Source organism: Schistocerca nitens, chromosome 10, assembly GCF_023898315.1.
Source record: "Schistocerca nitens isolate TAMUIC-IGC-003100 chromosome 10, iqSchNite1.1, whole genome shotgun sequence".
Taxonomy (NCBI): Eukaryota; Metazoa; Arthropoda; class Insecta; order Orthoptera; family Acrididae; genus Schistocerca; species Schistocerca nitens.
The window spans coordinates 57,907,626-58,484,341 of record NC_064623.1 but is presented as its reverse complement, the minus strand read 5'-3'; the positions used below and the strand labels follow the sequence as shown (position 1 = coordinate 58,484,341).

At 43.0% G+C, this 576,716-nt stretch overlaps 2 protein-coding genes and 1 long non-coding RNA gene across 11 annotated transcripts; 1 reads left to right on the top strand and 2 right to left on the bottom strand.

The window, feature by feature from the left end:
* Positions 1–158,781: 158,781 nt before the first annotated feature.
* LOC126210129 (myoneurin-like) lies at positions 158,782–287,204 on the bottom strand. Of its 5 annotated transcripts, none has more exons than XR_007540609.1 (7): positions 286,526–287,204; positions 265,514–265,582; positions 257,321–257,383; positions 210,419–210,523; positions 179,040–179,089; positions 161,140–161,889; positions 158,782–159,237 (listed from the first exon to the last, which is right to left on the bottom strand). XR_007540609.1 is itself a non-coding variant. In XM_049939278.1 (7 exons), the coding sequence occupies exons 2-7, from the start codon at positions 269,451–269,453 to the stop codon at positions 161,220–161,222; spliced, it is 963 nt and encodes a 320-aa protein (XP_049795235.1). In that variant the 5' UTR covers positions 269,454–269,579; positions 269,669–270,003; the 3' UTR covers positions 160,956–161,219. The 5 variants fall into 5 exon arrangements, 4 of the variants coding, with proteins under 4 accessions (XP_049795235.1, XP_049795233.1, XP_049795234.1 ...); XM_049939278.1 differs by lacking the exons at positions 158,782–159,237; positions 286,526–287,204 and adding exons at positions 269,448–269,579; positions 269,669–270,003 and having other exon boundaries at positions 160,956–161,889; XM_049939276.1 differs by lacking the exon at positions 158,782–159,237 and having other exon boundaries at positions 160,956–161,889.
* Positions 286,196–320,416, top strand: LOC126210130 (uncharacterized). Of its 5 annotated transcripts, none has more exons than XR_007540612.1 (6): positions 286,196–286,365; positions 293,930–293,998; positions 308,538–308,708; positions 310,611–310,660; positions 318,451–318,533; positions 320,103–320,416. It is a non-coding gene; the product is annotated as an uncharacterized LOC126210130 (long non-coding RNA). The 5 variants fall into 5 exon arrangements; XR_007540611.1 differs by having other exon boundaries at positions 286,196–286,460; XR_007540614.1 differs by lacking the exon at positions 286,196–286,365 and adding an exon at positions 287,486–287,635.
* A 13,294-nt stretch (positions 320,417–333,710) lies between these two features.
* On the bottom strand, positions 333,711–499,030 carry LOC126210475 (cytochrome P450 4C1-like). Its single transcript, XM_049939710.1, has 7 exons — positions 498,970–499,030; positions 438,512–438,760; positions 425,495–425,696; positions 415,812–416,039; positions 391,628–391,858; positions 367,347–367,547; positions 333,711–337,436 (listed from the first exon to the last, which is right to left on the bottom strand). Exons 2-7 carry the CDS (start codon positions 438,724–438,726, stop codon positions 337,008–337,010), a joined length of 1,506 nt encoding a protein of 501 aa, XP_049795667.1. The 5' UTR covers positions 438,727–438,760; positions 498,970–499,030; the 3' UTR covers positions 333,711–337,007.
* Between the last annotated feature and the right edge of the window lie 77,686 nt (positions 499,031–576,716).

Below are 576,716 nucleotides of genomic sequence, written 5' to 3'. Positions count from 1 at the left end.
CCACCTCCTACTCCACCTCCACCTCCACCTACAACTCCACCTTCATATATACCTACACCTCCAACTCCACTTTCAAGTCCATGTATACTTAGATGTTCACCTCCACCTTCAGGCGAATAGCCCTCGTTCAGCTGAAATACCACCCCTGCAAACATATGCAAATAAAAATGTAAGTAGGGTTACATATATATTTCCATTATTGCTCAGGAGGAAGGAAGAGTAGTAGAGTTACATTTCTGGTCATTAGCTGAGGTTCTTTATAATATTTTCAAGTATTAAGCATTAAACTGGTAAAATGATTATATGTTCCATTAATTTTTGAAAGAATATTTGTAAACTGAAGTAATGGAATTAATAATTATATTCTTCTACAACATAACAACTCACAGTATAGTTTACAGCAAAAATGAAGCACTAGTTTTCACTACACTAAGCTGAACACAGTAAGCAAAAGATGAAAATATTATTTTGGGGGAATGTGCTGGAAAAGTATGTGCAATGAGCAATATGGGGCAACGGTTTCATAGGAAGGGAGAAAAGTTGGAAGAAGGTAATCTTTGCCATTGAGTGGAAAAGGAGTATTCTGTTCTTTCCTGAAGGAAGGATAGAGCTGTGAGAGGATTTTGTGGTAAGGTAGAAGGAGGGCTAAAGTTTCGTTGGGATTGGATATGGAGCGTCAAAAACTGTACCAGTAGAAGCACGGAGTAAGTGCGCTGATAATAAGGGGATATTGCTGTTGACACTTAGTTGGCGGTAAATGTGACATGCAACTAGGTTTAGTATTGGAGAGCAGAGGGCGAAAGTTAATATGTTCTTGAAAAAATGAAGATTGAGCTTGATGTCCCATCAACATCGAAATCTGCATTTACATCTACAGAGATACTTCGCAAGCCACCGTAAAGTACCCTTTACCACTACTTGTCATTTCCCCTCCTGTTCCACTCGCAAGTAGAGCGAGAGAAAAACGACTGTGTGCACGCCTCGATATGAGCCCTGATTCCTCATATCTTATCTTCATGGTCCTTGCCCGTGATGTATGTTGGCGAGAGCAGAATCGTTCAGCTGTCAGCTTCAAACGCTGATTCCTTAAATGTTCTCAATAGTGTTTCCCCAAAAGGACGCCTTCCGTCCAGGGATTCCCATTTGAATTCCTGAAGCATCCCTGTAACACTTTTGTTCGGACGTAGCAGCTCACTTCTGAATTCCTTCGATGTCTTCCTTCAATCTGACCCGGTACAGATCCCAAACACTCGAGCAGTACTCAAGAATAGATCGTACCAGCGTCCTATATGCGGTATCCTTTACAGGTGAACCACTCGTCCGTAAAATTCTCCCAGTAAACCGAAGTCGACCATTTGCATTCAGTATCACAGTTCTCACACGCTCGTTCCACCTCATATCGCTTTGCAACGTTACGCCCAGATATTTAAACGACTTGACTGTGTCAAGCTGGACCCTAGTAATACACTCCTGGAAATTGAAATAAGAACACCGTGAATTCATTGTCCCAGGAAGGGGAAACTTTATTGACACATTACTGGGGTCAGATACATCACATGATCACACTGACAGAACCACAGGCACATAGACACAGGCAACAGAGCATGCACAATGTCGGCACTAGTACAGTGTATATCCACCTTTCGCAGCAATGCAGGCTGCTATTCTCCCATGGAGACGATCGTAGAGATGCTGGATGTAGTCCTGTGGAACGGCTTGCCATGCCATTTCCACCTGGCGCCTCAGTTGGACCAGCGTTCGTGCTGGACGTGCAGACCGCGTGAGACGACGCTTCATCCAGTCCCAAACATGCTCAATGGGGGACAGATCCGGAGATCTTGTTGGCCAGGGTAGTTGACTTACACCTTCTAGAGCACGTTGGGTGGCACGGGATACATGCGGACGTGCATTGTCCTGTTGGAACAGCAAGTTCCCTTGCCGGTCTAGGAATGGTAGAACGATGGGTTCGATGACGGTTTGGATGTACCGTGCACTATTCAGTGTCCCCTCGACGATCACCAGTGGTATACGGCCAGTGTAGGAGATCGCTCCCCACACCATGATGCCGGGTGTTGTCCCTGTGTGCCTCGGTCGTATGCAGTCCTGATTGTGGCGCTCACCTGCACGGCGCCAAACACGCATACGACCATCATTGGCACCAAGGCAGAAGCGACTCTCATCGCTGAAGACGACACGTCTCCATTCGTCCCTCCATTCACGCCTGTCGCGACACCACTGGAGGCGGGCTGCACGATGTTGGGGCGTGAGCGGAAGACGGCCTAACGGTGTGCGGGACCGTAGCCCAGCTTCATGGAGACGGTTGCGAATGGTCCTCTCCGATACCCCAGGAGCAACAGTGTCCCTAATTTGCTGGGAAGTGGCGGTGCGGTCCCCTACGGCACTGCGTAGGATCCTACGGTCTTGGCGTGCATCCGTGCGTCGCTGCGGTCCGGTCCCAGGTCGACGGGCACGTGCACCTTCCGCCGACCACTGGCGACAACATCGATGTACTGTGGAGACCTCACGCCCCACGTGTTGAGCAATTCGGCGGTACATCCACCCGGCCTCCCGCATGCCCACTATACGCCCTCGCTCAAAGTCCGTCAACTGCACATACGGTTCACGTCCACGCTGTCGCGGCATGCTACCAGTGTTAAAGACTGCGATGGAGCTCCGTATGCCACGGCAAACTGGCTGACACTGACGGCGGCGGTGCACAAATGCTGCGCAGCTAGCGCCATTCGACGGCCAACACCGCGGTTCCTGGTGTGTCCGCTGTGCCGTGCGTGTGATCATTGCTTGTACAGCCCTCTCGCAGTGTCCGGAGCAAGTATGGTGGGTCTGACACACCGGTGTCAATCTGTTCTTTTTTCCATTTCTAGGAGTGTATGTTACGTGGACATGTGTCCGGAAACGCTTACTTTCCATGTTAGAGCTCATTTTATTACTTCCCTTCAAATCACATTAATCATGGAATGGAAACACACAGCAACAGAACGTACCAGCGGGACTTCAAACACTTTGTTACAGGAAATGTTCAAAATGTCCTCCGTTAGCGAGGATACATGCATCCACCCTCCGTCGCATGGACTCCCTGATGCTCTGATGCAGCCCTGGAGAATGGCGTATTGTATCACAGCCGTCCACAATACGAGCACGAAGAGTCTCTACATTTGGTACCGGGGTTGCGTAGACAAGAGCTTTCAAATGCCCCCATAAATGAAAGTCAAGAGGGTTGAGGTCAGGAGAGCGTGGAGGCCATGGTATTGGTCTGCCTCTACCAATCCATCGGTCACCGAATCTGTTGTTGAGAAGCGTACAAACACTTCGACTGAAATGTGCAGGAGCTCCATCGTGCATGAACCACATGTTGTGTCGTACGTGTAAAGGCACATGTTCTAGCAGTACAGGTAGAGTACCCCGTATGAAATCACGATAACGTGCTCCATTGAGCGTAGGTGGAAGAACATGGGGCCCAGTCAAGACATCACCAACAATGCCTGCCCAAACATTCACAGAAAATCTGTGTTGATGACGTGACTGCACAATTGCGTGCGGATTCTCGTCAGCCCACACATGCTGATTGTGAAAATTTACAATTTGATCACATTGGAATGAAGCCTCATCCGTAAAGAGAACATTATTGGATGAACCATTCGCAGAAGTGTACCCGTGGAGGCCAATCAGCTGCTGATAGTGCCTGCACACGCTGTACATGGTACGGAAGCAACTGGTTCTCCCGTAGCACTCTCCATACAGTGACGTGGTCAACGTTACCTTGTACAGCAGCAACTTCTCTGACGCTGACATTAGGGTTATTGTCAACTGCACGAAGAATTGCCTCGTCCATTGCAGGTGTCCTCGTCGTTCTAGGTCTTCCCCAGTCGCGAGTCATAGGCTGGAATGTTCCGTGCTCCCTAAGACGCCGATCAATTGCTTCGAACGTCTTCCTGTCGGGACACCTTCGTTCTGCAAATCTGTCTCGATACAAACGTACCGCGCCACGGCTATTGCCCCGTGCTAATCCATACATCAAATGGGCATCTGCCAACTCCGCATTTGTAAACATTGCACTGACTGCAAAACCACGTTCGTGATGAACACTAACCTGTTGATGCTACGTACTGATGTGATTGACGTAGTACTGTAGAGCAATGAGTCGCATGTCAACACAAGCACCGAAGTCAACATCACCTTCCTTCAATTGGGCCAACTGGGGGTGAATCGAGGAATTACAGTACATACTGACGAAACTAAAATGAGCTCTAACGTGGAAATTAAGCGTTTCCGGACACATGTCCACATAACATCTTTTCTTTATTTGTGTGTGAGGAATGTTTCCTGAACGTTTGGCCGTACCTTTTTGTAACACCCTGTATACGGACATCACAGGTTTGTTCTTCCTACTCATCCGCATTAAATTACATTTTTCCACGTTTAGGGTTAGCTGCCATTCATCATACCAACTGGAAATTTTGTCTAAGTCGTCTTGTGTCTTTCTGTAGCCACTCAACTTCGAGACCTCACGGGTACGGAATAGCGCCATCAACAAATAACCATAGACTGCTGCCCATCCTGTCCGCCAAAACATTTATGTACATAGAGGACAACAGCAGTCCTATCACACTTCCCTGGGACGCCCATGACGTCACCCCTGTCTCTGATGAACACTTGCCATCAAAGACAACATACTGGGTTCTACTATTTAAGAAGTCCTCGAGCCATTCACATATCTGTGAACTTATTCCATATGCCCGTGCCTTTGTTAACAGCCTGCAATGGGGCACCATGTCAAATGCTTCCCGGAAATCTAGAAATATGGAATTTGCCTGTTGCACTTCATCCATAGTTCTCAGTATATCATATGAGAAAAGGGCAAGCTGAGTGTCCCAAAAGCGATGCTTTCTAAAATCATGCTGATTCGTGGACATAAGCTGCTTAGCCTCAAGAAAGTTTATTATATTCGAACTGAGAATGTGTTCAAGGATTTTGCAGCAAACGGAAGTTAGGGATATTGGTCTGTAATTTTGCAGGTCGGTTCTTTTACCTTTCTTATATGCTGGAGTCACCTGCGCTTCTTTCCAGTCGCTTGAGACTTTTTGCTGGGCGAACGATTCACGACAAAAGTAAGCAAGATTATGAGAGACGAAGTATAAGCTCGGATTGTGTCAAGGATGAGGAAGGAAATCGGCTGTGCCTTTCCAAAGCAACCATACTGGCATTTTCCAGAGGCGATTTAGGGAAATCACGGAAAATCTATGTCTAGATTGCCAGATGCGGGTTTTAACCGTCGTCCTCCAGAATGCGAGTCCAGTGTGCTAACCACTGCACTACCTCACTCGATTTTGTTCTTGCAGCATTCTAGTAGGGGAGGGTAGACGCACACAGAAGGCGAGGAGAAGTGTATGGTGTGTGAATATTGGGAAGGAGTTGTAGCATTTTTGTGGGGCAAATACCCAGTCGAAAATCGCTTAAGGGGCTCCGGAAAGGCTCAAAATCATGCAAAGTTCAATTTTTACTTTTTTGCGTTTTCTGGATCTGCAGACTATTACCTTTTACTAGATATATAATTTATTCAATTCCGAAGACTACAACTATTTTTAAATTTTTGTGAAATGTGTTCTACATGGGCGTGACCCACTGTGGCGCTGTTAAACTGTTGTCAAATGGTGTTATTATTAACGTCCGTGTTCATCAGGTACATTTTAGTGATGTGAGATAAAGTATGTGTTGTGGCTAACCTATGATGGTTCAATATGTATCGCTGGTGTGATTGTCGATTGTTTCATGTTTATTTACTCTGTCATTATCTCGAAAATATTCGTAATTAATTCTGTTTCTTGAGTCTCTGTTTTCTTGAAGTATAATAATGAGTAAAAGTAAAGTTATTAGAAATCCTCTGAAGGCTTTTAAGAAAAGGAGAAGTGTTGGAAAGCCAAAGGTATGTGTTATTACTGTAAACAATAAAGACGATAACCAAGTGAGTGAACCTAACCTCTCAAGTACACCTGCCCATAGCAGTCAAAGTGGGAAAGAAAATACTTCACAGAAGAAGCTTGGTTCAATGAGTGAAAACTATGAACGTTTTATGGGCGAATCGGATGTGAATGAAATATTTGATACGTTGGTTCTCAAAGGAATTTTTTCAAACTGTGTAAGATGTATTCATTGTAGTGAAGTTGGTCTGGAACTCTCCATAATAAAGCACGTAGGACTTGCTAGTGAAATACAACTGAAATGTGATAAGTGTTCATACATGACCACCTTTTGGAACAGTGTTGCAGTAACTGCAACTGAAGAAAATGGTAGCAAAATCTACAAACACAACATTAGATTTGTTTATTCCTTGCATTTAGTTGGTGCTACTGCAAGTGTAATTTTCTGTGGCATCATGAATCTTCCAAATCCCCCAACCAAGTTTACGACCTATAATAAATTAATAGGGTCTAAAGTAGAAGATGTCTGTATAGAATCTATGAAGAACGCTGTGGAAGAGGCAGTAATGGAAAATAATGGTAACAGAGATTTGACTGCAGCGTTCGATGGTACCTGGCATAAACGGGGACCCACATCTCTTCATGGTGTAGTATCTGCCACCAGTATGTATACAGGGAAAGTTTTAGATGTAGCAGTAATATCAAAGTATTGTAGATGTCCACAAAAATATAAAGGTACACATGAAAATAATTGCAAAGCTAACTATAGTGGCAGTAGTGGAGGAATGGAAGTGGCTGGTGTTGCCAGTATATTCAAGCGTTCTGAGGCGTGTGATAAAGTGCGATATGTTAATTACCTTGGTGACGGTGATTCTAAAAGTTTCAAACATGTTCAAGGACTGAAGCCCTATGGTGATGATGTTGTAGTGCAGAAATTTGAGTGTATTGGACACGTACAGAAGCGAATGGGAACAAGATTTCGGCGACTGAAAGCTTCGTACAAAAAACAAAAACTCAGTGATGGTAAAGGGTTGGATGGGAAGGGAAGGTTAACTGACAGTGTAATTGCTAAAATACAGAACTATTATGGAATGGCTATTAGGCAAAATACACAAAGTGTCGACGAAATGAAGAAGGCTGTTTGGGCTCTTTTTTTTCATACTTCTTCAACCGATGAAAATCCCCAACATAGCTTGTGTCCCAAAGAAGAAGACAGTTGGTGTAAATATAACAAAGGATTGCTAACTGGTGAAGTGTACACTCATAAGCATAGTCTGCCTCATGCAATAATGGAGGTGATAAAACCTATTTTCAGAGACTTAGCAGCACCTGAACTGTTAAAAAAGTGTATTCACGGAAAAACTCAAAACCCCAATGAAAGTGTAAATAGTGTTATATGGTCGAGAATCCCCAAGACTGTATTTATTGGAATAGAAACACTTCACTTTGGTGTGTATGATGCTGTTGCGACTTTCAATGATGGCAACATTGTAAGGTGCAAGGTATTTAGAAATATGGGAATGAAGATAGGTTCTAACATGGTACGAGCGATGCTTGCTTTAGACAAGGAACGCCTTCGGGCTGCAGACAGGGCTGTAAAGAGTCTAGAAATACAAGCAAGAGTAAACAGGAGGAGGAACAAGAGGAAGCTGGAGGAGGAGTTTGCAGAGGATGAAGATAATCCATCATATGGACCTGGAATGCACTAAAAAGTTAATCCAATCTTTGTCGATCTATTCCCAAAACTTTTATTTTCTCATACTAATTACATGTTTTCTAAGGATCTTCCAAACATATTTGTTTCAAACTTTCAGTAAATGTTACACAGTACCTTCTGCATAATTTAACACAGCCTTTTTCCAAAAAACTGTATATTTTTGAATATATAAATAAAAAATTGCAAAAAAATGTTGTGAATTTTCATTACAATTGAAAAAAAAATCATCTTTAATAACTGAACTAAAATTTTGTAAAATCCCTGTGTTAAGTTGTAGCCCATATTCCAATAAATAATCTGTAAAAACTTCCTACCTCAAATACTTTGTGAGGAAAGATGTAATTTATAAGCGTTATTTTAACATTGCAAGTGTAGGGCGTTCCGGAGCCCCTTAAGGGATCGTAGGTTTTCGAGGTATGGGATTTTAGTAGTATTGGGAGCTTTATTCATCTACAGATGACTTTTACAAGGATACTGGACATGTCACAACATGACAATTTAAGAAAAACAAATCTAAATTCATACAGGGTGGGGCAAATTAAAGTGGCCTGGACGAATGGCAGCATTAATGGAGGACGCAAAGACCTATAGTTACTTCCAACAGAATGGAGCAACTGCTCACAGCCGGCTGAACCTTGGAGCACATTTACACAGTCTTCACCCCTGATGGAGTTGTTAGGAGAGGGCAGTCTAGTCGCCGCCACCCAGATTATCTGAGTTTTCAGTGTGTGATGATTTTGTGTGGGGATCCATCAAGTCTAAGATGCGTCACAACTACCCTCATAATCTTCAAGAAGTGCAGCAGAACATTTCAGATGAGACTGTAGCTATTCCTGCAGTCCAGCTTTGATCTGCCTTCAGTAACTTGCTGATCAGGTCCCAAAAGTGCCAAGAGATGAATGGTAATCTCTTTCAACGTCTGCTATAGTCAGGTTAGTACTGTATTTCCTCTCCTCTGCTGTATTTCTTTGTACTTTGGAACTCCGATCTCCAGGCCACTTTAACTTGCCCCATCCAGTATATACAGTCATTTCCATACTTACAGATCTTGATTGACAAGAATAGGACAGGCAGATGGTCATAGTCTTATAGGAACATCCATCCTAGCATTTGACTGCGGGAAACCACAGCAGACCTAAATTATGATGATCAGATGGGCATTAAGACCTCCATCTTAACCGCAAGACCGCTACGGTCGCAGGTTCGAATCCTGCCTCGGGCATGGATGTTTGTGATGTCCTTAGGTTAGTTAGGTTTAACTAGTTCTAAGTTCTAGGGGACTAATAACCTCAGCAGTTGAGTCCCATAGTGCTCAGAGCCAACCTCCATCTTGCTGCGGCCCATCTGTTTAAGAGAATGCTATCTCTTTCGGTTTATCCCTCGTGTACAACGTGACCATAATACATTTACAATAATAACCCAGGTGCATGATAGCAGATGACATTTCCAGTGAAAGATTTACTCCTTAAAGTATACGAAGGTAAACTCTGAAAAACCGAAACTGGTCATCATCTCCAAAACGTAACAGGAAGCATGGATTATACAATCGATGTATTGACTGCATCGATGGCAACAAAAGCTCTTAGTTACAGGAAAACAAACTAGACGAACTGGAAAATGCCACTACCGAGCAAACAATGCCAGATAAAGCAGCCAAGATAACAAAAACATAGACAGAGATGAAAAACAAATACAGAACTGCCATTTTTTTAAGAAAAGAAATAACATTAGAACGACTTTATACAGTCACAATTACTGAAAACATATTGGGATTACATTACAAAATTTAAAAGAAAAAAATCAAATCCAATTGGTCTTGTCAATTCTGAGACAAGGCAGGGCAGAATACTTACTGAAAAACTCCAACCTGATGACGATCAAATGACAGATTCACGGATACACACCCACCAACAATCAAAACCAGAATTTGAGTACGAAAGAGAAACTGTCACCTCGGACCCCGAAGGTTCAAACAATGGCTCTGAGCACTATGGGACTTAATATCTGAGGTCATCAGTCCCCTAGAACTTAGAACTATGTAAACCTAAGTAACCTAAGGACATCACACACATCTATGCCCGAGGCAAGATTCGAACCTGCGACCATAGCGGTCGCACGGTTCCAGACTGAAGTGCCTAGAACCGCTTGGCCATCCCGGCCAGCTAACCCCAATGGTACCCATTTGGAAGTCGCGTAATAGATCACACTGCTCATTCTAACTGAGAGCCCAAACAAAGCCCTATGGCTGAGGAGATTAAACGCAGCATGGAAATTGAGACACACCACAATAACTAAGAAATCTGCGGAGAAAGATCTGATGAGCTGAAAATAATAACAGCAAATTTGACCTGGTGGCGTTGTGGGCAAGTGAAGCGCTAACAAAAGTATGTAAGTGGAGCACACATGGATGGGGGACCACCCTAGCGAAGATATAGGCTGAAAATGGGGAAATCCATTGAGACAAGCCCCTTTCACAAAGACCAGATTATTATTACACAGAGCCTGAGAACGAGTATCTCGAAAACGGCGAACCCGATCAAATGCTCACGTGCTACTGTCGTGAGAATCTGTGGAAAGAGGTAGAAGGACCGTGAACCTACTACTAGGCGCTAAATGATTTGACCTCCACGACTCTTCACAGAACATGCGTTTCAGAGGCCTTTCTGCTCTGTCAAGCAGGATAGAATGTGATCTGTGACTCCTCTGCAGGAAGAACACAATGCTGGTGCATGCACAAGTGTTTTGTAGCACACCGTTTATCATACAGTGTTGAACATAGAGCTATTTCAAGAACATTACAAGAAGAATGTGCCAAGATACAGGTCGTACAGAGCCACAGCCAGACCAAACATATCTATGACACTAAATGACAGCAGGACTGATAGAGAAAATTAAACATCATATAGCGATACAGAAACAGAAGATGAAACAGACACAATGTAAGTCAAGGTCACACACAAAACAAATGTAGTTACAAAACTGCATACAAAAGTAAAATGTTATTACAGATAGAAATACATGCAGAGATGGCTACAAAGAAACTTGTGAAGAAAGGAAATTCAGCGCAGAAATATATAACTCAATGTTCTCTCTCCAAGATCTAGCTTCCTGACAAGTCCCATGAATAACTGATAGTAATGCAGATGGATGTTGGACATGGATGGAACTTGTCAGGATGCGCTGTAGTAAAACTCGTCCAAGTTTCCCAAGTGATTTATTGTTTGTAACTACAGTGCCGCATTCCCCTCGGTCTGTGTCACCAGGTCCTGCAATGCTGAGGACGCCACCTTAGTGACCCGTCGTGCGCTCTCCTAATGTTCGGCCTCGTACGGCCACAGTGATATGACGACGTCAGGTCTGTGCCGGGAGCCGACTCAGTGGCCTTCATGCTTCGCTGCCTCAGCACCGCCCACTGGCAACTGCAAGCTGACCTGCACCGTGCATCACCACGGTGATGGGTCACGGCAACAACAAGTGCCCACGATCTGGTAGCTGAATCTGTGGTGCTCGCCCTGGATGTCTCTGGTGCGTGTTGGCAGCCAGGACGACTGCCCATGGTAGAAAGCCACGGAGTGGCCCGCCGCTGGCTGGCTGTGGACCCTGCGTCGGCCTCAGAGGGTCGAACCAGCGACCCACTGTGGACTGGAACGCTGGCGCCCCATCTACTGCTGTGTGTAGTTGGTGGTGTGACACACCCTGCCATCCAGGAGAGCTGCCACACTTGAATACTTTGTTAGTGAACTGGCACCTATTTAAATGCGGCTGTGCGCCTCTGTTTTGCTAAACGCGCTGCTTGGCATCATATACTCATAACACTTAGGTTGGCCAGTGGGCCCCTTCTGCCTGTGATTTGCGCCATGTGAACCGCTGCATTTACTTTTTCCGGCGGTTCTATGCCCTTGTGGCCTCTATTTTACTTTGCAAGTGTTGGTGAGCGTAACTCACTGAAATCAGGACTGCACCTGGCTGTATCTTGCGCGCTCAGAAATACTGCACCAAAACTGACTTTTTCTATCCCAAACGGTAGTGTCGCTACATTATTCTCCTCCTTTGGAAAGGCCCGGTCCCCTGGTCGACCTTCAACTGTTTGGCTCTGCACCTATGACATATTTCTGTACTTTTAGAAAACTTACATGTGGTCTATTGCCCCTTAAAACACACGACTTGAAACAATATGTAAAAATTCCCTACTGAACGACCACTGCTCGATCAACCCTTTACCTACTCGTCTCACGCCCTTGGTATCCAATCCACTGGAACTACCCTTGATTCCCTCTAGGAATTGGTTCTCCGCCTGATCAGAATGAAAACAACACATAACAAACTTAAGGCTGCGAAGACACTTGGCACAGAGGTACTCAAAATGATCGTTATTTGCCGTTGCCTTTCCCTATACTGAGCGACATGTTGCACAAGCTGTCTGGCTGATATACGCCCCTTTGCTCTAAAATGAACAGGTTTACGGATCTCAATAGACCTAGCTCCAGAGTTTGATTTAACGGGGTCAGATTCTGCCTTCTGGCCAGTACAGCTGTGACTCCAGAAATTGACGCTGGCAGACGGAAGGTTGGTCTTACTATGTTACACGCAGTTCCATTGATTAAAATTCCGCTCCCATCGAGCTCTATACGTTTCGCTTCTGTACATACTCCCTGCTCAAAGCAACTTGCTACTACTATTAATTTTCGTAGGTGGAGAAGATCCAGTGCATCCCGACAAGTTGCAAGCTCAATTTTGGCTCCATGATGTCCCTTGGAGAGTCTATTTCTTCCTCCTGGCTAAAAGTAATTGCACCATGCACATGTCTGGATCGGTGCTTATCACCCTAACTGGACATACCTTCCCTCTTCAAAAAGACTGCTGTCTGTAGCAGGCTTACAATACTCGAAAACACATACAATATATGAAAATACGAAGCCTAATTAAATCTACACAAACCAAATGATACATAACAAGAAAACAAAAAAAAACTGCAAATACTCTACTACTTTCTGGGTAACACAGCACACGGTACTTAATGCTTCCTGGTTTTTCCTGCACTTAACACCTCTCTTCACTCTAGTAGACACACACTCATGTGAATTAAGCCTTAATGCTAATGTACGCAGTTCAGTTGGTTTGTTCATTATGTTGAACGCCCCTCGTGACAGTTCTGCATCGACAAAAGTTTTCCCTAGCTGAAATAAACATTCCACCAAGTTCCACAGTTCGTTGTCCAAGGTCAATTTTGGCGTGGTGTTGATACAAGAAATCTACTCCTAGGATCAGTCGTAACCCTCGCTTACCCATGGTACTACCTCCATGCATGCATCAAATCGGACTTTCCCTATGCGAAAGTCAACTGTCACTGACCCCAAAGATGTGCCCTCCTTATCCCCCACTCTACGCAACCTATAACGTCGTGGGTCTAATTTCCTTCGTCCCATTACAGTCTTAGTAGCCCTGGGTCCAACAAAATCTTAAACTTGTTAGTTCCTATGGAACCTACGACTGGACATTCCACCTCTGCATACGTATTTGTAGCATTTAAATTAAACGGGAGCTCCCTTAGGTGGTCTTGGGCCCCATCTGCCGTTTAATGATCTTCCACCGCTACTAACTCCACTTCTCCATTCTCCACGCTGCTGGTTTCCACACCTTCCTCTATTCCTTGGTGACTGGGTACATTGCCTGTGCACAAGTCCCGTATGACCACACCTATAACATTTTATACCCACTGTAAACACTGCTTGTCTATCGAGTCCCTCCATTGCCACATCTATTTCCTCACTTTGAATTGCAAGCTGAATGGCCGAATACAAATTTTTCGGAGTCCCTTCACTCACTTTCCGCGACATATGCACCGGTAACACCCTCAAAAATACATCGAGTGCCCTTTGCTCGGCCTCCTGCAACAGAACACCATTCGTCTCATCGCTCTGACCCAACTCGTAAGTATACTTATTAATTTCTCTTATCCTGTCCGCAAGTTTCTCTACCGTTTCCCCCTGCCTCTTCGTCATTGTACTCAACCTCTCCTTAAGCACCGAGCGCTATTCTGTTTCTTGTACCCCTGTAAAAGCCCCTCCTTCGACTGCTTAAACTGTCCGACCTTCCTTAAGGCCTCAGAACACCTTGTCTTCGCTTCACCCGTTAATCTAATTTTGGCTACATGTAGCAGCTGTTCATCAGACCAAACATTCATTGCAGCTGAAGTTTCCAAGTCCTCCACAAACGAGCGCACATCCTCAGATGCCTTGCCAGAAAACGGAATAATCAAACTCGCGGCAGCTGGATCAATCTGCCACTGTGGCACCCTAGGCAAAAACGACTTATCTGATGCGGTTTCCCGCTCACCTCTAGATATTAATTCACTTCTCAACTGCGTATTGCCCGCTGTCAGCACTGCTACCTTTTCCAACAAAATCCGTACCGCTTCTGGTTCCGACACACCTCGCATTCCTGACTCTGCCATTGTGTTCCTTTTGTTCCCTGTTAATCCCGAAACAAAACAACTCCCTACACATGAGTATCATCATACTCAGTAACATCATACTCAAACCAATACAAAAGTAATTAAATGCCACAAAAGAAATCTTACTGCCCCAAATACACTAATTGGCAACAAATAATACTATGCTCACGCAAAACATTTACAATTGCCTGCCATGAGCCATATTCAAAAACGCAAAAAAGAAAGAAATCGTCTAATACTCAAAAGAAAACTGGTCAGAACTCATGACATCTTGTGACTGTAATGCAGGCAGTGGGCTCAAATGTCGTACTGTACAGACGACGCCCGCTATTCTGACACCAAATGTAGATGGATGTTGGACATGGATGGAACTTGTCAGGATGCGCCATATTAAAACTCGCCTGAGTTTCCCAAGTGTTTTATTGTTTCCAACTACAGTGCCGCATTTCCCTGGGTCTGCGTCACCGGGTCCTGCAGTGAGGATGCCACCTGGTGGATTGCAGCCCGTTCTGTCCGTCCACCGTGGACGGGCCATCAGGAGGAGCAGGGAAGGAGACGGGGTGGGATAGAGTACACTTCGCACTACGAGAAAGCCTCTCGTGGCGACAGCGCCGGGACACCAACCAGGAGCCTCCTACGCGCAGCGGCATGCTGTCCGCCGCCAGTCACGCGCGGCCAAAGTAAGGGCATTCCACGCTACGTCACAGCACGTGGCGCTGCGCTAGCAAGACTGGTGTGGCCCGGAGCTGGTGTCATCGCTCCAAGTCAGCGAGGACTCGGGGAAGGTCGTTGATATCAGCAAGCTCAGCCAGCCTGTGTTACGCGGGCCACATTGTACTCGGCAGGAATGTGCACTCTCCCCTTTCCTCTTTAATATGTACATACAGAAACGAATAGACGAGGTCAGAGAAAAGTTAGGACAAGCTAATGGAATCAGGATCCAGGGAAAAATAGTTGATATGCTGCGTTTTGCGGATGACATTGCTGTCCTAGCGGAAAATGGGGAAGAGTTACAAGTAGTGTCGGAGGAAATGGAAAACTCTCTTGCTACACGGTACAACATGAAAATTAATAAGTCAAAAACAAAAATCTTAGTTGCAAGCAAACAAAATAATCAAGCAATTACGAATATAAGGCTGAATGGAGAGAAGCTGAAAGAAATACAAGACTTTGTCTACTTGGGAAGCAGAATAACATCAGATGGTCGTAGTAGGAAAGATGTAATAAGTAGAATAAATCAGGCAAAGACTGCATTCTATAAAAGGAAAGGACTCCTCACATCAAATATGATAAGTCTGTCGTTAAGGAAGCGGTTAATAAAGACCTTTGTTGGGAGTGTGCTTCTCTACGGCAGCGAAACCTGGACACTTGGAGAGGACGAAAGAAGAAGGATTGAAGGATTCGAAATGTGGTGTCTGCGAAGGATGTTAAAAATTCCATGGACGGCCAGGATGACAAATGAAGAAGTCCTGCAGAGAGCGGAGGAAGTTCCAGTTCTTTGGAAGACGGTCAAGAAGAGGAGAGAAATATGGATGGGACACATTCTGAGACATGAAAGTCTTCTCCACACTATAACGGAAGGTCTTGTGGAGGGCAAAAGGGCAAGAGGCAGACCTAGAAGAAAGTACATAAGCCAGATAATGCAGGACCTAGGATGCGGAAGTTTCACGGAATTGAAGAGGCTGGCCGACAATCGCACTGAATGGAGAGCTGCTGCAAATCAATCTTAGGATTGGCAACTTAATAAGAAGAATTAATAATGTTTCTTTGGCATTTCTGACGCGTCCACAGTCATTTCCTAGCATCCTGTCAACTGGAGAGGTCACTACTCGGCTTCCAGTCCACCGTAGGCGACTGGGACCACCGGGGCGCCTACACGCCTTAGCAACCCATCGTGTTCTCTGCTAATGTGTCAGCCTTGTACGGCCGCAGTGATATGACGACATCAGGGCTGCATCGGCAGCAGTCTCGGCAGCCTTCATCCTGCACTGCCTCAGCGCCGCTGGCTGACAACTGCAGGGTGGAACACACCGTCAATCCCTACCAGTGTGGCTTGGGTCACGGCAACAACAAGCGCCCGCGATCCGGCAGCTGACTCTGCGGCACTCGCCCTGGATATCTCCAGTGTGTGTTGGGAGACAGGACAACTGCCCGCATTAGTGAGTCACGGAGTGGCCCGCCGCTGGCAGGCTACAGACTCCACGTGGGCCTCAGACAGTCGAACCAGCAACTGGAACGCTGGTGCCCCATCTGCTGCTGTGTGTAGCCGGTTGTGTGACACGCCCTGCCGTCCAGGAGAGCTGCCACACTTGAATGCTTTGTTGGTGAACTGGCACCTATTTATATGTGGCTGTGCGCCTCTGTTTTGCTAAATGCGCCACTCTGTGCTATGTACTCACAACACTCAGGTTGGCCATTGGGCCCTTTCTGCCTGTGACTTGCGCGATGCAAACCTATGTGTGTACTTTTTCCAACAGTTCTATGACCCTGTGGCCTGTATTTTACTTCGCTACTGCTGGTGAGCATAACTCACTGTAAACAGGCCCGCACCTGGCTGTAACTTGCACGCTCAGAAATATTGCACCAAAACTGATGTTTCCTAGCCCAAACGGTGGTGCCGCTACAGTAATAGCTACTGTACTACACTACTGGCCATTAAAATTGCTACACCAAGAAGAAATGCAGATGATAAACGGGTATTCATTGGACAAACATATTATACTAGAACTGACACGTGATTACATTTTCACGCAATTTGGGTGCATAGATCCTGAAAAATCAGTACCCAGAACAACCACCTCTGGCCGTAAGAACGGCCTTGATACGCCTGGGCATTGATTCGAACAGAGATTGTATGGCGTGTACAGGTACAGCTGACCATGCAGCTTCAAAACTATACCACAGTTCATCAAGAGTAGTGACTGGCAGATTGTGACCAGCCAGTTGCTCGGCCACCATTGACCAGACGTTTTCAGTTGGTGAGAGATTTGGAGAATGTGCTGGCCAGGGCAGCAGTCGAACATTTTCTGTATCCAGAAAGGCCCGTACAAGACATGCAACATGTGGTCGTGCATTATCCTGCTGAAATGTAGGGTTTCGCAGAGATCGAATGAAGGGTAGAGCCACGGGTCGTAACACATCTGAAATGTAACGTCCACTCTTCAAAGTGTCATCAATGCGAGCAAGAGGTGACCGAGACTTGTAACCAATGGCAACCAATACCATCACGCCGGGTGATACGCCAGTATGGCGATGACGAATACACGCTTCCAATGTGCGTTCACCGCGATGTCGCCAAACACGGATGCGACCATCATGATGCTGTAAACAGAACCTGGATTCATCCGAAAGAATGTCGTTTTGTCATTCGTGCACCCAGATTCGTCGTTGAGTACACCATCGCAGGCGCTCCTGTCTGTGATGCAGCGTCAAGCGTAACCACAGGCATGGTCTCCGAGCTGATAGTCCATGCTGCTGCAAACGTCGCCGAACTGTTAAGCAGACGGTTGTTGTCTTGCAAACGTCCCCATCTGTTGACTCAGGGATCGAGAAGTGGCTGCACGATCCGTTACAGCCATGCGGATAAGATGCCTGTCATCTCGACTGCTAGTGATACGAGGCCGTTGGGATCCAGCAAAGCGTTCCGTATTACCCTCCTGTACCCACTGATTCCATATTCTGCTAACAGCCATTGGATCTCAACCAACGAGAGCAGCAATGTCGCGATACGATAAACCGCAATCGCGATAGGCTACAATCCGATTTTTATCAAAGTCGGAAACGTGATGGTACGCATTTCTCCTCCTTACACAAGGCATCACAACAACGTTTCACCAGGCAACGCCGGTGAACTGCTGTTTGTGTATGAGAAATCGGTTGGAAACTTTCATGTCAGCACGTTGTAGGTGTCGCCACCGGCGCCAACCTTGTGTGAATGCTCTGAAAAGCTAATCATTTGCATATCACAGCGTCTTCTTCCTGTCGGTTAAATTTCGCGTCTGTAGTACGTCATCTTCGTGGTGTAGCAATTTTAATGGCCAATAATGTAATTATCTTTACAATGTATTTGATAGCAATCTGTAAACAGAATTACTGTTTCATTATGGTCTCTTTAAAATTGTAAATAAGTAATTAATTTAGAAAACTCACCTTAATGCACAATTCAATTACTTAAACAACTTTTAATATCAAATCAGAAGACAAGAACATGATGCAGTTTCGGAGCATTCCCTTCTGAGTGTTGACGATATTGTGCAATCAGATGATCTATCCTTCCTTATATTTCTGTTGTTTCCCTCTAAATTACTAACATTTTTGTTTTATACCCTGGCTTTTCTATAACTAACTTAATTTTCTTTACAACTTATTAACTATTACTTTGAGACTTAATTGGTGAAAACACTATGTGATTTCGGTTATCTTCTTTAGTTAACAATTTAATTATATAAAACAAGAATAGTGTCAAAATTCTGAAAACTGGCTAGTTTGTAGTAGCAAACGACCCACTATAGAACAAAGGTGTGGGTCACTCTGTAATGTTAATAAATAAATAAATTGAAGCATGGAAGGATTTTAGGATATGTGTGAATCACTAGTTTTGATACCTGGAAGAGATACATGGGTTTTTAATGCGAAAGCTATTGTATAACTGATGGTTGTTCTGTCAAGAATGGAGTTGTCACGACGAGGGACACTGGGGCATATAAAAATATACCAGAGACCAGGCTGGTATGGAAAACATGATTATGACTATAAACAACACTGTGTGTTGATGCGCGAGTAACTAGCCATGACCGAGCGAGGTGGCGCAGTGGTTAGACACTGGACTCGCATTCGGGAGGACGACGGTTCAATCCCGCGTCCGGCCATCCTGATTTAGGTTTTCCGTGATTTCCCTAAATCAGTCCAGGCAAATGCCGGGATGGTTCCTCTGAAAGGGCACGGCCGACTTCCTTCCCCATCCTTCCCTAATCCGATGAGACCGATGACCACGCTGTCTGGTCTCCTTCCCCAAACCAACCAACCAACCAACCAACTAGCCATGTTCATAGATAAAAGATGGATTTAGACTGATCTCTGCTGGATTCTGGAGAATGGAGAACAGAGACGGTGAATTAAGGGAAGCTTAGCGAATGACATCAGAAATCACTCAAGTGCTGCATGGGTGCAAAATAGAAGACTGTAGTTCAGTGAGAAGTCTACAGAAGTCCTCAGTATGGTACTGGCCCACAAATGGCTGAAGATGTTGTTGGTGAGGAAGATGGTGTACCCTCTCCACAATATACTGCTACGAAAGTCTGCTCTGGCAGACAGAAACTCACCTTTGATGCCGTTGCAGGGTGGGCGGCTGCACACAGCGGACACGCCATCTTGTGAGCAGTAGCACCGCTGACATCGCCTCCTGAATGAGGTGCCTGGGATACACTTCCGGTATGCCTTTACACCCTGGCCCGCCCGCATCATTCCGGTTCCACAGTCCTCATCTAGCGACACATACCAGAAGAAAAGGAATAGCTAGATACAGTCATTGATGGTACTGCAACTACAAGAAAGTTCGTATTTTTGTTGACAAACTTGTTTCGTTTTACTGAAGTAAAATATAAACTGTTCCATTAAGTTTCGGGTGTGCAGCCGCAAGAATGTGGCCTTTCTTACATTGGACAAACAACTCGTACTGTCCAAGAAAGATGTGCAGAACACCGGAGGTACACACGACTTTTTCAACCTAACAAGTCGGCAGTGGCAGAGCACTGTATTGACACTGGTCGCAGTATGTTGTATGCCAACGTCGAAATTTTGGCAACTACATCATCTTTTTGGGACTCGATATGAAGGAGGCAATTGAAATTCGCTTGATGACGAATTTAATTAATAGAGATAGTGGTTTCAACCTTGGCAAATCATGGAATCCGGCACTTGGTGTGATAAACTCACAAAGACGTCGTCACAGTGCAGCTCACAATGATGTATCGACATGTCAACACAGATCGACTGCGGAGTCATAGATGTAACTCGCACATTGTGCACGTCTCTGCCGCCCACCAACGTCTCTGGCGCATTTGCATCTGTGGCCGCATGCGCAGTTGCGCGGGACATGATTATAAAGGGATGAAGCGAGCACTGGAGCAGCACGCCTCCCTCTCCTGGATGATGAACTTCGCCGAGACATATACCCTTCCAACTATAACCTGCCCTTGTTCCCCCCTCCCCAGGGCCCCCTTTTTCCTCTTCCCTCCTTCTCCCAGAGCGGATTTTCCTCCTTCTCCCCCCCCCCCCCCCCTGAGACCCTGCACCCCATACTTGCCTCTTTCCTTCCCACATCCCCCCCTACCTGGCCCTCTTCAGCGCGCCCCCCACCCATCTCCCCCTCTCTTCTCCTTCCTCCCTTCTTCCCTTCTCCCGCATCTCCCTGCGCCTGGCAGATCCTCCGCTTTGCTCATCGTCAGTGTGCCACGTCAGTGTTGTGTTTAGTGCTGTTTCTCCTGTGCATCGAGAGATGTGATTTTAATTGTGTGCTGGCCTTAGTGTTACTGTCAGTGTTTGTTATGTGCTACAACATCCGTCGATACTTTTATGCTCCGGTCATACTGTGCCTTGTGCTCTTTTAATTGTCGCAGTGTGTGGTTTTTTGTGTGCACTACTTTTTTACGGTTTTTATTTCCATTTTACAGTCGCACCTTTTTTGTCTGTTGTCTTCCATAATGTTCCCCTTTTTATATATCTATGTTCACCATATATTCTCCTTTGTATATTTCTAAATGTCTTCTATTGTTTGTTCTATGTCTTTCGGCTGAAGAGCAGCGCATATGCAGCTGCCAGCCCGCCTCGTTGGGGAATTGAAATACAATAATGGAAAAAAAAAACTGGTGTCAGTCTTGAGGTTCACTCTGAAGATGGATGAACGTTTTACAGCCGAAATATTAGAAGAAGAAAGAGAATTCTTGCGGCTACATACCCGAAGCTTAGTGGAACAGTCTTTGCGCTGCCAAAACCTGAAGATTAACATAAAATATAAACTGTCTGTAATGAAAGATATTTACAGTTTGGCTTGCTTTATAGATCGAAAAATATACTCTAATACAGAAAAAAACTTACCATCAAGAAATGATAGAAATGGGGTGGAAGGCGGTAGATGTACATGTACAGACAAACAAATTATAATTTCAGAAAAAAACTGGACGACTTATTTAAGAGAAACAATTTCACAAACTGAGCAAGTCAGTAACGAATTGGTCCACTTCTGGTCCTTATACAACCAGTTATTCGGCTTGTCATTGATTAACAGAGATGTTGGACGTCCTCCTGAGGGATGTTGTGCCAAATAATGTCCAATTAACGCGTTAGTTCGTCAAAATCCCGATCTGGTTGGAGGACCCTGCCCTTAATGTTGCAAACGTTTGGGAGAGATCCAGCGACCTTGCTGGTCAAGGTAGGATTTGGCAAGCAAGAAGCAGTAGAAATTCTCGCCGTTTGCGGACGGCCATTATCTTGCTGAAATGTAAGCACATGATGGCTTGCCATGAGGGGTAACAAAACAGGGCATAAAATATCGTCGACATACTGCTGTACTGTAAAGACGCCGTGGGTGACAACCAAATAGTTCCTGCTATGGAATGAAATGCCACCCCAGACCATCACCCATGGTTGTCAAGCCGTATCGCAGGCGGCAGTAAGATTGCTATCCCAACACTCTCTGGGGCGCCTCCAGACACGTCTTCGCTGGCCGTCGGAGCTCATTTCAAAGCATGACTCATCACTGAAGACACTTTTACTCAGTCATTGGAATTCCAGGCCGAATACGTGCCTCGAGATGACCTGAACACAGCACTGGGTCACAATCACTGTCGCCAGCCACATGACCCGACAGCCAGCAGTGGTGGTCTGGGGTGCCAATTCAATTCATAGCAGGATCGCTTTAGTTGTCATCCGTGGCACCCTTTCAGCAAAGCAGTGCATCAACGATATTTTACGCCCTGTTTTGTTCCCCTCATGGCAACCCAACATGTGCTTATGTTTCAGCAAGATAACGGCCATCCGCAAATGGCGAGAATTTCTACTGCTTGTCTGATCGCCTCCTTCCTTTCCCACTGTCATTCCTATGTCACCATCCAGAACACGGTTTCCTACACCTTCTACCCCTGTGCCGGTGTGCCCCAAGGTTCTGTCCTCTTCCCCCTTCTCTACCTTCTTTACATGGCGGACATGCCGCTGCCTTCACCTCCCTTACACCTCTAGTACGCCGATGACATCGCCTTCCTTGCCCTCACCTCCATCCTGCAACGCTCCTAGCACCTTCTTCAATCCCATCTTGACCAGTTCACCACCTGGTGTAACCAGTGGCTGTTCAAGATCAATTCTTCCAAGACCCAGGCGATCATTGCACGCAAAACCACCCCTTCCTTCCGTCTCCTCGATTTCTATCTCACTATCTACGGCTGTCCTATCAATCTCACCCCCCACCTTGGCATCAACCTTGACCGTCTCCTCTCCTGCACCTCCCATCTTGAGATGATCCAAGCCAAGGCACTCCACCTCCTCAAGCTCCTTTCTGGCCGCACATGGTGTCTGGACCCCTCCACTGTCCTCCACACCTATAAATCCCTCATGTGCCCTATCCTCTGCTATGCCCATCCTATCTGGATCCCTGCCCCCTCCTACCTTCTACAAATCCCTTCAAATTTTCAAATTCTGGAACGCCCTGCGCTCCACCTCATCTATCGCATCTGCCTCCCCTCCCCCATGTGGATCCTCTATGACAATTCCGTTCCCACACCTCCTCCTTTTCCTCGGACAGATCCTTTACACATCCCACAAACTTGATCCCCCTCACCCACTTGTCTCTCCCATCCTTTCCCACCCCCATCTGTTGGTGCGCCTGTGCTCCTACATCCCACCCGCTCTCCATCTCTCCACACTCCATACCTTTGCCGAAGATGGCTTCCGCCAACTCCTCCTCCCTGATGATGCCCTCATCCCCTCCATCTACCCCTCCTACCAACTTTTATCCTCCCTTTCCTCCACCTGTGTTTTTCCAGAGTGCACCCTCTCTCCCTTCTCTCCCTTCTTTCCCTTCTCTCCCTCCTCTCTTCCTCCCTCCCTCCCTTCCCCCCTGGGCTTCCACTACCCCCTCTCCCCTCTCCCACTCCCTTCTCCTCTCCCACCGTCATCAACACCCTCCCCCTCTCCCTTCTACCCGCACCTCTTTCCTTTGATAGGTCCCCAGCTTTGTGCATGAATAGTGCATCTTCGTGCACTGGAGATCGTCGCCAGTGCTTGTGTGTGTCTTCATGTCAGTGCTTCAGTGTCTCTCCGTTTGTACTCCTCCATTCGCGTGTGTAAATTCTGTCTTCTTCGTTTGTGTACAGTGATGACCGTTTCTTATCTGGACAGTGCGCCTGTGAATGGCTTCATGTATTTTTACTATGTCTGTCTCCCATTTTTGTCCACCATATTTGTTTTCTGTCTTTTTGTTTCGTTTATGTTTTCACTGTGGCCGAAGAGCAGCATACATAGGCCGCTGCCGGCCTACCTTTTTTGTAAAGGTGTTAAAATAACAATAAAGAAAAAAAAGCAGCTCCGGCAGTCAGTGAGCTTCTGACGACGATGCCAGGGATGGCCATCGAAAGCTCGTGGATTTTATTCGAATTGACGCTGCTGGAACACCGAGAACGTTTTATTCAGCCCCTTTTTCTTACCCCTCATGGCAAGCCACCATGTGCTTACATTTCAGCAAGATAACAGCCGTACTTCTTGTCTTCTTGCCTGTCAAATCCTACCTTGGCCAGCTAGGTTGCCGGATCTCTCTACAATTGAAAAAGTTTGTAGCATTATGGACGTGGCCCACCAATCACCTCATGATTTGTCCACCTAACGTAGTCCAGTTGCATAGAATTTGGCATGATATCCCTCTTGGGGACATCCAACAACTCTGTGAATCAACGGTAAGTCCAATAACTGTTTAAATAAAGGCCAGACGTGGATTAACGCGTTACTGACTTGTTCAGTTTGCAAATCCCTTTTTAATTACGGCATGTTATGTCCAATTTCCTCACAGATCAGCTAACGCTCTTTGCTTGCAAGTATTGCTTCGTTTCGGTCTGTTGTTTTCTACCTGATCCGACATTTCTTTCGAAAAAAATGCACTTCTTGAAGAATTATTTTATTTATCGTGTCAAAAGTACAGAAATATAAAAAAATATATAAGTGTTTACATAATTTTACACAAAAGAAGACCAAAAATCGGACACTTCAAGTGGTGTAGCTCTCATAAGGTCTTGCATGGTGAAGGTGTGGTTGGTTATGAGGAACACTGAAGGAAATGTAAAACGATAAAGTGGTAGCCAAGATCGCAGGAATTCTTTTTATTCCACGATTACCGGTTTAGGCGAAACTAAAGCCGCCATCATCGGAACTTAGGACGGCGGCTTTAGTTTCACCGAATCCGGTAATCGTGGAAAAAAAAGTATTCCTGGGATCTTGGTTATCAGCTACAGTTACTCTACAGCTACAGTTATTCTACACAGAGTACGCGAAAGAAATTGCCCCCCTTCTAACAGCCGTGTACCGCAAGTCTCTAGAGGAACGGAAGGTTCCAAATGATTGGAAAAGAGCACAGTTCTTTCCAGTTTTCAGGAAGTGTCGTCGAGCAGATGCGCAAAACTATAGGCCTATATCTCTGACATCGATCTGTTGTAGAATTTTAGAACATGTGTTTTGCTCGCGTATCATGTCATTTCTGGAAACCCAGAATCTACTCTGTAGGAATCAACATGGATTCCGGAAACAGCGATCGTGTGAGATCCATCTCGCTTTATTTGTTCATGAGACCCAGAAAATATTAGATACAGGCTCCCAGGTAGGTACCATTTTCCTTGACTTCCGGAAGGCGTTCGATACAGTTCCGCACTGTCGCCTGATAAACAAACTAAGAGCCTATAGAATGTCAGACCAGCTGTGTGGCTGGATTGAAGAGTTTTTATCAAACAGAACACAGCATGTAGTTCTCAATGGAGAGACGTCTACAGACGTTAAAATAACCTCTGGCGTGCCACAGGGGAGTGTTATGGGACCATTGCTATTTACGATATATATAAATGTCCTAGTCGGAAGTTCCATATGGCTTTTCGCGGATGATGCTGTATACAGAGAAGTTGCTGCATTAGAAAATTGCAGCAAAATGCAGGAAGATCTGCAACGGATAGGCACTTGGTGCAGGGAGTGGCAACTGACCCTTAACATAGACAAATGTAATATATTGCGAATACATAGAAAGAAGGATTCTTTATTGTATGATTATATGATAGCGGAACAAACACTGGTAGCAGTTACTTCTGTAAAATGTCTGGGAGTTTGCGTACGGAACGATTTGAAGTGGAATGATCATATAAAATTAATTGTTGCTAAGGCGGGTGCCAGTTTGAGATTCATTGGGAGAGTCATTAGACAATGTAGTCCATCAACAAAGGAGGTGGCTTACAAAACACTCGTTCGACCTATACTTGAGTATTGCTCATCAATGTGGGATCCGTACCAGGTCGGGTTGACAGAGGAGATAGAGAAGATCCAAAGAAGAGCGGCGCGTTTGGTCACAGGGTTATTTGGTAAGCGTGATAGCGTTAAAGAGATGTTTAGCAAACTCAAGTGGCAGACTCTGCAAGAGAGGCGCTCTGCATCGTGGTGTAGCTTGCTGTCCAGGTTTCGAGAGGGTGCGTTTCTGGATGAGGTATCGAATATATTGCTTCCCCCTACTTATATCTCCCGAGGAGATCACGAATGTAAAATTAGAGAGATTCGAGCGCACGGAGGCTTTCCAGCAGTCGTTCTTCCCGCGAACCATACGCGACTGGAACAGGAAAGGGAGGTAATGACAATGGCACGTAAAGTGCCCTGCGCCACATACCGTTGGGTGGCTTGCGGAGTATAAATGTAGATGTAGATGTAGAGTTTATGTGCTGGAGTGTTTTCATAAGTGATTCGTGCAAATGAAGGGTTGAGTCCTTTTAAGTACTTTTGGCTTGTTCTTAAGCTAAAATTTGTTTGAGCTGTGACTCTGTGCAAGCTAGGTCTGGTATGCTGACGTGAGTTAAAGTTAAATGTAATAAAATTTTTAATAAATTTTTATGTAAAATATGTGAGCTCAGTTCAATCAATCACTCCATGCTTTTAATACCGATGGCCCAGTACTTGTGAGAGCATTCAGTCATTTTCTTCTTTATAGCAAATACAAAATTAATTCATTATAAAACTGTACTTATATAGAACAGTTTCGTTCAGTATTATTGCAACAGATTTCCATTCCGCTTTCAAACAAGCTCCATTGCAGCTTTCCGTTCGAAGTTGAATTTTGTCTGCACTTGTGACAAGCAGTTCAGAGCCATCTGCAAGACGAAGGCGGTTCAAATATCTTCTATTGACATGAATTCATCCCTTACATTCTCAGTTTACAGATACAATAACTGAAAACTTTAAATTTCCGTAGCAGTTCCATTAAATTCAAAGTTTAAATTTAGTGTCACCGATGCTGCATGACAAACCTGCCAACTCCGTCTGGACTGTGCCATATCCAGCAGAGAAAGTCGTGACACACATGGCGTAAGTACACACACGTGGCAACATAAAGTTCCCGTAAAGGATTCTACAGCACATTTAAAGGACGTAAAGCACCTTACCTCCCATAATAGGGTACTACTAGTTTATATCCTTTTCTTTTCCGCATGGCATTTCAGCCTATTGTGTGTCAGGAACGGCCTCTTTGATGAAAATGAACAAACGTTTGTGTAGGTAGTGCGGCACGATTGCATTTTGCACCAAGAAGGACTGCCACAAACAAGTACGCGATGCCGCACTGCCTACACGAAAATTTTTTTCCAACCGTCAGGAAGTCCATTCCTGGCACAACAGAGGTAGAATATTGCAGTTTGCAGGCTATGTCTGTGGACGCCAATGTAGAAATGACTTGACTGGTGATTCTTGTGTGTAGGTTTTGTAGGAAATATCGCTGCTGTGGCTGGTGCATGCAGAAATTTATCATCACGTAGTTGTTTCTGGCAGTCCTTTTTGGTGCAAAACGCACTCATACCGCACTGTCTACACAAACATTTGTTGCACGCCATCATGAAGGCCGTTCCTGGCATAAGCAAGATACAATATTGCAGTCCAGCACAAATTTTCACAAATTTTCAATCTACAGCTGTTGTCCATACTCGCAACTGCGAATACATCTCAATGTGTAGGCAATGCGGTATGAGTGCATTTTGCAGCAAAAAGGACTGCCACAAGCAACAACGTGATGGGAAGTCTAAGCATGTACCTGCTATAGCAGCAACGATTTGCTACAAAACCTACACGCAAGATTCACCAGTCACGTCGTTTCTACATCGGCGTCTACACACATAGTAGTTAAACCACCACATTGTACCTGGCTTATGCCTGGAACGGCCTTCATGATGGCGTGCAACAAGTGTTTGTGTAGGCAGTGTGGCATGACCCCATTTGGTACCAGAAAGGACTGTCACAGATAACTACATGATGGTAAGTCTAAACATGTACTGGCTACAGCAGCAATGATTTCCTAAAAATCTTACACACACTTTTCGCTAGTCAGTTCATTTCTACATCGGCGTCTGTACACATTGTAAACAATAGTATTGTACCTTGCTTACGGTTATTCGAACCACTGTCCGCGTATTTATACCCTATTCAATCAAACATCCAACACCAGAGTTACTGGGTGCAAAGCTGATAACATTCTAAAAGATGGACAGACGGGAATAAAAGAACGTAACTATATTGTTGTCGACAAATTGCTGGAAACAGTAACTGCCGAAAAGTATATAGATGTAGCCAATTATCCAGAGTGACCTAAAGTGGAATGACCACATAAAACAAATAGTAGCAAAAGCTGATTCCAGACTGAGATTCACAGGAAGAATATTTTAGGTGACTTATAAAAGCACCATTTCTTGATGTGTGGTTCCTGAGAGAACCCCAAAAAGCAATTATTTCTGAGTACTAAAAGTACTAATAGTGCAGATGGCCGCTTTTATAGTTCCTATTCATGGCAGGTCGTCGAAATTGTTATCATATGTTCTTAAAATGATATTCTCAAACAACTTGGAACTTTTTTTGGGTATCATTATCCGTTACCGATATCGAGAGGTTCAAAGCTACCTTACTTATGCAGAAGAGAACTTCAAATGGATGCCAAAATCTATGTAAAACTGGAAAAAATTTAAATTGAGTAAAATATTTCTAATAACGTCTTCACTCGATCGATGGGCATAGAACACAGAAAAAAACTAAATCGAACAATTTTGTATTAATCTTATACTGTTGTTGTTGTTGTTGTGTCTTCAGTCCAGAGACTGGTTTGATGCAGCTCTCCATGCTACTCTATCCTGTGCAAGCTTCTTCATCTCCCTGTACCTACTGAAACCTACAATCTTGTGAATATGTTCAGTGTATTTATCTCTTGGTCTCCCTCTACGAGTTTTACCCTCCACGTTGCCCTCCAATACTAAATTGGTGATACCTTGATGCCTCAGAATATGTCCTACCAAACGATCCCTTCCTCTAGTCAAGTTGTACCACAAACTCCTCTTCTCCCCAATTCTATTCAATACTTCATTAGTTATGTGATCTACCCATCTAACCTTCAGCATTCTTCTGTAGCATCACATTTCGAAAGCTTCGTGTCCAAGCAATTTATCGTCCACGTTTTACTTTCATGCATGGCTACACTCCATAGATAACCTTTCACAAAAGACTTCCTGACACTTAAATCTATACTCGATGTTAGCAAATTCAGAAACGCTTTCCTTGCCATTGCCCGTCTACATTTTATATCCTCTCTTATTCGACCATCACCAGTTATTTTGCTTCTCAAATAGCAAAACTCATTTACTACTTTAAGAGTCTCATTTCCTAATCTAATTCCTTAAGCTTCACCCAATTTAATTCGACTAAATTCCATTATCCTCGCTTTGCTTTTGTTGAGGTTCATCCTTTCAAGATACTGTCCATTCCGTTCAGCTGCTCTTCCAGGACCTTTGCTGTCTTTGACAGAATTACAATGTCATCGGCGAATCTCAAAGTGTTTATTTCTTCTCCATGGATTTTAATACCCACTCCAAATTTTTCTTTTGTTTCCTTTACTTCTTCCTCAATATACAGATTGAATAACATCGGGGAGAGGCTACAACCCTGTCTCACTCCTTTCCCAATCACTGCTTCCCTTTCATGCCCTTCGACTCTTATAACTGCCATCTGGTTTCTGTACAAATTGTAAATAGCCTTTCGCTCCTTGTATTTTACCCCTGGCACCGTCAGAATTTGAAAGAGAGTATTCCAGTCAATATCTTATATTTTGTGAACTTATTTGTTATTCCGTGCCGAAGTATATAAATAAGCCGTCAAACCATAAAGGCCTATAGAATTCGATTTATGTAAACAGCAGACGCTAATTTAACAGGAGAAGGAAAGGAACCCATGGAAAAATTAGAACGTGCACAATACAACCAGCGGAAAATTGCTCTTGTCGGCGCACAAAAAAGGATAATATGTTCCTCTTTAAAAGACTCTGAGAGAAACGCGGGGAACCAGCTACCTCGAACCTCATTCTACCATCAATATCAAACATTTTGACATGCGAACATATTCGTGCTTTTTTTGTACTGCGAGAGAGTATCAGAGAGAATGTGGGCGAGAGATGAGACAGTAACAGTGGGGGGAAAAAGAGAGAGGCGGCAGTGGTGGTGGGTGAGATAAGGAGAGAGAGAGATGGATCAACACAACAGCAGCGGGAGCCAAAGAGAGATGAGAACTTGATGATTAGAGACAGTGGCAGTAGAAGACAGAGAAGAAATAGGGGATAGAAGCAGTGGGAGCAAACGTTAGAGGAGGCAATGGAAATGAAAAAGAGGGGCGAGTGAAGCTGGGAGGGGTGGGAGGAGGGGCTGTCTGGTAGTCGTTGTAGGGATCGAAATTTTAAACAGGTGAGTATAAGGGAAAAAATAAGTTGGAGCCCCCCTTCCAGAAGTTTTGAACTACCGATGTATGGAGGAGACAGTAGAGACGGGAGAGAAAGACAAATGGAGACAGTGAAAGTGAGAGAGGAGGCAGGAGCAGTGGGATATATTGTAAGTCAATGGGAGGAAACAGAAACATTGTGAGAGAGACATACGGTATATAGACAGTGGTAGTGAAAGTGAGATGCTGAGTACGGAGGCATAACTACAAAGAGAGAGTGGGTAAAAGAATACAATGTTCTGTGTTAAAAGAGGGCGAATGCGTTTGTGCGCCGAAACTTTTGGTGGGGAAGGCAGAACGAGGATCGAGGGAGATGGTTTCCCACCCTTCTGTCAGAGTCTTTTAAGGACGAACATATTCGCCGTTTTTGTGCTCCGACAAGAGCAATTTACCGCTGGTTGTATTGTGCACGTTCTATCACGTTGTGCTAGCAGTGGTTCGCAACCTTTCTGAGACTCTTATCCCTGAGTGCAGTCAGATATCTGCTACTGTCGAATATGCCCCACTATCATCGACTTTGGAGCCCAACTAAACTCTTGAATGGAAAAGATTTTCCCGGAATATTTTCATTTTTAAAACGATGAAAGATAAATGATGTTTAGGTTGTATAGCTGTCTTATAAAGCCACAAACTAATGAGCCAATTCGACAAGTGGTACTGCTTCCTTCTAACAACCTCTGTTTATAGAATGTGGAGCTATTCCCGGTGCATCTCGTGTGCTAGTTACAACTCCTTCTTAGGAAAGAAGGCTGACTAACAACGTGGAGGGTAGACTCTCGTCACAAAACATACTTCCCCTGAACCACTCCTCTCCCTAGCAGGCCGGCCGCTGTGGCCGAGCGGTTCTAGGCGCTTCAGTCCCGAACCACGCTGCTGCTACGGTCGCCGAATCCTGCCTCGGGCATGGATGTGTGTGATGTCCTTGGGCTACTTAGGTTCAAGTAGTTCTAAGTCTACGGGACTGATGACCTCAGATGTTAAGTCCCATAGCGCTTAGAGACATTTGAACCATTTTCTCCCTAGCAGCACTTGCATCACCGACATCCGGCGCTCCTTTTTAAAACCAACCCAATTAAAATGTGTCCACTATACTTAGGCCTACTGTTTGTAATTTGAAATCGCTTGGTTGCTGGACTCCTTATTTCCGAAGTGGCAGTAGAGGAAGACTTCAGGCTGCCACTGCTCTGTGTGTGATCACTGCCAGTAATAATAATAATAAAAATATTGTGTAGATACCACAGCAGTGTTATAGCGATTACATTGATACTGTTGTATTTGTTCTGTCAGTTACTTCATTTACTGATGCGAAGTGAATAATGAGGCAATTTCTGGTCTTCTGTGGGAATTAGATATTTCAGCTAATATGATGAATACACCTATGAGCCAAAACATTATGATCACCTGTTCAATAGCGAATTTTTCCACTTTTCTAATATATGAGGTGCGACAATATAGTAATGATACTGATGTGAAAAAAAATGTTGCTTACCGTTTTAGTCAAGTTTAGTGTTGTCTCCTTCAAAGTAGCTACCTTCTGATTGCACACACTTTTTCCAGCGCTTCTGCCATTGATGGTAACATTTTTGGAACTCATCTTCTGTAATATCCTCCAAGGCCCTCGTCACAGCTTTTTGGACACCTTGTGTTGTTTGAAAGTGGTCTCCCTTGACCGCCGTTTCGACTCTTGGAAATAGAAAAAAGTCCCATGGAGCGGTATCTAGTGCATAAGGTGGCTGTGGTAGTGCTGAGATTTGTTTTGAGGTTAAAAACTACTGTACTGACAGAGCAGTATGGGATGGCGCGTTATAGTGATGCAGAATCCAATTATCAACAATGTTGGCACGGACATGAAGAACTCCTTTACGAAGTCTTTCTAAAATTTCTTTGTGGTAATATTGGTTAACTGTTTGTCCAGGATCCCACGCCCGGGTTCCCGGGTTCGATTCCCGGCGGGGTCAGGGATTTTCTCTGCCTCGTGATGGCTGGGTGTTGTGTGCTGTCCTTAGGTTAGTTGGGTTTAAGTAGTTCTAAGTTCTAGGGGACTGATGACCATAGATGTTAAGTCCCATAGTGCTCAGAGCCATTTGAACCATTTTTTTTGTTTGTCCAGGAGGCACCCACTCTTTATGAACAATTCCCTAGGAATAAATGATGACTAACTGAAACCCTCAGCTGCCGGCAGGTGTTGTTGATATACCTCGATGTGGACAGCTGAAAATGTATGCCCCGACCGGGACTCGAACCCGGGATCTCCTGCTTACATGGCAGACGCTCTATCCATCTGAGACACCGAGGACACAGATGAATAGCGCGACTGCAGGGACTTATCCCTTGCACGCTTACCGTGAGACTCAAATTCCCCACTGTCCACAATTCTACATATGTAGTGTACCTTATAGACATTTGCCCATTCACTCATTACTCGCGCACGCTTTGGCGATTCCCGTAAGAGTTTTGGCAACCAGTGCGCATTCGCACAGACGAAGGTCAATGGCTGGGTAGCCTTTAACTATATGTATGAAGACAGAAACTGTTCTCGAAAGAACAGAATACTGTTGATGACCGTGCAGCTTTTCCGTGGAATAGATGATGACTAACTGAAACCCTGAGCTGCCGACAGGTGTTGTTGATATACCTCGATGTGGACAGCTGAAAATGTGTGCGCCGACCGGCACTCGAACCCGGGATCTCCTGCTTACATGGCAGACGCTCTATCCATCTGAGCCAGCGAGGACAGTTACTGTCTACATATATATAGTTAAAGGCTACCCAACCATTGACCTTCGTCTGTGCGAATGCGCACTGGTTGCCCAAACTCTTACGGGAATTGCCAAAGCGTGCGCGAGTAATGAGTGAATGGGCAAATGTCTATAAGGTACATTACATATGTAGAATTGTGGACAGTGGGGAATGTGAGTCTCACGGTAAGCGTGCAAGGGATAAGTCCCTGCAGTCGCGCTATTCATCTGTGTCCTGTGTGGCTCAGATGGATAGAGCGTCTGTCATGTAAGCAGGAGATCCCGGGTTCGAGTCCCGGTCGGGGCACACATTTTCAGCTGTCCACATCGAGGTATTTCAATAACCCCTGTCGGCAGCTGAGGGTTTCAGTTGGTCATCATTTATTCCAGGGAAAAGCTGCACGGTCATCAACAGTATTCTGTTTTTCGAGAACAGTTATTGTCTTCATATATAATTCCCTAGGAATCAAAGGAGCACACAAGCATGCATTTAACTTTTGACTTTGATATGCGAGCTTTCTTTGGTCTGGGTGATCCCTCTGAGCACCATTGCGAACTTTCATCACCAGTGATAACACGGCTCAACAATTCTGGATCGATTTCTGTTTGCTCTAACAGATCGGTTGCCACATTATTCCGTGTTTTTTCGCTATTGTGGTGTGAGATTTTTGGGGACCATTTTTGCACAAATCTTTCTCATGCCAAGATCTTCAGTTATTATTAGACAAATCTTTTCTCGATTGATGTTCAGTTCTTCTGCAATCATTTTCACGGGTAATCTTCGATCAGATCGTGCGAGTTCACGCACCCTGGCCAAGTTGACATCCGTCCATGAGGCTGATGGTCGTCCACTGCGGTCTTCATCTTAAATACTCGTTCTGCCTTCACTAAGCATTTTATGCCAACGAAAAACTTGAGCTCTTGGCATAATCTCCTTTCCAGAAGCCTTCTGAAGCTTACCATAAGTTGTCATCTCGTTTACACCCCATTTAACGCAAAAAGAAATGGCATACCATTGCGCAATATTATGCATTTCCATTTCCATGACGAGAGACACAAACATGTGTTAATTTATTACAGCACAACTCACGACTGAGCAGTTGCATCGATGTGCCACTTGGGCTAGAAGCAGCTTATAGACCAAGGTCAAGGTTATTGTGTCTACACAATCTTGCAGGGTTGCCACGTCTTGTAAAGAAAATCATTACTTTATTGTTGCACTTCGTAGTACTACAGATATTCTGCTTGGCTTGGATACTACAAGTCCTTCGTAGGATTCCAGAAGTATATGGCACCAGATCTCTACGCACAGGTCAAGCAATTCTCGCGAACTATGGGATGGTGGTTTACAGTCACACATCTGTTGCCCAGTATTTGTTCCAATGGATACGGATCGCGGACATTTTCTGGCCGAGACATCAGTGTCAGTTCACTATAATGCTCCTCAAAACCATTGTAGGTCGTTTCTCAACTGTCAACATATACATTTATCCTGCTGGAAGATGTTCTCGCCATAGGGGGAAGCTTCCAGCAGTGAGTGAAGGAGGTGGTCCGCAATATTGTTCACCTATTTAACGCTAATTTCAAAAAAAATAATTATTGGTAACTCATGTAATTAGTATTACTCTCATACGATATAGTGACAACAGTAATGGTCTTTCAGAAATAATTTAGTTTCGTGACCAGAACACAATACTGCATCCCAACGTCTTTAACCCGCAGAAAATTACATTTTCACCTTCAGGTGATAATTACCCAAGGTTGAGAACCATTGTTCTGGAATGTATGGCATGCCCTGACCGCCCAACTGAAAGTTTGCCTTTCTTCAACCTAGCGTAAGTCGTACAGTCAGTATTGCCCAACGAGTTCCTACATTTCTCCGGAACACAAACGGACCCTCCCTGAGGTTGTCTTCTGCTAGTTTTCCCATTCTTCTGCAAGTAATACATGCCAATATTTTGCAACCAATTTCGAAATTCAGACAATCTGTCCTCCGATTAAATCACTTTGACATTAGTTGACTGCACGTGTTTAAAGAAAGTCGTACGCCAAATTACTTCTGTATAGGCTTCCACGTTCTCCAATTCTTCTGATGTCCTGTTCAGGAAATGCAGTCCCTTCTTCTTCTTCTTCCTCTTCTTTGAAGTGTGCAGCAACGGTGGATGGGTTATTGTCGCTTATTGCCGTGTGTTCTTTAAAGAGGAAGGAAAGTTAGCACACAGCTTACAGAACACATGAAAATAAGCGGCAGTAACCCATCCACCTTTGCTTCACACTTGAAAGACACCAAACACAAAATACCCAATATAGATGGATCGCTTCAAATGTTTATAAGTTTCAGAAAGGAAAAATAATGGATGTAATGGAAGAAATTGAAATTTACACTCATCGAAGAGACCGTTCGTACAGATTTTTAAATGAGCAAAAAGACCTGCGAAACTGCAAATTCCTTGACAACTTTTTACCAATTCTAAGACGAAGCATTACAGAACCATAGAATGTAAAATTATCGTTACACTCTTTAATAAATATGACTGTAATGCGAAACATCGGGCAACCATAAAATAGATTTTATTCGAAACTCATAGTTTTCAGTAGGCTACTGAAGATAAGGTGGGTAGATCACGTAACTAATGAGGAGGTATTGAATAGGATTGGGGAGAAGAGAAGTTTGTGGCACAACTTGACTAGAAGAAGGGATCGGTTGGTAGGACATGTTTTGAGGCATCAAGGGATCACAAATTTAGCATTGGAGGGCAGCGTGGAGGGTAAAAATCGTAGAGGGAGACCAAGAGATCAATACACTAAGAAGATTGAGAAGGATGTAGGTTGCAGTAGGTACTGGGAGATGAAGAAGCTTGCACAGGATAGAGTAGCATGGAGAGCTGCATCAAACCAGTCTCAGGGCTGAAGACCACAACAACAACAACACTGATTCATTAGAGTACCGTGATTCATTTTATATGTAAGATCTTGAAAAACGATATGCTCCCGCAATAAGAGAACAAATACTTACAAGTTACTAAGAAGACATTACATACAGTCATATTTACACCAATGATGTACGATAATTAAATATAGTTGAGAAAAAAGCGTACATAGCTTAATTAACAAATACACTCCTGGAAATTGAAATAAGAACACCGTGAATTCATTGTCCCAGGAAGGGGAAACTTTATTGACACATTCCTGGGGTCAGATACATCACATGATCACACTGACAGAACCACAGGCACATAGACACAGGCAACAGAGCATGCACAATGTCGGCACTAGTACAGTGTATATCCACCTTTCGCAGCAATGCAGGCTGCTATTCTCCCATGGAGACGATCGTAGAGATGCTGGATGTAGTCCTGTGGAACGGCTTGCCATGCCATTTCCACCTGGCGCCTCAGTTGGACCAGCGTTCGTGCCGGACGTGCAGACCGCGTGAGACGACGCTTCATCCAGTCCCAAACATGCTCAATGGGGGACAGATCCGGAGATCTTGCTGGCCAGGGTAATTGACTTACACCTTCTAGAGCACGTTGGGTGGCACGGGATACATGGGGACGTGCATTGTCCTGTTGGAACAGCAAGTTCCCTTGCCGGTCTAGGAATGGTAGAACGATGGGTTCGATGACGGTTTGGATGTACCGTGCACTACTCAGTGTCCCCTCGACGATCACCAGTGGTGTACGGCCAGTGTAGGAGATCGCTCCCCACACCATGATGCCGGGTGTTGGCCCTGTGTGCCTCGGTCGTATGCAGTCCTGATTGTGGCGCTCACCTGCACGGCGCCAAACACGCATACGACCATCATTGGCACCAAGGCAGAAGCGACTCTCATCGCTGAAGACGACACGTCTCCATTCGTCCCTCCATTCACGCCTGTCGCGACACCACTGGAGGCGGGCTGCACGATGTTGGGGCGTGAGCGGAAGACGGCCTAACGGTGTGCGGGACTGTAGCCCAGCTTCATGGAGACGGTTGCGAATGGTCCTCGCCGATACCCCAGGAGCAACAGTGTCCCTAATTTGCTGGGAAGTGGCGGTGCGGTCCCCTACGGCACTGCGTAGGATCCTACGGTCTTGGCGTGCATCCGTGTGTCGCTGCGGTCCGGTCCCAGGTCGACGGGCACGTGCACCTTCCTCCGACCACTGGCGACAACATCGATGTACTGTGGAGACCTCACGCCCCACGTGTTGAGCAATTCGGCGGTACGTCCACCCGGCCTCCCGCATGCCCACTATACGCCCTCGCTCAAAGTCCGTCTACTGCACATACGGTTCACGTCCACGCTGTCGCGGCATGCTACCAGTGTTAAAGACTGCGATGGAGCTCCGTATGCCACGGCAAACTGGCTGACACTGACGGCGGCGGTGCACAAATGCTGCGCAGCTAGCGCCATTCGACGGCCAACACCGCGGTTCCTGGTGTGTCCGCTGTGCCGTGCGTGTGATCATTGCTTGTACAGCCCTCTCGCAGTGTCCGGAGCAAGTATGGTGGGTCTGACACACCGGTGTCAATTTGTTCTTTTTTCCATTTCCAGGATTGTAGTTACATATGTATATAGCACATAACAACTGCTCGAAAGTAAAGTGCTCCTGAAAAAGCTAAAAACTTCTCTAATTTATTTTATGAGCAATATGGGCAGTCATAGGAGCAAGGACATACATGTCACAATATACCACTAAAGAATCATTCATAAAGTAAGTTACAATGCGCTTAGTCTATCTACAGGTGTGTCTTTTTTCTGTGTCATAATCACAAGTCTCACTAATGTATCCAATGCATAATGCTTCCGTTTTAGGTACCTGAAAATGGCCTAAGGCCGAATTTGTACAATCATTCATGAAATAAAGAGAATGACAGATGAAGGCATCGCGAAATTATTCAAAAAATTCATTGCAGCTACAGACCATATCGCATCGAAACAAGGTTGTACAGTTTTAAAAAAAAAAATTTCTGTGCCTTTGTATTTTCCACTTCACGTAAATTCTCTTACAATATGCACCCTCATTTACAAAATTTTATTTCACCACACACACATTCTACGAGGGCTATTCAGAAAGTAGGGAACGTTTCCGTCTGACGCCGCTGGGCGCGCGCCGATCGCGTATATTTTGTTATGTGCGTGCTCTGCAGCTTTGTCGGTATCTATCTACGACAGCGGGAACGTCTGGGTTTTTCGATATTCGAATTTTGAATGCGCGCTGCAGACGAAAATCCCGCTAGTTGTGAAGTGCGGTCTGTGATACGTTTTTGTTGGCAAAAAACTTAAAACTTATAGATATTTATCGTGAACTATGCGAAGCGTACGGAAACAATGCAATGAGTGAATGTTCCATCCGGAAATGGTACATTCGGCTTAAAAATGGCCGAACCAACGTTCATGATGAAGAGAAGAGTGGACGCCCGAGCATTGTGACTGACGATCTTGTCGCTAAAGTAGATGAACGATTCGTGAAAATTGTCGATTCACAACGGAGTTTTCGTTTTTTTTTTTGTTCACAAGTTTCACAGACTTTGTTGTTTGAAACTGTCACTCAAAAGCTAGGCTACCCAAAATTTTGTGCACGATGAGTGCCCAAAATGCTTACAGAGCACCACAAAGAACAGCAAATGCGGGTAACATTGACATTTCTGGAGGTCTACCAAAAACATGGTGATTCACTACCGGATCGAATCGTAATCAGTGACGAGACTTGTGTGAAACACGTCATTTACGAGACACAATTTCAGTCCATGGAGTGGGGGCACATATGGCTCCCCCAAAAACCAAGAAAATATTTGCAAACCTTGTCAGCAAGGAAGTTGATGGCAACAGTGTTCTGGGATAGGCAAGGTGTGCTTCTTATTGATTTTCTCGAACGTGGAGCAACCATAAATTCTGCCCGGTACTGTCAAACTTTGCACAGCCTCAGAAGAGCAGTTCAAAATAAACGCTGAGGAAAGCTGACGTCCAAAATTTTGTTTTTGCATGACAATGCGCGACCTCACACAGCAAACCGCACTAAGGAACTCCTTAATTCATTCAAATGGTCCACAGCTCGTGGTCGTGCGGTAGCGTTCTCGCTTCCCGCGCCCGGGTTCCCGGGTTCGATTCCCGGCGGGGTCAGGGATTTTCTCTGCCTCGTGATGACTGGGTGTTGTGTGATGTCCTTAGGTTAGTTGGGTTTAAGTAGTTCTAAGTTCTAGGGGACTGATGACCATAGCTGTTAAGTCCAATAGTGCTCAGAGCCATTTGAACCAATCATTCAAATGGGAAATTTTGCATCATCTGCCCTACAGCTCCGATCTTGGACCAAGCGACTTCCACTTGTTTCCCAAGATGAAGAACTGACTTGCAACGCAGTGCTTTGATGACGACGCGGAACTCTAGGCTGAAGTCTCAGGCGGTAGAATTTTACGACGAAGGACTTTCAAAGCTTGTCCATCAGTATGATAAGTGCCTCGATGTGTTTGGTGACTATGTGCAAAAGTAGTATGTCAGTCGCTGTTTCGATGTATATAATAAAAAGTATTTCTTCAAAATGGTTCAAATGGCTCTAAGCACTATGGGACTTAACATCTGAGGTCATCAGTCCCCTAGACTTAGAACTACTTAAACCTAACTAACCTAAGGACATCACACGCATCCATTCTCGTGGCAGGATTCGAACCTGCGACCGTAGCAGCCGGGCGGCACCGGACTGCAGCGCCTAGAACCGCTCGACCACAGTGGCCGGCTGTATTTCTTGTACTTAGTTTCTTTTTTTAATGCCAAAACGGTCCCTACTTTTGGAATAGCCCTCGTATCACAGAGCCATACTGCTTGTTTAAACATTTCTGCCTTATTAAACGTGGTCGCAGAACTTCAAAGTCGATTTTCTCAAGAACTTTTGAGAATTGCGTGGAACAGCTTTGGGAGAGGTAGAGGCAGGTGATAAAAGTCGTAGGATAGCGACATGCACATATACAGGTGGCAGTAGTATCGCATACACAAGGTATAAAAGGTCGACGCACTGGCGGAGCTGTCGTTTGTATTCGGGTGATTCATGTGAAAGGGTTTCCGACTTGATTATGAGCGCACGACGGGAATTTTAACAGACCTTGAACGCTAAATTGTAGTTGCAGCTAGAAGCACCTTTGCTAACAGCAATACATCGCCTGCAGCTACTCTCCTGTGCTCGCGGCCATATCGGTTGGATCCTAGGCGACTGGAAAACCATGGCCTGGTCAGATGATTCCGGAATTCAGTTGGTAAGAGATAATGGTACGGTTGGAGTGTGACACAGACCCTGCGAAGCCACGGACCCAAGTTAACAAGGCACTGTGAGAGTTGGTGGTGCCTCCATGATCGTGTGGGCTGTGTTTACACGGAACAGACTGGATCCTCTGGTCCCACTAAACCGATCATTGCCTGGAAATGGCTATGTTCGGCTACTTGGAGACTATTTGCAGCCGTTCATGGACTTCGTGTTCCAAAACAACGATGGAATGTTTATTGATGACAATACTCCGTATCAATGGGCCACAATTGTTTGCGACTGGTTTGTAGAACATTCTGGACAATCCGAGTGAATGATTTGGCCACACAGATCGCCCGACATGAATCCCATCGAACATCTGTGGGACATCATCGACAGGTCAGTTCATCTACAAAATTCTGCAGTGGCAACAATTTCGCAGTTACGGATATCTCTAGAGGCAGCATGGCTCAGAATTTCTGCAGGGGACTTCCATAGACTTCTTGAGGCCATCCCAAGACAAAAAGCTTCTGTATGCTGGTCAAAACGACCTCCGACACGATGTTAGGAGAGATACCAATGTATCAGTTACTCTTAGCGCTGTTTGTCCCTCTTCATGTCTGGTTCTATCGGCCTCCTCCTGCTCTATATCCCATATTGTCTTTATTTTGTTATCTGATATGACTATCTTTTCCTTGTAATATGTTTTCTTCGATGTCCATATTACAGTCTTTGATATTTTGCGGTATTTCTTGTAATGTGCTATAGCATCGGACTGACAGATAAAGTTTTGTTTTTGTTTTACAAGATACCTCTATTCCTTGAGTAATCCATGGCTTCTTTGTAGACTTTGTTTTACCTCAAAACTAACCAAGATTAGAGAAGTGTTAAAATAAGGTGAGCACTTTATTAGCAAAAGTGTTATATTTTCCATTCATGCCATGAGTACTGTAATTATCACTCCAGCCAATGTCTCTGAGGAGTGTCCTAAAATAATCAATTTTTGGCTTCAGAATGAGATAGGAGGGAATGAGATAGGATGGAAGGTAGGAGACGAGGTACTGGCAGAAGTAAAGCTGTGAGTACCGGTCGTGAGTCGTGCTTCGGTAGCTCAGTGGTAGAGCACTTGCCCGCGAAAGGCAAAGGTCCCGAGTTCGAGTCTCGGTCGGGCACACAGTTTTAATCTGCCAGGAAGTTTCAATTTTTGGCTTATTGATTACCCTCTTGAGCTCAGATTTAACAGATTTTGTATCCTGTTCAGTATGAACATTTAACAGAAGAAGCTGCATGTCATGGTCTGAGAGGCCATTGACTATTGGTTTTGTAATATAATTTTGTTCATTCGACTTTTCTATAAAGATATCATCAATGGCTGTTTGTAAGCAATTGGCTACCCTAGTGGAGAACTTTACAGTGGGAAATAAGTTGAATGATAGTGTTACTGACTCAAGTAAGTTCTTATTGGGAGAGTCTTTAAGGAAATCTACATTGAAGTCACCAGCAACCACTTTTTCTTTGTTTTTGGTTGTTAAATGGGCCAGTACAGCTTCAAGGTGGTCTAAAGCAAATACGTAGATCATTGTTCTTCTAATGAACGCTGTAGTGTGTGAAACTTCTAAGACAGTGTGAATGCAGACGATGGCGATTTACGTATCGTAATATGTTAGGTAAGTTTATGGTAAAAGGAAAGCTAATTCGAGTGCAAATGAAAATAGTTAATAGCGTATAAAGTATAAACAATATATCAGAATGTTAAATATTTATTTCGGGAAAAAGTACAATTCGACAGTGGGTTATTTGTTGCTTGGTTTGTCATAAAAAGCGCGGACTAACGCGGATAATGTTTTTCTATCGGCCTCAAAGAAAACTGACCGATCAGAACGGAGTATTCCTCGCGCGGCTTTTCTCTTGGAGACAGAGAATGCTTGCAGCAGTCTTGGTTGTCGGTGCCCATCCTTTCAATAGTACGGTCGTGTGCAGTATGAGCTCCGAAGGCAGTTATAGTTTGCCGGTTTTAGTTGTGCTACACGCCTCAAAAGCGCTCTAAAGTGAAGGCATATTTTATTCCGGTGTGTCTTTCAGAAAGTACGGATTTTTTAAGTAATTTTTTGTATGAGAAAAGACAGTAATTCCGCGTGGCATATTGAGCAGATCGGTGACTAAAGACTTGAGTGCATTAGACACCGATGAACTTAATGGTGTGGCGAGCATTTTCATTTAAGAACAATCCGTTTTTAGTAGCTGCTCAGATTTCGGGAAATACGTTACCATGAACTTGCTAACGTGAATGAAAGAATTTGTGCGTTGGTGTGTTAGGATTAGCACGGGTTTGTCAGTGAACGTGTAATTCTCAATTTCAGAATATACGGAAGTTTTGCCAGTATTTTCACCTTTCATTCAAAATTAAAACCTTTTCCAGAGTTTTAGAACAGTTGCGTTGCATCCATCTTGGTGCGAGTTGCAGTACGGTAGGTTTCTGCTCGGCTTCCTACCGGTGATATGCTGCGACGAATTCACAGATAGGTGCAGGTAAGTGGACGAAAAGAAACCTCGCTGCCGCACTCTGCGAATCACACTAAAGAGCATGGCTGAGGGTTAATCGAACTACCTTCACAGTAATTCTCTATTATTCCACTCTCGAACAGCCCGCGGGAGAAACGAACTCCAGTATCTTTCCGTGAGAGCTCTGATTTCCCTTATTTTATTTTAATGATCGTTTCTCCCTATGTACGTCGGCATCAACAAAATATTTTCGCTTTCGGAGGAGAAAGTTGGTGATTGGAGTTTAGTGAGAAGGTTCCGCCGCAACGAAGAAACGCCTTTGTTTTAATGATGTCCTGCCCGAATCCCGTATCATGTCGGTGACACTCTCTCCCCTGTTTCTCGATAACAAAAAAACGCACTGCCCTTCTTTGAGCTTCCTCGATGTAGTCCGTTAACACTATCTGAAGGATCTCAGACCGCGCAGCAGTGTTCCAAAAGAGAACGGGCAAGCATAGTGTAGGCAGTCTCTTTAGTAGATCTGTTGCTTTCCTAAGTGTTCTGGCAATAAAATACACTCGTAGGTTCGGCTTCCCCACATCATTTTCTACGTGTTATTTCCAATTTAAATTGTTCGCAATTGTAATTCCTAGAGATTTAGTTGAATTTACGGCCTGTAGATTAGATTGACTTATCGTGTAACCAAAGTTTAAGTGAATCCTTTTAGCACTCACGTGGATGACCTAACGCTTTTCATTATTTAGCGTCAACTGCCAATTTTCGCACCATTCAGATATCTTTTCCAAATCTTTTTCAATATGTCTTGATCTTTTGATGACTTTACTAGACGATATTTGACAGCACCATTAGCAGCCAACCTAAGACGGCTCCTCCGATTGTCTCCTAAATCTTTTATCTACGAGGCCTGTTCAGAAAGTAAGCTCCGATTGATTGCCAAATTGAAACCACATGGAACATCAGAAATGTTTTACTTGTAACAATTAGCTACACCTTTCAGCTACTTCTCTACGTAGTCGCCGTTCTGACTTAGACTTTTGTCATAGCGTTGTACCAACTTTTCAATAGCCTCATCAGCCGCCAGTGCTTTCCGCCAATTCTCCACGCTGGCCTACACCTCGTTGTCTGTGTCAAAATGTTGTCTTCAAAGACAGCGGTTCATGTGACCAGAGATGAAACTCAGGGGGAGACAATTGCGGACTGTATTGTGGGTAATCTCACATTTCCATTTGAAAACGATGCAGGAGCATCTTCATTGCCCCTGCAGAATGCGGCTGAGAATTGTCTTGAAGAAGAAACAGCACGACAGTTATGTAATGTTAGCTGCATAGCTTCAGGCGAAATTTCTCACCAGGCCCTCGTACTTGGCGGCAGACACTATTTTCTAGACATCTTTACGCACTCACTGCGAGCTCAGAAATGAGAAGAGCGACGTGATGCTATTTGGGGTTATACTAGAGACACTACCCAACACATCTGTGCAAAGGTTTATCGGATTTTCATAGTCGTTTCCATTTCGCGACCGATCGGAGCTTACTTTCTGAACGCCCCTCGTAGATAAGGAACTGCAGACGACCTTGTTGAACGCCAGAAACAACTTCCGCTTTACTCGATGACTTTCTGTCAATTACTACCAACTGTGACCTCTCTGACAGGAAAGCACGAATCCAGGCACATAATTGAGACGATATTCCATCAGCAAGTAATTTCACTACCAGCCGCTTGTGTGGTACAGTGTCAAAAGCCTTCCGGAAATCCAGAAATACGGAATGAATTTCTTATCAATAGCACTCAACACTTAGCGTGAGTAAGGAGCTAGTTATGTTTCACAAGAACGATGTTTTCTTCATCCGTGTACTACGTTGTTTCTAAACCAAACACAAAAAAAAGAACACAAACTGGCAGATGGAAATTACGTAGTTTCTCTACTGAACGCTGCGACTACCTTTCAAGAAGGCCTCGACATAACTCATTTTGCATAAAATTGGAGTTCAGTTGTTTCTGAAGACCGATTCGTATGAAGATTTTCTTCATGTCACATGAAATGTACGATGGGTATTCTTTGTCGTGTCTGTACCAACTTCACATAACAAAAAGCAAAACCATATTACCAACAGAAACGCCATAAGAAGGGCATATGAAGATTCTTAGAAACGAAACTAAGCATGTTGCTAGTCAGGTGTACAATCAAATATTCGTACAAAACCAATATGAGACTTAGACATGCAGAGAGCTATATGCATAAAGAGAGACAAACAGATAGAGAAAATTAGACCAACTAGAACTTTAGGTCGCATATTAACAATAGTTTCTGTTACCACATGCCGTTAAAACGTACTGAAGTAAGACTGTGCTACAGTTTGCAGAAATAAAAGTTTAGGTATCAACGAAGAGGACTGGTTTAGGACTAGTTTAAGAAAATGCGATATGACGGTGATACGTACATATGAAACCGCTGTGGCATTCCTTGTAAGTACACGCCCACCTTCCTGCAGCACTGCAGATGCACGTGTTGCACTCCATTCTTGTCACTTTTCCAGGTACACACACTGTAAGAGAAAAACGACATAATATTAGTTTGATATATATTCAGAACAACTGGCTTCAACTGTGCTTGTGATGCAGAACTGGGATTTAGTCTACACGTGGCGAATTTCACCTGCTGTTAGGCATTCATACGAACAAAGAAATGTAGAGAAGAAGTCCTTTGGTTTACGTTCAGTCTGTAAACTCCAGCCGTTGGTTTCGGTCGAAATAAAGCATTGCAAAATTCTTCAGTCAGATTAATAATGAGAAAAACTCTTTTTTTGGCCTTATATCGGAATATTTTATTTTTAATTACAGGACCTATATTTAGGTCGCTGTTTCTAAGATATTGGTCAAGTCTTTTGGTGAAGAGGAGACTATGGATTACTTTTAAAATGTTTATCAATAATTACTGTACAAGAAGGTTTCAGAGCAATTTCCATCTGAAATGAATTACCTTATAACGTAGCGTCATTATTATACAGGGTGTTACAAAAAGGTACGGCCAAACTTTCAGGAAACATTCCTCACACACAAAGAAAGAAAATATGTTATGTGGACATGTGTCCGGAAACGCTTACTTTCCATGTTAGAGCTCATTTTATTACTTCTCTTCGAATCACATTAATCATGGAATGGAAACACACAGCAACAGAACGTACCAGCGTGACTTCAAACACTTTGTTACAGGAAATGTTCTAAATGTCCTCCGTTAGGCCGGTATTACACTATCAAATTTCTTTGTCCAATATCTTTGTCCAATATCTTTGTCAAAGATATTTGATAGTGTAATAGGGATCTTTGACAAACGTCGTCCAATATTTGATCAAATCTAGGCCGAGGCCGTATATTTGATCAAAGAAATCGCTTGTCTTCTGTTCACTGCAATGCGATATGTTACCACGAGGAGCGCTAGCATCGCTGCAGCGTTCTGTCGTCTGTAGTGTTTTTATAACCATTGGCCATTGCCGGTAAATACAATTGATGTGTGCCGACAACTACAGAATTAATAGAGATGTCTGAAGCTGATGAGGCGCTTTACAACGTGAGGAACCCTGAATACAAAAATAGATTAAGAAGATTGGAGACCTAACCTGACCTAACCTAACCTAACATAACCCTCTCCTGTAGCAAGCATTCGGAGTGTTATAGTGAGCCTGTCTTCTGAAGATGTAGCAGTTCTTAAGTGAAAATTGTGCTTTGTGATATGAGGATACACGTCATTGAGCACATACAGAAATGTATGCTCATCCATTCTTAAGTAATTGATGTACGACTTGACGTCTTCTACTGTAAACTCACGTAACAAGTTTTATTGAATGCTTTTATCGTGTCGTCGTAAAACCCACGGCTTCACCCAGATTAGATTAGTTTTTCGTTCCATAGATCCGTGCTGAGGAGATCCTCGTGGATGTGGAACATGTCGATTTTTTTTAAGCTGAAATAAAAATACTAATAGTATTAATAAATACAATACATCATTTGTCTCTATTAAAAATTTCGCCAATGGAGTAGGAGTTGGCCAGTAGTAAGTCTTTCAGGCTCCTTTTAAACTGATCTTTATTTCTAACTAAATTTTTTATGTTTCCTGGCAAATTATTGAAGATGAGTGTTCCTGAGTAGTGGACCCCTTTTCGAACTAAACTAAGTGCTTTTAAGTCCTTGTGCAGATCATTTTTGTTCCTGGTATTGTATGTATGAACTGAGTTGTTTGTTGGAAAAAGAGATATATTATTTACGACAAATTTTATTAAGAAGTAAATATACTGAGAGGCATTAGTTAGTATACCCAGTTCTTTGAAGAGGTTTCTGCAGCAGGTCCGTGAATTTACTCCACAAATAATACGTATTACACGCTTTTGGACCTTGAAAACTTTTGTTTGACTTCAAGATTTACCCCAAAATATTATCCCATATGACATTATGGAATGAAAGTATATCAAGCTTTTTCATTTTTATGTTGCCTATGTCTGCTAACACTCGAATTGCAAATACAGATTTGTTAAGGCGTTTCTGCAGTTCTGTGGTGTGCTCCTCCCAACTGAATTTATTATCAAGTTGTAATCCCAGGACTTTTAAGGCTGTCAACCTCGTATGTATGGTTCCATTTTTTCCCCCCACTTCTTTTCCGCATGTGCACACAATGCAATTGGAGTACGTAGAACTGCTGCAGTTAATAACAAGTTGTTGTCAGCCATCTTGAACTTTGACGAAAAATTTGATGACAGTGTAATACCCCTTGTAGCGCTACGTCAAAGATCTTTGTCAAATATATTGGACGGAATATTGGATCACATCTTTGATCAAATCTTTGACAAAGAAATTTGATAGTGTAATACCGGCCTTAGCGAGGATACATGCATCCACGCTCCGTCGCATGGAATCCCTGATGCGCTGATGCAGCCCTGGAGAATGGCGTATTGTATCACAGCCGTCCACAATACGAGCACGAAGAGTCTCTATATTTGGTACCGGGATTGCGTAGACAAGAGTTTTCAAATGCCCCCATAAATGAAAGTCAAGAGGGTTGAGGTCAGGAGAGCGTGGAGGCCATGGAATTGGTCTGCCTCTACCGATCCATCCGTCAACGAAACATTAATATAAGCGCACGAACACTTCCCGTAGCACTCTCCATACAGTGACGTGGTCATCGTTACCTTGTACAGCAGCAACTTCTCTGACGCTGGCATTAGGGTTATCGTCAACTGCACGAAGAATTGCCTCGTCCATTCCAGGTGTCCTCGTCGTTCTAGGTCTTCCCCAGTCGCGAGTCATAGGCTGGAATGTTCCGTGCTCCCTAAGATGCCGATCAATTGCTTCGAACGTCTTCCTGTCGGGACACCTTCGTTCTGGAAATCTGTCTCGATACAAACGTACCGCGCCACGGCTATTGCCCAGTGCTAATCCATACATCAAATGGGCATCTGCCAACTTCGCATTTGTAAACATTGCACTGACTGCAAAACCACGTTCGTGATGAACACTAACCTGTTGATGCTACGTACTGATGTGCTTGATGCTAGTACTGTAGAGCAATGAGTCGCATGTCAACACAAGCACTGAAGTCAACATTTCCTTCCTTCAATTGGGCCAACTGGCGGTGAATCGAGGAAGTACAGTACATACTGACGAAACTAAAATGAGCTCTAACATGGAAATTAAGCGTTTCCGGACACATGTCCACATAACATCTTTTCTTTATTTGTGTGTGAGGAATGTTTCCTGAATGTTTGGCCGTACCTTTTTGAAACACCCTGTAGATTCACTGCATACTTTTCTCTTATGCTAACTTGACAAATCATTGGTAATGACATTACTTTTTTCGCTACTTCACTATACGTTTCTTTTGATGTTGTGCCTCTGTTTCTCATCTTTTTCTTATTTCTCACGTTGCCTTCAAATAAAAATACGTAATAAGCAACTGCAAATGACACTGGACAACTTGGTACACCATAACAACTGCTCGCAATGAAATTGTAACAAGTTGTCCTGTACATCGCCATTTCATAATCGGTTATAGATAAGCGTCAGTTTTCAACTGTACAGATATTTTAAACATTATATTCCTCATCTGAAGTTAAGACTTACACAACAGACAGCATTTGTACTGATGTACAGAAAGACTACGTTGCTATTAAAATGATCCCTGGAAAAGAAAAAGATGCAAACAAACAGAGAAACAGTGTTACCTCCTACAGTCTATCTATTACCGATAGCCAAGCCTCCAACGATTGGCAGGGGTTGTACTATCAGTTACTATCAGCGACTGGAAGGATGGTGTATTGCTATCAACGGGACGTCGCAGATGAAGATGAGACAGAATTCACGCTACTGCCAGAAGAATTTGACAGAGCGCTGGAACACCAAAATTGAAACAAGGCCTCTGGAATAAATTCCCTCAAAACTACTGATATCCTTGGGAGAGCCAGTCAAAACAGTGCTGTTCCACTTGGTGTCCAAGCCGTATGAGACTGGCGAAGAATCTTCAGACTTATAGAAAAATGTAATAATTCCAACTACAGAGGAAACAAATGCTGACAGGTGTGAATATTGCCGAACTATCAGTTTAATAAGTTATGGTTGTAAAATATTAACACGAATTATTTACAGAAGAGTGGCAAAAGATGATAGAAGCTGACCTCAGGGAACTTCAGTTTGGATTCTGGATAAATGTAGGAAACGTGTGGCAGCACTGACGCTATGACTTACTTCAGAAGATAGGTCAAAGAAAGGCAAACCTAGGGTTACAGTTTTTCTAGGTTTGAAGAAAGCTTTGGACAATGTCGACTGGAATGCAATCTTTGAATTATATCGGGGATAGGCTACAACCTTGCCTCGCTCCCTTCTCAACCACTGATCCCCTTTCACGTCCCTCATCTCTTACAGCTCACGTCTGATTTCCGTAAAAGTTGTATATAGGCCTAAATTTTCTCTCCCTGTGTTTTATCACTGCTACCTTCAGAATTTTAATCTGTATACTGAGCAAGCGGTAAAGGAAACCAAAGAAAAATTTAGAAGAGGAATTAAAGTTCAGGGAGAAGATATAAAAACTTTGAGGTTTGCCGGTGGCATTGTGATTCTGTCAGAGGCAGCAAAGGGCTTGGAAGAGTAGTTGAACTGAATGGACAGTGTCTTGAAAAGGGGGGCGGGGTATAAGATGAACATTAACAGAAGCAAAACAGGGGTAATGGAATGTAGCAGAATTAAATCACGCGACACCGGGAGAATTAGATTAAAAATGTGACACTACATGAATAGATGAGGTTTGCTATTTCCTCAGTGAAATAACTGATGATGGCCGAAGTAGAGAGAATATAACATGTAGATTGACAATGGCAAGAAAAATGCTTCTGAAGAAACGAAGTTAGTTAACATCGAATGTAGGTTTACGTGCCGGAAGTCTTTTCTGAAAGCATTTTTCTGGATTGAAGCCTTATATGAAAGTGAAACTGGATGATAAATAGTTCAGACAAGTCGAGAATAGAAGCTTTTGATATTTAGCTCTACAGAAGAATCCTGAAGATTAGATGGGTAGATCACGTAACTAATGAGGAGGTACTCAACATAAATGGGGCAAAAAAGAAATCTGTGGCATTGTTGTTGTTGTTGTGGTCTTCAGTCCTGAGACTGGTTTGATGCAGCTCTCCATGCTACTCTATCCTGTGCAAGCTTCTTCATCTCCCAGTACCTACTGCAACCTACATCCTTCTGAATCTGCTTAGTGTATTGATCTCTTGGTCTCCCTCTACGATTTTTACCCTCCACGCTGCCCTCCAATGCTAAATTTGTGATCCCTTGATGCCTCAAAACATGTCCTACCAACCGATCCCTTCTTCTAGTCAAGTTGTGCCACAAACTTCTCTTATCCCCAATCCTATTCAGTACCTCCTCATTAGTTACGTGATCTACCCACCTTATCTTCAGCATTCTTCTGTAGCACCACATTTCGAAAGCTTCTATTCTCTTCTTGTCCAAACTGGTTATCGTCCATGTTTCACTTCCATACATGGCTACACTCCATACAAATACTTTCAGAAACGACTTCCAGACACTTAAATCTATACTCGATGTTAACAAATTTTTCTTCTTCAGAAACGATTTCCTTGCCATTGCCAGTCTACATTTTATATCCTCTCTACTTCGACCATGATCAGTTATTTTGCTCCCTAAATAGCAAAACTCCTTTACTACTTTAAGTGTTTCATTTCCTAATCTAATACCCTAAGCATCACCCGATTTAATTTGACTACATTCCATTATCCTCGTTTTGCTTTTGTTTATGTTCATCTCATATCCTCCTTTCAAGACACTGTCCATTCCGTTCAACTGCTCTTCCAAGTCCTTTGCTGTCTCTGACAGAATTACAATGTCATCGGCGAACCTCAAAGTTTTTACTTCTTCTCCATGAATTTTAATACCTACTCCGAATTTTTCTTTTGTTTCCTTTACTGCTTGCTCAATATACAGATTGAATAACATCGGGGAGAGGCTACAACCCTGTCTCACCCCCTTCCCAACCACTGGTTCCCTTTCATGCCCCTCGACTCTTATAACTGCCATCTGGTTTCTGTACAAATTGTAAATAGCCTTTCGCTCCCTGTATTTTACCCCTGCCACCTTCAGAATTTGAAAGACAGTATTCCAGTTAACGTTGTCAAAAGCTTTCTCTAAGTCTACAAATGCTAGAAACGTAGGTTTGCCTTTTCTTAATCTATCTTATAAGATGAGTCGTAGGGTCAGTATTGCCTCACGTGTTCCAATATTTCTACGGAATCCAAACTCATCTTCCCCGAGGTTGGCTTCTACCAGTTTTTCCATTCGTCTGTAAAGAATTCGCGTTAGTATTTTGCAGCTGTGACTTATTAAACTGATAGTTCGGTAATTTTCACATCTGTCAACACCTGCTTTCTTTGGGATTGGAATTATTATATTCTTCTTGAAGTCTGTGGGTATTTCGCCTGTCTCATACATCTTGCTCACCAGATGGTAGAGTTTTGTCATGACTGGCTCTCCCAAGGCCATCAGTAGTTCTAATGGAATGTTGTCTACTCCCGGGGCCTTGTTTCGACTCAGGTCTTTCAGTGCTCTGTCAAACTCTTCACGCAGTATCTTATCTCCCATTTCATCTTCATCTACATCCTCTTCCATTTCCATAATATTGTCCTCAAGTACATCGCCCTTGTATAAACCCTCTATATACTCCTTCCACCTTTCTGCCTTCCCTTCTTTGCTTAGAACTGGGTTGCCATCTGAGCTCTTGATATTCATACAAGTGGTTCTCTTCTCTCCAAAGGTCTCTTAATTTTCCTGTAGGTCATATCTATCTTACCCCTAGTGAGACAAGCCTCTACATCCTTACATTTGTCCTCTAGCCATCCCTGCTTAGCCATTTTGCACTTCCTGTGGAACCAGGGCTCTGTTAATAGGGCACATTCTGAGACATCAAGCAATCACCACTTTTCATACTGAAGGGAAGTGACAGTGGGGTGGTGGAGTAAAAATTGTACAGGAAGGCCACGAAATGGATACAGTAACCAATAGGATGTATGTAGCATTAGTTATTCAGAGACCAAGAGGCTTGCACAGGATGGAGCAGCGTGCAGAGCTGCATCAAACTAGCCTTCGATCTGAGGACCGTAGCAACAACATCCGCAACCCTGTACATTGCATACATGACGCTAGTGAGAACGGTTCTAGAATTCTCTCCCAGTGTTTCGTGACCTTATGCTTTCGGTATGATCCTAAGAGCTGAATGAATTGAGAGAGGTTCATCTTGGATCGTAACAGATAAATGAGCCATGTGCGACTCGTGTTCGAGCCATTTATTACTTGACATCTTGTCTTTGCTGTGCTGCCGTCCCGTTTCTTATTCGATTTTCTGGCGTCACTAAGCTGCTGGCCTGCCTGCCCGTGAGTGGCACCAGCAGCGCCATCGATAAGAGCAGTGTCGTACTATCTTTGGAGCGACTGCTAGTATTTCCGCGTCGTGGTGTGCGGGGACTTCAGTTGGGATGGAGCTCCAGTGAGGTCTGTACAGCCAGTACTCGCCCGACCGCTGGCGCCACACATGCACTATCTGACGAAAGGAGACTTGAGCAGGGACGACCATTGGTTGGTTGTTCGGTCGGTCTTCTCATCAGGCGACGTGTATTTGATCTTCTGACCGCTTCGGGGCGCTCCAATCGGTCATCTTACGGGATGTGGGTCGGTTCCTTCCTTCTGCAGAGATGTCGGGTGGCCAATGGGCCAGTGTTCCCTCTGCATGGTTGGGTCCGATCCAGTGTCTCCGGGTCGTTGTGTGTCCGAGTTGCGAATGGACATAAAGGGAGTCGGGGCACAGTAGCAGTGAGGTCCACTTTAACCATGACTCGCCCGATCATGACTTGAGCGGGGAGACCTTGATTGGTCGTTCGGTTAATCGTCTCATCGGACGACGTGTATTTGGTCGCCGACCGCTTCTGGGTTCTCCGTGTGTGTCGACTTGTGATTCGTCCTTGTTGTTCCACAGTCACTGGTTTTAATACTGTTCGGGTTGTTTGTGGAAGTGTTTTCGTGGAACCCTGTGTAGCTTGCGTAATTTTGACTGAGCAGCTATTGTAATGCTGACTGCGTGCTGATGCAGTCAGTCGGTTGGGACCGAGCAGTCTCCACAGCGCGAAGCCAGGCCAGAGCCGCTGGAGGTGTGCACGTGCTGTCGGATCGTGAGGCGCTAGTTCTGAGAGCGACGAGTTCGTTACCCACTGAACCTGGAGTGATCAGTTAATTTATGAAACCTCAACTATCTCTTCGTTCATTTGCCGGTTGTTGCCGTCTTGGCCGTTCGGGCTAAGAGCATCGTATGATGTGTTGGAGTTGGCGAAATCTTGCAGCCGTCTTCCTACGTTTTGATTAATTATTGAATTGACTGTTACTTATCAGTGAAGTGCACCAGCGGTATTTTGTGCCCTGTGGCCGTTAACGCTCCAGTTACCTGCCCTGGTAACTCGTGGGCAGTGTGCCTTTTCTTCATCATGTTGTTGCTGTCCAGCACAGCGTGTAGTTCGACAGCCTTTAAGTTGTTGTTTGGTTCATATTTGCTTAGATTGGTTATTGTTCCCCTGGCTGTTTTTAGACGCCAGTTTCTGGAGGCTTAGTGCTGTTCGTATTCTCGCTCTCGGCCGATATTCTCCATCGTTGTGCCATTGGTCGCACAGAAGGAAATTGGTTAAATTCTTGGTCGGTCCTTGAGACGGCCCTAGTTTGGGTTGTCATCCAATTACCTAACTTCAACTCTTGGCTGCCTGTCTCACCTCACGTTACGTTTGTGGTACCTTCCTAGGCCGACCCCTGGAACACTTCTGAGTACCACTTGTTGTGTTTGTTTTAAATTGTGATTTTCATTTTAGCTGAAGTATTGGGCGAGGCCTTTGGCTGTGTATTAATTCAGGTTTTTTAAAAGTTAACATAAAGGCCTTCAGCCGTGTTAAATTAAATTTTGAGCATTGATTGTTTAAAAAAAATTTATTCTTAGAAATTGTTCTATCTGGAATTGTTTGTAATCAGGCCCTAAGCTGGTAGTTGTCCCATGTGTGTACCCCTTACTAAGGCCTTCAGCCGTGCATATTCTCTAAAGAAAATTTTTTTATAAGAAGCAAGAGGTTATTCTAAATTATTTATCTGACTTGTTATTCAGCCCTTCAGCTGTTGTTTCAAATTTGTTTGCGGCCTTCAGCCATTCTGTTATAAGTTTGAAAGGAAATTTTCTTGCTTAGAAAAAAATTGATTATTAATGTGACTTAATTATAGTTGTCCTTCAGACGTGTAGTGTAGGCCGTCAGCCGTTAATTGCTTTCATTGCATGTTTTTTATGAAAAAAGAAAATACCTTCTATTTTTAATTGCTTTTGATTTCTAAAGCAGGCCTTCAGCCATTCTTGTATTTGCTGTGTGTTTTTGTGTCTTCAGCCCAGAAAGCATCTTCAGTTTTCTTTAACTAGACCTTCAGCCATATTGTTTAATTGTGATCCTTAAGCCAGCATGTAAATAAGTGGTTCTTAGAAAAATAAAGTTGTGTGTTCGATTGTGCAACTCACAGTGACTGTTTACGGCCCCATCCACAACCTTAACCTTTTCCTGTGCGCTCTCTGACTACCTACCAATCAGGTATCAATAAATACTAAATAATGGTTTAAAGGATCGAAGTGCCATGCATAAAAGAGCTTCAGACTTGTGATTACTTTTCAAATGAGTTACCTTGTTAAATGTTTAAGGCACGTAAGAAACAAAAAGTTTAGAAAAGGTATGGCATTATGTTTAAAGTGTAATGGAAGTTGCAATGTTTTACATGAAAGGCTTGTGTTAACCTTATATAATGCCTGCTTATGTGCTGTTTGCATGTGTCAAAGTACATAAATATGTCGAAGTATAGAATTAAGTTCTCAGAACTTTCTATGGAATTCATTTCATGTAACAAGCATTTTATATAGCATATATAATAAGGGAACCAGCTGGCAGACTAAAAATGTGTGCCAGACCGAGACTCGAACTCGTGACCTTCGCCTTTCAGGGACAAGTGCTCTACCAACTTTTTTTTTTTTTTTTAAATCTCATTTTGTTCGCTTATATTCGTTGCATCTGATCGGGGCGGACGTCGTAATATATCCGTTCAAGTTCGTTGTTGATCGATTAACTCAGTTTTTTTATGACAGAGGGTAGCTAACCCTCTGACCGAACACGCTGAGCTACCGTGCCGGCAACCAAATGAGCTACCCAAGCACGACTCACGACCCCTCCTCACAGCTTTGGAAGGTAGGAGACGAGGTACTAGCAGAGTTGAAGCTGTGAGAAGGGGCTGTAAGTCGCGCTTGGGTAGCTCAGTTGGTAGAGCACTTGCAGGTGAAAGGCGAAGGTCGCGAGTTCGACCCACGGTCCGGCACACAGTTTTAATCTGCCAGGAAGTTAAGTAAAAATGTCTGCTAGATTTCAGTTTTCACAGCACTTGGTCACAACAGTCGAGATTAGGTATTTTGTGTATGAATGATTTATTAAAAATGCATAACTATGTTTCATTCTAACAATGTATTAATTCTATAAATATTGACAGTTCCAGTTTAGTCTAATGGATTCACATATTTTGACAATCTATTCACATATTTTGACAGTCTCCTGACAAATGATCAGGGAAGATATAGTCGAATGTTGTATGGTTTCTGTGTTCTACTTTCTGATGTGTTCCACACACTCGAGAATAATCTCATTTTTGGGCCTATATAACAAAAACTGAATTTGATCTAAAACTGATCTAATCCAGTGCAGTACTTGCCCACGAAAGGCAAAGATCCTGAGTTTTTAGTCTCTGTCTGGTAAACAGTTCTAATCTTAAAGGAAGCTTCATATTAGCACAGATTCCATGGTAGAGTGAAAAATTCATTCTGAAAGTCGCCAATTGTCCGATTCCTTGCTGACTTAGCGTACATGCAAATCTTAGCACAGTACGCCTGATGTTATATGATTGTGATGAGGAGGTTGGTGAAGGGTGGAGGAAGGAGCCACGTGCCTGTAATGGCAGGGAGAGTGCCCTAGGATGTGTAATATGTGTGTTTTGTCAACAAGGTCCCAGGTAAATCGAGACTAGTTGACGTCTTCAGATTTACACTCGTTATATTCCTCAGAGGTAGGCCGGACATATTGCTGCCAGATGTGAGTGTACGTGTGTAGCAGAGGACTCCCAAAAATTATTAGAAAGGAACTGCATATAACATTAAATAAGTAAATGTGTGGCGCATTTAAAAATTATTTACGCGGTATATTCTCCAAGTTCATATTTCCATGACTTGGTATCATGGTGAAAACACCATTCCTCCTACAGGGGAACGACAATGTACAGCAAGATGCATACCGGAAAAAGTCAGCAAGGAAGCACCGTAGACCATTTCGAATAAACCGCTGCAGTAATGGATGACCTGCCTTGTATATAGCACCTACTCCGTTTAAATGACTGTTACATAATGGACTTAGACATAAAGCTAGATTTTACTGCTATTTTTAACAAAGTAGATGTGTCATAAAGTAACATCAGACCTCCGCTTCTTGTTAAGGATACGGGATAGTGACTGTGAACAATGGTAACTTAATGTGAATGAGACCAGCTGTTGGATAAAGATGCTGTCGGGCAACAACAAAGGTAAAAATATTCCTCTTTAAAAGACTCTGACGTAAGAGCAGGGAAACTGCTGTGTCAATCCTCTTTCCACCTCCCTTACCAAAAATTTTGGCGTGTGAAAATGTTAGAGCGCTTTTTAACTCACAACATTCTAAATCCTTAAGGTCACAATATTCTTTTACCCAGTCTCCTTTCGTGGTTAAGCCTTCACACTCAGCCTCTCCCTCTCACTGCCACTTTCTGTATATTTTTCTCTCCCACTGCCTCTTTTTCCTCCCATTGATTAACAATATATTTCACTGGCACTGTCTCCTCTCTCACTTAAAGTGTCTTCTTCTGCCTTTCTTTTTCACTACAACTGGCTCCACCATACCCTGGCAGTTGATATGTCTTTCCCTGTATCCACAGGTTTAAGATTTCGATCCAAACACTGCCCTCCCGTACACCTGCATGTTAAAGTTCTCTGGTCTGGGAGGGCTCTGACCACCAAAGCCTATGTATGGACTTCACTCACCTCTCTCTTCCATTTACAATGTCTCCTCTCTCTTTTGTTTCCATTGCTTCTATCTCCATCCATCTCTCTTTCTTTGTCACTGTCTGTCACTGACCATTAATATCTCCTGTCTGTTTGGCTCCCACTACTATTGTCTCCATCTCTCTTTCTCTTTTACTGCCACTTCCTCTCTCCCATCATCACTTTCTCCTCGCCCTTTCTTGCCACTGTCACTATCTCTCTGCAACTCACTTTGACCACAAAAAAGCGCGAATACGATCACATACCAAAATATCTCTTCTCTCTTTTCCTCCCACTGCTTCTATCTCAATTCATTTCTCTTTCTCTTTTACTGCCGCTGTCTCTCACTGATCATCAATATATCTTCTATGGCTCCGACTGCTGTTGTCTTCATCCATCTCCCTTTCTCTTTCACTGCCACTCCCCCCCTCCCCCCCACCCCCCTCGTGTCACTATCTTCTATCTCTTTCACTCTCATTGACTGTCCCATCTCTCTTCCACTGTCACTGTCCTGCTACTCTCGCTCATCAGAAGAAAGCGCGAATATATCCACGTGTCAATAATTTTAGTTTCTGTCTGTCTTAAGAAGTAACATATTCCTCTTTGCCGTGCTCTGACAGGAGATTTTTTCCGCTAGTTCCAGTTTTAATCCCTGGTATTCAATACGGTTTTGTATTCTCACCTTGTGCTTTCTTTATAGGAGCAGGCACTCTCAGGTTCTTGCGTTATGTTTGTGTACAGAGCTGATTTGGCGTACTGATGTATATGTTAACTGATATATACTAATGTTTGGAGAACATATTCGCAGGGGACGATTACGATCCATAGCTCTTTAAATAATTCCAGTTAGTGAGACCGTTTCTTCCGTGTCATTATTATTTTACGAGCCATCTTTTTTAATTTGAATTTTTTTCTAGCTTTTATCTGTCTGTGTCCCAGAAAATTATACCATATCTACTGACTGTGTGAACATTTGCATAATAAATTACTTCGAGGCTGGTGCTCTTAAAACATACACTGCAGCTGAAATTCGTTTTGCTACTCTTCTTGTTGTATGTTTTCTCCATTTCAGGTGTTCATCTGTATCCATGGTTCAAATGGGTCTGAGCACTATGGAACTTTACATCTGAGGTCATCAGTCCCCTAGACTTAGAACTACTTAAACCTAACATCACACACATCCATGCCCGAGGCAGGATTCGAACCTACGACCTTAAAAGCAGCGCCGTTCCGGACTGAAGCGCCTAGAACCGCTCGGCCATAGTGACCGGCTATCTGTATCCATCCTTAATAATGTATTACACAGCTTGCCGAGTAACCATTCAAGTTTAATTTAACATTGTTATTGTTTTTGTTTTGTATAAAAATTTGTCTTACGTATGTTACATGTTGCTTTGCTCGTATCTGGCCATTTCTGTATTAGAATGTCATCGGCTGTGCACAGCAGTAGTTCTAGTATTTAATCTGTGAGTGAATAGGATAGAAATGCGCTGATACTACACTACTGGCCATTAAAATTGCTACACCAAGAAGAAATGCAGATGATAAACGTGTATTCATTGGACAAATATATTATATTAGAACTGACATGTGATTACATTTTCACGCAATTTGGGTCATAGATCCTAAGAAATCAGTACCCAGAACAACCACCTTTGACCGTAATAACGACCTTGATACGCTTGAGCATTGAGTCAAATAGATCTTGGATGGCGTGTACAGGTACAGATGCCCATGCAACTTCAACACGATACCACAGTTCATCAAGAGTAGTGACTGGCGTATTGTGACGAGCCAGTTGCTCGGCCAGCATTGACCAGACGTTTTCAATTGGTGAGAGATCTGGAGAATGTGCTGCCCATGGCAGCAGTCGAACATTTCCTGCATCCAGAAAGGCCCGCACAGGACCTGCAACATGCGGTCGTGCATTATCCTGCTGAAATGTAGGGTTTCACAGGGATTGAATGAAGGGTAGAGCCACGGGTCGTAACACATCTGAAATGTGACGTCCACTGTTCAAAGTGCCGTCAATGCGAGCAAGAGGCGACCGAGACGTGTAACCAATGGCACCCCATACCATCACACCGGGTGATACGCCAGTATGGCGATGACGAATACACGCTTCCAACGTGGTTTCACCGCGATGTCGCCAAACACGGATGCGACCATCACTATGCTGTAAACAGAACCTGGATTCATTCGAAAGAATGTCGTTTTGCCATTCGTGCACCCAGGTTCGTCACCATCGCAGGCGCTCCTGTCTGTGATGCAGCGTCGAGGGTAACCGCAGACACGGTCTCCGAGCTTATAGTCCATGCTGCTGCAAACATCGTCGAACTGTTTGTGCAGCGACTGTTAGTGATAGGAGGCCGTTGGGATCCAGCACGGTGTTCCGTATTACCCTCCTGAACCCACCGATTCCATATTCTGCTAACAGTCATTGGATCTCGACCAACGCGAGCAGCAATGTCGCTATACGATAAACCTCAATCGCGTTAGGCTACAATCCGACCTTTATCGAAGTCGGAAACGTGATGGTACGCATTTCTCCTCCTTACACGAGGCATCACAACAGCGTTTCACCAGGCAACGCCGGTCAACCGCTGTTTGTGTATGGGAAATCGGTTGGAAACTTTCCTCATGTCAGCACGTTGTAGGTGTCGCCACCGGCGCCAACCTTGTGTGAATGCTCTGAAAAGCTAATGATTTGCATATCACAGCATCTTCTTCCTGTCGGTTAAATTTCGCGTCTGTAGCACGTCATCTTCGTGGTGTAGCAATTTTAATGGCCAGTAGCGTAGTATGATAACCCTAAGCGAGGTGCAATATTGTGGGCTGCGGATTATGCAGATGTGGACTGGTTAATCTAACGTGTGAGTTTTGCGGGAAATGATCGCTTCGCTAGCCCGCTGTAACAGGTGCCTGACTAGACTTACCATCATTTAGTTGTTTGTGGCAGTCCTTTTTGGTACAAAACGCTCTCCTGCCGCACTGCCTACACAAACATTTGTTGCACCCCAGCATGAACGTTGTTCCTGGTACACAATGGGCCACACTGCCACTCTTGGGTCCACCTAGAAAAGAAAATGGGTATTAAATCCACAGTACCGTATCACAGAAGGCAAGGTGCATTACGTAAGCTAAATGGAGTGTGAAATCCTTTCCGGAAACTTTGTGACGCCACGTGCACGCACTTAACGTCATGTTTCCGGTGTGCCACGATTTTTTCTGTTGTATATGGCACAATACAAATTCTGCAGGCAAGTTTTTCGTACTGCACGTCTGCAAGGAAATCCAAACTACTGGGATAGCTACGGAAATTTAAGGGTTTCGATTACTATACGAGGTGCGGCTAGAAAAAAACCGGACTGATGCTGGAAAAAACATTTATTTACAATTATTTACAATTTCATGTTATCTCCTTCAATGTACTCTCCTCCTCGGTCTCTACACCGCTCCATACGAATTTTCCACTGTTCATAGCAATGCTGCAGATCATTTTCGGTAAGTCCATACATTACTTCCGTCGCTTTTTCTTTTACTGCTTCAACAGTCTCAAATCTAGTTCCTTTCAAAGCTGACTTGACTTTAGGGAAAAGAAAAAAGTCACAGGGGGCCAAATCAGGTGAGTAGGGTGGATGATCTAAGATGGGAATGTTGTGTTTTGCCAAAAACGTCTTCACTGACAACGCACTGTGAGCTGGGGCATTGTCTTGGTGAAGGATCCATGACTTTTTTCTCCACAAATCGTTCCGTTTTCTCCGTACTCGCTCACGTAGGGTAGCCAGGACGCTAATGTAGTAATGCTGATTCACTGTTTGTCCCTCTGGTACCCAATCAATGTGCACAATCCCTTTGATGTCAAAAAAAAAAAACAATCATCATTGCCTTGAATTTCGATTTTGACATTCGTGCTTTTTTTTTTGTCGTGGAGAACCAGGAGTTTTCCAATGCATCGATTGGCGTTTAGTTTCGGGATCGTAAGTAAAAAACCACGATTCATCGCAAGTAATAACATTTTGTAAGAAGGTGGGATCACTTTCAGTGTTTTCCAGGATGTCAGAACAAATCATTCTTCGGCGTTCATTCTGTTCAATTGTGAGACACTTTGGAACCATTTTTGAACACACTTTGTTCATGTTGAAACTTTCATGAAGAATCTGCCTAACACTTTCCTTGTCAACTCCTGTTAACTCAGACACTGCTCTAATTGTTAAACGGCGATCTTGTCGAACAAGTTTACCGATTTTTTCAATGTTTGCATCAGTTTTTGCTGACAATGGTCTGCCAGTGCGAGTGTCATCACTGGTGTCTTCGCGGCCATCTTTAAATCGTTTAAACCACTCAAACACTTGTGTTCGCTATAAACAATCATCGTCGTACACTTGTTGTAGCATTACAAACGTTTCACTTGCAGATTTTCCTAGTTTGAAACAAAATTTGATGTTAACACGCTGTTCTTTCTGTACACTCAACATTTTCCGACGCACAGACAAAACGTCAACTACTTAAAACAGACGCCACGGGCAGACTGAGTGCAGGAGGCAGATGAAACTCGAGCAGTAGGCGGTGCGAGAGTCACGTGACAGGCCACGCGACTTTCAGCCTTATTGCATTCGTTTTATTGTTTCACCGGTACTAGTCCGGTTTTTTTCTAGCCACACCTCGTATGCTTAACTGGAAATTAACGATGAATTGCATAATATATAAACAGAGTAACAGCTGAAGTCCACACAAGGTTATCTTGTAGGCGCATATTTAAAGAACTAGGGATATTCACAGTACCTTCACAATACATATAATCGTTAATGAAATTTTTTATTAGAGCAAATCCCAATTAAAAAACAATAGCAAAGTGCGTAGTTAACAACACTAGAAGAAAAGATGACGTTCAGTATTCTGAGTGCTGTAGTCAACCTTCAGGTATTCGTTTTCACTTTTAACTGCCCGAGCATGAACTCAGCCTCATCTTGGTCTCCTTCTACGGTGAGGCAGTCATCAGCGCACAGAAGTGTGTACAAGGTTTGTAATATATTCATTACTCCTTGCTACTGTAGTGTTATCTTGAAGCTGTGAGAAAGGAGGACAGGCGTTACAAGGCGCGGAAGCAGAGACGATGCTGAGGGCAGACGAAACTAAGAAAGATATTGTTACATGAAGTAAACCGTAAGGGGAGAGCCTTGCGAAAATGCAGACGCCCTCAGACGCAGCTCCTGGGCGTTAGTTACTCTTCAAAGAATCAACATGTAACTTCATATGTCGTCTAGACGCTGTGGTAGGTTGCCGCCGTAGAATTTGTAACCAACAGGCACGTACTAGAGTATAAAGCCAGCGCGATACCAGCCCTGAGAACAACAATGTCAGTAGGCTCACAAGGGTTAGAAAGAGAGCGGAAACGCCAAAAACTGTTAACCTAGCCCCCGAGGGGCGGGGCTAAATGACGTATAACAATAATGTTGCAAGCCGTATTTGGCAGAGCAGTTACGTTTTTCTTTCAGCTGAAAAATGTTGATACCAAATACGGACTTAGTGCAACTGCATTAACAAAAATGGTTCAAATGGCTCTGAGCACTATGGGACTTAACTTCTGAGGTCATCAGTCCCCTAGAACTTAGAACTACTTAAACCTAACCAACCTAAAGACATCGCACTTGAGGCAGGATTCGAACCTGCGACCCTAGCGGTCGCGCGGCTCCAGACTGTAGCGCCTAGAACCGCTCGGCCACTCCGAACTGCATTAACATCCCCACCTTAGGAGCAGTAGAGGGGACCTAACTAAACTGTGATTGGCAGGCACCTGCAAGAGACCCACGGGATTGTCTGGGTGGCTTTAAGTGGGGAAAACAGTGTCCCCACGCGAGTCTTTAAAACCCCTAGATTCCGCAATTTGGCAGAGTTCTCAGTCAACGATCTGGGTGCCGAATCCGCGTCCGTCGACTCCAGCCTCGGTCCAGTTCCGCGTAAGTCTACTCTCTCTCTTGGAGTGCCTCAGTGAACAGTGTCACATTCAGTATGTTTTGTTTTGCAACTAAGTTGTTGCCTTAAGATGCTGCTAGTGTTTGCTACTGTGGTTAGCATCCACTCCCGGGATTTCTGCACAGGCTTCTGTTGCAACTGTGCTGTTGATGCTTTTTCTAACCCTAGAACTAGCCTCCAGCGTATTGTTTAGTCCTGTCTGGAATAAACAACTATTTCAAAACACTGTTTGTCCAAGAGTCTCCACAACGCGTTCCCTACCGAGTCTCACCACTTGCATTTCTAGTAAATGCCTGTACCACTGTTGGCTCAGATAGAAGAAAACAATGCCTTCTGCTCTGGACCACTCGGGAGCGCAGACTGACCAGTAACCCCTTTTTCCCTCTCCCACCTAAGTCAGGACATGACAGGTTTCGCCCCCAAAAGGACTCACATGCCGGCAAATCTGTCCCTGCAGGTTTTAAGTGCTTTCTCCACGTACACTAACAGAAAAAACAACGCCAAGAAATAATTAATGTAGAGTAATGAAATTTCGGGAATACATTTGTCTGCTTGTGTGATTAACATTGCAAGATCACAGATTAATGTAAGCGGGAGGTAAGCCATTGAAAATTTGAAATGCTGGTAAAGTAATAACACGGTGTTGAATGCAAGCATGCAGACTTGCATGCATTGTGTTATACAGGTGTCGGATGTCAGTTTGCGTGCTTGATTGGTTGGTTGGTTTAAAGGCGGGAGAAGGGACCAAACTACGAGGTCATCGTTCCCTTGTTCCTAATAAAACAACGCCACAAGTGTGAGAATAAAACTGACGAAACATACACTGCTGGCCACCGTAAATGCAACACCAAGAAAGACAAGAGGTAGCACAACAAAATTTATTTTGTAGATAACATGTTGACCAAGTATCAAATGATTACGTTTACAGACGTCTGTGACATGTGGTTCCTGCCAGAATCAGTAGCCAGAGTAGCCGCCATTGTTGGAGATCACCGCTGCCACACGTCTCGGCATTGAGTCAAAGAGACGTTGGATGTGTTCCTGGGGTACAGCAGCCCAAGCAGCTTCCACACGTTGCCAAAGATCATCTGGTGTGGCAGCTGGGGATGTAATCTGGGTCACTCGTTGAGCAACCATGGACCACATGTTTTCTATCGGCGAAAGATCCGGAGAGCGAGCCGGCCAGGGAAGCAATTCAATCTGGTTATTGACGAAGAACCTTTGGACAATGCGTGCCACGTGTGGTCGCGCATTATCCTGTTGAAATATGGCTGTGGCCGAGCCCTGAAGGTAAGGAAGGACAACTGGCTCCAGCGCCTCGGATATGTAGCGCCGGCTATTTAAAGTACCGGCAATGCGTACTAGAGGCGTGCGAGAGTAATATCCAATACCGCCCCATACCATAATACCCGGTGCAAGACCAGTGTCGCGGTGCATAATGCAGCTGTCCAGCATCCTCTCTCCATGGTGTCTCCACACTCGAATCTGACCATCGTGGTGCTGCAGACAGAAGCGTGCCTCGTCAGTAAAGACAACGTCATTCCATTCTGCCGTCCACATCCGTCTGTCATCACACCATTGGCGACGGAGACGTCTGTGGTTCTGCGTCAATGGTAGACGAAGCAATGGACGTCTTGCGGACAGACCACTCTGCTGTAAACGGCGTCGAATGGTACGCGCAGACACTGGATGATGCGTTACAGACGCAATGTGCTGTGCTATGGTTCGGGATGTCACTGAGCGATCCGTCACTGCCATGCGCACAATTTGCCTATCAGCACGTGCAGTGGTGCACCGAGGTGAATGCGATCGACCACGTCGGTCCGTCGTACCCTCCTGCATCCAACGGTCACATATCCGCATTACAGTTGTTTGGTTTCGTCCAACACGACTAGCGATTTCTCTGTATGATAATCCACAATCTCGGTAAGCCACTATCCTTCCTCTGTCGAACTCGGATACTTGATCAAAAGATGTTCGCTGTTGTCTACGAGGCATAACTGATCGTCTTGTGAAACAACCACAAGGTAAACACACGTGCCGAACGTACACTCGTCGAAATCGCCAAGCCTTAAATGGCGCTATGAGGTGGCGCCACAGGCGCGCGTGATGTGCGTCTGCGCTGAAATTCTAATCAGTTGCATATCTCATTGCTGCAAACTCATGGTGTAAATTTCACTCGATTCGGATGCTTCCTTCAGGGTGTTTCATTTACGGTGGCCAGCAGTGTATAACACAAAATGGAAAGAAAGGAAAAGCCACAAGAACGAAGAGAAGGCAACGAACACTAAAAGGAACAAAAGAGGACAAGAAAACGACAGAGAGACGCTAGAAAGAGATGTGACTAAAACATGAAAACAGATTACAGTGGCTGGCCAACCACGAGAATAAAAAGGGAAAGCCAGCCACTGTGCGACACATTAAAAATGGCTCTGAGCACTATGGGACTTAGCATCTGAGGTCATCAGTCCCCTATAACTTAGAACTACTTAAACCTAACTAACCTAAGGACATCACACACATCGATGCCCGAGGCAGGATTCGAACCTGCGGCCGTAGCAGTCGCGAGGTTCCGGACTGAAGTGCCTAGAACCGCTCGGCCACCACGGCCGGCGACACATTAAAACCTCCACCATACAAGCACTAGGGTGGAGGACACAGAGGGACAAAGGACATGCGCTAAAACCTACACTGCTGGCCACCGTAAATGCAACGCCCTGAAGGAAGCATCCGAATCAAGTGAAATTTAGACCATGAGTTTGCAGCAATGAGATATGCAACTGATTAGAATTTCAGCGCAGACGCACATCACGCGCGCCTGTGGCGCCACCTCATAGCGCCATTTAAGGCTTGGCGATTTCGACGAGTGTACGTTCGGCACGTATGTTTACCTTGTGGTTGTTTCACAAGACGATCAGTTATGCCTCAGCGAACATCTTTTGATCATGTATCCGAGTTCGACAGAGGAAGGATAGTGGCTTACCGAGATTGTGGATTATCATACAGAGAAATCGCTAGTCGTGTTGGACGAAACCAAACAACTGTAATGCGGATATGTGACCGTTGGATGCAGGAGGGTACGACGGACCGAAGTGGTCGATCGCATTCACCTCGGTGCACCACTGCACGTGCTGATAGGCAAATTGTGCGCATGGCAGTGACGGATCACTCAGTGACATCCCGAATCATAGCACAGCACATTGCGTCTGTAACGCATCATCCAGTGTCTGCGCGTACCATTCGACGCCGTTTACAGCAGAGTGGTCTGTCCGCAAGACGTCCATTGCTTCGTCTACCATTGACGCAGAACCACAGACGTCTCCGTCGCCAATGGTGTGATGACAGACGGATGTGGACGGCAGAATGGAATGACGTTGTCGTTACTGACGAGGCACGCTTCTGTCTGCAGCACCACGATGGTCGGATTCGAGTGTGGAGACACCGTGGAGAGAGGATGCTGGACAGCTGCATTATGCACCGCCACACTGGTCTTGCACCGGGTATTATGGTATGGGGCGGTATTGGATATTACTCTCGCACGCCTCTAGTACGCATTGCCGGTACTTTAAATAGCCGGCGCTACATATCCGAGGTGCTGGAGCCAGTTGTCCTTCCTTACCTTCAGAGCTCGGCCACAGCCATATTTCAACAGGATAATGCGCGACCACGCGTGGCACGCATTGTCCAAAGGTTCTTCGTCAATAACCAGATTGAATTGCTTCCCTCGCCGGCTCGCTCTCCGGATCTTTCGCCGATAGAAAACATGTGGTCCATGGTTGCTCAACGAGTGACCCAGATTACATCCCCAGCTGCCACACCAGATGATCTTTGGCAACGTGTGGAAGCTGCTTGGGCTGCTGTGCCCCAGGAACACATCCAAAGTCTCTTTGACTCAATGCCGAGACGTGTGGCAGCGGTGATCTCCATCAATGGCGGCTACTCTGGCTACTGATTCTGTCAGGAACCACATGTCACAGACGTCTGTAAACGTAATCATTTGATACTTGGTCAACATGTTATCTACAAAATAAATTTTGTTGTGCTACCTCTTGTCTTTCTTGGTGTTGCATTTACGGTGGCCAGCAGTGTACATACAAGTATAAAACCCACTCTCACGGATAAAACGTAAAACTAAAGCTGCCGTGGAGGCATTGTCGCCCAACACCGAAGGGTGCTGGAAAATGGACGAGCAGTTCATCGTCGGACTGCAAAATAAGGTCTCTGTGAAATATGATGGCCTGGACCATGTTTAAGCTCTTATGGGGCCTGATGGTTACAGAAACATCCCCCAGCTTGTCACAAGCGAGTTACTCCCGTGACTGGGAAGAGGATGCTGTTTTGATCAAGACTGACCCAGATCTCATTTTGGACAAGCCCTCCACCTCCCCGAACTTGTCCTCTAAATGCTCAACAAAAAACTGAGGCTTCATCGTCATGAAAGATTCCCCATCAGCTCTGGAACATACAAGGTACTGGAGCGAATAAGATCCGCTGCCATCCTTAGCCTGACGCTCCTCCAATGGCGTGGCCAGGGAGCGGAACGATTTGGGGTCGTACATCCGTGCATTGAATTGTGATCGCTTAGAGACTGCTGCTGTTCACCACCAGCAAGATATGATGGACTACGCTTCATCTCGTGTCATCCACCCTGATGACACCCACTCCGACCAGGGGCCCACCCACGGGCCCCAGCCAGCCGCAGCAAAGGCCACCTGGCAGGATGGCCGTTGCCAGGAGTCCTGATGCCGCAGGGGGATGGGCTGCTACCCCCTGGCATACTTGGGAGGTTAACGGCGCAGGCATCAGCAGAGCCATCCCTGTGTGGTCAACGGGGGCTTCAACCAACATGGTACATTGCGGCCCCACCACAATGGACTGGCTACTGTGCTGGATGTCAGGTGCAAAGAAGTCCACAGTCATCGTCGACGCAGAAATCGACACTGCATAGTGCATAGTGGAAAACGAACCCAGGAAGGTGTCTTCGCCCAAGAAATGGAGAATGGGCAGGACTGCAATGTGACGACGAGAAAGTGGGCTAAAGATCTCAATGCACGATGGGCACGATGCACCTTGTAAGACGCCCTTCCCCAATTGGCTTTTTGGGAAAATTTTGAAGAATGTAGGTCAAACCCTACAGGGGACCATCACAAAGGCCGAAATGTGTGAAACTCCTTTTAGTCACCTCGTACGACAGGCAGGAATACTTTGGGTCTATTCTAACCCCCACAGGGGGGTGCGTGTTGGAGTTCCCTACCTGTTGCACTTGCTTGGTGGGTCAATACAGGGACGGTTAACGCTGTTTGTGGATGACACTGGAGTTGTTCTCTGATGTCTCGCAAGTGCTCGACTGGAGACAGGTCAAGCCAGCATGTCTACGCTCTGTAGAGCATGTAGAGTTACAACAGTGGTGTGAGGGGGAGGGTTATCCCGTTGGGAAGCGCTCCCTGGATTGCTGTTCATGAACGGCAGCACAACAGGTCGAATCACCAGACTGACGTACACACTTGCAGTCAGGGTGCGTGGGATAACCAAGAGAGTACTCCTGCTGTCATACGAAATCGCACCCCACCCCGTCACTTCAGCTGTATGTCCTGTACATCAAGCACCCCGACAGGCTGTTTACAGGCGCCCTTCTACCGACACACGGTCATCACTGATACCAACGCAGAACTCGTTCCCATGAAAAAACGACAGACCGTGTGAGGTAACGGGCAAGTTGTGGCGCCCAGGAAATATTGTATGTTCAGAGTTGGGGCGGCCCGGCTGCAAACACGTGGTGGCAAACGTTAGCCTGACGAGAGGGGTAGCCCCACCGCATGGTCCAGCCGGGAATTCCACTGTGGCGCTGTGGCGCTGGGAGTGACAAAGATGGCGGACTTTGTGAAACCTTAATGGCAGACATTTCACAGTTCGTACAGAAATTAATAGTAGCCAGATGAATCACGATACTTCTAAAAGAAACACGTACATTACCATTATTTGCACGACGATTCTGATGGTGTAATCGGATTTTCAATATATTTATTAATCAGAGTTTAGTGTCTGACGGCAAATTAAACAAGTGACATTCAGCAACGAATTTCCAAAATATAAACGCTTCATCCGATTTTGTCGGTCGCCGTGTCTTTAGAAAGCTATTAGTGTAAACCTAAATTGGTATGAATTCCACGCATCTAACTTGATAGTACATGAGTTATTGGAGGTCCAAGTGGCCGATTACTACCGATCGCGTCAGGTCATAAACACTCCACAGTTACACGAAAGAACGGTAGCAGCATGCTTATAAATACACTACTGGCCATTAAAATTGGTACACCAAGAATAAATGCAGATGATAAAACGGGTATTCATTGGACAAATATATTATACTAGAACTGACGTGTGATTACATTTTCACGCAATTTGGGTGCATAGATCCTGAGAAATCAGTACCCAGAACAACCACCTCTGGCCCTAATAACGGCCTTGATACACTTGGGCATTGAGTCAAACAGAGCTTGGGATGGCGTGTATAGGTACAGATGCCCATGCAGCTTCAACACGATACCACAGTTCATCAAGAGTAGTGACTGGCGTATTGTGACGAGCCAGTTGCTCGGCCACCATGGACCAGAGGTAACACATCTGGAATATAACATCCACTGTTCAAAGTGCCGTCAATGCGAACAAGAGGTGACCGAGACGTGTAACCAGTGTCAGGCCATACCATCACACCGGGTGATACGCCAGAATGGCGATGACGAATACATGCTTCCAATGTGCGTTCACCACAATGTCGCCAAACACGGATGCGACCATCATCATGCAGTAAACAGAACCTGGATTCATCCGAAAAAATTACATTTTGCCATTCGTGCACCCAGGTTCGTCGTTGAGTACACCATCGCAGGCGCTTCTGTGTGTGATGCAGCCTCAAGGGTCTCCGAGCTGATAGTCCATGCTGCTGCAAACGTCGTCGAACTGTTCGTGTAGATGGTTCTTGTGTTGAAAACGTCCCCATCTGTTGACCCAGGGATCGAGACGTGGCTGCACGATCCATTACAGCCATGCGTATAAGATGCCTGTCATCTCTACTGCTAGTGATACGAGGCCGTTGGGATCCAGCACGGCGTTCCGTATTACCCTCCTGAACCCACCGATTCCATATTCTGCTAACAGTCATTGGATATCGATCAACGCGAGCAACAATGTCGCGATGCGATAAACCGCAATCGTGATAGTCTACAATCCGACCTTTATCAAAGTCGGAAACGTGATGGTTCGCATTTCTCCTCCTTACACGAGGCATCAAAACAACGTTTCACCAGGCAGCGCCGGTCAACTGCTGTTTGTATATGAGAAATCGGTTGGAAGGTTTCCTAGTGTCAGCACGTTGTAGGTGTCGCCACCGGCGTCAGCCTTGTGTGAATGCTCTGAAAAGCTATTCATTTGCATATCACAGCATCTTCTTCCTGTCGGTCAAATTTCGCGTCTGTAGCGCGTCATCTTCGTGGTGTAGCAATTTTAATGGCCAGTAGTGTATTATGTGTTCGTAGCTGGGGCGGCCGCACACGACGCTCGTCAAAGCCGCGGCCTGGCAGCAAACACGTGGTGGCGAACGTCAGCCGGACGAGAGGGGGCAACCTCAGCGCATGGTCCAGCCGCGTGGCTGGGAATTCCACTGTGACGAGTTCGGTGCTTTGTGTCGATGAAGGAGACACGCCGGGAGTGCCAAAGATGGCGCACTTAGTGAAACCTTAATGACAGACATTTCACAGTTTGTATAGAAATTAATAGTAGCCATATGAATCATGATACCTCAAAAAGAAACATGTACATTACCATGACTTCCACGTCGACTCTGATGGTGTAATCAGATTTTCAACATATTTAGTAACCAAAGTTTAGTATCTGACGGTAAATTATACAAGTGACACCCAGCAACGAATTTCCAAAATATAAACGCTTCATCCGATTTTGTCGATCGCCATGTGTGTAGAAAGTTATTAGAGTAAATGTAAACTGGTATGAATTACAGGTATGTAACTTGAATAGTACTTGAGTTATTGGAGGTCATAGTGGCTGATTACTGTCGATCGCGTCACGCCATAAGTATTCCACAGTTACACGAAGAAACGGTAGCAGCATGCTTATAAATATATTTATTCATATATGTCTTTGTTTATATCCGATATATACTATTCATGAAGAAACTGTTTAAATATTTACTGTATTTTAGAAAGCACAGAGACATTAGGCTACTGGCCCACCTTTTGTTCTATTCCTTTGATATATGTTTATTTAATTTTTTATGTATCTAATAATGTGTGTTAGAACGTGTTTATGGTGCAGCCGTAGGAATATTTATTTAATTTCAAGTTATTTAAATATAAATCAAGTATTTCGAATGTGTTTCATTATATCTATGTGGGTGTGTGGGCTTGAAGACATGGCGCCAGCGCTCTAGCCAATCAAAGCTATCGTCACTAACAGAGACGTATGGAGGTTGGGGTGGAGCATGGTTTCCGGAGAGGACACGAGGGGTTCTGGCGGTGAGGCAGTGCTGGACAGGACGGGACAGTAGGTGCTCGACGCGATGACGCAAGGGACGCACGGTCGCGAGAGAGACTTGGAGTGGAGCAGTTTGCACGTGGTCGCAGAGAATAGAAATATTTCGTAGTGCCGACTTGCGCAATTGTGAGATTTCTGTGACTTCTACAGTGAAGACGTAGTGTGAGTTTAGAAGTGAATATCTCGCGAGCTATGTTATCATAACTAAGGAATCGATTGTTTTTCTGTTATTCAATTTATATTGTTGTTGTTGTTGTGGTCTTCAGTCCTGAGACTGGTTTGATACAGCACTCCATGCTACTCTATCCTGTGCAAGCTCCTTCATCTCCCAGTACCTACTGCAACCTACATCTTTCTGAATCTGTTTAGTGTATTCATCTCTTGGTCTTCCTCTACGATTTTTACCCTCCACGCTGCCTTCCAATACTAAATTGGTGATTCCTTGATCCCTCAGAATATGCCTCACCAACCGATCCCATCTCCGAGACAAGTTGTGCCACACACTCCTCTTCTCTCCAATTCTGTTCAATACCACATCATTAGTTATGTGATCTACCCATCTAATTTTCAGCATCCTTCTGTAGCACTACATTTGGAAAGCTTCTATTCTCTTTTTGTCTAAACTATTTATCGTCCATGTTTTACTTCCATACATGGCTACACTCCATACAAATACTTTCAGAAAAGACTTCCTGACACTTAAATCTATACTCGATGTTAACAAATTTCTCTTCTTCAGAAACGCTTTCCTTGCCATGGCCAGTCAACATTTTATATCCTCTCTCCATTTTATATCCTACTTCGACCATCATCAGTTATTTTGCTCCCCACATAGCAAAACTCATTTACTACTTTAAGCGTCTCATTTCCTAATATAATCCCCGCAGCATCATCCGATTTAATTCGACTACACTCTATTATCCTCGTTTTGATTCTGTTGATGTTCATCTTATATCCTCCTTTCAATATACTGTTCATTCCGTTCGATGTCATAGGCGAACCTCAAAGTTTTTATTTCTTCTCCATGGATTTTGATTCCTACTCCACATTTTTCTTTTGTTTCCTTTACTGCTTGCTCAATATACAGATTGAATAACATCGGGGAGAGGCTACAACCCTGTCTCACTCCTTTCCCAACCACTGCTTCCCTTTCATGCCCCTCGACTCTTATAACTACCATCTGGCCCGCATCTCGTGGTCGTGCGGTAGCGTTCTCGCTTCCCACGCCCGGGTTCCCGGGTTCGATTCCCGGCGGGGTCAGGGATTTTCTCTGCCTCGTGATGGCTGGGTGTTGTGTGCTGTCCTTAGGTTAGTTAGGTTTAAGTAGTTCTAAGTTCTAGGGGACTTATGACCACAGCAGTTGAGTCCCATAGTGCTCAGAGCCATTTGAACCAACTGCCATCTGGTTTCTGTACAAATTGTAAATAGCCTTTCGCTCCCTGTATTTCACCCCTGCCACCTTTGGAATTTGAAAGAGAGTATTCCAGTCAACATTGTCAAAAGCTTTCTCTAAGTCTATAAATGCTAGAAACGTAGGTTTGCCTTTCCTTAATGTATTTTCTAAGATACGGCGTAAGGTCAGTATTGCCTCACGTGTTCCAACAATTCTATGGAATGCAAACTGATCTTCCCCGATGTCGGCTTCTACCAGTTTTTCCATTCGTTTGTAAAGAATTCGGGTTAGTATTTTGAAGCTGTGACTTATTAAACTGATAGTTCGGTAATTTTTACATCTGTCAACACCTGCTTTCTTTGGGATTGGAATTATTACATTCTTCTTGAAGTCTGAGGGTATTTCGCCTGTCTCATATATCTTGCTCACCAGATGGTAGAGTTTTGTTAGGCCTGACTCTCCCAAGGCCGTCAGTAGTTCTAATGGAATGTTGTCTACTCCTGGGGCCTTGTTTCGGCTCAGGTCTTTCAGTGCTCTGTCAAACTCTTCACGCAGTATCATATCTCCCATTTCATCTTCATCTACATCCTCTTCCATTTCCATAATATTGTCCTCAAGAACATCGCTCTTGTATAGACCCTCTGTATACCCGTTCCACCTTTCTGCTTTCCCTTCTTTGCTTAGAACTGGGTTTCCATCTGAGCTCTTGATATTCATACAAGTGAATCTCTTTTCCCGAAAGGTCTCTTTAATTTTCCTTTATGCAGTATCTATCTTACCCCTAGTGATATGCGCCTCTACATCCTTACATTTGTCCTCTAGCCATCCCTCCTTAGCCGTTTTGCACTTCCTGTCGATCTCATTTTTGAGACGTTTGTATTCCTTTTTGCCTGCTTCATTTACTGCATTTTTATATTTTCTCCTTTGATGAATTAAATCCCATATATTTTCTGTTACCTAAGGATTTCTACTAGCCCTCGACTTTTTACCTACTTGCTCGTCTGCTGCCTTGACTATTTCATCTCTCAAAGCTAATCATTCTTCTTCTACTGTATTTCTTTCCCCCATTCTTGTCAATAGTTCACTAATTCTCTCCTGGAAGCTCTCTACAACTTCTGGTTCTTTCAGTTTATCCAGGTCCTATCTCCTCAAATTCCCACCTCTTTGCAGTTTCTTCAGTTTTAATCTACAATTCAATTTATATTTTATTTAATTGCTGAACCATCGACACCAATACGTGTTTTGCAGAAACATACCGCATTCTCAAGAGTACTTCTACTATCGTACTTAGCATTAAAAGTCTTTAAGATAGTAACGGCAGATTTTATTTAATTGCAATCTTTCATTTGTATATTTATATGTTACTTTCATATTTCGCAATTGCCGAGTGATAGAAACCTTCGACCACTCGATTCATGTGTGTATTCTTAGCGTATACTGTAGACTCAGCAGTATTTGGCCTGTAATGTGGCAACTATACTACTGGCCATTAAAATTGCTACACCACGACCATGACGTGCTACAGACGCGAAATTTAACCGACAGGAAGAAGATGCTGCGATATGCAAATGATTAGCTTTTCAGAGCATTCACAACGTTGGTGCCGGTGGAGACACCTAGAACGTGCTGACAGAGGAAAGTTTCCAACCGATTTCTCATACACAAACAGCAGTTGACCGGCGTTGCCTGGTGAAACGTTGTTGTGATGCCTCGTGTAAGGGGGAGAAATGCGTACCATCACGTTTCCGACTTTGATAAAGGTCGGATTGTAGCCTATCGCGATTGCAGTTTATCGTATCGCGACATTGCTGCTCGCGTTGGTCGAGATCCAATGACTGTTAGCAGAATATGGAATCGGTGGGTTCAGGAGGGTAATACGGAACACCGTGCTGGATCCCAACGGCCTCGTATCACTAGCAGTCGAGATGACAGACATCTTATCCGCATGGCTGTAACGGATCGTGCAGCCACGTCTCGATCCCTGAGTCAACAGATGGGGACGTTTGCAAGACAACAACCATCTGTACGAACCGTTCGACGATGTTTGCAGTAGCATGGACTATCAGCTCGGAGACCATGGCTGCGGTTATCCTTGACGCTGCATCACAGACAGGAGCGCCTGCGATGGTGTACCCAACGACGAACCTGGGTGCACGAATGGCAAAACATCTTTTCGGATGAATCCAGGTTCTGTTTACAGCATCATGATGGTGTTTGGCGACATCGCGGTGAAGGCACATTGGAAGCGTGTATTCGTCATCGCCATAATGGCGTGATGGTATGGGGTGTCATTGGTTACACATCTCGGTCGCCTCTTGCTCGCATTGACGGCACTTTGAACAGTAGACGTCACATTTCAGATGTTTTATGACCCGTGGCTCTACCCTTCATTCAATCCCTGTGAAACCCTACATTTCAGCAGGATAATGCACGACCGCATGTTGCAGGTCCTGTACGGGCATTACTGGATACAGAAAATGTTCGACTGCTGCCCTGGCCAGCACATTCTCCAGATCTCTCACCAATTGAAAACGTCTGGTCAATGGTGGCCGAGCAACTGGCTCGTCACAATACGCCAGTCACTACTCTTGATGAACTGTGGTATCGTGTTGATGCTGCATGGGCAGCTGTACGTGTACACGCCATCCAAGCTCTGTTTAACTCAATGCCTAGGCGTATCAAGGCCGTTATTACGGCCAGAGGTGGTTTTTCTGGGTACTGATTTCTCAGGATCTGTGCACCCAAATTGCGTGAAAATGTAATCACATGTCAGTCCTAGTATAATATATTTGTCCAATGAATACCCGTTTATCATCTGCATTTCTACTTAGTGTAGCAATTTTAATGGCCAGTAGTGTATGTATCGCCGCCCGTAGAGAACAAAGGGTACCGAGGGTACGAAGTTGATTGCCACATTGTGTCACATTTTCTGTTGTGAAAGACCGTAACCTTCACCCTGCCCTCCAGTCAGGTCTAGCTTGACACCACTGAAGTCGCAGATGACGGTGGTCTGGGACTAGTGGATTGCGCGCTACAGAGTTCTCCTTGCAGTAACCGATTTGCAACGGTTCGTTGTGTCACTGTGGTGCCAAGCGCAGCACAAACTGCTGCGCCTTTGCCGTACACCGAACACGGTCTTCTCTCTCGGTAATGCCAGGTGGCCGTCCGGAGCCCATGTCTTCTTGCGACCGTACATTCCTGTGACAACGGCTGCCAGCAGTCATGTACAGTGGCTACATAGCTGCCAAGTCTTCCTGCAGTATCACAGAAGGAGCATCTAGCTTCTAAAACCCCTGTGAGACGACCTCGTTCAGTGAGCTCTTGATAATGGCGTGTTTGTCGCCTTGAAGTCATTCTTGACTAACATCGTCTCACTACGTCGAATCTCAGAGACGCTTACAACCGTATAATGACTTTTCTGGAGACTAGAAATCTACTCTGTAGGAATCAGCACGGGTTTCGAAAAAGACGATCGTGTGAAACCCGGCTTGCGCTATTCGTCCACGAGACTCAGAGGGCCATACACACGGGTTCACAGGTAGATGTGTTTCTTGACTTCCGCAAGGCGTTCGATACAGTTCCCCAAAGTCGTTTAATGAACAAAGTAACAGCATATGGACTATCAGACCAAATGTCTGACTGGTTGAAGAGTTCCTAGATAACAGAACGCAGCATGTCATTCTCAATGGAGAGAAGTCTTCCGAAGTAAGAGTGATTTCAGGTGTGCCGCAGGGGAGTGTCGTAGGACCGTTGTTATTTACTATATACATAAATGACCTTGTGGATAACATCGGAAGTTCACTGAGGCTTTTTGCGGATGATCCTGTAGTGTATCGAGAGGTTGTAACAATGGAAAATTGTAGTGAAATGCAGGAGGATCTGCAACGAACTGACGCACGGTGCAGGGAATGGCAATTGAATCTCAATGTAGACAAGTGTAATGTGCTGCGAATACATAGAAAGAAAGATCCCTTATCATTTGGCTACAATATAGCAGGTCAGCAACTGGAAGCAGTTAATTCCATAAATTATCTGGGAGTAGGCATTAGGAGTGATTTAAAATGGAATGACCATATAAAATTAATCGTCGGTAAAGTAGATATCAGACTGAGATTCATTGGAAGAATCCTATGGAAGTTCAGTCCGAAAACAAAGGAAGTAGGTTACAGTACACTTCGCCCACTGCTTGAATACTGCTCACCAGTGTGGGATCCGTACCAGATAGGGTTGATAGAAGAGATAGAGAAGATCCAACGGAGAGCAGCGCGCTTCGTTACAGGATCGTTTAGTAATCGCGAAAGCATTACGGTGATGATAGATAAACTCCAGTGGAAGACTCTGCAGGAGAGACGCTCAGTAGCTCGGTACGGGCTTTTGTTGAAGTTTCGAGAACATACCTTCACCGAGGAGTCAAGCAGTATATTGCTCCCTCCTACGTATATCTCGCGAAGAGACCATGAGGATACAATCAGAGAGATTAGGGCCCACACAGAAGCATATCGACAATCTTTCCTTCCACGAACAATACGAGACTGGAATACAAGGGAGAACCGATAGAGGTACTCAAAGTACCCTCCGCCACACACCTTCAGATGACTTGCGGAGTATGGATGTAGATGTAGATGTACATAGCTGCTTCTCTCCTCTCCAACCCCCACCCACTGCCAGGCCTTCACCATTGTGTCCCCCCTACACTACAGCGTGTGTTTAAAGCAAAGCTGGTTTGCATCCTCATAGTGACGACACTATAGCCACTCCTATGCGACTGACGCGAAATTTGAATAGACGCTATCTTTCAGATGTAGAAACAGGCCTACCAGTTTTCGTTTATGTCGCACAACTTCTTCTTAGTGTTGCGATTTTTTTATGCCACTGTATTACCACTGTTGCTGATGTCATGGTCTTCAGACTAAAGACTGGTTATCATGCAGTTCTCAGCGTTAGCTTGCTCTGTGCACGTATCCTCATCTCTGTGTAACTTCTGCAACCGACATTCATTCGAAATTGCTTACTCTACTCATGTACTCAAACTTTGATCTCCGTCAACAATTTTCAACCCCCACACTTTCTACATTTTTTTTCCTGGTGACAACAGCCTCTTTTTAATGGTAACAATAGTAATAAGTATCATAATAATGATAATAGTAATAAATCTGACAGACGTAGTTATTCAAATAAATATCCTGGAATAAGTAGCAGAACTTGTTTCAAAATTTCAACTGATAAAACAAAGTTCCACCCCCCTCCCCCCCCGCCACACCCCCGTCTCCCCCCCCCCCCCGCCATGAACCATAGACCTTGCCGTTGGTGGGGAGGCTTGCGTGCCTCAGCGATACAGATAGACGTACCGTACGTGCAACCACAACGGAGGGGTATCTGATGACAGGCCAGACAAACGTGTGGTTCCTGAAGAGGGGCAGCAGCCTTTTTAGTAGTTTCAGGGGCAACAGTCTGGATGATTGACTTATCTGGCCTTGTAACACTAACCAAAACGGCCTTGCTGTTCTGGTACTGCGAACGGCTGAAAGCAAGGGGAAACCACAGCAGTAATTTTTCCCGAGGGCATGCAGCTTTACTGTATGATTAAATGATGATGGCATCCTCTTGGGTAAAATATTCCGGAGGTAAAATAGTCCCCCATTCGGATCTACCGGCGGGGAGAGGACGTTGTTATCAGGAGAAAGAAAACTGGCGTTCTACAGATCGGAGCGTGGAATGTCAGATCCCTTAATCGGGCAGGTAGATTAGAAAATTTAAAAAGGGAAATGGATAGATTAAAGTTAGATATAGTAGGAATTAGTGAAGTTCGGTGGCAGGAGGAACAAGACTTTTGATCAGGTGAATACGGGGTTATAAATATAAAATCAAATAGGGGTAATGCAGGAGTAGGTTTAATAATGAATAAAAAAATAGGAGTGCGGGTAAGCTACTACAAAAACCGTAGTGAACGCAATTTGTAGCCAAGATAGACGCGAAGCCCATGCCTACTACAGTAGTACAAGTTTATATTCCAACTAGCTCTGCAGGTGATGAAGAAATTGATGAAATGTATGATGAGATAAAAGAGATTATTCAGGTAGTGAAGGGGGACGAAAATTTAATAGTCATGGGTGACTCGAATTCAAGAGCAGGAAAAGGGAGAGAAGGAAACATAGTAGGTGAATATGGATTGGGGGGAAGAAATGAAAGAGGAAGCCGCCTTGTAGAATTTTGGGCAGAGCATGACTTAATCATAGCTAACACTTGGTTTAAGAATGAAAGATGGTTGTATACATGGAAGAACCCTGGAGATACTAAAAGGTAACAGATAGATTATATAATGGTAAGACAGAGATTTAGGAACCAGGTTTTAAATTGTAAGACATTTCCAGGGGCAGATGTGGACTCTGACCACAATCTATTGGTTATGAACTGTAGATTAAAACTGAAGAAACTGCAAAAAGGTGGGCATTTAAGGAGATGGGACCCGGATAAACTGAAAGAACCAGAGGTTGTACAGAGTTTCAGGGAGAGCATAAGGGAACAATTGACAGGAATGGGGGAAAGAAATACAGTAGAAGAAGAATGGGTAGCTTTGAGCGATGAAATAGTGAAGGCAGCAGAGGATCAAATAGGTAAAAAGACGAGGGCTAGTAGAAACCCTTGGGTAACAGAAGAAATACTGAATGTAACTGATGAAAGGAGAAAATATAAAAATTCAGTAAAGGAAGCAGGCAAAAAGGAATACAAACGTCTCAAAAATGATATCGACAGGCAGTGCAAAATGGCTAAGCAGGGATGGCTAGAGGACAAATCTAAGGATATAGAGACTTATCTCACTAGGGGTAAGATAGATACAGCGTTCAGGAAAATTAAAGAGACCTTTGGGGAATATCAAGAGCTTGCATGAATATCAAGAGCTTTGATGGAAACCAAGTTCTAAGCAAAGAAGGGAAAGCAGAAAGGTGGAAGGTGTATATAGAGGGTCTATACAAGGGCGATGCACTTGACAATATTATGGAAATGGAAGAGGATGTAGATGAAGATGAAATGGGAGATATGATACTGCGTGAAGAGTTTGACAGAGTACTGAACGACCTGAGTCGAAACAATGCCCCCAGAGTAGACAACATTCCATTAGAACTACTGACATCCTTGGGAGAGCCAGTCCTGACAAAACTCTACCATCTGGTGAGCAAGATGTATGAGACAGGCGAAATACTATCAGACTTCAAGAACAATATAATAATTCCAATCCCAAAGAAAGCAGGTGTTGACAGATGTGAAAATTACCGAACTATCAGTTTAATAAGTCACAGCTTCAAAATACTAACGCGAATTCTTTACAGACGAATGGAAAAACTGATAGAAGGCGACCTCGGGGAAGATCAGTTTGGATTCCGTAGAAATATTGAAACACGTGAGGTAATACTGACCCTACGACTTATCTTAGAAGAAAGATTAAGGAAACGCAAACCTACGTTTCTAGCATTTGTAGACTTAGAGAAAGCTTTTGACAATGTTGATTGTAATACTCTCTTTGAAATTCTGAAGGTGGCAGGGGTAAAATACAGGGAGCGAAAGTCTATTTGCAATTTGTACAGAAAGCAGATGGCAGTTATAAGAGTCGAGGGGTATGAAAGGGAAGCAGTGGTTGGGAAGGGAGTGAGACATGGTTGTAGCCTATCCCCGATGTTATTCAATCTCTATATTGAGCAAGTAATAAAGGAAACGAAAGAAAAGTTCGGAGTAGGTATTAAAATACATGGAGTAGAAATAAAAACTTTGAGGTTCGCCTACGACATTGTAATTCTGTCAGAGATAGCAAAGGACTTGGAAGAGTAGTTGAACGGAATGGACAGTGTCTTTAAAGGAGGGTATAAGATGAACATCAACAAAAACAAAACGAGGATAATGGACTGTAGTCGAATTAAGTCGGGTGATGCTGAGCGAATTAGATTAGGAAATGAGACACTTAAAGTAGTAAAGGAGTTTTGGTATTTGGGGAGCAAAATAACTGTTGATGGTCGAAGTAGAGAGGATATAAAATGTAGACTGGCAATGGCAAGGAAAGCCTTTCTGAAGAAGAAAAATTTGTTAACATCGAGTATAGATTTAAGTGTCAGGAAGTCGTTTCTGAAAGTATTTGTATGGACTGTTGCATTTCGAAATGTGGTGCTACAGAAAAATGCTGAAGATTAGATGGGTAGATCACATAACTAATGAGGAGGTATTGAATAGAATTGAGGAGAAGAGGAGCTTGTGGCACAACTTAACTAGAAGAAGGGATCGGTTGGTAGGACATGTTCTGAGACATCGAGGGATCACCAATTTAGTATTGGAGGGCAGCGTGGAGGGTAAAAATCATAGAGGGAGACCAAGAGATGAATACACTAAGCAGATTCAGAAGGATGTAGGCTGCAGTAGGTACTGGAAGATGAAGAAGCTTGCACAGGATAGAGTAGCTTGGAGAGCTGCATCAAACCAGTCTCAGGACTGAAGACCACAACAACAACAAAGAAAAAAGTTTATGAGAAACTAAGTAAAATGCTTCAAAATTCGTAAAAACAACAATGGTAAAATAGGGCGAGTAGCAAATTCAAATTTCTTTGAGAAACTGTACAACGCAATGGTCTAGAAAAATTTGAAGTAGATGTAAGAGTTAACAAAATGGAGAGTGCATATGGTCTGACAAAGAATATTTGCAACAAGAATTGCATATGCAGAAAAATAAAACTAAAACATTGTACCACAATGGTACGACCAGAATGTCTCGTAAACGTGAATGCTTAGTAATGAACTATAAGCTTTACGGAAAAAGGTACTTGAAAGACGGATTCTTAAAAAAAATGGGTGCAGTACAAACTAGAGATGGCTAGAAAATCAGAAGTAATGAGCAGATCTGCAAAAATATAAACACAATTTCAGAACCAATGGTTAAAAGAAGATTAATCTGTTTTGGACACCTCTACAGAATAAACGAGACCAGTAACTTCATGGCAGATTAAAACTGTGTGCCGGACCAAGACTCGAACTCCGGACCTTTGTCTTTCGCGCGCAAGTGCTCTACCAACTTTTTTATTTTTCTTTTTGCTTGGTTTATTCACACCAACGATGTTACAGATCTTGACCACCTTAAAGATGTTGCAACTCATACCATTAAAGTGAAAGTGGTTCGAGAGTGGCCAGCAGAAGACTGAACTATTATAGACGTACATGAAATTCATTATTCATTCCATTATTTCATTGTAAGATCGTAATCGCTGCAGGAGATGTACAGCTTTAGGCTTCTGTGTGCGGAGGACAGCCGTCGATCAGGTACGTGTTCTATCCGTGTGAAGTGTAACCGCAGCCATCTAGGCGCGTCTTCGCTGCATGATAAACCCCGGCTCAGTAACTACTTCAAGCTGGTCTTCTCGAAGGATAGTTTCTTGGTTTTCCGTTTCGTGTCAGGTGTATATCCACACTCTGGTTTCCCGAGTTTGGATTTCTCTGAGCTACCCAAGCACGACTCTCGACCCATCCTCACAGCTTTACTTCCGCTAGTACATCGATTCTTACTTTACTAAACTCCCGAGGCCGAGTCTCAGTGCGGCACACACTTTTAATCTGCCAGGAAGTCTCACATCGGCGCACACTCCGCTGCAGAGTGAATATTTCATTCTGGAAATGAGAACAAGGCGACGAATTTCGGGAAGAAGAAATCGATAGTAGCATGGATTGCAGAAATAAGGAAAGAACTAGAAAGTAACAACATCAAACAATCGTAAATAAGATACAATAACCTTTTTAAGAATAAAATACAAAATTTCTAAACTGCCAGTGATGAAATAAGAAATATGGAACAACATGTTGACAAGAAAGGAAAATACAAGGGGAGAAGATGAAGGCACTCCTTCTTCAGGCCACAAGTGGCCCACCGGGACCATCCGACCGCCGTGTCATCCTCATTTGAGGATGCGGATATGAGGGGCGTGTGGCAGCACACCACTCTCCCGGTCGTTACGATGGTTTTCTTTGACCGGAGCCGCTACTATTCGGTCGAGTAGCTCCTCGGCATTACGAGGCTGAGTGCACCCAGAAAAATGGCAACAGCGCAATGAGACCCGGTTGGTGACCCATTCATGTGTCGGCCATGCCCGACAGCGCTTAACTTCGGCGGTCTGATGGGAAGAACCGCTATATCCACTGCGGCAAGGCCGTTGCCAGAAGATGAAGTAGACCAGCAGAAATAGAAAACAACAAGGAAAGAAGGGGAACCGAGGTTGTTATGTGATCCTAGTTGGTCAATACGAAAATAAAATAATAATAATTATTATTATTATAACAAAGAAGAAGAAGAAGAAGAGGTGGAGCCCCTCCACGCCAGCATTTGCTTGGTCACCACCACAGAAATGTCACCTCAGGAAAAGGGTTAATAATTCAATGGACGAGTCACAGGATTCGGGTCTGTGACATTCGTACGTCTTGGTGAGATCACTCACCAATTCCGGCCCATCGGTAGCCAACATCCTCCTGAGTAGCCCACGCCCAGAGATCTGAGGGGGGAATATTTTATCAGAGTGCTTGCCTCCGTCATTAAGCTGTGCGGTAGAACAGCAAGTCCTAGGGGAATAGAACAGCTTTCGTTTCCCCTTCCTTTCGGCTGTACACACTTCCCTACATTACCAAACTAACAAATCCTTGACGCCTTGCGACATGTCCTATCAACCGATCCTTACTGTGTTGCGTTGCAGCATAAATTTCTTTTCTCTTCTATTCCATACAGTGCCTCCTCATTAATCACGCGACCTATCCATGTAATCTTAAGCATTCTCTTGCATCAACACTTTTCGAAAGTCTCTACTCTGCTTGTCTAATTGTTTATCGTCTACATTTCCCTTTCATAAAGCACTTTACTTCAGAAAAAATACATTCCGAAAACACTCCTCAACTTTTAAATTTACGTACAACGTTAAAAACTTTCTCATTTGCAATAATATTTCCCTGCAGTTAGCAGTCTGCATTTTATACTGTCTCTACTTCATATCTCCTCAGTTATTTTCTTGCCCAAATAATAAAACTCATCTGTTGGTTTTAGTGTCTCATTTACTTATTCCTTCAACATCGCCTGATTTAACAGGACTACATTCCCTCACCCTTGTTTTAATTTCGTTCAGGTTCATCCGGTAACGTCTTTTGAAAACAGAATCCATCCCATTCAACAGCTCTTCTATATTATATGTCGTCTCCGTCAGTATTACACACATCAAAAAGAGTTTAGCATCACCTCGGTTCTAAGAGTTTCGGAATCTGTACAGAAAATTGGATTAGAGATCAACAAAAACGTCATTTAACCCCTTTTTATTGCTCATGAAAACCACACATTGCATGTTGTACCACCATACAGGAAGACCTTCAGAGGTGGTGGTCCACATTGTTGTACACACTCTTACCTCTAATACGCAGTAGCACGTCCTCTTGCATTGCTGTACGCCTGCATTCGTCGTGGCATACTATCCACAAGTCCATCAAGGCACTGTTGGTCCAGAGGTTGTCCCACTCCTCAACGGCTATTCGGCGTAGATCCCTCAGAGTAGTTGGTGGGTCATGTCGTCTGTAAAGAGCCCTTTTCAATCATCCCCGGTATGTTCGATAGGGTTCATGTCTGGAGAACATGATGGCCACTCTAGTTGAGCGATGTCGTTATCCTGAAGGAAGTCATTCACAAGATGTGCACGACGGGGGCGCGAATTGTCGTCCATAAAGAACAAATGCCTTGCCAATATGCTGCCGATATGGTTGCACTATCGGTCGGAGGATGGCATTCACGTATCGTACAGACGTTACGGCGCCTTCCATGACCACCAGCGGCGTACGTCGGCCCCACATAATGCCATCCCAAAACATCAGGAAACCCCCACCTCGCTGCACTCGCTGGACGGTGTATCTAAGGCATCCAGCCTGACCGGGTTGCCTCCAGACGCGTCTCTGACGACTGTCTGGTTGAAGACACACGCGACACTCAGCGGTGAAGAGAACGTGATGCCAATCCTGAGCGGTCCATTCGGCATGGTGTTGGGCCCATCTGTACCGTGCTGCAGAGTGTCGTGATTGCAAATATCGACCACGCTATGGACGTCGGGAGTGAAGTTGCGCATCATGCAGCCTATTGCGCGCAGTTTGAGTCGTAACACGAGGTCCTGTGGCTGCACGAAAAGTATTATTCAACATGGTGGCGTTGTTGTCAAGGTTCCTCCGAGCCATAATCTGTAGGTAGCGGTCATCCACTGCAGTAGTAGCCCTTGGGCGGCCTGAGCGAGGCACGTCATCGACAGTTCATGTCTCTTTGTATCTGCTCCATGTCCGAACAACATCGCTTTGGTTCACTCTGAGACACCTGGACATTTGCCTTGTTGGGAGGCCTTCCTGGCACAAAGTAACAATGCGGACTTTATGTACACCCTGTATTTATAATAGTGTTTTTCATTTCATATAGATAATGACGTACACTTTCTTGTGGAACTGACTGTATTTTTGACTAATAAGACACTCTTACAGTCGAATCAAGGAAATTCCTGACACCTAGTAGTACCTTTGACAGCTTTCAATCGCAAAGGGCAAATGGTTGTAGGTGAAATGAAATTTGTAGCCGCCTAACCGCGTGGGATAGCCGCACAGATTAAACCGCCTTGCCACGGTTCGCGCGGATCCCCCCCCCCCCCCACGGAGTTTTGATTCCTCCCTTGGGCATGTGTTTGTGTGTGTGTATTGTCCTTAGTGTAAGTTAGTTTAGGTTAGATTATGTAGTGTGTAAGCCTAGGGACCGATGACCTGAGCAGTTTGGTACCATAGGGTCTTACCACAAATTTCCAAATACAGCTGCCTATGGAGATATGAAGAGGCATTGCCACGGAGACATTTACAAAATCGGGCTGTAGACAAGCAAAGGAGCTGTGCCCAGCGTACAGAAACCGTCCGGGATACGGTGTGCATTGTGTATCATGTATTAAACCGGGAACCTAGACACGGCAGGGAGGCTTCGTACTGTCGTAGCCCTCAGTGATTCACAACCCCACAACAGGCCACAGCAGTCCACCCACCCCACCGCCGCCCCACACCGAATCCAGGCTTATTGTGCGTCTCATACCAGACGAGTGTAATCCTAAATGTTTGCGTGGTAGATTAATTATGGTGTACACGTACGTGGAGAACTTGTTTGCGCAGCAATCGCCGACAAACTGTAACTGAGCCGGAATAAGGGGAACCAGCCCGCATTCGCCGAGGCAGATGGAAAACCGCTTTTAAAACCATCCACAGGCTGGCCGGCACACCGGACCTCGACAATAATTCGCCGGGCGGATACGTGCAGGGGACCGGCACGCCTTCCCGCTCGGGAAGCAGCGCGTTGGGCCGCGCGGCCAGCCCGGGATACGGTACTTATACATACACTCCTGGAAATTGAAATAAGAACACCGTGAATTCATTGTCCCAGGAAGGGGAAACTTTATTGACACATTCCTGGGGTCAGATACATCACATGATCACACTGACAGAACCACAGGCACATAGACACAGGCAACAGAGCATGCACAATGTCGGCACTAGTACAGTGTATATCCACCTTTCGCAGCAATGCAGGCTGCTATTCTCCCATGGAGACGATCGTAGGGATGCTGGATGTAGTCCTGTGGAACGGCTTGCCATGCCATTTCCACCTGGCGCCTCAGTTGGACCAGCGTTCGTGCCGGACGTGCAGACCGCGTGAGACGACGCTTCATCCAGTCCCAAACATGCTCAATGGGGGACAGATCCGGAGATCTTGCTGGACAGGGTAGTTGACTTACACCTTCTAGAGCACGTTGGGTGGCACGGGATACATGCGGACGTGCATTGTCCTGTTGGAACAGCAAGTTCCCTTGCCGGTCTAGGAATGGTAGAACGATGGGTTCGATGACGGTTTGAATGTACCGTGCACTATTCAGTGTCCCCTCGACGATCACCAGTGGTGTACGGCCAGTGTAGGAGATCGCTCCCCACACCATGATGCCGGGTGTTGGCCCTGTGTGCCTCGGTCATATGCAGTCCTGATTGTGGCGCTCACCTGCACGGCGCCAAATACGCATACGACCATCATTGGCACCAAGGCAGAAGCGACTCTCATCGCTGAAGACGACACGTCTCCATTCGTCCCTCCATTCACGCCTGTCGCGACACCACTGGAGGCGGGCTGCACGATGTTGGGGCGTGAGCGGAAGACGGCCTAACGGTGTGCGGGACCGTAGCCCAGCTTCATGGAGACGGTTGCGAATGGTCCTCGCCGATACCCCAGGAGCAACAGTGTCCCTAATTTGCTGGGAAGTGGCGGTGCGGTCCCCTACGGCACTGCGTAGGATCCTACGGTCTTGGCGTGCATCCGTGCGTCGCTGCGGTGCGGTCCCATGTCGACGGGCACGTGCACCTTCCGCCGACCACTGGCGACAACATCGATGTACTGTGGAGACCTCACGCCCCACGTGTTGAGCAATTCGGCGGTACGTCCACCCGGCCTCCCGCATGCCCACTATACGCCCTCACTCAAAGTCCGTCAACTGCACATACGGTTCACGTCCACGCTGTCGCGGCATGCTACCAGTGTTAAAGACTGCGATGGAGCTCCGTATGCCACGACAAACTGGCTGACACTGACGGCGGCGGTGCACAAATACTGCGCAGCTAGCGCCATTCGACGGCCAACACCGCGGTTCCTGGTGTGTCCGCTGTGCCGTGCGTGTGATCATTGCTTGTACAGCCCTCTCGCAGTGTCCGGAGCAAGTATGGTGGGTATGACACACCGGTGTCAATGTGTTCTTTTTTCCATTTCCAGGAGTGTATTTCCTTGTACGTTTCATAATTTGTAAGGTGTCTTCGCCAATTTTCAATATTACACTACAAACAGAATCCTTATTTTTGTTTTCGTTTCTAATAGAAAATTAGCAAAATGAAATCACAGGCAATACCAGGTTTATCAGCTAGGCACTTTACAAAGGGTGGGTCACCGGTCCAGATTGCACCAATTAGGCTACTTTCAGAGTATGCTGATATGATAGCTCTATACTTAGGAATCATACAACCACTTGCTTGACGAAGGATGCCACCTAGAGTGGAAAGTAGCACAGGTCTGCAATACCCAAAAGAGGAAATGCGGGTGATTCGCTAATTTACAAACCGGTATCCCTGACTTCGGTTTTCCGTAGGATTTTGGAACATATACTGTGTTCAAAAAAATTGCTCTGAGCACTATGGGACTTAACTTCTGAAGTCATCAGTCCCCTGCAACTTGGAACTACTTAAACCTAACTAACCTAAGGACATCACAAACATCCATGCCCGAGGCAGGATTCGAACCTGCGACCGTAGCGTTCGCGTGGTTCCAGAATGTAGCGCCTAGAACTCTCGGCCACCACGGCCGGCTACTGTGTTCAAAAATTATGAATTATCCCTGAAAAAACGATTTCTTAACAAATAGCCAACATGGATTTAAAAAATATCGTTCTTGTGGAACATAACTAGCTCATTATTCTCACGAAATAATGAGTCTTATGGGCAGGGCATATCAAATTGGTTACATGTTTTTGGATTTTCAGAAGGCATTTGAGACCATTCCTTATAAGTGACTCCTAATCAGATCTCGTGTCTATGGAGTATCGCTGTAGTTGTACGGCCGTTTTCTATATTTCGAGTCATAAAGGCCACAATACGTAGTAATCGATGAAAAATCATCGAGTAACGCAGGAGCGATATCTGGGGTTTCCCAAGGAAATTTTGTAGGTCCGCCGGCCGGAGTGGCCGAGCGGTTAAAGGCGCTACAGTCTGGCACCGCACGACCGCTACGGTCGCAGGTTCGAATCCTGCTTCGGGCATGGATGTATGTGATGTCCTTAGGTTAGTTAGGTTTAAGTAGTTCTAAGTTCTAGGGGACTTATGACCACCGCAGTTGAGTCCCATAGTGCTCAGAGCCATTTGAACCATTTTTGTAGGTCCTCTCCTGTTCCTAATCTATAAAAATGTTTAAGAGATAATCTGAGCAGTCCTGTTAGATTGTTTTCAGACGATGCTGTCATTTACTGTCTAGTTATCAGAAGATCAAACCCAATCGCAAAATGACTTCGGCAAAATATCAGTCTGGTGCTACTCTAAAAGCGATGATTATCTCTGAATAAGCAAAAGTATGAGGTCATCCACATGAGTACTGAAAGAAGTCCGTTAATTTCTGTTACACGATAAATCACACAAATGTAAAGGCTGTCAAGTCAACTAAATACTTAGAAATTACAATTACGAACAACTTAAACTCGAACGACGCATAGGTGATTTTGTGAGTAAAGCAAGCCAAAGAGTGCGTTTTGTTGGCAGAGCACTTGGAAGATGCAGCAGGTCTACTAAAGAGGCCACCCGCACAACGCTTGTCCGCCCTCTGCTAGGAAAAGGAAAGGAAGACTGGCGTTCTGCGCTAGAGTATTGTTGTGTAGTATGAGATCCTTACCACATAGAATTGACGGAGGACAACGGAAAACTCCAAAGAAGGGCTGCTCTTTTTCTATTATCGCCAAATTGGGACGAGAGTACCAAGAATATCATACACGAATTGGGGTGGCAATCATCAAAAAGGCGTTTTGCGTTGCGGGTGGATCTTCTCATGAAATTCCAATCACTAACTTTCTCCTCCGAATGCGAAAATATTTGGCTGGAGAAATGTTCATCATAATAAAATAAGGGAAATCACAGAAAAATTCTTTTTTTTTTCGCGCGCTGTTCGAGAGTGGAACTGTTCACAAATAGTGTGAGGGTGGTTAGGTGAACTCTCTGTCAGACACTTGATTGTAAATTGCAAAGTAATCAGGTGGAAGTAGGAAAAGAGCACGAAGTATGTGCTGCGTGCACCTCGCACACAAACGCTCACCTTCACCTGTGAGGAAGATGCAGCGCAGCGGGTGCTGTTGCCTCGGAAATGTCTGGACGCTTCGTTTTCTTCGGAAACCTAAGGAATAGAAATAAAATAATGTTATGATGCGTATCATATAAAAGTAGTCATAAAGGTACGGCAACGCGCTTATACGAGGCCTGTTCAGAAAGTAAGCTCCGATTGATTGCCAAATTGAAACCACAGTGAACATCACAAATGTTTTACTTGTAACAATTAGCTACACCTTTCAGCTACTTCTCTACGTAGTCGCCGTTCTGACTTAGACTTTTGTCATAGCGTTGTACCAACTTTTCAATAGCCTCATCATAGAAGGCAGCCGCCAGTGCTTTCCGCCAATTCTCCACGCTGGCCTACACCTCGTTGTCTGTGTCAAAAGTCTTCAAAGACAGCGGTTCATGTGACCAGAGATGAAACTCAGGGGGAGACAATTGCGGACTGTATTGTGGGTAATCTCACATTTCCATTTGAAAACGATGCAGGAGCATCTTCATTGCCCCTGCAGAATGCGGCTGAGAATTGTCTTGAAGAAGAAACAGCACGACAGTTATGTAATGTTAGCTGCATAGCTTCAGGCGAAATTTCTCACCAGGCCCTCGTACTTGGCGGCAGACACTATTTTCTAGACATCTTTACGCACTCACTGCGAGCTCAGAAATGAGAAGAGCGACGTGATGCTAACTGGGGTTATACTAGAGACACTACCCAACACATCTGTGCAAAGCTTTATCGGATTTTCATAGTCGTTTCCATTTCGCGACCGATCGGAGCTTACTTTCTGAACGCCCCTCGTATTATACCAACCCATCCGCCTTGCATTAGACTTGGACTATGATGCGCTCAACGAACTTCCCAACATTTTCATCAGGCTCGACGACTGGCTATGTCGGCATCTCACCTGTTACCTCATAGTACACACCAGGCCGACAAGTTTCAAAAAATTCTGCAAGTGGTTCAAAACCAACAGAAGGTGTATATCTCGCCAGTGATTGCGGAAATTAGTAAGCTAGAAAAATGTTCAAACTTTAGGCACCTTTACTGCGTAAGTCCCTGCACTAAGAGAAGCCGTTCGGTATGCAGACAACCCACACGATGACGCTTCTGTTATCACAGGTTCTCGAAGTGCTGTATAATTAACAGTTCATTAAAATTGTAACTCGAAAACTAACCACCATACATTATGCATACTTGAACATCTCCACAGACTTGTAAGTGAACATATCCTTTTGGTCAAAAGACTCTCAAAAACTACACAGAATGAGCTAGTAGACCAACTGCAGAAACAAACTGAGAGAGAAGGTAACTGAATAAAACTTCACAAGGCAAGACCGCTAGAAAAGCTGTTTATTGGATGACCGGTTTCGACAGATCTACGAGACAGGAGATTTCCCCTACTACAATAACTTAGTCATTCAATTTGTCTTCATCTCGATGAAACAGATCTTTTAGGAACGGGAAGAACTATAGCAGTCTTTTCAGCTGACAAAGGAGCAACACACTAAAAAGTAGTATACAATTAAATGTCCTGTCTCTCTCACGCAAGATTATCTAAACCCCACACAAACTGGACTCAATACAGGTCGAAAGATTCGCTTATCTCTTCTGCCAGACGCTTCCATAAGTAATTGCGGAACTCAGTCATGTAAAGTGAAATAATTAAGATTTGGAAGACAGCGAGATGTGTTACGTACAGTATTACTTGAAGCAGGAGTACCTCTCTAACGAATGTTTATAGGATTCAAGTAGCTACGCACATTGCACCACGACGTCCTGGATATAGTATTGACAGAAGCGGAAAGCTAATTCTAAACTATTCACATGAGGACTAAGAAAGAGAATCTTCTGAGACGCCTGCAGTTTATATAGCTCCTTTTGTGGCTATCGCACTCGAGTACGGGAGCTTTACAGAGATGATAAACTTCATCACTAAATAAACCTAACGATGTAACCTAATGTCAACGACCTTGCCCCAGTGGAACACCAGTTCCCGTCAGATCACCGAAGTTAAGCACTATCGGACTGGGCTAGCACTAGGGTGGGTAACCTCCGGTCTACCAAGGGCTGTTGGCAAGCAGGGTCCACTCAGCTCTAGTCAGGCAAACTGAAGAGCTACACTATGTGATCAAAAGTATCCGGACGCTCCCAGAAACATACGCTTTTCATATTAGGTGCATTGTGCTGCCACCTACTACCAGGTACTCCGTATCAGCGACCTCAGTAGTCATTAGTCATCTCGAGACGGCAGAATGGGGCGCTCCGCACAACTCACGGACTTCGAAAGTGGTCAGGTGATTGGGCGTCACTTATGTCATAAGTCTGTACGCGAGATTTCTTGATTGGGGGGCTGCTCATAAGCCACACATCACGCCGGTAAATGTCAAACGACGCCTCGCTTGGTGTCAGGAGCGTAAACATTGGCCGATTGAACAGTGGAGAAACGTTGTGTGGAGTGACGAATCACGGTACACAATGTGGCGATCCGATGGCAGGGTGTGAGTATGGCGAATGCCCGGTGAACGTCATCTGCCAGCGTGTGTAGTGCCAACATTAAAATTCGGAGGCGATGGTGTTATCGTGTGATCGTGTTTTTCAAGGAGGGGCTTGCACCCTTTGTTTTGCGTGGCACTATCACAGCACAGGCCTACATTGATGTTTTAAGCACCTCTTGCTTCCCACTGTTGAAGAGCAATTCAGGGATGGCGACTGCACAAAAATGGCTCCGAGCACAATGGGACTTAACATCTGAAGTCATCAGTCCCCTAGAACTTAGAACTACTTAAACGCAACTAAGGACATCACACACATCCATTTCCGAGGCGGGATTCGAACCTGCGACCATAGCGGTCGCACGACTCCAGACTGAAGCGCCTAGAACCGCTCGGCCACACCGGCCCGCAATGGTGACTGCATCTCTAAACACAATCGAGCACCTGTTCATAAAGCACGGCCTGTGATGGAATGGTTACACGACAATAACATCCCTGTAATGGACTGGGCTGCACAGAGTCCTGAGCTGAATCCTATAGAACATCTTTGGGATGTTTTGGAACGCCGACTTAGTGCCAGGCCTCGCCGACCGACATTGATTCCTCAGTGCAGCACTCCGTGAAGAATGGGCTGCCATTCCCCAAGAAATCGTCCAGCACGTGATTGAACGTATTGCCTGCGAGAGTGGAAGCTGTCATCAAGGCTAAGGGTGGGCCCAACACCATATTGATTCCAGCATTACCGATGAAGGGCGCAATGAACTTGTAAATCATTTTTAGCTACGTGTCCGGATACTTTTGATCACACAGTGTACTTGATTGACAAGTAGTGGTTCCTGTCTCGTAAACTGACATACGGACGGGAGAGCAGTGTGCTGACCACATGCCCTCAATATCCGGAGCCAGTGACGCTTTTGGGCAGAGGATGACAAGACTGCCAGTCGGTGCCCTTAGGCCTCCATGGTCTGCTCGGGTGGAGTAATGTAATGTGGCTTAATGAAAACAAGTGTCTTTTACGCTCTTCAGATATTAAAGTTCTTAAGTCACAAAACTGAAAATGTCATGTTCAATAGGGTTCACGTCTGGAGAAGATGCTGGCCACTCTAGTCGAACCGAGCGAGGTGGCGCAGTGGTTAGACACTGGACTCGCATTCGGGAGGACGACAGTTCAATCCCGCGTCCGGCCATCCTGATTTAGGTTTTCCGTGATTTCCCTAAATCGCTCCAGGCAAATGCTGGGATGGTTCCTTTCAAAGGGCACGGCCAACTTCCTTCCCCGTCCTTCCCTAATCCGATGAGACCGATGACCTCGCTGTCTGGTCTCCTTCCCCAAAAACCTACCTACCTACTCCAGTCGAGCAATGTCGTCGTCCTGAAGGAAGTCATTCAGAAGATGTGCACGATGGGGGCGCGAATTGTCGTCCACGAAGACGAATATCTCTCCAATATGTTATCGATATGGTTGCACTATTGGTCGGAGGATGCCATTCACGTATAGTACAGCTGTTACGGCGCCTTCCATGACCACCAGTGGCGTACGTCGGCCGCATATAATACCACCCCAAAACAACAGGGAACCTCCACCTTGCTGCACTCGCTGGACAGTGTGTCTAAGGCGTTCAGCCTGACCGGGTTGCCTCCAAACACGCCTCCGGCGACTATCTAGTTGAAGGCTCACTCATAGGTGAAGAGAACGTGATGCCGATCCTGAGTGTTCCATTCGGCATGTTGTTGGTCCATCTATACCGCGTTGCATGCTGTCGTGGTTGCAAATATGGACCTCACTTTGGACGTCGGGAGTGAAGTTGCGCATCATGAATCTATTGCGCAATGTTTGAGTCGTAACACGACGTCCTGTAGCTGCATGAAAAGCATTATTCAACATGGCGGCTTGCTGGCAGAGATCCTCCGAGCCATAATCCGTAGGTAGCAGTCATCCATTGCAGTAGTGACCCTTGGGCGGCCTCAGCAAAAAAAAAAAAAAAAATGCTTCAAATGGCTCTGAGCACCATGGGACTTAACTTCTGAGGTCATCAGTCCCCTAGAACTTAGAACTACTTAAACCTAATTAACCTAAAGACATCACACACATCCATGCCCGAGGCAGGATTCGAACCTGCGACCGTAGCGGTAGCGCGGTTCCAGACTGCAGCGCCTAGAACCGCTCGGCCACTCCGGCCGGCAAGGCGGCCTCAGCGAGGCATGTCATCCACAGTTCCTGTCTCTCTGTATCTCCTCCATGTCCAAAGAACATCGCCTTGGTTCACTCCGAGACGCCTGGACACTTCCCTTGTTGAGACCCCTTCCTGGCACAAAGTATCAATGCAGACGTAATAGAACCCCAGTATTGACCGTCTACGCTTGCTTGAACCACAGGCAACACGAGCTGTTACCTCCTTCCTAGTGGAATGACTGATCGGCTGTCGGACCCCCTCCGTCTAATACGCGCTGCTCATGCATGATTATTTACATTTTTGGCCAAGTTTAGTGACATCTCTGAACAGTCAAAGGGACTGTGTCTATGATACAGTACCCACAGTCAACGTCTGTCTTCAGGACTTCTGAGAACCAGGATGATACAAAACTTCTTTTCATGTGTGTATGTAAGCGGAGCAGACACGGATGGGGCATCACTCTAACAAAGATATGGTCTGCAAATGGGGAAATCCAGTGAGATAAGCGAATCTGACAAATGGCATTGTTAACGGTTATCTCGAAAATGGCGAAGTTTGTCGAATGTTCACGTACTACTGTCATGAACATTCACGGAAAGAGGAAGAAGGACAGTGAAACTGCCACCAGGTGCTAACTTGTTGGAAGTACACGACTCTTCACCGAACGTGGGGTTCGGATGCTTGTTTACTCTGTAAAGTAGGATAAATGGTGATCTGTCGCATCTCTGCCGAAAGAGCAAAATGCTGGTGCACGCACAAGTGTTTCAGAGCACACAGTTCATTATGCATTGTTGAACATGGAGCAGCCGGCCACCCCTCCGTGTTCACATGTTGACCAACTACGATTGTAGTGGGTATGGGACTATCGGGATTCGACCATCGATTAATGCAAACGTGTCGACTCTTTGGGTGGATCACATTTTTGCTGTACTAGGTCGATGGTGGTCTCCAAAAACGCCGCCATCGAAGTGAATGGCGGCTCGAAATGTGCAGCGCACCATGGATGCAGGCTGATGGGAACAGTATTATGCTATGGGAAGCATTTTCCTGCACTTACATGGGACCTGCGGTACTAATCGAGGCTGACAGCTGCGAACCACTCGTATCTTTCATGCTTGATGTCTTCCCCGACGGCGGTATCATCTTTCAGCAGTCCAACTGTCCGTGTGTTTGAGCAGGAACCGTGCTAACGTGGTTTGAGGCGCCTTATGTTGGGTCTCAGTGTCCAAATTCGTCTGATATGAATCCTATTAAACCCATCTGGGTCGCTATGGAGCGCCATCAGCTCATACTCAAATCAGCGGTTTGTTATTTACGAGAAAATCATGACCAGCGAGTAGATATCTAATGCCACACACCTCCACAAACCTGCCAACAAACTGTCGGATTCCCAATACGCAGAATCAGTCAAGTATTTCGTTCCAAAGATGGAGAAATAAGTTATTAAGCTGCAGTTTCCTTTTCCTCCTGTAAAACAGTAATATCACTGAACGTGCCTTATACATATCTGCTGCTCCAGTATAATAATGTACCATGGCTCCATTTTTAATTTTTTTCTTGTGTCTGTATCAGTAGTGTTTGTAAATTTTTGGTTGTGTCCGACTAGGTGCAACTAAATAAATGCTATTTTCGTTTTACCAGCAGCGTGTCGCCTTAATTTCTTGAGAAAGCATCTGTGGGCTGAAATTCTCATTTAAATGTAGAATTTTTAATTGACATATTGTCCCCTCTAGGTAAAAGCCAGAGGCACTTCTGGTCCCAGGACTTGAATTCTCGTACAACATGTCTCATTACTGACAGCAAGTGTTGAAGTGTTCCATAAATTTATCTGTTCCTTTGCAACTAGCTACCAACCATAGACAAAAAATTGAAATGGATACTACACACTGTAAGGAGTGTGTCAGAACTCTCCATTACATAAAACAATATATCCAACTTAGGGCTATTCTTTGCATTATGTAAGCACTCAGATATCGATAGTAACAATTTGAGAACAAAACATGGGAGCGCAATTCTAAGCATTGTTGTGAGACGAGATCTGTCTGCTAGAATGAAAGAGTAGTGTTGGTCGAGAGCTCGGAGACAGAAGATGTGTCACACTGCCCTCACGTCGGTGGTGGCAGATCTTACCACACTCGAGGCCTGATTTCGTTTATATAGCCAGGAGAGATTTAGATGGCTTAACTACGCTTGAAGATGGAATTCAAGGTAAAATTCACAATCATACCGCAAAAGTACTTGCAGGGTCAGGCTCGTGGTCGTTAATTAATGAAATCCCTTCTCAGAAGTTATTTAGTAGTTAACAGGACCCAAGCAAACTCCTTTTATTAAATTAATTCTTAATAACAATAAGCTTTAACCGCTGCTGCTGTAAACCACATGGGAAAAGGCAGTCATCTAAAGAGGTGAGTGCAAAACGTAGGGCCAAAACAGAGACACTGACACACCACAATGTGTCATGTACTCTAGTCGAGTAAACTCCGTTGCACAAGTTAGATTCTGCTTATCGAAATGTTAGTTTTAAGTTTTCCATGTAACGATCTGTTGAGGACTCAAATAACAGTGAAACTGACACTCATGCAACATGCATACAGCATTATGCAGGTTAGATTCCATTTACTGATAGCTCGGTTGCTTATCGAGTCCATTTTCACAGACGAACGTAGGCAATATTGACTGTAGCTACGTTACATATACATAATTGTTCCATATACGTTAGCTTTACCCACTGTTACTGCAGAATGGTTGCATTTAGCCGGAATTGGTTGTGTGTACGTTACACAAATTGGTTGTATATACCTTACATATGGCGAATATTAATGCTAGACAACACCATTGGAAATCATAAAAACGCAATAAGATCAACATTACACACACAGTGGTTATAGCTGTGCTGCCTTGTTACTAGTTACATATGTACTTTTTTCAGCAATAATTGTTTATTATTGTCCATCTATGTTAATTATAAGAATTCTGTGTGACATATTTCGCAGACGAACATAGGCAATATTGGCTGTAGCTACGTTACATATACATATTTGTTCCATATACGTTAACTTTACCCGCTGTTACTGCGGAATGGTTGCATATACATTACTACACATACAAACACACGTGTGCACGCTCATACAGACACACACACACACACACACACACACACACAAACACACACAATATAATGTACAGCTGGCAACAGCGTTCAAAACAACCATAGTAGCACAGTGGAAAAGTATGTATGTATGCATTTTAAACATTTTAAATTGTAAACTCTATATCATGAAATTCATTATTTCTATTTTTAAGTTTCTTCATTCCTTTATATTTTATTATCATTTGTCCTTTTTTAATTATATTAAAATCAAAATTGTCAATTAATATAGAAAATCTATTTGGTAAAATAACTTTAAAATCATTGTTGAGTTCTAGACAAAGATATTCTCCAAATCTAGTATTTAAATAATCACAGTTTGAAATGTTATGTAAAACATTTGTCTCAAGCTCATTAACTTCTCCAATACCCTTATAAATACTTAAATTATTTTGCTTCTTGATTAAAGTAGTTTCCATCTATATAGAAAAGATTTTTATTAGTTTTACAAAAATAAATTTATAGTTTGTATTAAACATATTTTAAAAAAATTGTATTTTTGAACTTATAGCTAAATGATTCATTGAAAATTATTACCTTTGTATTTTTTATAAATCTAATAAAAATTATTTCTTAAAAATGGAGATCAAAAAAGAATGCAAGCTAAAATAAAAGATACTTACGAAATAATTGAGTTATGTGAAAAGATATTGATTGCCATATTTGTTTAAGTGATGAAAACAATAAGCAGTTTGATAAAACAAATTGCAATCATATTTTGCATAAAGAATGTATTGATAAATGGTGAAAGGAAAAAGAAAATTGTCCACTTTGTGGAATGATTATTAAAAACAAACCAACAACATTAGCTGATGATGAAGCTGATATTAGTACTATGAGGTTGGATGAAATTCTCGATTATACAGCACAGAATGTACTTCATGAGACATATTTTTCGATCGATTAGAATGATTATAAAAATATAAAAATTTACTTTTTCACAAATCTAATAAATTTTTTCTATATAAATGGAGCAAGTGCCAGGTGAAACCGGCTTAGGACTGTGTCAAGTCCAAAACGATTGTTCTGTGAAAAATAAATTTTGTAAATATTGTAATACAGAGAAATCAATCGATAATTTCACTTTACAAAAATACTCAAAAGATGGTTATGGAACTATATGTAGGCCATGTAAAAATAAATATCATCTAGAAAATTACAATAAAAATCAAATTTCTTGTGTATGTGGAAAAAGTGTTGCTAAATATTATTTTAAAGAACATTTAACACGAAAAACAAGTGAAAAACATACATGGATAATGAAGAAAAATCTGAATCTACAATGAATAATGAAGCAGTTGTAATTGAAGAAAAATCTACATCCACAAAGAAATATAAAATTAATCAAAAAAAGAAAAATTTCAATTAATTTTATATCAATCCAACACATAAAGAGAAACATAATAATAAATGTAAGTAATGTACTTTAGAATATAATAAGAATAAGATAGCTTTAACTTTCTGATTTATTATTTATTAAAAAATAATTATCCTTTATGATTAAGTAAATACATTATTAAAACTAATTTATTGTTTAACTAATTTCTTGTTAAACTAATTGTTTAAAAACTAATTAATTGTTAAACTATATAATAAACTAATTCTCTTTTTTAAATTAATTATTATATAATAATCCTTATTCTTCTATTAAATAATTATCTTTTTCGTGATAAAAATAATTATTACAAATATAATGAAATTTTTGTAATAAATAGAAGAGCAAGCTAATTGATTATTAAACTAACTACCAAACTAAATGGGAAACTAATTCTTCGAAAAACTAATTGCTTAAAAACTGTTTAAAAACTAAATAATTAACTAATTGTTTAAAAACTAATTGACTGTTAAAGTAGATAGTAAACTAATTGATTTTTAAACTAAATAATAAATTAAATCTCTTTTCGATTAAATGTTTATTAAATAATAATCATTATCAATCTATTACAAAAATATCATTCTATTAATAAAAATGATTTTTAAAAATCTAATGAATTTTTTTGGGAAATAAATAGAAGAGCAAAAATGAAAGTAACATTGCTGCTCAACTACAACAATTCAATGTTGCGAGACTTCATTTGTTTTACAAATTAATAATTTACAAGGATATTCAAAACTTCGTAAAGCTGATTTAATTACTTTTATTATTAGTAACACTTCAATTATTATTAGTAGTCATCCAAATATTTTCAGAAATAATACAACTGTAGTAAGTGAAAATAATACAAATATTGTGCAAAATAATAATAATAACAATAAATCTGAAGTAAGTGAAAATTATAAAAATTATAAAACTGAAATGAGTAAAAATTATAATGATGTTTTTAATATTTATATACCAGTACAAGATAATACAAATATTGTGAAAAATAATAAAGCTGATCACAGATCTGAGACTGCTTCAGCTGTCACTGAACATAGTGAAAATATTTGGAAAAAGTTATCATTTTATAATATTTATGATGTTCCTCTAACTAAAGAAGATAAATCATTAAAAAGAATGTTTCGATTTTCTACAATTATATTTGTAAAACCGAAACCAAAAGAGAGAAAACCAATTAAACATTACTTAGTTGAAAAAGCATTTGAAAATAGGTTACAAACTATACATCTTGAAAACAGTATAGATATACTTAATCCTAAAAATTTCTTAGATTCAGTAAAAACAAAGATTTTTAAAACTGTTAAAGAATCTTTGAAAGTACTTCATGTTGTAAAGACAAATGTTAATTTATATTGTGAATATAAACTGAAAAAAGATGAAATAGTTCCATAAGTTCAAGATTTCGGACAATGAACACCAAATTATACTATTTTAGCAGAAAAAGATTTTAATAAAAAGTTTAAATATGGTATTGAATAGAACTGGGGAGAAGAGGAGTTTGTGGCACAACTTGACAAGAAGAAGGGACCAGTTGGTAGGACATGTTCGGAGGCATCAAGGGATCACAAATTTAGCATTGGAGGGCAGTGTGGAGTGTAAAAATCGTAGAGGGAGACCAAGAGATGAATACATTAAGCAGATTCAGAAGGATGTAGGTTGCAGTAAGTACTGGTAGATGAAGAAACTTGCACAGGATAGGGTAGCATGGAGAGCTGCATTAAACCAGTCTCAGGACTGAAGACCACAACAACAACAAAAGACGTATTTGAAAAAATTTCTAATTTTTCAAACATCAGGATGGTCATTAACTAGAATTATTTGTTTACAGCTAGGAATTAATAAATATGTTCTATTAAAAGGATCATCTGATATTGATATACCTGAAGTAATAAAAAATAAAAAAGCTTGTATTAATGAAAAAATAATGATGAAAAATGTTTTCTATGGTCTATAAAAGGAGCTTTGCTACCTGTAGATGAAAATGCAGAAAGAATAACAAAATGCCAAAATGTTAGTCTTACCTTGGTAAAAACTTGAAAATATTGAATTTCGTGTATTAGTTGATCATATTCCAAAAATAGAAAATCTAATTATTCTATCAATTAATATTTATTCAGTTAGTGACGAAGATGAACATTATTAAATGTGTCCATTAAAACTAACAAAATGTAAAAAAGAAAAACATGTACATCCACTTTATTTTAAGAAAGATAATAATTCACATTACTGTTATATAAAAAAATTATCTGGTCTTGTATCAAGTCAAATTACCAAACACGAAACAGTAAAATTTATTTGTGATTTATGTTTACTACATTTTAATAATAAAGAATAATTAGATAAACATACACCAAATTGTTTAACTAGGAAACCATTAAAAGACGAAATGTCAAGTAAAGGAGAATATGTTTACTTAAAAAATTAGCAATTTACACAAAAAGTTCCATTTGTTATTTATACTGATTTTGAGTGTTTACTTTTAAAAATTGCTAATTGTGAACCAAATCCACAAACACCAAATACAATGAAATATCAAAAACATGAACCAAGTGGATTTTGTTATTATTTTAAATATATGTATGGAAATTATAAAGATCCTGTTGTTTATAGAGGACTAAACTGTCATAAAAATTTATTGAATGCATAAAACAAAATGGTGAAGAAATTGGAAGAATATATTCTGAAACCGAAGAAATGTAACCACTTACACTTGATGAATACAAAATATATAATAAATCAACAGTTGGTACATTATGTAAATGTCGTTGTACAAAAAATAATAAAAAAGTACATCATCATGATCAATTTACTGGAAAATAAATTGCTCCATTATGTAGTAATTGTAATTTAAAACTAAAACAACCTGATTTTGTTCTATTTATTTACATAATTTATCTCGCTATGATTCACAGCTTATTGTAAAATAACTTGGCTATGATAAGAATGAAATAGAACTAATACCAAATAATGAAAAACAATATATTAGTTTTGGTAAACATACAAAACTTTAAAAATTAGATTTGTTGATACATTTAAATTTATGGCTTCTTCACTTGATAAACTTCCATCATATTTATAGAAGAATCAATTAAAAATATGAAAGAGCATTTTTCATCAGAATTACTTAATTTAGCAATTAGAAAAGGTGTTTATCCTTATGATTACATGGATTCCTGGAAAAAATTTGAAGAAACACGAAAAGAACAATTTTAAAATGAACTGAATGATTGTGATACAACTGATGAAGATTATAAACATTAAAAATTAATTTGAGAAAAACTCAATATAAAAAATCTTGGTAAATATCATGATTTATATCTTAAAACTGATGTATAATTGATAAGAGATGTTTTTGAAAATTTTAGAAAAACGTGTACAAATATATATAATTTAGATCATTCTTGGTACTTTACAGCACCAGGTTTATCTTGGGATGCAATGCTAAAAATTACTGAACAAAATTTTGAATTACTACATGATCATGATATGCTTTTAATGGTTGAAAAAGGAATCAGATGTGGAATTTCACAATGTTGTAAAATATATGTAAAAGCAAATAATAAATATTTAAAAGATTATAATAATAAGAAATGTCAAATTTTATGATCTAGATGCAAATTTTATATGGTTACAAAACGAAGCAATATTTACCGTAAGGTGGATTCAAGGGGATGAACCAAATAAAACTAATTCTACAAAAATAACTGTAAAGTCAATCAACAGTCGAGATGGGTATATATTCGAGGTAAATCTAGAGTATCCAAAAGAATTACATGATTACATAAATATTTACCATTAGCTCCTTAATCAATCCAGGTAAAAATGAAAGTAAATTAATAACAACTTTAGATAAAATACATAATTATGTAATACATTACTAATATCTTAAACATTACCAGTATTTATCTTTAGGAATGCAATTTATAAAATATATAAAGTCTTAAAATTTAAACAAACTAATTGGTTAAAGAACTATATATATTTAAGTTTAAGAAATAAACTTTGAAAAAGATTTCTGTAAGTTAATGAATAATTCTGGATTTGGTAAATTAATAGAGAATATAAGATATAGACTAGATATAAAGTTAGTTTCAAAGAGTAAATTATGTGATAAACTTGTAGCTAAATGAAACTACAAACATAGAACTATATTTAATGAAAAATTAGCTGCTATTCATATGAATAAAACTAAAATAATATTTAATAAACCTATTTATATTGGATTAAGTATACTTGATTTACCTAAAGAAATAATGTATGATTTTCACTAAAGAGTTATGAAACCAAAATATGGAGAAAATATTGAAATATGTTATCAAGATACAGATAGTTATATTTACAATGTTAAAACTGAAGATTTCTACGAAGATATGAAATAAATGATCGATTGCTTTGATGCAAGTGATAATCCAACAGATAATATATATATGGTATTCACCAAGTAAACAAGAAAGTTGTAGGTAAAATGAAAGATGAATGTATTGGAAAAATAATGGAAGAATTTTGTGGTTTAAGAGCAAAGATGTATGTTTATAATGTTGGTGAGCAAATAGAAAAGAAATCTAAAGGAATTAAAAATGGATTTTTAAAAGCAGAATAACTCTAGAAGATGATAAAAATTGTTTGATTAACAATATAGAACAATGTGGAAAATTTAATCTAATTAAGAGTGAAAAACACGAAATATACACAATTCAAGTAAACAAAAAACATTAAGCCCCCTTAATGATAATAAAAAGATGTATAGAAAAATAACTTAGATACATTACCATATGGCCATTATAGGTTATTAAAATAATAAAATTATTTCTGTATAAAATTAATAATTTTTTTATATATAAAATTTTTCTATATAAATGGAATCCTTTTACAAAGATAAAATAAAATATTAAAAAAATAAAATAAAACATAAAAATTATAGTGTACCCAAACTACAAAGATTAAATAAATTAAACAATGAAATAATTAAAATAAAAGATGATAGCATTAAAATGAAAGATGAAAGTATTAAAAAAAAAATGAAAGAAATAAAATAAATGATGAAATAATTAAATCAAAAGATGATCAAATTCAAAATTAAATGGATGTATTTGATACTTAGTTAAAAACTAAATAATATACAAATTATACATAAAATTAGAGTCAGCTGAAACAGATTTCAGTCTGCAACTCCACTATAAAATTACAGAATAATATTACTTTATCTTTATGTATCCAACTGTTCTGTGAATTATCAAAACATAACGATTTAACATAATAACCTATCTCTCTTAAAATTTTTTCAACTATGGTACATCTGGATATTTAGTTTTTGTAGTTCTTGTTCATAAAAATTTCCTTTTATATCTTTTAACTTATTTGTAACTGATAACTGATAACGGGTAATGAATGACATCTCCGTTTTCAAATATTTCTGTTGACCAATTAGCTGGATATCCTTTTTCAAAAATACCTTTAAGTATACTAACTCGTGATTTATCACCTTTTTGAAATTTAGCATCAGCTAAATCAAACATCATTAAGCGACTAGCTTTTTTGTTAGATATATTGTTTGCTTATTTTTAAATTTGTTTCATTTACTTCTATTGGATTCATTTTTGTTGTAAAATGTTTTGTATTATTATATTCATCAATTAGAACTCTAAATAAATTTTACCATTTGTATTTTCCTTGTAAAACAAATTTCTTCCAAATCTTTTCTTTAAGCGATCTGTTAAATGTATAACAACTGCTTTTTTAATTCCGAAAAAGTTGAATAATGATTAACGTTATATTTCTTCATTAATTCCTTAAATTGTTCGATACAAAATTATTTACCATTGTCTGTTTGTAAATTATTCTGTTATCTAACTATTAAAATATCATTTTAAGGTGTTACTCTATGTGGATTATGTGTTTCAGTATTGTTATTCACTTTAAACAATAAATATGATCGTCTTTAAGAAATAAATGTGAATTGTGATTATTAAATACATAAAAATTTATTAAAATGCAAATTATCTCCCCAAATACAATTATATTTACAGCTATAGCAATAGTTTTAACAGAATCTTTCAATGTTACAGTTATAAAATTCGATTTTTGAACCATTATTGAATGATTATTAATATTTATTTGATATAGCTTAAATGCTAAATTTAGTGTTGTATGAAAATAATCAAATTTAAATCTCTATTTATATTTTTACCGACAATAGTAATATTTGTAAGTATGAAGCAATATTCAAAATTGTACATTTTTTGATAACCACCTGTCATATAAGTGAATTCAATTATTTGCTTATCATATACTTTATTTTTAAATTACTTAATTTATTTTAATTATGGAGTTAAATCTGTTTATGAGGAATAATCTAAAAAAGGTTTTTCTACTTGTCTTTTGGAAAATAATTATTGAACTATGTTAAAATGCTTATGTATTCACATTTTGCAACATATTCTTTTTCTAAGTATTGTCAGTTAACTACATCATTTGCATCAATTGGATAATTTACATTAGCAAGTCTTCTAAGTTTAAAACCAATATAACCTTTAGTTATTTTAAAACTAGCATTAAATTGTTTTTTACATCGTTTAATTTCATTAGTAATCTTTGGATCCCTTGTTTAATTTTATTTCCAATTTTTTCAATTTTTTCTAAAGTGAATGTACATGTATTTTGCACTTGTTAATTTTGTTTAGTTAAATGTATCCTGTTTCCAAAAATGCCAATTTATTAAATCTAAAATATCATTTTATTTATAATTTTCACAAAGTAATTTTAAAACAAATAAACGTAAATGACCACATATTACTTCATAAGAATTTTGTATCCTTTCTGCATTGTAAATAATTCATCTTTTCATAAATTATTAACTAATTTTTTATATATTACAGCAAAATGAATCAAAAACAACTTTTTTATTTTTATTTCTAAAATAAAAAATCCAATGAGTACCAGAATTATCACATCTATCTAAATGAACTATACTACTTTCAATTTTAAATGGTCTATTTGGCCATTAATCATTCATGTATACACCACGAAAGTGTTGAATTTTTAACTGTTTTGTTAATTTTTCTACATCAAAATTACTTAATGCATTAGGATATTTATCAATTACTATTTCGAAATTTTCTTGTTTCTGTAACCCATTAACAACAGCTTTCTTTTCCATTTCTAATTTATGTCTTTTTTGTTCTTCTAATTCTTTATCAGCATGCTTTTTGTTTAATACTGCTTTTGCATTTGCTGTAGATTCTCCAGCTAGTGACCCTATTCTTGCTAAATGTGGTAATAAGCTAACAGTAATGGTAAAAATCACCTTCATGTTGTGTTAATCCGTTACCAACTTTCTTTTTTGTAAATACTCAATAATTTTTAACAACAGGAATACCTTATGTAATAAGTAAATTTCCACCAATTTTTTAAGTTTTTTTTTGATTCAGTTAAAAACGATTCAATTACATTTAATTGTTCATTATTGAACTTTAATGTAATTGACTTTGGTATAGTTTTGCCACTAGGTATCAAAATATAATCAATTGTAAAGTTATTCATTTCTATAATTAAATATTTAACAAAGATTTTTATAAAGTTTAAACATGTATAAAGATTAAAATTCATAATGATTTTTATACAGTTAAAAATTTATAATGATCTTCTATACAGTTTAAAAATTAATTATCCCAATTATTTCATTAACATTAATTCCCATGCCTAATTTACTATATCCATACATTATTCCTCTAATTGCTGTTGGAGCTACTTTTTCACCAAATGTAGCATCATTTGCATACATTCTTTCTTTTGCAGCTAATTGTAGTTCTGTATCAGCTATTTATCTTTTTTCTAATTCTTTATTACCTCTATAAGCAATCTTACGTTTTTACAAGCTTCATCTAATGGGTTTATACGTTCATCACCTTTAGATAATCTTTCTTCTAATTTTGTACATGAAGCAGAAATATTAAAACCTGTAAGATGCATTTCAAATGGTAATTTATTAATTTAAGTATTTACTAATTCCTTTTCATGTTTATCACTTTTCCAAAATGTATGTCGCAGATTTTTTAAAAAACTAATGATATATAGAATTTCTTTTAGATTATCGGTTAAAACTGCTAAATTTATTTGTTAACATTTGTGCAATACTAACTTTTTCATCATGATAATTCTTATTTCCAGTTTATTCTTCACCATGAATTACTGCTAATATATCAATTAATTGACTAGCATCATTTAACCATACAAATTCAATTGATTTATCTGTATATTCGTTAATTAAACCTTAACCTTTTCGTTCTGGGGAACTGTTATCTGAAGAATCTATAGTTTGTTTACTTAAATTTGGAAAATCAACATCAACAATTTCTTTTATTAAGTAATTATATTTATTAGCTCTACTTGATCTGATTTTATTTGGGATATTGTAAAAATATAATGCTCGTGAATTAAATAATATATCTCCATAAATTGATAAATCTACAGCATCAAACTTTTTATTTAAATCTTCCATAGTAGTTTGTTTTTGAGTTAAAAGTTTCATTAATCCATCCATACGTTCATATGTTATATCAACAATTTTTAAATTATCACCTTTACATTCTACAGGTAAATTACCAACATATTTAAACATAGCACCAAGTTTTGAAACAAATACTTTATCTTAACTATGATTAATATATTTTAACACTTTCTTTTTAGTTTCATCTACATTTTTAATTTTATTTACATTTATATTTTTATTTTTATTTTCTTCTTCATATTTATTTAATATATCGTTAATTTCTGTTTCACTTAATGTACAATTATATTTACAAGGAATATCATCAGATCAATCTGTTATCACGATATGTAATCATTTGTTTTTCAATTTCTCTATTTTCTTCAATTGATTTCAAAACATTATCACATAAACCTTCAATATCTTGTTTTACTTTTTCAATAGAATCAATTACAGGTTGATCTTCCTTTTTATATTTTTCATAAACTGTTCTTGATTGCTTTTTCCAGAGTTTAAATATTTCTTTTAGTTCTTAAGTTTTCTTTCTATTTTGATTAGCTTTTTTAAGAACTTCTTCATCATACTTTACAAACACTTTGAAAAAAGAAAAACATTACTTATGTTTAAGCTTTATGTTTTAAGTTTTATGTATTATGTTTGTGTTTTTATGTTTTATGGTTATATAATGTTTAACATTTACGTTTATGTTTATGATTACATTTACAATTACGTTTGTATTCATGTTTATGTTAAATGTTTACATTTACATTTATGCTCATGTTTACATTTGCAGTTATGTTTATGTTCATATAATTAAGAAATGTTGTATTTAATTTCTAAATTTACCTTCGCTTGATTTACTAGACATATCTATTGTTAAGAAACCAAATTCATCATTCCAACATTTACTACACATTTCTTTAAAATTATCGAACTTCAAATCTCCAACAACAAACTCATGGTAATAGGTTTTAAATTTGTATCATCTTTTGTAAATATATTAAACAAAATTAATTTGCCTATAACTAACTGTTTTGGTATTTTTGAATAAGTTTGAGCTAAGTAGAAACAATCTATACCTTTGTGCTTGCCTCTAGTAAAAATCTCTAACAATATCTCGATTTTCTAGAATAAAGTCATCAAATACTACAACTGAATTTTCATTACATTCATGTAATGGAATAATTCATTATTTTCAATAACAGTAATAATTTGTTTATTAACTATATGTACAATTTGTTTACATTTTTTATAAATTCTTGATACTTTGGTTGTCCCAAACTATTTGAATAAATATATAAATGTTTGATTTTATTCCAATTTAAACATCCTGGAGCTAAAATATAATTATCAATCATTTCTGTTATTTTTCCAAAACCACTTGGTCCAATTATTGCACATCTTTCAAAATTTGGTAAAAGTTTTCCATGTTCGTTTTTTAAATTATTTTCTGGAATTCTTACTTTAGGGCCCCAATCTTTTTTGTTCATTTATTTAATAATTTTTATTTATTTGTATTTTTCATTTATTTATGTTTTTACATTTATTTATATTTTTGCACTTAATTATATTTTTCAGTAGTAATTGCGCCGTCTGGTGCTGCCTAAAGACAGATTTGGTGGTTGCCTGGTTCAACATAGTAATAATACATCTGTACTTAGAAAACGATTAACTGTTCAAATACGAGTTATACTAACGTTTCATTAATTGGTTATTATTCAGCTTTCTTAACATCAAATATTACAACAAAATATAATAATCTGTATTGTGATGGTGAAACAATAGAAATTCCTGTAGGTGAAGATTGTGTTAAAAATTGTTAATAATTTATTCATTCGAAAAAACCTATTATACATTTTAAAACAGAAGAAATTCTTAATAGAATTATTATTGAACGTGATCGAAATTTATATACGGATACACAATTTACTTGGTTTTAATAATCAAGTTGTTTTACCCAATAAAAAAGCTGTAGCTAAAGATATTCCTAAAATAATTCCTTTTGAATAAATAAATATAAATTTTAATCTTACTGATGGAATGTACAGAAAACGTAACGATTAGTTTCATAAAGAAACTAATGTTATTGCTTCATTGAAACATAATGCTGAATTTGGTGAACCAATAATTTATGAACCAAATTATCCTGTTAATGTTCCTGTTTTTGATTCAATTCAAGATTTAGAAGTTACTATAACTGATGGAAATGATAATTGAGTTGAATTTAATGGTGCTACTGTAACAGTTATTTTAAAAATATCTTAATAATTTTTTTCCTTAATAAATCATGAATAAAATTGAAAGTTATCAGTTTTACTCATTTCCTGTTAATGAAAAAACTAACAATAATTTAAATGTTCTTAAGAGAAATACAGAAATTCAAATAAATATTGATGATGGTTGGCTGCATGCAAATCATGCAATTTTATAGATGAATTTTAGTATTATTGGAAACTGTGGTACAGATTATCCAACTTATGATTGAAAATCAAGTAAAAAATTTATTGATAACTCTGTAACTAAATTGTTTGACTTTATAACAACAAGAAAAGGAAATAGTATTTTATCTAGAATTGGACACACTTTTATTTCATCAACAGTTTTATTACATTTAACTTTATCTGTTACTGATAAATTAAGTTTAGAAAGACATGTTCTTAATACAGGAGAAATAAATAGTAAAGGAAATGAAGTACTTTATCCATTATCATTAGTTGGTGGATTTTTAAAGATTATGAAGAAATTATGTTTGAATGAGACCTAACTGTAGTTTTTACACGTAGTTCATCTTCTGGAGATGTAATTCTACGTTGGTTTGATACAAATGCTGTCGATGTTGAAATAAGATACTTCACCTAAAGAAGGTAAAATTATTATAGAATCTATGGAAATTCGTGTACCTGTTGTTAAATATGAACCAAATTACGAACTTGAACAGTGTGAAAATATTTTAAAATATCCTAAACTTCCTATCCCTTTTTATGAACTTCAAACTGAAGTTTTGAACTAGATACAACAAATTACTATAACTCTACAGAAGATATGCCATATTTTGTTTGTGTTGTATTTCAGACAAATCGTAAAAATAATCAATTAGTTAATTCGTCATTATTTGATCATGTTAACCTACAGATTATATATTTAAGAAATTGTAGAAATGAAGTATTTCCTCAAGAAATGTGGAATATTAATCCCTCAATTAATTTTCTACAAGCATATGATGCATTTTTAGATTTTAAACGAATTATTTTACAAAAATAAGATATTGATATTAGTCCATTTAGTTTTATAAATAATTATCCAATTTGTGTAATTAATATGACACACAGAAAGAATGTTGTAACTACACAAAATACTATTAAACTTTGTACAACTTTTAATTATAAAATTCCAAATGATATACTTGCTTAAGTAATTACGTATTGTAAAAGGAACCTTACATATGATGCACAACACAGATCACTTACTGAAAATTTTTAATTATTAACATTTGCTTCTATATAAAATAATGAAAAACTTAAAAAAATAAAAACTGTTAATTTCATTTTTATATACATTTCTAAAACATTTTAAGAAAGATAGAAAAAATAAAAACTGAAAATTTTAAAAATAGTGTACTTTGTTAACTAATACATTTCAATTAATTTACTTATCTTCATAGACATAAGGAAAGTACTTTACTTTCAACAACCAAGTTTCAACTATTTTTTCAAAACAATTAAATTTTATGAATGTGGTAGAACTGTATTAAAGAAATCACTCAAAAAACATTTACAAACAACAAATTTTAATAATCTTATGGCTGCTAAAGCAGAATAATAATAATTTTATATAATAGATTTGTTATATATATTATATATTTATTACATTCACCTATGGGAAATGTATGTGATTTTTTATTATAGTTATTATTATATTATTATATATTATATTATTATTATATTATATTATATTTATTAATTATTGGGTAAAGGAATTGTAGGATGATCTTATAGATTCTGGATAATTAGGTGAATTTTGTGCTAAATAACAAAATTGTGATTGTTAACGAGCAATTTTTTATTTTTTATGAAATTGAGCTAGTGAGCCAGAACCTACAAAATCATCCTACTTATTTATTTATTCATATCTTTGTGTTAATTAATTTTTTAGAACATCATATTCCTTCACTGTCACGCCCTGCATTTTCTTAGCAACGAATCATATGAGTCATCATTCTTAACACTTCTGTTTTTGTACTCATCTAGCGTAACATATCATAATGCCGGCAATGATTTATCCATTTTGATGCACTCTAACAATAATGCTCTTTAGTCTTCTTTTGAGCTCATTTTCCCACACAGCAACAACAGAACTGACGTAACCCCCTTGGCCTGTTTAACAAGGCGATGGGACTGTCAAGAATATTGTCAACACTACCCACAGAGGCCACAGCATTTCCAGGCAGCGCAATATATTTCCAAGGTCTTTGATGTGCTCTATATTATTGTGCAACCTCGCAATCTCACTCGTATATGGTCAATATTACTGCGCATTTGGGAAATATTGAGAATGTCATTGACTGTGTAAATCACCGAAGCTACCCTAGGCAGACAGCCATCACCTCTGTATCATTTATGTTATAATACTATAGTCATAAGAAGGTATTTTTTTTAAAAACAAAGTTTGTGCTTGTATCTCTGTGCTCTTGGTCCATATTCACCTAGGTGAAAAGGTATTACATCTCTAAACAGTAAATAGTTACTTCAGGCAAGAAGGTTATGCGCCCCCCCTTCCCCCCTCCCCCCTCCCCATGTTAATATATGGAACAGCCTTGAAAGTGAGACAGTCAATACTGAAAAAAGTCTACCATACATCCATGGATTTTAAATTCCCTTGAATAGCGCGATCTCATTGCATTTTGACCTTTAAAATTACAGGCTGTGTCGAGATATCAGCGGCTGTCAAAGACGTCTCCCACCTGCATTCCCGAAAGACAGTTGAACATTGAAATTGTATTTTTAGTGTTACTTTCCTGTTCGTTTCTGGATTCTGGAACTTAGTCAGCATTATTACCACCAATAAATGAAAACTACTTGAGTACTAACCACGAGATCTCCTGCAGATTTTTAAAACCATTTATCTCTCATTCTGCCGAGTCAAATGTTTCCTATTGGGGAATGAACTTGTAGATTACTATCTTAGAATATTTTGAGAAATTTTTTGAACCTTAATATCCTAGGTGTGCAAACCACGAGTAATTTGATATTCGAGTAGGCGCTCTTTTTTTTTTTGGTCATCTGACCGGCAACCAGTTTGATGATGCCAGCCACCAATTCCTCTACTGTGGCAACCTTACATCTTCAGTTACCAGTTATTTGCTGGATGTTTTCTAGTCTATGTCTTCCTCTACAGATTTTATCCTCTACAGCTCACACCAATACCATGGAACCTATTCCCTGAAGTCAAAAGATGTTCTATCATCCAGTCCCTTCTTCCTGCCAGTGATTCTCGTCTATTCCTTTCCTCACCAATTCTGTGGAGCACCTCCTCATTCCTTACCTTATCAGTCAACCTAATTTTCAACATTCTTCTCTAGCACAACATCTGAGATACTTCGGTTCCATTGTTTCGGTTTTCCCACAGTGCCCTGCACCGTACGAATTTTTTCAGAAGTTTCTTCCTCAAAATTAAGGCCTATGTGTGATAGCAGAAGACTTCTCTTGGTCTGGAATGCCCATTTTGCCCGTGATAGTCTGATTTTTATGTCCTCCTTGCTCCGTTTACATGAATTTCTTGCTGCCTACATAGCAAAAAGCTTAACATCATCTACTTCTTGAACAAAAAAATGGTTCAAATGGCTTTGAGCACTATGGGACTTAACTTCTGAGGTCATCAGTCCCCTAGAACTTAGAACTACTTAAACCTAACTAAACTAAGGACATCACACACATCCATGCCCAAGGCAGGATTCGAACCTGCGACCATAGCGGTCGCTCGGCTCCAGACTGTAGCGCCTAGAACCACACGGCCACTAAGGCTGGCTACTTCATGATCACAATTTCTGATGTTGAGTTTCTCACTGTTCTCATTTCTGCTACTTCTCATTACTTTCGTCTTTCTGTGATTTACTATCAATCCTTAGACTGTTGCTTCCATTCAAAACATCCTACAATTCTTATTCATTTTCACTAAAGATAGTAATGTCATCAGCTAACTGAATCACTGATGTCCTTTCACCTTGAATTTTAAACCTACTTTGAAACCTTTCTTTTGTTTCTGTTACTGCTTCCTCGATGTACAGATTGAACAGTAGGTGGCGAAAGACTACATCCTTGTCTTAAACCGTTCTTAATGCGAGCACTTCACTCTTGGTTCTCCACTCTTATTGTTCCCTCTTGGTTTTCGTACATATTGTATATTACCCCTGTTTCTCTACAGCTTATCCCTATTTTGCACGTCGATTTCATAATTTCCTTGATAGCTCAGCTAGTAATAAACATTTTCCATTTATTCAAATTTACCTTTATAGCTACAACACGTAGGCAGAACTCGTTACTGTAATTGTCCGCAGGAAAGCGATCTCTGAATTGGAAAAATGTAACCCTATTGCTAGAGAATTTTTATTTGCCCAGATCACAATAAATACATGTACAGACTACTAGTTTTGGACATTTTGGCAGATGACTAGATGACAGTGAACTACATTGAGGGCACAATTTAAACTGATGAAACTAGTAATCTATACATGCATCTATTGCGATCTCAGCAAATAAAACTTTCCTAATGAGAAGATTACATTTTCCACATAGGTAGAATATTCACTAGATCATCAAGTCACTCCTTGTGGAAATTTTTCATAAAATTTAAGTTGGTTAACCAATTTTTGTACAATTTTTACGTCTATTAAAATTTATAGCTTAAAAAGTTATCAACAATCAGTAGAAATTCTAGTATATGTTTTGGACCATAAAAATAGAGTATGCTTAAAAAATTATGGGATAAGTCATGCATTAGACACACAGATACCAGGTAAATACAGGAACTGGGAAAATCAGCTTCGAAGTTTGAGAAATGATTTCCTGTACCTTAGAATGGCTTCTGTCAACAAAATCTGCCCATATGAATAGTATACCCCTTGATGTCCTTCCAATCTTGCTTCATTTTGTAGTTTCAACTTCTTTCCTGCTTTCCTTACCTCCTTGGCGGGTCATTCTGCCCTTTGTATTTTTTCCGCCCTACAAATATTTCATGTCTCTCAATAACTTTTAATCATCCATCCACTCCACCACTGACTGCAATTTCAGCATCAAAAGTCCCACCTCCACTATTCACAGAATAGAGTCTTGGATATATCTTCCAGATTTTGGAAAGGAATAACTCATTACAATTTACACACAATTCATCCATACACCCTTTCATTTCCTTAAAAATAAAATCTACTTTAAAAACCATTTTTCCACTACATGCTGTGAATTGTGTAGGACTGAAATGCGGTTTCACTTTTTTTTATCGTGGAACGTGGTCTGTTGTTATGATTATTAACTTTTACTTGTAAATTGCTAAGTCTATCTCCTTGAAAGTGTGTTTCGTGTTTTATAAGATGATTTAAGCTTTTCCATTTATAAATAAAAAAGAAACACCTTACAACTCGCAATGTAACAGCTGCAGAAACTAATTGCACACCCAAAAACACAACACAACTGAAGCAACAAGCAGTTATAAAGCTATCAACTGAAGGCCTGAACTGTGTGTCTCAGACATGAAATCGGTATTACAGTGTTGTTTTGTGACATAGAGGTATGAGAAACAATTCTCAAAGTGAATCTGAGATGCATTAAGAAAATTTCATTTTTTGAGCCCAGATAGCCGTATCTACCACCCTGAAGAAAATGGCGGCTACAGTATTACACCAGATACCAGAGGTAAGACAAACTGTATTCTAGATAGTTGCAAAATTGATTGAACCTCTGGTTTAAGACTTCCACTGGGCTCCAAATCAGAGGATTGCTACAGGGATGGGTGCTCCACACTGCGAAATGTATTGTCTTTATTAACTCAATCTGGCGTCTAGAGAAAACGACAATGGCACCTGAGAGCAGGCGCTGACATGAGCCACGAGAAGTAGCCGGCTTCTACAGTGCACTTAACAGACACTACCAGAGGCTGTTCCAAATCACGGCAGACCCCCAACAAACATAGATAGTGCTCAAGGGGTTTCCTTTTTGACGTACCAACTGTTCTCACTAGAGAAACCGAATGAGGTCAGCTAACGTTGGTAGTTCACACAATGTTCCAAGGGCATAAACATGGCTCCTGAAACCAGGTGGTGACACGAGCAACTATTTGCAGTCACTCTTCCAAATCCAAGTCACAGGCGACACCAAAGACAAACATATAATGTGCTCTTTGGGCTCCTTCCCCGACCTGCTACCTGATCTCACTATAGGCACCCTGTAAAATATTGACAATTTTACATTCTTAAGCTTAAGGGACTCTGGAAAGGCTCAAAATCATGAAAAGTTCAATTTTTACTTTTTTGCGTTTTCTGAATCTGCAGACTATTACCCTCTAATAGATATATAATTTATTCAATTCCGAAGATTACAACTATTTTTAAATTTTTTTTGAAATGTGTTCTACATGGGCGTGACCCACTGTGGCGCTGTTAAACTGCTGTCAAATGGTGTTATTATTAACGTCCGTGTTCATCAGGTACATTTTAGTGATGCGAGATAAAGTATGTGTTGTGGCTAACCTGTGATGGTTCAATATATATCGCTGGTGTGATTGTCGATTGTTTCATGTTTATTTACTCTGTCGTTATCTCGAAAATATTCGTAATTAATTCTGTTTCTTGAGTCTCTGTTTTGTTGAAGTATAATAATGAGTAAAAGTAAAGTTATTAGAAATCCTCTGAAGGCTTTTAAGAAAAGGAGAAATGTTGGAAAGCCAAAGGTATGTGTTATTACTGTAAACAATAAAGACAATGAAAATCCCCAACATAGCTTGTGTCCCAAAGAAGAAGACAGTTGGTGTAAATATAACAAAGGATTGCTAACTGGTGAAGTGTACACTCATAAGCATAGTCTGCCTCATGCAGTAATGGAGGTGATAAAACCTATTTTCAGAGACTTAGCAGCACCTGAACTGTTGAAAAAGTGTATTCACGGAAAAACTCAAAACCCCAATGAAAGTGTAAATAGTGTTATATGGTCGAGAATCCCCAAGACTGTATTTGTTGGAATAGAAACACTTCACTTTGGTGTGTATGATTCTGTTGCGACTTTCAATGATGGCAACATTGTAAGGTGCAAGGTATTTAGAAATATGGGAATGAAGATAGGTTCTAACATGGTACGAGCGATGCTTGCTTTAGACAAGGAATGCCTTCGGGCTGCAGACAGGGCTGTAAAGAGTCTAGAAATACAAGCAAGAGTAAACAGGAGGAGGAACAAGAGGAAGCTGGAGGAGGAGTTTGCAGAGGATGAAGATAATCCATCCTATGGACCTGGAATGCACTAAAAAGTTAATCCAATCTTTGTCGCTCGATTCCCAAAACTTTTATTTTCTCCAACTAATTACATGTTTTCTAAGGATCTTCCAAACATATTTGTTTCAAACTTTCAGTAAATGTTACACAGTACCTTCTGCATAATTTAACACAGCCTTTTTCCAAAAAACTATATTTTTGAATATATAAATAAAAAATTGCAAAAAATGTTGTGAATTTTCATTACAATTGAAAAAAAAATCATCTTTAATAACTGAACGAAAATTTTGTAAAATCCCTGTGTTAATTTGTAGCCCATATTCCAATAAATAATCTGTGAAAAGTTCAACTTCCTACCTCAAATACTTTGTGAGGAAAGATGTAATTTATAAGCGTTATTTTAACATTGCAAGTATAGGGCGTTCCGGAGCCCCTTAAGGCTGCTGGAAGCCAGCAAGGGGATTCCAAAATAGGAAATCGGAGACAAAATGCAGAGAGCAGGCAAACGTGGTGGCGTTTAGGTTACCAGAGATCAATAGTAACGCCAGAGCCCTGCGAATTGCAGATGCTCGAGCAGCTGCTCCCAGGTAAGAAGTTTCACTTTAGGGAATTAACCGGTAACTCCATCCACCGTCCAGATGCTTTTGTAAGGCGTCACAGAAGAAGACGGTAGCAAAAAGAGACGTCTTAGCAGGCGCAGCAAGCTTGATACTTGGCCCTGACAGTCGCAACGTCAGTGTGTTTACACTGGTCACGCCGCTACACCAGTGGTCCCGACACACGAAAGAAACGATTTCTGGTCACCAGTAACAACACAGGTAAGGAATGGTCGGTATAGTTCGCGAGCCAGTTGGTGACGAGCGAGCACAGATGTTCATATGTCCACTAGTTGATTTTTGTGATTGTGGTTTAGAGCATGCAGTGCCCATACACCCGATTTTTGAACCTTCCCAATTGCATGCAAATGTCGCAACACGGTGGAATCATCAAGTTCATCACATCTGCTAGCTCTCGAGTACACTGACATGGGTAATTGTGGACCCTGAACCTGGAGAGTCACTAATATCAAAACGATCCTTAAAATGAGAAAACCATTTTCTTGTGCTCTGAGCAGTGGCCTGATTCCCCACACACGCCACAAATGTTTCTGGCTTCCTCCGCCGCTGTCACCCCTCTACAGAACTCAAACAGAAGAATATGTCGCAAATGTTCCACTTCTCCACTTCACCCTCCATTTTCTAGCATCTACAGCTTCACTTACTACCTCAAAATACCAAAATGACAATCTGTAACCTCAAACAGCAACAGTGAACTACAAATAATAAATGACAGTCGACAGATAAACCCATACCAACCGGAATACCAAAGTGCAAAAGAAAAACGCTACGAATTAATGCACCAGCCTAATACTAGAGATCACTGTGCCACACTTGCATACACCATAAATGTTTCTGGCCTTGCTTGGTACCAACCGTTAATGCTGTCCTCTGAAGGAAGCAGGCGTGGTGCGGCCGGAGTAACGGCACGTAGTACAGTACTGCCGTTCTTATCCAAGCCAGCTTCGGGTCCCAAGCACTGAGCTCTATCGCCTAGTGAACCGTACCCTTTCTGGACGCATGCGCACTTCACTAGCCCGTCCTCTATGTCTTTTGCGGAGCAGGCGCCATCTGCAACAGATAATCAGGAGCCTGGAGTCGTACGATACTCACTTCACAAAATACGCCACTTTTCACTAGGTGAGAAGTTATAAATTCCGTTTGAGCGATGTGGTTTTTAACAGATATATTGATCAACTGGTGCAATTTGATTCTTAAGCACAAGTCCTTAATAAGTACCTAAGCACAATCATGTTCACTAAAAAACCGAACACATTGAACGCCTAGAAGCAGAACATTTATATTCACGGGACATGTACACTACTGGCCATTAAAATTACTACAGCAAGTAGAAATGCAGATGATTAACGGGTATTCATTGGACAAATACATTATACTAGAACTGACATGTGACTACATTTCCACGCAGTTTGGGTGCATAGATCCTGAGAAATCAGTACCCAGAACAATCACCTCTGGCCGTAATAACGGCCTTGATGCGCCTGCGCATTGAGTCAGAGTTTGGACGGCGTGTACAGGTACAGCTGCCCATGAAGCTTCAACACGATACCACAGTTGATCAAGAGTAGTGACTGGCGTATTGCGACGAGCTAGTTGCTCGGCCACCATTGACCAGACGTTTTCAATTGGTGAGAGACCTGGAGAATGCGCTGGCCAGGGCAGCAGTTGAACATTTTCTGAATCCAGAAAGGCCTGTACAGGACCTGCAACATGCGGTCGTGCATTATGCTGCTGAAATGTAGGGTTTCGCAGGGATCGAATGAAGGGTAGAGCGACGGGTCGTAACACATCTGAAATGTAACGTCCACTGTTCAAAGTGGCGTCAATGCGAACAAGAGGTGACTGAGACGTGTAACAAATGGCACCCCCTACTATCACGCTGGGTGATACGCCAGTATGACGATGACGAATACACGCTTCCAATGTGCGTTCACCGCGATGTCACCAAACACGGATTCGACCATCATGATGCTGTAAACAGAACCTGGATTCATCCGAAAAAATGTTTTGCCATTCTAGCACCCAGGTTCGTCGTTGAATACAACATCGAAGGCGCTCCTGTCTGTGATGCAGCGTCAAGGGTAACCGCAGCCATGGTCTCGAAGCTGATAGTCCGTGCTGCTGCAAACGTCGTCTAACTGTTCGTGCAGAAGGTTGTTGTCTTGCAAACGTCCCCATCTGTTGACTCAGAGATCGAGACGTGGCTGCACGATCCATTGCAGCCATGCGGATAAGATGCCTGTCATGTCGACTGCTAGTGATACGAGGCCGTTGGGATCCAGCATGGCGTTTTGCACAGCGTTTTGTATTTTAACCTCCTGAACCCACCGATTCCATATTCTGCTAACACTCATTGGATCTCGACAAACGCGAGTAGCAATGTCGCTATACGATAAACCGCAATCGCAATAGGCTATAATCCGACATTTATCAAAGTCGGAAACGTGATGGTATGCATTTCTCCTCCTTACACGAGGCATCACAACAACGTTTCATCAGGCAACGCCGGTCAACTGCGGTTTGTGTATGAGAAATCGGTTGGAAAGTTTCCGTATGTCAGCACGTTGTAGGTGTCACCACCGGCGCCAACCTTGTGTGAATGCTCTGAAAAGCTGGTCAGTAGAGTAAATTGACTGAAAACACGCAGTTACAATTACAAATAAAATAATTAAAATGAACATATATCACAGCTAGGCTGAAAGCCTCAAGGCAAGGGTGGATAGACAAACATAAACAAGATGCAATACAAACGGCTGAGTGCCCACAATAAAATTTTTAAGATTTTAAAATACCATAACCTTTCAAAGGTAGAAGGCCGCAATGTTTAAGCTTGAAAGGTAATTTTAAGAACAAGGTTCCAAAGCTGAAGGCCCACAATTAATTTTCCAAAATATTGAAAAATATAAGCCGTGAGTAGCTGAAACCGGACTAAAAGAAAGGACGACACAATGGCAATAACCTTTCAGCAAATATCCACTTGCCGGAATTCAAACTTACTAACATAAAACACTGTAAAGCCCAGATTTTTTTAAAATTTGGTTTTGATAGATTATAAACAGACAATTAAACACCAGTAAGAAAGACAGTAAAGACAACAGCATTCAGAAGGCTCCAGGGGGTCCGTCTGCCCTCGTTCACTTAGGTGAGACAGGTGGTGAGCCCAACTACTCTTGATCCGTCGGAACCCAACCAAGGGTCAGCTACGGACTGACCAACAAACGACTTACTTGCCACCAATCGGTACATGAGAATTCAAACATAAGATGTTATGAGCGTGATTATCCAAATATATATATATATATATATATATATATATATATATATATATATATATATATATATATATATATATAAAGCTGTCAAAACTACACACTGTGTTTGACTGCGACAACAGGTGAGGAAAGGACACTGCCTGAAATTACATTTCCAGGTAACTGGAACACTAACGGCCACAAGGCAGAAAATTCAGCTGATGCACTTTAGTTGTAGTCAACCAATTTAGTTAGTTCCACCGCATGGTGGCTAAATTTCACTAATACAAACATAGTGTTGCTCACAGGAAAACATTCCCAACAGCGAAGCACCGAAACAAACCACAACTTGAATGGACGTGGCATGGGCACTTGAAACCACTACTAAACTTTGACGTCCTGGGTCGGTGAACCACGAAGCTCGTAGCGATTGGACAGCTCCACACACACTCCAACACTGTGCAGGGACCGCCAACAGACCCAGCTGACTGCACCGCACAGACATAACTTCCCTAGTCCGCAGCAACCGACAGACTACCCTCAGAATGCCGACACCTCTAAAATAGTCGTCAATGGAAATATGCCGATTACACACACAACCTGACAAACACTTGCACGAAGACCTGAACGATACCCAACAGTAACTAAGTATGCACAAAGTCAAATCAGGAGTCGATGCACACACACACAGTCGACTCATGAACGATTGGCGAGCCAAAACGTGGCGTCCGGTAGAACGACCGGCTGACGATCCACTAAGACCGTGGCCCGGCTCAAGTGATGCATGGCGGCAATGGTCGGGCGAGCCATGTCGACGCAGGCCTCACAGCCCCAACCCGACGGCACTAGTGCAGCATTGGAACTCCCGACTGGCAGGTCCTGACTGCACTCCAGACACGTTCCAACTGACTGGCAGACCGAACTCGCGATCCGAACTCGCTTACGACAGACAACGACTGGGAAGTAATAGCAGTCGAGCAAAGATACTACGAGAGGGGATATATCGATACACGCAGCTAACGCCATTCACGGTCATGCAAAGCAGCAACTCAGTGGCAGTAGTAATTTAAATTAATGTAGTTAGGTGGAAGTACATTAAAAGCAGGGTGTAAAATACATGATGGCGGGAACACGAGCCACACACGGCTCCCACACTAACGTGCATGTCCTGTGAATACGAACTTCCTATCTCTCACTTCAGAATGATTCTCTGGGAAATTGCTTTCAATTTAAATACTGAAACACAGTTTTAGCTTCGTTAATTAAATCATAGCAGCCTTCCACACAGCAACTACGCGGAACTGCTTCCACTTCGAAAATTTACTTGTACACAATAACTGGTAATCTGTAAAGTGTACAGAAGTTTCACGAAATTATCATGAATGGTTAAGGAATCTGGACACCCGCTGTAGTAGTATTTAGTTACTTGCTGATCAAGATCTAAATCGATATACACTTGAGGCTTAATCTCCTGTTTTCAAGGTTCTGTGCCTAAGTGCCTCAGTCGGTGAAAATGGAATCCTTGTAGGAGCTTTGTTGTCCGCCTGTCTGTCCGATCGTTAAAAACCCATTTCTCAGGAATGTGCAAACGTAACAAGTTGAAATTTATCTCACATACTGAGGTATTTGGTTGCTTGGCGCTATAAAAACTTGAAGTTTCTAAATCAGTGCAGTCAACAGATACCGCTATTTATGTCACATATTTTAATAACCGAAACTCACTCATCAAAAGCTATGTGGTACTTCCCATTGGCCGACGATCATGAAATTTGGCAAGAAGCAAGGATCCACAGTAAAAGTAAAGGAAAACATCCGAAAAATGTTAATTTGCTATTATAGGAAGTTTGATGTCGGATTACAAATGACAAAAGACATTTGTGATCCGGCTACAAACTTGAAATTAAAACAACCAGTTGTTCTGCATCCAGGCAGATGGGCTCGTAATGGTAAAAGTCAAATATCAGGCAAGGAATGACTCTATTGCTGGTATGACGTGTTTCGGAATTTATCCTTCACGTGATATCCAGGAGCGCTGACTGCACGTAGATATGGTGTTCTAAGTTGTACGTGAAACAAACATTTGCAGACTAGTCTGGATATCTGATGACGGATAAATTCCGAAAAGCGTCATATGAGCAATAAAGTCACTCCTTGCCTGATGTTTGACTTTCACCACTGCGATCCCCTTAGCCCGGATGCAGAACTGTTGATTATCATAATAATGGTCGCCTGCCTTCTGCATGATTTTGTGCCACACTAGTGGATAGGGTGCCAGGAGGTGCCATATTAAAACTTTCCCAATGATTTATTTGTTTCCACTACAGTGCTCCGTTCACCTCGGTCTGTGTCACAGGGCCCCGCAATGCTGAGGAAGCACCCCAGCAGTCTCTGCAACGCAGCACTGTGTCGTGCCAGCCTTGGCCGGCCCGCAGAGTTTCGATGATGCCAGGATGGCTGTGCCAGCAGCTGACTCAGCACTGGTCGGTGTGAGCCACTGCGTCCTTCTCCTCGCCCGTGTGGCTGAGATCACCCGTTATCTGGTATCTGTGGCGGCCCTCATCTCGGGAGGTCTCCAGCATGTGTCGGGGGCCGAGATGACTGCCTGAGGTAGCGAGCCGAATAGAGTGGCCCGCCGCTGGCTGGCTGTGGACCCCGATCAGCCTCAGAGGTGCGAACCAACGCCCAATCTATTGCTGCGTGTAGCCCGGTGGTGTGACACACCCCGCCATCCAGGAGAGCTGCCACACTTGTATGAATCTCGTTATAAAACGGCACCTACTTATACTCGGCTGGGCGCCTCTGTTATGCAAACGTGACGTGAAGCGGCGCACTTGGCAAAACACTTAGGTTGGCCAGTGGCCCTATTCTGCCTGTGACTTGCGCCACAGAAACTGCTGTGTGCGCCCTCTCCAGCAGTTCTACGCCCCTGTGGCCTCTATTCGCCTTACTGCAATGCGGTCTACACCTGGCTGTAACTCTTGCTCCGAGTATCACACAAAACTAACTTTCCCTATCCTAAATGGTGGCGCCGCTACAACTGAGATACACATTCTCGAAAATCTTTGAATCCCTGATACTGGCACCTTGCCAGCATTAATTACTATAGCAGGCAAAAATGGTAGAAATTCTGAATTCCCACAATGGATGAACGATCTGTATACACAATTAAGTTTGTACAGAATCCTCAGTACGTGAGCTCTGATCACACCTGACAGGTTTTCTTCACAGTTCCACATTACTCTACAGTAGCACAGAACTTCGTGTCACCCAAAAAAGTAATCACCAAACAAAACAAAATTTTTCCTTATTTCTTCTTAATTGAGTAAAAACATTATTGTGCAACAGATACAGGGTGGTGCAGATAAAAGTAGCCCATGTACGTGTAAAGGAAATGCAGTGAAATTATGGAAATGAAGACTGAAACTGCCTTACCATTTTTTTACAACTAAAAACACAGTGGAAAATACATTTATCGAAGGTGTTGAAAGTGTAGCCCTGCAACATCAGTACACAGTTGTGCAAGTATATACGCAGTCAGATAGACCCGATGTAAAGTTCGGATATCAATGACGGCAACTTCACGGCTGAGGTAATCTTCCAGTTCCTGTATTTCATGTGGATTTGTTTCATAGACCTTGCTCTTCAAGTGTCCTCACAGGAAAAAAAAAATCACATGCTGTTAGATCCGGCGAACATGATGATCATAAGGTTTGCTGACAGTTTGTTCCTCAGTGAAGACCTCATGGACTCGTTCCAGGTATATTTTAGACATGTGGCATGTTACCCCATCTTGCTGGTCAGCATCCTTCTGAATCTGCTTAGTGTATTCATCCCTTGGTCCCCCTCAACGAATTTTACCCTCCCCGCTTCCCACCAATACTAAACTGATGTCCCCGCGATGCCTCAGAATGTGTCCTACCAACAGATCCCTTCTTCTAGTCAAGTTGTGCCACAAATTCCTCTTCTCTCCAATTATATTCAGTACCTCTTCATTAGTTACCTGATCTATCCATCTAATCTTCAGCATTCTTCCGTAGCACCACATTTCGAAAGCTTCTATTCTCTTCATGTCTAAACTAGTTATCGCCCATGTTTCCCTTCCACACATGGTTATGCTCCACACAAATACCTTCTTAAAAGACTTCCTGACATTTAGATCTATACTCGATGTTAACAAATTGCTCTTCTTCAGAAACATTTGCCATTGCCAGTCTACATTTTATATCATCTCTGCTTGGATCATCATCAGTTATTTTGCTCCCCAAATAGCAAACTTCATCTACTACTTTAAGTGTCTCATTTCCTAATCTAATTCCCTCAGCATCACCTGCTTTCCATTATCCTCCTTTTGCTTTTGTTGATGTTCATCTTATATCCTCCTTTCAAGGCACTGTCCAGTCCATTCAACTGCTCTTCCAGGTCCCTTAATGTCACTGACAGAATTACAATGTCGTCGGCAAACATCAAATTTTTTAATTCTTCTCCAATTTTTCTTTTATTTCCTTTATAACTTGCTCTCACATTGAATAACATCAGAGATAAGCTACAATTCTGTCCCACTTCCTTCTCAACCACTGCTTCCCTTTCATGCCCTTCGACTCATAACTGCCATCTGGTTTCTGTATGAATTCTATATAGCCTTTCGCTCCCTGTATTTTACCCCGGCCACTCTCAGAATTTGAAAGAGAGTATTCCAGTCAACATTGTCAAAAGCTTTCTCTAAGTCTACAAATGCTAGAAACGTAGGTTTGCCTTTCATTAATCTGAGTCGTAGAGTCAGTATTGCCTCACTGTTCCAACATTTCTATGGAATCCAAACTGATCTTCCCTGAGGTTGGCTTCTATCACTTTTTGTATTCGTCTGTAAAGAATTCTTGTTAGTATTTTGCAGCCGTGACTCATTAAACTGACAGTTCGGTAATTTTCAAACCTGTCAACACTTGCTTTCTTTGGGATTGGAATTATTATATTCTTGTTGAGGTTTGAGGGTATTTCACCTGTCTCATACATCTTTCTCACTAGCTGGTAGAGTTTTGTCATGTCTGGCTCTCACAAAGCTATCAGTAGTTCTAATGGAATGTTTTCTACTCCTGGGGCCTTGTTTCAACTTAGGTCTTTTAGTGCTCTGTCAAACTCTTCACGCAGTATCATATCTCCCATTTCATCTTCAACTACGTCCTCTTCCATTTCCATAACATTACCCTCAAATACATTGCCCTTGTATAGACCCTCTATATACTCCTTCCACCTTTCTGCCTTCCCTGCTTTGCTTACAACTGGTTTTCCATCTGAGCTCTTGATATTAATACAAATGGTTCTTTTCTCCAAAGGTCCCTTTAATTTACCTGTAGGCAGTATCTACCTTACCCCTAGTAATATACGCCTCTACATCCTTACATTTGTCCTGTAGGCATCCCTGCTTAGCCATTTTGCACATATTTTCGATCTCAGTTTTGAGATGTTTGTATTTGTTTTTGCCTACTTCATTTGCTGTAGTTTTATATTCTCTCCTTTCATCAATTAAATTCAATATGTCTTCTGTTACCCAAGGATATCTAGTAGCCCTCATCTTTTTACCTACTTGATCCTCTGCTGCCTTCATTACATCATCTCTCAAAGCTACCCATTCTTCCTCAACTGTATTTCTTTATCAAAATGGTTCAAATGGCTCTGAGCACTATGGGACTTAACTGCTGTTGTCATCAGTCCCCTAGAACTTAGAACTAGTTAAACCTAACTAACCTAAGGACATCACACACATCCATGCCAGAGGCAGGATTCGAACCTGCGACCGTAGTGGTCGCGCGGTTCCAGACTGTAGCGCCTAGAACCGCTCGCCCACCTCGGCCGGCCATTTCTTTATCCTGTTTTTTGTCAATCGTCAATTCTGTCTCTGAAACTCTGTACAATCTCTGGTTCTTTTAGTTCATCTAGGTCCCACCTCTTTAAATTACTACCTGTTTGCAGTTTCTTCAGTTTTAATCTACAGTTCAAAATGAAAAAAATGTTGTCCGAGTCCACATCTGCCACTGTAAATGTCTTACAATTTAAAACCTGGTTCCAAAAGCTCTGTCTTGCCATTACATAATCTATCTGAAACCTTATAGTATCTCCAGGCTTCTTCCACGTATGCAGTCTTCTTTCATGATTCTTAAAACAACTGTTAGCTATGAATAAGTTAAGCTCTGTGCAAAATTCTACCAGGCAGCTTCCCCTCTCATTCTTTACCCTCAGTCCATATTCACCTACCCCTATTCCCTCTTCTTTGTCCTATCGAATTCCAGTCCCCCATGACAAATTTTCGTCTCCCTTAACTATCTGAATAATTTCTTTTATCACATCATACATTTCTTCAACCTTTTCATCGTCTGCGGAGCTAGTTGCTATATAAACTTACTACTGTGGTAGGCGTGAGCTTCGTGTATCTTTGCTACTATAATGCGTTCACTGTGCTGTTCGTAGTAGCTTACCCGCACTCCTGTTTTTTTATTCATTATTAAACCCAATCCTGCATTGCCGCTATTTGATTCTGTATTTATAACCTTGTATTCACCTGACCAGAAGTCTTGTTCCTCCTGTCACCGAAATTCACTAATTCCCACTATATCTAGGTTTAACCTGTCCATTTCCATTTTTAAATTTTCTAACCTACCTGCCCAATAAAGGGATCTGACAATCCACGCTCCGATCCGTAGAACACCAGTTTTCTTTCTCCAGATAACGACGTCCTCCTGAGTAGTCCTCACCCAGAGATCCGAATGGGGGACTATTTTACCTCCGGAATATTTTACTCAGGAGGGCGCCATCATCATGTAACCTTACAGTAAAGCTGCATGCCCTCGGGAAAAATCACGGCTGTAGTTTCCCCTTGCTTTCAGCCGTTCGCAATACGAGCACAGCAAGGCCGTTTTGTTTAGTGTTACAAGGCCAGATCAGTCAGTCAAATGGTTCAAATGGCTCTGAGCACTATGGGACTTGACCTCAGATGTTATCAGTCCCCTAGAACTTAGAACTACTTAAACCTAACTAATCTAAGGACATCACACACATCCATTCCCGAGGCAGGATTCGAACCTGCGACTGTAGCGGTCGCGCGGTTCCAGACTGAAGCGCCTAGAACCTCTCGGCCACAGCGGGCGGCTCAGTCAGTCATCCAGACTGTTGCCCGTGCAACTACTGGAAAGGCTGCTGCCCCTCTTCAGGGACGACACGTTTGTCTGGCCTCTCAACAAATACCCCTCCATTGTGGTTGCACCTAGGGTACGGCTATCTGTATCGCTGAGGCACGCAAGCCTCCACACCAAAGGCAAGGTCCTTGGTTCATTGGAATAAGTACATGTTTCACGAGGAGAAATTTTTATAAGTAATTGCATTCAGTTTTCTCTCACAAACAGACAATATTTTACAGAAAGTCTAAATTTTAGCTAACTAAGCTGTTTAAAGATGTCTGCGGAAATACTTGTGTTCAAAGGGCCCGTGACTGCTGAAACCCATCCCCATTCTGCTTATAAGCTAACTAGGATTCTAGCAAATTTGGCAGCCTTACCACAGCATAGTATGCTCCAAGAAGAGATCGCCAACAAGATGGCAGCAACAGCAGCTGCGGTCTTCATGTCGACTCCAGCAGAGGAAGCAGTGGCGGTTGGCTCCTATGTCCTCCCCGGCTCACTTTGAATGCCCTCCCTCTGTCAGATTGAGTCATAACAGAGCCATAACAAATATCCACGTGGGAGTCATATTCTCTCGCTTTCCGAAAAAAAAAAGGTTTCTCGGAATGCCATTCGACATGCCTTATAGCTGTAATGATTGTGCTGTTTACGAATTTCTTGCAGACGCTCCAGTAACACCTGTCTTTAAAACTGTTAGTTACCTAAGCATTTTCATTTCAGCGTACGAAGTGCGATGTTATTCCGTTTATTACAGGACGTAATCCACTGAGATGAAGTGAGGAAAAAATTGTCATTCCGCAGGCACTTACGCCGTCCGCTAGTGCTAGCAAGTTTTGCGACTCTTGCATCTCTCTCATCAAGTGAGTGAAGCCGCTTTCGTACCCTGTCATCGGAATAACGACCGATGTCTTATCGTGTAAGCAACATTCAAAAATAACTCGCTCTACGTCTGCATCTAAATACGGTGATGAGAAAAGAAGTATGACCACTGACCACCGCGACGTAGAATGCCGCTTGGTAGCATTGAGGGCAGGTGACGAGATAACAAAAATATGCAAGCGGAGCAGACACGGACGGGGGATCACCTTAGCGAAGATGTGGACTGCGAATGGGGAAATCCATTGAGATAAGCCACTTTGACAATGGGCAAATTATTATTATGCACAGCTTGTGAATGAGTATCTCGAAAACGTTGAAGCTGGTAGAATGTTCACGTGCTACTGTCGTGAGCATCTACGGAAAGAGGTAGAAGGGAGGTGAAACAACCACTTGGTGCTAAATGGTTGGATGTCCACGACTCTTCACATAACGGAGGCTCGTTTGCTCTGTAATGTACACAAAGAAATTGTTTCTGTTCGTGGGAACATTATGAATCAACAAAATGTAACGGAATGGTGTCGTCATTTCTCTGAAGGTAGGACCGATGTTCATGATGAACAAAGAACAGGTCGGCCACCTGTGATCTCTGATGCCTTTCTTCGGAGAACGGAGGAAGCAATTCGTGCGAATAGACGTCTCACATTGAAAGAATTGCCTCAGATCATACCGTACGTGTCAATGACAACTCTTTATGAGGTTGTGACTGTCAAGTTAGGGTACAGGGAATTGTGTGCGCGCTGGGTTCCAAAACTGGTAACGGAAAAACACACAAAAAAAAGGGATGGGCTTTGCACTCGACTTACTATGCTGAAGCAGGTGATGAGTTCCTTGATCACATTGTGACAGGTGACGAGACGTGGGTTTATCACCATACACCTGAATCCAAGCAACAATCAATGCAATGGCGCCATTCGAATCCACCAAAAGCCAATAAACGCAAAACGTCGATTTCAGCGAAGAAAATCATTGCTTCTTTTTTTGGGACAGACAAGACATTCTTCTGTTGGAATTTATGCCTCCTGGAACGACAATTAATGCTGCTGCATATTGCCAGACTTTGAAACGTCTTCAAAGGGCAATTCAAAACAAACGCAGGGGAATGCTGACAAGTGGAGTCCGCTTGCTTCATGACAACGTTCGGCCTCACACAGCGCTCGTAACCAAAGCACTACTCAGACAATTCAAATGAGACGTATTGGACCATCCGCCATACAGGCCTGACCTTGCGACCACCGACTTCCATGTCTTCCGTTACCTGAAGTCACATCTTGGTGGAAAATCATTCCACGACGATGAAGAGATCAAAGATGAAGTTGAAATGTGGTTCCGACAACAGGCAGCAACCTTCTATGACTGTGGGTACAGAAGCTTGTGCACCGACTTAACAAATGTTTGGATAACGGGGGTGATTATGTCGAAAAATAACAAATAATCCAGTTAATAAGATGTAACTGACGTTTTCTAAATAAATGTTCTATTTAAAGACTGCGGGCCATTGTATCTTTACTTTTCGAAATGCCCTCGTATTATATGCCTAATCTAACGATTTAGGAAAAAACATTCTGAGCTGTCCATGTAGACTGTTTGTGGGTGATGTCATCTGAAGATTTCTTAGACAAGCTACTTGTATGATGTGAAAAGTGATTATAGTCTCCAAATAAGTTAGGTCGTCCACTTCAGTATGAAAGGAAATCCATTAAATTCGATTATAGCAATCACAATTACGAACATCTTAAATTGGTCATATACAAGTGACAGAGCACATTAAAAAGAAGTTCCCAAGAAGGCAGAACTTTTTTCCTTGTATTATCATGTGCACAATACTGTAATTGCAATATCATTATTTAACTGAACATCCAAACCAGTTCAATGTCACTTGACAGTAACGCAACTGAGGTCAAAGCGAGGACCACCTTTAACATGTTCTCAGCCTTCGAAAAACGATTTGTGCCTGCGAAAAGCTTGTGCTCTTGGTAAGATTCCATATGTATGTCTCAGTTTCCCAAAGGTCACATCGTGGATTCCCCAAGTTTAGTACAACACTTGATGGCATAACGTTACTCTAAATTCTGCTGTTCCACCCAACAAAAACACATCTTATATGAAGGTGTAGCACGCAGAATTCGCATCTGTGATACATTATATGTAAATTGAAGATGGAGGGGGGAGAAAAGAGAGGAAAGGGAAGGGCCAATTGATGTAGCTGCACCGAGATTTTACGCAGAATGGGCGGCAACGAGCGCAAGTGTGTGCCAGACCTGGATCCGAACCCGGGTACTCCTGCTTACTAGGCAGTTGCCTTAAATCACGCCCCACCTGGACACATTGTCTATCGCAATTGCCTGGACTATCTTCGCAGCTTCTCAGCCGACCCACATTCTGTCTCTATGCACAAATACGAGAGTTGAATGAAAAGCAATGCCTCCACCTTCGTTAATTGGGTTTGCATAGGAATCTTTTAATAAATCAAACGCAGAAATAATCCTTAGAATGTGATCTTTAATTACCAATATTCACTTTTCCATTTAATCACCAGGCAATTGGATACATTTCTGCCAGCGATGAACAAGTTTTCTGAAGCTGTCACGGAAGAAGTCGACACTCTGTTTCCCCAACCACAGTCTCACAGTTCTCTCAAGGTCTTCATCAGAAGCATAATGATGTCCCCACGTTTCGTCTCCTGTCACAGTTGAATGGAGAAAGGCATCACCTTCAGTCTCGTAATGCGAGAGGAGTTCCTGGCAAATTTCAAGTGTGTGCACTTTCATTTCAGGGGTCAGCATCCGGGATACCCATCGTACACAGATCTCCGATAGCCAAGAAAAGCAATAATGTGACCCACAGTTCTTGTGAAATGCCGATTGTGCGTGCAATATCTCTGAGTGATATGATGATCGTCCTGAATCAATCGGTCAACACTTTGCTTGTCAAACTTGGTGGTTGCTGTCACAGGACGTCCAACTGTTTGTTTGTCATGCTGGTCAGATGTTCCAGGATCAGCATCTTTAAACTTACTCGCCCAACGACGCACAGTACTGACATCAACACAATTACCATAAACCGCTTTCACTGTCTGATGAATCTCCTGTAGGGTGACACCTTCTGCTGTCAAGAATTCAATGACTGCATGTTGCTTAAATAGCATTGACCGACCGTCTGCGCATGGTTCCATACTTAACACTGTAACGCCGGCCGCGGTGGTCTAGCGGTTCTGGCGCTGCAGTCCGGAACCGCGGGACTGCTACGGTCGCAGGTTCGAATCCTGCCTCGGGCATGGGTGTGTGTGATGTCCTTAGGTTAGTTAGGTTTAAGTAGTTCTAAGTTCTAGGGGACTTATGACCTAAGATGTTGAGTCCCATAGTGCTCAGAGCCATTTGAACCATTTTTTTAACACTGTAACAACACAACCGTTCAATGCTAAGGCCACCCACCAACTGGATCTGTAGAGAAAAGGCTACGGAACAAGCCAGTATCTACCGCATACCAATGCTGCCAACTGTTGAAGAGTTACGAAGGTGGAGGCATTACTTGTCAGTCAACCCTCGTACGCCCGACATCCTGCGGGAATCTCAGAGTAACGAGCATGGAAGACATGGATAGGGCCTGCGGATGGGGGGTGATGGGTGGAAATGTGGGTCGGCCGAAGCACTCCGTGCTGTTGCGATACACACTATGTCTTTGTGGTGCAGTGGCTAAAGCGACTACCTAGTAAGCAGGAGATCCTGGGTTTGAATCCTAGTCCTGCACACATTTTCGCTCGTCGCTGTTGATTCTGCGCAAAGGTTCGATGCAGCTGTCATCAAGTGTTCCTTCCCTCCTTGCCTTTCTCTCCCGTCCACCTTCAATTTATACAGGGTGGTCCATTGATCGTGACTGGGCCAAATATCGCACGAAAAAACAACAAAGACGAAACTTGTCTAGCCTGAAGGGGGAAACCAGATGGCGCTATGGTTGGCCCGCTAGGTGGCACTGCCATAGGTCTAACGGATATCAACTGCGTTTTTTAAAACAGGAACCCCAATTTGTTTACATATTCGTGTAGTACGTAAAGAAATAGGAATGTTTTAGTTGGACCTCTTTTTTCGCTTTGTGATAGATGGCGCTGTAATAGTCACAATCGTATAAGTACGTGGTATCACGTAACATTCCGCCAGTGCGGACGGTATTTGCTTCGTGATACATTACCCGTGTTAAAATGGACCATATACCAATTCCGGAAAAGGTCGATATCGTGTTGATGTATGGCTATTGTGATCAAAATGCCCAACGGGCGTGTGCTATGGATGCTGCTCGGCATCCTGGACGACATCATCCAAGTGTCCGGACCGTTCCCCGGATAGTAACGATATTTAAGGAAACAGGAAGTGTTCAGCCACATGTGAAACGTCAACCACGACCTGCAACAAATGATGATGCCCAAGTAGGTGTTTTAGCTGCTGTTGCGTCTAATCCGCACATCAGTAGCAGACAAATTGCGCGAGAATGGGGAATCTCAAAAACATCGGTGTTGAAAATGCTACACCAACATCGATTGCACCCGTACCATCTTTCTATGCACCAGGAATTGTATGGCGGCGACTTTGAACGTCGTGCACATTTCTGTCACTGGGCACAAGAGAAATTACGGGACGATGATAGATTTTTTGCATGCGTTCTATTTAGCGACGAAGCGTCATTCACCAACAGCGGTAACGTAAACCGGCATAATATGCACTATTGGGCAACGGAAAACCCACGATGGCTGCGACAAGTGGAACATCAGCAACCTTGTCGGGTTAATGTATGGTGCGGCATTATGGGAGGAAGGATAATTGGCCCCCATTTCATCGATGGCAGTCTAAATGGGGCAATGTATGCCAATTTACTATGTAATGTTCCAACGATGTTACTACAAGATGTTTCACTGCATGACAGAATGGCGATGTACTTCCAACATGATGGATGTCCGGCACATAGCCCGCGAGCGGTTGAAGTGCTATTGAATAGCATATTTCATGACAGCTGGATTGGTCGTCGAAGCACCATACCATGGCCCGCACGTTCACCGGATCTGACGTCCCCGGATTTCTTTATGTGGGGAAAGTTGAAGGATATTTGCTATCGTGATCCACCGACAACGCCTGACAGCATGCGTCAGCACACTGTCAATGCATGTGTGAACATTACTGAAGGCAAACTACTCGTTGTTGAGAGGAATTTCGTTACGCATATTGCCAAATGCATTGAGGTTGACGGACATCATTTTGAGCATTTATTCCATTAATGTGGTATTTACAGGTAATCACGCTGCAACAGCATGCGTTCTCAGAACTGGTAAGTTCACAAAGGTCCATGTATCACATTGGAAGAACTTACACGTTTGTGACTATTCCAGCGCCATCTATCACAAAGCGAAAAAGTGGTCCAACTAAAACAGTCATATTTCTTTACGTACTACACGAATGTGTAATAAAAAATGGGGGTTCCTATTAAAAAAAAAACGCAGTTGATATCAGTTTGACCTATGGCAGCGCCATCTAGCAGGCCAACCATAGAGCCATCTGGTTTCCCTCTTCAAGGTAGACAAGTTTCGTTCTTTGTAGTTTTGGTCACAGTGCGGGTTGTGGGGGGAGTAGCGACGCCATCTGTGCGTTCACGCACTCAACAGGTCAGTCGGCATCAAGCCGTGGTCGAGTGAACGTCGTACCTGCGCTAGTTTAGTTTTTGTGGCAGTTTGAAATGTGTGCTGCAATAGAAAACCCCGCCAAATGTGAAGTGCGTGCTGTCATAAGGTTTTTTACAGCCAAAGGATATTCTGCAGCAGCTATTCATCGTGAGCTTTGTGGCGTGTACGGACCAAGAGTTATGAGTGAAGGAGTTGTCCGTGAATGGGTACGTTTATTTAAAAGTGGACGAGAAAACGTTCATGATGAAGAGAGGAGTGGTAGACCATCATTGGTGACTGACGAACTCGTTCAGACAGTTGATGCAAAAGTTCGTGAAAATCGACGTTTCTCAATGTCGGAGTTGTCTACTGGTTTTCCACAGATTTCTAAGACTCTCTTGTACGAGATAGTGACAGCAAGATTGGGTCACCGTAAGTTCTGTGCACGATGGGTGCCCAAAATTCTTACCGACCACCACAAAACTCAAAGAATGGCCTCTGCATTAGACTTTCTGTCACGTTATGAGGACGAAGGAGAACCATTGTTAAACAGAATCGTGACCGGTGACGAAACCTGGATTAAGTACGTGAACCATGAGACAAAAGAACAATCAAAGATGTGGGCACATTCAAATTCGCCTACCAAACCAAGAAAAGCCTCGCAAGATTTTTCTGCCAGAAAACTGATGGCAACGGTGTTTTGGGATGCCAAAGGGGTGTTGTTGGTTGAATTCATGGAACGTGGTACGACCATTAATCAAGACGTGTACTGTGAAACAATAAAAAAGTTACGACGGGCTATACAGAACAAACGCCGTGGTATGCTGACTTCCGGTATCGTTTTTTTGCACGATAACGCCCGTCCTCACTCTGCTCGCAGAACAACGGCCCTTCTTGAGTCCTTCAAGTGGGACGTTATCAACCATCCACCTTACAGCCCAGACCTGGCGCCAAGTGATTATCACCTCTTCATGCATTTGAAGAAATGGCTCGGGTCACAGCGGTTTGATGACGACGAAGAGCTCAAAGATGCGGTCACAGGCTGGCTCCAGGCACAAGCGGGTGATTTTTATGCAGAAGGAATTTCAAAGCTTGTGAAGAGATACGATAAGTGCCTCAATCGCTATGGAGACTATGTAGAAAAATAGTGCTAAGATGTAGTTGTAAGATGTATATATTAAAATATTTTTATTTAACTTGGTGTATTTTTTTAAATCAACCGGAGGTTACTTTCTGAACGGCCCTCGTATTTGGGCCGGTCACGATCAATGGATCACCATATATAAAACACAACTTCACTGATGGCACTCTCAACTGTCACGTGATGGCTGTGCCGAGCTGAAACCTGGACTGAGCATCTGCAAGGGATGAACACACAGGTCTACTCACGTAGAACAACACAGCGTTGCCAGATCACTCGCAATGTTGTCAGTCTCATTACTTTTCTCGCACATCTCATATGAGAGAGCTTTAGTGTTCCGTAAATACTTGTACACAGTATCCCCCAGGAGTTTTGCAGATGATGCAGTCATCTACAGTGAAGTACTGTCTGAAAGAAGCTACACAAATATTCAGTCACACATTGTTAAGAGTTCAGAGTGGTGTGAGGATTGGCAACTTGCTTTAAATGTTCATAAAAATCTAAAATTGTACATTTAACAAAACGGAAAAATGTGATATGCTATGACTACAGAATTACAAGCCACAACTGAAATGGGTCAATCGACAGATACCTTTGCAAGGTGATGAAATGGAACGATCATGTAAACTCTGATGTAGGGTAAGCAAGAGGCAGACTTCGGTTCATTGGTAGAACATTAGGAAAGTGCAATGAGTCTACAAAGGAGATATGATACTCATGCGAGCCATCCTAAATACTGATCAATTGTATGGGACCCGTACCAAAGAGGGCTAACACTGGGTATTCGATATACGAAGAGAAGCGCAGTACAAAGGGCGATACGTTTGTTTGACCTGGGGGAGAGAGTCGCAGAGATGTTGAACAAACTAAACTGCTCAGCTCTCTGTGTGCGAAATGGAGGAGCATTACATGTCACATTTAACTCGATATATTCCATGTCACACATTTCCGTCGCAGTTCTGGTTTGCATCAGATGAAAATGTGATTCACTTTCAAGATTTCGTTTGCATAGTGAGTACACCGAATTTCAACAACAAAGTAGTTTTCCATTTGTCGAAATTTCGATAACGTCATCGGGAAACGGATTTTTGTAATCATGTCTTAAGGGGACCACACCGTGGTTCAGGTCGAAAAAAAATCGATTTTTGGTTTTAATCATATTTCTATAGCATTTAAAGAACATTTAAAGAGCATTTTCCTACCACGTGTGTTTATGTGCCACGCCCACTTTTCTGCATATATTTTAGATCTTTATATCCCCCACATTGCAAGTTAGCGATTTTTTTTTTTTACTCCCGAATGTGTTGGCTATCCTTGGAATGCAACGGTCGGTATTCTTTTGTTTCTGCAGTTTGTAAGCAACACCCTTTCAAACATGCAGTTAGTTTTATTCAGGTGTGATTGCGAGTAGTTGTTATACTTACGTTTGCAGTGCTTGTTTACATGTGTTTTGTTGTGTTTATTGAAGATGACGAAACGTAAAGGCATTTTCAAGAAACGACAATTTAGAGGAAACAAGTCCATGTCATGGATTGCGTCCATCAGGAGAAAATTCGTGGTGCAAATACAATAGGGCTCAGGCAACTGGAGAATCTTATTCTCACCAACATTCTCCTCCTGCTGCTGTTATTACATGCAATTAAACCTGTTTTCAGAGACTTGACGTATCGTGACCTTCTAAGGAAATGTCTGCATGGGCAGACAGAGAACTCAAATGAATGTTTCAACAATATAATTTGGAACTGCCTTCCTAAAACTGTATTTGTAGGCAAGCATACAGTGAAACTAGGAGTTCATGATGCTATTATTACATTCAATTGTGGTAATATTGGAAAGTGTTGGGTACTGAAAAAGTTGGGAATTAATCCTGGTGAAAATATGATCACTGGGCTGCAACATGGCGATAAAATGAGGATAGCCGATGCAGACAGGTCTGCATCTAATATGGCCAAGAAAGCCAGACAAACATCCAGGAAGGTGAAAAGGAAGCTGGAAGACATGCGAAAGTACGAAGAAGGGCCATCATATGCAGCAGAACAGTTTTAATTAACTGTAATTAACAAATTTTAAAAGTTTTTTTCCCGCAAACTAAAATTTTCAGTACATATGCCCCATTATATCAGAAACTATCATATTGAAATGAATGAAATTTTCTGAGACTTTGCATAACATAAAATGCCACCTCTGGTACTACATTCATTAATATCCCCCCATTAGGAAGTTCACAAACAAATATTTTCTGCAGCAAAAACTTAATACTTTTTGTTAATAAATTTAAAAGAGTATTTCTTAATAACTATAAAATGGATAAAGTAGATTTTGGTACAGTTGACTCTATTTGCATCATGTAACATACAGTAAAAATATTGAGGTCCCACATCAAATAGTTTTTTCAGAAAAAGGTCAAATACTTGTCTAAATTAACATGGGTTAGATAGGCAGGGTGTGGTACCTTTAAGAAATTTGCTGCCGTAAATACAACTAAAATGAAGCCATAATGCAGTTCTTGATGCCAAGGTCATCTCTTTGTACGAATAATAGTTTGTGAGTTCAAGTGGTTGAGTTTAGATTAGATTAGATTTACTTTCATTCCAATTGATCCGTAGTGAGGAGGTCCTCCAGGATGTGGAACATGTCAGAAAAACAACAATACATGACAAATATTTACAATTAAAACAAATAAGCTAATGTACCATTCCACAGGTCCCAAGTGGAATGATCCTCATTTTTTAATGAACACTAAGAGTAGTTTTACAAATACTAATGCACTGAATTTAAAATAAAAAAGTTTTTTATTTATTTATAAGGTAATACAACTACTGTAATACTTATTTACAATGAACACATTACTGCACTGAAATGGTGCAGAAGTTAGATTATACTATAATGTAAGATGGCGCATTGTGTTCTGTGCAGGACGGGGAAACTTTTAGTCTATGTCTGCATGTGCGCGTATTGATGTGTCGATCGTAAAGCAATTCTGAACATTTGTGTGATTCTCGGACTGTTCTTTAGACAGAGTAGGCTACACAGAACCTGAAATAGAAAAGTATAGAATGTTGAGAGATGTGTGATTCTGTAATATAAGAATAATACTCGTTTTGTGAAGAACTATTGCTTTAGTAGTTTTTCCAGAAAATAGCCATTATTCCTGCGTGCAGCTTTTTTTGAAACATAAAATAAGCACTTTATTTCATTTCATTCGCTAGTATCCCCATTCTGCGGATTTTCTAATATGGAACAAAGAGTGGACTCAGCTTCCATATGTATCAGCTGATCATCGTCTGTCTTAAGCGGCCAAGTGCGTGTACGGTGGCTACTTGACAATGTACGCACCGGCAGCTGGCTCGCCTGACGTCGCTTCCAAAGCAGGGAAATGCTATATTGGTTTTTAACAGAGTTTTAATAATTGGGAGCGTATGTAGTGTCATAAAAAAAGGCAATAACTTACAAATGACACCCCATCTGTCTTTACTTAGTTTACTAACGACTCTTGCAGACATGGAACGTTACAGTACAGGGCAGTTTATGTACCATTCTCTTCTAGCGTACAGACAATTAGTCAAGAATGTCATTTTTCTTAAAGAACAAAAAAGGCTAGTAAACAACAGAAGACATGGCCTTTTTCAGACAGACGACGTACGTCTTCCCAACAACGTGAAGTATCGTTCGCTGCACTTTCATCCAAATCACTGAGAGCGGAATGTAGGAAACTTGTGTGGAATGCAGTATCTACATTATTTAACGCACCAAGTAAGCTATCGCAACTGTAGCTGAGGGACAAACCACACAAACGAGATGATAAAACGACAGAAGCAATAACACTGTATCGCAACAAAGAATAAACCAATTCTGCAATTGTCGCTACCTCTGAGCCACAAATGGCCGGAACCCTCAACACTATCGTCATTCTAAGAAAAACGTTATCACATTAACAAAAATATTCGTGTATACGGAAGTCAAGTGAAGTGTAAAGAAGTGCTAATCATTGCAGTCCATACAAAATTGTTACGTGTCACGAAAAATCACTATCATAACAAGGACAGCGTCAGAAATGTGCCTCTCATGCATGAAATCCTACGTCTACATTCTACGGCTTTCAACGGCGCTCTACATCTGCATCTATACTCTGCAAACCACATTTAAGTGCCTGGCAGAGGGTTCGTCGAACCACCTTCACAATTCTCTATTATTCCAATCTCGTATAGTGCGCAGAAAGAACGAGCTCTGATTTCCTTTATTTTATCGTGGTGATCGTTTCTCCCTATGTAGGTCGGTGTCAACAAAATATTTTCGCATTCGGAGGAGAAAGTTTGTGACTGTAATTTCATGAGAAGATTCCGTCGCAACGAAAAACTCCTTTCTTTTAATGTTGTCGATCCCAAATCCTGTATCATTTCTGTGACACTCTCTCCCAAATTTCGCGATAATACAAAACGTGCCGCCCTTCTTTCAACTTTTTCGATGTACCCCGTCAGTCCTATGTGGTAAGGATCCCACACATCGCAGCAGTATTCTAAAAGAGGACGGACAAACGTAACGTAGGCAGTCTCCTTAGTAGGTCTATTACATTTTCTAAGTGTCCCGCCAATAAAACGCAGTCTTTGGTTAGCCTCCCCCACAACATTTTCTATCTGTTCCTTCCAATTTAAGTTGTTTGTAATTGCAATACCTAGGTATTCAGTTGAATTTACGGCTTTTAGATTAGACTGATTTATCGTGTAAGCGAAGTTTAAAGAATTCCTTATAGCACTCATGTGAATGACCTCACACTTTTCGTTATTTAGGGTCAACTGCCAATTTTCGCACCATTCAGATATCTTTTCTAAATCGTTTTGCCATTTGTTTTGATCTTCTGATGACTTTATTATTCGATAAACGACAGCGTCATCTGCAAACAACCTAAGACGGCTGCTCAGATTGTGTCCCAAATCGTATATACAGATAAGGAACAGCAAAGGGCTTATAACGCTACCTTGGGGAACGCCAGAAATCACTTCTGTTTTACTCGATGACTTTCCGTCAATTACTACGAACTGTGACCTCTCTGACAGGAAATCAGAAATCCAGTCACATAACTGAGACGATATTCCATAAGCACGCAATTTCACTACGAGCCGCTTGTGTGGTACAGTGTCAAAAGCCTTCCGGAAATACAGAAATACGGAATCGATATGAAATCCCTTGTCAATAGCACTCAACACTTCATGTGAATAAAGAGGTAGTTGTTTATCCACAGGAACGATGTTTTCTGAACTAATGTTTACTGTGTGTCAATAGACAGTTTTCTTAGAGGTAATTCGTAATGTCTGAACACAATTTATGTTCCAAAATCCTGCTGCATATCGACGTTAACGATATGGGCCTTTAATTTAGTGGATTACTCCTACTACCTTTCTTGAATATTGGTGTGACCTGTGCAACTTTCCAGTCTTTGGGTACGGGTCTTCCGTCGAGCTAACGGTTCTATATTACTGTTAAATATGGAGAAAATGCATCAGCATACTCCGAAGGGAACCTAATTGGTATACAGTCTGGACCAGAAGACTTGCTTTTATTAAGTGATATAAGTTGCTTCACTACTCCGAGGATATTTACTTCTACGTTATTCATGTTGGCAGCTGTTCTCGATTCGAATTCTGGAATAATTACTTCGTCTTCTTTTTTGAAGGCATTTCGGAAGGCTGTGTTTAGTAACTCTGCTTTGGCAGCACTGTTCAAATGGCTCTGAGCACTATGGGACTCAACTGCTGAGGTCATTAGTCCCCTAGAACTTAGAACTAGTTAAACCTAACTAACCTAAGGACATCACAAACATCCATGCCCGAGGCAGGATTCGAACCTGCGACCGTAGCGGTCTTGCGGTTCGGCAGCACTGTCTTCGATGGTATCTCCATTGCTATCGTGCAGAGAAGGCATTGATTGTTTCTTGTCGCTAACATACTTCACATACGACCAGAATCGCTTTGGATTTTTTGCCAGGTTTCGAGACAAAGTTTCGTTGTGGAAACTGTTACAAACATCCCGCACTGAAGTCCGCGCTAAATTTCGAGCTTCTGTAAAAGATCGCCAATCTTAGGGATTTTGCGTCTGTTTAAATTTGGCATGTTTGTTTCGTTGTTTCTGCAACAGTGTTCTAACCCGTTTTCTGTATCAAGGAGGATCAGCTCCGTCGTTTGTTAATGTATTTGGCAAAAATCTCTCAATTGCTGCCGATACTATTTCTCTGAATTCAACCCATATCTGGTCTACACTTATATTATTAATTTGGAATGAGTGGAGATTGTCTCTCAGGAAGGCGTCAAGTGAAATTTTATCTGCTTTTTTGAATAGGTATATTTTTCACTTATTTTTGGAGGATTTGGGGATTACAATATTCAGTCTCGCTACGACAACCCTGTGTTCACTAATCCCTGAATCCATTTTGATGCTCGTTATTAACTTAAAATTATTTGTTGCTAAGATGTCAAGTGTGTTTTCACAACCGTTACTATTCGCATGGACTCATAAACTAAGCGCTCGAAATAATTTTCAGATAATGCGTTTAGCACAATTTCGGATGATATTTTATGCTTACCTCCGGAATTAAACAGGTATTTTCGCCAACATATCGAGGGTAAATTGAAGTCACGTATTATCGTATTACTCGGGTACGTGTTTGAAATCAAACTCAAGCTTTCTTTGATCCTTTCAGCAACTGTATCATCTGAGTTGGGAGGTCGGTAAAAGGATCCAATTACTATTTTATTCTGGTTGCCAACAATGACCTCTGCCCATACTAACTCACAGGAAGTATCTACGTCAATTTCGCGACAAGTTAAACTACTTGTAACTGCAACAAACACCGCCAACCGTGTTTACCCTACCCTTTCGGAACACCGTTAGGTTCTTCGCAAAAATTTCGGCTGCAATTAACACATATTCGAAAATATTTCTTCATGAATAAGTTGTAGCTTATGTCACTGTGTCAATGAGATTCTCCTGTTGGTAGATTTACCAGTATTCGCAATAATTCATGTCTCTTAGTAATTTACTAATGCATGAAACACAAAAATATAAGAGCTATTTCGTTAATTACGTAGAAAAATAATTAAAAGCAAACATTATTTTTACGACAAATTTTACTGCTTTCTCACCGCTTGGAGCGCTAGTATTGCTCCAACTGTTAACAGTAACAACTTTCGCAACAAAATGTGCCCGCCTACAGCGATTTGCATTTTGCAGAAGAAACCTGTCAAAAGCGCTGCTGTCTGGGATTTCCTAAGCTGACTCAACTGTAGGAGTGTCTTAGCAGTAAAGAATATTCCCAAATGCATTAAAAGTTAAGGCATGATGCGGAATTTTTTTCACGAATCTGTGTTAATGACGTCATATCTCCTGCATTGTGATTGGTAGTAGTGGTATAATTTTATTGGTGGATTTGGAGGAATCTGTGAATAACGTCTGCGAAATTTATTGGGAATAGAGTTAGTAACACAGAGGTAATAAATTTAAACGACATGCATGATGCGACACTTTTGATTATGATGTCATATCTCTTGAACCATGGTAAGGCCGCTCGGGGTAGTGTGTGTGTGTGTGTGTCATACTTAGCATACGTTAGATTAAGTAGTGTGTAAGCTTAGGGACCGATGACCTCAGCAGTTTGGTCCCATAAGACCTTACCACAAATTAAAAAAAAAAAAAAAAAAACTATCATAGGTAGCGATTGCTGCCTTGACAGAAAGGGATACCTTTACCGAGTTTGGTTGAAATCAGTCCAGTGGTTTAGAAGATGTGAAATGTTAGACTCTGCGTGGGACGTGGCAATTGCGCTCTGCATCTCCACGTGTTCCTGCTGAACAGTCAATCCTTAAGTAATTTTGGACGAGTTAGAAGCACATTCACACAGCGCGTCGTGCTCCGTAGGTGTTTGTCTGCATGGAGCTTTAATAAACTACATTGTCTTCAACAAATATGATACACAAGCGCTACATTAAAGCTCTCTGGACTGTGACACAACTGAACTCATTTCCAAAATTGTAGTATGACAGCTTACACTGCAATAAACGCATTCTAAGATAACTTCAGGCGTAAACAGTTTGCTTTCCTAGTTGCAGCGTAATGTTTACTTGGAGGTGACAAACGTCGATGACCTCCAATTGCAGAACACTAAATATATAGTACCTTTATATGTCAAATCCAAAATGTAGTAGTGAACGAACATGTAAGCGTGTGCCTCTATGATAGAACTTATAAATCTCTTTAAACAATCTCTTTAAAGAATGGTGTTTTACAGGTGCTTCCATATGACATCAGCTACCAAATACCTTACAGAACTGCTGCTGTCTGGTGATTCACAAAGCTATGATTTCTATACTTGTGCACTGGTAAACCATCCCGCAAAACAGTATTATTATTAAATATTTCTTGTATATACATAGCTTTCATACACGATGCTGACTCCTCAATTACGACTCAGGAGCACTATAATAAAACAGGTGAAACATGTCAAATTTAGGACTGCTATCCACGAGCAATATTATTCCGACGGCGCTGTGTTTCTCATGTACGTATTTTCATGTTTCACAGTCTCGACCAGTCCTAACAAGTCAGGATTAGGCAGCTCACAATCACCGGCTACGCATAATTATGTATGTGGGTTTTGCAGGACAGGACTAGGAAAAAAATGTCTCTATTCGGCTTTGTGGCGTTTAAAACTTGCGTGAGTAATAGGTGACTATAGTGCGGTTAAATGGGGGGTGGGGGGGGTGGGAGGGGGTGGAGGGAGTGGTACACAATGTTGCATAACTAGATTACTAAAATCAAAAAAGCTGCTACGATTTCTATCGGCAGAGATATCAGACAGTTTATGGCTCTCTGATACGTAAAGGAGTCACTGTGTCTCGAGCAGGCTTAGGCTACTACGTATTAAAGTTTTTCGTATAAATTTCTCATAAGGTCGTTCTGCAATTTTGTCTACTGAGATGAAATAATGGCTTCTATGTCGATCTTGTGATAATGATGCAGCAATAGACGTTTTCTGCATCGTGGTCTCACTTATTGTAAAATTTGCGAGAGCGTACATTCCTAGAAGAGTCAGCCAGTCTACTGCTTCGTCCTACACACTGCTCCCGAAAAGACCATAAAGCGAAAATGGGAGAGATTCGGGTTCAAACGGAAGCTTAGCAACAATTGTTCTTCCGGCGAATCATTCACGATAGGAAAGGAAAAGTGGGAAATGACAGCGGTTCACAAAGTACCCTCCGCTACACATCGTAGGTTGTCTTACGGAGTAAACAGAACAGACTGAACACAGTGTGAAAGAAGTGCATGGGTCACATCTGAGGGTTGCTGCGTTACTCCCTGTAAATAATAATTAAGTTATTACTGTGTAACGTGAAACATAAGAGCACCAGACCCTTGGCAAATCACGAAATTTTATCAGCGGATAATAGGTGCGTGCTTAATCAAACTTTACTGGGCAGTGATGTACTGTTGAGACTTTCACTTAAGTGATAGTTCTCTATCGGATACTATCGTGTTCTCTCTCTTCGTTGTGGGATTTATTTTATTTTTTTTTCTTTATTGTTATTTTAAAACGTGTACAACAGGCAGGCTGTCAGCAGCATTCTACGCTGCTCTTCAGCCATAGAATAGACAATGAGAAAACAACAGAAAGAATACACATAAGTTACATAACGGTGGGTAATAAAACGGTAGACACATAAATACAAACACGGAGCCGTTCACATTCGACGATAATCCACACTACAAACTGTTGACACGACGCACAAACACTGAAGATGTCGATGGCACAGGTGAATGATGGAGTGTGATGGTGAACACTGAACACTAAACATGACGGCACACACGAGACACTAACGGCGATGATCTCTGGCGCGCGAATGTCCACGTAGCGTGTGCGAGTCCGGGGACCTGCCAAGAATGGTAGAAGGGTGAGAGGGGGGAGAGGGTAGAACAAAGATGCCGATGGCTGAGGAGATGGGAGGAGGAGTAGAGGGACAGGGGAGGGGAAGCCTGGGGGAGGAGTGGGGAGAAATGGTGAGAAGGGGGAGAGAAGGGACGGAGGGTGCCCAAAGGAACAAACACAGGAAGAGGGAGGGAGGATCAAAGTTGGTAGGAGGGGTAGATGGAGGGGAGGAGGGCATCATCAGGGAGGGGGAGCTGGCGGAAGCCACCTTGGGAGAGGGTAAGGAGGGTGGAGAGATGGAGAGCATGTGGGAAATAGGAATACAGGCACGGCAGCGGGCGGGGGTGGGAGAGGATGGGGGAGACAAGCGGGTGAGGAGGATCAAGGTGTAGAGGTTCCATATCCTTTCAAGGAAAAGGAGGAGGTGGGAGAACAGAATAAGGTCGTACAGGATCCGCTTGGGGGAGGGGAGACGTATGCGATAGGCGAGGCAGAGAGCATGCCATTCAAGGATCTGAAGGGATTTGTAAAAGGTAGGGGGGGGGGGGGGCGGACATCCAGGCAGGATGGGCGTAGCAGAGGATAGGGCGGATGAGGGATTTATAGGTGTGGAGGATGGTGGAGGGGTCCAGACCCCACGTATGGCCGGAAAGGAGATTGAGGAGACAGAGTCGGGAGCATGTCTTGGCTTGAATTGTCCGGAGATGGGGGGTCCAGGAGAGGCGACGGTCGAGGGTGACGCCAAGGTACTTAAGGGTGGGGGTGAGGGCGATAGGACGGCCATAGATGGTGAGATAGAAATCAAGGAGGCGGAAGGAAGGGGTGGTTTTGCCTACAATGATCGCCTGGGTTTTGGAGGGATTGACCTTGAACAACCACTGGTTGCACCAAGTGGTGAACCAGTCAAGATGGGATTGGAGAAGGTGTTGGGAAAGCTGAAGGGGGGGGGGCAAGGGCAAGGAAGGCGGTGTCATCGGCAAACTGGAGAAGGTGGATGGGAGGGGGGGGGGGTGACGGTGGTGGCATGTCCGCCGTATACAAAAGGTAGAGAAGGGGGGAGAGGACAGAGCCTTGGGGCACATCAGTGGAGGGATAAAAGGTGTAGGAATCCGTGTTATGGAGGGTGATGTAGGAAGGACAGTGGGAGAGAAAGGAGCCGATCAGATGGACGTAGTTAATGGGAAGGGCGAAGGTTTGGAGCTTGAAGAGGAGACTGGAATGCTATACGCGGTCATAGGCACATTCGAGGTCCAGGGAGAGGAAGATTGTGGAGCGACGGGAATTATGCTGTTCGGAAAGGAGATGAGTGAGGTGGAGGAGAAGGTCATCGGAAGAGCAGGACAGCCAAAAGCCACACTGGATAACGGGAAGGAGGCGGTACTGGCGGAGATGCTGGTGGATGCGGCGGGTGAGGATAGATTCCACGACCTTGCTGAAGACCGAGATAAGGCTGATGGGACGGTAGGAGGAGACGGCGGACGGTGGTTTACCAGGTTTAAGGAACATCAGGATACGGGAGATTGTCCACAGGTCGGGGTAGTAGCCGGTGTACAGGACTACATTGTAGAGCCTGGACAGGGTGGAGAGGAAAGAGACAGGAGCTTCACGAAGGTGGTGGTAGGTGACACGATCGTGACCAGGAGCGGTGTTGCGTTTTGTGCGGAGTGTAGCAATGAGATCCTGTGTAGTGATAGGGGCATTGACTTCCGTGTGTGCAATGTTGTTCAAGTACTGGAAACCAGGTGCGGGGGGAGGGACAGCGGTGTCAGTTCGATCGCGGACATCCGGGAAGAGGGAGTAATCGAACTGGGGATCGTCGGGGATGGAAAAGACATCGGAAAGGTAGGAGGCAAAGTGATTGGCCTTACTAAGGGTGTCAGGGAAGGGGTGATTATCATGGATATGAGGATAGTAGGGGGAGGGTCTATTTCTGGTAAGGCGAAGGAAGGCTCACCATAACTTGGACGAGTTTATAGGTAGGGCAGAATTTAAATGGGTGCATGTCTGTCGCCAGTCACGGTGTTTCTTAGCCGCAAGCAAGTTTCGGATGTTTCGCTGGAGTTGCCGGTGGCGTCGTAGTGTGTCCGGGTCACGCGTGTGGAGGAAGGCGCGGTAGAGACGGCGGGATTCACGGAGGAGGAGGACAGCCTGTGGGGGTAAGGTAGGGCGGTGGGGGTGGATGGCGACAGTAGGGACGTGGGCCTCCACGGCCTCAGACAAGGTCTGCTGGAGAAAGGAGGCGGCATGGGTAACATCGTCAGGGTGGTGGTAGGTGAAGGGGTGGCCTTCGACCTGGGTGGAGAGGGTATCCCGGTAGGCATTCCAGTCGGCGTGGGAATAATCATGGACGTACTTCGGGGGAGGGTCATTACGAGGGTCGTGGCGGGGGCGACGACCGTATGAAACGGTGAGGAGGACAGGGAGATGGTCGCTACCAATGGGGTCCAGGACATCCACCGCTATGCGGCCAAGGAGGTTGGGGGAGGAGAGGATGACATCGGGAGTGGAGTTGGATTCGGAGTGGGTGTGCTGGGGAATGGGGACGAGGTCGCCTTGGAGGGTGGAGAGGAACCAATGCCACCGCCGTAACTGGGTGGCGGAATGACTATGGATGTTGAGGTCGGCGGCGATCATGTAGGAGAAGGTACGATCAATGTGGGAGAGGAAGTCGAAAGGAATAGGGGAGTTAGGGCGGACATTGATGGTGGCGCAGGTGACGGTAAGGCCGGGGAAGAAGAGACTAAGGATCAGGTGTTCGGTGGGGTCGGGAAGGAGAGGTTGGAGCCGAACCGGGATCTGGCGGTGGTGACCAATGGCAACTCCACCACGCGCAATCGGGAGGGGATTATCGGAACAGTGGAGAAGATAGGGCGAAGTGTGGATGGTGTGCTGGGGTTGGAGGAAGGTTCCATTGAGGAGGAAGGCATCCACGTGGTGGGTTGCAAGGGTGTGCATGAAGAGGTTCTTGTTGGAGGGAAGGGAACAGATGTTGTTGAACAGGATACTGTGCTGTTGCGCCATGACAGGGATTTAGACGAGGGTGTCGAGACGGGAGAAGGTGAAATGGGCCTGGTTGTGGGAGTAGGTGGCATACATTTTTAGGTGGAAGATGGAACGGGCGGCAAGGGAGACCTGTTGGAGGGTGTAAGGGCGCTGGAAAGGGTGGAAATTTTGCACGACAATGGTGAGGAACCTGATGTCCTCAGCGGTGGGGGGGGGGGGGACAAAGGGAATTGCCAGAAGGGGTGGGGGCGTCCAGAGAGCGGACAGGGACGGTGTGTTCAGGAGTGGTCGGAGGGGGTCAGGCTTTACATTTTTGGGAGTAGGTGGGATGGCGGAGATTGCAGGTATTACAGGAGGGAGGGGACTGAAGGTTAGGGCACTGCCGGAGGAAGTGCGCTTGCCTAAAATGCGGGCAGGTGGGGGCCTCGCGGCACTCAGCTGTTGGGTGCGCGTTGTAGCGCAGACACCTCTGGCAGCGAAGGGATTGAGGAGGGGAACGGGAGGAGTCGACCTTATATCGCTGGTTCAAGAGGAGGGCATCCTCCTTCAGGAGATGGTCAATGGAGGGGGCGTCCTCGGAGAAAACCTGCATAAGGCGGGTGGGGTCAGTTGAGTTAAAAATGCGACGGACCGCCCGCACCTCCAGTGAGGGATGTGCCTCGAGCTCCGCCAACACCTCCTCCTCTGTGATCGTCGGACTAAGCCGAGTGATCACGGCAGTGAGGGTCAGCGGGTGACGCGGGTGTTGGGATTAGCGGGCAGAAGATGGAGCAGGGGTGAGGGAGGTGTTGGGGCCAAACTGGGGGAGGCAGGAGAGGATGTCAGTATGGAGGGTGGGGCTAGGGGAGGAGATGAGAACTGAATCCCATCTGGGAGTGAGGAGTGAGATGGGGGCACCAGGGAAGTGTTGGCGGAGGAGGAGGGAGAGGTTCTGGGCCTCGAGAAGGGAAGGATCGGGATGGGAGAGGAGGTATTTGTATAAAGAGGGGGGGGGGCGAGGAGGAGGAGGAGGAGGCCGAGGGAGCAGGGCCAGGCGGGGAGACATCCATGGCATCCTGGGGGCTGGAAGGAGGACGGGGCGGGGCCTTCTCGGGAGCGGAGGAGGTGGGGGTGCCACTAGTGCGTTTAAGGGCAGCGGAAGGGAGGGTGGTGATATGAGGGACGGAAGGTGGCGGGAAGTGGCAGTTTCCGGCGTGGACGCAGTAGGCAGCGCCAGTGATGGTGATGGTGAAGGCGACGGCGATGGTGGTGGCGGTGATGGCGAAGGTGATGGGGAGAGCTAGGCATGGGCAATGGCCCGTCGGGCCACCACCCTAGATGGAGCTGCAGTGACAGGCTGGGGGAGTGGGGGGAAAGGATCAGAGGTAGAGGAGCGGGAGGAAGAAGGTGGGGAGGGGGCGACAAAGAGCGAGAGAGAAGGGAGAGTTAGAAGAGGAGGGATGGAAAGAGTGGGGGCGCCACTGGGCACACCATGTAATGGTGGTGGTGGCGGCAGTGGTGGTAGTAGTGGCAATGGTGGTGGGGGCTGACATGACGACACGGAAGAACTAAAACAGTACAGGACGAAAAAGAGAGGAAAAAACCGGGGACGGACGAAGACGAGGACCAGAGTCCCACGCTGCTGGCGCTGGCTGGCAGTAACGCCGCAGCTGCTGCTGCCGTGGATGGGGCCGGGGCCGCTGCTGCTGCTGCTGCCGCTGCTGCTGGCTGGACCGCCGCTGGCCGGGACCACTGCTGGCTGGCTGGCTGGCTGGACCGCTGCTGCTCGGCTGGCTGGCTGGACGGCTGGCACCTGCAACCCTAACGCTTCGATTAGTGCTGGAATGGCACAATCGAAGGGCGGTACTCGTAGCGAGGTACCGCTGGAGATGGCTTTATTTTAGTTTCATCCATATTTACAAAGCGTGTTTTCATCACATCAGGAGGAAATTTCTGTACTTCTTTCTTTCTTGCATCGTCCAACGACGATCCATCCGGTAAGTAGAAGTTGACTGAGATGCTGATCCTATCTGGCAAATCGTTTATGTATACAGGGTGGTCCATTGATTGTGACCGGGCCAAATATCTCACGAAATAAGCGTCAAACGAAAAAACTACAAAGAACGGAACTTGTCTAGCTTGAAAGGGGAAACCAAATGGCGCCATGGTTGGCCTGCTAGATGGCGCTGCCATAGGTCAAACGGATATCAGCTGAGGTTTTTAAATAGGAACCCCCATTTTTATTACATATTCGTGTAGTACGTAAAGAAATATGAATGTTTTAATTGGAACACTTTTTTCGCTTCGTGATAGATGGCACTGTAATAATCACAAACATATGGCTCGCAATTTTAGACGAACAGTTGGTAACAGGTAGTTTTTTAAATTAAAATACAGAATGTAGGTACGTTTGAACATTTTATTTAGGTTGTTCCAATGTGATACATTGAACCGTAATAAAATTTGCTGTTTTGAAGAGCGCGCCGCAGCTCGTAGGGTAAAGCAGTTACCTTCCGTTTCTGGCGGTGGTGCCGCTGTGGCAACCGCAGCATTGGTATCTCCCTCTGGTGTGAAAGGGGAAAGGTAGCCTGTTCACATGCATTTAAGGGGCGCTATGAATTCGGCAATTGGTCAGTCTGAGTCGGTGCAGTCTGGTCTGTTGGTCAGCGTAGAGCAGTCAGTGTCTGTCTGTCGTCCGGAGTGCTAGTATGTGTTAGGCCGCCAGACTGCTCGAGTTTGCTCAGGCAATGGCCATTGGCTGTTGGATCTATCGGTTGGTCGGTCGTGCACTGGGACACCAGATGACTTGTCCGCCTGGAGCGTCAGCGCATGTGAGGTCGCCACGTGAGTCCAGTGGCCGCGCCGTATAACGAGGCATAGTGGCTTCGCCGCCGACACGAGAGCAACAGGAGTCAACCCACGACATCAGTCTGGCCGGGGCGAGCTGCGACGCCGTGAGATCAGCGCGCCTCCCTGCGTCTGTTGAAGCGGCTGGCAGCGGACGGTTCGGGAGAGCGTTTTGGGGGGGTGCTGCGCCAGGTCTTCGCCAGAAATCGCAGTTTATTAGAAGTTAAGTGATTCGTGATGTGTTGTTTCATTTACTTGTTAAATTCTATTTGTTCTCTTCGTCAGTCTCTCGTCCCCAGCTTGCTCATCTCTCTCTCGTTTGCATTTGTTAGGCAGTTAGTGTCTGTCTGCCATACGTTAATAGCTGCCTCTGTCATGTTTGTCGGATTCAGTGTTAACGAATTTATTGTGTAAGGTGTAAAGGCCGAATTTCTGAAATATGTTTTTATCTTGCCTATCATCTTGCGAGGTGGTATATGTATAATGTAGAGCATGTTGGTACATTTTATGTAAAACTGAATTTCATGGATTTTATTTAAACGGTCATTTTAGTATATAAAGTTGCCACCCTTCCACCGTAAGAGTTCTTAAAAAACAAGTTGCACTTTCGGTGGCAAATAATTTTTAATGTGAGTGTTTTGTACCGTTTCCATCCCTCATACGGGATGCAGAGTTTATGTGTTTCTGTGAGTTGCTAAAATTTTTAGTTTAAAGTAATCTGGTGTGTTGCAGATTTGCACCAGTGTAGTCTTTCCGAGGTGGTTGTGAGCGGTCGTGACTACAGCCATGTTAAAAGGGAGCGGCAAGGTTCTCAGCCCGAAAGCTCACATTATATAAACACAGATGATGTGACTTACCGAACGAAAGTGCTGGCAGGTCGATAGACACACAAACAAACACAAACATACACACGAAATTCAAGCTTTCGCAACAAACTGTTGCCTCATCAGGAAAGAGGGAAGGAGAGGGAAAGATGAAAGGATGTGGGTTTTAAGGGAGAGGGTAAGGAGTTATTCCAATCCCGGGAGCGGAAAGACTTACCTTAGGGGGAAAAAAGGACAGGTATACACTCGCACACACACACATATCCATCCGCACATACACAGACACAAGCAGAAATGTCTATTTTCTCGAGAGGTATACAGGCACGGTTGCGACAAGTTTCCCCAAGCGAAATTCCATATTTCCCTGATTTCCCTACAAGTTTTAGCGCTTTGCCTGACAAGTTTTGAGATCTCAAGGGTAAGTTAAGACGTAAGTTAACAATCTGGCTTTGCAGCAACTGTACAAGAAACAATAGTGCAAACGGGGAAATATCGGGAAAAAAACCTTCCAAGCAGATAGCGTTTCCTGATGTGAGCAAAAATCTTAAGTGCTAACATCAACATCTTTCGTAATAAACTGTTTTTAGATGGAGAATACAAGCCATATGGTATGTGTGTTTCATCAAGACCACTGATGTTATTAACGAACACATCTGGTGACAAAAATATGCATTTCCTTGAAGTGCCAAGACAGATTTAAAGTAACTTCATTCCTTTCATAAATGAGCTCAGAAGAAGGTAGTTCCTTTGAAAAAAGCGATAAGGTAGAGAAGAATAGTGTAAACCAACACTATACGTGGCCACCTGTAGAGTGTTGGCTCTACTATGTTCATTATTGTCGGTTATTACCCACTGTGGTGCATCTATTATTTTACAGTTATTTTGTGATTTTTTTTGTCGAGAAATATATAAGAACATAACGTATAAACTCCCAGCGACTGACACATTTTATTCTTCTTATCGTCCTTACTTTAAACTACTTTTGTAATGTCAAAATGTACTAGAACAAATAAAATGTCTATAAAATGCCGCACTCTACAACGTACTTGTGGTGAGACAGTCTCAATTCCCGAAATCCATCGCCCGTAGCCCCCGGCCTGCTGAGGGGCACCACACTCCTGGGTCCACGGATAAACCATGAAAATCCGCTGCATTACTCCACACACGAAGAGACCCGGCCTGCGGGCAGATTGGTGAGACTAGATCTGACGGGCAGGACCAGCGCATTAGTGGGAACCGAATGTCTTCAGGTCGGCAGGCCCAATTCATTACAGACAACCGCAGGAACGGTCTGCGGTTTTGGCTCGTCATGGAAATCCACTCGTGTGGCCAGCTATTCACGAGCCACAGGCAACATGTTGACGAAATGAGACCTCGGTGATGGATCTATGAAACAGATAACTTGTTCAAATACTCTGAGAATCAATAATAATGATAGGCAGGAACTCACTATAATGACTGCTGAGCTGCAGACAAGCACGCAGAAAAGACAATCACACTCTCAAAACTAATTTTTCGGCCATAACTTCTGTCAGAAAACGAGAGCACATACACATTGACACAACCACTCACTCACAACTCATGCACACGTGACGGCCATCTCCGGCTGCTGCGTCTACAGCCTGACGATCAGATCCAAACAAACCATTCCTCATGCCTCCCTGCCTGTCGTCGTCGGCAGTTGCCAGGTTAGCGGCAAGAAGCGGTGGCAGCACTGGCTGCAAGCAGTGCTACCACCACTGCAAGCAGGAAGGAGAGAAATAATGAGGGAGTTGGGAAGCGGCGCACATATTCAACCGCACCAAGGCAGTGACGATGCATGAAAACTCAGTAAAAAAACCATCTCATCTATGAGACAAAAACGAGATTTTTCCAGCGTCTTTTTCAAATTTCCCTGACGTGTTTGAAATTCGCTTATATTCCCCAATTTCCAGAATATGTGGCACCACTGATACGTTCATTTGCCGCTAAACTATTAGTGCTCCAGTTACGGGTCCTTGGGGGCACGCCCGATGTTACTTTTGTTTTTTCTATGAATTACTTAAAATATCGTGGTATGTGTCTGCAATCATTATCACTAGTCGTTATAACTGCCTCGATCACTGCCTTCATCAGAATCTGTCAGACAAAAGGAACAAACGAGAAGTTATAATTCTACCAAAAATACAGCACTGCATTGTATACAGCAAAATGAAGATATGCCATATTTACAATCTCGATATCTCCCGCATTCTTGCATAAATTTACACAAGTTAGTTTTTCACTAACTGTAAAACCCTACAGAAAAAAACTGTTAATTATTCTTATTGGTTACGTGAGATGCGGCGATATAATTCAAGGTAATTACAATTCCGAAAATAACAGCTCGCTCTGGTCATCTGTTAGTCCACTAACATTTCAGAGCCTCTCGACGCCAAGTGGGAGCGTCTCTCTCTCTCTCTCTTTCTTTTTCTCTCTCTCTCTCACACACACACACACACAATCATTATTTCCTGTGTATTAATCGTCATAATCTGAGTCTTTCTCTCACCCATAATTAGAATTTCCGTAATGTGCAGATTCTATCGTATATTGATGGTTCCACGTGGAGATCAGATCGTGCTCGTGTAGGAACACGCCTGCTGCAACACAGGTCACCTGCCAGATGTGGTATAGGTGTGCGATTCTTGCCTGACTGAAACGTCTAAAACATTGGTTGTAAGCGTTTTGTATAACGTGCCACTACCGTGTGCAGGACGGGTTGCGCTGCATTCGCAGTACAAACCGTTATACTGTGAACTGTGGTGGTGTTAACAGAAAATTCGTTGACCCTCTGGCAGTTTTAAACCACACAGAAACTGTTCTGTTGGATATTGATATTATGTGGAAGGGCATTTCACGTCATCTCATGGTTATGCGTTACAACTATGCCAAGCACAAATAGAGAAAAGGTTGGTTTGTTGGTAGTATAGCAGAGATCGTTTCTTACCTACATGACGTCACTGTTTTATACTGTCAGAGGATCTTACCTTGCTTCTCATAGCAGCACAGATGTCTCGAATGAAAGATAAATATTACAGGGACGCTTCTCACTCCAGCACGGATGTCTCGAATAATCGATAAATACTACAGGGGCTCTTGGTCACTAAATATCTTATGAACATTGATGTGACGTTGCACCATGTGAGACATTACCGGTCGTTCAGGTATATTTTTTATGGACAAAATAAAATCAATTGGTTGTTGTTATAACGGATACCCATGTTCTGAGGCGCAGAATGGAGCACATATTGATACAATTACATACAGCAGCATAATTGTGGTGTAACAATTTACAGCTTGTTTACTAATTTTTTCGGAATTTGACTTCCTGTTAGTTTCCAGAAGTTGGTGCCACTCGAATATGCGCTGACGTCATTTCTTCTTACCTGTCAAAGTATCATTCTTACTACAGAGTAGATGCCTCAGATGATTCATAAATACTACAGGTACTTTTGAACACTGTATTGCTTATGGACATTACGCTAGTGTGTGACATTGTTCGATCGTTTGGGCAGCAATACATTGTTGTCACAAACACCGTGTGTGTGTGTGTGTGTGTGTGTGTGTGTGTGTGTGTGTGTGTGTGTGTGTAGGGGGAAGGAGGTCTATATTACACAGATGTGATGCACGTGTGATGTCATAAGATTGTTTAAGTACTTTAAATTAATTTCCTGTTGTAACAAATACCCGAGTGCTGAACATATTGCTCGAATGCAGCTGGGTATTCCGCCACTGGCGTTGATGTCGACAGGCAGAGGAGTACGACATGTGGATGTCAGTGAAGTATGTGAACTTCATGAAAGCAGTGCTGCGCTTCATACTGACAGCATGCATGCCACTGTCTGCAGAATGGGACAGCTCAGCTTGGCGGGTGATACATGCAAATTGATGCAACAAAGCAGGTGGCCGGGGTGGGAGGGCCCTCTCGTCCAATACCCTTCCCTCCTTTACCATGGCATGTGGTTCCCAGTATGGCCTTGGAGATAAGGAAGTACTAATGCTGACAGTAGCAGAATATGATATGCACAATTGCCTCAGCTGTAATGTGACAGCAATGGTCGTTTGAATGTTATCTTGCTTACCCACTGCCCTACTACTCCGAGGAATATACTACAACCCTCAACATATCACTCCTTTAAGGCTAGCAAGGGCAAGATTACATTAATTACAGTGCACACAGAGGCATTTAAGCAATTATTCTTCCCACTCTACATGTGAATGGAATATGAAAGTGCTGGTACAGTGGGCTGTACCTTCTGCTGTGGACTGCATCGTGGTTTGCGGAGTATGGATGTAGATGTAGATCTTTGGCACACGGCTCCAAAATGTGGGCAGCAACAATGTCTTGCATCCAAGCCAAAAATAATGAGATTAGACTTGAAAGGATTTCATAAATGACTAGGACTGAATTTCTTGGTGGCAAGTGATGTTCATGCTCAGTATTGTTACTATGGCTGCTAGTGTATACATGGCACGAGAACAGTGTTAGATGTTGAGTGATCACTGTAAAGAACACAGAGATGCTGCATACTTGTGCGAGACAGCATTATCAGCACCTGACAGTGCGGAAGGGGACTCATTGTGAGCCTCCATATGGCCGGCTGGTCGAATTATGATTTTTGGACCCTTCAGATGTGACAGTGGCCTGGTACTGGACTGCATGGGAATGCGAGAGCAGGGTTTCCGGTCAACCATGTCTGATCACCACAAAGGAGAATTGCTGTATTGTGCACCAAGCACACTGTAACCCCTTCACATCTGTAGCTGCAATCCAAGAATAAGTAATGAACTCCCTCAACATTCAGTCTCATCCTCTGACATTTAACAGAGACTAACAATAGCCTTACAAGAGAATTAGCATCCCATGCGTAGGCTTCCATTTAGCACCATAACACAAAAAGCCTTTGTTTGGAGTGGTTTTGTGACCAGGATGCATGACATCACCTTGTGTTTAGCTTTACACTTATTTGACAATGTCAAGCACAAATTCAAAGTGAGTCTCACAACTAATACATGCTACTTAGACTTTCAATGAAGAAAAAAGAAGAAGTAGAAGAAATTAAATGTCGTGTGACTAGGGCCTCCCGTCACATAGACCATGTGCCGGGTGCAAGTCTTTCGATTTGACGCCACTTCGGTGACTTGTGCGTCAATGGGGATGAAATGATGATGATTACGACAACACAACACCCAGTCCCTGAGCGGAGAAAATCTCCGACCCAGTCGGGAATCGAACCCGGGCCCTTAGGATTGACATTCTGTCGAGCTGACCACGCAGCTACTGGGGGCACACAGAAGAAGAAAGGGGGGAGGGGGGGGGAGAGAGAGAGAGAGAGAGAGAGAGAGAGAGAGAGAGAGAGAGAGAGAGAGAGAGAGAGAGAGAGGGGGGGGGGCAAGTGCCACTGGGTTAGATAAGCTAACAAATGGTTGAAGCAGAGCAAGACAGAGAGACCATATCACTTGATTCACTAACCTTAGTGTACTGCTGCCTGTTTAGAGCTACACATTTCTCATTTTACACTTAAGATGCCTATGTTTTGGGTTTTACGACATGATCCTCTCTGCTGGATATATATGCTGTCTTAATTCAGGGCAATATGAGAGCCCAAACAGATGAGTAAATTTGCTCAATTTGTTTACAGCTGTAAGGCATTACATTTAATTAGTAGCATTGGGCCATACGCTATGCATATATTTAGTATCTGTGTCTCAAATATACAATGAGGAAATATTGCAGACCATTTCAACCCATTACCTAATGTAGACTCCGCAATGTTTATATCTATTAATACAATGCAGTGGTCTGACATGCAAGAAATGTCTTGCACCTAGTTGTGAGTGTCACATTTAGACACGACTGGGTTACTTACGTATGGTACATATAGTCTGTAACACCTATTATACAGCCTAATAATGCAGTACAGGGTGAGATAAAACATCAAGCTGTTGTGTGAACTCACAGATAAGACACAGCTGTAGTATTCAGAGTGAAATTTCTCTCTCTCTCGCTCTCTCTCTCTATCTCTCTCTCTCTCTCTCTCTCTCTCTCCCTCATATGCTTGCTGGCTGGACATCTCATCAATAATCCTCATGTCAATCATTTAGAACCTTATAATTCCTATTTTGGAAAAGTGTTTGGTTTTGATAGGTGGTCTTAATTAATCAACGATTGGGATATGGAGCTGAACATTTATACACTCCTGGAAAGAAATTAGTGTGCTCTTTTAGAGGTTTCCAGTTCACTCAAGATTTATTGTTCCAACAGTGCATATGGAGTAGATGAAATGATTAAATTTACAGATCAACAGCACAAACAGTTCTGAGGTACCAGGTATCCACTCATGCTGCGACATCCATATTAGCACGTGGTAGTAATGCACACGCTGGCTCTGGCATCCAGTTGATCACACTGATGATGAATACTGTCCTGGGATATGTTATGCATCACCCACTCTACTACATAGTTCTGTAACACAGATGATGAATACTGTCCTGAGATATGTTATGCATCACTCGCTCTACTTGTTTACGTAGTTCTGTAAAAGTTGTTAGCTGACAAATTATAAGAGTCACTTTTTATACCATCATGTTCCTCACACGCTTGAGTGCACACAAGTCTGGAGATTGCGCTGACCAGCAAAGTTGCTGCACGTCTTGCAGAGCAGTTTCACAGGCAGTATATGGGCGAACATTATCCTGCTGTAACAACACGTCACATTTCTGTTTCAATAACAGCAAAAGAATGTGTCTAAAATCATTCTGCACATACCAAGTGTTGATTAGAGTCCTCTCCAGAAACAGCAAAGCTGTACAGGAGTTGTAGCTTATTGTACCCCAAACCGTAAGGCCTGGGGTGGGGTCAGTGTGACTCGGAGGAATGCTCTCTACAAGGCAGCGCTCACCAGGTACATCGTACATGCAAATGACCACCACCTGCATGCAAGCCAAATCTGCTTTCATCACTGAAGACCATGCCATGCCATTCTATCTTCCAACTGATCCTCTGACAGCACCAGCTGAGCTGCACAAGTCGATGATACGGCACGAATGGAAGACAAGACACGCTAGAGGTAAGAATGCCTGTAGTCCCAGTGCTAATAACTGGTTTTCAACATTTCATGTCGACACACCTGCACTCACAAGCCCTCTTATCTGTAGTGTGGTAGCTGTATGATCCGCCACTGCTGCCCTTACAATATGGCGATCCTGGTGGGCATCTGTGCTGTGTGGATGTCCAGAACCTTGTCTGTGGGTGTGAGACTGTTCACATGTCCACTGGTGCCAGAATCTTTGCATAACAGAATCTTTGCACAGCTGATGCAGCACGCCCTACTTGTGTGGTAAGTCTCTGAAAGGACCATCCTGTCACATGGAAGGCCACAACTGGACAGCTTCCAAACTCACTCAGTTGGCTGCAGGTAGCACCAGTCAGTCTCCACAGCATACTTGCCTATTTGCTTCACACCTTTGCTCCACACTGAGCCTTCCGGCAGTGAGCATTCCCTATTAAAGGGTGGATGAGATGGCACACTGGCAGCTACGCCACTACACTATCTGTTGGAGGACGACACTGAACCATTATTAGTACACCAACTACCCCTCCTCCCCTCAGGTGGCATATACCATCACTGGATCAAAACTGATGTCATCTTTCCAGATCTACTATTTTCTCCTAGCAGTGTAGTTCACGGAAACTTCAATATGAATGTCCATGTTTCACACTGAAGAAAAATCATTGTTCAATTACAACAAAATTAGTGGCATAACTCTCAAGTACTTGAAAAACATAATTATAGTCATACCAAGCATTCTAAGGTAAGACAATAGCAGTTGATGACAGACTTCTCTCATTACCTTTGTATCTGTCACAACTGATTCAATAAGACATTGTTTTGCATTACAGCTTCCATCCTGTAATCAGATATTGTGCAGGATCACAAAACATTCGTTGGACGTCTCATTAAACAAAAATATGAGACTTCGTTGTCGCTCCAGGATTTTACCTGTGATACCTCAGCAATCCCCACGATTCGAGTAGTCTTAGACTTATAGCGCTTGTGATTACATTGATGTATCAGTTTCTATATTATGCATGCATTAGTGTGCCACAGAAGTTGTCCCTGTAGAAAGCATTCCAGCCCAACTAATGAGTGATTATAAAATTTTAAATATTACACAGAGAAACTAAAGTCTGATAATGAATATTTTGTGTATTTTTGCACGTCTGCATCTGCAATTCTGACATGCATTAAAATCCATGAGAGGAATGATTACAAAATGACACAGCCTATTGATAAAGTGAAGATGAACGGCTCCATCTTGTTTTGGTTGGTCTAGCAGCGTACAACTGCAATGTGGTGCAAAGATTTCAATGTGTACCAGAACTGTAGGTATTTTTCATGTGGAGACAAAGGTCATATTAATTACATAATTTTAATTGTAAACAGGTTAATTAAACTTTATCACAACCCATTGTTAGCCTACAGGAAAGACAAAGAAATAGAAATCATGCTAGATACAAGTTTACTCTTCCATTTTTAAGTCAATACTTCTCTTCAACTTAATACGTCAGTCATATAAACAGCTGTAAAGTGTACTTACAAGCTGTGCTTAAGTGTCCTGCACACAAAATTGAAATCTTCTCCAGCATACAGCTCACTGTCAGTCCCTTTGGAAACACATCAAGTGTATATGGTTGTTTTGTCATGTGTAAGTACGTGTTTGCTCATGTTACCTTTACAAGCGAATTTCTTCTGACAAATGTTGCAACTGTATGGTCTTTCCCCAGTGTGCTGTCGCAGGTGTTCCTTCAGGTGGCTGTTGCACCTGAATCTCTTCTGACACATTTCACAGATGTAGGGACGTTCGCCTGTGTGCATCTGTGAATGCTGCTTCAGTTTACTTTTTTGGCAGAATGGCTTGTTGCACACACCACAAACGTATGGGTGTTCGCCAATATGCACCAATAAATGCTGCTTCAGTTTATGATATTGTACGAATGTTTCGTTGCAAATGCTGCACTTGTATGGATTTTTTCCAGTGTGCACTCTAAAGTGTTTATTCAGACTACCACTACTTGTGAATGCTTTGTGACACAAGTTGCAGGAAAGCAGAAATTCACATCTGTCCACATCTGTGTCCTCCTTCAAGTCCTGCAACTGTGAAAACGTCTTACTGTAGATGTCACATCTTTGCCTTAGATGCCTAATAGCAAACTCATTCAAACAAGATGTTTCCTGCAGGCTAGTGCGTTGTATCCTGTTGCATGTTCCTCTAGACAGTGTGACGTTGGTAACCAATCTGCCACTGCCATCACTGATCTTGTTGTCCTCCATGTCAACGGGGCTAGTACTGCAGAAAAGTAGAGAAAACTCTGTCAGAAGGTATTGTAATAATTCAACTATGGAAATGAAAAACTGTTAACAAATGTTATGTAGACAAAAGTATAAAACGTCCCTCCAAAACATGTTATAAAGCAGGAGCACACTGTCTTGAGTTTACATAATTTTTAAATCGATTTAAACAGGCCACAGAGAGAAATGAGTTCATTGAAGGCATTACTTTAGAACCCAAAAGGTTGTAAATTGGTCAGGATAACATGAACAACAGTCATTACGACTGTAGACGTAGCAAATTAACTGATTAGGGCCATAGAACTTTAAGGTACACTACGGGAATTCCTACGTCAACATCTATACTCTACAAGCCACCTAACATACAGGCTGTCCAGCGAAGGAGTCCCTCGATGAGTGCAACAAACAGTATGATTACTGCGAAAGTTGTAAGAACTTTATACAGAAATTATACAAAAATATCCTAAATAGAATAGCTGGTATCCGATGGCGTTGTAATCGCAGTACTTACTGTCCATAAATCATTTGCTGCAGCTCAGAGCGACCAGTTCCACCACTGAAACGTAAAAGGAGGCTCATGTACTGAAGGAAGATGACAAAATCATGAATTCCACTGAACATCGTATTTTTTGGTATTGGAATACCACAGATTAGAACACAGTCCTGTGGCAGAGAGGCGCAGTTTTTGAGCACGATTTAATATTCCATAGCGATCTGATGCGAAAACCATTTGCAAGCTCTTTGCCAAATTCCAATGGACAGGCAGTGTAGCTGATGGTCTACTGGGGAACGTTGGCCCCAGATCAACTCCTGAAAGTGTCGCCACGGTTTCTGGAATTATTCAGAAAAATCCAAGACAATGCATCCGAAGAATTGCAGCAGAGACTGTTTTGAAGTTTCCAGCATGCAGAAAATACCGAGGCAGAGCATACATATGTTTCCATTCAAAATCAAAACCCATCAAACCACAGTGTATGCACTGACTTTGAAAAACAGATTCTCGCAATGATTGATAATGAAGAATTTGATATTGGCTGCACCTGGTTTACAGATGAAGCACACTGGCACTGGAAAGGAGTTGTCAAAAAAAAAAAAAAAAAAAAAAAAAAAAGCTGTCAATTTTGGGGCTCTGAAAATCTCCATTCGTGTGAAGCGAATCTATTACATTCACCCAAAGTTACTGTCTGGGTAGGCACCAGAGGCAATATTGGCCCTATTGCTGCAATTTTGCAACCATTTGTCACACAGCTAATGGTTGCTGATTGACGTGGCATCAAGTGGTTGGAGCAAGATTGGGCCAGATTACATCTCACCAATTAGGTGGCTTTCTTGATCAATACTTTGGACGACTGCAAATTTACTTTCGCAGGTGTGGATTGGCCTCCACATTCACCCACTCTGACTCCTTGTAACTATTTTTTGTGGGTCACATTGAAATATACTGTAACCCAGAACCATCCCACTACACAGGGCGAGCCTGAATCTGCGATCTTTGTAGCATCTGAATCCACTTCACTTGAGAGACTACAGACTGTGAAACAAGTTTAATTATGCACACTGATACTGTAAAAGCTACACAGTGTACACTGCCATCTGTTAGCAGCTTACTGAACTATTCAGAAACATACATATAAAATTCTTACAGCTTTCAGAATAAACACACCTTTTGTTGCACTTCTCAAACGTTCTTATTTTTCGAAATACTTAACTTTGAAATCAGTGACTACTTCACTGGACGCCCTGTTCGTGGAAGATATTTAAGTTCCAATATTCCTTTTGTTGTTCCTCACTGATATAATAAGACACATTAAGTGTATTTTCATTTGCATCCTACCACAGAGAATACACTGGTCACAAAAACAGATGAGTGACTTTGCTTAGATCAGTGGTTCCCAACCTTTCTTAGACAAGTACCCCTGAACGCAATTAGACATTATCTAGTAACCCTGCCCTCCTCCCTCTCCCTACCCCCACAATATCACCAACTTCAGCACCCAACTAAAGTGTAGAACGAAAGACTTTTCTTGGAATACTTTTATTTTTAAAATGATGAAAGATGAATGATATTTTGTGTGTGTGTGTGTGTGTGTGTGTGTGTGTGTGTGTGTGTGTGTATGAGAGAGAGAGAAGAGAGAGAGAGAGAGAGAGAGAGAGAGAGAGAGAGAGGGGGGGGCGGGAAGGAGGGAGGGAGGGAGGGAGAGAGGGAGAGAGGGGGGGGAGGGAGAGAGAGAGAGAGAGAGAGAGAGAGAGAGAACGATGAAGGAATTCGTGGTGCATCGCAAATGCTACTCACAACTCCTCCCCAAATAAGAAAGCTAACTATACACAGTGAGAGTAGACACTTGTTACAAAACATACTTCCCCTGCATTACTCTTCTCCATTGTGGCACTTGTTTGACCTGCAAACTACAACCCCATTTAAAATGAACCAAGTTAATATGTGTGCTCTATACTTACTGTTTGTAAATCACTTGATTTCTGCATTCCTTACTTGTGAACTGGCAGAATTCAGGCCGTTAATACTTTGTGTCTGATAACATCGACTAATAATAACAGTAATAATAATAATAATAATAATAATAAGAAGAAGAAGAAGAATACTGTGTGTAGCACTATAGTAGGCCTTATGTAGTTACTGCTGTGTTGTACTGCCAATTAATTCATTTATCTGTTTCAGAGTGAGTAATAAAGCAATTTCTGAACTACAACTTGGAGAAGAAATTTTCTTGAAATATTTAGCATTTGTTACATATGTGTCTCATTTATATCATCAGTGATTTATGGGACAAAGCACTATGTATGTATGTAGTGGGTGACTGTGAGGAACCTGTAACCTCCATCACATTAATGCTACTAACTGAGAAAAGTAATTACTGACTACTTGTATAATTAATATTAAAGTCTTACAAAAACTGTGATAATAGTAATGATCTTTTAAAAATAATTTAGTTTTGTGACTGAAACAGACTTGAATCATTTGGATTTTATGCCTCAGACAATTCCACTTTACCCCACAGGGGGTAACTACCACCAGGTTGGGAACCACTGGCTTAGACTATTATAAATGATACCACCTTTAGTTGTGGAGCAGTGAACACAAACTTTCACACAATAGTGGACTGTGAAACAAATGCTGCACAAAGAAAACCTGCATAAATCTTATGGAAGTCCAGAGAAATATTTAAATGTAAGTGGGTGGTTATAAAGGGTTCAACATAGACTTTGGCTGAAAATTAGCGAAGGTATTAGCCTTCAAAAGAAAATAAACAGTTTCAATAGTTTTTGGCTCAGCACACCATAGTTTATTACAAAATCTTGATGTATTTTGTGTTGTGTAATTTCAATTAGTAATGTCAACTGAACTTGACTAGAAGAAGGAATCGGTTGGTAGGACATGTTCTGAGGCATCGAGGGATCACAAATTTAGCATTGGAGGGCAGCGTGGAAGGTAAAAATCGTAGAGGGAGACCAAGAGATCAATACACTAAGCAGATTCAGAAGGATGTAGGTTGCAGTAGGTACTGGGAGATGAAGAAGCTTGCACAGGATAGAGTAGCATGGAGAGCTGCATCAAACCAGTCTCAGGACTGAAGACCACAACAACAACAACAATGTCAACTGCTGATTGGTTCGTACATTTAACCCAGAACCTAATTAAAATTGGACATTATTACTGCATTATATTCTGATTATAGCATTAGAAGTAGTGTCACATTACACTGAATAAAACTTGATTATTAGTTCCACCAAGTCCTACAGCCACTTGTTCCATATAATGCTGGTCACCATTATGCCCAAAGGTAAATGAGGTCCCTTCTGATATTACTACATTTTCTGATATGTGAACTAGCTCAAATGCATACCTTAAGTAAAACTTGGACAACATATCTGCAAAACTAATCAGATCCAAACAATGAATACAATATTAATTACAATCAAGATACCATCAAATGTACTTGGCTTAATTTACTATTTTAACATGTGAGACTCATGTGTACAGGACAGTCTATTTAAAGCAATGTTTTAAAGCTGTGCTGATAAATGGTCCGCTACCTCCATTTTTCGTTATTCACTTAGCACGACAAAGAATGACTCCCTACTCTGAGGCAATTTGGGTGTACATAAAACAATAAAATAGTGCACAATGAGAAGTTTCTTCTTCATTCAGTGGCACACACAAACCATTTTACACTTTGACAAAGGAAGGATCCATGACTAATGAGAAATTATTATTCCGTTTGCTGGGTGAAAATCTTTATTGCTTGAATATTGGCTTCATAACAAATCACTGTGTTCATAATGTCAGGAATCGGATCATTTTGAGTTTATAGCAAATAATATATCTGTGAAATTAAAACATACCCATGCTTAATTTTCATTCATCTCAAGTCTCATAAAAAACAATGTACTGAGGTAAAACTTTGCTTACCTAATGTTTTGTTTTCATACTGTCAGCCTGAAAGATACTGCATGATTTTATCTTCGTAGATTGGTATAAAAATTATGCATATTGAGGTTAAACTAGTTTTGTGGTCAAATAATTCACTCCTTTTACTACTATTATTTGAAAATTTTATCTGAATGTTTCATCTAATTAATGAGATCAAAAGTACTTGGACACCCTCCCTCCAAAAACGTTTTTCATATTAGGTGCATTGTGCTGCCACCTACTGCCAGGTACTCCATATCAGCAACCTCAGGAGTCATTAGACATCATTAGAGAGCAGAATGGGGCACTCTGCGGAACTTACGGACTCCGAATGTGGTCAGGTGACTGGGGCCACTTGTGTCATATGTCTGTACGCGAGATTTCCACACTCCTAAACATCCCTAGGTCCACTGTTTCTAATGTGATAGTGAAGTGGAAATGAGAAGGGACATGCACAGCACAAAAGTTTACAGGCCGACCTTGTCTGTTGGCTGACAGAGATCGCCAGCAGTTGAAGAAGGTCGTAATGTGTAGTAGGCAGGCATCTATCCAGACCATCACACAGGAATTCCAAACTGCATCAGGATCCACTGTGAGTAGTATGACAGTTAGGAGGGTGGTGAGAAAACTTGGATTTCATGGACGAGCGGCTGCTCATAATCCACACACCATGTTGGTAAATGCCAAACAACGCCTCACTTGGTGTAAGGAGTGTAAACATTGGACGATTGAACAGTGGGAAAACATTTTGTGGAGTGACGAATCACAGTACACAATGTGGCGGTCCGATGACAGGGTGTGGGTATGTTGTCACAGCAGAGTGAAAATGGTACTTGCTGTATGCATTGTTCAGGTGACAGAAGAGCCATACTCCACAACATTTAATATAATAAACTAAATGTGACCACAAACAGGAAGCTGAGGGCTGGTCTGGGGCAAAACGGGTAATCCAGTACACATAAATACATTACAATGATGACATAGTCATTAGGAAATAATGAACTGCTGACCTTACAAATGCCATGATCGTAGAGAAGAAATTGCTCCAGTAACTGTACATGCTATTGAAGGGAAGGTACCAACTATGACTGTTTTAGACAACTGCTGTGATGAATATCATGTCCCCTAAATTATTTAACAAGATTCATGAGGTCACAAAAGCGCCCAAATTTCCTGTACAAAATTGTAAGATCACTGGAACTATTGGCATTAAGTCAAGAAATGTCAAAATATAAATGTAGGTGGAATCTGAAATAGGAAATGGAGTTACAAAATGCCTATCTATAATAGTACGTTGTTTAGTAGTAGAATGTATTTTTGGCATTGATTTCCTAAAAGAGAAGGGCACAGTGCTCAACTATTCTTCAGGTAACCACTTTCTGAACATCAATAGCCAATGGATTGTAATTGACTAACTAAAAACAAAGATAGAGCATGGCTGGTAAATACTGCCAGGGCCTAAAGGTACAGAGTTACAGAGTCTTAAGACAACATACACTAGTGGTACACAATTACAAATTAGTCAAATTGATAATACTGAAAATCAAGCAAGAGACAAGATCACCAAGTCCACTACTATTAGCCCATTGCAACAGATAGAATAAAAAGAATTACTGTCGAAGTATGTACATGTACTTGGAAAGGAACCTGGTATTGTTAACACATATGAATATAAAATGAAACTTTGCCCTCATGATATTTAGTGTCAGAATACATACACCATCCTATGGCCCATGGGGAGCTGCAGTCATTAATGATGTTGGAGAATAATAGAGCCCTTGATGCCACCATACTATAACACTCCATGACAAAGCCCGGTGGAAACATTTGCCCAGTTTTAGATGCTAGAGCCACAACAAAAATCATTATTCCTGAAAGAACTAGACCAAAAAATTTAGATGAACAGTTGCAGAGGTTCCACAAAGTTAAGTATCTTGCCAGCATTGATTTGAGATGTTCGTACTGACAGGTCAGCCTATCCAAAGAATCCAGAAAATAAACTGCTTTCATTTTTGGAGGAAGGAGTTATCAATTTTGTGTAATATCCTTTAGACTAAGTGTTCAGGGATATTTATTACTGCCTTAGATACAGTTTTAGGGCCTGAATTACTGGACAGAGTCACTGTATATGTTGATGATCTATTAACAGTGAACCCTACATGGGAAAGCATATGGGTTTCATGGAAAGACCATTCCACAAATTTTCTGAAGCAGGGGTTACAGCAAAACCAACAAAGGTCAACATATGTTAGGGACAAAATCAAATTTCTAGGCCACATTATTACTTCCACAGAAAAAACACCAGACATGAATAAAACCAAAACTATAAAGAATTTTCCTTATCCTGGCACGAAAAAAGAGCTTGAAGCATTTTTTTGGCTTGTGTTCAGTTTTCAGATGATTCATGCCAAATCAGTTTTTAAACAGCGCAGCTTATCCCTAACACCAGTTTGCTGCAGAATCCTTGAACACATTCTCAGTTTGAATATAATAAATTTTCTTGAGACAGAGAACCTTTTGTCCACGAATTAGGGAGGTTTTAGAAAGTATCGCTTATGTGTAACTCAGCTTGCCCTTTTCTCACACCATATACTGCGCCAATTTGTACAGAAACCAGATGGTAGTTATAAGAGTCGAGGGACATGAAAGGGAAGCAGTGGTTGGGAGTGGAGTGAGACAGGGTTGTAGTCTCTCCCCAATGTTATTCAATCTGTATATTGAGCAAGCAGTGAAGGAAACAAAAGAAAAATTCGGAGTAGGAATTAAAATCCATGGAGAAGAAATAAAAACTTTGAGCTTCGCCGATGACAGTGTAATTCTATCAGAGACAGCAAAGGACTTGGAAGAGCAGTTGAATGGAATGGATAGTGTCTTGAAAGGAGGGTATAAGATGAACATCAACAAAAGCAAAACGAGGATAATGGAATGTAGTCGAAGTAAGTCGGGTGATGCTGAGGGAATTAGATTAGGAAATGAGACACTTAAAGTAGTAAGGGAGTTTTACTATTTGGGGAGCAAAATAACTGATGATGGCCGAAGTAGAGAGGATATAAAATGTAGACTGGCAATGGCAAGGAAATTGTTTCTGAAGAAGAGAAATTTGTTAATGTCGAGTATAGAGTTAAGTGTCAGGAAGTCATTTCTGAAAGTATTTGTATGGAGTGTAGCCATGTATGGAAGTGCAACATGGACGATAAATAGTTTGGACAAGAAGAGAATAGAAGCTTTTGAAATGTGGTGCTACAGAAGAATGTTGAAGATTAGATGGGTAGATCACATAACTAATGAGGAAGTATTGAATAGGATTGGGGAGAAGAGAAGTTTGTGGCACAACTTGACTAGAAGAAGGGATCAGTTGGTAGGACATGTGTTGAGGCATCAAGGGATCACCTATTTAGTATTGGAGGGCAGCGTGGAGTGTAAAAATCGTAGATGGAGACCAAGAGATGAATACACTAAGCAGATTCAAAAGGATGTAGGTTGCAGGAGGTACTGGGAGATGAAGAAGCTTGCACAGGATAGAGTAGCATGGAGAGCTGCATCAAACCAGTCTCACGACTGAAGACCACAACAACAACAACATACTGTGAACTATGGATGAGAGCCAACAGGCAGATTCCATAATTCTAGATTTCTGGAAATAAGTTGAGACGGTGACCCAATGAAGGCTGTTAAAGAAAGTATGAGCACAGAGAATAGGTTCACAGATATGTGAGTGTCTCAAATACTTCTTCAGTAATAGAAATCAATATGTTGTTCTTGACGGCAAGTGTTCGTCTGAGACAAGGCTACTGTCAGGAGTGCACCAGGGAAGTGTGATAGAACTGCTATTATTCTCTATATACACAGATGATTTGGCAGACGTGGTAGGCAGCAGTCTACAATTGCTTGTTGATGGTGCCAGGGTATACGGTAAGGTGTTGAAGATGTGACTGCAAGAGAATACAAGATGACTTACACAATATTTCTAATTGATGTGATGAACGTCAGCTACGTCTAAATGTACGAAAATGTAAGTTAATGCAAATGAGTAGGGAAAAGCAAACCCATAATGTTCGGATACAGCGTTAGTAGTGTCCTGCTTCACACAGTCACATCATTTACATATCTGGGCAGGTGAAGGTCAGCTTCAGTTTCTTGGGAGAATTCTAGGAAAGTGTAGTTCGCCTGTAAAGGAAACCAGATATAGGATGCTAGTGTAAACTATTCTTGAGTATTGCTCAACTGTTTGGTATCTCTTATCAAGTCAGATTGAAGGAAGACACCGAGGCAACTCAGAGGCAGGCTGCTAGATTTGTTACTGGTAGGGTCAAACAACACATGTTACGGAGATACCTTGGGAACTCAAATGGGAATCCCTGGAGGGAAGGCGACATTCTTTTCAAGGGACACTATTGAGAAAATTTAGAAAATTGGCATTTGAAGCTGACTGCAGAACGATTCTACAACTGCCAACATACATTGCTCGTAAGTATCATGAAGATAAGATACGAGAAATTAGGGCTCGTATGGAGGCATACAGACAACCATTTTTCTCTCTCTCTGTATTTGTGAGTGGGACAGGTAAGGACAGGATGAGTAGTGGCACAAGATACCCTCTGCCACATGCCCTACGGTGGATTGCAGAGTATCTATTAGATGCAGAATGCATCTACTACAAACAAGTTTACAAGAATTCAATAACTGTCGCTAATTTCCTGCCATGTATGCACATGCAACATCCGTGACCAGTGGCTTGTGACAGTCACAATGTAATGTGTTCACAGGTACTACCACAAAATAGTACATCATTACATTACATCTTATTGCTAAGCAAAAGGAACAAACTTTATCATTTCTTAAGAATTTTATTAAAACTTTTTCTCTTATAACTATTGCTACCATAATGTAACCATGTGGTACAGGCTGAGAAAACAGGAGGGGAAGGGATACGAGGGAATTCGTGACTTCCAGCTGCACAGGGCATTGTGGTAATGTAATGGTGGAACTCGAAAATTTGTATCACACCGAGACTTTAAGGCGGATTTACTGCTTCTGATGAGCATTTGCTGTAACTGATTTGGTCATCCAGACACAGTTCCTGACGGACTCAAGTTTCCAACTTATCACATGCTGCAATGCAACATCCCTCATCCATTAAACCCCCTATCTGCAAATTATTGATTCCCGCAGGAGTTCAGACGATAGTGCATCCGTGCTGAAACGTGTCAATGAGCTGTTGTGCTCTTACGGAAATGAACATATTTGAGTGGTGTCTATTTTGTTGACAAATCCAACAAAACAGATACCACTCAGATATATACATAAGAGTACCAAAGTCATCCCATTACATTAGCTCCCCACTGTGGGCGCAGTTGTCCAAACATTTCAGGTTATTTTTGTAACATCATTCTCTGTTAACTATCATCAAAATTAAATGTATAAATATGTCTGTTTCATTAATACAGAAATCTGTCACACCAGCACATGCGACGGCAGAATTCGTGACCACTAAAGGTCACACACCATTATACAAGACACCAAGTAACACCGTAATTCTAGATTTTAAAACCTAAACCCACAATACCATGCACATACCAACACAGTCCAAACAAAAGAGGGACAATCACATTATGTTATGCCAGTAACTGCTCATCTCGCCATTCTAAATATTCACTTATATTGCCGTTGCCATCTTCTCATTGAGGATACAAAGAAGGGATTATGCACATTTGGTTAATGTTAAAATGAACATCAATCATAACACTAGATACACTTAAAGATCATGGGTGTTATTGCAAAGAACTGCTGCTCAATAATTCGCAATGTCATGTTATTAAGGCCATCAGCTGACTACTCTGCCTTTTTTTTTAGAAAACACAATATTCCATATTCGTCTGCTGTGATATACAATCATCACAAGGTACGGCAAAGTACTATTCCCACTGTGTACCACTGAGCATGGTGGCTGATTTCAGTATCCATAACGTTTGAACATTTGGCTCGCAAATCTCCAGGGGGCCCTTCTGCAGTTATTGCTGCCTCTCCTAGTCTTCAAATGTGGCCACTACAGTCACGTCATGTCTAGAGAGAGAGAGAGGCTGGCAGTTGATGGGATTTTTTTTTGCACAGTCTGGAGCTGGGGTGGCAGTAGTGGCAGTAGCAGCAGCAGGAGTGCTTGGAGCAACACACAAATGGTGTGGATTGACAAGACATCTTTTCCAGGTCATCATTCACTCTCCTTCTAGGAGGAAAATGTCTACTTCGCTTATGTTGTGCGCAACTAGTTCTTCAGCTCCATGCACCGATTTCCAGCTCCGCAAGCTGCTTGGACAGATGTTCATGTTTATGTTGATTGAGTCATCATGCACAGCTTGTTACTTGGCTCTGAGATTTTAAGAATAAGGTGTTAACCTGCTTGCTCTGTGTGATTTTGAAGTAACTTGTCTTAATCTACTGGCCAGCATTTTCTCTAAAAAAATTTGGCATGGTTAATGTTGTTATTGTTATGAAATGTGAGCAGTTTTCACACGTGGCTATATCAGGGGCCTACATCTGATCTAGTTTTCTTTTCTTTTCTTTTTTTTTTTAATGCTTTTTTTTTAAATTTTGATGCAAGAGAACCAGTTGTTCTAAGTTTTCATGTTTGTTTCCATGATGTTTTAGAAGCTGGTGTGCTCTCTGGTATTACTATTATCCAGCCCTTTTAAGCATATTGTGAGTTCCAGCTAACAGTAAGACCCTAGCAAATTGTTTATTATATATTTTCCTGGAATAAATTACAGCTCCCTTTCTGTAGTTCTGTTAGCAAAACTTATTTCCTTTCGTGTATCAACTTATTGGAAATACTCTATAACGGCAATTGTGGTTAAAACATAACTTCACTTGTAGTATAGTCTGGTTAGACACTTATCTTTCTTGTTTGTTAAAAGCACTTACTAAGTTGCTGGAAGGGTGTTCGGTGTTGGTGGCTTCTTGCTGCATGAAATTTTGCTGTCAGCCAAGAGGCCTTTGATTAACTGGTTTCACTCAGGAAATTTTTCTTTAATGCTTAATACATATTGTATTCTTGTTCTAAGTTTCATTGTAATATTTTTGTGTAAACCTTTTAGGTAACCCCTTTCTTATCTTTCTTGATATTTATCGTTTGGGGGTCCACCTAATGTCTTGGACTTCAATTCACTCGAAGAAATTTATCTGGAAATGTTTCAATTATTTCAACGGGCTGGTTTATTTACAATTGTTTAATTTAATTTTTTTAAAGGCCAATATTGTTAAGATCTTATTTCTTAAGTTTGTTTGAGATTATTATTATTGTAATTTAACAACTGTCTCACTCACCATTTTGAGCACCTGTACGGGTAAATTAACTTCAATTTTTTTACCCATTTTTCAAATAGGAGTTGTTGTTACCAAAAAATATATAAAAATAAAAGTTGTCATTCAAGGATAAATGATGTTACTTAAAGGGGCCTAGTCTTTCCATGTCATTTCTCTGATCCTGACAATTACCAGTTTCAGCCACAACCAATGGTATGTATGTAATCATCAAGTTGGCCCTCAAGCTCCCTACTATTTGTCATACTGATAAAACAATGCAACTCTAACAGAATAAAACACTCAACAATATTAGCAGTACAGATACAATAAAATGATATTGGCATGCTGTGCCAAAATGAAATACCCACAACTTATCTCCACGTAGGCTCATTAGCTGCCTATTATTTGCCACATTTATAACAAACAGAATATTATCATAGGCAGTTCCATGTAATTCATTGGTCCTCATTCCCACTGTAGTAATATCCTTATCTTAATCTAAAAAGACAAGCACAAAACATATAACTCAACGCCTTGGCTAGCTGCCATTTCAAAAGTCACAGCACTCAACTTTATGAATGTTAATTGAAAACTGTATTTTAATACAAAATACTTGATGATTACTAATACATAGTTAATCTAAAACATTAGCAAAGCAAAGCACACTTAGGCTCAGAAACCCATAAAACAAATTTCACCAAGGACACAAAAAAAAAAAAAATTATGAAAGCATGCACTGTATGATAAAACAGAAACTAACCATAGACAATAGAAGCCCTGAACAAGATGATGAGGCAGGCAAATGTCTACCACTTTAAGAAAGAAGAAGATAAATGATTTAAGCACTTTAACAATCTTTTCATATCTGACAGCGTGCTGAAAAGTAATGCCTCCGAATTTTTTATTCTGTTCTCAGTATCGGTTGAGCTATTACATTCATGTGTATTACTTGCTCAACTTTCCCACTCACTGGCAGCAGTTGCAACCTTCTGCTGCTGGAGGGCTCCAAATTGCAGTGTATAATGTGGCGGTGTATAACATAACTATGTCCGTGTATGGGAAATATTGTGCTGTAGCAACTTTGTGCTGTAGTGAAGTTTCTAACCGCAGAAATCATGCTTCTAATTGAAATCCATGGAAGAATGAAAGCTGTGTATGGTGCTGATTGCATCTACATCGATAATGAGAGATGTTGAGTTGTTCATGCTTGTAATGAAAGAAATGGTAGTGCTAACCTTAACAAGTGTGACAGAGTTAGGGGTGGATGACCCCACATGACAACCGTACTGACTCATATAATCAGGTTGATGAATTCATTGGAGGAAATTGTCAGACAACACTGACACAGCTCTCAGGTAAGTGTGGCATATCACACGAGCTTGTACAGGCCATCACTGCAGAACTGCAGTACAGAAAACTGTGCGCCTCAAATGTTCATTCCTGGCATGAAACGGTGGAGATTGCACATCTGTAACAATTTATTTTACATTTTGAACAGGAGGATGATGGAATCCTTTACAACACTGTCATAGGTGATGGAAGTTGGGTTCATCAGTTTGACCCTGAAGGCAAGAGAACACCAATGGAACTCCATCACCAAAAAAGTTCAAGATTGTGCCATCCACAGGCCTAGTCAGTCTAGATTGTCTAAGGTGTGGTGCATTTGGAATTCATGCTAAAGGAACTGCCATAAACTCTGCAAGGTACAGTGATACACTCCAAAAACTGAAAGCACAAATTTGAAGAGTGTGAACACAAGCCAACTCGCACGAGCACATTGTGAATGGGCCTGGTTTACAGCATATCATGGAAAATGCATTACACGACTGGTATTTCCTACCACAGTAGAACCAGGTTTGCTGTCATGCACATTTCCATAGATTCTTTAAGCAATGGTGCTGCGGCCAAAATTGTTGTTTTATCATACTCCATTGAATGCCCAATGGAGATACAACTTTCAGCAGTGGCAGAATTGATTGATCGTTAAAGGCGAGTGGAGCACTGATGTTTAGTGCAGTGTTCTTCCACGGTATGCATGGTATGGCCTGTGTAAACCATACTAAATTGGCAAAGTTTTTTCTAAATTCCAGCCTCCTGCTATTAGAAATCATCATTCACTGATCTCAGAGGATCTGCTATCTTAGATAGTTGGCTGAAAACCAATTTAACCTGAAATTTCCAGAGGATTCTGCCTATTTTGAAAGACATATTGCCAATAACTGGAAGAAAAGCTAGGGTTCTTGCTGGCATTTTCTAGTCTTTATCCAGTTCCTAGTTTTTGGCTTTACCTAACAGTGGTGTGCTTCATGAATTACAGGGTGGCAAACGAAATGTGTTACCAATTGTTTCTTTCACAATTTATGACACACATTAGATATCCTGCTGGGATCTCTATAGCAGTACCAGCAGAGCTTGGAAAAACAAATGAGTTACGAAATGATGTGTAATTCACGATACTGACGCTAGGAGACTAGTAAGCAGCAATGGCTGACAATGGAAGACTGATGACACAGCAACGATCGGCAATTGTGTTACTTTTTCAGGAAACGAAAAGCCTTGTTGTGACTCAGAGGCATTTTCGACAACAGTTTAACACACGATGGGTCCCTTGCAATAAGACCATTCACAGGTTGTACGATAAATTTGCACAGGAAGGAACAGTATTGGAAGCGAAGCGACCTCGGCCTAAGCCTGTTTGTTCGCCGGAGAGTATTGAAGCGGTACGAGTTGCTGTACAGAGAAGTCCTGGGAAATCGTGAAGAAAGGCAGCAGTGCAACTGGGAATATCCAGACGCTCTGTTCAACACATTCTTAAAAGTGACCTCCATATGTACCCATACAAGATGACCTGTGCACAGATGCTCACTGAAGAACACAAGCAGCAGAGACTACAGTTTGCTCAGTGGGCGGAGGATAGGAAAGAAACTCTCAACAACATTTAGTTTTTAGACGAGGTGCATTTTCATTTAGACGGTGTGGTTAACAAACAAAATGTATGCTTTTGGGCCACTGAAAAGCCACAAGTGCTTCATGAACGACAACATTATGCTCCGAGGAATACAGCATGGGCAGCAATTACCAGTCACGGACTTCTTGGACCCTTTTTCTTTGAAGAAACTGTGAACAGCGAGCGTTATTTGAGCATGCTTCGCAATAGCTTCATTCCACAGCTTCTTGCTACTGCCTTGCCCTTCAAAACGCAGTGGTTCATGCAAGATGGATACCACATACTGCAAACATTGTGTTGGAGTTTTTACACGAGCATTTCGACATGTGGATCATTTCACTCAGGTTTCCAGGTTGCTTCAATGACGGACAAAATTGGCCCCCCAAATGTCCAGACCTCAATCCATATGACTTTTTTCTTTGGGGGTACCTAAAGGAAAAAAATTTCCCAAAACATCCACGTGATTTAATGGAGCTCAGAAGACTTATTCTTCAAGTTTGCAGTGAAATTACGGAAGACATGTGCCGTAGGGTAATCACTAACTTCAGTGTTCGTTTGAAGGAAGTTAGGAAATGAAATGGTGGACATATTGAACATGTGCTGAGTTAGAACAAATCCCCATGGACAGCTCTTCATTTAGTAAATGTTCCTTTCAGATTGTATTGACAGTAAAATTTATATTCAAAAACAAAATGTTAACACATTTTGTGCGCCATCCTGTATAAAGTCATTTCCAAATACTTACAATCACACTGACGTGCTGTCAAATACAAGTATACCTGGAAACAACACAGATTCCAAAGCACATATCAGGATAGAACATACTTATATACTGTAAAGCAACATCCATCAGGCAAGATGACTAAAGGATACGAATTGTTGTAGGAAGACAGCAGCTATTAAAGTTAACTTAGGAATGAGTATGGACTAGAGTGCAGCCCATTTACATATTTTCTGGCTGAAAAAGGTAAACAATTTTTACAAGAGACCCATAAAATTTCCAACATTCAGCTGGAACCAAACTCTGTCTGGTGCTAATACTTTGGTTGCAAGTTGTTTGTCCATTTTCAAAGTGAGCAGAAAAACTGACAGTCAACCATTCCCATCCACCCTATATGCTGGTATGGAGTGCTAAATGCATGCAAGTACATGGCAAAATATTGTGGAAAAAATACTACATGAGTAGCAGAGATACTTGCTATCACAACTACACTGTGAGGGATGATGTTGCACTATTGTAACAATTCTAGCTCACAGGCAGACAGTACAGTTGTCTATGAAACTTAACTATTGCCAGTGCCCGTTTCTGCATTTTGTCTAATTCAAACCACCATTATAAATAATTTAATATGTTTTTCAAATGTATTTCAATCATCCCCTTGAAAACTGAATCTTAGAAGAATGAAACAGGTATTGAAATCTGGGCATTTTCGCAGTCCATTGCATGGCTTGCCTTTATACAGTGCTCAGCTACAGCAGATTTATCAGACTGTACAGGTGAGTATAGCATCAATGTTTCATACACTGTTCTTGAACTGTGCATAAAGTATGTCGTATGTATGACAAACCACACTGACAGAGAATCTTATAAATGCTTGCCTTCTGTAGAGTCAAGTTATCTTTCACAGAGAAAAAGAGTATGGCAACCTTTGATGCTGGCAGAAAAATAGCCTTGACTATGCTTAAAGAGGATCAATCAATTTTAGAGGAAAGATGCCCCATGTACTTGCAACTTTCCTCCATAGCCTCTTAGGGTGAGACATTCGCCTCTGGCTTTAAATACAAAGCTTTGCAGCAGATCTCCCATTTCAAAATTTTTTTTGAGATGTTCGAGTTCTGGTCCTTATCAGTAATCATACGTTCCCCCTGAGCCAAATGTTTTGGGAACACAACTGGTCTGGTCGCAGGTAAAGATGTGTATTAATTGGTTTGCTGAAGATACCATGTCTCAGGGAGCCAAACGTTTTACTAAGAAACCAAGATGTCAAAGAAGGGAGGGTATCCATCCCTTTCCAGCCCCACAGTAAATTTGATGTAGCCATGAAAGGAATTTAGATGGTCCAACCAAGTATCGACGCAATTTCTCCTCACCTTGGAGGGGGGAGGGGACAAGGCGGGGTGGGGGTGGGGGGGGGGGGAGAGGGGTAAATACTACAAAAGTGCCATACCTACAAAAGCGTCATATCTCCAAAATATGACAGCCTTAAAAATTGAAGTATTCAAAACTTTCTCCTCAAAATCTTGATGCATGTTAACAATTTTACCAGTGGTTCAAGTGAGTAATTTCAAAATGTGCATGGTCCCCAGCCCAGGTGCTAATTATTGTGTGAAGATTACAGGTATCAATCACCAGTGTTCAATATTCTGTGTACACATATGTATTTTCCACTGGACCACTTACAATAACAATAAGAAGCTGCAAAACCATCCATGCACAAAATGAAAAAGAAGAAATACAAAAACTGCACAATACCTTCCTGGTTCAGCACCACTACTTGTCAACTCCACTTCATGGTTGAACCCCTGAAAGAAGGATTAAGAGAATATGTAATAATAATAATAATAATAATAATAATAATAATAATAATAACAATGACAACAACACAAACAATAACAATGATAGAATATACATATATTAGTTTTCATTTTTTTTGTACACCATACCTCCTGTATTTCTTAATCAAAATTAATGATTGAGATATGATTTTCAAGATATTGTTCACCACCAACAACAAAAAAACACACCAATATCTGAAAGTAATTGTTTTTGTTCAAAAACTTTAATTGGAAAATATTTTTTATAAAAACCATGAAGTTGGTGCCATCTATTGACAATCTGTTAACTAACATGCAGAACAACTGATGCAGTTCTTTAGATTCTGTATGCAAGTGTAGCCTATCACGCAATTTCAATCATATACACTGGTGTAAAGAATTTAGAAGGTGCCATCAGTTGGCAATCTAATTTTACTATTATGTACAATGGCAGTTGAAGTTGTTTACTTTCTTGAAGCAACTGATATGCACTATGTGGATAAACCTAATTACATCAATGTTCATCATCACAGGTAGGTACCATTTACTTGTGTAAAATACATGAGCAGGTCTATCATATGATAGGAAGTCATATGATAGGAAGTTTGCTACCTCCTGCAGGAGTTGCACTAATATACACTGGCCTCTGCATTATAGATTCTGACATCAGTGAGTCCGATCAGAATAGTGTGTGAATTATTCACATGGGTCAACTAATATATCACTACAAGGTGGCCAATCCACGGCTCTTGAAGGCATTGAAAGGAGATGTGCAGATTCTGGAGTTTCTACACCGTACACAAGCACAAGCTGAGGGATCCTAAAAATCTTTGTGATCTGAAATTGAAATTTAAGAGGGTATATAAACTTGCAACCATAAATATTAACTCCCTCTGCAAAGTTGGGAAACTCAAACAAAGGATGAACTTTTTGAACAGCAACAACATCCTGCAAGCAACCAGCCAAGAATGAATAGGGAAAACTATACAATTTTCAAAGATAAACCAGCAGTTAGATTTTCCAGCTCAAATCTCAGAATTTTAGTAACTGTCTTCACAGTTCATAAAAGTATAATCTAAAATGTTGTTGATTTTGAATCCTTCTGTGAAAGACACTCTGATTTAGTAATTATGTGTAAGAATAACTATTACTAAGTATTCAATGGCCATGCATCAACAGCTGAAGACAACAAGAAAACTTGAGACAAAGTAAAAAACTTCTGGGAAGATATAGAAAACAGGTTGTCAAAAATAATAATCATGATGTGGGACTTCAATGCCTAACTAGGCAAGAAAAAATCATTCCAAAAATTTGTTGGAAACTATCCAGTTACAGAACGGGTACAAAGAGCTGAAGTTTAGTAAATGTATGCTAGTCACTTGATACTAAAATCATGTCAACACACTTCAAAAATTACCTAGAATGCAGGAAACGTGGGTATCAGCAAATCTCAACTCGGTACAGCTTCAAGTTGATCATGTCGCCATCTCCATATATAATTCTCAAGACATCAAGAACATTAAGAGTCAAGGGAGGAGTGGATGTTGCTTCACATCACATGAGATCCATCCCAAAACACAAAATCATGAAACAAATCAGTATGACTAAGATAATTAATAAGGAAACTTTGCAGAAAAGAAATGTGATTTTCAAAGGATGCTGAAAGGTGTGAATATTAATGTCAACAATTTCACACAAACAATTCACCATAGAGCATATGAAATAGCTCCAGAGAACAAGAAAACAAAGAAAAGACAGTGGAATAATAAATGCAAAGAAGTATTTAGACAAAAACAAAAGACTGGATCAGCTCGTACAGTAAGAAAATAATCAGTAATTGAAAAATTTATGTTTCAGAAGAAGCGAGCAGATAAAATTACTAGGGCACAAAAGAGGTACTCTGAAAAGGAACAACTTAAAAGTATAGAAGAACGCTTATATAAAAAAAAAAACTCGTGTAATATAAGGTACTACAGTAGAGTCAATAGTTCAAGGTGACCAGGACCGGGACCACCTCAAACTATTGTAAACTCAGACTATTTAAATTTATGTGGAAATAGGAAATAAAACTGTGGTGTCACCGCCAGACACCACACTTGCTAGGTGGTAGCTTAAATCGGCCGCGGTCCATTAGTACATGTCGGACCCGCGTGTCGCCACTGTCAGGATCGCAGACCGAGCGCCACCACAAGGCAGGTCTCGAGAGACGTACGAGCACTCACCCCAGTTGTACGACGACTTTGCTAGCGACTACACTGACGAAGCCTTTCTCTCATTTGCCGAGAGACAGTTAGAATAGCCTTCAGCTAAGTCCATGGCTACGACCTAGCAAGGCGCCATTAGTTACTTCATGAATCTAAAGAGTCTCACTTGTATCATCAAGAATGCTGTATACCAAAGGACGATATAAAAGTTAAGTGTTCTAGTAGCTATGTTCTTTTCTTTATCACATTCATCACGTATCCTGTTCCAGACTTCGCGCCAGTCGGCGTGTGTGTACGTGTGCCCTTTCGGCTACCCGTCTCTGTAGACTGGCTGCCTTGTCAGTCCACTACAAAAACGTTATTGAAAACAATAATGGGATCAAAATATGAACTTTATTTAATGTGTTTACATAGGGATTTACATTGGCAGAATAAAGGTTTTAACTAAAGTCTCTTAACAATTTATTTCATGAAATTATCGTGGAGTGTCATTTGTTTGGTGAAGCCGCAACGTTTCTGCACAACAGGATCATGCCACTATGTGAAGAGCAGATTGTCGGTTGCTCACCTCAGGCTGCTATTCCAAGCAGCATATGGTGGCCTAAAGTGCAGCATAGACACATCAGCACAAACTCAGCCTCATCATCCTCATCACTCTCACACTGCATTGGGGTGTTAACTTCCAATCGTTTGTCTGAATTTAACAATTCAGTTATTCCACATTATCTGCAACCTTCTCATTAAATCACACAATGGCTGATAATCTGCTTCATCAAAATCTAGTGTTTCTGTTTCAGGCCTACTTTGCTGCACAATTTTTCTCCGCATCTCAAAAAACTGAATTTGACTACCTTGCTCAAAGACTCACTGATACAATGCACAAGGTCCTTCACAGTCACTTTCTTTAAAGCTACCACAATGCTTTCATTGTCTTTTGAATGCAAGTCTGATTGTAGGAGTCACAGATGATACTTTTTGTTCAGGCATTTCAAAACGCTCTGCTCCTTTGGCTGAATCAAACTGGTAACGTTTGATGGAAGAAACAATGTGTGAATCCCTTCATGCTGCAGTTCTTCAATACTTGGACATGAGAGTGCATTATCCATTGTCAAAATACTTTTGCATGGAAATTTCTTTTCTTTTAAAAACTCTTTGCACTCTGGTACAAATGAGTTCAAAAACCAAATCTTAAAATCAATTAGGCACTATTTTGATGTGTGTAGATAACTAGAAGAGCTGACATGGTTACATTCTTGAATGCTCTTGGCTTGGCAGTTTTCTCAGTCACAACCAGTTTTAGTTCGTGATCTCCATTGGATCTGAAGCTGCCATGATGACGAGCCTCTCTCCACTTTTTTTGTGACCTGGAGTGCTTTTTTCTTCACACATAGCAAATGTTTTTTGCCAGAAACATTTTAAAATTCGAACCATTTTCATAATAGCTGTAAATCTGGCCATTAGCTAAATTTTCTCCAGTTATGGTTTTCTTTAAACATTACAATAGATTTCCAAACAGCCTCAGAGTCACCAGAGAGTTTTTCACTGCATACACCTAGCTGATGCATTCCATACCTCTTCTTCCACTTGTCGAACGAGTGCACATTAATGGCGAAATTGCCATCTACCTCCTGTAGTTTGTTTCCAAAAAACAACTCTCTCTCCTGCAAGACTGGGCCAGAAATTGAAGCCCCCTTTTGTCTTTGATCCATAAACCACATGAGCAATGCTCACTTCTTTTTTTCAAACCGCAACTTCCTTATAGTTTTTTGGTTAAGAGATTCTTCAGGGCATTTCTCTGAAGCGTACTGTTCCGATTTACATCTGTTTCTTTTCCAGTCGCCAACAGTAACTTTGCAGACACCATAACTGAGACCAAGCTTTTTTCCGTTTCTGCTTTGTCAAGTCACTTCAATTCTTCTAACTTAACATTAATGGGCACAAATTTCCTTTTCTTTGCTACTGCACTCATTTTTAGAAGACGTACAATCAAGTTAGGTGAGTGGTTTGAAGATGGTGAGCTATGAGCTGGTTGGGGAAATAGTTTGACCTTTTTTTAAATTTTTTTATGAGGCTTGGATGTATGGGAAATTTGAAATATTGAGACAGTATCGTATAAAAAAAGCATTTACAAACAGCAAGCCTGTATACATTCTGCAGCCACATTATGCTTCAGGAAAGAAAATTGAAAACTCACACTTAACAATGAAAATAGCTCAAAATTACAGGCAACATATTTCAAAAAGCTGTTGAACTGTGAAACACCTACCAAACTGAAATTCCATGATAATATTCCAAACAAAAATTCAAAATCACAAGCATCAATAGGATTAAAGGTTGAATCAAGTAATTCAAACACAATAAAGCCCCAGGTGAAGATGGCCTCACATCATAAATTCTAAGAGCTAATGGAGATCTGGATGTCACAATTATAAAAGAAAAACCAGATAAGGTCTGGGATATTCAAACAATTCCAGGAAACTGGAAGGTTGCAGTAATTCACTTACTTATAAGAAAGGGGCATAACAGTTTCCTTGAAATCTGAGCCTCTTTATGGAAACACCATACTACAGTGCAACATATTGATCCTTAATCTGTTTCACCCACCACCTCATTGTTCAACACCTGTCAAATCACTCATTCCCTTAGTTATGTGTGTGTGTGTGTGTGTGTGTGTGTGTGTGTGTGTGTGTGTGTGTCAATGAGCCCACACATATGCTTCTGCTAGTTTTTAATTGTTTACACAAGTAAACCTCCTGTTTAAAGTGATCTTTTAGATTTATTATTGCCAGTACAGTAAAGTGTTTTTTTTTTTTGTTTCCTTTGTTGACTTTTGTTTGTACACCTTCTAAAAATGAGTTCTGTAACAAAGAAAAGGAATTTCGTGGCTTTGAATGTTACATTAGAAGGAGTGAAATGACTTGATAAAGGAGAAACAACAGAAGAACTTACTCTCAAATATGGTATTGGAGAAATTACTGTCGGTGAGCGATTTAAATATGAGCAGCTTTCTTCAAAGAAATTCTCTGAAGAATCTCTTAATCAAAAACTATAAAGAGAAGTGTGACATTATCCACATAGTGTACAAAACTAAGACAAAACAAAACTAAGACAAAAAGTTTCTCCAATTTCTGGCCAACTCTTGCAGGAGAAAGCCTTGTTTTTTTTAGACACCACATGTAGAAGGGAGATGACAAATTCACCATTAGTGTGGGCTGGCTCAACAGGGGGAAAAAAGAATTATGGAGTGTGTTAAATCAAAGTATGCGAAGACAAATTCTCTGGCAATTCTGAGGCCATTTGGGAATTTATTGGAAAGTTTAAAAAAAATCATAACTGAAGAAAATTTCTATAATAAACAAACTTACAACTGTGACAAAGCTGTTTTAAATTTCAGAATGTTGTCAGTAAAAACACTTGCTTCGTGTGAAGAAAAAAGTGCTCCACATCACAAAAACGTGAGGCTTATAGTTATGGCAGTTTTAAATGCAACTGGAAACCAAAAACTAAAACTGATTGCAATTGGGAAGTCTGCCAAGACAAGAACATTCAAGTAAAAAGTTTTTGAAAGAAAATGGATTGAAATGCAAAGCTATTTCGCCAATGGATAATGCTCCCTCACATCCAAGTGTGGAAGAACGGCAGTGTGATGGGATCTGCACCTTATTTCTCCCATCAACCATTATCAGTTTATCAAAATATCCACGGGTGTGCTGCCGGTCTATAGTGTCCAACGGGCACAATATTTCGGCGATCATACATGTCGCCATCATCAGGTGAACTGACGGACTGAGTTCCTGTGAACGTGCCGGCACGGAGATCCGTACGCTATGGCTGCTCAGAGGGAACTGGGTTCGGTCGCGGCGGCGGCCGATTTAAATACCCTCCGCCCGCGGCGTGCTCCCTCCGCCGTCCGCGCCCCGCGCCACGGTCGCGCGGTGGAACAGATTGCGACGGCGTCTGAGATGACGTCGGTGTGATGGCTCTGTCTGTCCGCCGTGGTCGTCACAACTATATGTTTGCTCGACTTACTCTGGATTAACTCAATCGCTGGTTCCCAAGCCTTGCTAAGATTATAGCCACAGTCACGGTTTATGAGGTCGTCATTGATGCGAATTTCAATGGCCTCTCTAACAACGCTGGCCCAGTATCTCGACGTCTGTACCAGAATCCTCGTGCGGTCATACTCCATGGCGTGATTTTCCGACAAACAATGTTCAGCGACCGCCGACTTGCTCGGATACATCAGTCGAGTGTGCCTCTGGTGTTCACGGCATCGATCCTCGACGGTACGCATCGTCTGACCAATATACGACTTGCCACATTTGACACGGAATCTGGTACACGCCGGCCTTCCTCAAACCGAGGTCATCTTTGGCGCTCCCCACCAGTGCACGAGTTTTATTTGGAGGACAAAACACAGTTCCGACCCGGTGTTTCTTCAGAATGCAGGCTATTTTCCCCGAGAGTGCGCCTCAAGAATCACATCATTATTAGTTTAATTCAGCCATTGGATTGGGGCATACTGGGATGCCTGAAGAAAAAGTATTGTCAACAACTGCTAAACTCTATCTCGCATTCCGAAGACAATGAAAGCATTGTAAGATATTTAATGAAAGAGTGAATCTTGGAGCGAGAAAATCAGATACAGTTTCTGTTGTGGAAAAAAAATTCTCCAGGAAAGTAGCTGTAGCACAGAAGCTGAAGATTTTGATGATGAGGATGATCATCCTTCGTGTAATTTAATCAGAAGGTTGTCTGGCTGTGATGCAGAAAATAAGGAAATAATTGAGTGGTTTAATTCAGATGCACAGTTGGAAGTTACAGACTCTTCTATGATTGACATGATTAGCATCCCAAGACATCTGCGAATGATGATGATGATGATGATGATGATGATGACAATGCTGAGACTGTACCACTGATGAGACACACAATGGCTACGCTGTATTCGAGGCCACCATGCACAATGTGAAACAACAACCTGAGGTGCCATCAACTGACATCCTGCTCTTCAGACAGTGGCATGATATTGCTGTGTGGTAACATTGCAGCTTTACCAAATAAATGACACTCCACCATAAGTTCATGAATTAACTGTTACTAGACTTGAGTTAAAACCCTTATTCTGCCAATGTAATTACATATGTAAACACTGTTTTAATAAAGTTCATAGTTCAGTGGCTGCATTCTTTTCAATATTGTTTTATTTCTTTTTCCTAGATAAATTTTGAAAGTCCTGAATTTTCAATGGTTGAAGGCAGTCCTGATTCAGTTCACCTTGAACAATGGAGACTCTACTGTACCTGTAATTGCAGAGGAATTTTGTCACTGTGGTGTTGTCCACCATAAAATAAGGAGCCAAAGTGAGGTTGTTATCTCACAGAGCAATCACAAGAAATGACAATTGATGCAAGTCACACTGACGAATAAGCAAACACCAGCATAGCGACATCCACACACATTTTGCTATGCTTCCACATCTTCTCATTTACTTAAGGCTGCACGCAGAACCGCCCAGCCCCAGTTGGCTATCACCACGTAAGACGAAAGCATCGTCTTCTAGAAGACCAAATGTGTACTCATACTCGTAGGCAGGATTATAAGTCGAAGTTACTGTTAAATGTAAGCTGACGGAGACACTTGTATTTTGTCTGCATGAAGTAATATGTCACTGTTCAGGCAGCTGCAAATGCTCATGACAGTCCTTTGGAAATTGATTGTACAAAGTTAAGCAATTCAGTCTGTCTACACTACCCTCCATAAGTTTGGAAACACCATGCCGCATATCAAAATGGAGTAAGATGGAAATGATTTATGTGAGTTATTGGTTAGAATACAAAACAGTATGCTCAAATAACAATTAATAATGATACTTATGGTATTGTACAGAGAATTATTGTACATCTACATACACATTGGTACATACCGGTATTGCTCAGTTTTACATAAACTGGCAATACCTGACTAATCAGTTCCACTAAACATGCCAGGTGGCACCAGCGGAAAGAACAACTGTGTAGAGATACGTTGTTTAAAGTTTTGTTCAGTTGTAGTTCTGTTTGTATAAAGGTGAGATACACTGCAAAAGAAGGTAGCACAAACAGTAAAAGAAATTGAAAACAGCCCCAAAGTGCCAGATCCTTAGTGATTCAAGAGCCAAAATAATCACTTTGCACCAAGAAGGCAATAGTGTCTGATAAAAGTCAGATTACTACCAGCGAGAGCATCAAGACCATATGCCGTCGACCTCGCTCAGGGGCACCCATGAAAATATCAAATGCTAGGAAAAATTTTGGTTATGACCAGAAAACTTAAGATTTAAAACTGTCTGAGAACTGACTGCTGTACCAAATGCAACAAGGGGTACACCAGTGAGTGAGTCAACGGTGGGACAGTGCCTGGCAGAAAACAACCTCCAGGGTTATGTAGCAGCAAGGAAACCATTGTTGCACCCTGTTAACAAGAAGAAAAATGACTTCCTTGGACTGACACACCGACACTGGACAGCAGGGGATTGAGAAAGAGTCTTATTCACTGATGAATCCAAGTTCAAAATATTTGTAAGTAAATGCTATCAACTTGTATGCTGTTTACACCATGAAGCTTGAATCCTCCGTGTGTAATTCCAACTGTGAAGCATGGAGAGGATTCTTTGATGGCACAGGGATCTTTTGGAGGGAATGAAGTTGGAGATTTGGTGGAAGTATATTGAAAAATGAACGAAAATGTTTACCATGTCACTTTCCAGTGACATGCCAAGACATCTTGTTTGTGTCTGATGGGGAAGGGTCTAGCAACAAGACAGCAGTCCGAAAAATGTATCCCATTTGTGTCAGAACTATTGAAGTGTCTGTAGGTTCACAACATGGAACAGCCTCCCCAGTCCCCCTAATAGTACTCCAATTGAGCTAACAAGGGATGAGTTGGACAAGAGGATCTGAAAACAGGAAATCATGAATGGGAAGTTATGCAGCAAGAATGGAGACTAATTCCAACTGAAGGGCTAGCAAAATTGACCTATCATATGCCAAGAGTATAGAAAACAGTGATTAAAGAATATGGTGGCTATTTTGAGGACTCTAAAATTTATAGTTACATTTATCTAGGTATTGTTTGAGCTTAACAAACATTTAGAGAACAATGCAAATATATAAAGTATTTCCTTTCCATTGTCCATAATCAACTGTTGTTTCCAAACTTATGGAGGGTAATGTATATGAAAAGCATCCACTGCTGCACGAGACTTCTGTCGTGGTTCACCTTTGTCAATATGGACTTCACTGAGTAATAGATATACTACCTGACAATACGGTCATAACAGAGTAAGGAATGTCATAATAGAACTGAACACTGAACACTGAACTGAGCAAAATTTTCCAGATAACCATAAATTAGAAATGCACCATTAAGGAGCTACAATTGCATGGAAATTAGCCCACTAAGTGAATGTGTTTGGCTGTGTGTAGTACTGCAGTTTTTCAAAAGGGTAAGCCAAACAGTTCTTCAACAATGCAAATTTTGTAGTGAGGTTTTTCACCACTGTCTTAGTTTACACTTACTAATCTATTGCACCTGTTAGGCTAAAAGTTGTTTTGTACATTAGTAAAAATTAAAAAGTATGCCTTTTACTTTCATTTTAACAAATTTGCATCTTACAGTAATATGTCGACTAAAACCTGTTATCTTAACTGTTACAGAATAAAGTCAAGGGCTGGCATGCCAGTCAGGAATGAGAGAGCAGAGAGGGCTGTGAAGAAGACGTCAGCCAATTGTACGCCGACCAACCCGTCTCCAGGACGACAACATGACAGTAGCAGCCAACACGTGAAGAGGACAAGTGCCACGCCTGACTGATCGCTGCCCAGGCGAAGAGAAGCATCAAGACTACCAACCAGAATAGAAGTGTCAACACTCATTACTTTGCTTGTATTAGGATCGTTATAGTTAAGAAGCTAGGCAGGATTCAGCATTAACAAATAAATGGCATTATGGTACTTTTAAACATACAAAGGGTGTTCAAAAAGTTCTGCACAGTTGTCTCTAATTTTTTTTATTTTTTGCAGGAGGAGAATGAAATGATTTGTGAACATACTTGGAGCATTTAACTATACATTGAGCCTTCTGAATGTAGCCTCCATCAGCTGGGACGCACTTGGCCCAGCATTCTTCCCATGATGTAAATGCACTTTGGTATAATTCTGAGCACTGACTTTTACACCATCGCTTGACAAAGGAAATAAAGGTCTTTCGCACTATCGAGTGTTTTACCGTGCAGGTGGGCCTTCAGATGACCAAAGATGTAAAAACCAGGCGGAGCCCAGTCCATACTGTAGGAAGGATGAGGAACAATTTTCCAATTCATTTTCCTGATTTTCTACTGCGTCATAAGGGCTGTATGGAGTTTGGCATTGTTGTGGTGTAGTTGATGAGCTGGCCCTGAAGCTGTGGTCTGTGGGTCTTGATGGCACTTTGCAGCTTGTCCAATGACAAACAGCAATGGCCCTGGGTAATTGTGGAGCCAGGTTCCAAAAAGTCCATGAAAATGACACCACACTGATCCCAGAAGGAGAAGGCCATCACCTTTCGGCCTGCTGTTGATGAAAGTCTTGGTTTCTTCTTCCGAGGTACAGACAAAAACAACCATGTTTCATCCTGGGTAATGACACTGTCAGAACACTGTTTCCACTCTTCAGTAAAGGTCTTCACGAGACCCTTGCACACATTCTTCCTCATCGTTTTCATTTCTCTTGTCAATAATCTAGGCACGCAATGTGCACAGATTTTCTGTACCCTAGTGACTGTATCAATGATACCACACTAACCAATGACAAACAAGTCATTTCAGCAAGCTGTCATGTCGTCACACATCTGTCATTTTGGATGATTTGATCAATGGTCTACTTATTCACACCAATCACTGCCGTCAATGGTCTACCGCATCGTGGATTGTCCAGTAGAGAGAAATCACCTTCTTTAACCCTTAGCAACCACCGCTGGATACTGCTACAATCCACTGTGTCCTCCCCATAAACAGAGAGCAACTTCCTGTGAATCAGTGTGGCAGAGTCATCGCTTGTCTTGAAGGGGAACTCCATCACTGACCATTGTTGCAACCTGACATCTGCTTCATGGTCCATTATACTTTTATACCAACTTATAGCTAAATGTTCCAAGTATGTTCACAAAAAATTTCATTCTTCTCCTGCAAAAAAAAAAAAAAAAAAAAAAAAAAAAAAAACACCCTTTGTAATAGAATTAATAATCCAGCTTTACCCAGTAAACATCAGACTATTTACATCTCACATATCTGTGAGCATTTATGTCTAACATAACCATTAATATTTATGTCTAATGTAATCACCCCTAGCTTTTATTGTTCAGCTGAAACCATCACGTCAGCTAATTTAATAACTACTCATATAGTCCTACCAAAATTACTTGATAGTTGACACATCAGGCATTGTAGCTGGCTTCCGTCAATCAGAGACACAACGTTATGTTACCAAAAATACAACTCACGTTAAAGGCATGCTCGTTCACTTCATCATCCCTCATCTTCTCAATATTGAATGTGCTTGGCCCAAGAAAATCTTCAGAAGGTGAATATTCCGGGAATGGTTTGAAAAAAATGCTTCATAAAGACAAGAGAAGTAAAACAAAAGTAATGCACTGCAGTCGAATTAAATCAGGTAATGTTGCACGAATTAGATCAGGAAGTAAGACACCAAAAGCAGTACACAAGTTTTGCTATTTGGGCAGCAAAATAACTGATGATGGCTGAAGCAAGGTGGATAAAAAATTACGATTGGCTACAGCAAGAAAAACATTTCTGACCAAGAGGAATTTGTTGACACTGAATATAAATTTGTGTCTTAGTAAGTCTTTTCTGAAGGTATTTTCGCATTGAACAGAAATGAAAGACAGATGATCAAGAGTTCAGATAAGAGATGAATAGAAGCTTTTGAAATGTGGTGCAACAGAAGAATAACAAAGATTAGCTGAATGGATCGAATAACTAGTGATGGGGCACTGAACTGAATTGGGGGAAAAAATTTATGGTACAGTGGGATTAATGAATTGGAATTTGGATTGAGGTGGGAGGTGTGCTAAGCTAGTCGATGCATTTGTGCAAAGCCGCTGTGGCAGAGCAGCATAGGGGTTAGTGCATCTGCCTAGTGAGCTGGAGAACGGGGTTCGAATTCCGGCCTTGGTACAAATTTTTATTTGTAACTTTAGACACATACATGACTAAAAGGAATCATCAATTTGGTAATGCAGAGTGACTGAGGCTTCAAAGCAGTAAGCAGGTTGAAACTGATATGGGTTGTTGTAGTTATGCAGGGGGTAAGAGACTAACACATGGTAAACTAGTGTGAAGAGCTGCACCAAACCAATCACGTGGAGACAACCCCAACACACAACAAGGCACGAGAGAGGCAGCAACAACCTTTGAGGAAAAACCATAGAGAAATACTTTGCCCACTTCCTTTGATTTACAACGGTCCAACAAATTCCTTTAATGAAGTAATTACATCTATTAACATAGTAGTGTACAAGCATCATATAGAACATTTATACTTTAAGTGCAGACATCACAATCAGTCCAGCATATAACTTTTCTGTTGAAATGCATTACAAATCAACAACTAGAGTTGATTTAACAATGATTCACATGGTCGTGAATGGAATGTCACATCACAGAAAATGGTGCTACCTTCTCGCCAGAAAGAACATCAACTCCACATCCCATCTATCAAACAGTGCAACACTAAACGGTGCAAGTGAGCCCATGGGAAGGCTGCCCATCTTATCAATGGTTTAGAAACATAGTATTTCCACAAAGGAACTGTTAACTGTGGTAGAATTTGTTAATGGAAGGAGCAAAGTGAATAAAGGATGCTCTCACCGAATGTTGTACAGTTAACGTTGCACAATGGTGGAAAATGAAAGAAAAGGAAACCTACATACAAAGTTTTCAAAAACAACAGTTATTCACTCAAGAATATTTCAATACTGACATGAAAATTTTGTGCTCATGACAACACAATATTGGTTAATTTTAATGACATAATATGAAACTAACAGTTTCTATGAAATGTAGTGAACTTGTCATGTAACAGGCTATGTTATGGATAATAGTATGTCACACTCAAGGTTTAACTTCATCGACGATGAAATATCTCAGAAGATTTTGTAATGTGTAAGTTAGGCACAAAGATCAGGCAACCCACTCTGTGGAAAATGTGGGAAATTCTGTGCAGAGACAGAGTAATCCATGGCTGCCGTATTTCTGGCAAATGGTACAGGTGTACAGAATAGTGCCACAGACAACAATGTGTGACTAGTTTCTTTTCTGTGCAGAGATATCAAATGGTGTTGATTTGGACCATCAGTAATGATCTGGAACATAGAGAACATTGTCAGATCTGGCAATTGCAATTTGTTGCTCTGCCAGATGTTAACGTGAAATGTTGTTTATGATGTTAAAGATTAAGTAAGTTAAACTGACGTCCAAGTATTTGTTGATTTGGTGAAGTCAGTTGGGAGAACAGCCTCTCTTAGAGCTCCACGCATAACTGCCAGGCGAAGAACAACAATTAACGGGGCACACCAGAACCGAGTAGCAAGTCTGGTCCGCTACTGCAAACAGTGACCAAATTATTTAAGGAAATCTTGAGTATTCAGAACACCACACAAGACGGTGTACGCACTTGCACATACTAGGTATACAACCAAGCCACCATGACATCGCAACTCTACCATTTTCTCAAAGCCTGTCCATGGCATAAATCTGAGAGCAGCAGTTGTAACTGACAATTATTTAATACTGAATTTTAAGTTTGACCTTTTTTCTCTCGAGGCAAAGCTTTCCATATAACCTTAAAATGGCCAATGATTTCTGGTGTAAGGACTGATGCCGTAGATTGGACATGATACGTAAATATCCTACTTTCAAAATACCAGAAACAGTTTTCTTCAATGACGTCCTGACAACTTGCTACAACAAATCATACCATGGAGGCATCTTTAATGTGGTGCATCAACTACACTATTTTTTGTAGTACACAAGTACAAAACAAAAGTTACCAAATATGACAGTTAAGGTTCACAGATGTATAAAGCAACTTGGCACCTGTTTGGTTTGCTTTTTCTATCAGCCAATCATAACAATAATACACAGAAGATTGGAAAAAAAAAAATTAAGGATGTGTTAGCAGAGGACCAGTCGCACTTTAGCACAGTTAAAGACATAAGAGAGGCAATTCCGATGTTGCACTCAACAATGGAAGCAAGACTGGGAAAAACCTAGACACAGTCAAATGCTCTGTCAACCCAGAAAATGTGTTCAGCAAAGTAAAATGGTGCAATATGCTCAAAATTCTTAGAAAATTGGGAGCAAGCTCCTCGGAAACATGGTCAATAGCCAATACAGAGACGAATCTAGAGGGAATTATAAGAATGAGTGACCAAGAATGAAGTGCTCAGAATAAGAAGGCTGTAAGACAGGGATGTAGTCTTTTGAACCTACTTTTTGATCTGTACACTGAAGAAACTATGAGATTAGGTTATATTAAATTCAGTTTTTGTTCCATAGACCCAAAAAATGAGATGATTCTTGTGGGTGTGGAACATGCTAGAAAGTATAACATAAGACATTTGAATATAATACTTACTACCCTGATCATTTTTCAGGAGATTGTTGAAATAGGTGAATACGATGCTGTAAACTGGAAAAATAATATTTACATAGTTAACATGCTCACAGAATGAAACATTGTTATACGCTATTAATAAATCTATCATACACAAAATACCTAATCTTGATTGTTGTGACCAAGTGCTGTCAAAACTGAAACCCACCAGATAGTTTTACTTAAGCTGGCTTAACATTCTCTGTTACGATATTCGTCTATGGAGAAGAAGGAGTTGTCTATCAAAAAGTCTTTGAAACTCTGTTTTAACTGTGCTTCATCTGAAACCAAATTTTTAATGGTTGCTGGCAATTTATTGAAAATGTGTATTCCTGAATATTGGACCCCTTTTTGGACCAATGTAAATGATTTTAGGTCTTTATGTAGATTTTTCTTATTCCTAGTGTTGATAATATGTATTGAGATATTGTATGGAAACAGAGATGTACTACTTACAACAAATTTCAGTAAATAATAAGTATACTGAGAAGCAATGGTTAGAATACAAAGTTCCTTGAATAGGTTTCTACGAGATGTTCTTGAATTTACACCACAAATGATTCTTATCACATGCTTTTGCACCCTAAAAACTTTTGTTCGGTTTGATGAGTTGCCCCACAATATGATCCCATATGACATAATAGAATGAAAGTAAGCAAAGTATGCAAGTTTTTTATATTTATATCTCCTACATCTGACATCATTCTCACTGGAAATATAGACTTGTTTAGGTGTTTGGCAATTCTGTGGTATGCCCTTCCCAACAGAATTTATTATCAAGCTGTAATCCCAGAAATTTAACACTGTCAACCTCTTCAACCTGCATGTCTTCATATGTTACACACATGCTCGGATGAAATTTCTTACAGGTTCTGAACTGCATATAGTGGGTCCTCTCAAAGTTTAATGACAGTGAATTAGCTTTAAACCACTTGTTAATATTGGTGGAAATCTGATTAGCAGTTATTTCTAAATTTGTACTTGACTTGCTACTTATTGCAATGTTTGTATCATCTGAAAACAAAACAAACTTAGCATCTGGGATGTAACAGATGAGAGGTCATTAATGTACACAAGAAAAAGCAATGGACCCAAGGTGGAACCTTGAGGAACACCACATGTAATTAATTCCCAGTCAGACGAAGACTGACTGCTTACTGCATAGATATTTCACAATGACATCCTTTGTTTCCTGTTAGATAAATAAGACTCAAACCATTTCGCAGCATTGCTGGTGACACCACAATATTCCAATTTACTGAAGAGAATGCTGCAGTTCACACAGTCAAAGGCTTTTGACAGGTCACAGAAAATGCCAGTAGCCTCTAATTTATTATCGAATGAATTAAGTACATTCTCATTGTAAGTGTAAATAGCTTTCTCTATATCAGAAACCTTAAGAAATCCAAACTGCAACTTGGACAATATATTATTTGCAGTCAGATGCTTAAGGAGACACTTGAACACAACCTTTTCAAATATTTTTGAGAAAGCCGGCGAAAGTGTAATTGATCAATAGCTTGATGGTATCTCTTTATCCCCTTCTTGTAAAGAGGCTTAACTTCAGCATACTTTAGCCAATCTGGAAATGTTCTGCTGATGAGAGATTGATTACACAAATAATGCAACTCGCATGAGCACTCTTTGATTAACTTCATTGATATGTTATCATACCCACTGGAATACTTAGATTATAAGAATTTTATGATGAATGCTACTTCTTTGGGAGATGTGAGTGTCATTTCCATTTTACTGAAGTCATTTTTAAAGACTGGTCTCAGATACTCCATTGCACTGTTCACTATACCTGATAACCCCAAGCTGTTACCAAAGTCACATTCATTTTTAGAACTATCTGTTCCTCTTCCTTTTTGGCCCCACCTATCTCTGTCTTCACTATATCCCATATCCCATTCAGTTTTTCTTTTCCTGCCTGACATAGTTACTTTTTTCAATATTTAGTTGCATTTTTTGTAATGCATTACAATTCTAATGTCAGAGTTGTTCCTAGATAGTAGATACAGTCGCCTTTTTGACCCACATGGTATCTTTATTTCTTGTGTAATTTACAGTTTAGTTTTTGACTTCTGTGTTATTTGAGTTACCTTTAGGGGAAAACAATTTTCAAAAGTGTAGGTGACTTCATTAATGAATGCTTTGTATTTTCCATTTGGGTCAGCAGTATTGTAAACATCTATCCAGTTCATGGCTTTGAGCAATTTCCTGAATTTCTCAATTTTTTACTTGTTTATTACCCTCCTGCACTCAGATTTAGTTCATTTTTTATCCTGACAAGTTTGAACAATGATGGAAATAAAGGTAGGTTCAGGAGTGGTGTTAAAACTCATGGTGAGAGGATAGCAATGATAAGATTCACTAATGGCATTGCTACTCTCAGTGACAGTGAGGTAGAGTTGCAGGACTTGCTGAATGGAATGGACAGTGGATTGAGAATAAACCAATGGTAGATGAAAGTCTGATGAGTAGCAGCAATGAAATTAGTCATAAAATTACAACAAAAACTTGGGACTGTGAAGGAGATAAAGTGAAGGAATTCTGCTACCTTACAAGCGAAATATCACATGGTGGACAATGCAAGGAGGACACAGCGAGCAGATTAGCATTGGAACAGTGGCCATTACTGGTCAAAAGAAACCTACTAGCATCAATCATCAATCTCAAATTGGGGAAGAAATTTCTGAATATATAGGTTTGTAGCACAGCACTGTATCGAAATTGAACATGGACTGTGGGAAAACTGGAAAAGAAGAGAACTGAAGTGTCTGAGGTGTGGCACTATAGGAGGATACTGGTTGAAAATTAGATGGACCAATGAGGAGGTTCTCTGTAGAATCAGTGAGGAAAGGAGGATACACTGGCAAGGAGAGGGGATACGATGATAAGACATATGTTGTGACATATGAGGGGAAGAGGTTGGTAAGATAGGAATTTGTGGTAGATTGTATCGAACCAGTCAGAAGACTGATGAAAAAACTGACGTAGCTTCACTTGTGATATGCGCAAAGTTTGATATAGCAAGAATAGATGTGATTTATGGAACATAGTACTTTATAGATAAACACATAAGATACAATGGAGTACAGGTTGTGCATAGCACTGAACACATTGACAGGACACCAGTAATACAGATTACAGAATAGGCCAAGCACTCGTTTGTGAATGCTTAAGTAATACAGTTTCCTTGGTGGCTCACACGAGCATGCCAGGGGGCTGACCCAAGCGGCCTCTATAAGCAGGCTTGTGAACTGTATGGATTGCAATGTCTGAAATTGTGCGCATTGTGAATGAAGGTACAACAAAAACAGGCAGTCATAGCGCAAGACATGAGAAATCATGCAAACACCATTGTCATCACATGCAATATGTTCTTTGGAATAACATTCCTTTCCTTTGCCAGTTCACAGCCAAGTTCATCTTTCAACCTAGCCTAGACCTCGGACAACGCTACAGATCATAATGTCACCACGAACTTCTTTCATAAAATAGTAAAAATAATACTGAATAAACATTCTCAGTGTTCCATTGCAGCATCATACACATGTTTGTATCATGCCACATGTCCTGTGCTGTGACTGGCTGATAGAAGCAAATGGAGCTGCCACGATGTTGATTAACATGTTTGTATGGCTGCAGTGTTGTAATTAGTGGTATTCATCTTCATTCAGCCTATGTAAATAAGCAATTTAACTGATGCAGCACGTAAGGAATAGAGCTTACTTTTACGAGGTCATCCAACCTTTGGAAAAAAAAGAAAGTGGCTCACCTGGAGCACTGGAGACCTCATCACAGTTGAAGTAGTTCCCTTGGAGCTCCACACACTTCTCCCAACAGTGCCGCCATTGTTGGAAGAATGCCGAAAAAGCCTCTTTTGGAATGGAGTTTTCTTGGCTGGTATTGCTGCCATAATTTCCTCTCATGTCTGAAATTGTGTTCCTTTCAATGGTCTCTTGAGTTTAGGGAGCAGTCAGAAGTTGCAGGGGGCCATATGAGGAGAGTAAGGAGCCTGTTGAAGCACAGGAATCTGGTTTTCCGCTAAAAAATAAAAAAGTCTGAATCAAGTGTGAGGAAAGAGATGGACCACTGTCGTGATGGACATACCAATTTCCTGTTGCTCGTAAGTCCAGTCTCTTGTGCCGCACACCATCATATAGGCAACAAAGGACATCCCTGCAGTACTCTTCAGTTAGTGATTGACCCTGTGGTGTGCACACGTTGTGTACCGCACTGCAGAAGTCAGAAAAAACAGTCAGAATCACTGATTCTGCTGCACAGTTGGCGAGCCTCTTTGGTCTTGGTGATGAATACTTCCACAGTGATGACTGGGATTCAGTTTATGGGTCATACCCATACACTGACAACTTGTCACCAGTGATTATGGTGTTCACGAAGACATGGTCTCTGTTTGTGTAGTCCAGAATATCCTGTGAGACTTCAACAAAAAGTTGCTTTTGCTCTGTCGTCATTGGCTTTGGCACAAATCTCCTGACACTCTCTTCACGACCAAATCTTAGGTCACAATGGAATGTGCCAATACACTCACCTCCTCCACAATTTATCTGACAGTCACACAATGGTCCCGCATCACTGCAGTGCTCACTTTGGCAGTGACCTGGTCATTTGGGCTTGTTGATGGCTGACGAGTGTGGCTCGCTCTCCTCTGATATGCAGCCATATTTAAACTGCTTGTACTACTCCTTAACATGTGCGATGCTCATAGCATCGGCACCAAAAACCGTCTGAACCTTCAGAATGGTTTCCACCTGGCTGTTGCCCAATTTCTGGCAAAATTTCATGTAGTAGTGCAGCTCCAGTTGTTCCAGCATTTCCCTTGAAATGAAAAAGTGACGCAAGACCTATACACTACCCCACTCAGCTGCTGCTTGCCAGCAACTGATGCTATCGACAGGTGGGAAAAAATTTGCACATGTGCACGAAGGTTCAAGTCGGCTCATGCAAGCACACTAGATTCATATTGATGAGGTGTTCAAGGGGAGGGGGGAGGGCGGAGGGGGGAAGGGGGAGGGGAACGAGGGAGTCAAATACATTTTTTTAACAGACCTCATACTTCAAGTTAAAAGTTCAAAAAAAACTTAATTATCATAGGAAAATCAACTTTTAGTGATGAGACCTGTAAGTTTCTGAAAAACATAAAGAGGGAAATACTTCAGGCAGAGGCGAAGGAAACACTGAAACACAATAGGTTGCAACTTCAAATTAGATGTCTACTCTTATGCCCACACATCCATGCAGGTATGTGTTCACAGCACTATGTTCTTGGCTCAACCCTAGGATGACAATGATGCACTCCAGTAATGTTGAGAGGGTAAAATGTCTGTAATGTACACCTATAGTCTATGACAGTGTTTACAGCCTACGGGATGAGGATGGACAGTAGACTGCTGCATGGATAGCCAATCAGCACTCAGTCTGTTTCCGCATTCTGTACTGTATAAACTTTCATCATATTTGAGCATTATATCGTGTTTCACATGCGCAAAACTACAATTAACTGACTTATGTGGTGTTCTGTGTGTTGCGCGAGTTTTCTCATAATGGCTAAAACACTTAGAAGATGAAAAGCGTTTCACAAACTGGCAAGGGACCTTATTTTTAAACTGTATTCATTCTTCACATGTGAAGCAGACCCAAGTGAGCTAGTTTGCAACATTGCCAAGGGGCAGGAATGTAAGATAGTGGCTGTTTATGCACTTTCACTGAGTTGACAATGCAGCATTACTTGCGAGTTGTGTGGCCATAGGCCACTGATGCTGTCACTGACTATAAAATGGGATATCTCAGCAATGTAAACATTCTGTATGTATAGAAATCCTTTCAGATTTTAGTGGAAAGGCTACTTTCTCTGCCAGCAGGAAATGTGGACTTCCCCAAATTCCACTTTTTTGTTGAAGGCAGTTTGCCTGCCATGTCCAAATATGGACATCTTATGGCTTTTTTCACACTGCAGTGAAGTGTTGTTGGATCAATGGAATAATGTTCAAAAGAGAATTCTGAAGTTGTGACAATGTCTTCTTTCATAAAACCTTCAGCAGTTTATGGCTGCAGAGTTGTCTTTTGCCCTATTAATCAGCTTTAATATATTTAATGAGACACTGGTGTAATCCAGATATGGCAGCCAAGTCTCAGGCCCTAGATGTCACTTCTATTGGGGCACTAATATGCAGTGGGTCAGGGGGTGGAGTGTGTTTGTGCGGGTGAGTGAGTGAGCGAGTGAGTGAGTGTGTGTGGGGGGGTGGGGGGAGGTAAAAGCAAAAAGGTCAAGAAAGGCAAAAGTAGGAAGTGGAAAAAGAAGAAGTACAGATAGAAGGAAAAGATAAAAGACCAGAGGGCACAAAAAACAGAAGAAGCTAAGATATAAGGAGAGGATTAATGAAAATATTCTGATCAAACTTTGCTGAACAATAATTCCACAAGAAATACCTTTCCGTATTGTATTGTATTGTATTCTTTATTGGTCCTTTCAATCATTTTTGTAAAGCAAGTATATTATGATATTGGAAAATTTAAAATTTTTATGATACAATATACACACTATATACATCCAACAGTAATCATACATTATTTTCATCATAGCAGACAATAGGTATCATACAGCTGTTCAATCAGTTCCATTTACACCAAATGCAAGAAATTCAATTGCTCCACATCTTAAAAAATCTTTACAAATTTTCTACTATCATTACATTTTTATAATAATAGAGTACACATTTAGGTTTTCAACCTACTAGTACTCAGCTACACCTTAACAACACTCTTGAACTAGCCTGATCCAGATAGATGTTCCAAATGCTGAAACATTAAGGGGTTGGTGGAAGGAAGTGCTAACCCACAAGAGTATACTGTGTTAGATTAAAGGTACTTTTGTTCCATAGTGAGGGGATACTCAGGGATGTAGAACATGCCATAAAACAATACATAACACACATTTTAAAAAAGAAAGCAGAAGAAGATGGACACACACACACACAGAGAGAGAGAGAGAGAGGGGGGGGGGAGGGGGGGATGCTAATGTGCAAATGCAGTTAATAGCACTTATTTACATTAATGGCATGACTGCATTGAAGATGTGCTGAAGTCAGCTTTTACATAAAACTAAGATTATGTGTTGTTATCAATACAATAACATATGCATCAATCAGTTCTAACAAGAAAGTCATCAACAGATTAGAAAGACTTGGCCACACATAAATCCTTTACGTCCCTCTTAAACTGAACTTTATTAGTAGTTCAATTTTCTATGACTGGGTAACATACTGAAACTGAGTTTTTCTGAACAATGGATGTCTTTCTGGATGAAAGAAAGTGATTTTCACTCTTCATAAGGACTGTTGTTATATATAGTATCATTTTCTGCACTGATCTGTAACTTTGGGGAAAAACACAAAAACAAAAGGGAGATTATTCATGACAAATTTAATTAAGGAACAAATATATTGGGAAACAGTAGTTTGTATCTTCAGTTCCTTGAGCATGCCTCTGCAGGATGTTCTTGAGTTCAAGCCACCAAAAATTTGGATCACACTCTTTTGAGCTCAGAAAACTTTGGTTTCACATTACGAGCTACGCCATAAACTGCTCCCATATGATATTGTGGAATGAAAGTACACAAAATATGCTAGATTTATTTTTTTAATTATATCATCTATGTCTGACCACATCTGCATTGCAAATAAAGACTTGTTAGGTGTTTCAGCATTTGTAGACTTAGAGAAAGCTTTTGACAATCTTGACTGGAATACTCTCGTTCAAATTCTGAAGGTGGCAGGGGTAAAATATAGGGAGCGAGAGGCTATTTACAATTTGTATAGAAAGCAAATGGCAGTTATAAGAGTTGAGGGGCATGAAATGGAAGCAGTGGTTGGGAAGGGAGTGAGACAGGGTTGTAGCCTCCCCCCAATGTTATTCAATCTGTATATTGAGCAAGCAGTGAAGGAAACAAAAGAAAAATTCGGAGTAGGTATTAAAATTCATGGAGAAGAAATAAAAACTTTGAGGTTCGCCGATGACATTGTAATTCTGTCAGAGACAGCAAAGGGCTTGGAAGAGCAGTTGAACGGAATGGACAGTGTCTTGAAAGGAGGATATAAGATGAACACCAACAAAAACAAAATGAGGATAATGGAATGTAGTCGAATTAAGTCGGGTGATGCTGAGGGTATTAGATTAGGAAATGAGACACTTAAAGTAGTAAAGGAGGTTTGCTATTTGGGGAGCAAAATAACTGATGATGGTCGAAGTAGAGAGGATAAAAAATGAAGACTGGCAATGGCAAGGAAAGCATTCCTGAAGAAGAGAAATTTGTTAACATCGAGTATAGATTTAAGTGTCAGGAAGTCGTTTCTGAAAGTATTTGCATGGAGTGTAGCCATGTATGGAAGTGAAACATGGACGATAAATAGTTTAGACAAGAAGAGAATAGAAGCTTTTGAAATGTGGTGCTATAGAAGAATGCTGAAGATTAGATGGATAGATCACATAACTAATGAGGAGGTGTTGAATAGGATTGGGGAGAAGAGAAGTTTGTGGCACAACTTGGCTAGAAGAAGGGATCGGTTGGTAGGGCATGTTCTGAGGCATCAAGGGATCACCTATTTAGTATTGGAGGGCAGCGTGGAGGGTAAAAATCGTAGAGGGAGACCAAGAGATGAATACACTAAGCAGATTCAGAAGGATGTAGGTTGCAGTAGGTACTGGGAGATGAAGAAGCTTGCACAGGATAGAGTAGCGTGGAGAGCTGCATCAAACCAGTCTCAGGACTGAAGACCACAACAACAACAACAGGTGTTTCAGAATTTCTGAGGCATGCTACTCCCAGTTGAATTTACTATCAAGTTTTAAGTATGAGAATTTGATACTTTCAATCTCTTATATCTGCCTGTGGTCATATCTGAGGCATTTCCTGTTGGCTGGGAAACCCCTTACAAGTTCTGAAGCATTTATTGCATGTCTTTTCACAGTTTAATGGGAAATAACAGGTATGGAACTATTTATTAATGTCCATGGTAGTTTTATTAAGTACTATCCACCATATGACCACAGGGAACTTATTTTTAAACATAATATGTACACTTATAGAAGAAGCATAAAGCACTGGCTGAGCACTGAAAGTCCCTTCCCATAAAGCCACTTTTGCCTAAAGGTGAATTTAACATTCTGCAGAGAAGTAGTTATATATAGCAGGACTGTCCTCTGTTTTACACAATGGTCAGCAACATGTGAGTGGTGTGCACTCCATAGGGTGTATGACCTACGGAAAGCTATATATTGAAGTGAAACCAGGACAATAAACAGTTTAGGCAAGAGGAGAATAGAAGCTTTTGAAATGTAGTGTTACAGAAGAATGCTGAAGATTAGATGGGTAGATTAAGTAATTAATGAGGAGGTACTGAACTGAACCGGGGAGAAAAGAAATTTATGTCACAACCTGGCTACAAGAAGGGATCGGTTGAGAGGACATGTTCTGAAACATCATGGGATCACCACCTTAGTACTGGAGGAAAGTGTGGGGGGTAAAAGTCACAGAGAGACCAAAAGATGAATACAGTGAACAGATTCAGAAGGATGTAAGTTTCAGTACTTATTTGGAGATGAAGAAGCTTGCACAGGATACAGCAGCATGGAGAGCTGCATCAAGCCAGTCTTCAGACTGAAGACAACAACAACAACAACAACAACAACAACAAGGATCGTTCAATAAGTGATGCCCTCATTTTTTTCCTCATAACATATTTATTGTTAAGAGTCAGAATTTTGTGACAATATATATCAACATGTCTTGTCCATATCCTATTTTTCTACATACTCTTCATCATGTTCTATGACCGTACGCCAACATTGTGGAGTGCATGTATTCCTTGAAGGTAAAAGCTCCTTTCCTGTAGGTGTAGCCATATTTTCACTGCATGACTGACACTCTCATCATCTTGAACGTGTGTGCCCCATAGAGAATCTTTAAGCAGCCCAAAGAGATGGAAGTCTGAGGATGCCAGGTATGGAATGTAGGGTGGATGAGGCAATGATGTCCAACCCAATTTGACGATGTGTTCCCGGGTTCTCAGACTTGTGTGTGGACATGCATTATCGTGCTGGAGAAAGATTTATGCTGGGTTCTTGTCCGATCGAACACATTGGAAACAGTTCTCGAGTTTATTCACAGTCTTCATGTATACCTCTGAATTGATGGTTGACCCTCTTGGCATCAAATCCATGAGAATGATGACATCACAATCCCAGAAGACTGTCACCATAACTTTTCTGTAGAGGGTTTGTCTTGAATTTCTTCTTTTGTGGTAAATGAGGATGATGCCACTCCATGGACTGCCTTTTTGTTTCCAGCTCAAAATGGTGTACCCAGCTTTCATCCCACATAATGACCCGTGACAGAAAGGCCTCTCCGTTGGTCTCAAATTGCTCCAACAATTCAGATGAAATGGCTTTCTTTGAATCTTGTGGTCCGCTGTCAGCATTTGTAGAACATATCATGAGCACCTCTTTGAATATCTGAGAGTCTTGATCATTGCAGATGCACTTCCAATACTGATTGACAACTATAGAGCCAATTGTTGAGTTTTGATGTACTTGTCAGCACACATAATGGCATCAGCACAATTCAGCATGTCTGGAGCAGTGGCTGTGACTGTCCTGAGCGTGGCTGATCAAGGAGCTCTGTTTCTGTATTTCCTGGGGCTTTAACGTTCTTTACCCATTGGCCACCTGTAGTACCAGCACACAAAGGTTTATGGATGTTCACCATGGTTTCTTTTTCTGCACACAAGAATTCAATAACAGTGTGTTACTTGTAATGTGAGTCATATGCAGAAGCCGTTTTGACACTGTACTACAGCTCTCCCATCTGCCAGAATGGTTCAAAACTTCACCGGCACACAGAACAAACATCAAATGTGAAGCACCAACAGGGATATTTGTGTGTGTGTGTATATATATACAGATGTCTGCTTGTGTCTGTATATGTGTGGATGGATATGTGTGTGTGTGTGCGAGTGTATACCCGTCCTTTTTCCCCCTAAGGTAAGTCTTTCTGCTCCCGGGATTGGAATGACTCCTTACCCTCTCCCTTAAAACCAACATCCTTTCGTCTTTCCCTCTCCTTCCCTCTTTCCTGATGAGGCAACAGTTTGTTGCGAAAGCTTGAATTTTGTGTGTATGTTTGTGTTTGTTTGTGTGTCTGTCGACCTGCCAGCACTTTCATTTGGTAAGTCACATCATCTTTGTTTTTAGATATATTTTTCCTACGTGGAATGTTTCCCTCTATTATAATCATATCATTAATTTGAACCCAACAATTACGTTTGTTATTGTTGCTCTTGCATTTCGAAATCTTTCCTGTCGTCTTATTTTCTCTTTCTGTTTTTGCCAGTAGTCTCACTTTGTATTCACCTTCCCCTTTTTACCGTAATCTACTATACAATTTTATCCCGCCTATATATACTCAATAATACGTAACCCACTTCCAAACCATAACCAAAAAAATTTATTTTCCGCTTTCAACACTACCGCTGCTATAAAATCCATCGTTTCTAGTTCAATAACAGTTGCTTTCACGTATTAAACAACCATTTCGGCTAGTTCTAATAACTCTCACTTTATTTCCACTTCCGTTTTTCGCACATCACTGATCATTTTTAGCTGCTCCCCACAGGTTTTAACGTGAAATATGTCTGCTTGTGTCTGTATATGTGTGGATGGATATGTGTGTGTGTGTGTGTGTGTGTGTGTGTGTGTGTGTGTGTGTGTGTGTGTGTGTGTGTGTGTGTGTGTGTGTGTGTGTGTGTGTGTGTGTGTGTGTGTGTGTGTGTGCGAGTGTATACCCGTCCTTTTTCCCCCTAAGGTAAGTCTTTCCGCTCCCGGGATTGGAATGACTCCTTACCCTCTCCCTTAAAACCCACATCCTTTCGTCTTTCCCTCTCCTTCCCTCTTTCCTGATGAGGCAACAGTTCGTTGCGAAAGCTTGAATTTTGTGTGTATGTTTGTGTGTCTGTCGACCTGCCAGCACTTTCATTTGGTAAGTCACATCATCTTTGTTTTTAGATATATTTTTCCTACGTGGAATGTTTCCCTCTATTATATTTATTTATTTATTTTAATATGGGGCATTACTTACTGAACGACCCTCTTACGCGCATACGAGGAAGTCATTGACAGAGATGTAAACAAATGAATACAGGACTCAATACACAAAACTACAAAATGTCTTAAACACTGCCTGCACTGCTAATGTGCTGCAAAGAGTTGAGTGTATGTGGGAATCCAGCATGCTACTGAGACAACTGAAGTTATCAAATAATGATCGAGGTGACAAAGTGGGGTGGTGGTTGTGACTTCTTACCACATGACTGGAGATGTCACAGTGTCACATAGTAGCACACAGTGATAGAAAGTGGCAAAGCCTGTGCACGAGGCATGTTACTATCTTCTGCTTAAGATAATAAATAGGCAAACTGTAATCTGACTCAAGAAGGCAAGTGAGAACAGTACAGTGCATTCATGTAGCAGTTGTCTGTTTACAACCACTGGACTGAAGAGAAGCTGACAAGAAGTGAGACTGGGGAGACTGTGCTACTGTGCTCTGAGGTATTATAACCTAGGAGTGTCAACTCTATAATGAGCTCTGGCCTCAGAAAATAAGCCCAGTACCAATGGCTGAGAGGAGCAGTGCTCATGAAGTACCTGCTGCAACTTGGACAACAAACAATGTTTTCCGTCCACAGGCATTTCACATCCTGCCTCAGCTCCTACCACCACAACAGTTGTATTTGTATCACTTCAGCACCTCAAAGAAGAAGACGAAAGGAGCCATCTGAATTTTTATCTCAGTTTAATGGTTGCCACTATCTTGATAAAGTGAGTAAATCCTTTCAAAATAACTGCATCTGAAATAAGGTTCCAGATACTCTGTTCCTGAACTGTACAGGAATCTGTCTATTTTGGTCTCCTTTCTGACTACATTTTTATAGGTAATGGGATACTACATTCACCAGCAACTAGACATTAAGTACAGGTCAAGAATATGCAATGATATGTGTTGTTGTCGTCTTTGGACTGAAGACTGGTTTGGTGCAGCTCTCCATGCCATTCTATCCTGTGCAGGCCTCATCATCTCCGAATAACAACAACTTACATCCTTCTGCATCTGCTTACTGTATACATCTCATAGTTTCCCTCTACAATTTTTGTTGCCCACACTTCCCTTTAATGAACTGACATTACCTTGAATTCTCAGAATATGTCCCATCAACCAATCCCTTCTTCTGGTCAGGTTGCACCACAAACTTCTTTTCTACCCAACTCTATTCAGAACCTCCTCATTAGTTATGTGATCCCCATCCAATCTTCAGAATTCTTCTTATATTCTCTTCTTGTCTAAACTGTTTAACAGTCATGTTTTACTTCCATAAATGGTTACATTCCATACTAATTTTTTCATAAAAGACTTCTTGACTCTTAAATCTGTATTTGATGTCAACAAAATTTCTCTTCTTCAGAAAAACTTTTCTTGCCATTGCCAGCCAACATGTTATATCCTCTCCAGTTCTGCCATAACCAGTAATTTCAGTAATTTTGCTGCTCACACAGCATAACTCATCTATTACTTTAATTGTCTCATTTCCTAATCTCATTCCCTTAGCATCATCTAATGTAATGCAATTACCTTCCATCATCTTGGTTTTGCTTTTTTTTTTATGTTCATCATATACCCTCCTTATGAAACACTGTCCATCCTGTTCAACTGCTCTTCCAAGTCCTTTGCTGTCTCTGAAAGAATTACAATGTCATCAACAAATCTCAGAGTTTTTACTTCTCCCTGGACTTTAATTCCTATTCCAAATTTTTCTTTGGTTTCCTTTACTACTTTCTCAATGAACAGGTTGAATAACATCAGGGATAGGCTGCACCCCTGTCTCACTCCCTTCTCGACCACTGCCTTCCTTTCATGCCCCTCGATTGTTGCAACTGCCGTCTGGTTTCTGTAAAAGTTGTAAATAACCCTTTCTTCCCTGTATTTTACCCCTACTACCTTAAGAATGTCCTGCATATAAGAAGGGTAAAAGAATGGACCTGCAAGATTACAGACTAATATCCTAACATTAGTGTGCTGCAGAATTCTTGAACATATTCTCAATTCAGATATAATTAATCTTCTTGAGACCAAGAAGCTTATATCTATAAATCAGCATGGTTTTAGAAAGCATCACTCATATGAAACTCAGTTTGCCCTTTTCTCATGTGATATACTGCAAACTATGGATGAACGACAACAGGCAGATTCCATATTTCTAGATTTCTGGAAAGCATTTGACATGGTGCCCCACTGCAAGCTGTTAATGAAGATACAAGCATACAGAATAAGTTCACAGATATGTGAGTGGCTCACAGAAGTATGTTGTTTTCGATGGCAAGTGTTCGTCAGAGACAAGGGTATCATCAGGTGAGCCCCAGGAAAGAGTGACAGGGCCACTGTTGTTCTATACACATAAAGAATTTGGCAGAAATCTGTGGTTGTTTGCTGATTATGGCATGTTGTACAGTAAGGTGTCAAAGTTCAGTGACTGTAGGAAGATACAAGATGACTTAGATAAAATTTGGAGTTGGTGTGATGAACAGCAGCTAGCCCTAAATGTGGAAAAATGTAAGTTAATGTGGATGAGTAGGATAAACAAACCCATAATGTTGGTATACAGCATTAGTAGTGACCTGATTGACACAGTCATGTCATTTAAATATCTGGGCATGGCATTGCAAAGTGACATGAAGTGGAATGAGCATATGAAGATTGTGGTAGGGAAGGCAAGTAGCTGATTTCAGTTTGTTGGGAGCATTCTCAGAAAGTGTGGTTCATCTGTAAAGGAGATTGTTTATAGGACACTAGTGAACCTATTCTTGAGTACTGCTCAAGTGTTTGTGATCCGTACTAAGTCGGATTAAAGGAAGACATTGAAGCATTTCAAAGGCTGGCTGCTAGATTCTTACTTGTAGGTTCAAAATCAAATGAGAAGTCAAATGAGAATCCCTGGAGGAAAGGCAACATTCTTTTCAAGGAGCACTAGCGAGAAAATTTAGAGAACTGATTCTGTTATCTCCAATATAAATTGTGCATAAGGACCATGAAGGTAATCTACAAGAAATTAGGGCTCATACAGAGACATACAGACAGTCATTTTTCCTTTGTTCTATTTTTTACTGGAACAGGACAGGAAGTGTTTGGTACCCTCTGTCACATGCTGTAAGGTGGATTGTGGAGTATCAGTGTAGATGTAGGTGAAAGAAAGTATTCCAGTCAACATTGTCAAATGTCGCAGCTAGTGAAATTGTCAAAAGCTTTCCCTAAGTCTACAAATGCTAACTGTCTTCTAAGGTAAGTCATAGGGGCAGTATTGCTTTTCCCATTCTTCTGCGTAGATTGTGTGTTAGTATTTTGCAACCATGACTTATTAAACTATTGTTCAGTAATATTCACACCTGTCATCACATGCATTCTTTGGAACTGTAATTATTACAATCTTCTTGAAATATTTGATTAACTTCTCATGGTTGGGATTCACAGTCATATAATATTTCTTAAAAGACGTCATAGTCGCCACTGACTGTATGAATGTCAACGGCGACTATTATGTCTTTTAAGAAATTCTTGAAATATGATGGTATTTTGCCTGTTTCGTGTACCTTGCATACCAGATGGAAGAGTTTTGTCATGGCTTGCTCTCCCAAGCCTATCAGTAGTTCTGACAGAATGTTGTCTAACTCAGGGGTCTTGTTTCGACTTAGGTCTTTCAGTGCTCTGTCAAATTATTTTCACGTATCATATGCCCCATCTCGTCTTCATGTATGACCTCTTCCATTTCTATAATACTGCCTTCAAGTTCATCTCCTTTGTATGGACCATCTATATACCCCTTCCACCTTTCCCTTCTTTCCTTAGGACTAGATTCTCACTGAGCTCTTGATATCCATACAGCTGCTTCTCTTTTCTCCAAAGGTTTCTTTAATTTTCCTATAGGCAGCATCTATCTTTACACTAAGCAAATATACTTCTAATTTGTCCTCTAGCCATTCCTGCTTAGCCATGTTGCATTTCCTGTCAATCTCATTTTTTAGACATTTGTATTGCCTTTCGCCTACGTCATTTGCTGCACTTCTATATTTTCTCCTTTAATCAATTAAATCCAATATCTCCTGTGCTAACCAAGGATTTATATTAAGCCTTGTCTTTTTACCAACTTGATCCTCTGATATGAACAAAATTTTAATTATCTTGGGCCTTTTTCTTAATGAGGCCTTGCGTGAATGCGCATGCACATATACTGACATACTGACACATGGAGTGCCTAGTCAGGGTTGTTGTATTACAAAGGAACATGACTTACCTCTTGAAAGTCATCGCTGACTGCCTTCTCTTCATCTTCCACAACCTCTATTTTCAAAGTATTGAATGTGATAGGCACAGGAAAATTTTCTGAAGGTGGGTATTCCTGAAACAGTGAACCAGTTTAAACAAAATGCCTTGTAAGGTGGGTACAGAGAACTTTCTAGCAAAATCATGGAGAAACAATCAGCCCATTTCTGTTTATTTCCATCTGTCTAACAAAAGCCTTGGAAGGAAATGATTACAGCTATGAACACAGTATTGTTTAAGCATCATATAGCAAATTTATACCAATGTATTTGGACAAAGACTCATCATACTAGCATTCAGGGATGTAGTTCAGTTGGACCAGAGTCCTGTACACTTGGAGAAAAGCCTGGCTGCGAAATAAGTAATCAACCATTGCAACACAGTTGTAAAGGACCAGTTTAAGCATTATGTTGATGTAAGAAATGTAATTTGAACAAATGTGACTCATGAAAAGGTGATAATCAATAAGAAGGGATAATAACTTTAAAGTATGTTTCGTTTGAATGTAAAATCTCTCAGAAACAAACTCTACTTATTGCTAATACTCATAGAGGAACACTCAACACATCTTTTAGTAATTATTGAACACAGACTAAAATCCAATGAAATAATATGTATTAAAAAGCTGCTTATTAGCAAATAGTTATTATTGAAGGTAGCGAAATGAAGGAGGTGGCATGGCAGTTTATGTTAGTAAACAGACAGCAGTTTAACAAGATCTCTTTTTGAGCACCACACCATAAAAGTATCAATGTAAATGACAAATGTTGTCCTCCACTGTAATATGTTGTCCTCCACTGTAATATGTTGCAAAGCATAAAGTAATCATTTTGATCACTTTTGCATGGTGACAGTATCTATGTTCTACTGTGTCAAAATCAACAAATATTCTGGAGAAACAAATGATGAAAATGCCAAACATTATCCTCTAAATAGAAATTAGCGGAATAGAAATGGGATTTTCCATATCAGATGAAAGGTTCTGGTGATGAGTGGAATGAGTATTATTCAATCCTTGTGTGACTCTATGACTATTGCTGTCCAGTCATGGAAATACAGAAGGTAGTAAAACATTGACAAAATTGAAGGAATTCTGCATTGAACTTCCCGCTAGGTCTCATTCAGCTCAGGAAGAGTGTACATGATGTAAACTGCTTTATAAAGCACCCTCTGCATATTTAAAAAATACAAATCAAAATACAGTTAAAAATCAAACCATCAAAGATGGTTAAAACAGATCTACCTGAATGCCAATGGAGCGTCATGTTACAGCCAATGGTGATGTGTTCAGTTAGACAGAACATCAACACCACACCATTTCGGTTTGAGACAATGGATACAACAATAGGGGACACATTGCAATAAAGACCTACGAGGAAACTCATTGCAAAAAACTGATAGAACAATTTTTTAACTTTTATTTTAGCATTTCAGAAGGACTCTTACAACCAATGCCACTGTTTGTCATGGAGCAAGTTTTCCAGAACTGTAGATTTCCTACCATCTTACTGGGAGATCCAGACTTTCTCCATGTGGACAGTATGTGTGGCAAGTTTAAACACAGGGAGATAACTGCCTTCCATTATCAGCATTAGATTTTCAAACATTTTAACACAAATATTAACAATATAGGATCATTTCCTAACTGGATGGTAGGAAATGATCCTCTGGTAGGATGTTTCAATACAAATGTTTTAAGAACTTATTGTTTACGTGTTCTGAAATGTGTTTTTATTAATATACGATTTGTTCTTTTGATGGAGAACATGATACACTTGTATATTTTTATTTTATAACTTTTTGTTTCTGACTATTTACAATAATACACAATTTTTAGTCAACAATTAATGTTTTGGTCAATAATTTGAGTATGTTGTTTAATACTGGATTTCAATATCAAAATTTGCGTAATAATAATAATAATAATAATAATAATAATAATAATACGTGGACGATGGGTACTTCCCTGTTTTAAGTCATGTAAATCCACAATTTCCCATATAAAAATAAGCCAAACAGAGCTTGGATAATTTTATGTAAGGTACAATTACTGTACACATGAAAGCATTTAACAAACCTTAACAGAAGCATGGTTTTATATAAATGTGGAAAAGTCTGAATTGTATGAAAAAGACCATATAACAATGCACAGAAGAAGTAAAGTCTCGATAAGAATTTGTTGTGGACAAATTTACAGAACAATACTGAATAATGTGTCACATGTAATCTGTTAAAAATTGTTTACGTACATTAAATTTAATTGTAAGAACAAATTCTAACAAAGTAACGAACACACTGATTGCTGACATATTATAAATAGGATAGCAGCTTCGACCACCTAGCTTATTACTCTTTAACTTTGTTTTGATTGGCTCATTATTAGTTTTGGTTCAGTTTGTTCTATTCGGGGATCATTGTTTCTTTGACTTATTACATACTGTTCAGTTTTCAGTGCTTTGATGACCTACTGTAATAGAAGCTTGAAGTGAAGAAAGCAGAAATATTTTTATATGCTTCTTTACTTGTGTGTCTACATTCCAAGGCAAAAACCCCTCCCCTGAACGAGAAGTAATCTGAGTTTATGATGTATGACTCAGCAAATAACTTTGGTCAACCACATAAGCCATAAATTTTGCTAAAATGTGCTCTGGTTCAATATGAAAATGTATTTATGACAGAGCTCACTTGTACTTTACGGTATACTTCAGGAGTATTAAAAATACAGAAAAGAACAAAATTGTTTAAAATCTGCTCGTATCTTCTTCATACAAATGTACAAATAAATAGTACTGATTTATACATAAAACTGGCGTTGTGTATAGTAGAATACAATCAAAATTAGTTTTCTAAGAGGATGAAAGAGTCAGAAGGACACAAAGAGGTCTGAAGATACCAACTGAATTTAAAGTAACATGAAAACTGTTGATGTTTTACTATCCAATCCCATCAACAGAGGGACCATATAAGTTGACGGGCTTGATTGGTCTTCATTTCTTTGTTAGACCACTGTAAAAAATAAATAAATAAATAAAATAAAATTGGAGGGGGGACAGGTTATTTGTCTGATTAGAAGATGAGCACAGAACAGTGAAACGTTGGAGGAAACATGCATTGCATTATTTCCTTATGTGTCTGGTAATTGCATACAGTCACCACAGTGATGTAAAAAATAAGATGATGCCTCTGCCTACATTTGTAGAGGTATTGTGTGGAAAATTATCATTAAGCGATGACATTTCCACACTGAGTTCTGATAGACACCAAATGTAAGGTTATCCACAAGGAAGTATTTCCTGGATAAAGCTCTCCCTCTACCAGGTAAAACAATAAGCAAACAGTAACAGCTGCAAGAAAACACACTACATAACAGTGGAGATAGTGCACTATCACAGATCATATCTTGACAAAAAATAGGCATAACTACAACCTCTGACAGGAAAGTCCGGTGAATAGTCCTGTAACATTAACGTAAATGAACTATGAACAACAGTTACCTTACTGTCTTTCGAAATAAGTCACCTCCCATAACTATGCACCACTCAGCTCTGCTATTCACGTGCTGGAAACTTTGCAGGAAGTCTTCCTTTGGGATGATGTTCATTGGATGTCAGGAATATCATCAGATCTCATTCCTTTCAAAGCAAGTTTGAGTCGAGGGAATAGGAAGAAGTCTGGACAATTGAGATCCGGCAAGTACGGCAGATGTTAAAGTTGCACCACCCCCTTTTTGGTCAGGAACTGTTGGACAATATTGGCTGTATGCGGGTGAGAGTTTTCGTGAACAAAAAACCAGGAACCTAGTTGTGCGTACCTGCACAGACATTGAATCAAATGGGTCAAAATTCCAATGTACCGTGCAGCATTCTACATCGTTCCCTCAGATAGAAATTCCTTGTGGATAATGCCTTGACTTTCGAAAAAGGTGATGAGCATCTTTTGATGCGTGATTTTTCAGCTCTGACCTTTTTTTTTTTGATGAAGTGATGTTGGAGAGTGCCATTCAGTGCTTTGCTGTTTTGTTTCAGGGTTGTACGAGAGACACTAGGTTCCATCCTCAGTGACAATACAGTTCAAATAATTGGGTGTCGCATCCACCATTTTGACAAAATCCAGTGAAGCCTCTAAACATGCCTGCTTCTGATCATCAGTCAAGTGATGTGGTAAAACACAACACATTTTCCTCTTCCCTAAATCCTGGTTAAGGATTTGTCACACAGACTCACGGTCCATCTGTAGTTCACCCGCTATCATGCACGCAGTTAATCGACAGTTGTTCGTGATTAATGTCCTCAATTTCTCAATGTTTTCATCAGTGATGGTGGTCGCCAGTCGTCCACTATGGGGATTGTCAAAAACACTTTCCTGGCCTCCTCGAAAATGGGCAAACCGCTCGTACACACACTTCATGGATAGTACTTGATCCCCATAAACACATACCAGCATTGCATGTGTTTCTTTTGCAGTCTTGCCAATCTTAAAGCAAAACTTTAAACTGATCCTTTGCTCGTTTATTGTCCTGTTCTCAGTTCAGAACCAACACACTAAATAAGCACTTAGTCCAACAGGTCTAACGCAGAACACACAAGATGCTCAACTGAACTATGATGGGGAGAGGTTGTCAACACCGGCAACTATGCAGGTGCAGCACTATGAGTCGCCTGTGTTACTTGATCAACCATTCTCACTTCATTCACCAGACTAAGTGAAGACACATGCTTTCAGAAAGTTCTAGCATATGCTGACAGATGGCATGACAAGCTGAGTAGCAAAGGCAGTTTAAATGAAGTAACCACATCCCTAGCTCTGTCCACCGTAGAAGAACAGCGAGCAGTAATACAATTAGTGTGATTGGAGGGTGTAAAACTTTGACAGATCCATAGGAGGATGTTGGAAAGGTATGGAGGAGGATGTTGGAAAGGTATGGAGATAGCTGCATTAGTGAGAGAAGAGTGTATGAGTGGGTGGACGCCTTTGAAAGTGGATGTATGTTATCCACAGTTAAGCCATGTTCTTATTGTCCTAGCATGGCCATTACTGGAAGAATGTGGGATGCACTGACGCCATGATTCATGAGAACTGGCATATTTCTATAGAAGCTTTAGTCAGGGAACAGTATCAGTGTTGGATCCACTCATACCAGTATTAGCGAGTTTCTCACATAACATTTTTTGTGTGCACAATGAGTGCCTAGGATGCTCAATGGTGAACACAAGATGATTCATGATCAGGCTCCCACACCACTTGTGGTGTGATAACACGGAACGACACGACTTTCTAACACGTGTTGCCACAGGAGACGAAATCTGGATGTGTCACTATGAACCACAAAGCAAAAGACAGTCTTCAGAATGGTGACACACATCTTCTCCACACAAGAAGTAGTTCAAGTCTCAGCCCTCTGCTGTAAAGGTCTTTTTCACCCTCTTCTGGGATATGAATGGGACAATTTTGGAGCACTCTCTGCAAAGGAGTAAAACAGTGAAGAGTGCCAAATACAGTGCCATGTTGGAGAGTGAGCTAAAGCCAGCAATATAGAACCATCACAGAGGGCTTCTTTCTAGAGGCATTCTTCTACTTCAAGACATGTGTCCCCACACCACCACTCGAGATTTCAGATCGTACTGCATCCCCTATACAGTCCTGATCTCGATCCTTTGAATTACCATATTTATTTTTAGACCCCTGAAGGATGCTCTCAGAAGATGACGATTTCAAAGTGATGATGAGGTTAAAGAAGTGGTGCACTCTTGATTGTGAGCACAACTTCTGTTTGAATGGAACAGAAAAGTTGGTGCAACAGTATGAGATATGTATCAGAAAGGAGGGTAGCTATGTTGAAAAATGACATCTTGTTTGTATCTGGAAGTGAAATATATGCTTCGCAACAAATAGTTTGCTGTTACTTTTTGAATCTCCCTCAAACACACTGAAAACACATGAATGTGGCTGGCACGCTACGCATCTAAATGGTTTACAAGGTCAACAGTCAAAGTGTTAATTACAGCACTGAAAGTGGGAAAAATAAATTAAGAACAGTTAAATACTATTTTTGTATGTGATAATAAAATTATTGGCATTATATTAGAAGAAAACATTTTATTGTAGTTAAACATACAATGACTCAAAGTTATCATTTTTGCTTGTCTGTGTTTTGAAACAACTGCTACATATCTGACCAGTTTGACCTAAAGCAATCCTCATCTTGAAAGTTGGTTTGAAGACTTTAACACTTTGCTATGCAAGGTTCCGTTGTCTGTGTTATCTCCTCGCCTTCTTCAAGCTTTAGAACTGGGCTACCCTGATCAACACGGATTCCATACAACTTCGCATTTATAACATTGACAAATAATTGCCACAAATCTAAAACCTGCGACCAACTGGGTATCGAACTCCAGACCTTTGGATTTCAAGTCCACCACTTATCCACTAACCCACCAAGCAACACAGCTTGCCAATGTCTAAGTGCAATACTGTACAGTTCATGGATTACAGCTTTCTTGTTGTTGTTGTTGTTGTTGTTGTTGTTCTTGTTCTTCTTCTTCTTCTTCTTCTTCTTCTTCTTCAGTCCAAAGAATGGTTTGATGCAGCTCTCCATGCTAATCTCCCACAACTGATCCACCCCAGAAACACACTTCTGACAATTCTCCAGATAATTATTCCTCGATGCCTCAGTACGTGTCCTGCCAAACAATCTCTTCTTTCAGCCATGTTGTGTCATAAACTTATTTTTGCCCAGTTAGATTCAGTACCTTGTCTTTAATTACTTGATCTACTTATTTAATCTCAGTTTTCTACTGTAGCACACATTTTAAAAGCTTCCTCTCTTTTTGTCTGAACTGCTTATCATCCATGTTTCAATTCCATACAAGGCTACACTCCAGACAAATACTTTCTTTAATGTTACCCATGACAAACAGACCATTTATGTCACGAATTTAGCGACAAATTAAAATGGTCATATCACAATAAATGTGTAATAATACAGCTGACATGGTTTTTATTAATCATTAATATTAGTGTCAGCTGTGGTGTCCAACATGATCAATATTATTTCATAATAGACTTACTAACACTTAAATTTATACTGAGGTGACAAAAGTTATGGGGTTGTGATATGCATATACACAGATGGCGTAGTATCGTGTAGACAAGGTATAAAAGGGCAGTGCCTTGGCAGAACTGTTATTTCTACTCAGGTGATTGATGTGGAAAGGTGTTTTATATGATTATGGCCACACAACAGGAACTAACAGACTTTGAATGCAGAATGTTAGTCAGAGCTGGAAGCACAGGGCATTCCATTTCAGAAATAGTTAGGGAACTCAATTCTCCGAGATGTCCACTGTCAAGAGCATGTCGAGAATACAAAATTTCAGGCATTACCTCTCACTACAGACAATGCAGTAGCCGACACTCTTCACTTAAGAATGCCTAATCCATATCGCCAGCGGTGTTTGCGTAGAGTTGTCAGTGCTAACAGACAAGCAACACTGTTTGAAATAACTGCAAAAATCAATGTGGGACGTACGACAACCATATCCATTAGGACAGTGCAGCGAATTTTGGTGTTAATGTGCTGCAGAAGCAGACAACTGATGTGGGGTGCCCCTGAAAACAGCATGACATCATCTGCAGCAGTTATCCTGGGCTCATGATGATATTGGTTGAACCCTAGATCACTAGAAAACTGTGGCCTGGTCAGACGAGTCCCTATTTCAGTTGGTAAAAGCTGATGCTGGAGTTTGAGTGTGGCACAGACTCAGCAAAGCCACAGCCCCAAGTTGTCAACAAACACCTGAAATTTTTTTATTGCAATGCATGTATTCAACACCTCAACACAAAGATCTCCAAAATCCTTTAAAATTTATTCTGTAATAATTTTGTTACAATTTATAATCTTTATATTTTGGGATAATGTTTCTATTCTGCTATCTGATCTTTGTATCTAATAGTTCCCAGGTGCCATATTTGTTTGCAAAACATGACAGTATACATGTGATGTGTTATGACAGTGAAAGGAACCTGTGAGCACTGGAGGTACACAACTTTACTTATTTTATTTTTACCATTAGATACACATTTCGTTTTGGCAAAAGAAATCCAAATCCATGTTCTAATATAGGGTTTTGTTTTCTCTACTAGACAGCGCCTCAAGTTCTTACAAAAAATCGCAACACAAAACACACACACACACACACACACACACACACACACACACACACACACACACACACACACATTATACTAATGAATGTAATTCCACCTCATGATGACGATTTAAACCTTAGAAACACGTTCTTGGGATAAATAAACAGTGACCAGTAAACTTTTTGTTTCATTTAATCACTGGATCTAATGATTTCTTTTGGCAGAAGGTGCAAATTGATTACATTTGTTTGCAACATGAGGAGTGGGAAGAGAACTGGATATGCTTAACAGTCTGACATGAAGCATAACCAGAGGCCTAGGTTAGCTTGGAATGTGCCATTTTGTTTAGAGTTTGTGAAGCCAACTAATTTCAGGATGAAAACATGATAGCTGTAATGAATTGACAAGTACTGTAGTCCAGGATGTATATTTGTCATTTTAGTAACTTACTTCTATGCCTTATTTCTGATTTTGCCAAAAATTCTCAAGATGATGTTGCATTCTGATCTAAATTAATAGAATACCAGCTAACTTCATTTATGAAACACAGGAAACTGAGGAACAAGCATTCTGACTGGCTACCGACAACTGACTCACAATTCATCATGTTCACTTCCCATCTCTCACTGTGCAGTTACCAACTACAGCACACAATAGAAGAGCTGGGTACACTGCAAGTGCACTTTTACCCATGTTTTATTTTGTGCAGATCCAGTATTAATGATTCATGTGAAGAGATGTGCAAGAATTTGAAATAATTATCAACAATGCCATCAACAACACTGCTTGACAAAATAAATGAAGCATCCGCAATGGGAGGAGGAAAAGAAATGAAAATTCACAGATTGAGACAATATGTGATGTTATTTCATTGCTTACAATATTGAGTCAAATTTACAAAGATCTTGGCAGTGTAAACCTCCTTATAGTATGATTTTTTTTATGTCCACCCTTCTGGTAGATGGTCTGCAGGACTTTGGCCGTTCACTTACACAATAACATGAAACAGCTGCAGCCAGCATTTTGATGTTATTTTATTACACTACTGGCCATTAAAATTGCTACACCACGAAGATGACGTGCTACAGATGCAAAATTTAACCGACAGGAACAAGATGCTGTGATATGCAAATGATTAACTTTCCAGAGCATTCACACAAGATTGGCACCGGTGGCAACACCTACAACGTGCTGACATGAGGAAAGTTTCCAACCGATTTCTCATACACAAACAGCAGGTGACTGGCATTGCCTGGTGAAACGTTGATGTGATGCCTCATGTAAGGAGGAGAAATGGGTACCATTACGTTTCCGACTTTGATGAAAGTCAGATTGTAGCCTTTTGTGATTGCGGTTTATCCTATGGTGACATTGCTACTCGTGTTGGTCGAGATCCAATGACTGTTAGCATAATATGGAATCCGTGGGTTCAGGAGGGTTATACAGAATGCCATGCTGGATCCCAACAGCCTCTTATCACTAGCAGTCGAGATGACAGGCATCTTATCCGCAGGGCTATAACCGATCGTGCATCCACGTCTCGATCCCTGAGTCAACAGATGGGGACGTTTGCAAGATAACAAACATCTGCACGAACAGTTCGGCGACATTTGCAGCAGCATGGACTATCAGCTTGGAGACCATGGCTGCGGTTGCCCTTGACGCTGCATCACAGACAGGAGCGCCTGCGATGGTGTACTCAACGACGAACCTGGGTGCATGAATGCCAAAATGTCATATTTTCCTCTGAATCCAGGTTCTGTTTACTGCATTATGATGGTGACATTGTGGTGAACGCAGATTGGAAGCGTGTATTCGTCATCGCCATACTGGCGTATCACCCGGCTTGATGGTATGGGGTGTCATTGGCTACACGTCTCGGTCACCTCTTGTTCGCATTGACGGCACTTTGAACAGTGGACGTTACATCTCAGATGTGTTACGACCCATGGCTCTACCCTTCATTCGATCCCTGCGAAACCCTACATTTCAGCAGGATAATGCACGATTGCATGTTGCAGGTCCTATACGGGCCTTTCTGGATACAGAAAATGTTCGACTGCTGCCCTGGCCAGCACATTCTCCAGAGCTCTCACCAATTGAAAACGTCTGGTCAATGGTGGCCGAGCAACTGGCTCGTCACGATACGCCAGTCACTACTATTGATGAACTGTGGTATTGTGTTGGAAGCTGCATGGGCAGCTATACCTGTACACGCGATCCAAACTCTCTTTGGCTCAATGCCCAGGCGTATAAAGGCCGTTATTACGGCCAGAGGTGGTTGTTCTGGGTACTGATTTCTCAGGATCTATGCACCAAATTGCGTGAAAATGTAATCACATGTCAGTCCTAGTATAATATATTTGTCCAATGAATATCCGTTTATCATCTTCATTTCTTCTTGGTGTAGCAATTTTAATGGCCAGTAGTGTATATTGCACCTAGTTTTGGCGACTCAGGACACCATCTTCAGGGCTTAACTGACACCAAAATGATGGCTACAGGTGTTTCATTTTATTACATTATCAGTATGATGTTGCATCCCCTCTAGACTGGATGCACACACTGATTCAGTTGAGAAGCATGTCATCATGAAGCCACTGATCCTCTCCTTAGGTGAGCTCACCTACAACTGTTGCAACGGGTCCTCGATATCCTGGACACTGGGACTGGGACGGAGTTGGTCTGAGCTGATCCCACACGTTCCATCAGAGACAAATCTGGGGATCTTGCTGGCCATGAGAGTTCATAGACACACGCACCACATGTGGACGAGCATTGTATTGCTGCAAAATGGCTCCACAATACTATCAAATGAGAGGTAACAGATGAGGATGCAGCATGTATGTGACGTACCATTCTGTCATCAGAGTTCCCTCAATCACTACACCTGTTGTGACCTGAAGTCATACCCGACAGCTCCCCACACTGTGATGCCAGGAGGAATGCCGCTGTGCCTCTCATAATTGTTTGAAGAATGGGGACTTCCCCCCTGTCAGTGCCATATTTGCTGACAATGGTCATTTGCATTACTGCAGAATCACGACACAGCTGAACACAAAGCGACTCCATTTATCTGCATTCCATGCTTCCCGGTCACAGCACTGCTCCACACAGCTGTTTGTGTTATGGTGTTAATGGCCGCTGCTAAGATACTACCAGTGGTGCAGCATGACACAGAATGTTGCAGGAAGCCATCACTTGTTCTCAGATGGCAGATGAAGATGTGGTTGGTTGGTTTGGGGGATCAAAGGGACCAGACTGCTACGGTCATCGGCCCCTTTTTCCAAAGACAAAGAACACCCACAGAGAATAAAAACGAGGAACAGAATAGAACACAGACGAAACAGAACAAGAGAAACTCAGACAAAGACAAGACAACACGAACTAAAACCACACAGAGCGTGACGGTGGTTGGCCGACCATAGAAATAAAAAAGGAAAAGTCAACCACTGAGAAACACATTAAAAAAAAAATCAGTTTAAAATCATAGGCCAAAGGCCAGAATCAACACAAAACAATAAAATAAAACAGAAACACTCAGATTAAATGATAAAATCCCCCTGCCCGAATAAAACGTAAAACTAAGTCAGCCATAGTGGAGTCATCTGTTAAAAGGGCAGGGAGCGTATCAGGCAGCGCAAATGTCTGCCTGACCACAGCTAAAAGGGGGCAGGCCATCAAAATGTGGGCCACCGTCAAATCAGCCCCACATCGACATAGAGGAGGGTCCTCCCGGCGCAGTAAATAACTGTGTGTCAGCCGGGAGTGGCCAATGCGGAGCCGGCAAAGAACTACTGAGTCCCTGCGAGTGGCTCGCAGGGATGACCGCCACACAGCCGTCGTCTCCTTGACATCACGGAGTTTATTGCGCGTTGTCAGTTCGCGCCATTCATCGTCCCATAGCGCCAAGATTTTGCGGCGGAAGACTGCCCGCAAATCAGTCTCTGGGAGGCCAACGTCCAGAGATGGCTTACTGGTGGCCTCTTTCGCCAGGCGGTCAACATGTTCGTTACCCGGGATACCGACATGACCGGGGGTCCACACAAAGACCACAGAGCGGCCGCTACGGGCAAGAGTATGCAGAGACTCATGGATAGCCAGCACCAGACGTGAACGAGGAAAACACTGGTCGAGAGCTCGTAAACCGCTCAGGGAATCGCTACAGATAACGAAGGACTCACCTGAGCAGGAGCGGATATGCTCTAGGGCACGAAAGATGGCGACCAGCTCAGCAGTGTAAACGCTGCAGCCATCCGGCAAGGAACGTTGTTCGGAATGGTCCCCTAGAGTGAGCGCATAACCGACTCGACCAGCAACCATCGAGCCGTCGGTGTAAACAATGCCAGAGCCCTGATACGTGGCCAGGATGGAATGAAAGCGGCGGCGGAAGGCCTCTGGAGGAACTGAGTCCTTCGGGCACTGTGCCAAGTCGAGCCGAAGGCAAGGGCGACGAACACACCATGGGGGTGTATGCAAAGTAGCCCGGAAAGGAGGTGGAACAGTGAAAACCCGAAGCCCAGAGAGAAGCTCTTTGACGCGGACCGCTATTGTACAACCAGACCGGGGCCGACGTTCTGGCAGACGGACGACCGATCGCGGGAACAGGAGACGATAGTTAGGATGCCCGGGCGAGCTTAGAACATGGGCAGTATAAGCGGCCAGCAAACGTTGGCGTCGGAACCGCAGTGGAGGTACACCTGCCTCCACTAGTACGCTGTCCACAGGGCTGGTGCGGAAAGCACCAGTGGCAAGGCGTATCCCGCTGTGGAGAATTGGGTCCAGCACCCGTAACGCAGATGGGGATGCTGAGCCATAAGCCAGGCTCCCATAATCCAGGCGGGACAGGATGAGCGCCTGGTAGAGCCGTAACAGGGTAGAGCGGTCGGCGCCCCAGCGGGTGTGGCTCAAACAGCGCAGAGCATTGAGATGCCGCCAACATGCCTGTTTGAGCTGCCGGATATGAGGCAGCCAAGTCAACCGGGCATCGAAAACCACCCCCAAAAACCTGTGGGTCTCCACCACAGCAAGCAGTTCGTCGGCAAGATAAAGCTGCGGCTCAGGATGGACTGTTCGGTGCCGGCAGAAATGCATAACGCGGGTCTTGGCTGCCGAAAACTGAAACCCATGCGCTACAGCCCAAGACTGCGCCTTGCGGATAGCGCCCTGTAGCTGACGTTCAACCGCTGCAATGCCAGTAGAGCTGTAATAAAGGCAGAAGTCGTCAGCATACAGGGAAGCGGAGACAGAATTTCCCACGGCCGCAGCAAGCCCGTTAATGGCTATTAAAAACAGACAGACACTTAAAACAGAACCCTGTGGCACACCGTTCTCCTGGACGTGGGAGGAACTATACGAGGCCGCGACTTGCACGCGGAAGGTACGACACGACAGAAAATTGCGGATAAAAATCGGCAGAGGACCCCGAAGACCCCATCCATGAAGCGTAGAAAGGATGTGATGACGCCATGTCGTATCGTACGCCTTCCGCATGTCGAAAAAGACAGCGACCAGGTGCTGACGGCGGGCAAAGGCAGTACGGATGGCCGACTCCAGGCTCACCAGATTGTCGGTGGCGGAGCGGCCTTTACGGAACCCACCCTGAGACGGAGCAAGAAGGCCCCGAGACTCCAGTACCCAATTCAAGCGCCGGCTCACCATCCGTTCAAGCAACTTGCAAAGAACGTTGGTGAGGCTAATGGGACGGTAGCTGTCCACCTCCAGAGGGTTCTTTCCAGGTTTCAAAACGGGGATGACAACGCCTTCCCGCCATTGCGACGGAAACTCCCCCTCGACCCAAAGACGGTTGTAAAGATCGAGAAGGCGCCGCTGGCAGTCCACTGAAAGGTGTTTCAGCATCTGACAGTGGATGCCATCTGGCCCAGGAGCGGTATCAGGGCAAGCAGCTAGGGCACTGCGAAATTCCCACTCACTAAATGGAGCATTGTAAGATTCTAGGTGGTTGGTGCGAAACGAAAGGCTCCGACGGTCCATCCGCTCTTTAATGGAGCGGAAGGCCTGGGGGTAATTCGCAGAGGCGGAACTCATAGCAAAATGCTCTGCTAAGCGATTTGCAATGACGTCGGAGTCAGTACAAACTGCTCCATTCAGTGAGAGCGCAGGGACGCTGGCAGGGGTCCGATGGCCGTAGACGCGTCGAATCTTGGCCCAGACCTGCGATGGAGTGACATGGAGGCCAATGGTGGATACATACCGCTCCCAGCACTCCTTCTTGCCTTGGCGGATAAGGAGGCGGGCCCGTGCACGCAGCCGTTTGAAGGCGATAAGGTGGTCGATGGAGGGATGTCGCTTGTGACGCTGGAGCGCCCGCCGGCGATCTTTAATCGCTTCAGCGATCTCAGGCGACCACCAAGGCACAGTCCGCCGCCGAGGGGACCCACAGGAACGGGGAATGGCTGATTCGGCGGCAGTAACGATGCCGGTGGTGACCGATTGAACCACCGCATCAATGTCATCAGTAGAGAGAGGCTCAAAAGCGGCAGTGGAGGAGAACAAGTCCCAGTCAGCCTTATTCATAGCCCATCTGCTAGGGCGCCCAGAAGAGTGGCGCTGTGGTAGTGACAAAAAGATCGGAAAGTGGTCACTACCACACAGGTCGTCATGCACACTCCATTGGACAGACGGTAAGAGGCTATGGCTACAGATTGAAAGGTCAATGGCGGAGTAGGTGCCATGCGCCACACTGAAGTGTGTGAAGGCACCATCATTTAACAGCGAGAGATCGAGCTGCGACAAGAAACCCTCAACGATGGCGCCTCGACCTGTTGCCACTGACCCACCCCACAGAGGGTTATGGGCGTTGAAGTCGCCCAAGAGCAAGAAAGGTGGCGGCAATTGGGCGACCAGTGCAGCCAGGACATGCTGCGACACATCACCATCCGGTGGAATGTAAACACTGCAGACGGTAACAGCCTGTGGCGTCCACACGCGTACAGCGACAGCCTCTAAGGGCGTCTGGAGAGGGACAGACTCGCTGTGCAGAGTGTGAAGGACATATATGCAGACGCCACCAGACACCCTTTCATAAGCTGCTCGGTTCTTATAATAACCCCGATAGCCACGGAGGGCGGGGGTTCGCATTGCAGGAAACCAAGTTTCCTGGAGAGCAATGCAGAAGAAAGGGTGAAGGCTGATAAGTTGGCGGAGCTCAGCTAGATGGTGGAAGAAACCGCTGCAGTTCCACTGGAGGATGGTAGTAGCCATTGCGGAGAAAGGCGTGACGGGACTGGGAAGGCAGATTACGCCGCTGGGTCACCTGCCACATCCGATGGAGCACCCGTGCAAGTGCGACCCATTGCGTCTGAGGGATCGGCGAGATCGAGGTCCTCAGCGGACGCAAGGATCTCCACCTCATCCTCAGATGCAGAGCTTTTATGTAGCGGTGGAGTAGGTGCCACCGCAGGTGTCTTGGACTTACGGGTCTTCAGAGTCGTTTTCTCTCGCTGTTCCTTTGGTTGCCGTTGGTGAGAGGGCTTATTGGAGTCAGTCTCTGGGACCGAAGTGGAACGCGAAGCCCGTCGACCAGCGACCTGTGGCTGCTTCAGCCACTGGCTGGTGTCTGCTGTGCCGCTGGTAGGAACCTGGGAAGGGAGTGACCCAAGGGATCCCTTCCGAGCGAGAGAAGCCGAAGAAGACTTACGCTTCTCCGGCTGAGAAGGAGGGACTGGCGTCCCCGATGGTTTAGTGGGTGCTGCTCCCGAGGTAGGTGGTGTGGGAGCAACAGCAAGAGAAGGGGCCCCCATTGTCAAGGGGGCAGGTGAGGTCCTCTGGTTCCGAGAGCTGACTGTATATCTTGCAGCTGAAGGAGCTGGAGCAGGAGTGACAGTGGAGGCATAAGATGACATCATGCGCACGGGATGTAGCCGTTCAAATTTCCGCTTGGCCTCAGTGTAAGTCAGTCGGTCCAGGGTCTTATATTCCATGATTTTGCGTTCTTTCTGTAAGACACTACAGTCCGGCGAGCAAGGGGAATGAGGCTCTCCACAGTTGACACAGACGGGAGGCGGAGCACATGGAGTATCGGGATGAGATGGGCGTCCACAATCTCGACATGTGAGGCTAGAAGTACAGCGAGAGGACATGTGACCGAACTTCCAGCACTTAAAGCACCGCATCGGGGGAGGGATATAGGGCTTGACGTCACATCGGTAGACCATCACCTTGACCTTTTCCGGTAACGTATTACCCTCGAAGGCCAAGATGAAGGCACCGGTAGCAACCTGATTGTCCCTCGGACCCCGATGAACGCGCCGGACGAAATGTACACCTCGTTGCTCTAAGTTGGCGCGCAGCTCGTCATCGGACTGTAAAAGGAGATCGCGGTGAAAAATAATTCCCTGAACCATATTTAAGCTTTTATGGGGGGTGATAGTGACGGAGACATCCCCCAGCTTAGTACAAGCGAGCAAGGCCCGCGACTGGGCGGAGGATGCCGTTTTTATCAACACCGATCCGGACCGCATCTTTGACAAGCCCTCCACCTCCCCAAACTTGTCCTCTAAATGCTCAACAAAGAACTGAGGCTTCACGGATATAAAAGATTCCCCATCAGCTCTGGTACAGACAAGATACCTGGGCGAATACGTTTCACTTTCATTCAACGCCTTTCGTTCCTCCCATGGTGTGGCCAGGGATGGGAACGATTTGGGGTCATAAACATTACCCTTAAAATGAGCCCTCGAACGCTTAGAGACTGCTGACGGCTGGCCGCCAGCGAGAGATGATGTACCACGCTTCATTGCGGGTCATCCGCCCTGATGCCACCTACTCCGACCAAGGGCCCTCCCCACGGGCGCCACCCAGCCGCAGCAATAGCCACCTGGCAGGACGGCCATTGCCGGGAGTCCTGATGCCCCAAGGAGATGGGCATCTACTCCTTGGCATACGTGGGGAGTTAACGGCGCAGGCATCAGTAGAGCGATCCCTGTGTTGTCAGGGGGCTACAACCAAGAGGGTACATGGCGGCCCCACCACAACGGACTGGCTACCGTGCTGGATCTTAGGTGCAAAACTGACCAAGGTCGTCGTCGCAGATAAAAGAAACACTGCAGAGTGCAGCGTGGTAATCGCCCAAGAGATCGAAAACGAGCGGGACACCATTGCAACGACGAGAAAGCCGGCTAAAGGTCTAATTGCACGACGGATACAGTGCACCATGTAAGGCGCCCTTCCCCAATTGGCTCGCTCTTCGGAATAATTTAGAAAGATGGAGGTCAAACCCGAGAGGGGACCATCACATAAGGCCGAAACATTTGAGACTCCTTTTAGTCGCCTCTTACGACAGGCAGGAATACCGCGGGCCTATTCTTACCCCCGAACCCGCAGGGGGAGATGAAGATGTGAAGGGGTTATGATGTGTGTGCTGCACAATCAGGTAATCCTCCTTTATGGCGGTCAGAACATGTCAACCAGAGCCTACTGATGTAATCAGGCCTAATACATATTAGGAATACTGCTAGGTATTGATAATTTCATTTGTGTGTCAAGTGTTTCATACATCTCTTATGTGTCTGAATTATGAATTACTGGTTACCTTTGAAGTAAACAGAAACAGATAGTGCAATTGGATACATAAAAAGTCTACTCACCAAGTGGCATGAGGAGGAAACTCATATAAGAAATTTGCAAGCTTTCGGAACCAGTGGCCCCTTCTGGCAAAATGGTTGAAAAGGAAACGTATGGAGGAAATGGACAGGCAAGGTTAAGGAAATGGGGGGTGTAACGGGAAAATCACCCAGAAAATCAGGCCATGGATAAGTTATCAGACAGTATGAGAAGGAAAAACTAGTTGTTGGGGACAGCATCAGATGAGATTTGAAAACCTGAGTGCTTATAGGTGGAAGATAGAGTATTTGTCATTATTAACTCTTTTGGCACTTTAGCTTTCTGCTCTTATTAATCCTTACATGATGTTTGGTCAGTAATCTCTATCTTACTTATTAGCCTATCATACACCTGTAAGCTCCCAGGTTTTCAAATCTTGTCTGGTGCAGTCCTCAACAATCAGCCTTTCCTTCTCATACCATCTAGTACAACTCCATTGATTTAGGGTTCAATGTGCCATTTCTGTAACTCTGCCCATTCCCTTAACCTCGCCAGTGCTTTTCCTTCATCCATCTTCCTTCCCCTGCAACCCTTCTGCCAGATGAAGGGACCATCAGCTCTGCAAATCTGCACATACCCGTAATTTTTATGTGTGTTTACTTCTGCTGCTGCTTAGTGAGCAGATATTTTATTCATCCCATTATATTACATTTTCTGGTACAGAGCAAGTGGAGAAAAGCGCAGCCGCCAGTATGTGCCGAGCATGCCAGCAGGTGGTGAGAAGTCTTGCTCACCTTAGGTCGTGATTGTCAACTAGCCACCAGGAAAACATTATATGGTGGTAAAGAAATGACAAAAACAAAAAGCAGTTATATGAATTAATCTTTTATACTTAATCGCAGTTTTGTGTAACTGGAGCAACTAGAAAGGAAAAATCGTCACTGCCCTCTTTCTCGAACCCAGAACTGGTACTGGAGCTGATTGAAATGACTATCTCCTCAATCTGTTCTTCCAGCAGACCTTGGCAGACCCACACCTCCTCAACTACCTTCTTGTATGGCTCACAATTTGAGGTGAATCCTGTGCAGTAACATTTGCAATGGCTTCTTTCTCAGCATTTCAACCACAACTACTTGTTTTTTGCCACACCACCTTTCACCTGGCCCCATATATTCTCAATCGAATTTAAATGAACACGATATGGAGGAAGCCTGATTACACCATGCCCTTTAGTGTTAGCCAGTTTGTCAACTTGATAGTGTGAAATCCATGGCTTTTTCATTGCTACAAGCTCCATTAAATCCACCTTATTTGTGTCAGAATCAACTGTATCTTGAAGGAACATTTCTTTATACCCAGAGCAAAGTATCCACTTTCCTCCACTGCATTGTTGGAATTTTATCCATCACATCAGAGTGATATTGTACATTGTCCATTACCATTTTTGAATTTGGAGGAATATTTTGCAGCAGAACATTAGAAAACCACTCCGTGAAAACTTTGGCATTTATTTCATCATGATAGACATCTTGCTTGCTGGAACAGAATAGCAATAAACAGTCTGGAATGAGGATGCGAGTACAGCCAGCATGACGGATGATTATTCTCCCACCCTTACCTAACAGTGCTTTCTTCTTTCTTGTGCTGCGGTTTGTCTACAGCTTTGTCAGTTTGTGACACAAATTAACTCTTGCCTCATCCAACCATAGAATACACTCCTCACGACATGCAGATATTGCTTTCTTCAGGCCACAATGTAACTTCTCTCCATCATAAATGTCTGAGACAAAACTTTTCATGTCAGAAACCAAGCTTGTGAAAACAATTTCAAAGTGATGACATACTCTGAACAGCTCTAGTTTTTTGCGGCTGAAGAGAAGTTTATTTAAAGTAGAGTATTCCTTGCATTGATGATAAGAATACACGTCTGCACATGCTTTCCTGCTGGAATATGTCCCTCTTGGTTACCCATCTGTCTTAACTTCATTTCTTGTCCTGAGTTTCTAGTAAAGGATATGTTGCTGTTGCTTCTTTCCTTTCTTTCTCCTTTCCAATTCTCAGTATTGTAGAGCAGTAAATATACTTCAATTGAACAATTTTTTAAGTAAAGATTAACGTATATTAGTAGAAATATTGCAAATAACTTCCTAAAATTTACAGTTCCTGTGTATTTGCAGCAGCTTTCCACATTCCTTTTAACATCTAAAATTTCTCCTCGACTACTGCAACCGAGTTCATAATATATGTGCATGAAGCACACAAATTTGCAACCTTGTCCATGGATCAGAATTCCCCTTCCAAAGTTCGATATCGTCACAACCAGTGAATGTGTTCTTGGACAACCTCTTTTATTGTGGATCTCATGTTCACACATGATGCACTGTTCTTATTAAAGCAACAAAAAAAGTCACACCACCCTGATGACTGCAGAGCACTTCAACAGAAGAAATACCAGTTCGTAACAAGAGCTGATGAACATAAATGCGTTGAATGCATGACAAATTGTGGTACCGTTCATCAACGGTGTGGAAACGGGTGCTTTATCAACCACACTGCTGGCAGTGTGGTAGGAAACAGACAGCTCACCATGGGTGTTACCAGGGCAACAGTGTCATGACTCACTGGTGAGCCATAAAAAGTTGCAACTAATTTCAAATACACAATAACTGTAAATTTTAGAAAGTTATTTGCAATATTTCTACTAAAATACATTAATCTTTACTTAAAAAAATTTTTCTTTTAAAGTTTATTTAGAATCTCATTGTCAGAGATGAAAATTAATAAAATCTTTGATTTTATATGTTATGGTTGTCCTTTCTTGCACTTAGTGGGAAGTCTTGTGTGAAACAGTCTGAGATGTTGTAGAAAACAGAAATGTTTGGATGGAATTTGGAGCTCTAGAATAAATGGATGTTTATTTTGTCAACCAGAAGTTTGAAGAGTTTAAAACACAGAGAGTTAAAATGGGAGGTATTTTATAGTTAGTGATTCATCAACATTCACAATCTGGAAAAAGAGTATTTTCTTAGAACCAGCGTGACCTGTGGATATTGCCACACCCCCGAGAAGAAATATCTAAGCCAACTTCAAGATAACTGGCTGAGTAAAAATTTATATTTTAGTAAAGTAGACACACCTTTCATTTACACTTCTTTCAGAAAAATGATGAAAATCCATTTAATGGGTATGCCACTGTACAGACATTATTGAAGATGTGTGTTGCATGTGGGGATGTAGTCCTGGGATACTAATATTGTATGAAGAAATCTTAAGCCCTCATGTTTCAGATAATCTAAAATGGACGTAAAATGGAGTTGAAACTGAACTCTAAAGTAATTACAATCTGTGAACAATAATACCTGACAATGAAAAGGACATATCTGGGCAACACTGAAGGTAAAGTACCTAGTTTCAGTTGGCTTCTTTAATTACCATACTTAATCAGAGTAGAACTGTGAAATAAATTTTAGTAGTTGTGACTATCCTTTTGCATGTGAAACACTTTTTGTTTCAACTTCCATTACTTTTAACCCTTGAAGATGACCAACACAATAATTAAAAGGAGTTCAGCAAATAAAATAATGTTAGAACAGTGTATGAGGGACATCAAAAAGTTGTTAGTCAAAAGCTATAATAAGTTAAAGAATGATCTAGGAAAACAACTTTCTGAAACAAAATTAAGAGTCACAAAACAATCTAATTTCTGAAACAAATAATCTAATTTCCGGAACAATCAATGTGATATCACAAAGCTATAATGATATAAAATGTTGTAGGAAATAAACTTTTGGAATGTAAAGAAGTAGTGAATAGTGATATTATTGCACCTGAAGATGAACTGAAACATCAATTTGCAAATATAAATTCAAAACACAATGAACTAGATGACAAATTCAACAAAACAAAATACAGATCTCAAGCTCTTAATCAAAAAGTAACTTTTTTGAGAGCTGTAACTAAAACTGTAAATAATGTTGAAAACTATATGAATGCATGGAGTCAGTTCTTCCGGACATGTTCGAAATAACAGACACCACAGATTCATATAATTGATTCACCTTGTTTGGCAATGAATGAATCACCTCCGGTGTGGATGCACAATTATGTCTGATCTCCTGTGGGAATATCAAAGTAGTGAGCATGCAGGACATGGATTGTGACTGATAGATGGGAATGTGGGTCGGCCGAGAGGCATTCCGAGGTAGTCCGTGCAATTGCGGTAAACATTATGTCCGAGTGGTGCAGTGGTTAACATAACTGTCGAGCAAGCAGAAGATCCTGTGTTTGAATCCAGGTCCAGCACACATTTTCACTTGTCAAGACCAATTCTGCATAAAGTCTCAATGCCACTGATATCAATAGTCCCTTCCCTTCTATTCCCTTTCCTTTCTTCCCACTCCACTTTCAATTTACATAATGTTGAAAACTTTGATGTATCAGAAGTAATTAGAACATAAGAGAATGTAGCCACTATTTATGATCTCGGAAATGCAGTAGATGAAGTTCATGGAGAGAGAAACAGTTTTCTTGCGTCAGGTCACTGTATCTGTAGAAGCTGAGTTTTCTGAATTGGACACAGAAAGTCGTGAAAAACTAAATTTTGTAACAACAAATCTGTTTGGAAAAAATTTTCAAAGTTATGGTATCCCAATGTGACAGTCTGCCAGAAGGCATGGACGTAGACGATAGCCTCTAGGTGGCGTCCCAGTAATCTGCGCTCACAGTTGTCTTACAAAGCCAGGAGTGCAAAGGCTCAGACTGCAGCTGTGTTCTGACATCGCTTGTGATCGTTTATCTATTTTTGATTATTCTGGTCACTGATAGTTGCTATGTCTTGGTATCCAGTTTTTTTTCTCTCTGGTCTTGGTATTTCTCCATGTGGTCTGTGTTGCCAGTCATCCCTGTTGTGTGTGTCTGCATGTGCCAGAAATTCCTTGTTGATGTCATCAGCACGTCAGCCGGGTTGCTTCGGTCTCACTCGATTCCAGTTACTAGAATTGGTGATGAGGTAAAAGATTAACAATGAGTTATGGACGCAAAACTTGTTCAGCTCGTGGAACAGCGACAGCAACAGCTGCCCCTGCAGCAGCAATAGCAACAGCACATCCAACAGCAGTTCAGCAGCAAATGAACCATTTGAATCAGGAAATTCAGCTTCTGTCAGAACCATTACACGTACAAGATTCACAACACGTTCAGACTGTAGTCGCCTCCCAGACGGAGTCTTGCCCTTCGACAGTTCCACCGTTTAACAATACCAAGGAGGATTGGAATGCGTATTTGCGGTGGTCGAAACAGCACTTTGTCACTTTTAGTGTTTTTGAGGACGCTCTTCAACAGTCTTTCTTACTTTCTTGGACTTCCCCAGAGCCATTTTTCTTACTTATGAAGTCAATTCCCCTCTCAAACCCAGAAATGTGTTCACTGCTGTCGAACTATTATTCACAATGGTTACTCATAGTCGCATCGTGCCTCAAGTTCCATCAGTGCCAAAAGCAAATGGGCCAATCTTATCACTCATGGTCTGAGTTGCCATCGTGATTTCACCTTTGCCAACCCATCTTGCAAAACCTCATATTCTGATTGCCTGATCTGATCCAGAAGTTCACACTGCAGCCCTCAAGCTAGAAAGTCCTTCCTTGGATGACATAGTGACGATTGCGCACTCTCTCGAGATCGTGCAGGCAGCAAATGAACATCCTATGGCCTGTCTCCAGCTTGCAGTGGTTTGACCATCACCATGGAGATGGAATTCTTACAAGCCTTCTTCCTGACGGCAGTGCCATGACTCATCATTTTCAGACTGTCAATGACCTCTGAGCAGCCAGTCCAGCTGCGTTGGCACAAACAGCAGGGTCTTCTTGCTTGTCCTGCCATTTTGTGACACACCAACACTCAAACTGCCCTGATTGTGGGCACATTGCACCCATCGTGGAAAGGATGGACATCTCCAAACTGTCTGCCATCCAGCGTCAGGTCAGTAAAACCACACTCCTAAGTTGCATCACAGGACGGTGTATGAACTTCAGGCCATCATTTTCCAGGGCAATCCTTGCATCACAAATTGTTTATCGATGTCACAACTGCTCATCATGACAATTTGCTTCCAAGTTGACATGGGAGCAATGGTTTCCCTGGTCAATTTCCAGGCATACGCTCATCTGGGTTACCCAGCACTGGGCTCGCCTTCTCGCACATTGGCTATGTATGGTGACAGCTTTATTCCCCTCAGAGGTCAATTCACCACTACGGCAACATACAAGATGGCTACATGGCCACTAACTGTATGCTGTCAACAGTCATTCAGCTGGCAACTTTTTCAGCCTGGATCGTTTCTTGCTGTTTGGGTTTTCCATCATGGATGAAGTTCAGGTCATCTCAGACACAGTCCCCTTCCATGGACTTGATGATCTTTGTGCCTCTTTCATGTCGGTTTGCAACTGGCCTGCATTGCACCACCAATTTTGAGACACACATTTCTTTATGTTCAGATACAGTGCTCGTTACTGTTGAGCACCTCTTCGTCCAGTCTCCTTACAGATGGCTGTGATCGCCTTCATGATGCTGTGGTCATAGAACCGGCCAAATCTAGCGCTTGGGCCACACCCCTGGTTGTGGTCTATAATACAAATGGCTCTGTCAGGCTTTGTGGAGATTTTAAGACAACAATCAATGCCCAGGGTCTGGTGGAAACCTACCCCCTTCATGTCAAGAGGATCTGCTCTCAAAGCTTGTTGGAGGTGCATGTTTTTCCTAAAATAGACCTAGCTGATGCTTATTAACAAATTCCTCTACAGGAGGAATCGCAACACACTGTTGTCATCAATATGCCTTTTGGCTTATGCAAATATCAGTGTTTGCCTTTTGGGATCTCTTCTGCTCTGACGATCTTCAGAGATACCTATAACAGTTGACCATGTCCATCCCAGTTTGTACCAATTACCTTGATGACTTAATTGTAACGGGTACCACATACCAAGACCACCTGCATAACCACAGTACCCTCTTTACTATGTTGTGTGATGCAGGGCTCAAGTGTCGTCTGCACAAATGCCAATTTTTTAGGAACAAGTGGACTACCTGGCTCACTTGCACACCAAAGACAGGATTCAGCACATTGGCCATAAAGTTTCTTTTACTAACTCTTTTCTGCATTCTCAAAACCTCCAGGAGTTGCAGGCTTTTCTGAGAAAAGCAAATTCTAAGTTCCTTCTGCAGGCAGCACACATTATGCATCCCCCAGCCAGTTGCAGAAGAAAGGCATTCCGTTTCAGTGGTCAGCAGACTGTGAGCAGGCCTGCACACAGCTGAAGGGTATGTTCTGCACCCAGTCTCTCACCCTTCTCCCCATCATGTCCCTTGTTTTGCCTGCAGACGTTTTTCCTACAGTATTGGTGCAGTGCTGGCACACCATAATGATGATTGTAGGGAGCAACCGATCGCCTGTACACCCAAAATGCTGACACCTGCTCAACACAATTACTCCCAGATTAAGAAAGAGGCATTAGTGAACATCTTTGCTGTGAAGAAGTTCCATGTATGCCTCTTTGGAACCAGGTTTACCCTCGTTACAGAGCATAAACCATTAGTAGCACTCTTTGGGCCACACACTCAGCTTCCACAGAAGATGGCCCAAAGCCTTGCATTGGGCACTTTTCCTTAGCTCCTACAATTACACCATCAAGTAAAAGACAACTGCACGACATTCAAATGGGGATGCCCTCTCACATTTACCCTCAGGACCAGACCTGGCATTTGACCAACTGAAGATCTGTTTTCACATCGATGCGGCATGACAACACACCTCGGATGGGTTTCCCATTACCACTATTCACGTTAGGCGGACACGTGCTGCGACTCTATCTCGCAGCATGTCATACACTACGTACTTCTTGGATGGTCCACTTATTTTTCGAAGTCAGCTAATTCCGAGCTCCAGGCCTGGGCTTGCCTCTCATTGTTTGTCTGTCATCTCGAATGTCCTCCTGCTGGATGTTGAGGCAGGTACCCATTGTGATGACATCCTGTGGGCATTGGGGTATGTCACACATGAAAGCCCTTGCGAGGCCCATGTCTACTGTCCAGGGCTGAACAAGGACATGGAGGCTATAGTGCACTGCTGTTCTGCATGTGCTCACCATCAGGTTGCTCCACCTCAGCCTTTTTCCCGCAGCCCCACTCCTTGTCAGCTTTGGGATCCTATTCATCTCAGCTTTGCTGGCCCCTTCCTCAGCTCAATGTGGTTCATTGTCATGGTTGTTTATTCAAACTACCCCAATGTGGTCAGCATGGCATCCACCACCACAGCTGCCTCACTCGATGCTCTTTTGCAGATTCTCGCCATTGAAGGGTTTCCCCGCACCATCATAACTGACAATGGGCCTCAGTTCACAACTATGGCCTTTGAATAGTTCTGCACCACCAATGGCATCAAACACCTGTGTAGCCCTGTTTCACCCCTCCTCCAGTGGTGAAGCAGAGTGGATGGTGTGCACGTTTAAACAACAAATGTGGAAGGCCACGGGTGCATCTACGACGAGAGCAACACTCACGACGTTCCTGAGCACCTACAGTTCCCCCCCCCCCCTCCTCCCCTCTCCATGACCACAGCCCAGGAGAACTCCTCCATAGTTGACAGCAGCTGCATATCCTCCTCTATCTCATGGCACCCCAACCCAAGAAACCCTAGACTCAACAGGTTTGGCTGTTTGGGCAAGTTCCTTATGGGGCAAAACCCTCACAGGTACTGGCTACAGTAGTGGCCACTCATGGGCAGTGCCTTATGATGGTCAGTACCCAGAGAGGTTTGGAGCACCAGCACATGAACAATTCTGTCCCCACCTCCAGCCTACCACTCCAGTGATGGATCACTCTTAGTTGTAAATCCCCCCCTCACATGTCCTTCCACCTCACGAGTACCATTTGCACTCCACGACATAGTTGGCAGCCCACGTGGGCACGGACATGGAGTTCGAGACGTCACCACAACCTCCCACTGCTCTGTGGTCATCCAGCACACTGCAGTTCCTCAGCGCAGTGCCCGAAGTCCTGTGTACCTTCTACCAGTTCGCGGCCTCTACTGACGGGACACCACCTGTTCACCTCCCAAAACATTGTCCAGGGTGCTTCAGCCCTACATGCCCATTTTGAGTGGAAGGGGGGGGGGCAGGGGGGGGGGGAATCTGATATCCCGGTCTCACGATTTTGACAGCCTACCAGAAGGCATGGATGTAGACAACAGCTGCTATGCAGCGTCCCTATAATCTGCGAGCACTGCTGTCGCTGCCAGACCGCTATGCATGGACCACACCCACCCCACTGGCCTATCAGTGTTCACGGTGGTCCTGTAAAGCGAGCAGTGCAGGGGCTCAGACTGAAGTTGTGTCCCGACAGTGCTCATGATCATTTATCTATTCATCATTGCTCTGGTCGCTGATAGTTGCTACAGCTTGGTATCCAATCTGGTCTTGCTCTTTGGTCTTGGTATTTCGCTGTGTGGTCTGTGTTGTCAGCTGTCACTGTTGTGTGTGTCTGCGTGTACCAGTGACTCCCAATTGATGCCATCAGCCCGGTCAGTTGGTGAACTCCAGTCTCACTTGAGTCCACTTGCTACAGAAGTTTACAAAACATTAAGTCTGACTGGTGGGTGAAGTATCTGGAATGTATTTCGAAGACAGTTTAAAGTCAAATAGGAAGAACTTAATGCAGTAAATTATGTTGACTCATTTGAAGCGTTTGACACTGGTGGAAAAAAAAAAAAAAAAAAAAAACTAATCAGAACTTTGCAGTAGCACAAAAGGCAAAGGTTACTGAAGTATGTAAATGTAAGGTTATGTTTGTCCTCAATAACAATCACACAGCTTTGGTGTGCTGTTAGATTAGTTGAAATACTGCCTGGAAAATATAATAGTGTTACAGCACAAAATAGTAAGAGGTACAAAATCCGATATTCTTATAATACTTATTTGCACTGCCACAGGCAAAAATCAAGTCATGTCAAACACAGAGGCAGAAGCAGGAAGAGAGCTGATATGCCGACAGTGGGTCAGGCCCTGGACACATTACGATAGAATGTGCTGAGTGAGAATACACACTCAGCAGAAAGACGACTGTGCTGAAAACCAAAGGAAGTGGTACAAGATTATTTTTAGCTCCAGCAAGGAAATGTCAGAGCAGTTAACAGCCTGTAAGTGAATATAGCAAAATAAGGACACATGTGGTCATTGCTAATGGAGCCTTGCAGCATCGGCTCATACTAGCTCCTTTTAAGTACTCCAGCATTCCAGCCCTCTGTAATAGTAAGATTGTGTTTGGGGTAGCCTTTAAGATAGAAATGGCACCATAGAATGTACTAGTTAAAAGGTTTAAGAATGTACTAGTTAACAGGTTTAAGAAGCCACCAGACAAATTGATATGTGTGTGTTAGAAAAGCAACAGTGGTGAAAAAAAATTCTCCTACAGAGAATTTAGAACATTGTTACCTGTATTTTAGAAAATGAACTTTTGATTTTACTGTGTTGTACTTTATTATAGTTTTGTATCTGCACAGGGCATGGCAATTCCACAAAACCATCGCTGTTGGCACAAATGTAACTACACCACCCAGTGGTGGTTCAACTACAAAGTCAGGTAACTGAATACTGGAAGAGGGAGCAAAACTCACTTTAGAAGTCAATCTACGGGGGAGCAGAGAGTATGAACACCACATAGACATGATCACAGAAATAAACACAAAATGCAACCAGCACAAATGACTGAGCAACTAAGCATATGGACACAGCATGGCTCCAGGTGAATGCCAGGTCTGAAGCAGTTGAAATCAAAGTAAGAACTTGTAATGCGGCAGAAAGAGGGGATGTATTCAGAATAAATCAGCACTGTATCAACAGTAGATTACGATAGTCACATTGGTCATTGTGTATACTTATTACAGTCAATTATCAATGTTGCTGTAAAGAACAAACATTTTGCAGTATATTTAGCTGATTTTCATTGTAATTTCAAGATGTAATATTCATTAAAGCACTTTTCCATCAATGAAATGTAATAAGACAGGAACATTTTAACTTCTCAAATTTCTAGGCAGAGAAGCAGAAGTTATACATGAAGTACTGAACATAATTTTGTCAAAAAGATGTTAGACTTGTTAATCAGCATAATTTACAAGTAATTAATGTTTTTATGTTCTGTAGTGTTTACTCTTATGGAATTATATGTTTGTGGGAGATAATCTTTGTCAATCATCAAAACTACTACTCTATACAGAAATTAAAATCGGAAGCAAGCTTTATTTATTGCTTAACTGTAATTCACAATAAGCGGACAACTAACAATGTGTATACTTTAGTTAAATTATTGTCAGTTTATGTAATATATGTGGATGAAGTCACAAAGCTCAGTGTTAAGTGTTCGCTCAGTCCTCATTCAGTTCTTGTAACATCAATTCTTTATATGCAGGAGCATGCTGTAAAGTGACAAGGCTGAAGAGGAAGCCTCGGGCTGCTGTTGAGTTCTACACCTAACTCTACATCTACATCCACACTCTGCAAATCACTGGGAAGTGCATGGTAGAGGACACGTTCCATTGTAGTGACTATTAGGGTTTCTTCCCATTCCTTTCACATATGGAGAGCGGGAAGAATGAGTCTTTGAATGCCTCTGCCTGCTGTAATTATTCTTATGTTGTCCTCACAGTCCTTGTGTGAGGAATATGTAGGGTTGCAGTATGCTCCTAGAGTCATCATTTAAAATTGGTTCTTGAAACTTTGTTAGTAGACTTTCTCCAGATAGTTTACATCTGCCTTCAAATGTCTGCACAGTCTGTTCCTTCAGTATCTCTGTGACACTCTCCCACAGGTCAAACAAACCTGTAACCATTCGTACTGACTTTCCCTGTATACATTCAATATCTGCTGTTAGTCCTATTTGGCTCAGGTCCCACACACTTGAGCAATATTCTAGAATGGGTTGCATGAGTGATACATAAGCAATCACCTTTGGAGACTGATTGCACTCCCCCAATATTATACGAGTAAGTTGAAGTCTACCACCTGCTTTACCCACAACTCAGTCTGTATGATCATTCCATTTCATATTCCTACAAAGTGTTACACCCAGCTATTTGTATGAGTTGGCCGATTCCAGCTGTGATTCATTGCTGCTATAGTCATAGGATATTACTTTTTTTTCATTTCGTAAAGTACACAATTTTACATTTCCAAACATTTAAAACAAGTTTCCATCTTCGGCGCCACTCTGAAATCCTATCACAATATCTGACTGAATATTCATGCAGCTTCTTTCAGATGGTACTTCATTATAGATAACTGCATAATCTGCATGGTTACCATTAATATTGTCCACAAGGTCATCAATATTGAACATGAAAATCAAGGGTCTTAACACACTTCCCTGGGGCACACCCGAAGTTTCTTATACCTCTGAGATGTCTCTCCATTCAGGGTAACATGCAGTGTCCTCCCTACCAAAAAAAAGCCCTCAATTCAGTCACAAAATTTACTTGCTATATCACGTCACAGAACTTTTGACAATGAGCATAGATGTGATACTGAGTCAAATTCTCTACAGAAATAAAAAAAAATACTGTATCTACCTGACTGCTAAAGCTTTAAGTATATCATGTGAGAAAAGTGCAAGTTGGGTTTCACACAGTTGATGTTAAATCCATGCTGGTTGGCATGGAGAAGGTCATTCCGTTCAAGATACCTCATTATGTTTGAACTCAGAATATGTTATAAGATTCTGCAACAAACCAATGTCAAAGATATTGGATGGTAGTTTTATGGATCACTTCTACTACCCTTCTTGTAGATGGGTGTTATCCATCCTTTCTTTCAACTACTCAGTGTGGTTTTTTGTTTGGGGGATTTACGATAGATTATAGTTACAAGAGGGGCTAACTCAGCTGCAAATTCAGTATAGAATCTGATAGGGACTCCATCAGGCCCTGGAGCTTTGCTCAGGTTTAATGATTTCAGCTGTTTTCAATATGACTGACACTGATTTCACTCATCCAGTCTGTGGTTCAAGGGTTAAATAGGGGGAACTTTTGGGTTTTCCTTTGTAAAGGAACATTTGAAAACAGAGATAAGCATTTCAGCTTTTGATTTGCTACACTCAACTTCAGTTTCTGTCTCATTCACTGGGAACTGGACATTAGCTTTGGTGGCACTAACAGCCTTTATACAGGCAGAATTTCTTTGTGCATTACGAAATATCATTAGACAATACTCTGATGTGGTAGTCACTGAAGGCTTCAGGCATTGTCCTCTCGACAGCCAAATGCGTTTCATTCAGCATCTGTTTATCTACAGAGCTATGCTTAGTTTTACACGTAATATGCAATAGTCCTGGTTTCTTTAGAAGTTTCTTTACAGTGACTGTATACCACAAAGGGCATAATTGTACGTTAAAGCTGGGGAAACTAGGTAAGGTTCCACTACTGCAGTAATACACAGAAGCATGAACAATAACAGAAAGTCCTAACAAGTGCTGTGGAAAGGCCAGAGTGATGAAGGCATGTAACCATTAGTTTAAGCTTTTTAAGAACGGCAGGGATAGTTCCCTTTCAGAAATGTGTCCAAAGTAGAATTATTACAGAAAACTGTTCACTGTTCTGTGTGTGAGTCGAGGCTGGGCAAATTGTAAGGTAGCTCTGGTGATGGCCTACAGACAAGGGAGGGATTAGTGGGCGTGAGTGTCTGGCCTTAAGTGGTAGGCACCTACAGGTTAAAGCTGAAAGCGCAGCTAACAGCTGCAGACGGCTGAAGCTAGGTGTTATTTGGAACTACCAAGACTCTTCACATAACGAACACTCTATCAGCTTAAACTGAGACAATGAATGTTGATGCAGTAAGCTTAAGGGATGTCCAAGAAATGCAAGCCTGTGTATACAGGCACCAACTGTAATTGCAAGCTTAACTGGACTGTAAAATGTATTCATTCACACTATAAATAAAAAGCAATGCCGTCTTACAAGGCAGACATAATATCGGATAATGGCATTGCACAGCAGCCATTATCACGAGCAGCGATGCAAATTACATTTTTCTCTGCTGTGCCTGCAGCTTGTATAATGTCATATTATGACATCTTCCTTGTACTTGTGGCAAAAATTAGCTGCAAATTGTTAATTTCTCATTCATTGCAAGTATGTTTCAGCATGTGTCCCATTTTCGAGTGTTCCTATTGACATTACATTTACATATCATTTTTTTTCTACATCTACATAATAGTACTATGAGATTTTGTCTCATGTTATACTTACGTCTACATGGAGTGATGTCCATAAAATATCTTGGAACATAATTCCTTTTATTTACTACATTGATAATACAGGACATGTATTAATTTTCTATGGAAGAATAATAGTGGAATTTCAAATTATTTTTTGAGAGTTATAAAATTATAGATCATTCCTATGTCAATGTAACAGTGTTATGAGATTTTGTCTTACATTATACTTATGTTTAGATGGAGTGACATCCATAAATCATCTTAGAACTTAAGTTCTTTTATGTATTAAATTGTTAACACAGGTTATGTATTTACTTTATATAGATATTTTGTGTTATTTTTTTAGTCATAAAATGACAAATCATTCCAATCATCCTTTATGTCTACAAGATATGATTACCTAAGATATAATTCACTTGTGAATATAATTTACTTGTAAACATAAAGCATTATTGGAATGAACTGCCATTTTACAACTGTCAAAAAATAACAAAAAATTTCTGTAGAAAGTAAATATATGACGTATGTTAACAATGCAGTGCATAAAAGAACTTAGGCTGCAAGATGTTTTATGGACATCACTCCTTCTAGATGTAAATCTAATATAAGATAAAATGCCATACTACTATTACAAGGGAAATCCCAAAAGTAAGGTCTCCTATTTTTTTATAAGTACATAGACCTGTTTATTTCTACAATGGTTTACAGCAGTTTACAGCTTGAACATTTAGCTATTTTTCGACAAAATCACCATTTCTGTCGATGCATTTTTGTAGACACTGTGCCAGTTTTTGTATGCCCATGTCATACCAGCTTGCTGCCATGCTGTTCAGAAAGTTACAAACCTCTTCTTTCACCTCGTCGTCGGAGCTGAATCGCTAGGACCACAATTAACGCTGACAGGTACTGTGAGACTCTGAAAAAACTCAAACGGGCAATTCAGAACTGGAGAAGAGGAATGTTGAGCAAGGGCGTACACATTCTCCATGACAACGCTCACCCACACATCGCTCGGCAAACCGTTGCTCTCCTGCAACAGTTTCAGTGGAACATAATCACCCACCCACCCTATAGTCCTGACTTGGCGCCAGTGACGATCACCTGTTCCCTAGGTTAAAAGAACATTTGGCCGGAAAGCGATTCAGCTCTGACGAAGAGGTGAAAGAAGAGGTCCATAACTTTCTGAACAGCATGGCGGCGAGCTGGTATGACATGGGCATACAAAAACTGCCACAGCGTCTACAAAAATGCGACAGAAATGGTAATTATGTCGAAAAATAGCTAAATGTTCAAGCTGTAAACTGCTGTAAACCATTGTAGAAATAAACAGGTCTATGTACTTATAAAAAATAGGAGACCTTACTTTTGGGATTACCCTCGTACATAGACATAGAATAAAATGTTATATAAATGTAATGTTAACAGTAACATTTAAAAATGGCACATATGCTGAAACAAGCTTGTCGTGAACATACTTAATGAACAAGAAATAAACAATTTGCAGCTAATTATGTGAAAACTATAAAGAAAATGGCAAATTACATTATTACTAAACATGCTATGATGATAAGTGTCTACATTAAGTGTGTCACATCAGAAAGTACTCCACGCATACACTTATAAATGAAGCGGTATGTAGTTATTAGTGTATCAAATTAATTTAGCTTATTTACCTTGATGACAGTATGTGATTCTAAGTGTGATAAATGCACATCCTCTTCTAAGTAATGTTTCACTATTGAGAGGGAGCCAAGCAATAGATTCTGAACAGAGATGCAATTGTGACTTAAGCTGTCAGAACATGAGACTGTAATTTCGTTATACGTGGACTTCAGTTTATGCACCTGAGTGAAGGGGTTAGAAGAAGTGGTGTATAAACGCACTTAATAATTTGGGCATATTAAACAGAGACTACCATCACTCATGTGCTACTAGTTAAGTTGAAAATAGGACATACTTACTAGATGAACTCATATTATTTCATCAAGGGCCACCATTCAGTAGGAAGCTGCATCTTACTGAATAAATAAATGACTTAAAATATAAATCTGGAGCATAGCATACAATATTACTGTGATTACCCTGATCTCTTATGTTTAGTAATCTTTAACTCGGATTAAGTGTCTCCCTCAAGTATTTGACCGCAGGATCACCAGCATTGTTCATTGAGTGGTCACTACTGCATCAGAGCATAAAGCAGACAGTATGCAGCTCCACCCTGAGACAACTGTTGTTGTTGTGGTCTTCAGTCCTGAGACTGGTTCGATGCAGCTCTCCATGCTACCCTATCCTGTGCAAGCTTCTTCATCTCCCAGTACTTACTGCAACCCACATCCTTCTGAATTTGCTTAGTGTATTCATCTCTTGGTCTCCCTCTACGATTTTTACCCTCCACGCTGCCCTCCAATGCTAAATTTGTGATCCCTTGATGCCTCAGAACATGTCCTACTAACCGATCCCTTCTTGTTGTCAAGTTGTGCCACACACTCCTTTTCTCCCCAATTCTATTCAATACTTCATCATTCGTTATGGGATCTACCCATCTAATCTTCAGCATTCTTCTGTAGCACCACATTTCGAAAGCTTCTATTCTCTTCTTGTCCAAACTATTTATCGTCCATGTTTCACTTCCATACATGGCTACACTCCATACAAATACTTTCAGAAACGACTTCCTGACACTTAAATCTATACTCGATGTTAACAAATTTCTCTTCTTCAGAAACGCTTTCCTTGCCATTGCCAGTCTACATTTTATATCTTCTCTACTTCGACCATCATCAGTTATTTTGCTCCCAAAATAGCAAACCTCCTTTACTACTTTAAGTGTCCCATTTCCTAATCTAATTCCCTCAGCATCACCCGACATAATTCGACCACATTCCATTATCCTCATTTTGCTTTCATCTTATATCCTCCTTTCAAGACACTGTCCATTCCGTTCAACTACTCTTCCAAGTCCTTTGCTGTCTCTGACAGAATTACAATGTCATCGGCGAACCTCAAAGTTTTTATTTCTTCTCCATGGATTTTAATACCTACTCCGAATTTTTCTTTTGTTTCCTTTACTGCTTGCTCAATATACAGATTGAATAACATCGGGGAGAGGCTACAACCCTGTCTCACTCCCTTCCCAACCACTGCCTCCCTTTCATGCACCTCGACTCTTATAACTGCCATCTGGTTTCTGTACAAATTGTAAATAGCCTTTCGCTCCCTGTATTTTACCTCTGAGACCTTTAGAATTTGAAAGGGAGTATTCCAGTCAACATTGTCAAAAGCTTTCTCCAAGTCTACAAATGCTAGAAACGTAGGTTTGCCTTTCCTTAATCTTTCTTCTAAGATAAGTCGTAAGGTTAGTATTGCCTCACGTGTTCCAACATTTCTACGGAATCCAAACTGATCTTCCCCGAGGTCGGCTTCTACCAGTTTTTCCATTCGTCTGTAAAGAATCGCATTAGTATTTTGCAGCTGTCACTTATTAAACTGATAGTTCGGTAATTTTCACATCTGTCAACACCTGCTTTCTTTGGGATTGGAATTATTATATTCTTCTTGAAGTCTGAGGGTATTTCACCTGTTTCATACATCTTGCTCACCAGATGGTAGAGTTTTATCAGGACTGGCTCTCCCAAGGCCTTCAGTAGTTCTAATGGAATGTTGTCTACTCCCGGGGCCTTGTTTTGACTCAGGTCTTTCAGTGCTCTGTCAAACTCTTCACGCAGTATCTTATCTCCCATTTCATCTTCATCTACATCCTCTTCCATTTCCATAATATTGTCCTCAAGTACATCGCCCTTGTATAGATCCTCTATATACTCCTTCCACCTTTCTGCTTTCCCTTCTTTGCTTAGAACTGGGTCTCCATCTGAGCTCTTGATATTCATACAAGTGGTTCTCTTTTCTCCAAAGGTCTCTTTAATTTTCCTGTAGGCAGTATCTATCTTACCCCTAGTGAGATATGCCTCTACATCCTTACATTTGTCCTCTAGCCATCCCTGCTTAGCCATTTTGCACTTCCTGTCTATCTCATTTTTGAGACGTCTGTATTCCTTTTTGCCTGCTTCATTTACTGCATTTACAGACAACTATGACGTATGTTTTTAATGAACAGAGTATGCAAAGTTTCAATGTGGAATAGTCAAGTCATGTTTGAGATGCTGCATAGGGCAGACATATTTGGTTGGAATTTGTAGCTATATGCGAGGGGCATTCAATGGAACCCATTTTTTTCCTTAAAGAAAGACAGTTTTATTCAGAATTTCAATACACCGTGTCTTTCCCCCAGTCTATTGGCTAAAAACCCTGTGTTTCAACACAGTCTCTGTTCAATGCAACAGCTAGGAGGGCCTGTATGCCTGCATAATACCTCTCTACTGGTCGACATCAGAACTAACATCTTGCTGCATCAATAACCTCCCCATCTTTTATGTACTGCTTCCCACAGAGTGTGTTCTTCTTTGGGCCAAATAGATGGAAGTCAGAAGGTGCGAGATCCGGGCTGTAGTGAGGATGAGGAATGTAGTGTAACATGGATTATTTGTGAGAACGATCTATGTTCCATTGAAGACATTCGTGCTGGTGAAAAATGGTTGTGTCTTTTATAAACATTTAATGTAGTGCAAAAAATATACTGTGGAAACCTTATCTGTGCAAATTGTTCATACACAGTGATGTAACACAGCAGAGGCACGGCACATCTCAGTGAGTGCAGTAGCACTTGCTGGACGTGGACATTTATGCCTTGGTGACACCCCTTGAAGGTGTCATGAACATCTCAGAGAAAACAGACATATTACAATGTAAATGCTCAAGACAAATGAAGACCATAAATTTTATATCTTAAGCTGAGTTCACTGTGGCCAGACATATTGAATGAGGTGTTTGAAATTGTGATTTACTGATACTTGGATATGTCTTCACAGTTGGTGTAATTAGCTGAAGCAGTATAGCATGTTATCATTGAAGACATGTTCGACATTCAGCAGCTGGAAATAGTGAGACACTCTCTTACATCATCATCCTGCCTGGAGACAAAGTCAAGACAAATAAGTTCGTACACGGCTATGGTACAGAGTAGCTGGCCCATGAGCACAAAACAGAAAGACAGCTGTATTTGGGGAACAATAAAAGGTAACTTAGACCACAACAAACTGACAGATCCACTCACTCTCTCTCTCTCTCTCTCTCTCTCTCTCTCTCTCTCACACACACACACACACACACACACACACACACACATATGAGCATGCAAGAAAGGGAAGCACCGCAGGAAGAACAGTCCAATGAAGTTCTGTGAGCTCCTCTTAGGTGCACAGACTTGTGTGAGGCCTTGCATTGTCATAGAGAAGGAGAAGTTAGTTTGCATTTTTGTGGTGATGAATAAACTGAACTTGTTTTTTTCAGTTTCCTGAGGGTAGTACAACACACTTCACAGCTGATTGCTGCACCATGAGGGAGGATATTAAACAGAATAGCCCCTTCAGTATCCCAGAAGATGATCACCATGACTTTACTGGTTGAGGGTGCAGCTTTGAACTTTTTCTTCAGAGGAGAGATGGTGTGGTGTCAGTCTACAGATTGCCATTTTGTTTCCTATTTGAAGTGATGAACCCGTTTCATCACTTGTGACAACGTTTGACAAAAAGTTGTCATTATCAGCCTCATAATGCACAAGCAATTCTGCACCGACAGTCATTTGTTGCTCTTTATGATTTTGTGTTAGGCAGTGAGGAACCCAGACGGGCACAAACCTCTCAGCACCCCAACTAGTGGATGAGTGTCAGCACTACCAACAGAGGCGTCCTGTCGTGCAGTGAGGTATTTGATTGTGACCCCTTGATCACCTCAAATGAGAGTGTCTGCATGTTCCGTTATTGCAGGAGTGACAGCTGTGAGCGGCCAGCCGACATGCTGGTGATGAGATAGGTTTGTGCAATGTTGTTGCGAGGGTGACAGATGCCTCACCCAACAACTCAGCATGCTTTTGTTCACTGCCAGGTCTCTGTACACGTTCTGGAAGTGCCGATGAGTATCTGCAGCACCGTTGTTTTTCGCCAAAAGAAACTCGATGACACCTCCTGCTTGGAACACACCTCCATTACAGATGAAATTCTGAAAGCAATGTATAGTACCACCACTTAACAAAACTTCAGGAAACTTTAGAGGCTGAAGCAAGAATATTCCATGATGTCCCACAACATGTTCCGCATTTTTTCAACCAAATTTGACTGAAAGAGGAAAAAAAAGTATTGAGAGTTTAGACTATAGATGTTTTATTTATTTCACAGCTAGTTATTCATCAAACGCTCACAGTCCTGGCAACTGTATATTCTTTTTGTGCTGCCAAAACTGGTGGACGCACTTATACCCCTGACAGGAGACAATGGAGCCAACTTTAAGATAATCAGCTAAATAAAGACTTATGTTTTAGTAAAGTACATACATCTTTCAATAACACTTCTATCACAAAAAAATAGTGAAAAAACATTTAGTGGATATGTCACACTACTGAAATCGTATGTTACAATCTTGACGATGAGTATGCCTGCCTCACATTCCCAAGCAATCCGACATTGGGCCACTGTTACATCTGAATGCATCACAAATCTGGATATTGCACAAATTAACCAGTCAGCCAAATAGAGACCCACAATGAGGTTGCTGTTAAACTCTGTCAGGTGCTGATAATGCTGCCTCACAAGAGCATGTGGTATCTCCGTATTGTTCACAGTGATACTTAACCCCCTGATGATGTTCCCACCCCTTACATATCCTATGGGGGCCGGTAACAACAATAGACACAAATGGATAAAACTTTACAAAGAGTCTTCCGGACTCTTACCTTGCACGCTATTCACTTACATACATACTGATAGCACGTATATGCATGAAGTTACACTGGCATCCGTACTTGTCTTCCCGCTGCTTCACTTTTTTAATCAAGGTACGTACATTCGTAGTTAATCCTTACCTACCACCTTTTACACATTACAATAACAGAAATTCTTCTCTAGAACAGGAGTTATTTAGGAGAAACTTCTTCAGTTTTTTTTTCAAATTTGACTTTGCTTTCTGTCAGATGTCTTATATCACTGAGCAAACTACTAAAAATTATAGTTGCAGCACTGTGCACCTTCTTTTGCACTAACTACAACCTTAATGTGGAGTAATGAATGTCATTTTTTCTTCTGGAATTGTAATTATGTACATCACTGTTCCTTTTGAACTGCAGTGGATTGTTTACAACAAACTTCATGACGGAATAAATATACCGTGAAGCAGCAGTCAGAAAGCCCAACTCAAACAGATACCTACAAGACAGTCATGAGTGAGCACTACAGAGTATTCTTACAGCATGTTTGAAGCAATATAAAACAATAATAATCTGTCTGATATATTTTAGGCACACGCAGGTGAAAAACCTGTTATAAGTTCTGAACTGCATGTAATGTGTTTTTTCCCCAGAGTTTAGTTTTTTCAAAGTTTAGTGACAAAGAACTTGGTAGTAGCTTAAGGGCACTTGACCATGTAATGATTGCACTGATGGTGCCTGAGCTGAAAACTTTCCATGGAAACTTCTCTGTACCCTCTGCAGATAGGTCTGATTTCCATTTGCCGAGCTGTCTGGTCACTGTTCCATACCTCCCACTCTTTATATTGACATTCCTGTCAATTGTTCATTTATTTTATATTACAAAGAAAATCCTGTGATGTGTTATAAAAAAGGCGGTTTTGTTTTTCTTCTTGCAGTCAGTTTTTTAACAAAAATAGCATGGCATGCAAATGATTAGACAAATTTTTCTTTCTCACTGTCAGTTTAACAGAAAACAAGAAAACTGATTTATGATTTTTTTCTTCTCATGATTAGAGAACTATTATGGAATCTGAATCTTCTGAAACTCTATAATCCTATCCAATCACAGATTCAAAATACTGCTACTGATGTTAGTATCCTCACAGATCCAGCACTGAGAGGGTCTGTCATACCTCGTATACCACTAAACCCAACTGATTTACTCTAATCCCAACTGATTTACTCATTCATTTTAAGCAACTTCAATTTCCAATCAAGGTTTTGTTGGCGATAAACAATAATAAGCAAGACAAAAGATAGAAGGGCGGGGGTGGGGAGTGGGGGTGGGGGGGAGATTAGGGCATACAGCAAATTCCCATACATCTTTAGCAACTGTGAGCACTGCCAGGTTTGCTAGTTACAAACTTCCTTGTTTGCCATACAAGCAAATTGTTTGCTGTACAAGCAACTTGCCTGTTTATATGAATCTACACACATCAAAAAAAGTTTTGCATCACCTCGGTTCCGAGAGTTCCGGAACCTGTACAGAAAACTGGAACAGAGATCAACATAAACATCATAAACCTCTTGCCTGTGTTTACATTCCGCGCTGACCAGTTGCAGCTGTAGCGGCGCATCGAAAGCTAAGTACTAATTAATTGTTTGTGCATAGTGATTTATTTAGGAACTTTAGTAGTCTTCAACCGGTGTTCGTGGTGTTTTCTGGTGAAATAATTTCAGAAGAACCTTTTGGGAACTGTTTACAGCTCGTTACTGTGTGATTAGACGTTTGATTCTCTTTCTGTATTAGTCTTTTGTTATATTCACATTTGTTGTTTATTAATACTGTTAATAATAGTAGTTACTTCCCTTGTAGAGTAAGTTTGTGATTATTGTAGTCAGGTTTTTAGCATCTTCTTATTGTAGTAGCGGAACTTAGAAAAAGTAAAATTTTACCATGAGTGAGAAGTGTGGGCTTTGCCGTAGGTTCGTGAGTAGTGGATTGCGGTGTGACACTTGTTCGAAGTATTTTCACTGGGGGGAATGCAGTGGGGAAGCCAGTGGGCATTCTGGTGAGATCCTCTCCTGGAACTGCAGGTTATGTAGCAAGAGTAAACTGATAGAGGAGCAGGAGCGTAGGATCTGTGCCCTTCAGGTGCAGTTGAAAAACGCACAGGAGGAGCTAGATAGGATGAGGAGGGAGAAGGGGGTTGGGGAATGGGAGCTGGCTGTTGGCAAGAGATCTGCTAGGAGAAGAAGATTTTCAGATAGTTTTACTATTGGTGTTTACAATAGATATGACCAACTGTCAGAGTCTAGTGGAGAGGAATCTCTAGTAGCTGTAGATGTAGGAAGTATGCAGCAGACCTCAGTAGTTACTGTGCCTAGAACAGTTGCAAAGTCGAAGAGGAAGAAGAAGGTTCTGCTGTTAGGTAGTTCACATGGCAGAGGTGTAGGCCAGCAGTTGCAGGAAGTGCTGGGAAGTGAGTACCAGGTCACCAGCATTGTGAAGCCTAATGCAGGGTTGGCTCAGGTGACTGTTAACATAGGGGGGTTATGTAGGGATTTTACTAAAGAGGATCAGGTAGTGATTGTGGGTGGGGCTGGTAATAGTATTGGTAGGGATGGGGAGTATAACATAGATGGTGACCTGGAAAAGATAGCCACTCTGACTGGCAACACGAATGTGCATTTCGTGGAACTGTTTCAGCGTCACGATCGGCCTCATCTTAATACAGCCGTCAGGCGTAATAACATGAGACTTGGGGGTGCGCTGATGACAGAAAGCATGGGTCACATTTCAGTGGTGTCGGTGGAGTCTATCAGCAGGACGGGTTTCACTAGACACGGCCTGCACCTCAACAGGTATGGGAAGGGGAGGTTGGCAAAGCTTATAGGTGACAGCATAGGTGGGGTTGGTGGGATCACTCATGGGAAAATTCCTGCAGTAGTGTGTGTTAGAGCTGCACCTTTTTTAGATTGAAGTCAGCTGATAGGTATTCCTGCTTAAGGGAAGTCTCTCTAACAAGGGAATCACTTTTGACAAAGCTTAGGTATCCGAGTAATGAGGGAATTAGTATATTTCATCAAAATATACAAGGTATTAGGGATAAAGTTAGTGAACTGCTTATAGATGTTGACTCTGAAATTATTGGTATATCTGAACACTTCTTAAATAAGGAGATAATTCAGAGGCTTCCTTTACCAGGATACAGGTTGGCTGGCTGCTTTTCGAGGAGCTCTTTGCGGTGTGGGGGAGTAGCCATGTATGTGAAAAACGGCATCGCATTTGAGTCAATTGATGTTTCAAAGTACTGCACTGAAAAGGTGTTTGAATGTTGTGCAGGTGTGGTTAAATTTAACGGAGTTAAACTTGTAACTGTTGTTATTTATAGATCCCCAGACTCCGATTTCACAGCATTTTTGCTAAAGCTAGAGGAGGTTCTTGGTTCACTTTATAGGAAATACAAAAAGTTAGTTATATGTGGTGACTTCAATATTAATTGTATAAGTGATTGTGCAAGGAAGAGGATGCTGGTAGACCTCTTTAATTCATATAATCTTATGCAAACCGTATTCTTTCCAACGAGAGTGCAAGGGAACAGTAGAACAACCATAGACAACATTTTTGTTCATTCCTCATTACTAGAAGGGCATTCTGTTAGAAAAAAGGTGAATGGCCTTTCAGATCATGATGCGCAAATTTTAACTTTAAAAGATTTTTATGCTGCAACTCGTGTTAAATATAGTCATCAGCTGTTCAGGAAAGCTGATCCGGTTGCTGTAGAGACCTTTGTAAACCTTATAAAGGAACAAGAGTGGCAAGATGTTTATAGCGCTGAGACAGTAAACGATAAATATAATGCTTTTCTAAAGACCTTTCTCATGCTCTTTGAAAGTTGCTTTCCGTTACAACGTTTAAAACAGGGTACTAGCACAAACAGGCAGCCTGGGTGGCTGACTACAGGGATAAGAATATCTTGTAGAACAAAGTGGCAATTATATCAAAACGTTAGAAACAGTCAAAATCTAAATGCAGCAGCCCATTACAAACAGTATTGTAAGGTGCTTAAAAATGTTATTAGGAAGGCAAAAAGTATGTGGTATGCAGATAGAATAGCTAAGTCTCAGGATAAAATTAAAACCATATGGTCAGTCGTAAAGGAAGTTGCTGGTCTGCAGAGACAGGTCGAGGATATAGAATCAGTGCGTAGTGGGAATGTCCGTGTTACTGATAAGTCGCATATATGTACAGTATTTAATAATTACTTTCTGAATATAGCAGGTGAACTAAATAGAAACCTAATTCCTACAGGGAATCATATAGCGCTCTTAGAAAAAAGTGTTCCGAGACTGTTACCTGAAATGCTCCTCCATGATACTGACAAGAGGGAGATTGAGTTAATAATTAAATCACTAAAGACCAAGAACTCTCATGGATATGACGGGGTATCTAGCAGAATACTGAAGTATTGTTCTATGTATGTTAGCCCAGTACTTAGCCATATCTGTAACTTTTCCTTTAGGAGTGGTCGGTTTCCTGATCGATTAAAATACTCGGTAGTGAAGCCACTTTATAAAAAGGGAGACATTGATAATGTTGACAATTTTAGACCTATTTCTATGCCATCGGTGTTTGCTAAAGTTATCGAGAAGGTTGTATATACAAGGTTACTGGAGCATTTAAATTCACATAATTTGCTGTCAAATGTTCAGTTTGGTTTTAGAAATGGTTTAACAACTGAAAATGCTATATTCTCTTTTCTCTGTGAGGTTTTCGACGGATTAAATAAAAGGTTGCGAACGCTAGGTGTTTTCTTTGATTTAACGAAGGCTTTTGACTGTGTTGACCACAAAATATTACTGCAGAAGTTGGACCATTATGGAGTAAGGGGAGTAGCTTACAATTGGTTCGCCTCTTACTTTAAGAACAGAAAGCAGAGGGTAATTCTCCGCAATATTGAGAGTGGTAGTGATGTTCAGTCCCAATGGGGCACTGTTAAGTGGGGCATTCCCCAAGGGTCGGTGCTGGGGCCACTGCTGTTTCTTATTTATATAAATGATATGCCTTCTAGTATTACAGGTGATTCAAAAATATTTCTGTTTGCTGATGACACCAGCTTGATAGTGAAGGATCTTGTGTGTAATATTGAAACAGTAACAAATAATTTAGTTCATGAAATAAGTTCGTGGCTTGTGGAAAATAATTTGATGCTAAATCACAGTAAGACTCAGTTTTTACAGTTTCTAACTCACAATTCAACAAGAACTGACATTTTAATCAGACAGAATGGGCATGTTATAAGCGAGACGGAACAGTTCAAGTTCCTAGGCGTACGGATAGATAGTAAGCTGTTGTGGAAAGCCCATGTTCAGGATCTTGTTCAGAAACTAAATGCTGCTTTATTTACCATTAGAACAGTATCTGAAATAAGTGACACTTCAACACGAAAAGTAGTCTACTTCGCATATTTTCATACGCTTATGTCGTATGGTATTATTTTTTGGGGTAATTCTTCTGATTCAAAAAGGGTATTTTTGGCTCAAAAACGGGCTGTTCGAGCTATATGTGGTGTAAGTTCGAGAACCTCTTGTCGACCCCTATTCAAAAATCTGGGAATTCTGACATTGCCCTCACAGTATATATTTTCTTTAATGTCGTTTGTTGTTAGCAATATTAGCCTATTCCCAAGAGTTAGCAGCTTTCACTCAGTTAATACTAGGCAGAAATCAAATCTGCATGTAGAATGCAGTTCCTTGACTCTTGTGCAGAAAGGAGTGCAGTATTCTGCTGCATCCATTTTCAATAAGCTACCACAAGAACTCAAAAATCTTAGCAGTAGCCCAAACTCTTTTAAGTCCAAACTGAAGAGTTTCCTCATGGCTCACTCCTTCTATTCTGTCGAGGAGCTCCTGGAAGAGCTAAAAAATTAAGCAAATTCCAGTGTTACATTGTTGATTGTCTTCATTTAAACTTATGACTTGTCACCTGAATATGTTTTTTTTTCTATATTTCATTTTATCTGTTTCTAATATCGTGTTATAATTTAATGTATTGACTCGTTCCATGACCATGGAGATTTCTCCTTAATTTGGTCCCACGGAACAATAAATAAATAAATAAATAAATAAACATCATTTCTGCCCTTTTTATTGCTCGTGTAAACCACACATTGCATGCTGTACCACCATACAGTGAGACCTTCAGAGTTGGTTGTCCAGATTGCTGTACACACCAGTACCTCCAACACCCAGTAGCACATCCTCTTGCATTGATGCATGCCTGTATTCGTCATGGAATACTATCCACAAGTCCATCGAGGCACTGTAGGTTCAGATTGTCCCACTCCTCAATGGCAATTTGGCCTAGATCCCTCAGATTAGTTGGTGGGTCACATCATCCATAAACAGCCCCTTTAAATCTATCCCAGGCATGTTTGATAGGGTTCATGTCTGGAGAACATGCTGGCCACTCTAGTCAAGCAATGTCATTACCCTGAAGGAAGTCATTCACAAGATGTGCATGACGTGGATGCGAATTGTCGTCCATGAAGACAAATGCCTTGCCAATATGCTGCCGATATGATTGCACTAGCAGTTGGAGGGTGGCATCCACGTACCATACAGCCATTACAACGCCTTCCATGATCACCAGCGGCGTGCGTCAGCCCCACACAATGCCACCCCAAAACAGCAGGGAACCTCCACCTCGCTGCACCCAATGGGCAGTGTGTCTAACGCATTCAGCCTGATTGGGTTGCCTCCAAACTCATCTCCGACGATTGTCTGGTTGAAGGCATATGCGACACTCATCAGTGAAGAGAACGTGATGCCAGTCCTGAGCAATCCATTCGGCATGTTGTTGGGCCCATCTGTACTGCGCTGCATTGTGTTGTGGTTGCAAAGATGCACCTCGCCATGGATGTCGGGAGTGAAGTTGCGCGTCATGCAGCCTACTGCACACAGTTTGAGTCATACAACAAAGTCCTGTGGCTACATGAAAAGCATTATTCAATATGGTGGCATTGCTATCAGGGTTTCTCCGAGCCATAATCCATAGGTAGCAGTCATCCACTGCAGTAGTAGCCCTTGGGCGGCCTGAATGAGGCATGACATCGACAGTTGCTGTCTCTCTCTATCTCCTCCATGTCTGAACAACATCACTTTGGTTCACTCTGAGACGCCTGGACAAAGTAACAAAGCGGACGCAATCAAACCATGGTAGCGACCATCAAGGCATGGTTGAACTACAGACAACATGAGCCATGTACCTCCTTCCTGGTGGAATGACTGGAACTGATCAGCTGTCAGACCCCCTCCGTCTGATAGGCACTGCACATGTATGGTTGTTTACATCTTTGAGCAGGTTTAGAGACATCTCTGAACAGTCAAAGGGACTGTGTCTGTGACACAATATCCACATTCAATGTCTATATTCAAGAGTTGTGAGAACCGGGGTGATGCAAAACTTTTTTTGATGTGCGTATGAAACAAATATGTCCTAAATAAGAGATATTAGTTCATTGATACTAGCAAAACATCTCAAGAACGCCACCTATAATCAAAGAGAGCTGTGATGCTTCTGTTTGTCAAAGATTTCTGGGGTGTGAAATTATGAAGAAATATGTTGAGAGAGATCCAGTTGGAAGACTGACCAAGAAAATTAATAATTCATTTGTTGTTACTAACTAATGAAACACGAGGGCAATGAAATTGCAAAACCTGAGGTGAAAGCATTCTCAACCAAGAGGGAGGGTGGGGTGGAAGTAAGTTGCCTTGTTGAATCTTTCTCAATAAAGGTAGGTGCATATTGTAGTTTTTATACGGGAAGTAATTACACACGCACACACATGCGCACGTGCACACAAACAAACGAAACAGTACAATGTATCACATTTTCACAAAAAAGCAAGACCAACTGTAAACGCCTCATAGGTGCCAAAACAGGTCAGTTATATTCTATATTTTATGTGACTATGCTGGACAATAAATGATTGTAGAAGGATTTAGTCTTCTGTTTTTCCTTTCTTGATAACAGAATTCCTAGGTTTATTCTTGAGCTTCTGAGTCTTAATAAACAACATGATTGCTCTTGTTAATACTACTTACTGGTTCTTGTTTGACAATCATCTCACTGCTAACAGAACTTCCACCTTCTTCTGGTGCAGTCTTCTGAAAAAGAAAAACTAATAAGTGAAGACGAACTACAAACAATGGTCTGAGATTAAATCATAACTCATAAAAGAGTATGTGAAAAGTTCTAGACTTATGTACTTAGGAATTACATGATGTATATTTACATTTTGTTTTGTTTCATTTAAGCTTCAACCAATTTATTATTATTGGATGGAAGTTGGTATTTAAGCCAGTGTTTGAAAGCTTACTTGTGCTATACATACATAGATTTGGTCAGTGGGACTAAACTTGAGCTGACTTGTATTGTTTTCTGTTTGCAAGAATCTAAATTGTTTTTTTATAAGTGTCCTTAGACTTAGGACAGGGAAATTTAAATCTCTCACAAATATAAAACTAAATGAAATGAATGTCTTCTTGGCCACTCATTCTGTAACTTATGTCATCACTTCCAGTACCAATCTGCATAGCTTTGTTAGCAGACCTTGTTCAGTAGACATAACCTTTCATGATACAGCATTATAAATATCTTCTTCTGTTTGAGAGAAACCATGAAGGAACTAGCATTTGTTGAACAGCAACTGAATAATCCAAAATAGAAGAATTTGTGGTAACAAAGCACAATCTTAAGACGTAGCTTTATAAATGTAAATAGAGTATATCAAATGCTTCCAAATAATAACAGTTATTACTGTAATCAACAGAAGTGGTTCATCTTAACAACATACTGTAGGAATGTACACTGAAGAGCCAAAAAAACTGGTACGCCTGCCTAATGTATTGTAGGGCCCAACCAAGCACAATGAAGTGATGCAACTGACGTGGTATGGACTCTACTAATGTCTGAAGTATTGCTAGATGGAAAGCACACCATGAATCCTGCAGGGCTGTCCATAAATCCGTTAGAGTACGAGGGGGTGAAGATCTCTTCTGAACAACACGTTGCAAGGCATCCCAGTTATGCTCAATAATGTTCATGTCTGGGAAGTTTGGTGGCCAGCAGAAGTGTTTAAACTCAGAAAAGAGTTCCTGCAACCACTCCGTAGCATTTCTGGAAGTGTAGGGTGTCACATTGTCCTGCTGGAATTGTCCAAGTCCATCAGAATGCACAGTGGACATGAATGGATGCAGGGGATCAGAGAGGATGCTTACGTATGTGTCATCTGTCAGAGTCATATCTAGACATATCAGAGGTCCCATATCACTCCAACTGCACATGCCCCACACCATTACAGAGCTTCCATCACTTAAACAGTCCTCTGCTGACATGCAGGGTCCAGGGATTCATGAGGTTGTCTCCATATCCGTGCATGTCAAGCCACTCTATACAATTTGAAATGACCAGGCAACATGTCTCCAGACATCAACAGGTGTTGATGGCCCAGGTGAGGTGTAAAGCTTTGTTTTGTCAAGGGCACACACGAGGGGGCCTTCCGCTCCAAAAGCCCATATCGATGATGTTTTGTTGAATGGTTCACATGCTGATACTTGTTGATGGCACAGCATTGGAATCTGCAGCAATTTGCGGAGGGGGTGCACTTCTGTCATGTTGAACGATTCTCTTCAGTCAATGTACGAGGGTCGGTCAAAAAGTAATGCCTCCCATTTTTTTTCTACTTAAAGAAATTAAGTTAAGTGAAAAATTTGAATTTGGCGCCATTCCTCAAACCTTCTTCTGCAATCCACTGCAGTAGTAACTTTCTGTGTCAACAGGTGGCAGCACAGCAGAAGTTTGTAAGATGGCCGACATCGATGTTCGTTTGAGACAGCGTTGTGTGATTGAATTCTTGAATGCAGAAGGTGAAACGCCCATACGCATTCATGAAAGACTGAAGAAGGTGTATGGTGTTGTGACAGTGGATGTCAGCACTGTTAGACGATGGGTTCGTCATTGTAAGGAAGCTGAAGGGCAAACACCGTTGACTGACGAAAAGCGGAGCGGCAGGCCGGTGAGTGCAGTGACTCCACACAACATTCAGCAAGTTGATGACATCATTCGTGGTGACCGTCGGGTGACTGCAGATGAAGTGTGTCGCATTATTTCTCTTAGTAAAGGCAGTGTGATCACGACTATTAAACAATTGGGGTACTCAAAAGTTTGTGCACGGTGGGTTCCAAGAATGTTAACCGATCAGAATAAAGAGGCAAGGAAAACAATAGCCTCCCAACACTTGCAGCGCTTCCGTTTGGAGGGAGATGAGTTTCTGAAAAAAATTGTGACCGGGGACGAAACATGGGTGCATTTTTTTGAACCCGAATCAAAGAGGCAGTCAATGGAGTGGCGTCACACAAGCTCGCCGAGGAAGAAAAAATTCAAAACTGTGCGATCGGCAGGGAAAGTTATGGCAACAGTTTTCTGGGATACAGAGGGTGTGATTCTGGTTGATTTTTTGGAGCAGGGATGCACAATAAATTCTGTTCAATACGTCACAACCCTCAAAAAACTTAAAGCACGTCTTCAGCGAGTTCGCCCAACAAAATCAATGGCAGATGTTCTTCTTTTGCATGACAATGCAAGACCACACACCAGTCGTCACACCTCTGACGAGATTGTCAAAATTGGATGGGAAGTTTTGCCTCATCCCCCATACAGCCCTGACCTGGCACCATCAGACTTCCATCTGTTCGGGCCACTAAAAGAAGCTCATCGTGGGATTCATTTTGAAGATGAGGAGGCCGTCAAAACATCCGTGCGTCAATGGCTTAGGAAGCAGAGCTGTGATTTTTACCGTGCTGGGATACATGCCCTTGTTCAAAGATGGACCAAAACTGTAGAGATGGGCGGAGATTACATTGAAAAATGACAAAATGATCCTCAATGTTGTGGTTTTCAACCTATGTAATTGCATTTAAATTTCCTGACAATTAAACGTAGAAAAAAAAATAGGAGGCATTACTTTTTGACTGACCCTCGTAGGTCCCGTTCTTGTAGGATCTTTTTCCGGCCACAGCGATGTCAGAGATTTGATGTTTTACTGCATATTGACAGTACACTCATGAAATGGTCATACGGGAATTTCCCCACTTCATCGTTACCTCGGAAACACTGTGTCCCATTGCTCATGCGCTGACTATAACACCAAATTCAAACTCACTTAAATCTTGATAACCTGCCACTGTAGCGGCAGTAACCGATCTAACAACTGCGTCAGGCACTTGTTGTCTTATACAGGCGCTGCCAACCACAGCGCCGTATTCTGCCTGTTTACATATCACCGTAATGAATATGCATGCCTGAACCAGTTTCTTTAGTGCTTCACTGTATATTTCTGAACTGTTTTACACTCTTCTGGATTCCACACAATGGAGGACTTCTCAAAACGTAGTGTCTGAGATTTTCTCTAATCCTGATGGTGTTCTATCTCATTGTGAACTGTATAATTTTTGTTGTGAAATGCTTCACTCAGGCTCCACACCAGTTTGACCGCACAACTCATTGCAAAATTACCACATCCTCCATAGAGTTCCGGTTTAGCACCTTCAGACTTCCATCTCTTTGGGCCTTTGAAAGATTGACTAAGTAGCAAACAGTTTTAAGACTCGGATGCTATTGTCAAAGCTGTAAGGAAATGATTAGCCTCAGCTGGTCCCAATTTTTACAAGTGCGGCACGCAGGCTCTGGTTCATTGTTGGAAAAAGTGCATAACAAATTGTGATGACCATATGGAAAAATGACAGCTATAGCTGAAAAATTGCTCCATTTAGCTGTGCTGTTGTGATTTATGTATCTCCTATAGTTTCCATGAATAAAAAGAGGCATTACTTTTGGAACAATCCTCATAATTCTAGCACAGAAATTGAAACAATTGTTTCCTTTGCTGTTTTCAGGCATATTAATGAGTTCCGAGAGAAGTATTTTGTGATTACAACAGTGAGTGCTCTAAAGTGGAGTGATTTAGTATGGCATTGTGATGTTGGCCGTTGGTGCATTTCTCAAGGATTAATTGCGGAGACCTGAAAATGTATCAAACATGGTGGTGAAATGACTACTTAATCGATCTGCGTGAGCACACTGAGTAAGTGAATCAGTGTTTTTAAACTTAATCATGTGGGAAGGTAGGTAAATGTTTATTAATACAGAGAAGGAAAGTTGCTACTCACCATATAGTGAAGATGTTGAGTTGCAAATAGTCTCACAATTAAAGCTTTTGGCCAATAAGACCTTCGTCAGCAATAGACACACATATGCACACACTCACGCAAACGCAAATCACACACACGACTGCAGTCTCAGGTGTGGTTCCACTTGCCTGAGACTGCAACTGTGTATGTGACCGTTGCGTTTGCATTTTTGTGTGTGTGTGTGTGTGTGTGTGTGTGTGTGTGTGTGTGTGTGTGTGTGTGTGTGTGTGCGCGCGCGCGCACGCGCATGCGCGCGCAGCAATGTTTCACCCCTTCCTCCAAATGTATTACTTCGAAACATATTGTCTAGCTGCTACTCTCTCACTGGCTGTGTAATACAAACAGTTGACACACCTTCTTTTGTTCCCACAAGATTCCTGTGAAACACTTAAGTATGCCACTGGCCCTATTCCCTTTATGACACAACACAGTTGATAACCAATTATACAAAGAAATGGTCAGCTCTGTATCAGTAACCAATAGCTATTTTAGAGTACATCTGACTATAGGGTAAGAACTGATGGAGAAGCTCAGCACCATAAATGAAACATATTTAAGAGCTGAGTCTCCAAATACTGAGAAGTTGCTACTGTGAATAGCAAACTTCTTTATCTTTCAACTACAAACCAGAGTGGAGCAAAACGATACAAACATATATGTACATCATTCTATTTGTAGCATATGTGTGGAACAGAAGACAAAACCTAGAAAAGGAAAGATGTGGGGACGTAATCTAGACTCTAAAACCTGGAAACAATTATATGCTGGACTTGACAATTTCTTGCAAAAGACATAGGTAAGCCGGAGACAGAGTTCTAAAGTTTACTACTGCTGCTTTGCAGCTTACAAAATACCAGTTAGTTAGTCTCATGTTCCGTAGACCATGTGCATGATAAATTGCCATGGTGGTGAAACATGCCATTTTATATTTACCTCACAGATCATTCATAAATATAGCTACATGCTGAACATTTATTATGTTGTTTTTTCTTAATTAAATACACAGATGTAATTCCTACCCATCAACTTTTACACATTTCAATAACAGAAATTCTCACACAGAGTAGGAGTTGTCAAGGAGAAACTTTTTCTGTTGGTTTTCCAATTTTACTTTGCTGCCTGTCAGACATTTATAATAAAATGTAAATGGGTAAAATATCAAAAATTTTAGACACAACATTGTACAGCCCTTTTTGTGTGAAAGGAAACCATAATGTGGAGTAATTAATTTCAATTTTCCTTCTGCTATTGTAATTATGTACATCATTGTTCTTTTTGAACTGCAGTGGATTATTTATAGTTAACTTCACAGGGGAATAAATAAACTGTGAAGCAGCAGTCAGAATGCCTAACAGATGTCTACAACGTGATCATGGGTGAGCACCATACATTATTTTTACAACATGTTTTTGAGCAAGGAAGACTTTCCCAATCCTCAACCCTTTGTGTGGGGTCTTCAGAAGCTAGCTTCTACATAAATGCCAATTACGTACTTTTAAAATTTTTCCAGCGGTCTGTTACTCTTTTAGCTTCCTAAAAGGAACAACAATCCGTGCTGGCAACAATCAGTCTGTGCGTGTGCCATTAGGTACAGACGTGTTTCTGCGCGAGACTTCGAGAGATCCCACGCGACGACTGGCGTAAGTGAAATTCTACAGATTCCTTTACTTGGTTTTTGATTTATTTATGATTCTTTTGTTACAGTGCTTATGTTAATGATTCATTTTGTTGTAGAGCAGTTCAAATAAAATAAACATGGACAAACGACAGTGAGAACAAATTCTGAGGTGGCTGGAAGAGGAAAACTATGAAATTATTGCTGATGGAGAAGAGAATGTTGATTTTCCAGAGGAAGTTGGTGATTATGACACAGAGTCAGAGCAAGACCATGAAGATGACAATCCTCAGAACTTCTTCAACTGCCAGAATCCTCAAATTGTGACGAAGATGACATTTCATTATCGAATTTATCGTCGCATAATTTCTATTCTGTCAAAAGAAGACAAAGAGATGGAACCTACACTGTTATTTGCAAAAGGAAAAAAACTCCCTACCAACAGGCTGTTAGAAGATGATTTCATAATATGTCACAGAACAACAAGGTCCCCAAGGTGCAGCACGTGAGACTAGTAACCCTTTAGAATCTTGGTTATAGTTTATGACATTCACACATGTGAAGAGTTAAATCTGACAGACAAGTTGGCACCGATCAAGTAATTATACAATGTCTTTGTCAACAATTGTGAGAAAAATTACAGAAACAATGAGTAAGTAACAGTGGCTGAGATGCTAGAGAATTTCAGAGGATCATGCTGATTTCGTCAATACGTGCCCAGCAAATCTACAAAATACGGAATCGAGGTGTTTTCTTTAGTAGATGCTGTTACATTTTACACCATAAAATCAGAGATTTACGTTGGTAAACAGCCAGAAGGACCTATTTATCAAGACACTTCGACCAACGCACTTGGCACGCAGCTAATTGCTCCCGTATCAGGTACTGGACAAAATATGACCATGAACAATTGGTTCACAAGCGTTCCTTTGGCTGAGGAACTGCTGCGAGATCACGGACTGACAGTGGTGGGTACACTACGAAAAAATAAACCAGAAATTCCAAGTGAATTCAAGCAGAAGAGTATGCAAGAATGTTCAACAATTTTTGACCATCAACCATCAATCACTTTGCTGTCTTATTGCCCAAAGAAGAAAAAAACATTAATACTTCTTTCAACAATGCATCACACTGGCATCATAGATGATAGTGCCCACAAAAAACTTCCTGAAATTATAAACTTTTACAATAAAACAAAAGGGGGCATTGATGTAGTGGACCAACTTATCCACAGCTAGTCAGCTGCACGAGTTTGCCACCGATGGCCACTGTGGCTGCTCTTTACTTTTCTAGACATTGGTGCACTGAATGCTCACATAATACTGGACACAGTCAATCAGGTACACAAAATGGCATGTAAAATTTTCTTGAAAACATTGGCATTTGAACTGTGTCACCCTCAAATGCATTTATGAGGAACTATAATGACTCTGCCTCGTGAGTTGAAACAGTGCATAACGTGATTCATACCTACTGTTCAGGATGTACCACCTGATGATAACAAGTTCGTACCAATGAGAAAACATTGCATTCACTGTCCAAGATGAGCAGATAGAAAATTCAAATCGATTTGTCATTTTTGCAAGGCTAATGTATGCCCAACTCATACCAAAGCAGCATGCACAGGCTGTATCCGTAATGAAAACTAGGCCCACTCAGATGTGTGGAAGTTCATACATTTTTTTATCAGATCATGTTACTTTCTATTTCTTATAGTTTCATGTCTGCACTGAATGCAAATAACTGTAAGATTTAAAGAAATTGTTTGGTTTTCATAAAGAAAGAAATATCATGATAAACTTGTTCCAAAGAGACAATGTTTACATAGTGTAAATAAATAATTAATTTACAATTACTTCTATATTTCATTATGGTCCTATTACATAACTAAATCCTATATCTAAATATCTAACAGCAATAAGATGCTGTTTATCCTCTTATGACCCCACGCAACACCTCACGTTACAAGAAAGGCACGATGGATCGAGAGTTAAAGATGTACATCTAATTTTAAAATACAAGCAATAATACAATAGCTTAAACTAAGTTTTAGACTGGCATAGCATCACACAAAAGGTGCAAACAACAGTCCCTATGACATAGGCATTAAATTGCTTAACAGACTTCCAAAGTACCCAAAAGGGAAGTTACTCTAAGGCAGTATTTTACTAATAAGTTTTTTATAGTATAGAATAATGCCTTTCTGAGGAGTAGACTGCCTTTCTTTTCAACATACTATCCATATGTAATTGAGATAGATTAGGTTTTTATAGCTGTTTCCAGCAATTTATGACACGATTTGTAACGTGTGTTCAAAATTTGAAACAAATCTTGTATTTTTCTATGGAGAATAAATAAATTACTATTCTAAACTATACAATGCCATTATCCACAGAAATATAAGAGGAATACAAAAGTAAAGACATACTCACATCTGTGTCAGTGTTTTGTGGATCCTGCATACTACCATGTCCATCTAGCATCTCCCAGTCCTGCAGACACTGGAAAGGAGTACAATGAGTTACTCTCATTAACTGCGATGTCCATATACACACTTAAGTGGTATCATGACCACTACACAACAGCAAATAATGTACACAGAGCCACCCTTACATAATTTGGTGCCATTTGCAATTGATAGTAGGGGTAGGGACAAGCAAATTTAAGTTTTAATGTTATGTATCTTAATAATAAACCTAAAAAAGGAGGCACTTCAGAGTAATGAGGGGAAACTACTCTATTGCAATAAGCATATGTGATAAACCCGCATAACAAACAAAATATTTAGGGACGAACAATAAATGTTGGGTATCATGGAATGAACACACAACAATATTGGCAAAAAGAATTCATCAGCATTTTAGGCGCTTAAGGCTACAGTGTGAAAAAGCCAGTGTCTTGTGGTGACATAGTACTGTATTTCTATGTACACTCAATTCTAAGCTACAGGATTCTTTCCTGGAGTTCAAAGGGACCAAATATGGACACAGTTTTCAAACTACGGAAAGGGAACATACAATGTTAACTAAAAATAACAGCTGGACTAAGATGATTCATTGCCACGATGATACAGAAGGTGGCGTTGACTCATTAGACCGGATGTCTTGCAACATTTCTTGCAGGCGTAAGACTAAAATCTGGCCTTTGTGTGACTTTTATGGAATTTTGAACATTGTGTGTATTAATATGTGGGTAAACCATGTTCACAACAACATCCGTGAAAAGGAGAATGTCCTAAAGAGGAAATCCTTCCTAATATTACTGAGTGAAGAGCTACTCTCATCATGGATGCAAAGCAGGCTACACATACCAAGAACATCAAATGACCTGCACCTCACTATACAGTCTGTCCTTGGAATCGAATACCATCGTGAGAACATTGGTGGAAATGCTGGAATAACATCTGTCCCAAGGAGAACTATCTGCCACACCTGTCTATCGAAAAAGAGAAGAATCAACAATGTTTTTGCTGTTTGTTGTAAGGCATTTTGCAAAGAGCATCGAGTGCAATTATGTACTAATTGTTCAAAATATATGTTGTCATTGCTGTCCAAAACTATTGTTTCTGTGATCACAGACTGTGGCCTGTGTGGTTTATTAGTGGTAATTAATAATTGATAAAATGTGTTACCAAATTTTGCTTACTTTCTTTTTAATGTCGTAAAAATTCTGAACGTTTGTAAGATTGGATAATTGAAGAATGTTTGTGTTCTAGCATTAAACATTTGTTGGCTTTGCTATCTCACAACCAAACTGTCACCTTCCAACCCACTCTACACTTCGGGCTGGTTACACATCAATTTCTCACCACAGCCAGATTTTTTTTCTTCCATATTTGTTGGTTTCACCAACTTTCAACCAAACTGTTACCTCCCAACCTAACCTAGATCTCAGGGAATGCTGCGGATACATCTGTCAACAAAACCACGTGTTCTGCTATCACATTCATGTGCTTCGCCAACTCACTACCAATCAGTTACCTTCCAACCTACCTACACCTTGGGCTAAGCAACAGATCACACTGCCACCACAACCAGATTTTTTTGCTTTCATGTATGCTGCAGTTCCAACTCGCAACTAAAGATTAGCGTATCATTACAAACAGTTTTTTGTGGCAATTCGAGTTGCACTCTTGTATCCCAGCCTAACCACATCTATGCAAATTGTTACCTATTCGGAGAATAACAGCCATATATGAAGAATATAAATGTCACTGTTTCACTCCCAGCAATTTAAGTTGTGTTGTTACGTCCCAATTGAAACTGTACTCTCAGAAATTGCTACATATTTGCAAAACATCAGCCAAATATTCCTCAAAACCAAGAGTAGAAATGTCATCCTGACAATGTGTGTGTGTGTGTGTGTGTGTGTGTGTGTGTGTGTGTGTTTTAATTCATCGGCCCAACCACGTCCATACGTCAATACTTGCTGTACATGTAAAAATTACAAAAGGTTATGAGCCCAGTGCACAGGTGTGGTGAGTATGTTTTGAGTTCAATGAAAAAAGAACTTGAGGTACAAGAACTGGTGAAGACGATGTATCTGATGTTCTAGCTTAGCTAATGACGAAGGAAACAATTTGGAATGATCAAACCATCTGTGAAGATTGATCGCCAATGCAGCAATAACTATTTCACGTGGTCAGTTCATGGTTGTTCACTGATACAATATCGTGAAGCATGGGATGTCATGGAACCTGGATTTGGAATATGTTACAAACAGTTACATGCGGAGAGACTGCTACCTAGGGACAATTGGCACTCTATAACTGATGAAGGAAGCATAGGAGAAACTGAAAAGAATACACTGCAACAATGACCTACTTAACACTATATCCAAAATGAGGGGCTTAGTAAATATGACGAAAGAAGATGACATGACTATGGATGACTATGTAACAAAGAATACCAGTTGCCAATAAATTAGTGAAGCAGGAGTGCTTTACCTTTAATGGGAAAGCAGTTGCATGTTTCATGCTTCTAGGACTGCAACTGGAGAAGTATTAATACCTCATTAGAAGTTTAGAAAGAGATAACAGATTGACTACAGACCTAGTCATCAACAGACTAGAATTAGAAGAGAAGCACCTGGAACCAGATTTGAAGTCCACTAAGAGCCGAGAAGAAGCCAAGCATATGCAGCACAAGGTGGAGGTCATAAAAAACACAAGTTTCGCTGGAGCCACTAAAAACATCATAAACAAAACCACTGTGGTGAAGCAGATCACACTGCCAAGAAGTGCCCACATTTCCGGGAAACAAGGAGTGGGTGCACCAAGCAAGCAGAATGTTCCCGAGCAATCAACATACAGGACAAGTGGGTGTAAGCTCAACAGTGTTAAGAATGACCCAAACAGTGAAGACTCAAGTGCAAGTGCAAAGGAAGATGATGAAATTGAGGCTATGATAGTGACCAAAAGTGGAGGAGGTGCTGATGGAAAGGTGTGGGTTCTGGATTTAGGAGCATCACATCATATGACTAGTCACCAAGAGATACTACAGAACTTGGAGATGAGCAACTTTGGAGAATTGAAACTGGTTTTTAGAAATTTACTAAAGCAACTGGTAACGGAACTGTTGTCATGAAAGCAGAAAAGTAATGTGGGGTTAGGTCAATCCAACCAACAGAAGTGCTTCTGGAGGAAGAACTGGATGGGAACTTCTTGTCTGTTAAACAAGTGGACAAGAAAAGAATGTGCATTACATTGAAAAACAGTGATGTTAATGTGTATGTTGGTGAGAAGGAAGTGTTGAGAGAAAGATAATCAGGAAGTGATGTCTACATACTGCATTGTGAATACTGTAAAGTGAATAACAATAAAGCGATGGCCCACAATGACAAAACACAGCAACAAGGGGAAAATGAAGCAACAGCCAGATGGGCAGAAATTTTGTGGCACCAAGTACCTGGACACAGAGAAGCTTTACCCAAAGTATGTGGAGCCACTAAGTATACAGAAAAATGTGAAGTGTGTATGCAAGGAAAAATGAAAGACAGCATTTCACACCAAGCCAAACTACTACTGAAAATGTTCTAGAACTGGTACAAAGCAATGTGGGGTATATTACACTGATCTCCTTAGGTGGAGCACATTACTATGCTACTTACTCGATGATCGCTCAAGATTTTGGGAGTGAAAATACTAAAGCAGAAAAGTGACACATTTGACTCAATTATGGAGTTTAAGGGATGTACAGAGAGTGAGACAGGGAGAAAACTGCAAAGTTTCCAATTGGACAATGAGACTGAGTACATCAACAGCAAATTTGAACAGTTGTACAAGGAAGAGGGCATATTATACTGGAAAAGCACAGTTTACTCTCTCCCATCCAATGGAAAAGTAGAGCGTCTAAATAAAATACTTACATCCATTGTAAGGTGTCTGCTATTCCAAGGTGGTTTCCCTGCCAACGTTTTAGAAGAAGCTCTGATGTCAGCCTGCTACGTGCAGAATAGATGCCCAATAAGATCACTTTGGAAAAAAATCCCATATGAAGTCTGGAAGGCAGAAAGAACTTATTAAAAAAGACTTGAAAATGCTCAAAGTGATTGGCTGCACACCTGGACAAGGACACTGACAAACTTACAAAATGATGTTTATCTTGGACTAGAAGCAGGATCACCTGGAGAGTCTAAGACAAGGAAAACTCATTTTGAGAAGAGATGTCATCTTTGATGAAGGAGTATTCCCTTTGAAGGCTGCAGTAAACAAAGAACTGTGTCTTCTAGGGGAAGTAATCACAAAGCAGATAGCAACAGCTGCTCCATATAGCAGTGAGGTGACAGCAGACAATGCCAATACAGTGCAGTTGAGCTTTCGTGATCTATCAACAGATGGTGACAAGACACAACCAAGGAGTGAAGAACCAGTAACGGATGAGGCGGTTGAGTCAACAGCTGTCTGAGGAGATGGGAGACAATCGATGGTCGGATTGATTGACTGATTAATTGAGAAGGTTTATGGGATCAAACAGCGATGTCATCAGTCCCGCGATTCCCAAGTTACTCTCAGGTGAAAGAGGGTCCGCTAAAGGTGGACAGATCCAGTCTGGGGACAAATTATAAAATAATGAAGTTAAAACACCCACAGCAAAAGGCATAAAAGGAGAGACCAAATCTAAATACTGGACAAAAAAGAGCACTCTTTCCATGGGGGAGTGGTCAAGGGGTCCCAGATCGAGGAGGCATGAAGAGAGGTCCCAGCCACAACCACCCTGCCCCTACTCCAGGAGTGAAGCAAAACCTTAAATCTGGAAATAAAAATCACTTTCATGGAGTAAACTGAGGACCAGTTCAGCCACCTGTGAGTTGTCTGCTAGTATGAAAATTAAGGAACCTGGAAGACTATACTTACAAGGAAACCTCCCCATCGCACCCCCCTCAGATTTAGTTATAAGTTGGCACAGTGGATAGGCCTTGAAAAACTGAACACAGATCAATCGAGAAAACATGAAGAAGTTGTGTGGAACTATGAAAAAATATGCAAAATATACAAACTGAGTAGTCCATGGGCAAGATAGGCAACATTGAGGACCATGTGAGCACAGGAGCGCTGTGATCCCATGGTTAGAGTGAGCAGCTGCAGAACGGGGGGGTCCTTGGTTCAAGTCTTCTCTCAAGTGAAAATTTTAATTTTTTTATTTTCACGAAGTTATGATCTGTCCATTCGTTCATTGACGTCTCTGTTCACCGTAATAAGTTTAGTGTCTGTGTTTTGCGACCGCACCGCAAAACCGTGCGATTAGTAGACGAAAGGACGTGCCTCTCCAATGGGAACCGAAAACATCTGATCGCAAGGTCATACGTCAACCGATTCCTCCACAGGAAAACACGTCTGATATATTCTATACGACACTGGTGACGGCATGTGCATCACATGACAGGAATATGTTGTCCACCCACCTAGCTTGCACACTTGGCGAATGGGTGAAAAGATTCTTCTACCTTGCCTGATTTAGGTTTTCTTGTGTATGTGATAATCATTCCCAAAAAGTGATGAAAACATAAGAGTTTGTCAGATAATAATTGTCTGAAAATAAAAAATTAAACTTTTCTCTCGAGGGAAGATTTGAACCAAGGACCTCTCGCTTCACAGCTGCTCGTGCTAACCACGGGACCATGGCACTCCTGAGCTCATACTGTTGTTGAAGTTGCCTATCTTGCCATGGACTACTCAGTATGTATATTTTGCTTATTTTTTTTCATAGTTCCACACAACTTCTTCCCGTTTTCTCGATTGGTCTGTGTTCAGTTTTTCAAGGCCTATCCACTGTGCCAACTTATAACCAAATCTGAGGGGGGTGCGATGGGGAGGTTCCCTTGTTAGCAAGAAGGGCCAAATGCAGGGAACATTCCACCAACATGAGGGATAACGTCAGTCTGTCTCCACAATCACATTGTGGGGGTGGAACATTACGCATGAGGAGACAATGGGTGAGCCTGGTATGACCAAAAAACAGTGGACTCCTTCTGAGAGGAGTGGAAGGAAGAATGCTGAACTGCAGTAGATCCCTTGACTGTGGGGAGTTTATTACTGTGAGCAGTAGCGCAGCAGGTGTCATTCCACTTTAGGGCAAAGAGAGATTTGACGGAGATCTGCATATCCACAGATGGAGTCATGAAAGGGAATGGAGGGTAAGTATCTGCTTCTCTAGCCAAACGGTCAGCCAGTTCATTCCCTGGGATGCCCACATGACTTGCAACCCAGAGAAAGACAATGGAGTAGGTGGCATGGCCAAGGGCAGAGACAATGTCATGGACAGCAGAGAGCAAAGGGTGATGAAAGTAGCATTGGTTGATAGCCTGCAGGCTGCTCATTGAGTTGGTAGAAATTAAAACACTGGCGAGGGAGGCCCGAAAAACAAAATGGAGGGCTCTGTGAATGGCTACAAACTCTGCTGTGAACATTCTACATGATCCTGGCAATAAATGGTGTTCTAAGCCAGTGGGAGATGCGAAAGCATATCCCACCTCTCCTTATATCTTGTCTTACAACCATCAGTGTAGGAGATGCTGGTGCCCTGGAATGCTGCAACGATGGCACGTATAAGATGCCAGAAAACCATAGGGGCAACAGAGACCTTACGCCCTGGAATAGGTCAGTCCTAATCCATGGTCTAGGCACCATCCAAGGGGGCGTGTGGGAAGAATTGGTTGGTTGGTTTGGGGATGGAGACCAGACAGCGTGGTCATCGGTCTCATCGGATTAGGGAAGGATGGGGAAGGAAGTCGGCCGTGCCCTTTCAGAGGAACCATCCTGGCATTTACCTGGAGTGATTTAGGGAAATCACGGAAAACCTAAATCTGGATGGCCGGATGCGGGATTGAACTGTCGTCCTCCCGAATGCGAGTCCAGTGTCTAACCACTGCGCCACCTCGCTCAGTGTGTGGGAAGAAATACATGGGTTTCATTCCAGTGAGTGGAGATGGAGATCTCGATAGAGGCAAGTGATACGCATTCCAACTGGCAATCCTACACATGGGCAGTTAGGAGGGAGACATCCCCCGTTTGCAAAGAGGACAGGGTACATGGGACGGTCAGGGAAATGGTGAATGGTGATTGTGTAAGAAACCAAGAGTTGGCTCCGCAATATTTGTAGAGGGGGAATACCTGCTTCTGTGAGGAGACAGTGAATGGAACTAGAGTGAAAGACACCAATAGTCAGATATACCCCACAGTGACGGATAGGGTCAAGGTGATTCAAAGAAGAGGGAGCTGTGAGCCATAAATTTGACTACCCAAATCTAGTCTGGACAAGATCAGAGCTTAGTAAAGATGGAGAAGAGCAGTACATTCTGCACCCCAAGATGTGTGGGCCAGGAGGTGGATATCATTACGCTTCCACATGCATGCAGTCTCTAAGTGGTGAATATGGGGCAGCTACATCAGCTTTTTATCAAAAATATGGCCCATGAAATTGGACCATGCTACAACATCAAGGAGCTGGTCACCTAAATAAAGTTCTGGATCAGGTTGGACTGTGGGTCGACGACAAAAATGCATAACCCGCGTTTTGGAGGGAGTAAACTGGAAGCCATGGGAGATGGCCCATGCAGAGGCCCGTCGGATGGCGCCTTGGGGCCAGCGCTCAGCAGGTGCTACCGAGTGGGAGCTGCACCAGACGCAAAAATTGCCAACGTACAATACCAATGTAACCACAGGCCCAACAGAGGTTACAAGCCCATTGATGGCTATGAGGAAGAGTGTGACATTTAACACAGAACCCTGTGGGATACCGTGCTCCCAAATCTGAGGGGTACTGAGTGAAGCGACAACTCTAAGCCAGAAGAGCTGGTGAGATAAAAACTCTAAGATAAAAATTGGAAGGAAGTCATGCAAGTCCCAGTGATGGAGGGTAACTAAAATGTGATGGCACCAAACATTGCCGTACATGCCTCATGTAGATCAAAGAAGACCGCAACAAGGTGCTGGCAGTTAGTAAAAACCTGTCAGATTACTGTTTCCAATCTGAGTAAATGGTCATTGCAGACCGTCCTTCTCGGAAGCCATACTGATACGAGGACAAAAGGCCCTGAGATTCGAGTACCCAACATAATCTGAAGCTAACCATCCGCTTGAGCACATTACAAAATGCATTTTTCAGGCTAATTGGGCAGTAGCTGTCTAGAGACGTAGGGTTCTTCCCAGACTTAAGGACGGGGATAACTATACTGTCTAGCCCTTGCTACAGGAAAGTACCCATGAGCCAAATGCGGTTGAAGACCCTGAGGAGACATTACCTGTGGGGAACGTCCAAGTGTCAAATCTTCTGGTTGTGGATGGAATCTTAATGTGGGGCCATGCCACGTGAAGAAGTAAGAGCCTGCAGTAATTCCCATTTCGTGAAGGGTTCATCATGGGGTTCAGGGTGGTGCGGGTTGGAACAGAGGAGGTCTGTTCGATCAGCATTTCCATCGGAGAACGGTAGCAGTATAGGAAGAGGACGCTGGTGTTGTCACAAAGTGTGTCACGAGGTGTTCTGCTAGTTCCAATGGATCAATGTGCAGAGCACTTCGCAGGCTAAGACCTGGATAGTTGACTGTCGCTGGTGGCCCAGAAGGCTTCGGAGCTTGGACCAAACCTGTGATGAAGAGGTATATGTCCCCAGGGGGAAACATAGTGCTCCCAACATTTCTTTTTACTCTGCTTATAAGGTAATGAGACGCTTAAAATCGAGGAAGCTGGTCTGTGAAAGGTGTCGTTTAAATCACTGCAGCACCCGTCGGCAGTTCTGGACAGCGATTGCTACATCCTTTGCCCACCACAGTACCGGTCCATGACAAGGGGGCCTGTGGATAAGGGGACAGCAGTGCCAGCAGCATGAAGAATAGTGGCAGAGACGTCTAGCATGACTCCATAACAGCAGTTTGAGAGGGAGGTATCGAAGCACACAGCAGATGTATATAAAGGGCCAATGGGCCCTGCCAAATGCCGAAAGTGGGGCCCGTCTGCCTGGTGGCAGCAAGAGAACAATAGAATCACCAGAAAGTAGTCACTGTCATCCAGAGAGCAGGGGAGGAGATCATGAGATTGATAACAGTAAAAGTGCCACGAGTGGCACTGAAGAGACTAGGGGAATCATTATTGAGGAGAGACAAATCGAAGATTGTAATAAGTTGATCAATTAGGAGACCCCTACCCATTGAAGTGGCACTCCCCCACAGTGGGTGGTGGGCACTGAAGTCCCCAAGGATGAGAAACAGGGGCTGGAGTTGCTGTATTACACTGCTGGATGGGCCCTACCCTATGACGGGCCCGACTCCTGATGCTGCAGAAGTTGGGGCCAGCTGTGGATGATGTGGGCCAGCACAAGGTGCAGTGTGAGGTCGCGGTGCTCAAGCGGATCTTGACATGGGAAGGCCATCTTTCCACGACACCAGAGCAGGTCGGGGACATGTGGGCGGTGCACCTGCACGTCGCCTTCGACAGTGAGGCCCTCTCCGAGCCTGCTGCCATCTGGGGATAGCACCAGTGGGTTGCCGACACCAGTGGTCTACTCTCTGGGCACAACTTCATCAATGCCACCCGCCCCTGCATCAACACCTTTCGACATCTTGGTGGAGCCCCATCTTCGAACATTGGACGGTCTCCGCATCATTGTGGTCAAAGACGGCCTGCCTGCAGAGTCGATGCCCAGATAGTCAGCAACCACCTCCGATTTGACTGGTGCCACCAGCACAAGGCAGTGAAGTACAACACACTGTCGGCCATCTTGAATTGGAGGAGAACATGGTCCCCACAGTCCGTGAGCGACCTCCTGAAGCTAGGCCTTAAGGTGCGAGAGTTCTCCATCATCTTGTCTGGGGTGCTGACGTCGTACTGTGCATCGTTCAGGATCTTTGAGCGAAAGACAGTACAGTGCCCGATGCCCAAGGCTGGTGCTGGGTAGAGCGCTGGCTTCTCTCTCCCTGACTCCTGGGGTCTGTCACAGGAGCAATAACTATTTTCATGTTCTTGTCTTATTTTGTAAATTTGTTATGTTTATCCCTCTATGTAATATATACATTTGGAGTGTGTTGCCAAACGTAAGCTCCCACTGTGGTGGGGGTACTGGTGAGCTACTGTACCCCTATGCACCATTTTCATTTCAAATATGTATGAATTATTCCTTTTGGAATAAAGACGGCTTTAAACGGTGCAACATAAGGAAGTGGCCTACCTGGAGAAAGGTCGACACTGCAAATGGTGATTGTCAGAGTCATTGGAACTCTAACCGCTATTGCTTCCAGGTTGGTATAAAAGGGGATCCAGTCACTAATGACATCGGACAAACTGTAGACCCCGCCAGATGCTGCCCGGGACCAGTACGGTTCTGACAGAATGCCCAATAACCATGAAATTTTCGAGACCGGTCATCACAGAAGCATGTTTCTTGAAGGGCATGACAGAATGTAGAACAGGAGGAAACAAGATGATGTATTTCCAGTAGGTGATGACAGTCTCTGTTGCAATCCCACTGGATGACAGTGTGATGAGAGTCCAGGTTAGACATAAAGAAGCCGAGAGGAGGTAACGTTACTCAGTCAGTGGTCATCACCGACAAGGATGGAGTGACAGCCATAAATAAGATGTCAGACTCAGGTTGCGAGGGGGGAGATGGAACGTCCAGGGGCTTAAGTTTCTTCTTCTTCTCTTTTGGAGGTGGAGGAGGGCAGGGTACAGAGGGAGTACAGGCGTCAGCAAGATTGTGGTAGGAGGCTTCCTACGTGAGAGAAGGCAGGGAGAGGGGTCTTGGGTTGGGTGGGGGGGGGGGGGTGTAGGGATCATCACCAGCAGGTGCCGAAGGGGGGGCTACCGGGTGGGATGTCATGGGAACTCCAGTGGTGGGGGAGGGGAGAGGGAGACGGAGCTAGGGTAAGGAAGAGGTAGAAGAGGAAAAGGATGTAACGGAGGCAAAGTGACACTGGATGGAGTCTCTCATATTTTTGGCGAGCCTCAGCATAAGACAGGCAATCCTGGGACTTGTATCCTTGGATTGTGAGTGAGGGGAGTGGTGGTCATGACAAATGACACACACAGGTGGTGGAACACAGGGGCTTCCTTCATGCAATGGGTGGCCACAGTCAGCACACAGAGGGTCTGCCATACAGTGGGAAGACATATGCCCAAAACGCAAGCACCGAAGGCACCTCAAATGTAGGGGGATGTAGGCTTCACGTCACATCTGTAGCACATAACCTTGACTTTCTCAGGGACGGTATCCCCCTCAAAAGCCAGAATGAAGGCGCTGTCTCTGTGACCCTTCTGCACATGTCGAACAAAATGAACGCTGTGTCGCTCCAGATTAGCCTGGAGTTCCTCATCAGTTTGCAGGATGAGGTCCCTATGAAAAATCACTCCCTGGAACATATTCAGAGATTGGTGAGGGGTAATACACACTGGGATATTGCCAAGATGATCACAAGCACGAAGAACTGCAGACTGGGTGGCAGAAGAAGCTGTGATCAACAGGGAGGTCGGCTGCATCTTACTGAGAGATTTCACTTCACCAAACTTGTCCTTGATATTTTCCACAAAAAACAATGGCTTTGTGGCGGTGAATGCGTACCCATCCGTCCTAGTACAGACGAGGTAGCAGGAAAAATCTTTCATCCCAAGACGGAGAGCCTGGCCCTCCTCCCATGGTGTAGCCGAGGAAGGGAAGACTGCTTGGCCATACACAGCAGTATTCAATGATCCTTCACCATTTGAAGAGATGACCGTTCGATAATGGCGAGATTTTTGCAGCTTGACATGCTTCATGTACCAACCATCTGCACTGATACCACTCCAACCTCACGGGCAGCACCTAGCCACAGCAAGGGCTGTCTGGCATGGTGGCCACTGCTGCGAGTTCCGGTGCTCCAGGAAGACATGTAACCATTCCTTGGCATACATGGGAAAGGAACAGCTCAGGTATCAGTAGCGTGATATCTGTGTTGTCAGGGGGCTCAGTCAAGCCAGATGGGTACATAACAGCCTCTCCCCTCCCCTGTGGGAGGTCATCCGAAGACCAGTATCAGTTGCAAAGCGATTTAGAAAAGATTGCTGTATGGTGTGGCAGGTGGCAGTTGACACTAAATAACGAAAAGTGTGAGGTGATCCACATGAGTTCCAAAAGAAATTTGTTGGAATTCGATTACTCGATAAATAGTACAATTCTCAAGGCTGTCAATTCAACTAAGTACCTGGGTGTTAAAATTATGAACAACTTCAGTTGGAAAGACCACGTAGATAATATGGTGGGGAAGGCGAGCCAAAGGTTGCATTTCATTGGCAGGACACTTAGAAGATGCACCAAGTCCACTAAAGAGACAGCTTACACTACACTCGTTTGTCCTCTGTTAGAATATTGCTGCGTGGTGTGGGATCTTTACCAGGTGCGATTGACGGAGGACATCGAAAGGGTGTAAAAAAGGGCAGCTCGTTTTATATTATCACTTAATATGGGAGAGAGTGTGGCAGATATGATACGTGAGTTGGGATGGAATTCATTAAAGCAAAGACGTTTTTCGTCGCAGCAAGATCTATTTACGAAATTTCAGTCACCAACTTTCTCTTCCGAATGCGAAAATATTTTGTTGAGCCCAACCTACATAGGTAGGAATGATCATCAAAATAAAATAAGAGAAATCAGAGCTCGAACAGAAAGGTTTAGGTGTTCGTTTTTCCCGCACGCTGTTCGGGAGTGGAATGGTAGGGAGATAGTATGATTGTGGTTCGAGAACCCTCTGCCAAGCACTTAACTGTGAATTGCAGAGTAATCATGTAGATGTAGATGTAGACTGGCTACATGTGGGGTGAGCTAGCAGAGTGCAGGGGGTCTGCAATGGGGAAGGAAGGGGGGAAGAGGAATTCACACTTAAGACGCTAGGGAGGTGTTTCTTCCCCAAATGGTTCACACCAAAAACAGAAAATTTAGAAATGGAGGTCAAGCCTCAAGCAGGGACCTAAACACCAGACAGGATGAAAGAACAGGCAGAAGGAACAAAATTGCAAGCAATACAAATCAGAACACCGAGAGAGGAGAAGGAGGGGGTAATAGGGCTCCGTGTGCACCACACACACACACACACACACACACACACACACACACACACACACACACACAAATTGTGAGCCCCGGGTGGGAATCCAGGATCAGAGTATAGGATGGATACAATACTGAAGGAAAGTAGTGGAGACAGTGAAGTGTGTTAGAGGTGATATACCATACGGGAAAGCAAAATTTCTAGTTCAAATAGTGAAGTGGGTTTACAATGGTCTTTACGCCTGGAGAAATGGAAAAAGTGTGGTTCGTTTCTCTTTGCATGTTTTTTTGCTAGCATGTGTTAAGTGAAACCATCTGATCCAACATCAGTAGAAGAGGCTTTAGTCTCAGCTCGCAGGCACAAGTGGAGTACAGCCATGGAGTGGGAGATGAGTAGCCTAAAACGCTACAATACATGGCAACCTGTTGACAGATCAAAAGCTGATCATGCAGTAGAGAGTAAGTGGGTGTTTACTACAAACAAAATCAGAGGTGAGATAACTAAATTTAAAGCAAGGTTAGTAGCTCTGGGCTATAGCCAGATATTTGGAGTAGCTTACAAGGAAAGCTACAGCCAAATAATGAGATAAAGTAGCAATTGCAGTACTTAGGGGATGGAAAATCAAACACAGTGATGTAGAAACTGCTTATCTTAATAGCCCCATAAGTGGCAGCATTTTCATGGAGCAACCAAAATTGTTTAGCGTGGTGAATAAAGTGTGTTTAGTGAATAACAGTTTGTATGGACTTCACCCCCCCCCCCTCCCCCATGCACCATGGACCTTGCTGTTGGTGGGGAGGCTTGCACACCATAGCGATACAGATGGCCATACTGTAGGTGCAACCACAACGGAGGGGTATCTGTTGAGAGGCCTGACAAATGTGTGGTTCCTGAAGACGGGCAGCAGCCTTTTCAGTAGTTGCAGGGGCAACAGACTGGATGATTGACTGATCTGTCCTTGTAACACTAACCAAAACGGCCTTGCTGTGCTGGTACTGCCAATGGCTGAAAGCAAGGGGAAACTACAGCCGTAATTTTTCCTAAGTGCAGGGAGCTTTACTGCATGGTTAAATGATGTTGGCGTCCTCTTGGGTAAAATATTCCGGAGGTAAAATACTCTCCCATTCGGATCTCCGGGTGGCGACTATTCAGGAGGACGTCGTTATCAGGAGAAAAGAAACTGGTGTTCTACAGATCGGAGTGTGGAATGTCAGCTTCCTTAATCGGGCAGGAAGATTAGAAAATTTAAAAAGGGAAATGGATAGGCTAAAGTTAGATATAGTGGGAATTAGTGACGTTCGGAGGAACAAGACTTTTGGTCAGGTGAATACAGGGTTATAAATACAAAATCAGATAGGGATAATGCAGGAGTAGGTTTAATAATGAATAAAAAAAAATAGGAGTGTTGGTAAGTTACTACAAACAGCATAGTGAACGCATTATTGTGGCCAAGATAGTAACGAAGCTCATGCCTACTACAGTAGTACAAGTTTATATGCCAACTAGCTCTGCAGATGATGAAGAAATTGATGAAATGTATGATGAGATAAAAGAAATTATTCAGGTAGTGAAGGGAGACGAAAATTTAATAGTCATGAGTGACTGGAATTCGATAGCAGGAAAAGGAAGAGAAGGAAACATAGTAGGTGAATATGGATTGGGGGTAAGAAATGAAAGAGGAAGCCATCTGGTAGAATTTTGCACAGAGCATAACTTAATCATAGTTGGTTCACGAATCATAAAAGAAGGTTGTATACATGGAAGAATCTTGGAGATTCTAGATGGTATCAGATAGATTATATAATGGTAAGAGAGAGATTTAGGAACCAAATTTTAAATTGTAAGACATTTGCAGGGGCAGTTGTGGACTCTGACCACAATCTATTGGTTATGAACTGTAGATTAAAACTGAAGAAACTGCAAAAAAGTGGGAATTTTAAGGAGATGGGAACTGGATAAACTGAAAGAACCAGAGGTTGTACAGAGTTTCAGGGAGAGCATAAGGGAACAATTGAGAGGAATGGGGGAAAGAAATACAGTAGAAGAGGAATGGGTAGTTCTGAGGGATGAAATAGTGAAGGCAGCGGAGGATCAAATAGGTAAAAAGACGAGGGCTGGTAGAAACCCTTGGGTAACAGAAGAAATATTGAATTTAATTGATGAAAGGAGAAAATATAAAAATGCAGTAAATGAAGCAGGCAAAAAGGAATACAAACGTCTCAAAAATGATATTAACGGGAAGTGCAAAATGGCTAAGCAGGGATGGCTAGAGGATAAATGTAAGGATGTAGAGGCTTATCTCACTAGGGGTACGATAGATACCGCCTACAGGAAAATTAAAGAGACCTTTGGAGTAAAGAGAACCACTTGTATGAATATCAAGAGCTCAGATGGAAACCCAGTTCTAAGCAAAGAAGGGAAAGCAGATAGGTGGAAGGAGTATATAGAGGGTTTATACAAGGGTGATGTACTTGAGAACAATATTATGGAAAAGGAAGAGGATGTAGATGAAGATGAAATGGGAGATATGATACTGCGTGAAGAGTTTGACAGAGCACTGAAAGACCTGAGTCAAAACAAGGCCCCGGGAGTAGACAACATTCCATTAGAACTATTGACAGCCTTGGGAGAGCCAGTCCTGACAAAACTCTACCATCTGATGAGCAAGATGTATGAGACAGGCGAAATACCCTCAGACTTCAAGAAGAATATAATAATTCCAATCCCAAAGAAAGCAGGTGTTGACAGATGTGAAAATTACCGAACTATCAGTTTAATACGTCACGGCTGCAAAATACTAACACGAATTCTTTACAGACGAATGGAAAAGCTGGTAGAAGCCGACCTCGGGGAAGATCAGTTTGGATTCCGTAGAAATGTTGGAACACGTGAGGCAATACTAACCTTATGAGTTATCTTAGAAGAACGACTAAGGAAAGGCAAACCTATGTTTCTAGCATTTGTAGACTTAGAGAAAGCTTTTGACCATGTTGACTGGAATATTATCTTTCAAATTCTTAAGGTGGCAGGGGTAAAAGACAGGGAGTGAAAGGCTATTTACAGTTTGTACAGACACCAGATGGCAGTCATAAGGAGTCGAGGGGCATGAAAGGCAAGCAGTGGTTGGGAAAGGAGTGAGACAGGGTTGTAGCCTCTCCCCGATGTTATTCAATCTGTATATTGGGCAAGCAGTAAAGGAAACAAAAGAAAAATTCAGAGTAGGTATTAAAATCCATGGAGAAGAAATAAAAACTTTGAGGTTCGCCGATGACATTGTAATTCTATCAGAGACAGCAAAAGACTTGGAAGAGCAGTTGAACGGAATGGACAGTGTCTTGAAAGGAGTATATAAGATGAAAATCAACAAAAGCAAAACAAGGATAATGGAATTATGGAATTTAGTCGAATTAAGTCGGGTGATGCTGAGGGAATTAGATTAGGAAATGGGACACTTAAAGTAGTAAAGGAGTTTTGCTATTTGGGGGGCAAAATAACTGATGATGGTCGAAGTAGAGAGGATATCAAATGTAGACTGGCAATGGCAAGGAAAGCGTTTCTGAAGAAGAGAAATTTGTTACCACTGAGTATAGATTTAAGTGTCATGAAGTCGTTTCTGAAAGTATTTGTACGGAGTGTAGCCATGTATGGAAGTGAAACATGGACGATAAATAGTTTGGACAAGAAGAGAACAGAAGCTTTCGAAATGTGGTACTACAGAAGAATGCTGAATATTAGATGGGTAAATCACATAACTAATGAGGAGGTATTGAATTGAATTGGGGAGAAGAGAAGTTTGTGGCACAACTTGACAAGAAGAAGGGACCGGTTGGTAGGACATGTTCTGAGGCATCAGGGGATCACAAATTTAGCATTGGAAGGCAGCGTGGAGGGTAAAAATCGTAGAAGGAGACCAAGAGATGAATACATTAAGCAGATTTAGAAGGATGTAGGTTGCAGTAAGTACTGAGAGATGAAGAAGCTTGCACAGGATAGAGTAGCATAGAGAGCTGCACCAAACCAGTGTCAAGACTGAAGACCACAACAACAACAATGGACTTCACTATGCAGGTAAGGACTGGAATGATTTTTTTCTGCTCTGTGAGGAAAAAGTTAGGTTTTTAACATTGCGAGAAGGATCTTTGTGTATTCTCCTCTAGTCATTTGATCACTGAGGTTCATATTGATGGTGTGGTTGTAACAGGGGAGGAAAAGAGGATTGAAAAATCCAAGAATGTTTTGAAATCTCATATTAGCATTAAAGAAATGGACGAGATGTAGTTTATTTTAAGACTTCAGATTGAGCTGTCTCAAGGAAAAGTGAAATTAGAACAAACCAGTTACATTCAGCAAACACAGCGAGTTAAAAATGCATGACTGCAAGGGCATAGCTACACCAAGTAATGACAACCATTTTGGCGAAGATCAGAATGACAAGCCATTTGATCAAAAATTGTACCAAAAGGCAGTGGATTGTCTGTTATATACGTCCACATGTATTCTATCTATATTGCCTTTATTGCAGGAAGGTTGAGTCAGTTCAACTCTAAACCAAGTATTTCTCATTGGACCAGAGTAAAAAGGGTGTTCTGTTACCAGTATCTAACTAAAGATTTGAGCTTATGTTTCAATGCCAGTTGTTGTGATCTAAGTGGGTTCAGTGATACTGACTGGGCGAATGATCCATATGATAGTAAATCCATAACAGGGTATATAATTTTGTTAGCTGGAGCAGAAATCAGCTGGAAGAGTAAAGGGTAACCCATTGTAGCCACCTCTGCAGCAGAAGTTGAGTACATTGCAATATTCGACATGTAAAGAGTGAAATGGTTTGTAGACTTTTTAAATGAGATCAAGTGTTCTGAATTTGTTAAGACTACCACTTCAGGTCAATGCTGACAACACAGATGCCACTGAGATTACCAAGAAAAAAGGGTGTATCAGAAAAAAAGCAAAAATATCAGAGTGTGCAATCATGAAGCCAGGCAGACTGTCTTGGATGGTTTTCTTAAGTTTGTGTCAACTGATGACAACAGTGCTGACATTTCAACTAAAAGCCTTTGCAGTAATAAAACTGAGTGATTCAGAGATATGCCAGGATCAAAATAAGTATTAGGCCTATTTCACACTGGACTACCTGCCTGTTAAATTTTGCCTCAGCTGTGTTCATATGTTTGATAATGTACCATATTTTTGTAATATGAAACTGATAAGTTATTCTCTTATAATGCCCACCAAGGGGAAGTACTGTAATTAGGTTTACTTAATGCGGTGACCAAGATTCAAATTCAGTGCCTTTTCCCGAGCACTCGGAAGCCAAGGGTTTCTATCGTATGCTTCCCTTCTCTGTATGAGCTTCTTTGGTGCAGTTCAAGTAGGGCAAAAAAATCTCTGTGAAAAGAAAGTAGTGTGATGGTAGTGCCATTCTGTATATTGTATGTGTGTGTTTTCAGTAATACATTTATCAAAAATGGCAATGTGTGGTTTGTAATTCAACTGCAAAACCACATCCATGTGTCAATACTCCCTGCACATGTAAAAATTACAACACAGTCCTTCACTCGCAGCAACTGAAGCTGTGCTCTTACATTGCAACATAACCACATTCCCGAGAAAGAAGACAATATCGATGATAACCTAAATCATATGTAAAGGCATAGCTTGTCATATTCTTATTATTCTCATTATTTTACACACAGCAATTTAAGTTGTGTTCTTACATCCTCGCCCAAAATTACAAGCGAAGGTATAACTTCTTATTCCTATATTGTGTGTATATTAATTCCACACAACTGTGATCCACCAAGAGAAGAATTTCATTTTGATAATATCATCCAAATAGCTTACAACCAGACTCAAAGCCATCAACAATAGAGAAAGTTAGAGAAATCATAAAACTTAAAAATAACAAGGCATCAGGAGAACACAATATAGTTGCTGAATTGTGGAAATGCTTTAGTGACAATGTTATACTATGTCTAGGCCCCTGACATAAATCACCAATGAAATGTATACAATAAACAGCATACCATTAGAATGGACACCAGCATTAATACATCCATCACATAAAAAAAGGAAAGAAAACTGACCCTAACAATTACAGAGTGACCCTCCCCTCCCTTTTGCCTGTGACACATCAGGTCTTGTACATGTCACTTTTAAAGAAAGACAAAGAAATTTTCACCCACAACTAGAAAATTATAAAGCAGGATTTAGGAAGGGAATGTCTTGTGCAGAGCAAATACTAACTATAAAGGATGTGATAGAAATGAGAAAAATCAGAAACTTGAAATATTCGATAATTTTTATAGAGTTTAAAAAGGCATATGACTGAACTGATAAAAATAAATGACATTGCAAAGGGATTCAGACCGGACAATAAAACAACATAAATAACTACAGGAACTTTAACATCGAAGGTAAAATTTATGAGGGAATTGTCAAAATCATTTGAAATAAAATCAGGAGTAAGAAAGGGAGATTGTTCCTCACCTCTACTTTTAAGTTTCACAGTAGAGATGGTAGTGAAAGAATAGAGGAAATCCATCAAATTGTCTAGCTTCTGCGGATGATATGATGTTAATTAGTGGCTCACTGGATGACGCCAAAGAACAAATCACAGAATTACAAAAACAATAGACAAAATAGGATTGAAAAACACACTTTATGACAAATATCAACAAAGTGCCTCCTGCCTGCACCCATAAAATAATCTTAAAATTCACAACGACATGACATCTAAAATAAAATGTTGGATAATGGATAACAAGCAACAGAAAAGTATTACAGCCTTAGAAAATAAAGTAGCCGAACATAAAATGGAATGAGCAGTCCATATGACGAAAAACATATAGGCCCTATAGCAAAAAAATCTTTGTTCTGGAACACAAATTAGGACACTATCAAGCAGTTTTAAGAGGTGCAATACTGTATGCAGCAGAACACTTCAACTAACAAGTTCTTGTGACCTTGAAAAACTGGAAAAAGTTGAAAGAATGATTCTAAGGAAAATATTGGGTCCTCGAAGCAATAGTAATGTTAATACAAATTAAGATCAAATAGAGAGGTCTATCTGAAAATGGAGAATCTAACTGATGCAATGAAGAAAAAGAATACACTTGTATGGGCATACATACCGAATGGATGATAACAGACAAACTACACAGATCTCCAAATTTATTAAACAGCTACAAATACAGATCTGCATGGTTCACCGAAATTGACAACGGCATGGAAAGCACTGAAGTGTGAATGGGCATAATAGATAACAGAATACATGTTTGGAGTAGAAACACAACAGGCAAGATTTCAGAAAAGAGACAGAACTGCAAAAAGGAAGAAAGTGGAACCAGGAAGAAGAGGAGCAACATTCTAGAAGGATGAAGTAAGTCTAGAAGCAACTAAAATGAAACACGAAGACGTAAGACCAAAGTTGATTTATAGTACACTCCAAGACAATTATTTGAATGACAACAAATACATACATGCGGACGCGCGACAACTAAAACGTCTGCTAGGCTCGATATAATTGGCTGACGAGATCACGTGTCCCCTTTTGTGATTGGCAACAATCCAGCAGTCGCCATCTTAATATTAGTGCTCCGAAAGATAACTTGTCGTATTTGTGGATATCGTGTTAATACTTGCGTATCCCAAAAATATGCAGTTTCAATGATATAGCTATTGAAGATCTCGCCGAAACGCGTCGTTTGCTGTACAGATTTGTGGTACTACAGTGGCATAAAGTCCGATAACGGCATATAAAAATGTTATTTAGGTAGTAACGCTCATTTTTCAGTTTTTTTAGGGTCTTTCCGATTTACATGTGTGATGTGTGTCACTGTAACAGCGTTCTTGTGTTTATTGGAGGAGGTATTTATGCATTTTAAGTCTCTGCAAACATTTGTTTTAATTTCATTTGTTTGTTTCCTACTTACATTTGAACTGAATTGCTCTGCAACCTTTCGTTGTTGACGGTCGGTTAACTGATTGGGATAACCACTTGCAATATGCTGCGAACTGTTGTCATCAGTTTTTTGTTGTCGCCGTCTTGTAAGCTCTGACGCACAACACTCCGTTTGTTTACTGTTTACACTTCGGTTATGCGAGTTAGTGTCATCGTTTTGCTCACGAATTTCCATTTGTATAATAGTCTCATTTTCTACATGTTCTACGCTATTGTTAGTGGTTTCTTTAGTTGGGTTTTCAGGACATTTTGGCGTTTGTAATAAATATTCTTCTAATCGTGCATTTGAAGTGAGAACTGTATCTAATTTTGTATTTATTATTGAATTATTGTTTGATAGTTCATTTGTCATCTTGATAAGGCTTTGTACGAGCTCCAATAAATTGACACAATTGTTTACGCAGTTTTCAAATTTTTTTGGTCCATGCGTTTCTTTTCCGCCGAAAAGTTCGATACCTAACCTCTTTTCACAGGCTTCACAATGAAACTTAATTTGCTCGTTTGTACTCGTTACAGCACGAGCTTCACTGCTGCTGATACCTACACAGTCATTGTGGAAGAATTTTCTACACCACAATCCACACACTAAAATTATATCCGTGCTGTTAACTCCTTTTTTGCATATTACACATGACATATTCTCGTCACTTGCCGCCATCTTGGCTTTTAACAAAATAATCTGTTCGAGATCAATAGTGTACATACTAATGTCTTACCATCACCGGAATAATTACGATTAATCGATTGACTGTAATGTATTGCGCATGCCTAATGCGCGATTTTAGTTTTGCAGACAGACACGCTGTGAGGTGGCTTTGTATTCAAGTTTTAGCTTATAATTTGTGGAGGAGGAAATAACTTGAAGTCATCGGAACATTCACGCCAGAAGTGGTTAGCTTTAACGTGAAGGCAAGTGTATATTTTTGTTTATTTGTAACATAAGTCTAGGAAGTGGCAATCTAACTTTTGACAAACCCTCCAAGTCACGGGTTCACTCCTTCCGCTCAACCCAGAACCAGGAGGTCATGATCAGTCATGGAGACAATGCTGCAAATTACTATGAGGTGACAGAAATCGTGAGGTAACTTATAATATTGTGTCAGACCTCCTTTCGCCCAGTATAGTGCAGCAACTCGATGTGGCATGGGCTGTACAAGTCCCCTGCGGGAATACTGATCCATGCCGACCCTATAGCTGCCCAGAAATGCAGAAGTGTTGCCGGTGCAGGATTTTGTACATGAACTGCCCTCTGGATATGGCCTATCAGTGTTCTATGGGATTCATATCGGGCAACCTGTGTGGCCAAATCATTCACTGGAATTGGCCAGAATGTTCTTCAAACTAACGTGAACAATGATAAGGTACAAAGTCATCCATAAAAACTCCATAGTTGTTTGGAAAGAAATGGTCTCCAAGTAGCCAAACAAAATAATTTCCAGTCAATGTTAAGTTCAGTTGGACCAAAGGACTGTATCCATTCCATGTAAACACGTTCCATACCACCATGGAGCCACCACCAGCATGCACAATGTCTTGTTGACAATTTCGTGGGATCTGTACCACACTTGAACCCTAACAGCTCTTACCAACAGAAATCAGGACTCATCTGATCAGGCCATGGTTTTCCAGTCATATAGGGTCCACCCAATGTCATGAGCCCTCTCTGCAGGTGATGTTGTGCCTTTAGCACAGGCACTCCCGTTGTCTATCTGCTGCCATAGCCCATCAACACCAAATTTCGCCATACGGTCCTAATGGATGCATTTGTTATATGTCCCACATTGATTTCTGCGTTTATTTCACACAGTTTTGCTTGACTATTAGCATTAACAATTCTAAGCAAATGCCGCTGCTCTAAGCCGTTAAGTGAAGTCCATCAACCACCGCGTTGCCCTCAGTGGTAGGTAATTACTGAAATTTGGTATTTGTGGCACACTCTTGATCTTGGAATATTGAATTCCCTAACAATTTCTAAAATGGAATGTCCCATGTCTCCAACTACCTCTCTGCATTCAGTCTGTTAATTCCCTTCGTGCAACCATAATCAGGTCATAAACCTTTTCACACAAATCACCTGAGTACAGATGACAGCTTCGCCAATACAGTGATCCATTCTTTTGTATGCAATGCTACCGTCATCAGTATGTTATGTGAATATCACTATTGCACGAGTTTTGTCACCTCAGCATAAGAGCTTTGTTGTAACTCAGGACAGGTGGTCTTCTCAACTTCCATCTTCCAGTCACTGGAGTGGTCCAAGTATTACCTTGGAACCCAGTGTAGATCATTTGTTCCAACATGCATGACAGTCTGCACTTGGTCGCAACCCTTTGTGGCTGGTGGAATTGCTTCTTCAGCATGTTGAATGGACATTTGGACTGTTTGCAGCAGGTGTTCCTTCCCATCCATTGCTGCCGTTTCCCTGAAGATTAATAGACACATAGACACATACCCTTTTGTATTTGCCTCCACTTGACACAGGACACAGCAGGTTCCCCAACAAGTGAAGTGAGTCTCACTGGTTAAGTTTGTTTCAGTGAAAGACAGCACTAGTGGTATAACACAGTGAGTTTTTTTGAATTGGAGACACACAATGATACTTTGTTTCTGAAATAATTTATTGTCCAGCAGATTCACACTAATTTCAAAATGGAATTACCAGTTTTGGTCATCACCATGCATGTTAAGATCATAAAGCAGATGCTGTTGTTCACTGCAAAAACTACTTTGTTTTGAAATTAGTGTGAGTGTGCCGAGCAGCAAATTGTTTTAAACCCCAAGTTCTCTATGGTCACCTATGTCTGACCTATACAGGACACCTAGCCCTACCACTGACACACCACTCATACTGGCTTGTGTGCTTAATTTGTGATATTCATCTGAGTAGTTTCATCTCATAAAGCATTTGCATAGTTTGAGACACTTACAGTTTACACCTACTTAAATAGTTCCTAATTTATCAATTTCTATTGTCTTCTGGGGTATTGTTTTTGCATGACAGTGCAATAAATGCGCAAAGTGTAATTGGAAATGATGTAGAATCATTTTTGTGTTCAATCTTTCACTCTCTGAATCACACTCTAGTTTAGAAGTGCTACAGCTGAAATGTCACCAGTTTATTGCTCTAGTTTTGAAAAAAAAAAAATAATCCATTTCATTCCTCTTCAGAAATCTGGAAAATGTGTTCCCAGAACCAGAAAGTATTTCTTTTGCATTCGAGTGACACTTTTTTTCCCCCCCCCCTAACTACAACATGGTGTCTTTGGCGAGCATGCTCAAGACGGGTGCAGTTTGATATTCAGTTTAGGAAGAGATGCTACCTTTATTTATTTATTTATCCATGGATCTTCTCATAATGTGAGAGGATTTATCATTGTAATACAGTGAAAATAGGTAGCTCAAATATATACATAGAACACATAACTATGTTTTTACAGTGATAGGATAGCTGGTTATCTTCGGCTTTGCTGAAGGAACCAACCCAGTATTTGCATGGCATGATTTAGGAAAATGATGGAAAACTAAAATCAGACAGAGCAAATGCCATCTTCTCAAATATGAGTTCTATGTCATAATGACTGCACTGCCTCATTCAATTGCTCTCTACTGTACAGTGCTGTATCATCAAACATGACTTGCACAAGACAGTTCATAGTATGAAACAAAGTTTTGCACCACATCACTGCGCACACAACTGGCACCTGCTGCTGACTCCAGGACCATGAATACTCTGCCACGTCCCTTGCGCCCCATTCTGTCTGTCCCAAAAACTTATTCCATATCCGTACACATGCTATGAGAGGCAGTCAAATGAAAACTGAACACCCACCACAACTGAACCATGAAAAAGTTTCATTCAGAAGCAATCACCACACATTTATGCGACTGGAAGATGAGATGATCGATTCCTGTTTCGTAGAACGCGGTCAGTCGCTGATGGTTCTACAACCGCACCCACTCTTGCACTTCCTTGTCTGACTGAAACCGGCATTCACACGTCTTTCTTCAGGTTGCCAGTGATTGAAAAATCACACAATAAATGATCTGTGCTGTGCAGATGATGTTGCAGTGTTCCCCTATCAAATAGATGAAGAGTAGCCTTTGTGAAATTGGCATTGTGGAGCCTGGTGTTATCATGCAACTTCAGCTGCAGGAGCCGTCTGCTCGTAGAGTTCCTGGAGTGTGGAACCACAATCAGTGTGCAACACTTTGACAACACTTAGCAGAAAGTACAACATGCCATAAAGTCAAAACGCCCAGAAATGCTGTTGGACGCAATAATTCTGGTGCACGATAATACCCAACCTAACACTGCCAATCAGCTAAAGGATGTGCTTTAGCGATTTGATTCGGAAATGCTGCAGCATCCTCCATTCAGACCGGATTGTTAACTGCGTGAGTTTAATGTCTTTAGCAACCTGAAGAAAGATAAGCAGGGATGTCGTTTTCAGTCGGACGAGCAAGTGCGAGAGAGGGTGCGGTTGTGGATTCGTCAACAGCTGACCATGTTTACAAAATAGGAATTAATTGTCTCATTTCCCAGTGGGATAAATGTGTTGAGGCATTTGGTGAACACTTTTGAATTGAACCGTCCCATGGTTGTATTGTGGTGGGTGTTCAGTTTTCATTTGACTGCCCCTTGTACTATGCCTGTGCACCTCTTCATGTCTTCCCTTCAGCCCATCTAAAAAACAGAGCCAGTGATGAGTGAGGTGTTGAGCTCAGGATAAGCTACTACTGACATGAACTGTGGATCTTAGCATGTGAATTTAATGTAAAAGCATTACATTGTGATCCTGTATTGTTAGGCGACAGGGTGTTGTAATTGTCCCCTTTGGTTATCAACCTCACTCAGAATCCTCTAAATGAGCTTTTGTGTAGTATGCTTACTGTATGAAGTACATTTTAGCTGCCTTTTCAAACAGATTTATTATGGTAATCGGAAATACAGAAGCATCCAATTCCACCCGTCTTCTTTGACCCATGACGCCACAAATATGGCGGAAACGACCACACGCTATGACTCCAATATGGTGCCTATGACGTCATCACGTAAACATGACCACAAACACGAAAATACATTGAAAAACCAACACACACATGTTCCAAAAAAAAAAAAAAAAACCTAATGAAACTAATGGGACAAGTGTGGGAAATTGGGGGTTTTTGGATGGGGACAAAGTAAATATAAACAAATTTAGACACACACCACCATACCAAACCACACAAAAGACCGAAAAAACCAACACAAAACTCCCCAAATTCCACTAAACCAATATCCTCTGGAATCGACAATTCCCTTGACTTATATAGCTCAGCAGCAGCTCCCGATCCCACAAATTGGAATTGAACAACTTCCCATACCGGAAAACCCACAACCACACTTCCTTGAGCCCCCAGGTTCGTGATGTACCCATGTCCGGTTAATGGCTGACGCTACAGATCAGTTTGCATACAGATCAATTTATTTATGAAAATAGAAAGTACAGTCACCAACAAACTTTACATATTCACATTCTCCTTTACCTTTAACCCAAATGAATGCAGACTCATTTACAGATATTTTTCTCTTATTGCGAGTATACAAAGACAATGCCGAAGGCGACATATAAGCTGATTTACCAAAGTCTTTATTTGCAAGTTCTGCCATATGGTACGTACGATAGGCGATAATGTCTCTATCAACGAAACTTTCAAGTCCAGGTACGTTAGGAACTCCCGTACCTCCACGTACAATGGCTACAGTGAGCCAACCATTACCATGATCAAAAGTATCATTAATGTCAATACTAAAATTAAGTCTACAACCACAGAAAACACAAGGTCCGTCGACAAGTGCAGTAGCAGCAACATCTCCACATACAGCCGTCCCTGGTCTGAGACGCCGGAACGTTAAGTATGCCTCAAAATCCGAATAGTTGAAGAAATTTCACTAGAGACAACGCACTGTCCATCATCACCGAAAACTATTGACCTTGTTGGTCATATCCATACCTACCAAAGACATAAAAAAAGCAATTTACCAAAATTCATACACGACAAATAGAAAAAACTACAATAACGTCAAACTACCAAAGAAACTATAATCGTTAACTCACTGAAAAATATTCCGCTGAAAGCACAGTCCCGATACCATGCACGTGCAATGCTGCCACGCAAATGAACCCCATACTCCACGTAACACACTACCCATAAACACACCACCAGAGAGAACCACCGACTGCAACAATACGCCACCTATAAACACGCCACGCATGCAAACTAAACCAAAAACGTCACCTAACACACCACCAGAGAGCACCATTGATCACATCAAAAGTACACCTACAAACACGGCACTCTCACAAACTAAAGTCCGTGCCGTTGTGACGTCACACGCCACAACAGCCTTATGTCACGGGTCAAAGCTGACGGGTGGGATCGGACGCTTCGGTCGACCCTGGTAATCTTCTTGGGCTATTTATTTTACAATTTTGCTCTTTTGAGTTTTTTGTTTGTTTTTCTTTGGTAAATTTAAGCCCAAACTGGCTCTTGTTCCATGATTACACACACGACTATTAGCAAAATACTTCCTAATGTATGTTTTCCCTGATATGCACAACAGTTTGGCAGATGTACAACTTGGTACAGTAAGGCTATCCAGTTTTTTAAATAGTTGTCAACAATGGACACAACTAGTTATTCATACGGTTCTTTTCTGCAGTTTAGCCGGCGGGTCTGAGGCACCTTGTCATGGTTCGCGTGGCTCCCCCACGTCAGAGGTTCGAGTCCTCCCTCGGGCATGAGTATGTGTGTTGTCCTTAGCGTAAGTTAGATTAAGTAGTGTGTAAGCTTAGGGACTGATGACCTCAGCGGTTTGGTCCCATAAGACCTTACCGAAAAGTTCCAAAGTCCCTTTTCTGCAGTTTTCAATGTCCATGTTTTGTGCCTTTGACCTCCAGAATAGAATACCATAGCTGAGAATTCAGTGTACACGGAAATAGTATGTCATGACAAGACGTTGGCTGTTACAAACTGTTGGCAGACCCCTATGAGCATAACACGTTGATGACACTCTTTTTGCCAGTATATTTTTATGTTCATTCTGTTAATTGATAATCAGTATTCATCCTTAAATACTTTATGCTTCTTTTATTCTCTGTGTTCAGTAACGAACATAGCACTAGAACTTTCATTTGGTAGCCCCCACTCCTACGTAAAAAGAAAGGGAAGAAAGAGAGACTATAAATTGCGAAGGGCACCAAATTATGTAGAGTATACCATTAGCTGCACATTGTAGAAGGCGAAAACTGATGTGTAGTTGTTATGACATCACTTAAGCATGTATATGGACATTGTAGCTCACACAAGAATAACTCTGTTCACTCCTTTACAGTGTCTGCTGCAGTGGGAGATGCCTGATGGCCACTATAGTGTGCAGGACCCATTAGGCATCGATAAAGAGGTGAGTCCATCTTCACCTTTGTGGTGTTCTTATGTTGCTGTGGATAACTACATTGTGTTGCATAGAATAGTAATTTACTTATTCTTTATATAAAAATGCAAGATTTGCGTGGAATTCTGAACATATGTTCCAAATCATGTCATAACTTCCTGGAAACAGTTACGAGAACACAATCTTTCTCAATTGCTTATGAATAATAAGGTGCAAATAAAGATAGTCTACTCTTCTGAAAGGTATTATTTAGTACTATGAAAACACTTGTTAGTAAGAAACTCCCTCAGAGCAACTTCTCTTGTGGCCCTTTGGAAACTTGATAAACAATTTTATCCCTATGTCATAGGGACTGGTTTCTGCAACTTTTGTATGATACTGTGCCGGTGATAAATACAATATTTCGTAGTGTTATAAATCTCTACATATTGTACTACTTGTTTTTTACAATTAGTTGTTTTATTTCGGAAGTATACACGGTTTCCCAGGATAAATGCTCAGTATTCAGGGATGTCATAAGAACGGTCGTTCAAAGTAAAAAAGTCTAGGAAACATCAGCTCTAAAATGCATCCCTTAAGAATGATCATCATTCCTTCACCTTTGTTACTGTGAATTAGTTAGTTTCATATTCCATGGTTCATTTGCAGTGTATATGATAATACTATAGAACAAGTCATTTTAAATCCACATCACAATTTAATTTGTAAATATGGCTACATGCTGATCATATGTAATCTATTATTATTGTTGTTATTATTATTAAATATACATATGTGAGTTAATTATTACTACCTCCCCACTTTTCACAATTATAATAATACACTGAAGAGCCAAACAAACTGGTACACCTATCTAATATCGTGTAGGGCCCCTGCAAGCACACAGAAATGCCGCAGCATGATGTGGTGTGGACTCTATTAATGTCTGAAGTAGTGCTGGAGGGAACTGACACCATGCATCATGCAGGACTGTCCACAAATCCGTAAGAGTTTGAGGGGAGGAAATGTCTCTGAACAGCATGTTGCAAGGCACCCTGGATATGCTCGATAACATTCATATCTGGAGAGTTTGGTGGCCAGTGGAAGTGTTTAAACTCCAAAGAGTGTTCCTGAAGCCACTCTGTAACAATTCAAGATGTGTGGGGTGTTGCATTGTGCTGCGGGAATTGCCCAAGTCTGTCAGAAAGCACAATGGATATGAATGGATGCAGGTGATCAGACAGGATACTTACGAACATGTCACCCGTCACAGTCGTATCTAGATGTATCAGGGATACCATATCACTCCAACTGCATATGCCCCACATTATTACAGAGCCTCCACCAGCTTGCACAGTCCCCTGCTGACATGCAGGGTCCATGGATTCATGAGGTTGTCTCTATACCAGTACATGTCCATCCGCTCGATACAATTTTAAATGAGACTCGCTCAATCAGGCAACATGTTTCCAGTCATCAATGGTCCAATGTCGGTATTGATGGGCCCAGCCGACGTGTGAAACTTCGTGTCGTGCAGTCATCAAGGGTATACGAGTGGGCCTTCAACTCCAAAAGCCCATATTAATGATGTTTCGTTGAATGGTTCACTCACTGACACTTGTTGATGGCCCAGCATTGAAATCTGCAGCAATTTGTGGAAGGGTTGCTCTTTTGTTACGTTTAACAATTCTCTTCAGTCGTCATTGGCCATGTTCTTGCAGGATCTTTTTCCGACCGCATTGATGTCGGAGATGTGAAGTTTTACTGTATTCCTGACATTCACAGTACACTTGTGAAATGTTCATACAGGAAAATCCCCACTTCATCGCTACTTTGGAGGTGCTGTGTCCCATCGCTCGTGTGCCGACTATAACACCACATTCAAACTCACTTAACTCTTGATAACTTGCCTTCGTAGCAGCAGTAACCGATATAACAACTGTGCTAGACACTTGTTGCCTTATATAGGCGTTGCCATCCACAGCATCGTATTCTGCCTGTTTACATATCTCTATATTTGAATGTGCATGCCTGTACCAGTTTCTTTGGCACTTTAGTGTATACATCTGCCTACAGAATAGAAGGAGTTGTCAAGGAGAATTTTTTTTTTTTTTTTCAGTTTGTTTTCAAATTTTGCTCCATTTTCTGTCAGACAGTTTGTGTCAAAGGTTGACACAAATTTTGGAAATCAGGGAATTTCAAATGTGTCAGGGAAATTGGAAAAATTTGGGAAAAAAAAACACTGGAAAGATCTTGTTTTTGTCTCAGTAGATGAAATGGTTTGTTTACTGACCTCATGCACCTTCTCTGGCTGGGTGCCACTTTCCTACTCCCTCATTCTTACTGCTTCTTCCCTTCCTACCACTCCCCTCAGCTTGCAGTTAGTGCTACTACCACTTGTTGCCACTAGCCTAGCAACTGCCGATGAGAGGCAGGGAGGCATGAGGAGTGGTTTGTTTGGATACGATTCTCAGAGATTGTTGACGCAGCGGCCGGAGACAGCAGTCATGAATTGTGTCTGATTGTGTGAATGTGTGTGCTCTTGTTTTCTGACAGAGGCTCCGGCTGGTGGCTGAAACTTTAGTTGTGAGTGTGTGATTGTCTTTTCTAGATGCCTGTCTGCAGCTCAGCAATAATCTTCACAGTGAGTTGCTACCTAACCTCATTAGTACTGATTCTGGGAGTATTTGCACAAGTTATCTGTTGCTTGGCTTTATCACTGCAGTCTCCTTTCATCAACATGGTTTCTGTGACACGTGAATAGCTGGCCACATGAGTGGACTCCCACGATGGGCCAAAACTGCGGGCCTTTTCTGCGGGTATCTCTAACGGATTGGGCATGATGATCAAAAGCCAATTGTTTCCCACTAATGTGCAAGTCCTGCCCATCGGATCTGGTCTCACTGATCTACCCACTGGCCGAGTCTGTTTGTGTGTGGCATACTGCAGCGGATTTTCGTGGTTTATCCATGAACCTAGGACTGCAATGCTCCTCGGCAGGCCAGAGGCCGTGGGCAATGGCTTTCAGGAATCGCAGTTGTCTCACCGCAAGCACATTGCACAGTGCGTTATTTTTTAGACATTTTATTTCTTCTAGTACATTTCATGGCATCTGGAAAGTAGTTAATATATTAGAAAATATGGATGATAAGAAGAAGAAAATTGTGGCAGTCACTGGCAGTTTGTACGCTATGTACTCATATATTTCTCAAACGAAAAATCGCACAATCATCTGTAAAATAAAAACCATAACACAATGGGTAACAACCGAGCGAGGTGGCGCAGTGGTTAGCACACTGGACTCGCATTCGGGAGGACGACGGTTCAATCCCGTCTCCAGCCATACTGATTTAGGTTTTCCGTGATTTCCCTAAATCGTTTCAGGCAAATGCCGGGATGGTTCCTTTGAAAGGGCACGGCCGATTTCCTTCCCAATCCTTCCCTAACCCGAGCTTGCGCTCCGTCTCTAATGACCTCGTTGTCGATGGGACGTTAAACACTAACCACCACCACCACAATGGGTAACAACCAAAACTAATGAACATAGTAGAACCAACATTTTATCGGCATCCACCTATAGTGTTGATTTATATAACTCTTCCCCTCCTTATACACTTCTTTCAAGGAAATGCGTGTTTTTGTCACAAAATGTATTATGTTTTATTGAAATAAAATAACAACAATAGTCTTAATGAAACACATATACCATTTGGCTTGCTTTCTCCATCTAAAAGTTCATTACAAAAGATGCTGATGTTAATTTGGTAAGTTACATCATATTTGTTTTTAGATATATTTTTCCCACGTGGAATGTTTCCCAACGAAAGCGTTGGCATGTTGATAGACACACAAACAAACACAAACACACACACAAAATTCAAGCTTTCGCAACCAACGGTTGCTTCATCAGGAAAGAGGGAAGGAGAGGGAAAGATGTGGGTTTTAAGGGAGAGGGTAAGGAGTCATTCCAATCCCGGGAGCGGAAAGACTTACCTTAGGGGGAAAAAAGGACGGGTATACACTCGCACACACACACATATCCATCCACACATATACAGACACAAGCAGACATATTTAAATATGTCTGCTTGTGTCTGTATATTTAAATATGTGTGCTTGTGTCTGTATATGTGTGGATGGATATGTGTGTGTGTGCGAGTGTATACCCGTCCTTTTTTCCCCCTAAGGTAAGTCTTTCCGCTCCCGGGATTGGAATTACTCCTTACCCTCTCCCTTAAAACCCACATCCTTTCATCTTACCCTCTCCTTCCCTCTTTCCTGATGAGGCAACAGTTTGTTGCGAAAGCTTGAATTTTGTGTGTTTGTTTGTGTGTCTGTCGACCTGCCAGCACTTTCATTTGGTAAGTCACATCATCTTTGTTTTTAGATATATTTTTCCTACGTGGAATGTTTCCCATATATATGTATATATATAAAAAAACAAAGATGATGTGACTTACCGAACGAAAGCGCTGGCAGCTCGATAGACACACAAACACAAACACACACACAAAATTCAAGCTTTCGCAACAAACTGTTGCCTCATCAGGAAAGAGGGGAAGGAGAGGGAAAGACGAAAGGATGTGGGTTTTAAGTATTATATTATATTAAGTATTATATATATTCCAACTTATGTCTTTACTTAACCTTGAAATCTCAAAACTTGTCAGGGAAAAATGCTAAAACCTGTCTGGAAATCAGGGAAATAAAAGGGAACTTCACTTGGGGAAACTTTGGCAACTGTGATATCGCTGGAAGTCATTGTACATTCACATCACAACTTAATTTGTAAACATGGCCACATGTTGATCATTTATAAGTTGCTGTTATTATTATTATTAAATATTCTTATGTGAGTTAATTATTCCTACTCAACACCTTTCACACATTATAGTAGTATATATTTGCCTATAGAATAGAGGGAATTGTCAAGGAGAGACTTTTTCAGTATGTTTTGAAATTTTACCCCACTGTCTGTAGTTTATATTGCTGGGTAGTTATCAAAAATTTTAGCTTTGGCTTTGTGCACCCATTTTTGTGCTAAAGACAACCTTAACATGGAATAATGAATGTAATTTTTCCTTCTCATATTATAATTATGTGCATCATTGTCCATTTTAAACAACAGTAGATTATTTACAACAAACTTCATGAGGGAATAAATATACTGTGAAGCAGTACCATATTTACCCAAATGTAAGTCAACCTCAAATACAGGCCACATCCCAGAAAATGAGACTCAGGGCCATGGAGGGCAGGTTTCGGGGGGGGGGGGGGGGGGTACCTTCATATCAAGCTGCACTTAACAATAAAAGCAAATATGGCTCATCATATGATAGATGAAGTATAGAGGGACCCCACCTCTCAGGGATTTGTGGTGACTACTAGTACTTATTTGTAGTAATTCACATGGAAGTAAATTTAGCGTGTTGGGCACGTAAAATTACTGTTACATCACAAACACTGACTTGAGAATTCATGATCTCTATCGAAATATTCTGAGCGGATCTAGGGCAGCTGGGGCCACTAAGAGTTTTACAGGCTGTACTGCAGCTTGTGTTAGAGTCTTTCCATATTGCATGAATTTCGTCTGAAGTGCAGGGTGTGTGGGCTAAAGATAAAGAAAAACATTTGTTTGTATTTCAGTACGTGCTAGGGTTTATAACTTTATTGTACACAGTAGCTCAAATATTTTATGCATGTTGGTACAGTTCAATGTGGACACCATTTGTAGCTTGACAGATATCGAAACGGTTCTCCAGTTCTTTCCACATTTTCACAAGGGTGACGGGAGTTGATGGCCTCTAATGCGCTGTAGATCTATTGTCTCACATGTACCATATCTCAAACCCTTGTTCAGTAAACAGTAACCTTGATAAACCCCTATCCACTGAAATATAGTGGAGTCAGATTGGGAGACTGATAGGCAGCCAATGGGGAACCCCCGCCCTCTTTTCAATCCAATGCTCAGGAAACAGCTTGTGAAGGAATGTAACATCCCCATGATAGTGGGGTGGGGCACCATCCTGTTGGAAAATGGTGTCAGGAGGAGTCTGTGGAACTGCATAGTTTGCCAACATTTTGAAATAGGTGTGCCCTGTCACTGGCGTGCATGCACCATATGACTCAGCACTGTTCATAAAATGGCGAGGATCACATTTTGAAGAGTGTTGGGTCTGCGGCTGGCGCGCTGCCACGATTGCGTAAGCCAGCCTCGCGCGATGGGGTCAAAGGTCAAACTGATACGAACTTTAACATGGAACATGCTGTTACATACTCTATGGCCGACAGGTTCTAGATGTACGCGCCCCGGTTCTCAGCTACGCTACAGAATACAGGGCTACGCTACAAATCACTTTATTTATGGAAATATACAGTACAGTCTCCAACAAACTTTACATATTCACAACATCCTTTACCTTTAATCCACATATATACAGATTCATTAACAGACACCTTACGTCTACTTCTAGTATACAGGGATAGTGAGGAAGGTGAGGTATATACAGATTTGCCGAAGTCTTTATTAGCAGCTTAGAGTGTTGGGTCTGCGGCTGGCGCGCTGCCACGATTGCGTAAGCCAGCCTCGCGCGATGGGGTCAAAGGTCAAACTGATACGAACTTTAACATGGAACATGCTGTTACATACTCTATGGCCGACAGGTTCTAGATGTATGCGCCCCGGTTCTCAGCTACGCTACAGAATACAGGGCTACGCTACAAATCACTTTATTTATGGAAATATACAGTACAGTCTCCAACAAACTTTACATATTCACAACATCCTTTACCTTTAATCCACATATATACAGATTCATTAACAGACATCTTACGTCTACTTCTAGTATACAGGGATAGTGAGGAAGGTGAGGTATATACAGATTTGCCGAAGTCTTTATTAGCAAATTCTCCAATATGGTAGGTGCGGAAGGCGATAACATCACGATCGACGAAACTCTCCAGACCACCAACTGCAGGAACACCAGATCCACCTCTTACGATGGCTACTGTTAGCCATCCATTGCCATGTGAAAATGTATCATTCAAGTCAATACTAAAATCGACGAAACTCTCCAGACCACCAACTGCAGGAACACCAGATCCACCTCTTACGATGGCTACTGTTAGCCATCCATTGCCATGTGAAAATGTATCATTCAAGTCAATACTAAAATTGAGTCTGCAACCACGAAAGACACAGGGTCCTTCGACAAGTTCACTGGCAGAAATGTTCTTCAACTTGTTGCTCTTCTTGTCAGCAGGAGAAGTTGTCATCTCAATGTTCTCGATAGTTTTGTAGACAGTTATCGCCTTCCGCACCTACCATATTGGAGAATTTGCTAATAAAGACTTCGGCAAATCTGTATATACCTCACCTTCCTCACTATCCCTGTATACTAGAAGTAGACGTAAGGTGTCTGTTAATGAATCTGTATATATGTGGATTAAAGGTAAAGGATGTTGTGAATATGTAAAGTTTGTTGGAGACTGTACTGTATATTTCCATAAATAAAGTGATTTGTAGCGTAGCCCTGTATTCTGTAGCGTTTATAAGCATTTGTTTGTGTATACCTGTACCCCGAACACACTGTATTTTTTCTTTCAAGCAAATGTCCTGTTTTCGTCCAAAGAATGTTATATTTGGCTTGATAATTGACTGTTGCACTTGATTTAAAGGATTGAAATTTGCCAAAGAGCCATCTTTGTATTCAAGGCACTGATTGGTATTGTCTCTGGTAGAGGTTAGACAGGGTACTTCATTAGATTATTTTTTTAACATTGTAAACAATATAATTTGCCTGCATATAATCATTTCCAGCACAAGTGATCCATACAAAGTGTGAACTTTTAGTATTGTCATTGCTGCGGAAAAACTTTTCCCTGCAGCGTCTCTTATATCAGACAGTTTTGTTCAACAAACAGATTAGGGCACTGCTGTGTAGAATACAGGCAGCAGTAATTAGGAACTACATGCAGGTGGGATGTGAGTGGTGAGTCGACATACCTGGACACAATCGTGATTTTTCATGTTTTATTATATGGTCAGTGAAATGGGTAGTATAAAGCCTCCAAGGATGTCAACCTCTCTTTCTCCGTCTAGGAAGCCATGACCTTTTTTTTTTCTTTTTTCCTCTCTCTCTCTCTCTCTCTCTGCAGGGGAAGAGGCTCATACATGTGCTACAGAGAAACCTGCAAGAATGTGGCCAACAAGAACACAGATTTACTATACGTAATAGATCAAAAATCTGTGACACATAAACATGTACATAAGAAACAGACACCATGTCTTCTCATTTGTAGTAGTATAGTCTCTACTGTCACAAAGCTACAAAGAAAATTACTGAGAAATGAAAAGTGAAAGTACATAACAGAAATTTTATTGAACTATCATAAACATATACTTACTGTTTGTAATCATTACTCAGATGATCTGAGTCATTGTCACTCAATTCCTTGTCACTACACTCTTCATAGAGAGCATCGTCCTCTGTGCCATCAAACACATCAGAAACACAACGTTTTTTTTAAATGTATGGTGCACAGTGTTATTCGGGATACATTTCCAAAATTGGTCAATCCACTCGCACATGTGAGACAAGCTTGCTTGCTTGCTTGCTTAACAAATCCTCTAAGCATTAACTTCCTGTCTTCTCTCATTAGCCATTCTGTGTACATACGCTTAAGTTTGTCCTTAAATGTTTTGTTTAAACAAACATCTAATGGCTGTAGAATTGACTTCATTCCTCCTGGAATTACAGCCAAATCCAATTATCTCATTACACCCATAGTAGTAGGACCTGTGTATGAATGCAGCACAAGCATGTGTTGCAAACCTAGCAAGGCGCACCAGCCATATCAGTTTAATCCACTGAAATACCCAGGTCCTCTGTGAACCAGTCACTTTTGTTAGCATGTACGATAACACTTTTTGGAAGTACCACAGACTTAGATGACGTCGACAGCCATTGCGGCCGAGCAGTTCTAGGCGCTTCAGTGTGGAACTGCACTGCTACTACGGTCGCAGGTTCAAATCCTGCCTCAAGCATGGATATGTGTGCTGTCCTTAGGTTAGTTAGGTTTAAGTAGTACTACGTCTATGAGACTGATGACCTCAAATGTTAAGTCCCATAGTGCTTAGAGCCATTTTCAGATGATGCCTTGCATTTAAAACACATAGGGAAGGGGGGGGGGGGGGGGGTCAGTTTACTGGTTATTGGGAGCTCCAGTGTTAGGTGCATTATGGAGCCCCTTAGGCAGATAGCATTCAGGGCTGGAAGGCCAATGTGCACTCGATATACCTGGGGGGGGGGGGGGGGGCCTCATCATAGATGTCGAGGCAGCCTTACCTATGGCTATCGAGCATGCAGGGCACTGTCATCTGCAAGTTGTGGCTGACATTGGCTCCAGCGATGCCTGTTGCATGGGTTCTGAAATGATCCTCAGTTCGTACATATGACTGCCGGAGGTGGTGAAGACTGCTGGCCTCGTGCACAGGATACTGGCAGAACTCGCAATTTGCAGCATCATTCCCAGAGCTGATCGGGGTCCTTTGGTTTGGAGCTGAGTGGAGGGTCTCAACCAAAGGCTTTGTTGACTTGGTGATGGTCTTGGCTGCCGATTTCTAGACCTGCCTTGTTGTGTGGAGATTTGTAGGACTCCCCTTGATAGGTCAAGGGTGCTCTACACAAAGGAAGCAGCTACTCGGGTAGCAGAATACTTGTGGAGTGCACTTGAGGCTTTTTTATGCTAGGTGGTAGTTTGAGGTGCTCTCATGAACACTCACCAGTCTATTCACAGCAAGGGAAGTTACATGGCATTCAGAATAAAGACACTTAAACTGTCACAATTTTGTCAGCAAACTGTCGAAGTATTCGTAGTAAAGTTCCCGAATTTACTGCCCTCCAGGAAAGTTCTCATGCCTAATTATTCTTGGGACCGAGAGCTGGCTGAAACCTGAAGTGGATTGCTCTGAGATATTTAGCAAGTCATGGAACATATATTGGAAAGACAGATTTGAAGGGATAGGAGGGGGAGTGTTGATTTTCTATATTGAGATCGAAGTTGAGTGTGACAGTGAAGTCATCTGGTCGCATATAACAGGTGTAGGTGACACTAAGTTAATTGTTGGATATTTTTATCAGCCACACAATTCTCTGCAACAGTTCTAGAGTCATTCAAAGAAAGTCTACAATCAGTAGCGCATAGGTACCCATATCATGCAATACTAGTTGGAGGCAACTTTAACCTGCCGAGTATAGACTATAGACTGGGGCCTCTGTGGATTCATTCCGGGGAGGGGGGGTACAGACGGACAGTCATACAGTCATACAAAATACTTTTGAACACATTTTCTGAAAATTGTCTTGAGCAGTTAGCTTTGCAGTCCACATGCAGTGAACTCCTTAGAACTTGCAGCTACAAATAGGCTGGACCTTATGGACAAGTCATTATAGCAACGGGGATTAGCAATCATGATGTCATTATAGCAACTATGATTACGAAAGTTAATACATTAGTTAAGAAGGCTAGAAGAGTGTTTCTGATAGGTAGAGCAGATAAGCAGTTATTAACATCTCACTTAGTGAATTGACATCTCTTACTTCCCGTAAGATGGGTGTAGAGGAATTATTGGCAAAGTTTAAGCAGATTGTAAACTGTGGCCTGGAGGGCTATGTCCCTGTGGTAAATGGATAAAGGATGGAAAAGACCCACCATGGTTTAGTAATGAAATTCGGCGGAAGCTGAGGGAGCAGAGGCTGTTGCACTCTAGATTCAAAAGGGGACATACAAATGACAAGTGAAGGTTAGTAAAGATTCGTGCCGATGTGAAAAGATCTATGTGTGAAGCATGCAACAACTACCACCGTCACATCTTAGCAAAAGATCTGGCAGAGAAACCGAGAAAATTCTGGTCATATGTGAAATTGCTATGCGGATCTAAGGCTTCCATTCACTCACTTGTTGGCCAGTGTGGTGTGGCAGTTCAAGATAGTAAATTGAAAGCCAAAGTTTGAGAAATGGTTCACACAGGAGAGCCGTACAAACACACCGTCATTTGACCATCGGGCAGACACCCATATGGATGACACACAAATAAGCATACCTGGCATAGAGAAACAACTGAAAGATTTGAAAGCAAATAATTCACCAGGTCTGGATGAATTCCCAGTTTGATTTTACAAAGAGTACTCCAGGGCATTGGCCCCTTACGTAGCTAGCATATATCATGAATCTCTCGCCCAAAACCAAGTCCCAAACGACTGGAAAAATGCGCATGTGACTTCAGTATATAAGAAAGGTAAAAGAACAGACCCGCAAAATTACTGACAATATCCCTAACTTCTGTTTGCTGCAGAATTCTTGAACATATTCTCAGTTCGAATATAATAAACTTTCTTGAGACTAATCAGCATGGTTTTAGAAAGCATCGTTTGTGCAAAACTCAGCTTGCTCTTTTCTCACATTATATACTGAGAACTGTGGATGAAGGGCAACAGGCAGATTCCATATGTCTCGATTTCCGGAAAGCATTTGACACGGTGCCCCATTGCAGGCTGTTAACGGAGGTACAAGCATACGGAATGAGTTTACCGATATGTGAGTGGCGCAAAGACTTCTGAAATAATAGAACCCAGTATGTTATCCTTCATGGCGAATGTTCATCAGAGACAAGACTATCATCAGGAGTGCCCCAGGGAAGTTTGATAGGACCATTGTTGTTCTGTATGTACATAAATGATTTAGTGGACAGGGTGGGCAGCAATCTGTGGTTGTTTGCCGATGATGCTGTGGTGTTCGGTGAGGTGTCAGAGTTGAGTGACTGTAGAAAGTTAAAAGATGACTTATACGAAGTCTCCAGTTGGTGTGAGGAATGGCAGCTAGCCCTAAATTGGAAAAATGTAAGGTAATGCGAATGAGTCGGAAGAACAAACCTGTAATGTTTGGATACAATATTACTAGTGTCATGCTTGACACAGTCAAGTCATTTAAATATTTGGGTGTAGCATTGCAAAGTAGTATGAGGTGGAATGAGCATGTGAAATCTGTGGTAGGGAAGGCAACTGGTAGACTTCAGTTCGTTGGGAGAATTTTAGGAAAGATTGGTTGATTTGTAAAGGAGAGTGCGAGCTATTCCAGAGTACTGTTCAAGTGTTTGGGATCTGTACCAGGTCGGATTGAAGGAAGACATTAAAGCAATTCAGAGGCAGGCAGCTGGATTTGTTACCGGTCGGTCCCAACAACATGTGAGTGTTTTGGAAATGCTTCGGGAACTCGGATCGGAATCCAAGGAAGTAATTTGATGTTCTTTTCGAGAAACACTGTTGAGGAAATGTAGAGAACGGGCATTTGAAACTGATTTCCGAATAATCCTAATGCTGCCAACATAAATTATGCATAATGACCGCAAATAAAATAAAAAAAATAAAATGTAGACTGGCAATGGCAAGGAAAGCGTTTCTGAAGAAGAGAAATTTGTTAACATTGAGTATAGATTTAAGTGTCAGGAAGTCGTTTCTGAAAGTATTTGTATGGAGTGTAGCCATGTATGGAAGTGAAACATGGACGATAACCAGTTTGGACAAGAAGAGAATAGAAGCTTTCGAAATGTGGTGCTACAGAAGAATGCTGAAGATAAGGTGGGTAGATCACATAACTAATGAGGAGGTATTGAATAGGATTGGGGAGAAGAGAAGTTTGTGGCACAACTTGACTAGAAGAAGGGATCGGTTGGTCGGACATGTTTTGAGGCATCAAGGGATCACAAATTTAGCATTGGAGGGCAGCGTGGAGGGTAAAAATCGTAGAGGGAGACCAAGAGATAAATACACTAAGCAGATTCAGAAGGATGTAGGTTGCAGTAGGTACTGGGAGATGAAGAAGCTTGCACAGGATAGAGTAGCATGGAGAGCTGCATCAAACCAGTCTCAGGACTGAAGACCACAACAACAACAACAACAACAACAACAATGACCGCAAAGATAAGTTACGAGAAATTAGGGCTCATATAGAGGCGTGTACAGACAGTCGTTTTTCTCTTGTTCTATTTGCAAATGGAAAGGAGGGGAAATGACTAGTAGTGGTACAGGGTACCCTGTACCACATACCATACGGTGGCTCAAAGAGTATCTATGTAGATGCAGATGTAGAATGGCGACAGTTTATAAATCTGTTGGCTGTACAAGGAATCAAAGAAATGTGCTCTGCACTTCACCAACCGCCGACAGAATCTTGAAACCGTTGTCCTTTTTGTTTCTACCGTTTGCTTTGTTGGCATATCAAAATATTCTGTAGTTTGGCCCTCATTACCTATCATTCCAAGAAGATAATATCAAACAATGGAAACTCCAGATGGGAATATCAACAATATAGGAAAAGAGAGATTGCTACCTACCGTAAAGAAGACATGTTAAGTTGCAGACAGGCACAATTAAAAGAACTTACGTAGAGCTTTCGGCCACGGCCTTCATCAGTAAAAGAGAGACACACACATCATTCATGCACACAAGCAAGAGCACCTCATGCACACAACTGCCAACTCCAGCATCTCTGCATTCCTGTGCTGTCTGGTCTGTTCTGAATATGAAATTCATGCTTATCTAGGTTCAACAAGCTACTAAATAACTGAAGTCTCTTTTTGAAGGCATGCATCTATTCTGCCAATTCATACAGGTCTGGAAACTCTCACACGCAATTGTCTGCAATTTAGCTTTCATAGTTACATCAAGTTTTAACGAAATTGTCAACAGCTCAACATCGGCTGTATAAGAGGCTTGCTTTAGCACAGTCTCCAATGGAACTCAATCTTCCGGGTTTTTTGATGTAGGTCATTGTCGAGTTGCCAGCTATTCTGTGGAGTGCAACATGTCTCAGAGGCAAGGGTGCAGCCGCACGGAGTAACTGCCAAATCGACAGGTGGCCAGAAGCTTGACCAAACTGTAGAGCCACCTGCTTCTTGCAAAAATCCTGCTTCCACCACACTCATCAAGCATAAATAATACAATTTCTTCGTACAGTACACGTAACTTTATGTTTGATGAGCATCATTCTTCTGCACTATTAGCAGTGTGCAACACATCACTTCGTGCTAGTGATATGTTACACGTCACAAACAATGCCTTCTTTCAGTGAAATTGTACCATTCAGTGCCTCATCGTTAATTACTTGATTTACCCTGCTTATCTCCAGCATTCTTGTGAAGTGTCACAGTCAAAAGCTTCTCATATTGTCTGAACTGCTTATTGTCGATGTTTTAACTTCTTTACAAGGCTACACTTTAGACAAATACCTTCAGGAAACACTCCCTAATGCATAAACTTACTTTAAATGTAAACAGATTCCTCTTTATCAGAATTGCTTTTCTTGTCAGTGAGTCTACATTTTTTATACCTGCTCTCCTTCAGCTGTCGTCATTTATTTTGCTGCCCTAGTAGCAAAACTCGCCTGCTAGTTTTGGTGTCTTGTTTCTTGATCTGATTCCCTCAGCATCGCGTGATGTAATTCAGCTGCATTGGATTACCTTTGTTTTATTTCTCTTGCCTTAAGGAGCATTTTTTTGAAACTATTCCAGGAATGTTCACCTCCAGAAGACTTTCTTGCACATTCAGTATTGAGAAGACTGAGGACAAGGGAGATAAGGAGGCTATGAACGAGGACCACTTTGAGATGAGTCACGTTCCACATGGTCTGTGTGTACCACTAGTGTACTGCTGACAGTGGGGTAAAACAGACAAAGTTCAAGGTTTGTATCAAGTAGCTGCTTATACAATGTTGATTGGCTTGTGAACCTTCAGGCTAAAGTAGTCTAGTGGGGAAGCGACTTTTAATTAAAAGAAGAAAAGGGGGGGGGGGGGGGGGGAGAAAAGGCACTGCCCGGTGCAGTATACCTCTTGTATAGAGGTATCCAGCACATTTTTTTTTTTTTATACTATATTCTTACAATAGAAAATGCTGGTAAAAACTAGAAAAAAGATCCTGTCACCCTTTGCATGGAGACAAAAACTTTTATGCGGGTATATACCATATTTACTCAAATCTAAGCCGCACCAGAAAAATGAGACTCGAAATTCAAGGGGAGATAAAAGTTTTAGACCACACCTCCAAATCGAAACAAAGTTGGTCCATTGCAACATGAGACACAATTTAGGTCGAATGGATGAACATACAGCTACAGTAGTTTGGTTCGAGTCGTAAGCTTAACAGTTAAGCTTTACCAAGTAGCCATTGCTATATGTCAAGTGCTCCACCCGTACTTATACGGGTAACCTTCCTTTTACACGTGCTTCGTCTGGTTTGAATCGATTGCTTATTTTGCTTTGACCTGATAAGTGCCGTTCTCTTGGTTATAGGTGTTTGTCACTCTAAACTGAAAATGCATTATTGTACTGTGTCATGCATTGTTTGTCGCATTCTGATAATGAGTGTTTACCTGTCGCTGCTCGCGGCATGGCTTGCTTTTGTGCGTGCTACCGCGGCTTACAATAAAAAAAAGAGAGGAATTGTCTCGTAAGCGAAACAATGGCAAGAGACTGCTATTTGTTGTTACTTTCTTTGATAATGATCAACAAGAACCAAATAATAGACTGCGTATGATAGAAGATGTTCTGACGAGAATTTAGTGAAAATTTTTCTCCATTTGAAAATCTTCGCAGGCGCCTCTTTAGTACATTGTATTCTGCACAGAAATTAGAGTTATCTTAGATTTAAAAATCTAGTCAGTTGCCATGCTTAATTTCTGGCTATCACTATTCAGCATAAGAATAATATGAATATTAACATGACATGGTATGTATGTTATTCCGCATTTGCTGCTGTCTCACGCTAGCTTCATAGTTTATTAGGCAGACAGCATTTAAATGAGAGAGCAGCAAACACGGAAGAATACATGGCAGAATGTTTACATTCTTCTACCTTTTTTTTTTTTTAATTTATTTACTGACTCATAGGTTTTGGCGCCAGTATTTATCTTTATGCCTGCAAAGCATGCCTGGGTAGCGCTACATATATTCGACGGCAGAAGTTAGTTGTGGCAGCACCTACCAACATTTTTCAGAACTTCCATTTACTTTGCACTCAATTCTAAGCCGCAGGCAGGTTTTTTTATTACAAAAACCAGGAAAAAAGTGCGGCTTAGATTCGAGTAGATACGGTAAGCATTGATGTGGGCAAAGGGTTAGTATGGCATTTGTGTCTTTTTGATGTGCGTGTGGTAACTGCAGAATTGTGAACTGTGTCGACATAATTACCGAATGCACCCAAACACTTCCAGCGTGCTGTTATTCTTTTCTTGGCTGCCGAAGGACAAATAGTGACAGATATCAATTGGAGAATGAGGAATGTATATGGGGCAGCTTGTCTGTCGGAGACCACTGTTGTGGAATGGTGCGCGGAAGGGGTACTGATGCTTCATGGTAACTCTCGTCCCCATATTGCAAATGTTGTAACACAGAAGTTACGCTGATGCAAGTGGGAGATACTCCAGCACCCATCCTAGAGTCCTGATCTCTTCTCATGCAATCATCATGCCTTCATGGTGAATTGTGGTACTTGTTGTTTGCAGACCATGTATTCTGTCTTATTATTATTATATTATTGTTGTTGTTGTTGTTGTTGTCATTACAGACGCTGTTAATCCTTCTTTCAGGACTTGAAACATGAAGTGGAGTCAGCAAGTAGCGGCATTGAACCAGAAAGGTATTGTATAGCCTTTTTGTCTCTCTTCTTTTCCATATTGTCATGGCTGGTTTTGCAGCTTCGTGTTGTAAGCAATGCAGTAGAGAGCAGAAAGTAGCCAGTGCCTGTTATGTTCATGCACTAGTTCAGCCATATACTCCTGTTCCACAAGGAGCATGTATTCTGTAATTAATTAAAATTTATAGGGCTGGGAAATGTGAACACTTTGAAATTACTCACTTTGAACCTCTGGTAAAATTGTGAATCTCCATTAAGATTTTGAAAAGATATTGGATTCTGCAAGGTTTAAGCCTGTCATCTTTAACAGGTATGTGGATGCGTCTTTTGTAGAGTGTTCCCATGGTGAGGAAAAACTTCATTTCTTCTTGATCCATCTGAATGACATTCCCAGGAACATCAAGTGTACTGTGTTTTTGGGAAAGGGTAGATGCCCCCTTTCTTGAATGCCTCTCTACACTCTGTCAGACATGACTGTCTTCTGCAACCTGACTAGTGTAGATCTTTACCTATGAGCAGACAGATGTCATCATCTTCCACAGACCAAATGTGTTCCCAATACGCTTGTTCATGGGGCAGCTGTGACTGCTGATAGGGACCATCTATAAGAACAACTCGGAACTCTTCACAAAAGTTTTTGGAGGTAATGCTCATGGGACATGCCCAAGGCCTAGTAATTAAAACTGAAGGTTAGCATTCCACTTCAAAAGACTAAAGGAGAAAGATTCTAGGTAAAGGGAATCTTTCTTGTAAAATAGGTTGTATCCTCTCTAAATATAGTCAAGGCTATGTTTCTGGTGGCACTGAAGATAGCCAAAGATGAAGAGTGACTTGATTCTTCAGTCAGTGTGGTTCCACAGTCAGTGTACTTCACATACAACATTACATGGAACGTCAACACTATAACTGCCTGCTGTCGTTTTGTTGTCTTCAGTCCCAAGACTGGTTTTATGCAGCTCTCCATGCTACTCTTTCATATGCAAGCATCTCCATCTCTGAATAACTACTGCAACTTACATACTTTTGACTTTCCTTGTTGTATTCATCTCATGGTCTCCCTTTATGATTTTTACCTTTCACACTTCCCTCTGGCATTAAAGTGGTGATCCTTTGGTGTCTATGAATGTGTCCTATCAACCAATCCTTACTTGTAGTCAGGTTGTGCCACAAATTTCTTTTCTCCCCAACTCTGTTCAGTACCAGCTCATTAATTATGTAATTTACCCATCTAATCTTAGCATTCTTCTGTAGCACCACATTTCAAAACCTTCTGTTCTCTTGTCTAAACTATTTATCATCCTTGTTTCACTTCCATGGAAGGCTACACTCTATACAAATACTTCCAGAAAAGACTTCCTGACACTTAAATCTATACTCGATGTTAACAAAATTTCTCTTCTTCAGAAACGCTTTTCTTGCCGTTTCCAGTATACATTTTATACTATCTCTACTTTGGCCATCATCAGTTATTTTGCTGCCTAAATAGCAAAACTCATCTGCTACTCTGTCTCATCTCCTAATCTAATTCCATCAGCATCACCTGATTTAATTCGACTACATTCCATTATCCGTGTTTTGCTTTTGTTGATGTGCATGTTACATCCTCCTTTCAAGACCCTGTCTATTCTATTCAGCTGGTCTTCCAAGTTCTTTACTGCCTCAGAGAAAATTACAATGTCATCAACAAACCTGGAGGTTTTTATTTCTTGATGTACAATAATTTATCTCAATTTCCAGTATGTGCACTGCATTGCTTATGAGTGCCCCACAATGTTTTCGATCTGTAATTGGAACAGTGAAGCATTTTCCATCAGTAGTGGTAGCATGTGTTGGCCTTACTACTGTGTATCAGTGCATAAGTTACTCAGCAGGTATACCAAAGACAGCTTTCGAGGGCAACAGAACAGGGCGAAGTTGTCGAGAAATAAAGAGAGTACCGGTTATTTGAATTTCGAGAACCAGGGCTGTGGGGTGTTTGTCGAGTAGTGCGTACAGCAATGCAATTTGAGGCGTCTGTAGCGATCTCCACGGTCAAACAGCGAGACACACACGCAGTCGGTAAAAAGGGATGGTTGTGGGTGCGTGAGTCACTTTCTGCACTGTGGACTGACCAGCCATTTCAGAAACACAAACAGCTCAAGTACAGGTGAGTTGTGAAATGCATCTCCAGTCCATCTCCTTGCATCATCATTATTTGCTGAAAAGTCCTCCCCCTATGCTCATCCATTATCACCTCCTTCAATTCCTCATGTAGAGGGCTATACTTACAGGCAATTCACTTATTCAACTCCTCTTTCTCCAACACCAACATCTTGTCAGTTGAACATGTCTTGCCAAAAATATAGTACCTTCTGCTCCAGCCTTTTTCTTGCCAATTCACAAGTGGAGCAGAGAGATTTATTTTGACTTGTAATTAAAGGGATCATCCTATGTAGAATTACTACTTATTTTGAGTACATCTGCTACTAGTTTCGAGTGGTACTGTGAATCTTTTCTTCCAGCAGGATAACACTAGTTGTATGACATCGTCAGTTTTTTAGTTGCATTGTGGTTTTATGCACTCCTTGTGTAGCGCAAGGTGTATAGATGTGTAATTGGGACCAACTTTTACAGTTAGTTACGTAATTAGGACCGATCTGTACTTCACTTTCCCACCCAAAAAAAATAAAGTACACTAACCTAACATTCCTCTCCTGCAGCTGGGCAGACACTGACCGTTTCCATTTGTAGGGGGGTGCATTTGGAGTTTACACCCAGAAGAACTACGGTTCGCGTCCCGAAAAGGGCACCCACCATTTTGAATTGCCCGCCACCCCCTTGTGGAGGGTGGTAGTGTGACGTCAGCACAGCCTTGGAGCAAAGAAATTCCCCCCAAAATTCGAAATTCCCCCATAAGACAAATGGGGGAGGGGTGGAGAAGGGCTAATTTGCATAATTAAATTGATTAATTAACATAATTAAATTGTGATGTTGCCACATCTGCCTCTATAACCCTGTACCAGACTTCAGGAGTGGGAGGAAATTTGGCAACAATGCAAACTTCTCTCATATCAGCTCTGCCCTGTTACTGTCATAACACAGAAGATATACGAGTTCAAGTGGGAGACACTCGAGCACCCTGCCCTATAGTTCTGATCTCTTCCCATGCAATTATCACACCTTTGGTCCTTTTTAAAAGGCCTGGAAGACTCAACGACTCTTTTTGGCCATGGATGTGCAGCAGGCAGTTACAGACTTCTTCATGCACCAGGACACTGCATGTTACCAAACGAGCATCCTCAGTCTGGCGAATTGGTGGGATGATAGCCTCAGTACCCACTGTGATTATATCTGATTGGCACGCCAATTCTTCAAACAGGAACTTTTAGATCTCCACTCATCCTCAGGTTTGTGACAAAAATTGGAAGTATTGAAGAAAAATTCCTGTTTTTCAGAGATATCAGTTTTGATAAACAGCAAGTTCATTAGCAGTTTGTCTTTGATATCTTAAAAGAATTTAATTGTGAAAAAAAAAAAAGCTGGTGTCATAGACATATGATGGGGTAGCAGTGATGTCAGTGGAACACAGTGGTTTTCAGATGAGGTCAAGAGAAAATTGCCCTCAAGCTGTATTTCAGCATTGCTATGCACATGGACTGAATGTAGTTTTGTAGCTGTATTTTAGCATTGCTATGCACATGGATTGAATGTAGTTTTGTCACAAGCGGTGAACTTTATTAAGCAGTGTAAAATATTTAATACTTCACTTTCTAACTTTGGTATTATGTTTACAAAGCGCATGGCAGCACTGGACTGAGAAATAAACAAAGATTTCCATCATTAGCTCCAACAAGATGGTATTATGGTAACAGGCTACAATAATTGTGTGAAAATACAAACAAGTTATAAAGAATTTGCTAAATTCAATGGTAAAAACTGTGTATAGTTCGGATACAGATACAGAATAGGTTGCTAAAGGTCTTCTTTCAACAAGACAATGGTTTATTTTCAACTGTTTTTTTCTTGTGTTCTGTTGTGTATTTCCTGGGGCTGGCATATTGTTTCAAGTACTCCAAAAGAAGACTTTTGATATTGAGTTTCGCTGGAAACAAGTTGACCAATTTCCAACGCAATTTATGGAACTAGAGGATGATTTTGAATCTATCTGGTTTAAAGTATCTGATGTCTGTGGTATGTTGACCCTAATAAAACACTGAGTAGATAATAAGCCAGTGAAAATGAATCAACTTCTAATAAGAGATTATTCTTGGACATTATTGTGTAATGAAGAGCATATTGATTCCAGATTCGCCAACTTGGAAAACCTCAAATGCCATAATATTTTCAAGCCAGTGAGCTTTAAAAAAATTGCAAAACAGTTTCCAGAAGAAGGGCAGAGCTTTGGCAAATTATTTGATTTTCCAAATTTGACGAAGTAAATTGTGTGAGTTATGCAGAGAAATTGAAATGCAGAAGGACACTGTCGTGAAATTGCATTGGCATTTGACAGTCGTGAAACTGCATTGGCATTTGACAGAAGTGGGTTTAGTGGCTGCATTCCCAGAACTGCATAAACGTGTCCTTTTAGTAATAACTGTTCCAATATCTAGTTCATTTGCTGAGGGGTCATCCTCAGTAATGAAGGGAATTCAATCCTATCTTCAAAATACGTAAGGTCAGGAGGGATTTTCTTCGCTAGCTCTCCTCAGCAATGAAAAGTTCTTGTTTGCAATTTTGCGCCAAAGCCCGTCCTTCCACGATGACGTGATTTAGATCTTGGAGAGGAAATCTGGGGTCGACGTGATGCGAGAAAATCTATGTATGATTTTTAATTTACTCTTATTTATGAAAATATGCAATTCGTTGTATACTTTTAAGAATTTAAGTCTTTTTTTACTGAGATAAATAAAAAATCGTATATACGACGTTCATTATTCTCTTTTATTTTAATGGAAATTACGTTGAACTACCTTACCTTTGAAAGTCATGCCTCGCCACTGCCGCCAACATATTTGGAGTCCATTTTTCCTGATAGCATTTTCCCTTTTCAGCCAGGTCCTGGTGAAAACACATGCCATGTTCATTGCTGATAGAGTGAAGTTTCTCTGGTAATAAATCAGGCTGGGAGTGCAGCATTTGTATTTTCAATGACATATTACATCCCACGACCTTGTAATTCTCAATGACTAGGTCTCTGTAATGTTTATAACTGTAGTTTTCTAGAAAGTATATGACAATGTTTTCGAAAGAACAATGCAGCTGATTCCTGCATATTTAACAGGCTATTAAATTGTATATCGTTCATAAGTTCTCTAATTTTGAGAGTAAACAAACATTTCTTCTTTTTGTTTAGTTTCGCTGGCCTTTGGGAAGTTGGTTTTTAGGAAGAGAAATGCACTCCCACCATAATCTGCTGATTTTACAAAATTCTTAATGAAACCTAGTCTGGTATGTAAAGGAGGCAGTAAGATTTGTCAGCACTTTCAAGTGGTTGTCATATACTTTCTAGGAAACTACAGTTCTTAACATTACAGGGACCTAGTCATTGAGTTCATTGAGAATTACAAGGTCGTGGGATGTAATATGCCATTGAAAATACATTTGCCTGTCTCAGATTGAGTGTATCTCTTTTGTCAGCTTCACTCAATATAATGATTGCTTCTATCACTGTGATCCCACGTGCACATGCAGCAGCAAAATTTTGTACAGCCAAGTTGTAATACAAGTAGAATAACTATCACTTTAAAATTTGCACATATCTGCCTTGATGACTGACCATATCAGTTACAGGATAGCTAGAGATGCATGCTTATGTCATTTCCCTCCATACGAACAGTGTTGGCTAAAGGAATGGAAGACAGCTGATATCCATCGCAAAGCAAGATGCGTTTCAAGTTGGTTGTCGAGGCATCGATAAACAACTACCACTCTTCAGCTTTGTGTTCAACACCCAGTGACTCTGTCAAGAAATCAGCATTATTACAGAAAACTATATCTTCCTCTTTAGAAAATAAATTATCAGATTCATTTTGCCATAAATGGAAGGAACTTATTTTGTTGCCATCCTCCAGGAGATGTTGGCCTTTCTGTCTGGAAGCAAGTAACTTTGCTTATTTTAAGGTAACCTGTGATCACGAGCCAAGTCATTTAATTCCTCCTGTGTTAGAAACTGAGATTCATTTGTAGTATCTTCTCCCACTAAATTTGCACAACTCTACTGTTCTAATTCACTAACATCATTAACTCTTTGAAAATCTTCAATTAAGTTTTTGTCATCTAGTGGTGGTGGTATGAGAAGGCCTCGTCCATGAGGCACTAGTCGAATTGCTGATCCTAAAGAGGAATGTTGAACAGTATGTTTGGACTTTGAACTGATTCCAGATCTAGAATGAGATTTTCACTCTGCAGCGGAGTGTGCGCTGATATGAAACTTCCTGGCAGATTAAAACTGTGTGTCGGACAGAGACTCGAACTCAGGACATTTGCCTTTCACGGGCAAGTGCTCTACCAACTGAGCTACCCAATCACGACTCAAGCCCCATCCTCACAGAGAGCACTTGCCTGCGAAAGGCAAAGCTCCCAAGTTCGAGTCTCGGTCCAGCACACAGTTTTAATCTGCCAGGAAGTTTGATTCCAGATCTATTCATCAAGAAGAAGTAGCAGTCTGTTATATGACCATAAGCTCCACACCATAGCAACTGTAAAAGGCATATGACAGGACCCTTTTAACCAGTCAGTTAATAATGTTATGCATTTAGTACAATGGATTTCTGAAGCCCATCACCTATTCTGGTCTGCTTAATTGTCAAAATAACGCTCATAAGGTCTTTCAAATCCAGGAGTAAAATTTCGCCTCTGTGCTTTTGAAGTGAATGCCCCAAAAACACAACCAGAATTATTTTTATTGTTTCCACTTTTGCAAGACATGGTTCTCCACCTAAAACACAGTGCTTAAGCTGTTGGCTGAAACTACACAGGTCAGTTCACAGCTGAAGAACACACACTTATTTCATTAAATAAAGCTTCTACTCCTCTGGCAACTAAGCAGGATGATATCAATCGTTAACAGATCTTCTTTTTTGTCTATTGTTGGAGCAAACCTTGGCCTGGGCTGGAAGACTGTTATAGTGAGAAAAAGTTCACAGTTGAACATTGTTGGCATTCCTGGGGCTACAGACAACAATCGCCTAACGCAAATATGTCAACTGTTGACCCAGTTAATTTTCCTTTTAATTACTATGTTTAGCGTCTTACTCTATATAAACATGGAAGCTTTTTTTTATTTTACACAAAATTCGTTGGTGATGGAACATTTCTGACTTCGTTCTTGGATTTGACAGATGCAAATACGTAAGCATCAGCTGCAATTATTTAACATTTTCATTGTTGACCAGCGTAATTCTATAGTTTGTACTGGTTTTCACGATCTCCATTACAGCTGTAGAACTTGTTTTTATGATACTCAATTCATTTTCTTTCCAAGAAACGAAATATTTTTCTTATTTATGTGTCACTGATCACAAAGTATTTTTTTCCTGGCCTAGTATACTTCCATAATAAAAACTATGTTGTTATGTTTCAGAATATTGCCGATGATGTTACGTTCTAGTTGCAATGTTGTTTGAACAGTTTTTCGCATGTTCACTATGACACTGGTCAAAGCCGAATGCTAGTATCTCAATTCCCTATTCACCCCATTTTTCCATAGAAGCTCCTCCCAGAGACGTTAATTTCCTTACCCCAGGCTCTTAATAAAAGCTTTAAAAATTAATCTAAATCTAGAGACCATTGAAAAGGGTTGTTTTTTCTTTCAGGAACAAGGTCTACAGCGACAGTCCTGTGGCTCAAGTAAATTTCTGACTTTTATTAAAAGATAAAACGATACATTCCACTCAAGGTAATTCCTGACATTCTTAAAAGTTCTTAGCTAAAGCAGAAAGAACTAGACCTATTGTATTGTTGTAACTTCAACAGAAATGTAATATTTATGAGTATTGATAGTTAAATAATGAACATTTTGAGTACATATTTCACAAATTATTTGACTTTCCATCAGAAAAAATTGGACAGAAATCCGCAAATATCATCTAATTTTATATTGATATATTAAATATAAGACACTTTTTAATTGCATAGGTTGTGATACATGTAAGGAAAACTCGCCAGTAATTAGATAAAGTTTAGAAAATTTTTTATGTGCTGACAAATGTCATTATATAAAATACTATATTCAAATTTTTCTAGCCTTTATCTTAGCAAAAGTTTCTAAAATAGAATGTAAATCTACTGACTTCAAGGGACCACTTTCAATCATTAATGTTAGCAGTCCATACAATCATCCTTGAGAAATTATTGACCTAAGATATATCTTTATCAATTTGAGTTTCGAAAAATTCAGAATTTTACAGTTCAAATAAGTTTATACTAACTGGGGCCATATTTGATACTGAAATCAATGGCAGCTCGTACCCACACATATATAATTAGGTGGTGCAAAAATCTCCTTTGTGGACCCAAGTGTACTGGAACATTTTTGCTTCTATTATCGCGCTCTCAACAGTGTCAGTTTTCGCTGCTAGTTATTATAGACCCTGCGTACAAGTTTTGCACTTGTGTACCTCAGGAGCCCCTCTCAGCTCAGCACCCAAAGTGGCTCCATGTGTCACTGGGTGTTAAAGCAGCCCTGAAACTGCAACTACTCTGGTGAGCTACTGAGTACCAGATTAATATTATCTGATGATAACCTGATAACAAGTAGAGGAGACTGGCAGTGAAAATATGCACTCCATATATGATATTTTCGCTAAAATAAAAAGTTAATAGCAAAACTGAAATCCATGCAATGCACACTGGAAAGATAGATACCAATGTTGGAAAGTATCAAAATGAATGACCTCTGAAACAAAGTCAAGGAGTAATTCACACTATTAGGTTGGTACACAAGTTTGTACCTTTTTCATTTTGCATGTTGGTATTCCGGTTGCTTTGGGTTTATTTACGGATTGTCATTTTTTACTTTTAGTTCACCGTTGCTATAACATTGGTAATTAATACGCAAACAGCTCTATCCATGACCATGGAACAAGAGCTAGACTCAACTTACATTTACCAAAAAAAAGGTAAAACTCAAAACAGCATTATATACCAAGGAATAAAACTGTACAATAAATTACCAAAAAGAGATTAAAGAAATTGCAAAAATACACTTCTTTAAAAAGGCAGCTAATAAGTACCTGTTATGCAATGCATTTTATACATTGAAGGATTACTTAGATAAAACAGAGTAGGGGTTTGGCAAAAAAAAAAAAAATGTTATATAAATAATAATAATAATCATTATAAAACATCCAGCATTCCACATAACACCTTCATACTTTTTTTCCCTTCTTTTTTCCTTTTCTATAAAAACTTACCTCCAAGCTATGCATAGTGCAATACTAACATCTCTTCCTCTTTCTGAGCTCAGCATCTCACTCATTATAGAGGGATGCTGACTCAGTTTTACAGGACAACAAATGGGAAGATGCAGTACAGAAAATGGTCCAGAGATCACCAGAGTGTCTGAGATATGAGTGAACAGCGTGGCATTACATTATTTGTAAAAGAGGTATTGTATACCAGGAGTAAATCTAATGACTGTCTCTAACTAGAAGTTTGTAAATGTATGTGTATATGAATTAGCTTATTTTAAATTGATCTGAACTTGTAAATACTTTGCCATGTCCTATATCCTTGTAAAAAGAGTTCTACAAAGGAATAAAGCTACTACTACTACTACTACTACTACTACTACAACTGCGCTGTACCCAAGAAGTGTCAGATGTGATAAACTTTGATCATTCCACAATCATGCGACATTTGCGTGCAGTGGGGAAAGTTAAAAAGTCGGTTTTATGGATACATGGTGTTCTAAGTCAAAACGGCAAAAATCAGTCGGTGGCCATATGTGCATCTCTGCTTGCTCTTCATCAGTTGTCTCGTGAACAACACCGACCACTACTATCCTCTATCGTTACTGGTGATAAGAAATGTTGTCTTTATGCTAACATAAGGAAAAGAAAACAATGGTTGAGACCCAAACAAAACAGAAACTTCCCGTGCAAAGATGTGCGTGCACCTACAAAAGATAATGTTATGCACCTAGTGGAACAGCGATGGTATGGTGTACTATGAATTGAATTGCTTCCCCGAGGGGTATCCATCACTGCTGACATTTATTGTCAACAACAGAGACGTCTTGCAGGCGCAATTGAAGAAGACTGTGTGAAATGATGCTACTCCACTCCTTCATTCTGCTAAATTGACAAAAAACGCTGTACAGGAACTGAGTTGGTAAGTCATTCCGCACATGCATTTTGCACCTGATCTTGCGCCCTCAGATTTTCACCTTTTCTGCTCTCCATTGAACAACCTTTAATGAACTTCCTTTCCAGATGAAAATGGGCTCCGAACACGGCTCGACGAGTTCTTCGCCTCGAGACAACATGATTTGTAAAATAGCGGAATCAAAAAGTTACCACAGTGTTGACAGACTGTTGTAAATAGTCAAAGAGAATGTGTTATTGATGACTAACGTCTCTGTTATGCATATCTGTTGCTTTTATAAAACTTGTAGGAAAGTGCTATGAACTTCTGCATCAACCTAACAGTTACCTACCAAGAAATCTGTGCACATCAGACCACAAAATATGCAAAGACCTTAGTCGGACACAACTACGTGTCAGTAATGTGTGAAAACCTTTTGCAGTTGTCAAAAATTCGATCAAAATTTTATTTATGGCGAAAATGCCTAAGTTTAACAGGTCACCCATTGTCGTTATTGTTAAACATTGGTCTGATCTCGCAAGAGCACGCACACATTCTGCATTTTATTCAGTTTTTTAAGTTTAAGGTCTCCCGGAGCGAGGTTCATCTTCAACGGATTCTCGGCCTTCCAAAAATAATTTGTGGCAGTGAAAAACTTGTACTCTTGATAAGAAATGTTTCTCTTAGGCCTGTTTCAACTTTTCAGAGGTCACACTCTCGGTTTCTCGAACACTAAACTCGATGGCATAACGTTGCTCTAAATTCCACTGTGCAATTTTCGTCACAACAAAAATACAGCCTCAGTGATGGCACTCTCAAAAGTCACGCGAGGGCCGTGCGGAGCTGAAAATCGAACTGAGCATCTGGGAGGGGTAAACACACCTGTCTGCACAACTAGAACAATGCAGCATTGCCAGATCAGTGTTGTCAGTATCATTACTTTTCTCACACACCTCATAGGTATGTATTCAACACATTACAGTTCTGTTTGTGATGCATATTTAGCCTTTTTCGTTGAAATAATAATTCTAACATTTACCACTTGGTTGCACATGTTTTTCTCTAGTGTTTGAATGTTACAGTCACTGACACAGATTATTACACTTATACAGATTGTTAATGTTATTACTGTCTGATCCAGAGAAAACAAGTCCTACTCATGGTAGCCAAAATGTAAGACTCCTTGCCCGCATCTCGTGGTCGTGCGGTAGCGTTCTCGCTTCCCACGCCCGGGTTCGATTCCCGGCGGGGTCAGGGATTTTCTCTGCCTCGTGATGGCTGGGTGTTGTGTGCTGTCCTTAGGTTAGTTCGGTTTAAGTAGTTCTAAGTTCTAGGGGACTGATGACCATAGCTGTTAAGTCCCATAGTGCTCAGAGCCATTTGAACCATTTTAAGACTCCCTATTGGCTTTCCGATCCTGTTGACTGAAATAAAGAAAGCGGCCTAAAGGTAATTCATGACTGTAGCAACTAGACAAAGGCAATCAGCTCAGAAAGAGAGATTTTACAGTGTTAGCCCAGGCTTGCATACTAATATCAAGTTGAAACGAATTTCCACTGGAGAAAATTCATTGTTGAATATTATTGACAAATGCATTTTTATTTAACTTAAAAATGAGACAGTGAGCCCTTCATCTCACAAACTTATGATTAATGATCACACAGGCCAAAATAAATAAGTAACCATCACTCTCTCTCTCTCTCTCTCTCTCTCTCTCTCTCTCTCTCTCTCTCTCTCTCTCTCTCACACACACACACACACACACACACACACACACACCTCTTCTCATAATATAGTCTCCTTACCTTACAGGTCACTAAAAAACTTCATCAACAGCAGTAAAGTTACCTTTCTGACATCAATATAAAATTCATTTCTTCATCATCTTATTAAAACTATCATCATTATATTATCAGCATCATCTGCTCCACACAAAAGAGGAAAAATGCATATAATACTAATATTAATTACTCTCATTTTTCATGAAAGTGTTCTATGATGATTAACAAGTACTTCAAATTATATAAGGAATGACTGCAAATAGCTATTACTCATCAAAAATAATTCATTCAGATCTCTGCTTCTGATGTTACCTTTAATAAGTTTTGTATTCTTTCATTTATTATTAACTGTTTTATTATAGAATACCAGTAGAAACTAAATACCCCTTCATATCGAAAATTTTTCTAATAACAAACACAGTTTTGCTAATTATCCCAAATTAATTACAAAATTTGTATATAGGCCACTACATGTAATAATTTAACAATCTCAGAGTATCCCTAAATAAGACAGCAAAATATAGAATTTTCAAAAGCTGCAGAATCACTAATTTGCCGCAATAGTATATGGTAATAAATAATTGTATAGTGCTTACAAAAATCAGTAACTGCACTATGCAATATACATTCTAACATTACCCACAGCTTAATCAAAACTGCAAAGTCCATATTACAAGTAAAATAAAACAATAAAATAATTTGTTATTTCACAAACACTTATGCATCACTATGGTTTCAGGGTTATGCAGTTTGTTGGGTTACATTTTTGTCTTAACCAGTACTTCTGTGCTGCATTTTCCATTTCAGTGTCAAATCCAAAAATAGCTTTTCATCTCACTTTCCATAAATACGCATAATAATACTGTTATATCTTACATTCACTTTTTCTTTAAGCAGTTCAAACCAGAACTGTGTACATTCCTACCAAAAACACACATGATATTGCTTTTACGGACTGGCATTCTTTCCTTTAAAGCAGCTAAAAGAGCAATACTTTTAAATTTTTTACGCAAATTAAGCAACTGTCTTTGTAATTTGGTTGCGACATTAGCACTGGTAGAGTGTTGCTTCAAAATATTTGATCAGTCATTGAAATTTGCGAGTTAAATTTACAAGATTTTTCACCCAAGTTATGTGTTGTAAATATTTCATTACTGGCAGTACTACTACAAATGTGTATGCTTATGTTTCTAGACAGACCACAAAATTCAGGCTGATACATCGACCACCAATGAGACTGCAGTGGACAGCAAAATCGTAATAGCTTTCCAGAAAAAAGATGTATGTTCGAAAATCTCAGACAGTTATCTCCAAACCGATAGTTTGGAATGGCTATTAACAACCAGGGCAAAAACATTTCGTGTAATGCTTTGTCTTTTACAGCAGGAAAACAATTTGTCTTTGCAACAGGATCATTTATTGCACTTATAACATTATCTTCTTCTTTTTGATTATGAATACCTTCCTTAGAATTGTCACTGATAGTCGGCAAGTTTGCTAAATCATCTAGAACACTAATTTCAGTTTTGCTATATCTTACAGTTAAGACTGTTGGTGCTACAATTACAGTTGTATTTGTAACTTCATGAAATGAACTGAATATTATTTTTGCTTCTTGAGCCAAACTTTCGAGATGCTGTGTAGAATTGTGTAATGTTTTTACGTCTTGACTCAAATTTCCAAGGTGTTGTCTCACAGCTTTAGAATTCTCTTCACTTTTTAATACAGACTGATTGTCTGACTGTTTGATAACCACATTTGGTTCCTCCACTGATTGACTCAGCTTTATAGATTGGTTAACTAATTTATTCAGCGTAATTACCAGCTTTTTTAAATTCTGAATATCCCTGTCCTTCAGTCATTTTTGGGAGTTTTAATTACGCACAAAGTAGAACAAAGAAAACAATATTTTTATGTTTCACATGTCTATCTGCTGCAGTCGTTGACAGAGCCAAAAGTCTGTTATTGTTCATTGCAAATTCCTGTCCACCATTTCTGATTGTTAGGTGAATATCAATTCGTCCAGTTTTTGCACTGGCGCTGCTTTCTATGTAAATTCGTTTGAACTGCGATGATGAAATGAATAACAACACAACACAGATCTGTATAATATACTTTATTAATGAAAGGAACGTACACGTCAGAGACATCTTAACAAATTTCTAAGGCAGACTAACAATTAAAGAGTTCTTTGTGATGTGCCGGTCAAGAACCAGCGACGATGGTGGTCGACACAGTGTTTCCACAGAGACCTCCCCCCCCTCTACCCCACAGTGTGGAGCACTGTGAAGTGAAGTGTGGTACTTTGACAGGTCTGCAGATGAGCCATGTGATGGAGCCGTCTGCAATATGGTGGGCTGCGAGGTGACCTTTGTATGAGAATGCCATTGTCTTTGATCCTGATGTGTGCTTTGGGGAGGACGACTTGGGCGTCCAGTCATAATTCAAAGGCTGACGGTACAGCGTCAGTGGTGGCAGGGTCAAAAGGTGTAGCAGAGGGGAGAACTTGGCAAGTGTTATCGGCTGGTGAGCTGTCTTGTTGTTTCAGTCTGTTTACAGACAATGTTGTAGGTTTACCATTCAATAATGTGTGGAAGGTACAATTGTCTCTTCGAAACACCTTGTGGTGGCCTGAGTATGGTGGGTGCAGGAGAGGCTGTACTGTGTCATCTCGTAACATTGTGAAATAACACTCTGTAAGTGCCTTATGTGGAAAGATTTTGTCCACCGAGAAGCGGCTGAGGCATATGGAGGTGAGCAACGTGTCCCCTCACACAAGAGACTAGGTCAGGTTATTCTGCGGGCATAACTGACGGCTCTTGGAGCGCAAAGTCCAATAGCAAGGATATAGTTTCACTATATGCCATTTCAGCCAATGAGGCTGAAACGGCCTGTTTTTGTGCTGTGTGGACTCTCAAAAGTACCCATGGTGGTGGCTGAGTAAGTAGTCTTCTGTGGCACATGAGGACTGCCTATAACGTGTGTTGCCACCGGTCAAAAAGACCACTGCTTTGTGGATTCTATGAAATATCCTAGTGCCTGTCATATGAGAAAGTTCCAGGAAGATGGGAAATTCGAACTGCCAGCCCTTGTCACTGAAGCAGTGGAAGTATGAGACCTGTATTTCAGTGAATGCTTTGGTGGTAGATTGAGTCATTACCTCATTAGCTTCAACCCATCACACAATAGATCACCAAATGAATGTAGCGATAGCCATTGGAGACAGGTAGTAGGCCGACGAGATCGATATGTAAGTGTTGAAAGCACTTTTTTTGTGTTCCGAAGCGACCTTAAGGTGGTTGTGTGTGATGTGATGTGATTAGTTTGTTGACACAGGACACATGCGTGAGCCCATAGTTTACAGTCTTTCTTTATGTCAGGCCATCCTAACCAGTCTGACACCAGGTGAATGGTTGGCTGAGTACCAGGCTGTGCCAAATTAGGAAGTTTTTTTGAAGAAGACAGCGGAAATCTTGAGCAACAAGGGGGCGTGTCCAATTTTGTGAGACATCACAGGGTGAGTCGCACCTGGGATTCATCTAATTTCAATGCATAGGTTCGTGGACATGTCATGAATGAGGCCTTGTAACTGTTGATCTTGTTGTGCCTCAGCGAACTGTTTGTAGTCGAGGTGAGAGCACAAAATGCTAATATGCTAGAAATAGTCTGTCACAATGTTCTCCACGTCTTTCAGGTGTGGTGGACATCCATTATAAACTGAACAACGTATTTTAAGTGCTGAAACCGTTGGTGGCTATGGTTCTTCGGTGGGTTTGGAATAGAGCCTGCAAGCATACGATGATCAATGTAGTAATTAATCAGGGGGCGCCCTTGTAAACCTTGCCTGAAGTGGTGCATTGCTTCATAGAGTGCTTTTAGTTCCCTGTCATACGCAGACCACTTGTTTTGTGATGGCTTGAGCTTCAGCGAGGAGAAACCTGAGCGGCTGTTGAATGACCCCCATCTCTTGTTGCAGCATAGCACCAATAGCCAAGTCACTCATGTCTGCTGTTAAGATCAGCTGTGCATCAGGGAGTAGGTGTGCCAAGGTGATGGGCTGAGTGAGGCCCTCATTAATTAGTTCAAAAGCGGATTGCATCTCGATCTTCTGCGTGAGTTTGTGTTTGCCATTGGTGCGCCTTTTTATAGTCAATGACACTAAAAACAGAGTTGTTCGCTAAATAATGGGTGAAGTCCTAGATTTTTGGTACCCGCCCATAATTGTATGAAGATTGAGGATTCTGTAATCACTACTCAACCTCAGAGATCTGCTTTTTGAGGACCAATTTTGTGGATTAAGCCCAGTAACTGTCAGAGGGGCAAACTATCCCTCTGGTGGCCCTAAGCACGAGGTGCATTCAAGTTCTAAGGCCTCCGATTTTTTTTTCTAATTAACTACTCACCGGAAATCGATGAAACTCGCGTTACTTCTCGATGTAATCGCCCTGCAGACGTACACATTTTTCACAACGCTGACGCCATGATTCCATGGCAGTGGCGAAGGCTTCTTTAAGAGTCTGTTTTGACCACTGGAAAATCGCTGAGGCAATAGCAGCACGGCTGGTGAACGTGCGGCCACGGAGAGTGTCTTTCATTGTTGGAAAAAGCCAAAATTCACTAGGAGCCAGGTCAGGTGAATAGGGAGCATGAAGAATCACTTCAAAGCTGTTATCATGAAGAAACTGTTGCGTAACGTTAGCTCGATGTGCGGGTGCGTTGTCTTGGTGAAACCACACGGTGTGCGCAACCCTTCCCAGACGTTTTTGTTGCAGTGCAGGAAGGAATTTGTTCTTCAAAACATTTTCGTAGGATGCACCTGTTACCGTAGTGCCCTTTGGAACGCAATGGGTAAGGATTACGCCCTCGCTGTCCCAGAACATGGACACCATCATTTTTTCAGCACTGGCGGTTACCCGAAATTTTTTTGGTGGCGGTGAATCTGTGTGCTTCCATTGATCTGACTGGCGCTTTGTTTCTGGATTGAAAAATGGCATCCACATCTCATCCATTGTCACAACTGACGGAAAGAAAGTCCCATTCATGCTGTCATTGTGCATCAACATTGCTAGGCAACATGCCACACGGGCAGCCATGTGGTCGTCCGTCAGCATTCGTGGCACCCACCTGGATGACACTTTTCGCATTTTCAGGTCGTCATGCAGGACTGTGTGCACAGAACCCACAGAAATGCCAACGCTGGAGGCGATCTGTTCAACAGTCAATCGGCGATCCCCCAAAACAATTCTCTCCACTTTCTCGATCATGTCGTCAGACCGGCTTGTGCGAACCCGAGGTTGTTTCGGTTTGTTGTCACACGATGTTCTGCCTTCATTAAACTGTCGCACCCACGAATGCACTTTTGACACATCCATAACTCCATCACCACATGTCTCCTTCAATTGTCGATGAATTTCAATTGGTTTCACACCACGCAAATTCAGAAAACGAATGATTGCACGCTGTTCAAGTAAGGAAAACGTCGCCATTTTAAGTATTTAAAACAGTTCTCATTCTCACCGCTGGCGGTAAAATTCCATCTGTCGTACGGTGCTGCCATCTCTGGGACGTATTGACAATGAATGCGGCCTCATTTTAAAACAATGCGCATGTTTCTATCTCTTTCCAGTCCGGAGAAAAAACATCGGAGGCCTTAGAACTTGAATGCACCTCGTAGATCAGTTGATAGTTGACTTAGTCCATGACACAGAAGGACTCCAGGTGTAGTGGTAATCATACGAACTATTCGATTCTGAATGGTACATTGTACGAATTGTTCTTTTGAGCGAATTCTTGGAGACATGGTAGAGAGTGGGCAATTTACTGGTGCAGTGCTGACCTTTGTAGTGGTAGATGGGGGCGATGCTGTGAGCAACTCCATGGATGGTGGCAGAGATGTCCAGTCAGCATGGTGTTAGAGATATTATGTGGCAGTGGGTGAAAGTGGTTGGGGTGCTGCCATGTCATGTGAAATATCTGTTCGACATCTTGATTTCTGTGCTGGACCATGTTGTTGTCATCTCACATGTGTCATAGCAGAGTTGTTGCAAGAGTTGAATGGATTTGATGGAGGCACTTCTGGAGGAGGCAATGTCTGTTGGACAAATCTATGGGAGGTGGGTGTCAGAGTGTGAAGTGGGCTTTGGGGGCCATAGAGGGAGTGTGGCCAACAACACCTGTGGTGGAGTGGCCGCTAATGATGTGCGTTAGCTTTCCACCAGGTGGGTCTAGCACGAGATGGAAGTGACAGAGAAAGTCTGAGTAAGTAACTGGTTCGGCTACATCTGCAATCATAAATGTCCAAGAATATATCGTTGAGACCGAGGTCTAGTGTGTGGAACTGTGATACGTAGACTCATAATGTCATATCATTTGCTTGGACGGTCACATAAGATGGGAGTTGACAGGGTGAAGAGGGTGACTAAGCACTGACCTCTGAGCCGGTGTTGACGAGGTATAGTCGGCCACAGATGTGATCACGTAAAAAAAGTATGTTGTGAAAAGTGCAGGGCAGAAGTGGTTCATTGTTGTTCATGTCCAGATGATATAGATACCCTGCACAGTCTAGTGCGCTACCTGTGAACCGTGCATCAAATTTGAGAAACTGCGTGGTGGATTACAGTTACGAGTGGTATCAGTGTATCGTACACAGTACCAATCAGCAGCATCTGCGCAGGTGCAGGCATGACGTGGTTTCATGGTGTTCTGCACAGTTGCGGGTGCAGTGCGGATGATGTGTAAGTGGATGTTTGGTGTGGCTGTGTGGCACATGACATTGCAGGTCTTACAAATGCGAGCAGCAGTCTCCAGTGGGGAACAAATAACTATTTCAGATGAGTTTAATAATGTCTGACTACATGTTTAAATACATGCAGGCTCTCGATGGCACTCAACAAAGTTAGGGCCTTGAGCAGGCATCTTTTCAATTACACATTGATTACCCGTGGGCTCTGCACAGAGCCAAGCGTCCGTGAAGTGTGGTGGGCAAGCCGACTAGTGTGATGTCACAAGTTCATTGACGAGTCCGTATTTCTCGTGGGCCCTGGGTCGAGTGTGATGACGTCAGAGTCAATGCGAATCTGGCGAGGTCGATTCAGCTTGTGGTAGGTGGTAGGTTGGTTGTGCAACCATTGTAGCTGCTAGGCAACTCGCCGCCTTTGTTGTCGAAATTATTTATGTATTGTCTATGCTGTATGACAGGCTGTGTTCGACTGGCGAGTTTAAGTTGTGTATCCGAAGGTTCGTGCTCGTGGGGTACCATGGCCAATAGGACGTGTGTAAAGTTCCACAAACGACAAGGTCCATAACGTTTTGGTGGGCACGAGGTGGAGATCAATCCGTGTGCGGAGCAGACGCTATAATTACAATGGAGTCTGGACAAAACTTTGTCTTAAATGACAGAATGGATTTGTTCCTTCAGGGACCAGGGAAGGCAGCTGAGCAGATCAGCTTTCACAGTCTCGTATTTGCAGTTTCCCAGGAGGGCGAGGATGATATCGCTTATGGTATCCGCATGTTACCCAAGTGGTAAGCAGAGTAACGATGTCACTCAAAGCAAAAATCCTGTCCAGTATGGCAAACCAGAAAGTTGGTTAATATGGCCAAAGAGGAGGTAGACTGCGATGTGCCTTTTGGCCGATAGGTTGCTAAGACGACATTCGTAGTGGAAGAAAATCTGAGCAAGTATTGTGTATAAGTGCCACGGCATGACGTGCGGTAGGCAATGCAACCGATTGCATGAGGGCCGGAGCACTCCGATTCATATGCAGCGTGGTCAGTAGATCTGCAAAATTGAGCAGGCACATATCCAATGGGTTGGGTTGCTGCCGCTTGGAAGTAGCGTGGTTTTGCATTTGAAATGGGATCTTGAGTGAGATCACATAGTAAACAATCTGTTACACTCCGCTGTTTGGCTGCGTTGCGCATGACGCAGCACTGTCCAGAAGAGTGTTATTGTCAATTTTTATCACACGAGATGCGTGCAGGAAGTTATCCACAGCATCTCACGTCGTGCCACGAGTACTTTTGTACAAATTATGTGGCATAATGAGGGCATGACGACAGCATTGTAGTAGCACATTGGTCGGAAATGTTCAAGTTACGTGCGAGGATGGTCGTCTGAGTCATCAATGTAGTGTTACGACTTATATAATCACACAACATAGACGCATCAGAGGAGACTTTTACTAACGAAAGAAACGTATACGTCAGAAGCATCCGAACTCGGCAAAGTCATAAAGCGGACTAATAGCCGGAGAGTTTTGTGTGACATACCGCTCGACCGCCAGCTATCATGTTTGTCGACACAGTGTTTCCACATATGTGCATTTTCTCGTTCTTGATCTGCAGAAAACAAATTAACAGCATTATGTAAATTTCGCTCATGAGCCCAAAAATTGAAGTGACTCTTCCCTTTACTGTCACATAAAAGAATCAAAAACAAAAAGTTCGGAACAAGTGCACTTTTCTAGCTTACATTGCTAGGTGAGTACAGCTAAAAAATAAGCGAGAAGATAAGTCGCTCAATACCTGCTTCTTGATGCTGCTAGTACAATTTTGCCTAATTGAAAATCATGGTTCGCTGCAAATAATTGTAGGTCTAGGAATATGATTGGCTGTGTTTTTAATTTTGAACTCCGTTGCAGTCTGCTTCTTCATTACTTGTCTTATTTTCTTCGTTTCATGCAAACATTTTCATAAAATTGCACAAATCAGATTCCATTCTAAAACAAACATCATCAGATCGCTTGCAAGCAACACCAAAACTAATTCACAGTCCAACTACTCGCGCCATAACTCTCCAACATCTGCTGACTGACTGCTACACCAATCAACAAGTGCCAAGATGCAAAAAGCTGCACTTCAGCAATTTTAAAATGCATCGATCTTTTACATCCAAAGAGTTCAGTACACAGTTACATACCTCTTTCACAAATGTTCTCAGAATAAACTGAAATAACAACAGTGCTTTTAAAATATAATTACAGTTTCACATTAAATTGGAAATCAATTTTATATATTACTTCCGTTAATGGAAAATATAACAATGAATTATGGAATTACATTTATGAATTTGATTCATTTGGATCGTGTTATGGATTTAATGCGAGTATCATATTCTGCAGTATGTAAAAAAATACGTTTTAGATGTGAAAATTACCGAACTATCAGTTTAATAAGTCACGGCTGCAAAATACTAACGCGAATTCTTAATGGAAAAACTAGTAGAAGCTGACCCTGGGGAAGATCAGTTTGGATTCCGTAGAAATATTGGAACACGTGAGGCAATACTGACCCTACGACTTATCTTAGAAGCTAGATTAAGGAAAGGCAAACCTACATTTCTAGCATTTGTAGACTTAGAGAAAGCTTTTGACAATGTTGACTGGAATACTCTCTTTCAAATTCTGAAGGTGGCAGGGGTAAAATATAGGGAGCGAAAGGCTATTCACAATTTCTATAGAAACCAAATGGCAGTTATAAGAGTTGAGGGCATGAAAGGGAAGCAGTGGTTGGGAAGGGAGTGAGACAGGGTTGTAGCCTCTCCCCGATGTTATTCATTCTGTATATTGAGCAAGCAGTGAAGGAAACAAAAGAAAAATTCGGAGTAGGTATTAAAATTCATGGAGAAGAAATAAAAACTTTGAGGTTCGCTGATGACATTGTAATTCTGTCAGAGACAGCAAAAGACTTGGAAGAGCAATTGAACGAAATGGACAGTGTCTTGAAAGGAGGATATAAGATGAACATCAACAAAAGCAAAACGAGGATAATGGAATGTAGTTGAATTAAGTCGGGTGATGCTGAGGGTATTAGGTTAGGAAATGAGACACTTAAAGTAGTAAATGAGTTTTGCTATTTGGGGAGCAAAATAACATGATGGTCGAAGTAGAGAGGATATCAAATGTAGACTGGCAATGGCAAGGAAAGCGTTTCTGAAGAAGAGAAATTTGTTAACATCGAGTATAGATTTAAGTGTCATGAAGTCGTTTCTGAAAGTATTTGTATGGAGTGTAGCCATGTATGGAAGTGAAACATGGACGATAATTAGTTTAGAGAATAGAAGCTTTCGAAATGTGGTGCTACAGAAGAATGCTGAAGATTGGATGGGTAGATCACATAACTAATGAGGAGGTGTTGAATAGGACTGGGGAGAAGAGAAGTTCGTGGCACAACTTGACTAGAAGAAGGGATCGGTTGTTAGGACATGTTCTGAGGCATCAAGGGATCACCAATTTAGTATTGGAGGGCAGCGTGGAGGGTAAAAATCGTAGAGGGAGACGAAGAGATGAATACACCAAGCAGATTCAGAAGGATGTAGGTTGCAGTAGGTACTGGGAGATGAAGAAGCTTGCACAGGATAGAGTAGCATGGAGAGCTGCATCAAACGTCTCAGGACTGAAGACCACAACAACAACAACAGTGTAAAGTCGCAGTTTATTCATTTTTCCTACTGGCTATCGGAATCGCTATGCAGTGCCATCCTCAGGAGGTCCTCTGGCATGCAATCATTACTCTCGCTTCCCAAGTATGCGCGAATACTTGACACATCTACTTTGGAACCGAGCATGACGAATGTATGTCAGGTGATGGCATGAGGACAGTGTTGCGTACGGATGCCGATAGGCGGTAGGCAAAATCACTCACTTTCCAAACATTAATCCTGACTTGCGGGCTCTGCTGTTATGGTTAAACGGACGTGGCATGTTAATTTTAAGGGGTGGTCAGATGCCCTTCCTGTTGCCACCCTGCAGTAGTCCAGAAATTGCTTCATCACTCCCTTCGAAACGGATGAATGAGTTAGCTGACTGCCAGACGCAGCAGTAACTACGTAAGACAATGTATAACATATTTAAAGCAAATACGATTTGCATCCTTATAGTGGTGCTATTATTTTGTACGACTGGCGCGAAATTTGAATAGACATCATGTTTCAGATGTAGACACACGACTAATAACTTTCGTTTATAAGATAATTTTACTGTCGTTAGGCCATTACAGCAATTGACAAATTTTAGCACAATAGACAAATTTTTGTACAGCACAATCGTTACATTAATAAACAGAATAATAAAGCATTATTGACTTACAATTCAATGTCCCAGTCAAAGAATTCTTTTAATTCATAAAAGGGGTTGGCAACAAGCCACTTATTTAATGTTTTCCTAAGTTCACACTCTGGAAGATCTTGTACTGTCTGCGGAAGCTTATTAAATAGTTTGTCCCACTTGCTCATAGCTATTGACTGTCTTTGCTAGTCTACAGTATGATGTATATATGGACTTGTTTTTCCTTGTGTTGTGACCATGGATATTATTTCTTGGTGTTGCAATGTTTTTCTGTCAGTGGTTATCATGTTATCATTGAGACAATTATAAACACACTTAAACATAAGCTCACTTAAAATTGAGTCCAATAAACGTGAAAGAACAGCTGTAGCTGTTCATAACTGAATGGAACGCAATGGAATTCAAATAAATTCTAGTCTGTACGGAACGTGTCACAGGTTTAGACTCTTCCGTTAAGAGCATCTGGTGGTAGAACTGACTAAAATCTAACACCGTAAAATAATGTGCCCTGCCAAACCATGTGAAACAGTTGTGCAAGACTGGTAAAGGAGCAGTGTGAAAGAGTATTGACAAGAGCACGATAATCTACGACTGACCTACAGTCCATGCCATTCCCCTTGAATACAACAAAGATGGGTGAAGTATAAAGCGAGACGGATGATCTGATGATGCCACCAGTAAGTAACTTCTCATTAATCTTGTGTAACTCTTTCATTTTTGGATGGGACGAGCGACATGGTGCTTGATGAATGGGTATACCATTGGTCAATACAGAATTTATTAGTAACCCCCAAATTATCGATCATTACATTCAGAAATTCAGTGAGAATCCTTACAATTTGTTCGGCCTTGACTTCTTTCAAAGGAGCAACATCAAATTGTACAGAATCACCTTCAATGTTAAATTATGATTAAGTAGCGTACAAATGTTGTAAAGTTGAACTTTAGCACAGCATTTCTTGTCACAATAATCAAGAACCATGGTAGTCCTCACAATAGAGTCGCAACCTTGCAAAACACACGTGGACAAACATCTTGCAATTGCAAAATTCTGTGGTCATGAAAAACCCAGAAGGCTTACACTGTTACATTGCCGACCAATGGCAACGTTTTCTCGTTCAACACTGAGTAACTGGTGGCTTTAGAGAGAATTTATGTATGTCCCAGTACTTACGGTACAGTACCACTCATAATCCGTAATGAAAATACTGCTCTCCAAGTCCAATAAGGTGCATGTGGGTTCGTGGTTAATGGCTGAAGAAATATCACTAAATCCTGGGTTATAATATGCATAGTCACAATGGAACAAAGACTTCTATCGACAGTAGGTTCACGAGCTGGTGAACTGCACACTAGCCTGCCTCGGTCTTTTCGATGATTTGGTGTGAGTACTATCAGATAGTACACTCATTGTATTGGGAGTGAAGAAACTGATTTGATTCGCCATGTTGTTCCGATGAGCAATTTGCGACAATGGCCCCCTCAGACAGAACCCTGCTTGCCTAGCTGAGCCTTATACAACTGAAGTGTTGCAGGTTTCCCAGAGGTTGTCTGCTACCTCAACAACCATGTACATCACCAGCGTCCAATACACCTTGAGCTTGAGGGCTTTTTGCAAAGGTTTCTACCATCCTCGCCGTCTAGGTGGTTAAGCCAAATCCGTGTTCCCTATGAGAGACAATATTACACCGCCGTACCACACAGCGGTGACTGAAACGTGCCCAGAACTTAACTGTTACGGAGTACTGGCGGTGCTCATCAATCCCCAGCTCAGGAAGCTCCGGTTCACCAAGCCTGTACCCAATTACTACAGACAGCTCCCTGAGATAGTCATCCTTCAGCAAGACCACACTAGCAACTTCAGACACAGGTCAGTTATTGCATGCCACAGATGCAACAAACAATACCCCCAGCCCTTGCAGAGGCGCTAATAAGACCAAGAACTGTTTGACAGTGTGTTGACTAATGGAGAGTGTTACTTCCAGGTCCTTCAAGGAGTTGTGTGGATGGAATGAAAACCACCTCGGAAAATTTGCCTGAACGACCTGCAGTGGTGGTGTTGTCGGTCCTATGTGCTGGCCTCTTGCTCGCACCTTCAGCTTTTGGCAAGATCTATGTGTTTCTTTTTTAAATAAATATGTCGTTATTGTCTATAATACATCATCACATGTCACAGTTATCATTATCTACTTCACACAAAATAAAAGTATACACATCACCATAAATCTTTCTTTCTCTCCTATGTATAGTTACTGATTTGTCTGTTTATATTATTCCATATAAGTTCTTCCAAAATGAACCCGTTGTCTGTGATATGACAGATATCTTTCATGCTGTACTACCTCTGTCTGCAAGTGCTTCTAAACCTCAAAAATCTACATGGCTATCTGTATAGTCATCCAAAAACCACCTGCAAAAAGTGAAATTACAAGAACAGAAAAATCAAAATGCCCGTAAGTTAGCAGACCTTTGCAATGCTAATGGGATGAACACATTGTCGACCATACTTCCCTGTATAGAGGAGCTTGAAAGCAATTACTATTGAAGTTGCTTGTGTGCCAAATGAAAAAGAAGTAATCTGAGGTCGCAATGTATTTAGAGGATGTCATTTTGATTTTGGAGGCAGTACTTTGATAACTGCAGCGATTTTTGCAGAAATTTATGCAGATTTTGGAGCTTTAGAAGGATTCTCAGGCAGAGATATTACAGCATGGAAGACACACATCACCATAGAAACTCTTAAGTTGTTTAAACATAATGGTCTGCAGCATGGTGGAGAGAACATTGTCCTCCATGTCCTTTCAGCAGCCCTGCAGAAGGAAGCTGAAGCCTCTCGGGGTATTGGCCTGGAAAACCTTCAGCTTCTGCAAGACAGAGGGCGGTCCTGTGCGCTGGACCCATGCAGGATCACGTGGTAAACCAATATCGTCTTGACGGTGTGCTGGCTGGTGGGGAAAGTGTTGACCTCCACATCCTTCCAGCACTTATGTGGTAGGAATGAAAACGGCCTTGTGATATTTGTCAGTAGTTCTGTTGAGGCTGGTCCTATGTGCTGGGAACTCACAGAGGCCTGCCAGAGACGTGATCATCTTGACTGTGTGTTGACTGATGTAGAGTGCATTGTTCTTCAGATCCACAAAGTGTCCGTGTAGTAGGAAGCAGTAGCGCCTCATGGTAGTGGTCAGGAAGACCTTCACTTCAGCAGTGTGAAGGATATTCTTATGTGCTGTGTTCATGCAGGGGCACACAGGAGACCTCGATTGGCTTAACCGGCTGATGGCTGACGGTAAGTATGCATTCCTCCAGATCCTCCCGGCAGCTCTGTGGCAGGATGCGGAAGTGCCTCAGAACATTTGAAAGGAAGACCTTCAGCTGCAGGCGGGCATACTGGGAACCCACACAGTTGCGTGCACCTAGCCCAAATGGTATATAGCTACACACGTGCTCCTTGCCATCACGGTCCTTCAAGAAGCGTGAAGGGTCAAACTTCTGTGGGTCCGGGAAGAACTCTGGCAGGCGATGGGTGATGAAGGGCATGAAAGCCAATGTGGTGCCCTTGGGGACCAGCACCCCCAGCCTCGAGAGCCAGAGGTCCTTCGTGGCATCCCGAAACATCATTGGGACGGCTGGGAACAATCGCAGCGTCTCCTGTGGGTCACACCAGAAGAGAGTGCAAATAAGATATCAAGTTTACACAGTGTTCGCACACCACTTAGAGATGTAAATAAACTCCTTATATGTAAAACAAGACTTTAACTGTAGATATGTTAAATGTGTAGTCATCCGCCAGGTTACATCTTTGAAGTGCTGACGATGTTTCAAGAGCACTACTGCCCAATATCTGCAGGTTTCCGCTGCTGTCGATTACTGGACAGAAAATACTATAATAGGCAGCTCAGATGAATGCTTGTGAGGGATGAGGTGCAGGAAGGGGCAACAATCGTGGCCATCACTCCCTTTCGCCATGCAGCTGACCATGGTCTGCGTTGTTAAACCAAACTCCGCCCAAACACACCATGAAGGCCCAACGGGACCGACCGGCCGCCGCGTCATCCTCAGTCCATGGGCGTCACTGGACATGGATATGGAGGGGCATGTGGTCATCACACCGCCATATATCAGTTTACGAGACCGGAGCCGCTACTTCTCAATCAAATAGCTCCTCAGTTTGCCTCACAAGGGCTGAGTGCAGCCCGCTTGTTAACAGCGCTCGGCGGACCGAATGGTCACCCATCCAAGTGCTAGCCCAGCCCGACAGCCTTAACTTCGGTGATCTGACGGGAACCGGTGTTACCAGTGCGGCAAGGCCGTTGGCGGTCTGCGTTGTTGGCTGTATAAAATATATTGTCTTCCTAATATACTACTATGCGATAATATTCTGTGTCGTCGTTACCTGGTATAGTCGCCAATTTTCTGTTGTTTTTCATTCACAACTCCAGAGCCTAAGGAGAAAATTGTCGTGCATCATGAAATCAGACATCAAACCCCGTTAATAAACTTGGAAAAGTTGTAGAAACTCTGCCACTGACGATGTTTTCACTAAAAAAAAAAAGGAAATGTGTATCATGACGAAAAAAACATTTTAGGGATTCTGCACAAAATAACAATATTAACACACACTGTATCCATATAAATAAAAATCAACTGCCGCATGTACAGGGTTACCATTATAGAACTATACGAAATACAATCGTCTTAACTTGTGAACGGTTTGCGTTAGGAGGTTCAAACTGTGCAGTTGGCCACGGGGCATCATGGGTATTAGTATACACATGGATGGTTTGGTGTAGCGACGAAGTCCACTTTCATTTGTATGGGTTCGTCAATAAACAAAATGGCCGCATCTGGGGGACTGAGAACCCGCATTTCGCTATTGAAAAGTCTCTTCACCCTCAACAGATGAGTGTATGGTGCACAGTGTCCAATCACGGAATAATCGGTGTGATATTCCTTGATGGCACGGTGACTACCGAACAGTACATGAAGGTTCTGGAGGATGATTTCATCCCCATTATCCAAAGGACCCTTATTTCGACAAGGTGTGGTTCATGCAAGACGGAGCTCGACCCCATCGAAGCAGGAGAGCATTTGGTGTCCTAGAGGAGCACTTTGGGTTAGCCATGGGCCTGATTTGGTCGCCATATTCTCCGGATCTGAACATATGCAATTTCTTTCTGGGGGGCAATATTAAAGACAAGGTGTGCAGCAATAACCCCAAAACCATTGCTGAGCAGAAAACAACCATTCACAAGCTCATCGACAGCATCGATGTTCCGACACTTCAGCGAATCATGCTGAATTTTGCTATTCGTCTGTGCCACATCACAATCAATGATGGCAGTCATATCGAACATGTCATAACCTAAATCCGAATATCTGTTGTGACAGTTACATGTTGAATAAAGAGTGTGCACGCCGTAGTTTGTAACTAATTTACTTTTCTTCATTTGTTCAATAATTGTCACCCTGAATGAAAGATTATCACTTGCGAAAGGCTCGACCGTTTTGGCTGACTTTTTTTTGTTTTTTGTTTCCGTAAGTCTCAGGACAAGGTTTATATGGAAGAAAATTTTTGGAAAATATGTCAGAAAAATCGTAAATCTGGATACTATTTCTGTATGAAAATCTCAATGAAAGAAATGTAACAGTCGGTTTGACAGATCTGCTGTCACGTGTTATCATAACAAAAACAATGTGACGTTCTGGCTGACAGTTCCGCTATTCAGTTTGACAGTTCTGCTGTCGCTCGTTTTCATAAAGACAAAAAATTCCGCATTGAATATTGATATTTTGCGAAATATAATACGATTGAAAGCGATGTTTGAGTGTGTCATCGGCAGTGATCATATCTTTGGCTTATTGCAAAGATTGAATTGATGTCAATTCGTGGTAATTTAGTGTGTCGCAAAAATTCGGTTGGTTTATTTCTTCAGAACCAGTGAGGTGTTGAAATATTGGTCGACATACTCGTACGTGCAATGCGAGCCAGCTACACGATCGTCGAGTGAGTGAGACTGAGGTAGAACGTAAACAGCATTTGGAGGCAAATCGAATAAGAATTTTTCAACAGCGTTACGTTATGACTCCGGAACGATAACAACCAAGAAGGTCAAAGACAAGGGGGGAGAAGGAGATGGACAGAAAAGGGTGAGGAAATGGGTATAAAGAAGGGGAAGAAGGAGGTAGGAGGAGATGGAGAGAGAGAGAGGGTTGTGAGATGTACAGGAAGTGGGGTGGGGAGGGAAGGGGGTGAGATCGATTGGCAGAATTAGGGACGATAAGGAGGAGATAGAGAGAGGGAGGGGGCGAGAAGGAGGGGGTTAGTGAGATAATGGAGAATTAGATTAGGATGTATATCCAATTTCCATGGATATTAAGCAATTACGAAGCAATGCCTGGTTCACTAATACAACATATAAATGAAGAAGATGACTGATACCATTTCTGAAGTGGCAATATGCTGAAAATGTGTGATGATTTAGTGAATTTACATCGGTCGAAGCTGATCTAGTCTGCCAGAGTTACAGTGTTAACGTAACTGCCTACATGAGAATTTTTTCAGAATAACGCCTATTATTCTGCGTTAGATTGCGTGACAATGCACACCCGACTCGCTACCACATTCCTGCTGCACGTATTCTTCTCAGCAGTGGTTACTAATCGTCATTATCAGACTGATATTGTGAACAGAATTCAGGTGTTCAAGCGGATATAGTCGCCAGAAATGTAAAGGACAGAGTTGTAACGATCCTTACAGATCGTAAACGATTTTCAATTTTTTTCCTTTGTATATAATTTTTTAAGGTTTACACTCATGGTGTAAGAGACGGTGTGTAGCTAGTTACAACCACGGATAGCGGTTATTGCTGAAAGAATTACTTTTCGGTTATACTGGTTTTCTCAAAGCCAGTTTAACAAGACTATTACAAGCGCTCAGAATAAACTGTTTCTGAAATAACCGATTTTCGTTTCTTTATTCCTGTTATTTTCTGTAATAAACTTAGAAACCGAACAAAGATTGAAAAATTTTGACCGCCTTTGTTTCAAGACTTATGGAATCAAAATAAATTAACAAAAGTTTTAACCATCCGTCGTTCGCTGCTTTTCTCGAAAAGTGATAAATGTTTGTTCGTGTGTGTGTGTGTGTGTGTGTGTGTGTGGGCGCGCGCGCATTGTGTATTAAACCGACAGAGAGGCTTTGTCCCGCCTTAGCCCTCAGTGGTTCACAACCCCACAACAGGCCCAGCAGTCCACTCACCCCACCAGCCACCCCACATCAAACCCAGGGTTATTATGCGATTCGGTCCCCAGTGGACCCCCACCCTCTGGAACGTCTCATACCAGACGAGTGTAACCCCAAATGTTTGCGTCATAGAGTAATTATGGTGTACGCGTATGTGGAGACAGTGTTTGCGCAGCCATCACCGACATAGTGTAACAGGTGAAATAAGGGGAACCAGCTCTGATTCGCTTAGGCAGATGGAAAACCACCTTAAAAACCATCCACAGACTGGCCAGCACACCGAACCTTGACACTAATCCGCCGGGCAGATTCGTGCCAGGGACCGGCACGCCTTCATGCTTGGGAATCAGCGCGTTAGACCGCGCAACTAGGCGGGCGGGCTAAGTGATAAAGTGGTTAACTACAACAAAAAAATATTCTCCTATCGATTCTAATTTTGCCGGCCGAAGTGGCCGCGCGGTTAAAGGCGCTGCAGTCTGGAACCGCAAGACCGCTACGGTCGCAGGTTCGAATCCTGCCTCGGGCATGGATGTTTGTGATGTCCTTAGGTTAGTTAGGTTTAACTAGTTCTAAGTTCTAGGGGACTAATGACCTCAGCAGTTGAGTCCCATAGTACTCAGAGCCATTTGAACCATTTGATTCTAATTTTTTGAAACTCTGCTGAAAAATCATGACGGAATTGGGGCTCATACCACTGAATAGGATTGGGGAGAAGAGAAGTTTGTGGCACAACTTGACTAGAAGAAGGGATCGGTTGGTAGGACATGTTTTGAGGCATCAAGGGATCACAAATTTAGCATTGGAGGGCAGCGTGGAGGGTAAAAATCGTAGAGGGAGACCAAGAGATGAATACACTAAGCAGATTCAGAAGGATGTAGGTTGCAGTAGGTACTGGGAGATGAAGAAGCTTGCACAGGATAGAGTAGCATGGAGAGCTGCATCAAACCAGTCCCAGGACTGAAGACCACAACAACAACAACCACTATAGAGACATTAAATGTAGTCAGAGCTAAAGGGCGAAAAGTGAGGTTGAAGAACTGTATTTCTGACGTTAATTTGTCCGTTTTCAAGGGCTACAAGCAGATACAGCCATATTATGGAGACGCAGGTAGCATATCAGTAACTTTCAATTTTTATTGTAAACTATGAATGGATTTTTAAGTTTTATGTTTTCTCCTTATACAGGGTGAAAAGTATTTAAACCGACAAACTCTGGGAGGTTGTAGGGGACATCAAAGCAAATATTTTTCCCTAATGTCATTTTTTCCTATGAGGAGTACTTAAACCAGCAGAGGAAGATTTCTCGGCGGCAAGTTAATTAAACCAACAAACACTTTTCCATTTTGTATGACCAAGAGACAACACATTAACACAACCCAATTTCAATTACAATAACTTTTCAAAAATTCCTCCACTGAATCGTAAACATAGGTTACACCGTCTGATCATGCTCTGTCTGACAGGTGCATAAACCCCAGGAGTGTCCTGAATTGTTCCTGCTGCTGCTACTATCCGGGCAACCAGATCCTCTTCTAATGGAACAGGAGTTGCGTAAACAACTCTCCCCACACAAAAAAGTCCAGAGGGGACATACCTGGGGATCGAGCAGGCCATGGTACAGGACCACCTCTGCCAGTCCACGTTTCTGGGAACCGTCGGTCCAGGAATCGACGCACACGACGACTGAAATGTGCCGGCGCCCCGTCATGTTGGAACCACATGCGTTGTCTTGTAGGGAGCGGGACGACTTCCAGCAATTCTGGCAATGCTCTGGCGAGAAAATTGTGATAGTGCCTGCCATTTAATGGTCTAGGTAGCAGATATGGCCCAATTAAAGAGTCCCCAACAACTCCGATTCACACATTAACGAAGAACCGCACTTGATGAGCGCTAGTAACTGTGGCATGTGGGTTCTCCTTACTCCAAACATGCGAAGTGCGCATGCTGAAGACTCCACCACGCCCGAAAGTTGCTTCATCGGTAAACAACACAGAGGATGGAAATGTAGGATGCATTTCATACTGTTCCAGGTGCCACTGCGAAAACTGTGCTCTGGGTGGATAATCAACTGGTTCCAGGTTGTGGACACGCTGTAAGTGAAATGGACCTAATAATTGCTCTCGAAGGACTGTTCTTACATTCGTCTGATTCGTCTCCATGTTACGTGCGATTGCACGAGTGCTGATTGAAGGATCCCGCTCCACATGCTGCAAGACAGCTTCCTCAAATTGCAGCGTTCTTACCGTGCGACGGCGTCCCTGTCCAGGTAATCTGCAAAATGACCCGGTCTCACGCAGACGTTGGTACACAACAGCAAAGGTCGTATGATGCAGGATACGGCGATTAGGATATTGTTGTTGATAAACCCGCTGTGCAGCTCGTCCGCTGTGGTGCGCTGCGTAGTACGCACCAACCATACCAGTGCACTCACTCCAGGTGTATCGCTCCATTAGTAAACAGAGACAATGCACTACTACACTGGTGGACAGCAGTTGCCTACAACTGAAGAGCGTAATACGCCCTCTAACCACTGAAGATCGTAATATGGGCTCCAACAACTGAAGAGCGTAGTACGGCCTCCACCGGTTTAAATAATCCTCACAGAAAAAAATTACATTAGGAAAAAATATTTGTTTTGATGTCCCCTACAACCTTGCGGAGTTTGTCGCTTTAAATACTTTTCACCCTGTAGTTCGTCGCAAGTTTCTGCGGCTCCACCAGTTTTTACTTTTAAAGTGGCGGTGGTTGTAAGTTCCTATGCGACCAAACGGCTGAGGTCATCAGTTCCTAGGCTTACACACTGCTGAATCTAACTTAAACTAACTTACGCTAAGGACAACACACGCACCCATGCCCGAGGGAGGAATCGAACATCCGATGGAGGGAGCCGCGCGAACCGTGGCACTTTTAAAACGAATGGAGAATAATACTTCACTATTACCGAAGTTCGTAAAATATTTCCAGACTAGGGGTGCCGCCATTCTGCAATACCACTGATGTCTGACGGCGACATTGAGAAACTGCCATACAGACCAGACGGGGCAGCTCTTGAACGCTACAGGTGCACTCTTATCACCTAAGAGACCACATAACATGGTAACCGATCATTATTGTCTCAGAAATGTTGTACCTGTTCTTAAGCCACAAGTTGTTGCTCGTTTTTGTTAAATAGCACTGATCGCTTCTCCCATTTTCTATAATAACGCAATATTTCAAGGCAACGCAAATTCCACTTATAAAAATTACTCGTTCTTTAAAAGAGGTTTATTTAAAAACGAAAAATGTTCGTACTTCTGCTATGGCTAATTGATATTTTGTTTTTTAGCCAGTTATTAGTAAAAAAACAAAAACACTTGCTATAACCAAGACCAAACAAATACCGAAACCGAAAAATACCGGTTATTCAGAACTAAAATACTGATACCGGTTTTAACCGGTCGGGGTTTTTCCTATTCCTAGTTGCTTCTGAAAGTGTCGTTCCTGGTTCGAATGTAATGACGTACACTCCTGGAAATGGAAAAAAGAACACATTGACAGCGGTGTGTCAGACCCACCATACTTGCTCCGGACACTGCGAGAGGGCTGTACAAGCAATGATCACACGCACGGCGCAGCGGACACACCAGGAACCGCGGTGTTGGCCGTCGAATGGCGCTAGCTGCGCAGCATTTGTGCACCGCCGCCGTCAGTGTCAGCCAGTTTGCCGTGGCATACGGAGCTCCATCGCAGTCTTTAACACTGGTAGCATGCCGCGACAGCGTGGACGTGAACCGTATGTGCAGTTGACGGACTTTGAGCGAGGGCGTATAGTGGGCATGCGGGAGGCCGGGTGGACGTACCGCCGAATTGCTCAACACGTGGGGCGTGAGGTCTCCACAGTACATCGATGTTGTCGCCAGTGGTCGGCGGAAGGTGCACGTGCCCGTCGACCTGGGACCGGACCGCAGCGACGCACGGATGCACGCCAAGACCGTAGGATCCTACGCAGTGCCGTAGGGGACTGCACCGCCACTTCCCAGCAAATTAGGGACACTGTTGCTCCTGGGGTATCGGCGAGGACCATTCGCAACCGTCTCCATGAAGCTGGGCTACGGTCCCGCACACCGTTAGGCCGTCTTCCGCTCACGCCCCAACATCGTGCAGCCCGCCTCCAGTGGTGTCGCGACAGGCGTGAATGGAGGGACGAATGGAGACATGTCGTCTTCAGCGATGAGAGTCGCTTCTGCCTTGGTGCCAATGATGGCCGTATGCGTGTTTGGCGCCGTGCAGGTGAGCGCCACAATCAGGACTGCATACGACCGAGGCACACAGGGCCAACACCCGGCATCATGGTGTGGGGAGCGATCTCCTACACTGGCCGTACACCACTGGTGATCGTCGAGGGGACACTGAATAGTGCACGGTACATCCAAACCGTCATCGAACCCATCGTTCTACCATTCCTAGACCGGCAAGGGAACTTGCTGTTCCAACAGGACAATGCACGTCCGCATGTATCCCGTGCCACCCAACGTGCTCTAGAAGGTGTAAGTCAACTACCCTGGCCAGCAAGATCTCCGGATCTGTCCCCCATTGAGCATGTTTGGGACTGGATGAAGCGTCGTCTCACGCGGTCTGCACGTCCAGCACGAACGCTGGTCCAACTGAGGCGCCAGGTGGAAATGGCATGGCAAGCCGTTCCACAGGACTACATCCAGCATCTCTACGATCGTCTCCATGGGAGAATAGCAGCCTGCATTGCTGCGAAAGGTGGATATACACTGTACTAGTGCCGACATTGTGCATGCTCTGTTGCCTGTGTCTATGTGCCCGTGGTTCTGTCAGTGTGATCATGTGATGTATCTGACCCCAGGAATGTGTCAATAAAGTTTCCCCTTCCTGGGACAATGAATTCACGGTGTTCTTATTTCAATTTCCAGGAGTGTATAAGCATTAAGCGCTAAGCATGAATGACACAAATCGCTACTAACAAGGAAAACTTCCCATTGCACCCCCCTCAGATTTAGTGGTAAAATGGCCCAGTGGGTAGCCCTTCAAAATCTGAAAATACATCAGGCATGAAAACAGGAAGAAGATGTACTGAACTGTGAAAAAAAAAAAGAAAAAGCGAAATAGAAACAGTGGACGGTTGAAGTTCAAGATGTGCACCATCTAAAGTGCGCGTCATTTATGACGGCGGCCGAGTTTAGGTTCGTTCTGCGCATCTGACGTCACAAAACACAGTCAGCCAATGAACAGAGAACGACGTTGCCAGAGCTCGACTGCAGTGCAGAGCACGGACGAGTGCCTTCAGTTTTAGAAACGTTCAGTCATAAATAAAGTAATTGAACAAAAGCAGTGTCTTGATAGCAGACTTTCTTCTGTAGAAAGTTTGGAAAAAGCATTCTTTATACCGATTGCTTCATATTCTATTAATTAATTAAACCAAACAAGCAATAAGCCTCCTAATTCAGGCGATAGCAAGGAAAGGTGTTTGTTCCATCTCACGAACTGCTTTTTCGCAATAAAGAACAGCGGTAATTGTTTATTTCCTATGTTTCTTCGACGAAACATGAGTAATTCATAGTCATACCAACAGTGTTTGTCGGTATTTTGCGTGACCTTTTAAAGTCCTCCGGGAGATACAATGAATGACAAGGTGCATTAGTGTAATGGTTAAAGTGTATGGCTGCTAAGTGAAAGGTTCTGAGTTCAAGCCTCGTTCAGTGCTTAATAATTTCTTTATTTAAAAACAATATCGAAGTGTCTTCATGAATTTTATTCGTTTGAATGTAATTTTTTGAAATTTCTAGTGGCAACTAAAATCGAGCATACAGAAAGTATACGCTATGCACTTTTACCTCTGCAAACTCTTCAAAATTTCGTGCAATGTTTTACTACATCTAATGCTGCACAATAACTGTGTTTAACTTCGAAACAAAATTAAAGTCATATATGGGGGGGGGGGGGGGGGGAAGGTATCAGTCAAGAAGATGTGTAAAAATCAAATTTTTGGGCCAAATAGTTTTTGTGAAATTGAATGATAAAATGTGTCAAAGCAGTCGAAACACCATGTGTCTACACAGGCGAGCAGTGCAATGATGACAAAATCGCGCACATCGCGGAATGCGGGAAGCACATCTCTGTAGCAGCGAAAGGGTTAATGCGTCCGTGGTGGCTTTACTTCATAAACTGCGCGCTCCCCCCTAAACGTAAGTTTGCGAACTATACTATGGCGCTGCTTCTCTTGGCGCGTACAACTGGCAACACAGCAATCTCCCGCGTCTGGGCGGGCATGCGCGAACCGCCAAGATAAAAGAATTAAACTATAGCAACTCGCAGGAACAGAGGCTTCGTGGCTGTGTGGTTACGGTGTTGGCTTCAGAAGCGACAGATCCGGGTTCAGATATACCTCGTGGCGAATGTTTTGTTTACAAAATGTGAACTTTTCATTTGGTCATTTACGTATCTGTTTTTCTTTTGTAGTGTTGGCAGTTTTTATACTGTAAATTGGTTATACAATATGAGTCATGTAGTAAGAATGTATTACTGTCCAAGGAAATGTGATGAATAGTGAGAGCAGGCGAGATGCAACATAAACCTCTCACAAAATTGAATACAACAAATAAACGGATTTGAACTATGTTTCAACAAAGGATTTGAAGGGCGAAACTTCCAAAACGGAAAGCAAGAGTTATAGCATGTGGTACTTGTGTAGAACAAATAGGGGGTACATATGCCTGGAGGTTCCTTCCTTATATCCCGCTGTTGCAAATGGACTTTACACCACTACACTGACCCAAATTTGAATACCGCCAACAGTCACTTTTTTCACAGTTCAGTAGAACTTGTTCCTGTTTTCATGCTTGATCTGTGTTCGGTTTTGTACAGGCTATCCACTTAACCTGAGGGTGATGTGATGCCGAGTTTCCCTTTGGAAATGGGAAATTTCTGGTAAATCCCTATGGGACCAAACTGCTGAGGTCATCGTTCCTTAGGCTTACACAGCACTTAATCTAACTTCAACTAACTTACGCTAAGGACAACACACACACCCACGCCCGAGGGAGGACTCGAACCTCCGACGGGAGGAGCCGCGCGAACAGTGGCAAGGCGCCCCAGACCGCGTGGCTACCCCGCGCAGAGTTTCCCTTGTAAGTTACCCCGGCTCTTAGAGGCTGTAGCTGACATCTACACTTCTAGAACCTTACTCTGAGTCAGTAGCCATATTCAAACTAGTGTTACTAAGAACGAATCATTTGCCAATTTGTCGCACTTAGTTCTCGAGAGAGAGTTTAAGGAGATGGCAGAGATGTCTATGGGTTCAAACATATGTTTGGAGCTGTCCTGCAGATAAAGGATTCAAATTCTTAATGATTAACTGTATACAATGCCTGACGAAAAAAAGCACCACCATGAGCGAATGGGGAAACGAAATGAAACTTCGCCGGTTGGAAGGCTATGTAATTTTATTTCAGAGTTTACAGGACAGGAAGGACTCGACAGTACGAGTCCACTAATCAATAACAAATTGCACACCATGTGGCCTGGGTGCATACGCTGACTAGATTTGGAATGGTATACTAACTCCGTTGTACCTCCTCCCGAGCAAGCTATACCACAACATTGTGGACGCTGACCTGGTCAGATGAGTCCCAATTTCACTTCGTTAGAGCTGATGGTGGGTTTCGAATGTGTCGGAGACCCCAAGTTGTCAACAAGGCACTTGCAAGCTGGTGGTGGCTACATAATGGTGTGGGCGGCGTTTACATGGGATAGACTGGGTCCTCTGGTCCAGCTGAACTGATCATTGACTAGAAATGGTTATGTTCGGCTACATGGAGACCATTTGCAGCCATTCGTGGATTTCGTGTTCCCAAACAATGATGGAATTTTTATGGATGACAAGGTGCCATGTCGAAACTGAGCCGTGGAGCGCCTTTTCTGGCACACCAGCTCTTTGGCACGACGCTATCGATTACCCGGCTGTACTAGGGTCTTTGCCCCTGTTGTGATCTCGCGGATGTTTCGCGCTCGCGGGCGTTGGTGTTGGACTCGCTACGAGGTGCAAGGACGTGCTTGCGTGGACGAAGGAGGAAAAAAAGCGTGCTGGGCCAGCAGCGACACGGCGTGTTTACCTCGTAAAACGGTCGGGAGTTTGAGGTGGACCTGCCTGATTTCAACTTCGGGCGCTGTTCGTTGCATTGCCTTTGTGCCTGTTTCTCGGAGAGACCCATCCATGGGGACCATCTCGAGCAACGCTCTCCAACGAAGGTGTAAGTGATTTTGGTGCCTTCGTTTCGTTGAGCCATTTGCGTTGCAGCGAGTGTACTTGTTGCTTGGTTGCCCTAATGTACGCGTTGTTGAAGTAAGAGCAGCCGGCAAAGTGTGTGACCGCATGGAGACGAGCAGTTACTACTTTTTTTTAAAATCCGCTGGTTGGATTGCTATCAGGAAGCTGATTAGCAAGAAGGTGTTATATTTTGGGTTTTTGGGACAGTATCCAGAAGTTTATGTATTGTCTGTATGAGATTTTCAGTAATTATATATATATATATATATATATATATATATATATATATATATATATATATATATATACACTCCTGGAAATTGAAATAAGAACACCGTGAATTCATTGTCCCAGGAAGGGGAAACTTTATTGACACATTCCTGGGGTCAGATACATCACATGATCACACTGACAGGACCACAGGCACATAGACACAGGCAACAGAGCATGCACAATGTCGGCACTAGCACAGTGTATATCCACCTTTCGCAGCAATGCAGGCTGCTATTCTCCCATGGAGACGATCGTAGAGATGCTGGATGTAGTCCTGTGGAACGGCTTGCCATGCCATTTCCACCTGGCGCCTCAGTTGGACCAGCGTTCGTGCTGGACGTGCAGACCGCGTGAGACGACGCTTCATCCAGTCCCAAACATGCTCAATGGGGGACAGATCCGGAGATCTTGCTGGCCAGGGTAGTTGACTTACACCTTCTAGAGCACGTTGGGTGGCACGGGATACATGCGGACGTGCATTGTCCTGTTGGAACAGCAAGTTCCCTTGCCGGTCTAGGAATGGTAGAACGATGGGTTCGATGACGGTTTGGATGTACCGTGCACTATTCAGTGTCCCCTCGACGATCACCAGTGGTGTACGGCCAGTGTAGGAGATCGCTCCCCACACCATGATGCCGGGTGTTGGCCCTGTGTGCCTCGGTCGTATGCAGTCCTGATTGTGGCGCTCACCTGCACGGCGCCAAACACGCATACGACCATCATTGGCACCAAGGCAGAAGCGACTCTCATCGCTGAAGACGACACGTCTCCATTCGTCCCTCCGTTCACGCCTGTCGCGACACCACTGGAGGCGGGCTGCACGATGTTGGGGCGTGAGCGGAAGACGGCCTAACGGTGTGCGGGACCGTAGGCCAGCTTCATGGAGACGGTTGCGAATGGTCCTCGCCGATACCCCAGGAGCAACAGTGTCCCTAATTTGCTGGGAAGTGGCGGTGCGGTCCCCTACGGCACTGCATAGGATCCTACGGTCTTGGCGTGCATCCGTGCGTCGCTGCGGTCCGGTCCCAGGTCGACGGGCACGTGCACCTTCCGCCGACCACTGGCGACAACATCGATGTACTGTGGAGACCTCACGCCCCCCGTGTTGAGCAATTTGGCGGTACGTCCACCCGGCCTCCCGCATGCCCACTATACGCCCTCGCCCAAAGTCTGTCAACTGCACATGCGGTTCACGTCCACGCTGTCGCGGCATGCTACCAGTATTAAAGACTGCGATGGAGCTCCGTATGCCACGGCAAACTGGCTGACACTGACGGCGGCAGTGCACAAATGCTGCGCAGCTAGCGCCATTCGATGGCCAACACCGCGGTTCCTGGTGTGTCCGCTGTGCCGTGCGTGTGATCATTGCTTGTACAGCCCTCTCGCAGTGTCCGGAGCAAGTATGGTGGGTCTGACACACCAGTGTCAATGTGTTCTTTTTTCCATTTCCAGGAATATATATATATATATATATATATATATATATATATATATAGCTTTAAAGTTTGGGTCACATATATACGTACATTTATTTGAAAGCACTCTTTCAGTTATTAGTAATGACTCGTATTCTGCAAAGCTGGTCATTTATACGTAGTTCCTTTATATACGTGCATTTATTTGAATGCACTCACTCAGTATTAGTAAATGAGCAATTGCTTCTTCATTTATATTGTTATTTATTGATCTCGTAACTTATATTAATTGATGTTTGGCTGGTGTTTGTCATGTCTTCTGCGGTCTGTTTGTGTTCCAGTTTTCTGCGAGTTGGGGTGTGTGGGAGTGGCGCCACATTTCGCTTCGGTGCACAGAAGCTGTGACGTGCCGTCTAATGGGAAGTGACTCCCGGTTGGGCCCCAGGGTTTAGGTGTTGTTTTGGACGGCTGGTCTGCTGCTTCCGGCATTTTAACTCACCTTTAGCCCAGGGCAGCCTGGCGTCACTGCCTGTTTGGTTAACATTTAACGTGTTTTATATATATATATATATATATATATATATATATATATATATATATATATATATATATATATATAAAGCTTTTTTAATTTGCTTGGGAATGAATTCTATTAATTTGTAACTTGTTCTGCTGCTTGTGTTATTTGGGTTCTTAACGAACTGGTGTGCGTTTCATAAATCACTTTCATATTGCAAATTATTGCTCTTAAAAAAAAAAAAAAAAAGAAAAGAAATATCTGTGCCACATTTCTTGAAATCACCTCCAGATTATAATTTATTGTTCCTTTAAGTATTGAAATCTTTGTGGCTCATCTCTTTAAGTCAGTTTACGTAATTGTAATTTGCTGCCTTGCTTAAGAAGCAAGCTATCTGTGATATTTTGGTGTTGTCTTAAAGATGGCCACGTGTTGATTGTTTCTTGGCTGTTTTATAAATATTGTCTTTGAATAAATTGTTAATTTATTGATTTGGTAGTTGCTGTGTTTAAGGAGTGGCATTATAGGGGCCTTGATCTTCCGTGCTAAGTGTACCCCTCATCCCGACTTCCTCAGTCACAAAACCTGTTGGCGCCTGTTTGAAGAACATTCTGGACAGTTTGAGCGAATGATTTGGCCACCCAGCTTGCCCGAAATGAATCGCATAGAACATTTATCGGACATATTTGAGAGGCTGGTTCGTGCACAAAATTCTGAACCGGAAACAATTTCGCAATTATGGACGCGTATAGAGGCAGCATGGCACATTATTTCTTCAGGAGAGTTCCACGCCAACGACATGTGAGTCCATGTCTCGTCAAGTTGCTGCACTACGCCAGGAAAAAGGAGGTCCGATACGATGTGAGGAGGTATCCCATAACTTTTATGACCTCAGTATAGTTTGTGTTACTCGCTTTCGTCCAAGAGAGCGTGCAGTAATGGAAAGTAACTGGTAACAGCTGACGTATGTGGCCCGGAAAAGCATAACTGTGAGCTTCTGTCTTGTACAGCTCCCGTGGGGAAGTCAGTACAGTGTTAGTAAATGCGGATGTGTAAGAAGAACAGGCATGTAATGTTAAGATACAGTATTACTAGTGCCCTGCTTGACAGAGTCAAGTCGTTCAAATATCTGGGCGTAAGGTTGCAAAGTGATATGAGATGCAATGAGCACGTGAACTGTTGTAGGGAAGGCCAATGGTCGACTATGTGTAATTGGAAGAATTTTAGGAAAGCGTGGTTCACCCTTAAAGAAGACAGCATCTAGGACGCTGGCGCGACATATTCTTGTGTACTGCTCCAGTGTTTGGGACCCATACCATGTCGGCTTGAAGGAAGACATCTAAGAAATTCAGTGGTGGGCTGCTGGATTTGTTACCACCAGGTTCGAACAACATGTAGGTGTTAAGCAGATACTTTGGGAACTTAAACGGGAATTCTTGGAGGGAAGGCGACTATTGAGAAATGATCGAAGCAGACGAAATGAATTAAAATTTGAGCTGCAGGCGCGACTCGAACCCGGGTCTTCTTGCATTAGTGACAATATGTAAGGGAAAAATGAACTGAATTTTCTGTTGGGGAGGGTACTAAGCTTAGGTAGTTCGTGCAGCAACGTTGACCCTCGTGCTGCGGTGGTGTAATGATTAGCATTTCTACCTACCAAGTGGGGAGACCCGGGTTCGCGTCCCAACTGGAGCACAGATTTTAATTCATTTCGTTTGCTTCGATCATTATCGTAGATAATAAAGAGACTTAAATGTCCCAGCGGAACATTTAATTACAAGTACTATTGAGAAAATTTAGAAAAACGGCGTTTGAAGCCGACTGCCGAACGATTCTACTGCTACCAACATACATTGCGCATAATGACGACGTAGATAAGATTCGAGAAATCAGGACACATACTGAGGCATATAGACAGTCGTTTTTCTCTCGCTCTATTTGCGAGTGGAACAGGAGGGGAAATGACCAGTAGTGGTACAGGGAGCCCTCTGTCATGCACTATACAGTGGCTTAATATCTGTGTAGATGTAGATGTACTGAAGGTCCCGAGTTCGAGCACTAGTCATGACATTTTTGTACAGTAATATGTCTGAAACTGGTAAATGGGACAACACGTTCGTGACATTTTCAAACACTGTTCTGAGTTTATAGCGATATTCTAGTGGCAGTCCGCTTTCGCTTCGTTTATTTGAAAGCAGCAGACGTAAATACTACATTTGTAGTGTCGCAGAATAAACATAAACAATCGGGATGAAAGCATAAAGAAACAATTGCATCACATATGCGAAAGTATTAATAGTAATAATAATAATAATAATAATAATAATAATAAGAAGAAGAAGCAAGACAAGAAACTAGACAAAAGCTATAAATATTTATGCTATACCAATACTGAACTACTCATTTGGAGTAGTGAAATGGAGTAACACAGACCTAGAAGCACTCAATACACTTACACGATCACAATGCCACAAATATAGAGTACATCACATACATTCAGCAACAGAAAGATTTACATTAAGCAGAAAGGAAGGAGGGAGGGGATTTATCAAGCAATCACTCATATAAATACATCGGCTACACCACTGCAATTTCATAACCACTTCTACAACCCTTTAGATCACATAACATCAACAGATACGAAGAAAGTAAATTGGAAAAAGAAAACACTACATGGCAAGCACCCGTATCATCTAACACAGCCACACATCGATCAAGACGCATCCAACACATGGCTAAGAAAAGGCAATATATACAGTGAGACGGAAGGATTCATGATTGCAATACAGGATCAAACAATAAACACCAGATATTACAGCAAGCATATTATTAAAGATCCCAATACCACAACAGATAAATGCAGACTTTGCAAACAACAAATAGAAACAGTAGATCACATCACAAGCGGATGTACAATACTAGCAAATACAGAATACCCCAGAAGACATGACAATGTAGCAAAAATAATACATCAACAGCTTGCCTTACAACATAAACTTATAAAACAACACGTTCCCACATACAAGTATGCACCACAAAATGTACTGGAGAATGATGAATACAAATTATACCGGCACAGAAACATTATAACAGATAAAATAACACCACATAACAAACCTGACATCATACTCACCAATAAAAAGAAATTAACACAACTAATCGAAATATCCATACCCAATACAACAAATATAGAAAAGAAAACAGAAGAAAAAATTGAAAAATACATCCAACTGGCTGAGGAAGTCAAGGACATGTGGCATCAGGATAAAGTTGACATTATACCAATTATACTATCAACTACAGGAGTCATACCACACAATATCCACCAGTACATCAATGCAATACAGCTACATCCAAACTTATATATACAACTACAGAAATCCGTAATTATTGATACATGTTCAATTACCCAAAAGTTCCTAAATGCAATATAACATATACCGTACAGTTAAAAGGAAGTCATGCTTGATCAAGGTCCGCGTCACTTTCCATTTTTGACCAGACATAACGTCTGAGAAAAGAAAGAAATAATAATAATAATAATAGTGACAGTAATAATGCAAATTATGATAGTAATAGCAATAGCAACTACAATAGCAACAAGAATAATTAATATTATTAATACTTCTGCAGGTATGATGCAACTGTTTCTTTATTTTTCTGTTCCATTGTCTATGCTTCTTCTGTGAAACTACAAATGTACTCTCTAGGTTTGCTACTTTCAAATAAACGAAACGAAAACGGATTTCCAGTAGAATATTTGCTATAAACTCAGAACAGTTGTCGAACATGTCATGAACGTATTGTCCCATATAACAGTTTCATCACGATTTTACAGCATTTGGCCGTTATTGCAAACACACTATGATGTTACAGTACACAAGTACAGTGGTGACTAAGAAAATGCATCGTATTGCCAATGCTTTCAGGTTGTTGTGCGTATACTATCAACCCAGATTACACACCGACTGATGGTAAGCTGACCGAAGCATCCTCACTTCCAGGTACAATAATATTATAGTTGACTAATACAATATTTTCCTTCACTGTTCCCACTTCCAGCAGTAGCTATCCCTTTATGCACTCACAGTGTTTTAATTCTTATTCCGCCGCCTCCCCCCCTCCCAACTGCACCTATCTGCCCTAACCTCTCCCCACCTCGTCCCTGTATGCTTCAACAGGCAGCACTTACTGCCCCCCTCCCCCCACCATACCCTGCTATCCCTCCCCACACCCTTCCCCAGCCTCCTTCCCTATCCCCACCACTCAGACTGCTTCTCCCATCGTGCTCTGCTGCTGCTCACAGTCTGGAATGAGCAGCCAGAGACTGTGGTCATTGTGTGTGCGAGTTGTGTTTTCATGAGTGTGTTTCTGTGTGTTGGCTAATCAGGATGAAGCCCTTTTGGCTGAAAGATTACTTGTTGACAATCTTTTTGTTGTATCTACCTGCGACTCACAAGGGAAACTCCTCATTGCCCCCCCCCCCCCCCCCAAATGTACTGCTAAAACGGCTCAGTGGATAGCCTCTAAAAAAACTGAACACATATCGAGTGTAAAAACAGGAAGAGGGTGTACTGAACCATGAAAAATAAGCAAAATAGTGAACAGTCCAAGTTCATGGGCTGTACAATATGAGTAAATTGCAAGAATCATGGCGTTGTGTTTCTGTGGTCATGGTGTTGGACTGTAGGACAGAAGATCCACAATCAAATCTCGATTGTGCCCTTCTTCTTCTTCTTTTCTTTGACAAAATTATGGACTGTCAGACTGGTGATTGATGTGCCTCTTCTCCTTCTGTTATTCTTGGTAATTGTCGTACTATACATTGGTTGTAAAATATGACTCACTTGGTAAGAATATACTACCATCACATGTAAATATGATGAATAAGAAGAGGAAAATGAGATTCTGCATAGATCTTTCCAGAAATGAAAACAGAAATAAATGGGTGTGAACTATGTTACCACAAAGGAATTCAAGAGTCAAAACTTCCAATACAGAATGCAAGGGTCATAACATGTGGTACTTGTGTAGACCAAATAGGAAACACATATATCTGGAGATGGCTTCCTTACACCATGCTGTTGCAAACGGACGTTACACAATGCCACAGACACAAATTTGAATACAACGAACAGACACGTCAATTACCAGATGGACGGTTCATAGCTTTGTAAGACAAAATAAAAATATTAGGCCCCAGGCAGATCTGAACACGGATGTCTTCCTTTGCAGTCGAAAACCATGACCACATAACCATCACACTGTGGCTTTTCCGATTTGTTCGAAGTTGCACATCTTCAGCTTGGACAGTTCACTGTTCTGATTAGGTTACCTTCTGAAGAAGACAAATTTATATTTGTCGAAACCAAGGTAAAGAATTTCTTTATCCATTGCAACTGGTTGGGTGTTTATAATTTTATTACATGAAACCGTTGCTGTTGTGCAGCTATGTTTAAAATATTGTTGTTCTGATTTTGCTTCTTTTTTCACATTTCAGTAGACCTTCTTCCTGTTTTAATGCTTGACCTGTGTTCAGTTTTTGACAGGTTTTCCACTAGGCCATTTTACCTCTAAATGTGAGAGGGGGGGGGGGGGGGGGAGGTTTCTCTTCTCAGCATCTCCGCTATGTGGTGAGTAGCAAACTGTCCTTTTCATAATGTTATCATTACACCATACTGGATTTTCCATAACACTATGGGTTTTTACTTTCAAATAAACGAAGGAAAAGTGGAGTGTCAATAGAATATTATTATAAACTCCAAACAGTTCTTTTATTTGTCAGGAACATGGTGTCCCATACAACAGTTTAACACACGTTTCAGAAAAAAAGAGCTGGAATGACCAGGACTCAAACTCAGGACCCTTGATACGACAGAGTAACGCTCAACCGACTTCCTCAATAGTGCTTCATGCGACAGACAGTTATGCTTTTCCTATGTTCCGTACCGTAGGTCGGGTGCACTTTTTGCTTACTGTTCTCGTGGCCGACAGCACATAGCACAAACTACATCAAACTTTTGGCTAATACCCTATCAATATACAAGTTTGGTACTGATCTGACAGAACCAATGCAGAGATTGCAGAGCGCTTTGGACTGCCCTTTACAGCTGGATAAACAATATATAAGGGAGACAGGTGCGACTGCCGACGTATGCTCCTAATACTTCTCCGTGGTGCAAGGCGAAATCATGTTCTTAAATAACAACTGTCCTTTACGCAAGCAAATATTGAATATTCAACCAGTTTGAAGATTTTTTTCCTTATTAATAGAGGTTGGGAGCCAGTCATAACTCATTAGAAACTACGAAGTAAAGTGATGAAATTCCAGCTTCTAAGCAATGGTCTGTATTTCCAGGGGGAGTTGGAAGATGGGAATAATATAAGTGTGGAGTGCAGTGCTTCCCAGTCCGACTACTAGGGTACTAAAGGAAGTAGAAGTTTTGTCGATTGAGTCTAGTGTGGAGATTGTGCAATTTTTGTGGTTAACTGTTAGTTTAGAAAAGCATGCTGAAGTGCTCCAGTAATCGCACCTTCATTTGATTTATTTTCTCATCAGGTGCAGTTGCAGTGGACTTGTTGAGCTGGGGTCCTCGGAGGGAAAATTCGGGGGCGGGGGATGAAAGTTTTGTCGTCCATGGTATGAAGGAAATTTGCTGTGCTACACTCGCGCTATGCTTGAGATCACTGAGAGTGACAAAGTATACAAAATTTTGGAAGACATGCGCCCTGAGGACAGTTCGGTGGTGGTTCACGAAATGTATAGCAGCAAGTCCAGTGAATCTGTCGACGGGAAGAAACAGACATGGTTCTTCTCGCAGGGCAATTGTTTTCGATCTAAACAGTTGGGGCACATGGTTGGAGCTTGTAAGTTTCGGCGCCCTGGTGTTAAGAACAGCTGACGGCATCGTTTCCACTGCTGTTAGGAGTGGGTTTGTAGCTTACTGGACTCTGGGAGTAACAGCTTCTTATTGATTATCATTGGTACGAAAGTCATAGACATATTTGTAAATTCTCACCACTGGAGTTGGTCATTCATAAATTCAGTACTATGAATGTGAGGCGGGAGTGTTTGCAGTTAGTGACTTTTTTCACATTTTCAGTGTGAGAATTCAGGACTTGTATTGGCCATGAAGCTCCTGATATATAGGGTGCCTTTCTCCGTGTTATTCTGGGATGCGACTTTTATAAAGTCACAGTATGTTTTGGATTATCCTGGGAAAATTTTCCTGTATGAATTCGGCCAGAGAGGAAGGATAGGTTGTGTGAGCACAATCGGGTCCATGGTATAAACTTCAAAAATACCTTCTTAAACCACGAGAAGCTCAGGTAATATTGAATTTGTTGCACCAATGCCCCGAGTTTTGACTGACCAGTTGAGCGTTACAAACAAGTTCGAATATGGCATTCAATTTATGGACCAGTTGCCAATTTGACAGTCACCTTACCATCTGGCTCCATCCAAGATATGGGAGTTGAAGCAGATTGTCAGTAAATTGCTAGAGACAGGAGTCATTATTCTCTCCACTTACCTTATGCAGCTTCTGTGATTTTAGTTCCTAAATTGGAAGGATAAGGCTAGGGGTACCAACCCGTGGTGGACCTCGAACCAAAAGATTGTATTTCTGTGAGTTGGGTTGCCGGATTTCCATAACTGCATTACTTCATTCGAGGGAGCCCGTTATTTGGCAGTACTGGACTTAGCACTTAAGGTCCTGGTCTTATACATTGCTGCATTATCTGTGAACTGGATAAAATATGTAGTTTTTTGGAAGTTATAAAAAGCTCATGTGTACAAATGTTCAGATGGTTCAAATGGTTCTTAGCACTATGAGATATAACATCTAGGGTCATCAGTCCCCTATAACTTAGAACTACTTAAACTTAACTAACCTAAGGACGTCACACACATCCATGCCCGAGGCAGGATTCGAACCTGTGACCATAGGGGTCGCGCGGTTCCAGACTGAAGCGTCTAGAACCGCTCGGCCACACCGGCTGGCTGTACAAATGTGCATTTGGGGTTTCAACACGTTTTAAGTCTGTTGGACTTTCTAGTTTAAATATACATATTTTGGAATTGCTAATGTGAAAACTGACTGTACAGATGAAACTTCAATTTAATAGTAATTATAGCAGAAAAAAACTGAAAAAGAGTTCTGGTATGACATACATGACTTCGGTAATCATACATGTGACCTTTAAGTTTAAATTACTTTTGCGGCCAATTTAAATCTAAAGAAACACACAAAACACAAGAACAAATAAAAATTTAGGGTTCATAGTGGCGTCCAGTATGATACAAACTGAAATGTGGAGACATATACAATGAAGAGCCAAAGAAACTGGTACACCTGTTAAGATCGTGTAGAGCCCCCATGAGCATGCAGAAGTGCCATAAAACATGACGTGGCATAGACTCGACTTATGTCTGAAGTAGTGCTGGAGGGAATTAGCACCATAAATCCTGTAGGGCTGTCCAGTACGAGGGGGGTGGAGATCTCTTCTGAACGGCACGTTGCAAAACGTCCCAGATATGCTCAGTGACGTTCATGTCTGGGGAGTTTAGTGGCCAGCGGAAGTGTTTAACCTCAGAAGAGTGTTGCTGGAGCTGCTCTGTAGCAATTCTGGTCGTATGGGATATCGCATTGTCCTGCTAGAACTGTCCAAGTCCGTCGGAATGCACAATGGACATGAATGGATGCAGGTGATCAGACAGGATGGTTACGTATGTGTCACCTGCCAGAGTCGTATCTACACGTGTCAGGGGTCTCATATCACTCCAACTGCGCGCGGCCCACAACGTTACAGAGCCTCCACCAGCTTGAACAGTCCCATGCTCACAAGCAGGGTCCTTGGATTCATGATGTTGTCTCCATACCTGTACACGTCCATCAGCTTGATACAATTTGAAACGAGACTCGTTCCAGCAGGCAACATGTTTCCAGTGATCAACAGTCCAATGTCGGTGTTGATGGGCCCAGGCGGGGTGTAAAGCTTTGTGTCGTACAGTCATCAAAGGTACACGAGTGACCCTTCGGCTCCGAAAGCCCATATCGATGGTTCGCATGCTGACACTTGTTGTTGGTCCAGCATTGAAACCTGCAGCAATTTGGTGAAGGGTTGCACTTCTGTCACATTGAACGATTCTCTTAAGTCGTCATTGGTTCCGTTCTTGCAGGATCTTTTACCGGCCGCAACGATGTCGGAGATTTGATGTTTTACCGGATTCGTGATAGTCACGGTACACTTGTGAAATGGTCGTACGGGAAAATCCCCACTTCATCGCTACCTCTGAGATGCTGTGTCCCATCGCTCATGCGCCGACTATAGCACCACGTTCAGACTCACTTAAATCTTGATAACCTGCCATTTTAGCAGCAATAACCGATCTAACAACAGCGCCAGACACTTTTTGTGTTATATAGGTGTTGCCGACCGCAGTGCCGTATTCTGCCTGTTTACATATCTCTGTATTTGAATACGCCTGCCTATATCAGTTTCTTCGGCGCTTCAGTAGAGTATCCTTTGGTTTTAATTTGTACAGTTGTTCTTTAGCGCAGCCCAAAAGGAAGAAGCCGAATAGCATTTGATGAGGACTGTGTGCAGGCCATTCTTTCGGTCCCCCGGTGGCCAATCTGTCTGCCAGAGAAACCCTCATCAAGCCATTCTCTCAATGGAATTGCGTAGTGGGGCGTAGATCTATCTTGCATCAACAGCAATTCCCTTCCATTTTCCCATTCTTGAATGGCAGGCCATACGTTTGAAGCATCTCCAAGTATCGAGCACCATTGGTAGTGTCACGTAGAACATTTTTTCAACAGCTACGTTTGAATCCAAATTTGACGAATAATGACAAGTGTAACGGTTGACGAACCCTCCAACGTGAAATACCACAATATTGTCGTTCAGGCCACGCGGTATTAGCCGAGCGGTCTCAGGCGCTGCAGTCATGGACTGTGCGGCTGGTCCCGGCGGAGGTTCGAGACCTCCCTCGGGCATGGGTGTGTTTGTCCTTAGGATAATTTAGGTTAAGTAGTGTGTAAGCTTAGGGATTGATGACCTTAGCAGTTAAGTCCCATAAGATTTCACACACATTTGAACATTTTTTTTATTGTTATACAGTTCGGGATAATCATATTCCCAATCTCGCAAAATTCCATTCTCCCGTCGCAGCCTCATCGAGTAGTTGTTGCACTTAATGTGGCTTCCAAGGTCGAAAAAGTAGTTCACTTTTTAAAATGGTTGTTGCCGTGTGACATGAGAATTCCGTTTCCTTAGCAGGTTGTCTTGTTGACTTTGAAGAGCCCTGTTCAGAGATGTGCAGAACAACATTCCAGTTGTCTTCCGACTTGTATGTTGAGAGTCTTCCATACCGCCTTGCATTTTCCACACTACCAGTTGTCATTAGTTTCTTATGATAGCTTTTTATGGTCTTGGGGGTTAAGTGTTGCATTCCTGCCTCGCTCTTGGCTCAACTATATCTGAACTTGCTCCACTGACCACCAAACTTCGTACCTGACAGCAGTCAGATTAGAGGTGAAAATTTGTCAGTTCCAGGAGAAGCCCGTACTGACAATATTCCCCCGGCACCGGGTTAAGGCCAGAAGGGTGAGCTGTCCACCAGCTCATATCAAAGGGCCATGAGTGCGGCCAGAAACCTTGTTGCTTTGTCGTTTGCGCGAAGGATTTCAGGGCGTCCTGGCAGGGGCCACGTGAAGATTGGTTGGTTGGTTGGTTTGGGGAAGACCAGACAGCGTGGTCATCGGTCTCATCGCATTAGGGAAGGATGTGGAAGGAAGTCGGCCGTGCCCTTTCAGAGGAACCATCCCGGCATTTGCCTGGAGTGATTTAGGGAAATCACGCCACATGAAGAGGTGGCCGAGAAAATTCAGCACAGTACGCGACTGCTGGAACACTCTCTTGCTCGCCATGCTGCCTGGTCTTGATAGTGCCTGAGTGCTGAAGCGTGCTACATTACACATGGATTGTACCAAGTGTGTACACCCCCAAGTGGGATGGAGTGTGATGGACTGTGAGCAAGCGTGGTGTTTAACAGTAATTGGCCCCCTGTGTGGTGCATCACAATGAATGGAAGGTGGCTGCTGGCTGGGCTCTAAACTCTTGTGACGTGTGTTTCACTGATGATCTACTGGAATTTCATCGACGTAACTGGATCATGTAGAATCTGTTGAATCTTTATTTTTTACATCTGTGTCACTGGTTTCGATCCACAGGAGACCCATTCTATTGTAATGTACCCAGCCGCACTTCGTTGAACTAATAAAATAAGAGTAACACAGTTAGAGCTTATCAACGTGGTCTATAAAGGTTTTTCATGTGATGAGCCCAACTTGTGTTTGGTTATTTCCCGAGAAACTCATTAGTTTTAAGACCATGCATTAAGACTTGTCTTCGGTATTACATGGACTTCCCTTGTGTACAGGAACTGGTAAAAATTATATATAATGTCTTCCACGCCCTGTGGCGTGCCAAGTGTTGATTAGCCTGTAATTATTTTCGATACATTTTTCCTGTTCCGTGGCTGTGAACCACTCTGATGAAATTACATTTATGGCACATGTGTAACACCGACTTCTTTGCTGTGGCGTAACGTACCCAATTAGCGCAGGTAGCCTTCGTAATTTGTAAATTACACACACACCTATACCCAGCAGCCCTTAACTGATGGGTTGAATCAGCGAAACATTGAAGCAGATTGGAAATCTGTCATTACTTTTAATCATTGAAATTTTGATTATATCTCTTAACTCTGCTGATGAAGGGTTTTACTTTATTGAAGACTGCTTTTACGAGGGTTGTTTTTTAAGTAAGGGCCGCTTTTATTTTTAAAAAAAGATACAAATAGTTTTGTAAAAAAAACTTTTATTTTCTGATTCTACACATTTTTACCTATTTTTCTACATAGTTGCCTTGTTTATTTAAGCACTTGTCATACCATACAACTAAGTTTTTAATTCCCTCTTCAAAGAATTCGGCCACCTGCTCCGACAGCCAAGAGTTCACGGCCGCTTTCACTTCATCGTCGTCATTGAAGTGCTGCCCGCCAAGATGGTGTTTCAGGTACTGGAAAAGGTGAAAATCGCTAGGAGCAAGGTCGGGGCTGTACGGTGCACGGTCCAAAACTACCCAGCCAAAAGAATCAATCAAATCCCGAGTCTTTTGAGAGGTGAGAGGCCTAGAGTTATCGTGCAGGAGCAAAACTCCTTTTGTCAGCATGCCGCGCCTTTTGCTTTGAATTGCTCTGCGGAGCTTCTTTAGAGTTGCACAGTAGGCATCTGAGTTGATTGTCGTTCTTCGTGGCATAAAGTCCACTAGCAAAACACCACGCCGGTCTCAGAACACAGTTGCCATAATCTTGTGCTTTGACAGCGTCTGTTTGGCTTTGACCTTGACGGGTGAGGTTGTGTGTCGCCATTCCATCGATTGTCGCTTGCTTTCGGGAGTGATATGGGATACCCATGTTTCATCTCCAGTGACAATTTGACTCAACATGTCATCCCCTTCTTCCTCGTAACGAATCAAAAAGTCCAATGAAGTGGAAAATCTCTTCCCTTCGTGGTCCTCTGTGAGGAGTCTGGGTACCCACCGAGAACACAGTTTCTTAAAGTTTAGGTTTTCAGACACAATTTTGTACAAAACCGATTCCAAAGAAAGAGTGGAAATTGTGAATCTTCCGTCCTCATGAATCTTTGTTTCGACTGCAGCCACCAAATCATCAGTGATCACAGAGGGCCGGCCTGAGCGTTCTTCGCCACGGACGTTTTGACGGCCATTTTTAAACTCTCCAACCCATTGACGCACTTTACCTTCACTCATTGCATTCGAGCCATAAACTTCTGTTAACTGACGATGAATTTCTGCAGCTGATAGGCTTCTCGCGGTCAAAAAACGTATCACTGACCGTATCTCACACGCGGCGGGCGATTCAATAATCGTAAACATTATAAAGTAGCATAGCTATGCGTACACGTCAGCTACAGAGCTGCAACTTGCATCAGTGTGAACGGGAAGGATGCCGGCAAGTGGCGCGGTGGCTTGTTGCGGCGTCCGCGCGAACTACGGGACTATACGCGCGAACGGCCCTTACTTAAAAAACAACCCTCGTATAAATGTAATAAATTAATGGAAGAATATTTGTAGAAGTTATTGTAAATTTTCTTACAATATTTCTTTAACTGTTAAATTGATTTTTACTTGTAAATTATTTTTCTTAACCTGTTTTAACATGGATTATTGAATATCTTTTTTTAAATTATGCCGAATTCCGTTGTTAGTACCTATGCAAATTGTGAAAGAACTTTACTTTTCTGGAGCTCAGTACCTCGCCACACTGTGCTCCATGCATTGGTACATCTTACCACTTAGGCTGCTAACTAGTTGGAGTCAATACCCTGGCAGCACTGCCAATAACGACAAACAGAAGTGAATTCTCTAAAAGGTGTCCACACTGGGAACCTTGGGGAGCATTCTCACATGGCATGCCTTCTGAGGGCAGTCTTGGGAAATAGTAGCCGAAATGAGTGATTATTCACCAACATTTTGTTATTCGCCACCACCACCACTAACAACAACAACAACATCACCACCAGCATAATCATCAATATCACAAAAGAACAGTGACAACAATAACAAACTAAACGGAAGCCCCGAAGATGTTGTTCGCAAATTGAAATTGAGGGCACTATTGTGTACCACACCTTAGACTGTAGTCTTCGGATGCAGCAGTGTGAGGGCAACTTCTCTCATAGATATTCGTATCCAACCCCACGAACAAACCCGCCACTCACATCTTCAGTAACAACAATAACATAAAAATTGTCATGTGGCTAAGCCATCGCCCTGCAGGATCTTGATCGATTTAATACCTGAAGCACATGTTTCACTTATAGGTTTCCTGCTGTGTGTCCCTTTCCCAAGACATCGCTGTGCTACTCTGTTCTGTGCGTGGAGAAAGTGATATGTTGTTGCACCCATCCAAGAAATGAGCCATCTGGCAGTTTTCTTTGGGGATTTTCATTGTCACTTCAGAGTCCTGCAGCTTGCCTATTAGTTTGCTGCACACGTAAGTAACCCTCCCATCCTAAGGGCAGAATGAGACTGACAAGTAAGGATTACTCTGACCCTGATTGAAGATGTGACATGTCTAATGTAAAAGACAAATTAAAAGAAAAAACTACGTACAGTGCTGCAAATGCTTCTTAAGCTGATACTCAGCTTGGCTCTAACACTGTGGCATCATTATTAACAGAAAACACCTCCAATGAACTCACTCACATGCAGTCTGCATATAGAATCTTGGAGTTATAGTACAGCAACCTGGCTCATGATTACAGTCTTGGGGCACAGAAGCTAGTTGGTCACAGTTCACATAGATTTTGGTACCCAACGCCACAAACACAATTACCACCACCACCGCCGCCGCCGCCACCACCACCACTACCACCACTAGCACACTGTCACCACCACTAACACTACCAAAAGTTCTGGTTCTCATATATAATCTTGGTGCTTTTCTATCACACCTCACCTTATAACTGCAATAGTGAGCCACTGCAGATTGTGGGAGAAAGTTCAGCTTGTGTTATTATGCATTACCCCTGTGGCACACAACAATCTAAACTGTAGCCTTAAAGAAGTTGTGGTCCAGATACGGAACCTTATGGGCATCTTCTTACAAGGGAACCTCCCCATCGCACCCCCCTCAGATTTAGTTATAAGTTGGCACAGTGGATAGGCCTTGAAAAACTGAACACAGATCAATTGAGAAAACAGGAAGAAGTTGTGTGGAACTGTGAAAAAATAAGCCGAGTAGTTCATGGGAATATAGGCAACATCAAGTACATTGGGAAGGCAGGAGCGCCGTGGTCTCGTGGTAACGTGAGCAGCTGCGGAACGAAAGGTCCTTGGTTCAAGTCTTCCATCGAGTGAAAAGTTTAATTTTTTATTTTCAGTTTATGTGACAAACTCTTATTTTTTCATCACTTTTTTGGGAGTGATTATCACATCCACAAGAAAACCTAAATCGGGCAAGGTAGAAGAATCTTTTTACCCATTCGCCAAGTGTACAAGTTAGGTGGGTGGACAACATATTCCTGTCATGTGACGCACATGCCGTCACCAGTGTCGTATAGAATATATCAGATGTGTTTTCCTGTGGAGGAATCGGTTGACCTATGACCTTGCGATCAAATGTTTTCGGTTCCCATTGGAGAGGCACGTCCTTTCGTCTACTAATCGCACGGTTTTGCGATGCGGTCGCAAAACAGACACTAAACTTATTACAGTGAACAGAGACGCCAATGAACGAACGGACAGATAATAACTATGCAAAAATAAAGAAAGTAAAATTTTCACTCGAGGGAAGACTTGAACCAAGGACCTCTCGTTCTGCAGCTGCTCACGCTACCAGAGACCACAGCTCTCCTGAACTGAAGTTGTCCATGATGTCGCCTATGTGGCCCATGGACTACTCAGTTTGTATATTTTGCTTATTTTTTCACAGTTCCACACAACTTCTTCCTGTTTTCTCAATTGATCTGTGTTCAGTTTATCAAGGCCAATCCACTGTGCCAACTTATAGCAAAATCTGAGGGGGGTGCGATGGGGAGGTTCCCTTGTTAGTATGCCTGGTGCCTGAAGGTGTGGGACACAGCAGACACAGACCTGTTACCATACTGGTGCTATGCTACCTAGTATCATCACCACAACAACCTAAACAGGTCCCCTCTATGCTGGTCCACAAATGAAACTGTAGAGGCACTCTCTCATGGAACGCCTCGCTAGCACACCCAGTAGGCCTTGGGCAGTGGCTCACCTTTATGATGCTCTCCAACACCTTGAGGCAGCCCAGGTCAGCGGCGCTGGCAGGACGCAGGAAGTCGCCGCCCCGGCCGAAGACTTCTCTCAGCTCCTGCTGGGCTGCGTCCTGCCACTCTGGATGGAGGGCCAGCAGAGCCAGCAAAAAGCCCATTGTCACAGCCGTCGTCTCAGTGCCAGCCAGCGCCAGATTCATGATCTGAAAATCGTTTCACTTAGATTAGCTTGGGTGCACTTTTCATCCTGTGTGCTAATTAATCGGAGTTACACATTAACTTGCAAACTCTAAGTCTGAAATTAGTATAGTATGCTACGGTGCATCAGCACGGCTTTAGGAAGCATCGCTCCTGCAAAACGCAACTCGTCCATTTTTCACACGATATCTTGCGAACCATGGATGAAGGGTATCAGACGGTTGCCATATTCCTTGACTTCCGGAAAGCGTTTGACTCGGTGCCCCACTGCAGTCTCCTAAATAAGGTACGAGCATATGGAATTTGTTCCCAAATATGTGAGTGGCTCAAAGACTTCTTATGTAATAAAACCCAGTGCGTTGTCCTCGATGGTGAGTGTTCATCCGAGGTGAGGGTATCATCTTGAGTGCCCCAGGGAAGTGTGGTAGGTCCGCTGTTGTTTTCTATCTACATAAATGATCTTTTGGATAGGGTGGATAGCAATGTGCGGCTGTTTGCTGATGATGCTGTGGTGTGCGGGAAGGTGTCGTCGTTGAGTGACTGTAGGAGGATACAAAATGACTTGGGCAGGATTTGTGATTGGTGTAAAGAGTGGTAGCTAACTCTAAATATAGATAAATGTAAATTAATGCAGATGAATAGGAAAAGAATCCTGTAATGTTTGAATACTCCATTAGTAGTGTAGCGCTTGACACAGTCACGTCGATTAAATATTTGGGGGTAACATTGCAGAGCGATATGAAGTGGGACAAGCATGTAATGGCAGTTGTGGGGAAGGCGGATGGTCATTCGGTTCATTGGTAGAATTTTGGGAAGATGTGGTTCATCTGTAAAGGAGACCGCTTATAAAACACTAATACGACCTATTCTTGAGTACTGCTAGAGCGTTTGGGATCCCTATCAGGTCGGATTGAGGGAGGACATAGAAGCAATTCAGAGGCGGGCTGCTAGATTTGTTACTGGTAGGTTTGATCATCACGCGAGTGTTACGGAAATGCTTCAGGAACTCGAGTGGGAGCCTCTGGAGGAAAGGAGGCGTTCTTTTCGTGAATCGCTACTGAGTAAATTTAGAGAACCAGCATTTGGGGCTGACTGCAGTACAATTTTAGTGCCGCCAACTTATATTTCGCGGAAAGACTACAAAGATAAGAGAGATTAGGGCTCGTACAGAAGCATATAGGCAGTCATTTTTCCCTTGTTCTGTTTGGGAGTGGAGTTGTGGTACGAGGTACCCTCCGCCACGCACCGTATGTTGGATTGCGGAGTATGTATGTAGATGTAGACAATTGTTTTTGCAGGTCTTAATATACAGGAAGATTCCGTGATGATATTAAAAAACTTTCGCAGATGACGGGCAAGAGTATTATAAATGTATCAATTTGACGTAAGGAACTCTAGTCCGGAAAAGACCGAAAAGAAAGGTATAAGCGAAAACATATTGAGGTTCCGCCTTATTTAAGTGCAGATTTCAGGCTAAGGGTTCCAACTTCTCAACACGGATCATTACTTACGGAAGTTCCAGCCCACCCAGTTAGCCGTTTGGTCTAACGCACTTCCGGGCGGGAAGGTGTGCCGGTCCCTGGCACGAATCCGCCCGGCAGATCAGTGTCGAGATCCAGTGTGGTGGCCAGTCTGTGGAAGATTTTTAAGACGGTTTTCCATCTGCCTCGGGTGGTTCCCCTTATTCCACCTCAATTACACCATGTCGGCGATTGTTGTGCAACTACTTTCTCCAAGTGCGCTTACTCCATAATTACTCTACCACGCAAACATTGGGATTCCCGGACGGGGGGGGGGGGGGGGTCCACTGGGGACCGATCCACACAGTGACCCTGGGTTCAGTGTGGGGCGGCGGTGGGGTGAGTAGGCTGCTGCTGTAGCCTGTTGTGCGGTTGTGAGCCACTGAGGGCTATGGCGGGGACAAAGCCTCTCCATCGTTTCTTGGTCACCAGTTCCATATAATACAATACAATACAATACAAATACAGAAGTCATACTGAATACTCTCCAGTACTTTCAGACAACTACATCTACATCTACATGATTACTCTACAGTTCCCAATTAAGTACCTGGCAGAGGGGTTATAGAACCACCTTCAAGCTATTCCTCTAAACATGGTTCAAATGGCTCTGAGCACTATGGGACTTAACTGCTGTGGTCATCAGTCCCCTAGAACTTAGAACTAATTAAACCTAACTAACCTAAGGCCATCACACACATCCATGCCCGAGGCAGGATTCGAACCTGCGACCGTAGCAGCAGCGCGGCTCCGGACTGGAGCGCCTAGAACCGCACGACCACCGCGGCCGGCGCTATTCCTCTGCTGTCCTATTCTCGAACAGCGTGTGGAAAAACGAACAAATCTTTATGTGCAAGCTCTGATTTTTCTTCCTTTATTACGATGATCACCCCTCCCTCCGTAGGTGCGTGCCAACAAAATACTTTCGCACTCTGAGCAGAAAGTCGGTGACTGAGATTCTATGAGGAGATCCTTCCGCAAAGAACAACGCCTTTGTTTTAATGATTGCCACCCCAATTTACGTTTCATATCCGTGGTACTCTCTCCCCCATTTCGCAACAGTAAAAAATGAGCTTCCCTTCTTTGAACTTTTCTGATGTCCTCCGTCGATCCCATCTGATGCGGATTCCACGTCACACAGCAATACTCCAGAATAGGACTTATTACATGCGTGGTGCAGGCAGTCTCCTATAGTAGACCTGTTGCATTTTCTCAGAATTCTGCCAATAAATCGTACGCTTTGGTTTGCTTTACCTACAACATTAGCTTTGTGATCGTTACAACTTAAGATATTCGTGATTGTAATCCCCAAGTATTTAGTTGTATTTACAGCCTTTAGATTTGTGTGATTTATCATGTAACCGAAATTTAGCGGATTCCTTTTGGTACTCATGAGAATAACTTCATACTTTTCATAACTGAGAGTCAATTGCCACTTTTCGCCCCGTAGAGATATCTTATCTAAATCGTTTTGAAATTCGTTTTGATTATCCAATGACTTTATAAGATGGTAAATGACAGCATCATCTGCAAACAGCGGCTCAGTGCTACACAGATTGTCTCCTAAATCGTTTATGTGCACCGGTAACAGCAGGGGGCCTATAACACTTCCTTGGGGAACTCCAAATATTACTTCTGTTTTACTTGGTGACTTTCGGACGACTGCTACGAATTGTGAAATTTCTGACACGAAACCACGAATTCAGTGGCACAAGTGAGACGATAATCCTTATGCACACAATTTGATTAGAAGCTGCTTGTGAGGTACGCTGTCAGAAGTCTTCTGGAAATCTAAAAACATGAAATCAATTTGACTTCCTCTGTCAATAGCACTCATTATTTCGTGAGAATAAGGAGCTACTTGTGTTTCACAAGAACGATTTTTTCTGCTTCTGTGCTGGCTGTTTGCCAACAGATCATTTTCTTCGGGATAACTCATAATGTTCGAACGCAGTATTTGTTCCATAATCCTACCGCAAATCGACGTTAGCGATGTTGAGCTATAATGTAGCAGATCTAATTCTTTCCTTGAGTGTTGGTGTGACGTGTATAACTTTCCAATCTTTAGGTACACATCTTTCAACGAGAGATCGGTTGTATATGATTGCTAAATATGGAGCTATCGTATGAGCATACTGTGAGAGAAACCTGACTGGTACACAATCAGGACCCGAGGCCTTGCCTTTATAAGTGATTGAAGGTGCTTTGCTACTCCGAGGACATCTGCATCTAAGTTACTCCTGTTGGCAGTTGTTGATAGGCTGGTAACAGTGCACGAAACTTAAAAGTCTGACAGACTGAAAATCCTAAGTGTACTGTATGGTAATAATGAATTCCACTTACCTGCGCAAGTTTCATAACATGCTATAGTTTCAACAGTTGTTCAAAATGGCGTCCCCCCAGCGTCAACGCAGGCATGTCACCGCTGTACAAAATTGTGTCATAACTGTTCTAATACACTCCTGGAAATTGAAATAAGAACACCGTGAATTCATTGTCCCAGGAAGGGGAAACTTTATTGACACATTCCTGGGGTCAGATACATCACATGATCACACTGACAGAACCACAGGCACATACACACAGGCAACAGAGCATGCACAATGTCGGCACTAGTACAGTGTATATCCACCTTTCGCAGCAATGCAGGCTGCTATTCTCCCATGGAGACGATCGTAGAGATGCTGGATGTAGTCCTGTGGAACAGCTTGCCATGCCATTTCCACCTGGCGCCTCAGTTGGACCAGCGTTCGTGCTGGACGTGCAGACCGCGTGAGACGACGCTTCATCCAGTCCCAAACATGCTCAATGGGGGACAGATCCGGAGATCTTGCTGGCCAGGGTAGTTGACTTACACCTTCTAGAGCACGTTGGGTGGCACGGGATACATGCGGACGTGCATTGTCCTGTTGGAACAGCAAGTTCCCTTGCCGGTCTAGGAATGGTAGAACGATGGGTTCGATGACGGTTTGGATGTACCGTGCACTATTCAGTGTCCCCTCGACGATCACCAGTGGTGTACGGCCAGTGGAGGAGATCGCTCCCCACACCATGATGCCGGGTGTTGGCCCTGTGTGCCTCGGTCGTATGCAATCCTGATTGTGGCGCTCACCTGCACGGCGACAAACACGCATACGACCATCATTGGCACCAAGGCAGAAGCGACTCTCATCGCTGAAGACGACACGTCTCCATTCGTCCCTCCATTCATGCCTGTCGCGATACCACTGGAGGCGGGCTGCACGATGTTGGGGCGTGAGCGGAAGACGGCCTAACGGTGTGCGGGACCGTAGCCCAGCTTCATGGAGACGGTTGCGAATGGTCCTCGCCGATACCCCAGGAGCAACAGTGTCCCTAATTTGCTGGGAAGTGGCAGTGCGGTCCCCTACGGCACTGCGTAGGATCCTACGGTCTTTGCGTGCATCCGTGCGTCGCTGCGGTCCGGTCCCAGGTCGACGGGCACGTGCACCTTCCGCCGACCACTGCCGACAACATCGATGTACTGTGGAGACCTCACGCCCCACGTGTTGAGCAATTCGGCGGTACGTCCACCCGGCCTCCCGCATGCCCACTATACGCCCTCGCTCAAAGTCCGTCAACTGCACATACGGTTCACGTCCACGCTGTCGCGGCATGCTACCAGTGTTAAAGACTGCGATGGAGCTCCGTATGCCACGGCAAACTGGCTGACACTGACGGCGGCGGTGCACAAATGCTGCGCAGCTAGCGCCATTCGACGGCCAACACCGCGGGTCCTGGTGTGTCCGCTGTGCCGTGCGTGTGATCATTGCTTGTACAGCCCTCTCTCAGTGTCCGGAGCAAGTATGGTGGGTCTGACACACCGGTGTCAATGTGTTCTTTTTTCCATTTCCAGGAGTGTATGTTGTCTGAGCAGTGTCACAGACGGTAAGAATTCTCGCCTGGAGATCCATTCAGTCTCAGCAGGTGTCTCATACACAAGGCTTTTGACATTGTCCCACAAGAAGAAATCAAGTGAGTTGAGATCAGATGACTGTGCTGGCCACGAAACAGGACCTCCTTTGTCTATCCAGTTTTCAGGAAATGTCTAATCCACGAGTTCACGATCCCTCAGTCGAAAGTGAAGTGGGGCTGTGTCATGGTGCAACCACATCCGTTGATGAACAACAAGTTGGATATTTGACAGGAAGGTAGGTAGTATGTCTCTGAGAAACATCGTGTACACTGGCTGATGTAAGTGGGGAGGAAGAAGTTATGGTCCTGGTATGTAGTTGATATCTATGCCTCCCCACACACTGACGAATAAACTGTGTTGATGGTTCTTCACAGCTGTAGTGTGGTGCTTCTCATGACTCCATTTGGTTAGGGCTGTTCGATGTTGGTACTTCAACTTGCAGTCTACTGCAGTACAGACATTGCATACATGACTACTGCTACTATTTAACATTCCGTCTCTAATGTAACAGCTCCGTCCGTGAAAACTGCATACGCAGGACAGTGAGGATCGACTGTAAAGTGTTGCAAGAACCATTGGCTGAACACAACATGAGATCAAAAATCAGTTGGAGTCAAAATATGCGATGTGATGGAGGGGTGTAGCTGCATCTAGCTTAATACGCAGCAGACAGTACTCTGTGAAAAGTTCATTTGGCATGCAAACGATCGAATGCTGATTACAGATGCCTCAATCACTCGAGCAAGCACGGGATTTTCTAATTTGGGAGTCCATGTAGTTCATCGTCCTCCTTGGTCCTTGTAGTGTGGTACCAATTACCTGGTCCACTTAATCGCTAGAGTAGTCCTGGAAACATGGTGTGTGCCAGATGTCTTCTACACGGGCATTTGGTCCTGTTCAACCATTATACTTCTCTGCTGCCTCCATTTGCTTGCCCATACACGAACATGAAGCCTGCAAATTCCGTCACCAGGCACATCTCCATTTGGTTAGGGCTGGTCGATTGTTAGTACCTCAACTTGCAGTCTACTACAGTAAAGACGTTGTATACAAGGGTTGTTCATGTCAGTACACAGTTCGCTATCTGCACTGGATTAGCTGCGTTACTAACCCAACTTCTACACCTAAGTGCTCATAAGGGTTGCCTACTCTACAGGCTTACCAACGACAGTACCGATACATGTATTCCACTGTCAGAGGTATTATAACGATTTTTGCTTACAACTTTCGACTTGGTCTTTCCCAGACCCGGGTCCCTTACCTGAAATTGGTACATTTACCCCCCCCCCCCTCCTCATGCCTGAAAGTTTGTAATATCACAGAATCAACCTGTATACAGGGTGTCCCAGTATTGTTGCGACAAACTTAGAGGGGTTGAAGAGGGATATGAACCCTTGTTTGTAAATTTCATCTAACAACGCTACAGATTGATGAGGTTATATAGGTGCTGGTGCCTGCCTCTAGCCACCCTTTCGGCAGCAAACGTTTCTTAGAAAATTTGGTTAGGGCTGGTCGATTGTTAGTACCTCAACTTGCAGTCTATTAAAGACATTGTATACAAGGGTTGTTCATGTCAGTACACAGTTCGCTATCTGCACTGGATTAGCTGCGTTACTAACCCAACTTCTACACCTAAGTGCTCATAAGGGTTGCCTACTCTACAGGCTTACCAACGACAGTACCGATAGATGTATTCCACTGTCAGAGGTATTATAACGATTTTTGCTTACAACTTTCGACTTGGTCTTTCCCAGACCCGGGTCCCTTACCTGAAATTGGTACATTTACCCCCCCCCCCCCCCTCCTCATGCCTGAAAGTTTGTAATATCACAGAATCAACCTGTATACAGGGTGTCCCAGTATTGTTGCGACAAACTTAGAGGGGTTGAAGAGGGATATGAACCCTTGTTTGTAAATTTCATCTAACAACGCTACAGAGTGATGAGGTTATATAGGTGCTGGTGCCTGCCTCTAGCCACCCTTTCGGCAGCAAACGTTTCTTAGAAAATTTGGTTAGGGCTGGTCGATTGTTAGTACCTCAACTTGCAGTCTATTAAAAACATTGTATACAAGGGTAGTTCATGTCAGTACACAGTTCGCTATCTGCACTGGATTAGCTGCGTTACTAACCCAACTTCTACACCTAAGTGCTCATAAGGGTTGCCTACTCTACAGGCTTACCAACGACAGTACCGATACATGTATTCCACTGTCAGAGGTATTATAACGATGTTTGCTTACAACTTTCGACTTGGTCTTTCCCAGACCAGGGTCCCTTACCTGAAATTGGTACATTTACCCCCCCCCCCCCCCCCTCCTCATGCCTGAAAGTTTGTAATATCACAGAATCAACCTGTATACAGGGTGTCCCAGTATTGTTGCGACAAACTTAGAGGGGTTGAAGAGGGATATGAACCCTTGTTTGTAAATTTCATCTAACAACGCTACAGAGTGATGAGGTTATATAGGTGCTGGTGCCTGCCTCTAGCCACCCTTTCGGCAGCAAACGTTTCTTAGAAAATTTGGTTAGGGCTGGTCGATTGTTAGTACCTCAACTTGCAGTCTATTAAAGACATTGTATACAAGGGTTGTTCATGTCAGTACACAGTTCGCTATCTGCACTGGATTAGCTGCGTTACTAACCCAACTTCTACACCTAAGTGCTCATAAGGGTTGCCTACTCTACAGGCTTACCAACGACAGTACCGATAGATGTATTCCACTGTCAGAGGTATTATAACGATTTTTGCTTACAACTTTCGACTTGGTCTTTCCCAGACCCGGGTCCCTTACCTGAAATTGGTACATTTACCCCCCCCCCCCCTCCTCATGCCTGAAAGTTTGTAATATCACAGAATCAACCTGTATACAGGGTGTCCCAGTATTGTTGCGACAAACTTAGAGGGGTTGAAGAGGGATATGAACCCTTGTTTGTAAATTTCATCTAACAACGCTACAGATTGATGAGGTTATATAGGTGCTGGTGCCTACCTCTAGCCACCCTTTCGGCAGCAAACGTTTCTTAGAAAATTTGGTTAGGGCTGGTCGATTGTTAGTACCTCAACTTGCAGTCTATTAAAGACATTGTATACAAGGGTTGTTCATGTCAGTACACAGTTTGCTATCTGCACTGGATTAGCTGCGTTACTAGCCCAACTTCTACACCTAAGTGCTCATAAGGGTTGCCTACTGTACAGGCTTACCAACGACAGTACCGATACATGTATTCCACTGTCAGAGGTATTATAACGATTTTTGCTTACAACTTTCGACTTTGTCTTTTGGTCTTTCCCAGACCCGGGTCCCTTACCTGAAATTGGTACATTTACCCCCCCCCCCCCCCCCCTCCTCATGCCTGAAAGTTTGTAATATCACAGAATCAACCTGTATACAGGGTGTCCCAGTATTGTTGCGACAAACTTAGAGGGGTTGAAGAGGGATATGAACCCTTGTTTGTAAATTTCATCTAACAACGCTACAGAGTGATGAGGTTATATAGGTGCTGGTGCCTGCCTCTAGCCACCCTTTCGGCAGCAAACGTTTCTTAGAAAATTTGGTTAGGGCTGGTCGATTGTTAGTACCTCAACTTGCAGTCTACTACAGTAAAGACGTTGTATACAAGGGTTGTTCATGTCAGTACACAGTTCGCTATCTGCACTGGATTAGCTGCGTTACTAACCCAACTTCTACACCTAAGTGCTCATAAGGGTTGCCTACTCTACAGGCTTACCAACGACAGTACCGATACATGTATTCCACTGTCAGAGGTATTATAACGATTTTTGCTTACAACTTTCGACTTGGTCTTTCCCAGACCCGGGTCCCTTACCTGAAATTGGTACATTTACCCCCCCCCCCCCTCCTCATGCCTGAAAGTTTGTAATATCACAGAATCAACCTGTATACAGGGTGTCCCAGTATTGTTGCGACAAACTTAGAGGGGTTGAAGAGGGATATGAACCCTTGTTTGTAAATTTCATCTAACAACGCTACAGAGTGATGAGGTTATATAGGTGCTGGTGCCTGCCTCTAGCCACCCTTTCGGCAGCAAACGTTTCTTAGAAAATTTGGTTAGGGCTGTTCGATTGTTAGTACCTCAACTTGCAGTCTATTAAAGACATTGTATACAAGGGTTGTTCATGTCAATACACAGTTCGCTATCTGCACTGGATTAGCTGCGTTACTAACCCAACTTCTACACCTAAGTGCTCATAAGGGTTGCCTACTCTACAGGCTTACCAACGACAGTACCGATACATGTATTCCACTGTCAGAGGTATTATAACGATTTTTGCTTACAACTTTCGACTAGGTCTTTCCCAGACCAGGGTCCCTTACCTGAAATTGGTACATTTCCCCCCCCCCCCCCTCCTCATGCCTGAAAGTTTGTAATATCACAGAATCAACCTGTATACAGGGTGTCCCAGTATTGTTGCGACAAACTTAGAGGGGTTGAAGAGGGATACGAACCCTTGTTTGTAAATTTCATCTAACAACGCTACAGATTGATGAGGTTATATAGGTGCTGGTGCCTGCCTCTATCCACCCTTTCGGCAGCAAACGTTTCTTAGAAAATTTGGTTAGGGCTGGTCGATTGTTAGTACCTCAACTGGCAGTCTATTAAAGACATTGTATACAAGGGTTGTTCATGTCAGTACACAGTTCGCTATCTGCACTGGATTAGCTGCGTTACTAACCCAACTTCTACACCTAAGTGCTCATAAGGGTTGCCTACTCTACAGGCTTACCAACGACAGTACCGATACATGTATTCCACTGTCAGAGGTATTATAACGATTTTTGCTTACAACTTTCGACTAGGTCTTTCCCAGACCAGGGTCCCTTACCTGAAATTGGTACATTTACCCCCCCCCTCCCCCCTCCCCATGCCTGAAAGTTTGTAATATCACAGAATCAACCTGTATACAGGGTGTCCCAGTATTGGTGCGACAAACTTAGAGGGGTTGAAGAGGGATACGAACCCTTGTTTGTAAATTTCATCTAACAACGCTACAGAGCGATGAGGTTATATAGGTGCTGGTGCCTGCCTCTAGCAACCCTTTTGGCAGCAAATGTGTCTCAGAACACTGATGGACCATAGGCAGAACGTCTCGCAATGTTGTTTGTTATTCAGTGATCGCTACTGACTGCCATGAGGGCATTTTCCCAGAGGGAGAAGTGTTAAGTAATTGATCGATTTGATTAAGTAGGTAATTACTTTGATATCAAAAGTATGTTTGTATCAGTGAGGGGGAGGGAGGAGGCTTGGAGGTTTCCAGAGGGGTGTGAGGAGGAGGAGGAGGAGGAGGAGGAGGAGGAGGAGGAGGAGGGTTAGTGGGAGGTGTGGGGGAGGTTTTTCAGAAAGTTTATCCCCAGGGGGTCATAATCCACTTAGTAGAGAAATAGGTTAAGGACCTGTTAATCAAAGGGCAACAATGGGTTTGCCCCTGAATGTATGCTAGCCCCTAATGTAGGCCACTTGCACTAACAAATCGTCCTGATGCTCTTTTGCCCCACTACTTGTCTCCTATGAATGTGAAGCTCAGTTACCTCTGTGGATAATAGTTTCAGATACGGGTTTTGATCTGCTGTTTGTTTTTCTCCTGGAACCCTGTAAAATCTCCAGTGATTTTCGGTGTACAGGAGAAAAATAAACTGCAGAATGAAACCCATGTCTGTAACCGCCATCCATCATGGCAAAATGCATTGCATTCATAGCAGACAAGGATTGTCTGCAAGCAGCTTACTTAATCTTCTCTTATCTACCCTACAGTCTCGGCAACAACGGTACCATTACATGTAGTTCACTATCAGAGGTTTCAGAACGATTTTCAATCGTAATTTTCGACTCGGTATCCAGAATGAGATTTTCACTCTGCAGCGGAGTGTGCTCTGATATGAAACTTCCTGGCAGATTAAAACTGTGTGCCCGACCGAGACTCGAACTCGGGACATTTGCCTTTCGCGGGCAAGTGCTCTAACATCTGAGCTACCGAAGCACGACTCACGCCCGGTACTCACAGCTTTACTTCTGCCAGTATCTCGTCTCCTACCTTCCAAACTTTACAGAAGCTCTCCTGCGAAACTTGCAGGTCCCGAGTTCGAGTCTCGGTCGCGCACACAGTTTTAATCTGCCAGGAAGTTTCAAGTTTCGACTCGGTAGTTTCCGAACCAGGGTCCATACGACAAACTGATATACACTCCTGGAAATTGAAATAAGAACACCGTGAATTCATTGTCCCAGGAAGGGGAAACTTTATTGACACATTCCTGGGGTCAGATACATCACATGATCACACTGACAGAACCACAGGCACATAGACACGGGCAACAGAGCATGCACAATGTCGGCACTAGTACAGTGTACATCCACCCTTCGCAGCAATGCAGGCTGCTATTCTCCCATGGAGACGATCGTAGAGATGCTGGATGTAGTCCTGTGGAACGGCTTGCCATGCCATTTCCACCTGGCGCCTCAGTTGGACCAGCGTTCGTGCTGGACGCGCAGACCGCATGAGACGACGCTTCATCCAGTCCCAAACATGCTCAATGACGGACAGATCCGGAGATCTTGCTGGCCAGGGTAGTTGACTTACACCTTCTAGAGCACGTTGGGTGGCACGGGATACATGCGGACGTGCATTGTCCTGTTGGAACACCAAGTTCCCTTGCCGGTCTAGGAATGATAGAACGATGGGTTCGATGACGGTTTGGATGTACCGTGCACTATTCAGTGTCCCCTCTACGATCACCAGTGGTGTACGGCCAGTGTAGGAGATCGCTCCCCACACCATGATGCCGGTTGTTGGCCCTGTGTGCCTCGGTCGTATGCAGTCCTGATTGTGGCGCTCACCTGCACGGCGCCAAACACGCATACGACCATCATTGGCACCAAGGCAGAAGCGACTCTCATCGCTGAAGACGACACGTCTCCATTCGTCCCTCCATTCACGCCTGTCGCGACACCACTGGAGGCGGGCTGCACGATGTTTGGGCGTGAGCGGAAGACGGCCTAACGGTGTGTGGGACCGTAGCCCAGCTTCATGGAGACGGTTGCGAATGGTCCTCGCCGATACCCCAGGAGCAACAGTGTCCCTAATTTGCTGGGAAGTGGCGGTGCGGTCCCCTACGGCACTGCGTAGGATCCTACGGTCTTGGCGTGCATCCGTGCGTCGCTGCGGTCCGGTCCCAGGTCGACGGGCACGTGCACCTTCCGCCGACCACTGGCGACAACATCGATGTACTGTGGAGACCTCATGCCCCACGTGTTGAGCAATTCGGCGGTACGTCCACCCGGCCTCCCGCATGCCCACTATACGCCCTCGCTCAAAGTCCGTCAACTGCACATACGGTTCACGTCCACGCTGTCGCGGCATGCTACCAGTGTTAAAGACTGCGATGGAGCTCCGTATGCCACGGCAAACAGGCTGACACTGACGGCGGCGGTGCACAAATGCTGCGCAGCTAGCGCCATTCGACGGCCAACACCGCGGTTCCTGGTGTGTCCGCTGTGCCGTGCGCGTTATCATTGCTTGTACAGCCCTCTCGCAGTGTCCGGAGCAAGTATGGTGGGTCTGACACACCGGTGTCAATGTGTTCTTTTTTCCATTTCCAGGAGTGTATTTACCCTTCTGCCTCATCCCTGAATAATCTACAACATCACCACAGGTACAACCTTGTATACAGGTTGTCCCAGAAATGTTGCGACGAACTTCGAGGGGTTGTAGAGAGTGTCTTGAGGAACAAATCTAGCACAGAAAACCGTGTCTGGAAATACGTGTCCAGAACTGTTATCCATTAAGGAACAGAGCATCGCATTCATAGGAGACAAGGGCTGTCTAATCAGTACCTATCTCCATCTTCTCTGTCCACAGCTCGTGATGTAGTGGTTAGCTTTGCTGCCGCTGGATCACAGGTTCCCGGGTTCGTTTCCTGGCCGGGTTGGGGATTTTCTCCTCCCGGGCACTGGGTGTTCGCGTTGTCCTCATCATTCGCGAAAGTGGCGAGATTGCATTGCATAAAGATTGGGAATTTGTACGGGCGCTGATAACTGCTCAGTTGAGCGCCCTGCGAACCAAACATCATCACCACCCAACTTCTCTACTTAGGCCAGCCGAGCAGACAACGGAACGCTCTATTTGTTTTGTTGAATACCGTATGTGGGCGCAGTAATCGAAATAGTAGCCAGATCTATGAGAAGCAAAAGCGTTATTCCAGCGTATTTTACACTCCTGGAAATTGAAATAAGAACACCGTGAATTCATTGTCCCAGGAAGGGGAAACTTTATTGACACATTCCTGGGGTCAGATACATCACATGATCACACTGACAGAACCACAGGCACATAGACACAGGCAACAGAGCATGCACAATGTCGACACTAGTACAGTGTATATCCACCTTTCGCAGCAATGCAGGCTGCTATTCTCCCATGGAGACGATCGTAGAGATGCTGGATGTAGTCCTGTGGAACGGCTTGCCATGCCATTTCCACCTGGCGCCTCAGTTGGACCAGCGTTCGTGCTGGACGTGCAGACCGCGTGAGACGACGCTTCATCCAGTCCCAAACATGCTCAATGGGGGACAGATCCGGAGATCTTGCTGGCCAGGGTAGTTGACTTACACCTTCTAGAGCACGTTGGGTGGCACGGGATACATGCGGACGTGCATTGTCCTGTTGGAACAGCAAGTTCCCTTGCCGGTCTAGGAATGGTAGAACGATGGGTTCGATGACGGTTTGGATGTACCGTGCGCTATTCAGTGTCCCCTCGACTATCACCAGTGGTGTACGGCCAGTGTAGGAGATCGCTCCCCACACCATGATGCCGGGTGTTGGCCCTGTGTGCCTCGGTCGTATGCAGTCCTGATTGTGGCGCTCACCTGCACGGCGCCAAACACGCATACGACCATCATTGGCACCAAGGCAGAAGCGACTCTCATCGCTGAAGACGACACGTCTCCATTCGTCCCTCCATTCACGCCTGTCGCGACACCACTGGAGGCGGGCTGCACGATGTTGGGGCGTGAGCGGAAGACGGCCTAACGGTGTGCGGGACCGTAGCCCAGCTTCATGGAGACGGTTGCGAATGGTCCTCGCCGATACCCCAGGAGCAACAGTGTCCCTAATTTGCTGGGAAGTGGCGGTGCGGTCCCCTACGGCACTGCGTAGGATCCTACGGTCTTGGCGTGCATCCGTGCGTCGCTGCGGTCCGGTCCCAGGTCGACGGGCACGTGCACCTTCCGCCGACCACTGGCGACAACATCGATGTACTGTGGAGACCTCACGCCCCACGTGTTGAGCAATTCGGCGGTACGTCCACCCGGCCTCCCGCATGCCCACTATACGCCCTCGCTCAAAGTCCGTCAACTGCACATACGGTTCACGTCCACGCTGTCGCGGCATGTTACCAGTGTTAAAGACTGCGATGGAGCTCCGTATGCCACGGCAAACTGGCTGACACTGACGGCGGCGGTGCACAAATGCTGCGCAGCTAGCGCCATTCGACGGCCAACACCGCGGTTCCTGGTGTGTCCGCTGTGCCGTGCGTGTGATCATTGCTTGTACAGCCCTCTCGCAGTGTCCGGAGCAAGTATGGTGGGTCTGACACACCGGTGTCAATGTGTTCTTTTTTCCATTTCCAGGAGTGTATTTTTCCGGATCTAGGCAGTAAACTTAGGCACAAGGAAAAAGCAGTGGTAAGTAGATATAATGAAGCAGGCGTACACTGCATTGCAAGCGATGATTGCCCCCAGAATTATACAAGACAAACCGGTAGGTCATATCGAATAAGATCTGAGGAACTCCTTAAATTAAATAACCCCCGATCTGCATTAACAGCGCACTAATGCAAAGTGGGTCACAGCATCATAAGCCCTTCAGAAAGTTCATAAAAAAGGAAAAAACTGTATTTTGAATGTATTAGAGAAAGTAGAAATTTTTAGATATATACTACTCGCCATTAAAATTGCTACACCAAGAATAAATGCAGATGATAAACGAGTATTCATTGGACGCCGGCCGAAGTGGCCGTGCGGTTAAAGGCGCTGCAGTCTGGAACCGCAAGACCGCTACGGTCGCAGGTTCGAATCCTGCCTCGGGCGTGGATGTTTGTGATGTCCTTAGGTTAGGTAGGTTTACCTAGTTCTAAGTTCTAGGGGACTAATGACCTCAGCAGTTGAGTCCCATAGTGCTCAGAGCCATTTGAACCATTTTATTCATTGGACAAATATTTTATACTAGAACTGACATGTGATTACATTTTCACGCAATTTGGGTGCATAGATCCTGAGAAATCAGTACCCAGAACAACCACCTCTGGCCGTAATAACGGCCTTGATACGCCTGGGTATTGAGTCAAACAGAGCTTGGATGACGTGTACAGGTACAGCTGCCCATGCAGCTTCAACACGATACCACAGTTCATCAAGAGGAGTGACTGGCGTATTGTGGCGATCCAGTTGCTCGACCACCATTGATCAGACGTTTTCAACTGGTGAGAGATCTGGAGAATGTGCTGACGCTTCCAATGTGCGTTCACCGCGATGTCGCCAAACACGGATGCGACCATCATGATGCTCCAAACAGAACCTGGCTTCATCCGAAAAAATGACGTTTTGCCATTCGTGCACCCTGGTTCGTCGTTGAGTACACCATCGCAGTACCTCCTGTCTGTGATGCAGCGTCAAGGGTAACCGCAGCCATGGTCTCTGAGCTGATAGTCCGTGCTGCTGCAAACGTCGTCGAACTGTTCGTGCAGATGGTTGTTGTCTTGCAAACGTCCCCATCTGTTGACTCAGGGATCGAGACGTGGCTGCACGATCCGTTACAGCCATGTGAATAAGATGTCTGTCATCTCGACTGCTAGTGATACGAGGCCGTTGGGATCCAGCACGGCGTTCCGTATTAGCCTCCTGAACCCACCGATTCCATATTCTGCTAACAGTCATCGGATCTCGACCAACGCGAGCAGCAATGTCGCGATACGATAAATCGCAATCGCTATAGGCTACAATCCGACCTTTACCAAAGTCGGAAACGTGATGGTACGCATTTCTCCTCCTTACACGAGGCTTCACAACAACGTTTCACCAGGCAACGTCAGTCAACTGTTTGTGTATGAGAAATCGGTTGGAAACTTTCCTCGTGTAAGCACGTTGTAGGTGTCGCCACCGTCGCCAACCTTGTGTGAATGCTCTGAAAACCTAATCATTCGCATATCACAGCATCTTCTTCCTCTCGGTTAAATTTCGCTTCTGTAGCACGTCATCTTCGTGGTGTAGCAATTTTAATGGCCAGTAGTGTAATTAAATCATCATAGCATTCAGTTTAATTTTAATTGTTTATTCGATTAGATATTAGTTCGTAATAAAATTCTGTATTATTCTCGGTTGTGAAGGTAGCGATCCAGCTCTCCTAGCCACGAGTATATGACGTCACACTGTCCACATGGACAGCCTCCGTTCAGCCAGCCAGCTAGTCTCCCTTACTTGTTCGTGTGGCCCCCTTTTACTTTGCCCAACACTGAGTTGCCTTGCTGTCACACCTTTAAGACACTGCCACCTGATACATTCCACACAGTAATATGCATAGTACCGCGATTAATTATGGTAGCAGTGTCAATTTTTATCGCCAACTGGGCCCTTTCTAAAAATATTTTTAGCGCGCTGTCACCATGAAATAATTATCTTCCTTTTAGATTTAGGCAAATTTCAAAACATTGCTCTGTAATCACAAGTTTCGCCTATCATGAATTTGTTCTACATGAATGGAGCATGTCTTAGTTACCTTTCGTTTGGCATAGTGTTGACAATATTCATTGAACAGTAAATTTGGACTAGGAGCGATGGGTATGTATATGGCCTTTTAACGTTGTGAGTATATTTCAGACATTCCTTTATTGATTATGTCCATGAAGTGGTGGCACTGTACAATGCTCCTTATCGTGCAGATTGCACCTGAAGGTCCTGCTTTAGGCCGCGAAGCTGGTTGTATTTCATAAACAACCATTTAGCAGCTGTTGTTCCTAACATCATGCTTTTCAACAGCTACTGTTGTCCGCAATATAAAATAGTTCCTTCTCCACTGGCGATCGTGGCAATCATTCGCAATCACTGAATAACGAAAAACATTGCGAGACGTTCTGCCTACATTCCATCAGCTTACTAAGGCACAATTTCTGCTGAAGATGTGGCCTATTGGCAGGCACTGGCGCCCATAACTTCGCCACTCTGGAATGTCCTTGGTTGATGAGTCTGGACATAGGTTCCTATTCTCGATTTGTTCCTCAAGACTCCCTCTAAAATACCTCGGAGTTTGGCACAACATTTCTTGGACACTTTCTATAGAAAAAGTCCTTACACATGAAAAAATTTCTATGTTCCTTCTGCACTTGTGCGAATTTTTCAACAGTTCTGACAGATTTAAGAGGGGTAGTAAACTATCAAAATGACGTCTATGTAAGACACTCGTTGAAAGCAACGGACTGGTATGGAAGGGGTATTCATGGCTTCTTCGTGACAGTTGATTCTTGCAGTGTTGGTGGTAAAGACCATTTCACAATTACTCTCATTAGAGAGGTCAAGAAAAATTTGCTACATGCAGTTCTAGCCATTTACACTTTTATTTTAAGATAAACAATGCACATTTGCTGGAGAACATTAAGTGTAAAATTGAGTGGACATTTGGTTTAATTCTAAGTGTGTTTGACGTGCAGACGTGCAAAAGTTGGAAGACATGTTTGACATACATTACTAAGTTCGACGCAGAACAAATTAAAAATTGTAATGAGAGAGCTGTGGCTTTTAATGTTAGGTTGCGTCGTTGTGCTGACCGCACGCGTGTATTTTAATATACCGATCCCTTGTCTGATTGCTACCTGGAGCAGGGTTCCTTTTATTAAAAGTATTTGGAATGTTATAGTGCGAAGAAGGAAACTGCAGTTGCTTTGAGAAAGTGTCATTTGAAGCATAGTGGCTGGTCTAGGAAGCCTTCTGAATGGTAAATGCGTACGTAAACCTTAATTATACACTGCTGGCCACCGTAAATGCAACACCCTGAAGGAAGCATCCGAATCAAGTGAAATTTACACCATGGGTTTGCAGCGATGAGATATGCAACTGATTAGAATTTCAGCGCAGACGCACATCACGCGCGCCTGTGGCGCCACCTCATAGCGCCATTTAAGGCTTGGCGATTTCGACGAGTGTACGTTCGGCACGTGTGTTTACCTTGTGGTTGTTTCACAAGACGATCAGTTATGCCTCAGCGAACATCTTTTGATCATGTATCCGAGTTCGACAGAGGAAGGATAGTGGCTTATCGAGATTGTGGATTATCATACAGAGAAATCGCTAGTCGTGTTGGACGAAACCAAACAACTGTAATGCGGATATGTGACCGTTGGATGCAGGAGGGTACGACGGACCGACGTGGTCGATCGCATTCACCTCGGTGCACCACTGCACGTGCTGATAGGCAAATTGTGCGCATGGCAGTGACGGATCGCTCAGTGACATCCCGAACCATAGCACAGCACATTGCGTCTGTAACGCATCATCCAGTGTCTGCGCGTACCATTCGACGCCGTTTACAGCAGAGTGGTCTGTCCGCAAGACGTCCATTGCTTCGTCTACCATTGACGCAGAACCACAGACGTCTCCGTCGCCGATGGTGTGATGACAGACGGATGTGGACGGCAGAATGGAATGACGTTGTCTTTACTGACGAGGCACGCTTCTGTCTGCAGCACCACGATGGTCGGATTCGAGTGTGGAGACACCGTGGAGAGAGGATGCTGGACAGCTGCATTATGCACCGCCACACTGGTCTTGCACCGGGTATTATGGTATGGGGCGGTATTGGATATTACTCTCGCACGCCTCTAGTACGCATTGCCGGTACTTTAAATAGCCGGCGCTACATATCCGAGGTGCTGGAGCCAGTTGTCCTTCCTTACCTTCAGGGCTCGGCCACAGCCATATTTCAACAGGATAATGCGCGACCACACGTGGCACGCATTGTCCAAAGGTTCTTCGTCAATAACCAGATTGAATTGCTTCCCTGGCCGGCTCGCTCTCCGGATCTTTCGCCGATAGAAAACATGTGGTCCACGGTTGCTCAACGAGTGACCCAGATTACATCCCCAGCTGCCACACCAGGTGATCTTTGGCAACGTGTGGAAGCTGCTTGGGCTGCTGTACCCCAGGAACACGTCCAACGTCTCTTTGATTCAATGCCGAGACGTGTGGCAGCGGTGATCTCCAACAATGGCGGCTACTCTGGCTACTGATGCTGGCAGGAACCACGTGTCACAGACGTCTGTAAACGTAATCATTTGATACATGGTCAACATGTTATCTACAAAATAAATTTTGTTGTGCTACCTCTTGTCTTTCTTGGTGTTGCATTTACGGTGGCCAGCAGTGTATTTCTTTAGTGACACTAATATTGGTAGAAGTACACATATGGAGAAAATGTTAAGATGTAAACAGGAAGTATGCATGCCACTTTGTTCTGAGTTTGGGTTTGGTGGGTGTAAAAGTATAAAGTTATATTATTTGAGGAATATGAGTTGACAAAGGGGATGCAATTTGGTTATATATTGAAGCGAATTGTTGAAGGTAGGCCAGTAGCTGTGAATTTTATGAACAATCCCGGCTTAACAAATTGGTTAGCGATATTTCTTTCAAACGAAGGAAAGACGACGTCGATTTTGATCAAATGACAGCATATGCCACTGGAGGGATAGTAGATATGCTGATAATGGTTTCAGTGTCGTCCGCCAAAAGATAGCGTAGTGGCATAGCTGCCAGTGCGCTGTCTGTGTTTGCCCTTTTTTAATAGGGAACGGTCACAGCCAGAAAGCTCGTTGTGATGCAAACGTGTGACGCAAGCGAAGATGCACTCATACTTCCAACAGTTTGAAAGGGGCCTTGCGATTGGGAGGGTAGTCTTTTCAGTGCTACGTCAGTTGTACAACGATGGTAGTATCAGTGGTCAATGTCCACATTCTCATCTGTAGTTCTGGACGTCTACCCAGCAGAGACGCAAGGATTGTCGTATTTTAAGAGCAGTAGTGGAAGATTGTGTGCCTACCACAGCAGAGATAAGAAGGTTTGTGAGACCAGACGTGTCATCACGAACTCTTGGGAACCGGTTATCAGCAATGGGACTAAAGGCACGCACTCCTCTAGCCTGTCTTCCACTCACGCCACAGCATCGACGTGCACAGCACGACTGGCGCCATCAGCGGATCACTTGGAAGAAGGAATGGCGCGCCACAGTCTTCACTGATGAAAGCAGATTCTGCCTGCATGCGAGTGATGGTCGTTTGTGTGTACGGCATAGACCTGGTGAGCATTGGAGTCCTGCCTCGCAGAGTACGTCCGTCCGAGACACGCTGGCCTCACTTCATGTCATATGGCCGGCCGCTGTGGCCGAGCGGTTCTGGTCTCTTCAGTCTGGAACCGCGCGACTGCTGAGGTCTCAGGTTCGAATCCTGTCTCGGGCATGGTTGAGTGTGATGTCCTTAGATTAGTTAGGTTTAAGTAGTTCTAAGTTCTAGGAGACTGATGACCTCAGATGTTAAGTCCCATAGTGCTCAGAGCCATTTGAACCACGTCATATGTCCACAAGCCTCGTTCACGTTTCGCGTTTCTGGAGGAACGCTAACCACCACTCGGTGCGTGCCGTTCTTTTCCAATTCGTGCAACAGGAAAGTGGTGTGTTATTCCAACAGGATAATGCTCGCCCACACACTGCCTGTGAAACTCAACGTGCAGCAATTTCCCTGGCCAGCACTTGTCTCCAGTTGAGCACGTGTGGGATATGGTGCGACGAGAAGTGACTCTTGTGGCTCATCAGCCAACATCTCATACAGGACTAGTGAACAAGTCGAGGAGGCGTGGCTTAACGTATACCAGGGCGTTGCTCCCCGTCTGTATGATCGAGTAGATGGCAGATTCAGCACCTGCATTGCCGCCCATGGATGTTACACCACGTACTAATATGGATGTTGTTGTGGATTGGCAAGACAGCCAACCCACTATGAGGAAGCCGAAAGGCACGCGTTTAAGCTCACGCAGGCTGGCGTGAGGTCTGGAATAGGACAAGGTAATTAATATAGCTAATAACGTACGTAGCTGCTGGAATACTTAATTTTAATCCATAATTGGTGAACATCGCTCTTGACGGTACATGTTTTACAGCATCAATAGTAACTGGTAATGGCGCCTTGCTAGGTCGTAGCAAATGACGTAGCTGAAGGCTATGCTAACTATCGTCTCGGCAAATGAGAGCGTAATTTGTCAGTGAACCATCGCTAGCAAAGTCGGCTGTACAACTGGGGCGAGTGCTAGGAAGTATCTCTAGATCTGCCGTGTGGCGGCGCTCGGTCTGCAATCACTGATAGTGGCGACACGCGGGTCCGACGTATACTAACGGACCGCGGCCGATTTAAAGGCTACCACCTAGCAAGTGTGGTGTCTGGCGGTGACACCACAGATGTTTCAGCAAGAGATATTCACAAGCTGTTTTAGTCAAATGATGTTGAATGAAAGGACTCCAGAGCTAAATGATACTCATTCTGTTACAGTGCGAAAGTTAAGTATCACGAAGACATCACATTTTATGGAATTAATTCACATATTTCAGTAAAATTTGCTACATAACGTTTCAGAGAAGAAGAATTAACAACCAACAAATCCTTGAGGTTCATCTTATGCTGTATTTTCCGGTAGATATACTGCTGGCAATTTATTGAAAATTTAATGTCCCAAATAATGAACATCTACTTGGACTCAAGAAAGAGTCTTCCCGTTTATAGGCTGATTGTTCTTATTCTAATAGTTTCATTAACCAACTCACATGTTATACACCAAAACAAAAGTTTCTTAGGTCACAGGGATTGTGTTGATAAGAACAGAAAGATGGCTTTATTGACAGACCTTAATAAATCACAATTAGTAATGGAATCTACCGAGTGAAATAATTACATGGGCTTTTTATAAAACGTTTTAGTATTTTTAACTAGAAAAACAACTCATTCACTGCCAAGCAGAGAATTTTTCAAATTACACATTTAGTTTGTAAGAACATATATTTTGTGTATGACAAAATGAAGAGGTATAGTTGGAGTGGGAGGCAGAAAAAGGGGGAGGAGGAGAATGAGTAGGAGAAGCCAGAGCAGAGGGCTTGGAGGAGTAAGCAAAAATAAGAAGAAGAAATATAAGAAGACTAAAAATACTGGGAAGAGAAAAAGAAATATCGATGAGTACATAGAGGGGGAAGTGGAATAGTAGCAGAAGTCTGATGAGAAGATAAGAAGAAGAAGAAGAAAAAGAAAAGGTATCAGGAAAGAACTGGGAGAAGAGAGTGGATTCAAAGCGATAGCAGGCAGCAGAGAACTATAAAGCTTTGGAGAGGGGAAAAAGGGAGGGGAAGGGGCAGAAGAATTTGAGTAAGGTTTGAAAATGAAGCAAGGAGGAAAATTCAAGAAATAAAGTATAATGTGAAGGCAGGCTGAAATAGAAAATGAAGAAGGTGGTAAATAAAGATGTTAATGAATCAAAGAATTAGGAAAGGGTGAAAATGAAATAAAGATTTCGGAGAAGAATACAGGATGAAAAGAGAAGTGGAAGAAGGAGAAGAATACAGGATGAAAAGTGAAGTGGAAGAAGGGCAATGATAAAGATGAAAAAGAAGTGAAGTGGAATATAGTAAAAGAGGATGATGTAAAGGTAAAGGATGGGAAAAGGATGTGAAGGATAAAGGTAAGGTACAGGAGGAAGATTTTGTTGTATTGGTGGAGGAAGAAAGAAGGAGAAGTAGCAACAGGTCAAGGATGAATTGAGGAAGGAGGAAAAGAGGAGATGATGAGGAAAAGGGAAGGAGAGTAGGGATATGAACATAAGAAGATGAGGATGATGAGATGGGAATAGGGCAGTCGAGAATGAGCAGGAGGTTTGAATGAAATGGTGAAGGAGAATAAAGGAGAAGTAGAAATAAGAGAAGAATAAAGTGAGAGAGGAGGAAGAGAGGTGAAGTGGAAGTGTGGTAGGTGTAGGCACTGAGGAAGATGAGGATGAATAAGGCAGTGGAGGATGAGCAGAAGGAGCAGCAGTTAGATGAAGTAACAAAGGAAAAATGAAGGAAAATAGAAGAGAAGGAAAAGGATAAAGTCAGTGAGGAGGGAGAGGATTATGAAAAGGATGTGGAAGTACAGCAGAAGTAGGAGCTGGAGAGAATGAGGATGAAGTGAAGCTGAATAAGGTAATGGAGGATGGGCATGAGGAGAAAAATTTGGAAGGATTGGCGGAGGAACAATGAAGGAGAAGTAGAGAAAGTGCAAGGATAAGGTGAAAGTATGGGAGTAGGAAGAGAGGTGCAGATGAGGTAAAGGAAGTGGAACAGGACGAAGAGCATAAAAAGCTGTGTAGAAGTGGAAGAACAAGGCCGACTAACGCTGAAGAAGGACGAGGAGCAGGAGGAGGAGGAGGAGGTGAAAGAGGAGGAGGAGAAGCAGGAAGCTAAAGATGTGGATGAATTGAAAAACGAGGAAGAAGCATGGAATAATCGAGATGAAGAGAATAATGAAGCGGAAGCCTACTTGGCTGTCTCTGCCACTGACTCACCTCATCCCGAATCTCGCTGAGTGGCATTACTGGCTGCCCTCCTGGCTTAATTAGAGATTCCACGAGGTTCAGGCGCTTGCTGGTAAACCCCTCCTCTGTGGTCGCCGACCTCATGGTGATGAAGTTCATGGTCGCATCCTCCAGCATCCGCGTCATCTTGAATACATGACGACCTTTGGAGGTCAGCTTCAACAGGAACTTGCTATGTAGCCACGGGCGCGTCAGTATACTCTGTAAACACCAAACGCAATGCAGCACTCGTGAATATTACACTCTCTTTCGAAGAGACTCAGTGCAACACTGGCCTCTGTTAATCAGGAGATACAAAAGTTACAAATACTGTCACAACGCCGGCCAGAGCGGCCGAGCGTTCTAGGCGCTACAGTCTGGAACCGCGCGACCGCTACGGTCGCAGGTTCGAATCCTGCCTCGGGCATGGCTGTGTGTGATGTCCTTAGGTTAGTTAGGTTTAAGTAGTTCTAAGTTCTAGGGGAGTGATGACATCAGCAGTTGAGTCCCATAGTGGTCAGAGCCATTTGAACCATTTTTGAACTGTCACAACACCCTAGGGAAAACCAAAAATTTAAGAGCTACAGTGTAATTCAAGACCAAAGTTAAAACATTAATCAAGCAAATAAAGAGGAAGAGCCCGCATCTCGTGGTCGTGCGGTAGCGTTCTCGCTTCCCACGCCCGGGTTCCCGGGTTCGATTCCCGGCGGGGTCAGGGATTTTCTCTGCCTCGTGATGGCTGGGTGTTGTGTGATGTCCTTAGGTTAGTTAGGTTCAAGTAGTTCTAAGTTCTAGGGGACTGATGACCATAGATGTTAAGTCCCATAGTGCTCAGAGCCATTTGAACCAAAGAGGAAGATTTTGTTGTATTGGTGGCGGAAGAAAGAAAGAGAAGTAGCAACAGGTCAAGGATGAATTGAGGAAGGAGGAAAAGAGGTGATGATAAGGAAAAGTAGTAACATGTCAGTTACTGGCCACACTCGTTGGCTAATGCGGCTGCCATTGTGAATTCTAGCACTGTTTATCCTGTTTAAAGATGACGTGGAATATTCTCCTGCCTGGAGATAATAGGTCAACCTCCATTTAATCCAACTAAAGGCTGGTGGTTTTCGTTGGCCCTGCTGTTTATAAACACACAGAATGGCCAGTATTTCCTAATACCCTCTGGAAAAGAAGCTTCTCAAAGGTTTGACAGGGAGCAGTACCTAACAGCGAGTAACGTGAGCGTTAGCAGGAAATGGCCAGTTCAAGTGCCTACATTCTGCGCTGGAAGCTGATTAGCTAGAAGATCGGCATGTTAAAACAATTCAGTGGAGTGGTGTTAGTAACTCACGAAGTTGGGGAGTCTGCCAAAAAGCTTTTGCTAAAGTAGGACGGGGACACATCGACGCTATGGAGCGGAGCTGAGATTTCAAGAGCGTGGCGTTAATCGAATCGGGAGAGGATGACAAACTCGTTTTCAGATTTTTGTCAGAAAGACAGCGGCATAGCTATCGAGCACTAGCTAGTCGGTCTAAGTTCTCATATTAGAATGTGGACACGTTAGCTATCTTGAGGTAGCAGTGAGACTGATTTGGTGGGATCTTAGAGAACACAGTAAGTCCCATTTATGTCTGTGGAAACTTGTAGTGTACTTTCGATTATGGTCTCGGTTTGTTCATGTAGGAGGTACTACGATGGTGAGTCAAATGAAAACATTACATTTGTAATAACAAATCGAAATTTCGCGCCGTTATCCTGTAAGTTGATAAACGTGCTACACACAGCGTGCAGAATGGCCTGTAGGTGGCAGCATAGTGCAGATGCATACATACCGTCGCAGTATCAGTATAAAGATGGCCGCCCCACTTGCGACTTGCAACAGGGAAGAACAGCGTTCTGTTATTCGGTTTTTGCGTAGTGAAGGTGTGAAACCTGTTGAAATTCATCGACGAATGAAGGTTCAGTACGGTGATGCATGTTTGTCACAGCAGCAAGCCTACGAATGGAGTAGGAAGTTCGCAAATGTTGTGACTTCAGTGGAAGATGCTCCTCGTCCAGGTCAGGCACAACGAGTTGTGACTCCACAGAACTCGGCGGTTTTCCTTCACTATGGCTTCAACTGCCGCAGACACTGAATGACATTGCAGCATGTTTACAGATTAGTCATGGGTCAGCACAGCACATTGTGCATGATGTGCTCCAGTTTCACAAAGTGTCTGCAAGATGGGTGCCACGGCAGCTGACTCCTGAAATGAGAGAACGACGTGTTGGTGCTTGTGAAGAACTTCTTCGGCGCTTTGAACGAGAAGGTAATGGCTTCCTTTCAAGAATCGTTACTGGGGACGAAACCTGGGTTCACTTCCACCAACCGGAAACGAAGGGAGCGAGCAAGGAATGGCGCCGTTCCTCATCACCAAACCAAGGAAGTTTCGAACAGAACCATCAGCACGGAAGGTTATGCTGACTCTCTTTTGGGACGAAACAGGCGTCATTTTGGAGTATTACATGCCTAGAGAGACCACTGTCATCAGTGCATCATACACAGATCTCCAAAAAAATCATCTGCGGCCTGCAATCAAATCAAAGCGACGTGGATTGCTGTCCGGAGGTGTCCTTTTGCAACATGACAATGCAAGGCCCCACACTGCCCGCACAACAGTTGCAACAATCACAGACCTGCATTTTGAGTGTCTTCCTCATACACCATACTCACCAGACCTTGTCCCAAGGTGATTTCGATACGTTTGGACCATTCAAAGACGCAGTGGGAGGAAAGAAGTTCCGTTCTGATGAAGAGGTACGCCACGCGGTACATGAGTGATTGCGCGGACTACCAAAAGAATTTTTTTCTAAAGGAATTTATGCACTTTGTAAGCGCTGGGGGAGATTATGTTGAAAAGTAATACAGCTCTGTACCATTTCTGCACAATAAATAATATTTTAAAAAATATTTTTCATTTGACTCACCCTCATATAAATCGATTGTTGTACTGACTGTGGTGCTCGTTTTTCAATCCAGTTGCAGGATCCGAGAGTTTTTTGAAAGTAGCTGGATTGTTACAGCGCTCTGGGTTAGCGGTATAGAAGAAGTGTATGTAGTAGATGCGTTACGGACCACCTGTACATTTTTCTATCTATTCAAGACGACATGTAATAAGCCAACATGGTTCAAGATGGACAGGTTGAGCACAATCGATATCGTGCCCCGAAGAGCACCAGATCTCAGTTCTCTGTACTTTTCTCTCTGGGATCATCTAAGAAGTGAAGTGTACTGCACTCTTGTTGATAGGGTTGATGAACTAAAGCATCCAATTGTACAGAGTTGTCAAGATACTTCTGATGATCCGGATGTATTTGTAACATTTTGTAACTTACTGCTGAGACTACAACACTACCAGTTATTACTGCGTAAGTAATCCCCGATAATGATACTCTTCTAAAGGAATTAAAAGTTTGACTGCGAATGTGCTAATGGGAAAGAATCGGACTATGCTTCGTTACCTGAAAGGTTATGTTTTGACAGGGGCACTAGTTAAGTCAATGGGGCTCGAACCAATGGTATTTAGGTTGTAAAGTGAAACTGCAGTTGCCTAATTAGCCAAAATGATTTCAGGCAAATGCACTGTTAATCAAGAAAACTGACTGTTTCATATGAGTTTAAGTTGGTTGGTTGGTTCATTTGGGGAAGGGGACCAAACAGCGAGATCGTCGATCCCATCGGATTAGGGAAGGATAGGGAAGGAAGTCGGCGTGCTCTTTCCAGCATTTGCCTGAAGTGATTTAAAGAAATCACGGGAAACCTAAATCAGGATGACCAAACACGAGTCTGAACCGTTGTTCTCCCGTACGCGAGTCCAGTGTGCCAACCACTGTGCCACCTCGCTCGGTGACTTTGCTTTAAACTGGAATCTGTTTTGAAACTAGATACTAAACTATAGCACAATCCAGCTAGAATTTGTAATGTAGTTAATCACGAGGATAACAGATAGAGAAATAAATATGCCCTAGTTTGTTGTCATTTCTCACTGACGCACACTGTCTGTTTTAAAGTAAGAAATGTAATGTTCATTACACGGTACTGCTTCATAGAAAAGGAGCACAGCTAAATTGGACGTGAGGTGGCTATAACACTAAACAAGCGCAAGATAGTTATTAAACTCTTATTCTCATTAATGTGATTACTCCGCAGACGTGACAAAAGTAAGGTTGATGATGAAATGATAATTAAATCGAAACCCTTAGCTCCCGACAACTGTTGTTGATATTCATCAATGGGGACAGCTGAAAATGTGTGCCCCGACAGGGATTCGAACCCGGGATCTCCTGCTTACATGGCAGACGATCTAATCATCTTCCTTCCTTTTTTTTTTAATTGATCTCATTTTGTTCGTTGTATCTGCTCGGGGCGGACGTTGCAAGACACCCGTTTCAGTTCGTCGTTGATCCATGGACTCAGTTTTTTATTACAAAGGGCAGCTAACCCTCTGACCGTACTGCGACTGCAGGGACTCATCCCATGGACGCTTCCCGTGAGACCCACATTCCCAACTGTACACAACCTACATTCGCAGTGTTCCTAATGGATATTTGCCCATTCACTCATTACTCGCGCCAGACTAAGCTGACGATTCCCATAAAAGTTCGGGCAAAGCGTGCGCATTCGCACAGAAGAAGGTCAATAGCTGGGTAGCGTTTAACTATATATTAAGATAGTTACTGTTCCCGAAAGAACAGATACCATTGATGACCGTGCAGCTTCTCTAGAATGAAATTATAATTAAATCAAAGCTCTTAGCTGCCGACAGGTGTTTTTGATGTACATCAGTAGGGACAGCTGAAAATGTGTGCCCCGACTGGGACTCGAACCCGGGATATCCTGCTTACATGGCAGACGCTCTATCCATCTGAGCCGCCGAGAGCACAGAGTAATGAGTGAATGGGCAAATATCTATTAGGAACACTACGAATGTAGCTTGTGGACAGTTGGGAATGTGGGTCTCACGGGAAGCGTGCAAGAGATAAGTCCCTCCCTGCAGTCGCGATATTCATTTGTGTCCTCGGTGGCTCAGGAGGATAGAGCGTCTGCCATGTAAGCAGGAGATCCCGGGTTCGAGTCACGGTCGGGATATACATTTTCACCTGTCCCCATTGATGTATATCAATAACACCTGTCGCCAGCTAAGGGTTTCGATTTAATTATCATTTCATTCTAGAGAAACTGCACGGTCATCAATGGTATCTGTTCTTTTGGGAATAGATACCATCTTAATATCAAGTTGGTGATGTTTAGTTTGGGGGGCGGTCAACTGCGTGGTTATCAGCGCCCGTACAAAGTCCCAATTTTTACCCAGTCCAATTTTTAACTCAGTCCAATCCAGCAACTGTCATGAATGATGCAGATGATGATGAAATGTTGAGGACAACAGAAACACTCAGTCCCCAGGGGGGAGAAAATCCCCAACCCGGCCGGTAAAAATCAAGTGATGCATCCTAATATCGTGTAGGACCTCCTGTTGCTCGGTGTAATGCAGCAGCTCGGCGTGGCATGGACTCAACAAATCATTGGAAGTCACCTGCAGAAATATTGAACCATGTCGCCTCCCTAGCCATCCATAATTGTGACAGTGTTGCTGGTGCAAGAATTTGTGCACGAAATGACCTTTCGATTGTGCCGCATAAATGTTCGATGTGAGTCACGTGGGGCGGTGTTGACCGTCAAATCATTCACTCGAACTGTCGAGAATGTTCTTCAAACCAATCAGTAACATATGGAGCCCGGTGATGTGTTTGAGAACATGGCTACAGATGGTCCCCATTTAGCTGAACATAACCGTTTACAGTCAATGACTGGTTCAGGTGGACTAGAGGACTCAGTTCATTCTACGTAAACTCAGCCCAACACCAGATGGCACAGTTGTTGACAACTTGGGTCCATGGTTTCCTGGAGTCTGCACCACACTCTAAACCTACCATCAGCTCTTACCAACAGAAATCGGGTCTCATATGACCAGATCACGGTTGTCCAGTAGTCTAGGGTCCAACCATAATGGTCACGAGTCCAGAAGAGGCGCTGCAGGCGATGTCGTGCTGTCAGCAAAGGCACTCGCGTCGGAGGTCTGCTGCCATAAACCATTAACGTGATATTTTGCTTCATTGTCCTAAGGCCAGTATCATATTTCATTGACAAGGATTTTGTCAAATATATGATCAAATACTAGTCAAATTTGTTTGACGAAGATACACTCCTGGAAATGGAAAAAAGAACACATTGACACCGGTGTGTCAGACCCACCATACTTGCTCCGGACACTGCGAGAGGGCTGTACAAGCAATGATCACACGCACGGCACAGCGGACACACCAGGAACCGCGGTGTTGGCCGTCGAATGGCGCTAGCTGCGCAGCATTTGTGCATCGCCGCCGTCTGTGTCAGCCAGTTTGCCGTGGCATACGGAGCTCCATCGCAGTCTTTAACACTGGTAGCATGCCGCGACAGCGTGGACGTGAACCGTATGTGCAGTTGACGGACTTTGAGCGAGGGCGTATAGTGGGCATGCGGGAGGCCGGGTGGACGTACCGCCGAATTGCTCAACACGTGGGGCGTGACGTCTCCACAGTACATCGATGTTGTCGCCAGTGGTCGGCGGAAGGTGCACGTGCCCGTCGACCTCGGACCGAACCGCAGCGACGCACGGATGCACGCCAAGACCGTAGGATCCTACGCAGTGCCGTAGGGGACCGCACCGCCACTTCCCAGCAAATTAGGGACACTGTTGCTCCTGGGGTATCGGCGAGGACCATTCGCAACCGTCTCCATGAAGCTGGGCTACGGTCCCGCACACCGTTAGGCCGTCTTCCGCTCACGCCCCAACATCGTGCAGCCCGCCTCCAGTGGTGTCGCGACAGGCGTGAATGGAGGGACGAATGGAGACGTGTCGTCTTCAGCGATGAGAGTCGCTTCTGCCTTGGTGCCAATGATGGTCGTATGCGTGTTTGGCGCCGTGCAGGTGAGCGCCACAATCAGGACTGCATACGACCGAGGCACACAGGGCCAACACCCGGCATCATGGTGTGGGGAGCGATCTCCTACACTGGCCGTACACCACTGGTGATCGTCGAGGGGACACTGAATAGTGCACGGTACATCCAAACCGTCATCGAACCCATCGTTCTACCATTCCTAGACCGGCAAGGGAACTTGCTGTTCCAACAGGACAATGCACGTCCGCATGTATCCCGTGCCACCCAACGTGCTCTAGAAGGTGTAAGTCAACTACCCTGGCCAGCAAGATCTCCGGATCTGTCCCCCATTGAGCATGTTTGGGACTGGATGAAGCGTCGTCTCACGCGGTCTGCATGTCCAGCATGAACGCTGGTCCAACTGAGGCGCCGGGTGGAAATGGCATGGCAAGCCGTTCCACAGGACTACATCCAGCATCTCTACGATCGTCTCCATGGGAGAATAGCAGCCTGCATTGCTGCGAAAGGTGGATATACACTGTACTAGTGCCGACATTGTGCATGCTCTGTTGCCTGTGTCTATGTGCCTGTGGTTCTGTCAGTGTGATCATGTGATGTATCTGACCCCAGGAATGTGTCAATAAAGTTTCCCCTTCCTGGGACTATGAATTCACGGTGTTCTTATTTCAATTTCCAGGAGTGTATTTTGCAGCCGTGACTTATTAAACTGATAGTTCGGTAATTTTCACATCTGTCAACACCTGCTTTCTTTGGGATTGGAATTATTATATTCTGCTTGAAGTCAGAGGGTGTTTCACCTGTCTCATACATCTTGCTCACCAGATGGGAGAGTTTTGTCAGGGCTGGCTCTCCCAAGGCTATCAGTAGTTCTAATGGGACGTTGCCTAGTCCTGGGGCCTTATTTCGACTTAGGTCTTTCAGTGCTTTGTCAAACTTTTCACGCAATATCATCTCTCCCATTTCATCTTCATCTACGTCCTCTTCCATTTCCATAATATTGTCCTGAAGTACATCGCCCTTGTATAGACCATCTTTATACTCCTTCCACCTTTCTGCTTTCCCTTCTTTGCTTAGAACTGGTTTTCCATTTGAGCTCTTGGTATTCATACAAGCGGTCGTCTTTTCTCCAAAGGTCTCTTTAATTTTCCTGTAGGCACTATCTCTATTAACCCTAGTGATATATGCCTCTACATCCTTACATTTGTCCTCTGCTTAGCCATTTTGCACTTCCAGTCGATCTCATTTTTGAGACGTTTGTATTCCTTTTCCGTGTTTCATTTATCGAATTTTTAAATTTTCTCCTTTCATCGATGAAATTCAATATTTCTTCTGTTACCCAAGGATTTCTACAAGCCCTCGCTTTTTTACCTACTTGATCCTCTGCTGCCATTACTATTTCAGCTCTCAAACCTACCCATTCTTCTTCTACTGTATTTCTTTCCCCGTTGTTGACAATCGTTCCCTTATACTCTCTCTGAAACTGTCTACAACCTCTTGTCCTTTCAGTTTATCCAGGTCCCATCTCCTTAATTTCCCACCTTTTCGCAGTTTCTTCAGTTTTAATCTACAGTTCATAACCAATAGATTGTGGTCAGAGTCCACATCTGCCCTTGGAAATGTCTTACAATTTAAATCTCTGTCTTACCATCATATAATCTATCTGAAGCCTTCCAGTGTCTCCAGGCCTCTTCCATGTACACGACCTTCTTTCATGATTCTTGAACCAAGTGTTAGCTATAACAATGTTACGGTCTGTGCAGATTTCTACTAGGCGGCTTGCTCTTTCATTCCTTTCATTCCTTACCCTCCAGTCCATATTCACCTATTAGTCCTTCTCTTCCTTTCCCCACTATCGAATTCCAGTCCCCCATGACTATTATATTTCCGTCTCCCTTCACTACCTGAATAATTTCTTTTACCTCGTCATACATTTCATCTATCTCTTCGTCATCTGCAGAGCTAGTTGGCATATAAACTTGTATTACTGTGGTAGGCGTGGGCTTCGTATCTATCTTGGCCACAATAATGATTTCACTATGCTGTTTGTAGTAGCTTTCCCGCATTCAAACTACGTACGCAGGAAACCATCAACTTCATGAAACTTTAGTATTGTAATTGTAAGAGTGTAGGCACGAAGCCGACGCCTACCACAGTAGTACACCTTGGCCTCCTGTTTCCAAGACCTCAATGTCCTAGACGTTTGGTTACGGGGAACTTGAACGAATTGGTCTACGCCACGGCAACCAACGATGTGCAAACACTACAGGGTTGCTTCTTCAAGGCATGCCGGCAGCTACAACAAAAACCAGGTATACCTCGAAGGGCGCGTCATTCCTTACGCTGGAGGTCAGAGGGGTTCATTGTCATGAATGCACAACACGTTAAACGCCTCCTCAAATCACGTGTTTATCGCAGTAAGTATGCATTTCCGGACCCATGCTTATTGGACTTATCTCAGGATGTATGCATTTCTGGATCCATGTTTTTTAGACTTTTTTTTTCTTGTTTCGATCAGTAGTACCACCTCTTGAAGTATTCGGAACTTTTTCTCAACACTGTGTCAAGCAATACTGTATTCGAACATTACGTGGATGTTTTCCAACTCACAAGTTTTAATTTTCATTTTTACACATTCAGAGAAAGCCGCCATACATCACACCATACAGAAATTGTATCCAAGTTATCCTGTATCCCCCTTCAGCCACCCAACGACGACACCTTACCGTATAACGCAGCGTCATGAGTTTACGTCGTAGATTGCAGCTCATCCTATCTTTCCCTCCCATCCATTGTATCGTTTATATACGTAGAGAACAAGAGTTGTCATGCAAAGGATTGACAAAGATATGGAAATACGGTGTTATAGAACAGCTGGCATTGAATACAGATTCCAGTCGTCTCGGAATGGACAAATACAGGGTGATTCAAAAAGAATACCACAACTTTAAAAATGTGTATTTAATGAAAGAAACATAATATAACCTTCTATTATACATCATTACAAAGAGTATTTAAAAAGGTTTTTTTTCACTCAAAAACAAGTTCAGAGATGTTCAATATGGCCCCCTCCAGACACACGAGCAATATCAACCCGATACTCCAACTCGTTCCACACTCTCTGTAGCATATCAGGCGTAACAGTTTGGATAGCTGCTGTTATTTCTCGTTTCAGATCATCAATGGTGGCTGGGAGAGGTGGCCGAAACACCATATCCTTAACATACCCCATAAGAAAAAATCGCAGGGGGTAAGATCAGGGCTTCTTGGAGGCCAGTGATAAAGTGCTCTGTCACGGGCTGCCTGGCGGCCGATCCATCGCCTCGGGTAGTTGACGTTCAGGTTTAATAACTAACCTTTTTCGTAGGACTCTCCATACAGTTGATTGTGGAATTTGCAGCTCTCTGCTAGCTCTGCGAGTCGATTTTCCTGGGTTGCGAACAAATGCTTGCTGGATGCGTGCTACATTTTCATCACTCGTTCTCGGCCGTCCAGAACTTTTCCCTTTGCACAAACACCCATTCTCTGTAAACTGTTTATACCAACGTTTAATACACCACCTATCAGGAGGTTTAACACCATACTTCGTTCGAAATGCACGCTGAACAACTGTCGTCGATTCACTTCTGCCGTACTCAATAACACAAAAAGCTTTCTGTTGAGCGGTCGCCATCTTAGCATCAACTGACGCTGACGCCTAGTCAACAGCGCCTCAAGCGAACAAATGTACAACTAAATGAAACTTTATAGCTCCCTTAATTCGCCGACAGATAGTGCTTAGCTCTGCCTTTTGTCGTTGCAGAGTTTTAAATTCCTAAAGTTGTGGTATTCTTTTTGAATCACCCTGTGCAAGTCCTGTGTGGTCTTAAAGCCATGGTTCCTGCGAAATAGTAGAGAATTAAGGTGGTGGTGATGGAGGTGGATAGCACTCACGCGTCCCTCTTTCCAAAGTAGAACACAAAGGCTCAATAATATTGACATATGGTAACTGTGATGGCTAAGGGAGATGCGACCATTCTCGAGCTCACAAAACCAGTCCTGGACGATGTGAGCTGTCGTCTTGGAACACAGCATCGCCATGGGGAACAAACATTGCATCATCAGCCAAAATACCGACCGCCTTGCCGCAGTGGTAACACTGGTCCCCATCAGATCACCGAAGTTAAGCGCTGTCGGGCTGGGCTATCACTTGGATGGGTGACCATCCGGTCTGCCGAGCGCTGTTGGAAAGCGGGATGCACTCAGCCCTTGTGAGGCAAACTGAAGAGCTACTTGATTGAGAAGTAGCGGCTCCGGTCTCGGAAACTGACATACGGCCGGGAGAGCGGTGTGCTGACCACATGCCCCTCCATACCCGCATCCATTGACGCCTGTGGGCTGAGGTTGACACGGCGGCCGGTCGGTACCGTTGGGCCTTCCAAGGACTGTTCGGACGTAGTATCAGCCAAAATGGTCACATAATCATTGGCAGCAATAAGATTTGGCAGAATAACCATAGAATACGCATAGAATATATCTGCCCAAATCATCACTGAACTCCCTGGCATGTTTCACTCTTGGGACGTAAACTCGGCGAGAAGCTAGAAACAGAGTGAAACAAGACCGATCCGACCACATGACATTCTTCCATTGCCCCATGGTCCTGGTTTTGTGGTTTCAGCACCACGTTTTCCTGTTACGAGCATTTCCGTCAGTAGTGAGTGATTTTGGAATTCCAGATCGCCCACGAATTCCCAACTTACGGCGCCATATTTGCGTTGTTTTGGTGCTGATACTGTCCATCTAGATCTACGTCTATACTCCGTAATCCACCCCACAGTGAGTGGGGGAGGGTACCGTGTACCACTGCTTATCATTTCCTTTCCTGCACCAACCGCGGGGGAAAAACAACTATCTATATGCCTCCGTATGAGTGCTAATTTCTCGTATCTTATCTTCGTGGTCCTTACGTCCAAGGCATATTGGCGGCAGTAGGATCATTGAGTAGTCAGCTTCAAATGGCGATTCTCTAGATTTACTCAGTAGTGTTCCTCGAAGACAATGTCGCCTTCCCTCCGGGGATTCCCATTACAGTTCCGAACCATGTCCGTAATAATTGCGTGTTGTTCGAACCTACCGGTAAGAAATCTTGCAGCTCGGCTCTAAATTGCTTAGATATCTTCCTTTACATCTACATCTACATGAATACTCTGCAAATCACATTAAAGTGCCTCGCAGAGGGTTCATCGTACCACCTCCACAATACTGTATTATTCCAATCTCGTGTATCTTTCCGTACGAGCTCTGATTTCCCTTATTTTATCTTGGTGACCTTTTCTCCCTATGTAGGTCGGTATCAACAAAATATATTTTCGCATTCGGATGAGAAAGTTGGTGATCGGAATTTCGTGAGAAGATTCCATCGCAACGAAAACTGCCTTCCTTTTAATGATGTCCAGCCCAAATCCTGTATCATTTCACTGACACTCTCTCCCATATTTCGCGATAATTCAAAACGTGCTGCCCTTCTTTGAACTTTTTCGATATACTCCATCAGTCCTATCTGATAAGGATCCCACACCGCGACGGACAACCATGGTGTAGGCAGTCTCCTTAGTAGGTCTGTTACATTTTCTAAAAGTGTCCTGCCAATAAAACGCAGCCTTTGATTAGCCTTCCCCACAACATTTTCTGTGTGTTCCTTCCGATTTAAGTTGTTCGTAATTGTAAAACCTAGGTATTTAGTTGAATTTACGGCTTTTAGAGGAGGAGGAGGATATTAGTGTTTAACGTCCCGTCGACAACGAGGTCATTAGAGACGGAGCGCAAGCTCGGGTGAGGGAAGGATGGGGAAGGAAATCGGCCGTGCCCTTTAAAAGGAACCATCCCGGCATTTGCCTGAAGCGATTTAGGGAAATCACGGAAAACCTAAATCAGGATGGCCGGAGACGGGATTGAACCGTCGTCCTCCCGAATCGGCTTTTAGATTAGACTGATTTATCGTGTAACCGAAGTTTAACGAATTCCTTTTAGAACTCATGTGGATGACCTCACACTTTTCGTCATTCAGGGTCAACTGCCAATTTTCGCACCATTCAGATATCTTTTCTAAATCGTTTTGCACTTTGTTTTGATCTTCTGATGACTTTATTAGTCGATAAACGAGAGCGTCATCTGCAAACAACCGAAGACGGCTGCTCAGAATGTCTCCAAAATCGTTTATATAGATAAGGAACAGCAAACGACCTATAACACTACCTTGGGGAACGCCAGAAATCACTTCTGTTGTACTCTATGACTTTCCATCAGTTACTGCGAACTGTGACCTCTCTGACAGGAAATCACAAATCCAGTCACATAAATGAGACAATATTCCATAAGCACGCAATTTCACTACGAGCCGCTTGTGTGGTACAGTGAGAAAAGCCACCCGGAAATCCAGAAATACGGAATCGATCTGAAATCCCTTGTCAATGGCACTCAACACTTCATGTGAATAAAGAGCAAGTTGTGTTCCACAGGAACGACGTTTTCTAAACCCATGTTGACTGTGAGTCAATAGACCGTTTCCTTCGAGGTAATGCATAATGTTCGAACACATGTTCTAAAATCCTGCTGCATATCGACGTTAACGATATGGGCCTGTAATTTAGTGGATTACTCCTACTACCTTTCTTGAATATTGGTGTGACCTGTGCAACTTTCCAGTCTTTGGTTACGGACTTTTCGTCGAGCGAACGTTTGTATATGATTGTTAAGTATGGAGCTAGCGCATCAGCATACTCCGAAAGGAACCTAATTGGTATACAGTCTGGACCAGAAGACTTGCTTTTGTTAAGTGATTTAAGTTGCTTCACTACTCCGAGGATATTTACTTCTGCGTTACTTATGTTTAATCCGGCCTGGTACGAAACCCAAACACTCGACCAGTACTCAAGAATAGAGCTCAACGCTGCCCTATATGCAGCCTCCTTTACAGGTGAACCACACTTTCCTAGAATTCTACCAATAAACAGAAGTCGACCATTCGCCTTCCCTACCACAATCCTTACACACTCGTTCCATTTCATATCGCTTTGCAACGTTGCGAGCAGATATTTAAACGAGGTGGCTGTATCGAGCAGGACACTACGAATGTTGTACCTGAGCTTTACAAGACTCTTTTTCCTACTCATCCGCATTAACTTAGGTTTTTCTACACGCAGACCTAGCTGCCATTAATCACGTCAGCTAGAAAATTTGTTTAAGTCATCTAGTATCCTCCTATAGTCACTCAACTTTGGCACCTTACCGTACACCACAGCATTATCAGAAAACAACTGCAGATTGCTGCCCATCCTGGCTGCCGAATCATTTATGTGTATAGGGAACTCCTGACGATATTCTTGTCTTTGATGAACATTCGCCGACGAGGGCAACATATTGCGTTCTATTATTTAAGAATTCTCGAGCCACTCAGATATCTGTGAACTTATTCCATATGCTCGTATCTTCGTTAACAGCCTGTAACGGGGCACCGTGCCAGATGCTTTTCGGAAATCTGGAAACTCGGAATGTGCCTGTTGCCCTTCATCCATAATTCTCAGTATATCATGTGAGAAAAGGACAAGCTGAGTTTCGTACGAGCGATTCTTTCTAAAACCGTGCTGATTCGTGGACATAAGATTCTCGCTCTCAAGAAAATTTATTGTTTTCGAACTGAGAACGTGTTCATGGATTCTGCAGCAAACCGATGTTAGGGATGTTGGTCTTTAATTTTGTAATTTTGCGATCTGATCATTTGCTCTTCTTATATACAAAGTCACCTGCGCTTTTCTTCAGTCACTTGTGGCTTTGTGCTGGGCGAGACATTCGAAATAAATGCAAACTTGGTAAGTGGCCAATACTGTAGAGCACTCTTTGAAAAATCTGAATTGTCATTCATCCGGACCTGGTGACTTATTTGTTTTGAAATCTTTAAAAAAAAAAATGATTCAAATGGCTCTGAGCAGTATGGGACTTAACATCTACGGTCATGAGTCCCCTAGAACTACTTAAACCTAACTAACCTAAGGACATCACACAACACGCAGCCCATCACGAGGCAGAGAAAATCCCTGACCCCGCCGGGAATCGAACCCGGGAACCCTGGCGTGGGAAGCGAGAACGCTACGGCACGACCACGAGATGCGGGCTGAAATCTTTCAGTTTTTTTCTCTACGCTAGTGATGTTTATTACTATGACGGTATATATATATATATATATATATATATATATATATATATATATATATATATATATAAGATTCTCTTTCGTGAAGGATTTATTGGACGTGAAATTTAAAACTTCGGCCTTCGTTTTGCTATAGTCAACTGACGCACCAGACTGGTCAACAAGTGGCTGCAGAGAAGCGTTTACACCCACTTAGAGATTTTACATAGGACCAGAATTTTCCCGGGTTCTCTGCCGGATCTTTTGCTAAGGTATAACGGTGGTAATAGTTGTGTGCTTCGCGCATAAATATTTTCACAGACGCACGAATTTCTATTAACCCTTTCTATACTGACGTTGTAATGTCGGCCTATTTGTTACTAAAAGGCCTAAGGAATACTCTGTAAGAGGTCCATGACTAAGGAATTTACTGCTGGAGCACTCGAGCAGATGTCACTTCGATGGATTGCTCACGCGCTGCCTGCGATATGTAAGCTACAACAGAATCGCAGACCAGAGAGCACTGTCGGCAGTAGTAGTAGTAGTAGTAGTAGTAGCAGCAGCTCGCAGTCGGGCGGTTGGGTCCGGTCGCTCTTACAAGGGGAGGCCGCCAATTGTGAAATTCAGATTCAATTCATACTGCGCATAATAAAAGCTCATGGCCAGAGGTGTAATGTGGCAAAGCACCAAGATGCACTTCTCAGCCGTAGTCGAGAAAATCGACAGTTGAAAGAAACCGTTGCGGTGAAATACTCTCTACGATTAATAATTTTCTACAGCGTCGTGGCGCAGCGGTAAGTGCTGGGGTTCGTAATCCGAAGGTCGCCGGATCGAATCTCGCGCCATTCAACCCTTTTTTTAGTATTTGTTTTTTGTAATATATATATATATATATATATATATATATATATATATATATATATATATATATATAATTCCCGGCAATCAGTTGCAACAATTATGCATATAATAAGTTGTTGAAAGTCGTTTGTCGTGGAAAAACTGGCGACTTCGAACATCATTATGTTTTCCGCAAACAAAGTTGTATTTCACAAATGTTATTAATTGTCTTCATAATGTTAACCACGTATAGTTAACGGAAGACGTAGAAACGGTATTGCGAAACGAATACATACAGCGTAAGTCAAACGTTCGAATTAGAATAGAGACCGCACGAACACAAATTTGCTGCGGCAGGTATGAAATATAAACTCCGTTACTCGCTCGTTACACTTGAAGGACAGATGTTGAATGGGCCGAAACGAGCCGCCGCATAACAGCGTAGTTGCCTGCTAACTTCGAAAGAAGGTAGATGCGGTCCCTAGCGCAACTTATAACATCGTCGAAAATCAGTGCGGACGGGACAGCTTTGGTACACCCTGTTAAACAAACGGAAAAATGGAGGCGGTACAATTGGAGAGCGATCCGCCTTCACCAACATGCATAATTCATTAATAGTATATATATATGTATATATATATATATATATATATATATATATATATATATGAATTACAAAAAACTAATAATAAAAAAAATTACATGGCGCGAGATTCGATGCGGCGATGTTCGGATTACGAACCCGAGCGCTTACCGCTGCACCACGACGCTGTGGAAAATTATTAATCGTCGAGATTATTTCACCGCAACGGTTTCTTTTAACTGTCGATTTTCTCGACAACGGCTGAGAAGTGCATCTTGGTGCTTTGCCACATTACACCTCTGGCCATGAGCTTTTATTATGCGCAGTATGAATCAAATCTGAATTTCACAATTGGCGGCCTCCCCTTGTTAGAGAGCAGTTGTCGAATTGTGTAGCTCACAGAGAGCACTTGTGTCCTGTATGGAATTACCAAGGCCGGTCGTGGAGAACGATGGCGGTGCCTGAGCGATGTAGCATAAGGTAAAAGCAAAAATTATTATTATTCATTGCCGCCCTCATATGTAATTGGCAACAACTCATTTTGTACTGTTGTTATATCAAAGTCACATGTAAATAATTTTTCAATAATAATCTTTCTTATAAAGATAACTTTTGACAGTCATTCATCTGAATTTGAAGTTTTTGATAATTTCTGCTATCCATAGTCAAGCCAATTATAGTAAAGAAAAGTCAGTTTTTTTTATACATATCAAAATCTAGTGGCCAGCATTACACTGGGCTGTGCCAGAAAAATTTCTTGTAGGAGCAGATATATACGCGTTATCCGGTGACTTAATTGAGGTAAGAATTTTCAGTTTATTCAGAATGACTTTTCAGGGCCATGACGCATCATTGCTGACGTCCAGATTTACCAGTTTAGGTTCACAGTCACTTAATTATTGAAAGGTTGTATATGAATCACAATTTTATTGCGAGATTAGTCAGATTTTTATTGGGAAGTTACGGAAATAAACTGTTGGGAGGTTACAACCCATTGTGTGTGGACTGCCGATCTAGCCGCTCAAGACAGTTTTCAGAATACGAGTTCAAAAGTAATTCGCGAAACCGACTGTCTGTGCCTCCTGCAATGAATCCGTAGACATCCCAGTCTATATTCGATGGGTTAAAGCCACCTCCAACTAGTACTGCATAACCTGGGTATTTACGCGCTGTTGACTGTAGACTTTCTTTGAACTACTGTAGAACTGTCACAGCAGACTCGGGCGGCCGCTGGAAACACCCAACAATTAACTTGGTTTCACCTACACCAGTTGTACGCGACCAGATGGCTTCACTGTCACTCTGAACTTCGACCTCAACAGACACAATATTTTTGTCAACTGCGTTGAATACTCCCCTCCTGTGGCCTTCAGTCTATCTTTCAGATATGTGTTCCATGAGACGCTAAATATCTTACAGCTCTCTACGTCGGGTTTGAGACGGCGCTCGCTCCGGAGAATGATTTGAGCGCAAGAACTTTAATGGAGAGTAGTAAATTTGGGATCTTTGTTACGAATACTTCGACAATTTACTAATTAAATTTTGACAGTCGGAATGTCTTTACTCTGAATTAAGTCCGATTTCCCTTGCTGCTTATCGACTGGCGAGTGTTCATCAGAGTACCATGAACTGTCGCCTAGCCTAAAGAGCCTCACGTGCACTCCAAAACTACCCTGCTACACGAGTAGCTGTTTCCTACATGTAGTGCACCCCTGGCCTATATCAAGGAGAGTCCTACACTTCCCCAACCGATAGCGCAGGTCTAGTCTACATCTACATACATACTCTGCACTACGGTGCGTGGCGGAGGGTACCTCGTACCACAACTAGCATCTTCTCTCCCTGTTCCACTCCCAAACAGAACGAGGGAAAAATGACTGCCTATATGCCTCTGTACGAGCCCTAATCTCTCTTATCTTATCTTTGTGGTCTTTCCGCGAAATGTAAGTTGGCGGCAGTAAAACTGTACTGCAGTCAGCCTCAAATGCTGGTTCTCTAAATTTCCTCAGTAGCGATTCACGAAAAGAACGCCGTCTTTCCTCTAGAGACTCCCACCCGAGTTCCTGAACCATATCCGTAACACTCGCCTGATGATCAAACCTACCAGTAACAAATCTAGCAGCCCGCCTCTGAATTGCTTCTATGTCGTCCGTCAATCCGAACTGATAGGGATCCCAAACGCTCTAGCAGTACTCAAGAATAGGTCGTATTAGTGTTTTATAAGCGGTCTCCATTACAGATGAACCACATCTTCCCAAAATTCTACCAATGAACCGAAGACGACTATCCGCCTTCCCCAAAACTGCCATAACATGCTTGTCCCACTTCATAACGCTCTGCAATGTTACGTCCAAATATTTAATCGACGTGACTGTGTCAAGTGCTACACTACTAATGGAGTATTCAAACATTATGGGATTCTTTTTCTTATTCATCTGCATTAATTTACATTTATCTATATTTAGAGTTAGCTGCCATTCTTTACACCAATCACAAATCCTATCCAAGTCATCTTGTATCCTCCCACAGTCACTCAACGACGACACCTTCCCGTACACCACAGCATCATCAGCAAACAGCAGCAAATTGCTACCCACCCTATCCGAAAGATCATTTATGTAGATAAAAAACAACAGCGGACCTACCACACTTCCGTGGGGCACTCCAGATGATACCCTCACCTCCGATGAACGCTGACCAGCCAACACCGTCACAGAGTCGATGAAGCCTTTGTTTCAGACCCTTCATACGGCTCCAAGCCAAAGGACCTCGATCAACTGCGGGAACAGTGCTGCAAATCGCGAGCTCTGCTTGTACCCAGCACGTGAGGCCAGTAGCCTTCACTACTTCGACCAGCCGCCCATATGAACTGAGGATGGCCTCAAAACTCATGTGACAGGCGTTATCGGTGCCGACGCGAACCACAACCCCGGGCCCCGCACGCTCGAGAGGACAGATCCACCGTGTTGGGTACACTAGGAGATGTATCGGTAGCAGAGCCCGTGGGCGAAACAAGTCACACCTAAAGTGTCCGCTACCGCTACAAGTCGAGGCAGCAGTCAGAAGACGAATGACAGTAGCCAAATTGCACTCAGCTATTCATGAAGTGCGGCCAGTTCCTCTTGCGTCGGCAACAACGTGCACATATCCTACCCATCCTAGAAAGACTAACTGAAGAAGTAAGGTATAAAAGACATAATATTGGATATACGTGCAAGTTTCTACTCTCCTGATGTGTCACCAATGGACGTTGATGCCTTAGTGAGCCATGTAGCTGGCTCTTCAGAAGAAATGCAAACTGCGCTACAGACTGCCTGCATTTACACACACTAAATGCGAGCATACATCTCTTACACAGAGAAATACTCACGAAATTTGAGAAATATACTACAAGGAAAACATAGGAAAGCATAAACGCTTAACTTGCCGTGGTGTATATACAGGTTGGTCCATTGATAGTGACCGGGCCAAATATCTCACGAAATTAGCATGAAACGAAAAAACTTCAAAGAACGAAACTCGTCTAGCTTGAAGGGGGAAACCAGATAGCGCTATGGTTGGCCAGCTAGATGGCGCTGCCATAGGTCAGACGGATATCAACTGCGTTTTTTTTAAATACTAACCCCCATTTTTATTACATATTCGTATAGTACGTAAAGAAATATGAATGTTTTAGTTGGACCACTTTTTTCGCTTTGTGATAGATGCCGCTGTAATAGTCAAAAACGTATAAGTACTTGGTATCACGTAACATTCCGCCACTGCGGACGGTATTTGCTTCGTGGTACATTACCCGTGTTAAAATGGACCGTTTACCAATTGCGGAAAAGGTCGATATCGTGTTGATGTATGGCTATTGTGATCAAAATGCCCAACGGGCGTGTGCTATGTATGCTGCTCGGTATCCTGGACGACATAATCCAAGTGTCCGGACCGTTCGCCGGATAGTTACGTTATTTAAGGAACAGGAAGTGTTCAGCCACATGTGAAACGTCAACCACGACCTGCAACAAATGATTATGCCCAATTAGGTGTTTTAGCTGCTGTCGCGGCTAATCCGCACATCAGTAGCTGACAAATTGCGCGAGAATCGGGAATCTCAAAAACGTCGGTGTTGAGAATGCTACATCAACATCGATTGCACCCGTAGCATATTTCTATGCACCAGAAATTGCATGGCGACGAGTTTGAACGTCGTGTACAGTTCTGCCACTGGGCACAAGAGAAATTACGGGACGATGACAGATTTTTTGCACGCGTTCTATTTAGCGACGAAGCGTCATTCACCAACAGCGGTAACGTAAACCGGCATAATATGCACTATTGGGTAACGGAATATCCACGATCTCTGCGACAAGTGGAACATCAGCGTCGTTGGCGGGTTAATGTATGGTGCGGCATTATGGGAGGAAGGATAATTGGCTCCCATTTTATCGATGGTAATCTAAATGGTTCAATGTAAGCTGATTTCCTACGAAATGTTCTACCGATGTTACTACAAGATGTTTCACTGCATGACAGAATGGCGATGTACTTCCAACATGATGGATGTCCGGCACGTAGCTCGCGTGCGGTTGAAGCGGTATTGAATAGCATATTTCATGACAGGTGGATTGGTCGTCGAAGCACCATGCCATGGCCCTCACGTTCACCGGATCTGACGTCCCCGGATTTCTTTCCGTGGGGAAAGTTGAAGGATATTTGCTATCGTGATCCACCGACAACGCCTGACAACATGCGTGAGCGCATTGTCAATGCATGTGCAAACATTATGGAAGGCGAACTCCTCGCTGATGAGAGGAATGTCGTTAGACGTATTGCCAAATGCATTGAGGTTGACGGACATCATTTTGAGCATTTATTGCATTAATGTGGTATTTACAGGTAATCACGCTGTAACAGCATGCGTTCTCAGAAATGATAAGTTCACAAAGGTACAGGTATCACATTGGAACAACCGAAATAAGATGTTCAAACGTACCTACGTTCTGTATTTTAATTTAAAAAACCTACCTGTTACCAACTGTTCGTCTAAAATTGTGAGCCATATGTTTGTGACTATTAAGCGCCATCTGTCACAAAGCGAAAAAAGTGGTCCAAGTAAAACATTCATATTTCTTTACGTACTAAACGAATATGTCATAGAAAATGGGAGTACCTATTTAAAAAAACGCAGTTGATATCCGTTTGACCCACGGCAGCGCCATCTAGCGGGCCAACTATAGCGCCATCTGGTGTCCCCCTTCAAGCTAGACAAGTTTCGTTCTTTGTAGTTTTTTCGTTTGACGCTTATTTCGTGAGATATTTGGCCCAGTCACGATCAATGGACCACCCTGTATCTATCACCCGAGAGCTGGATCTTCACTTACTGGCTTACTGATCAAATCGACGCTTGCCTTCAAAACAAAACAGATTAGGAAGTACTGCACAATATGGTTCGCAAGTGCGACATTCCGTTTTGCAATGACTTTTGCAGCTTTCGTCCTGTTATTGTTCATAACAGTTCTCTTCAATGACTGTCTATCAACACACATTTTTGTCCACGTTGTGACAGCGGATGATGTTATTCCGCTGTCCCTCTATGTGGCAGAAATTTTCGATACGGTGCCTGTTGAAACATCAAATACTTTTCCGCCTTGGTTACAGAAGCATCCACCATATGAACACCAGCAATTTGCCTACGATGGAATAACTGAGCTCCGACATAGTGCACTCACGACTACAAAAAACACTTTTCTTAGCACAGGTGGCACTTGTGATTTATTGATACCATTCCACAGGCGCCGTTCATGGTCAAATTCAACAGCGCAACGTGCAGGCATGGCTAGCTTCTGCATTCATGTTCAAGCAGACATGTCTCCCGATTTTTCCATAGTTTTGTCCACCCCGTGTCTCCCACATTCCCTGGGGACTCGTGAAGACACCACCGTCTCCGATGAAAACTTTCCAGCCAGGACAACATACTGATTTTCCTATTATACAACACGTAAGGTGGCTTAAGGGGCTCCGGAACGCCCTATACTTGCAATGTTAAAATAACGCTAATAAATTACATCTTTCCTCACAAAGTATTTGAGGTAGGAAGTTGAACTTTTTACAGATTATTTATTGGAATATGGGCTACAACTTCATTCGCCCTATACTTGCAATGTTAAAATAACGCTAATAAATTACATCTTTCCTCACAAAGTATTTGAGGTAGGAAGTTGAACTTTTTACAGATTATTTATTGGAATATGGGCTACAACTTAACACAGGGATTTTACAAAATTTTAGTTCAGTTATTAAAGATGATTTTCTTTCAATTGTAATGAAAATTCACAACATTTTTTTGCAATTTTTTATTTATATATTCAAAAATATACATTTTTTTGGAAAAAGGCTGTGTTAAATTATGCAGAAGGTACTGTGTAACCTTTACTGAAAGTTTGAAACAAATATGTTTGGAAGATCCTTAGAAAACATGTAATTAGTATGAGAAAATAAAAGTTTTGGGAATCGAGCGACAAAGATTGGATTAACTTTTTAGTGCATTCCAGGTCCATAGGATGGATTATCTTCATCCTCTGCAAACTCTTCCTCCAGCTTCCTCTTGTTCCTCCTCCTGTTTACTCTTGATTGTATTTCTAGACTCTTTACAGCCCTGTCTGCAGCCCGAAGGCGTTCCTTGTCTAAAGCAAGCATCGCTCGTACCATGTTAGAATCTATCTTCATTCCAATATTTCTAAATACCTTGCACCTTACAATGTTGCCATCATTGAAAGTCGCAACAGCATCATACACACCAAAGTGAAGTGTTTCTATTCCAACAAATACAGTCTTGGGGATTCTCGACCATATAACACTATTTACACTTTCATTGGGGTTTTGAGTTTTTCCGTGAATACACTTTTTCAACAGTTCAGGTGCTGCTAAGTCTCTGAAAATAGGTTTTATCACCTCATTGAACCAAGCTTCTTCTGTGAAGTATTTTCTTTCCCACTTTGACTGCTATGGGCAGGTGTACTTGAGAGGTTAGGTTCACTCACTTGGTTACCGTCTTTATTGTTTACAGTAATAACACATACCTTTGGCTTTCCAACATTTCTCCTTTTCTTAAAAGCTTTCAGAGGATTTCTAATAACTTTACTTTTACTCATTATTATACTTCAACAAAACAGAGACTCAAGAAACATAATTAATTAAGAATATTTTCGAGATAACGACAGAGTAAATAAACAGGAAACAATCGACAATCACACCAGCGATATATATTGAACCATCACAGGTTAGCCACAACACATACTTTATCTCACATCACTAAAATGTACGTGATGAACACGGACGTTAATAATAACACCATTTGACAGCAGTTTAACAGCGCCACAGTGGGTCACGCCCATGTAGAGCACATTTCAAAAAAAAAATTTAAAAATAGCTGTAGTCTTCGGATTTGAATAAATTATATATCTATTAAAAGGTAATAGTCTGCAGATTCAGAAAACGCAAAAAAGTAAAAATTGAACTTTTGATGATTTTGAGCCTTTCCGGAGCCCCTTAATGGATACACGAGTAGGAGCGCTAGCAGAGAAAGCTGTTGTTGGGATGTGAGTCTGTAAACTCGCTGCTTTAATCGGCCTTACCGTTATGGAGATCATGGCATCAGTCATGGCGCCAGCCATCTCATCCTCCGACACGTCGTCTGGTAGCAGCAGGTCATGCTTGATGCCAATAACGGTGTCGTAAATGTTCCGCAGGGCTGCCTTGAGTGCCGGATTGTAGGTCTCGATGGCGGTGCCTCCAGTGCTGGCCAGGCGCTCGCACAGGTAGAGGCCGCCCTCGTGGAAGGCCTCCAGAAATCCCTCCAGCAGCTGGAACCAAGCAGCACACTCTCAACGTGCGTCTTCTCCACTCCGACCGGCAGAAGATGGAGTTTATCCCATCTACATGATAGGTAGCAGTTCGTAAGTGGAGCGAATCAGGGACTGTGTTGTGTACCACAGGGTTCTGTCTTGGGTCCTTAGTTACTCCTAGTATACAGGGTGTTTCAGGATATCGCTGACAAACCTTGAGGAGTGACAGGTCGCATAAAGAGCAACACTTCTTTTTATTAAGGAACATACAATCTTAAACGCGGTCTTAGTTATAATGATGAATACATACAATTGCTCAATAATTACTATTTATTATTGTTATTAGTCATGTTCTGACAGAAATTTACACAAATGGTTGGGTTGGGTTGGTTGGGTTGTTTTGGGGAAGAGACCAAACTGCGAGGTCATTGGTCTCATCGGATTAGGGAAGGACGGGGAAGGAAGCCGGCCGTGCCCTTTCAAAGGAACCATCCCGGCATTTGCCTGGAGTGATTGAGGGAAATCACGGAAAACCTAAATCTGGATGGCCGGACGCGGGAATGAATGCGAGTCCAGTATGCTAACCACTGCACCAACTCGCTCGGTATACACGAATGGTTCAAAACAAACTACTCTGTGCCTCAATATGTGCTCCACACCTTCGTATGAATGCCCGTCCAGCTCTGGAGGCCATGTCCGTATTCTGTCGGATGTGATGGAATGTATCAGTGATTGGGGCTGTCAGCCCGCTCTAGCGGGAGTTGGAGTAATGTCTACCATACATGCCCCCAAAGAAAATAATCAAGGTGCACCAAGTCAGGTGGATGTGATGGCCACACCACAGGGCCTCCTCGTGCTATCCAGTGTTCCACAAAATCAGTTAGCTCTGCTCGTCCATCATCACTGAAGTGTGCTCTGGCTCCATCGCGCTGGAATCAGAGGTCCCTGCGCACAGGAAGTGGTATAGTGTCCAGCAGTTCTGGAAGTGTGGTCCGCAGGAACTGTAAGATGCTCCAGTTAACCTGTGTGGGAGTATTACAGGTCCTGGAGATGATTTTCGACAATTTACACCCACATGTTTATGAAGAGCCTCTGCTGGTGTGATCTAACAGCAGCAGCATGAGTGGATTCGTTGTCCCATATGTGGCTGTTGCTGCTGTTAAAATAACCACCATGTGTAAATAAAACTTCATTTGAAAATAAAACATGTCTGTGGAAGACAACATGATTTGTTCTTTGGTGTGTGAACTACTGCGCAAGCTGCATACAATATGCGTAATGGACGGGCCCTAAAACCCGCACCCTTTGAAGATGGTATCCATTTAGCCTGTATTCTTTCAATACTTTAGAAATACAGGGTGATTCAAAACGAATACCACAACTTTAGGAATTTAAAACTCTGCAACGACAGAAGGCAGAGCTAAGCACTATGTGTCGGCGAATTAAGGGAGCTATAAAGTTTCATTTAGTTGTACATTTGTTCGCTTGAGGCGCTGTCGACTAGGCGTCAGCGTCAGTTGATGCTAAGATGGCGACCGCTCAACAGAAAGCTTTTTGTGTTATTGAGTACGGCAGAAGTGAATCGACGACAGTTGTTCAGCGTGCATTTCGAACGAAGTATGGTGTTAAACCTCCTGATAGGTGGTGTATTAAACGTTGGTATTTCAGCCAATAAAGTTTTTGGTCCGTTTTTCTTTGAAGGTGCTACTGTAACTGGACTACAGTATCTGGAGATGTTAGAGAATTGGCTGTTCCCTCAGCTCGAACAAGAAGCACAACAATTCATATTTCAGCAGGATGGAGCGCCACCACATTGGCACTTATCTGTCTGTAACTACCTGAACGTCAACTACCCGAGGCGATGGATCGGCCGCCAGGCAGCCCGTGACAGAGCACTTCATCACTGGCCTCCAAGAAGCCCTGATCTTACCCCCTGCGATTTTTTCTTATGGGGGTATGTTAAGGATATGGTGTTTCGGCCACCTCTCCCAGCCACCATTGATGATTTGAAACGAGAAATAACAGCAGCTATCCAAACTGTTACGCCTGATATGCTACAGAGAGTGTGGAACGAGTTGGAGTATCGGGTTGATATTGCTCGAGTGTCTGGAGGGGGCCATATTGAACATCTCTGAACTTGTTTTTGAGTGAAAAAAAACCTTTTTAAATACTCTTTGTAATGATGTATAACAGAAGGTTATATTATGTTTCTTTCATTAAATACACATTTTTAAAGTTGTGGTATTCTTTTTGAATCACCCTGTAGATACACGATCTGCTTTCATTGCAGGGGCGCTGCTTGAAGGTTCATTGCTAAATCTACAGATCACTTCACCCTCAAAATCTGGGGTTCTCATGTCATGCCTACCATCACCAATATGCTGAGCATGCAAACTGGCAGTTTTCCTAAGTGTCCATGAACTACAGCACAGAAACTGTGGTATGAATGTCTTCTGTTAGGGAACCGATTTTCGTAGAAACAAAGAGCTGCACTTTCATTTCCATGTGCCTCAGTGTAACACAAAATCATGTCAGTAAGCTCATCAGAACTATACTGCACGTTTCTGAGCTGTGTGCATTACGTATCGGGGCCACTTGCTTATACCGACAGTAGCTGTTTTTGGCGAATGTCTCCGACCAGTTGCTGGGTAACCGATGGACGCCTTACTGCCAGGCGTCGCCGAGCAGCATTCAAGGTCTTGTCGATGGAACTGTGATAGTTCGGGGTCCGCTGTCACAGCAGACATGTTGACATCCATGTGGGCTGAATATCGCGTAAATTCAGCAGCCTGGGCTGGAATGCGTATTGATGGCGCCAAGACGCTGGTTGAATTTCGAAGGTCAGTCACTCAAGCATTTGGGAGAATGAAACATGACTTGGGAGTCCGTTTCACCAGAGGACAGTGGATTTTATGATAATCACCCATTCCCAGCTACAGACAGCAGTTCTGAATTTGATAAGTAACGGTCCTAACCAGTCCTAAGTAAAGAAGGCAAAGCAGAAAGGTGGAAGGAATATATAGAGAGTCTGTACAAGGGCGATGTACTTGAGGGCAAATGATAGAGGACGTAGATGAAGATGAAATGAGAGATATGATACTACGCGAAGAATTTGACAGAGCAAGAAGGCACTGGGAGTAGACAATAGTCCGTTAGAACTACAGACAGCTTTGGGAGAGCCAGCCATGACAAAACTCTTCCATCTGGTGAGCAAGATGTATGAGACAGGCGAAATACCCTCAGACTTTAAGAAGAATATAACAATTCCATTCCCAGAGAAAGAAGACGTTGACAGGTGTGAAAACTGCCGAACTATCAGTTTAATAAGTCACGGTTGCAAAATACGAACACGAATTCCTTATAGACGAATGGAAAAACTCGTAGAAGCCGACCTCAGGGAAGATCAGTTTGGATTCCGTAGAAATGTTGGAACACGCGTGGCAATACTGACTCTACAGCTTACCTTAGAATATAGGTTAAGAAAAGGCAAACCTACATTTCTAGCATTTGCAGACTTAGAGAAAGCTTTCGACAATTTTGATTGGAGTGAAATTCTGAAGGTGGCAGGGATAAAACACTGGGACCGAAAGGCTATTTACAATTTATACAGAAACCAGATGGCAGTTATAAGAGTCGAGGGGCACAAAAGGGAAGCAGTGGTTGACAACGGAGCGAGACACGATTGTAGCCTATTCCCGATGTCGTTCAATCTGTATACTGAGCAAGCAATAAAGGAAATATAAAAATTTGGAGTAGGAATTAAAATACATGGAGAAGAAATAAAAGCTTTGAGGTTTGCCGGCGACATTGTAATTCTGTCAGAGACAGCAATGTATCTGGAAGAGTAGTTGAACGGTCTTGAAAGGAGGATATAAGATGTACATGAACAAACGCAAATCGAGGATAATGGAATCTAATCGATTTAAATTAGGTGACGCTGAGGGCATTAGATTAGGAAACGCGAGACTTAAAATACTAGAAAAGTATGGAATGTAGTCGAATTAAATCGGGTGATGCTGAGGGAAAGAGATTAGGAAATGAGACACTGAAAGAAATGGATGAGTTTTGCTATTTGGGAAGCAAAATAATTAATGATGGTCGAAGTAGAAAGGATATAAAATGTAGACTGGCTCTGGCAAGGAAAGTGTTTCTGATGAAGAGAAATTTGTTAACATCGGGTATAGATCTAGGTGTCAGGAAGTCTTTTCTGAAAGTATTTATATGGAGTGTATCCTTGTAAGACAAGAAGAGAATAGAAGCATTCGACGTGTGGTGCAGCAGAAGAATGCTGAAGATTAGTTGGTTAGATCATGTAACTAATGAAAAAAAAAATGTGTATGAAATCTTATGGAACTGCTAAGGTCATCAGTCCCTAAGCTTACACACAACTTAACCTACATTATCCTACGGACAAGCACACACACCCATGCCTGAGGGAGGACTCGAAGCTCCGCCGAGACCAGCCGCACAGTCCATGACTGCAGTGCCCCAGACCGCTCGGCTAATCCCGCGCGGCTGTAACTAATGAGGAGGTACTGAATAGAATTGGGGTGAAGAGTAATTTGTGGCACAACTTGACTAGAAAAAGGGATCGTTTCGTAGGACACGTTTGAGGCATCAAGGTATCGCTGATTTAGTATTGGAGGGCAGCGTGAAGGGTTAAAATAGGATAGGGAGACCAAGAGATGAATACACTAAGCAGATTCAGAAGGATGTAGGCTGCAGTAGGTACTTGGAGATGAAGAAGCTTGCACAGGATAGAATAACATGAAGAGCTGTATGAAATCAGTCTCTGGAGTGAAGACCACAACAACAAAAAATAACGGTTGTGGCCCCAGGCATCCTGGTTATCTTCCTAGCAAGCGAATGATTTTCCTGTGGCTGGCCTAATATAATGTGGGGCGAGTACAGACTCGTTTGTTTCTGTGATGGGCTATCTGTAGCGGTTTTGAGCAGGTTTCGCGACATTTGGCAAACGTTAGCTAATCATTAAATTTACTACTCGCAGTTTATAGTTTTGCTGTCGTGCTGCTGAGAAAAAAAAAGAAAAGAAAAAAAGGACGAAAAACCCGGGTTCGAGTCCCGTCCGATAGAAATTTTCACTATCGTCATTGCATTATATTATACAACTGGACGTGATTCGTATTCGCAACCGCGAATATATTTTATGTCTTTCATAGCAGCTGAAGTAGCCGCATCGTAATTCTACAGAGCACAGGCACTGCATTTTCGTATTCGTGATTATGGCTACTCCGCTAATTTAGTGGTTCGAGACTATTACTATTAGTAGTATTATAGTTAACTCTTGACTTGAAGCACTTGGTCGCAGATATTGGTTTTTGTATTTTATTTTAGGTGCTGCTGTACTTATGCAACTATTCGTGATTTTAAAATTTTGAATATTGTAGTTGCTTGTTTTTGAGTTAATTTTTTTTCTTTATGTTATTGACTTTCCACATTAATTTTCATCCTTTTTCGTTATCTGATTGTTTTGTTACAGAGATAATAAGTTTTTATTTATGGAAATACTATTTAATTCGCAAAGTACCTTAGCACTCTCCAATCAGCTATGGAAATACTATTTAATTCGCAAAGTACCTTAGCACTCTCCAATCAGCTACCCATCACTTCACTTTGACTGAGTACTAACTGCAAGAAAGTCTTATATACGGTGGCCCGTGCAAAGCTCACGTCACCCGTAAAAACTGTAGATTAAGGTGTTCAAACATACAGACAGACAGGTACGACGGTCTTAGACAAAACTTTGTATTGTGATATCTGTTCTCCCATGATCCTATTCTGATGAAATGAAAGCCTTTACCGTGCCCCACGCTATGCTGAAGTACCTGTGAAAATGTGTGAAAGTTCGTCAAGCAGATAAGTGTGTTCAGACAGACAAGACTGATCTAGTAAATTTTGAATCACGATATCTTTTAGTTCCATGATCCGCTTTTGGTGAACTAAAGTCTGTGTGGTGCCCCAAGCTATGCTCAAGGTACCTGCAAAACCCCGAGAAAATTCGTCAAGTAGTTTTGGAGAAGTGTGTTCAAACAAATAAGCAGGCAGACATGACATTTTTACAGTTTATTACTAGTATAGACTGATGAACCAAAACACTATGACCATCTGCATAACAGCTTGTTTGTCCGTCTTTGGAACGAAATACATGACTGATTCCGCGTATCAGGGATCCGACCGCTTGTTGATAGATTTGTGGAGGTACGTGTCATTATATGTCTCCGCACAGGTCATGTAATTCGCTTAAATATCGCGGGGCTGATTTGCGTACGCGGTGATGGTGCCAGGTAGCGACCCAGAAGGGTTTTATAAGATTTACATCAGGCGCATTTGCTCGCCGAGACATCAACTTCAGTTCACCATATGCTCCTCAAACCACTGTAGCAAGGTTCTGGCTCCTAGACATAGATAATTATACTGCTGAAAGATGACATCGCCATCGGGAAGACATCAAAGCATGAAGGGATGCTGGTGGTTCGCAGCTGTTAGCGTGTCTTCGATTACTACTACAGGTGTCGTGCATGTGCAGGAGAATGTCTGCCATACGAGATGCGACAATAAAATAATGAGACTGATTTTCCAGAATGAGATTTTCACTCTGCAGCGGAGTGTGCGCTGATATGAAATTTCCTGACAGATTAAGTGTGCCAGACCGAGACTCGAACTCGGGACCTTTGCCTTTCGCGGGCAAGTGCTCTACCAACTGAGCTACCCAAGCACGACTCACGACCCCCCCTCCCCCCCCTCCCCCCCCTCACAGCTTCAATTCTGCCAGTACCTCGTCTCCTACCTTGCAAACTTTACAGAAGCTCTCCTGCGAACCTTGCAGAACTAGCACTCCTGAAAGAAAGGATATTGCGGAGACAGAATGAGATTTTCACTCTGCAGCGGAGCGTGCGCTGATATGAAATTTCCTGACAGATTAAAACTGTGTGCCAGACCGAGACTCGGGACCTTTGCCGTTCGCGGGCAAGTGCTCTACGAACTGAGCTACCCAAGCACGACTCACCCCCTCCCCCCCCCCCCCTCACAGCTTCAATTCTGCCAGTACCTCGTCTCCTACCTCGCAAACTTTACAGAAGCTCTCCTGCGAACCTTGCAGAACTAGCACTCCTGAAAGAAAGGATATTGCGGAGACAGAATGAGATTTTCACTCTGCAGCGGAGCGTGCGCTGATATGAAATTGCCTGACAGATTTAAACTGTGTGCCAGACCACCGAGACTCGAACTCGGGACCTTTGCCTTTCGCGGGCAAGTACTCTACCAACTGAGCTACCCAAGCACGACTCACGACCCCCCCCCCCCCCACACACACCCCTCACAGCTTCAATTCTGCCAGTACCTCGTCTCCTACCTTCCAAACTTTACAGAAGCTCTCCTGCGAACCTTGCAGAACTAGCACTCCTGAAAGAAAGGATATTGCGGAGACAGAATGAGATTTTCACTCTGCAGCGGAGTGTGCACTGATATAAAACTTCCTGGTACTTGCCCGCGAAAGGCAAAGGTCCCGAGTTCGAGTCTCGGTCTGGCACACAGTTTTAATCTGTCAGGAAGTATTGAGACTGATTTTCTTTGCAAGATGTGGCAACCCTGCAGGCTTGCGTAGGCATAATATCTTTGACCTTGGTCTATAAGTTGCTTCTAGTCCAAGCAGCACATCGATGCAACTGCTCAGTCGTGAGTTGTGCTGTAATAAGTTAACACGTGTTTGTGTCTCTCGTCACAGAAATGGAACTGCATAATATTGGGCAACGGTATGCCTTTTTTGGCGTCAAATTGGTTGAAAACGCGACGACAACTTACGGTAAGCTTCAGAAGGCTTTTGGAGAGGAGGTCATGTCAAGAGCTCCAGTTTTTCGTTGGCATAAAGTGTTTAGTGAAGGCAGAACGAATGTTGAGGATGAAGACCGCAGTGGACGACCATCAACCTCACGGACGGATGTCAACTTGGCCAGGGTGCGTGAACTCGTACGATCTGAACGAAGATTATCCGTGAAAATGATTGCAGAAGAACTGAACATCAATCTCGAAACGGTTCGTTTAATAATAACTGAAGATCTTGGTATGAGAAAGATTTGTGCAAAAATGTCAGTACAGCAATTTTTAATCTCAAAACAAATTTCAGTACTACCACAGCCACCTTATTCACCAGATATCGCTCTGTGCGACTTTTTTTATATTTCCAAGAGTCAAAACGGTGGTCAAGGGACACCATTTTCAAACAATACAGGATGTCCAAAAATCTGTGGAGACGGTCTTGGAGGATATTACGGAAGATGAGTTCCAGAAATGTTACCATCTATGACAGAAGCGCTGGAAAAAGTGTGCGCAATCAGAAGGGAACTACTTTGAAGGAGACAACACTAAGACTAAAACGGTAAGCAACATTTTTTTTTTTTTCATATCAGTCTCACTACTTTATTGCCGCACCTAGTAGCATAATACTGCTCCCACCTGCACGTTTTGAGCCGCCTTTTACCTAGATGACGGCGTTTGTGAAGACGACCACTGACCTATTGTAGCAAAAATATGATTCACCCGAAGAGTCGACACGTTTACATTGATCGACGGTCGAATTCCGAGGGTTCCGCGCCCACTGCAGTCACATTTGACGATGTCGGGTCGACGTGTGAACACGTAGAGATGGTCTGCTGCAGATCTCTATGTTCAATAATGCATGGTGAACAGTGTGCTCGGAAACACTTGTTCGTGAAGCAGCACTGTGCTCTTTCGGCAGAGATGCCACAGATGACCATGTATCCTATTTTACCGAACAGACAAGATTCCGAACCCCACGTTTTTTAAGAGTCGCGGTTAGGGAAATTTTCACTGTCCTACCTGTTCCCGTAGATGCTGACGACAACAACATGTGAACATTCGACCATCTTTGCCGTTTACAAGACGTTCCTTCAAAGGCTCTGAATAATCTGGCCTTTGTCAAAGTCGCTCATCTCAATGGAGTTCCACATTTGCGGCCCGTGATCAGCTGTGCGTGTCTGTTCCACTTACACACTTTTGTTACGGCGTCACGTGACCATAACGCTAGCGGGCAGTCTCGCAGTGGTCAGTGGTCAGAATTTTTTGGCTTATCAGTGTAGATTCAACACGACGTTAGGACAGCCGGAAAAGCTACAAACCCCCCGAAGACGTCCCCTGTAACAGAGCACGAAACAGCCGGCCACGGTGGCCGAGCGGTTCTAGGCGCTTCAGTCAGGAACCGCGCGACTGCTACGGTCGCAGGTTCGAATCCTGCCTCGGGCATGGATGTGTGTGATGTCCTTAGGTTAGTTAGGTTTAATTAGTTCTAATTTCTAGGGGACTGATGACCATAGTGCTCAGAGCCATTTGAACCATTTGAAGAGCACGAAACATTGGGTTTCAAAAGGAATTTCCTCCAGCCACGGGCTAACAGCCTCGATAATTTTAATAAGTCTTACCTGGGCTGGTTAACTCACCTCAGAGTGAAATGCAGGGTTGATCAGTTTTCGGTGAAATTTCCAAGGGCGACCGCCAAGGGTGAGTAAACCATCTCCGCAGAAGATCCGGAGGACGCGTCTGACGAAGTATGTGCGGTCTACCATCTTTGATGTTAGCAAGACGTGCTGCACATCATCTGGGTGCAGCACGATCACCACCAACTTTGGCCCCATGTAGAACCTGTCGTCAGCACAACAAGGGTACCAACTTTTACGGGAGACAGCTGTACACATACAGTTAACTAAAATCAGTGTAGCACAACAGTTCACATACCCGACGATACACCAGTGAGGAACTTTACACGACTGAACAAGGAATGTGCAATTCCCTAGGAAGTCATTAAGATATGCTGTCTCCGTGTCCTGCAAACAAAGCCTCGAAAACCTGCGCAAAATTTTAGCGGTGGCCTGCGTCTGTTACTGGAGGTCTGTCTAAACAGGTTTTAGACACACTGACGGAAAAAAAATTACAACACAAAAAATAATTAATGTAGAGTAGTGAAATTTCTGGAATGCATTTGTCTAGGAAACACACTTTCAGTGATCAACATTGCGAGATCACAGGTTGATGTAACCACGAGATAAGCCATAGCAAATAGGAAATCCTGGTACATTAATAATCGGTGTAACCGCCGGAATGTTGAATGCAAGCACACAAACGGGCATCCAATGTGTTGTACAGGTAGTGGATGTTAGTTAGTGGGATAGAGTTCCATGGTTGTTGCTCTTGGTCCAGATCCGGTGATCGAACATGTCGACACTCTATCGACAACAGCACACGTTTGACTCGCTTGATGCAGCCCGCCACGAATTCCTCTCCTGTGCCAACCTCTTCACCTCACAGTAGCACTTACAACGTACATCCTCAATTATTTCCCGAATGTACTCCAATCTCTGTCTTCCTCTACAGTTTTTGCACACTGCAGCCCCCTCTAGTACCAGGGAAGTCATTCCTTCATGTCTTAACAGACGTCCTATCATCCTATGACTTCTCCTTATCAGTGTTTTCCACATGTTCCTTACCTCTCCAATACTGCGCAGAACCTCCTCAAAAAAATGGTTCAAATGGCTCTGAGCACTACGGGACTTAACTTCTAAGGTCATCAGTTCCCCAGAACTTAGAACTACTTAAACCTAACTAAACTAAGGACATCACACACATCCATGCCAGAGGCAGGATTCGAACCTGCGACCGTAGCGGTCGCACGGTTCCAGACTGTAGCGCCTAGAACCGCTCGGCCACCCCGGCCGGCTCCGAACCTCCTCATTCCTTATCTTATCGGTCCACCTAATTTTCAACATTCGTCTGTAGCACCACGTCTCAAATCCACCGACTCTTTTCTGTTCCGGTTTCCGCACACTCTATGTTTCACGGCCATATAATGCCGTGCTAAAACCGTACATTCTCAGAAATTCCTTCCTCAAATTTTCACCTATGTTTAATGATAGTAGACATCTATTCGCCAGGAATGCCCTTTTTGCTATTGCTAGTCTGCTTTTGATGTCGTCCTTGATCCGTCCGTAATTGGTTATTTTGCTGCCTAGGTCGAAGAATTCCTTACCCTCATCTGCTTCGTGGCCATCAATCCTGATGTTAAGTTTCTCGCTGTTCTCATTTCTGCTAATTCTCGTTACTTTCGTCTTTCTTCGATTTACTCTCAATCCGTATTCTGTACTCATTATATTGTTCATAGCATTCAGCAGATCATGCAATTCTTCTTAACTTCCACTCAGGATATCAATGAAATCAGCGAATCGTATCATTGATATCCTTTCAAACTGTATTTTATTTCCGTCACTGCTTCTTCGATGCACAGATTGAACAGTATGGGGGAAAGACTACATCCCTGTCTTACATCCTTTTTGATCTGAGCGCTTCGTTCTTGGTCGTCCACTCGTTTCATTCCCTCTTGGCTGTCGTACATATTGTATATGACTCGTCTCTCCCTATAGCTTATTCCAACTTTTCTCATAATTTGGACATCTTCCACCATTTTACATTGTCGAACGCTTTTTCCAGGTCTGCAAATCCTATGAACGTGTCTTAATCTTTCCATTGTCAACCTCAATGTCAGAATTACCTCTCTTGTGCCTTTACCCTTTCTAAAGCCAAACTGATCGTCATCTAGCACATCCTCAATTTTCTTTTCCATTCTTCTGTATATTATTCTAAAAAAATGGTTCAAATGGCTCTGAGCACTATGGGACTTAACTTCTAAGGTCATCAGTCCCCTAGAACTTAGAACTACTGAAACCTAACTAACCTAAGGACATCACACACATCCATGCCCTAGGCAGGATTCGAACCTGCGGATATTATTCTAGTCAGCTACTTGGATGCATGAGCTGTTAAGCTGATTCTGCGATAATTCTCGCACTTGTCAGCTGTTGCAGTCTTCGCAATTGTGTGGATGATTTTTTCCAACGTGAGTAGTCGTTTTGTTGCCACTCCCCCCCAATGATTTTGGAAATTCTGATAGGGTGTTGTCTAGCCCTTCTACCTTATTTGATTTTAAGTCCTCCACAGCTCTCTTAAATTCTGATTCTAATTCTGGATCCCCTGTCTCTTCTAAATCGATTCATGTTTCTTCTTCCATCACATCACACAAATCTCCCCCCTGATAGAGTCAAGCAGTATATTGCTCCCTCCTACGTATATATCGCGAAGGGACCATGAGGATAAAATCAGAGAGATTAGAGCCCACACAGAAGCATACCGACAATCCTTCTTTCCACGAACAATACGAGACTGGAATAGAAGGGAGAACCGATAGAGGTACTCAGGGTACCCTCCGCCACACACCGTCAGGTGGCTTGCGGAGTATGGATGTAGATGTAGATGTAGATGTACAGACAGACAGGTACGACGGTCTTAGACAAAACTTTGTGATATCTGTTCTCCCATGATCCTATTCTGACGAAATGAAAGCCTTTACCGTGCCCCACGCTATGCTGAAGTACCTCTGAAAATCTTCTCTGTAGGAACCAGTACGGTTTCCCATAGCAGCGATCGAGAGAAGCCCAGCTCGCTGTGTTTGTCCACGAGACCCAGAAAGCAGTAGACAGCGCCGCTCTCTTAGATGTCGTGTTTCTTGACTTCCGGAAGGCGTTCAATACAGCTGCGTACTGCCGCCTGATGAACAAAATACAAGTGTGCGGAATAGCAGACCAACTGATGATGATGATGAGTGATTGGTGTGAACTGTTTCAAGTAGGCAGAATACAGTATTCTAATAATTTTCATATGTGCAAATCAAATGATCCGTCGACATTCTGCTACGATATTTCGGCCCAGATACGTCCGGCCAACTTCAGATGAGCGGACAACTACACTCCTGGAAATTGAAATAAGAACACCGTGAATTCATTGTCCCAGGAAGGGGAAACTTTATTGACACATTCCTGGGGTCAGATACATCACATGATCACACTGACAGAACCACAGGCACATAGACACAGGCAACAGAGCATGCACAATGTCGGCACTAGTACAGTGTATATCCACCTTTCGCAGCAATGCAGGCTGCTATTCTCCCATGGACACGATCGTAGAGATGCTGGATGTAGTCCTGTGGAACGGCTTGCCATGCCATTTCCACCTGGCGCCTCAGTTGGACCAGCGTTCGTGCTGGACGTGCAGACCGCGTGAGACGACGCTTCATCCAGTCCCAAACATGCTCAATGGGGGACAGATCCGGAGATCTTGCTGGCCAGGGTAGTTGACTTACACCTTCTAGAGCACGTTGGGTGGCACGGGATACATGCGGACGTGCATTGTCCTGTTGGAACAGCAAGTTCCCTTGCCGGTCTAGGAATGGTAGAACGATGGGTTCGATGACGGTTTGGATGTACCGTGCACTATTCAGTGTCCCCTCGACGATCACCAGTGGTGTACGGCCAGTGTAGGAGATCGCTCCCCACACCATGATGCCGGGTGTTGGCCCTGTGTGCCTCGGTCGTATGCAGTCCTGATTGTGGCGCTCACCTGCACGGCGCCAAACACGCATACCACCATCATTGGCACCAAGGCAGAAGCGACTCTCATCGCTGAAGACGACACGTCTCCATTCGTCCCTCCATTCACGCCTGTCGCGACACCACTGGAGGCGGGCTGCACGATGTTGGGGCGTGAGCGGAAGACGGCCTAACGGTGTGCGGGACCGTAGCCCAGCTTCATGGAGACGGTTGCGAATGGTCCTCGCCGATACCCCAGGAGCAACAGTGTCCCTAATTTGCTGGGAAGTGGCGGTGCGGTCCCCTACGGCACTGCGTAGGATCCTACGGTCTTGGCGTGCATCCGTGCGTCGCTGCGGTCCGGTCCCAGGTCGACGGGCACGTGCACCTTCCGCCGACCACTGGCGACAACATCGATGTACTGTGGAGACCTCACGCCCCACGTGTTGAGCAATTCGGCGGTACGTCCACCCGGCCTCCCGCATGCCCACTATACGCCCTCGCTCAAAGTCCGTCAACTGCACATACGGTTCACGTCCACGCTGTCGCGGCATGCTACCAGTGTTAAAGACTGCGATGGAGCTCCGTGTGCCACGGCAAACTGGCTGACACTGACGGCGGCGGTGCACAAATGCTGCGCAGCTAGCGCCATTCGACGGCCAACACCGCGGTTCCTGGTGTGTCCGCTGTGCCGTGCGTGTGATCATTGCTTGTACAGCCCTCTCGCAGTGTCCGGAGCAAGTATGGTGGGTCTGACACACCGGTGTCAATGTGTTCTTTTTTCCATTTCCAGGAGTGTATTGAAGACACCCAGGTGCACTCACAGTATTTTTGCCGGATCTCGTGCATGCAAATGGGCTGGCGTCTTTCGGCGCATGCGTCAATTGATGGATATGCACGGGCAGCCGAGTTGTGTGTGCTGCCGTCGGTGCTGAAGTGAAAGGTGATCTAATAATTGGGTATCGAATGACCCCGTCTATTCCGCTGTGTCTGGACAACTTTAATTGTAGTATTTCCACTTTTATCCAGTTGAAAGTCGTTGTCACGACTTACACTGAAGAGACAATGAAATCGTGTAGGGCCCCAGCGACCACGCAAAGGTGCCGCAACACGACTTGGCACGAACTCGACTGATGTCTGAAGCACTGCTGGAGGGAACTGACTATGAATCCTGCAGAGCTGTCCGTCTTCTGAACAGCACGTTGCAAAACATCCTAGATATGTTCAAAAATGTTCATGTCTGGAGAGTTTGGTGGCCTGAGGAAGCGTGTCTGCAGCCATTCTGTAGCAATCCTGGACGTGTGGGGTGTCGCATTGTCCTGCTGGAATTTCCCAAGTCCGTCGGAATGCAAAATGGACATGAATGGATGCAGGTGATGAGACAGGATGCTTACGTGCATGTCATCCGTCAGCGTCGTGCCTAGGCGTATCAGGGGCCCCGTATCACTCCAACTGTACAAGCCCCACACCATTACAGAGCCTCCACCAGTTTGAAGAGTCCCCTGCTGACATGCAGGGTCCACGGATTCATGAGGTTGTCGACGTACCCGTACACGTCAATCCGATCGATACAATATGAATCGAAACTCGTCAGACCAGGCAACATGTTTCCAGTCGTCAACAGTCGAATGTCGTTGTTGACGGGCCCAGGCAAGGACTAAATATTTGTGTCGTGCAGTCATCAAGGGTACACGAGTGGGCCTTCGGCTCTGAAATCCCATATCGATGATGTTTCGTTGAATGGTTCGTACGCTGACACTTCTCGATGGCCCAACATTGAAATCTGCAGCCATGTGTGGAAGGATTGCACTTCTGTCACGTGGAAAGATTCTCTTCAGCCGTCGTTGGTCCCATTCTTGCAGGATCACTTTCAGGTCGCAGCGATGTCGAGATTTGATGTTTTACCTGATTCCTGACATTCGCGGTACACTTGTGAAACGGTCTTACGGTTAAATCCCCACTTCATCGTTACCTCGGGGATGCTGTGTCGCCGGCCGAAGTGGCCGTGCGGTTAAAGGCGCTGCAGCCTGGAACCGCGAGACGGCATGGATGTTTGTGATGTCATTAGGTTAGTTAGGTTTAACTAGTTCTAAGTTCTAGGGGACTAATGACCTCAGCAGTTTCCCATAGTGCTCAGAACCATTTGAACCATTTGATGCTGTGTCTCATCGCTCGTTCGCCGACTAGAACACCCTTTGAAACTCACATAAATGTTGATAACCTGCCATTGTAGCACCAGTAGACGATCTAACAACTGCGCCAGACACTTTTGTCTTATAATGGCGTTGCCGACAGCAGTACCGTGTTCTGTCAGTTTACACATCTCTGTATTTGAATACGAATGCCTATACCAGTTTCTTTGGAGTTTCAGTGTATAAGATTATGGGCAAGCCGTATTTCCACAGATTTTTTAATTACTGGATCCCAAAAACTGGAAACTGGACATAAAATTTTTGTCCTATTGTATTCCACTGAGGATCCCATGGACGTTGTACGTATCGGAAAATCTAAAAGGACCCAATGAACCATATTTGAAGAAAAATTGCTACTCTTCTGAACAATAATCCTCTACCTAAACAAGTTATCTAGAGGCGAAGAGCATACAATGCAGTACCACCAAGACTGTATGGTCTTCCCAATATTCACAAGGGTGGTGTCGCACAAGGATTAATACTGAGTAATACTGGTGCGTCGACCTATTCTACTGCAAAACGTCTGGCCTGTCAGCTCAAGTGGTATGCGGGTAAATGTTGTCGTCATATACGTAATTCTGTGTATTTTGTCAATCGCTTGAAGACAGTTAAGTTTAGCAGCTCGGATTCATTAGTTGGCTTTGATGTGTTTTCACTTTTTACCAAAGTGCCTTTAATGGACTTGTTACAGCTTACTGGTAACTTATTCACTGCTGACATCGCGGTTTAGTTTGAATATGCCCTATCCTTAACCTAATTCTTATTTAATAACGAATTTTTCGAACAAACAGATGGAGTCGCCATGGGGAGCCATTTGTCCCCAATCGTGGCTAATCTTTTTATGGCTGACTTTGAGGAGAAAGCATCTGAATCTGCTGTTTTAAAGCCCACTGTTTTCTGGCATTAGGTAGATGATCTCTTTAATAGCCTCGAGGCAGGCAATAACTGGAGAAATTTCTTTGTCACTTAAACTCATTACATGAGGACATCAAATTTACGATGGAGATATTAAAAAATGGGACTTTACCTTTTCTAGACGTGTTAGTACGGCCTAAGAATGGTGAGTCATTGGGACACTCCGTGCACAGAAAACCCACGCACACAGATCTACACTCCTGGAAATGGAAAAAAGAACACATTGACACCGGTGTGTCAGACCCACCATACTTGCTCCGGACACTGCGAGAGGGCTGTACAAGCAATGATCACACGCACGGCACAGCGGACACACCAGGAACCGCGGTGTTGGCCGTCGAATGGCGCTAGCTGCGCAGCATTTGTGCACCGCCGCCGTCAGTGTCAGCCAGTTTGCCGTGGCACACGGAGCTCCATCGCAGTCTTTAACACTGGTAGCATGCCGCGACAGCGTGGACGTGAACCGTATGTGCAGTTGACGGACTTTGAGCGAGGGCGTATAGTGGGCATGCGGGAGGCCGGGTGGACGTACCGCCGAATTGCTCAACACGTGGGGCGTGAGGTCTCCACAGTACATCGATGTTGTCGCCAGTGGTCGGCGGAAGGTGCACGTGCCCGTCGACCTGGGACCGGACCGCAGCGATGCACGGATGCACGCCAAGACCGTAGGATCCTACGCAGTGCCGTAGGGGACCGCACCGCCACTTCCCAGCAAATTAGAGACACTGTTGCTCCTGGGGTATCGGCGAGGACCATTCGCAACCGTCTCCATGAAGCTGGGCTACGGTCCCGCACACCGTTAGGCCGTCTTCCGCTCACGCCCCCAACATCGTGCAGCCCGCCTCCAGTGGTGTCACGACAGGCGTGAATGGAGGGACGAATGGAGACGTGTCGTCTTCAGCGATGAGAGTCGCTTCTGCCTTGGTGCCAATGATGGTCGTATGCGTGTTTGGCGCCGTGCAGGTGAGCGCCACAATCAGGACTGCATACGACCGAGGCACACACGGCCAACACCCGGCATCATGGTGTGGGGAGCGATCTCCTACACTGGCCGTACACCACTGGTGATCGTCGAGGGGACACTGAATAGTGCACGGTACATCCAAACCGTCATCTAACCCATCGTTCTACCATTCCTAGACCGGCAAGGGAACTTGCTGTTCCAACAGGACAATGCACGTCCGCATGTATCCCGTGCCATCCAACGTGCTCTAGAAGGTGTACGTCAACTACCCTGGCCAGCAAGATCTCCGGATCTGTCCCCCATTGAGCATGTTTGGGACTGGATGAAGCGTCGTATCACGCGGTCTGCACGTCCAGCACGAACGCTGGTCCAACTGAGGCGCCAGGTGGAAATGGCATGGCAAGCCGTTCCACAGGACTACATCCAGCATCTCTACGATCGTCTCCATGGGAGAATAGCAGCCTGCATTGCTGCGAAAGGTGGATATACACTGTACTAGTGCCGACATTGTGCATGCTCTGTTGCCTGTGTCCATGTGCCTGTGGTTCTGTCAGTGTGATCATGTGATGTATCTGACCCCAGGAATGTGTCAATAAAGTTTCCCCTTCCTGGGACAATGAATTCACGGTGTTCTTATTTCAATTTCCAGGAGTGTATATCTCCAGGTGTCTAGGTGCCATCACCCAGGACAAACCGTCGGCGTTTTTAGAACCTCAATACATCGGGCGCACGTAATATCGGACGATGAAAACCTCCAAGCAGAATTAGAACGCTTGGAGAAAATTTTTAAAAGTGAATGGCTACACTTCACGCCAAACAAGGAAGCCCATACAAAAAGAATGGTTCAAATGGCTCTGAGCACTATGGGACTTAACTTCTAAGATCATCAGTCCCACAGAACTTAGAGCTACTTAAACCTAACTACCCTAAGGACATCACACACATCCATGCCCGAGGCAGGATTCGAACCTGCGACCGTAGCAGTCGCGCGGTTCCAGACTGTAGCACCTAGAACCGCTCGGCCACTCCGGCCGGCTACATCTTAATTCTTCATATCTACATATCTGCAGCCCTCTACCGCTGGAGGGCTCCGAATTGTACCGTGTAACAGGGCAATGCGTAGCCTAACTACGTCGGCATGTGAGAAACATGCTGTTGTAATGTGTTTCGAAATCGAAAAGTTCATCGACGAATGGAGCGCCAGACCACATACTAACGCTGCGAAATCTGTAGCAATCCAACGTCTTCACTGTCATCGACCATCCTCCATAGAGACCCGACTCGGTTCCATTCCATTTTCATCGCTTTCCAAAACTTAAAGAACACCTTCGAGGACTTCACCTTGATAGTGATGAGGCGGTGCAAGCTGAGGTGAGGTTCTGACTCCATCAACGAAGTCAAACATTCTACAGTGCCAGTATCAACAAAGTGGTCCCTCGTTCAGAGAAATGTGTTCAGCGCCAGGATGTTACACTGGTAATCCAGTTCGTGACATACTCATTACGCCTTCGCCCCATGATCTTGTTAGTTTGAGTAATGCACCATTGCAGGGATGTTTGCCTAAGCCGCGCGGGATTAGCCGAGCGGTCTCAGGCGCTGCAGTCATGGACTGTGGGGCTGGTCCCGGCGGAGGTTCGAGTCCTCCCTCGGGCATGGGTGTGTGTGTTTGTACTTAGGATAATTTAGGTAAGTAGTGTGTAAGCTTAGGGGCTGATGACCTTAGCAGTTAAGTCCCATAAGATATCACACACATTTGAACATTTGACTATGTCGAGGAGTAAATATTACACACGAAGAACAACGATGCAGAATATTAATAATGTTCGTTTTATTTAAATCGCTTTCAGATTTTTCACATAAAAAGTTCAGAGGCATTACTCTCCTGCATGCCCCCTTAAGTGACAAACACCTTGTAACGGCTGTGTCTGGAAATGTTATTACTTGACATTTAATTATGACAAATTGTACGAAAAACGACGCGTTATTGCTAGACCGCCACTGTGCCGTAGCAATGAAACGTTTACTTTCATAGCATACCATTTATAACAATAAAATCATCAAACACAGGAAGCCTTTAACTACTAACATGTGATCTGCTGTCATTTTATTTAATAAAATCGTAGCTAAAACGATGCGTTTACGAGATATGCTTAATATACACCTGCTCTGAAAGAGCTTACATTCATACCAGGTTCTCTATTATAAAAAAATAAAATAAAAAAACACCCGATATGGAGTTTAACTAGATGCAATATGGCGTCCCCTAAGTTGCGCGTCTAATATAAAATCGATGAAGGATCTCAATGGCCAGGTTCCCTTCATGCGTAATATACCGGATTCTTCATTTTACGCTTCACAATCTAGTGAAACGTGGAATGCTATACTGTGACGTCACCAGCTTCTCGTCCACGGACATTTTCATGTCCTGTGGGAGGACGACTTTAGGCTTATTTGTCAGTATTGTGTGTTTTTCAAATGATATACGGCGCCGATTGCACAGACGGCCCAATAAGACCTTTAACCTGCAGTGTGTGGGTGGTGAAGTACCAGATAGAGGTGGTTCTGCCGTATTTTGGATTTGTTTTGCATATCACGACGTGGTCCCACACATTCACGTTATCGTGAACATCAACCGTAATTGTCCGCAGCTCGTGGTCGTGCGGTAGCGTTCTCGCTTCCCACGCCCGGGTTCCCGGGTTCGATTCCCGGCGGGGTCAGAGATTTTCTCTGCCTCGTGATGACTGGGTGTTGCGTGATGTCCTTAGGTTAGTTAGGTTTAAGTAGTTCTAAGTTCTAGGGGACTGATGACCATAGATGTTAAGTCCCATAGTGCTCAGAGCCAAGCCATCAACCGTAATGAAACTTTCCTGGCAGATTAAAACTGTGTGCCGGACCGAGACTCGAACTCGGGACCTTTGCCTTTCGCAGCGGGCAAGTGCTCCACCATCTGAGCTACCCAAGCATTACTCACGCCCCGTCCTCACAGCTTTACTTCTGCCAGTACCTCGTGTCCTACTTTCCAAACTTTACAGAAGCTCTCCTGCGAACCTTGCGAAGACGTGGCTTAGCCACAGCCTGGGGGATGTTTCCAGAAGGAGATTTTCACTCTGCAGTGCAGTGTGCGCTGATATGAAACTTCCTGGCAGATTAAAACTGTGTGCGGGGCCGAGACTCGAACTCGGGACCTTTGCCTATCGCGGGCAAGTGCTCTACCAACTGAGCTACCCAAGCACGACTCACGCCCCGTCCTCACAGCCTTACTTCTGCCAGTATCTCGTTTCCTACCTGCCAGTTCTGCAAGGTTCGCAGAAGAGCTTCTGTAAAGTTTGGAAGGTAGGAGACGAGATACTGGCAGAAGTAAAGCTGTGGGGACTGGGTGTGAGTCGTGCTTGGGTAACTCAGTTGGTAGAGCACTTGCCCGCGAAAGGCAAAGGTCCCGAGTTCGAGTCTCAGACCGGCACACAGTTTTAATCTGCAACGAAGCAAGTGATGCCCTTTCTTCTACATGTTCCTAATGAGTATGCTTGGACACTTCCGTCTTCCAAGCGGAGAACAGCCAGATTCACAGCGCTATACCATACGTTCCTGATTTAACGAACACTAGGGAGCCCAGTCCCTCTTCAACTGGCCCTCTGAACAACCCACCTTAATCATGTACAGAATGTCTGAGATTATTTGTAACAGCAAGTGAAAAGTAGCAGTTTATTTCTCGAGTGATAATGTAGACTTTATGACTGCCTTTAGACAGTTACTAAATGAAATGGATTCAGAACAGAACCTTGAGGGTTACATCATTCTACGTCACTGCAGTATCACTCAAGTCAGCCTCCTGGTTTTTTGGCGCTAGAGGAAAACCTTCAGTTTTAGTTTATAGGTGTGAAAGTGACCATTCTTCACTTTTTGCCTAAATTCCGTAATGCTACAACGTTGTTCTTGTTGTGGTCTTCAGTCCAGAGACTGGTTTGATGGAGCTCTCCAAGCTACTCTATTCTGTGCTAGCTTCTTCATCTCCCAGCACCTACTGCAACCTACATCCTTCTGAATCTGTTTAGTGTATTCATCTCTTGGTCTCCGTCTGCGATTTTTAACCTCCATAGCCGGCCGGAGTGGCCGTGCGGTTCTAGGCGCTACAGTCTGGAACCGAGCGACCGCTACGGTCGCAGGTTCGAATCCTGCCTCGGGCATGGATGTGTGTGATGTCCTTAGGTTAGTTAGGTTTAATTAGTTCTAAGTTCTAGGCGACTGATGACCTGAGAAGTTAAGTCACATAGTGCTCAGAGCCATTTGAACCATTTTTTAACCTCCATGCTGCCCTCCAGTACTAAATTGGTGATCCCTTGATGCCTCGGAACATTTCCTACGGAACGATCCCTTCTTCTTGTCAAGTGGTGCCACAGACTCCTCTTCTCCCCAATTCTGTTCAATACCTCCTCATCTGTTATGTGATCTACCCATCTAATCTTCATCATTCTTCTGTAGCACCACATTTCGAAAGCTCCTATTCTCTTCTTGTCCAAACTATTGATCGTCCACGTTTCATTTCCAGACATGGCTACATTCCGTACAAATAGTTTCAGAAACGATTTCATGACACTTAAATCTATACTCGATGTTAACAAATTTCTCTCGCTCAGAAATGCTTTTGCTTGCCATTGCCAGTCTACACTTTATATCCTCTCTACTTGGACCATTATCAGTTATTTTGCTCCCCAAGTAGCAAAACTCAGTTACTACTTTAAGCGTCTCATTTCCTAATCTAATTCCCGCAGAATCACCCGATTTAATTCGACTACATTCCATGATTCATGGGGGGGGGGGGGGGGGGGGGGAGGGGGGGGGGTGCTTCAACGTATGCAAAAGTATCACATTGTACACAATTACGCTATTGGTTTCCAGTCATCGGACAACATGAAGTCTTTACTTGTGCTATATTAAGTCTGACCAGGCTCCCACGGGCAGCCATAAACTCACCTAATCAAGTCTCCGTACTCGCGGTGCAAGTCTCGCGCGTTGCGGATCTTGACAGGCACCTCGCGGAATTCCGGAATGTTGCCGAGGATGGGCACCGTGGGTGGCCCTGGAAGGTCCACGCGGAGTCTGGTGAGCCAGAGCCACCACAGAACCCCCAGCACGCCAGCACAGCACCACACCACCAGCTGCACCAAGGGCCACAACCACCACGCCATGGCTCAACAGCTAGCCTGGGCTCCCAGTTCCAACCTGCAGGCAGAAGCACAGCTGGTCACTCATTGGCGTCGTTCCCAATACCGTGCCTAGGGTAGTTCATACAGAATGGTAAATATGAGACGTTCCAATCAGCAGTATTGATGTTTTAAGGCTTTTACATTCGTAAAGAGTGCTGCATGTAAAAAGCAGTTGTGTAAATAAAGCCATATACACTCATGCTCATAAATTAAGGTAATGCTGATACATGGTGAAACAACGCTCTGCTGGGCGGTTTGCGGGTTTAAATCACCTCGGGGTATGACCATGCGGTGCATTTGACCTTTTGACCTGCGGTCGTCGCACGGTGGCGCTGCCATCAGTCCAGATCCGCAGAGGTATGGTGCAGCGAGTAAGTGTTCAGACGTTTTCAGACGTGCTAATGGTGACTGTGTGTTGAAAACGGCTCAAAGAATACATATTGATGACCTTATGAGGGGTGCAATACTACGGCGACGGGAGGCTGGTCAAACATAGCAGGTCGTAGCACGGGCCCACCGTGTGCCACAAAGTGTGATCTCAAGATTATGGCAATGATTCCAGCAGACAGGAAACGTGTGAAGCCGCTACAGTACGGTACGTACACAGTGTACAGCACCACAAGAAGACCGATGTCTCACCATCAGTGCCCACGGATGGCCATGGAGTACTGCAGCTAGCCTTTCTCAGGACCTTACCGCAGCCATTGGAACACTTGTGTCTCCAGAAACACAGTCTATAGACGACTGCACAGACATGGTTTATTCGCCCAGAGACCTGCAAGGTGCATTCCACTGACCCATGGTCACAGGTGTGCCCGTAAAGCCTGGTGTCAAGAACACATTACATGGTGATTGGAACAGTGGTCCGAGGTTACAGTCATGGACGAGTGCAGGTATAGTCTGAACAGTGATTCTCGTCGGGTTTTCAGCTGACGTGAACCCCTTAATGTCCTTGAAAGGCACCTGTATGGAGGTCGTGGTTTGATGATGTGGGGTGGGATTATTATTGGTGCACGTACACCCCTGCATGTCTTTGACAGAGGAACTGTAACAGGTCAGGTGCATCTGGACGTCATTTTACACCACTATGTCCGCCTTTTCAGGGGTGCAATGAGTCCCACCTTCCTCCAAAAGGATGATAACGCACGGCCCCATCGAGCTCCGAAGGGCACTGGTGCAAGAATGGGAGGCTATACCCCAATAGCTGCTCGACCACCTGATCCAGAGTATGCCAACCTGTTGTGCGGCCTGTGTACGTGTGCATGGTGATCATATTCCATATTGATGTCGGGGTACATGCGCAGAAAACAGTGGCGTTTTTTTTTTTAGCACATGTGTTTCGGGGCGGTTTTCTCACCTTATCACCAATTCCGTGGACTTACAGATCTGTGTTGTGTGTGATCCCTATGTGCCTATGCTATTAGCGCCAGTTTTGTGTAGTGCCTCGTTGTGTGGCACCACATTCTGCAATTATCCTTAATTTATGAGCATGAGTGTAGATCACTTACCCCCACCATGAACCATGGACATTGCCGTTGATGGGGAGGCTTACGTGCCTCAGCGATACAGATAGCCGTACCGTAAGTGCAACCACAACGGAGGGGTATCTGGTGAGAGGCCAGACAAACGTGTGGTTCCTGAAGAGGGGCAGCAGCCTTTTCAGGCGTCCTCTAAAATATTCCGGAGGCAAAATAGTACCCCATTCGGATCTCCAGGTGAGGACTACTCTGGAGGACGTTGTTATCAGGATAAAGAAAGCTGGCGTTCTACGTGTTGGAGTGTGGAATGTCAGATCCATTAATCGGGCAGGTAGGTTAGAAATTTTAAAAAGGGAAATGAGAGGTTAAAGTTTGATATATTGGGAATTAGTGAAGTTAAGTGGCAGGAGGAACAAGACTTCAGGTCAGGTGAATACAGGGCCATAAATACAAAATCAAATAGGGGTAATAAAGGAGTAGGTTTAATAATGAATAAAAAATAGGAACGTGGCTAAGCTACTACAAACGGCATAGTTAACGCATTATTGTGACAAAGACAGACACGAAGCCCATGCCTACCACAATAGTACAAGTTTATATGCCAACTAGCTCCGCAGATGACGAAGAGATTGATGAAATGCATGATGAGATAAAAGAAATTATTCAGGCAGTGAAGGGACGGAAATTTAATAGTCACGGGAGACTGGAATTCGATAGTAGGAAAAGGAAGCGACGGACTAATAGGTGAATATGGACTAGAGGGTAAGGAATGAAAGAGGCAGCCGCCTGGTAGAATTTCGCACAGAGCATAACACTTGGGTCAAGAATCATGAAGAAGGTTCTACATCAACATCTACATTTATACTCTGCAAGCCACCCAACGGTGTGTGGTGGAGGGCACTTTACGTGCCACTGTCATTACCTCCCTTTCCTGTCCCAGTCGCGTATGGTTCGCGGGAAGAGCGACTGCCGGAAAGCCTCCGTGCGCGCTCGAATCTCTCTAATTTTACATTCGTGATCTCCTCGGGAGGTATAAGTAGGGGGAAGCAATATATTCGACACCTGATCCAGAAACGCACCCTCTCGAAACCTGGACAGCAAGCTACACCGCGATGCAGAGCGCCTTTCTTGCAGAGTCTGCCACTTGAGTTTGCTAAACAACTCCGTAACGCTGTCACGCTTACCAAATAACCCTGTGACGAAAAGCGCCGCTCTTCTTTGGATCTTCTCTATCTCCTCCGTCAACCCGACCTGGTACGGATCCCACACTGATGAGCAATACTCAAGTATAGGTCGAACAAGTGTTTTGTAAGCCACCTCCTTTGTTGATGGACTACATTTTCTAAGGACTCTCCCAATTAATCTCAACCTGGTACCTGCCTTACCAACAATTAATTTTATATGATCATTCCACTTCAAATGATCATGTATACATGGAAGAGGCCTGGAGACACTGGAAGGTTTCAGATAGATTATATAATGACGGTACAGAGATTTAGGAGCCAGTTTTTAAATTGTAAGGCATTTCCACGGGCAGTTGTGGACTCTGGCCACAATCTACACTCCTGGAAATTGAAATAAGAACACCGTGAATTCATTGTCCCAGGAAGGGGAAACTTTATTGACACATTCCTGGGGTCAGATACATCACATGATCACACTGACAGAACCACAGGCACATAGACACAGGCAACAGAGCATGCACGATGTCGGCACTAGTACAGTGTATATCCACCTTTCGCAGCAATGCAGGCTGCAATTCTCCCATGGAGACGATCGTAGAGATGCTGGATGTAGTCCTGTGGAACGGCTTGCCATGCCATTTCCACCTGGCGCCTCAGTTGGACCAGCGTTCGTGCTGGACGTGCAGACCGCGTGAGACGACGCTTCATCCAGTCCCAAACATGCTCAATGGGGGACTGATCCGGAGATCTTGCTGGCCAGGGTAGTTGACTTACACCTTCTAGAGCACGTTGGGTGGCACAGGATACATGCGGACGTGCATTGTCCTGTTGGAACAGCAAGTTCCCTTGCCGGTCTAGGAATGGTAGAACGATGGGTTCGATGACGGTTTGGATGTACCGTGCACTATTCAGTGTCCTCTCGACGATCACCAGTGGTGTACGGCCAGTGTAGGAGATCGCTCCCCACACCATGATTCCGGGTGTTGGCCCTGTGTGCCTCGGTCGTATGCAGTCCTGATTGTGGCGCTCACCTGCACGGCGCCAAACACGCATACGACCGTCATTGGCACCAAGGCAGAAGCGACTCTCATCGCTGAAGACGACACGTCTCCATTCGTCCCTCCATTCACGCCTGTCGCGACACCACTGGAGGCGGGCTGCACGATGTTGGGGCGTGAGCGGAAGACGGCCTAACGGTGTGCGGGACCGTAGCCCAGCTTCATGGAGACGGTTGCGAATGGTCCTCGCCGATACCCCAGGAGCAACAGTGTCCCTAATTTGCTGGGAAGTGGCGGTGCGGTCCCCTACGGCACTGCGTAGGATCCTACGGTCTTGGCGTGCATCCGTGCGTCGCTGCGGTCCGGTCCCAGGTCGACGGGCACGTGCACCTTCCGCCGACCACTGGCGACAACATCGATGTACTGTGGAGACCTCACGCCCCACGTGTTGAGCAATTCGGCGGTACGTCCACCCGGCCTCCCGCATGCCCACTATACGCCCTCGCTCAAAGTCCGTCAACTGCACATACGGTTCACGTCCACGCTGTCGCGGCATGCTACCAGTGTTAAAGACTGCGATGGAGCTCCGTATGCCACGGCAAACTGGCTGACACTGACGGCGGCGGTGCACAAATGCTGCGCAGCTAGCGCCATTCGACGGCCAACACCGCGGTTCCTGGTGTGTCCGCTGTGCCGTGCGTGTGATCATTGCTTGTACAGCCCTCTCGCAGTGTCCGGAGCAAGTATGGTGGGTCTGACACACCGGTGTCAATGTGTTCTTTTTTCCATTTCCAGGAGTGTATTTATTAGGAACTGTAGATTAAAACTGAAGAAACTGAAAAAAGGTGGGAATTTAAGGAGATGGGACCTGGATAAAATGAAAGTACCAGAGGTTGTAGACAGTTTCAGGGAGAGGATTTGGAACTATTGACTAGAACAGGGAAAGAAATACAGTAGAAGGAGAATGGGTAGCTTTGAGAGATGAAATAGTATAGGCAGCAGAGGATCAAGTAGGTAAAAAGACGAGGGCTAGTAGAAATCCTTGATTAACGGAAGAAATATTATATTTCATTGATGAAAGGAGAAAATATAAAAATGCAGTAAGTCAGGCAGGCAAAAAGGAATACAAACGACTCAAAAATGAGATCGACAGGAAGTGCAAAATGGCTAAGCAGAGGACAAATGTAAGGATGTAGAGGCTTATCTCGCTAGGGGTAAGATAGATACTGCCTACAGGAAAATTAAAGAGACCTTTGGAGAAAAGAGAACCTTTTGTATGAATATCAAGAGCTCAGATGGGAAACCCAGTACTAAGGAAAGAAGGGAAAGCAGAAAGATTGAGGAGTATATAGAGGGTCTCTACAAGGGCGATGTACTTGAGGAAAATATTATGGAAATGGAAGAGAACGTAGATGAAGATGAAATGGGAGGTATGACATTGCGTGAAGAGTTTGACAGGGCACTGAAAGTCCTAAGTCGAAACAAATACAGGCGAAATACCCTCAGATTTCAAGAAGATCATAATAATTCCAGTCCCAAAGAAAGCAGATGTTGGCAGATGTGAAAATTGCCGGGCATGCAGTTTAATAGGTCACAGCTGCAAAATACTAACACGAATTCTTTACAGACGAATGGAAAAACTAGTAGAAGCAGACCTCGGGGAAGATCAGTTTGGATTCCGTAGAAATGTTGGAATACGTGAGGCTATACTGACGCTACGACCTATTTGAGAAGATAGATAAAGGTAAGGCAAACCTACGTTTGTAGCATTTGTAGACTTAGAGAAAGCTTATGACAATTTTGAATGGAATACTCTCTTTCAAATTCTGAAGTTGGCAGGGGTAAAATACAGGGAGCGAAAGGCTATTTACAAATTCTACAGAAACCAGATGGCAGTTATAAGAGTCGAGGGACATGAAAGGGAAGCACTGGTCGGGAAGGGAGTGAGAGAGGGTTGTAGCCTCTCCTCGATGTTATTCAGTCTGTATATTGAGCAAGCAGTAAAGGAAACTAAAGAAAAATTCGGAGTAGATATTAAAATCCATGGAGAAGAAATAAAAACTTTGAGGTTTGCGATGACATTGTAATTCTATCCGAGACAGCAAAGGACCTGGAAGAGCAGTTTAATGGAATGGACAGTGTCTTGGCAGGAGGATATAAGATGAACATCAACAATAGCAAAACGAGTATAATGGAATGTAGTCGAATTAAATCAGGTGATGCTGAGGGAATTAGATTAAGAAATGAGACACTTAAAGTAGTAGATGAGTTTCGCTATTTGGTGAGCAAAGTAACTGTTGATGGTCGAAGTAGAGAGGATACAAAATGTACACTGTCAAAGGCAAGGAAGGCGTTTCTGAAGAAGAGAAATTTGTTAACATCGAGTATAGATTTACGTATCAGGAAGTATTTTCTCAAAGTATTTGTATGGAGTACTAGGAAATCTTTTCTAAAAATATCTGTATTGCGTGTAGACATGTATGGATGTGAAACGTGGACGATAAATAGTATAGACAAGAAGAGAATAGAAGCTTTCGAAATGTGGTGCTACAGAAAAATTCTGAAGATTAGAGGCGTATATCAGGTAACTAATGAGGAGGTACTGAATAGAATTGGGGAGAAGAGGAGTTTGTGGCACAACTTGACTAGAAGAAGGGATCGGTTGAGAGGACATGTTCTGAGGGATCAAGTCATCACCAGTTTAGTATTAGGGGTCAGCGTTGGGGATAAAAATCGTAGAGGGAGACCAAGAGATGAATACGCTAAGCAGATTCAGAAGGATGTAGGTTGCAGTAGGTACTGGGAGATGAAGAACCTTGCACAGGATAGAGTAGCATGGAGAGCTGCATCAAACCAGTCTCAGGACTGAAGAGCACAAGAACACAGCAACAACAGATCACTTAGCGAGTTCTTGAGTCGGAATAGTGTGAGGAGGTAAAATAACTAAACAAATAAATAAATAAAACTGGAAAAAGATGGAATAACAACGTCATGGTCGGAGCTTGTGTAGTACGCATTTCTACCGCTAGGGTGTCTAGCGCAACTCATTGCTCATTCAGTGCTACCTGTGTTGTCGACCTGGCTTGTGCTGTTCATCTGCAATGATTGTTTTTGCTATCGCTGTTTTGTTCTTGTTTCGTTTTTTATGGTGGCAAGTTTGTGTGAACAACGTGGAACTGTGAAATTTTGTTTTCTACCCAGTAAAAATGCTGCTGAAGCTTTTTTAATGTTGAAAACAGCTTACCAAGAAGACGCTATTGGAAAAACTCAAGTGTACGAGTGGTCTGCTCGATTTAAGAAGAGTGACATGTATACTTTTGGAGCACAATACTATGGCGTTTCTTCTTGGTCTGTATTAGACAAGTTCTTGGTAGGTGTTCGAAGAAACGTGGCAGCAATGTCCATGGACACATTGTGCTTTTCCCCTTAAATTACGAGTTGGTAATTTTTGGGCGCGAGAGTGACGCTCGAAAGTGTCGCAGAAGAGTTCTATCGCCTTCATGTCAGAAGAATTTGATGGCCAAGACATGAAAGGTAGTTTACTGTCTTGTTCATCTTACCACTGCAGCACGATTCTGGCCTTGTGACAGGGGCACTTATCTTGCTGTACGATGCCATCCTCATCAGAGAAGATAGTTAATTAGGTACATGTTCAATAGATTATTTAAACACCCTCATGAACCATGGACCTTTCCATTGGTGGGGTGGCTTGTTTGCTCAGCGATACAGACAGCCGTACCATATGGGTAAGTACAACGGTAGAGTACCTGTTGGGAGGCCAGACAAACGTGCGCTTCCTGAAGAGGGTCAACAGCCTTGCAGGGACAACAGTCTCTATGACTGACTGACCTGGCCCTGTAACAGCAACTCAAACGGCCTTGCTGTGCTGGTACTGCAAACAGCTGAAAGCAGGGGAAAACTACAGCTGGAATTTTTCCCGAGGACATGCATCTCTACTATATGACTAAATGATGAAGGCTTCCACTTGGGTAAAATATTCTGGAGGTAAAATAGTCCCACATTCGGATCTCCACATGAGGACAACTCAGGAGAACGTTGTCATCGGGAGGAACAATATTGGCATTCTATGGATCGGGGCGTGGAGTGTTGAATCTCTTAATCGGGCAGATAGGTTAGAAAATTTAAAATGGGAAATGGATAGGTCGAAGTTAGATATGGTGGGGATTACTGAAGTTCATCGGGTGGAGGAACGGAACCTCTAGTCAGGTGAATACAGGGTTATAAACACAAAATCAAAAAGCAGTAATGCAGGAGTGGGGTTAATAATGTATAAGAAAATAGGAACGTGGGTAAGCTACTATGAACACCATAGTGAAGGCATTACCTTAACCAAGATACACATGAAGCCCAGGTCTACCACAGTAATACAAGTTTACATGCCATATAGCTCAGCAGATGATGAAGAGATTGAAGAAATGTTTGATGAGGTTAAAGAAATTATTCAGATTTTTAAAGGAGACAAAAATATACAGTGAGGCGTACTGGAATTCGATAGTAGGAAAAGGAAGAGAAGGAAAAATAGTGGGTGAATATGGACTGGGGAAAAGGAATGAAAGATGAAGCGCCTGGCGCAGTTTTGCGCAGAGCATAATTTAATCATCGGCAACACTTGATTTAAGAATGACAAAAGAAGGCTTTATACGCGGAAGAGACCTGGAGACACCGAAAGATTTCATATTGATAATATTATGGTTAGATAGAGATTTAAGAACCAGTTTAAAATTGTAAGACATTCCTAGGGGCAGATGTCTACTCTGACTACAATTTATTGGTTATGAACTGTAGATTAAAACTGAGGAAATTGGAAAAAGGTAGGAAGTTAAGGAGATGGGATCTGGATACGTTGAAAGAACGAGAGGCTGTTGAGAGCTTCAGATGGAGCATCAGGCTAGGGCTGACTAGAACAGGGAAAATAAATACAGTAGAAGATGAATGGGTAGCTTTAAGGGATGAAATAGTGAAGGGAGCAGAGATCAAATAGGTAAACACACAAAGCCTAGTACGAATCCTTGGATAACACAAGGTATACTTAGTGTACTAGGTGAAAGGAGAAATTTAAAAACGCAGAAAATGAAAGAGGCCAAAGGGACTTCAGGTGTCTAAGACATTAGAGTGACAGGAGGTTCAACATCGCAAAGCAGGAATGGCTTGAGGACAAATTTAAGAAGCGTATTTCACTATGGGAAACATAGATACTGACTACAGGAAAATTAAAGAGGTCTTTGTGGGAAAGAGTAGCAGCTGTATGGTTATCAAGAGCTCAGACAGTATACCAGTCCTAAGCAAAGAAGGGAAATCTGAAATGTGGAAGGAGTACATAGAGGATATGCACAAGGGAGATAAACTTGAAAGCAATATTGTAGAAAGTGAACTGGACGTAGATGAAAGTATGATGGGAGATATAATACTGCAGGAAGAATTTGATAAATGTTTGAAAGACTTAAGTCGAAACAAGGGCCCGGGAGTAGACGACATTCCACTAGAACTACTGTTGGCACTGGGAGAGCCAGCCGTGATAAAACTTTTCCATTTTGTGTGCAATATGTATGAGACTGGCGAACTACCCTCATACTTCAAGAAAAATGTGGCAATATCGATTCCAAGGAATTCAGTTGCTGACAAGTGTGAAAATTACCGAACTACCAGTTTAATAAATCATGTTTGCAAGATAATAACACGAATTATTTTCAGAAGAACCGGTAGAAGTAGGTCTCGGAGAATATCAGTATGGATTCTGGAGAAGCGTGGGAACACGCAAGGCAATACTGACCCTATGACTTATCTTAGAAAATACGTTAAGAAAAAGCAAGCCTATATTTACTATATTTCTAAAAAGAAAGCTTTCGACAGTGTTGACTGGGATACTCCCTTTGAAATTCTGAAGGTAGCAAGGTAAAATACAGGGAACGAAAGGCTATTCACAACTTGTACAGAAACCAGACGGCAGTAATAAGAGTCGAGGGGAATGAAAGGGAAGCAGTAGTTTAAAATGGGGTAAGACAGGGCTGTAGCCCATCCCCGATGTTATCCAACCTGTGTGTTGAACAAGGACCAGAGGAAACCAAAGAAAAATTTGGAGTAGTAATTAAATTTCAGGGAGGAGACATAAAAACTTAAATGTTTCCCAATGACATGTAATTCTGTCAGAGACAACAAAGGACTTGGAAGAGCAGCTGAACTGAATGGACAGTATCTTCAAAACAGGATATAAGGAAACATCAACAAAAGCAAAACAAGGATGATGGATGTAGTCGAATTAATTAAGTGATGCTAAGGGAATCAGATCAGGAAACGAGACAAAGTAGTAGATGAGTTTTTCTATTTGGGTAGCAAAATAACTGATGATGGCCGAAGTAGAGAGAACATAAAATGTAGACTGGCAATGGAAAGGAAAGCATTTTTGAACAAGAGAAATTCTTTAATATCGAATATTGATTTAAGTGTTAGGATATCTTTTCTAAAAGTGTCTGGATTGTAGCCACGTATGGAAGTGATACATGGATGATAGTTGAGATAAAATAAAGCTTTCGAAATGTGGTGCTATAGGAGCATGTTAAAGATTTGATGGGTTGATCACGTAACTAATGAGGAAGGACTGAATAGAATTGGGGAGACAAGAAATTTGCGGCACAACTTGACTGAAGGAAGGGATCGGTTGATAGGACAAATTCTGAGACCTCAGGTGATCACAAATCTAGTATTCGAGGGAAGTGTGTGGAGTAAAAATCGTAGAGAGAGACCAAGAGATGAATACAGTAAGCAGATTCAAAAAGATATAAGTTGCAGTAGTTGTTCAGAGATTAAGAGGTTTGCGCGGGATAGAGTAGCGTGGAAAGCTGCATCAAACCAGTCTTCGGACTGAAGACCACAACAACAACAGATCATTTGAACGATTTTTTTTTATGAAAATGACGTGTAACGAGTCATTTCACAGGATATGTATATATGATTAGTGTTGACAATAATGAACAAATTATTATTTTTAGTCATTCTCAAGCATCTACACTTGTTTTAAAACCTTTAATATTTTTATACATTTATCCGCTTATTTATTTTTTACTGGCGAGCAGTTCTTAAGTAGAAATTCGTCAATGGTATACAAGTATTTGTCCAAGAGATATGATTTTAAATTTGATTTGAAACTTGCTTCTCTACATGCCAGACATTTGACGTTATTGGGCAAATGATTAAATAGTTTTCTTGCTGCATATTGAATTACTTTCTGAGCCACTGACAGCTTTAACAATGGGTAGTAAAGGTCTTTTTCCCTCTAGTGTTGGAGTTATGTTCACCACTGCTCTTCTCAAATTGTGATGGATTATTTATGACGAGTTTCACTAGCGAATACATGAATTTTGACGGCGCAGTTAAAATGCCTAGTTCCGTGAAGAGATACCTACATGATGTCAATGGCTGAACACCACATGTTATTCTTACTGCCCGCTTTTGCACAGTCGGTAGTTTCTTTCTCAATGATAAGTTACCCCAAAAATAATTCTGTTCGACATTAATGAGTGGATGTATGCAAAATATGTCAGGAGACTGATAGGTTTGTTTCCAAGATAAGTAGTTGTATAAAGAACAAAAGTAGCAGAACAATTGTTTGAGATCAGCATTACGTTTCTTCCAGTTCAAGTTTTCATCAATACATACTCCAAAAAATTTGGAGCATTCTACCCTTTTTACTGACTCCTGTTTACATGCTACATCAGTTGTTATTATGGTTCTATTTGTTGTACAGAACTGCATGAAGTGTTTTTTTTTTTTTTTCAAATTCTAGGGAGACTCCATTTTCAGAGAAACAATAATTGTTTGGAAAATATCATTTACCAACTTTTCTGTTGCTTTCTCGCTAATGGGATTTATTATAACAGTAGTATCGTCTGCAAAAAGTACCAATTTCACTTGTTGGATGTTACAGTGGAAGGTCGTTCACATATATAAGGACTAGGAGTGGACAAATAATTGACCCATGTGAAACGCCCTTTGCGATCGTTTCCCCAGTCATTAAAATTTACTTATCTTACCGACATTAACCGAATTATTCAGAGTATCATGATCCACGCAATCAAAAGCCTTGGCAAGATCACAAAAAATACCACTTGGCGATATATTATTACTTAAGGCTTGCACTATTTGAAAAGTGATTGTAAAAATAGCATTCTCAGGCTATTTGATGATTTTAAAAATAGCAATCTCAGTCGAGTAACCCTTCTAGAATCAAAACTTTGATATGATAAGTAAATTGATTCCACATAAGTGTGCAAGTATTCTTGAGTACATTACTTTTTCGAATAATCTGGAAAAAGACGCCAGTAAGGAAAGTCCAACGAAATTTAGATATGCTACCTCACTATGAAACAGACTAATCATATTAAAATGTTGGTCCTGAATGCAGCTAATCTTTATTGTAACCTGGTAAACAATCGCTGTACCAGAACTGAGGTAATTACAGAGCAAATGAACATAAAAATCAACGGATATGACTTTCTGATAAAATTGTTCTACTCTTATATTTCAGTCTTGTATCAACTCTTGTATTAATTCTTATGTTTTATTCTTATGTTTCTTCTTCAGGAATCTCTCTGGACATTCCCTTAGACGATACCGATCGTATAAACATTCGAAACACGGAAATTCTGAACAGCGCGAGCATCGCAAGTTTGCCATAGTGACACTTCTTCATACGAATCTCAATGGGAAAAGAAGCTTCATTAACAGCTTTCACGGGTTGGCGATAATATTGCGGCAAATCGCGCATAACGGATTACATCACAGAAAACTGGCGATTGCAACTGATTATAAATCATGATACACTACAGGACTTTCACCGAAAACGGTTTCAAATAATTATATCATTATATTTTTTAATTCATTCACCAGACATACAATTAGTATACGAATAAAAACAACTTTAATTCAGTACACGTTGGAAAACATTAGTGTAGTAATTTTCTACAGACATGGAGAGATGATAAAAAAATAATCGATCTTTGAACATGGAGCGGAAAAGCGTGAAACCTTAGTCACAGTGCCACCGCTTCAGTTAAACTGTTTACTCGGTAAAAGGTACGTACTCGTAAAATACCTTGAGAATTTTGACTGTCGTTTTCTCAGGGACGGTCGACTGTCTACGGATAAGCTGTGACACGTGTTCACTTATTTTGACCCCTCTTTCACTCAGCGAAGTTTCTGGGAAATAGGATTATGGAACTTGCAGTGACCTCCTATTGAGAGTCAGCCGCAAAGGATTGAGAAAGCTCGCAGACCCCTTACGTTAGTTGGGTTTTATACAGAGGGAGGGAGAAAGAGACATGGCATCACACATACATTTAGCAATTAAAAAAATCCTTGTACAGTTGGAGTAATCGGTAGAGAGCAGTCGTAGGTCCTTAATGTAAAGATTAGGTATATGACAGCATATGCTTTAATAATGGAAAGCCAGCGAATTCTAGAGAGACTTGGTGAGAAGATAGTATTTGGAATTGTAAAAGTATGTGGATGCGTTGTAGAGCTGTGGATGTTAACGCCGCTATAGATGAAGTCACAAGAAGTTTGTTGATACAGTGTAAAAGGTCACTGAGCATAACATGGATAGCATACATTTTATCTACACGACTTAGTTTAGCACATAATACTACTTCTTGGTGTCTGTGTAAATTTTAAAAGAATTTATCCTACATTTAACTATTTTTCTCTTGTTCTCTGCGGCAGCTGTGGGAATTTACAGCTTTCGACATACATGAAACTGAATGTTTTGGTGGAGAGACACGATGAAAGGCGTGGTCACTGCAGACACTCTCCATGTCACATCGCCAAGGTGTGGTAGGTTACGTCTCTCTTTCACAGCTGAATTACCTGGGCCGCCTGATAGCTTTATATACCAGCATGTGACGTCCTGTCCCCATCCTCTGTGTAAGATTTTTACCGTCATGCTTTATTATTATTATTTAAATAAAGAATTACAGTCGTGCTATAGAATTACCCGGGTGACTTGAAAGTGAATTTCCCCCATCAGTATGGGTTTCAAGTAACATAATTCATTCAAAAGAAAATTCGTGCATCCATCTTATCCCTGGCCATGGGGTATCCACGTCAGTCCACACACACACACACACACACACACACACACACACACACACACACACACACACACGCACACACACAAAACTTAGAGGGTACCAGAGGTGCTGCATTGTTGAGTCTTTAGTCAGTTTTATTATTTATTTATTTCTATACATTCTGCGTGGTGTCTGTCTGTTCTATATCGTGTCTCCCTACCACTTTCGCGCAACGACGCTCTGAGCGTGTTTTTTAGGGAATTGACTAGTTTGAACCTGGGACCTGTTGCTGGTAAGGAGACGCCAGACCACACATGACATGTAGAGTTCAGAAGAGTTCAGTGAGACTAGCGATGATATAACCAAATACTTAATGATTTCAGCGTCAGCTCCACTGCACTCCCTGTAAAAGAATCTTAATACTAACTAAATTTAGTGGAAGGGGTTCAAGGCTTTCCTATTTTTAGTTAGCTGGTAAAATAACGTCGAAAAAGCAGTTAAGTTTACCAATGGAAATTTTATTCTACTCACAAAACATCGTTTATAAATTGCGCTATTGATAAAAGGAAATGTTTTAATACAGGATGGTAAAAACCAACTGCGTTCAACAAAAATGTGAATGAATATTCCCTGAATGGGTTTCCAAGTTCTACGATGGATCAAAGGATGACCTATGCCATATCACATCTATAATCTAGGTTTAAATTAAGTTTCACAAAAGAGAAAACTATCAAAATGGTCTACACAGACCCTCAATTATCTTTAATTACTTATCTAACTTGTCGTAAATTACAGTGGCTGATGTGGCTTCTCAATAACTATATAACAGAAAAATCATCGCGTTTCAGATTTTTACTTCAAGTGGCAAATGTGAACACCATGAGCTTTAATTGACGATCGACACTAGTATTACGTAAAGGGGATGTAACAGATGAGACTTCTGCAGTTCTGAGTGAAGCTTTATGCGCTGTTATGCGGCATCGCGTGCATTCATTACCTTGTCTGTGTTCGTCAGGGGGCGGCGGACAGCACAGCTCCGTCCAGCTCGCCCTCTCGGAAGCAACTCTCCAGCAAACTTCTCATTACTACAATTTACCGAAGTTGGTTTAAAAAAACTATCTGGCTGTGTTTTCATCTGACCAATCAGGGTCTCAATGTTAACCTTAAGCTCCGCCTACAAAAATTCTGTCTATCCAATGAGAAACGTTATACTTTTCGTGGTGGGGCAATGTTTTTAAAGTTTGCAACGTAACAGAGACGCGAAAAAGTCTCACGCTAAAACTTGCAGCTGGTGTGGTCCTTTTAGCGTTATCGTAAGATCTATACTGTTCTTGTGGAGGGCTCTATCTTTTAACATGGGCTGGGGGGTGGTCCTAACGTAACAGAGACGCGAAAAAGTCTCACGCTAAAACTTGCGGGTGGTGTGGTCGTAGCGGTTTGCTGGCGACGTGGGTGTCCGTCCGTCCCTTATCGTAGGGTCTTCCAGCTTGACACGGTTCTGCTCTCGGCTTCTGTTCTCGTTTCTCCCCTCGGAACTGCGTCTGTCTCACGGTGGGAAGGTATGACATGCATTTAGGCATTCTTGTGTTAGTCTGTGGTATTCCATTTGCTCACTGGTTACTCGTATTACTTCGGTTAATTTAATGTCACGATTTATTCGGAGCTATGTGACATACTACTGAATTTGCTTATCATGTCAGGGTTTTCATGGAAGGTGTTGGATTTGCCTGACACCTTACATATTTTGCCTACTGATACACATCATTGCTAGTGTTTGACATGTGGATGCCTAATGCAAAATATTATCTGCCTGTCTATAGTTTTAATTATTTCATGTGGAAGTCGATTACGCTAACTCATGCTGTTGTTATGAAGGGGTAAAGTAATGTACTGTGAGACGTTTACTGCTATTACAGAGGGTGTATAAGTGTACGACTGAGGACTTAAATCTAGGATGTACGTATTATTTTATCAAAAGATACATATTAGCCCTACTAAAAACGCTAGATAGTTCAAATGGCTCTAAGCGCTATGGGACTTAACATCTGAGGTCATCAGTCCCCTAGACTTAGAACTACTTAAACCTAACTAACCACCGAGCTAGGTGGCGCAATGGTTAGCACACTGGACTCGTATTCGGGAGGACAACGGTTCAATCCCGCGTCCGGCCACCCTGATTTAGGTTTTCCGTGATTTCCCTAAATCGCTCCAGGCAAATTTCAGGGTGGTTCCTTTGAAAGGGCACGGCCGACTTCCTTCCTCGTCCTCCCCTAACTCGATGAGACCGATGAGCTCGCAGTTTGGTCTCTTCCCCCAAACAACCCAACCCTAACTAACCTTACACGCATCCATGCCTGATGCAGGATTCGAACCTGCGACCGTAGCAGCAGCGCGGTTCCGGACTGAAGCCCCTAGAACCGCTCGGTCACAGCGGCCGGCGAAAACGCTGGAAAAGTCATCTATAGATTATGACAGCCCTCCGTGTAAGGGTACGATTATCACATTTTCCGTATGTTTATCGGGCTTGGGAGTGGGATCTCACATTTTTTTATAGACATTGGGGTTGATACACAAAAAAATATACACCGCAAGTATGTGTTCTTGTTATGTAGAGTCACACTATGAATGGTGCTTATCATTACTAGACCAATAAGCCACCCCATGGAACTGGAGTGGCCATGTTGCAACACCACAAAACACTCTAATGAGGCAGCGCGGAGTAACCACGCGGTCTTAGGAGCATTGCACGGTTTGCGCCGCTCCCCTCCCCCCCCCCCCACCTTCCCCCGTTGGAGGTTCCAGTCCTCCCTCGGGCTTCTGTGTGTGTGTGTGTGTGTGTGTGTGTGTGTGTGTGTGTGTGTGTGTGTTGTCCTTGGCGTAGTAAGTTAGTTAAAGTTAGATTTGGGTAAAATGGTTCAAATGGCTCTGAGCACTATGGGACTCAACTGCTGTGGTCATCAGTCCCCTAGAACTTAGAACTACTTAAACCTAACTAACCTAAGGACATCACACACATCCATGCCCGAGGCAGGATTCGAACCTGCGACCGTAGCAGTCGCACGGTTCCGGACTGCGCGCCTAGATTTGGGTAAGCCTAGGGACCGATGACCTCGGCAATTTGGTCCCACAGAAATTAGCACCACCACATCCACCACCACCACCATTGTAATTAGATTGCAAGTGCAGTCAAATATAGAAGGTATGATCAGAAGATCATGTGACTAAATCTTGTTATCACCATTTTGGTTCAAATGGTTCAAATGGCTCTGAGCACTATGGGACTCAACTGCTGAGGTCATTAGTCCCCTAGAACTTAGAACTAGTTAAACCTAACTAACCTAAGGACATCACAAACATCCATGCCCGAGGCAGGATTCGAACCTGCGACCGTAGCGGTCCTGCGGTTCCAGACTGCAGCGCCTTTAACCGCACGGCCACTTCGGCCGGCTCAATATCACCATTTTACCCGAAAGTTATCTACTTCTAGTAGGAATAATTATTAGTGAAAAGGGTTTGCTGTTTGCTGTTGGAGGTCATTCTAATCACATTGCTGTGCCTACATGCGTTCCGGTATTTGTCCTACACGGCCGGCCGGTGTGGCCAAGCGGTTAAAGGCGCTACAGTCTGGAACCGCGTGACCGCTACGGTCGCAGGTTCGAATCCTGCCTCGGGCATGGATGTGTGTGATGTCCTTAGGTTAGTTAGGTTTAAGTAGTTCTAAGTTCTAGGGGACTGATGACCTTAGAAGTTAAGTCCCATAGTGCTCAGAGCCATTTGAACCATTTGTCCTACACGTTTACGAATACAAAGACAGGCTATGTAGTATCTAAACCAGCATCTTTTGGAATATCAAGGTAAACACTGTTGTGTGGATATACATGCATTCCAGGTAATTAGAACGATAACTGATCAGACAAATACGCTCTGCATGTCTATAGTATTAATTGTTTAACATGGAAAAAATCGACTGCGTGAAGTACCAAACAGCGCTGCTGACAGTTATGCTGTTGTCAGTCTCTTCGTACATGTGGTCTACTCACCGTAAGCAAATCTGTTTTGGATACTGCCCGCGCGGTCTAACATGCTGGTTCCCGTGCGGGTCCCCGGCACGAATCCACCCGGAGGATTATTGTCGAGGTCCGGTGTGCCGGCCAGCCTGTGGATGCTTTTTAAGGCGGTTTTCCATCTACCTCGGCGAATGCGGCTGGTTCCCATTATTACCCCTCAGTTACACCATGTCGGCGATTGTTGCGCAAACACGTACGCGTACACCATAATTTACCGCGCAAAGATTTGGGTTACACTCGTCTGGTGTGAGACGTTCCCCGGGAGGGGCGGGGAGGGGGGGGGGTGGATGCACTGGGGGCCGAACCACACAATAAGCCTGGGTTCGGTATGGGGTGACGGTGGGGTGGGTGGACTGCTGTGACCTGTAGTGGGGTTGTGAACCACTGACGGCTACAGCGGGAACAAGCCTCTCCGTCGTTTCTAGGTCCCCAGTTTAATATACAATACACACAACACACAATACATGCGAATATCTTTATCGATGTGCACTCCGTAGTTTGTAACTAGTTTACGTTTTTTTCGTGTAGTGCAATAACTGTCATGCTGTAAAGTTTCAATGACAACTGACAGGTTTGGAAGTTTGGAAAGCCCAGTCAAACCTCGATAAATAATGATACGAATGACGTTATTCACAATCAGTAATATAGTGAGTCACAGTGTGCCAGACCACTAGAATAATGTACAATTACTCGCCGGACATGCTCTCCACATCACACGTTGCAGGATGGTATTTGTCGTACAGACTTGGAAAACATAAATTGTAAATTCATGAAAATATACGTGGCTTTTTTTTCATTATATTATCTCTCGAATGTGATATACATTATGTCGTATAACAAGTGATGAAAACAAATAGATTAATGATTACGTTTGAGCGGGAGTCGAACTGTCGCCTCATACAGTTTCGCCTTACGAAGTTCGAACTCTAATCGCTTGACTAGCACGAACTCTTGGCTTCCGGCCCCTATGCTCAGATACATAAGGCACATAATAGAAGAGGAAAACATCTCTTGCGATTCTCTCGGAACTGCCAGAGTAGTACACCTTACCGCTACCACATTATGTTGTTTTAATGGCCTAATAAAGGCGTAAAAAGGTTGGAGTAAATCTCTGATCACAGGGTCGTGGCCTGCCCTTGTAAGAAGTATCCCTTGTTTCCTATTTCAAACTGGAGTCAAAAGTTCTGCGGTTTTGTTGCAAATGCATGTATACAGGGTGTTACAAAAAGGTACGGCCAAACTTTCAGGAAACACTCCTCACACACAAATAAAGAAAAGATGTTATGTGGACATGTGTCCGGAAACGCTTAATTTCCATGTTAGAGCTCATTTTAGTTTCGTCAGTATGTACTGTACTTCCTCGATTCTGATGATCAAATTGTAAATTTTCACAATCAACATGTGTCGGCTGACGAGAATCCGCAAGCAATTGTGCGATCACGTGAACGTTTGGGCAGGCATTGTTGGTGATGTCTTGATTGGGCCCCATGTTCTTCCAACTACGCTCAATGGAGCACGTTATCATGATTTCATACGGGATACTCAACCTGTGCTGCTAGAACATGTGCCTTTACAAGTACGACTCAACATGTGGTTCATGCACGATGGAGCTCCTGCACATTTCAATCGAAGTGTTCGTACGCTTCTCAACAACAGATTCGGTAACCGATGGATTGGTAGAGGCGGACCAATTCCATGGCCTCCACGCTCTCCTGAACTCCACCCTCTTGACTTTCATTTATGGGGGCATTTGAAAGTTCTTGTCCACGCAACCCCGGTACCAAATGTAGAGACTCTTCGTACTCGTATTGTAGACGGCTGTGATACAATACGCCATTCTCCAGGGCTGCATCAGCGTATCAGGGATTCCATGCGACGGAGGGTGGATGCATGTATCCTCGCTAACGGAGGACATTTTGAACATTTCCCGTAAAAAAGTGTTTGAAATCACGCTGGTACGTTCAGCTGCTGTGTGTTTCCATTCCATGATTGTGATTTGAAGAGAAGTAATAAAATGAGCTCTAACATGAAAAGTAAGCGTTTCCGGACACTTGTCCACATAACATATTTTCTTTCTTTGTGTGTGAGAATGTTTCCTGAAAGTTTGGCCGTACCTTTTTGTAACATCCTGTATAGCCAAGAAACGTCTACATACAAAATCTCTCGATTGTAAGTAGAGACTGTCTAGATACAAAAATCGTTCGACCTTGTATACTAATGTGCACAATGCCCAAGTGAGTGTGTCTCTCTTCAAGTGCGCTCGAGGCGTAGTTCGCCGCAGCGCGCCCGCCAAACAGCATTCCGCTGTCGCACCTGCGCTGCTGCGATGTCAGGCAAAGTGCCTGCCTGACCTGCCGCAAGATGTCGCAAGCTATTTGGGTGCTGCCTCCAGAATATCTCGCCGACTTCTGGACGAGCAGGCCGGATTGTTTCCTGAGCTCCGGGGAAGAAAATATTCATTGTAGCAGACACGTTATTAAAATACACTCCTGGAAATGGAAAAAAGAACACATTGACACCGGTGTGTCAGACCCACCATACTTGCTCCGGACACTGCGAGAGGGCTGTACAAGCAATGATCACACGCACGGCACAGCGGACACACCAGGAACCGCGGTGTTGGCCGTCGAATGGCGCTAGCTGCGCAGCATTTGTGCACCGCCGCCGTCAGTGTCAGCCAGTTTGCCGTGGCATACGGAGCTCCATCGCAGTCTTTAACACTGGTAGCATGCCGCGACAGCGTGGACGTGAACCGTATGTGCAGTTGACGGACTTTGAGCGAGGGCGTATAGTGGGCATGCGGGAGGCCGGGTGGACGTACCGCCAAATTGCTCAACACGTGGGGCGTGAGGTCTCCACAGTACATCGATGTTGTCGCCAGTGGTCGGCGGAAGGTGCACGTGCCCGTCGACCTGGGACCGGACCGCAGCGACGCACGGATGCACGCCAAGACCGTAGGATCCTACGCAGTGCCGTAGAGGACCGCACCGCCACTTCCCAGCAAATTAGGGACACTGTTGCTCCTGGGGTATCGGCGAGGACCATTCGCAACCGTCTCCATTAAGCTGGGCTACGGTCCCGCACACCGTTAGGCCGTCTTCCGCTCACGCCCCAACATCGTGCAGCCCGCCTCCAGTGGTGTCGCGACAGGCGTGAATGGAGGGACGAATGGAGACGTCTCGTCTTCAGCGATGAGAGTCGCTTCTGCCTTGGTGCCAATGACGGTCGTATGCGTGTTTGGCGCCGTGCAGGTGAGCGCCACAATCAGGACTGCATACGACCGAGGCACACAGGGCCAACACCCGGCATCATGGTGTGGGGAGCGATCTCCTACACTGGCCGTACACCACTGGTGATCGTCGAGGGGACACTGAATAGTGCACGGTACATCCAAACCGTCATCGAACCCATCGTTCTACCATTCCTAGACCGGCAAGGGAACTTGCTGTTCCAACAGGACAATGCTCGTCCGCATGTATCCCGTGCCACCCAACGTGCTCTAGAAGGTGTAAGTCAACTACCCTGGCCAGCAAGATCTCCGGATCTGTCCCCCATTGAGCATGTTTGGGACTGGATGAAGCGTCGTCTCACGCGGTCTGCACGTCCAGCACGAACGCTGGTCCAACTGAGGCGTCAGGTGGAAATGGCATGGCAAGCCGTTCCACAGGACTACATCCAGCATCTCTACGATCGTCTCCATGGGAGAATAGCAGCCTGCATTGCTGCGAAAGGTGGATATACACTGTACTAGTGCCGACATTGTGCATGCTCTGTTGCCTGTGTCTATGTGCCTGTGGTTCTGTCAGTGTGATCATGTGATGTATCTGACCCCAGGAATGTGTCAATAAAGTTTCCCCTTCCTGGGACAATGAATTCACGGTGTTCTTATTTCAATTTCCAGGAGTGTATTAGCGCCTCAGGGCGTAAGACTGAAACACTTACGAGCCCTCATTTCTGTGTCCTCTCTCTCTCTTTCGAGTGTGCGTGTGTGTGTGTGTGTGTGTGTGTGTTTGTGTGTGTGTGTTTTTGTAGCTTACAGGTACCCTTACACATGAAGCCAACGGCCTTGCCGCAGTGGTAACACCAGTTCCCGTCATATCACCGAAGTTGAGCGCTGTCGGGCTGGGCTAGCACTTGGGTGGGTGACCATCCGGTCTGCCGAGCGCTGTTGGCAAGCGGGGTGCACTCAGCCCTTGTGAGGCAAACTGAGGAGCTACTTGATTGAGAAGTAGCAGCTCCGGTCTCGGAAACTGACATACGGCCGGGAGAGCAGTGTGCTGACCACATGCCCCTCCATATCCGCATCCAGTGACGCCTGTGGTCTGAGGATGACACGGCGACCGGTCGGTACCGTTGGGCCTTAACGGCCTGTTGGGGAGGAGTTTCGTTTTTTACACATATTAAAAGAGACGAATGTAGATAAAAATGACATAGTGAGGAAGAAAACTATTAATGTCTCACAATCTGTGACATTGTTGCGAACTGAACAGTGTCCCATATATAGATTAAATTTCCTTTACTTCACATCCTTGTCAGAAATTATTGTCATCATACTACCGGTTTAGGTCTATAATGACGATTTTCAGATCTGTCTTATAAAAACATGTCCTAATACACTGAAGCCATAGCGGAATCGCCAAATGCTAAACACTAAATCAGCATCAGCATCGTCAAATGTCTGTAAAACAGATCTGAAGATGGTCATTATAGACCGAAACCGGTGCCCGCATCTCGTGGTCGTGCGGTAGCGTTCTCGCTTCCCACGCCCGGGTTCCCGGGTTCGATTCCCGGCGGGGTCAGGGATTTTCTCTGCCTCGTGATGGCTGGGTGTTGTGTGATGTCCTTAGGTTAGTTAGGTTTAAGTAGTTCTGTTCTAGGTGACTGATGACCATAGCTGTTAAGTCGCATAGTGCTCAGAGCCATTTGAACCATTTTTTGAACCGAAACCGGTAGTCTGATGACAATTATTTGTGACCATAGACGTGAAGTGAAGGAAATTTAACGTATAATGTGACACTCATTCACTCACTCCCACCCCAGACAATCTTTTTCACAGGCTTTAACGCAGCAGAGGAGGATGAAAGGTGCTGCACATGGAATTAAAATGGAAGGAAAAAAACTGGAGAGCTAAAAGAAAGACACATGGAAATGTGACTGGCTGACGACTTGTCCCACAGTTACGCAGGGTCAGCCGTCGTTAATCGGATTTGGCATGTTAATGTTTAAGGGGTGGCCGGATGCCCTTCCTGCCGCCACCCCATACCCCCCAGGATGCAATCAGTGTACCCCAACTGTCTGCGTCGAGTGCAATCCGTGGAATAGTGCAAATGTGTTCAGACGTCTGCGAGCCGTGTAACTGAGGCGGAACATGGGGACCATCCCGGTATTCATCTAGTGGGATGTGGAAAACCGCCTAAAAACCACATCCAGGGTGGCCGGCACATCGGCCCTCGTCGGTAATCCGCCGGGCGCATTCGATCCGGGGCCGGCGCGCCTATCCGAGTCTAGGAAGTAGCGCATTGGCGCTCTCGGCTAGCCTGGCGGGTTGTTAACGCATTAATAACATATCCCTAAAATTCGTCGAAACAAGTTGGACAGATCACAAAACGTTAAAACTCTAACCAAAATCGTTTCAATGCCATTTAAAATAGAAGACAAACCTGCCGCTGACCTCTGGTCCGAAAATACAACACAACTGAAACCTGATACTCAAGGGAAGGCAGGATTCGGTTACGGTTGTGGCCGGGGCCGTAATCAATTACTATTGGTTGCCTTTTACAGTTACACACATTTATTTTTAAAACAGTAATTCCAGACTCAACAAAAATTTTAAAAAATACCACACATTGTTAATGAAGGAATAAACAACTGTGTAAATAATAGTATTTTCAGTGCGTGACAATACAGATACAAAAAAAAAAATGGCTCTGAGCACTATGGGACTTAACATCTATGGTCATCAGTCCCCTAGAACTTAGAACTACTTAAACCTAACTAACCTAAGGACATCACACAAAACCCAGCCATCACGAGACAGAGAAAATCCCTGACCCCGCCGGGAATCGAACCCGGGAACCGGGGCGTGGGAAACGAGAACGCTACCGCACGACCACGAGATGCGGGAAATACAGATACAGACAATGTTTAAATAAAAAAGAAAAAGAAATCAAGCCATTGTGATCACAGCTGAAGGCCTTACACGCCAAGAATGGCAATAAATTAAGAATGTTTCAGAACTCGCTGCAATTACAGCTCACAGGTACTAAAATATTAAAAGGTAAGTGTCCACGAACACAGCAGAAGTTATCAGACGCCAAGAATGGCAGTAAATAAGGTGTTAAGGCTTACTGCTAAAATACAGGGTGGCGCACGAAATGTGTTACCAATTGTTTCTTTCACAATTTACGGCGCACATTAGATATCCCGCTGGGATCTCTACAGCAGTACCAGCAGAGCTTGGAAAAACAAATGAGTTACGAAATGACGTGTAATTCACGATACTGCCGCTAGGAGACTAGCAGCAATGGCTGACAATGGAAGACTGACGACACATCAACGATCGGAAATTGTGTTACTTTTTCATGAAACGAAAGGCCTTGTTATGACTCAGAGGAGTTTTCGACAACAGTTTAACACACGATGGGTCCCTTGCAAGAAGACCATCCACAGGTTGTACGATAAATTTGTACAGGAAGGAACAGTAGTGGAAGCGAAGCGACCTCGGCCTAAGCCCGTTTGTTCGCCGGAGAAAATTGAAGCGGTACGAGTTGCTGTACACAGAAGTCCCAGGAAATCGTGTAGAAAGGCAGCAGTGCAACTGGGAATATCCAGACGCTCGGTTCAACGCATTCTTAAAAGTGACCTCCATATGTACCCATACATGATGACCTGTGCACAGAAGCTCACTGAAGAACACAAGGAACAGAGACTACTGTTGCTCAGTGGGTGGAGGACAGGGAAGAAACTCTCAACAACGTTTGGTCTTCAGACGAGATGCATTTTCATTTATGCGGTGTGGTTAACAAACAAAATGTATGCTTTTGGGCCACTGAAAACCCACAAGTGCTTCATCAACGACAACATTGTGCTCCGAGGATTACACCGTGGGCAGCAATTTCCAGCCACGGACTTATTGAACCCTTTTTCTTTGAAGAAACTGTGAACAGCGAGCGTTATTTGAGCATGCTTCGCAATAGCTTCATTCCACAGCTTCTTGCTACTGCCTTGCCCTTCAGCACGCAGTGGTTCATGCAAGATGGAGCAAGGCCACATACTGCAAACACTGTGTTGGAGTTTTTACACGAGCATTTCGACATGCGGATCATTTCACTCACGTTTCCAGGTCGCTTCAATGACGGACAAAATTTGCCCCCCCAATAGTCCAGACCTCAATCCATGTGACTTTTTTCTTTGGGGGTACCTAAAGGAAAAGCTTTTCCCGAAACGTCCACCTGATTTAATGGAACTCAGAAGACTTATTCTTCAAGCTTGCAGTGAAATTACGGAAGACGTGTGCCGTATGGTAATCACTAACTTCAGTGTTCGTTTGAAGGAAGTTGGGAAACGAAATGGTGGACATATTGAGCATGTGCTGAGTTAGAACAAATCTCCATGGACGGCTCTTCATTTTAGTATATGTTCCTTTCAGATTGTATTGACAATAAAGTTTATATTCAAAAACAAAATGGTAACACATTTCGTGCGCCACCCTGTACAAACATCGAATTACTTTTTTTAAAGCAAATGACCACAATCACAGCTGAAGGCCTTACACGCCAGGAACGGCAATTATATAAAAAATTTAGAAACCTGCTGTAAAACAGCAAAAACATACAAAGGTTAGTTAAAAGAAACAAGCAACTGACCAACAAACAGGTGAAATAAGATGATGGTAACCTTGTAACATAACCCTTACATTGCTAGATTTATTCGAGCTGACTGGAACTATTAACTAGACATACATAACCTGTAACGTAGGCATTACAAGGTATGGTAATATATAATACAATAATAAAACACAAGGATCAGTCACAGACGGTGCTCCAGGAATCGACATCTGAGAAGTTCCAGCAACAAACACTTTCGTGGGCGATGAAACAGGCAGCCAAGAGTAGCATTCATTTCACAAGATGGTAACTCAGACTGGTGGCAGTCTAACGAATGACTAATGATAATCTTGCTGAAGCTACCTGACGCCCAATAAATGCAAGAATGGAACAACACACCAAAGCTGGAACTAGCAGACTGCACTGTGCTCCCAGAATACTGTGCTTAGAGCGCCCGGAACAAGAAAGGAATCACTACCACCAGAGTAGAAGAATCACAAACGGCCTACAATCAAGAAAGCTGTCAAAACTACACGCCTTACCGGACAGCAACGGCAAGGCGAGGAAACGTACACTGACGTTACATACACTAACTTCCAGGGCAGGTAACTGGGGCGTTGTTGGCCCCCAGGCAGGAAAAATACCGCTAGTTGAACTTAACGAATTGTAACAACCTGAACGCAGTAAATAGTAATAAGAAGTCGAGGACAGCTAATCAGATCCGCTTTCACCAAGCACTCCACTCGCTGCTCTTCGCCTCACCGAGCGAGGTGGCGCAGTGGTTAGCACACTGGACTCGCATTCTGGAGGACGACGGTTCAATCCCGTCTCCAGCCATCCTGATTTAGGTTTTCCGTGATTTCCCTAAATCGTTTCAGGCAAATGCCGGGATGGTTCCTTTGAAAGGGCACGGCCGATTTCCTTCCCAATCCTTCCCTAACCCGAGCTTGCGCTCCGTCTCTAATGACCTCGTTGTCGACGTGACGTTAAACACTAACCACCACCACATCTTCGCCTCGGCGACACTACGAGCAGCAACACGAACCAAAGTGACTGGAGAATCGCGAGATCTCACAATGTTAGAGGTTTCTCTACTTGAATCCAAATTCACTCAACTCAAAACTTACAGGTGACCACAGCCCTTCCATCTGGCAGTCCATGCACGCCACCAGCAGTCCCGGCGTGTTCTCTCACTGTGCAGACCTGGCTCCTCCTGAGCCCCCAACTGAACTGCCACACTCACACGACACGGAAAAGCAACGGCGTCGCCCCAAAGATAGGGCAACATTTACTACATATCGACAACCACCACTGCTGCCACTAGCGGAGAGGGAACGCTAGCGAAACGTGTGGCGCCAGTCAAGACGAGAAGAAGACAAAAAACCGCAACCATGCCAACTAAAGGATATGGTCTGGCCTCCAACAGAGGGCGGAAACCTACAAACAGCACCAACGTGAGCTGCAACATGGCTCAAAAATGAAGTAAAATGTGGCGCACAGTGATGTGTACGCCACAAGCACCACACATTAGAGGGTCGTCGCGCCAGCAAGAAGCCATGTGTCACAGGGCGGTGGCCTATGAGAAGTCGGGTTACGAGGACGTTATCCCCTCTTCGCAGCTGAAAGGGGGCAGGACATGGCCGCGCAGTGGGCTTTACTAGAGGCAGCTGTCACTTTTCGCTGCTCGTCTTCCCATCGACGCATGACTCTGTACCTGCACAGTGTGGAGATAGCACGCAGGGGTATGGCACACTGAACTAACTGAGGATCACAACAGTCATCCTTGGCTGTTACAGCAGCAACGCCCATGTGGCCTGGTAGACAGCCGTTGTTGTTGGAGGAGAGTTCCTGGATATTGTGGACTACTTTCTGCTGGGTACCAGCGTTGTAGAGATTGAAGGGCACTCAGAGAACGAGAAAAGCCAAGGAATTCTGCTCTAGAAGGACATCTCATTTACTCCAGTGCCACAAGGTCGCAAGGCCGTCGGACCCTGAAGACATGGTCAGAGAAAACAAGAGAGCAAACGACGGTCCTCCTTTTTGACTCATCTGTAAAGACAGCTGTAGAGAAGTGGTTCTCAGCTAAAATGTCATGAAATAATGTCTCAGCACAGGAATCACACAGCCAATCAGTTGCAAATAACTATTTGCTACATCGACACCTCTAAGGATGTCTTCATCAGAACCATTGCGGTTACATTGCGGTAAGTCAGTGGTCAAAGTTTCGAGCAGATATGCTGAAGTCCCGGCAACGTATATGTGCCAAAGGTTGGAACGCTTTTAATTTTAATTTCTGACTTGCGCATATCTGCTCGTAACGTTGACCATTGCGTTCTGACAATGTAACTTTACGATTTCTTAAAGTTTCATTCGGATGAAGACATCCTTAGATATGTCGAAACCTACGTCAGTGTACAAAACAGTTATTTACAGCCGGTTGGCTGTGTGATTCTTATGTTGAAACTTATATACGGTTCGCGAGACACAGCCGTGTTTAAAACAATAAAATAATGTATTGAAAACATGTGCAGGACTGAGTACGTTCCACCTCCGACACAGTCAGCCCCGATAGCTGAGTGACGGATTGCCGCCTTACGGGCTCGGGTTGGATTCCCGGCTGTGTCGGAGATTTTCTCCGCTCAGGTACTAGGTGTTGTGTTGTCTTCATCATCCTTTCGTTTCCATCCTGCGCGCAAGTCGCCCAATGTGGGGTCGAATGTAATAAGACCTGCACCAAGGCGGCCGGACCTGCCCCGCAAGGGGCCTCCCGGCCAATTACGCCAAACGCTCATTTCCATTACCTCCGACACATAACTTCACCGCCCCAGCTGTCTAACCTCGACGCTTACTGACCACCTGACCTGAGCGGCGACCGTTGCATTTGGTGGTAAGAAGAGGTCTTCATGACACGCTGCACCATAAAACTGGCGTTGCAGTGGTCTACAGAGGTGGTTGGCCTCGTAGCAGTTGGTCGTCACGTTGACATCGCTGCAATCAGCTTCGCTCGTCTTGCAGTCTGCATTTCAAAATGAAGGATGGTGAGTGAGGATTATTTTCGTACCTTGTACTCGTAGTTGGCCCTTTTGTTTCATTGTATAATTTCCTTGCCATGGTCGAGGACAGAGATACTCATTTCAATCCGAGATTAAGTCTGGTGCAGCACTGTGAACCTCCAGACGTGTCTGAGTTCGGAGGCAGTTGTCGCGAAACAAATTTGACACCTGTCGGATGCGCAGTTTCAAATCTCTCTGGGCACGAGCTATGTCAGTCACATGTTTCACTTGCCGACGGCGTTCAGTGAGTAGTACAACGCAGTTTTTCTCTGCTAGTTCCGGCTAAAAATTAAAAAAAACCGCGGAATTTGGTGTGAGACATTGTGGAATATTCGCGCTTCAGCCCCTATAGTTTCATGTAGTGCCGATAGGTAGCTGTGTTATGATGACGACGACTCAGTCGTTGCCAATGTTGACGTGGCCAATGCTAAATAGAAACATACACTACTGGCCATTAAAATTGCTACACCAAGAAGAAACGGAGATGATAAACGGGTATTCATTGGACAAATACACTCCTGGAAATGGAAAAAAGAACACATTGACACCGGTGTGTCAGACCCACCATACTTGCTCCGGACACTGCGAGAGGGCTGTACAAGCAATGATCACACGCACGGCACAGCGAACACACCAGGAACCGCGGTGTTGGCCGTCGAATGGCGCTAGCTGCGCAGCATTTGTGCACCGCCGCCGTCAGTGTCAGCCAGTTTGCCGTGGCATACGGAGCTCCATCGCAGTCTTTAACACTGGTAGCATGCCGCGACAGCGTGGACGTGAACCGTATGTGCAGTTGACGGACTTTGAGCGAGGGCGTATAGTGGGCATGCGGGAGGCCGGGTGGACGTACCGTCGAATTGCTCAACACGTGGGGCGTGAGGTCTCCACAGTACATCGATGTTGTCGCCAGTGGTCGGCGGAAGGTGCACGTGCCCGTCGACCTGGGACCGGACCGCAGCGACGCACGGATGCACGCCGTGACCGTAGGATCCTACGCAGTGCCGTAGGGGACCGCACCGCCACTTCCCAGCAAATTAGGGACACTGTTGCTCCTGGGGTATCGGCGAGGACCATTCGCAACCGTCTCCATGAAGCTGGGCTACGGTCCCGCACAACGTTAGGCCGTCTTCCGCTCACGCCCCAACATCGTGCAGCCCGCCTCCAGTGGTGTCGCGACAGGCGTGAATGGAGGGACGAATGGAGACGTGTCGTCTTCAGCGATGAGAGTCGCTTCTGCCTTGGTGCCAATGATGGTCGTATGCGTGTTTGGCGCCGTGCAGGTGAGCGCCACAATCAGGACTGCATACGACCGAGGTACACAGGGCCAACACCCGGCATCATGGTGTGGGGAGCGATCTCCTACACTGGCCGTACACCACTGGTGATCGTCGAGGGGACACTGAATAGTGCACGGTACATCCAAACCGTCATCGAACCCATCGTTCTACCATTCCTAGACCGGCAAGGGAACTTGCTGTTCCAACAGGACAATGCACGTCCGCATGTATCCCGTGCCACCCAACGTGCTCTAGAAGGTGTAAGTCAACTACCCTGGCCAGCAAGATCTCCGGATCTGTCCCCCATTGAGCATGTTTGGGACTGGATGAAGCGTCGTCTCACGCGGTCTGCACGTCCAGCACGAACGCTGGTCCAACTGAGGCGCCAGGTGGAAATGGCATGGCAAGCCGTTCCACAGGACTACATCCAGCATCTCTACGATCGTCTCCATGGGAGAATAGCAGCCTGCATTGCTGCGAAAGGTGGATATACACTGTACTAGTGCCGACATTGTGCATGCTCTGTTGCCTGTGTCTATGTGCCTGTGGTTCTGTCAGTGTGATCATGTGATGTATCTGACCCCAGGAATGTGTCAATAAAGTTTCCCCTTCCTGGGACAATGAATTCACGGTGTTCTTATTTCAATTTCCAGGAGTGTATATTATACTAGAACTGACATGTCATTACATTTTCACACAATTTGGGTGCATAGATCCTGAGAAATCAGTACCCAGAACAACCACCTCTGGCCGTAACAACAGAGCTTGGATGGCGTGTACTGGTACACCTGCCCATGCAGCTTCAACACGATACCACAGTTCATCGAGAGTAGTGACTGGCGTACTGTGAGAGCCAGTTGCTCGGCCACCATTGACCAGACGTTTTCAATTGGTGAGAGATCTGGAGAATGTGCTGGCCAGGGCAGCAGTCGAATACTTTCTGTTTCCAGAAAGGCCCGTACAGGACCTGCAACATGCGGTCGTGCATTATCCTACTGAAATGTAGGGTTTCGCAGGGATGGCACCCCATACCATCCCGCCTGGTGATACGCCAGTATGGCGATGACGACTACACGCTTCCAATGTGCGTTGACGGCGATGTCGCCAAACACGGATGCGACCATCATGATGCTGTAAACAGAACCTGGATTCATGCGAAAAAATGACGTTTTGCCATTTGTGCACTTAGGTTCGTCGTTGAGTACACCATCACAGGCGCTCCTGTCTGTGATGCAGCGTCAGTGGTAACCGCAGCCATGGTCTCCGAGCTGATAGTCCATGCTGCTGCAAACGTCGTCGAACTGTTCGTGCAGATTGTTGTTGTCTTGCAAACGTTCCCATCCGTTACTCAGGGATCGAGACGTGGCTGCACGATCCGTTTCAGACATGCGGATAAGATGCCTGTCATCTCGACTGCTAGTGATACGAGGCCGTTGGGATCCAGCCCGGCGTTCCGTATTACCCTCCTGAACCCACCGATTCCGTATTCTGCTAACAGTCATCGGATCTCGACCAACGCGAGCAGCAATGTCGCGATACGATAAACCGCAATCGCGATAGGCTACAATCCGACTTTTATCAAAGTCGGAAACGTGATGGTACGCATTTCTCCTCCTTACACGAGGCATCACAACAACGTTTCACCAGGCAACGCCGGTCAACTGCTGTTTGTGTATGAGAAATCGGTTGGAAACTTTCCTCATGTCAGCACGTTGTAGGTGTCGCCACTGGCGCCAACCTTGTGTGAATGCTCTGAAAAGCTAATCATTTGCATATCACAGCATCTTCTTCCTGTCAGTTAAATTTCGCTTCTGTAGCACGTCATCTTCGTGATGTAGCAATTTTAATGGCCAGTGGTATATATATTGTACTTAACTGGCTGTACAGGCCGGCCGAAGTGGCCGTGCGGTTCTAGGCGCTACAGTCTGGAGCCGAGCGACCGCTACGGTCGCAGGTTCGAATCCTGCCTCGGGCATGGATGTGTGTAATGTCCTTAGGTTAGTTAGGTTTAATTAGTCCTAAGTTCTAGGCGACTGATGACCTCAGAAATTAAGTCGCATAGTGCTCAGCGCCATTTGAACCATTTGGCTGTACAGGATTCTTCTCGGCTGCATACATATAATTATAAATAGATAGCTATTGAGGCCTAACTTTTTTAGAGGTTGCTTCCTATCAGCTGAAGGCTATGCTACTTTACTACTGGACGTCCCGAGCAAGAGTGGACGAGAGCTCGCTAGAAACTTGATACAAGATGAACGGCGCTAGCGGCGCTGGTCGCGACTCTCGGGTCCAACGACACTAATACGGACCGCGGTCGATAACTGCAACCCCTAACAAGTGTGGTATCGGTCTTTGATACCACAAGCTGCGCCATATTTAGCCTTCATAATGGGGTCCATAACGGTGGTTTAACGCGGGCCAGAGAGCTGCTATCGAGTTTCTTTCGCCTGAAAAGCAGAGCGTCGCAGATATTCGTAGTCCCTTGAAAATGTCTACGGAGACCTGGCGTTGAACAAAAGCACGGTGAGTCGTTGGGCGAGGCGTCTGTCATCATCCAGCCTACAGTCCGGATCTCGCACCTTCCGACTTCCATCTGCTTGTCCCAATGAAGGAAGCACTTCGTGGAAAGCAGTATGTCGATGACGGGAGGTTATTGACGCAGCAGTAAGTTGGCTCTGACGCCGATCAGTAGAGTGTTACCATCCGGGCATACTGGCCCTCCCAGTAAAGTGGAGTAAGGCTGTCGCATCCAATGGACAACTTGTTACAAAAAACATGGTTTTGTAGCCAAAAGAGTGCGGAATAATATGCTGTATTGGAGTCCTGAATAAAACCAACTTGCTACTGGAAAAAAATTACTTGTTGAATTACTTATTGAATGGCCCTTGTAGTTTAAAATTAGAATAATTCCTTTTGCATCTACACCTACATGTACGTTTATACTCCGCAAGCCACCCAACGGTGTGTGGTGGAGGGCACTTTACGTGCCACTGTCATTACCTCCCTATCCTGTTCCAGTCACGTATGGTTCGCGGGAAGAGCGACTGTCTGAAAGCCTCCGTGTGCGCTCTAATCACTCTAATTTTACATTCGTGATCTCCTCTGGAGATATAAGTAGGGGGAAGCAATATATTCGATACCTCATCCAGAAACGCACCCTCTCGAAACCTGGACAGCAAGCTACACCGCGATGCAGAGCGCCTGTCTTGCAGAGTCTCCCACTTGATTTTGCTAAACATCTCCGTAACGCCATCACGCTTACCGAATAACCCTGAGACGAAACGCGCCGCTCTTCTTTGGATCTTCTCTACCTCCTCTGTCAACCCGACCTGGTACGGATCCCACACTGATGGGAAATACTCAAGTATAGGTCAAACGAGTGTTTTGTAAGCCACCTCCTTTGTTGATGGACTACATTTTCTAAACACTCTCCCAATGAATCTCAACCTGGCACCCGCCTTACCAACAATTAATTTTATATGATCATTCCACTTCAAATCGTTCCGTACGCATACTCCCAAATATTTTACAGAAGTAACTGCTACCAGTGTTTGTTCCGCTATCATATAATCATACAGAAAAGGATCCTTCTTTCTATGTATTCGAAATACATTACATTTGTCTATGTTAAGGGTCAGTTACCACTCCCTACACCAAGTGCCTATCCGCTGCAGATCTTCCTGCATTTCGCTGCAGTTTTCTAATGCTGCAACTTCTCTGTATACTACAGCATCATCCGCAAAAAGCCGCATGGAACTTCCGACACTATCTACTAGGTCATTTGTATATCTTGTGAAAAGCAATGGCCGGCCTGGGTGGCCGAGCGATTCTAGGCGATACAGTCTGGAACCACGCAGCTGCTACGGTCGCAGGTTCGAATCCTGCCTCGGGCATGGGTGTGTAAGGTTTAAGTAGTTCTAAGGGACTGATGACCTCAGAAGTTAAGTCCCATAGTGCTCAGAGACATTTGAACCATTTTTTTGAAAAGCAATGGTCCCAAAACACTCCCCAGTGGCACGCCAGAGATTACTTTAACTTCTCTGGACGTCTCTTCATTGAGAACAACATGCTGTGTTCTGTTTGCTAATAACTCTTCAATCCAGCCACACAGCTGGTCTGATATTCCGTAGGCTCTTACTTTGTTTATCAGGTGACAGTGCGGAACTGTATCGAACGCCTTCCGGAAGTCAAGGAAAATGGAATGTACCTGGGATCATGTATCTAATATTTTCTGGGTCTCATGAACAAATAAAGCGAGTTGCGTCTCACGCGATCGCTGTTTCCGGAATCCATGTTGATTCCTACAGAGTAGATTCTGGGTTTCCAGAAATGACATGATACACAAGCAAAAAACATGTTCTAAAATTCTGCAACAGATCGATGTCAGAGATATAGGCCTATAGTTTTTCGCATCTGCTCGACGACCCTTCTTGAAAACTGGAACTACCTGTGCTCTTTTCCAATCATTTGGAGCCTTCCGTTCCTCTAGAGACTTGCGGTACACGGCTGTTAGAAGGGGGGCAAGTTCTTTCGCGTACTCTGTGTAGAATCGAATTGGTATCCCGTCAAGTCCAGTGGACTTTTTCCTGTTGAGTGATTTCAGTTGCTTTTCTATTTCTTGGACACTTATTTCGACGTTAGCCATTTTTTCGTTCGTGCGAGGATTTAGAGAAGGAACTGCAGTGCGGTCTTCCTCTGTGAAACAGCTTTGGGAAAAGGTGTTTAGTATTTCAGCTTTACGCGTGTCATCCTCTGTTTCACTGCCATTATCATTTCAGAGTGTCTGGATATGCTGTTTCGATCAACTTACTGATTTAACGTAAGACCAGAACTTCCTAGGATTTTCTGTCAAGTCGGTACATAGAATTTTGCTTTCGAATTCACTGAACGCTTCACGCATAGCCCTCCTTACTCTAACTTTGACATCGTTTAGCTCCTGCTTGTCTGAGAGGTTTTGGCTGCGTTTAAATTTGCAGTGAAGCTCTCTTTGCTTTCGCAGTAGTTTCCTAACTTTGTTGTTGAACCACGGTGGGTTTTTCCCGTCCCTCACAGTTTTACTCGGCACGTACCTGTCTAAAACGCTTTTGACGATTGCCTTGAACTTTTTACATAAACACTCAACATTGTCAGTGTCGGAACAGAAATTTTCGTTTTGATCTGTTAGGTAGTCTGAAATCTGCCTCCTATTACTCTTGCTAAACAGATAAACCTTCCTCTCTTTTTTTATATTCCTATTTACTTCCATATTCAGGGATGCTGCAACTGCCTGATGATCACTGATTTCCTGTTCTGCGCTTACAGAGTCGAAAAGTTGCATTGCACATCTTGTAATTGGAACCTGGTTTTCGCTTCCCTTGTATATTTGTTCGGATAGGCAGTTAGTAGAGTACGCGATACGTCGGTGCAAACACGCTCCGCTAACGTGAATGATTCTCTTGTAGCTATGACGGAACAGATTGTTATACAGGGTGATTCAAAAAGAATACCACAACATTAGGAATTTAAAACTCTGCAACGACAAAAGGCAGAGCTAAGCACTATCTGTCGGCGAATTAAGGGAGCTATAAAGTTTCATTTAGTTGTACATTTGTTCGCTTGAGGCGCTGTTGACTAGGCGTCAGCGTCAGTTGATGCTAAGATGGCGACCGCTCAACAGAAAGCTTTTTGTGTTATTGAGTACGGCAGAAGTGAATCGACGACAGTTGTTCAGCGTGCATTTCGAACGAAGTATGGTGTTAAACCTCCTGATAGGTGGTGTATTAAACGTTGGTATAAACAGTTTACAGAGAATGTGTGATTGTGCAAAGGGAAAAGTTCTGGATGGCCGAGAACGAGTGATGAAAATGTAGCACGCATCCAGCAAGCATTTGTTTGCAGCCCAGGAAAATCGACTCGCAGAGCTAGCAGAGAGCTGCAAATTCCACAATCAACTGTAAGGAGAGTCCTACGAAAAAGGTTAGTTATGAAACCTTATCGTCCGAAATTGGTTCAAGCACTGTCTGCAGCTGATAAGATTAAAAGAATCGATTTCTGTGATTTTATCCTTGCTCAAATGGAAACAGATGAATCTTTCGTTTCAGAGATTGTGTTTAGTGATGAAGCAACTTTCCACACTAACGGGAAAGTCAACCGTCACAATGTCTGCAGCCCGTGACGGAGCACTTCATCACTGGCCTCCAAGAAGCCCTGATCTTACCCCCTGCGATTTTTTCTTATGGGGGTATGTTAAGCATATGGTGATTCGGCCACCTCTCCCAGCCACCATTGATGATTTGAAACGATAAATAACAGCAGCTATGCAAACTGTTACGCCTGATATGCTACAGAGAGTGTGGAACGAGTTGTAGTATCGGGTTGATATTGCTCGTGTGTCTGGAGGGGGCTATATTGAACATCTCTGAACTTGTTTTTGAGTGAAAAAAAACCTTTTTAAATACTCTTTGTAATGATGTATAACAGAAGGTTATATTATGTTTCTTTCATTAAATACACATTTTTAAAGTTGTGGTATTCTTTTTGAATCACCCTGTATCACAGGCTGCGCTTGAGCAGAAAAATGGGGAATTAGAACATTACAGAAGCCAGGCAGAATCACTGCAGGCGTATATGAAATAGGTAGTGGGACGATTTCAGGAAGTTAGTGTCCTTCTGTCGACAGAAAATTTCGTTGACTGGTTGATTGATTTTTGGGAGGGGACCAAACAGCGAGGTCATCGGTCCCATCGGAATAGTGAAGGATAGGGCAGTAAGTCGGCCGTGTCCTATCAAAGAAAGGACTTGGGGAAATCGCTGGAAATCTAAATGAGGATGGCCGGACGAGGGTTTGAACCGTCGTCCTCCCGGATCAAGTCCAGTTTGCTAGGCACTCCGCCACCTCGCTTGTCCGTCTTATTTCAGAATACTGCTGCGCGGTGTGGGATCCTTACCGGATAGGACTGACGGAGTACACTGAAAAAGTTCAAAGAAGGGCAGCACGTTTTGTATTATCGCGAAATATGGGAGAGAGTGTCACTGGATTGATACAGGATTTAGGCTGGACTTCATTAAAAGAAGGGTGTTTTTCGTTGCGACGGAATCTTCTCACGAAATTCAAATCACCAACTTTCTCCTCCAAATGCGAAAATATTAGGTCGACATCGACCTACATAGGGTGAAACGATCACCACGATAAAATAAGGGAAATCAGAGCTCGTACGGAAAGATACAGGTGTTCGTTCTTTACGCACTCTATACGAGATTGGAATAATAGAGAATGGTGAATGTTGTTCGATAAACCCTCTGCCAGGAACCTAAATGTGATTTGCAGAGTATCCATGTAGATATAGATGAATAATGACGTGGCCCAAGTACTTGACATGAGTCAGTGCAAAATTACATTTGTCAATATTTAGTGTAAGATGCGCTTGTCTTAATCTATCGAAAACTGCTCTTAACCGTTACAGTTGTTCATCTGATTCTTCTGCAAAAACTACAATATCATTGAGATATACCATGCACATCCTTAGTTTGAGGGCATGCCCACCTCCATCTAGCAATCTTTGAAATGTGGCTGGCACGTTTTTAAACCAGGGTGGTATCTACCCTCGTGGATCTGTAAAAGCTGTTTTATGTCTATTATCTCCAATGGTAGCCACTACACCCCATGGGACGATAAAAGTTGTTTTATATCTTCCTTCTGGTACCTACTACACAAATCCATTGTAGAGAAATGTTTGCATGTCTGTAAATTGTCAAGTGTCTTTGTAATATTCGGTGCTGGATGGGTGTCTGTAGTAGTAGTAGTTGGAATATATATAATGGCAACAAAAGCGATATTTCTTTGTGCCATCCGTTGATTTTTTCGGGATCTGCCCTTCCCCCTCCCTTCTGTCACTGGTTTCTATAATCCTTTTTATTCAAAGTTTATATTCCATTCGTCATATTCATCCTTGTTGTCCTTTACAGTAAATGTTTCTTCAACTAACAGATAGCATCACAAGTCCACGCAGCACTAGTCAACACGTCCATCACCTGCCCCACTTCAACTTAGAGTGTATCAGATTGTGCAGAGGCAAAAACTGAGCCACTACGAGCCCAAAGATTGTTTAACAGTAACTCTTTGACGTGCATATCGATAACATACAAGAATCGAAGTGACATGACCACCTTACAGGGTTTCATGGTACGTGACATTTGCTTAACATTCCCCAGTCAATCGTAAATTGCCCATACAGAGGCACGTTTCGTCAGACTAATCACCCAGCTTGGCTTAGATGTGCCCTTAACTGAGATAAACATTTTTGTTTTTCATTGCCTTCCCAACAAAAAGACGTTATTAGTAGATCTGTTACATTTTCTAAGTGTCCTGCCAATAAAACGCAGTCTATGGTTAGCCTTCCCCACAACATTTTCTATGTGTTCCTTCCAATTTAAGTTGTTCGTAATTGTAATACCTAGGTATTTAGTTGACTGCACGGCTTTTAGATTAGACTGATTTATCGTGTAACCGAAGGTTAACAGTTTCCTTTTACCACTCATGTGGATGACCTCACACTTTTCGTTATTTAGTGTCAGCTTCCAATTTTCGCACCATTTACATATTTTTTCTAAATCGTTTTGCAATTTGTTTTGATCTTATAATCACCTTATTAGTCGATAAACGACAGCGTCATCTGCAAACAACCTAAGACGGCTGTTCAGACTGTCTCCTAAATCGTTTATATAGATAAGAAACGCCAGAAATCACTTCTGTGTTACTCGATGACTTTCCGTCAATTACTACGAACTGTCGCCTCTCTGACAGGAAGTCACGAATCCAGTCACATAACTGAGACGATATTCGATAAGCACGCATTTTCACTATAAGCCGCTTATGTCGTACAGTGTCAAAAGCCTTCTGGAAATCCAGAAATACGGAATCGATCTGAAATCCCTTGTCAGTAACACTCAACACTTCATGCGAATAAAGAGCTAGTTGTGTTTCACAAGAACGATGTTTACGGTTGTATATGTTTGCCAAGGATGGAGCTATTGCATCAGCATACTCTGAAAGGAACCTAATTAGTATACAGTCTGGACCAGAAGACTTGCTTTTATTAAGTGACTTAAGTTGCTTCACTACTCGGAGGATATTTACTTCTACGTTACTCATTTTGGCAGCTGTTCTTGATTCGAATTCTGGAATATTTACTTCTTCTTTTGTGAAATCACTTCGGAAGGCTGTGTTCAGTAATTCTGCTTTGGAGGCACTGTCTTCGATAGTATCTCCATTGCTATCGCGCAGAGAAGGCATTGATTGTTTCTTGCCGCTAACATACTTCACATACGACCAGAATCTCTTTGTATTTTCTGCCAGGTTTCGAGACAAAGTTTCGTTGTGGAAACTGTTATAAGCATCTTGCATTGAAGTCCGCGCTAAATTTCGAGCTTCTGTAAAAGATCGACCAATTTTGGGGATTTTTCGTCTGTTTCAATTTGGCATGTTTGTTTCGTTGTTTCTGCAACAGTGTTTTGACCCGTTTTGTGTACCAAGGAGGATCAGCTCCGTCGTTTGTTAATTTATTTGGTATAAATCTCTCAATTGCTGCCGATACTATTTCTCTGAATTCGAGCCACATCTGGTGAACACTTATATCATTTATTTGGAATGAGTGGAGATTGTGTCTCACGAAGGCGTCAAGTGAATTTTATCTGCTTTTTTGAATAGGTATATTTTTCGTTTATTTTTGGAGGGTTTGGGGGTTACAATATTCAATCTCGCTTCGACAACCCTGTGTTCACTAATCCCTGTATCCGTTTTGATGCTAATTATGAACTCAGGATTATTTGTTGCTAAGAGGTCAAGGCTGTGTTCACAACCGTTTACTGCTCGCGTGGGCTCATGAACTAACTGCTCGAAATAATTTTCAGAGAATGCGCTTAGTACAATTTCGGATGATGTTTTATGCGTACCTCCGGAATTAAACATGTATTTTCGCCAACATATCGAGGGTAAATTAATGTCACCACCAACTATAATCGTATGAGTCGGGTACGGTTTGAAAATGTTCAGATGTTCAAATGTGTGTGAAATCTTATGGGACTTAACTGCTTAGACCGCTCGGCGAGTTGGAAATCAAACTCAAGTTTTCTTTCAACCTTTCAGCAACTGTATCATCTGAATTGGGAGGTCGGTAAAAGGATCCAATTATTATTTTATTCCGGTTGCCAACAATGACCTCTGCCCCTACTAACTCACAGGAACTATCTACTTCAATTTCGCGACAAGATAAACCACTCCCAACAGCAGCCAGGGGTGTGTACCCGTGGTGTAGGGGTAGCGTCTTTGATTCATAATCAAAACGTTTTCGGTCCCGGGTTCGATCCCCACCAATGCCTAAATTTTGATAAATAATCAGCATTGGCGGCCGAAGACTTCCGGCATAAGAAGTCAGCCTCAATCTGCCAACGGCCTTGTCAAAGAGGGCGGAGGAGCGGATACGGTTCAGGGCACCCTCTTGTCCTAGGGGTGGGAAATTGCGCCTAAAGGCGGAAGAATCAGAAATGATCAACGACATGAGGATGCAGAAGGCAATGTAAACCACTGCATTAAAGACACGTAACGTGTATCCACAGGACATGTGGCCTGTAATTGAAGAAGTGTCATGACGATCTCTCCATTGGCAAAAGATTCCGGAATAGTCCCCCATTTGGATCTCCGGGAGGGGACTGCCAAGGGGGAGGTTACCATGAGAAAAAGATTGAATAATCAACGAAAGGATAACGTTCTACGAGTCGGAGCGTGGAATGTCAGAAGCTTGAACGTGGTAGGGAAACTAGAAAATCTGAAAAGGGAAATGCAAAGGCTCAATCTAGATATAGTAGGGGTCAGTGAAGTGAAGTGGAAGGAAGACATGGATTTCTGGTCAGATGAGTATCGGGTAATATCAACAGCAGCAGAAAATGGTATAACAGGTGTAGGATTCGTTATGAATAGGAAGGTAGGGCAGAGGGTATGTTACTGTGAACAGTTCAGTGACCGGGTTGTTCTAATCAGAATCGACAGCAGACCAACACCGACAACGATAGTTCAGGTATACATGCCGACGTCGCAAGCTGAAGATGAACAGATAGAGAAAGTGTATGAGGATATTGAAAGGGTAACGCAGTATGTAAGGGGGAACGAAAATCTAATAGTCATGGGCGACTGGAATGCAGTTGTAGGGGAAGGAGTAGAAGAAAAGGTTACAGGAGAATATGGGCTTGGGACAAGGAATGAAAGAGGAGAAAGACTGAGTTCTGTAACAAGTTTCAGCTAGTAATAGCGAATACCCTGTTCAAGAATCACAAGAGGAGGAGGTATACTTGGAAAAGGCTGGGAGATACGGGAAGATTTCAATTAGATTACATCATGGTCAGACAGAGATTCCGAAATCAGATACTGGATTGTAAGGCGTACCCAGGAGCAGATATGGACTCAGATCACAATATAGTAGTGATGAAGAGTAGGCTGAAGTTCAAGACATTAGTCAGGAAGAATCAATACGCAAAGAAGTGGGATACGGAAGTACTAAGAAATGACGAGATACGTTTGAAGTTCTCTAGCGCTATAGATACAGCAATAAGGAATAGCGCAGTAGGCAGTACAGTTGAAGAGGAATGGACATCTCTAAAAAGGGCCATCACAGAAGTTGGGAAGGAAAACATAGGTACAAAGAAGGTAGCTGCGAAGAAACCATGGGTAACAGAAGAAATACTTCAGTTGATTGATGAAAGGCGGAAGTACAAACATGTACCGGGAAAATCAGGAATACAGAAATACAGGTCGCTGAGGAATCAAATAAATAGGAAGTGCTGGGAAGCTAAGACGAAATAGCTGCAGGAAAAATGTGAAGACATCGAAAAAGGTATGATTGTCGGAAGGACAGACTCAGCATACAGGAAAGTCAAAACAACCTTTGGTGACATTAAAAGCAACGGTGTTAACATTAAGAGTGCAACGGGAATTCCAATGTTAAATGCAGAGGAGAGAGCAGATAGGTGGAAAGAATACATTGAAAGCCTCTATGAGGGTGAAGATTTGTCTGATGTGATAGAAGAACAAACAGGAGTCGATTTAGAAAAGATAGGGGACCCAGTATTAGAATCGGAATTTAAAAGAGCTTTGGAGGACTTACGGTCAAATAAGGCAGAAGGGATGGATAACATTCCATCAGAATTTCTAAAATCATTAGGGGAAGTGGCAACAAAACGACTATTCACGTTGGTGTGTAGAATATATGAGTCTGGCGATATACCATCTGACTTTCGGAAAAGCATCATCCACACAATTCCGAAGACGGCAAGAGCTGACAAGTGCGAGAATTATCGCACAATCAGCTTAACAGCTCATGCATCGAAGCTGCTTACTAGAATAATATACAGAAGAATGGAAAAGAAAATTGAGAATGCGCTAGGTGACGATCAGTTTGGCTTTAGGAAAAGTAAAGGGACGAGAGAGGCAATTCTGACGTTACGGCTAATAATGGAAGCAAGGCTAAAGAAAAATCAAGACACTTTCACAGGATTTGTCGACCTGGAAAAAGCGTTCGACAATATAAAATGGTGCAAGCTGTTCGAGATTCTGAAAAAAGTAGGAGTAAGCTATAGGGAGAGACGGGTCATATACAATATGTACAACAACCAAGAGGGAATAATAAGAGTGGACGATCAAGAACGAAGTGCTCGCATTAAGAAGGGTGTAAGACAAGGCTGTAGCCTTTCGCCCCTACTCTTCAATCTGTACATCGAGGAAGCAATGATGGAAATAAAAGAAAGGTTCAGGAGTGGAATTAAAATACAAGGTGAAAGGATATCAATGATACGATTCGGTGATGACATTGCTATCCTGAGTGAAAGTGAAGAAGAATTAAATGATCTGCTGAACGGAATGAACAGTCTAATGAGTACACAGTATGGTTTGAGAGTAAATCGGAGAAAGACGAAGGTAATGAGAAGTAGTAGAAATGAGAACAGCGAGAAACTTAACATCAGGATTGATGGTCACGAAGTCAATGAAGTTAAGGAATTCTGCTACCTAGGCAGTAAAATAACCAATGACGGACGGAGCAAGGAGGACATCAAAAGCAGACTCGCTATGGCAAAAAAGGCATTTCTGGCCAAGAGAAGTCTACTAATATCAAATACCGGCCTTAATTTGAGGAAGAAATTTCTGAGGATGTACGTCTGGAGTACAGCATTGTATGGTAGTGAAACGTGGACTCTGGGAAAACCGGAACAGAAGAGAATCAAAGCATTTGAGATGTGGTGCTCTAGACGAATGTTGAAAATTAGGTGGACTGATAAGGTAAGGAATGAGGAGGTTCTACGCAGAATCGGAGAGGAGAGGAATATGTGGAATACACTGATAAGGAGAAGGGACAGGATGATAGGACACCTGCTAAGACGTGAGGGAATGACTTCCATGGTACTAGAGGGAGTTTTTAGAGGGCAAAAACTGTAGAGGAAGACAGAGATTGGAATACGTCAAGCAAATAATTGAGGACGTAGGTTGCAAGTGCTACTCTGAGATGAAGAGGTTAGCACAGGAAAGGAATCCGTGGCGGGCCGCGTCAAACCAGTCAGTAGACTGATGACCAAAAAAAAAAAAAAACTGCAAAAACATGCCACCGCCAACCGTGTTCAGCCTATCCGTTCGGAACACCGTTAGGTTCTTCGCAAAAATTTCGGCTGAACTTACATCCGGCTTTATCCAGCTTTCAGTGCCTATAACGGTTTGAGCATCAGTGCTTTTTATTAGCGTTTGGAGCTCTGGTACTTTCCCAACACAGCTACGACAATTTACAACTGCTATACCGATGGTTCCTGTATCTACGTTCTTCCTGTGTTCGGCCTGCACGCTTTGTAACTGAAGCCCTTCTTCTGTTTTCCCGAGACCCTCTAACCTAAAAAGCAACCCAGCCCACGCCACACAGCCCCTGCTACCCGTGTAGCCGCCTCCTGCGTATAGTGGACACCTGATCTATTCAGCGGAACCCAACCACTCTTTGGCGCAAGTCGAGGAATCTGCAGCCTACACGGTTGCAGAACCGACTGAGCGTCTGATTCAGAGCATCCATTCGACTCTGTACCAGAGGTCGGCAATCGGTCCTGTCGACTATGCTGCAAATGGTCAGCTCTGCTTTCATCTTGCAAGCAAGACTGGCAGCCTTTACCACTTCTGTTAGCCGCTCGAAACCAGAGAGAATCTCTTCTGATCCAAAGTGACACACTTCATTGTTACCGACGTGAACAACCACCTGCAGTTGGCTGCACCCTGTGCTCTCCATGGCATCCGGGAGAACCCTTTCCACATCTGGAATGACTCCACCCGGTATACACACGGAGTGCACATTGGTTTTCTTTCCTTTCTTGGCAGCCATGTCCCTAAGCGGCCGCATAACGCGCCTAACGCTAGAGCTCCCAACTATCAATAATCCCACCCTCTGCGATAGTCCGGATCTTGCAGGCTGAGAGGTTTCCTCTGAAACAAGACAGGCGACAGCATCTGGCTCAGCGACAGCGTCAACCACAGACGGCGCCTGGAACCTGTTTGTGCGGCCGCCTGGGAAGTCTTTCGCCGCCTGCTTCGCCCTGGGGCGACCTCCCACTCGACCACAGGTGAGGGGTCAGCCTCAGTGCGAGCAGTAACTGGGTTGGCCACCAGTGAGGACCAATAGGAGGACTCTGGCGTGCTGGAAGTCCGTTGGATCCCCACGGCCGGCCCACAACAGTGGTGCCCAACCACTGCAGCCTCAAGCTTTGTAACTGAAGCCATCACAGCCTGAGGCTGAGAGAGAAGTGTCAACTACTCGCATCCGCACACAACAATCGCAGTCCTTGTCCGTACTACAGACTGTGGAAAACTAAACTATGCAGGTAAACGGACTATCGGCACGTGCTGCGGAACTCTACTGTAGACTCTGGCGAAAACGCAGGAACTGTGTCTAATAATGCGCAGATATTCAAAAACCTAACTATCGAAGCACTCAGGTGAAACTAAATTATTCGCCCCTGAGTAGGAACTTTTAAGATGTCACAAATTGATTTACCTTCCGGCGCAAACGAAAACGCGAGAATGTTGGCTATTAGATATTAAACAAACATACAGAAACTCAAGAAACTGAACTATTAAAGCACACAGATGGTGTTATAGAATTCGCTCCTGGTTAGGAACTCGTAAAATTCACGAAACCGGTTACTTCCCTGCTGCTGCTTGTGTCGCCGCCGGCTACTGCTGTAAACATACATTTTTTTGGATGGTACAATGCCCACTGACATTAACAAACTGAAAGTAGGGCAAATTAGAATGTCAGTGGTGTTTGTTGCAGGAAACTAATGAGAGTCGTTTGCGAGATACCGTGTAAGTAGGCTGTTTATGTTTTCTTATTGGCAACGTTTCGTAGTGCTCTGTATGAAAATCACTGGCTGTGCTGTGTGCAGTCTGTGGCTAGTTTCCACTGTTGTCTGCCATTGTAGTGTTGGGCAGCTGGATGTGAACAGCGCGTAGCGTTGCGCAGTTGGAGGTGAGCCGCCAGCAGTGATGGATGTGGGGAGAGAGATGGCTAAGTTTTGAAATTTGTAAGACTGGATGTCATGAACTGCTATATACATTATGACTTTTGAACACTATTGAGGTAAATACATTGTTTGTTCTGTATCAAAATCTTTCATTTGCTAACTATGCCTATTATTAGTTAGTGCCTTCAGTAGTTTGAATCTTTTATTTAGCTGGCAGTAGTGGCGCTCGCTGTATTGCAGTAGTTCGAGTAACGAAGATTTTTGGTGAGGTAAGTGATTTGTGAAAGGTATAGGTTAATGTTAGTCAGAGCCATTCTTTTGTAGGGATTTTTGAAAGTCAGACTGCGTTGCGCTAAAAATATTGTGTGTCAGTTTAAACACAGTCATGTATAATTTTTCTAAGGGGGCGTTTCATATGTCGACCCTTAGCCGAGGATACCTCACTGGAATCTTCTGATTTTTTCTTGTAGTTTGTGTAATTAGTGTAGATTTTGTTTATTGCTAGCGCGTAATTGTAGAGAGAATCTCCTTTGTAGTTGCAGTCTTTCATTGTTGTACAGTAAAACAGGTGTGGCACGTACGTAAATTTGCACCAAGTATTTCGCAGCTGCGCTTGCAATTAACTAGATATTATTTTCAGTGCTATGTTAATGTGTTATCTTATTTTGCTCTTCAAATTGTGTTTTTCTGTGTTGTCGTGTGAAATATTGTGACAATAATGACGTGTGAAAAACGTAATACTAGGCTCCAAAGTAAACTGAGAAATGACAGTGAAGACGAAGGCAGTGTGTTAGCGCCACCATGTAATGAATTAACTAATGTTCAAAGTAGTAATTTGGTAACTGTGCATAGGGAAATGGAGCGGGCTGCAAATAATGGTCTAGGCAGTGAAACAATTAGTGAACAGGGAAGCATTATCGATCGACCGGCCGGCAACAGCTCGCCTCAGGATTCCGAAATGACAGGACACAATCTTGCAAATACTGTAGATTCAGGTTTTGCGTCCTCACCGTTTTCTCAAACAAATCAAGACACATTTTCTGCTTTTCAAAATGCGAATATTGCCAGTTCAAATGCACTGCCGAATAGCACTGAGGAACATGTTTCAGACACCAGTGCACTGTTATTACAGTTAATGCCACAAATGGGACAAAGGCTACAAAAGTTAGACAAACGCTTGAACAAAATCAGAAACAAATGGGACAAAATCTTCAAAAGTTAGACACAATGGAACAAAATCAGAGACAAACACAGTAAAAGCTTCAAAAGTTAGACGCAATGGAACAAAATCTTCAAAAGTTAGACACAATGGAACAAAATCTTCGGAAGTTAGACACCACACTCGAACAAACACGTGAAGATTTAACTACTGAGTTACATAACATTGAATCGAAATGTCAAAAAGTCTGTAACGACGTAAAAACACAAATTTGTGAGCATTTTCAACCTATTTTTTCGCGGCATGAAAATGCATTACAGAATTACGAAGCAGCCATAAAAGAACTGCAAACCATTGTTCATGAAAACCACAAGAGCTTGTGGGCTAAAATTGACTCAGTTGCATCTACCGATTCGGTTACGCAACTTGCAAAAACTCAGGAAAACTTAAAGGACACAGTAGATTCGATTTCAACACAAATGGACACTCTGAAACTTGGTTTAGAAAAACACACTGAGGAAATGTGTTCACTATCGGAGAAAGTAGCCGAACTTTCGGATCAGTTCACTAACTTATCTACAAAGGTAGATGATGATCTGAATGACACAAGACCCATAGCCTTCACTGACACAGAAGAGTATGAACAAAGGAAAATTCAAACAAAATCAAAATCAAATCAATACACAGTACAAAAGAGAAATTCGGGAAGTACAAGATCAGTTGACGCAGGTAATACAAGAATTACATATTTCAGAGGACACTCGCGCTCCAGTACGGGAAGAGGGACATAGAAATACGGAACAACCACAAAATAATAACACAGGACACTTCGGAAATTATGAAAGAAATTGGCAAGGCGCATTGGATTTTGAGATGGAACCGCCGAAACGAAGTAACAATGAGCGATGTGCGACTCGCCGACACGATGATTTCGACTATAAGCTGTTCATTACTACACGTAAATTCAAAACATTTAAGAATTATGACAACGACATTCATCCACAAGCATGGCTTCATCAATTCTCTCATTGTTTTCCTCCCAACTGGTCATTGGAGCACAGGCTAGAATTTATGTGTAGCTACTTGGAGAATGAACCAGCTGTAAGAATGCGATCGGTCATTCACGATTGTCACAGTGAAGGAGAATTTTATCATGCCTTCCTCTCAGCGTATTGGTCTCAAGCTACACAAGACCGAGTAAAACATAGCATCATAATGATGAAACGTTTCGAACAATCTGAATTTTCCAGTCTTATGAAATATTTTGAAGACATATTGCATAAGAATCAGCATCTTTCAAACCCATACAGCCCCTCAGAACTCATCCGCATTTGCTTAATCAAACTGCCTGAAGATTTACGACATATTATTTTAGCAGTACGTTGCAAAGACGACATTGATGCTTTTCAGGGACTGTTACAAGAACTGGAAATTGACACTGACAATCGCGGAACGCGAAAACAGGAGCACAACAATTACAGGTCACATTTGTCACAATTCCGCGATGACAGAAATAATACACGACAAGGCTATTCTTACAACGTAAATCGTGACCAAAAAAACACACACACAGATTCGGCATTATTATCTGGTTAGAAACAACATACTGTTCAAACGCTGCACTGTTGATGACAAGCTATGGGTACTTTGCATTCCTGACGATTTTGTTAATAAGCTCATTTGGTACATTCATTTCAGCTATGCACATTTTGGCCCACGAAAATGTTATCATATTCTTCGAACGACTTGTTGTTTTAACAATATGGAAAAGAGAATTCGAAGAGTCTTGTCTATTTGTAAATTTTGTCAAAAGGCGAAACCATCTACTATCTCCCATCGTGCTCCGCTGTTTCCTATCATTCCTTCTAAATTAAAAGAATTTGCTGCTGTTGATCTCTTGTGACCGCTTGTCAGAACATCTAATGGATTTTCGTACGTTCTAGTCGCTGTTGAACTTACTTCAAAATTTGTTTCTTTCACACCGTTACGTAAAGCCACTGGACGGTCTGTATCCAACGCCTTTATTAAAAATTTCTTACGTGAAGTTGGACACGTTAGTAAAGTCATTTCAGATAACGGAACGCAATTCAGATCTGCTGTTTGGTCACGCATGCTTCGGAATCATAAAATCAAACCTGTTTTTATTTCATTGTACTCACCACATTGTAACCCCTCCGAACGGATTATGAAAGAAATCAATAAGCTTTGCAGACTTTATTGTCACAGAAAGCATCAGCATTGGGACAGATATTTACACTTATTTCAAAACGTGCTGAATGAAATGCCCCATGACTCCACTGCTTTACCACCTACTCTTGTACTGAAGAATGAAGAACCACCGAACAGAATCAGAGAGCTTGTACCTTCCCCGAATACACGTAAACTTCGACACAAAGACATAATTGATTTGGCTATTATAAATATAAAATCTGCAGCAGACAAAAGGAGAAAACTACACGGTAAAGCAAATGCAAAGAAATTATATATTGGTCAGAAAGTTCTCATTAAAGCTCATTCATTGTCACATAAGAAGAAACACTTGAGTCACAAACTCTTTCTAGTTTACAATGGACCTTACAGAATCCGACGTATACCACATGATAATTGCGTTGAAGTTGAAACTTTGCGTACTAGGAAGAGTAAAGGTTTACACCACATTTCACATGTAAAACCGTTTATTGAAAGATAATCTGCTTTTTAACTTTGTCTTTGCCATAAAACTTTTCACTTCACATTTCTAGTATGCATTGTCAGACTTAGAAACTGTTACCATGCAACAATGTTTGAAGTTAAATATCCACTCAAGAACCAAGAGAACTTATTTAAACAGAAATTACGAATGCATTGTTATTGCGAACAGACGACACAGTGTTATTGTGTGTGTACATTCTTGCTTGTTAGTTGCACGATTACGTAACGAGTAAAAGGCTCACATACTTAGAACATTTACCAGTACTGCTAATGAGTACTGCTAATGAGATTTTAATGCAACATTTTGGTTTACTTGAAAATATATTCTGGATTTAAAGTACTTTCTGTGAGATACCAGATGACACAGTGGTTAGTTTATGTGACAGCTACACGATTTTATCACGACGCTACTAATGAGTGACAATTTACAATGTTGCTTTTGCGGTGTATCTGTTTCATATCTGCACAGTTTTTCTGAATTCTTCTGTAAAGTAAAACATGTTTTAGTAGTAACTTTTGTGGTATAGCTACAAGGAGACAGCCTTTTCCGTAGGACAACAATACGTTACAGCACAGTACTTTCTTCATCACGGCAATAAGCGTAATAACTAAGATATCTATACGCAAACATTTCACTTTTGTGTATCATGACGTAAGTACATTGACTCCTGCAGAACTTAGCTTTCAGAGAACGATAACTACGACACTTCCACAGAGATTATATTACAACAAGACGCACAGTTTAGCGCTACAGTACACGTATTTGAGTGATTAATTTTGTACTTAAAACATTTATTTTTAAAGATATTTGAAGTACAATGATACAAAGGTTTTCCGTGATAGATTTCATTCCATTGTTGTAATCTGTAACACCTGAGGGTATAATTACATTAATCCTCAAGGAGTACACGCCTACTTTGTGTACCATGTGTTTGGCAAGCACAAGGAGCCCTAGTTAATATGGTATTGGCTTATACAACTTTACACATCGGTACTATATTTCTCTAACACATAAATTACACAGCTATCTGATCATTTAACTGGAAGAGACAAACATTTATTTTACTACATCAGTGACAGATGTTTACGTAATTACATAGTTGAATAACTTCACACTTATGAAACTGTATTTTGTCTGTACTTTGTGAACTGTTCATATTTTTTTTTTCGGAACCATTGTGATACTATGAGAGCTCTGAATGATGTATTTGGTAAGGGCGCATGATTTTAAAGTACGTTTGAAGTAGATGACACTATTGAAATGGGCAGAGAATTTTTTTTAGGTTTTGAAGTTATTGGAGTAAGCTACGACAATTTTGAGAATTGACTGAGATGTTATGATATTTTTACGACGACGATGTGTATTATGCTGTTGAGGTATGTTTATGATCAATAAGCTGATGTTATATGAGGAATCTGATTATGCTATGTAGTTATTATGATGAAATATTGAAGACGTGTTGATGAATATGAATATGTACATGTGTAATAATGTAAGGAATAAGGAGTAGTGGTTAGGGACTCTGATTTATGAAAGCGATGTTGGAAACCAAGAATCGTACTTTAAGAGTTATGAAATGTGTGTAAATGCGTGAATGTATCACAATGCCGGCGAAAATTTTTTGCACACTGTTATGTTCATAGGATTTTGTTTCTACACATTTGCAATGCAAATTCTCGACCTGTGAAATTTTTTATATGAGACTGTCACTGTAATGCAAACTGGTGTCGTAAATATTTCAATAAGAAAGTGACCACCTTCACGTAATTAGTCGTGGGCACCCAGCTGCGTGACTGTTGCCTGGAAAAAAGCCATTAGTGTGTGCCTTTCAGAGGCACAGGGGGAGAAAAAAAAGAGGCCATTATCCTCGCTATTGACATTCCATTGTAGAAAGCATCGCAAATACGACACGCTCATTACTTGGAAACATATCGTACTTTGTGCTACTTACTGAAATGCTTATGAATTGATGGGAAATATTCTTACATCTGCAAACCTGATTATGACAAGTGTCTTTCTACGAGAGTTGAGAGCTACTGACTTACAAAATGCCACATAGCTATTGAATGATGTTTTTATGCTTTGGTTTGCGTAATTGCTTATTTCATTTGATATCTGTTTTCCAGCTGTGTTGCAGCATTGGTTTTATAAAATAAACTTAAATGCATCTGCTAATGTGAACACTTTCTGTCAACAGATCTATTAAATAATTATTTTCTGATCCACATTCTTCGAAAAAGGAGCTCTTGGAATGGAGAGAACAATAAGAAGGGACTAATAACAGTAACTGCATTATAATTTTCTTTTCAAGTACTTGGTAATTTTTTGTAGAATTAGTTTTTGTGGTGCACCACTTTAATTACATAGACATTAAGATGTGAATATACATTTCCCTTGTCTGCATTGTTGTCTTTAGTGTAATATTTTTTCTGCTTGAGCTATGTCATGTTTAGGTATAAGTTATTGCATTTGTTGCTGCTGTGTGCCAGGCATAGTGCTACTAAATTTAACTTCGTATTACTCTGTTAAGCCAGTTTTACTAGTGATTTATTTTTCTTGTTGCTGCACATTGGCTCATATTAGTTGTAATTTTGCATTTTATCTGTTAATTTAGATTTACTGCTGCCTGCTTTGCCAGTTTGCATTTTTTGTCATTGCTGTTTGTGTTAATTGTTTTGTGCTGCTGCATTGCCTCGTCCCTTAGTTTAGCATCTGAGCTCAGTAGATTTAAGTTAGCTCAAGAGGGGGTAGGCTATATAAGAGAATGAGTTGCAATGAATTGGAAGAAATGCATTGAGAAGCTATAAGAAAATGGTTTGCCAAAAAAAGTATTTTTGAAAGAGGATATGAACAAAAAAGTAGGGTTTAGGGACAACAGGTTTAGGTAGGATTTTCTTGGAAATAAATGATGAGGTAAGATAATGGAAAATAAATAATGAGGTAAGAAAGATGTGAACAAAATACAGAAAGCATGCTTGGATAGGATTTTTTTGGTGGAAACAAATGTTGAAATAAGACGAAAGATCTATGGAATGAAGTTTTGGGTTGGACTGCAGTATCAAATGTAACACTGAAAACGAACCCTGTCTTTCCTTTTGTATTATTCCGCTATGTGTTTATGTACCCTTGTGTATTTGTCTTTTTCGTGTCTTTATATGTTTAGCTGATGAGAGTTATGTTGTAGAATTTTTCTAATACTATGTTATTTACTTTGTAAAGATGTTTAGACATTATTTATTCTGTTTTGTTTTAATGCTCATGTGTGAAGTTGATGTTTCAAAAGTTATTCTGACCTTTTATGTACGTACTCACGTCATAATTCCTGTAACACTGATGTATATGTTATTTCGATTCTTTTGTAAAGCGTGTACTACAAATGTTATCTGTATTGTTATGTTCTTTAATGATGTATTTTGTACCTTTGTAATTGTATTCTTATGTTATAAAATTGTAATTGACACCAGTTCATCATATTATTAACTTGTAAGTTCCATTTCACTGCACACGTTTCTGTTGGTCATAGTATATGGACAATATGTGAGAAGTTGGGACTGTTAGTGTTTGCACATGTGTTAATAATTCAGCAAGGGACTGGATAACAGCATTGCTGGTTCTAAGGACAATTCCAAAAACTTTGTGAGTGCACAAGTGGTGGTTATGGACTTGCTATATTATTGGCAAGACTCGTAAATGGTGATTGTGCACCTGCACAGTCACAACAGATGGCTGCTGGCCATCTCTACATGGACTACAGTGGGTCTGCAGCTTTGATGACCCAGCAATACCATTATTTCTACAGGGACTACAGTGGGTCTACACCTTTGCTGACTCACCAGTACCATTATTTCTACAAGGACTGCAGTGGGTCTGCACCTCTGGTGGCCCACCAATACCACAATCTCTACCAGGACTACAGTGGGTCTGCTCTGTGATGACCTACCTACCAATATTCTTCAAAACTTCGATTGACTCTGCTGTGGGTTTGCTCTGTTGTGGCCCATTACCTGTCTGCATGTCAAGAGTCAGCACTGTCTTTCCATTGGAAGGACAACACTACTTCAAGGGTGCATGGAAATCCACTACTTCCATGTGCGTTCTCTCTTACTGATCAGACTTTGAGAAAAAAAAAACACTGCAATTTTACTGTGATGAATGATCAGGACTGTCTTTATGGACTGTGAGAAAATTTTAGCTTTTGACCAACATTGTATCAATAAGTGTGTGCATTTGATTTCTTTGTTATTATAATTATGAAAATTTTTTTCAAATCTGTATTGGCCACTGCCCAAAACAATTTGTAAAATTTTTTGTGGGGAGATTGGGGGCTGTGAAAGTACGCCGGTCAACTGCTGTTTGTGTATGAGAAATCGATTAGAAACTTTCCTTATGTCTGCACGTAGTAGGTGTCGCCACCGGCGCCAACCTTGTGTGAATGCTCTGAAAAGCTAATTATTTGCATATCACAGCATCTTCTTCCCGTCGGTTAAATTTCGCGTCTGTAGCACGTCATCTTCGTGGTGTAGCAATTTTAATGGCCAGTAGTGTATGTCAATAGGAAATGCGTAGGACACCTCCCTGACTCATGCCACTTCCTCGTGCTATTGCGAGGGATCTAACGTGCGATTCAACTGCAACAGCAGCAGGAACATTAATTTCCTCCTCCTCTGCCGTCTTTTCTATTGCGTTCTCTAGGTAATACTCCACCACTTTCACGTAACTGGTTGAAGAGGTTGATAAATAATTGCCGAAATGACTGACCTGTATTGAGTTATCATGCATCATACAGCGTTCACGAACGAACTGCATCCATCTTACACTCCCTATACACCATCAGCATACAGCATTTTTCTGCATTGGTAAATCCCATCGCCCACTCACGCTTGGACTATTACACACTGGCTGATTAGCAAGTTGAAGTGCACTCAAGGAACACACGAGCACACGGTGAGCAAACATAAAAACACTCTACCTAGCACTTTCGCTAGCTGGATGGCACAAACAAGTGACGGAGTAAAAAAATTTCAAAATACGATGTCTCATGAACGACAAGCATTAGAACCTTCCAACGAACACCGCTGACATTTACCCTACTTTCAGTTTGTTAATGTCGGTAGGCATTGGTCCATGCAAAAAATGTATGTTTGCACAAAAAATACACGTTTTAAATATTATTATAATAAATTTACTGGTTAATAATACGAGCACCTGATCATCATTCTATCCTGTGAAAACCGCACATCAATAACACTTTTCATTTCCACAATATTTGCGGTGCAAGTTTTAAGTGATTCGCCTTGCATATCTGCCACTATATTATAATTTCTGAGCTCATGTGGATGAATTCTCTGTTTCTGGCTTACTTTGATCACTGGTCATTGTTATCTAAGGATTAAAGACACACAATTTACTGAGCAATGTTAATGCCGATGATAGTGTGGAACTAAGGAATACGAACATTAACGATCACTATACAGACGAAGGCTCATTTGTAGTCGTTAATATGCCTACGACTAAGAAAAACAAATGTCAGTCATATACTGCCCAAACTGCAAGCTATTGTGGTTCAGGCAGTAATTCAGGTATGGTATATAATGTCCAATATCTCCAGAAACAAGGACTGAAGTTCATTTGGCCACAAGTGCCAGATATTGACTCGATAAATGAAGAACGGATTGAAATGTGGTTTTTTTTATATAATTAATAGAATATGCCCCAATCGTTTAATTAAACCTCAAATACATTAAGAATAAATTTTCTCTTTGTACATGAATCCGTAAAGTAGGGAGAAAAGGACATCACACACAACCACGCCCGAGGCAGGATTCGAACCTGCGACCGTAGCAGCCGCTTGGTTCCGGACTGAAGCGCCTAGAACCGCTTTTTTTTATCCATCTTTTTTTTTTATTAGTCATAACATTCCACAGTAGTACATAATTTTCAACTGACATTTACAAGTAATAAAACAAACTAAAATTAATTACAGGTTCGTTGGCATTTTAGAAAAAAAATCCAAGTCTAAACCAGTTCGTCACTTGATCGTATTTGTTTTTCAAAGATCAAATTGTCTCTCGTTTCTTCATGTTCTGAATAGCATCATCGAAAATGGAGTTCACATGACTGTTCTTCTGAGGAAGTTGGCGTATGCCATTCAACGAAAATATTTATATTCATGCGTAGTAGCTTGTGATGCTGGTCGGAAATATACGTCCAAAAATCTCCTTCGCTCCTTTCTTTACTGGACAGCAGGTAAAGTACCGCGTGTCCCTTCAACCAGTTGACGGCATTTTTCTTCCAGGTGGGGTATAGCTCTTCTTCCGGGTATGAAAGGCACGCTGGCGTTATCAAATACGGCGGTTTTCTCTGCATAGTTGCTAATTTTTTTCTGATTGACAACCATATATTATTCGCATTTCCACAGACAAATTGATGTTCATCTGTATCAATCAGGTTGCAATTGGTACACAGAGGGGAATCAGCCAGGTGAATGGAATGTAGTCTGGAGTTCGTTGGAAATTTCCTATTCACAAAGTAGTACCACAATGACCGCACTTTTGTTGGTAAATACGGGTGGTGTATGTTCCTCCAGGTATCATGCCAAGAGTGACCGACGTATTTTTGTTCTATGATGTTCTTGGTCTGTACCACAGCGGCCGGCTCCCGATGTATAACCATTACTGCTGCCACTTATTGTCCACAAGTGAGACGTCTTGCATACGCAGTCCAAGAACAACGACCAGGAAGACTGCGTGATGTGGTGCTACTGACTCCACGATAATGTCCGGCCACTTTCGAAAAAGCACTATTCAGGAGATGGGTTGGGGAGTCATTTCGCACCCACGTTAGTCACCTGATCCTGCGCCCTAAATTTTCACCTTTTGGGCTCGCTATCGAACAACTTTCAGAGAACTTCCTTTCTGGATGAACATGCGCTCCGAAAATGGCCTGACGCGTTCTTCGCCTCTAACCATGTGTTTCTTCAGTCGTGGAATCTAAAAGTTACCCCAGCGGTGGCTGGCTGTTTTAAATAGTGATGCTAAGTCTATCTGTTGCATTTATTAAAATTATGGACAGCCGCTGCGAACTTATACACCAACCCAATAACAAGAAAACGACAGCTAAAAAACGGAAATAACGACGTAACCATCTTCACATAGCACGACAACGGGAACTAAAAAAAAAAATATTATTGTCAGTTTCGAATTCAACGTGCGAATCCATAAGGCTGGGTATTTTTCCTTCATGTTTCATCGTTGAACAGAATAGTTAATCCACTAGCCTATACAGCCGGCTCACAACGGGTCGCACGTTTCTAAGTCCGTTTAAAATAACTTCCGGGAATTCAGCCAGGTAACACTTTCAGCGACCGCCGATATTTCGGCGGGAGAACACCCCGCCATTTTCAAGGCAAACTGTAACGGACAGGCGGCGTACATGCAAATTTAAAACCTCGGTTCTCAGACTGATGCATAAAGATAACACAAACATTGAACCATGGAGGTAAGAATAGGGGGAGACGCCGTGACGTCACAGCTGTGAAGCTATGTGAAGCCGAGGGTAGCCATCTCAATCCGACCAAAACATTGCTGCTGTAAGCTTGTGTGCATAGGCTTGTCGCTCGCTTTTGGAAGGATTTTGCGCTATTACGGTGACTTGTGTGGTGTTCGGATGTACGAATCGTTCTGATTGTGATGCGAAATCGAAGGGAATAACATTTCATGTGTAAGTTGTCTCGTTAGGTGTGATTTTACAACTTCATTGTGAATGAACGTGTGCTACATCGGTACTTGTACTATAGCGTGTTTTTCTCCTGTATGATTTTAGATTTCCTAAAAACGAAAGTCGGAAAGCTCTGTGGGAGAATGCTGTGAGGAGGAAGAATTGACGTGCGTCGAAATGGAGCACTATATGTTCTCAGCATTTCCGAGAAGAGGACATGACCGAACTTCCCTTTCAACAGTAAGGCTCCGAGAAAACGCTGTACCATCAGTTTTCCCTACACACCCAAAACATTTGCAAAAGGTATGTTAATTCAAAGAATTAAATTCTTAGTTTTCAAGTTCACGTTTCAGTATAATACGTACGTATCATCGCTAATCGAAGTATTGAGTAACTCACTTTGTCTTCATCATGTACCAAATTAAAAGCTAACACTACATTAACTGGCGTAAAGTATAGGCCTAAACCGGACACTTTGTAGATTTGCCATTCTATGTACCGTATTTCAGCAAATATTGGTGGTAATGAACAGTGTTTCCCAGTAGTGTAACGTAAGTGAAATGTCCCAGTACGTATTACAAACAAGATGTATTTATGGGGCTTTGGAGGGAGGGTATAGCTAACTTAGTTTTCAGTTTCTATTATTTAGTTTGTGATACACGTTTATTACTGAATTAACAAAATTGTATCGTTTACATTGAAGGCTAGCTATTCGTAATATTACATTAAAAACTATTTTTAATCAGAAGAAACGCGGAATTTCGCCTTTACGAGATTTTATTTTAAACAAAAACTTTGAAACAACCAATCTGATGACGTTACATGCGTATATTGTGCAATTAGCGACTGTAATACACGCAGTGCTATAGCACACTGGCAATGTTTTGGTCAGAGTGTCATGGCAGCGAGCCACGCCCCCAAGGCTTGAAAACGTAGTACGGCTGCGCCATCTCCCCTTATTCTTACCTCTATGCATTGAACACTAGTGCCACCAAAGATGACTCGCGAGTTCGTAGTCTTACTATCGATACCTATGACTTTTGTCATCTTTGGGAGCACTAGTATTCAGTGTTCGTGTGTTATCTTTCCTGCTTCAGTCCGAGAACCGAGGTTTTAAATTTGCATGTACGTCGCCTGCCCGTTGCAGTTTGCCTTGAAAATGGCGGGGTGTTCTCCCGCCGAAATATCGGCGGTTGATGAAAGTGTTACCTGGCTGAATTCCCGGAACTTATTTTAAAGTTGTAGACGCCAGGAGAAACTCAGGTTTCTAGTCCGTTAGTACACTACTGGCAGTGAGACGGACACGGCAGCTATCGCTGTGTTCCTTCTCTGTTAATGAATGGCACGCCATGTTATATACCACTGAGTGCTAAGAAATCGATCTATGTGTATAATACATTCGATTTCTTTCGATATTTTTCGAGATAACGGCAATCGTTTCCAGGTTTTTCTAGCATCCCCTTCCCCACAATCCCATCAAGGAAACACCCTCTAGAAATTGTGTAGTGTGAAGGAAGAAACTGATACACGGCGTGAGTGTGAGAAATGTCTCGTGGTGTTATACATGCCTGTATTTTTTTGGTTTTACCACACCAGCAAAAACTTCTAAAAGTATACTATCTTCACTTTTCATGAATTCAACAAATAGTAAGGATATATTTATAAAGAATCCCTATCAAAAAAATTATATAATTTTGAGAAAAGTGTGTAAGGCAATTAACGATGATCTAAGCCCTCGGTCACAATTTTTAGTCTTTTTGACCAGGTTTCAACACTTCTAAGAGTGCCTTTATCAGAAATTAAATATTTAAAGTGGCCTATAACAATTTTATGGGAATTTTTTTTGTGTGAAAGTGTAATTACTGACTAACAGTGCAAGAAAGATGGTGGTGGTGGTTAGTGTTTAACGTCCCGTCGACAACGAGGTCATTAGAGACGGAGCGCAAGCTCGGGTTAAGGAAGGATTGGGAAGGAAATCGGCCGTGCCCTTTCAAAGGAACCATCCCGGCATTTGCCTGAAACGATTTAGGGAAATCACGGAAAACCTAAATCAGGATGGCCGGAGACGGGATTGAACCGTCGTCCTACCGAATGCGAGTCCATGCAAGAAAGAGACAGTACTTACGTGTCACGTATAAAATAAATATCAAGCCAGAAAGGCTTTAGTCACAAAAATTTTATAAAGAATACATGAAAGGCGAGTCACTGTGGGCTGCTCATTACCTTTATAGCCACAGGTAGCAACAGACTGAGGCGCCCGCGTTAGGAATTGCGGGCAGGTGAACATTCCACCAAGAGTGCCATCTAGAAGCCGTAAATGTAAGTAGGCTACTTAACATTTAAAATATAGACAGCTGAACGTTAAAATGAACAGTATTTAGTACATGAACTCACAGGCAAAGTTTTGACAACAGCAGACATAGTAACGTTTTGATTATGTAAAAGCACAGAAATACAGAATGAGATTTTCACTCTGCAGCGGAGTGTGCGCTGGTATGAAACTTCCTGGCAGATTAAAACTGTGTGCCCGACCGAGACTCGAACTCGGGACCTTTGTCTTTCGCGGGCAAGTGCTCTACCATCTGAGCTACCGAAGCACGACTCACGCCCGGTACTCACAGATTTACTTCTGCCAGTATCTCGTCTCCTACCTTCCAAACTTTACAGAAGCTCTCCTGCGAACCTTACAGAACTAGCACTCCTGAAAGAAAGGATATAGCGGAGACATGGCTTAGCCACAGCCTGGGGGATGTTTCCAGAATGAGATTTTCACTCTGCAACGGAGTGTGCGCTGGTATGAATCTTCCTGGCAGATTAAAACTGTGTGCCCGACCGAGACTCGAACTCGGGACCTTTGCCTTTCGCGGGCAAGTGCTCTACCATCTGAGCTACCGAAGCACGACTCACGCCCGGTCCTCACAGCTTTACTTCTGCCAGTATCTCGTCTTCTACCTTCCAAACTTTACAGAAGCTCTCCTGCGAAACTTGCAGAACTAGCACTCCTGAAAGAAAGGATATAGCGGAGACATGGCTTAGCCACAGCCTGGGGGATGTTTCCAGAATGAGATTTTCACTCTGCAGCGGAGTGTGCGCTGATATGAAACTTCCTGGCAGATTAAAACTGTGTGCCCGACCAAGCTTCAAAGTAGAATGACGCGCGGGGGTCAGCTCACTCACCGTGCAGACTCGCTCGCGAACTGGGCACGCAGACTGCGACGGCAGGCAGGCACAGAAAGCTACTGAATGGAGGATCGCCTTATGCACTCTCCACGTTACGGGTTACGCGATGTCTGTAGGCGTGGTTTAGTTTGGCGCAGACACGAATCCCATCAGACCGGTTTGCCACGCCTGAGTTCGCCTCTAGCTACAGACCGCCAGAGGCGCTGGGTAATTTGCAGAAAATGAAAGTAGCAAATTCCCGGTGTGCGAAGGAGAAATATTTCAGTTGACCGACGAAAAATGGAAATACAAATATGTTCAGGGATATTCAGGAATACAGAAATATACGTCACTTAGGAATAAAATAAATAGCAAGTGCATGGAGGCTAAGGTGAAATGGCTGCATGAAAAATGTGAAGAAATCGAAAAGAAATGATTGGCTGAAGGACAGACTCAGCATATAGAAAAGTCAAAACAGCCTTCAGTGAAATTAAAAGCAAGGGTGGTAACATTAAGAGTACAATAGTTATTGTTGTTGCTGTGGTTGTCAGTCCAGAGACTGGTTTGATGCAGCTCTCCTTGCTATTCTATCCTGTGCAAGCTGCTTCATCTCCCAGTACCTACTGCAACCTACATCCTCCTGAATCTGCTTAGTGTATTTGTCTCTTGGCCTCCCTCTACGACTTTTGCCCTCCACGCTGCCCTCCAGTACTAACATGTCCTACCAACCGATCCCTTCTTCTGGTCAAGTTGTGCCACAAATTTCTCATCTCCCCAATTCTATTCAGTACCACCTCTTTAGTTACATGCTCTACCCATCTAATCTTCAGCATTCTTCTGTAGCACCGCATTTCGAAAGCTTCTATTCTCTTCTTGTCCAAACTATTTATCGTCCACGTTTCACTTCCATACATGGCTACACTCCATACAAATATTTTCAGAAACGACTTCCTGACACTTAAATCTATACTCGATGTTACAAAACAAATTTCCCTTCTTCAGAAACGCTCTTCTTGCCATTGCCAGTCTACATTTTATATCCTCTCTACTTCGGCCATCATCAGTTATTTTGCTCCCCAAATAGCAAAACTCCTTTACTACTTTAAGTGTCTCATTTCCTAATCTAATTCCCCTAGCATCACCCGACTTAATTCGACTACATTCCATTATCCTCGTTCTGCTTTTGTTGATGTTCATCTCTATCCTCCTTCCTAGACGCTGTCCATTTCGTTCAGCTGCTCCTCCAAGTCCCTTGCTGTCTCTGACAGAATTACAATGTCATCGGCGAACCTCAAAGTTTTTATTTCTTCTCCATGGATTTTAATTCCAACTCCGAATATTTCTTTTGTTTCCCTTACTGCTTGCTCAATATACAGATTGAATAACATCGGGTATACCCTGTCTCCCTCCCTTTCCAACCACTGCTTCCCCTTTCATGTCCCTCGACTCTTAGCTATTCCACTAACAAACGCAGAGAATGGATAGGCGGAAAGAGTGCGTCGAAGGCTTCTATGGGCGGAAGACTACTCTGATGATGTGACAGAAGAAGACCTGGAATCGCCAGGGAAGAGAAGGGGATACAGTATCAGAATCAGAATATATAAGAGCTTTTGAAGTCTTAAGATTGAATAAGGCAGAAGGGATAGATACCATTGCATCAGAATTTCTGAAATAATTGTGGGATGGGGGGGGGGGGGGGGGGAGAAGTGGCAACAAAACGACTATTCACGTTGTGAAGAATGTACGAATCTCGTGATATGCCATCTGACTTTCGGAAAAACATCATCCACACAGCTCCGAAGACTGGAAGAGCCGACAAGTGCGAGAATCATCGCACAATCAGCTTAACAGTTCTTGCATCCAAGTTGCTGGCAAGAATAATATACAGTAGAACGGAAAAAAAATTGAGGATGGGTTAGATGACGTCCAGTTTGGCGCTGGGAAAGGTAATGGAAGCAAGGATAGAGAAAAATCAAGACACATTTGTCGGAAAAATCGTTCGACAATGTCAAACGGTGTAAGGTGTTCGAAACTCTGAGGAAAATAGGGGTAAGCTACAGGGAGCAACAGGTAATATGCAATATGTACAAGAGGGAATAATAAGACGACCAAGAACGAAGTTCTCGGTTTAAAAAGGGTGTAAGACAAGGGTGTAATCTTTCGCCCCTGCTATTCAATTTACACATCGAAGAAGCGACGACGGAAATAACAGAGAGGTTCGAGAGTGGAATTAAAATTCAAAGGGAAAGGCAATCAATGTTAAGAGTCGCTGATGAGACTGCTATGCTCAGTGAAAGTGAAGAAGAATTACATGATCTGCTGAATAGAATGAACAGTCAAACGAGTAAAGTATGTGGACTGAGAGTAAATCGAAGAAAAATGGTAGTAATAAGAAGTAGCACAAATGAGAACAATGAGAAATTTAACATTAAGATTGGTGGTCATGAAGTAGATGAAGTTAAGGAAATCTGATACCGATGTCCGACGGAGCAAGGAGGACATAAAAAGCAGACCAGCACTGGAAAAAAGGGCATTCCTGATCAAGATTGATCGACTAGTATCCATATAGGCATTAATTTGAGGAAGAAATTTCTTAGATTATATGTTTGAAGCAAATCATTGTATGGTAGTGAAACATGGACTGTGGAAAAACCGGAAAAGAGAAGAATCGGAGTGTTTGCGATGTGGTGCTACAGAGGAATGTTGAAAATTTGGTGCATTGATAAGGTGTGGAATGAGGAGGTTCTGTGCAGAATCGGAGAGGAAAGGAATGTGTGGAAAACTCTGACAAGGAGAAGGGACAGGAAGACAGGACATCTGTTAAGACTTCAGGGAATGACTTCCATGGTACTAGAGGGAGCTGTAGAGGGCAAAAACTGTAGAGAATAACAGAGACTGGCGTACAGCCAGCAAATAATTGAGGACGTAGGACGCAAGTGCTACTCTGAGATTAAAAAGCTGGCACAGGAGAATACTATGTGATGGGCCGCATCAAACCAGTCACAAGACTTATGCTAAAAAGAAAGAAAAAGAGGCAGGACTATAAAACTGGTTTCCGACGGTGCTGTTGTCATCACCGGGTAAATATCGTCTTTAGACGATCGCGAATAAATGCAGACAGTTTGCACAATTTTTCTATGTAATGAATGGCAGTTCTCTTTAAATGTGAATAAATGCAAGACAATCGCCTATAATAATGTGGCCGTGCCCGACAATATCCTAGTATGATGTCATCGGCTAACCTCAAGGTTTTAATTTCTTCTCCCTGTACTTCATTTCCCTCTCCAAATGTAATCTACATTTTCTTCACTCCTTGGTGGAGCTGCGCTCTACCAACGCCAAGGTACCGTAGTTTTGGTACCCTACACAGATGAACACAGCATTACCGGTGGTATTAACAGAACTGGTAAGAAAAGAAACACAAATGAATGCGTAAGAGAGAAAATGGGAGCCGACGATTTCTCTTTTTTTTTTGTCTTGCATATAATTAGACCGCACGTCATTCAGTTTTAGCTCATTATGTACTTCACTTGCCTTGCCGCAGTGGCTACACCGGTTCCCGTGAGATCACCGAAGTTAAGCGCTGTCGGGCGTGGTCGGCACTTGGATGGGTGACCATCCAGGCCGCCATGCGCTGTTGCCATTTTTCGGGGTGCACTCAGCCTCGTGATGCCAATTTAGGAGCTACTCGACCGAATAGTAGCAGCTTCGGTCAAGAATACCATCATAACGACCGGGAGAGCGGTGTGCTGACCCCATGACCCTTCTATCCGCATTCTCCACTGAGGATGACACGGCGGTCGGATGGTCCCGGTAGGCCACTCGCGGCCTGAAGACGGAGTGCTTTTTTCTGTACTTTACTTGAGGTGAGAAAAATTATGGCATAGCGATATGCATATATTCAGATGGCGGTAGTGTCGCGAACACAGCCGGCCGGGGTGGCCGAGCGGTTCTAGGCGCTACAGTCTTGAGAACCGCGCGACCGCTACGGTCGCAGGTTCGAATCCTGCCTCGGGCATGGATGTGTGTGATGTCCTTAGGGTAGTTATGTTTCAGTAGTTCTAAGTTCTAGGCAACCGACGACCTCAGAAGTTAATTCCCATAGTGCTAAGAGCCATTTGAACCATTTGTCGCGAACACGAGGTATACAAAACCGAGCGAGGTGCCGCAGTGGTTAGCACACTGGACTCGCATTGCATTCGGGAGGACGACGGTTCAATCCTGCGTCTGGCCATCCTGATTTAGGTTCTCCGTGATTTCCCTAAATCCCTCCAGGCAAATGCCAGGATGGTTCCTTTGAAAGAGCATGGCCGACTTCCCCAATCCAATGAGACCGATGACCTCGCTGCTTGGTCTCTTCCCCCGAACAAAAATAGTTCAAAAAATGGTTCAAATGGCTCTGAGCACTATGGGACACAACATCTTAGGTCATAAGTCCCCTAGAACTTAGAACTACTTAAACCTAACTAACCTAAGGACATCACATACACCCATGCCCAAGGCAGGATTCGAACCTGCGACCGTAGCAGTCACGCGGTTCCGGACTGCAGTGCCAGAACCGCACGGCCACCGCGGCCGGCAACGGCTCAAACACTATGGCTCTGAACACTATGGGACTTAACATCTATGGTCATCAGTCCCCTAGAACTTAGAACTACTTAAACCTAAATAAGGACATCACACAACATCCAGTCATCACGAGGCAGAGAAAATCCCTGACCCCACCAGGAATCGAAACCGGGAACCCGGGCGTGGGAAGAGAGAACGCTACCGTACGACCACGAGCTGCGGACCTCCCCCAAACAACCCAACCCCAACCCAACAAGGTATACAAGGGCCGTGCATTGGCGGAGCCTGGCATTTGTATTCAGGCGCTTGGTGTGAAAAAGGTCCCTACGTGATTACGGCCGCAGGACGGGAATTAAAAGACTTTGAACACGGAATGATAGTTGGAGCTAGATACATGAGGCTTTGCATTTCGGAAGTCGTTAGGAGTTCAATATTCCAAAATTCACAGTGTCAAGAGTGTGCGGAGAATACCAAATATCAGGCATTACCTCTCACCACAGACAAAGCAGTGGCCAACGACCTTCACTTAACGGCCGAGAGCAGCAACGTTTACGCAGAGTTGTTAGGGTTAACAAACAAGCAACACTGCGTGACATAACAGCAAAAATCAATGTGAGACGTAAGACGAACGTATCCATTGGGACAGTGCGCTGAAATTAAAGGGCTATGGCAGCAGACGACCGACGCTAGTGCCTTTGATAACAGCTCCGCATCGTGTGCTGCGCCTGTCCTGGGCTCGTGACAATGTCGATTGGACCCTGGACATGTTCAGATGAGTCCCAATTTCAGATGCTAAGAGCCGATGGTGCAGACCCCACGAAGCCATGGATCCAGGTTGTCGACAAGGCACTGTGCAATCTGGTGGTGGCTCCATAATGACTGGGCTGTGTTTACATGGAATCGACTGTGTCCTCTGGTCCAACTGAACCAATCATTTACTGGAAACTATTATGTTCGGCTACTTGGAGACTAGTTGCAGCCATTTGTGGACTTCATGCACCCAAACAACGATAGAAATTTTATGGATGACAATGCGCCCTGTCGGCGGGACACAATTGTTCATCTACGTCTACATACACTCCTGGAAATTGAAATAAGAACACCGTGAATTCATTGTCCCAGGAAGGGGAAACTTTATTGACACATTCCTGGGGTCAGATACATTACATGATCACACTGACAGAACCACAGGCACATAGACACGGGCAACAGAGCATGCACAATGTCGGCACTAGTACAGTGTACATCCACCTTTCGCAGCAATGCAGGCTGCTATTCTCCCATGGAGACGATCGTAGAGATGCTGGATGTAGTCCTGTGGAACGGCTTGCCATGCCATTTCCACCTGGCGCCTCAGTTGGACCAGCGTTCGTGCTGGACGTGCAGACGGCGTGAGACGACGCTTCATCCAGTCCCAAACATGCTCAATGGGGGACACATCCGGAGATCTTGCTGGCCAGGGTAGTTGACTTACACCTTCTAGAGCACGTTGGGTGGCACGGGATACATGCAGACGTGCATTGTCCTGTTGGAACAGCAAGTTCCCTTGCCGGTCTAGGAATGGTAGAACGATGGGTTCGATGACGGTTTGGATGTACCGTGCACTATTCAGTGTCCCCTCGACGATCACCAGTGGTGTACGGCCAGTGTAGGAGATCTCTCCCCACACCATGATGCCGGGTGTTGGCCCTGTGTGCCTCGGTCGTATGCAGTCCTGATTGTGGCGCTCACCTGCACGGCGCCAAACACGCATACGACCATCATTGGCACCAAGGCAGAAGCGACTCTCATCGCTGAAGACGACACGTCTCCATTCGTCCCTCCATTCACGCCTGTCGCGACACCACTGGAGGCGGGCTGCACGATGTTGGGGCGTTAGCGGAAGACGGCCTAACGGTGTGCGGGACCGTAGCCCAGCTTCATGGAGACGGTTGCGAATGGTCCTCGCCGGTACCCCAGGAGCAACAGTGTCCCTAATTTGCTGTGAAGTGGCGGTGCGGTCCCCTACGGCACTGCGTGGGATCCTACGGTCTTGGCGTGCATCCGCGCGTCGCTGCGGTCCGGTCCCAGGTCGACGGGCACGTTCACCTTCCGCCGACCACTGGCGACAACATCGATGTACTGTGGAGACCTCACGCCCCACGTGTTGAGCAATTCGGCGGTACGTCCACCCGGCCTCCCGCATGCCCACTATACGCCCTCGCTCAAAGTCCGTCAACTGCACATACGGTTCACGTCCACGCTGTCGCGGCATGCTACCACTGTTAAAGACTGCGATGGAGCTCCGTATGCCACGGCAAACTGGCTGACACTGACGGCGGCGGTGCACAAATGCTGCGCAGCTAGCGCCATTCGACGGCCAACACCGCGGTTCCTGGTGTGTCCGCTGTGCCGTGCGTGTGATCATTGCTTGTACAGCCCTCTCGCAGTGTCCGGAGCAAGTATGGTGGGTCTGACACACCGGTGTCAATGTGTTCTTTTTTCCATTTCCAGGAGTGTACATACTCCGCTAGCAACCAAGCGGTGTGTGGCGGAAGGCACAAATCGCGCCATATTTCCCCTCCCCCCCCCCCCTTCTGTTCCATTTGGGGACCTCAGTACGAGCTTTAATTTCCCTTTTCTTTGAATGGAGATCATTGCGCGATTTGAAAGTTGGTGGTTGTTCACGTCTGGTTTGAAGAACGTTCTGGACAATTTAAGCGAAAGATCTGGCCAGATCACTCGACATGAAACCCATCGAACACTTATAGGCCACAATCGAGAGGTCAGTTCGTGCCCAAAATTCTGCACCGGCAACACTTTCCAAATTGTGGACGGCTATAGAGGCAGAATGGCTCAATATTTCTGCACTGGACTTCCAAAGACTTTTGAGTCCATGCCACGCCGAGTTGCTACAGTACGCCAGAAAAAAGCAGTTCGTTTATTTTACCTTTTGTTAAGGAAATTGCGTTTACCAGCGCTGTATGACAAATCTTTAGTGTTTTCTTTACTTTTACTGCAAGATCCCTCTTCTTCACCAATTCAACAATTTTCGCATAAAATCTTAATTAAACATTTACAATTTCAGGTTTGCTATAAATACTGTTTATTATTGAGTAACAGATAGGAGGATAGCTACGTAGAACAAAAGTGTTCCGTAGGTTACCTGGCCTTTTATATACGCTCATTCAGTTTCTAGGCAGTTCACCTCGTCCGGTTTTTAGAGGAATCCAGTAAGAGACTGATCACATGAGCTGGCCGAAGTGGCCGTGCGGTTAAAGGCGCTGCAGTCTGGAACCGCGAGACCGCTACGGTCGCAGGTTCGAATCCTGCCTCGGGCATGGATGTTTGTGATGTCCTTAGGTTAGTTAGGTTTAACTAGTTCTAAGTTCTAGGGGACTAATGACCTCAGCAGTTGAGTCCCATAGTGCTCAGAGCCATTTGAACCACTTTTTTGACTGATCACATGAGTAAACAAAGCGTTCGTTATGAGGTAGGGACCGATAGGAATGTAACACGCCTAACGAATACGTAATGGGGATACAACCAAACTCACGAAAGCTACTAGGGAAACTACCGTAATCTACACTTATTGATGTTTGGTGGTAGTCTACGGTAGTTTACAACTCTACTCCTAGCTCAGTGTCATCATCACATACTATTTTGCCATAGGCCAGCCAGAGCTAACCAAGTACATTGTTAATATTTAAGAATCTTCAAACTGTATTTTACTCAAAAAAGGTGTTATGAATTAATGGGATTCACAGTGGATGAATAATCTTCAACCCGCTTTTGCTGTTACGTTTATTTGCTCAAGCCCTGGCCTACCGCACACAACCTACAATAGCTGTGCCGTGGATGTTTCTCGTACTGGTTCCACGCCTGCCAGAGCAAACACTTATTGTAGGGGTGCTTTTACTTATTTTAGGCTTTTATGAAGACGTCTCTGCGAAAACTCTAGCGCATCGCTTGATTTATGGCATCAAACTGGGGATGAATGTTGGCCCATATGAGCTATGAGCCGTGGCTGGCTCATGCTATGCGTTGGATTAAACCTTGGTTTCTATTCTGTGTTTAGTCTCGCGCGATTATAGCGATTATGCTGTTATCCTCTATTTCTGCAGGTGACAGAAGTGGTGTGTATCGATATTCGCACCTTGGACTATCTTTGGCCTGGCGCTTATAGTTTCGGGCTGGGCGGTGTGCAGGGAGTTGGTCGGTTGGCGTGGAGCAGCGAGGAATCCTCCACAGTGCATGGTTTGGCCGGACCCGCTGGCAGCCTCAATGCGGTGCCAGAGTGTGTGGTGGTGTTCCCATTGCTACGAGGTTCGTGGCCCACCGATCGTGGACATGAAAGTTGAGTTTTGACTTAATCTACCAGCAAGTCACGACTGTTCACATTGTGTCGTTTGAAATTCACTGTCGGCTGTTGGGATACTCCTGAGAGCAACAACGTGTGTTTTCAAGTTGGCAAATTTTAGCCATCCTCTGGTGGAGTGTAAATGTACTTGGTTATTGAATTTAAGTGTACCAGCGGAATCTTCTGCCTTGTGGCCGTTAACGTTCCGGTTACCTGCCCTGGCCGTTGACGTAAATTCAGGCAGTGTATTTTCCTCATCGTGTTGTTGCTGTCGAGCACGGTGTGTAGTTTGACAGCTCAATGTACAGGGTGATTTAAAAAGAATACCACAACTTTAAAAATGTGTATTTAATGAAAGAAACATAATATAACCTTCTGTTATACATCATTACAAAGAGTATTTAAAAAGGTTTTTTTTTCACTCAAAAACAAGTTCAGAGATGTTCAATATGGCCCCCTCCAGACACTCGAGCAATATCAACCCGATACTCCAACTCGTTCCACACTCTCTGTAGCATATCAGGCGTAACAGTTTGGATAGCTGCTGTTATTTCTCGTTTCAAATCATCAATGGTGGCTGGGAGAGGTGTGGAATTTGCAGTTCTCTGCTAGCTCTGCGAGTCGATTTTCCTGGGCTGCGAACAAATGCTTGCTGGATGTGTGCTACATTTTCATCACTCGTTCTCGGCCGTCCAGAACTTTTCCCTTTGCACAAACACCCATTCTCTGTAAACTGTTTATACCAACGTTTAATACACCACCTATCAGGAGGTTTAACACCATACTTCGTTCGAAATGCACGCTGAACAACTGTCGTCGATTCACTTCTGCCGTACTCAATAACACGAAAAGCTTTCTGTTGAGCGGTCGCCATCTTAGCATCAACTGACGCTGACGCCTAGTCAACAGCGCCTCAAGCGAACAAATGTACAACTAAATGAAACTTTATAGCTCCCTTAATTCGCCGACAGATAGTGCTTAGCTCTGCCTTTTGTCGTTGCAGAGTTTTAAATTCCTTAAGTTGTGGTATTCTTTTTGAATCACCCTGTATAACTGATTGTGGGCGCCAATACTTTCTGCGTTGTCCCATTGAACTCCCTGTTGTGTGCTGGTCGGGTGGAGTGGAAGTTATCTTGTCGGTGGGTCCGTTGACTGACTGTCGGTTGGGTTGTCGTCGGATCGACAATGGTTGGGCCGGCTGCCTGTCTCACTGAAGCGAGCGTTAGTGTTTGAATTCCAGGCCGACCCTCAGAGCTTATGACCGGCCTTGGGTGTACTGCCTTTTCTTGTTTGTACTTGTTGTTTGTACTCGTATGGCTTCTAGCCGATTAAGAACTGTTTTACGTAAAGCCTTTGTCATTTTTAAAATTAATGTTATTCACTCTTAAGTGTTGCACCTTCGGCCGATTTTGAATTTAAGTTGTTTGGTCTTAGAGTGTCAGATTCTTTGGGCGTTCAGCCTAATTAAGGAACTGTTTTAAGATAAGGCTTTGCCTTTTAAATTTCTGATTTTGGTTGAGCTTTAAGTTATTGGCTTTCAGCCGTTTTTAAATTAAAGTGGCCTTGCCCTTAAGACATGAGATTGTATGGCGCATTCAGCCGCTAATTAAGTGGTTTTTTTTTTAATTTTTCTTGGCTCTTGTATTGTTTGATCAAATAAAAGGTTCTATGTTCTAATGTAACTGAGAGCTGCTTATTTTGGCCCCTTTCCACAACTTAAACTACCTGTCCTGTCCTAAGGGTTTACCAGGGCGTCTCATGCTCCTAGTACCACGTCTCCAGTTACTAGTCTTTATCAGTGAAATAACAGACAGTCGCCATTTTCACATTTGCTTAATGGTCTTATCACCCCATGTGTACAGTTTGACATTCACCTACAGGAGCTTAATGCCAGATTTACTAATGATAACAGCCTATAATGGATTACCATTTTCGGAGGTACGGAACCGGTTGTGTTCAAAATAAGGGATTACAAAAAAGCTGAAGTGGCTTGAAGATTATTCATTCCCTATCAATCCCGTCAGTTCTTAAGATCTTTTTATTAAAGAACAGTTTGAAGATTGTTAAATGTTAACGTTGTTTTTATTGCTGAGTGTCGTGACCCCTTGAACCAAGGGTCTCCAACATGGAAGGCTACCAGCTGCTCTTAGAGCCTGCTGAAACAGTAGACCATAGATCTTCTTGATCTGATCCATCCACTTGCTCACTGCTCTTCCCATTGTTCTCTTGCCTTCAACCTTCCCTTCCGTGATTTTTGACTCTAGATTTTCTCCGTCTCTCCTCACAGACTTCTTGAGTAGCAGAACCTAGTACGTTGCCCTCGTCGGCGATAATTCATAACACACAAGGGTGTCGTTGGGAGTGCCCGAGGCAAGTGTGACAGAATTCTTATTTCTGAATTCAGAATTCTTATTCTCTATAAAAGGTAAACTAGCTTAGCGCCTGCTGCTTCTCTCGCGTAGACCGTATGGCCTGCAGAGATGTTTTTTTGTTTTTCGTTTTTATTTAATTGTTCGCAGATTGCAACACCTTCTAAGCTTTTCACCTTAATTAACGCCATATAATCATCGTATTTTGTAAATGTAGTTGTGACCAAACAACGATTCTGGTAGCTGGAGTCGAAAGTTTTCGTTAATCATACCTTTTATGTTCCTGTGGAGATATTTACATAGCAACTCCTGACAAATATGTCTTTGCATCTAACCGAGAAGCGAAATACCAATTTTTGTAAACTTAGCTCTAAAGTTTTTTAATGTAACAAAATATTTTCTTAAACTATTTCATCCCCTAGTGCACTATTTTGGTGGTTGCATTTGCAGAAACACTGAAACACGTATTTTTTTTAAATTACTGACGGAGAAATCAAAAACCAATTGTTATGTGTGCTTATAAAGTCTTTAGTAGTCTTTTAGTAATTACTTGTTTAAAAAAAACTTGCACCCACTATTTTACCCCCTTAGCGGTTGAGTTTACAAAAATGCTGAAACACGTATTTCTTATTTTCTGATTGAGAAACGAAATACCAGTTTTCGTGTATAGCTTCAAAATACTCATGCCAGCGATATACTTTCAAAGTCTTTCATCCCCTGTTTCGCCCCCTTACACGGCCGCTGTGGCCAAGCAGTTCTCGGCTCTTCAGTCCGGAACCACGCGGCTGCTACGGTCGCAGGTTCGAATCCTGCATCGGGCATGGATGTGTGTGATGTCCTTAGGTCAGTTAGGTTTAAGTAGTTCTAAGTTCTAGGGCACTGATGACCTCAGATGTTAAGTCCCATAGTGCTCAGAGCCATTTGGAGCATCTGAAATACTCAAAGAGTTTATAAATCAGATACTAGTCGCTGAGTGCACCCACTTTCCTACTGGAAGGCTGACTGAATCTCCTGTTTCACCCCCTTAGGGGTTCAGTCTCCAAAAACACTGAAACTCGTATTTTTTAATTTGTAACCGAGAAGGCAAATACCAATGTTCACAGACGTATCTTTAAAAATACTCGAGTAATTCTCTAATAAAGATCTAATTACAGAAAAGCTTTAACCCACTATCTCACACCGTAGGGTTAAATTTAAAAAAGAATGCTGTAACTCATATTTCTTTAGTTCTGACCGAGAAACCAAATACCGGTTCTCGTACGTCTCGCTTCAAAATTGCCTTAGCAGCAACTTGAAGGACAAGGTGAGCAACATCCTGCGGCTGTTTGCAGTTAATGCTGTGGTGTGCGGGAAGGTGTCATGTCTGAGTGGCTGTAGAAGGACACAGGATGACTTGACACTATTTATGGTTGGTGTGATGAATGGCAGCTAGACCTAACTGTAGAGAAACGTGACTTAACGCAGGTGAGTAGGATGAAGAAACCCCAAATGATCGAATACAGCATTAGTAGTAAGCTGATTGACAGAGTCACGCCAATTAAATATCCAGACGTAACGTTGCAAAGTACACTACTGGCCATTAAAATTTCTACACCACGAAGATGACGTGGTTGGTTGGTTGGTTTGGGGAAGGAGACCACACAGCGTGGTCATCGGTCTCATCGGATTAGGGAAGGATGGGGAAGGAAGTCGGCCGTGCCCTTTCAGAGGAACCATCCCGGCATTTGCCTGGAGTGATTTAGGGAAATCACGGAAAACCTAAATCAGGATGGCCGGACGCGGAATTGAACCGTCGTCCTCCCGAATGCCAGTGTCTAACCACTGCGCCACCTCGCTCGGTGAAGATGACGTGCGACAGACAAGAAATTTAGCCGACAGGAGGAAGATGCTGTGATATGGAAATGATTAGCTTTACAGAGCATTCACACAAGATTGGAGCCGGTGGCGACGACTACAACGTGCTGACATGAGGAAAGTTTCCAACCGATTTCTCATACACAGTTAACCGGCGTTCCCTGGTGTAACGTTGTTGTGATGCTGGTGTAAGGAGGAGAAGTCGAGAAGACAGGCATCTTATCCGCATGGCTGTAACGGATCGTGCAGCCTCGTCTCGACCCCTGAGTCAACAGATGGGGACGTTTGCAAGACAACGACCATCTGCACGAACAGTTCGACGACGTTTGCAGCAGCATTGACTATCAGCTCGGCGACCATGGCTACGGTTACCCTTGACGCCGCATCACAGACAGGAGCGCCTGCGATGGTGTACTCAACGACGAACCTGGGTGCACGAATGGAAAAACATCATTTTTTCGGATGAATCCAGGTTCTGTTTACAGCATCATGATAGTCGCATCCGTGTTTGGCGACACCGCAGTGAACGCATATTGGAAGCGTGTATTGATCATCGCCATAGTTGCGTATCACCTGGCGTGATGATATGGGGTGCCATTGGTTACACGTCTCGGTCACCTCTTGTTCGCATTGACAGCACTTTGAACACTGGACGTTACATTTCAGATGTATTACGACCCGTGGCTCTACTCTTTATTCGATCCCTGTGAAACCCTACATTTCAGTAGGATAATGCACGACCGCATGTTGCAGGTCCTGTACGGGCCTTTCTGGAAACAGAAAGTGTTCGACTGCTGCCCTGGCTAGCACACTCCCCAGATCTCTCAACAATTTGAAACGTATGGTGGCCGAGCAATTGGCTTGTCACAATACGCCAGTCACTACTCTTGATGAACTGTGGTATCGTGCTGAAGCTGCATGGGCAGCTGTACCTGTACACGACATCTAAGCTCTGTTTGACTCAATGCTCAGGTGTATCTAGGCCGTTATTATGGCCAGAGGTGGTTGTTCTGGGTACTGATTTCTCAGGAAGTATGCACCCAAATTGCGTGAAAATGTAATCACATGTCAGTTGTAGTATAATATATTTCTCCAATGAATACCCGTTTATCATCTGCATTTCTTCTTGGTGTAGTAATTTTAATGGCCAGTAGTGTAATATGAGATGGAACGAGCATGTAAAGATTGTAGTAGGGAAGGAGAATAGTCGACGTCGGCTCATTTCAAGAGTTTCAAGAATTATTCGTCTCTAAAGGAGACAGCTTAGAGAACACTGGTTCGACTTATTGCCAAGTGTTTGTGTTCCCCACGAGGTCGGATTAAGGGAAGATATCGAATCAGTTCAGAGGCGAGCTCTTAGATTTGTTATCAGTAGGTTTGATGAACACGCAATTATTACAGGGACGCTTCGGGAATTCAAATCTACATGGATACTCTGCAAATCACATTTAACTGCCTGATAGAGGTGTCATGGAACCACCTTCACAACCTTCTATTATTCCAGTCTCGCATAGCGCGTGGAAGGAACGAACACCTATATCTTTCCGTAAGAGCTCTGATTTCCCCTATTTTATCGTGGTGATCGTTTCTCCCTATGTAGGTCGGTGTCAACAAAATATTTTCGCATTTGTGATTCGAATTTAGTCAGAAGATTTCGTCGAAGCGATAATCGCCTTTCTCTTAATGATGTCCAGCCCAAATCCTGTGTCATTTCCGTGGCACTCTTTGCCATATTTCGCGATAACACGAAACGTGTTTCCCTTCTTTGAACTTTTTCGGTGTACTCCGTCAGTCCTATCAGGTAAGTATCCCACACCGCGCAGCAGTATTGTAAAAGAGGACGGACAAGCGTAGTGTAGGCAGTCTCCTTAGTATATCTGTTACATTTTCTAAGTGTCCTGCCAATAAAACGCAGTCTTTGGTTACCCTTCCCCAAACATTTTCTATGTGTTCCTTCCAATTTAAGTTGTTTGTAATTGTAATACCTAGGTATTTAGTTGACTGTACGGCTTTTAGATTACACTGATTTATCGTGTAACCGGTTTAACGGTTTCCTTTTAGCACTCATGTGGATGACCTCACACTTTTCATTATTTAGTGTCAACTGCCAATTTTCGCACCATTCAGATATCTTTTCTAAATCGTTTTTCAATTTGTTTTGATCTTCTGATGACTTTATTAGTCGATAAACGACAGCGTCATCTGCAAACAACCTAAGACGGTTGCTCAGGTTGTCTCCCAAGTCGTTTATATAGATAAGGAAAAACAAAGGGCCTATATGACTACCTTGCGGAACGTCAGAAATCACTTCTGTTTTACTCGATGACTTTCCGTCAATTACTAGGACCTGTGACCTCTCTGACAGGAAGTCACAAGCCCAGCCACATAACTAAGACGCTATTCCATAAGCACGCAATTTCACTACAAGCCGCTTGTGTAGTACAGTGTCAAAAGCCTTCTGAAAAACCAGAAACACGAAATCGATCTGAAATCCCTTGTCAATAGTACTCAACACTTCATGAGAATAAACAGTTAGTTGTGTTTCACAAGAACGATGTTTCATAAACCCATGTTGACTGTGTGTCACTAGACAATATTCTTCAAGGTAATTCATAATATTTGAACGCAATATATATTCGAAAATCCTGCTGCATATCGGCGTTAACATTTTACAGAAAACAGGCAGCAGTTGCAACAGTCCAGTGACACACAACAATCATCTCGCAGTTCTGAAGGCAAGTCCTGGCATCTCTGACTTCTTCAGTGTGTCATAATGTGTCAGGTAGGGTTGTGTTCTGTCCGCCAAACAGAACAACATCTGGTAATTACATGTCATTATGAGTGCTTTTGATGCTTGCACTAAAGGCATCTCAACTGGTGGTAGAACTGTAAATAGGTCCAAACCACAGGAAGATTAAAAGAACTGCAATTCGTGCATTCTTTCCTCTAATTCGAGTGAACCACCTGCGGCACAGGTAGATGTGAAGATGAGATAAGAAGGCAGATCACGCTAGGTTGACCGGCTACACTACCCTTGTCCGTCCTCTTTTAGAATACTGCTGCGCGGTGTGGGATCCGTACCAGATAAGACTGTCGGAGTACAACGAAAAAGTTCAAGGAAGGGCAGCAAGTTTTGTATTATAGCGAAATATGGGAGATGATACACGATTTGGGCTGGGCATAATTAAAAGAAAGGCGTTTTTCGTTGCGACCGAATCTTCTCACGAAATTCCAATCGCCAACTTTCTCCTCCGAATGCGATGATATTTTGTTGACACAGACCTACAAAGAGAGATGCGATCACCACGATAAAATAAGGGAAATCAGAGCTCTTACGGAAAGATGTAGGTGTTCGTTCTTTCCGCGCCCTATACGAGATTATAATAACAGAGGATTGTGAAGGTGGCTCGATGAAACCTCTGCCGGGCACTTAAATGTGATTTGCAGAGTATCCATGTAGATGTAGATGTAGATGTCACGAATTATGAAGTGGAATCTTCCGAAACCAAAAATTTTGTGTACAATAACGAGTTGTTTTCACGGCCATATATCGAAGTCATCGAAATTCATAAACATGGGGAAAGTTTTAAGAGAAAAAAAAACGAAAGCAACGAAATTCGCTGCTATATGACAGTAGCTCCACAGAACCGATTGTTTTATCTTTGACAGACGACAGTTCGATTCTTAAGTTTTACCTGTGACAACGTTTGTTGTTTGCCCGATCAGGTGCCAACTTGTGTCATCTTCCTTTGCACTACTCTTATGTCGCACTCCGACGGCCGTACCATGAGTCAGTGACATTCAGTGAAATCAACGCCGGCTCTGAAAAGGGGCAACGCAGCTGTGGACGAAACGTCAGAAATGAGAAAGTCTCTAGGACTACGATCATTCCTTTCGTGACCTTTCCCCTTAACGAAGGTAAACTACTGGCCACGAAGATGACGTGCTACAGACGCGAAATTTAACCGACAGGAAGAAGATGCAGTGATTTACAAATGATTAGCTTTTCAGAGCATTCACACAAGGTTAGCGCCGGTGGGGACACCAATAACGTGCTGACATGAGGAAAGTTCCCAACCGATTTCTCATACACAGACAGCAGTTGACTGGCGTTGCCTGGTGAAACGTTATTGTGATGCCTCGTGTAAGGAGGAGAAATGCGTAGCATCACGTTTCCAACTTTGATAAAGGTCGGATTGTAGCCTATCGCGATTGCGGTTTATCGTATCGCGACATTGCTGCTCGCGTTGGTCGAGATCCAATGACTGTTAGCGGTGGGTTCAGGAGGGTAATACGGAACGCCCTGCTGGATCGCAACGGCCTCGTATCACTAGCAGTCCAGATGACAGATTACTGAAAATTTTCTCACATGCTGGAGCAGTGTTTTCAACACAAACTTAACCTGACGAGAAATATTTAAGTCATTAATTCGATTAAGCGAGTTTCTCAGCGAATTTCAATGTCTGTATTATGAATATCTACATCTGCATCTGCATCTACATATATGCAAACCACAGTGAAGCGCATGGCAGAGGGTACGTCCCATTGTACCAGTTATTAGGTTTTCTTCCCGTTCCATGGAGCGCCGGAAGAATGATTGTTTGAATGCCTCTGTGTGTGCAGTTATTATTCTAATCTTATCATCACTATCCCTATATGAGAGATACGTAAGGAGTCGTAGCATAGTCCTAGAGCTGGTTCTTGAAACTTCGTTACTGGATTTTCTCGGGATAGGTTGCGTCTATTTTCCAGAGTCGTCCAGTTCAGTTCCTTTAGTATCTCTGTGGCACTCTCCCAAACAAACCTGAAACCATTCGTGCTGCTGTTCTCTGTGTACGTTCAATATCCCCTGTTAGTCCCACACACTTGGGACACATTCTACAATCGTATGCGTGAGTGATATGCAAGTAAGCTCTTTTGTTGACTGACTGCACTTCCCCACTATTCTACCAATAAATCGAAGTGTACCACCTGATATTTCACGTCTCAGCAATGACGATCGTTGCCGTGATTGAATCTCGGTAAAGCACGAAAGCTTTGCTTGGTTACCAGTGGCTGTTGGTGCTGGATTTCAATCCACGTAGAGAACGAAAGAGTTCGTCATGTCGTTAAAGATCAACCACGTGCACAAATAGCTGTTCAAGGATTGTGGGTGAGTGAAATCACTGGTGATATGGCTGTTAATGTTGATATTTATAAAGAGTGCTTGGTGCTGTTAATCGTGTCCTCTTTTACTGTTTACTTCAGCACCCTGTTTATGCAAATCCACTCGTCCCAGAAACGGCTTTTAGCAGGTGTGGCAGCAAGATGTGGGAATATGTGGTGCTGTGGTGTAACGGGAAGCTGTCATAGTTGAGCGGCTGTAGACGGATGCTACATGACTTACACAAAACTCAAGTCGATATCTGGGTGTCACGTTGAGAAGCGTTATGAAACGAAACGAGCACGTCAAGATTGTGACAGGGAAGGCGAACGGTCAACTTCGCTTTATTGGGAGAATTTTAGGAAAGTGTGGTTCACTTAGAAAGGAAACCGCATATACGAGAGGCATTTGAAAAGTCCGTGCAAAAATAGAAACTACTTAACGTTTTTGGGGTAAACCTGTTTTATTTTTCGACATAGTCTCCTTTTAGACTTACACACTTCGTCCAACGCTCTTCTAATTTGTTGATCCCTTCCGAATAATAGGAATTGTCCAAGTCTGCAAAATAGCTATTAGTTGCGGCAATCACCTCCTCGTTTGAAAAAAATCTTTGTCCCACCAGCCATTTCTTCAAATTGGGGAACAAATAGTAGTCCGAGGGAGCCAAGTCTGGAGAATAGGGGAGATGTGAAACGAGTTGGAATCCTATTTTCATTAATTTTGTGACCACAACTGCTGAGGTGTGTGCTGGTACATTGTCGTGATGGAAAAGGACTTTTTTGCGGTCGCGGTCCAATCGCCGGCGTTTATCTTGGAGCTCGGTTTTGAAACGGTCCAATAACCATTTTCCAGACAGGCGATGATGATTATCCCTTGCGTAGCAAAAAAGACAGTCTCCATAACCTTTCTGACCGAAGGACTGGTCTTCGCCTTTTTTGGTGCAGTTTCTCCCTTGGTAACCGATTGTTTAGATTGTTGTTTGGTCTCAGGAGTATTATAATGTATCCATGTTTAATCCACAATGACGAAACGACGCTTAGAGTCCTGCGGATTGTTCCTGAACAGCTGCAAACCGTCCTTGCAACACTTCACACGATTCCGTTTTTGGTCAATCGTGAGCAATCGCGGGATCCATCTTGAGGATAGGTTTCTCGTGTCCAAATGTTTTTGCAAAATATTATGTACCCGTTCATTCGAGATGCCCACAGCACTAGCAATCTCACGCACCTTAACTCTTCTGTCCTCCATCACCATATCATGGATTTTATCAATGATTTCTGGAGTCGTAACCTCCACAGGGCGTCCAGAACGTTCAGCATCACTTGTGCCTGATGTGTCGGCAGCTGGGCCAACACCTTGTAGATAGAGGTGGCTTAATGCACGCTAGACTAACGCAGACGGGCGTGAATTACTGGAACAGGATACGTAATTAATGCTATGAAGAAAAGAACGGAGCTTCTAATATACTTATCTTTAATGTCTTCTTGTACATCTCTATGGTGAACACAAGTGAGACTCTAATTACAATCACTGTAAGGCTAATGGCGCCTTGCTAGTTCGTAGCCATTAACTTAGCTGAAGGCTATTCTGTCTCTCGGCTATTGAGAGAGAAAGGCTTCGTACGTCTAGTCGCTAGCACTGTCGTCCGTACCACTGGGATGAGTTCGAGTCAGTCTCTCGAGACCTGCCTTGTAGTGGCGCTAGGTTTGCGATCACACAGTGGCGACACGCGGGTCCGACATGTACTACAGGACCGCGGCCAATTTAAGCTACCTCCTAGGACGTGTGGTGTCTGGCTGTGACACCACAGTGCCCATATGGCCACTCCGAAAATTATAAAACCAGTTATAAACTGTTGTAATCGAAGGAGCAGAGTCACTGTAATGTTTATCATGCTTCTCTTTAGTCTCCTGAGGCATTTTGCCTTTCATAAAGTAATATTTAATCACCACAGGATGTTTTTCTTCGTCCATTTTTTGACAATCACTCGACTTCCTTGATTCACACGAATGCCAAACACAAAGAAATAGACCAAAATGGCTGAAACTTGGTGTGCGTTCTTTACAGATGCTACTACTAAACATGACCTTGATACGCGCTGCTGGTGCCATCTCTCGGATTTTCCACGGACTTTTCAAACGTCCCTCGTATGATGCTAGTGAGATCTATTCTTGAGTACTGCGCGAGTGTTTGGGATCCGCACCAGGTCGGATTCCAGGAAGACATCAAAGACATTTTTAAAGAACAAAACTACAAGACCGAACTGGTACCAACAGACGGAAAAAAACCTGAGAGAATTAGGGTCTCTAAATCTACATGACAGAAATGAAATCAGAAAAATCACAAACACATGAGGTTTTGAGGAAGAAGAGAGAAAAACCAACCGACATACGTGGTCTACGCAACCAAAGCTAGTCCATTCGTTGTTTATGAAGGAATACTGGGCGAAATGGAAGACCAAAAAATGTTAATTACGCGTGGTCCTAAGTGATCCATCCACGAAGAAGAAGAAGAAATAATAATAATTATACAAACTTAACCCACTTCCTTAAATGATTAGTGGGTCCTAATTTTATCCATACATTAGTTACAGCTAGATACAGATTTGATTAACTTGTGAGCTACAACTTTAACTAAATAACAATGTGCAACTAAAATTATTAATATTAAATGTATCTTACCTACGCTTAGCTAGACTCTATTGCCTGCAGCGTCACAGTTGTGTCAATATAGTTTATAAAACTACTTGTAGAGCCCTGCCCATCGAACTAATCTCGATGGGCGTTCCCCTGACACTGGGCAGGCCAAGAATGTTTTTCCCTGCAGGTTCCTAAATAGCTAATTTCCTATTCTAAGTCGTACTAAATAGTTCTAACCTAAGTCAAGTCCGGTGTATTGTCTTGTATCGGAAATGTTGTACCCCACTAACCCTAATCCTGTACGTGGCGGATTCCAGACTATGAGGAAAGTCGGCCTGTCCACGCACAGGCGGAATGGGAATAGGGCGCAAAATTCAGTTTTTGGTGTGTCTCAAATTGTTAAATTAGTTTATGTCCCTCAGGTATTCCTATAACACTTTTCGTTATACCTCATCTGCCAATTGGTTAAGAGTTTGAAAAGTGTCTTCCTGTCTTAGTAGGTGGTATGTGTCATGGTCGGGTAGTTGGTCACGTAATGTAGATGCTACGTCATTGAAAAGGGGGCATTCGTAGACCACATGATCGGGAGTACCCTCTGATACACCACATTCACACGCGGGTGTGGCCCTTTTCCCGAACCGACATAAATATGTCGGGTATGGCCCATGACCAGTGAGAAAATGGGTCGTCCTCGAGTAGGTTCAAAGTATCCAGAATCGGGACCTTTGCCTTTCGCGGGCAAGTGCTCTACCAACTGAGCTACCCAAGCACGACTCATGGCCCCTCGTCACAGCTTTACTTCTACCAGTACCTCGTCTCCTACCTTCCAAACTTAACAGAAGCTCTCCTGCTGCAGAGTGAAAATCTGATTCTGGAAAAATCCCCAAGGCTGTGGCTAAGCCATGTCTCCGCAATATCCTAGTGCTAGTTCTACAAGGTTCGCAGGACAGACGAGGTACTGGCAGAAGTAAAGCTGTGACGACGGGGCGTGAGTCGTGCTTGGGTAGCTCAGTTGGTAGAGCACTTGCCCGCGAAAGGCAAAGGTCCCGAGTTCGAGTCCAGGTCCGGCACACGATTTTAATCTGCCAGGAAGTTTCAGGTTCAAAGTATCTCATGTCCAGTCGTTCCCCGACGCTGGCAAGAAATTCAAAAGCTCTACGCCCTGTTTCTTCAGCTTCCCATAGTTCTTGCCACAATCGCTTACCTGTTGCATGGGGGCTTAATTAAATAATAATGCAAATAATTTTACTGTCTGTCCGGTTACGCTGTCTCGTAAACGGTTGGCCCTGACTAGTAATAGTACGCAATCTGACTGCATAGAACAACAACAAAGAATGAAACGAAATTTCCGTTAACACAATTAATTAATTAAGTCCCCAGCAACTATAAAACCTAGAAAACAACAAAACACAAGTGTAGCTGTTCTGTGTGTGGAAGTGTGATTCAACGTACACATCTGGCACGGTTCTTCCTCAATAAGACCAGATATTTTAAACACCATTTATACTGAAGTAATTTAAAAAAGCCACAAATACTATAATTGCACATAGAAACCAGAAATACAGTCTAATACAAGAACACGACCCAGATGCTTTGTTGACTGAACCTGTGACCAAGAGGCATTATTCTTTAAGACATTGAAATAATAAAAAAGAGGAATTTTTTACCTTCATATATATTGACGAAAAGCACACTCTGATCATTACAGCATCCCCAATCCAACAATATCTGGTGTCTAGCCCATCAAAACAATATGACAACATCTGAACAAGCACTCTCCATGGGAACTTCTCAACAACGACTCACCACTGCTACATCTCAACAAGCACTGCCTACTGCTACTTCTCAATAAGCACTCTCCACTACGACTTCTCAGCAAGCACTGCCAGTGGAGGCGGCTGAATACTACTCTTTGGCGCAATCTCTGGCGCTGTGACTCAGTGTAGCCACCTTTCACTGTTTGCCTTATCTCGCCCTTATCCTCAACCCCAATGCCTTATATATCTTCTGTCTTCGCGGTATTCCCTTTCTTAACCCAGAACCAGCGCCTGTTCTCGAATTTTGATGTCCAAGGGGCAGAGCCCCATTATGACTAATAGCCCCCCCACCCCCCCGGAAAAGTTCTATAGGCCCCTACAGATCTCAATACCATATTTCTCTGAACCCTTCTCACATTTCCTCGAAGACCCATGTCACTGTGCGGTGGTTCCATGGAAACGACAGGCTCGTGCACTCAATGCGCTGACAAACTAACGTCAGCGGCGGCGTGCCAGAGGACCTCTTGGAACCAGTTCTGCGCCATCCTGCACAATGTACAGAGATCCAAAGCGGGCATTGTGCTCTTTATTGGGGCGACCAATGTCTGGCGTGGTCATCAACAAGTACTGAAAGGTGTCAGTCAGCTTGTCTCTAGTATAATTTTGCTGGTTTTGGCTCATCAAGTTCTGCTGAGTATTTCTTCTTTGCCCGCGTCAGTTCACATTTCCCACGCTCACAGTTTCCGTGGCCAACGGCCTTGACGCAGTGGTCACACCGGTTCCCTTCAGATCACCGAGGTCGTGCGCTGTCACGCTTGGCTGGCTCCCCACCTGTCTAACTGACCATGCAGCCACAAGTTTACATCGGCGTCCGCCGACCTGTGGCTTCCTGGAAGCGACTCCGCTGCGCTCAGCTGCATTCGCCAGATCTGGGTGATTTTTTTTGGAAAATCGCTGAGCGAAACGGCTGCGAACGCTTGTAGGAATTCTACGGTGCAATGCGCTTTCCACACGGACGCGATATCCACGTTTGGATAGGAGATGTTTTGTGTTTACCAAGCGGCGTATTAGTAGGCAAGGAGTTAAGACTTCACCTGTGTTCCTGTTCCCTTAGCAAACCACGATATCTGTGAAAGGTGGTGAACCCGAGCCGCGCGGGATTAGCCGAGCGGTCTGAGGCGCTACAAATATGTGTGAAATCTTATGGAACTTAACTGCTGAAGTCATCAGTCCCTAAGCTTACACACTACTTGACCTAAATTATCCTAAGGACAAACACACACACTCATGCCCTAGGGAGGACTCGAACCTCCCCCGGGACCACCCTAAGGCGCTGAATCATGGACTGTGTGGCTGCTCCCGGCGGAGGTTCGAGTCCTCCCTAGGGCGTGAGTGTGTGTGTTTGTCCTTAGGATAATTCAGGTTAAGTAGCGTGTAAGCTTAGGGACAGATGACCTTAGCAGTTAAGTCCCATAAGATTTCACACACATTTGAACTTTTTTTTTTTGTTTTTTTTTTTGGTGAACCCGAAAATTCAAGCACGTTGACGGCAGCGTTAGTGACGTTACTGCACAGCTCGCCGGTTATGGCCTTCGAACTGTACGAGTTTCCAAAGTATCTTTCGAATATCCGAACCGCGAAGTAGCTAATGCTTTACATTCATACGGACATGTTATCAGTGTGACAAATGAATAGTGGTCCAGGGGATATCACAGCCTAAAATAACAGTCAATGCACTCCGTCTCGTATCTTGTTACCCACGGTGATAACAGCGCCCCAAGCGGCCAGCAAGCTACACTTCTGAATATGATATCGGATGAGCACAAATACTAAAGTTTATACTGATTTGCAACATATTTTTTTTACAATAAGGAGTGTGTGCAGTGCCATAAAAGTCTACAATAACTAAAAAAAATGACACCGCATTTGTCATTATTTAGTTTCCTAAGGATCCTGGGAGTACATACAGAAAAGTTGATTTACTATTCTCTTGTACACTGCCGATATTTGCTCAATAATGTCGTTTTCCTTTAATATCAAAAAATTGCTAGCCTTTTCCAGGAAGATGTCGTATATCTACCCAACAAAGCAGAGTCCTGTTCGCAATACTTTCAGACAAATCAGTGGAAGTGGAACGTAGGAAAATTATATGGCATGCAAGACGTCCGTTACCTAACGCACCAAATAAGACACCAAATTGCAGCTGAAGGAAAAACCGCACAGACGTGATAATAAGGCGTCAAAACCAATGAAACTGCTCCGCAGCACAGAAGAAACCTATTCCCCAATTGTTGCTAAATCTGAGCGAAGAACGGCAAGACTCTTCAACACATTCGCTGGTGAAGCAAAAGTAATTACATTTACAAATATATTCGTGCATTAGAAAGTCGAGTGAAGTGTAAGAAAGCGCGAGTCATTGAAGTCCATAAAAAGCTTTTATGTGTCAAGCAAAGTGTCTATGATAATAACAACAGACAATAACAGAATTACATGCTTCTCAGACATGAAATATCCATTGTATATTCTCCGCTTTCAGCAGAATAAGGAGAAAATGTAAACATATCTTCATGAATAAGTTGTAGCTTACATTACTGAATCAGTTGTTGTTGTGGTCTTCAGTCCTGAGACTGGTTTGATGCAGCTCTCCATGCTACTCTATCCTGTGCAAGCTTCTTCATCTCCCAGTACCTACTGCAACCTACATCCTTCTGAATCTGCTTAGTGTATTCATCTCTTGGTCTTCCTCTACGATTTTTACCCTCCACGCTGCCCTCCAATACTAAACTGGTGATCCCTTGATGCCTCAGAACATGTCCTACCAACCGGACCCTTCTTCTAGTCAAGTTGTGCTACAAACTTCTCTTCTCCCCAATCCTATTCAATACTTCCTCATTAGTTATGTGATCTACCCATCTAATCTTCAGCATTCTTCTGTAGCACCACATTTCGAAAGCTTCTATTCTCTTCTCGTCCAAACTATTTATCGTCCATGTTTCACTTCCATACATGGCTACGCTCCATACAAATACTTTCAGAAACGACTTCCTGACACTTAAACCTATACTCGATGTTAACAAATTTCTCTTCTTCAGAAATGCTTTCCTTGCCATTGCCAGTCTACATTTTATATCCTCTCTACTTCGACCATCATCAGTTATTTTGCTCCCCAAATAGCAAAACTCCTTTACTACTTTAAGTCTCTCATTTCCTAATCTGATTCCCTCAGCATCACCCGATTTAATTCGACTACATTCCATTATCCTCGTTTTGCTTTTGTTGATGTTCATCTTATATCCTCCTTTCAAGACACTATGCATTCCGTTCAACTGCTCTTCCAAGTCCTTTGCTGTCTCTGACAGAATTACAATATCGGCGAACCTCAAAGTTTTTATTTCTTCTCCATGGATTTTAAAACCTACCCCAAATTTTTCTTTTGTTTCCTTTACTGCTTGCTCAATATAGAGATTGAATAACATCGGGGAGAGGCTACAACCCTGTCTCACTCCCTTCCCAACCACTGCATCCCTTTCATGTCCGTCGAATCTTATAACTGCCATCTGGTTTCTGTACAAATTGTAAATAGCTTTTCGCTCCCTGTATTTTACCCCCGCCACCTTCAGAATTTGAATCAGTATGGGTCGACATTTTCTCAATGTATTTCACAATAATTCTGGTCTCTTATTAATGTACTAACGTCTGGATGCCAAAAACAGAACAACTATTTCGTAACTTAAGTAGAAAATAATTAAAAACAAACATTATCTGAGCTGTGCTGCGGCTTGCATTGGTGCTGTTTGTAGGTTTTCGCCCTCTGTTGGAGGCCAGACCGTATCCTTTAGTTAGCATGGTTGCAGTTGTTAGTCTTCTCCTGGTCTTGACTGGCGCCACTCTTTTCGCAAGCTCTCCCTGTCTGCTAGTGACAGCAGCGGCGGTTCTCGATATGTAGCAACTGTTGCCCTATCTTTGGGGCGACGTCGTTGTTTTGCCGGGTTGTGTGAGTGGGCCAGGTCAGTTGGGGGCTCAGGAGGAGCACTGCATAGTGCAAGCACAAGCCGGGACACGCATGGACTGCCACATGAAAGGGCTGTGGTCACGAGGGTGCACGACCTCGTCGTAAACCGGATCCAGCAGGCTTGAAGATGACTGCATTTCAATTCAAGCAGAGAAACCCCTACCACTGTGACATCTCGCGATTCTCCAGTGACTTGGGTTCGTGTTGCTGGTTGTAGTGTCTCCGAGGCGAAGAGCAGCGAGTGGAGTGCTTGGAGAAAGTGGGTCTGATTATCTTCCTCGACTTCTTATTACTATTTACTGATCAGCTTGTTACAATTTGTTAAGTTCAACCAGCAGAATTTTTCCTGCCTGGTGGCCGCTAGCGCCCCAGTTACCTGCCCTGGGGGTTAGTGTATGTAACGGCAGTGTACGTTTCTTCGCCTTGAAGCTGCTGTACGGTAAGGCGTGCAGTTTTGACAGCTTTCTTGATTGCAGGCCGTTTTTGATTCTTCTACTCGGGTGTGCAGTGATTCTTTTCTCGTTCTGGGCGCTCTGAGCACAGTATTCTGGGGGTGTAGTGCAGTCCGCCAGGTCCGGCTTTGATGTGTTGTTCCATTCTTGCATTTGGTTGATCGGACGTCAGGTAGCCTCAGCAAGATTGTCATTAGTCATTCGTTAGACTATCACTAGTTTGAGTTACCATTTTGTGAAGTGAATGCAACTCTTGGCTGTCTATCTCATCGCTCGCGAAAGTTGCCAGACCTTCTCAGAGATCGATTACTGGAGCACCGTCTGTGACTGGTCCTTGCATTTTATTATTGTATTATTTATTACTATACCTTGTAATGCTTACATTCAAGGTTATGTACAGGGTGTTTAAAAAATGACCGGTATATTTGAAACGGCAATAAAAACTAAACGAGCAGCGATAGAAATACACCGTTTGTTGCAATATGCTTGGGACAACAGTACATTTTCAGGCGGACAAACTTTCGAAATTACAGTAGTTACAATTTTCAACAACAGATGGCGCTGCAAGTGATGTGAACGATATCGAAGACAACGCAGTCTGTGGGTGCGCCATTCTGTACGTCGTCTTTCTGCTGTAAGCGTGTGCTGTTCACAACGTGCAAGTGTGCTGTAGACAACATGGTTTATTCCTTAGAACAGAGGATTTTTCTGGTGTTGGAATTCCACCGCCTAGAACACAGTGTTGTTGCAACAAGACGAAGTTTTCAACGGAGGTTTAATGTAACCAAAGGACCGAAAAGCGATACAATAAAGGATCTGTTTGAAAAATTTCAACGGACTGGGAACGTGACGGATGAACGTGCTGGAAAGGTAGGGCGACCGCGTACGGCAACCACAGAGGGCAACGCGCAGCTAGTGCAGCAGGTGATCCGACAGCGGCCTCGGGTTTCCGTTCGCCGTGTTGCAGCTGCGGTCCAAATGACGCCAACGTCCACGTATCGTCTCATGCGCCAGAGTTTACACCTCTATCCATACAAAATTCAAACGCGGCAACCCCTCAGCGCCGCTACCATCGCTGCACGAGAGACATTCGCTAACGATATAGTGCACAGGATTGATGACGGCGATATGCATGTGGGCAGCATTTGGTTTACTGACGAAGCTTATTTTTACCTGGACGGCTTCGTCAATAAACAGAACTGGCGCATATGGGGAACCGAAAAGCCCCATGTTGCAGTCCCATCGTCCCTGCATCCTCAAAAAGTACTGGTCTGGGCCGCCATTTCTTCCAAAGGAATCATTGGCCCATTTTTCAGATCCGAAACGATTACTGCATCACGCTATCTGGACATTCTTCGTGAATTTATGGCGGTACAAACTGCCTTAGACGACACTGCGAACACCTCGTGGTTTATCCAAGATGGTGCCCGGCCGCATCGCACGGCCGACGTCTTTAATTTCCTGAATGAATATTTCGATGATCGTGTGATTGCTTTGGGCTATCCGAAACATACAGGAGGCGGCGTGGATTGGCCTCCCTATTCGCCAGACATGAACCCCTGTGACTTCTTTCTGTGGGGACACTTGAAAGACCAGGTGTACCGCCAGAATCCAGAAACAATTGAACAGCTGAAGCAGTACATCTCATCTGCATGTGAAGCCATTCCGCCAGACACGTTGTCAAAGGTTTCGGGTAATTTCATTCAGAGACTACGCCATATTATTGCTACGCATGGTGGATATGTGGAAAATATCGTACTATAGAGTTTTCCAGACCGCAGCGCCATCTGTTGTTGAAAATTGTAACTACTGTAATTTCGAAAGTTTGTCCGCCTGAAAATGTACTGTTGTCCCAAGCATATTGCAACAAACGGTGTATTTCTATCGCTGCTCGTTTAGTTTTTATTGCCGTTTCAAATATACCGGTCATTTTTGAAACACCCTGTATGTCTATTAATAGTTCCGCTCGCCTTCTGGAATAAATCTAGGAGTGCAAGGTTTTGTTACAAGATTACCATCATCTTATTTCACCTGTTTGGCGGTCACTTGCTTGTTTGCTTTAATTAACCTTTGCCTGGCTGCTTACAGCAGGTTTCTAAATTTTTTATGTAATTGCCGCTCCTGGCGTATAAGGCCTTCAGCCGTGATTGTGGTCATTTGCTTGGAAAAAATAATTCGATACTTGTATTTTAGCAGTAAGCCTTAAAACCTTATTTACTGCCATTCCTGGAGTCTGATAGCTTCTACGGTGTTTGTGGCCACTTTTTAATATTTCAGTATCTGTGAGTTGTAATTGCAGCGAGTTCTTAAACATTCTTAATTTATTGCCATTCTTGGCGTGAAAGGCCTTCAGCCGTGATCACAGTGGCTTGTTTTCTTTTTAAACATTATCTGTATCTGTATTTTATCGTGATTTGCTAAATTGTAAGGCACTGAAAACACTGTTATTAACACAGTTGTTTATTCCTTCATTAATAATGTGTGGTATTTTTTTATTTATTGTTGAGTCTGGAATTACTGTTTTAAAAATAAATGTGTGTAACTGTAAAAGGCAACCAAAAGTAACTGACTGCCTTCCCTTGCCTTCCCTTGACTATCAGGTTTCAATGGTAGCAGAGCATGGTTACGATTGTATCGTAATATCGTAATATCGCCATTTCAGTTACTGTTGGTTTGATTTGTTAAACTCTCTTAGTGTTGTATGATTTCTGTCTTTGTTCTTTGGTTCTGTTTTAGGGGATCAACTCTGTAATGGCGGTCAGGCAGTGCCCTGGGATCCGCCTATTGAGGAAGAACCACCTCATGTACGAGGTGCGGCTAGAAAAAAACCGGACTGATGCTGGAAAAAACATTTATTTACAATTATTTACAATTTCATGTTATCTCCTTCAATGTACTCTCCTCCTCGGTCTCTACACCGCTCCATACGAATTTTCCACTGTTCATAGCAATGCTGCAGATCATTTTCGGTAAGTCCATACATTACTTCCGTCGCTTTTTCTTTTACTGCTTCAACAGTCTCAAATCTAGTTCCTTTCAAAGCTGACTTGACTTTAGGGAAAAGAAAAATGTCACAGGGGGCCAAATCAGGTGAGTAGGGTGGATGATCTAAGATGGGAATGTTGTGTTTTGCCAAAAACGTCTTCACTGACAACGCACTGTGAGCTGGGGCATTACTTGGTGAAGGATCCATGACTTTTTTCTCCACAAATCGTTCCGTTTTCTCCGTACTCGCTCACGTAGGGTAGCCAGGACGCTAATGTAGTAATGCTGATTCACTGTTTGTCCCTCTGGTACCCAATCAATGTGCACAATCCCTTTGATGTCAAAAAAAACAATCATCATTGCCTTGAATTTCGATTTTGACATTCGTGCTTTTTTTTGTCGTGGAGAACCAGGAGTTTTCCAATGCATCGATTGGCGTTTAGTTTCGGGATCGTAAGTAAAAAACCACGATTCATCGCAAGTAATAACATTTTGTAAGAAGGTGGGATCACTTTCAATGTTTTCCAGGATGTCAGAACAAATCATTCTTCGGCGTTCCTTCTGTTCAATTGTGAGACACTTTGGAACCATTTTTGAACACACTTTGTTCATGTTGAAACTTTCATGAAGAATCTGCCTAACACTTTCCTTGTCAACTCCTGTTAACTCAGAAACTGCTCTGATTGTTAAACGGTGATCTTGTCGAACAAGTTTACCGATTTTTTCAATGTTTGCATCAGTTTTTGCTGACAATGGTCTGCCAGTGCGAGTGTCATCACTGGTGTCTTCGCGGCCATCTTTAAATCGTTTAAACCACTCAAACACTTGTGTTCGCGATAAACAATCATCGCCGTACACTTGTTGTAACATTACAAACGTTTCACTTGCAGATTTTCCTAGTTTGAAACAAAATTTGATGTTAACACGCTGTTCTTTCTGTACACTCAACATTTTCCGACGCACAGACAAAACGTCAACTACTTAAAACAGACGCCACGGGCAGACTGAGTGCAGCAGGCAGATGAAACTCGAGCAGTAGGCGGAGCGAGAGTCACGTGACAGGCCACGCGACTTTCAGCCTTATTGCATTCGTTTTATTGTTTCACCAGTACTAGTCCGGTTTTTTTCTAGCCACACCTCGTATGAGCTGGCGATACGATGCCAGCCTATTGCGCGCTACCGTTCTTCAGCCGGTTGACGTCACGCCGGATCTTGTGGATAATGTACAGGCAGCCATTGAGTTTTTGTTTAAAGCTTTTGTCTTGAGGACAACATCGGCTTTTTAGAGGGCACTCAACCTAATGGCAGTCAGTTAGACAGAGTGCGGGCACAGTTGATACATTTATCGAAACAAATATCTCGTTTAAGGGCATTAGGATTGTGATAAGGAATCAACCGCTGAATTGGGAACCTTCGTTAGTAAATTGCAGTTTAAGGTCACGTTTTTGGAGCTTGATGGGAAGAGGATGGGGAGCAGGATTTGTTATCTACCGGGCAGTGTGCTAGTGGGCCCGGGAGTAACGCCCTTATTATATCCTCCAAGAGTTTAGCCGGGGCGCTTGCTAAATTGCCTAATCCCCTGGTGCATCTGCTTCGAGACATCACAGATTTAGCTACAGACAAACTCGAGCAAATTGAAAGGTTGTTATGGTTGTTGGTTCGCTTTGAGCAACATGCTGATGCGTTTGGTGTTTCGCATCAGGTAATTTTGTCTCTATTGTATCCTTTAACTAGGGGCGAATTGAGTGGTATCCCGGGCTGTGGCAGAAGGGTTTTCATTGCAACAGTTGAGGGAGCTTGTGGTCAGTGAAAGATTGACAACGGAAGTTCGTAAACAGCTCGAGTGTCGCTATATTTGGCAGATGCAGCAAGATAGGGAGGAGTCACATCAATACGTTGAAAGGGTTAAGATGGGCTGCTTAGCCTTGTTAGTCGACTTGCCAGAACGGGAGTTAGTTTCAATTGTTCTGAGGGGAATGCGAGAGGCAGATAGGTCGCATTTTGTTTTTCGTGGTCGTCCCTCCAATTGGGAAGAAGTTCGTGCCACCGTTGTAGCGATATCCGCGTTGCTGCTCTCAGACGATAGACACCGTGAGTTAAAATTCAGCCCGTGGGCGTCACCGAGGGGAACTCCGGATTACCAACATCAGCTGAGTCTGCTAAAGGGGAATCGCGGCGTTGTTTCAGGTGCGCTCGTACAGGGCATTTAGTTCATACTTGCGTTCAGCTGCAGACACCCAGAGTCAATAAATGCCGTCCATCTGGGCAGCGACCCCAGGGTGGAGCCTTTAAACCCTGGTGTGCCCGTGTCGCTGCTCGATCATCACCCCCACTGCCTTATATTTGTTCTCGAGTAGGTGGTGAGCTTTTTTGTGCCCTTTTGGATTCTGGTAGCTCCTTTTCATTGTTGAGCTTGGAATGGTTTCTTGAATTTGGTCATCTTGCGAGATTTGGGCCGGTCCCCTCTTCAGTGCAAAGATGTCGGGTTGCCAACGGGCAGGTGATGCTTCAGCATGGTTGGGTCCGAGGGAGTATCTCGGTTGGGGATTACTCCTGGCCTTGTCTTTGGCCTTGGTTAAGGAGCTGCCGGTCGAGTTGATTTTGGGGTGTGATTTTATTGTAAAAGTGGTCTTGTCTTGGATGTCGGGTTGCCAATGCGCAGGTGATGCTTCAGCATGGTTGGGTCCGAGGGAGTATCTCGGTTGGGGATTACTCCTGGCCTTGTCTTTGGCCTTGGTTAAGGAGCTGCCGGTCGAGTTGATTTTGGGGTGTGATTTTATTGTAAAAGTGGTCTTGTCTTGGATGTCGGGTTGCCAATGCGCAGGTGATGCTTCAGCATGGTTGGGTCCGAGGGAGTATCTCGGTTGAGGATTACTCCTGGCCTTGTCTTTGGCCTTGGTTAAGGAGCTGCCGGTCGAGTTGATTTTGGGGTGTGATTTTATTGTAAAAGTGGTCTTGTCTTGGATTATTCAGGTTACACCTTTTTCTTTAAGTTCACTTCTGCTCAGAAATTTGGGTTTTGTGGGTGCGCTAAACATAAGGTGCATCGAGATGCGGGGAAGCTGGCTGTTGATGCTAAGGTTAGTGAGTTTGATCTCACCCATCTTTCTTCCCAGCAGGCAACTAGGGGGTTAGTTGGAGAGGTTCCCAGAGCTTCTCTGTGATAGACTAGGGGGTTACTAATGATCTTGACTACAATATTCGTCTGTCTGACCATATTCCCATCAGGCAGTCCCTATATCGTCTCTCACCGCATAAGATGGAGATACTAAGGGGAAAGATCCCCACAATGCTTGAGCTGGGAGTTATTAGGCCTTCTACATCCGTTATGCCTCCCCTACATTCCTCGTCCCTAAGGATCAGGGGCGGGACTTACAGCCTGTTGCTGACTACCGTCGCCTAAATAACAAGGTTTTCCTCGAATCGGTTCCTTTACCTGATCTTCATAACTCTTTTACTTGGTTTGCCGGGGATAATTGGTTTACTGTGCTCGACCTGAATCAAGCGTATTATCAGATTCCCTCCGAAGAATATAAACACGTTAGAGCATTTTGTACTGATTGGGATCTGTTTGAATTTAACAGGGTCCACTTTGGTTTGGCTACTGGCGCAGCCGTCATTACTCGTTTGCTGGATAATATTCTCGGAGACTTGAAATTAGTCTGTGTTTACAATTACCTGGACGATATGGTAATTTATCGTCGTTCGTTTCAAGAGCATTTGGAACATATCCTGCATGTTTTTGCTAGGTTGCAGGGGGCCGGTTTGACTGTTAAAACCAGTAAGGTGACATTCACCAGGCACCAGGTATACTTCTTAGGTCACCTACTATCAGGCGAGAGTGTTCGCATTGATCAGGAGCGGTCTAAGGCCTTGAGATCCAGCCACTGATAAGCGAGGGATTACCAAGTTCATAGGGATGGCGAATTATTTTAGGCATTGTGTCCCTAATTGTGCTCAGTTGGCGGCTCTTTTAAATGAACTGCGCCGAAAAGGGGTGCGTTTTGAGTGGGGACCTGCTCAAGAGGCCGCGTTTGAGCACATTAAGGCGGCTATAGCCAAGCCTCCGGTTCTCGGAGTGCCTGATTTTAATAAGAAATTTATTGTCCAAACTGACGCACCTAATGCGAGAATTTCGGTAGTCCTCCCACATGAGTTCAAGGGTCAAAGGTAGCCATTAGCATACGCGTCTCGTCGGTTAACCAGCGCCAAGCTTAAATATTCTGTTTACGAATGTGAGGCATTGGCTGTCTTGTTCGCGCTGGATAAGTACCGGTTTTATCTCGAACATAATTTCAGCTATAGACCGACAATCAAGCCTTAAGCGCGTGCTACTATCCAGGACGCGTAAACTGGTTCAACTGGCTCTGAGCACTATGGGACTTGACATCTGAGGTCATCAGTCCCCTAGAACTTAGAACTACTTAAACCTAACTAACCTATGGACGAAACTTCCTGGCAGATTAAAACTGTGTGCCCGACCGAGACTCGAACTCGGGACCTTTGCCTTTCGCGGGCAAGTGCTCTACCAACTGCCACGAAGTTTCATATCAGCGCACACTCCACTGCAGAGTGAAAATCTCATTCTGGTAACCTAAGGACATCACACACATCCATGCCCGAGGCAGGATTCGAACCTGCGACTGAGGCCGCGTAAAACTGGCCGTATCGCGAGGTGAGCAGTACGTATTTCGGCGTTTCAGTTCGAGGTCAAGCACATTAGAGGCACTGAGAGTGTGTTCGCGGACGTCCTCAGCCGTATGTTTATCGAACAACCATCTAGTGAGGGCGCCCAAGAAGTTTCGGAAGCCAATCTTAGTTGTGTCGTGTTAGGCGGTATTCCTCATTTGTTTAGTGACATTGCCGACCATCAGGATCAGGAACCCACTTGGTGACCCGTTAAGAAACGGCTTTCGGCGGGGGAGCGTTTGAATGAATACATTATCAGGAAAGGCATTTTGTGTCAAAGGGTGGGACGTACCACGGAGATTAAGATCTGTCTAGCAGGCACCCTAGTGCGCCCCATTTTCCATTATTTTCACAACTCACTGATTGGCGGGCATTTAGGAATCTATAAGACCTTGCCGAAGATTAAAGAGCATCTGACTTGGCCGTCTATTAACCAAGACGTTAGAGAAATGGTTTTTCGGTGTCAGTTGTGTCATGTGGCCAAACCGAAAAACTCTCTTCAACAGGTGTTCCTTAGTCCTGAGCGTGAATCTTGCCCCATGGACAAACTCTATATTGATTATGTGAGCCTCTTACATCGCACCAAAAGAGGCCATCGGTATGTATTAGTTATTATTGACGCGTTTTGTAGGCTTATCTGGCTTCTTCCGAGTCGTAATATGACTGCTGCCACCAGCATTGCGCATTTAACTAATGTAATTAGTGTTTTTGGACCTCCTAAGCCAATCGTTAGTGATAATGCACTGGCCTTTCTGTCGGCTCCTTTCAAAACGGTGTTAATCATGTAACTACCACTCCGTATTATCCGCACGGATCGTTTGCGGAAAGGGTCAATCCTTAAATCCGCACTGATGATCTTTCATCAGAAGCCTCCAAGTAAGTGGGTTTCTAGTCTGCCTTGGCTTAGCTTTGCCTTCAGTAACGCCAGCCATGAGGCTTTAAAGGCTACTCTGGTTTCCTTGATGTTTGCTTATCCTGTTAATTCCCCCCTTTTGAACTTATGGGGGATTCAAGATCTAATCCCTGCGGAGATAACCTGTCAGGTCGTCAAAGAAAACTGGAATCGTGCGAGGCGCAATATTCTCAGGGCCCACAATAGACAAGTTGGTCGTTATAACCGTAATCGGGGAGCCTTCAAGGGTAAGCCGGGACATCAGGTAATTTTCCCAGGAGGGAGGTGCACGTTGGCAACCTTGGTAAGCTTGCTCGCCGTTTTCTGGGTCCGTGCACGATTATGCGGATTTTAGGCCCAGTTAATCTTCTGGTGAAGGATAACCATACCGGTAAGCAATACCGGGTCCACCTTAATCAAACTAGATTTGGTTAGGCCGCTAGGTGGGTCTCTCCTTGAGAGGGGGAGGGTGAGCCGTGGTGCGGCTCGCGTTGGTGCTGTTTGTAGGTTTCCACCCTCTGTTGGAGGCCAGACCGTATCCTTTAGTTATCATGGTTGTGGTTGTTTGTCTTCTTCTTGTCTTGACTGGCTCCACTCATTTCACAAGAGTTGCCGTTCTGCTAGTGGCAGCAGCGGCGATTATCGATATGTAATAATTACTATTAAAAACAGTCTTGATCGCGATTTATTTAACAAGGTGACCGGTTTCGACCACTACTGTGGTCATCTTCAGACCTACAAGTTGTATACAAAGCTCTAATTAGAGGGCTACAAACATTAAAGAAAATACATAAAGTTATAAAGCTATAAAACGTTGAATTACCATTGAGCAGGAACCTCTTTCTGTTGGAGAATCACTACTGGAGAAACCAGTGCACGTCTTACTATATATAATGGAGGCCCCACCCACTTCTGACTGCATGATGTCATTACTAACCAATGAGTTATAAGTCGAATTACAATTTAAAATTTCTTAGTTAAAAGAACATTGTCAAGAATTAGAAATAAATACACACTAAACTTAGCTTATTAAACAGCTATTGTCAATTAAGAAGCGTTAAAAATATTTAAATATGTAGGAAAATGAACTTCGGTTTGACAGTACATGGGTTGCCCTCTCAAGGCCTGTCAGTGAACCATTTGGAACCACTTGTTGCTATGAAGCTAGACGCCGTTCCAAAGATGAAGCAGCAGGCTTTTTTCACTGAAGTTGTTGTAAACTCGATAGTCGAACTAGTGGTTGCCATGGTGAGGACAAACGCCAGTGCAAAGATGTGGCAGCAGGCTTCTTTCCAACGAAGTTGTTGCGAAGTGGAATGGCAAAGACTGTGGCGTCAGACGATGTATTATTGAGCAGCAACTTGTCTTTATTGAAACGAAAAGAGTAAGCTACAATAATCTGTAGCTGACATGTATACTACATGCTGCACAAATACGATACGAAGTAGTTGTCCGTATATATGAAATATTATCTATGAAGTTGATATGTAGATTACATGTGCCAATTTTTTTTAAGGCATTGCTATTCCTCAAGTTATATGCCAGTCATATAAGCAAATAAAAATGAAAGAATTTAAAATTATAAAATTATGAGCCAGTGTCAAAAATAAAACGATGTGAATTAGCAATATGCAGTCTAAAAGCATAAAAGCAAAAATTCTAAAACAGATATAAAATAATGTTTGGTAAAATACAATTACAATGTAAAGATAAAATATTTGCTAATAGCTGTTGCCCTACTTTTGTGGCGACGCCGTTGTTTTTCCGTGTCGTGTGAGTGTGGCAGTTCGGTTGGGGACTCAGGAGGAGCCAGGTCTCCGCAGAGTGAGAACACGGCGGGACCGCTGGGTGCGCACGTGGACTGCCGGATGGAAGGGCTGTGGTCACGAGGGTGCATGACCTCATCGTAAACCAGATCCTGCAAGCTTTAAGAAGAAAAAGGAAATAAAAATAATTCAATATTTATATTCCAGCAGTAAGCCTTAAAACATTATTTACTGTCGTTCCTGGTGTCTGATACCTTCTGCTGTGTTTGTGGACACTTACTTTTTAATATTTCAATACCTGTAAGTTGTAATTGCAGCGAGTTCTTGAACATTCTTAATTTATTGTCATTCTGGGAGGGCAACGCCTTCAGCCGTGATTACAGTGGCTTGTTCTCTTTTTTATAAATGCACGCATGCAAGAGAGCAGAGGATCCACTGTCATCAACCAAAGTCACGGTAGCGTCCTCTGCTGGCCACAGTGTGAACTAAGCTAGTTTGGCTGTGGAGCTCGCGCTGTTTGTGGCCATCTAGAATACCGGTAATTGCGTCATCACCTGGTGTCACGGTGGCCTCCTCTGGTGGCACCAATACGAACTAAGCCAGTTGCGCTCTGGAGCTCGTGGTGGATACACTGGGTGCAGCCATCTTGAATTACGGTACTTTCGTCATCACCTGACATCAGGAGAGCGCCCTCTGGTGGCACCGATATGAACTAAGTCAGTTGGAGCCAGACCCAGTGGAGAACACACATGTTTGAAATTGATGAAATAATAAAGCCAAGTCAATTTTTCCCGCCATTTTCTTTGCTTAGTAGAGATAAGTGTGGTGTATGGATTATCATGTTGGAATTTGAACTTCGGCCAAAATTCAAACTTCCCGCCATAATTCGCCATCTTTATTGACGTCACGGCCTCCATCTTAGATTGCGTCATCTTGGATAACGGTACTTTGGGGTGGAACCAGCCTAGCTCCAATACTATTATAAACCCCAGGCTTCCGAAGCACCAAATCATCTTTAACGGAACCCAGGAGTGCTGCAGTCTTTGGTGGAGGGCGAAAAATCGCTTTCACTTTGTGTTTCCTGATGATGCGTCCTATTTTTGACGAAAGGCTTCCCACATATGGCAGGAAAGCCATAGATTTAAGACTTTCTGAATCTTCTTCCGCTTTTCTTGTGCCCTCTGTTGATTTCATTTGTAGTGCCCTACGTATGTGCTGTGGAGAGTACCCGTTGGCTTCAAAAACTCTTCTCAGGTGTAGAAGCTCGTCCTCCAGACTGCTCTTGTCAGCAATGACTTGTGCTCTGTGCACTAGATTTCTGTGGGCACCCATCGTCGGCGAAGAATGGTGGCAGCTATTTCCAGGCAAATAAAAATCAGTATGTGTCGGTTTTCGATAACTTCATGTCCCAAAGTGCCATCGTCTTTGCACCATACCAACACATCCAAAAATGAAAGGCATACATCTTTATCGATTTCCATCGTGAACTGAATTCGTGTCTTCACCATAGGGCCGCACTACAAACGTGTCATCAACATACCTGCAAAACACCGTGTGTTTCAAGCTAGCAGATTCCAGCGCTTTCTCCCTGAAGTCCTCCATAAAAAAGTTGGCCACCAAAGGCGGCAAGGGCTACACATGGCGACACCGTTAGTCTGTTCATAAAATTCGTTACTGAATAAAAAGTACGTCGAGATCAAAACATGTTCAAATAAAGCTGAAATCTTTTTATCGAAATTCTTTCCAATGAAAGACAATGATTCCGAAAGAGAAACCTTTGTGAACAACGACATACATCCAAACTGACAAACAAATCAGAATTTTTCAGTTTGATTGATTTCAGTTTGTCAATGAAGTCCACAGACTTACGTATGTGATGAGCGCATTTTCCCACCAGAGGTCTTAATAACGACGCTAAGTGTTTGTCACAATCATAGGTTGGAGAGCCTGTGTTACTCACGTAGAGGAACACCGTTCTTGTGGATCTTTGGAAGTCCATAAAGCCTTGGAGGATCGGCACCACCTGGTTTCAATCTTCGCACAACTTCTGGTGGAAGGCGTTCAGAAGTGAAGCAGTCTTCCTTACCACCTGGTAGGCGGGGTCTTTACTGATATTCCAGCACGTGCTGTCACTCAGTGAACTGTTCATTTTTTCATGATAGTCGTCACGAGACTTTAAGACAGTGAGTGGCATTACCTTCATCAGCTGGAAGAATACATCAAGTATGTACATTGATGTCACCACAGAGAATGAAGTCAACAAAACTGTTAAAAAACTAAAAAGTAAAAAGTCATTAGGCTTAGATGAGTACCAATGTATGTACTAAAACAATGCATAGAGATTATACAAGGCCCCTTAACAAATATAATAAATGGATTCTTCATTTCAGGGACATTTCCAGAGCAGTTAAAACAAGCAAGAGTTGTACCTTTACTTAAGAAAGGTAACGCAGATGACATAGAAAATTACCGTCCCATTTCCCTGATGTCACCATTTTCAAAAATAATAGAAGCAATTATGAAAGACAGATTAATGAATTACCTGAATAAACATAATCTTTTAAGTGGGTCACAGTTTGGTTTCCGAAGTGACAAAAATACGGAGTCAGCCACAATAGAATTCACAAAAGTGGTACTTGATGCTCTTGACAAAGAGCAAAACTAACAGATAAGGTATAAAGAATAGAGATAACACGTACTTCAGATAGATCTAAACATTCAGTAAAACATTAGCACAACCAAAATACATAGGGGTTTCGCAATGCAGCATATTAGAACCAGTACTATTCACGATATACATCAATGACTTTCCCAGCAGTGTTACTCATGATGAAAAAATTGCTGATGACAGCAGTATTATAGTCACTGAGAAAACGAGAGAATTCCATGCAAAGAAAGCAAATGAAACTCTCAAGGAAGTTTACGATTAGTCAATAAGCAATAAAGTGACATTGAACATAAAGAAAACTAATGCCAGAATTTCAGTTTGAAGAGGGAAAATGACGATGTTAAATTAAATGTAGATGGCACCTCTATAGACTGGGAACAAATGCAAAATTTCTAGGGATGGATATTGATTCTCAGTTGAATGTCATCAGCATGTTGTACCCTTAGAATCCTGTCATCAGTCTGTAACATGCAGTGTCTTTTAGTTACATACTATCCATCTGTACACTCTATTCTTAGCTATGGCATTCTTTTTTGGGGAACAAATGCACAAATTATGAACGCAATTTTCAAACTCCAGAAGAGAGCCATACGAATAACAACCAAAAATAGTAGTCGAGCTCATTGTCAAGATCTGTTCAAAACACTGGGGATTTTAACTGCTCTGTGTGAACACATTTACCAGTCAGTTGTACACATCAAAAATAACATTGGTAATTACTGCACAAAAAGCTCTGTCCATGACCATGGAACCAGAGCTAGAATCAACTTATATTTAACAAGAAAAAATAAACATAAAACTCAAAACAGCATTTTCTACCAAGGAATAAAACTGTACAATAAATTGCCGAAAGAGATTAAAGAAATTGCAAAAATAAAGCTATTTAAAAAGCCATGTAGAAAGTGCCTGTTACGCAACACATTTTATACATTGAAGAATTACTTATACAAAACAGAGTAGGAGTTTGGCAAATAAAAGTTATACAAATAAATAGTAATAATGATTATAAAACATCCAACATTCTACATAACACCTTCGCACTATGTTTTTTCCTTCTTTTTTCTTTTTCTAGAACAACTTACCGCCAAGATGTGTATAGCACAGTACGAACACCTCTTCCTCTTTCTGAGCTCAACATCTCACTCATTATAAAGGGATGCTGACTCAGTTTTTCAGGATAGCAAATGGGAAGTTGCGGTACAGAAAATGGTCCAGAGTGGACCAGAGTGTGTGTGTTTGCGTGTGTGGTGAGTTAAGTGTTATGAAACAATGTATGTATAGTGTGTGCAGTGACTGATAGTGAGATATGAGTGAACAGCATGGCATTACATTATTTAATAAGTTATTTGTAAAAAAAGTATTGTATTCCAGGAGTAAATCTAATGATTGTCTCTAACTAGAAGTTCGTAAATGTGTGTGTATACGAATTAGCTTATTTTAAATTGATCTAAATTTGTAAACATTTTAACATGTCCTACATCCTTACAAAAAGAGATCTACTGATGAATAAAGCTACTACTACTATCTCTGTAGTATCGATATAACCATATTATTTGTAAGTCTGTTCCTGAGATTGCAGATCTTGGTCAGAGAGGTTACCTTTTTTTAATAGAGTATCAGGCAGTCTGTGTTGGACAGTTTGGCTATGTAGTCTGTTTGAAAAGGATGGAAGTTGCCCTGCCGTGTTTTGAGTAAAGGAAACGAGTTATATCAGTAGGAGAACGTTAAGGGGAAATTACAAGGTAATTCATTATGTATATACATATATATAAGTTGAAGTTTACTGTAGAAATATTGTAATGCAACATATTTTTCGTGTTATAACTGAAACAAGTGTCAAGGAAAGTAATTGTACACAAGAAAATTATTAAGAAATTTTTCTAACTTGTCTCCGTGTGTGAACTTAATGAACATGTGTATTGTTTTCATGGCTTAATGAAGCTTAATTTAAAGTGAAATCTTTGTTCTAATCGTTATCTTTAGTTCCTCATTTTACATTCTTTACGTTTATCAAAGTGTCGTATACTCGCATTGCACATCACGAGTTGTGTGCTGCGGTAGCATTTTTTTGAAAAGTGATGATACTGTCTTACATTGAACATCGCGTGTTCGGCAATAAAATTTCATTTTTGATAGTTTCATCGTTATCTTTATAGTGACAGGTTGTCACAAAACGTCACGTAACCTGACATTTCGAGAAAAATTAAAAGGGTTTTTTGTGTGTTAAAAAATATGAAAGACTACGTCTGTGTGGGCGATTAATATCAAATAGTTAAAAGTTTAGTTTATTATCTGTAAAGCTCGCAAGCAGCGATACGTTTAACAAATAGCCTTTTTGTATATAGTATATAGTAGATGAAGAAGAACAGAGATAATGTTTTTTGGGTTAGATTTTTTTCCTAGCTTGTTTCGTCTAACGGAAGGCCGCCATTGTATCAAGTCTGATATTTAATATAAGTCTGTAAGTTATCAGAATATATGTCCAATTGTTATTAGAAAATGTTGGTTATTGAAGTAGTAAGCACCTCTCATAATAGCCACCATTAATTTTTATGTACCAAAGTTATGTACATAAATATTGAGTACATGAAGAATAACTGAGATATAGCTGTGTTTATGAGAAAAATTTTCAAAGATATTAGTTAAATATATTTCTGTGTATGTGATAATGTGCCTGGCGCAAGAACTAATCCTGTATATGTAACATTCTTCCATGCACCCCAACATAAACACTTGCGCCTGAACGAGAACTGTACGAGACCGGTGCAGTGAAGATTTTGAATCTACAGCTGACTCAATATATATAATTGCCTCAACCGAGATATACGCAGCAGCTCGCAATACCAGTTACTAAAGGTAAGGGTGTGAGTGCATGGGCTTGGGGGCTGGAACCAAGAAGAGGGAGCAATTCGGGGACCATGCACTGTGCTGACGGTGTTGGCACTAATTTGTCATAAATTACATTCTTTTGCCACAGTGAATTTTAGTCAGATTAATTTGCTATAATTTGGTAGAGGCTTGCGTGCCTCAGCGATACAGATGGTCGTACCGTAGGTGCAACCACAACGGAGGGGTATCTGTTGAGAGGCCAGACAAACATGTGGTTCCTGAAGAGGGGCAGCAGCCTTTTCAGTAGTTGCAGGGGCAACAGTCTGGATGATTGACTGATCTGGCCTTGTAACATTAACCAAAACGGCCTTGCTGTGCTGGTACTGCAAACGGCTGAAAGCAAGAGGAAACTACAGCCGTAATTTTTCCCGAGGACATGCAGCTTTACTGTATGATTAAATGATGATGGCGTCCTCTTGGGTAAAATATTCCGGAGGTAAAATAGTCCCCCATTCGGATCTCCGGGCGGGGACTACTCAAGAGGACGTCATTATCAGGAGAAAGAAAACTGGCATTCTACGGATCGGAGCGTGGAATGTCAGATCCCTTAATCGGGCAGGTAGGTTAGAAAATTTAAAAAGGGAAATGGATAGGTTAAAGTTAGATATAGTGGGAATTAGTGAAGTTCGGTGGCAGGAGGAACAAGACTTTTGGTCAGGTGATTACAGGGTTATAAATACAAAATCAAATAGGGGTAATGCAGGAGTAGGTTTAATAATGAATAAAAAACTAGGAGTGCGGGTTAGCTACTACAAACAGCATAGTGAACGCATTATTGTGGCCAAGATAGACACGAAGCCCATGCCTACTACAGTAGTACAAGTTTATATGCCAACTAGCTCTGCAGATGATGAAGAAATTGATGAAATGTATGACGAGATAAAAGAAATTATTCAGGTAGTGAAGGGAGACGAAAATGTAATAGTCATGGGTGACTGGAATTCGTCAGTAGGAAAAGGGAGAGAAGGAAACATAGTAGGTGAATATGGATTGGGGGGAAGAAATGAGAGAGGAAGCCGCCTTGTAGAATATTGCACAGAGCATAACTTAATCATAGCTAACACTTGGTTCAAGAATCATAAAAGAAGGTTGTAAACCTGGAAGAATCCTGGAGATACTAATAGGTATCAGATAGATTATATAATGGTAAGACAGAGATTTAGGAACCAGGTTTTAAATTGTAAGACATTTCCAGGGGCAGATGTGGATTCTGATCACAATCTATTGGTTATGAACTGCAGATTGAAACTGAAGAAACTCCAAAAAGGTGGGAATTTAAGGAGATGGGACCTGGATAAACTGAAAGAACCAGAGGTTGTAGAGAGTTTCAGGGAGAGCATAAGGGAACAATTGACAGGAATGGGGGAAAGAAATACAGTAGAAGAAGAATGGGTAGCTCTGAGGGATGCAGTAGTGAAGGCAGCAGAGGATCAAGTAGGTAAGAAGACGAGGGCTAGTAGAAATCCTTGGGTAACAGAAGAAATATTGAATTTAATTGATGAAAGGAGAAAATATAAAAATGCAGTAAATGAAGCAGGCAAAAGGGAATACAAACGTCTCAAAAATGAGATCGACAGAAAGTGCAAAATGGCTAAGCAGGGATGGCTAGAGGACAAATGTAAGTATGTAGAGGCTTCTCTCACTAGGGGTAAGATAGATACTGCCTACAGGAAAATTAAAGAGACCTTTGGAGAGAAGAAAACCACTTGTATGAATATCAAGAGCTCAGATGGCAACCCAGTTCTAAGCAAAGAAGGGAAGGCAGAAAGGTGGAAGGAGTATATAGAGGCTTTATACAAGGGCGATGTACTTGAGGACAATATTATGGAAATGGAAGAGGATGTAGATGAAGATGAAATGGGAGATAAGATACTGCGTGAAGAGTTTGACAGAGCACTGAAAGACCTGAGTCGAAACAAGGCCCCGGGAGTAGACAACATTCCATTAGAACTACTGATGGCCTTGGGAGAGCCAGTTATGACAAAACTCTACCATCTGGTGAGCAAGATGTATGAGACAAGCGAAATACCCACAGACTTCAAGAAGAATATAGTAATTCCAATCCCAAAGAAAGCAGGTGTTGACAGATGTGAAAATTACCGAACTATCAGTTTAATAAGTCACAGCTGCAAAATACTAACGCGAATTCTTTACAGACGAATGGAAAAACTGGTAGAAGCAGACCTCGGGGAAGATCAGTTTGGATTCCGTAGAAATGTTGGAACACGTGAGGCAATACTAACCTTACGACTTATCTTAGAAGAAAGATTAAGAAAAGGCAAACCGACGTTTCTAGCATTTGTAGACTTAGAGAAAGCTTTTGACAACGTTAACTGGAATACTCTCTTTCAAATTCTGAAGGTGGCAGGGGTAAAATACAGGGAGCGAAAGGCTATTTACAATTTGTACAGAAACCGGATGGCAGTTATAAGAGTCGAGGGGCATGAAAGGGAAGCAGTGGTTGGGAAAGGAGTGAGACAGGGTTGTAGCCTCTCCCCGAAGTTATTCAATCTGTATATTGAGCAAGCAGTAAAGGAAACAAAAGAAAAATTCGGAGTAGGTATTAAAATTCATGGAGAAGAAGTAAAAACTTTGAGGTTCGCCGATGACATTGTAATTCTGTCAGAGACAGCAAAGGACTTGGAAGAGCAGTTGAACGGAATGGACAGTGTCTTGAAAGGAGGATATAAGATGAACATCAACAAAAGCAAAACGAGGATAATGGAATGTAGTCTAATTAAATCGGGCGATGCTGAGGGGATTAGATTAGGAAATGAGACACTTAAAGTAGTAAAAGAGTTTTGCTATTTAGGGAGTAAAATAACTGATGATAGTCGAAGTAGAGAGGATATAAAATGTAGACTGGCAATGGCAAGGAAATCGTTTCTGAAGAAGAGAAATTTGTTAACATCGAGTATAGATTTAAGTGTCAGGAAGTCGTTTCTGAAAGTATTTGTATGGAGTGTAGCCATGTATGGAAGTGAAACATGGACGATAACCAGTTTGGACAAGAAGAGAATAGAAGCTTTCGAAATGTGGTGCTACAGAAGAATGCTGAAGATAAGGTGGGTAGATCACGTAACTAATGAGGAGGTATTGAATAGGATTGGGGAGAGGAGAAGTTTGTGGCACAACTTGACTAGAAGAAGGGATCGGTTGGTAGGACATGTTTTGAGGCATCAAGGGATGACAAATTTAGCACTGGAGGGCAGCGTGGAAGGTAAAAATCGTAGAGGGAGACCAAGAGATCAATACACTAAGCAGATTCAGAAGGATGTAGGTTGCAGTAGGTACTGGGAGATGAAGAAGTTTGCACAAGATAGAGTAGCGTGGAGAGCTGCATCAAACCAGTCTCAGGACTGAAGACCACAACAACAACAACAATTTGGTAGAGCTCTTGCCCGCGAAAGGCAAAGGTCCCGAGTTCGAGTCTCGGTCCGGCACACAGTTTTAATCTGCCAGGAAGTTTCATATCGGCGCACACTCCGCTGCAGAGTAAAAATCTCATTCCCTTAATTTGCTATAACTTGATACCTGTGAGTGAATCAGTTTTAAAAATTGGTTCAAATGGCTCTGAGCACTATGGGACTCAACTTCTGAGGTCATTAGTCCCCTAGAACTTAGAACTAGTTAAACCTAGCTAACCTAAGGACATGACACACATCCATGCCCGAGGCAGGATTCGAAAGTGCGACCGTAGCGGTATCGGGTTCCAGACTGCAGCGCCTAGAACCGCACGGCCTCTTCGGCCGGCAATCAGTTTTAGAATTTGCTAAACAGTGAATAGTGTTTGAGACATAGGTCACAAATCAGCTGTGTGTAATTCAAATAAAGTCAAGTGCAATTAATGACAGGTTCACTTGTGTGTGTACTGCTGTCAAAGTAATATTTCTGCAGAGATAGATTTTTAGCAGTACACTATAGCAGTATTGTTGAAGGTTTACACTATAAAGTCAGTGCAAAAGGGTAGGTTATAGCTTCATTTGAAGTGATAGGATTTTCTTAGGTTGTTTCAATATTTTGTGTGCGTTTTGTATATTTTGTGTATTTTTTGTGTGTGTGACATTTTGGGGGATCCGGATTTCTTTCTATACTTGTGTCCAGATAGTGATAGTGGATTTCTGCAAACATGGTTAAGACATGCAAAGAAAAGCTAGCAGAGAGCGAGGATATGTCTGGGTACGATACAGATGAAAATGTACAGGAATTTCCAGTAACTAATCAATCCGAAACGTCATGCTCTCAAATTCCTAGACAGGAAGGTGAGCAGCATGTGACCAATAATATATCTGGCAATGCTGATGAACCGCTTCAAATGAGCAAGGAAGTTTACTCGGCTGCTAGGATAGGTAAAGGTGATGCAACAGCATCAACAGCTGATGTTTTACAAGCATCAGCACCAACAGCTGATTTCTTGACTGCACTTACTGCACAATTAGATCTCAGAGAGAAGCAACGCGAAGACAAATTAGATCGCCTTGCTCGGGAAGAGAAAGAAAGGCAAGAGCGCTTGATTCGCGAGCAAGCTCCGATTTCGCAAGTTAAAGCTGTAGAACGAGCGGAGCGTGAGGAGAGAGAGAAAGTAGAACGCCTTGCTCGCGAAGAAAAGGAAAGACAGGAATGCCTAGATCGCGAACGCAGGGTACAGGAGCGTGATGCTCAGTTTCTGGCAAAATTGAACGAAATTTTAGACCAACGTTAGAAGGTGATAATACATTCGCACGGCATAAGTTAATAAGAGGCGTGACTGATCCACCATGGTACACAAAACACGTCAGAACACTGTTGCAGAAGCAACGAAAAAAGTATGCCAAATTCAGAAGAACGCAAAATCCCCAAGACAGGCTAAGTTTCACGGAAGCTCGAAATTTAGTACGGACGTCAGTGCGAGATGCTTTTTTTTGAAACATTGTCTCAAAATATGATAGAAACCCACAGTGATTCTGGTCGTATACAAAGTACTCCAGTGGCAAAAAACAGTCAATAGCGTCACTGCGCGATAGTGATGGAAATGTTACCGACGATGGTGCCACTAAAGCGGAGTTACCAAATACAGTTTTCCGTAATTCCTTCACGAAAGAAGACGAAGTAAATATTGCAGAACAGCTGTTAGCATGAGTGACATAAAAGTAGATAGGTGTTGCGAAACAACTCAAATCACTTAAGAAACGCAAGTCTTCCGGTCCAGATGGTATACCAATAGATTCCTTTCAGAACATGCAGACACAATAGCGCCTTTCTTAGCAATCATATACAACCGCTCACTTGATGAAAGGTCTGTTCCTAAAGACTGGAAAGTAGCACAGGTCACATCAATATTCAAGAAGGGAAATAGGAGTAACCCATATCACTGCCCTCTGTACTTGAACATTATGAATCACCTTGAAGAAAATTTCATACATAACCAACATGAATTCAGAAAATATCGTTCTTGTACAACGCAGCTAGCTCTTTATACCCATGAAGTGCTGTCAGCAAGGGATCTCAGATCGATTCCATTTTCGCAGATTTCCAGAAGGCTTTTGATACCGTTCCTCACATGCGACTATTAATCAAATTGCGTGTATACTGAGTCTCGTCTCAGTTTGTGACTGGATTCGTGATTTCTTCTCAGAGAGGTCACATTTCGTAGTGATACACGGTAAATCATCGAGTAGAACAGAAGTGATATCTGGCGTTGCGCAAGGTACTTCCATAGGCCCACTGCTGTTCCTGATTTACATAAATGATTTAGGTGATAATCTGAGCAGCCCCCTTAGATTGTTTGCAAATGACGCTGTAATTTACCGTCTAGTAAAATCATCAGACGATCAATTCCAATTACAAAATGATCCAGAGAGAATTTCTGTATGGTGCGAAAAGTGGCAATTGGCACTAAACAAAGAAAAGTGCGAGGTCATTCACATGGGTACTAAAAGAAATCCGATAAATTTTGGGTATGCGATAAATCGCACAAATCCAAGGGCTGTCAATTAGACTAAATGCCTAGGAATTACGATCAACTTAAACTGGAAAGACCACAGAGATAATATTGTGGGCAAGGCGAAACAGACTGCGCTTTGTAGACAAAACACTTAGAAGATGCGACAAACCCACTAAAGAGACAGTCTACATTACACTTGTCCGTCCTCTGCTGGATTTTGCTGCTCGGTGTGGCATCCTTACCAGGTAGGATTGACGGAGGATATCGAAAAAGAGAAAAGGAGAGCAGCTCGTTTCTTATCAACGCGCAATAGGGGTGAGAGTATCACTGATATGATACACGAGTTGGGGTGGCAGTCACTGAAACATAGGTGGTTTTCTTTGCGGCGAGATCTATTTACGTAGTTTCAATCACCAACTTTCTCTTCCGAATGCGAAAACATTTTGTTGATACCCACCTACGTAGGGGGAAATGATCATCATCATAAAATGAGAGAAATCAGAGCTCGAACGGAAAGATTTAGGTGTTCCTTTTACCCGCGCGCTATTCAAGAGTGGAATGGTAGAGAAGTAGTATGAAAATGGTTCGAAGAACCCTCTGCCAGGCACTTAAGTGTGAACTGAAGAGTCACCATGTAGATGTAGATGTACAAAGAAACCCTTCAGAAGACCGCCGCCATGACTTTGTCGACTGAGGGTGCAGCTTTGAACTTTTTCTTCGGAGGAGAGGTGGTGTGTGGTGTCACTCTATGGACTGTCGTTTTGTTTCCAGTTCGAAGTGATGAACCCATGTTTCATCGCCTGTGGCGATATCCGACATAAAATTGTCTCTGGTTCTTCCACCAGAAGAAAATAACGGCTGTCTGCTTGGAACACACCTTCGTTAAAAACACCAGTTTGAGTGCTATGTACAGCGCTGACACCTATCGGAACCTCGAATCGAGGTTGAAGTGGAAATATTCCAGAGTGTCCCACAACAAATTCCGCTTCTTTTTCAACCGAAAGTGGCCTAGAAAAAATTTTGTTGCATTACCTATTGAACAACCCACGTACAATGTTGTGTAACACGCCAACGATAAAAGTTGAACCGCCGTTAGTGTTGCATTGTCTCTTCCTTTATGTACTTGTCTATTTAGTTTTTCCTCGTTATTTTGTATCATTGTAATGCTCAAAAAGAATGTAGACAAATTAATAACAACAGAATAAAAGTGGTTAAGTGTAGTATTACATTATACAGGGTGGTCCATTGATAGTGACTGAGCCAAATATCTCACGAAATAAGCATCAAACGAAACAACTACAAAGAACGAAACTCGTCTAGCTTGAAGGAGGAAACCAGATAGTGCTATGGTTGGCCCGCTAGATGGCGCTGCCATGGGTCAAACGGATATCAACTGCGTTTTTTTTTTAAATAGGAACCCCTATTTTTTATTACATATTCGTGTAGTACGTAAAGAAATATGAATATTTTAGTTGGACCACTTTTTTCGCTTTGTAATAGATGGCGCTATAATAGTCACAGACGTATAAGTACGTGGTATCACGTAACATTCCGCCAGTGCGGACGGTATTTACTTCGTGATGCATTACCCGTGTTAAAATGGACCGTTTACCAATTGCGGAAAAAGTCGATTTCATCCAAGTGTCGGGACCGTTCGCCGGATAGTTACGTTATTTAAGGAAACAGCAAGTGTTCAGCCACATGTGAAACGTCAACTACAACCTGCAACAAGTGATGATGTCCAAGTAGGTGTTTTAGCTGCCGTCGCGCCTAATCCGCACATCAGTAGCAGACAAATTGCGCGAGAATCGGGAATCTCAAAAACGTCGGTGTTGAAAATGCTACAGTAACATCGATTACATCCGTACCATGTTTCTATGCACCAGGAATTGCATGGCGACGACTTTGAACGTCGTGTACAGTTCTGCCACTGGGCACAAGAGAAATTACGGGACGATGACAGAGTTTTTGCAGACGTTCTATTTAGCGACGAAGCGTCATTCACCGACAGCGGTAACGTAAACCAGCATAGTATGCACTATTGGGCAAGGGAAAATCCACGATGGTTGCGACAAGTGGAACATCAGCGACCTTGGCGAGTTAATCTGTGGTGCGGCATTATGGGAGGAAGGATAATTGGCACCCATTTTATCGATAGCAATCTAAATGGTGCAATGTATGCTCATTTCCTACGTAATGTTCTACCGAGGTTACCACAAGATGTTTCACTGCATGACAGAATGGCGATGTACATCCAACATGATGGATGTCGGCACATAGCTCGCATGCGGTTGAAGCGGTGTTGAATAGCATATTTCATGACTGGTGGATTGGTCGTCGAAGCACCATACCATGGCCCGCACGTTCACCGGATCTGACGTCCCCGGATTTACTTCTGTGGGGAAAGTTGAAGGATATTTGCTATCGTGATCCGCCGACAACGCCTGACAACATGCGTCAGCCCATTGTCAATGCATGTGCGAACATTACGGAAGGCGAACTACTCGCTGTTGAGAGGAATGTCGTTACATGAATTCCCAAATGCACTGAGGTTGACGGACATCATTTTGAGCATTTATTGCATTAATGTGGTATTTACAGGTAATCACGCTGTAACAGCATGAGTTCTCAGAAATGATAAGTTCGCAAAGTTACATGCATCACATTGGAACAAACGAAATAAAATGTTCAAACGTACCTACGTTCTGTATTTTAATTACAAAACCCTACCTGTTACCAACTGTTCGTCTAAAATTGTGAGCCATATGCTTGTGACTATTACAGCGCCATCTGTCACAAAGCGAAAAACGTGGTCCAACTAAAACATTCATATTTCTTTACGAACTACACGAATATGTAATAAAAAATGGGGGTTCCTATTTTAAAAAAACGCAGTTGATATCCATTTGACTTATGGCAGCGCCATCTAGCGGGCAAACCATAGCGCCATCTGGTTTCCCCCTTCAAGCTAAGCGAGTTTCGTTCTTTGTAGTTTTTTCGTTTGATGCTTATTTCGTGAGATATTTTGCCCGGTCACTATCAATGGACCACCCTGTATATAAAAATTAAAAAAATTCTAGACAGCATAATAAAAAAGTCCTATTCATTTTATAACGTGTACTTGATACTAAAAAAAAAAAAAAATTCGGTCGAGAAACTTATACATTTACACTATGTGAAAAATTACAAGTTATAATTCTTGTGTTTCTTATAGTTGCTTTTTAAATTTAAATTGAAAAAAGAGGTGGTGTCTAGGAATGGCATTAGTTGCCTGTTGTTGAAGTCTTGGTTCGATTTACATATCAGGCAGTCATTTTTAAAAGCGCGAAGAAACACTCGTCACATCTCTTACGCAAGTTGAGGAACGTATTGTGGTTCCAAATGCACATTAAATATGACGCCCGTTCGCTGTCTTCTGGTGGAAACCTGGTGTATCTTAGGCCCTGGGAGAGGTGGAAGCTGCGACAGGTTGAAACTCTGCCAGCAGTAAGCTTCCTTATACGAGAATTTTTATTGATGCACTAGTCATATCGTAAGGTCGCAGTGCACATATTTGTATTTGATCTTGAGATGCTGCAAATTTTGAATTCAGATCTCCCTATTCGCCGCGTTTGACCTCTTTGAGACGATACACCTCCACTGTTTCGTTGATTTCCCAATATTTCAAATTCCTCAAACTATCAAAATGGTTCAATGCCTCTAAGCACTATGGGACTTAACATCTGAGGTCATAAGTCCCCCAGACTTAGAACTACTTAAACCTAACGAGCCTAAGGACATCACAGACATCCATGCCCGAGGCAGAATTCGAACCTGCGACCGTAGCAGCAGCGCGGTTCCGGACTGAAGCGCCTAGAAACGCTCGGCCACAGCGGCCAGCTCAAGCTATCCATGAAAGGCGCGTGTCTGGCTTTGAAGCCTGGTCTGGCACAAAAGGTTTTGGTCCAGCTATTTCAACTTGTAGCATGCTCACACCGATTTATAGGTCAGAAATAAATACGACTTTACGTCCCTTCGGGCGTTGTCAATAATAACGACTGGTGCCAGTTTCGACTCCCAGTCACACACACATCTTTTCATTATATTCTTTCGTGTTCAAATATGCCATTACTAACTGGCGACGAAGAGTTCGATAGAACGTCTCTTCGGGCGAAGTCAACAACGAAGATATCTGCCTGATTCGACTTCTAATCAGCAGAGAACTTTTCGTCACATTTTTGTCATTTCAGACAGATTAAAATCCCGCTACCGGTGAAATATTCTAAATTTAACTGCTATTCGTGGCTACAAAAGAAGACGATAGCTGCTGGGTTCGAATACTGGTGTGGCGGCACCTTTTCTTATCGTCAGTTACAGTCATATAACTTCGGGTGCAAAAAATTGGATATGTAACATTTAACTGTTCTTCGTTAACAATTTGATTAGGTGCTGGGTTTGAATCCCTGACCAACACAGAGCCTCGCGCCACTTCATTTAAAATTTAAACATGTGCACATTTTGTTCCATATTTAAGATCTTTCGGATTGGGGTCTCTGGTCACTGTTTAGTAGAAAAATTTTCGTAGTGTAATTTCAAGCTGAAACTTACTTTTTTAAATGCGGTTTATTGTAATATATATGGTGACGTGGGTGTGCCTAATTTATCAAGAAATACGGTGCAATGCTTCTCCGGACATCCATGCATGTGGGAAGGAACATTCCGTCGTACTTCTTAATAGCACGGGCACTGCTATTGTGTCTTTATTTGCCAATACCAGACACTCGACTCTCTCAACTGATAAATCTTTCCTGGGCAGGAATATACGTAACGTACGAGTATCAATCATGACATTCGCTGTTGATATTGGTATCCTCAGCGAAACTGAAGAAGAATTACATGATCTGCTCAATGGAATGAACAGTTTAATGAGTACAGAATATGAACTGAGAGTATATCGAAGAAAGACGAAAGTAATGAGAAGTAGCAGAAATGAGAACAGCGAGAAACTTAACATCAGGATTGACATAAAATAGATGAAGTTAAGGGATTCTGCTACCTAGGCAGCAAAAAACCAATGATGGACGGAGCAAGTAGGACATCAAAAGCAGACTCGCTATGGCAAAAAGGGCATTCCTGGCAGATAAGTCTACTAGTATCAAACATAGGACTTAATTTGAGAAAGAAATTTCTGAGAATGTCCGTTTTGAGCACAGCATTGTGTGGGAGTGAAACATGGACTGTGGGAAAACCGGAACAGAAGAGAATCGAAGCAGTTGAGATGTGGTACTACAGACGAATGTAGAAAATTTGGTTGACTGATAAGGTAAGGAATGAGGAGGTTCCATGCAGAGACAGAGAGGAAAGGAATATGTGGGAAACACTGAGAAGGAGAAGAGACATGATGATAGGACATACGTTAAGACATGAGGGAATGACTTTCATGGTACTAGAGGAAGCTGCAGAGGGCAAAAACTGTAGAGGAAGACAGAGATTGGAATGCATCCAACAAATAATTGAGGATGTAGGTTGCAAGTGCTACTCTAAGATGAAAAGAGAGCACAGGAGAGAAATTCGTGGCAGGCTTCATCAAAACTGTCAGAAGGCTGATTAAAATAAACGTGGAGGAAGAGATATGGAAGTTTCGGTCTCGCCGTGATTTGTGCACGGGTAGCCGAAAGGCTCAAAGCGACAGCTCGTGTAAAGAGGGAACCCGGGCTCGAGTGCCGATCAGGCACAAACTTTCATTGTCATTTTAACATATTTGCAATTGCGAATATATTGCCTGTAATAAATATGAGTTTACAGGCGTTATACTCTATGTCAACTCTAATATTGTGTTTACTGATGCTTCGATTATTCTGATATCAATTTGCATGTGGTTTGGTAGCCATTCAAAGCAGTTGTCTCTAGTGGTATTTTGCAGTAAATACTTTGTGTAGTCAGACGACTGTACCGAAAAGACAGCAGAGCACCTGCAAGACAGTTACGTTATGTCGGCTGCATACAAACGAAGCAGGTGACAATTCAAGCTCATACTTTAGTGCACGATAGTGCATTTTATAGGAGACCCGCCAGGGTAGCAGAGAGCGCTCATGAGCTGCTTCCTGGACTCGGGTAGGCGCGCCGGCCCCCGATCGAATCCGCCCAGCGGATTAACGAGGAGGGCCGGTATGCCGGCCAGACTGGATGTGGTTTTTTGGCGGTTTTCCACATCTCGCTAGATGAATACCGGGCTGGTCCCCAAGATCCGCCTCAGTTACACGACTGACAGACATCTGAAACGTTCACACTATTTCATGACTTACACTAGACGCAGACAGCTGGGGTACACTCATTCCGTCCCAGGGTGTATGGGGTGGCGGCAGGAAGGGCATCTGGCGACCCTCTGCAATTAACACTGCCAAATCCGTAATAACATAGCCGACCCCGCGTTGGTACGGGACAAAGGCCCCGAGAAAGAAAGAAAGTACATTTTACTCGAAAAAATTATTTTTCATATTATACAAAACACTAGCAAGCCTTTTACACCGTTAAAAGTCTGAGTTGCCTGATTTAACTGTTTCTTCTGCTGCAGGTTGTGAGCCGGCCAGCGACACACCACTGATTTCAGCAGTGTTGGAATGTGGGGACACTTCAGAGCGTCCGTCGTCACAAAAGTGCCGACGAACTTCTCCTCCTCCGCGACAACGCAAGGGCTCACGCAAGTCAGCGCACCCGAGAAGAGCTCATAAAACTTGATTGGTTTGTTCTTCCTTATCCACCTCACAGCTCGGAACTCGCTCCTTCAGATTTCCATCTGTCTGAGCCAACGAAGGATGTACTCTGCATGAAACAGATGGGGAGGTTATTGATGAATCAAGATCTGGTTCTGACGTCGACCAGTAGCATGGTATCACCCATGCGGGCATACAGGCCCACACAGTAAAGTTGCGAAAGGTCGTCGCCTTAAACGGAGATTATGTTAAAAATTGGGTTTTGCAGCCAGAAGAGTGGGGAATGCGGTATAATGGAGTCCTGAGTCAAAATTACGCTACTGGACATTAAAATTGCTACATCAAGAAGAAATGCAGGTGATAAACGGGCATTCATTGGACAAATATATTATACTAGAACTGACATGTCATTACATTTTCACGCAATATGGGTGCATAGATCCTGAGAAATCAGTACCCAGAACAGCCACCCATGGCCGTAATAACGGCCTTGATACTCTTGGGCATAGTGTCAACCAACGCGAGCAGCAATGGCGTGTACAGGTACAACTGCCCATGCAGCTTCAACACGATACCATAGTTCATCAAGAGTAGTGACTGGCGTATTGTGACGAGCCAGTTGCTCGGCCACCATTGACCAGACGTTTCCAATTGGAAAGAGATCTGGAGAATGTGCTGGCCAGGGCAGCAGTGGAACATTTTCTGTATCCAGAAAGGCCCGCACAGGACCTGCAACATGCGGTCGTGCATTATCCTGCTGAAATGTAGGGTTTCGCGGGGATCGAATGAGGGGTAGAGCCATGGGTCGTAACACACCTTAAATGTAATGTCCACTGTTCAAAGTGCCGTCAATGCGAACAAGAGCTGACCGTGACGTGTAACCAATGGCCCCCCGTACCATCACTCCGGGTGATACGTCAGTATAGCGATGACGAATACACGCTTCCAATGTGCGTTCACCGCGATGTCGCGAAACACGGATGCGACCATCGTGATGCTGTAAACAGAACCTGGATTCGTCCGAAAAAATAACGTTTTGCCATTCGTGCACCCAGGTTCGTCGTTGAGTACACCATCGCAGGCGTTCCTGTGTGTGATGCAGCGTCACGGATAACCGCAGCCATGGTCTCCGAGCTGATAGTACATGCTGCTGCAAACGTCGTCGAACTGTTCGTGCAGATAATTGTTGTCTTGCAAACTTCCCCATCTGTTGACTCAGGGATCGAGACGTGGCTGCACGATCCGTTACAGCCATGCGGATAAGATGCCTGTCATCTCTACTGCTAATGATACGAGGCCGTTGGGATCCAGCACGGCGTTCCGTATTACCCTCCTGAACCCACCGATTCCATATTCTGCTAACAGTCATTGGATCTCTACCAACGCGAGCAGCAATGTCGCAATGCGATAAACCGCAATCGTGATAGGCTACAATCCGACCTTTATTTGAGTCGGAAACGTGATGGTACGCATTTCTCCTCCTTACACGAGGCATCACAACAACGTTTCACCAGGCGACGCCGGTCAACTGCTGGTGGCGTATGAGAAATCGGTTGGAAACTTTCCTCATGTCAGCACGTTGTAGGTGTCGCCACCGGCGCCACCTTTGTGTGAATGCTCTGAAAAGCTCCTGTCGGTTAAATTTCGCGTCTGTAGCACGTCATCTTCGTGGTGTAGCAATTTTAATGGCCAGTAGTGTATCTGCTTTCAGAAAGAAAATGTTGCATTACTTACTGAACGCCTCTAGTGATATGGGAAAAAGAATAGAAACACTGACAATATGGGGAGGCTGAACTCTTTGGGAGTGGAGTAATAGCTTGAACTGAGAGCGAAAACGGCACGCAAGAGCGTGTGCCTTTTGCGTGCCGCAGACGAGGTCAGCGAGTTTTTCTGTTGTTGAGGATTGCGTCTGTGCACATTGAGTACCAGAAACATTTCCATCGCGAAACGAGCCATCATAATATCGCGGGAGAATGATGGAACCCTATTGCCGCCGAAATTGAAATTCGCACCTTGTGATGAGTCTCGCCTCGTCGGCACATTCGCACGTTAAGCGAAATTTTCTATTCCGTGTAAACTTTGGCCGGACTCGGGTTAATTTTCTTACTTTCATACATATTCCGCATCTGAACGTATGTGATCACCAAAATCCTAATTTTCTTATAATATATTTTATATTCTCAAATGATTTAAAAACAAATTGACGGCAAGTATAGTGTTATTATGCTTAGTTTTCATGTAAACAAAAGTTGTGTCTCTATTATTTTCCTAATTTTACTATCGATAATGAAGTCGATTCTATACAAGAACAAGAGGCTTTTATTTTCCTTGCTGTCAAAATTTTGCAGCTGTTGTTATACCATTAGTCCTATAAATATTTCGTCTGCATCTACATGGATACTCTGCTAATCACATTTAAGTGCCTGGCAGAGGGTTCTTCGAACCGTTTTCACTATAATCCTCTATCATTCCACTCTCCAACAGCGTGCGGAAAAAACGATCTTTCCGTGCGAGCTCTGATTTCCCGAATTTTATTACGAAGATTGTTTCTGCCTATGTAGATCGGCCTCATCAAAATATTTTCTCATTCGGAGGAGTAAGTTGGTGACTGAAATTTCGTGAGAAGATCTCGCCGCAACGAGGAACGCCTTTGTTTTAATGATGCCCACCCCAAATCCTCTGTCATATTTTTCTGTGTTTACTCGTTACTCGATTGTAATTATGGTAACTAGAGGCGCCGGTCACCTATGCCAACACTTCAACAGCATTTTAATATTTTCCTTCAATGTCTTTACTATACTTTCAATCCAGCATTTGTACGTAATTTTGTTATGACAACAATCTCTTGATAATGATGACAACGCACGATCTTCTAGAACATTCCAGACGCCTTCATCTACTTCTACATAGCTACTCTGCAATTCACACTTTAGTGCCCGGCAGAGGTTTCATCGAATCATTTTCATTCTACATCTCTACCATTCAACTCTCGAATGGCGTGTGGGAAAAAGGAACACCTAAATCTTTACGTTGGCGCTCTGATTTCTCGTATTTTATTATGATGATCATTTCTCCCTACCTAGGAGGGTGTAAAAAAAATATTTTCGCATTCTGAAGAGAAAGTTGGTGATTGAAATTTCGTAAATAGATCTCGCCGCAAAGAAAACCGCCTTTGTTTCTGTGACTGCCACCCCAACTCGCGTATCATATCAGTGATACTCTCACCCCTATTGCGCGATAACACGAAACGAGCTGCCATTCTTCGCACTTTTTCGATGTCCTCCGTCAATCCTACCTGGTAAGGATCCCATACCGCGCAGCAGTATTCCAGCAGAAGACGGACAAGTGTAATGTAACCCCTGATATCACTTCTGTTCTACTCGATGATTTACCGTCCATCACTACGAACTGTGACCTCTCTGAGAGGAAATCACGAATCCAGTCACACAGCTGAGACGATCATATGCACTCAATTTGATTAATAGTCGCTTGTGAGGAACGGTATCAAAATCCTTCTGGAAATCTAGGAACATGGAATCGATCTGAGATCCCTTGTTGACGGCACTAATTACTTCATAGGAATAAAGAGCTAGCTGTGTTGTTCAAGAACGACGTTTTTTGAATCCGTGTTGGTTATATATCAATAAGTCATTTTCTTCAAGGTGATGCATAATATTCGAGTACAGTATATGCTCCAAAATCCTACTGCAAATTGAGGTCAGTGGTATGGGTCTGTAATTCAGTGGGTTACTCCTATTTCCCTTCTTGAATGTTGGTGTGACCTGTGCTACTTTCCAGTCTTTAGGAACAGACCTTTCGTCAAGTGAGCGGTTGTATATGATTGCTAAGAAAGGCGCTATTGTGTCTGCATACTTTGAGAGGAACCTGACTGGTATACTATCTGGACCGGAAGACTTGCCTTTCTTAAGTGATCTGAGCTGTTTCGCAACATCTAAGATATTTACTTCCGCTTTAGTGGCACCATCATCGGTAACATGTCCATCGCTATCGTGCGGTGACGGTATTGACTGTTTTTTTGCCACTGATGTATATATATACGAATAGAATCTCTTTGGGTTTTCAACCGTAATTTGAGACAATATTTGATTGTGGAAACTATTAAAAACATCTCGCACTGATGTCCGCACTAAATTTCGAGCTTCGGTGAAACTTTGCTAGTCTTGGGGATTTTGCGTTCTTCTGAACCTGGCATGCTTTTTTCGTTGCTTCTGCAACGCAGTGAATATCAAGTTTTTCATCAGATAGGACAGAATGATATATACGAATATCAAGTTTTTTATGAAATAGAACAGAATGATATATATAGAGATATACATACAAGGCCTTAGGAAGCACTGAATTGTCCGATAACTATCCGGATGCATATGAAAAGAAGTTGGAATCAGACATTTCATATGAATTTTGGGGAAGGCTGTACCGTTACAAGCGCCAGTACAAAGTCCCAATTTTCACACAGTGCAATTTTTACCCAGTCCAATCTAGTCATTGTCTCGGATGACGACTAGAAAAGGACAACACAAACACCCAGTTCCCAGGCAGAGAAAATCCCCAATCTGCCCGGGAATCGAATCCGGGACTCCGAGATGTCTCGCTTGACAGATGCTCCTTGGGTAAGCAGATAACGAATGGCACTCAATAAGCAATGCAACGCATACTTTTCTGGCAGCAGGGTAGTTTTATTCAAGATTCCAATACACCATATCATTCCCCACTTTTTCGGCTACAAAACCCTATTTTTGAACATAGTTTCCGTTCAGTGCGACGGCCTTACTGGGAAGACCTGTATGCCCGCATGGTACCGTCCTACTGCTCGATGTCGGAGCGATGTCTTGCAACATCACCCACATACTTCTTCCCACGGAGTGCGTTCTTCATTGGGCCAGACAGAAGGGAGAGGAAAGTGCGAGATCCGGGCTATAGAGTGGATAAAAAAGAACAGTCCAGTGATGTTTTGTGAGCTCCTCTCAGGTGCACTGTCGTGTGTGAGGCTTTGGGTTGTCGTGGAGAAAGAGTTCTTTGACATTTTCGCAGAGGTCACAAATGTGTGCGGCCGGAAGGTATACGGGAGATTGTACAGGATTGCGCGACCGTGTTGCGACGATGAAAGATACTCGTCAAGCGACTCAGTACCCTTCGTTCATGGCCAGGTCGCCGCAGCCATTCTGCAACAGGCCTATGAATACCTGCGACGCGCAGTGCTTTCCCATCGAAAGAAACTTGGAACGCCCCTCTATTACATAAGACATTCTGAAGGCTACGTATAGCGAGGCCACCTATTCCTACTTCATGAAGTTACGGAGGCTGAAGCGGCAATATTCCACGGTGTCACGCCCGGCCAGTCTGGCCGACCGGTTCTAGGCGCTTCAGTCTGGAACCGCGCGACCGCTACGGTCGCAGGTTCGAATCCTGGACGTGTGTGATGTCCTTAGGTTAGTTAGGTTTAAGTAGTTCTAGGTTCTAGGGGACTAATGACCTCAGAAGTTAAGTCCCATAGTGCTCAGAGCCATTTTTTTCCACGGTGTCCCACAACGAGTTGCACATTTTTTCAACCGAAACTGCCCGAGAAAAAAATTTATTCATTACTTACTGAACGCAACCTAGAAGATTTAATGCCAGTTCCGCCACCATAAATTATATAAAATGACACTTTACCCCCACGAAGTAAATAAGGCTACTTGAAAACTCGACTGCCGCGCACAGTGCAGACACCATTAATTAATTTCCTCAACTTACCGCGCGAGTCGCATACTGCTTATGGTCAGACCACCTGGGCTCTCAGTTGGGTAAACTACCTTATTACTTGCGGAATCAAATGGTTTCCTCTAGTAAATATGAGATTTATTACAAAAACACAAGAATTAAGACAACAAGTTAAAATTCGGATTTGTAACGAGTGTATAATGACTTTACTTCAACAGAGTAGAGCAGTAACCGAAAATACACTACTGGCCATTAAAATTGCTACACCACGAAGATGACGTGCTACAGACGCGAACATTAACCGACAGGAACAAAATGTTGTGATATGCAAATGATTAGCTTTTCAGAGCATTCATACAAGGTTTGCGCCGGTGGTGACACCATCAACGTGCTGACATCAGGAAAGTTTCCAACCGATTTATCATAGACAAACAACAGTTGACCGGCGTTGCCTGGTGAAACGTTGTTGTGCCTCGTGTAAGGAGGAGAAATGCGTACCATCACATTTCCGACTTTGATAAAGGTCGGATTGTAGCCTATCGCGATTGCGGTTTATCGTATCGCGACACTGCTGCTCGCGTTGGTCTAGATACAATGACTGTTAGCAGAATAGGGAATCCATGGGTTCAGGAGCGTAATACGGAACGCCGTACTGGATCCCAAAGGCCTCGTATCACTAGCAGTCGAAATGACAAGCATCTTATCCGCATGGCTGTAACGGATCGGATCGTGCAGCCACGTCTTGATCCCTGACTCAACAGATGGGGACGTTTGCAAGACAACAACCATCTGCACCAACAGTTCGACGACGTTTGCAGCAGCATGGACTATCAGCTCGAAGACCATGGCTGCGGTACGCATTGACGCTGCATCACAGACAGGAGCGCCTGAAATGGTGTACTCAACGACGAACCTGGATGCACGAATGGCAAAACTTCATTTTTTCGGATGAATCCAGGTTCTGTTTACAGCATCATGGTGGTCGCATCTGTGTTTGGCGACATCGCGGTGAACGCACATTGGAAGCGTGTATTCGTCATCGCCATACTGGCGTATCACCAGGCCTGATGGTATGGGGTGCCATTGGTTACACGTCTCGGTCACCTCTTGTTCGCATTGACGGCACTTTGAACAGTGGACGTTACATTTCAGATGTGTTACAACCCGTGGCTTTACCCTTCATTCGCCGGCCGAAGTGGCCGAGCGGTTCTGGGCGCTACAGTCTGGAACCGCGCGACCGCTACGGTCGCAGGTTCGAATCCTGCCTCGGGCATGGGTGTGTGTGATGTCCTTAGGTTAGTTAGGTTTAAGTAGTTCTAAGTTCTAGGGGACTGATGACCTCAGAAGTTAAGTCCCTTAGTGCTCAGAACCATTTGAACCATCTACCCTTCATTCGATCCCTGCGAAACCCTACATTTCAGCAGGATAATGCACGACCGCATGTTGAAGGTCCTGTACGGGCCTTTCTGCATACAGAAAATGTTCGACTGCTGCCCTGGCCAGCACATTCTCCAGATCTCTCTCCAATTGAAAACGTCTGGTCAATGGTGGCCGAGCAACTGGCTCGTCACAATACGCCAGTCACTACTCTTGATGAAGTGTGGTATCGTGTTGAAGCTGCATGGGCAGCTGTACCTGTACACGCCATCCAAGCTCTGTTTGACTCTATGCCCAGGCGTATCAAGGTCGTTATTACGGCCAGAGGTGGTTGTTCTGGGTACTGATTTCTCAGGATCTATGCACCCAAATTGCGTGAAAATGTAATCACATGTCAGTTCTAGTATAATATATTTGTCGAATGAATAGCCGTTTATCATCTGCATTTCTTCTTGGTGTAGCATTTTAATGGCCAGTAGTGTATGAATTCTTATTAGGGTCACCCCCAGCATGATTTTCCAAAATTTCGGATGAAGTATTGCGAGACAAAGAACACCAACTGTGGCTATACCCATGGGCTAGCGGTAGCGTATTTGATTAATAATCAAAACATCCTCGGTCCCGGGATCGAAACCGCCACCGGTTAAATTTCGATTAATAACGGGCATTGGACGCCTAAAACTTCCAGCATAATAAGTCACCCTCATTCTGCCAACGGCCTTGTCAGACAGGGCAGAGGAGCAGACAGTCTGGGCACTCTCTTCTCCTTGGTGTCTGAAACTGCCCCTAAAGGCGGAAGAATCAGCAATGATCTACAGGGGGGGGGGGGGGGGGGAAGCAGCCGGCAATGGAAACCACTGCATTACCGACACATAACGTGTGTCCTCAGGACATGTAGCCTGTAATTGAAAAGGTTTCATGATTTGTCCACTGGCAAAAGATTCCCGAATAGTCCCCCATTCGGATCTCCGGAAGGGGACTGCCAAGGGTGGGTTACCATGGGAAGAAGATTGAATAATCAACAAAAGCATAACTTCTACGAGTAGTAGCGTCCAAGATCAGAGTCTTGAATCTGACAGGGACGCTAGAAAATTCTGAAAAGGGAAATGCAAGGGCTCGATCTAGATATTTTAGGGGTCAGCGAAGTTAAATGGAAAGAAGACAAGGATTTATGGTCAGATGAGTATATAGTGATATTAACAGCAGCTGAAAATGGTATAACGGGAGCGGGATTCGTTATGAATAGAAAGATAGGGCAGAGAGTGTATTACTGTGAACAGTTCTGTGACACTGTTGTTCTTATCAAAATCGACAGCAAACCAACGCCGACGTCGCAAGCTGAAGATAAAGAGCTAGAGAAAGTACAAGAGAATATTGAAAGGTTAATACAGTACGTAAAGGGAGATGAAAATCTAGTAGTTATGACGCACTGGATTGCAGTTGTAGGGGAAGGAGTAGAAGATGGGTTACAGGAGAATATGAGCTTGGGGCAAGGAATGAGAGAGGAGAAAGACTAATTGAGTCCTTGATAAATTTTAGCCAGTACTAGCAAATACTCTGTTCAAGAATCACAAAAGGAGGATGTATACTTGTAATTACGAAATCAGATATCAGAGTGTAGTAGTGACGAAGAGGAGGGTGAAGATAAGAGATTAGTCAGGAAGAATCAGTACGCAAAGAAGTGGGATACACAAGTACTAAGGATTGACGAGAAACGCTTGAAGTGCTTTAAGGCTGTAGATACAGCAGTTAATAATAGTTCAGTACGCAGTACACCTGAAGGGGAATGGACATCTCTAAAAACGGCTGTCACAGAAGTTGGAAAGGAAACCATAGGTACAAAGAAGGGAATTGGGAAGAAAGCATGGGTAATAGAGAGACACTACAGCAGATCGATGAAAGAAGGAAGTACGAAAATGTCCACTGAAATTCAGGAATACAGAAATACAAGTCACTGTGGAATGAAGTAAATAGGAAGTGCAGAGAACCTAAGATGAAATGGTTGCATGAAAAATGTGAAGAAATTATTAAAGAAATTTTTCTCGGAAGGACTCACTCAAAATGTAGGAAAGTCAAAACAACCTTCGATGAAATTAAAGGCAAGGATGCTAACATTAAGACTGCAATGAGAATTCCACTGTTAATGTAGAGGAGAGTGTGCATAGGTGGAAAGAGGACATTGAAGGCCTCTACGAGGGGAAAGATTTGTCTGATGTGATAGAAGAAAAAACAGGAGTCCATTTAAGATAGGGAATCTATTATTAGATTTCAGAATTTAAGAGAGTTTTGGAGGACTTAAGATCAAATAAACCAAAGGAATACTCAGCACTCCATCAGAATTTCTAAAATCACTGGGGGAAATGGCAACAAAAAGAATATTCACATTGGTGTGCAGAATGTATGAGTCTGGCGATATACCATCTGACTTTCGGAAAAATATCAACACAATATTCCGAAGATTGCAAGAGCTGATAAATGCGAGAGTCAGCTTAAGAGCTGATTCATCCGAGTTGCTGACAAAAATAAGAATAGAACAGAAAATTAAGGATGTGTTAGATGACGATCAGTTTTGCGTTAGGAAAGGCGCCAGAGAGGAAAGTCCGGCGTTGCGGTTGATAAAGGATGCAAGGCTAAAAAAAAATAAAGACACGTTCATAAGATTTGGCGACCTAGAAAATGCGCTCGACAATGCAGAATGATGCATGATGTTCGAAATTCTGAGAAACATGGGCGTAAGCTATAGGGTGAGACGGATAATATATAATACGTAGAAGTACCAAGAGGGAATAATATGAGTGGCGGACTAAGAACGAAGTGCTCGGATTAAAAATGGTGTAAGACAGGGATGTAGTTTTTCGCCCCTACTGTTCCATCTACATATGGAAGTAGCAATGCTGGAAATAAAAGGAAGGTGAGTATAGAATATGGACTGAGACTAAATCGAAGAAGGACGAAGGTAATGAGAAGTAGCCGATACGAGAACAACGAGAAACTTAACATCAGAATTCATGTTCATGAAGTAGATGAACTTAAAGGATTAGGCTACTGTAGCAGCAAAATAACCAATGACAGACGGAGCAAGGAGGACAGAAGAAAAAGACGAGCAGTCGCAAAAAGGGCATTCCTGGCCAATAGAAGTCTACTACTATCAATTATAGGCCTTAATTTGAGGAAACAATTTCTGAGAATGCACATTTGGAGAAGCGTTGCATGGTAGTAAAACATTGAATGTTGGAAAACCAGAACAGAAGAGTATCGAAGCATTTGAGATGTAGTGCTACGGACGAATGTTGAATATTAGGTTAACTGATAAGATAAGGAATGAAGATGTTCTGCGGAGACTCGGAGAGGAAAGGATTATGTGGAAAACATTCAGAAGGAGAAGGGACAGGATGATAGCACATCTAAAAACATCAGGGAACGACTTCCACGGTACTAGATGGAGCAGTTGTTGTTGTGGTCTTCAGTCCACATACTGGTTTGTTGCAGCTCTCCATGCTACTCAATCCTGTGCAAGCTTCTTCATCTCCAGTATCTACTGCAACCTACAACCTTCTGAATCTGCTTAGTGTATTCATCTCTTGGTCTCCCTCTACGATTTTTACCCCTCACGCTGAACTCCAATACTAAACTGGTGATCCCTTGATTCCTCAGAACATGTCCTATCAACCGATCCCTTCTTCTAGTCAAGTTGTGCCACAAATTTCTCTTCTCCCCAGTTCTATTCAGTACATCCTCATTAGTTAAGTAATCTACCCATCTAACCTTCAGCATTCTTCTGTAGCACCATATATCGAAAGCTTCTATTCTCTTCTTGACTAAACTATTTATCGTCCATGTTTTACTTACAGACAGGGCTACATTCCATACAAATACTTCCAGAAAAGACTTCTTGCCACTTAAATCTACACTCGATGTTAACAAATTTCTCCTCTGCAGAAACGCTTTCCTACATTTTATATCCTCTCTCCTTCGAAATTCGTCAGTTTATTTTTTAATTTTTTTTATTTTTTTATTTTTTATTTATTTATTTATTTATTTTTTTTTTTGCTCCCCAAATAGTGAAACTCACCTACTACTTTAAGTGTCTCATTTCCTAATCTAATTCCCGCAGCATCACCTGATTTAATTCGACTTCAGTTCATTATCCTCGTTTTTCTTTTGTTGATGTTCATCTTATATCCTCCTTTCAAGACACTGTCCATTCCATTCAACTGCTCTTCCAGGTGCTTCGCTGTCTCTGACAGAATTACAATGTCATTGGCAACCTCGAAGTTTTTATTTCTTCTCCATGAATTTTAATTCCTACTCAAGATTTTTCTTTTGTTTCCTTTACTGCTTGCTCAATATACAGATGCCCCTCGACTTGTATAACTGCCATCTGGTTTCTGTAGAAACAGTAAATAGCCCTTCGCTCAATGTATTTCACCCCTGCCACCTTCATAATTCGAAAGAGAGTATTCCAGTCAACATTGTCAAAAGCTTTCTCTACAAATGCTAGAAACGTGGGTTTGCCTTTCCTTAATTTCCCTTCTAAGATACTCGTAGAGTCAGTATTGCCTCACGTGTTCCAACATTTCTGCGGAATCCAAACTGATCTTCCCCGAGGTCTACTTCCACCATTTTTTCTATTCGCTTGTAAGGAATTCGTGCTATTATTTTTCAGCAGTGACTTATTAAACTGATAGTTCGGTAATTTTCACTTCTGTCAACACCTGCTCCTTTGGGATTGGAATTATTATATCCATCTTGAAGTCTGAAGGTATTTCGCCTGCTCACCTTGCTCACCAGATGATAGTTTTGTCATGGCTGACTCTCCCAACGCTATCAGTAGCTCTAACGGAATGTTGTCTACTCCCGGAGCCTTGTTTCGACTTAGGTCTTTCAGTGCTCCGTCAAACTCTTCACGCAATATCATATCTCCAATTTCATCTTAATCTACGTCCTCTTCCATTTCCATAATATTGCCCTCAAGTACATCGAGCTTGTATAAACCCTCTATATGTTCCTTCCACATTTCTGCTTTCCCATCTTTGCTTATAACTGGGTTTACAACTGATCTCTTGATATTCATACATGTGGTTCTCTTTTCTCCGAAGGTCTCTTTAATTTTCTTGTAGGCAGTATCTATCATAACCCTAGTGATATACGCCTCTACATCCTTACATTTCTCCTCTAACCATCCCTGCTTAGCTATTTTGCGCTTCCTGTCGATCTCATTTTTGAGACATTTGTATTCCTTTTTGCCTGCTTCATGTACTACATTTTTATATTTTCTCCTTTCATCATCAATTCAGTTCAATATTTCTTGTGTTAACCAACGATTTCTACTAGCCCTCGTCTTTTTACGTACTGGATCCTGTGCTGCCTTTACTATTTCATCTCTCAAAGCTACCCATTCTACTTCTACTGTATTTCTTTCCCTGTTCTTGTCAATTGTTCCTAATGCTCTCCCTGGAACTGTCTAAAAACTCTGGTTCTTTCAGTTTATCCAGTTCCTGTCTACTTAAATTCCCACCTTTTCGCAGATTCTTCAGTTCTAATCTACAATTCATAACCAACTGATTTTCAGGGTCCACATCTTCCCCTGGATATGTCTTACAATTTAAAACCTGGTTCCTAAATCTCTGTCTTATATAATCTATCTCAAACCTTCCAGTGTCTCCGCGGCTCTTCCATGTATACAACCTTCTTTCATGATTCTTGAACCAAGTGTTACTCTGTGCAAAATTGTACCACGCGGCTTCCTCTTTCATTCCTTAACCTCCAGTCCATATTCAGCTATTAGTCCTTCCCTTCCGTTTCCTACTGTCGAATTCCAGTCCCCTGTGACTATTGAATTTTCGTCTCCCCCAGTATCTGAATATTTTCTTTTAACTCATCACACATTTCTTCAATCTCTTCGTCATCTGCGGAGGTATATAAACTTGTACTACTGTGGAAATCGTGAAGTTCGTGTCTATCTTGGGCGTAATGTCTGGAAAGCGGGGTAGCCAGGGTGGTGGGCCGTTCCTTCGAATCCACCGATCCGGACATTACTCGCCTCTCCAGGCTATATCAAGGACGGAGTCTTCGTCACACCAGTTGCTGACGTCCACGAACTAAAGGCTAGGATACAAGCCGTTGTGCGTACTGTGACAGAATACATGTTACGAAACACCTGGCGGGAACTAGAATACCGCCTCGACATTCTCCGAGCTACCAAGGGAGGTTTACTAATGTAAGTTGTCGTAAAAAACTAGTGACACTAACCTATGTAACGGCATGAAATGTAACTTATTATGTCAGGCGGTTATTCTGTAATAAATTGCTATAAGTAGGGCAAGACTTTGTGCTCACCCTGTATATCTAACTTTAACCTGTCTATTCCCGTTTTTAAATTTTCTAACCTACCTGCCCGAGTAGGGGATGTGACATTCCACGCTCCGATGCGTAGAACGTCAGGTTCCTTTCTCCTGATAATGACGTCTCGTGAGTAGTCCCAGCCCGGAGATCCGAATAGGGGACTATTTTACCTCCGGAATTACCCAAGAGGACGCCATCATAATTTAATCATATACACTCCTGGAAATTGAAATAAGAACACCGTGAATTCATTGTCCCAGGAAGGGGAAACTTTATTGACACATTCCTGGGGTCAGATACATCACATGATCACACTGACAGAACCACAGGCACATAGACACAGGCAACAGAGCATGCACAATGTCGGCACTAGTACAGTGTATATCCACCTTTCGCAGCTATGCAGGCTGCTATTCTCCCATGGAGACGATCGTAGAGATGCTGGATGTAGTCCTGTGGAACGGCTTGCCATGCCATTTCCACCTGGCGCCTCAGTTGGACCAGCGTTCGTGCTGGACGTGCAGACCGCGTGAGACGACGCTTCATCCAGTCCCAAACATGCTCAATGGGCGACAGATCCGGAGATCTTGCTGGTCAGGGTAGTTGACTTACACCTTCTAGAGCACGTTGGGTGGCACGGGATACATGCGGACGTGCATTGTCCTGTTGGAACAGCAAGTTCCCTTGCCGGTCTAGGAGTGGTAGAACGATGGGTTCGATGACGGTTTGGATGTACCGTGCACTATTCAGTGTCCCCTCGACGATCACCAGTGGTGTACGGCCAGTGTAGGAGATCGCTCCCCACACCATGATGCCGGGTGTTGGCCCTGTGTGCCTCGGTCGTATGCAGTCCTGATTGTGGCGCTCACCTGCACGGCGCCAAACACGCATACGACCATCATTGGCACCAAGGCAGAAGCGACTCTCATCGCTGAAGACGACACGTCTCCATTCGTGCCTCCATTCACGCCTGTCGCGACACCACTGGAGGCGGGCTGCACGATGTTGGGGCGTGAGCGGAAGACGGCCTAACGGTGTGCGGGACCGTAGCCCAGCTTCATGGAGACGGTTGCGAATGGTCCTCGCCGATACCGCAGGAGCAACAGTGTCCCTAATTTGCTGGGAAGTGGCGGTGCGGTCCCCTACGGCACTGCGTAGGATCCTACGGTCTTGGCGTGCATCCGTGCGTCGCTGCGGTCCGGTCCCAGGTCGACGGGCACGTGCACCTTCCGCCGACCACTGGCGACAACATCGATGTACTGTGGAGACCTCACGCCCCACGTGTTGCGCAATTCGGCGGTACGTCCACCCGGCCTCCCGCATGCCCACTATACGCCCTCGCTCAAAGTCCGTCAACTGCACATACGGTTCACGTCCACGCTGTCGCGGCATGCTACCAGTGTTAAAGACTGCGATGGAGCTCCGTATGCCACGGCAAACTGGCTGACACTGACGGCGGCGGTGCACAAATGCTGCGCAGCTAGCGCCATTCGACGGCCAACACCGCGGTTCCTGGTGTGTCCGCTGTGCCGTGCGTGTGATCATTGCTTGTACAGCCCTCTCGCAGTGTCCGGAGCAAGTATGGTGGGTCTGACACACCGGTGTCAATGTGTTCTTTTTTCCATTTCCAGGATTGTAGTAAAGTTGCATGCCCTCGGGAAAAATTACGGCTGTAGAGTCCCCTTGCTTTTCGCCGTTCGCAGTACCAGCGAAGCGAGGCCGTTTTGGTTAATGTTACAAGGCCAGATCAGTCAATCATGAAGACTGTTGGCCCTGCAGCTACTGAAAAGGCTGCTGCCCCTCTTCAGGAACCACACGTCTGTCTGGCCTCTCAACAGATACCTGTGGTTGCACCTGCGGTACGACTATCTGTATCACTGAGACACGCAAGGCTCTCCGCCAACTGCAAAGTCCATGGTTCGTGGGGGAGGATGGAGTTATAGAGGGCAAAAACTGTAGAGGAAGGCAGAAACAGAAATACATATAGCAAATAATTGCGGACGTAGGTTGCAAGTGCTGTTGTTAGATGATGAGGTTGTCACAGGAGAGGAATTAGTATAGGACCACATCAAACCAGTCAGAAGACTGATAAAAGAAAGTACGAATCAATACAGAATACACATTAGATAAAAGAATAAGTGTCTCTTAAAACAAGAATTAATCCGTAGAAAGCATACAAGTGTCTGAGGCGCGTGGAGCACATGACATGCAGACTGAGACCAGAAGTCAGCAATGAACTTTTCTCTCCTTACTCTGTCGCGATTTCCGAAATCTGATGAGCGCATTGCAATCGCGGGCTTACCATGGTTGCGAGTGAGATGGTTGCTGACGGGTGCCCATGTATTTTACTGCAGCAGCTGCTAGATGTGGCCGGTGTGGGCTGGAATGTTGTCACTGCGTGCTGCAGACACCATCATGATTACCAATTGGAAACTAAGCAGAAGGAAGAAGTCAAGAAAACGCGGAAGAGTGCGGAAGCATGAGTCACTTAAAGACATAGAGTTCCAAGCTAGAATGTTTTGCAATTTTCGATAATCTTCCAACAAACCTCGGAAGGCATCCGCCACAATCTTTCCAGCCAATCGCAGGAAGAGCGTAACTCCACTAAGACACCTGGGAGTCAGTTCGTTAGCTACCACGAACAGGTTAATGCTGTATCTGCCAATGAGCTTCGTGTTTTCGGAAAAGAGAACAGAACGTCACCATTTTGCCACGGCTGGGCTACTTTGTACGAAATTCTTAACTTTGGGCTTTGCACACTGTTCCCATGGAAGGGGCAGTGTTAGGGAAGTTTAACAGTCTACGTGTGGCTGGGCTACTTTGTACGAAATTCTTAACTTTGGGCTTTGCACACTGTTCCCATGGAAAGGGCAGTGTTAGGGAAGTTTAACAGTCTACGTGTGGCCATATACCTGGCTTTTGGAATGGGGTATGAAACGGTCAGCGGAAGACTCCACCGAAAGCTGACCAACAGATGGAATTCGCACTCCTACCTGCTGCTATTTGAAGGGGCTGCGCGCTCCTTCGGTCACCCAGCAGTCCATTCCCCTGGTTACGGGAGGATTACCACTGAAAAGCTCGCTCGTCTGCTTGTGCGGTCCTTTGCCATAAAGCCATACCTGGAATGCAAACAGTGTGCAAAATCTCCACCTGTAGCTCGCTCCAAGTGAAGGTGAGGTGTGAGCCCTGCGCGGCTCGTGTTCATCCCGTTTATTGTTTGTCATCTTTTCTTACCGTACTAACGCTTCGTTTCTTATTCCATTTACTGGCGTCACTAACTTCCTGCCTTACCTGCCCGTGAGTGGCAGCAGCAGCGCTTATCGATAAGTTGGGTTGGGTTGGGTTGTTTGGGGAAGGAGACCGGACAGCGAGGTCATCGGTCTCATCGGATTAGGGAAGGATGGGGAAGGAAGTCGGTCGTGCCCTTCCAAAGGAACCATCCCGGAATTTGCCTGGAGCGATTTAGGGAAATCACGGAAAACCTAAATCAGGATGGCCGGACGCGGGATTGAACCGTCGTCCTCCCGAATGCGAGTCCAGTGTCTAACCACTGCGCCACCTCGCTCGGTATATCGTATCGATAAGTACTCTGTCGTACTACTTCTGGAGCGACCGATAGTATTTCCGGGATGATGGCTCCCCTACTCATTTCAGTGCCGGTCATGGTACCTTTTCTGCCATTGATCTTTCTCTTTCTTCTCCCTCTCTCCTCCCTTCATTACTCTGGTCGCCACACGACGACCTTTGTGATAGTGACCATTTCCCGTTGATTATCACGCTCCCTTCCCGCTCCCCGATCGACAGGTTACCTTGTTGGTCTTTGCACCGCGCCGATTGGCCTCTCTACACTGCACAGGTCGAGTTTTCTCCCTCTTTGTCGGGTTGTATTGATGACGTCCTACGTGACGTGTCTGACGCGATTGTTCGTGCTGCTAACCTTGCTGTCCCACGCTCATCTGGACCATTTCGTCGCCGGCAAGTCCCGTGGTGGAGTACGGCCATTGCCGTTGCCATCCGTGATCGCCGTCGAGCTTTGCAACACTTTAAGAGGCAACCATCCGTCGCCAGCCTTACTACCTTTAAACGCCTTCGCGCTAAAGCCCGTTATTTAATCAAACAGAGCAAGCGGATACGTTGGGAACGATTCGTTTCTTCCCTTGGTTCCACTGTCCCTCTGTCACGGGTATGGGCTACACTTCGCTCTCTCCAAGGTTGCCATCGACAGTCCACCCTCCCAGGCCTTCGCCTCCCAGATGGCGTTTGTACGGACCCATTAGTTATCGCAGAACATCTTGCGACCCATTTTGCAGTGGCATCAGCGTCAGCCTCCTATCCAGCTGCTTTCCTTCATCAAAAACAGCAGGCTGAAGCTCTCACCTTATGTTTCACCACTTGTGAGTCAGAATCTTATAACGAACCTTTTACTGAATGGAAATTTCTTTCTGCTATATCTTCTTCTCATGATACGGCCCCTGGCCCATATTACATTCATAACCAACTGCTTCAACATCTCAGTGCTCCACAACGGCAACATCTTCTTTGGGTGTTTAACCGTATCTGGCTCCAGGGTGACTTCCCTTCTCAGTGGAGGGATAGCATTGTGGTTCCTGTCCTTAAGCCTGGTAAGAACCCCCTATCTGTTGACAGCTATCGGCCAATTAGTTTGACCAATGTTGTTTGTAAGTTACTTGAACGGATCGTAGCCCGTCGGCTCACTTGGGTCCTCGAATCTCTGGATCTATTGTCCCCTTACCAGTGTGGCTTTCGAGAGGGACGATCTCCAATCGATCATTTACTTCGCTTGGAATCCGCAGTTCGGCAGGCTTTTTCCCAGCGCCGCCATTTGGTTGCAGTGTTTTTTGACCTTCGCAAGGCCTATGACACGGCCTGGCGCCATCACATCTTACTAACCCTTCATCAGTGGGGTCTTCGGGGCCCACTCCCGATTTTTATCCGCCAGTTCCTGATCCATCGGTCATTCAGAGTTCGAGTTGGTACTGCTTTTAGTTCTCCACGGACCCAGGAGACGGGCATCCCACAGGGTTCTGTCCTGAGTGTCCTTCTTTTCCTCATTGCTATCGATGGACTTGTGGCCTCTGTCGGTCCCTTGGTCACCCCTGCCCTGTATGTGGATGATTTCTGCATTTGGGTTAGTTCCTCCTCGATGGCATCTGCAGAACGGCAGCTCCAGGTGGCTATACGGCGTGCCTCTGCATGGACCCTCTCACACGGGTTTCAATTCTCTCCTTTAAAATCGCGGGTGGTCCACTTCTGTCGCCGTACTACGGTCCACCCTGATCCAGAGCTCTATCTCGCTGCACAACGATTGCCTGTGGTTTCACAGTTTCGTTTCCTGGGTCTTCTTTTCGACAACAAGCTCACTTGGCTGCCCCATATCAGACTCCTGCAGGTAGGATGTTTCCATAAACTCAATGTCCTTCGCTTCCTTGCCCACTCCTCTTGGGGTGCGGACCGTTCCCTCCTCCTCCGTCTTTATCGTGCTCTAGTTCTGTCTCGTTTGGACTATGGTTGTCAAGTTTATGATTCAGCTGCTCCTTCCACACTGCACGTACTGGATCCAGTCCACCATCGTGGTATCCATTTGGCCACCGGTGCCTTCTCTACTAGCCCTGTTGATAGTCTTCTGGTTGAAGCTGGGATCCCCCCCCCCCCTTTCTGTTCGGCGGTCCCAGCTTCTGGTGTCTTATGCCCTCACTATCCGTTCTTCTCCCACTCATCCTTCCTATTCTATCCTGTTCCCAGACCATGGACGTCGCCCACCCGACTCCCGCCCTCGGGCGGGTTTACCGGTTGGGCTGCGCCTTGCGTCTCTTTACCGTGATTTTCAGCTTCCTTCTTTGTCCTGTCTTCCTCGCTCCCTCCGCTCCACCCCTCCTTGGTTAGTTCCTCGGCCTCGAATTCGGATGGATCTCCGCCGCGGTCCGAAAGATTCCATCCCCCCGGTGATGTTCCGTTCTTTTTTCCGCCAAATGTTATGGGAGTTTCGGGATGCTGTTGTTTTTTACACTGATGGCTCTAAATCTGCTGATCATGTTGGGTATGCCTTCACGTCCTCTGTTGGAACGGAAAATCATCTGCTGCCACCTACATGTGGGGTGTTTACTGCGGAATTGATGGCAATTTCCCGGGCCCTTACCTTTATTAAACAATCCCAACACAACCGCGTTTTGTTATGTACGGACTCGATGAGTGGCCTTCTCGCTATTGACCGGTGTTTTTCGCGCCATCCCTTGGTCTCTGCCATCCATGACCATCTCGCTGATATTCACCGTGCTGCTTGTTCCATTGACTTCCTATGGGTCCCTGGCCATGTGGGTATCCCGGGAAATGAGCTCGCTGATAGTTTGGCTGGGGGAGCAGTTACTTACCCCCCGTTTTCTGTAACCCCTCCTGCAGCGGATTTACGGCTTCACATCAAATCCCACTTCGCACAGTCATGGGCCAATTCTTGGGAGGCTACTCCACTGTCTAATAAAGTTCGTGCAATTAAGGTGACACCAGGCCCATGGCGTTCTTCCTTTCGCCTCTCCCGAAAGGACCATACTGTGTCGTCTCCGCATTGGCCATACCAGGCTGACCCATGGTTTTCTTTTGCGTGATGAGCCACCCCCGCTATGTGGTTGTGGAGCCTTCCAGTCAGTGGCCCACATTTTGGTTGAATGCCCCCTTCTTTTGGCTCTGCGTGCTAAGTACCGACTCCCCCATACTTTACCTTTGATGTTGGCTGACGATTCCCGGATGGTCTCTCTGGTTCTCGGTTTCCTCCGGGAGAGTGGTTTTTATTCTCAGTTTTAAGGTTTTTAATCTCTCTCTGGTGTTGGGGCATGGCGGTGAGTGTTTGGGTGTCTCCCACTGTAGGCAGTGTTCAGAGATTCCCGATTCACCTCCCTGACCGGAATCCTCTTTTCTTCCCCTTTTACTCTGTTTTCACCCCTTTTTTTTTAAGGCTTGGTTAGTCTTTCTCTTCCCATACGTACTTTCTACATTCTAGCAGTTGTACCTTTTACGTCACAGGTGGTCTTGCCTATGCTGCTTCAGCATAGTGTTGGGTTCGTTCTCTTTCCGACTTCCCTCATTTTGTTTTTTACCAATGACAACGACTGCCCTTTTACGTACTTACCTTTTTCCGTTTTATTCTTCTGACTTTACTGAGATGTCCCATTAGCAGAATGGAGTATATTTGAAACAAGGGACTGATGACCTTGCTGTTTGGTCCCTTAAACCTCAAACAACCAACCATCCAACCAATATTTCCGGGTCATCGTGTGTCTGGAAGAGAGTCGGCACGGAGTTCAGTCGGGGGACGGAGCAGAGTCGAGGACGAAGCGCCAATAAGGCGCGGACAGTCAGTTATCGCAGACCGCTGGCGACACACACATGAACTGTCCGACGGAGCCGGCCGGAGTGGCCGTTTGTGTGATGTCCTTCGGTTAGTTAGGTTTAAGTAGTTCTAATTTCTAGGGGACTGATGACCGCAGCAGTTGAGTCCCATAGTGCTCAGAGCCATTTCAACCATTTAAGGTTAGTTAGGTTTAAGTTGTTCTAGGGGACTAATGACCTCAGAAGATAAGTCCCATAGTGGTCAGAGCCATTTGAACCATTTTTTTGTCCGACGGAAGGAGATTGGAACGACCGCTGGTTGGTCGTTCGGTTGGCTCTCTCATTGGGCGACATGTGTTGGTCTTTTGACCGTTTCTGGGCCTCATCAGCCGGTCATCTTGCAGGACGTGGGTCGGTTTCTTCCTCGTGCAGAAATGTCGTCACCGATGGGCGAGACTTACCTCTGTATGGTTGCGTCCGAGCCATTGTGCCCGGGTCGCCGTGGCGCCGAGTTCGGAAGAGACATCGAGTTGACTCGAATTGCAGCTGCTGTGAGCTCCGGACAGCCAAGACTCGCCCGACTGTTGCAGACACTCATAACTTGAGTGGGGTCGACCTTGGTTGGTCGTTCGGTCGGTCGTCTCATCGAACGGGGTTGCGGTTGTTTTGGGGAAGGAGACCAGGCAGCGAGGTCATCGGTCTCGTTGGATTAGGGAAGGACGGGGAAGGAAGTCGGCCGTGAAGGAAGTCGTCCGTGCCCTTTGAAAGGAACCATCCCGGCATTTGCCTGGAGCGATTTAGGGAAATGACAGAAAACCTAAATCAAGATGGCCGGACGCGGAATTGAGCCGTCGTCCTCCCGAATGCGAGTGCAGTGTTTAACCACTGCGCCACCTCGCTCGGTACGTCTCATCGAACGACGTGTACTTGTCCGCTGACCGCATATGGAAACCCTGTGTGTGTGTGACTTGTCATTTCTCCTTGTTGTTCCACAGTGATTGGTTTTAGGATTGTCAGAGCTCAAGTGTCTACGAGGAACTGTGGGTAGCTTCTGTGATTTCCAATGAGCAGACGAATGTCGTCTGCGTACTGGAGTAGCCAGTTTGTCGGTTGCTGCAGAGCAGCGAGGAAGTCTCCGTAGTGTGTGATCAGGCCGGAGTCGCTGGTGGCGTGCACGGGCGGTCGGAGTTGTGTGGCACCAGCTGTGAGAACTGCTAAGTTCGTCGCCCACCGCACCTGCATACTGGAGTTCAGTAATCAGTGAACCTGTCATCGAAGCTCAACCATTGTGACATCTCTTCGTTGATTGCTGGTTGTTGCATCCTGGGCTGTCCTCACAAGCA

What these genes read in the sequence shown, in the direction of transcription:
- LOC126210475 (XM_049939710.1), bottom strand. Translation starts at nt 438,726, where the DNA reads ATGGCGTGGTGGTTGTGGCCCTTGGTGCAGCTGGTGGTGTGGTGCTGT. An exon ending in ACCCTGCATTTCACTCTGAG is followed by an intron (nt 416,040 to 425,494) that starts GTGAGTTAACCA and finishes GCTTGGTTCCAG; the next exon opens with CTGCTGGAGGGATTTCTGGA. An exon ending in TGTTGGAGAGCATCATAAAG is followed by an intron (nt 337,437 to 367,346) that starts GTGAGCCACTGC and finishes TGTGACCCACAG; the next exon opens with GAGACGCTGCGATTGTTCCC.
- LOC126210129 (XM_049939276.1), bottom strand. Translation starts at nt 287,191, where the DNA reads ATGTCATGTGTAATATGCAAAAAAGGAGTTAACAGCACGGATATAATT. An exon ending in TGATTGTCAAACAAGAACCA is followed by an intron (nt 210,524 to 257,320) that starts GTAAGTAGTATT and finishes TCACTGTTTCAG; the next exon opens with GAATACCCACCTTCAGAAAA. An exon ending in AGTGGTGCTGAACCAGGAAG is followed by an intron (nt 161,890 to 179,039) that starts GTATTGTGCAGT and finishes ACTTTTCTGCAG; the next exon opens with TACTAGCCCCGTTGACATGG.